The sequence below is a fragment of the Plecotus auritus genome (genome assembly GCF_963455305.1).
Source record: "Plecotus auritus genome assembly, chromosome: 2".
NCBI lineage: Eukaryota > Metazoa > Chordata > Mammalia > Chiroptera > Vespertilionidae > Plecotus > Plecotus auritus.
Window position 1 is genome coordinate 47,419,537 of NC_137771.1, and position 544,167 is coordinate 47,963,703.

The window sequence follows — 544,167 nt, forward strand, 5'->3', positions numbered from 1 at the left end:
CATCATTGATGTTTCTATCTCTCCCTCTCCCTTCTTCCCTTAAATCAATAAAAATATTTTTTAAAGAAAAAGAAAAGAGCTGCCAGACTGTTTTCTAGAGTGGCTGCACCATTTTGCATTTTCACCAACAACGTACAAAAGTTCCAATTTCTCTACTTCATTGCCAACACTTACTTTCCTTTAAAAAAAATAGTATAGTCATCCTAATGGGTGTAGATTATATCTGACAGAGCAATGTTTTTTAAAATGTAAAATTACTTTACCATCCTACATAATAAAAGGCTAATATGCAAATCAACCGAATGGTGGAACGACTGGTCACTATGACAAGCACTGACCACCAGGGGGCAGATGCTCAATGCAGGAGCTGCCCCCTGTGATCACTGCGTTCCCACAGCGGGAGCGCCACTCAGCCGGTTCATGGCTGGCGAGTGCAGTGATCCCCTGGGGGATAGGGCCTAAGCCAGCAGGTGGACATCCCCCAAGGAGTCCCGGACTGCGAGAGGGCACAGGCCAGGCTGAGGGGGACCCCACCCCCAATGCACGAATGTCATGCACTGGGCCTCTAGTGCTTAAATATTTTGCCATTGCCCTCACCCTCACTTTGCCCTTAGGATTAAGTCAACCTAACCCCATTTTACCCTCAGTCTCTCTCTTCTTTTAAAATATATTTTTAGTGATTTCAGAGAGGAAGGGGACGAGAAAGCAAGAGATAGAATCATCAATGATAAGAGAAAATCACTGCTGATCAGCTGCCTCCTGCACGCCCCATACTGGGGATCGAGCCCACAACCCAGGCATGTGCCCTGACTGGGAATTGAACCTGTGACCTCTTGGTTCATAGGTTGATTCTCAACCACTGAGCCATGCCAGCTGGGCTACCCTCAGTCTCGTCATTCCTGCTGTCTTCTCTTAATTTCTTGAATAAGCCTTGTTCTGGTCTACTTCAGGGCCTTTGCATGTGCTGCTCACTCTGCCTGGAATACTCCCTCTTTAAGCCCACCCCTCCCAGCCCAGCCCTCACATGGTCCTCCTTAGATCTCGGCTTCAATGCCACTTCCTCAGTGACTACCCACATGGTGTTAGCTACATCCCTCTGTTAGGGTAAAAAGTTATTTAAACCCAAAACTGACTATGGCTGCTGCTGCCTGCTAACAGAGTGGGTAGCATATCCCTTAGTGGGAAACTTCATCTTACACTTACAGAGGGAAGACAAAGGCGGAAACTCTGAGTCCTCCGCCGGTTTTTCTGTGCTGAGAACAGATGAGACTAGTCTATGAAACTGATCTGCATGATAAACAGGGGTAAACGGAGCTTCCAAAAGGACCAGGAAAGCAAGATACCTGGGGAGTCTGGAGGCAGAAAGAAGACACCAAAGGTAAGGGCTCTGGTCCCCACAGAGAAAGGTGACCAGTGAAAGTCCTACAAGGCACCAGCTGGCGAGGAGGCGAGCGGGTGTCGGGTTTCAGTCTGTCTGGCTATTGCACTTACACCCCTTTCCCCACAGCTTCGTGGGAGTTTCATAGACGTACGCATCAGTGAGTGGCTTCAGGGGAAATGGAGGAGAATGAACCAAGTTAGGACAGGACGGGACAGGAGAGCAGGGAGCAGTTGCAGAGGTGAGAGGCAAATGAAACAGTGGAGTGAAGCAAACACTCAGAGGCACAGGTCACAAGAGCCCCGAGGGATTCCCAGCAATCTTGGGAAGGACATTGCGTTTCCCACAGGACATGGGACAGAAGCTCCAAGCAGATTTTATCGACATCTCCAAGACAGCTTGACCCCCGCTGACAGTGCAGCACCCTATAGGGATACCGCCTCTCTCGCTGTCGTCACATCTCAGTTCTTGTTGTATGTCTGCCTTCCAGGCCAGACTAAGCTCGCAGTCGGCCTCTGTTTTACCTCACACAGCGGCCTGGTGCCTCCCACAAGCAGGCACTTACAGATACTTGCTGAGTGAATAGACTTTTTTCTGACCAGAACTTAAGGTGGATTAAAAAAGGAATAAAAGATACTAAGATAACTTCATATTTTTTACTTAGCACCCTGCCCCCTAAATGGAAATAGTTGAAAATTCAAGATGCCTAAAGTGATAAGAATAAGTTTACTTGTTAAAAGATAGGAGGAGGTTGGGATTTCCTTATCAGAATGTCCCATGAGCACATCAAAATCAGCCCATTGACTATAAAAATACCAGAAGGAAATAAATCCCTCTGCTTATGACCTTGAAGGAAGGAAGATTTTCTTCAATCCAAGGAAGCAAAAGTTAAAACTTAAATCTCTGTACTACAAAAATAACCAACAAAAATTTAATTGCAAAAATAGAACAAAGGCTTGGCACTGCCAATAAGAATACATAGTAAAACTAAGCTATTAATAATAATAACCTAATAAAACTATCACATAAAAGAAGAATTACCCAATAAAAAAATCAGGCCAGAAGCTCTTAAGTGAAAAGAAAGCAAAAAAAAAACAGACAATAAGTATATGAAAAAAATGTTCACCCTTTCTAGAATTAATGAAGCACAAATAAAAATGGATAAGATTTCCCCCCCATAGTTTTATAACACTCTAAGCAATAGTGGGGGCATGTAAATTAATATTAGTACTTTGGCAAATCTACGGAAACTTAAATGCCCAACACGCTGACTCAGAAGTTCACTTCTGCACATGTACCCTACAGAAATGCCTGTGTGCGCAAGGCAGCATGACAAATATGGTTACTGCAGCAGTTGTTGAAATGGGAGGTTTGGATACCATCTCAGTAATGACTAACTAAAGTGTGGAATATCCATGTGATGAAACATGCAGCGGCTCTAAAAAGAAGGTGGATCTCTGTGCACAAACACAGTCGTATCTGCTAAGACATACTGTTGAGTTTAAAAAGCCAGTTGCAGCCAGTTACAGCTGGTATGGCACAATGGTAGAGCATCGACCTATGATCCTGGAGTTCACAGTTCGATTCCTGGTCAGGGCACATGCCGGGTTGCAGGCTCAATCCCCAGTGGGGGGCATGCAGAAGGCAGCCAATCAATGATTCTCTCTCATCATTGATGTTTCTATCTCTCCCTCTCCCTGAAGTCAATTAAAAAATAAATAAACCAGTTGCAGACAGATACGGAGAATGGCATACCTGCCATATGTGGGTACGTGAGAGCGTAGGAAGGGGAGAAAAAGACTCAAAGGACCTGCACCTACAGATCCCAGTAATTATCTCCAGGAGGTGAGAATAAAGGGCAGAGTGGCCCAAGGATAGTAGACTTCTGATGGATGATGTTTAAAAGTTTTGCAAGGCAAAATGTAATCCTATACTCTTTGTATCATTAAAATAATTTAAAATTAGATGCACCACAGTAAGACTCTACACAGCGATACAAAGAAATGAACTACTGATGCACAAAACTTCCTGGATGAATCTCACAGACAATGGGCTAAGCAAAGAAGCCAGACATGAGACTGCATTCTGAGTAAGTCCATGGAGATCAAGTTCTAGAACAGGCAAAGCTAATCGCATCCAAAAAAATCAAAGCTGTGGTTTCTTCTGAGGGTGGGAAGACTGACCGGTGAGGGGCACTAGAGTGATCGAAAGGTGGTCATGTGGGCAAATCCACTTGTTAAAATGGCAGTTGTGGTATGTCCATTTCAATGTATGTAAAGTTGACCTCAAAAATTGAAAAAAATAAGCATCTAGTTTACTGTCATGGTACAATATTTACATTTTCATTTTGCCCCAAATTAACCAGCCCTTCCTCAAACATGCTCAGCCTCTAGTTCCCTTCTCTGCCATCCTCTCGTTGATTATGTCACCTGAGCTCACCTCAGACCCCACAGGAGGATGACCAGGCAACTCTGGCCACATGCAGGAGCATGGTGTACGGAGGAGAGGAAGGTGTTACACGTGTTAACTGCGGGTGGGTGGCAGGTGTTTTTATCTGCATAGAATGTGTGTTGTGAGTGTTGCATGGCCAGTCCCATGACAGGGACCAAGGAGAGGAATTGTGAGTCATTTACTGGGCTAACTGACCAGCCTGTGTTTCGTGCTCAGGAATCAGTTTACAGAGACGGGAAGCAGCATCGATGAATAGGAAAAGGACACCGGCTCAGCCTTTTAATTATGGAAAAGTTGGAAAGGGCAAAGAAACAGAGCAAATGGGCGGCAAGCCTGGAGGGAAAGAGGCAGCCGTAGAGCTCTTTGCTGGCCTCCAAAGGGCCGTGGCCTTTCAGATTAAGCCCTTTCTTCACATTTTATAGGAACTGGGATGCTAAGGTGCCATTTCGGCAAAGGTGGGACCTATGCTGGGAGGGTGGGGAGAGGATCGGGGTGGATACTCTCCTCAAAGGCTGATGACTGGGATTCCTAACTATGGATACCAACTGTCAACCAAATGAATGACAAGATTTAAAATGTAAAATAATTGGGAGTTGGCATGAGGATTAAATAAATCATTGCATTAGAAAAAACTCCTGGCATTAAATAGCAGTCATAAATGTTATCTAGCTGTAGCCGCCGCAGCCAGAGCAGTAATACTATGAAGCAAACGAAAACTCCAACTAGGTTGGCTTTTTCTGCAGACATGTCTTAGTTCACTGTAGGTTGCAGGTTATAACCCAGCCTTTCTCGGCTGGAAGAAAAGCAAAGAGGAAGTAGAACAATTTTACAATGTAGTCCAGATTGGTAGGGGAGACGGTAGTTTCCTCCGCTGGGTTGGAGAGGGAGGGTGTAGACAGCCTGGAGGCCCCACCAGTCCCTGTGGGAAGCAGACAGTGAAGTAGCATCCAGCCAAGAAAGCCGAGGGCAGCGGGAGGCCAGAGCGCCTTTGCACAGAGCCGGCCAAGTTTTAGGCCTAACTGCGCTATGGATTCTCGCCCCTCCCCACTGTCTTCTAAATTTCATCCATTAAGGAACCAACTGGCTGGTCCTCGGTGTTGGAGGACTGGGCCCAAATCTATGTGGATACTTTTCTTTTTTTAATAAAAATAATTTGTATTATGATAAAATAACATAAAATTTGCCATCTTAACCACTTGTAAGTGTACAATTCGGTGTCATTAAGGACAGCAGCAATGTTGTGCAACCATCACCGCTGTTTCCAAAACTTGTCATCACCTCAAATATGTTGGTGATTTTTGCCTCCCCTGACTCCCTGAATGATAATTCCATAATTTAATAGGACAGCTAGAGGGACCTTGGAGATTACCTCCCATCACCTCATCTGTACAGAAAAGGAAACTGATCCTCATACAAGTTTTATTCCATGCCACAGGGCTAGGTGAGGGTGGAGCTGGGGCGCAAACCCACACTTCTTGATGTCTAATCATGAGCTCAGTCGCCCAGGAATTGTGTCCATCATAAACTCTGTTATGTTTCAGCTCTTTCTAGCTACCTAGATCAATTAGTCTGTTGCAGAGGTCATAATGTCAAAGGCCTACAGGCACAAGACAGACACTGATGAGGTGTTCTTTGGATATGTGAATTAAAAAATCCCCCCAGCAACACAAGGGCAGCCAACTTTAACATTATTGCCATACAGCTGGCCAATTTTTAAAAGAAAAGCCAAAAATTTAGATTTTTATGTGAGATGTTTTACTATTAAACACTAGAGGCCCAGTGCACAAAATTCATGCCCTCGAGGGGGGGCTGTCCCTCAGCCTGGCCTATACCCTCTTGCTGTCCGGGAGCCCTCAGGGGATGTCCGACTGACGGCTTAGGTCCACTCCCCTTCAGACATCCTCAGCGCTGCTGCGGAGGCAGGAGAAGCTCCTGCCACTGCTTCTGCACTCGCCAGCCATGAGCCCAGCTCAGGGCTTCTGGCTAAGTGGCACTCCCCCTGGGGGAGCGCACTGACCACCAGGGGGCAGCTCCTGCATTGAGCGTCTGCCCCCTGGTGGTCAGTGTGCATCATAGTGACCAGTTGTTCCACTGTTCAGTCGATTTGCATATTAGCCTTTTATTATATAGGATTATATGGGAGAAATAAAAACATGTTTGGAGGTCATAGGCATTATTCAGAGCTCCGTGCCTGCAGAAAGCAAGGTGTGTTGTGTACAAGTCATGAAAGAAATAAGAGTCCGGATAGCATGTAATAGACACAGGGTTGATGTTTATTGGATAAGTGAATAAATGCCCCATGCATCCACTCCATCACATTTTCCCCATAGGCTAGAACACTGGAGGGATTCAAGAAAAGCCTATAAAGAAGATCCTTGTGTTTGCTGGGAAGTTAGGAAATTATTTTCTTATTCACTCGTTGCTTTATTGATTCACAAATTCCTTGATCATATACTGTGTACCAGGCTTTGTGCTAGATATTGGATATACAAAGGACAGAAATGCACAGCCCTTGCCCTCCAGGAACTCACCAGCTCATGTGAACAACTATAACATAAGTCATAACCGTTGTCAGAGGAGAATGCCCAGTGCATATGTAATGCACGTGCACAGGTAGGAGGGCTGGAGAAATTGCTTACCAGTGACCGGCTTCAAAGGGAGGTTGAAAAAAAGGAGGTGATTGGATAGATGGTGATTAATTCTCTACAATGCTACACTCCTCGTGTCTATATTAGGAATGCTGCTAATGAATGGTGGTAAGCCTATTGGTTCAATTGACTTTTTAGTTTTTAGTGTACTTCCCTAAGACTACAGTTCTCCTTAAATCCTTATGTTCTTGTCCCCTTCTTAATGACTAAAGGTAATAGCTATAGAAGTATATGAAGATTTGTTTACAAGGATATTTATTATATTATTTTAATAGTAAAAAATCAGAAATGAGAAACCAGAGAATTGATTAAAAATTATGCAATACAATACCTTACAGTCATTCATAATTGTGTTTAAAGAATATATGATTACATGGGAAAATGTACAAAATGTAATGTTAAGTTTTGAAAAGAATACAAAATTGTATGTTTATATATACATAAAATATAGAGAGAAAGAGATTAATTTGCATAGATAAATATACTAAAATGTTTACTGTGGCTTTTAGGGTCATAATTATAAATATTTACATTTTTTCTTTACTTTCCAAACTTTCACAATGACTATTACTTTTTTTAAAATTAATTTACAATGTTATTTTGGACACATAAGTTATTTGCCTAGCTGGACAACTTGTCTTGTGTTCCCAAACTCCCACTCTAAATCTAAAAGGTCATGGACCCACATGTACAAAATGATGCCGTCCCCTCACCTACAGCCAGTGGGTCCATAAGTGGGCATCTGATGCAAGCGAGATTAATCAGATTACATTTCCTGAAAATTTAGAGAGTAAAAGGATTCTCAAGTCAAGTGTCTTTTCTAATGGAAGATATACAAACTTCAATGCTTGAGGGTGATCATTTTTCAGCTTTATGGACCAAGGAGGAGAGAAAAGCAGGCTAATGTGCAGAGAATGGGGAACAGATAACAACCAAGTGTTGCCAAACTCCCATGACATAGGTGACCCCACTCCCCATCCTTCCTGAGGTCCTTGGAGCTACCCTGAAATTCCATAAGGTAACCATGCACCTTATAAGAAATTTCCCTTTTATGTTTAATCTGAGTCGACTTACCTCCTGTTGCTTGAAACCCAAAGGTGTCTCTAATACAAATATCTTTGGTAGCATAAGGAGTGAAACCAAGCTTATTAACAGCTTCAAGATGATACCACTCTGTAAGGACAAGGACTACATTTCTCAACTCAGGTTTCCATCATGTAGCCCAGTGTCGGGCATGTGGTTGGTGCTTGACACATGCTTACTGTCTGACAGCCTGAGAGAATCTATATATATAAAAGGCTAATATGCAAAGTGTCCCCTCGGGAGTTCGACTGGGAGAATGGGAGTTCGATCTCTCGCTATGATGTGCGCTGACCACCAGGGGGCGGCACAGACATGGTGGGCAACCAGCGGCGGCAGGGCACTGAGGGAAGGAGGAGGCAAGGAAGTGGGAGGCGGGGAACCTGATGGGCCCTGATTGCCGGCCAGGCCTAGGGACCCTACCCGTGCATGAGTTTTATGCACTGGGCCTAGAGGGAATGATGTATTGCTATGCTTTTACTTTACTTGCTCTACATCCTCATTTAATTATTGTATGAGGGGTCATGAAAAGGACATTTCTGAGCCTCTCTCCTTCCACTGGAAAATACTCAATATACGTGGCCTGGGAAATGTCATCTTCTGTTAAATTTTACTTATTTGGCTCTCAAATTTCATTTGTATCAAAGGTTGGGCATAGCTGAAAACCTCTCCTTGACTGCTTTGGGCAAAGAGCTTCATTTGGAAAATACAGCAAGTTTCTCATCAAAGGAAAAAAAAATGCAAAGTAATGTACAAGTCAAATGGCACTTTCTGCAACTTATTATTCCTTTGTCAGACAGTCAAGAGCAGCCACAGTGTGCCACTTGCTGCCTGCCCATTCTCTGTTTTAAACACCATGGTGAGTAACAGGGAGAAAGTGCAGAATCACTTGAATTGGGTCTTTTCTCTCAAGGCAACAGGACAAAATGTGTATGATACATAAGTAGGGTAACATAAAAACCTGGGGTTTTTTGAAATGATAAAACTAGGTCAACTTTCTAAAGTTTCCAACAACTCCAAAATCTTACTTTGAAAATAGAAGCATATGTTTCAAAGTTGAGAAACCACTTGCATTAACAACAGCATTAGTGAATGTTGTTAACAGTGTGAAGTCCTTAAGAAGTTAACTGACCTACTAAATTTTAATAGGAGGTTTTCAGGCTCTGAAAATTGTGTGATGTGCTACCTTGGAATCACAATGTCAGGCTGTAAATTGATGAAGTCAACTGCTAATTTAAAACTTTCCTAACACACCAATGGCTTATACAATTATATAAACCTGAAGGGAGAAATTGGCAGGGCCAATAGCAAGAAAAAGAAAACTCTGATTCACAGCCATGCCAATATTTTAAACGCATTAGCTTTAACTCTGGGAAATAGACGTGTCATTTTCACTCAAACAGAGCCTGATAATTTGAGAGATAATACTTTAAGTTTCTAGAATCATGAAGATATCCACCGAGCCTTCACCACACACCAGGCACTGTGCTTTGCACTGCGACGTGGTGATGAATGAAAAGGACAAGTTCTCCTCTTGTGTGTTCATCCTGATAAATGACCTTCAGGTTAGGATCTGAAAGATGAGCAATAGTCATGTGAACAGGGAAAGGGGAGGTGTTCTCTGGTTCCAGGGTGCGTCACCCAAGAACTGCCGCTGCCAAGTCACCACAGCTTGACAGCTCCTGCAAGGAGTGTCTGCCCCCTGGTGGTCAGTGCACATCATACCTACTGGCTGGTTGGACAGTCAGACGGTTGCTTAGCCTTTTATATATATACTAGAGGCCCGGTGCATGAAATTCATGCACAGGGGGGTGTCCCCTCAGCTCAGCCTGCACCTGCTCTAATCTGGGACCCCTTGGAGGATGTCCAATTGCCAGTTTAGGCCTGATCCCAGGGACAGTTGGACATCCCTCTCACAATCTGGGACTGCTGGCTCCTAACTGCTCACCTGCCTGCCTGCCTGATCGGCCCTAACCGCCCCCATGCCAACTTGATCACCCCTAACTGCCTCTGCCTGCTGGCCTGGTTGTCCCCAACTGCCCGCCCCCCCACTGGCCTGGTTGCCCCTAACTGCCCCCCCACCAGCCTGGTCACCCCTTACTGCTCCCCCTGCTGGCCTGGTCACCCCCAACAGCCCCCCTCTGCCAGCCTGGTTGACCCTAACTGCCCCCCCACCAGCCTGGTCACCCCTAACTGCCCCCCGCCAGCCTGGTTGCCCCCAACTGCCCCTCCCCCCCACCAGTCTGGTCACCCCACACAGCCTGCTGTTCAGTCATTTGGTCGTCCCTCACTAGCCCCCCCTGCCGGCCTGGTGGCCCCACGCAGCCTGCTGTTCAGTTATCTGTCTGGTCATTTAGGTCATGATGGCCCCTGGCTTTTTATATATTAGGATAGATTTTTCATCTGCCCCTATCAGAAAGTAAGCCCCACAAGGGTAGAACTTTTTATTTTTGTTCACTGATATATTCTGGGTGCCCACAACAGTGTCAGCTTATAGTATTTATTATTGAATTACTCCATTATTATAGGGTGCATTTTATCCAGGTCCCATACCAGCTCATCAGTTACATGCTGACCCCTGTTCTTCTGGTGCACTAGAAAGGAGATAATAACCCTCAGATAAGTTAGGATAGAAATAACAGCTAAGGTTTATTGGGTGCTCACTCTGGGCTAGACACTGTTCTGAGGGCATCACGTGCAGTAGATCATTTAATGCTCACAACAACCCCATGGGTGGGTGCTATCATTGTCTTCATTATAAAGGAGGAAGCTGAGGCACAGAAGGTTAAGGATGATGACCAGTGTCACACAGCCTCTGAGAGGCAGAGTCAGCATTGGAACCCAGACAATCTATTGTCTTCATGACTACTCTCCACACCTCTCAGAAGCACATGCTTTCTGGGTGCAAAGCCCCTACAGGCTGTAGATCAGTGGTTCTCAACCTCTTTAATGTCATGACCCTTTAATACAGTTCCTCATGTTGTGGTGACCCCCAAACATAGAATTATTTTCGTTGTTCCGATGGTCTTAGGTGACCCTGCTAGTGGTTCTCAACCTGTGGGTCGTGACCCACAGGTTGATAACTGCTGCTGTAGAGCCGAAGACTATTGGAAAACAGAGATATTTACATTATGATTCATTAACAGTAGCAAAATTACAGTTATGAAGTAGCAACGAAAATAATTTTATGTTTGGGGTCACCACAACATAAGGAACTGTATTAAAGGGTCACGGCATTAAAAAGGTTGAGAACCACTGCTGTAGACAGTAGATGTAGCAGGACCAATATTTGCTGAAGGTGGACATGGCCTCCTCTTGGCACTACCATCAATATATTAAAAATTGATTAGAAACTAGAGGCCCGATGCATGAAATTCATGCAAGGGGCTCAGCCCTCGCGGCCCTGGCTGCTTCAGCCCTCGTAGCCCCGCTCCCCCGCAACCCCACCCACTGATCATTCCAGAAGGTCATTCCGGAAGGTCGTTCTGGAAGGTCGTTCCACTGTCCAGTCTAATTAGCATATTAGCTCTTTATTATATAGGATTTTTTTCGTTTGTGGAATTTTAAAATATCAAATCAGTAAAGATTTGTTTCACTACATTTACATTTCCTTGTCTTATTGGTGGGGGGGAAATACCCTATTTTTCCCAGCTTTTATCTATCATTTATGTATTTCCCTCAATGACTGACTTTCCCAAATCAAATTCTTGCTTTATTTTAATCATTTTTGAATTAATTGAAGAATGGTTTTTAGGAGAAAACTAATATTCTTGTTAATAATAAACCAAATTGAATACATAACCATAATACCAAATTGAATATATACTCCTTACAAGTAGTTTCTGACTGAGAAAAAAGTGGTGCAATGTACCCAGCAAAACTTATTTCTACAAAATGGAAATTGGTTAAATTGGTCTTTGCAGTACTATTTATATATTTTTATTGCTACACTAGTGGGAGAATTTATATAGCTCTTTCCTTCTGTGTTCATCTTCCACGATGATTAAAAATTTAAATAAGCTTGCCAGTAGGCCTGTCTGGCAGCTGTTGTGCCCATTAAGTAGAGTGCATCTTTAGAGCATTCCATTCACTGCTAAGTGGAAAGAATTTTAAAGGAAACCAATCTAAGTGCCTGGGGAATGAAGAGGTTACACATAATTCAAGCGAAAGTAATAGCCATTGGATTCGTTGTGAATAGATAATATTGTCATAGGCAAGAACTTCAAGTCTAATTATAACTTTGTGATTCAAATGTCTTTGTGAAGAATCCAACTATGATAGCAGTTGACGTACCCGTCTTTCTGTCTCTCCAAATTCAGAATTCACAGCGGGCTAGTTTAAAGTGGAAAACGCCATTGCCTCAGTGCTTGGTCCATGTGAAATATCTTGATGGCATAGAGCGAGACTATTGCTTGATGCTGTTGGTGGCATGTGAATAAGACTATCTGACCTCCTTGTAATCTTATTTTCGTATTTATCAGAGGAAAAGAAATGCTGTTCCTTCTTCAGATGGGCATTGTAAATACATTAAAAATTGTCAAGGAGTGCTCCTAAATTTAGCTCCTCAGATATATAAGTAGTATTCAATTACTACTAAGAAAAATTATAATATATTTTGTCATATATAGCTAGCATTTTAAAAATATATTTTTATTGCTTTCAGAGGAAGGTAGAGGGAAAGAAAAGGAGAAACATCAATGATGAGAGAGAATCATTGATCAGCTGCTTCCTGCACGCTCCCACTGGGGATCCAGCCCACAACCTGGGCATGTGCCCTGACTTGGAATCAAACTGTGACCTGGTGGTTCATAGGTCGATGCTCAACCACTGAGCCACCCCGGCTGGGCTATAGCTAGCATTTTTTTTATCACTAATATTTAAGGTACTATACAAGGCAACTGTTTATTCTTAAAATGAGGCTAGATAAGAATCACCTGGAGCTTTTTGAAAATGCAGAGTCTAGAATCAAACATTCTGATCCCATAGGCTAGGGTGGGGCCTGGGAATCCTAATTTCTAAAAGTGTGCCCACCTGATTCTGGTGTATAACCATCATAAGTGCCAGTGTACAGGGACATCCACAGAGTCCTATTATAGACTTCTAGTCCCTAACCACTGCTAAGGTTGTAAGAACTTTACAAGAAGGATTATCGTCCCGATCATTATATCCCCTTCAGTGCCCAGCACATAAAAGATTTGCTGACTTTATTTGAGTTGAGTTGCTTTGGCATGGGAGTAATGCCTAGGCGTGAACACACAAACACTGGAGAGCTTTATCCCCTCAGCAAATCAACTGGCCTTGGGCACAAAGTGTTCTGTTAGGTCGGTGAGTCAGATATTCCCCAGCCTTATCACCCCTTTGGGAGAGAGCCTGTGTTTGAGAGTCAGACAGACTGGGTATGAGTATTGATTCTGCCCTTGATCACATGGACACCACATACTTAACCTCGATCACCCCGTGTCCTCGCCTGTTAAATGGGTATGACACTAAAAATATAGGATAGTTGTCAGGATTAAGTAAGAAAAAGGATGTTGGGTGCTTGCCATGGAAGGTGCAACATACATGTAAATTGCTTGTACTGTATCTCCATTTCCTTCTGTGTGGAGCTGAAAATCATGGTTCCATGATAAGAAGAGTGAGAGGCCAGATTCTCTACCGCAGATACGCTACCAAAGTGAAAGCCACCCTGGCTCTGGAATACTCTAGATATCATCATTAAAATGAATTACTGCCATTATTATTATAGCTATGCTCTCATAGCCCTCAAGGCCAATAATAGCTACAAGCAAAATTTAACGCACAGTACTAGTTTCCTGAGTCTGCTGTAACATAATATCACAAACGACAGAAAGGTACTCTCTCACAGTTCGGAGGCCAGAAGTCTGAACTAAAGGTGTCGGAAGGGCCACCCATCCGCTGAGAGTGGGGGAGTGGGGGATGAGGTGGGGAGGATATTTTCTGGACTCTTCCAGCTTCTGGTGACTTCTGGTGTTCCTTGGCGTGTGGCAGCCTAACTCCAATCTCTGCTTCTGTCTTCACTCGGCTTTCTTCTCTGTGCCCCTGTGTCCTCTCGTCTTCTAATAAGGACACCAGTCAGTGCATTTAGGACCCATCCTACGTTCAGGATAATTCCACCCTGAGGTCCTTAGCTAGTTACACTGCAAAGGCTGTATTTCCAAATAAGGTCACATTCTGAGGTTCAGAAGGAATGGTGGACACACACAAAAAGAATGAATGGGGGACATAAATTTTGGAGGGACACTAACCACCTGTGATATAGATATCCCCCAAATTGTTCTTTCTTCCTTTGCATAATAAACCTCTATTTTTCATTAGCCACAGGGCCATTCAGGATTTTTTTTTAAAAAAAAGCTTCCTTTCCTAGTCCTGTAGCTGGAAGTATGATCCTGGGACTAAGTTCTGGTTAGTCAGAAGTGTGAAGTGAATCCTTAAAGGGAAGGCACATGCTCTTCTTTCCTCTTCCTTCCTCCTTGGTTCCTGAATGCAGATGAGGTGCCTTGACTTGAGCAGCCATTCGGACTAGAACACAGAAGACACATGTTAGAGCCTGGGTCCCTGACAACTTCATGAAACTGCTCTACCCTGGACTGTTTCCTACTGAGCTTCTGAGTAACAGAGAAAGAAATTTCTGTCTTGCACAAGTCAATGCTGTTTGGGATTACTTTGCCACAGGGAGATGGACCTAATCCTAGCAACTACACCATCTGCCCTCTCTCATGTGATGGATTTGAGGTTCAAGCCAGAACTGTATTGAGCATTTTAATAAAAAGTTTGGTAGTTCCAGATCACTCATTCTCCCTTTCAGGGAGTTAGTGTCATGATAACTATATTAATCTAGTTAATAATTTAGTGAAACATTATGTTATGGTTATCGGTTTTGTTTACTCCCTAACTTCCTTCTAATGAGTTCAAGCAAATGAGCTGATTTCCTGCTGTGCCTGCAGCACGCTGCCCGGCTGGGCCTTGGCTTTGCCTGGATGGAGAATCATCCACAGTATAGTCTCCTCAGGGCACCACTTCACTGTGAACAGTGCCCCCCGGGGGTGTGCAGAATGGTTGGCCTGCTGCTGGGTGCCAGGTGTAGGGGGGGAATGAGAGAAGTAGAAGACGGCTCCCCTCATTTGAGGAGTAATAATGATCTCATAAGCTTAGTAGTGTTAAGTCCCAGAGGTCCTCAAACTACGGCCCACGGGCCACATGCGGCCCGCCGAGGACATTTATCCGGCCCGCCGGGTGCCGCTGCCTGTCCTGCTTAGCAGCCGACTCGTCCCGGGCCCGCAGTGCGCATAGGAATTTGTTCATAGGTTTTTTTTAAACTATAGTCCGGCCCTCCAACGGTCTGAGGGACAGTGAACTGGGCCCCTGTTTAAAAAGTTTGAGGACCCCTGCGAAAACTGTAAGTCAGTGTTGTGTTCCTGAAAGTGAGTGCTCAGGGCTCAATCAACGATGACAGAATTCATTCAAGATCGTTTAAGAAGAAAGGATTGACTCACTGGGTCAACAGGATGGTCTGGTTTGTGCTGAGTAACCCACGGCCCCCAAATCTCAATGTTAGGGAAAAACACTTAAAAACATTTTAATAATGTACTAATGTCTTTAACCTGAAGTCAAAACTTCTGGGTAAGGGTAATGCCTTACGCAGTGGTCGGCAAACTCATTAGTCAACAGAGCGGCAAATCGCGGCTTGCGAGCCACAGTTTGCCGACCACTGTTATAAACCAACAAAGGTAGAGGGGAAATGGCGGCGGAACAGGCAGCCCTGTGGTGCACCTCCTCCCAGGGCCAGACTGGAAATACAACTAAATTGGAGAACATTCCCCTGGGAATTACCAACTGAGGTCCAGCTGAGGAGGAGATGCAGAAAGGAAGAACAGAAAACACCTGGAGACAGGAAGGAAGGTGAGGTGGAGAGGAGCTGACCCAGCTCCCGGGTGTGGCAGGCCTGCAGGCCCCGAGTGAGGAGGGAGTCTGGGCTACCGGAGGGGCTGTTCCCTCAGAAGACAGAGGCCGGGAACCTAGGCTGGGCCCCACAGCCCAAGGACCAGAACTGAGACCTGCAGCCCACGTAGCACCCAGCCGTGAAGGATCGCAGGGCTGCTGGCCACGGCAGAGTCTGGAGCCCATAGACCACAGCTGGTCGAAGAGAAAGCTGCAGTTTTGTTTTGTTTCTCTAAACCCAGAGCACAGGAGTTTTCATCTGCAGCTACTCATCCAGGGCTTTGGTGCAGGGAGAGAGATGTGGACTTGGGGTGCCTGAGGAGAGGCTGGGTGGGAAGCAGTGTGGGGAGGCGTGGAAGAGCAGCAGCCAGGAATCGTGCATTTGGTTGTTCATAGGCACCCAAACCAAAACACCCATTTTCCCTGAGAGGAGCTAGTGGCTCCCAGTAGACAAAGGGCAGGTAAAGAAAAAACCCTGCCCTACCCTCAGGAGCCCTGCCCGACACACCCTGCATTTTGACTTTTTCAAAGGAAACTAAAGCAGACAGCAAACTTACGGGTTTGGGCAGTCTCTCAGTCTCCGGGAACTTCAGTGACCAGATTGGGGGAGGGATCTTCGGCCCTCTCACTATCCCTGGGAGCCAGACTGGTATCTTCCCCTTATGGGAGAGCTGATAGAAACTCCAGGTTTCCCGCCATCTCACTGGATTGCATACAAGGATCTCTGTCCAGCCAAGGGCAGAGTGATATTTTGGGCCAATTGCAGAGGGGTTAATTTCTAACATATATAGGGAGCTCATACAACTTAACAGAAGGAAGACAAATAATCCAATTGAAAAATGGGCAAATTGATACTTCTCCAAAGCGAACATACAGAAGGTCGAGAGACATATGAAAAAAATGCTCAAAGTCACTAATCATCTGAGAGATGCAAATTAAAATGACAACCAGGTATCACCTCACACCTGTCAGAATGGTGATCATCAACAAATCAACAAATGACAAGTGCTGGAGAGGATGTGGAGAAAAGGGAACCCTACTACACCATGGGTAGGAATGCAGACTGGTGCAGCCACTGTGGAAAACAGTATGGAGTTTCCTCAAAAAATTAAAAACGCAAGTCCCATTTGACCCTGTAATCCCACTTCTAAAAATATATCCTAAGAAACCTTAAACACCAATCAGAAAAAAATATATGCACCCCTATGTTCATAGCAGCACAATCTACAGTAGCTAAGATTTGAAAACATCCCAAGTGCCCATCAGTAGATGAGTGGATAAAAAAGCTGTGGTACATCACCCTAGCCTGTTTGGCTCAGTGGATAGAGCATTGGTCTATGAACTGAAGGATCCCGGGTTGGATTACAGATAAAGGCATGTACCTCAGTTGCAGGCTCCTGGCCCTGCATACTGTCTCTAAATATCAGCGGAAAAGAATATCCTCAGGTGAGTATTAAAAACCATTTGCAACAGCATGGATGGACCTGGAGTATTATGCTAAGCAAAATAAGCCAGTCAGAGAAAGGTAAGTATCACATGATCTCACTTATATGTAGAATCTAATGAACAAAATAAACTGATGAACAAAATAGACCCAGAGACATAGAACCATGGAACAGACTGATGAATTTCAGAGGGAAGATGGGGAGGAGGGGGTTGGAGGGCAGAGATTAACCTGGACTTTATATGCATACTAGAGGCCCGGTGCACGAAATTTGTGCACGGGTAGGGTCCCTAGGCACCATCAGGGCTGATCAGGGCCTTCTGGCTGCCAGCTGCAGCCTTCCTTCATTCCGCACCGCCCCCTGGTGGTCAGCACACGTCAAAGCGAGCAGTTGAACTCCCAGTAGGTCAAATTCCCGTGGAGGGGACAATTTGCATAGCCTATGGATACAGATAATAGTGTGGTGAAGGCTTAGGAGGGGCGGGTGCAGAGAAGAGGGGGTCAATGGGAAAAAAATAAAAAAACAAAGGGGACATCAGTCATACTTTCAACAATACAGATAAAAAAGAAAAGAAAACCACAAAGGTTTACTTCTCACTCGTGGTTCATGAACATCCTGGGTTGATTGGGGATTTTATTTTGTGTCATCATCATCCCGAGCTAATGGAGAGACCGCTTTCCAGAACATTGCTGTTAGCCATGGTAGAAAGAGAGAGACGATGTTTGCTCTCACTTCATTGGCTCAAGCAAGTTTCATAGCTGAACCCAATTGCAAGGGGGTAGGTTAGAGCAGTCCTACCCTAGGACCAGAAAGCAGCACTAATTGCCTACCCGACCATGGAAGGACTGGAGGAAGGAGATCTAGGTTGATCTTCCACAAATGACTCTGAGCTGACCAATCAGGGGTGCTGCTGACTCTGATGTGATTGTGATTCTAGGACCACACTGCCTCAGCCACACAGCCTTTTTGTTGTGTTTTTAAAGAATAGTTTATTGATTTTGAGAGAGAGGGGAAAAGAGAGGGAAAGAGAGAGAGAGAAACATTGATGTGAGAGTGTAACAATGTTTGGTTGCCTCCTGCAACTCCCCACCCCCCACCAGGGATCAAGCCCACAACCTGAGAATGTGCCCTGACCTGGAATCGATCTGGCAATCAAGTGGGCAACCTTTCAGTGCATGGGGCGATGCTCAACCAACTGAGCCACACTGGCCAGGGCTCAGCAACACTGTTTTTGAGATACTCTTTCTTAGGCTTTCAAGGAACATTATCAATTTCCAAATAGCCTTGGCGTTAAGGACTAGATACCAGAACCTCAGCTACCACTGCTGTAGAGAGATCAGAAGCCTCCAGAGGGAACTGGCCACGCATGCCTCTCATCTCACAGCGGTCACTTCTCTCTGATGACTCTACTTAGATGCCCCTGCTTGGTGGGAGTGAGGCTGTGTGAGGAGAATGACGTAAGGAAGTCTGAAACACATAGCTTTGAGCTGTCCAGGCTTGGCTGCTCAGCAAAGCACGTTACAAGGGGATAGGAATGGAGTTGAGTGAGACTTTCTGTATTATCTGCTGCACGTACACTACTCATTTATTCGTCCATACAGTTCCCCATTCATCTTTTCATCTGACCCTGATTAAACTCCTACTATTTCTAGGCACAGGATTAGATGGTTGTCGTGGAGGGACGTTGGAGGGCATGGCAGGGGCTGAAATGAAAATACTAACCTGGTTTTTTATGATGATCTATGACTATTTCAAGAGCCAAGTGAGCAACCCACATAACTCAGTTTGAAATGGAGCTGTGGAAACACCTCTCCTTTACACATAGCACAGGTTTTTTTTTAAAGTCATCCCAAATGAAATAATTTTAAAATGTGCAAAAAGTTCCCACCTCCAGAAGGGAGAGATGAAATGGTTGTTGCTGCAACAAAGTCCTGGGGTGGGAGTTGGAAAACAAACGCTCTTAGCAGATCAGCTCCTCACCAATGCTAACTGGTGCCTAGAGGGGTTTTCCTATGATAAGCCATAACATAAAATAAATCAAAATTTACTTTCATGAGCTGGGTAAACAGCACCAGGGGAACAAGTTAGGACTCTTATTTACCACTGGGAAAATAAAAGTATGCACCTGAGGATTCAAAGAGGTTTATGCGTTTTTAGAGCTCGGTGAACATACCTATTCTGTTGAGTGAAAACCGCAGCTGTCCAAGCATCATTGCTATTCATCCAGAGACAGTATTCCAGCTCTTCTTCCCCTCCCCCACTCGCCCACCAATACAGCGAGCAGCACCCCACTCCTTCAGCATCTCTGCGGAGAATGCATTCCTTGGAGGTGAAAAGTTACTAACTGAAAACCATTTCATCATCCATTTAATCTCTCATTCTCAACTAGCTCCTTTTTTATTAGCACTTACACATGATCAAATCCCTCATTTAAAAAAAAAAAAACGTTCCTCTTATCCCCAGGTCTTTCCCAAGCACCACCTGAGCCCTCTTCCCTTCACAGCCGCATTCTTGCTGTGTGCTTTCTGGGATGGGTATCCCCACCTCCTCACCTCCCTCTCCCTCCTCAGCCCCTGTTACGAGGCTCCTTCCCCACCCTTAGTGAGGTCATCACATTTCCTTCCGAATCCAATGGACACTTTTATGTCCTTATTTTTCTTGGTCTCTCAAGGGGTTAAAGACTGTCGAACACTTCGTCCTTTGGAAACACTCTTTGACTCCAAGGCCATACGTGCTCCTGGTTTTCTTTCTACTTCCTTGGTAGCTTGTCCCTGGCCCACTTAACAGATGGAGTAAAATGCCAAATGGGCCTCTGCCTGACGTCTCCAGTTTCAGCTGTAACCCAAAACGGAAAACAAATGGCGTGCACCCCGGTGTTCAAAAGATTGTTTTATAAGTTGCAAAGAGTGGACAGATCTTGTCCTGTGCCCCTTGACTCCTCTAGAGTCTGGAGGATTTCTTAGAAGGGAGGGGCTGACCAAGTTGAGAGTGCTAAGGCATTTTCTCTCCTCCCACAGAGAAGATGCGGGCACGCTATCTCACCTCCAGCCAAGTAAGGGAGGCAGTTAGTGAACACTCGGGGAAATTTAGGGTGAGTGCTTTCCAGAAATGAACGCTGGCTTCTCACTCGCAGCTGGATGCTCACTGACATGCAAAAACTCCTTGTTCCACTTCCAGCCGGTCCCAGAGCCAAGCACGGCTTTTTGAGAGGCTGACTCGGACTTCAAAGAGTTCAATGGTCTATGTGATAGAGACAGAAGCTGGCTGGAAAGGCCCTGTCGGTGAAGGATTGGGGAGGATGGGGAGAGACGGGGGAGCAGCCTTACTACCAAGGTTTGGAATGGTTCCTGCAGGCCAACTGGACTGTTGCTTAAAAATATCCCAGTTCTCTTTATCTGAGCACGAGACTGTACTTCCTCACCCTCCCTCAAGTTAGAGTTGGGAATGTCCCCTGCTTCGGCCCAGAAATGTGGGCAGAAGAGAGGTGTCTCGTGTCACTTCTGAGTAGGAGCTTTAAGAGCCAGCACAGAATTCACCGTGTCTTTTGTCTTTTGTTGTTTTCCACCTGCCATGGTGAGCACAGAAACATGGGTCAAGGGGAGTATCTCTCAGACGGGGTTCCTGAAAGTAAGCAGAGTCCCCTGCTAACCTGCAATGGATGCAGAGCCCGAGTCCATTTAGGAGCTGTTCTAGCATAACTGAGGCTTCCTTGATTAACACAGGTAGTCAGCACCATCTTGCAAGGAAGGGTCCAACTCAAGAAGTGGGCTGTGTAGGAGTGGTTACTTCAACAGAAAACAACAACAAAAAGATGGGCTGGGTAGCTCAGTTGGTTAGAATGCCATCACAATACACCAAGATTACAGGTTCATTCCCAGTCAGGGCACATACAAAAATCAACTAATGAATGCATAAATAAGTGAAACAACAAATCTCTCTCACTCCCCCCCCCCTTCTTCTCTCTCTCATTCTACCTAATAAAGAGGGAATATGCCAATTGACCATCACACCATCACAAAGATGTCGGCACCCACAGCGGAGGTGGGGTTTCCATAACACAAGATGGCTGCACCCATAGCGGAGGCTGAGTTCCCATAATGAGCCTTAAGGAGCAATCAGCAGGAAAGGCTGAGGCTGCGTGGCGCTGGGCTGGGGCAGGGGACCTGAGCCTGCGCCCCCCGCCTGGTGAGGCTTGACAGGGGGTCTCAGGACGCACTCCCTACCCCCGGCGCCAGGCTGGGGGACCTCAGGCCATGCCCCCCGCCTGGCACCGAGCCGGGGGACCTCAGGACGCGCCCTCTGCCCCAGTGTTGGGCTGGGCTTGACAGGGGTGGGGCCAGCCGGGTCTGGATCTCACCCAGTGGGGGTTGGTCTGGCTGGGTCTGGGTCTCGCGTGATTTTGAGGCACTGGGGGTGAGTGGGGACTTGACTATGGGTCCCGCAGCGCACCCCAAACTCTGACAGGAGGAAGATTTTCATATACATTTTACTAATTTTCTTTCATCTCTGACACTTCTATTATAGAGAAAGGACAAATAGCAATATTAAAATAGTTCCTCTAATTAATCCCCTTTTAATGTGCATGAATTTTGTGCACCGGGCCACTACGGTAGTAAATACAAAAATGCATAAATACATAAATAAATAAGACGGAGGTTGAGGGAAATAGTGAGAGGTCAGTTGGGTACTGGATTTTCTGAGTCAAGGAAGAGTATACTGTGGAAGTCCCCGGATGTTTAGGGGAGGATGAGGGATAAGTAGGTGCCCTTAGAGAGCTCAAAAGCCCCCACAGAAGAGCATTAACATCTGTCACGGAAAAGGGATTTGACAGCCAACCGACCTTTTGTCACTTTTCTTTTATCCCACCTTCTTATATTAGCCTGGAAGAAACCAAGAACCAGAGGAGGAATGGGGTAAATAAGGCACAAATAGAGTGAAAAAACAGACTGAACCCTTCCTCCACTCTGGGACTGGGACCCGCGTGGGGCTGGAGCTGGAGGAGGGAAGGGAGCGTAAACTGGTGGAGGCTCTTAGATGGAAGTTTCATTTAGACTGGTGGGAACATTTTAGTGTATAAAAATAGACAACTTGAATATTGAGAAGTTAACAAAAATGAACAGAACATGCTCATAATATCATCCAGGGTGGATGGTTTGAAGGCAGTGAAGGGAGAGAAATGAAGCCATTTTCTGTGCACCGTGCAAAGTTCCAACCAATTCAATAAACAAGCTCTGATTCCTCAAAAAAGAAAATCTTAAATGTGGGTGATCCTCAGGGTTTTACTCTAAGTCCTCCTCTCACATGCTTTCATGTTTACTGGCTGAGCATTCCTATGGCTATGCTTTCCCCCAAACCTGTTTTTCAAGCACAGGCCACTCTTCTGAGTTACAGAATTGGATCTACGCAATTGCTTACTGGGCCTTAGTACTTGGATAGCTCCTGGGAGTCCACACCAACTAGACTCGTTATCATTCACCTGGGTGCCTGCCTAACCCACTCCTCTCAGGGTTCCCCTTCTCATCCTATTGCCCAAGGTGAAAATCTTGATTTTGGCTCCTGCACAGCTCCTTAAACCCAATCAATCACCAAATCCTTTCTACTTTGCCTTCTAAAGTTGTCTCAGATCTGTTCATTTCTCTCCATCCCCCCTGTGATCAGACTGGTCTGATCATCCTCATCTCTCATGTGAAGAACTGCGGTGGTCTCCACCTGGAGTCTCTGCTTCCAGTCTCACCGAACTCTGATCTGTTCTCTTCATTGCAGCTACGAGTAATTCACTCTACAAATAGGTATTGCATGCCCACCGTATGCCCCGACCTGTGCTAAGCTCTGGGGATAGGAGGAGCACACAAAACCGTCCTCGCCCTCACGGAGTTTACATTTTAATGGGAAGAAGGTACATGTTATTTATTTTTAAAATATATTTTTATTGATTTCAGAGAGGAAGGGAGAGGGAGAGAGAGATAGAAACATCAATGATGAGAGTAAGTCATTGATGGCTGCCTCCTGCACACCCCACACTGGGAATAGAGCCCGCCCACAACCGGACATATAGCCTGACCTGGAATCGATCCCAGACCTTCTAGTTCATAGGTCAACGCTCAACCACGGAGCCACGGCAGCTGGGCTGTCAAAAGGATTTTAAGAGCTGTAATTAAGCAGGTAAGTATACTTGGAACTTTCCTGTGTATTATGTGTTATGTTGTGAGAAAGTGATGTATTAACTTCATGGGTTTAGGAGAATTCATTTAGTGGGTTTGGGCTGATAAAGAAAAACACAGACAGCACTAAAATAGACTGTAAATTGTTTGCATTTTTACAGCCACACCACTGAGATAAACCAAGAGTGGGAATTTGACAGCGCAGATCAGGAGGTCCTGCTAAGGCTCTACCACTTGGTTTGACAGCTAGAGGATGCAGCAGTCCTTTCCTCACCCACACTTGCCATTTCCCAGGTGAGATGTTGCTGTGATGTGCTTCCATCGTCCCTTTATGTCCTCGTTCATATCAACTTGCATACATTATTTTACTTCTTGGTTAATTGTTGTCTTGCCTCATTAGATGCCCACCCACCCCCACCCCCACTCCACCCCTTGCCTAAAACACACTGGCTAACTCCTACTTACCCTATAGGTCTCAACAAACTACTCTAATAGTCATGGGGGGAAATATGTGAACCCCTGGTACTCATAGGTTTCCTCCTTACAAAATTCTTTGGTAAAGGCACTAGGGCTCCTTGGAAGGTATACGGTACCAGAACTTAGGGGAAGAGAGAGCAAGAGGAGCCAAATACACCTTGTTGTTGTCGAAAACAAAAGGTGTTTTCCTAAGTGTCTGAGATGTTAGAGACAGTGCGGACAGGAAAGATTAGTCACTGAGCAAAAAGTGACATTTGAAGGGATCACAGTAATTGGAAAATACTGAGTCTGTCAAGTGGCCAGGAGCACGTGGTGCTTTTCAGAAGGTAGAAGCGGCTTTTAAAATTGCTGAGAGGCTTTGAGAGTAATAAATAGAAAAGGTTTGAGTTTAACAAACATTTATTTGTTTAATGAAGGACTAAGTCGTATTTTGATTCAAAGAGAAATATGGTCATTTACATGAAAATGTCTACTCTGGGAAGTATAAACAGTTGCAACTTGGGGACTATGCTCGCTCATTGTGTTCAAGAAACAATACGAATTTCCGAACCTCTGTATCAGACTTACAATAAAAAAAAAAATGGATTTGAGCTCTAACCGAGGGACTTCTATACTCAAAGGAGAAATTCCTCTCTGCGCTCTCTGTTAAACGTTAGAGTGAGGTTACGGACTCTTCCCTGAGAAGCTTTTCCTGCTGTCTGGGTTGAATTATGAACAATTCTGCCCGGAGGCCGGAGAAGACGGCAGAGCTGGTTTCCTAAGCCTCCTTCGGGCATGTGGCTCTCTAAGGTGGTCATTATGAGGCTGTGCTAGACATGCGCGTACTGTGTTAGACTCAATTCAATGAAAACTCAGGTGAACTTTGTGAGTGGACGTTCTGAAAGTGAAATATTTATAGTTGCACTACATGTGCATTCGCATCAAAGATATAGGAGCCTATAGTGATGGACACCGGAGAAACTTCAGCAGGACACGCATATTGCATTAGTGCTAACCTACTTACTTTACTCAGGTTTTCTTTGCCGTGATCCGTCTGGAATCTTTTTTTCTGTTAGAAATAAGTGCACCAGCTGAAAAGTATATTAGGAAAAAGACCTGTGCTCATGTGAAAACTATTCCAGAATGGTACAACTTCAAAGGTTTGGTTTCTCTTACTGGATGAATAAAAGCAAAATGCTGCCGGTAAACGGACGACTAAATGCAAAAGCAGAAGGGGTAATGGAATGTTACAACCCAAAATAAGAAATGGAAGAGCTGGCAAGAGACCTGGAATACAGCAAAACGGAGGGATATAAAATTAGCTGAAAACAGGCAGTTGTAGGAACACTCCTTTTGAGTGGGCAGCCTGAATGCTAATGATTCTATATAAGAAATTCAGGCTTAAACTAGAGAATCCTAAGAATTTAGATCCAGCAATATGTTTGGGAAGGTATGGGGAGAATTAACTAGAAAACCCCCATCTCAGCTGGCTTAGAAAGGAGGTGGAAATGTTGAATCTGTGAAGTTTAATGCTGTTTGTTTTTTTTTAACTTTCTGCTAAATTAGACAAGATAATTTATGCGAAGCACCTGTTAGTTGGCTTCAAAAGCAATAATTGTCCAAGGACTATAATCCATTACTAATCAATGATAAGACTGTTGTCAAGACTGAGCTAGTTAGATATGGTCCTAAAAGGGTGCTTGAAATGCCAGATTCCAGTATAGATTGACAGACACAGCATGGAAATGTGCCAGAGGCTGAAGACTAAAGGGACAAAACTGAGGTGGATTATATAAGATGGCAGAGGGATAAGACGGAAAGATAAACATTTATCAAATTTTGTAAGGTGTCCTAAATATCAAACTTGAAAAAACAATTTGTCCCAGTTCAGGCCCTCCAAGAAGCAAAACATCAACACGGAATGATTTGGGCAGGAAATTTACTGACAGAAATGCCTTTGAAGGGTAAAGAGGGTGGGAGCAGGAGTAGGTGGTGGGGGCGGCGGTGGGGTGGCTCTCAGATCACAGTAGAAGTCTGACCCCTGTGAAAGGAGAGAGGAAAGAAAGGAGGGTCTTGTAGAAAGAGCCACTGACTACAGTGCAGTAAGGTCAATGGCACAGGGCCCTACCAAGATTGCTGGAGCTGTCATGCATTAGGGAGAAATGGCCCAGCTCTAGCAGCCCCATCGTGTTTAGTGATCAGCTAGGAGTAGGGAGGCGGGGGGACTGGCCTCAGCATGAATGCTATGCCAGGTAACAAAATGCAGCAGCTGAAGATGGTCGGCCAACTACAGTCCAGGGGTGGGTAAACTTTTTGACTCGAGGGCCACAATGGGTTCTTAAACTGGACCAGAGGGCCAGAACAAAAGCATGGATGGAGTGTTTGTGTGAACTAATATAAATTCAAAGTAAAGGAGCGGAGGGGAGAGCAAGAGAACCCTCCGCTCTTTCGGCTCCGCGGGCCGGATAGAACAGCCGAACGGGCTGGATCCGGCCCGCAGGCCATAGTTTGCCCACGGCTGAACTACACCCTTCACAGCAATTTCTTTGGAAGGCAGATCCGAGTGGCACACCTGTGTGGCTGCTCTGGTCCACCGCTTTGTGCCTCTCCGACACACACAGACACATATGTTTGGGGAACAGCTCTCCCATGGTTCCTGTGAGCCTCTCCTCCTGCGAGGAAACTTCGAAGAGAGAGGTTAGTGGGAGAAGCTATACACCTAGGTGCAGCAGCTGGTCTCAGAACTGGAACTGGTTGGTATTCATTGTCTCGCTCCTCCACTGTCCTTTCTAAATCCCTCTCCCCTTCAGCTCTCACCTCTGTCATCCCAGTGTTGTGACTCAGACCTTCATTCCTGAGGAACCTTCTTCCTTGGCAAGCAATACCTTCCCAGGCCAGCATTGCTGCAGGAGTCCATTCTTTGGATGCCTGCCAAGGAACACGTGTGTCATAAACTCGGGCATGTGCAAATTTTACCTTATTTACCTGTGTTTGGGTTCGATGGGCTGGTTTAATGTTACAACAGGCATGAATGAGTCTGTGTGAATACATGGGCTGCCATGAGATATGAGTATTGACAAGAAAGGAGACTAAAATATCTATAAAAAGCAGACGGCATAGATATGAAGCCATTTAATGTAGGAGGAAGGCATTCTCTAATCCTCAATATACCCAATATTATTGCACTCATCACTAAAATATAGTTCAGGTTGAGTATCATCTGTTTTATGAAGTAAATATGTACTTTAAAAACATTTTCAACAAAATGATTTTTAAATGCCATTTGCTTAAATGTAAGTCCCTCCATTCCACATAAAAACTATAATTTAAAAATATTTACTTCCCTGCTCTATAGCTGGGTTATACTTTATTATCTTTCCAATATTCACGCTGCCTGCTCCATGGCTTTTTCTATAATTTAATAGCTACCACTTTTAAAAATTACATTTTTGATAGAAAGTCTACTACTTTCTTAGACTTCTGTAATTCAGGAAGCAGGACTAATCTAACAAGTAAAACTCTTTTTATATTATGCAATCCAAGGTTCAAGGGAAATGTTTATAGTTTACATATTTACAACTTTCAAAATATCTTTCACAGCTTTAGAAATAAAAATACATCTGAATTATTCAGAGCTTATAAATATTTTAAAGATATGTTTAGAATACAACAAAGGAAAGTCTATAAATGATGCTTTGCAGCTAAATGGAAACTAAGAAAAGTCATATGTATTAAGTAACATCATTTAGTTGTAGGTGCTCATGGGCACTGCATAAAGTTAGAGATGAGGCTATTCTTGCAGTTAAATTTTAAGCAGCAGAAGCATTCATCCCTTTGTTATAATCTGATTCATTTTATTCATCGTATTACCACTCTGATATACTTATATTAAATAATAATATTTGTAATACTACCTCTGTTATTGCTACATCAATACTTCACATTCGGTGGCTGCTCTAAATCTGAATGCAAGAGAGAGAGAGAGAGAGAGAGAGAGAGAGAAAGAGAATGAGAATTAGGGGACAGACCTGGGTTTGAGTTCTAAACTTGCTTCATGCTAGCTGTGTGACTTCATTCTGTCAATTGTCTAATGTATAACCCGGGGATAATAATACCCTTCCCAGATGGTGGTTGTGAGAATTATATATATATATGAATTACCTATGTGGACTACAAATTTTAATTTCCTGTTAAAATCTACCAGAGGATGATCTTTCTGCTTCACAGAGAACACGGGAGGGCATAAAGTTTATCTCATCAATTCATTTTAAAAAACTCTCTGTCCCTACCACTTCCTTTAAGTTGCTCTCATTCAAAGCCTTGGGAGCTTCCTCGCTGCCAAATCCAAGCCCTCCTTTCCGCCCTCATTCTGTTTATTCTTCCTTTTTATCGTTGTTGTTTATATTATTTAATTTTAAGCCCTATAATCAACCTGTGATGTAACTAGTTACAAACAGGTAAGTACTAGTTGACCATTGATTATTCTCCTTCTTGAAACATTTTCCTTCCTTGGCATCTCGGAAGCCACTCTTTCCAGTTCATTTCCAATCTTATTTTTTTCTTTCTGATTTCAGTTTCTTTTATAGCAGTGTGTCATGGAATGCAAGGTCAGTAGCAGGAAGCCATGAGTGGTGAGTCGGTTCCAAAAAGGAAGTAAAAAAACAACCAAAGTCAATACCGTGAAGATACCAAAACCAAGAAGCGGACGTGCCAGAACTGATAGCAGAGCGGGAACCAAGGCCTCGGAGCTGGAGCCGCCACTAAGGTCATGGAAGATAAGAATATAGGGAACAATGCCTGATAGAATCCAACAACGTCTGCCAGACACCCTTTTCATTTGGACCTGGCTCTCTTTCTACGGGCTGGGCACATAAGTAGTAGAAGCAGAGTCTTAACAGGACTGCCAAGGACTGTACCTTCCACTTTTTTCCTTGTTGGCCTTTAAATATTCTTACAGTCCTATTTCTTGGACTTCTCGTTCAGTCTACACACTCAGTCCGAATGATCTCATCCAGTCTCATTTGTTAACTACCTGGTTCTCTAAAAAGTTTTAGACTGTCTACTGAGTGTTTTTGTCTAGATGTCCCACTTTGAAGCTCAGCTGCTGACATTGTTCCCTATTTAAGCTGCTGTGTTACCTCCCATCTCTCATCTTAGAAACCATGATACCATTCTTCTCTTCTTTCTCTGTGTTGCCAGCCACTAAGTCACCAAGACTTTGAAAAATAATTAATACATGTTTATCATTATTACTATTTGTATTATTATGACGGCCTTTTTATCCAGCCCTTGAGCTAAGCACTCTACAAAAGCCCTTTATACACATTACCTCATCTAATCCTCATAAGAGCCATTAATGACAGCCTATGGGTGCTGTTATTATCTCTGTTTTAGGGATGAAGCGTCTGAGGCTCAGCGTATTTGAATAATTCTCTCACTGGCTTTACCTAGCTTGCTTCAGTTACACAGAATTGAATCGAGGTATTTAAACTCCCGATCCTGCTCTCTCCATCGCTGTGTTCTGCTTCCACTTTGCTCTACTGTTTTCTCTCAGAAAAATCTCACAACGCCAGCCCCTCCTCCAGCTGCAGTTACACAAGTTCACATTCCTGGGCTCCCAAATCAGATGGATTTACTCTGGAATCCAGAGGCCCCTGCCTGCTATGTGGCTGGACAAGTTACCCTCTCTGCCTTGATTCCTCATTGGTAAACAGGTAAGTACTAGTTACATCACAGGTTGATTATAGGGCTTAAAATTAAATAATATAAACAACAGCAACAAAAAGGAAGAATAAAAGCTTAGATAACCTATGTAAAGCCCTGTACACTTAATACAATAGGGTGCTTAGGTAACCTGTGTAAAGCTTGATGCACTTCTTATTATTCTACTGCAGTAAAAGCCCTCAAATGTTTTTACTTTGTTTAAAAAAAAATGCCCAATTAAACTCCCTGACATCGGACCTGCTAAATTCATTTTCTCCCTTATTGTTAGAATTATTTTTTAAAATCTAAATTTGATTATGTCATTTCCCTGCCTAAGAGCCACTAATATTTCTTTTCTCAATGGAATTGCCTTTTATGCCACACTAACATATTGACTTAAAATAGAATCAACTTCTTACACAGAGTAACATCTGCTACCTTTCTCGTTTATTTCCTGCTACGCTCCTCAAAGTAGCACAGCTTTAATTAATACCATACTTATTATTTCTTGGGCCAGCCTCTTTGATGAGGCCTTCGGGTCTACCTGTTCCCTGTTTAAGTACATGCTCCTTATCATCTAGAAAACTCCTTGTCCTTCAAGACCAACCTCCTCATGATACCTTCCCAAAATCAAAATCAAATACCCCTCTGTGCTATTAAGAAAACTTTATTCATAGTATCTATCATGTCAAATTTGAAATTACTGAGTTGCAATTACTCTCTCCAGGGAAAGGATCATTTCTGAATAGAAATCAATAAAATTTGGTGTGTTATCCAGTACCTGGTACATTGTAGGTACTCAATACATATCATTGAATGAATAAATGATAACTAAAAGTATCCTTCTTACAATTTACAAGGTCTTTTCACATATTTAACTTATTTTCTTTTTCTTTTTTTTAAATATATTTTATTGATATTTTACAGAGAGGAAGGGAGAGGGATAGAGTTAGAAACATCGATGAGAGAGAAACATCGATCAGCTGCCTCCTGCACACCTCCTACTGGGGATGTGCCCGCAACCAAGGTACATGCCCTTGACCGGAATCGAACCTGGGACCCTTCAGTCCGCAGGCCGAGGCTCTATCCACTGAGCCAAACCGGTTTCGGCTTAACTTATTTTCATAATATGTAAGCTTAGGATTGGATACAAGAGGCTGTATAATTATTATTACTAGTGGCCCAGTGCATGAAATTCGTGCACATTAAAAGAGGATTAATTAGAGGAAATAATTTAATATTGCTATTTGCCCTTTCTCTATAATAGAAATGTCAGAGATAAAAGAAAATTAGTAAAATGTATGTGAAAACCTTCCTCATGTCAGAGTCAGGGGCTCACCACGGGACCCAGAGTCAAGTCCCTGCCCACCCAAATGTGCCTCAAAATCGCGTGAGACCCAGACCTGGCCGCCCCCCCCCCCACCACCACCACATTGGGCTAGATCCAGACCTGGCCAGTCCCACCCTTGTCAAGCCCCACCAGGCAGGGCGCGTAGCCTCAGGTCCCCTGGCCTGGCGCCAGGATGGGGGGCATGGCCTGAGGTCCCCTGGCCCAGACCAGGGTGGGGGGTGTGCCTTGAGGTCCCCCGTCAAGCCCTGCTGGGTGGGGGACATGGCCTGACATCCCCCATCAAGCCCTGCCAGGTGGCGGTGGGGAGGGGCGCAGCCTCAGGTCACCCGTCAAGCCCCGCTGGGCAGGGGACACAGCCTGAATTCCCCCAACCCAGCACTGGGGGTGCACCTTGAGGTCCCCTGTCAAGCCCTGCTGGGTGGGAGCACGGCCTGAGGTCCCTTGTCAAGCCCAGCCAGGCAGGGGGGTGCAGCCTCAGGTCCCCTGGCCTAGTGCTGGGGCAGGGGGCACAGCCTGAGGTCCCCTGTCAAGCCCCGCTGGGAGGGGGGTGCAGTCTGAGGTCCCCTGGCCTGGTGCCTGGGTGGGGGGCGTGGCCTGAGGTCTCCTGTCAAGCCCCACCTGGTGGGGGATGTGGCCTGAGGCCCCCTGGCCTGGCACTGGGGCAGGGGGAGCTGCCTGAGGTCCCCTAGCCCAGCACCAGGATGGGAAGCACACCTTGAGGTCCCCTGCCAAGCCCCATGGGGGCGGGGAAGGGCATGGCCTCAGGTCCCTGCTGATTGCTCGTTAAGGCTCTTTATGGGAACTTGGCCTCAGCTGTGGGTGCAGCCATCTTTGTGATGGAGTGATGGTCAATTAGCATATTCCCTCTTTATTTGATAGGATTACTATTATAAACTAAAACTTATTAAATTCTCCAACATTTTACCCACTTGCAGAGCTTTAAAATACACAAAATAACCATCAATATTTTAAAAAATAAAGGCAAGAGTGAGCACATGGCTCATGTTTTAAGAACAAGGTAATTATACAGATCATGATAATTACCAGTGGTTATCGGTAAATACATTGCAGCTTGATAATTGTATGCTAGGTTCAGATTAGAATACTTCTTTAATTTGCCACACAAGCTGCTATTTAGAGAGTCAGGCTAAAACCTGGAATCAAAGGATCTCTTAGGAATTATGGTAGTGTTTCCAAGTCCATTTTCCATCCATTTCTTTCATGTGGCAATAATAATCAATTCAGTTAAATAATTTAAAATCAATAGGTTCTGTTATCTTCCTGAACTCCTTGAAAACAGTTGAGCCAAAGTAATAAGGAAAGATAGTTGATTTGGAACCTAGAGCAGTGTTTATCAAAACATAATGACTTATGAGTGGCACATGAAATCAATTTAGTGTCACTCCAGCAATTAAAAAAAAAGGAATAGAATAGAATTAAAGACTACTAGAGTGTCCTGTATCAGGTAAGAGTATGTTGTTTTGTGAAATCTTTTGTTTCAACTTATGTGTGTGTGTGTGTTTACCGGGTTGTGATGTAAAATCTATTTCCCACTGTGGTGTATATTTCCCACTGGATTGGGTCAAAAGTTGGAAAGCTACCACCCTACAGGACACAGAGCAAGTGGGATCAAGTGTAAGGAGCCACTTAATAAAAATTGATTTAATAACTTGATAACATTGTAATCATGTCCTACTTGGAGCCCCAAACCCCAATTACATAATCATAATCCCCAAAGCATAATAAACACCTGATTCATTCACTAGACTTGGCTTTAAATAACATTTAATTATTTCCAAAAGTCAAACCTGTCTCTAAGAGATGAACATTCACTACCACAGAAACTTTGCAGAAGAATTGGCCGTAGTCTGAAGTCAATAACAAAAAAGTAGTTTGAAAATTATTCTTTGCAAAAGCAATCACACTATTTTCCAGGGATGCTCCTGGCATTTCTGTTCACATACTTATCACATTGGCTTATAATTATTATATAACTTTGTCTCAGTGAAACTGAGCCCCTATCACACTGAAACCTTATTTTATTATTTCTGTGTAATTGGTGCCTTTGCATATATTGTCTAGCACATAAGAGACATTTAATAAATGTTTGTCAAGAAGACAGTACTCATTTGGATAAATACATGTTCTGAAACTTAATGAGTGACTCCAGGTCAGAGCATATGCTAAGGCCATTCATGTTTCCTGTCCACTTTAAAGAACATACTTCTCAAAGTCTCTCAGCCTACAAAACAGAATTTTATTGAAATTTAAAATTCATAACTTTTTAAATCAAAGCATTGCAATTTAAAACAAAATGAGGTGTTATTTTGACACTAAATTATCGTGGATGCAAGCAGGAAAATGAACACTGTCAAACAATGTTTGTGATTGGGAAAACCGAAGAAGATAGTTTGGAAATACATATCAAAAATCTTTAAATATACTTATTCTTTTATGAAGAAATTTTGCTTCTAGTTCCTTATTCTATGGAAAAATTAAGACTGCAAAAATTGGACACAAGGATATTAATCTCAGTGCTGTTTACAATAGATAAAAATGTATAATACTGGAAGATTAATGATGGAAATTATGGTAATTCTAGCAATAGAAAGTACGCAGCCATGAAAAATAACAATGTTCAATTATATTGGCATAGAAAAGGGCTTAAAAATATACTTCAAAAAGCAGGTAATGATGCTGTAAACTGCAGAATACAATATACATTTTTTTGTGAGGTGAAATTCACATAACATAACCATTAAAGTGAGCAGTTCGGTGCCTATTTAGTACATTATTGGTCACCTTATTGGCCAACTGCCCCCTCTGCTAGTTCCTAAACATTTCATTAGGCAAAAGGACACCCGCTGTAAACGTTAAAGCAGCTGTTCCCCATCCCCTCCTTTCCCATCTGTGTTCTGTCTCTATGATTTACTTACTCAGGGTATTTTATATAAATGGAATTATACAGTGTGTGACCTTTTGTGTCTGGCTTCTTTCACTTTGCATAATGCTTCGAAGGTTCATCTGCCCAGTAGCAGTACTTTATTTTTTATGGCTGAATAGTATTCCATTGTATGTATATGCAACAGTTTATCTGTTCATTGGTCAATGGACATTTGGGTTGTTTCCACTCTTTGGCTATTGGGAATGGTATTGCTGTGTCCATAGGTGTACTACAGAATCATTTTGATAATACAAGTATCTACTGGCAGAGAATAAATTCAGTGATACCAGCAGTCATTTTTGGGGAGGCTACAGACAAGTCTTATTATATTATTAAGATATTTGGGCTTTAGAAGTAAACAGACCATACTCAATTTCTTCACATGTAAAATGAAAAAAAAAAAATAGAATCCTATCTAATAAAGAGGGAATATGCTAATTGACCATCACTCCATCACAAAGATGGCTGCACCCACAGCTGAGGCCAAGTTCCCATAAGAAGCCTTAATGAGCAATCAGCAGGGACCTGAGGCTACGTCCTCCCCTGCCCCCGTGGGGCTTGACGGGGGACCTCAGGCCCCATCCCCCACCCAGCAGGGCTTGACAGGGGACCTCAAGGTGTGCTTCCCATCCTGGTGCTGGGCTAGGGGACCTCAGGCTGCTCCCCCCACCCCAGCACCAGGCTGGGGGACCTCAGGCAACCAGGTGGGGCTTGACGGGGGACCTCAGGCCATGCCCCCCACCCATCGGGGCTTGACAGGGATCTCAGGCTGTGTCCCCCACCTGGCAGGGCTTTATGGAGGACCTCAAGGCATGCCCCCCATCTTGGCACCGGGCCAGGGGACCTGAGGTTACGCCCCCTGCCCAGCAAGGCTTGACAAGGGTGGGACTGTCCGGGTCTGGATCTAGCCCAATTGGCGGGGGGGGGGGGGGGGGGTGGGGGGGTGGGGGGTGGGGGGGGGCGGGGGTGCTGGCAGGGTCTGGGTCTCACAAGATTTTGAGGTGCATGTGGGTGGGCGGGTATTTGACTCTGGGTCCTGTGGTGAGCCCCTGACTCTTACAAGAGGAAGGTTTTCATATACATTTTACTAATTTTCTTTTATCTCTGACACTTCTATTATAGAAAAAGGGCAAATAGTAATATTCAAGTATTTCCTCTAATTAATCCCCTTTTAATGTGCACAAATTTCGTGCACCGGGTCACTAGTGTTAAATAAAACTGGATTATTATGAAGAGTAAATGTAATATATCTAAAGTACTTAGAAATATGTGGGGGCACAGTGTGAGTACTGAATATATAGTATTTTTCAAATACTTTATTTTTGCTACATTTATTTAAAAGTTTTCCTAACAGAATAATAAAGGTTTGTTAAGCGTGTTTTTTTTGCACATGTATTTGCATGCTACACACTTGAGGTGCATGTTCTTCTTTGCTGGTAGTCAGTTGGCCTGGTGCCAGTCGAAGGCTGTCCCAGTGTTTGACCTGATAACACCACTTTGACTAAGTATATAGCTCTACAATGCAACTCTCCCTCCAAGTTTCAATTAAAATGATACTCCACTCGCATATTCCCCAGCTCTCTGGCAAAGCTCTTTTGTCTTTGTTTCAGTCTTTGTTTTAGTCTTTGTTTCAGCATTGCTTCGTATGTTGCATATGCCACCATCCAGGTTGTACATCTCAGGAACTGTACAACAGGGCGGGGGGATGGGTGCCGGGCACTGGCTTTCTCGTACACAGCTAGGAAAATTCTTTGCGATGAGGTGTTTCCACAATATAAAACTTCCTCCGGAATCTCTCCTTGTGCTCCCTAGGAAATCTCAAATTTTATTTTTCAATGTGAACTAAACGAAGACTTTTTCTCCAACTCTGCAAAGCAGAAGGGTTACGGTCCGGAGGCCGCAGGGCGCCTCCCCGGGTTTGGGGGAAAATTCGCTCTGCAGCCCCGGGGCAGCCCCGGCGCGGGAGCTCCGAGGGGAGCCCGGGGCCAGCGCGGTCCCGTGGGGAGGCCGCGCGGGGGCCAGCGCCTGGAATCCCAGTTCCCCCGGGAGCTGCCGGCGCGGGGGCGCAGCCCCGGAGTCCCAACCTGGCAGTTCACGGAGGCCCTTCAGGGAAGGGGGGCTCGCAGCCCGCCTGAGCCCGCACAGGTGTCCCAGTGGCGGCGCCCGGGTCCGTGGGTGGGCGGGCGAGAGGGGCGGGCGCACCCGTGCGCGGGGCCCGGGCCCGAGGGGGAGGTTCCGCGAGGTGGTTCTCGGCTCCTCCTCGGCGCTCAGGTTTCCCTCCCCGCCCGCCGGCTGCTGGCCGCGGCTCCGCCTCCCCGCCCCCTCCCCGCCGGGGCCCACTCTGCGGCCTCTGCCCGCCTCGCCCCCGCGCGGGCCTCCTCCCGCTTTCTCTGTCCGCTTCGCCTCCAGCCTCCCGAGGAGCCCGCTGCCGCGGGGCGCCGGGAAGATGGCGACGGCGGGAGGCGGCGCTGGCGAGGGGGGCGCGGGCCTGGGTGGCGCGGCTGAGTCGGGGCCGTGCGGGCCGGGTCGCTCCGCCGAGACGTGCGAGGACGCCCGCGGCCCCGCGCCCCCCGCGCTGCACCCGGAGGAGGTCGCCGCGCGGCTGCAGCGGATGCGCCGGGAGCTGAGTAACCGCAGGAAAATCCTGGTTAAAAACCTGCCCCAGGACAGCAACTGCCAGGTACGGGGATGGGACAGGGAGGCTACGCGTCCCGGGGGGCCGCGGGAGAGGGCTCCAGAGAGAAGCTGCCCTCCCCCCCTCCCCCCGGGGGGTCCAGGTTGGTGCCTGGCGCCTTGGAGAGGTCAGGGGAGGAGGGGGTCGGTGTAGAGTTATGAGAACGGTCCGTCGAGTTTGCACCCCACCCCCGGGTTTCTGAGCCTGAGGCCACCCTGCGAGGGTGGCAGATTTGGAAACTGAGGCTCCGAGAGGCGATGCGGCTTTTCCAAGGTCACGGGAATCGGGGGCATCTGCCTGCAAGTCAGGTTGGCTTTCTCCTTCCCCTTTGGCCCCTTGGGTGTGTCTGGGGGGAAGGGAGAGGGGAACTAGTAGTTGAAGGAGAGTGGAGGTAAGCTATGGAGCTCAGTTTGGGGGTGCCAAGTCTTGGGGAGCACCTTGAGAGGGGCGGAGATCCCGCCTGGGGTCCTTGGAACTTGGGTGTGCCATGGGGGGAGGGCGCGTGAGAGAGCTGGGAGTGAGCTTTCTTGTTGCAGAAGCACTTGACCAAGTTTGTATTAGACCAACTCTGTCCCTTCAGTTGAAGGCCAAGGAATGGAGAGGGATATCATCATATTGGGGAGCCTTGCGAATCCGTCTTCTGCATGCCAAGTACTGGAGGATTTTTCTCTCCGGGACTCGGAGGAAGCTTAAAGATAGGCTACTTTCTGTCTTTGATCCAGATTAACTGTTGCTTTAAGATTTGAAGCTCTGCGTTTATTTAACTACCCCCATTCTTGTTTGCCAAGATTATACTCATTGTAGGAAAGCAAGAAAATACAGGGAAGCAAAAAGTGGGGAAGTTGAAACCACTCATATTTCTGACATTTACAGATAGCCGCTGTTAGCTCTCTTTTCCTGTGCTTAAGTATTCCTATGTATTTTGTTTTACCAGAGAGGGAGAGAGAGATCATATCTTTGATTCTTTAGGGTTTCTTAGTTGTCTATTTCACATATAACTTGAATTTATATATTTTGTGTGGGTGGGGAGGGTGGGCTGTCCTGGTAGTTGCAGATTTTGTGTAGTTCCACCTGTACCTGGACGCATGGAATTGCAAATGGGCTGGCTGTTGATAATTGCAGGGCAGTTCTTCCACGATCCATGAAATAATAAGATTAGTGCCTCATCACTATGTGATTAGACCTTACATAGCCACTCACAATAAATGTGAGCATATAACCTTGTAACCCACATGCATGAAGGGTCATTTTGTTTCAAAAAGCAAGGTAAAAAAAAAAAGTTTGTCAGCCTTGTCTCTCATCCCTTCAAATATTCTGTCATTGTCCACTTCCTATTAGACAGGTAATGTTTTGTGATGCGACCTTTAAGGACACCTGTAATGGACTGACTTCATAGAGGCAACTTTCCCCTCCCCATGCAAATAGAGGAGAGAGTTCAGAAAGAGGGAGGCATGGAAGAGGCAGATGGCATTTTTAAAAAAGCAAATCGAAGAAATAGCAGCTGTGTGTGTAGATAAACTAGGAGAAGAGAGATGGAGAAGTATCTTGATTTCCTTTGTAGAATGTCATGTCTTTTTATCACACGTCCTTGCATTCTGAAAATATTTAGACCCCAAATTTTAGACAGTTCTATCTAATCTTGCTTTGTTGTTGGTATCTTTTTCATTTCTCTTCGAAAGAGACATGAAAAAATAGATCAAAGGGTCTAATAAAAGGAACAATTTTAATTACCTGGTGTCTGTGATGGAGAGATGTTTTATAAGAATTACACTGATTAGTATTTTTGAGATATCCCTTCTCTATTATGAATGTATGTTTAGCCTAACTCTTAGGATTTTCTCTAAGGTAGCAAGCATAAACTATGGAATGAAATTGGTATAAGATCTGTATATCTAGAATTCATCTAGACTCGATGAATCTTTCACTGCCAACTAAAGTATCTTAAATTTTTTTAATATATATTTTTTATTGATTCCAGAGAGAGGAAGGGAGAAGGAAAGAGAAACAGAAGCATCAGTGATGAGAGAGAATAATTGATTGGCTGCCTCCTGCACACCTCACACTGGGGATGGAGCCCGCAAACGGGGATGGAGCCCGCAAACCGGCATGTGCCCTTAACCAGAATCAAACCCGGGACCTTTCAGTCCGCAGGCTGATGTTCTATCCACTGAGTCAAACCAGCTATGGCAGTATCTTAAATTTTTACGTTAAGTTAAATTCTTATGCCATGTTTTTGTTGTTGTTTTTGTTTTTTTGGGCTGTTTTATTTTTTTTGAAAGCTGAAGTTTCATCTAAAAGCAAAAAAAATAAAAATAAAAATGTTAAGACTTAGAGGCTTGTCTGGACTTGTCCTAGCATTTTTTTTTCTGTAATTATTTTAATATTTCTGATATGTAGTTTTAAAAGCTAAACAGAGCAATGTTTGATTACAAACAGTATTTTTGAGAAATGTTTATTTTTTCATCATCTTTTGTACTTGTACCTTTCCAATTTTTCTGATCAAAATCATATATTACAGCTGTCAGTGATCTGTATTAAATAAGTAGATAGACCAAAATATTCTAGTTTCTAAAAGGAATGAAAATAGTCTTTTCTTTAGATTCTTTAGATTGAGAATTGCTATTTTTTTGTTGGACCAATAAAATTAATATTTATTTCATCTTTTTCTGAATATATTCTGCAAGAATTTTGGTATTTTATCTTTTACCTTAATTCTAATGTCTCTTTTTTTTTAGTGGCTGCATTTTACTGTCAATTTACTAATGAAAATTTAAGTATAATTTTATTTGGTGCCTTTTAGCCAGTATCACCTGGATAAACTATATATTTACTTCTTATGAACTAATAATGTTTTTTTAAAAAGCTATTACTTAAAAAACACACACACATATTTTATTGATTTTTTCACAGAGAGGAAGGGAGAGGGATAGAGAGTTAGAAACATCGATCAGCTGCCTCCTGCATACTTCCCACTGGGGATGTGCCTGCAACCAAGGTACATGCCCATGCCCTTGACCAGAATCGAACCTGGGACCCTTCAGTCTGCAGGCCGACGCTCTATCCACTGAGCCAAACCAGTTAGGGCAAGCTATTACTTTTTGTTTAGTTATTAAGTAATCAAATATTTTAAATAATCAATTTCATGTTCTTCTCTAGAAGAATCTATGTTTATTCACTCATTTATTCTAGAATATCACAAAGGATCAAAGCCATTTCTAGTTCTCTTACTGTGTAGTAAAGCTGCAGAAAAGCTACAGTGGTAACTGATTAGTATAGGATAATTTAACTTTTTTAAAATATGGGTATTGCCTTTATTAAATGTAGTTTTTATAAACCTTACTCAAATTTTGTTTAATTTTTGGTATGACAGATTTACAGTAGCATCTCACAACTTTACACTTCCTGTGATTAAAAGGCACACTGAAAGTAGTATTTTTAAGTGGGAGCCTTTAAAGATACATATATCAGAAACTTACAGAAATACTAGCTCTAAAAAAAGAAAATGAACACCTTTATCTAGTAAGTTCTTAAAAGCTGTCTCATTGATTAGGGGCAGTCAGTTAGGAATCTGGTCAGCTTCCTCTGCTTGAATCCTCCTAGCCCTCTGTGTTCTTAACTTTGGTTCATGTCCTTTTCATCTCTTAAACAGACTGTTACAGATGTTCTGTTTGTCAGCTACCCTCATTAATGGTCTGTCTCTTTGGTTTTAGCCCATCCTGCTTACAGCTGCCAGAGAGCTTCTCCAAGCACACATCTGATGTCACACTCCTGCTTTAAAACACAAACAAAAAATCCTTTGACTTCACATTCTTGGCACCGCTTCTCAAACTTCTTCTCAAATTGTTCCATCAATTTGTCTCTTTTGCTTAAGTTGTAAGGAATAGTGAATCTGGATCTTAAAGCTTTCTGCAAGAATGAAATTGCTTTAAGATTCATATTTTGTCTGAAAAAACAACACATAATTTTATGCTCTAGTACAGTGGTCGGCAAACTGCGGCTCGCGAGCCACATGCTGCTCTTTGGCCCCTTGAGTGTGACTCTTCCACAAAATACCACGTGTGGGCGCGCACGTACAGTGGGATTGAAACTTCGTGGCCCATGCGCAGAAGTCGGTTTTCGGCTCTCAAAAGAAATTTCAGTCGTTGTACTGTTGATATTTGGCTCTGTTGACTAATGAGTTTGCCGACCACTGCTCTAGTAAAATGGGACTTAATATAAAAACAGTGACTTAAACTTGTTTAACTCCCCTCCAATTTTTTTCCCCCCATAAACTTGAGACTTATGGAAGATGCACCATATTTATCCTATGGTTGTTTATATCCCTGTATTACCATGAAGTACTCAGGACTCAGTTTGAAAGGCATGACATGATAGGATAGAAATCTAAGATTGTAGGCATTTTGTGATTTGGCTCTTGCCCATATTATAGTCTCGTTTCTTATTAGTCATGCATTGGATTCTACTGTAGTTTTATCAAGATGCCTAGACCCCCAAGTCCTTCATACCACTGTGATTTGGATATTGTTGGTATTGTCTTTGAATGCTAGTGTTTTGGAGTGTAATTATAGTGATTAGTTTATTGTGAATAATGTTTATCATTATTCTAATGATAATGAATAACAATGTTGTGATTACTGATTCTTACTCAGAACAGCCATTGTGTACGTGCGTGAGTCGTCTTTTGCAACTCTGAATTTAGAATTTGGGTTACCTTAATATGTGGGTTTTATTGCATTTCTCTAAATTGTTTATTTTTTATGGTTAGCCTTCAAAAATAGCATTGTTACTGGGGTTTCAAAATGGAGAAAACAGTGGTATTATGTCCTGTATCACTTGAGTTCACTCACTTTTCTTACATGCTGCGTGTGTGTACATGTGTTTTGCTTTTATTGTGTTTATTTTAAAATCTAAAAGGGATTTTATTGTGCAATTAGAAAAAAATGTGAAGTGCTTAGGGCTAACAGCCAAGATCAGTAATAGAAGCAGCATTCTGTTGTCTCACTGTGTGTATTATTAACTTTCATTTCAAAGCACTCTATTATGGTAATTAATTGAGAAGCTTGATGATCAGTTTCAACACAATTTGAAAGCGTAGTCTTTATCAACCAAGCACCTTTTAGAAAAACAAACCACCAAATGTAGGAAACTGGTTGATTGTCTTTTTAAAAGCTGCTTATTCCCATTTTTCTTTTCTATGGGTAAAAAAAAAACACAATAGAATTTTCTCACATGCTTTATGTTCTTTAAGGGGCGGGGGGAGGATGGGGAAGGGATTTAAAAATATGCCTTGCCCAGCCAGTGTTGCTCAGTGGTTGAGCGTCAACCCATGAACCAAGAGGCCCCTGGTTCGATCCCCAGTCAGAGCACATGCCCGAGTTGCAGGCCAGTCAATGTCTCTCTCATTAATGTTTCTATCTTTCTCTCCCTCTCCCTTCCTCTCACTCTCTAAAGTCAATTAAAATTTTTTTAAAAAAATATATACTTGTTTTGTCTAACATTGTGTTCAGTAATTATTGCCTCTCTTTAAAGGAGGGTTATTACTCACCACTTCTGACAATACTTGGATGTTTTCACACTTTGAAATTATTCTCTCATTGAGAATGCTATTTTGCTTACTTCCAAAAGTTACTTTTCTTAGTGTAGTTTATACTACTGAAAAGTTATGTATTATATTTTCTTTTCGAATGTAGTTAATCAGAGTTGAATATGGGCTCTACTTCTTTTCTGTGTATTTTGTGATCCTCTTTCCGATGTGACAGGGACACTGAAAGCTGCTAGCAGACTGTACTTGTAGCTTTCTGGGACACGGCGGGCTCTGTAAGCTTTCAGTCTTGGCAGAAATGCCTCAGGGTTCAGCCCGGCTTGTTCTGGGCTCTGAAGACATTCCAGAAGAGGAGCACTTTGAGGTTAGCATCTCCACGCTAGGTGTTAACGAGCGGTCCGAAGAAGTCTCAGGTGATTTATAGACCATTTCCTAATGCTTCCTAATTGTTTTTAGACTTGCTACACGTTTTCCCATATAAAGAACAGGTAGGTGGCGTTTAGTTTTGCCTGCTAGCATTTTAACATCTACTTAAGTTATGATGCTTCTGAAGTGTAAGATTACTCTACATAGTGCAGTGACATCTAATCGGCTTTACACCCGAGTGGAGACTCGCCCAGCTTCAAATCACTGATGGGCGCACCTGCGTCTTATGTCAGAGGCTCAAGAAGGAGCTGTATTTAAGGGAATTGCTTTTTTTAATAAGCAAGATTCAGAAGATCAGGAGAGCATTCAGTGAGATCAACTTGGATGGAAGGCTGCTCTGCAAAAGGGGTCCCTCTCACTAACCCCCTGCGTCTTGTCTCTCCATTCTGATCTTGCTCACCTTGTAGCTGGTGGCCCTTGTGGGCTTCCAGGCTTATTTCTTTTCTGTGGGCAAAAGCTTTCTTGCTTAGCAGTACTTAGCCCAGCTGAAGCAGGCAAATGAAGAAATGTAAATAAAGAAAACAGAAGTATCTAAGTTTAAGGATTGTAAAATTGCTTACCAGGGACCCTGGCTCTGTTTGTATTTCAATTGCCTTAAAGAGGCAGTTGCCTTACTCTGAGGGGCCTGGGTCCCTGAGAAAGGTACTAAATGAGAAGTGGGAAGATGAGACCATCTTGAACACTTGTCTGGACTATATATTTTGCCTCATGATTATCTGAAGTGAATCCTCCTTGGTTACTGTGCTGAATGTCTTCCATTTGTTCCTCCAGATCTGTCTTTACCCTTCTCACCTCTTCTGTGTCCTGGGAGGCTAACTTGTACTGGGGATTGCACTAAAAAGGCTTTTCTCATCCTGTGGTTTCTGGTTTGCATTTGGCCAGAGCCCCTGGTGGGAGATGGGAGGGCGGAGGAGAGAGAGAGGAGAGTATTTATTCACCCAGCTCTCTCCCCGCAGGTGACTGTGACTTGGCTGTTTCTACTTTCAGAGGGCACTCATGGTTTCTTTCCAGTGGTGCTTTCTGTGCAGCCAAGCCCCCTGGCTTGTTGTAATCATTCCCCTTGCCTCCTTAGGCCTAGGGCTTTGTAGGGGACTGTTGCTAGTAATAGGATTTCTTTAAGCCTTTGTAAATAGTCTCTTTAAAAAATTCTCTTCAATTAGTTTTTGAGTGTGCCATCTGTATCTTGCTGAGACTGATAACTGTTGCCTATCCGATCTCCATTCTTCTCTTGTTTTTCTTAACAGCACCCAGATTTTCCTTTGAGGACACACCCCTCTGTCCTTAGCAACTAAATGATTTGTGTGGGTTTGATTTCTCTCCCCATCTGTAGGGGTTGACTTAAAGGAACAAACAAGATTTTTTTCCTTCTGCCATTGGAACTGGTAAAAAGACGGGCAATAGCTGAGAACTGAGTCAGTGAATACATGGTAGTCCTTTGGCCATACTGATTGTTTCAGCCTGGTATCACAGAGAAGCCAGCACTTCGGTTTGGCTGTTAGGGGAAGTGATTCTCTTTCTTCCCACTGGAAATTAGTGCAGACAAGTAATGCCCTGGTTGCAGCTGACAGTCTGAGGACAGAGTAGACCTCCAACGGAGGACTGACCTGGGGGTTGGGGGAGGAAAAGTAGGGAAGCGGAGGTGGAGCCTTGATCAAACTATATCTGAAGGTTGCCCTACCTCCAGATTTCTTAATTAGGCAAGCCACTAAATTCCCTTTATTGGTTCGTTTATTTCAAGTTGGGTCTTGTTTCTACCAACCAATAGTATCCCAAATAATATATAATTTTAATTTAAAAATAAATACCAGTGTTGGAAGTGATTAGAAGACATTTCATCTAATCCTTTTGCTTAATATATGAATCCAATTTACAGAGTCCTTAACACGTGAATTCTAGCACATGTGAATTTTTAACGCCTTTAGTTTCAAATCAATTTGTTTTGTAAGGTATCCTACTCCATCTTCAGACAGCTATCTTTTTTTTTTTTTTTAAATATATTTTATTGATATTTTACAGAGAGAAAGGGAGAGGGATAGAGAGCTAGAAACATCGATGAGAGAGAAACATCGATCAGCTGCCTCCTGCACACCTCCCACTGGAGATGTGCCCGCAACCAAGGTACATGCCCTTGACCGGAATCGAACCCGGGACCCTTCAGTCCGCAGGCCGACGCTCTTTCCACTGAGCCAAACCGGTTTCGGCTTCAGACAGCTATCTTATAAATTTCTTATTTATATTGAATATGTAAAACTTATTTCCCTGAAATTTTGATTTCTTGATTCAATTTCTCCCCTCCAGTAATATAGAGGGTGTATGGTAGTTTCTTTTTTTTACTTATAACTTCAGTTCCTTCAAACCAATCGTTTTTAGGACTTGAGTCTAAGTTTCTCACCAACCTGTTAACTGGGGTGGGCAAAAGTAGGTTTATAGTTGTGAGTACATGAAATGCAGAGTTCGTTTTTTTTTGTTTTTTTTTTTAAATATTTTATTGATTTTTTACAGAGAGGAAGGAAGAGTGATAGATAGTCAGAAACATCGATGAGAGAGAAACATCGATCAGCTGCCTCTTGCACACCTCCTACTGGGGATGTGCCCGCAACCAAGTTACATGCCCTTGACCGGAATCGAACCTGGGACCTTTCAGTCCGCAGGCTGACGCTCTTCCACTGAGCCAAACCGGTTTTGGCCAGAGTTCGTTTTTTATTAATTACTATATTTTTTTCCATACGAACAGCTGTAAATCTACTTTTTCCCCACCCTGAATTTTTCTCTGAACACACATCACAATCACTTTGTTAGTGTATCCCTTAAAATGTGGCACCCAAATTGATCACGGTTGTCTAGTTGAGATCTCCCAGTAACCCCTCAGTGGAACAAATTTCTTTTCCTCTGGCTAGCTACAATAAAAATAACAACCTTTGTTTACTGGGTGCCTACTGGTGCCAGGCACTGTATGTTGTATTTTGTTTATATTACATTTAATCTTCATTTCAAGGCTGTCTTATTGATAGAGACACAGAAATGCAAAATTAATGTCAGGCTATTTGTCCAAGGTCATTTAGCTGATTAGTGGTAGAGCAGAGAAGAAATAATGTCTGTTTGATTTCAGAGCTCATATACTCACCCTACAATGCCATTCCCCTCCGCACACACTGTAATACCACTCGTATGAAACCTGGAACCTGACACATTGTTCCAAGGGAAACTTAAAACCGAAGAAGATGCTCACCTTTTTGTTCTGAAATGCTGTACTTCCGTTAATCTTGTCTGACACATGGCAAGCTCTCAGGATTGGTTGGTAAAATGAACAAATTTTGCATTGGAAGACTGTTCTTTTTTGGCAGTGAGTTACTCCATTCACTTACAATTATTCAGTCAAATGTTTATGGCTTGTAAATTGAAAGCTATAAACCCTCTCTCCAAAAAAAAAAAAAAATGCTAATGTTCATAGGCATACAACATTTCCCATGTCATTCCGAGGGATTATGGGCCTCTTATAACTCCCCCCGGGTCTCACTGGGATTGTAGATCAGGTGGGGAAGTGCATTCCCGGCCACTGTGGGCTTTGTCCCTGTGTACTGACCACGTGAGCAGATGCAGAGCTGCTGCTTGGGAGGAAAACTGCTGTGGGCAGTTTTAGGCATCGGTGGGCTGATCCTCCACCTAGGTGAGAACATAAATCAGGCTCCTTAATTTTCTTTCTTAAAAGGTCACCTTCGACGTAAAAGTTCTTTGTTCTCTGGTCACCAGTACACGCAGCTGACATTAGGTACTGTGCCTGGAACAAGACAGATGCCCGAGAAAGTTTTTCGGAAGAGCTTTACAAGGAACCATGTTTACTATTTCCTCCTTAACATTTGTTAGAAGTCAAAGATTGATACAAAGAATGTTTCTTGTTACAACATGTCAAGACTATTATTCATTGTGTTGCTCAGCGTTCTTCACAATAAGTACCTGTTGCTAAGAAAAAAGAGTTTCTCTCTCTTGCTAGATTTGTGAGTCCCTAACTCATTGAGTCCCTTAACTTGTTTTCTAGGCATTTGGTGCTTAATTTTGTGCTTATTTACTATCATTATCTTTAGATTTGTGAATTTATTTCCCCCTTCCCTGTGCTTGGACATTTTCTTTGTGTTTGAAGCTTTCTGTTAAATGTTTGTTACCACCTGAATGCCAAAATAGCATTTAGAATTCATTGAATTTGTTTAAACCTGTATTTGCCAGCATAGTTGTTGGCTCTCTTCCTGACACCCCCTCCCACCCAGCTCCACTCCACCTGGCCCCAGCTACTCAGTTTTTCTATCTGTCCTCACCCACTGCCGTGATTATCTGCTCTTAGTTCCCAGCTTGCCTTTACTTCCTGGACTTTGGATCTTTCATCACCTGCAAATTTCACTGTTTCTGATTCCACATTAGCCTCCAATTCTCTAACTCTGTCCCTTGTGAGTATTTTGCCAACTGATCTAGAGTTGAAGTAATGGCAGTAAACAAGAAGAACATGTGAATCTGGGAAGTTTTACATTTTGAAATAATCTAATAAGCTTACAGAAAAGTTCTTAAGTACAGCCATGCACCACTTAACGATGAGGATCCATTCTGAGAAATGGGTCATTAGGCGATTTGGTCATTGTGGAACATCGTGGAATGCACTTTCACAAACCTAGATGGTATGCCCAGTGGTCGGCAAACTGTGGCTCACGAGCCACATGCGGCTCGCGAGCCGTGGTTTGCTGCTCTGTTGACTAATGAGTTTGCTGACCACTGGTATAGCCAACTACACATGTAGACTAGATGGTATATCCTACTACTCCGAGGCTACAAACCTGTATAGTGTGTTCCTGTACAAAACAACACAAGATTACATTAAGCACAATAGAAATGATGCAATCAAGAGCATGATAAACAAGGTGTATGAGGCTCCTGCAGGTGTAACATGGCATACGCTTTTACCGAAAACTTTTCTATAGGTAGAAAGAGTAGTCTCTAAAATAATGACAAAAAGCATAGTGTGCAATCTATATCTATATATATAAAAGCCTAAGCGACCATTACAACCAAACAACTGGAATGACCGCTCCACCCGTTGCTATGGTGTGCACTGACCACCAGAGGGCAGACGCTCAATGCTGGAGCTGCCCCCTGATGGTCATTGCACTCCCACAGCCAACCTTTCACTGCCCCTCCCCCTGGCCGGCCCCTACCCCCAATCAGCCCCAATTGTGGGGGTGGCAGTTGCCAATGTCCCACAGCCCCCCCCCCCCCCCGGCAGGCCTACCTCCTGCGACCCCTCCCCCTGATGGCCCCGATGGGGGGGGGGGGGCAGCCAGCCAACCTCCTGCAGCTCCTCCGCCCTGCCAGGCAGCCCCTTTTCCCCCCCCAATAGGCCCCGATCACCGGCCAGGCTGAGGGACCCACCTGTGCACGAATTCGTGCACTGGGCCTCTAGTAAATACATAAACCAGTAACAGTCATTTATTATCACCAAGTACTACGTACTGTACACAGTTATATGTGCAGTACTTTTACATGACTGGTGTTGCAGTGCGTTTCTTTGCACCAGCATCACCACCAACACAGGAGTAATGAATAGCACTGTGATGTTAGGATAGGTACAGCATCATTAGGTGATAGGAATGTTTTAGCTCTATTATAATCTTACTAGAGGCCTGGTGCACAAAATTCATGCACGGATAGGGTCCCTAGGCCTGGCCGGCAATCGGGGCCAATAGGGGCCTTCCGGCCACCGGCTGGGGCCTTCCTTTGTTCCATGCTGCCCCCTGGTGGTCAGCGCATGTCATAGCTAGCAATAGAACTCCTGGTCGAACTCCTGTGGGGACACTGCATATTAGCCTTTTATATATATATATACTAGAGGCCCGGTGCATGAAAATTCATGCACTGGAAGCAGGGGGTCCCTCAGCCCGGCCTCTCACAGTCCGGGAGCTCTCAGGGGTGGGAGGCGACCCAGTGATCAGGGGAAGGTGATGCCCCCATCACACCTCTGCTGCTGCCACTGCTGGCAGCTCAAGTCTCGGTTGGCCCTGGTTACCTGAGCCTTGGGCTTGCCTGCACCTTGGGTGTCAGCTGGGCAGCTACCATCCGAGGCTTGCCTGCGCCTCGGGCTGGCCCTGGGCAGCTGGGGGCTGAGGGGAATGGGGGACTCTGGAGGCAGGCTCGCAGAGTGGCCAGGCCTGCCTGCCACCCTGGCGGGGCTGAGGGAACTGGGTGCCGCCATCTTGTGGTTGTGGGTGCCGCCATCTTTGAGGGCATGGCAGTCAATTAGCATATTCCCTCCTTATTGGCTGTGAGTGCTCCCATCTTTGTGAGGGTGTGATGGTCAGTTAGCATATTCCCTCCTTATTATATAGGCCTAGAGGCCTGGTGCATGAAATTCGTGCATGGGAGGTGGGGTCCCTCAGCCCGGCCTGCACCCTTTCCAATCCAGGACCACTCTGGGGATGTCCGACTGCCGGTTTAGGCCTGATCCCGCCACTGCTCTCTCCTGTTGGCCTGATTGCCCTAACTGCTCTCTCCTGTCGGCCTTATTGTCCTAACTGCTCTCCCCTGCCAGCCTGATCACCCCTGACCGCCTCTGCCTCAGCCCCACCACTGTCTGGACGTCTGGAGGGTTGTTCGGAAGAAGTCTGGTCTAATTAGCATATTACCCTTTTATTAGTATAGATAGATGGGACCGCCATTGCGTATGCAGTCCATCATTGACTGAAATGTCATTATGTGGTGCAGAACTGTACAGTACCAAGACATTTTTTTCTGGACTGTTTGAGAGTGGGCACCCACTTCATGGTCAACCACCCTAAGTATTTATTGTATATTTCCTGCAAATTTGGACATTCTCCAATATAACCTACATTACTACCATCAAAGTCAAAATACTTCAGTCAAATCCTCAGATTGGCCCTAGCTGGCTTGGCTCAGTGGATAGAGCGTCAGACTGAAGGGTCCTAGGTTCGATTCCGGCCAAGGGCACGTGCCTGGGTTGTGGGCTCGATCCCCGGTGGGGGGTGTGCAGGAGGCAGCTGATCGATGATTCTCTGTCATCATTGATGTTTCTATCTCTCTCTCCTCCCTTCCTCTCTAAAATCAATAAAGCAATATATATATATATATATATATATATATATATATATATATATATATATTTTTTTTTTTTTTTTAAAAAAACCTCAGATTGTGTTTAAGTTTTGCCAGTTGTCACGTTAATATCTTTCATAGTGAACGTTCCAGAACCAGTTCAGAATCATGTATTGCACTTTGTTGTCATCTTCAGTGTGGAATAACTCCTTAGTCTTTCCTTGACTTTTATGACCTTGACCCTTTTGAAGATTACAGGCAACTTACTTCGTAGAATGTCCTTTAGTTTGGGTTTGTCTGATGTTTCTTCATGATTAGATTTGAGGTAGGTTCTTGTCTGGATTATCACAGGGATGCATGATTTAGATTTGTCTCATTGTTGATAAAGTTAACTTTGATAATTTTGATGGACTTTTATTAAAGTAGTTCCTGCCAGGCAATGTAAATATCTTTTTTTAAAATTTTTTTTATTTTTTATTATTTTTTTATTTTATTATTTTTATACAGATGTGTCCTTCTTCCCCCATTACCCCCCACCCCCCACTCATGCCGCACCCACCTATTGTCTGTGTCCATTGATTAGGCTCATATGAATGCACACAAGTCCCTTGGTTGATCTCCCCCCCTTACTCCCACCAACCCCCTCCTTCCCTGAGGTTTGAGGTTCTGATCAACGTTTCTCAGTCTCTGGTTCTATTCTTGTTCATCAATCTATGCCGTTCATTATATTGCACAAATGAGTGAGATCATGTGATATTTATCTTTCTCTGCCTGGCTTATTTCACTTAACATAATACTCTCCATCTCCATGTAAATATCTTATTCCCTTTCAAGTGTTCAATGTATTCACTTACTAATTTATATCAAAACAAGGCTCATGGTTTCCCATGTTGTTCTATGGATTATACTCCATTACTATTGTGCCGCGCCAGCACAGCCAAGGGTTCGGCGAGCCTGGGGGAGGGCCAGCGAAGGATGAAGAAAAGACAGACAAAGAGAATAAGCTGGGTCTAGGTGGATCTGTGCGTGACTGAGACCACAGAACAGATCCAGACTGCAAGCTGATGCTTTATTTTATAGTCAGAGGTAAACAAGGTAATTTACAATGTTCTTGTAAGTTTCACTTGTTGTGGCAGCACTTGCTGCACCTCCCACAGCCCATTAGCTACCCAGGAAAGATCTAGGGAGCAGTCACAAGATCAAGCTTAACTATGCTAGGAGGGCTGTGCCCTCTAAGCTGGGACTTGTTTGCGGCTTTGCCATCAGGTCAGTCCGAGGCTTAACCCTATAACCGCTCCCTACAACTAAGTACTTTGATGCCTGAATTGCTTTCCGTTTGGTCAGTGGGAGCTTCTTCAGGGCTCCTGGATCCTCTGCTTAGACTTGTTTTTGACACAAGATGTAGCTCAGCTCTGGCCAGTGTGCTCGTTGGATGTCATCCTGTGCACTGACAGGTTGCTGGTTCAGTTCCTGGTCAGGGCACATCCCCGGGAGGGGCGTGCAGGCGGCAACCGATCTATGTTTCACTCTCACATGGATGCTTCTCTCTTTCTCTCCCCTCTGCCTTTCCCTCTCCCTCCTTCTCTCTCTAAAAAAAACTTTTTTAAACCTTAAAAATAAAAGTCACTTATTTGGTACTTCATGCTTCAGCCTTGGAATCAGCCATTTCATGAAGGGTCCTGTTATGAACTAAATGTTTGTGTTTCCCCAAATTCATAGTTAAAGCCCTAACCCCCCAGTGTGGCTATATTTGGAGATGGGGACTCTATGCAAGTAATTAAACGAGGTTATAAGAGTGGAGCCCTGACCAGATAGAATTAGTCTCCTCCCGAGAAAAGACACCAGAGAACTCGCTCTCTGCCGTGTGCCTTATCTCCCGCCTACTTCCACGTGCAAAAGCACTGAGCACAGGCAGAGTCGGAAGGTGGCTGTCTACAAGCCAGGAAGGGAGAGCTCACCAGAAACCAAATCAACTAGAACTGTGATCTTGGAATTCTAGCTTACAGAACTGTGAGAAAATAAGTTTGTTATTTACGCCACCCAATCCATGGTATTTTGTTATGGCTGCTTGAGCTGACTAATATAGTGCCTACTTTCTTTCAGAGGAAAACACTATTAAGAAGCCAGAATCTACATACTTGTTGCCATTGAGATGTCACTGCTTTTAGGTCCTCTTAGTAGACAGTACTAGAAAATACATAAATATATATACACATCTATCTATCTATCTATCTATCTATCTATCTATCTATCATCTATCTGTCATCTATCTATCTAAATAACGAGTTCACATTGATACAGCAAGTTGCAATCTAACACTATAGAGTGCATTCTAGTTTTCTCCCATTCCGTATTTGTTACTCCTTTTTCTGACAGAGAATGACCTGGTATTTGTTATCCTTAGTATATCTACTTATTTGAAAATCCCTCTTTATGTAAGAAATCTCCCATCACCACTGCAGATGGCTGCTCCCTCCCTCCCCCATGTACATGCCCACCTCATGCAACAGAGGCTTCATCCTCCTGAACTGAGCTGCTCCCCTGGCCAGAAGGCCCTCACATCGCCTGTGCTCTGACACTCTGTGCTGGGTTTGTCTCCTGTGTGGGTGTCCTTTCACTTTGCTTGAGTTCTGAAAGCTGACATATTAAATAAGTTATTTCGTGTAAAGTGTGTGTAAGTGTGCAGTAAATTATATCTATTAGTGATAATTGTGGTATGCAGAATTTTAAAAATGACCTCACGATTTCTAATCCATGGGATTGTGAGTGTGACAGGGTCTCATGTATGTAATTGTTATGTTACCTGGTAAAAAGGTTTTTTTGCAGATATAATTAAGGGTACTAATCAGTTGACTTACAAAAGCTAGATTCTCTGGGTGGGCCCATTCTAATCTTACTAGCCATTTAAAAGCAGCGAGTTTTCTCAGGCTAACAGTAAAAGGAGAAATCAAATGGTTTGAATCGCAAGAAGGCTTTGATGCACTGTTACTGGGTTTGAAGATAAAGTGGGCTACATACAGAGACTTTAGGGCAGTCTCTATGAGCTAAGAGAGTGGTCCCCAGCTGACAGGCAGCAAGAAAACAGGAACTTCAGTCCCACAACCACAAGGAATTTTGCATAATACCTTAATGAGAGGAAATGTAGTTTTCCTTCAAGCCTCTAGAAAAAGGGTGCAGCCTGCCTACCACCTTGATTTCGGCTTTGAGAGACCCTAAGAAGAGGACCCATGTGAGCCTGCCTGGACTTTTGACCTTCAGAGCTGAGTGATAATAAATAGGTGTTGTTTTAAGCACCCATTTAAGTTTAATTTGTGGTAATTTGTTGCACAGGAATAGAAAACTAATAACATAGTACAGCCAGATGATATTTGAAGGGAAAAACAAAACATTTTGTGCATCGGAGAAGATGAGATTGTGATTTACATATGGTTATTCTTTGGGAGGCACGATTATCTAAATGTATCTCCTGGAGATTAAAGTGCTCTTCCTTGGGACATCTGCAAACAAAAGGTGCTCAAGGAGAGCCTCTTGTTGCTAGGTTTATAATATTAATTAATTTAAAAATATTTTCTTTTTAAAAAATGAGCTATGTATTAGGTCAGGTTAAAGAAGTATATTTTCAGCACTTTAAACAAGAATCTCAGAAGAAATAACACTGCGTTGGAGTTGAAAAAGGCAATCTGTGGAAACAAACATTCATGCATTTAACAAATATCGAAGGTCTGCTTTTCACTAGTAATTGTGCTAGATATGGGAGACTTGTTTATGAACAAAGCACGCGTGTGCTATTTGCTGTTGCTAAGCCTACAATCTAATGGAAATAGCAAATACGTAAGCAGTTAAAATATGGTTCATAGGTGCTATAAATATTGTGAGGGGGAGAGGAAAAAATGCTGTTGAAGCACAAAGGAAACATATCTAATCCATATCTGAGAGATTCAGAAAGACTCCTTAGAGAAACTCACATAAGCTGAGTCCCAGGGAGAGAAGGGAGCTGGCGGAAGGAGGGAAAGAGAGAAGTATGGACTATTTGTGGCAGTAGTAACAAGACAGACTGGATCCTAAAGTCGGAAGAAAGCATGGCCCCACTCATTCATTGTGGCTGTGGCATAGAGTCTGAGACATAATGATTTGATACAAGGCTGGCACAGGAGGCTGGACTAAATGATTGTAAGTTTATAAACCATATTAGGCATTTTGGATTTCATTTTAGGGGAAACGAGGGTTCACTGAAATAAATAAGGGAATGATGCAATCAGATTTCTAGTTGTCAAAAATGATGATATGTTGCTTTTGTTTTTATCTCCCAAAATGTTTTTTTTTTTTCTCTGATCCCCATTCTAAGGTTAGGAAGTCAGTGATGCAGTGAGTTTTAGGAATGTGATGGACATGAAATGTTTCATAGATTTTGTTTTTGTTGCGGTGACGCTTCCTTGTGTTTGCTCTAGAGTCTGTTGATTGGCCTTTGAATCCCAGAGCCATCACACACTGTGCAAGTCACATAACTTTTCTAGACCTCAACGTCCTCAACTTTAAAATCTGGATATTCAAGTTTTGCTTTAAAATTCAGCTCCTCAGGCTGTTAGGATTAAATGGGGTAATGTATATAAAGTGCCTGGGATAAAGTAAGCACTCAGTAAATTATTATTATTATACTGCTAGCTAATAAAAGAGCTGAAAGTTTATTAATTTTTTTCGTCCAAGAATGTTCCCCTGCCAAAAAGTTGGTATTCAAATGAACTTTCCAGCAAAACAGCTGTACCAAAAGCTGTTAAAATTTAGCCAAGTTAAATCTGACACTACATTTACTCAGCTAACATCATGAAAAGTATTTTATGCTAGGCCCTTTGTGGGATCCCCCAAAAGTATTATCTGGTGTTGGAATTTCCAGATGCAGTTCCAAGCAAGCAATAGCACGTACAGGTTTGGAGCCTCAGAGAGAAGTTGGAGGTGGAAATAAGAATATGGAGATCACTGGAATGAAGGTGGGCCTGAAGTCATCTCCATAGATGCAGAAAAAGTGTTTGATAAATTTAACCCCTATTCATAATAAAAACGTACAGCACACAGGAATAGAACTTCCTCAAACTTAGCGTATCTAGAAAAACCAAAAGCGGACATATTGTGGGGGCTAAAAATATTAATACTTTTTCTCCCACCTTCTAAGTTATTCTAGCTGGGCTAATAATCAAATTAACAGACAGATTAACAGGAGAAAATAAAATTAATATACACTGAGTGGCCAGATTATTATGATCTCTAAACGCATAATGATCTGGCCACTCAGTGTATATTAGAGGCCCAGTGCATGAATTCATGCATGGGTGGGGTCCAGCCAGCCTGGGTCCCCCAGGGGGAGGGGACATGGGTGGTTGGCCAGCCTGCCTGCTGGTCGAACTCCTGGTCGAGGGGACAATTTGCATATTAGCCTTTTATTATATAGGACTAGAGGCCCAGTACACGAAATTCGTGCATGGGGGGTGTGTGTGTCCCTCAGCCCAGCATGCACCCTCTCCAATCTGGGACCCCTCGAGGGATGTCCGACTGCCCGTTTAGGCCCGATCCCACTGGGCCTCACAATCCAGGACTGCTGGCTCCCAACTGCTCGCCTGCATACTTTCCTGATTGCTCCTAACCGCTTCTGCCTGCCAGCCTGATCACCCCCTAACCACTCCCCTGCTAGCCTGATTGATGCCTAACTGCTCCCCTGCCAGCCTGGTCACCCCTAACTGCCCTCCCCTGCAGGCCTGGGTCCCTCCTAACTGCTTTTCCCTGCAGGCCTGGTTCCTCCCAACTGCCCTTCCTTGCTGGCCATCTTATGGAGGCCATCTTGTGTCCACATGGGGGCAGGATCTTTGACCACATGGGGGCAGCCATCTTGTGTGTTGGAGTGATGGTCAATCTGCATATTACTCTTTTATTAGCTAGGATAGAGGCCTGGTGCATGGGTGGGGGCCAGCTGGTTTGCCCTGAAGGGTGTCCCGGATCAGGGTGGGGGTTCCCTTGGGGCGTGGGGCGGCCTGGTCGAGGGGCCTGTGGTGGTTTGCAGGCCGGCCACGCCCCCCTGACCACCCAAGCGGAGGCCCTGGTATCTGAGGTTTATTTATCTTCTACAATTGAAACTTTGTAGCCTGAAACAGAGCCAAGCCTTCCGCTTGCTCCGTGGTGGCAGCCTTTTTTGGGGGGATTTATGTATCTTCTATAATTGAAACTTTGTAGCCTTAAGCGGAGGCCTGGGCGGGCCAGGGTGTGTGGAAAGCTTGGCTTCCTCCATCGCCGCGGGCAACCCTAGCCTCCTGCTCTTTCCAGCTCCGTGGCTGCCGCCATTTCTGTTTTGTTTTATGTATCTTCTATCATTGAAACTTTGTAGCCTTGAGTGGAGGCCTAGGCCGGCAAGGGCAGGGGGAAAGCTTGGCTTCCTCCATTGCCAGGGAAACCCAAGCCTCCCTCCTGCTCTCTGTGGCCTAGCCATCTTGGTTGTGTTTTATTTGCATATTTGCTCTGATTGGCTGGTGGGCATGGCTGGTGGGTGTGGCTGGTGGGTGTAGCGGAGTGAGGGTTAATTTGCATATTACTCTTTTATTAGATAGGATATACACTGAGTGGCCAGATTATTATGTGTTCAGAGATCATAATAATCTGGCCACTCAGTGTATGTGCATGGGGAATTCACATAGGCATGAAAATCCCAAGGACAGCGAGGCAACATTGTGCATCTAAGACAATTTTGGACAAAAGGAGGAAGGGAGTGGGTATGGAGTCTTAGGTTTCAGAAGTGAGAGTGGGTGACTTCAGGTAGTTGAGGAAGAGAAGAACATGCTTGGCAGGAAAATCCTTGCTAGAAGGCTCAGAAATAACAGGACACAGGGTATCTAGCTAACAGGCCCGTTCCTGAAGCCCTCCTATTTGCCATACTTAATTCAAATTAGGCTAAGACAACATCCTAAATTCTCCTTCCTGAAGCAGGTTTCTCCATCTGAATCTCTTAGGCATAAAAGGGGGAGAGGGAGCCCTAACCGGTTTGGCTCAGTGGATAGAGCATCAGCCTGCGGACTGAAGGGTCCTGGGTTCGATTCCGGTCAAGGGCATGTACCTTGGTTGCGGGCATATCCCCAGTAGGGGGCATGCAGGAGGCAGCTGATCGAGGTTTCTCTCTCATCGATGTTTATAACTATCCCTTTCCCTTCCTCTCTGTAAAAAATCAATAAAATATATATTTTTAAAAAAGGGGGGGCAAGAGGGAAATAAATAAATGGTAACTTAGCATAGAAAGATGGCTGCATCAGAGTTCTTCAGAGAAACAGCTTATCTATAATATTTATATGCATTTGTATTACACACACAGATATTGATTAATTGATTGACTGACTGACTGACTGTGAAGGCTTGCAAGTCCAAAATCTCTTACGGCAAACCAGGAGGCTAGAAACTCGGGCAGGTCTTGAGACAGGATTTCTTCTTTCCCAGGAAACCTCAGTTTTTGCTGTTAAGCAAATTAGATGAGTGCCACCCACATCATCTAAGGTCTTTACTTAGAATAAACTGATTATATATATGAACTTTATCTACAAATGCCTTCACAGCAGTACTTAGATTATCATTTAATTAAATAACTGGACATCATAGACATTCCTTATCATGCCCTTCCTTATTAATCAAGGAAATGCAAAAATTTTATATCCATGAAATTGACAAAATTGAAGTATCTGATAGCATCAAGCATGGTGGGGATTGGATTAGTGGGACTCTCATGTACTGTTGATAGGAATGTAAACAGGTACAGCCATTTTAGCAACAAGTTGGCACTTTCATATAAAGATGAAAATTTGCATGTACAGCCCAGAAATTTCATTCCTTCAGAAATTCTGAAATACGTATATAAAATTTATAAGAATGTGACAGCAGTTTTTAAAAAATATGTGAGTAGCCAAACAACAATAATAACCTAGAAACAAATCAAATATTCTTTGATAGAAAAATGGATACATAAATCATACTATAGTTACAAAATGGAATAGTAAGCAGTAATGAATAAATGAACTGTCATGTGTAACATGAGTGAATTTTCAAAACATAATCTATATATATAAAAGCTTAAGTGATCATCGCAACCAAACGGACGACCGAACAGGCTGTGTGGGGCAACTAGGCCGGCAGGGGGATTAGTGAGGGGTGACCAAACGACCGAGCAGCAGGATGCGTGGGGTGACCAGGTCGGCAGGGGGGTTAGTGAGGGGCAACCAAATGACCGAACAGCAGGCTGTGTGGGGCGACCAGGCCCGCAGGGGGGGTAGTTGGGGATGACCAGGCCGGCGGGGGGGCGGCAGTGAGGGGTGACCAGGCCGGCAGAGGGGGGCAGTGAGGGGTGACCAGGCCAGTGGGGGGGCAGTTGGAGGTGACCAGGCCAGCAGGGGCGGCAGTTAGGGGCGATCAGGCAGGCAGGCAGGTGAACAGTTAGGAGCCAGTGGTCCTGGATTGTGAGAGGGATGTCCGACTGCTGGTTTAAGCCCAATCCCCAGGATCGGGCCTAAACCAGCAGTCCGACATCCCCCAAGAGGTCCCAGATTGGAGAGGGTGCAGGCTGGACTGAGGGGACCCCCTTCTCTCCTCCCCACCCCCCGTGCATGAATTTCATGCACTGGGCCTCTAGTATTGAGTATAAAAAGCAAGGCACAAAAGATTAATACTAGCATAATACCATTTTTATAAAGCTGAGAAATAAGTAAAACCAACAACATACTGTTTGGGGATACATAGCTACAGGAGGGACCCCATCCCGACCTGGGTGAAAGTGGCAGAATGGACTAGCAAAACAATGTAGAAGTCGACGGAACCGTGTTGCTAATGTTCTAATCGTTAAGTTCGGTGGTGAGTTCCGGGGTGTTTATTTCATTATTATGCCTTATAACTTAATATCTGTAACAGATCATCTTTTCATATTATGAAATCCCACAAAACTTAAAGAAAACCAACAAAGATTCTTTTTCTTTTTTTTTTTAATTCCATAAAAGTGGAATTTAAGAGTAAAGTGTTTTAATCTATGAAACCCTTTCTTACAAAGAAAAATAATGCTTTCATGAAAGTAGTTTTGTGAAAGGCTTAGAAGACAATGTGATTCAGGTTTAAAACTATGGCTGGATTTCATTCAGGAAGAAGTCCAGACCAACTGGAACATTAGTTGTTTAACTTTTGGGAGTCATTGACTAACTGCTTTGAAAAATATTGGTCCTCTGCCCAGGAGACTTTTCATATGTGCAAAATTTCACATTTAATTCCAGGAGTGATAGTGAATCTGGTCTGGAAATAGGTTACTAAAGCTATCTGATACTTTCAATTTTGGTGAATTCATCTAACTGTAAGATATTTGTAAGTGATATTGCCAATCAGAGGGCAAAGCATTTTCATTAAAGGTGCTACTTTGTTCCTTAAAATTTGCTTGTAAGTTAATAGAAATGTCATAAAGCTGCATTAGTAGAGGGAGATAATAATTTTAGTCCTTTTGGTTTTGTGTTGTGGAGCATGGTAGAATTTTGGCAAATGGTTGTTAGGACTCTCTTTCAGGTTTTAAGTTTTTCTTTTGGCCACCTTTCCAGGGATCAAATTGAGGTGTGACCTACTTTTGCCTGGGTCAAAATAATCAGGGCATAGAGAAAAATAATCGTTTTAATTTCTTTGCAGGAAGCTTTGTCAGGTTTCCAAGTTGGCAAAATCAACATCCCACATCTGAGTCATAGAAAAGCCATGAATTGAAATATAGGTATTTTAAAAATAAAATTTCTAAGTTGTGAAATGCATCTTTGAATACTTGAGATCTCAGGTAAATCTGTCAGCTGAATTAGGAACACAGCATGTCATTTGTTTACGGGTACTTGATGATGTGAAGAGCCTATCATGTTTTCTTTATCTGGCATTTGACAGCTGTTAACTAGTGAAATGAGAGATTAGAGTCTGTGCAACTGAAAGCATACATTGGATCCCTTCAAACAAAACCATGTCACTGTCTCCATAAAGTATTGAATTAGCTGATTGGCAAGATGTATATGTTGTGCTATTGAGTTATCTTTTCTTAATGAAGAATATGTTATTTTTAAATTACAGTTTCTATTCACTACTAGAGGCCCAGTGCATGAAAATTCGTGCACTGGAGGGGGGGTCCCTCAGCCCAGCCTGCCCCCTCTCACAGTCTGGGAGGCCTCAGGGACGGGAGGCGACCTGGCGATCAGGGGAAGGCGACGCCCCATCACACCTCTGCTGCTGCCACTGCTGGCAGCTCAAGCCTGGGCTGGCCCTGGTTACCTGTGCCTCGGGCGGCCCTGGGGGGCTGGGCAGCTTCCATCTGAGGCTTGCCTGTGCCTCGGGACAGCCCTGGGCAGCTGGGGGGCTGCCATCTGAGGCTTGTTTGTGCCTCGGGCGTCAGCTGGGCAGCCATCATCTGAGGCTTGCCTGCCCCTTAGGCTGGCCCTGGGCGGCTGGGGGGCTGAAGGGACTGGGGGACTCCAGAGGCAGGCATGTGGAGTGGCCTTGCCACATGCTTGCCGCCCCGGCGGGGCTGAGGGGACTGGGTGCCACCATGTTGTGGCTGTGGGCACTGCCATCTTTGAGGGTGTGGCAGTCAATTAGCATATTCCCTCCCTATTGTCTGTGGGCACTGCCATCTTTGAGGGCAGGGCAGTCAATTAGCATATTCCCTCCTTATTGGCTGTGGGCGCCGCCATATTTGAGGGTGGGGCAGTCAGCATATTCCCTCCTTATTGGCTATGGGCGCTGCCATCTTTGCGACGGCGTGAGGGTCAATTAGCATATTCCCTCTTTATTAGATAGTATTGTTCTGTGTCAGTTTCAGATGTACAGCATAGTGGTAGACAATCATGTACTTTACAGAGTGGTCCCCTGATATTTCAAGAACCCATCTGGCCCCATACATACTTATTACGATATTAGAGGCCCTATGCATGAAATTCATGCAAGAGTAGGCCTTCCTTCCCCCAGTTGCTGGCACCGGCTTCCCTCTGGAACCCGGGACCCAGGCTTCCTCTGGCTGCCGGCAAATATGCTGCAATGAATATCCTGAGGCTATTTGGGGTCTTTTGTGGTTCCATATAAATTTTTAGATTATTTGTTCTAGTTCTGTGAAATAATGCCATTGATATTTTGCTAGGAATTGCATTGAATGTAAAGAATTAGAAAGTATGGATATTTTAACCATGTTAATTCTTCCTGTATGTGAACATGGTATATGGTTTCATTTATTTGTACCTCTTTCAGTTTCCTTCTTCAGTATTTTATAGTTTTCCGAGTACACATTTTTTATCTCCTTGTTTAAATATATTCCTGGGTATTTTATTTTATTTTTAATTTAATAAATCTTTATTGTTCAGATTATTACAATTGTTCCTCTTTTTTCCCCCATAGCTCCCCTCCACCCGGTTCCCACCCCACCCTCTGCCCTTACCTCCCCCCACTGTCCTCATCCATAGGTGTACGATTTTTGTCCAGTCTCTTCCCGCACCCCCCACACCCCTTTCCCCCCGAGAATTGTCAGTCCACTCCCTTTCTATGCCCCTGATTCTATTATATTCACTAGTTTATTCTGTTCATCAGATTTTTTTATTCACTTGATTTTTAGATTCACTTGTTGATAGATATGTATTTGTTGTTCATAATTTTTATCTTTACCTTTTTCTTCTTCTTCCTCTTCTTAAAGAATACCTTTCAGCATCCTAATATATAAAAACCCTGGGTCGTAATGACCAGTAACAACCAGAGGCTGACGAACTGGAAGTCAGTGCTGGCCCCACCCCCAAGCAAGCGTAAGGGGCAATCAGGCAGGCAGGCAGAGGGTTTAGGGGTGATCAGGTAGGCCAGGGGTGGGCAAACTTTTTGACTCGAGGCCACAATGGGTTCTTAAACTGGACCGGAGGGCCGGAACAAAAGCATGGATGGAATGTTTGTGTGAACTAATATAAATTCAAAGTAAAGGAGCGGAGGGGAGAGCAAGAGAACCCTCCGCTCTTTCGGCTCCGCGGGCCGGATAGAACAGCCGAACAGGCCGGATCCGGCCCGCGGGCCGTAGTTTGCCCACGGCTGAGGTAGGCAGACCAGTGGTTAGGGGTGATCAGGTAAGCAGGCCAGTGGTTAGAGGAGATCAGATAGGCAGACAGTCCCTCACTGGGCTGGCCCCATCCCCAAGCAAGTGGTTAGGGGCAATCAGGCAGGCAGGCAGAGTGGTTGGGGTGATCAGGTAGGCAGACCAGCAGTTAGGGATGATCAGGTAGGCAGACCAGTGGTTAGGGGTGATCAGGTAGGCAGACCAGCCATTAGGGGTGATCAGGTAGGTAGGCGAGCAGTTAGGGGTGATCAGGTAGGCAGACGGCCCCTTTCAGGGCTGGCCCCGCCTCCCAGCAAAGAAAGAGGGAGGTGCAGGCCAGCCAAGCCATCACACCCCAGCCTGTCGCCTGCAGAGGGAGGCCACCATTGGCAGGGGAGGGGGGGGCAGCGCTGCACAGATGGCAAGCAGTGGCAGCAACGGGGGTGGGGCCAGCTGCCTGTAGCCAGGGGAAGGAAAGGCCCTGATCTCAGGCCAGGCCTAGGGACCCTACCCAAGGGGTCCCAGATTGTGAGAGGGTGCAGGCCGGGATGAGGGACCGCCCCCCCCCCACCCGAGTGCACGCATTTTCGTGCACCGGGCCTCTAGTTTCATATAATACTGGTTTGGTGGTGATGAACTCCTTTAGCTTTTTCTTATCTGTGAAGCTCTTTATCTGCCCTTCAGTTCTGAATGATAGCTTTGCTGGGTAGAGTAATCTTGGTTGTAGGTTCTTGCTATTCATCACTTTGAATATTTCTTGCCACTCCCTTCTGGCCTGCATAGTTTCTGTTGAGAAATCAGCTGACAGTCCTATGAGTACTCCCTTGTAGGTAACTAACTGTTTTTCTCTTGCTGCTTTTAATATTCTCTCTTTGTCTTTTGCTCTTGGCATTTTAATTATGATGTGTCTTGGTGTGGTCCTCTTTGGATTTCTTTTGTTTGGGGTTCTGTATGCTTCCTGGACTTGTAAGTCTATTTCTTTGACCAGGTGGGGGAAGTTTTCGGTCATTATTTCTTCAAATAGGTTTTCAGCATCTTGCTCTCTCTCTTCTTCTGGCACCTCCATAATTTGGATGTTGGTACACTTGAGGTTGTCCCAGAGGCTCCTTACACTATCTTCATATTTTTGGATTCTTTTTTCTTTTTGCTTTTCCGGTTGGGTGTTTTTTGCTTCTTTGTATTTCAAATCTTTGACTTGACTCTTGCAATCCTCTAGTCTGCTGTTAGATCTCTGTATATTATTTTTTATTTCAGTCAGTATATGCTTAATTTCTAGTTGGTCCTTTTTCATATCCTCGAGGGTCTCGCTAAATTTATCGGCCTTTTCTAGGAAATTCTTGAAAAACCTTATAACCGTGGTTTTGAACTCTATATCCAGTCATTTGCTTTCCTCCATTTCTTTCGTTTGTGATCTGTTTCTTTGTTTCCGCATTTTAGCTGCTTCCCTGAGTTGATAGAGTGGCTTTGTGTGCTAGGTGTTCTATAGGGCCCAGTGGCTCAGCCTCCCCAGTTACCTGAGGTGGACACTCTTGGTGCACCCCTTTGTGGGCTGAGTGCATAGTCTTGTTGTAGTTAAGCCTTGATTGTTGTTGGTATCACTGGGAGGAATTGACCTCCAGGCCAATTGGCTGTGAGGATCAGCTGTGTCTACACTGGGAGAACTCCTGTGCTGGAGACACCCTTATGGGAGAAGACTTTCAAAAGTCTCTGTGCTCAGCTTGGATGGGGCGGAGTCTCAGGGCAGAGCAGACAGCATTGGTTTCCCATCAGCCCTGCACTAATAGGCCCCTGTGTCTCAGTGTCCTGTGGTAATCGCTGCAAGCACCTCTGAGAGAAAGCCACCCTTGAGTTCTACCCGCTGCCAGACAGTCCAGTTTCTCCCCGAATGAGTCTCGCCCGGAACTGGAGTTCAGCGCAGTCAGGAGCTTTTGTCTCCCTCCCGCTTGAGAAAGCCAGCCGCGCACTCAGTTGCCAGTCCTCTCAGCATGCGTGTCTCAGTACCTCTGCCTCCTGCAGCTCCTCTGAGTCTCAGTGTGCTTTTCTCTTTCCTTCTAGTTGTAGAATTTCCACTCAGCCAGCTTTCCTGTGGTTCTGGATGATGTCCATTTTGTCTTTTAGTTGTAGTTTTGAAATTGTTGTGGGAGGCAGCAGTTTAGGTGTTTACCTATGCCGCCATCTTGGTTTCTCCTATTTTATTTTATTTTAATGCAATTGTAATTGAGATAGTTTTTTTTAGTTTTCTTTTTGGATAGTTCATTCTTAGGGTATAGAAATACAACTGCTTTCTGAATATTGATTTTGTGCCCTGCTAATTTACTGAATTCATTTATCAGATCCAGTAGTTTTTTGCTGGAATCTTTAGGGTTCTCTATATACAGCATTAAGCCATGCAAATATTGACAGTTTTACTTTTTTTTTTTTTTTTGGTTTGGATCCCTCCTACTCTACTTCTTGTCTGATTGCTGTAGCTAGGATTTCCAGTACTATGTTGAATAAGAGTGGTAAAAGTGGATATCCCTGTCTTGTTCCTGATCTTCAGGGAAATACTTTTATTTTCTGCCCATTCATTGATCTATGATGTTGGTTGTGGGTTTGAAATATATGGCCTTTATTATGTTAAGGTATGTTCCTTTTAGTCCCACTTTGCTGAGAGTTTTTATCATAAAAGGGTGCTGGATTTTGCCAAATGCTTTTTCTGCATCTGTTGATATGATCATATTATTTTTATCTTTCATTTTGTTAATGTGGTATGTAATGTTAATTGATTTGCGGGTATTGTACCAACCTTGCATCCCAGGAATAGATCCCACTTGATTATGGTGTATGAACTTTTTAATGTATTGTTGGACTCTGTTCACTCATGTTTTGTTGAGGATTTTTGCACCTATGGTCATCAGGGATACTGGGCTATACATTTCTTTCTTTACCTGGTTTTATAATCAGGAAAATACTGGCCCATAAAATGAGTTTAGAAGTCTTCCATCCTCCTATTATTTAGAATAGTTGTAGAAGAATAGGTGTTAATTCTTCTTTGAATGTTTGGTACAATTCACCTGTGAAACCATTCAGTTCAGGACTTAGGTTTGCTGGGAGGTTTTTTTAAATTTTATTTCATTACTGCTTCAATTTCATTAGTTGTAATCAGTCTGTTCAGATTTTCTGTTTCTTCTTGATTAGTTTTGGCAGACGTATGTTTCTGTGAATTTATCCATTTCTTCCAGATTGTCCAATTTTTTGGCATGTCGTTGTTTGTAATATGTTCATATAATCCTTTATATTTCTTTGGTGTCAGTTGTTACTTCTCCTCTTTCATTTCTGATTTTATTATTTGGGTCCTCTGTTTTTCTTGATGGGTCTGGTTAAAGGTTTGTCAGTCTTTTTTTATCTTTTCAAAGAACCAGCTCTTGGTTCCATTGATCTTTTGTATTTTTTTTAAGATTTTATTTTGTTTATTTCTGCTCTGATCATTATTATTTCCTTCCTTCCTTCCTTCTCACTTTGTACTTTGCTTGTTGTTCTTTTTAAAGTTCCTTTAAGTGTAAAGTTAGGTTGTGTACTTGACATTTTTCTTGTTTCTTGAATTAGGCCTATAATGCTATGAATTTCCCTCTTTGTTTTCATACCCAGGGATCTGTAAGTTAGGTTTTCAGTCTACATTTATTTATTCTCCATGCGGGGATTACAAGTATCTACAGGTTTATTACTTGTTAAAAATTAAGCATGTCATATAGAAATAGAAATATTTAATATTTTTTCTATAAGAGAGGCATAAATAAAGTATGACCATTGTTAGTTTAGATGTGGGAGAGGTCATGTCCTGTGGAAAAGAATTGGGGAAAGATTCTTGGAAGAACATTTGAGATGGGATTTCAGAGGATACATGTGATTTCAGGTAAAGGTTGGGAGCTTTAGTGCGATGTTTGCCCCATGCTCGGTCAAGGTATCAGAATAAACAGACATTCAGAGTAAGGACTGTGCATGGTATCCTCATGAGGCAGTAAACAGTCCTTTGAGCAGGAATATGGGAGTGTGTGGAGGTGTATTGGGGTGTATTTGGAGAGGAAGATTGATGGTAAAGGCTGTGTCTGATGAGCCTTTAATTTAAATAAGTAGTAGAGATTCATGGAAGATGTTTTACATGGGAGAGAGTAGTGGTAATGGTGGTAGGCTAATACAGTTGGATTATCTACTAACTGCATTTGTGTATTAATTGAATTCATGTTTTGTCACTTTTAGGAAGTTCACGATTTATTACAAGACTATGAGTTAAAGTATTGTTATGTGGACAGAAATAAGCGAACAGGTAAGATTTCAATTCTAAGCATCTAATTTCGTTTTGATCATACATATAGTCCTTATAAAATAAAAATGTGTAATTTTTTTATTTTTAAGTTAATCACTGAAATTCTTAATCATTAAGTCATGTAAATGTTACAATTAAAATTTATTTTCTGAAGATAATGTTAGTATCCTAAATTTTAATCACGTAAATTAATATGGAGTTACTAGAGCCTTATAACTTTTTATGATGATTGTTCTAATAGGTTTTTTTGTTTGTTTGTTTGTTTTAATATATTTTTATTGATTTCAGAGAGGAAGGTAGAGGGAGAGAGATAGAAACATCAATGATGAGTGAGAATCAGCTGTCTCCTGCATGCCCCTACTGGGGATCGAGCCTGCAATCCAGGCATGTGCCCTTGACTGGACTCGAACCTGGGACCCTAAAGTCTGCAGGCTGATGCTCTATCCATTGAGCCAAACCAGCTGGGGCTAATGTTATAGGTTTTAATGTTATAATGAATATTCCTTATAGGCTTTGTATTCTTCAGTTTTAATAATTTATTAAACTGGACTTGTTGAATAAACTGTATGATTTGACCTTAGCTGGGCAAATTGGGAAATTTGCTTAACTTTTCTGGGTATTAGTTGTATATCTGTAATATTAAAAGACTATACTAGCCGAAACCGGTTTGGCTCAGAGGATAGAGCGTCGGCCTGCGGACTGAAGGGTCCTGGGTTCGATTCCGGTCAAGGGCATGTACCTTGGTTGCGGGCACATCCCCAGTGGGGAGTGTGCAGGAGGCAGCTGATCGATGTTTCTCTCCCATCGATGTTTCTAGCTCTCTATCCCTCTCCCTTCCTCTCTGTGAAATATCAATAAAGTATATTTAAAAAAAAAAGACTATACTAGATTAGTCACATTATATGATATGTAAATGTCTAAAACATCTCTTTTTAGTTGATGAACAGTAAGGGAAATTATGGAGGATGATATAACCACTGTGTACACATCCATTCCCAAATTAGCAAATGTTTATAAAAAAATTTTTTAATGTTAAAAATATTTTGTCATATATATATACTATATATACTATATACAATATAGTATATATATACAATATATATTATATTGGAGCCCTAATGTAGATCTATTGAATAAAAATATCTGGTAGTAGGGTCAGAATTCTGCTTTTTTTTTTTGACTTTGGATTTCATTTTTATCTATAATGTTCCTATTTTCAAATTTTTAGTGTCTACTTGTCTCTGATTCCATTTCTTCCCTCCCTTCTTCCTTGGGGGAGAAGCATTTATGAATTTGGTACATACTTTCTACACCTGGCTGTTATATTGTGGTAGTTATGAGAGCTGTTCACAGATCCTTATCTCTTTTTATTCTGGGCATGAGGTGAGATAGTTCTCTGTCTCAAGTGGACATGTGATTTGCTCTTTGGTGAATGAGTGCGAATGGAAATGACCGTATCCCTCCTGGGTGGAAGGTGTTAGAGCCAGCCTGTGCTTCACTGCTCACCCGCTCCCTGTAAGAGATTGAGGAAGATTGCAGTACTTCTTCCAGCTTAGCTCCCAGAGTGACTGTGAGGAGCAAACCCTCCTTCCTTCCTTCCAGTGTGGGATATGCAGCATCAACAACAACAAAACCCCTTTTATTTTGTTAAGCCATTGAGATTGTGGAGCTATTTGTTACCACAGTACCGTGACTAATACCTGTAATTTTATTATATGTATAATTAATAGTGTTGTTCTCCGTGTTTTTAAAAACTTTACATAAATTGTATTATATATGTTTCGTTTAGTTACTTGATTTTTTTCTTTTAAACTCAACCTTGGTTTCAGATCTTTCCATGTTGATACATATAGCTCTAGTTCATTCATTTAAACTACTATATATTATTCTATCTTGTGAATTATCACCATTGATAAATCTATTTATTACTGGTAGGCATTTAGAAGCTTTAACTTTCCAGTATTTCAAATATGTTGCAATGAATATCCTTATTTTTGTTTTCCAATATACATTGCAACTATTACTCCACAAGTAAATTACTGGGTCATATGTTATGTACAATTTCATTGTTACTAAATATTGACAAAGGGATTAGTGGTAACAGTCTTCACAGCTCACACAGGGCCGGGAATAGTGCTGTTCCCATCCTCATAATTCATGGTGCATCAGGAGGAGTATTCAGAAGGGTCTTGTCTCAAGAGTCAAGAAAATCAACTCTAGTCATAACCTAACAAAATTTAAAAGTGAGACCAAAAAGGATCAAACTGTTTCCTAGTAACTCAACCACACCCTAGAACAAAACTTAAGAATATTTATAGAAAGACAAAAACATCCAGCACCCAACTAGGTAATATTTATAGTGTCTGGCATGAAATAAAAAGTTACCAAAGATAGCAAAGGAGCAGGAAAATACAACCCATAATAAGGAGAAAAATCAATCAAAATGACTTAGAGTTTAAACAAAAGAATTAATGAAAACGGAAAACAGTTTTTATAACAATGTTCCATCTGTACAAGAAATTATAGTAAAGGTTGAATATGTTAGTGGAGATATGGAAGATGTTGAAAAATACCAAGTCAGATTCCTAGAGATGAAAACTACAATGTTGGAGATTTTTAAAAAGTACAGTAGATGGGATTAACAGCAGAATAGATGTTGCAGAAGAAAAGATCACTGAATTTGAATGCATGGAGATAAGAACTCTCTAAAATGAAAAGAGTGCGAGAAGAAGGCTATAAAACATGAACCAAGTACCAGCGGGCTCTTGGACAACTTCAAAAGTACTTAGTAGTGGAGTAATTGAAGTCTCTGAAAGAGGATTGGGGCGGGAGGGTGCATCATATTTTTAACTTGAATTACTGGTCATGATATTAGTTTAGTGGGGGGGGGGGTGTCAGCATTAAAGAATACAATGAAATAGAAAATATTTGAGTGCTTTGCATATGGTAATAGTATTACTTCCTGATACTTTGTTTCAGAAATATATATGTATGTGTGTACTGAGTCACAGACATAAAATGTATTTCTTACTGTTAGTCATAGTCACAAAAGTTTGAAAACACCGGCTTAGAAAACTCATTTATCTTCCAGCATTTGTTACCTTATTGAATGGGGAACAAGCCCAGAATGCAATTCAGATGTTTCATCAATATTCTTTTCGAGGAAAAGACTTAATAGTCCAGCTCCAGCCAACAGACGCTTTGCTGTGTATCACCAACTTGCCCACTTCTTTTACATTAGAAGAGTTTGAAGAACTTGTTCGTGCGTATGGAAACATTGAGAGATGTTTTCTGGTCTACAGTGAAGTCACTGGCCATTCCAAAGGCTATGGATTTGTGGAATACATGAAAAAGGACTTTGCTGCAAAGGCTAGATTGGAGCTATTGGGCAAACAGTTGGGGGCATCAGCTCTCTTTGCACAATGGATGGATGTTAATCTATTGGCCGCAGAGCTCATTCATTCTAAGTGCCTTTGTATAGATAAACTCCCCACTGACTACAGAGATTCAGAGGAGCTGTTGCAGTTTTTTTCCAGTACCCATAAACCTGTGTTTTGCCAGGTATGTATTCTTAAGATATCATTAGAAATATTTTTAAATATCTGTTTTGTATCTATTCTGCATGCACTCACATATTTATTACACCTATGTGGATATCACAGTGGTAAATCTAATTCTACTTTAGTCTATAATGAAGATTTTAATGTCATGGTAAATTTTAAATCAATTCCTTTTGTTGATGGGCAAACTATACTGTTATATAGTCAAGTATGTATTAGCAAATCCATCACTTATTCACCTCATGTCATCCATTCATTACACCATTCATCCATTGATCCATTCCTCCATCCAAATGTTATTTATCACCTTCTCTATGCCAAACACAATATTGCTAAATGTCAGAAATATAGATAATAGAAAGATACTCTCTCAATATCTCACAATTTTGTAGAAGAGACTGACAACTAATCTAATCATTGTAAATCCTGTATGAAAAGTGATATAATGGAAGATAGAAAAGTATAATGAGGTTTAAAGAGAACATATAATTTTGTCTTAATGGGGTCATGGTAAGTGAGCCATTTAGAAAAGATCCTGAAAACTGACAACTACTGGTAAAATTTTCAAGCTCTTTATCATAATAAAATTAAATATGTTAGACTAACTAGACAAAAATGCGTGCTATATATAACTTCTTTCCTTACACATGTAAGATAGCAGCTGAAGAACTTTTCCCTTCTTTTCTTATCCCCCCTTTTTCTTTAATCATATGTTTGTTGAGCCTCTACAGTTGCAGTAGGAAGTTTAGAGTCTGTTATTATATAATCATATATATGCATAAATATATATATACATAATGCATATGTATATATACATGTATGATTAATGCTACCATCTTACTTAAATTTCTATCCCCCAATCCCAATATAATAAACAGCAAAGAAAGCACCCCAAGAGCTTTATAAAATTTTGTGACAAATTTTTAATTAAATCTCTGACCAGTTATGAAAAGTTGTCTTATTGATTTGCTAATCTTGATACAAAAAAATTATATAGTAATATCCTGTGGCCATACATAATTCTTTGTAGCTTAAGTTGAGGCCTTTGATACAAATGAGAGGGGGAAAGCCATTTATCACAAAATGCATTTAAGTTATGAATCCCAGAGTCAAAGGGACCTGAGAGGTTATCTAGTCTAGCTTACCATCTTGTAGAAGAACATTTGTTATAATATTTGTGCATGACCACTTAGCTTCTGTTAAAATATTTCAAGATAATGGAAAATTAACTAGATCACAAGTCAGACCATTTGTATATTTGAGTGGCTCTCATATTGAACTGAAATACTCTCCTCTAAAACTACCTATGCTGTGGACTTGGGTGATTTTTGTCTTTGGAAAGATTTAAAATGGTATAATTTATGTAGGCATTACGGTTATCATAATAAACCAGGAATAGCCGAAACCGGTTTGGCTCAGTGGATGGAGCATCGGCCTGCGGACTGAAGGGTCCTGGGTTCGATTCCGGTCAGGGGCATGTACCTTGATTGCGGGCACATCCCCAGTGGGAGGTGTGCAGGAGGCAGCTGATCGATGTTTCTCTCTCATCGATGTTTCTGGCTCTCTATCCCTCTCCCTTCCTCTCTGTAGAATATCAATAAAATATATTTTTAAAAAATAATAATAAAAAATAAACCAGGAATAGTCCAAAATGTTTTTAAAGTTTTCAAGAGATTAATAAAAACAACTTTACGATGCTTTTATCAGTGGATCTGTTCAATTCAAGCTCTTTTGCGTGGTAGGTTGACACGGACTATATTGAAGACACAGTCTCTTACCTTTTAATCAAAAGAGACCAGAGACTAATGGCTTTTACAGATGTGATTTTGAGATCTGGTTTGGATTGTAAGAGGAATGGGGTGCTTTCTTTGCTGTAGGATAAATGTTTGGAAGAGGTAGACCTTTTCCCTTTCTCCCATGTGACTAGGAAACATTTTTACAGAGAAGAAAACATAAGCGGACAATTTTAAAAGGAAGGAAGAGCCCTGGCCAGTATTGCTTGCTCAGTTGTTAGTGTTGGCCCGAGCACCGATGGGTTGTGGGTTTGATTTCCAGTCAAGGGCACATACCTGGGTTGTAGCAATGATCCTGGCCCTGGTCTCGGTATGTTCAGGAGACAACCAATCACTGTATCTCTCACACATTGTTGGTTCTCTCTCTGTCTCCTCTCTCTCTCTCTCTCTCTCTCTCTCTCTCTCTCTCTCTCTCTCCTGCCCTTCTGCCCCACGTCCCTTCTACTCTTTCTAAAAATCAATGGGAAAAAATTAAAAAGGAAGGGAGAATATGAAGGAAAAATAAAAATTTTGTATACTATGCAAGAAAGTAGAAGTTAAGCTTCAAAAATAAGAGAAAAGAAACTAGAAATCATTTAATTGCAATATTAACTTATGAGGTGCCAAATCCACATAGAAGTGTGTTCATGTGTCTTCTCAAAGACACACCCAGCCGAATTTTATCTCTTTGATTACTTTCTCGTGTGAATGTGTTGAAGATAATTCAGAAAAGTTAAAACTTAGAAACTTTTTAGTGTCGTATTTTGCTCTTATTTTTGCTCTTTGTACCAGTCTTTACAGATCCAGGACTTTAGTATCTTCCTTTACACTCTTACAGGTGGGTGACTGGAAACAAATTAAGTTCTGCATTTTAGGAGACTTATTTAGGGCCCATTCAGAAATAAAGATTATATGTTGCATATGTTATTTTTAATAAATCTGGGGCATAGTTTTTGCAAATAAGGTTTGCTTTGGTATACTTGACCAAATTTCTGGCATTTGCCTAAAATATTGATATAAAAGTCGAATGTGGTTCCTCCTACTTTTCTTCTCTTGGTGGTACAAACTTTATTTTACATAGATATGTAGTTCAGTAATTGTTTTAGTATGTTTCATTATTTATGTATCTGGTGAATTTATTTAAAGAAGGTTTATATTATTGTGTCCTCATATTTTCTTATAAATTGTCAGTTGTATACATTTCTTTATATATGGAGAATATTATCATTTGGACTTTGCCTTGTAAAATAAATTAGAAAAATCAAAGAACTCAAAAGAAAAGACAGAATCTTGTTTATTGTCCTGTCTTCCAGAAGTACTGCATCTAATCAACTAGTAATTTTTTTGCAAGAACACACTTTCTCACCAGTATCATGCTCTGATACATTTGTTCTTGAATTTGAGGAAAATTATACACTGTAAAGAACGATTTCTCACTAAATGATAGAATTCCCATTTAATAAAACGTGTTACATCAGCTTGCACAGGATGAAGGTAGTTACGTTGGTGGCTTTGCAGTGGTGGAGTATAACACTGCAGAGCATGCTGAGGAGGTTCGGCAAGCCGCTGACGGCATGACCATCAAGGGGAGCAAAGTGCAAGTTTCCTTCTGCGCCCCAGGAGCCCCAGGGCGAAGTACGTTAGCCGCGTTGATAGCAGCTCAACGTGTGGTGAGTTTGTTATTCTTTATTAACGTATTAAAAATTCTAACATTTTAAAAATCTATCCAAACTACCACTGATTGGACCTTTATTATCTTTCTGCTATATAAAGATATTCCTTTTAAAAAAATTGGTGAATGGAATCTGTGTAATAAAGCCAAGAGTCATTACAAAAGAACAAATTGTTTTATCAAGTGTATTCATCTTAGGACATTTTTTTAAGGCATATAATTCATTCAGCAAATATTTGAGTTCCTGTTCTGCTCTAAAATTTTAGTATAATGTGCCTCTTTTTTTTCAAAGTGTTCGTAAGTATCCAGAGTACAAATAGTAGAAGATGTGTGCTTCCTGTTTGCTCACACAGCACATTGTAGCTACCTCTATTGTAACTGTCTCCTTATTCTCCCTCTGCTTCTGCAGTTGAAGTTCCATGCAGATAGACTTCCTTCTTCACAGTTTTTTAAAAATATATTTTTATTGATTTCAGAGAGGAAGGGAGGGACGGGGGAGAGAGAGAGAAACATCAGTGATGAGAGAATCATCGATCAGCTGCCTCCTGCATGCCCCCTACTGGGGATCGAGCCCGCAACCCGGGCATGTGCTCTGACCAGGAATCTAACCGTGACCTGGTGCATAGGTCGACGCTCAACCACCGAGCCACACTGGCTGGGCCACAGTTTTTTGTGTTTTTTTAAAATATATTTTTATTGATTTCAGAGAGGAAGGGAGAGAGAGAAACATCAATGATGAGAGAGAATCATTGATTGGCTGCCTCCCGGACACCCCCCACTGGGGATTGGGAATCGAACTGTGACCTTCTGGTTCATAGGTCTGATGTTCAACCACTGAGCTACACCAGCTGGGCCTTCACAGTTTTTACTCCTAGCATTTAGCATAGTAAATGTTTGTTGACTGAATGAAGGAATACACTTTCTAGGTGAAGGGATCCGGGAAAATGTCATGACAAAGGTAGTATTTGAGTGTGACATTAAAGTATGTGTTTGAAATGTGTTGATGGGGGTGGAAGGTAGGATTGCCAGTAAATACAGCTTTTGTGTGAGATATTAAAAATTTATTCATTGTTTATCTGAAACCCAAATTTAACTGGGCATCCAATATTTTTACTTGCTAAATCTGGCAGCTCTAAGGAGGGAGAGTGTGTGGTCAAATTCTAGGTGAAACAAACCTTTCAAGCAGTAGTATGAATTGAATTTGCCTGCTTGAAGGGTGGTAAGTGGTCTAGTGGACTGAGTGAATAAAGGGATGTGTGGTGAAATGGTTGGTTGATGTCAAATCAGGCAGCACTATTGAGCACTCAAAGTATTTAGATTGCATTTGATGAGCAGTGGGGAATTTACAAAGTATATACATAAGGTAGTGACAGGAGAAGAGTTAAGCCATCGACAGATGACTCTGAAAATGGTTTGTAGATGAACTGGAGAGAGGATGTTAGGGGAGAGAGGAACAGATAGGAGATTGTTGTTAGTCTCACATCTCTTTCCCTCATCTTCTTACTCTTGACCTCACCTCTGGTCCCAGGCCCCTTCTCCCCTTTTTCTTAGTTTGTGCTTCCTCTTTTAGGTTCTTCTGTCATGTTCATATTCTTCTCTGCATAATTCATCACTCCAGCCATCCTTTCACTATCAGTTTCATTGCCTTTGGTTAAATTGTCTGTTAAACCTAAGAGATACCTACTTCTGTGCTGTGTCTTCTTGGAGAAAAACGAGATGTCTTGATGCCACTACAAATGTATGACATTTACTAGTATAGCTGGTCCCACCGCAAAACTTCAGCTCATCTCTCGTCAGCGGCGCCTTTCCATTTTCCACAGCAGCTGCCTCAGACCTGCTTTCTATCAGGTCATCATGGCCTTTATTTTAGAAGTATCAGGGTCATGTGTTGGACTCGTTCTTTCAACTTTTCTCATACTCCCCCTGCAAATGTGCCCCACTTTTTCCCCACTTCTTTTTCTCTTCAGTAACATTCATTCCACAGTTGCTTGATGGGCACTTACTACATTCTAGGCTAGGCACTATGCGATGTGTTTAGTGAGCAGAGCAGACAATCCCTGCTGTCCTGCAGGAGGGGCTGTGCTTCCTCCTGCCACAGCAGGGGCTCAGGCCATGTCCCCCGCCCTCAAGGGTCTTGATCCTCATCATTCTACTTATTTTCACTTGTGGCTCCACTCGCTCCATCCCATCTGCTCACATCTTTTCCTTTAACATTTTTTATCCAGATACTGGCCTTCATCTCATTTTCCTTCCCAATCGGAGCTTCTGGAGCAGGTAGCCCCCTCACTGTCACCGTTTCTTCATTTCCCATTTCCCTCTCAGCCCAGTGCAGTGCAGTTTCACCTCCACTATTCAAGTGAATCTGTTCTCAGGGAGATTGACAGGGGTTTCTTAATATTCAGGCCGCATAGGTACTTTTTAGTCATCATTGCTTGGTCTCTTTGCAATACTTACAACCTTCTGCGACCTTGAATTCTGCTACACCAGTGTTTTTCTAACTGCTCCTCCCCTTGCTCTGACTTTTTCTCTCAGGGCCACTGTCAGTAGACATCTGTATTTGACCTTCTCACGGTTTTCCCTTTTAAGTACTCCAATGGCTTTAGTTATTGCCAGGCAATTATTACTTTTAAGCATATATGTTTTGGACCAAATTACTCTTAGAACTAAATCTATATTTTCAGATGATTATTAGACAGCCCACTTTTATGTTACATAAATACTTCAGTTTCAACATTTCTCTTCCCAAACACCTGATTTTCTGTGCTTTGTAATATCTACATATGGCATTAGTTTGTCCAAACTAAAACTATCTGAACCAAAAGTTTAGTTAATCATGATTGGTCTCCCCAAATAAAAATGTTAAAAATATTAACAAATTCTTTCAATTGTACTTCCTGATATCTCTTAATCCTTGAGACTTGTTAGTGTCTTTGTTACTTTACTCAGGATCTCATCTTTTCTCACCTTGATGATTAGAATAACCCCTGCATGAGCACCATGTAATTCGTCTGTCCGTTTGATCCTTCTACAGTGCCACAAGAGTGGTCTTTCTCACCCTCAAGTCGGATTGTGTCCTTCTCTTGCTTAATATTCTTTAATGATGCATAAGTTCAAATTCCTGAGCCCTGGCTGGGTACTCAGTTGGTTAGAGCGTTGTCCCAATACACGAATGTGGCAGATTCCATCCCTCGTCAGGGCGCATACAAGAATCAACCAATTAATGCATAAAGAAGTGGAACAACAAATCGATATTTCTCTCTTCCACTTTCTCACCCCCTCCCTCCCTCCCTCCCTCTCTCTCACTCAAAATCAATCAATAAAAAATTTAAATAAAATTTTAAAACAAATTATATCAGTGATAGTGAGAAATCTTAACTTTTTCTCTCAAAAGTAATGTATCACATTGATATTTCCTATAGCTTCTTTATACATATCCTTTAACAAGTTTTCTGAGATTTAAAAAATATCATGAATAGGTACTGAATTTTATCAGAGTAGTTCCACAACTATTGAGATAACATGTGATTTCTCCCTAAATTTATTAATTTCTCCCTATAATTTATTAAATCACATTGATAGATTTTCTAATGTTAAACCATCCTTGTGCTATAAATCTTAGTTGATTATTTTTTTCCAATGCATTGATTAGATAATATTTAATTTGGTATATATGCAAATGTGCTCATAAGTGAAATGCTTAAAATTTTTTGTATCATCCTTACTTAATTTTGGAATCAATAGATCACTGATCTCATTTACTAATGTAAATATTTTTTTCTCTTCCCTGTTTCTATTTATGGATAAACTTGTATAAAATATGGTTATCTATTTGAAAGTTTAAGAAGTCTAATCTATGAGAATATGTAGACCTAGTCTTGGAGCCTCTTCTAGAGGGCAATTATTGATTACCACTTAAGTTACTTCTATGAATATTTAGATATTTTATTATTTCCTTTCTTTGCCATATTTGGCATTTGATTCCATTCTGCAAACTTATCCATTTTGTCTAAGTTTTCAAATTTATTGCAACAGTTTTTTCTAGTAATTTATTATTTTTAAAATTTGTCGTGTCTCTTTGTTTTCGTTGTGCATTTTATTTACTTGCATTTTCTTTTTTACTCGTGATAAGTCTTGTAAGAGATTTCTCTGTTTCATCTCTTCAAAGAAACAGCTCTTGTTTTGTTCATTATTTCTGTCTTTTGAATATTTCTGCCCTTATCTTTATAATGTTTTTGTTTCTTTTTTGGGTTGACTCTTTCCCCTCCATTTTTATTGATATCAATGCGTAGTGCCTTTGTTTTCAATCTAGATGTTTTCTGATGAATGAATTTAAAGCAAGTTTCCTTTTAAATAACTGTGCATCATAAATTTTAGATTATTAATGTCTCAAATTTTTATGAGTTCCTTTTAAACTAAAATCTTAATTAGTTTTTTTTTTTTTTTTTTCAGTTTATAGCCACTTAGGAATTTTTAAAAGCTATTCTTCTGATATAAACTTCTAATTTTGTTGCATTGTGGTCAGAGAATGTAGTCTCTAATATTGATTTGAGGGAAAGGGATATCGTGGTTTCTTTTGTGGCTTGGTGCATTGATTGATTTTTGTGACTGTGCCATGTATACCCCAAAACAATGTGTCCTTTATGTTTGTAGGTTATAAAGTTATATTTACACACATGTGTGCTTGTAAGTATTAGTTTGAGCTTATTGTTACTCAGATCTTCCATATCTTTAATTATTTTTTTGTCTGTTTGTCAGTGTATGAGAGGAATATATTAGAAGTTATGAGATACGAGAGGCCCAGTGCATGAAATTCATGCATGGGTAGGGTCTGAGTGCACAGTCTTGTTGTAGTTAAGCCTTGATTGTTGTTGGTATCACTGGGAGGAATTGACCTCCAGGCCAATTGGCTGTGAGAATCAGCTGTGTCTACGATGGGAGAACTTCTGTGCTGGAGACACCCTTATGGGGCAAGACTTGCTTCAGTGGGACTTTGGTGCTCACTGAGTCTGCCCCCTGAGTGTGTCCCTTATGGATCTGAGGAGTTGTAATCTGGATGGTCCTACTCTGACCCCTGGGTACACTGGCTCTTGGATCTCCAAGGAGGTGCTAATTTAGCCTCTGCCTGAGGCCACCCAGCCGGAGCTATGGAGAGATCCGCAGATTCCTCTTCTTTGTTTGGGGTTTGGAGGTGCCCAGATGAAGCCCAGCTGTGAAACAATGCAAGCTGCTGTGGGGCCTTGGCCCTTCTTTTGGATGTTCTGGGTCTCTCTGACTCAACTGCAGTTTGTAAGGTTAAGTTTAGATTTCAAAGGACCAGGCCATTCATATGCAAAAGCTTGGATGGGGTGGAGTCTCAGGGTGGAGCAAACAGCAGTGGCTTCCTGTCAACCCTACCCTAAGTGGCCCCGGGATCTCAGTGTCCATCGGTAATTGCTACAAGCACCTCTGAGAGAAAGCTGCTCTCGAGTTCCGCCTGCTGCCTGACAGTCCAGTTTCCCCCGTATGAGTCTGAGTCCCCAGAGTCTCGCCCAGAACTGGAGTTCAGAGCAGTTGGGAGCTTTTGTCTCTCTCCCGCTTGAAAAATACAGCCGCGTACTCAATTGCCAGCCCTCTCCGCGCACGCCTCTGTACCTCTGCACTTTACTTCCATAGCTCCTCTGAGTTTCAGTGTGCTTTTCTCTTCCCTTCTAGTTTTAGAATTTCCACTCAGCCAGCCTTCCTGTGGTTCTGGATGATGTCCATTTTGTCTTTTAGTTATAGTTTTGAAGTTGTTGTGCTAGGCAGCAAGTTCAGATGTTTACCTATGCCGCCATCTTGGTTTCTCCTGGTCCTGGCTTTTGTATGCAAGATTGAAATTAACACGTTAAATGCCAAGCCTGTTTTGTCTTCCTTTCCATTTCAGTCACTGGTGACGTTTAATGTGTTAATGATGATATTGCATACCTTAATTTCCATCCATTATGCAATATCGCCTTGTGTTTATTGCTTCTCGGTTTTCATTTTCAGAGAATAAAACTTTTGAAAATTTGTATGGCTGTGCATATTCTTATTTTTTCACATATTTAAGAAATAACTCGGCTGGATATAAAAATAAGATTTAAATTTCTTTTCCTGAAGCACTTTGAAAATATTAATTTGTTGCCTTCTTGAATCCAGGGCTATTGCTTTGAGAGAGAAGATATTAATCTACTTCTTGTTTCTTGGAAATACGTTCTTTCTTACAGAAAGCTTTTAGCATATTTATTTTGACTTTAATGTTTTTAAGTTTCACATAAAAAAATGTGACTAGATGTGTTTTCTTCTTATATATCATACTAGAGGTCCAGTGCACAAAATTCGTGCCCTGGTAGGGTCCCTATTGGCTGCCAGCTGCCGGCTGGGGCCTCTCTCCCTTACCCTGGCTGGCCCTGCCCCCTGGCTGAACTCCTGGCCGAACTCCTCGTCGAGGGGACAATTTGCATGCTGCACTTTTATTATATAGGATTTGGAACACTATGCACCCCTTTCATCTGTGATCTTTAATTTTTTTTAATAATGGGAAATTTTCAGCCATTATATCTTCAGAGATTTCCTTCTTTGTTTTCTCCTTCAGGGATTTCTGTTTCATGTAGGTGGGCACTTCCAGCCTCTTCATTGCCTGTGTTTTGCTTTTGCTTTGTTTCCATTTTCCATTCCCATGGTTTGTCTTACTTGTTTGCATTTCACTCTTTTTTACCCTTTGCTGATGTGTTTGAAAACATTCTTTGAACTGATCTTTCAGGTCACTATTTTGTTTTTCAGTCACATGTATTCTGTTTAACCTGTTTACCTATCTGTTACAGCACAGGACAGAGGTTAAGGATAATGCTTTACGAGTTTCTTTTTATCCTCATCTATATAATAGGGTTTGTAATACCAACCCTGTAGAATTGTTTTTGCAGGATTTGATGATATAATCCATGTAAAATACTTAGAATAATGACAAGTATATAGTAAGCAAGGGCTGCTTTTTTTTTTTACAGTCATGTTTTTCATACCCAGTATTTCTTATTGGTTATTCTTTGTAACTACTTGTCCTCGCTTCATGTTACCAATTAAAATCTGTTATGCTTTTAAGTGTTTGAAGAGGGATTCCAGCTGTGTCAGTTCTCCATTTTCTGATGGTTAACAGTTTTCCTTTTGTAACAAAATACCAATATCCTTATCTATCAGGCTGGCTTTTAAAACCAAGAACAATTTCATGTTATTAGGAATATGTAAGGCCAGTCCATCTTTTTTTCTCTTATTAGAGGATTAAGTAAGGAAATCAAGACCTTTATTATAAGAAAATGTTGTTATGTAAAGCAACCCACATTATTACACTTTTGATCAACATTATAGTGAAGCTCTTCTGTGGTATCAAAACATTCATATTTTGTCAACAAGTTGTCTTCCTGTTATAAATTCAGATCTCCTTGGCATTTTTCTACTTGTAAAGAGATTTATCTTACTAAATTGTTAGTCTTCTTAAAGCTAATTTGTATTTAATTGAGACATTCTGTGAGGATTTTAGTATGAGCTGTGTAGTAGAGTGTAACATAATTATGAACTGTGGTTGAATGTATACAACAAATGTATAATACAAAGCAATTTGTGTTTATCACAAAATATTATCAGATGAATGAGAATTTCTGGAAGAAGGCCTTTAAAATGTCATCTTTTATACTTATCCTTGTTCTAATGTTTCCTATTTCTGTATTCATTGAAGATGCACAGTAATCAGAAGGGCTTACTTCCAGAGCCAAATCCTGTACAAATTATGAAGAGTTTAAACAATCCTGCCATGTTACAGGTTCTTCTACAACCCCAACTCTGCGGGCGAGCTGTTAAACCAGGTAAGCACTGTGTGCTGATTAAATTTAGAATGATGGCATGAAGTTAATTGTGCTGTTTTACATGAAAAAACACATTTAAATTAGTCCAGAAATAATGTAATTTTCTAGGACTTTTCAATGAATTTTAATTAATGATCTGAGGTGATAATATGTTTTGGCTCTTTTTGGTGGATACAGTCTGCTTATGTGTTCCTAATTTTTTTAACCATTAACAAATGTTAAAGATTAAATCTTCAGTTTAGCTCCCAGTTGACATGAATTTATAGACCAGATATTAATATACTACATTGTTATCAACTACGTCAATAAAGGATATGATATTCTTCTTTGTAATATTTTTAGCAGAATTACTTTATTGAGAAGTATTAAAGGTCTGTTTCCTCTTTGCGCTTTATTTTTGTGAAATTGTTTCATTTTGTAGAAAATGACAAAAATTATTTTCTAAGCAATATGGAAATCTTAAATTATTATCATATACATGAAATATCTACTAGTACTTATTTAGTATTCTTTCTCTGATAAGAGCTTGCTTACCTTCTGAAATGAACAACTACATACACAAATGTGTATTTGAGCAGTTTGAGGGAGTGAATTCCTATATTCAACACTAATTTTTAGAGTAAAATATTTAGAGTAAATATGTTTATTCAGTTTTAACCCTTCACTGGCCTTACACCAACTAGAGGACTGCAGTTCATTTCTAGCACTGACTACCCAGAGTTCACCAAAACCCTGTAAGTTAAGGCCTTAATCCCCAACACATCTGCCCCAAACTTCACATTACAGCCACAAATTCAGAGGGTCCCCAGGCCCTGCACTTCTGACCAAGTGACTGCAAATTTGGGTGTTCCTATGACCCCTCAGGTTTGATAAATTGCTAGAACAACTCAGAACTTATGATTACAGTTTTGTTATCAAGGATACAACTCAGGAACAGCCAAATGAAGAGACGCCTAGGGATAGGTCTGGGAAGGTCTTGAATACAGCTTTCATAGAATCAGGGCACATTACTCTCCCAGCACTTCAGTCTATTCATCAACCAGGGATCTCTACTGAACTAAATACGATGTCCAGGGTTTTTATTGGGGTTTCATTTGTAGGTATGATATTTGGCCATCTTATTGAACTCAATCCTCTCTGGAGGTCAGGAGGTCTGGCTGATATCACATGGTTAAAGACCCAGACCTCTCATCACTGGTTGGTCTTTTTGGTATGACCAGCCCCTATTCTGAAACTATTTAAAGGCCCACCTAGAGTCACCTCATTAGCATAACACAGATACTCTTGTCATTGGGAACATTCCAAAGATTGAATTTTTCTCTCAAGAACCAGGCATGAGGACCAGTTAATTCTTCATTATACAAAAACTAGTGGTCCCTCAGCCCGGCCTGCACCCTCTCCAATCTGGGACCCCTTGGAGGATTCCCCTCTGTGGGATCAAGCCTAAACAGACAGACATGCTTTCGCAATCTGGGACCGTTGGCTTCTAACTGCTCACCTGCCTGCCTGCCTGATCGCCCCTAACCACTCTGCCTGTCAGCCTGATAGCCCCCAACTGCACCCCTATCAGTGAAATAAATTTTGAACAGAGCCCCAATATATACAGTATATATATATCACATACATGTCAAATATAGAAATGTACTCTTGTCAACCCATATAGAAAGACATCTTACACTTAATAATTTAATTTTTAAGAAGAAAGTAAATATAAGTAACAGTTCTAGTATTTTCTTTTTACACCTCTTATACCTCTTTGGAGACTACAATTCTATATTTGACTTTCCACAACATGTCAGGGTATGCTCTCTAGATGCCCTCCGCAAGTAGGTAAAGCCCCGAGTTTCTGGATTGTCCTGAAATGTGTACACAGACATGGACATGTCCTATAGATGAGATCTGATCAGCACAAAGGGCAGTGATCACTGAATTTCTATTACTGCATTCTGAGACTATATTAGTGCTCAAGGAAGTATGTCACCCTCTTGGGTGTTTTAGAAAGTATTGTTCACACCTTTGGACTCTGGGCTATTTTTAGTAACTCCTCTCCAACATTATTTTGTTTTTAATCTAAGAATATATATTCTCTACTCTCCTTTCTTCTCACATGGATATATGGGCATATGAGATTATGCTTCTTTATTTTAGCTGTACTTTCACAGTTTTAACTAAGATATTTTAACATTACACTGATAGAGAAATTATTTCACCAAGCATGGTGAAATAATTCTTTGTGCAGAGTGGCAAGGGAAGAGGATTAAATCTACCTCACTTAAAAACATTGCCAGACTAATGGAGAATGTATGAAAAGCTTCTTGGTATTCAGGAAAGACAAAGCATCATGTGTCAGTGTATTATATTGTTCTTCTACAGTTGGTACTTCTTGTGTCATTTTTAACAAATCTGCCAAATTCAAGGTCCGTGTTTTCTTCAAGAAGTTCTATAATTTTACCTCTTACCTTTAGATCTATTATCCATTTTGAGTTAATTTTTGCTATGGTGTGAGGTAAAAGTCCAGATTAATTTTCTTTACAGTTGTTCCAACATAATTTGTTTAAAAAGGTTATCCTTTTCCACTGAATTTTTTTATACCTTTTTCAAAAACCGATTGACTCTGTATCTGTCTGTGTCTCTACCTCTGGACTCTGTATTCTATTGCATTGATCTAAATGTCTTCTTTATACCAATAGTACTTTGTCTTGATAAATGTAGCTTTATAATAAGCCCCAAAATCAGTTAAAGTAAGTCCTCCAACTTTATTCTTCTTTTTCCATTTCTTTTGTCTATTTGAGATTCTTTGCCTTTACATATAAATTTTAGAACCAGCCTGTCAATTTCTAAGAAAAATTATCTGCTGGAATTTGATTGATGGTGAATTGAGTGGGCAGAATTGACAAATTTGAACCCAAGTCATAAATATGGTATATATCTCTGAATTTATTTAGCTCTTCTTTCATTTATCTCAGAAATATTTTGCTTTCAGGGTACAAATCTCACACATATTTTGTCAGATTTTTCCATAGGATTTTATATTTTTTCTATTTTAAACTAGAGGCCCGGTGCACGAAATTCGTGCGCAGGGGTGTGTGTCCCTCAGCCCAGCCTGCACACTCTCCAATCTGTGACCCCTCGAGGGATGTCTGACTACCCGATCCTACCGAGATCGGGCCTAAATGGGGCAGTCGGACATCCCTCTCACAATCCAGGACTGCTGGCTCCCAACTGCTCGCCTGCCTACCTTCCTGATTGCCCCTAACTGCTTCTGCCTGCCAGCCTGATCACCCCCTAACCACTCCCCTGCCAGCCTGATTGATGCCTAACTGCTCCCCTGCCAGCCTGTTTGCCCCCAACTGCCCTCCCTTGCAGGCCTGGTCCCTCGCAACAGCCATCCCCTGCAGGCCTGGTCCCTCCCAACTGCCCTCCCCTGCTGGCCATCTTGTGGTGGCCATCTTGTGTCCATAAGGGGGCAGGATCTTTGACCACATGGGGGCAGCCATCCTGTGAGTTGGAGTGATGGTCAATCTGCATATTACTCTTTTATTAGATAGGATAGAGGTCCAGTGCACAGGTGGGGGCCAGCTGGTTTGCCCTGAAGGGTGTCCTGGATCAGGGTGGGGATTCCCATGGGGCATGGGGCAGCCTGGGCGAGGGGCCTGTGGTGGTTTGCAGGCTGGCCACGCGCCCCCCCCCCCGGCGACCCAAGCAAGGCCCTGGTATCTAGGATTTATTTATCTTCTACAATTGAAACTTTGTAGCCTGGAGCGGAGCCAAGCCTTCTGCTCGCTCTGTGGCAGCAGCCATTTCTGTTGGGATTTATGTATTTCTATAATTGAAACTTTGTAGCCTTAAGCGGAGGCTAAAGCAGGCCAGGGCTGCAGAAGCTTGGCTTCCTCCATCACCGGGGGCAACCCTAGCCTCCTGCTCTCTCCAGTTCCGTGGCTGCTGCCATTTCTGTTTGGATTTATTTATCTTCTATCATTGAAACTTTGTAGCCTGGAGTGGAGGCCTAGTCCGGCAAGGGCAGGCAGAAAGCTTGGCTTCCTTCATTGCCGGGGAAACCCAAGCCTCCCTCCTGCTCTCTGTGGCCGTAGCCATCTTGGTTGGGTTTATTTGCATATTTGCTCTGATTGGCTGGTGGGCGTGGCTGGTGGGCATGGCTTGTGGGTGTCGCGGAGGTATGGTCAATTTGCATATTATTCGTTTATTAGATAGGCTAAGATTGCTTTTTTTTAAAAAAAAATGAATCTTTATTGTTCAGATTATTACAGTTGTTCCTCTTTTTTCACCCTTTAGCTCCCCTCCACGGGGTTCCCACCTCACCCTCTGCCCTTACCCTCCCCCCACTATCCTCATCCATAGGTGTACAATTTTTGTCCAGTCTCTTCCCACACCCCCCATACCACTTTCCCCCCGAGAATTGTCAGTCCACTCCCTTTCTATGCCCCTGATTCTATTATATTCACCAGTTTATTCTGTTCATCAGATTTTTTATTCACTTGGTTTTTAGATTCACTTGTTGATAGATATGTATTTGTTGTTCATAATTTTTATCTTTACCTTTTTCTTCTTCTTCCTCTTCTTAAAGAATACCTTTCAGCATTTCATATAATACTGGTTTGGTGGTGATGAACTCCTTTAGCTTTTTCTTATCTGTGAAGCTCTTTATCTGCCCTTCAATTCTGAATGATAGCTTTGCTGGGTAGAGTAATCTTGGTTGTAGGTTCTTGCTATTCATCACTTTGAAAATTTCTTGCCACTCCCGTCTGGCCTGCATAGTTTCTGTTGAGAAATCAGCTGACAATCGTATGGGTGCTCCCTTGTAGGTAACTAACTGTTTTTCTCGTGCTGCTTTTAATATTCTCTCTTTGTTTTTTGCTCTTGGCATTTTAATTATGATGTGTCTTGGTGTGGTCCTCTTTGGATTCCTTTTGTTTGGGGTTCTGTGCGCTTCCTGGACTTGTAAGTCTATTTCTTTCACCCAGTGGGGGAAGTTTACAGTCACTATTTCTTCAAATAGGTTTTCAGTATCTTGCTCTCTCTCTTCTTCTGGCACCCCCATAATACTGATGTTGGTATGCTTGAAGTTGTCCCAGAGGCTCCTTACACTATCTTCATATTTTTGGATTCTTTTTTCTTTTTGCTTTTCTGGTTGAGTGTTTTTTGCTTCTTTGTATTTCTAATCTTTGACTTGATTCTTGCGATCCTCTAGTCTGCTTTTAGGTCTCTGTATAATATTTTTTATTTCAGTCAGTGTATGCTTAATTTCTAGTTTATCCTTTTTCATATCCTCGAGGTTCTCGCTAAATTTATCGGCCTTTTCTAGAAAATTCTTGAAAAACCTTATAACCGTGGTTTTGAACTCTATATCCAGTCATTTGCTTTCCTCCATTTGTTTCATTTGTGACCTGCCTCTTTGTCTCCGCATTTTAGCCACTTCCCTGAGTTGATAGAGTGGCTTTGTGTGCGAGGTGTCCTGTAGGACCCAGTGGCTCAGCCTCCCCAGTTACCAGAGGTGGACACTCTTGGTGCACCCCTTTGTGGGCTGTGTGCACAGTCTTGTTGTAGTTAAGCCTTGATTGTTGTTGGTACACTAGGAGGAATTGACCTCCAGGCCAATTGGCTGTGAGGATCAGCTGTGTCTAGGCTGGGAGAGCTTCTGTGCTCAGCTTGGATGGGGCGGAGTCTCAGGGCAGAGCAGACAGCCTTGGTTTCCCATCAGCCCCGCCCTAAGAGGCCCCTGGGTCTCAGTGTCCCATGGCAAAGGCTGCACACACCTCTGAGAGAAAGCTGCCCTCGAGTTTTGCCCGCTGCCAGACAGTCCAGTTTCTCCCCGAATGAGTCTGGGTACCCAAAGTCTCACCCAGAACTGGAGTACAGTGCATTCGGGAGGTTTTGTTTCCCTCCCGAATGAGAAATCCAGCCACGCGCTCAGCTGCCCGCCCTCTCCACGCGCGCCCACGCATTTTCGTTTCTCCGCACCTCTGCCCTCCGCAGCTCCTCTGAGTCTTTGTGTCCTTTTCTCTTTCCTTCTAGTTGTAGAATTTCCACTCAGCCAGCTTTCCAGTGGTTCTGGATGATGTCTGTTTTGTCTTTTAGTTGTGCTTTTGAATTTATTGTGCAAGGCAGCAGTATAGGTGTTTATCTATGCCGCCATCTTGTTTTTTTTCATAATTGATCATAAGATTGCTTTTTAAACTTCAATTTCCTATTGCTTGTTGCTAGCATATGCAAATTCAGTTGATTTTGTATATTTATCTTGTATCTTGCAACCTTATTATTTTTAGTATGTTTTTTCCTAAGGATTTTCTATATAGACAATCATGTCTTCTACAGATTAACATAGTTTTACTTCTTCCTTTCTAATATCTGTACATTTTATTATTTGTCCTTGTTTTAATGGAATAGGTAGGAATTTCAGCATAATTTGTGCATTCATCTGGTGAGAGTGGACATTTTTGTCTTGTTCCTCATCTTACAAAGAAAGCATTCTTGTTTTATTATTAGGTATTATGTAAGCTATTGTGTGTGTTTTTCCCCACAGGTTTTGTTTTCCAAGCTGAAAACTCCCTTTTATTCCTCTATTGCTGAGAAATTATATCATGATAATTGCTGGAATTCACCCATTTCTTTTTTCTGCTAATTGAAATGATGTCTGGGGTTGAGTTTTGTTGTTGTTGTTGTTGTTGTTGTCTATTGACATGATGAATTACATTGACTGATTTTTTAAATATTAAACCAACCTTTCATTCCTAGGGTAAACCTCACTTGGTTATGTTGTATTATAATCCTTTGTGCATATTGTTGGTGGGAGGGTGGGCTGCTCTCTACATTGGGGATGGGAGGGTTGTTAAGCTATATCTTCCTGGTGAAGCAAACAGGCTCACTGTCTCAGCCCATTAGGTTTAGCAATGTCCAATTCCTCTTGCTTTATTCTTGTTAATATTTAGCTAACTATGGTAACAATAGTGCTGCTCAGATCTCTTATATCTTTACTAATTTTCTGTTAACTTATTCTATTAGTTATGTGAGGGAAGGATGGAGCATAGTGGGAGACCTAGCCAATAGCTTAGGGTAAAAGCAATTAGATGTGAGATTGTGGACATTTTCGGTGTTTTGATTCTAGTTCTTGTTTTAAACTGAGAAATACTGTTTTTACTAAAAACTGTGAAATATATTTTACTGTCTTATAACAAAATACAGTGACTCTCTGAAAAAAAGGAAGTAGTTTTTAATTTCTAACTATAATTGTGGTATTGTCTACTTTTCCTGTTCTAGAATTTTTTGCTTTATATATTTTGAACCTTTGTTATTTGGTGTAGAGACATTTAAGCTTGTTTCATCCTCTTAATGAACTGACCTCTTTATCACTATGAAATGACCATTTTTTATCCATCTTTCCTAATAAACAGTGTCTTTCTTTAAGCAACTCATCCTAATGATCTAACCTTCCCACCACCTATATTGAAACTAGCTCATTTTAAAGAAAGCATTTTCTAATGGTCAGTTTTTCAAAAATATAATGGGCTGCCTCAGCAAGTAATGAAATTTTGAAACAGTTTTTAAAGCAAGGGATGAATTTGTAGGGATGTTATATATGTAAGTTCCAAATGTTTTTTATCATTGGATTATATGCTTTTTGAAGTGCTTTTTACATTTGACCTCCACTGGTTCTAATTGTTGTATTGCTAGAGAAATGTGTATATTATGACCATTTACAGTTACTTTATAATAATAATATGAAATTGTTTCATTTATGTTCATTGTGAAAAACATCTCCTGATATATACTCCGGCATTTGTGCTTTAGACAAATTTGATAAAGAGTATGGTTACCATTTATTCCTTTTATCAACTGTGCACAGTACTGTTGTTTCTTTTGACTTTATTATGTAAATTCTTTTTCTGTATATATATTTTCTTCACAATTGTACTGTATAGTTTTTAAAGACAGGGTTGTATTAAGTCCTTGCCTCCCACTCCTTGCCAAAATACCCCCATACCTAACAAAAACACTGAGCAAATAACATGGATTCAACTAGTAGTATACTTGTTAAAAGATGGAATTGTTTTTGTTGCACTAAAGCACTAGAGAAGAGAAAGGGTAGGTTTAGTGTTTTACATTATGACAGAAGGTGTGGGGATTCTAAATATCACATGGAAAGAATCCTGTCCTTTTGTGCAATGACAAGGTCAGTATATAAATGAACTTCCAATTAATTTGTTAAAAGTTTAAAGAAATATTCATTTATCCTTTTTGAAGTTTTATTTATTTTTAAATTCCATGTATATCATAAAGTTAAATTTTTACTTTTATTTTCTTAAAGCAGTTCTTGGAACACCTCACAACTTGCCACATCTGATGAATCCATCCATCTCCCCTGCATTTTTACATTTGAATAAAGCACATCAGGTATATAAACGGCATTGAATATTGAAACATCAAAAATTTGTAGTGAATATTTTGTTTGTTCTTAACAAGTAAAGTTCTCAAGTTAAATGAGTATTTAAAAAAATACTTATTCATAAGTATAGGTATGTAAAAACATAATTTAGCCATGGCCGGTGTTGGTCAGTGGTTAAAATGTTGGCCCATGTACTGAAGGGTTGAGGGTTCGAATCCTGGTCAAGGGTACATACCTGGGTTGTGGGTTCGCTCCCTGCCCCCCAGTCAAGCAACCAAGTGATGTGTCTTTCTCCCTCCCTCTCTTCCCTCTTTCCATCCCTTCTTTCCACTGTCTCTGAAAAACAATGGAAAAAAATATCCTCAGGTGAGGATTAAAAACAATAAATACAAAAACATAATGAGACCATTAGATCAAATTAAGCTAATCGAAGCAGCATAGTTATATATTTATTGATTCCTATTTATAAGGCATTAAGAAAGGAAGGGTATATTTTGTGTGGTACATTTTCTGTAACTAAATCGGTACAGTCATTCATTGATTAACAATAGGGATATGTTCCAAGAAATGCATAGTTAGGCGATTTCATCATGTATGAACTCACCTGTGTTGTTACACCTGTATTGGGCACTGGCAGGAATGGAAATTGCTCAGGTGAATCAGTGAGTGAGTGGTGAAGGCCGAGGACATTACTGTACACTAGCATAGTCTTTACAAACACTGTACAGTCAGGCTACATTCAATTTATAAAAATTATTTTTGTTCAATAATAAGTAAATTTTTTTTGCTTTCATGTTAACATAAGCTACATGTTAACATAAAAGTTTAATATTTTAATTTGTTAGAGAATAAGTAAATCTTAACTTACTTTAACTTTTTTACTTTATAAGCTTAAATTTTTTTAACTTTTCAACTCTTGTAAAAACATTTAGCTTAAAACACACATTATACATTTATACAAAAATACTTCATCTCTTTATATCGTTATTCTCTAAGCTATTTTTTATTTTAAAAAGTTATTATTTTTACTTTTAAAATTTTTATGTTAAAAACTAAGACACGAACACACATTCGCTCAGGATCACCCATATCACTGCCTTTCACCTCCACATCTTTCCCCACTGGAAGGTCTTAGGGCGTGGAGCTATGGTTCCCTACCACTGGCATATGTTTGGTCCATCATTGACCCGCATGTTATGTGGTGCATGACTGTAGCTCAAAACAAGTCCTCTTATGTGGTCTGAACTCGAAAGAGTATTTACAGAAAGAGAAACAATAAATGAATAGACAATAACTCTTATTCTTAAATTTTAATTGATATTATAAAAATAACTCATATATTGGAGTAAAAACTAGTTTTACCTTTTTCAGATAAGTATTTTAAAGTGTGTTTGTATATATAACTGTAATACTGGAGATGAACATTAATTTCTGGTAGCGTTAAGGCTGCATCTATATAAGAGCCCAGTTATAAATCAAACCTAATACGTAACAGGTGATTGTAGATTGGGTGAATGAATGTCCGGTCCTACACCTGGCTTTTTAAGGGAAAGGCCTATCTTTTATTTATTTTTCATTCTTAGAATCTAACCTAGGACCTTGTACATTATAGGGTCTTTGTTCATTAATTTACTCAACATGTTTTAATGAGAATCTCACATGTACTAGATACTCTGCTGATCATTGAGGCTACAGTATTGAACACACGTTCATCGCCCCTGTTCTTACAAAATTTCAACAAATAGAGAAAACAAACAAATAATTTATTACAATAAGGTGTGAAGAGTGATACAAGAAGGGTATTCAGAGAATAGACAATATTCTCTTTATTTTAGAATAAAAATCAAAATGCTTGATTTTGCCTTTAAGGCCTGTCCAAGCTGGGCTCACCTGCCTGCCATGCTCAGGGCATCGCTGTCCCAGCTACAGTGGCCTGCTTTGGCCCTCACAGGGCCGTGTTCCCTTCTCCGTAGGTCTTCGCTCCTGCTGTTCCTTTGGCTTGGCATGCTCTCCACTGCAGCATCACACCCAGATTCCGCCTAGTTATTCTCTGCGGCCTTCCAGTCTCTGAGCAATAGTTAGTTCCTCAGGAAAACCTTTGAATTTAACAATCTCACTCAATTCCCTCACTGTCTGTTCTCACAGCTCCTTGTATTTTCCCTTCATGTGCTCATTACCATTTGTATTTATGTTTTTATAATTAGTTAATGCCTTATTTCTTCAGGGAACAATAAGATCCATGAGGGCAGATCATAGTGTTGTATTTCTCACTATGTAGCACAGTGACTGACACATAGAAAGTGCTCAGTAAGCCTTTGTTGAATGATTAAATTAATAAATAAATGATTGAATGATGCTGACATTAAAGTCACATCTTGTATATCATTATATGAATTAATTGCTGTCGCCTGCAGTTAAAATGTGAGATACAAAGAAGCTGTTGCTTTTGCTCAGATCAGCTAGAGAATTGAACCATATGAATTAGGTTATACACACGCAGCTTTTAAAAATTAAACTAACTTAATGTTTTACATTTTTCACAGAACTCAATTATGGGTAATACTTCTAATTTATTCCTTCAGAATCTCTCCCATGTATCACTGGCACAGCAACAATTAATGAAGTTTGAGAATATTCATACTAATAATGTAAGTATGGAATTATTTTTTCTTTGGAATGAGTTCATTTTTTTTTTCTATAATCAGGCTATTGGTCAGATTAAATTTTCACTTGTGTAGCCTCTTAATTCAGTTATATCCTGCTGCCACCAGCTAAGGTCTTACTTTCTTTTCTTCTTTTGCAGAAACCGGGCTTACTTGGAGATCCCCCAGTGATGGTACTTCAGGCTGCAGTAGGAATAGGGTCAGCACTTCCCTTGAAAACAGAGTTGGGTCATCATGGAGAAGCACATAAAAGTAAATGATGTGTATTTACTGAAAAGTCAGTAAACAGTCAGATTTGAGGTTTAAAGATAATTTATCTATATCCTACTTTTTACAGGAAGGTCAAATTTGAGTTTTTAGTCATTTAAAATTGCCAGGGCCCTTTTGGCTTTTCTGTTTTTAATATTAGAAAATTATTGATGTTACTGATGGACTTGCTTCCATGCCAAGATAAGACTTTCCCTGTGGGATAAGCTTTAACGTTTGGTAAAGGTTAGCAGCAGCGTGAGGCAAAGACATAGGTCCATTTGAGAGTGATGTGCTGCCCACTGGGCTGACAACACATTACGCAGGCATTCATTGAACTTCTGCCTGGATAAGAAAACATCTGGATAAAGAAACTAGAGGCCCGGTGCACGAAATTCATGCACTCGGGGTAGTGGGGGGTCCCCTCAGCCTGGCCTGTGCCACCGCTGCTGCGCTCACCAGCTGTGAACCCGGCTTCTGGCTGAGCGGCGCTACCCTTGTGGGAGTGCACTGACCACCAGGGGGCAGCTCCTGCATTTAGCGCCTGCCCCCTGGTGGTCAGTGCATGTCATAGCGACCAGTTGTTTTGCCATTTGGTCGATTTGCATATTAGCCTTTTATATATAGGATAGCTGGTGTTTGTTAATTTAAAGTTTGTTTATTTACTTACTAGAGGCCCAGTGCACCAATTCGTGCACCAGTGGGGTCCCTCTGCCTGGCCTGCAGAATCGGGCTGAAACTGGCTCTCTGATATCCCCCGAGGGGTCCCGGATTGCGAGAGGGCTCAGTCCAGGCCAAGGGACCCCACTGGTACACGATCAGGGCCGGGGAGGGATGCAGGAGGTTGGCCAGCTAGGGAGGGAATATGGGAGGGCTCCAGGGCATGTCCGGCCCATCTCGCTCAGTCTCAATCGGCTGGACCCCAGCAGCAAGCTAACCTACCCATCAGAGTGTCTCCTGGTGGTCAGTGCACATCATAGCGACTGGTTGACCAGTTGACTGTCTGCCCCCTGGTGGTCAGTGCAAGTGGTTGAACGGCCTTAGCATATCATTAGCATATTACCCTTTGATTGGTTGAACGGATGACCTACTTAGCGTACAGTAGGTCCTCGGGTTACGTCAGAGATCTGTTCCTACGGTGCAACGTAACGCGATTTTTGCCATAAGTCAAAACCCACCTACATAAGCACCTACGTCACTCACATGGAGCACATACACAGCAGTAATGAGGTGAAACAGTAAAAAAAATTTAAAAGAAAGATAACAATTCCTTACCTTTACTTGTGGTAAATAAATAATAAAAAACATAAAACATACATGTACATATGTCGAAATGACGGAACTTATTTTTAAAATAAATAAATGGGAGATGACGATGTAACCACGAAATGACATACATTGAGTCCGACATAACCCAAGGACTGCCTGTATTAGGCTTTTATTATGTAGGATATCATTTTTAAAAATATCTCCATATTAGTATTAGAAGAAAAATAATGTGTACAGTTCTTATTAAAAGAAAAACAGGAGCATGGTGGTGAATATGATTTCTTACTTGAATATGATTTTGAAAGACACTGGGGGGAAAAGGGCCACCATTAATAAAATAAAAAAATATATGGGTAACATATATATCTTGTACATTAAACCAGCAAGTCAAATGATCAGATAACTCAATCAGTTCTGTTAGTATTGACTAGGCAAAAGGTAAACCATTACATAGGTAAACCATTACATTTATTGTATGATGGAATCTGTCCTAAAAAATAAATTCTATATGCCTAAAAGCTTATGCAAATGTTTATTAGTTGTGTTGGATTAAATAATAAGCTATTTTCTTTTGCATGTGCTGTATTAAGAACACTGAAAATTCAGTGTTGAAATAAATATATCGCTAAGAGATAAAACCATCTCTTAAGTACATAATACTGAAAATAATTTAAGAAATTTGTTTAGTGAGTTTGTAAATTATAAATTTGACTTAAAGTAGTTATCAAAATTAGCTCTTTTCATTTAATTTTGATCTATAGATTTTTTTTTTTAAGTGGAATGGTTCAGAATTTGCCTATTAAAACTTCCATTTTTTTCTCCCAGAATTTCTTGTTATGCCCTATAAATAAAAATGTAACACTTTCATGTTAAATTTGGTGATCTATTCACAAATATAGATGTGTTTTAAATAGTGGTGTGCTGATGTTTAAAAACCAGTTCTCTAGGGTAAAAACATCTTGGTTTGTAGGCTTTGTGACTCCTGTGTGTAAACACTCCAACCATGGTCGATTCAGGTTGCCAGTGTGAAGACATTGAACTGGAGAGCAGGGGAGAGATGAGCTGGTGCAATAAAGCTGACCAAATTTATTGTTGGAGTTAATCTAATTTTACTAATGTTTAAGAGTCAGAGAACTTTTCAAACCGAAGACTAATTATTCCTTCAGATATGCAAGCAGGCAAATTACAATGATTGGCATTTTTTTAAAAAAGGCACTGATGCCACTCAAATGCCAAAAAGTGCATACATGTTGCACTCAGCTTTTAAAATACAGTTAAAACTTAGACTTAAAAAAAATGTAATATTCTTGAGACTATACTGGAAGTTGTTTAAGATAGGCATGATTCCTATTACAGGTTTTTGTTTTCCTAGGAACCTGCTAATTTACAACTTCTAACCTCTCCTTTTGAATTTAACTGTTCTCTAATAGGTTAAACAGTGTTTGTTTGCATTTTGCCTATAATTTAACAAAATCAAAAGGACTATTATGAATAAGGCTTGTCTAACCAAAAGTTTTTGGCATTTGTGGTTCCCTACAGCATCTAATCTGATTCCAACTCAAACAACTCTAACAGCTGGAATGGGCTTATTACCGTTCTTTGCAAATCAGCACATTGCTGGACAAGCTGGGCCAGGGCATGGGAATACTCAGGAGAAACAGCCAGCCTCCGTGGGAATAGCAGAAGGAAATTTCTCAGGGTCACAGGCTTATCTTCAGAGCTTTCCGAACCTTACTGCTGGAGGTTTGCTGGCAGGACACCATAAGCAACAACAGAGTCAGCCAAAAAGCACAGAGATGAGTTCAGGGGTAAGAAAACTCTGTGTGTGTGCATACGCATACACACACATACACAAACAATGCAGGTGTATGTTACAAGTACATATGCATTATATAAATTATATATGTATATAGATGTTCTTTTTAATTTTATCTTAAATGAAATTATTCTAATCCAGAATATTTTAATGTTTGCTTATTTTACAGGTGATATAATTTATGAAATATCAAAGCAATCTTAACTATTTTTTTATTTCAAAGGAAGTTAATATAAAGTATGAAATATCGATTACAAACTAGATCATTGCTATTATATATCAAAGACATGATGGCTTTTTTATAGTGTACACTTCTCAAAATAGAAGAAATATTGGACTCTTAAAGAAACTTACTATAAACAAACAAAAATCCATCTTTTTATAAGTTATATCAACTGATGTTTGGGACTATGCTTAATTACTTGCCAGTTTGTTAGTAAATATAATTATTTTAATTTGTGTAAAATGAGGTTTGTAAGTGTGTTACTGTAAAATAATTTATATATAAATTTTGTACTATAAATTTTTGCCTTTAGAAAGTTTGAGATATGCATGGTTTACACAAATATTTGATATTAAAAAACAAAACATAAATAAATTTAAGTTCAAAATTTTGTAGTTTTGAAAAACTTATGATCTCATTAATATTTATTAATTATATAGTGATGTTTATAAGACTTTGTAAGTAAATAATAGAGCTGTTCTTTGAGATATACTCATTTTTTCTATTTTAAATGTATTTTGTAGTTAGTTCAGGTATTATTTTAATATTTAGAGGGAGAATCAGTTTTATTTTATTAAAGATGTCCAAGTCAGTTATTACACTCTGGTTTGTCTGAAAGAATCTAAACTCTGTTTTAATTCTGGAAGTTTTACCCAGTCAATTTTGTTGTTGTTGTTGTTGTTGTTAATCTTCACCTAAGGATATTTTTTCATTGATTTTTAGGGAGAGTGGAAGAGAGAGGGAAAGACAGAGAGAAACATCAATGTGAGCAAAATAAATCAATTGGTTGCCTCCTGCACGAGTTCCCCCCCCACCCCACCCCCACCAGGGCCCAGGAGGAGCCTGCAACCCAGGTACCTACCCTTGATCGGAATAGAACCAGGGATCCTTTGGTCGCAGGTCAACACTGTATCCACTAAGCCAAACCGGTTAGGGCCCCAGTCATTTTAATGGTTATAAACCACTGGCATTTATAAATGTTATGATTGGTGGGTAGAATATAATATATTTAATTTTTACTTTATTTGTACTCTAAAATTCCTTTTGGTTTGCAAGTGGTGTAAAACTCAGGCTATAAGGAGAATATGAGAAAAAAAATTACCTAGTTGGCTATATTCAAATCTATATATATAAAAGCCCAGCGATCAGAACAACCAGAATGACTGGTGGCTATGACACACACTGTGGCAGCCAACCAGCCTGATCCAGGCCCTGATTGTCCCTTACCCCTGGCCAGCCTGGACCCCGATTGCCCCCAACACCCCATTGGGAGTGGGGCCAGCCAGCCAACCGCCCTCGGCCCCTGCCCCCCACCAGCCCCGCTTGATGGGCCCCCATTGGGGTGGGCGGGCCAGACCCCACCCATGCACGAATTCGTGCACTGGGCCTCTAGTGTCAAAATAATACTGAATTTGTAAGAGGTTGGGTACTTAGTCCAAGCAGGATGTATGGATAGAATGTCCTACAATTAAAACATAAAACTAGGGCAGTACTTCATAGAATGAATTTTTTAAAAAAATAACTGCAGTATTAATTGCTTGGGTTATTGAGAGAAATTAAACAAATAGAATTTATATATGCATTACTTAATCTTTTTGCATAGGATCTTTAATTCATAGTAAATGAAAGCACCATGGTCTCTAGAAAAACTGGATATGAGGCGATACACAAATGAGAATCTATTCACAAGATGACAGCCAAAGTCAGGCAGACTGTCCTTTTCCCACTGTGTATTCTTGGCACTCTTGTGAAACATAGTTGACCACAAATGTGTGGGTTTACTTCTGGGCTATTCTGTCAATATCTCGGCAAAGTTTTATGCCAGTATCATATTGTTTTGATTACTATGGTTTTGTCGTATAGTTTGAAACCAGGAAGTGGAATGCCTCCAGATGTGTTCTTTCTCAAGATCTCCCTGGCCACTTGGGGGTCTTTGGGTTCCATACAAATTACAGGATTACTTTTCTATTACTGTAAAAAGTGCCATTGAAATTTTGACTGGAATTTATTAAATTTGTAGGTTGCTTTGGGTAGTATGGACATTTTTTTCCCCTAAAATATGCTTTTATTGATTTCTTTAGAGAGGAAGGGAGAGGGATAGAGAGATAGAAACATCCATGAGAGAGAAACTTCATCGATTGGCTGCCTTCTGCGCAGCCTCCAAAGGGGATCGAGCCTGCAACCCAGGCATGTGCCCTGACCAGGAATCTAACCAATAGCCTTTTGTTTCCTGGGTCAGTGCTCAAACATTGAGCTACACTGGCCGGGCGGTAGTATGGACATTTTAAAAATACTATTTCTTCCATGATATTATTCTGTTAACAAGGCTATCTTTCCAGTTGTATTTTTTTTATTTCTTTTATCAATGTCTTAAGCTTTTCAGTGTACAGATCTTTCACCTTCTTAATTAAATTTATTCCTAAATATTTTATTCTTCTTGATGATATTGTAAATGAGATTTTTCTTAATTAAAAATAATTTATTGATAGTATATTGTTAGTATATAGAAATCCCACTGATGCAGAGATTATTTAACTTCTTCCTTTCTGATTTGAATGCCTTTTTATCTTTTTCTTGCCTGATTGCTCTCTGGCTAGGACTGCCAGTATCTGTTGAATAAGACATGGGCATCCATGTCTTGTTCCTGATCTCAAAGGAAAAACATTCAGCTTTCACCATTGAATATGATGTTCTCTGTGGGGATGTCTTTTATGTATGGCTTTTATTATCTTGAGGTCTATCTGTAGCTTTTATTATAAAAAGATGTTCAATTTTCACTAACGTGTTTTCTGTATCTATCGAAATCATTATATGTTTCTTTTCCTTTATTCTGTTTAATGTGGTGTATCACATTTATTGATTTGTATATGTTGAACCATTCTTACATCCCAAGGGTAAATTGTAGTGGATTGTGGTGCATAATTCTTTTAATGGGTTGTTGAATTCAGGTTGCTTATATTTTGTTTAGGGTTGCTAATATTTTGATGAGGATTTTTGCACCTATGTTCATCAGGGATATTAGCCTAAATTTTTTTCTTGTAGTGTCCTTGTCTAGCTTTAGTATGAGGGCAGTGCTGGCCTTGTAAAATAAATTAGGAAGTGTTTATGGAAGAGTTTCTGAAGCACTGGCATTAATTCTTCTTTAAATGTTTGGTAGAATTCACCAATTTAAGCCATTTGGTCCTGAGCTTTTCATTGTTGGGAATTTATTTTTTAATTAATTTAGTTATTTTTATTGTTTAAAGTATTACATGTCTTCTTTTTCCCCCAAGTGACTCTCCAGGCCACTCCCACCCCCGAGGGCAAGCCCTCACCACTCCAGTGTCTGTGTCCATTGGTTATGCTAATATGCATGCATACATGTCCTTTCGTTGATCTCTAACCACCCCCCCCCCCCGCTTTCTCTCTGAGGTTGGACGGTTTGTTCAGTGCTACCTTGTCTCAGGATCTATTTTTGTTCATCAGTTTATGTTGTTCATTATATCCCACAAATGAGTGAGATCATGTGATATTTATCATTCTCCGAATGGCTTATTTTGCTTAGCATAATGCTCTCCAGTTCCATCCATGCTGTTGCAAATGGTAAAAGTTCCTTCTTTTTTACAGCAGCATAGTATTCCATTGTGTAGATGTACCACAGTTTTTTAATCCACTCATCTGCTGATGGGCATTTAGGCTGCTTCCAAATCTTAGCTATTGTAAATTGTGCTGCTATGAACATAGGGGTGCATATATCCTTTCTGATGGGTGTCTCTGGTTTCTTGGGATATATGCCTAGAAGTGGGATCACTGGGTCAAATGGCAGTTCAATTTTTAGTTTTTTGAGGAAACGCCATACTGTTCTCCACAGTGGCTGCATCAGTCTTCATTCTCACCAGCAGTGCACGAGGGTTCCTTTTTCTCCGCATCCTCACCAGCGCTTGTCGTTTGTTGATGATAGCCATTCTGACAGGTGTGAGATGGTATCTCATTGTTGTTTTGATTTGCATCTCTCGAATGATTAGTGACTTTGAGCATGTTTTCATATGTCTCTCTACCTTCTGTATTTCCTCTTTCGAAAAGTGTCTACTTAGGTCCTTTGCCCATTTTTTGATTGGATCGTTTATCTTCCTTTTGTTAAGCTGTATGAGTTCTCTGTAAATTTTGGAGATTAAACCCTTATCTGAAATAGTATTGGCAAATATGTTCTCCCATGCGGTGAGCTTTCTTGTTGTTTTGTTGATGGTTTCTTTTGCTGTGCAGAAGCTTTTTATTTGATACAGTCCCATTTGTTTATTTTTTCCTTAGTTTCCATTGCCCTAGGAGCTGTATCAGTAAAGATACTGCTATGACATATGTCTGATATTTTGCTGCCTATGGAGTCTTCCAAGATTTTTATGGTTTTCCGTCTTACATTTAAGTCCTTTAACGATTTTGAGTTTGTTTTTGTATATGGTGTAAGTTGGTGGTCTAGTTTCATTTTTTTGCATGTATCTGACCGAATTTCCCAGCACCATTTATTGAAGAGACTATCTTGACTCCATTTTATGCTCTTGCCTCCTTTGCCAAATATTAATCGAACATAATGACTTGGGTCGATTTCTGGGTTCTCTTTTCTGTTCCATTGGTCTATATGTCTGTTCTTGTGCCAGTACCAGGCAGTTTTGAGAATCGTGGCTTTGTAATACAGCTTGAAATCTGGTATTGAGATCCCACCTACTTTGTTCTTCTTTCTCAGGATTGCTGTGGCTATTCGGGGTCTTTTTTTTTTAATCCCAGGTGAATTTTTAGAGAGTTTGTTCTAGGTTCGTGAAATATGCCATTGGTATTTTAATGGGGAGTGCATTGAAGCTATAAATTGCTTTGGGTAATATGGACATTTTAATGATGTTGATTCTACTAATCCATGAACACGGTATGTTCTTCCATTTGTTTATGTCTTCCTCTATCTCTTTTTTCAATGTCCTTGTAGTTTTCCAAGTACAGGACTTTTAAGTCCTTAGTTAAGTTTATTCCTAGGTATCTTAATTCTTTGGTGTAATGGTAAATGGGATTGGTGGTGTGTTTTTTTTTCATTTCTCTTTATGAATCGTAATGTAAATATCTGTGTTTTCCGATGGTCTTAGGCGACCCTGCTAGCAGTTCTCAACCTGTGGGTCGTGACCCACAGGTTGAGAACCGCTGCTGTAGAGCCTAAGACCACTGGAAAACACAGATATTTACATTATGATTTATTAACAGTAGCAAAATTACAGTTATGAAGTAGCAACGAAAATAATTTTATGCTTGGGGGTCACCACAACATGAGGAACTGTATTAAAGGGTTGCGGCATTAAAAAGGTTGAGAACCGGAGGATCCAAGATGGCGGCATAGGTAAGCACCTAAACTGCTGCCTCGCACAACAATTTCAAAACTACAACTAAAAGACAAAACGTCTATCACCCAGAACCACTGGAAAGCTGGCTGAGTGGAAGTTCTACAACTAGAAGGAAAGAGAAAAGAGCACTGAGACGTGCACAAGTGCTGAAAAGCTGAGGTATGGAGGCGCGCGCATTGGGCTGGCGGCGGGCGACTGGGAGTGCTGCTTTTTTCAACCCGAAGGGAGACAAGCTCCTGATTACTCCAAACTCTAGTTTCTGGGGAGACGCGGAGGACCCAAACTCCTATGGGGAGAAGCTGGCCATTGGGTCGGAAAGTGAGGGTGGCTTGCTTGCAGGGCTGCGCGCTGGAATAATTGTTTACTGTGCTGGGGCGCAGGACACGGAGACACGGTCAGAAACGCAGAGCCAGCTTACTGGCAGCCATTGCTGTTTGCCACGCTCTAGCCTAGTGACGCCCTGAGACCCCACCCTGCACAACCTACAAACCCACCCAAGCTCCAAGCAGCGGCTTTAGCATATGAATGGCCTGCCATATCGCAGCTTAACCTAACAAACTTGCAGCCCGGATCAGACAGCTCCAAAACCTCTAAACCCCAAGCAAAGAGGAGAAAAACTGTAGTTCTCACTGTAGTGCCTGCTGGGTGGCCTCAGACAGTAGCTGACCTGCACCCCATTGGAGATCCAGAAGCCAGTGTACCTAGTGGTCAGTGTGAGACACCTGATTTCAACTCCTCACATCCATAAGTGACACATTCAAGAGGCAGACTCAGTGAGCACCAAAGCCCCACTGAAGTCCTGCACCATAAGCGTGTCTCCAGCGCAGCAGTTCTTCCATTATAGACACAGCGGGTCCTCACAGCCAATTGGCCTGGAGGTCAATTCCTCCCAGGGTACCAACAGCAATCAAGGCTTAACTACACCAAGACTTTGCACTCAGCCCACAAAGGGGTGTACCAAGAGCGTCCACCTCGGGTGATTGGGGAGGCTGAGCTACTGGCCCCTATAGGTCACCTACCACACAAAGCCACTCCATCAACACAGGGAAGCAGCAAAATGCAGAGACAGAGAAACATGTCACGAATGAAAGAAATTGAGGAAAGCAAACTACTGGACGACATAGAGTTCAGAACCACATTTATAAGGTTACTCAAGAATCTTCTAAAAACCGCCGAGAAACTTGATGAGACCTCCGAAGAGCTTAGTGAGACCTTCAAAGAGCTTAATGAGAATGCCAAAAAAATGGAAAAGGACCAGTCAGAAATTAAGCATACACTGTCTGAAATAAAGAATATACAGAAATTCAACTGTAGATCAAAGAACCCCAAGAATCAAACCAAAGATCTGAAATATGAGGAAACAAAAAACACCCAACCAGAAAAACAAAAAGAAAAAAAGAATTCAAAAATATGAAGATAGTGTAAGGAGCCTCTGGGACAACTTTAAGCTTACCAACATCCGAATTTTGGGGGTGCCAGAAGAAGAGAGAGAGCAAAATATTGAAAACCTATTAGAAGAAATAATGACCGAAAACTTTCCCTACCTGGTGAAAGAAATAGACTTACAAGTCCAGGAAGCGCACAGAACCCCATACAAGAGGAATCCAAAGAGGACCACACCAAGACACATCATAATTAAAATGCCAAGAGCAAAAGACAAAGAGAGAATTTTGAAAGCAGCAAGAGAAAAACGGTTAGTTACCTACAAGGGAGTATCCATATGACTGTCAGCTGATTTCTCAACAGAAACTATGCAGGCCAGAAGGGAGTGGCAAGAAATATTCAAAGTGATGAACAGCAAGAACCTACAACCAAGATTACTCTACCCAGCAAAGCTATCATTCAGAGTTGAAGGTCAGATAAAGAGCTTCACAGACAAGAAAAAGCTAAAGGAGTTCATCACCACCAAACCAGGATTACATGAAATGCTGAAGGGTATTCTTTAAGAAGAGGAAGAAGAAGAAAAAGGTAAAGATAAAAATTATGAACAACAAAATGACATCAAATACATACCTACCAACAAGTGAATCTAAAAATCAAGTGAATAAAAAATCTGAAGAATAGAATGCACTGGTGAATACAATAGAATCAGGGACAATTCTCAGGGGGAAGGGGGTGTGAGGGGTGCGGGAAGAGATTGGACAAAAATCTTACACCTATGGATGAAGACAGTGGCGGGGGGTAAGGGCATGGAGTGGGGTGGGGAATCAGGTGGAGGGGAGCTATGGGGGGAAAAAAAGAAGAACACCTGTAATAATCTGAACAATAAAGATTTATTTTTTTTAAAAAAAAGGTTGAGAACCACTGATGCACAGTATCATGTCATCTGCAAATAATGACAGTTTTACTTCTTCTTTTCCAATTTGTTTTTTATTTTATTTTACTATTTTTTAAATTTCTTTATTGATTAAGGTATCACATATTTGTCCTCATCCCCCCATTACCATCCCAAGCCCCTCCCCACGCATGCCCCCACCCCCCAGTTGTCCGTGACCACTGGTTATGCTTATATGCATGCATACAAGTCCTTTGGTTGATCTCTTCCCCTTACCCCCACCCTCCCCTACCTTCCCTCTGAGGTTTGACAGTCTGATCGATGCTTCCCTGTCTCCGGGTCTGTTTTTGTTCTTCAGTTTATGTTGTTCGTTATTTCCCCTAGATGAGTGAGATCATGTGATACTAGAAATACACGTATAAGAACTGAAAATGAGATAAACAGTAATGGTTATGCTGAGAGGCAAATGAATCAGTCTGTAGTGAGTTTCTTTCTGGGCCAACAGTTCTTTTGAGTGCCAATTTCAATGTCAAACAGTTCCTTATGTGTACATGTCAGCAATGATATTTCAGTTCTGGATGGTGGACAAATGGTAATGCAGATCCGACCTTCTCTGGTTTGGTCCTGGGCAACCTGCAGCAATGCACAGCTGCTGACTGCTAGTATGGCAAGGCGTCATCAGCGTCTTCCATCTCTAGACTGTTTCTCTTCTGTCTTCATGGCTGGAGCAGTCCTGTCAATTCCTCTCTGTTGCAGGAATCCACATGGTCTTAGAGGTGTTTTCTGAAAATATACAAACATATTCTCAACCAAAAGTTAATAAAGGAATCCTTTCTATAAATTTGACTTGGGATCCTTTTTCATTTTTTGCCCAAATGATTTTCCTTTGGCTTGTTTTGACACCATGTGTGTTTTTCATGGATGTCTTGCTGTTAGCATTTCAAATGAAAGTTAATTTTCTAAAGTAAAAATTTTCTAGATGTAATTTACTTACAGGATATTTTTCCTTACATGATATTCTTCTACTATCCCCCCTTTTTTTATTTAAATATTAGGAGGCTTTTGGAAATTTTATAATGTAGTCTTGATAGCTTTTAAATTTTAATTTTTTGCACTAAAATATGACTGCTTTAGGTTCATTACATGTTACGCAATTTTACCATGGGATGAACTACCAATAAAAATTTTAGTTAACGCTTTAGGAACAGCTTTTTGTCCAGTACCATTAATTTTTCTAGAATATTTGCTTATTTCAATTAGCCAATTTAAATTAGTCTGAGAACTTAACTACCATTTTACTGTCAAATTTAATACTCTAACAACAATCTTATTTTACCCTGTAAATATTAGTGGAAAGGATTATTTGCCTTCTTGAGTAGGCCCTGAGCATTCCTGGTGCTAGGCTGGATTTAGATATCGAAAACCCACTTCCCCACACCATGAGTACAAGACAACTCAAACAAGTCTTGTTGCAGTGAGAGGGCAGTTGCTGTCGGCCAAGTCTCTGTTGCCTGGGTCCCGATTTGAGCTGGGCATGGGAAGCGAAGCAGCCATGGGGGCAGGAGACCTCCCTGAGAAGGGGTGAGGGTTCAGGCCCCTGCAAAGTTGGGGGGGTGAGGGTCTGTGCCCCACCTCTGTTGACCCCCTAGTTCTCTCCTGATGGCCCCTCTGCGACTGTGCCTGTCTTAGGTTGTTCCTTCCCTGAGGAATCTTACCCGTCTCTGGCTAACCAGCCATCCTCCGGGGCCAAGCAGGGTGATGTGAGGTTCAGTTCTGTCTCTTTGGTAGCCTATGCCCCCGTGGCCTTCACGCCCAGCACCTGCCTTGGGATCCCCTCGCCTGCTGGTGGGGCCTCGGCACTGATCACCTATCTTGGGGAACCCAGATTTCTTCTCCAGGGAGGGCCCAGCTCACCCCATTGGGCGAGAGACAGATCCATGGTACCAGCCACCAAGAGGTTTCAACCTCGGCATCAACAGAAAGCTCAGGCAACAGCTATGGGCAATTGGATTGTGAGAAGAGGGTCCCTCTTGGCCAAAAGGGCAAGAGGGGCCAATATAGAATGTTCGGGTGCCTTCCCAGGGGGCCCTCTACACAGTGGAAGGGATTAAATCCTTTCATGTCCTTTTTAAATTGCTGCCAGACATTCAAAGAATTAGTTTGTAAGTTTGTTTGGGATAATTGTACATTATGCTGTTGTAATTCTAAAATATCAAGAGATGTGTTACCTTTGTCTCCAACACCATAAAGATGATTTTTTATTGATTCCCAAAGGTGCCAGGTACTATTATAGGTAATGGGGGTCCAAATCTGGGAAAAATTATAATGACATTGTAGAATAATATCATGTAAGGATATTCTTTGCTCTAGGCCATGGCAATTCCATTTCAAACTGGTTGTCAATTTCTTTTTGTATAGACAAGGTCTTAGTTACATTTTCTGCACCTCTCCCAGGAGCAAGTAGTGATAGTCCCTTCCTTTGGCGTCCGCGCAAGCCAGAAACCTCTCTTTAATTTTACACACAAAGGAGCAGTGGTTTGATTTTGTGTCATACAAAAGGGAAGCTGGGTGGTGACCCCTGTGTAATTATACTTCCTTGCCCCACCCATGGTCCTCCTGGATGACCAAGGTGTTTGGTATTATTGGTGACTACATTAGGCGGGGGATCAGACCACGTAAGGGCTATTACGCATGAAGGGTCAGGAACATAAGTCCAAAATACTTACCCATTTGCCCCAGGTAATATTACAGTACAGCTGATGACTGCTAGCAAGGCAAGAAAGACGTTCTCAGGCGTTCTTGGGGTTCTGGTTACCTCACAATTTCTTTTTTATTTTTTTTTTATTTTTACTATTTTTCTTCATATGTGTCCTTATTCCCCCATTACCCCCCACCCCCCACCCATGCCCCACCCCCCTGTTGTCTGTGTCCATTGATTAGGCTCATATGCATGCACACAAGTCCCTTGGTTGATCTCTCCCCCTTACTCCCACCGACCCCCTCCTTCCCTGAAGTTTGAGGTTCTGATCGACGTTTCTCAGTCTCTGGATCTGTTCTTGTTCATCAGTCTATGCAGTTCATTATATTCCACAAATGAGTGAGATCATGTGATATTTATCTTTCTCTGCCTGGCTTATTTCACTTAGCATAATGCTCTCCATCTCCATCCATGTTGTTGCAAATGGTAGGAACTCCTTTTTTACCGCAGCATAGTATTCCATTGTGTACCACTGTTTTTTAATCCACTCATCTGCTGATGGACACTTATGCTGTTTCCAAATCTTAGCTATGATGAATTGTGCTGCTATGAACATAGGGGTGCATATATCCTTTCTGATTGGTGTTTCTAGTTTCTTGGGATATATTCCTAGAAATGGGATCACTGGGTCAATGGGAGTTCCATTTTTAGTTTTTTGAGGAAACTCCATACTATTCTCCACAGTGGCTGCACCAGTCTGCATTCCCACCAGCAGTGCAAAAGAGTTCCTTTTTCTCCGCATCCTCGCCAACACTTGTCGTTTGTTGATTTGTTGATGATAGCCATTCTGACAGGTGTAAGATGGTACCGCATTGTTGTTTTGATTTGCATCTCTCTGATGATTAGTGACTTTGAGCAGGTTTTCATATGTCTCTTGGCCTTCCTTCTGTCTTCTTTCAAAAAGTGTCTATTTAGATCAGTTGCCCATTTTTTGATTGGGTTGTTTATCTTCTTTTTGTTAAGTTGTATGAGTTCTCTTGTAAATGTTGGAGTTTAAACCCTTATCGTTGATATCATTGGAAATATGTTCTCCCATGCAGTGGGCTTTCTTGTTGTTTTATTGATGGTTTCCTTTGCTGTGCAAAAGATTTTTATTTTGATGTAGTCCCATTTGTTTATTTTCTCTTTAGTTTCCATTGCCCTAGGAGCACTATCAGTGAAGAAGTTCCTTTGGCATATGTCTGAGATTTTGCTGCCTGCGGGTTCCTCTAGTATTTTTATGGTTTCCCATCTTATGTTTAAGTTCTTTATCCATTTTGAGTTATTTTTGTTTATGGTGAAAGTTGGTGATCTAGTTTCATTTTTTTGCATGTATCTGTCCAATTTTCCCAACACCATTTGTTGAAGAGACTGTCTTGACTCCATTGTATGTTCATGCCTCCTTTGTCAAATATTAGTTGAGCATAGTGATTTGGGTCAATTTCTGGGTTCTCTATTCTATTCCATTGATCTGTATGTCTGTTCTTGTGCCAGTACCAGGCAGTTTTGAGAACAGTGGCTTTGTAATACATCTTGATATCTGGTATAGAGATCCCCCCTACTTTGTTCTTCTTTCTCAGGATTGCTGTGGCTATTCGGGGTCTTTTTTTATTCCAGATGAATTTTTTGAAGGTTCGTTCTAGGTCTGTGAAATATGCCGTTGGTATTTTAATGGGAAGTGCATTGAATTTATAGATTGCTTTGGGTAGTATGGACATTTTGATGATGTTGATTCTACCAATCCATGAACATGGTATGTTCTTCCATCTGTTTATGTCTTCCTCTATCTCTTTTTTCAGTGTTGTGTAGTTTTCCACGTATAGGTCTTTTACCTCTTTAGTTAATTTTATTCCTAGGTATCTTAATTTTTTTGGTGCGATGGTAAATGGGATTGCTTTTTTAGTCTCTCTTTCTGTAAGTTCACTATTGGTGTATAGAAATGCCATAGATTTCTTGGCATTAATTTTGTATCCTGCTACAATGCCAGATTCATTTATTAAGTCTAATAATCTTTTGATGGAGTCTTTAGGGTTTTCTATGTACAGTATTATGTCATCTGCAAATAAGGACAGTTTTACTTCTTCTTTTCCAATTTGTATGCCTTTTATTTCTTTTCCTTGTCTGATCGCAATGGCTAGTACTTCCAGCACTATATTGAACAGGAGTGGTGAGAGTGGGCATCCCTGTCTTGTTCCTGTTCTTAGGGGAAATGGTTTTAGGTTTTGCCCATTGAGTATGATGTTGGCTGTATGTTTGTCATATATGGCTTTTATTATGTTGAGGTATGATCCTTCTATTCCCACCTTGCTGAGAGTTTTTATCAAGAAAGGGTGTTGGATTTTGTCAAATGCTTTTTCTGCATCAATTGATATGATTGTGTGATTTTTATCTCTCAATTTGTTTATGTGATTTATCACGTTTATTGATTTGCGAGTATTGTACTATCCTTGCATCCCCGGGATAAATCCTACTTGGTCATCTTTCTGATGTAGTGCTGGATTCGATTTGCTAGAATTTTCTTGAGGATTTTGGCATCTGTGTTCATGAGGGATATTGGCCTGTAATTCTCTTTCATTGTGTTATCTTTATCTGGTTTTGGTATTAGGGTGATGCTGGCTTCATAGAAGGAGCTTGGAAGTGTTCCTTCCTCTTGAATTTTCTGGAATAGTCTGAGGAGGATAGGTTTTAGTTCTTCCTTGAATGTTTGGTAAAACTCCCCTATGAAGCCCGGGCTTTTGTTTGCTGGAAGCTTTTAGGTGACTGCTTCAATTTCTTCCATAGTTATCAGCCTATTGAGATTTTTAGAATCTTCCTGAGTGAGTTTTGCAAGGTTGTATTTTTCTAGGAATGTGTCCATTTCCTCCAGGTTGTCTAGTTTGTTAGAATAGAGTTGTTCATAGTATTTTTTTAACAATCCTTTGTGTTTCGGTGGGGTCTGTTGTTATTTCCCCTCTTTCATTTCTGATTTTGTTTATTTGGGTCCTCTCTCTTTGCTTCTTGGTGAGCCTGGCTAGAGGTTCATCAATCTTGTTTATCCTTTCGAAGAACTAGCTCTTGGTTTTGTTGATCTTTTGTATTTTTTTTTGGTCTCATTGTCGTTTATCTCCACTCTGATCTTTATTATTTCCTTCCTTCTTCTTACACTGGGCTTTTCTTGTTGCTCTCTTTCTAACTCTTTGAGTTGTAGGGTTAGGTAATTTATTACCATTTTTTCTTGTTTTTTGAGGTAGGCCTGTAGAGCTATAAACTACCCTCTCAGGACTGCTTTCATTGTGTCCCATAGGATTTGCAGTGTTGTGTTTTTATTGTCATTAGTCTCCAGGATGTTTTTAATTTCTTCTTTGATCTCATTGATAACCCAATCATTGTTTAGTAGCATGCTACTCAGCTTCCAAGTGTTTGAATTTTTTGGAATGTTTTTATTGTAGTTTATTTCTAATATTATGCCATTGTGGTCTGAGAAAATGCTTGGTATGATTTCAATTTTTTTGAATTTGGGGAGACTTTGCTTGTGACCCAATATGTGGTCTATTTTTGAAAATGTCCCATGTGCACTTTAGAAGAACGTATATTCCATGGCTTTGGGGTGAAATGCTCTGAAGATGTCAGTTAGGTCCATCTGATCTAGTGTGTCATTTAGAATTACTGTTTCTTTGCTGATTTTTTGTCTAGAGGATTTATCCATTGATGTCAGTGGTGTGTTAAAGTCCCCTACTATGATCATATTGTTGTCGATCTCTCCCTTAATATCTTCCAGGAGATTTTTAATGTATTTGGGTGCTCCTGCTTTGGGTGCATATATGTTTACCAGAGGTATATCTTCTTGTTGAATTGCTCCCTTTAGTATTATGTAGTGGCCTTCCTTATCTGTTATTATGGCCTTTACTTTGAGGTCTATTTTATCAGATATAAGTATCACAACCCCAGCCTTTTTCTCATTTCCATTTTCCTGAAAAATGTTTTTCCATCCCTTCACTCTCAGTCTGTGTGAATCCTTTGCTCTGAGGTGGGTCTCTTGTAGACAGCAAATGTATGGGTCATGTTTTCTTACCCTGTGTCTTTTGATTGGTGCATTTAATCCATTTACGTTTAATGTTATTATTGACAAGTACATGTTTGTTGTCATATTTTTCCTTAGTGTTTGTGTTTCTTCTTGCCTTTCTCTTTCTTCTTTTTACAGCAGCCCCTTTAGCCTTGCTGGGTATAGTATTCTTGGATGCACACCCTTGCTTTGCATCACTTTCTATATTTCATTACATTCCCTTCTGGCCTGGTGTATTTCTGTTGAGAAATCAGTTGATATTCTAATAGGAGAGCCCTTGTAGGTAACTTTCTGTCTCTCTCTGGCAGCCTTTAAGATTCTTACTTTGTCGTTAGTGTTCGCCAATTTAATTATGATGTGTCTTGGTGTCGGTCTTTTGGGGTTCAACTTGTTTGGGACTCTGTGTACTTCTTGGACTTGCATAGTTTTTTTGTTTTGTTTTGTTTTTTTTGTTTGTTTTTTTTTGCCAATATCAGGGAAGTTTTCTGTCATTATTTCTTCAAACAGGTTTTCTATTCCTTGCTTCTCTTCCTCTCCTTCTGGTATCCCTATTAAGCGAATGTTGTTTCATTTTGTGTTGTCCCAAAGCTCCCTTAGGCTCTCCTCTTGCTTTTTAAGTCTTCTTTCCAGTTGCTGCCATGTTTGTGTGTTTTTTTCCTACCTTGTCTTCTAATTCGCTGATGTGGTCCTCAGCCTCTTCTAGTCTACTGTTTAGGCCTTTCATTGTGTTCTTTATTGCAGCTATGTCGTTCTTCATCTCCTCTTGGTTTCTTTGCATGTTGGTGACATTCTCATTCAGCTCCTTATAGTTCTCATTGAGTTGTGTGTATTTGTCATTGAGGAGTGTGTATTTGTCACCCATCAGTTTAAACATCCTTATAACCATTATTCTGAATTCTATCTCTGATAAGCTGCTAGCCTCGAGTTCATTTAACTCCCTTTCTGGTGGTTCCTCTTTTTCTTTCCTTTGGGGATTGCTTTCTTGTCTTCCCATGTTTTCCTGTAATGTTTTAATTGTAGATCCCATTGCTTTGCTACCCAGGTTCTTTTGGGGATGGTGCTACTGGCGTAATCTCTCAGTTCTCCTGGGCTTGTTAATCTAGTGTAGCTCCCTACTTGAGCTATTTGGGTTCTCTTGATGTAGGCCTGCGAGCTTGAGAGGCACAACTGCGGTGTCTAGAAGTCATCCGTGTGGAGGGGAGTGTCCCAATTTTTGCTATCTTGCACCCTTAATTGAAATCATGCGTGCCCAGCAGGGACTCACAATGGCACCCAGGAACCGTGTGTTGGGGTGATGGGGTTCAGGGGGCCTGCTCTCTGGAAAGGTGTGACTGTGGTGCCCAGAGTTCTGCAGTATTGGGGTGGACAGTCCCAGCTTTTGCTGTTGCACCTGTGGTGGATAGGCGCTTACTCCCAGTGGCAGCTCACAGGAGCACCCGTGGTACATTTGCCAGCAAGGCACACTGAAGGACTCTGAAGGGCCCTGGCAGTGTAGCCGCGCAATTGAGGTGCCTGTGGGCTGGTATCCAGGATGAGTGAATTCAAAACTTCTACTGCTGGGGGGAAGTGCGCCCCTGCTTGTTCAAGATCACACCCAGGGAGAGCTCACAGTGGCTCCCACTAGCGCCCTGTGGGTAGATGGGCTCAGGGTGCCTGCCTGTTGGAACTTCGCCTCTGTGGAGGTGTGCTTGCTGGGCGCAGAGTTCTGATGCACTCTGAGGAGTCCTGGCACCATGGTTGAGTCGCTGGGGTGAATGTGGGTAGTTATCCAGGAAGAGGGAATTCAGAATTTCTGCTGCGGGAGCTGTGTGCCCTTGTCTGTGCAGCATCACACCCTCGGGGGCTCTCAGCGGCTCCCAATTACTGCCTAAGGAGTGGAGTGCCCTGGCTGCCTGAGGGTCTGGAAACACATGAATCTGGAGTGGAGCGTCCTGGCTGCCTGCAGGGCTGGATACGCGTGAATCTGGAGTTCTGCCACTGGGGAGGGGGAGGTTGCACTTACTGCTGCTGAGCGGTGTACCTTTGGAGGTGGAGGTCCCAGGGTCCGCGGGTCTGCAGCTGGGGTAGCAGGATTTTGGCTGGAGTGCCTGCTGGGTCGCAGGGCAGTTCCAAGGCCTGTCTGGTTGGTGGTGTTGATGAGTTCCTAAAAAAGGCCATTCTCCCCTTCCTAAAAAAGGCCGTTCTCCCCTGGGCTCTGTGCTGGTGTCCCGCCATCCAGGGAGTACCCGCAGCGGTGATAGTCTCTCCTTGTCAAGGAGAGCCTGTCTGCCAGCCCCTGCTGCTCCTGCGAGATTTAACTTTCCCTCACTCACTCACACACACACCATGCACATCCACACCCTCTCCTTTCATACCCTCACTCACTCACTTCCTCTCCCTCACCTCCGTCCTGCCAGCCGCCATCTTTTCTGTGTCCTTCTTTTCCACTTTGGATGCCTTTTATTTCTTCTTCTTGTCTGATTGCTATGGCTAGCACTTTCAGTGCTATATCAAACAGGAGTGGTGAAAGTGGGCATCCCTGTCTTGTTCTTGTTCTTAGGGGAAATGAATTTAGTTTTTGTCCATTGGGTATGATGTTGGCTGTAGGTTTGTCATATATGGCTTTTATTATGTTGAGGTATGATCCATCTATTCTCACTTTGCTGAGAGTTTTTATCAAGAAAGGGTGTTGGATTTTGTCAAATGCTTTTTCTGCATCAATTGATATGATTGTGTGATTTTTGTCTCTCAGTTTCTTTATGTGATGTATAACGTTTATTGATTTGCGAATATTGTACCATCCTTGCATCCCCGGGATAAATCCCACTTGGTCATGGTGTATGATCTTTCTAATGTAATGCTGGATCCTATTTGTTAGAATTTTATTGAGGATTTTAGCATCTATGTTCATCATGAATATTGGCCTGTAATTCTCTTTCTTTGTGGTATCTTTATCTGGTTTTGGAATTAGGGTAATGCTGACTTCATAGAAAGAGCTGGGAAGTGTGCCTTCCTCTTGAATTTTTTGGAATAGTGTGAGGAGGATGGGTTTTAGTTCTTCTTTGAATGCTTGGCTGAACTCCCCTGTAAAGCCGTCAGAACCAGAGCTTTTGTTTTCCAGAAGATTTTTGATTACTGCTTCAGTTTCTTTGATAGTTATCGGCCTATTCAGGTTTTTTTTTTATTATTATTCCTGATTGAGTTTTGGAAGCTTGTATTTTTCTAAGAATATGTCCATTTCGTCTAGGTTGTCCAATAGAGTTGTTCATAGTATTTTTTACATAATCCTTTGTATTTCTGTGGTGTCAGTTGTTACTTCACCTCTTTCATTTCTGATTTTATTTGGGTCCTCTATCTTTGCTTCTTGGTTGTTGGGAATTTTTTGATTAATCCTTACTCATTATTGGTCTGTTCAAATTTCTCTGATTCAATCTTTGTAGAATGTTTCCAAAAATTTATCCATTTCTTGTAGTTTATCCAATTTGTTGGCATATGTTTCTTGATAATAGTCTATTAAGATTATTTGTATTTCTGTGGTCTCCTCTTTCATTTATAATTTTGAGTCCTTTCTCTTTTGCTCTTGGTTAGTCTAGCTAAACGTTAGTCTATTTAGTTTACCTTTTCAAAACATTAATACTTCACTCTATTGATCTTCCTTTCTCTTGTCTTTTTTATTTATTTCAACTCTAGTAAATAATATTTCCTTACTTTGGTTAATTTTGTGCTTTTTCTAATCCATTGAGGTATAAAGTTAGGTTGTTTACTTTTTTCTTCATATAGGCATTTACCACAATACAGTTTCATCTTAGAACTGCTTTTGCTGCATCCCATAACTTTTGAGTATGTTGTTTTCCATTTTCATTTGTCTCAAGAGATTTTTTAAAATTTCCCTTTCATTTCTTCTTTAACCCATTAGGAGTGTGTTGTTTAATTTCTACATATCTGTGAATTTTCTACTTTTTTTCCTGTTACTGATATCTAGCTTCATACCCCTGTGGTCAGAACAATACCTGATATTGCTTCAGTGTTCTTAAATTTGTTAAGGCTTGTTTTGTCACTCAAAAAAAAATTTTTTTTTTTGCTTCTACTTTTGGTGTCATATCCAATAAATCATTGCCAAATTTAATATCATGAAGCTTTCCATCTAAGCTTTTCCTTAGAGACTTATAGTTTTAGCTCATACATTTAGGTCTTTGATCCATTTTGAGTTATTTTTTGCATAGGTGTTAGATAAGGATCTACTTCATTATTTTACATGTGGATATCCAAATTTCTCAGTTCAACAATTTTTGTTGAAAAGACTATCCTTTCCCCATTGAATAATCTTGACACTTGTTAAAAATCATTTAACCGTGTGCATGTGTGGGGTTTTGTTTCTGGGATCTCTATTCTATTCCATTCACCTGTGTGTCTGTGTTTATGCCAGTACCACACTGTTAAGATTACTGTAGCTTTGTAGTAAGTTTTGAAATCATAAATTGGGGGCCCTCTATTCTTGTTTCTTTTTCACCTTCCAGCAACTTTTGGGGGGTCCCTTAATATTCCATATTAATCTTAGGGTTTTTCATTTTCTGCAAAAAAGTTGGAATATTAATTGGGATTATTGAATCTGTAGATTATTTGGGGTAGTATTGACACTTTAACAGTATTGTTTCCAATTCTTGAACATGGGATGTATTTTCATTTATTTGTCGTCTTTAATTTTTTTCAACAGTGTTTTGTAGTTTTTCAGTGTACAAGTACTTATCCTTGGTTCAGTTAATTCCTAAGTATTTTATTCTACTGGAATTGTTTTCTTTTTGTATTGTCCTTTGTTAGTATATACAAACACAACTGTTATTTGCATGTTGGTTTTTGTATCCTGAAATTCATTTATTAATTCTAACAATGTTTGTGTAATCTTTTTTATGTCATCTGCAAATAGAGATAATTTTACTTTTTTGTTTCTAATTTGGATGCCTTTTATATCTTTTTCCTGCTTAATTGCTCTGGCTAGAACTTCCAGTACTGTGTTGAACAGAAGTGGTGAAGGCATCTTCGTCTTATTCTTGATCTTCAGTCTTTTACCATTGAGTATAATATTGGCTTTTTTATACATGACTTTTGTTATGGTAGTTTCCTTCTATTTCTAATTTGCTGAGGGTATTGAATTTTGTCAAATGCTTTTTCTTCATCAATTAAGATGATTATGTGTTTGTTTCATTTCTCTTTAAATGGTTGGTAGAATTCTCCAGTGAAGCCATTTGGTCCATTAGCATTATTCTGGCTAATGTAATATAGCTGTTAAGAAAGAAAGGGTTTCAGGCCTGGCTCCAACACATACTAAATGTACTTTTTAAAAATAATGTTTATAACTTTGTTTCTGGAAGTAAGTTATGAAATTTGTTTTTTCTTGTGAAGATTAATTCTCTCCTGGTTCAAATGAGAAGGTTATACAAGATGGCCTTTAATTCTCTTTCAGTTCTAAAGTTAATGGTTCCAGAATACTTTTTTAAAAACTTACTGAAAAAATAATAGCAGGTGAAATGTGATAATTTTAATCAATATCCAGAAATATTTCATAACTTTATATCTTCATAGGTAGAAGCATTAGTTTCTACAAGTTTTTACCACACTAGATTTATTGAAGAGTAAGTATTTCTTCATTACTTCTTCTTTTTATTTTCTTGTACCTTTTATTAAGTTCCTATTCTTTTGTTTTTGATAAATAGGCTGCCTCTAAGAATCAGACTTCACTCTTGGGAGAACCACCAAAAGAAATTCGGCTTAGTAAAAACCCATACTTAAACTTGGCAAGTGTGTTGCCCAGTGTGTGCTTACCATGTAAGTGAGAACTCAGTATTAATATTTTTGAGTTTTATTGAATACTTTCCATAATGAGTTTTACTTCAGTTTTTAATTTGATAGAAACAAGTCATGCCTATTGACCAATTAAAGCCTAAATTATGACCCTGGTCTTAATTAACCCTTAAAATGCATTTTACAACTAAAATTAACCCTTAAAATGCATTTTACTTTAAGGAAGACATCTTTTATAATTTATTAAGAATATAATTAACTTATTGAATCATTAAAAATAATTGGGCAGAAGAATTATTTGGCACAATAATTCTTTAAAGATAGAATCATATTTCTAAAATAGAGGTTTAAACTTCTAAGTAATTTAATATATCTGGAGTATTAGCCAAATACACCAAAAACCTATGAGCTACTCATTGGCAGAAGTGGAATTCTCATGTACTTTTTTGGAGGATCTCCTCAGGCTTTCAGTTAGTGTAAATTAACAGTTTTAAGAGAAAATCACAACTGTGGCTTACGCTGTACATATACTAGGATATTCACTAGAACATTGGTTGTAAACAGTAAAAACTGGAAAGTGCCTTAAGGTCCATTAACAGGAATGAATAGTTTGTCTTAAAATGGAATACTACGCAACTTTTCTTTTATAACCATGTAGTAATGTAAAATGATCTCTAAGACAAATTAAGTGGGAAAAGCAAATGTATGTATAAAGTGATTCCATTTGTTTATTTAAAGCTATATATTCTTACATGTACATATTTGAATGTGTAAATGGATAAAGTAAATTTGGGAAAATAAATTCTAAACTGTCACCCCTGGGTAAAAGAATAGGGTTGGTTGAGAAGAGATGAAAGATGAATTTCGTTTTTAATGTGCATTATCTTTATTTTATGGAGTATCCTCTTGAATCTAAACATTAATTTCTAATTTTTTAAAAGCCAGAAAAAAATTTAATATGCTTTTAGTATATCTACTATATTTTTAACTGGTCTAAAATATGATAGTTACAACTGTTACATTAACAAGAAAGGTTAATTTACATTTTGTATGCCTTGTTTTGGAGATTATACATATATATGTATTTTTAAAAATACGTTTTTATTGATTTCAGAGAGGGGGAGAGAGAGAGAAACATCAATGATGAGAAAGAATCATTGATTGGCTGCCTCCTGCAGGCTCCCTATTGGGGATCGAGCCTGCAACCCGGGCATGTGCCCTTGACTAGAATCAAACCTGGGACCCTTTAGTCCGTAGGCCAATGGCTCTATTTACTGAGCCAAACTAGCCAGGGCTAGACATATATGTTTCCACCAAAATTATTTACCATAGGGCAAACTTTCATTTTCAGTTCTTTTAAATGAATAAGACAACATCATATACTATATATTTTTTTTCTCCTGGGGATAATGTAGAAATATATTCTGGCAAGCTAAAATTGGTGTTCTATTTGAAAATATGCTGAATTAATGAGTCTGTACTCTGTTTATAATTAACAATAAAGCAACCTAACTAAAATATATGTATTGATTTTGCCTTTAGCCCCTGCAAGTAAAACCACTCTACAGAAGACTGGAATTGCGAGCAACATTCTGGAGGCAGTCTCTCAGGAAAATGAATCACAACACACCTTGGAAAAGTGCATTGCTTATTCTCAGCCTTTTGGTGATTATGCACAGGTAAATGAGTCTCAGATTTTGATGATATGTAGAAAAATTGGTTCAACTACATATTGAGTTCACTGAATATGAAATTGTGATTCCTACCTATACTATTATAGGAAATTAAAATTGCACTGATCTACACAATATTTTTTTGCTCACCATTTGGAATTTTAGGACATATTCAAGAAATTGCTAAGTATCATTTTGCACTATTTACCTGTCATTGTTTACAGTATTGGTTGGCAAACTACAGAACAACTCTAGCCCACCATTTGTTTGGTAAATAAAATTTTATTGGAATACGGCCGGGTTCATTCATTTAAACCTTGTCTAAGTGCTATTGTGCCACAACGGAGAGTTGAGTAGTTCCAATAGAGACTTTATGGCTGCAGGGTTAAATATTTACAATGTAGCTCTTTACAGAAAAACTCTGCTGACCTCTAATTAACCCCAGTATAGACCTGGCTAAGAACCCCAAGGAAATGCCTCTGTTGTTCACCTTTGCTCATTTATGTAGAAACATGATAATTACAGGCACTATTCTTCTTACTTTTAAACCAAACAGTCAATAACATGGAAAGTATTATATTCATTAGATGTACCATACCATTACCTACTTATGTCAGTTTTGCTTTGCTTTTTTTCCCTTCAGTTTATTCTTTTTTTAAAAAATATATTTTTATTGATTTCAGAGAGGAAGGGAGAGGGATAGAGAGATAGAAACATCAATGATGAGAGAGAATCATTGATTGGCTGCCTCCTGCACACCCCCTACTGGGGATCGAGCCCACAACCCAGGCATGTGCCCTTGACCAGAATCGAACCCGGGACCCTTCAGTCCGCAGGCCGACGCTCTATCCATTGAGCCAAACCAGCTAGGGCTTCAGTTTATTCTTAGTGGCTTAAACTGAGAATGTATGTCATGTTAGCAGTATATGATATGTGATCATGAGGGTCTTACAATGAACAATTCTGATTCCTTCTCATTTCCCAGAGTAGTCAGCTTCTTCCTGCCTCTATCCTCTCTGTGGGAGCAGCGCTTCCACTTGGGTTCCTGGGAGCAACTCTGTGTTTGTCTCCCCAATGGGAAGACAAAAACTTAGAAAAGGAAACCAATGGGAACTCATTTAGAACAATTGTTGCGTAAATATGCTTTTAGATAGGGTACTAGAAACACAGGTCAAATAGGCTGTAAAAATGGTGCAGCTGGATATTAGCAAAATGTATAATAAGGATCTCTTGTATACCCGTGGAAAAGAGGGAGAAATCTAGGTTGGAAGATGATGTAATTAGGTGGCAGCATACTTATATTTAAGGGACAACAGTCATGAATGGACACAACCTGGAAGGCATTCTCTTATCCTATCTAATAAAAGAGTAATATGCAAATTGACTGTACCTCCGCTACACCCACAATCCACACCCACCAGCCAATCAGCAGCAAGTATGCAAAAGAACCCAACCAAGATGGCTGCGGCCACGGAGAGAGCAGGAGGCTTGGGTTTCTCCGGCAATGGAGGAAGCCAAGCTTTCCGCCTGCCTTGGCCTCCGCTTAAGGCTACAAAATTTCAATTATAGAAGATAAATAAATCCCAACAAAAATGCTGGCAGCCACAGAGCTGGAGAGAGCAGGAGGCTTGAGTTGCCCCTGGCGATGGAGGAAGCCAAGTTTCCGCAGCCCTGGTCTGCCTTGGCCTCCACTTAACGCTACAAAGTTTCAATTATAGAAGATAAGTAAATCCCAACAAAAATGGCTGCGGCCACGGAGCAAGCAGGAGGCTTGGCTCCGCTCAAGGCTACAAAGTTTCAGTTATAGAAGATAAATAAATCCCAGATACCAGGGTCTTCGCTTGGTCACTGGGGGGCGTGGCCCGCCTGAAAACGACCACAGGCCCCTCGCCCAGGCCGCCCCACACCCCAAGGGAACCCCCACCCTGATCCGGGACACCCTTTAGGGCAAACCAGCTGGCCCCCACCTGTGCACCAGGCCTCTATCCTATCTAATCCTATCTAATAAAAGAATAATATGCAAATTGACTGTCACTCCAACACACAAGATGGCTGCCCCATGTGGTCAAAGATGACTCCCCCCATGTGGACACAAGATGGCTGCCACAAGATGGCCAGCAGGGTAGGGCAGATGGGAGGGACCAGGTCTGCAAGGGAGGGCAGTTGGGGGCAATCTAGCCTGCAGGGGAGGGCAGTTAGGTGTCACCAGGCCAGCAGAAGGGGGAAGTTGGGGGCAACCGGGCCTGCAGGGAAGGGCAGTTGGGGGGGACCCAGGCCTGCAGGGGAGAGCAGTTGGGGGGGACCAGGCCTACAGGGGAGAGCAGTTAGGGGTGACCAGGCCTACAGGGGAGGATAGTTAGGGGCAAACAGGCTGGCAGGGGAGCAGTTAGGCATCAATCAGGCTGGCAGGGGAGTGGTTAGGGGGTGATCAGGCTGGCAGGCAGAAGCAGTTAGGGGCAATCATGAAGGCAGGCAGGCGAGCAGTTGGGAGCCAGCAGTCCTGGATTGTGAGAGGGATGTCCGACTGCCCGTTTAGGCCCGACCCTCGAGGGGTCCCAGATTGGAGAGGGTGCAGGCTGGGCTGAGGGACACACACACACACACACACACACACACACACACACCATGAGTGAATTTCATGCACCGGGCCTCTAGTATGTTTCATAAAACTTCACCTTTGTTGCCTTATTAGTTAACATTTTAAATAATGACATAGGTAAGGACCTTGGGTATATGCTGGTTATATTTCTAGGTGACAGAAGCCAAGGAAATAATCAGGGATGTATAAAATCTTTTATGAATAGTTTACCAGTTAATAATGGCGGATTTTGTAATCAAAGAAAACACAATAATTTCAAGAGAAACATCAAAAGTGCTTTATTCAAAGTAATGTCCGCAGCTAGCTACACATTTCCCCATCTTTCAGGTAATTTGTGGATACCATCCCAATAGAACTTTTCTTGTTTTGAGGCAAACGATTCAGAGACCCAACTTTCCACTTCTTCGTATATTTTGAAGTGCTGCTCAGAAAGTGTGTGTGCCATCAATCGGAACAAGTGGTAATCTGAAGGAGCAAGGTCTGGTGAATACAGTGGGTGGGTTAATACTTCCCAGGCAAGATCTTTTAACGTGTCTTTAACTGTGGTTTTGAAGTGTGTGATGGTGCGTCATCATGAAGCAAAATTACTTTGCCGTGTCTTCTGGCCCATTTTTGTTGTTTCACAATCAAAGCGTGGTTCAAATTGATTATTTGTTGTCGGTCATTATTAACAGTTTCACCTGGTTTTAGAAGCGATCATTATTAACAGTTTCACCTGGTTTTAGAAGCTCATAATACACCACACCTTCCTGATTCCACCAAATGCAGAGCATTGTCTTCTTTCCGAAGTGATTTGGATTTGCAGTTGATGTTGATGGTTGACCTGGATCAACCCATGATTTTGTGCATTTGGGATTCTCAAAATAAATCCACTTTTCATCGCCAGTCACAATTCGATGCAAAAAAGACTTTCTTTCATGCCCTTGAAGCAACATTTTACTGATGACTTTTCGGTTTTCCATTTGTCTTTTGTTCAGTTGATGTGGCACCCATTTTCCTTCCTTTAAAATCTTTCCCATTGCCTGTAAAAGATCAGAAATTGTTTGCTGAAAAACGTTTAATCTTTCTGCAAGTTGTTTTTGAGTTTGACACGCATCTTCATCCAATAATGCTTGTAATTGTTGGTCTTCAAACTTTTTTGGTTGCCCTGAATGTTCTTTGTCTTTTACATCGAAATCATCACTTTTAAAGCGTTTAAACCAGCATTTACAAGTATCTTGAAATGGAGCATGTTCACCATAAGCTTCCCGAAGTATATGATAACTTTTTCTTCAAAATAAAGTAATGAATTAAAACTTCCTGCAAATGCTCTTTATTTTTTTTGGCATGAAATTCGACATTTTTAAGGGTAAAAATACCTATGATGTTAACACCTTCAGCAAATTTGACATATGAAGTTTTGAAGCTTGTCAATACAACAAAATAGCATACATATAAAATCACATATATATCAAAATATGTGTAATTCCATCTATTGAAAAAAATCCATATTATTAATCGGTACACCTAGTATAGCTGTGAAAATGAGAAACAACCTAAATTTCCAATAATTTATAGGACTAAGAATACAAATTATGTCATTTATACCAGGAAATACAATGCAAATATTAAAAATTATATAAAGCAATATGTAAACACATTATAAAACATTTTATAATCAATTGTTAATTTTAAAAATTTATAAAATATAGTCCCTGTGCAATTTTTTTGTTTGCTTCTTTATAAGGAACAAAATTTATTTTTATAAACAGGAAGAAGCACAATAATTATTTTAAGATATAGTTAAATGTATGATTTAAGTTTTAAAAGTTATTTTTTCTATTTACCTTTCTTTTATTTCACTTTTGAAATTGGTCTTGCTTTTCTCATTAGTAGTTTTATTAGATTACTGTGGTTTGTGAATACTTATATCCACAGAAAGCCACTTGGCCATTTACACGTGGAGACATTCTATGATAAAGATGCCTCTTGCATTGCCAGCCCTCTTCCTGCCTCTCCCTTGCTTACCCAGAGATCCTGTGAGGGTGGGTCCTCCCTGGATTCCGTGTTCCCTGGAGCAGTCCCTGCTGTTTCCTCAGGCTTATTCATAAAGTGAGATTTGTTCTTTCTCTCTCATGTTCTTTTTTTTTTTTTTTTAATATATTTTATTGATTTTTTACAGAGAGGAAGGGAGAGGGATAGAGAGTTAGAAACATCGATGAGAGAGAAACATCGATCAGCTGCATCCTACACACTCCCCACTGGGGATGTGCCTGCAACCAAGGTACATGCCCTTGACCAGAATCGAACCTGGGACCCTTGAGTCCGCAGGCCGACGCTCTATCCACTGAGCCAAACTGGTTAGGGCACTCTCATGTTCTTTTGTACTCATAAAGTAAACTTAACTAAATGTTACTAATGGAATAAAGTAACTAGTAAAAGGTGGTCATGTTTTAGGAATTCCTCTATTTCCAGTGCTGAAATGGATGACGAGGTCTAAGGGAAGGAAACCAACATTTTTGCTTTGTTTTGAACACTTGCTACATGCTCTGCAATAAAAGCATTAAGTATTTCTAACCATCTTGTGCGATTTAAATGACTGCCTGCATAATACAAGTGGAAAGCATAAAGGGATAAATATTCTTTCCAAGTTCATGCAGTTAGGAAGTGACCTCTCTGATTCCAAAGCCCACACTATGTCCATTGTACCAGGGAGAAGTTTCTGCAGGCATGGGGGTGTTGTTTCATAGAGACGGTTGGTTGGTTGGTTGGTTGGTTGGTTGGTTGGTTGGTGTGCACTGGCCGCTGTGTGTAAGGATTAGGAGAAAAGGCTATGTCAAGATATAGATGGATATAATAATGCCTCTTTCCAATAAAACTATCACACTTAAAAGTCCTAGTTGGCATCCCAGTATTGGTGAAGTTGTTTGTGTCCTATTATTTCTCCTGCAGATAATTGTTACTAAATTGTATTCAATATGAAAGAAAAACAACTCCTGGTAGGCTCTGGAGAGTGACCAACAGCAGGCAAGAAATGGAAGGGGAGTCCGTCCTTGAAAGAGGGAACCTGCACTGATGAGACGTGTGTTTCTGTGGCTCTTTGACCTCCCCCTCCCCCCCCCCCCCCCCCAGTTTATGCAGAAAGGTGCAGTCTTGCCACCTGAAGGCTGAGAAGGGAGTAATTTCGGGAAAAGGGGTTTCATAAGAAGGAGCCTCAAAATCTCTGTGTGAACTCAGCCCAAGTGCACTTGACTGACTTGAACTATGTTTGTGTGAGGGAGACTCCAGGGGACCTGGTGGAAAGCACAGATGGGAAGGAAGACCTGTGAAGAGATACAACTCCTCCCCAGCACAGTGGGGACAATTTGGTGTTTGAGTTCAGAAAAGTTAACTCCTTACAGCAAAAACCAACAGTCTTCAGAGGAAGATCACACAGTCCACAGTCTCTATGATATGTCATCTACAGTGCCCAGTAAACAAAAATTACTAGATAACTGAAAAAACAGAATGTGACCTGCCATTAAGAAGAAATGACTCCAAGGAGACCCAGATGTTGGTCTTAGTAGACAGTCTTATCTAAAACAGCTACTATAAATATGTTCAAGAACTTTAAAAGAATAAGGCCAAATGAACAGATAGGGAATTTCAGGAAAAACATATATTCTGAAAAAGAAGTATAGAATCTCTAGAATTGAAACATGGTATCTGAAAAAGAAATACACTGGTTGGTCTCAGAGGAAGATTAGAGAAAGGAGGGGAAAATGTTCTGTTAACATAGACAAATCAAAAGAAATAATTTGGTATGAAGAACAGAGAGAAAGAGGTTAAAAAAAAAAACTGTGGTACATCTGCACAATGGAATACTATTCGGTAAAAAAGAAGGAATTCTTACCATTTGCAACAGCATGGATGGAACTGGAGAGCATTATGCTAAGTGAAATAAGCCAGTCAGAGAAAGATAAATATCACATGATCTCACTCATTTATGGAATATAATGAACAACATAAACTGATGAACAAAAACAGACCCAGAGACAGAGAAGCATCTCTCAGACTGTCAAATCTCAGAGGGAAAGTAGGGGAGGGTGTGGGTAAGGGGGAGAGACCAACCAAAGGACTTGTATGCATGCATATAAGCCTAACCAGTGGACACAGACAACAGGGGGGTGAGGGCATGATTGGGGGGGGGTGTTGGGAGGGAAGGGGGGGATGAGGACACATATGTAATACCTTAATCAATAAAGAAGTTTTTTTAAAAAAGAAAACCAATGAACAGACCCTCAGGGATCAGAGGGACAATATCAAGCAGTCTAACATAAGTATAATCGGAATCTCAGGAGGAGAGGAGAAAGATAAATGGGGCATAAAATATTTGAAGAAATAATGGTAAAAAAAAAAAAAATTCCCAAATTTGGTTTTAAAAAGACAGATCTGAGAAATTCAGAGACCTCCTCTGCAAAACGTGATAAAGAAAAGCAGCATTTTTTTTAATTTAGGCACGTTAGTTAATATGCTGAAAACCAAAGTTATAATGCTGTTACCATGAAAGCAACTACAGAATAGTAACACATTTTCTTGAGATAGAGTTTCTCAACCTTGGCACTGTTGACATTCTGGGCTGGGTGCTTCTGTTGTGCAGGGCTGTCTTGTACATTGTTGGATGTTTAGCAGCATTCTTGTCTTCTACCCATTAGATCCCGCCTCCCCCAACTGAGAACCACTTGTTAAAACAACAGATTAATGTGGGTAAATAAAAAATACATTTTCTCTTTTAAAATTTATTTAAAAGCAACATTATGAAAAATATTGTGGGGTTTGTAATGTTTGTAGGTTTAATGTATTTGACAATAGTACAAAGGAAAAAATGGGGTGAATAAAATTATGTTTGTGGGGTTATTACATTAGAACAATATTAATCTAAGTAGGCTGTGATCAGTTATGGAATACATACTGTAATCCAGAAAGCAGTCATTAAAAATTACAAAGAAGTATAGCTAAAATGTCAATAATTTTATCATCATGGAATTTTAAGAACATTTTATTAAGTCAAAAATATCAGGAAAGGAGAAAAAAATAAGATGAATAGAAAACAACTAAGTGGTAAACTTCAATTAAATGATGATAGTAGATAAATGAAAATGGACTTTATGTCCAATTAAAACAAAGAGGTTGTCAGGACAAGGCAAAATTGTACATTTTTACCACTTCTATTCAACCTTTTACCTAAGGTTTTAGTGCAAAAAGGTTTTTAAAAGTATAAAATAGGAAAGTAAAAGTGAAAATTTCTCTTTGCATATGACATGATTCTTTACATTAAAAAAATTTTAAGAATCTGAAAAACAATCAGACTAATAAGTAAACTTCACAAAGTCACAAGATAGAATGGCAATATGGAAAAAATGAACTGTATTCCTCTGGGACTCTTACAAAGCTATGTACATGTGTAGGATTGCACATGCTTGGGAAAGACCCTAAAATGAAGACAAAATTGTCAGCTGTCTGGCTGGGTTGAAGGCATGACTCAACACACACATACAGCCCCTCCACAAAGAGTCTGGGAGCCTTATTGGCTCCAGGTGTTAAAGGGAATCTCTCTCCAGTCATTATCTGGCCACTAAGCTAACAGTACAGTCTTAAGTGACCACACACAATGAAGAAAACAGACTTTATATAATTAGTTTAGAAAAGTCATTAAAACAACAAAGAACAATAACAAATTTTAAAGGGGGAGTGCTATCTGATTTCCTGAGTTGCCACATTATATTATTTTAAGTGGCCAGTTTCAACAAGAAAACATGAGACATGCAAACAAGTGAAAATGTATGGCTCATACATGGGAAAAAGCAATTGAGAGAAACTCTTCCTAAGGAAACCCAAACATAGTACTTCCTAGACAAAGACTTAAATCACCTATTTTAAGTATATTCAAAGAATGAAAGGAAACCATATCTAAGGAACTAAATGAAAGTATGACAATAATGTCTCACAAAATAGAAAATTTCAATGAGACAAATTATTTAAAAAGGATCAAATAAAAATTTTGGATTTGAAATGTACGATAGCTGAAATGAAAAAGTTTTCTAGGGCACAGCAGCAGATTTGAACAGGCAAAAGAAGGAATTAACATGTTTGGAAGAAAGGTCAATTGAAATTATCCAGTCTGAAGAATAGATAAAGACAAGAAAAATGAACAATAACAAGTGTTGGTGAGGATGTGGAGAAATTTTTACCCTCATACGTTGCTGGGGGAAATGTAAAATGCGGTGCTGCTTTGGAGAACAGTTTAGCAATTACTGAAAATGTTAAATGCAGCATTACCATATTAGCTAGGTATATTCCCAAGAGAACGGAAATATATGTCCACGCACCAAATTGTACATGAATTTTCATAGCAGCATTATTCATAATAGCCAAAAGGGAAACAACTCAAGTGTGCATCAATTGATGAATAAATAAATGTGGTATATCCATAAATGGAATATTATCCAGCCATAAAAGGAATTGGAGTTCAGATCCTTGTCACAACATGGTTGAGCCTTGAAAACATGATGCTAAGTGAAGTAAGCCAGATTATGAAAGTTCACATATTCTGTGATTCCATGTATATGAAATATCTGGAATAGACAAATCTATAGAGAAAGGAAACAGATGGTGGTGACTAGGGGTCAGAGGAATGGGGAGTTGAGTGACTACCAATAGGTATAGGATGTCTCTTTGGAGTGATGACAGATTAGATATTAGAGTTAGGTGTTTAAAAATACCTGGAATTAGGTTGTGGTGATGGTTGGACAACTTTGTCAATATTAACAAATATAGGACTCTAATTTTAAAAAAACAAGAGATCCTGAAGGTATTGATAAGCAAACAAGTGAAATCATTTGTTCCAGATCTAGTTATCATTAGAAACTAAAATGGCTACCCCTCCCATTTCTCTAGTTGATTAGAATTAGTGACTAGTGGCCCAGTAAACGAAATTCGTGCATAGGGGGCGGGGTGTCCCTCAGCCCAGCCTGCACCCTCTCCAATCTGGGACCCCTCAGGTGATGTCCAGCCCTAAACTGGCAGTCGGACATATCTCTCGCAACCCAGGACCACTGGCTCCTAACTGCTCACCTGCCTGCCTGCCTGCCTGATTACCCCTAACCACTTTGCCTGCTGGCCTGATCAACCCCAACTGCCCCCCATCCTGGCCTAATCACCCCTATCTGCCCGCCCCTGCTGGACTGATTGCCCCCAACTGCCCCCCACAGCCCGTCTGCTTCCCCCCAATTGCCCCCCTCCCGCCGACCTGCTTGCTCCCAATTGCCCCCCCCCCCACGCTGGCCTGCTACCCCCAACTGCCCCATCCTGCTGGCCTGCTCGCCCCCAACTGCCCCCCCGCCAGCCTGCTCTCCCCCAACTGCCCCCCCCCCCGCTGACATGCTCACCCCCAACTTCCCCCCCTGCTGGCCTGCTCACCCCCAACTGCTCCCCTGCCAGCCTGTTTGCCCCCCTTACCCCCTGTGCCAGCCTACTCACCCCCAACTGCCCCCCCCGCCAGCCTGCTCTCCCCCAACTGCCCCCCCCCTCGCTGACATGCTCACCCCCAACTTCCCCCCCCTGCTGGCCTGCTCACCCCCAACTGCTCCCCTGCCAGCCTGTTTGCCCCCCTTACCCCCTGTGCCAGCCTACTCACCCCCAACTGCCCCCCCACCAGCCTGCTCTCCCCCAACTGCCCCCCCCCCCGCTGACATGCTAACCCCCAACTGCCATCCCCCGCCAACCTGTTCTCCCCCAACTGCCCACCCCCGCCAGCCTGCTCACCCCCAACTGCCCCCGCCACTGGCCTGCTTGCCCCCAAGTGCCCCCCCTGCCAGCCTGCTTGCCCCCAACTGCCATCCCCCACCAGCCAGCTTACCCCCCAACTGCCCCCCTGCTGGCCTGCTTGCCCCCAACTGCCCTCCCCTGCTGGCCTAATCGCCCCTAACCACCTCTGCCTCAGCCCCACCACCATGGCTTTGTCCGGAAGGATTTCTGGAAGGTCTCCCGGTCTAATTAGCATATTACCCTTTTATTAGTATAGATAATTGCCATTGAGCTTTAGTTATTTTCTCAAAAATGGCATTTCTTAAATATTTGAACTGTTACTGAAAAAAAACAGAAATAGATTAAAAAAAAGTTTAAAATTTGTCGTACTTGCTCTAGCAGTGATAATAGCATTATAGCCACCTATATAGTCCTGTTAGTTTGAATGTGCAAGTGGAGTTTGACATGTCAGGTTTTGAGATAGCGGTAAATAGGTACATCTACGTCAGATGGTTGGAAGAAGCTCACCTGCAGGGAGCAAATTTATTGAATATTTTTAAACACCTAAATCTAATATCTAATTATAATGTCACAAATATTCCCCCCTTCTTTTAGTAAATAGGTAAAATAAGTCAAAATTTCTTTTAATCAACTTTTCATTTTGACCTGGTCATTAGTTTCAATAATGTAAGCAGTGATTTTCAACCTTTTTCATGTCATGGCACACATAAACTAAATACTAAAATTCTGTGGCACACCAAAAAAATTGTATATTTTGTCCCTCTTTCCACCCCCCCCCCAAGAAAAACATAGGTTAATTTTGATTCATTTACACCCTGTGGCTATTGTTGTGTTGGCTGTTGTCATTTTTTTAAATTTCAATTTAAGGGGAAATAGGTCAATACCCTGACCACATAGTCAGGTATTGCATGTTTTTAAAATTCTTGTAGCACACTGTTTGAAAATTGCTGATGTAAAGAATAACATAAGAATTATCTCAGCTGTTTCATATGACTGCTTACACTGTGGGCTTTTTTGTTTTGTTTTGTTCGTTAATCCTCACTGGAGGATATTTTTCCATTTATTTATTTATTTTTTTTAGAGAGAGTGGAAGAGAGAGGGAAAGACAGAGAGAAACATCGATGTGAGAAAAACATCCATTGGTTGCCTCCTGTACGTGCCCCAACTGCAACCGCTGTACGTGCCCTTGACTGGAATCAAACCTTTGGTCCACGGGCTGACACTCTATCCGCTGTCCAAACCAGTTAGGGCAGTTTGTTATTTCGTTGTTTTTCATTAAACACTGGTCATGCTGGGTTGCTCTTTGCTATGCTGTACATTAGGAGAATACTACTTACCTGGGAGTTGTAATCTTTTGTTACTCTTAGTCAACAAGGCATCTTTCCTGCCAGGAAGCTGGCTGCCTTTTCTAGTGAATCAACCACAGAATGTGTGAAAAGGTGGTGTGATGAGGGAAGAGGAAACAGAAAAGGAAAGGCGTGTATGATGCTTAGTCCCGTCATTTATTGCCTAATGCTGCCATCTAGTGGGAAAATAATGCAGTGAGCCTTGCCAAAAAGATTTTTGTGCGGACTGTGATAGATCTCAACCTTGTGACAAACACTAACTATATAAAGTTATTTTTAAAAACCTAAACCCACTTTAAACAATAATTGTGAAACCACAGATTATTTTTATATTAATCCTAGGTAAGAACTTGGAAAGCACTTTTAAAAAATGATTTTTGCTAAAAATTGTAACTAAGAAAAGCAAACTTTTGAAATTTATTTTAACTTAACCTTATTACTTTTTTTATTTATAGAACAATATTGTGTTCACCACCAAGTTTATTTATTTTTCTTTATCCTCGGGTGAGGATATTTTCCTTTTTTTTTTTTTTTTTTTTATAGAGAGAGAGAGAGGGGGAAGAGACAGGGAAACATCTATGTGATAAAGACACATCAATTGGTTGCCTCCCGCACCCGGCCAGGACTGGGGATGGAGCCTGCAACTGAGGTATGTGTCCTTGACCCAGAATCAAATCCAGGACCCTTTAGTCTGTGGGCTGACACTCTGTCCACTGAGCCAAACCGGCTAGGGCCTAAGTTTATTTTTTAATTAAATTTATTGGGGTGAAATTGTTTAATAGGATCATATAGGTTTCAAGTGCACATTTCTATGAGACATGATCTTTAGCCCCATTTTACCTTTTCTAAGTTTTGTCTCTTTAGCGGAGTCAGATCTGATGGAGAACCTAAAAAGAACTCCACCAGTTTTTCTAGAATCTCAATCGAACCCTTAATATCCCTTTCTTATAGCTCTAAGTTCAGCTTTTGTCGTTTCTGCATTATTAGGCACAGTTCATTTCTAAAATTTTATTTAAATGTAATTTTCTCAATGTTAAAATGTTTTTAAACCAACATGCTTCATTTTGTGATATTAATAACAAAAAATTTCTTTTACGTATATGTATACACACAGATAGGTGTTTTCAATTCTCATTATGCTCGAGTATTTAAACCATTTTGAGTTGATGTATGATGTCAGGTGAGGGTCAGTTTCATTCTTTTGCATGTGGCTGTTCAGTTTTCCCAGCATCATTTATAGAAGAGACTGTCCTTCCCCATTGTACATTCTTTGCTCCTTTATCATAAATTAACCATTTATGTGTGGATTTATTTCTGGCCATTTTATTCTGTTCCATGTGTCTGTATTTTTTATGCCATACTGTTTTGATTACTGTCAGACAGTTTGAAATCAGGATGCGGGATGCCTCCAAATTCGTTGTTTCTCAAGATTGCTTTGGCTACAGAGTGTTCTGTAGTTCCACACAAATTTTAGGATTATTTGTTCTAGTGCTTTGAAAAATGCCTTTAGAATTTTGATAGGGATTGAATTGAATCTGCAGAATACTTTGGATAACATGGACATTTTAATATTAATTTTTCCAATCCATGAGGACAGACAATCTTTTAATTTATTTGTGTCTTCTTCAGTTTATTTCATCAATGTCTTACACTTTTCAGTGTACAGATCTTTCACCTCCTTAGTTAAATTTATACTTATTTTTTATTCTTGATGGTACAAATGGAATTTTCTTAGTTTCTCTTTCTGATAGTCATTATTAGTGTATAGAAAAGCAACTGATTTTCATATACTCATTTAGTATCTTGTATCTTTACTGAAATCATTTATTCTAACAGGTTTTTGGTGGAGTCTTTAGGGTTTTCTTTGTATAATACCATGTTACCTACAAATAGTGACAGTTTTACCTCTTTCTCTCCAATTTGGGTACATTTATTTATTTATTTATTTTATTTATTTGCTTAAATGCTCTAGCTAGGGCTTCCAAACCTATGTTGAATGAAAGTGTCAAAAGTGTGCATCCTTGACTTGTTCCTACTCTTGGAAGAAAAGCTTTCAACTTTTCACTATTGAGTCAGATATTATTTGTGGGCTGGCCACATATGGCCTGTATCGTGTTGAAGTACATTACCTTTATACCCACTTTGTTGAGGGCTTTTAATCATGAAAGGATGGTAAACTTTTTCAAATGCTTTTTCTGCACCTATTGAGATAATCATGGTTTTGTTAATGGGGTGTATCACATTGATTGATTTGTGAATGTTGAACCATTCTTGTACTAATCCCTGGAATAAAGCCTACGTGATCATGGTGTATGATCCTTTCAATGTATTGTTGAATTCAGTTTCCTAATTATTTTGTTGAGGATTTTGCGTCTGTGTTCATCAAGGATATTTGCCTGTAACTTTCTTTTCTTGTAATGTCTTTGTTTGGTTTTGCTGGCCTTATAAAATGAGATTTGAGGTATTGCCTCCTTGTTTATTTTTGGAAGACTTTTAGAAGGCTTGGTATCAATTCTTCTCTAAATATTTGGTAGCATTTACCAGTGAAGTCATCTGGTCCTGGACTTTTGTTTGTTGGGAGTTTTTTATTTAATCTCTTTCTGTTCATATTTTCTATCTCTTCATGATTCAGTCTAGGAATTTATCCATTTCTTCTAGGTTGTACATTTTGTTGGCCTATGAGTGTTCATAGTAGTCTGTTATGATCCTTTATATTTCTTTTGTATCACTTGTAACATCTGTTTTAGTTCTGAGTCCTCTTTTTTCTTAATCAGTCTAGCTAAAAGTTTGTCTATTTTATTTTTTCAAAAAACAAGCTTAGTTTCATTAATCTTTTCTGTTACCTTTTTAGTCTCTATTTATGCTCTGGTCTTTATTTTTTTCCTTCTACTTTGGACTTTGTTTGTTCTTTTGCTTTATTCCCTGAAGTGTAAAGTTAGAGAGTTTATGTAAAATATTTCTTTTTTCTTAATTTAAACACTTATTACTGTGAACTTTTAAATCCTCACCCAAAGATATGTTTTTTTATTGATTTTAGAGAGGAAAGGAGAGAAAAAGAGGGGAGAGAGAAACATCCATGTGAGATAGAAACATTGATCGGTTGCCTCCCATATGCACCCTGACTAGAGACCGAACCCACAACCTAGGTACATGCCCTTGACTGGAAATCAAACCCACAACCTTTTGGTGTATGGGATGATGCTCCCTTACATCAGCTGAGCCACCCAGCTGGGGCTGGACTTACCTGTGAGAATTGCTCTTGTGTCTCATAAGTTTTGGTAGATTGCATTTCCATTTTCATTTGTCACAAGGTATTTTTTAAGTATTCCTTTAATTTTTTGACTCATTGGATGTTCAGGAGCATGTTGTTTCTTTTCACATATTTTTAAATTTTCAGTTTTCTTTTTGTAATTGTTTCTAATTTCCTACCATTGAGGTCAGAAAATATGCTTGATATGATTTCAGTCATCCTAAATGTATTGAGACTTGTTTTGTGGGCCTAACATATCATCTGTCCTGGGGAATGTTCTGTGTGCACTTGAGAAGAACATGTATTAGGTTGCTTTGGGGTGGAACGTTCTGTATATGTCTGTCAGGATCATCCGTTTTAATGGGCAGTTTAAGGCCAATTTCCTTTTTTATTTTCCTTTTGGATGATCTATTCAGAAATGAAATATGGGTGTTAAAAGTTTCCTGCTATTATTGTTTACTATTTCCCCATGTTTCTGCTGAAAATCTGTTGACAGTCTAATAGGGGTTGCCTTGTACTTAGTAAGTTGTTTTTCTCTTGGTGCTTTTAAGAAGCTCTCCTTGTCTTTAACTTTCACACTTGAATTATAATATCTTGGTGTGGGTCTCTGTGTTTATCTTGTTTTGAAATCTCTGTGATTCCTAGATCTGGATATCTGTTTTCTTCCCCAGGTTAGAAATGTTTTCAACCAGTTTTTCTTCACATTAAGTTTTTTTCCTCTTTCCCCTTTCTTCTCCTTCTGGAGCCCTTATAATGCAAATGTTGATCTACTTGATGTTGTTCCAAAACCCACTTAAGCTTTCTTCACTTTTTTTCATTTTGCTACTCTGATCGGATGAGTTCCACTGTCCTTTTCAGGTTCATTGTTCCTTTCTTCTGCTTCCTGTGGTCTGTGTTGAACCCTGCTATTGAATTTTTCAGTTCACATACTGTATTCTTCAGCTCTGTGATTTCTGTTCAGTACTTTCTTATATTTTCTCTTTGAAATTCTAACATGGTTCATCTATTTTTCTTTTGAGTTTGGTGAACATCTTTATGACTGTTATTTTGAACCCTTTTCAGGTAATTCACTTATCTCTATTTTATTAAGGTATTTTTTATATTGTCTTTCATTGGAATTGATTCCTCTCTTTATTTTCCTTGATTCTCTGTGTTGGTTTCTATGCATTACATAAAACAGTCACCTCTCCCAATCTTGAAGGAGTGGCCTTGTGTCGGAAATGAACCTTATCATTCAACCCTGCCCTAGCTCTTTCTTGTCTTCAAAACTTTGTGATTATCCAAGTAGCCTACTTTATTCTTCATGGCTCCCAGTAGTTGAAGTTGTGCCAAGACCTGTCAGTTTCCCAAAGGGGAAAGTGTCATTCAGCACCTATATTCAGACACTCAAGCAGTAACTTTTAGAGTATTAGAACATACCTATTTCAGGGGAAGACTGGGAGATGGGCATGTCTGTCTGGCCCCTCTGCACTGAGCCCTGAGGTGATGGCCAGTTAAGAACTGTTTATTTGCTACCATCCTGTTGAACCCATGAACACAAGCTCTGCTAGCCACCAGAGCCAGGTGACCAAGAGGTATTCTTTGGGTGGCAGCTGCCAAACCCAGACATGTACACAAGCTCCTTTCCCAGAGATATCGACAACCTGCAGGGATGCAGATGGAGAGCATGAAGATGTGCTTGCCACCTCCATCTTCGGAGGTCATTTCAGTAGTTTTGTAGATGTATGTTAAAGCACATGCCTAGCCCCCAGGCTTTCCTGTGGATGCATGCCCCATGACTTTCCAAGCTTCTCTCTCAGGTGCAGATGTGGTGTTCAAACCCTTTGCTCCTCAGGGAGAAGCTCAGGGTTGTGAGTTCCCTCCTAGTTATGGGTTGTCACACTGAAGGTGGGGTTTATGGTGAGATTGTGTCTCAGTCTCTCTACACATCCTGATGTGTTTTTCTCATTTGCCTAATGTGTAGGACTGTCTTATCTAGTTCTTGGGTTTCTTTCAGAGGCAATGCCTCCATCTGTAGCTGTAGGCTTGTTTTGTCCATGGCTGGAAGTGAGTTCAAGATCTTCCTACATCACCATCTTGGACTAGAACCACAAGGAGTCTCTTGCACCCATCAACTCAGTTTCAACAGTTACCACCTCCTGGCCAGGATCCTTTCCTCTATACTCCCACCTGCTCCTTTCCTCATTATTTCAGAGCAAACCTCAGATATATTTACACACTTTATTCCCAGGAAAAGAACTGAGACAGAAATCAAAGCCAAATTCTTTGTTAATCTGGGTTTCCTTTTGTGAGACATTCCTACAAACCTTTATGGGAAGAAGGATTTTATTCAACTGTCACAACAGTAGACTATACCAAAATAGATTTCTTACTTTCAGTCATCTGTCATCCCTCGTTTTTAAAAAAGTTTTTACTGTTTTCTCAGCTTTATTGAGGTATATTTGACAAAATTGTAAGATACTGAAAGTGTGCAACATAATGATTTGAGATATGTATACCTTATGAAAGAAGTCTCCTTATCACCTTCTATACTTTTTTTGGGCGGGGTGGACTCAGCAAGTTTTAATTATACAATACAGTGTTACCATCAGTGGTCACCAGGTTAGACACTGGATCCTCAGAGCTTATTCATCCTATAGCTGAAAGTATATACCCTTTTACCAACCTCTCCCTATTTCCCTTACCCCCAGCCTTTGGCAATCACTTTTCTACTCTGTTCCTATGAAGTCAACTTTTTCTTTTTATTCTACATGTAAGTGATACTGTGTGCTGTCTTTTCTCTGTGTGGCTTAACTGAATTCCCTCAAATTTCATCTATGTTGTCTCAAGTGCAAAATTTCCTTCTTTTTGAAGATTAAACAATATTCCTGTATGTTTGTATGTATATAATATTTTCTTTATCCATTTATGTGACAATGGGCACTTAGGTTGTTTCCATACCTTGGCTACTGTAAATAATACTGATATGAATGTTGGGGTACAGATATCTCTTCAAGATAATGATTTTGTTTTCAAAGGAAAACAGTATACTCCGTTTGGGATTGTTGGGTCATGTAGTAGTTTCATTTTTAATTTCCTGAGGAATCTCCATAGTGTTGTCCACAGTGGTTGTACAAGTTTACATTCTAATCAACAGTGTACAAGGGTTCTTTTTCACCCTGTACTCACCATTTATCTCTTGTCTTTTTTATAATAGACTTCCTAACAGGTGTGAGGTGATTTTGATTTGCATTTCCCTGATGATTAGTGACACTGAGTCTTTTTCATGTACTTAGTCCTGTTGGCCATTTGTATGTCATCTTTGAAAAAAATGTATATTTAGGACCTTTCCCCTTTTTAAAATCAGGTTAATTTGTGTGTGTTTTTTTCTATTGAGTTGTGTGAGTTTTTTATGTCCCCTGTATTTTCTGGATATTATCCCCATATGTGGTTTGCAGATATTTTATATTTTCTCCCAGCCTTTAAGTGGAATTTTCATTTTGTTGATGGGCTCCCTTTGCTGTGCAGAAGCTATTTGATTTTATGTAATCTCACCTGTATTTTTGCTTCTGTTGCCTATGCTTTTGGTGTCAAATCCAAAAAAATCATTGCCAAGACCAAGCTTTGGTTTAGTAGTTGTATGGTTTTCTTCTAGTAATTTTATGGTTTAAGATCTTACATTTAGGTCTTTAATTAATTGAGTTAATTTTTGTGTATGTTGTAAGATAGTGATCCAATTTTATTCTTTTGCATGTGGTTATCCAGTTTTTCCACCATTTATTGAAGAAACTGTCCTTTTCTTATTGTATATTCTTGGCTCCTGTTATAAATTGAGTATAGATGCAATGGTTATTTCTGGTTTCTCTATTCTGTTCCATTGGTTTTTGTGTGTTTTTATGCAAATACCATACTGTTTTGATTACTATTGCTTTGTAATAGTCTGAAATCAGAAAGAGTGATGTCTCCAGCTATGGGTTCTGGATTTTGTTCAAGATTGGAGTCTTTTGGGGTTCCATATTTTACGACTGTTTATTCCACTGTTGTAAAAAAATGCCATTTGAAATTTCATAGGGGTTGCTATGGGTGGTTTGGACATGTTAATATTAATTCCTCCAATTAATAAACACTGAATATTTTTAAATTGATTTTAGAGAGAGGAAGGGAGAAAAAGAGGGAAACATCAATCAGTTGCCTCCTACACACGCTTGACCAGGAATTGAACCCACAACTTGGGTATGTGCCCTCACTGGGAATCAAACCTGCCACCTTATGGGACAATGCTCCAACCGAGCCACACCAGCCAGGGCTGAACACGGAATAGTTTGCCATTTATTGTGTCCTCTTTAATTTCCTTCATCAATGTTACTGTTTCAGTGTATAGATTTCTCACCTCTGAGGTATTGTATTGGTTTTGATGCTAATATATATATATATGTGTGTGTGTGTGTGTGTATATATATATATATATATATATATATATATATATATATATAATTGTTTAAATTTTCTTTTTTAAAGTTCATTGTTTATAGTAACGCACCTGATTTTTGTATCTTGTAACTTTACTGAAATTGTTTATTAGAGCCAACAGTCTTTTCATGGAGTTTTTAAGGCATCAATATATAATACCATGTCATATGAAAATAGACACTGTTACTTCCTTTATGATTTGGATACCTTATGTTACCTGTGGGCTTGTCATATAGGACCTTTCTCTATACCCAGTTTGTTGAGAGTTTCTATCATGAAAGGACTCTGAATTTTGTCAGATGATTTGAGATGATCATGATTTTTATCCTTTATTAACGGGGTATATCACATTGATTTGTAGCTGCTGAACCGTTCGTGTACCCCTGGAATAAATCCCATGTGATCATGGTGTATGGTCCTTTTAATGTAGTGTTGAATTTAGTTTGGTAATACTTTGTTAAGGACTTTTGCATCTGTGATTATTAAGGATATTTGTCTGTAATTGTCTTTTCTTATAATGCTCCTGTCTGGTTTTGGTACCAGAGTAATGCTAGCCTTTAAAATGAGTTTTGAAGTGTTGCCTCCTTGTCTATATTTTAGAAAAAAATGAGGATTGATATTAATTCTTCTTTAAATGTTTTGTAGAATTTACCAGTGAAGCCATCTGGTCCTGGAATTTTGTTTCTTAAGAGGTTTTTGATTACTGGTTCAATCTTCTTACTACTAATCAGTCTGTTCAATTTCCTGTATCTTCATAATTGAGTCATATTAAGTTGTGTAGTTTCTATGAATTTACCCATTTCTTCTAAATTATTCAATTTGTTTGCCTATAATTATTCTTAGTGATCTCTCGGATTGATTTCTGTGATATAAATTGTAACGACTCTGCTTTCATTCACAACTTGAAGTCCTCCTTTTCTTGGTGAGGCTAACTAAAGTTTTGTCCATTTCATTTTATCTTTTCAGAGAACCAGCTCTTAGTTTCATTTACCTTTTTGTATTGTCTTTTTAATTTCTATTTTATTTATTTCTGTTTGATCTTTGTTATTTCCTCCTTTCTACCCACTTTGGGCTTAGTATGTTTCTAGTTCCTTGAGGTGTTGAGATCATTCTTTTTCTTCATGTAAGCATTTATCACTATAAACTTCCCTTAACTGCTTTTACTGTATTCCACAAGTTTTGATAAATTGTTTTTCCCTTTTCTCAAGATTACTTTTTTTTAAATTTCTCCTTGGATTCATTGTTCAGAAATATGTTGTTTAATCTACCTTATTTGTGAATTTTCCAGTGTTCTTCTTGTAGCTGTTTTCTAGCCTCATAACATTGTGGTCTGAAAAGAGGCTTGATTGGATTTTGATCTTCTTAAATTTATTGAGACTTGTTTTGTGGCTTAATATACAATCTATCTTGGAGAATGTTCCATGTGTTGAGGATGTGTATTTGGTAGCTTTGGGATGGAACATTCTGTATATGTCTGTAAGGTCCATCCGGTTTAATGTGTAATTTAAGGTCAATGTCTCCTTAATGATTTTCTTCCTGTATAAAGTGGAGTATGCACTTCCCTGCTCTTACAATGTTGCTGCAGATTTCTCACATTAGAATGATATTTTTATTATATATTAGGTGCACCTATTTTGGGTTCATAAATACTTGTAATTGTTACATCCTCATGATTGGTCTCAAATTACCTTTCTCTTATTACATTCTTTGGTTTAAAGTTTATTTTGTCTTGAGATAAGAGTACAGTTACCTTTGCTTTCCTTTGATGTCTCTTTGTATGGAATACTGTACTCAGCAAAGGTGTCCTTCAGAATTGAAGGAGAGAGAGAGTTATCCAGACTAAAAACAGCTGAAGGAATTTGTACACCTGTTAATTGCTTGTTTGCCATATTCTTATGGCTCTCATGGACACCTGCTGGTTTTCAGAGCTGGATGTTTTGGAAGCTCATCACTCCAATGGAAGCCTTAAAAGTTGAGGCACTAGATGTGAAATCCAAACCCTTCACTCCTCAGAACTAGAAGTTGGGGTTCCCTCCCAATTGTATGGTGCTATGCTGGGGTTTATGGCAAGTGTCTCTCAGCCTTTCCTCCCCATTTCTATGTGGGCATTTTCTCTTTGTGCAATGTGTACTAGTTCAACTAGTTTCTGGGTCTCTTTCAGAGGGAATTACCAATGTGTAGCTGTACATTTGGTGAGGCCATGAAAGGAGGGCACTCAGTAGCCTCCTGTGTCATCTTTGTGTTCGTCAACTCTTCTGTATCCTCTCCTTCACATGAATGAGAGCTCTTTTCTACAAGGAGTTGTGACAGACTCATCATCTGTCCCCTGTGAAGTTAACCCTCATTTTGAAAATTGTGACCATTGTAATTTTAATGTGAGAAGGCTCTCCTGCATTGCTGGAAGTTTTCCTTGAGTCACATCTACATGATTTTCACATGTAGTAAAGAAAAATTAGGAGCTCACAGGGTTGTGTTGCACAGTCTGATTTCTTGTATTGTTTATTTGTGAAGAACATTTTGCCCTTATCATAAACACTTCTACATCAGAATCTCTGTGATGCAGCCTGGAAATCTACATTTTAACAATTTCTAAAGTTTCAATTCACATTGCTTTTTAGAATTATTTTCACTGACGTCTTCTGCCAGTTTTTACATCTGCTAGGTTATTCTCTTGCTATACAAACGTAACCTCTAATTTGATATGCAGCTCAATTTCTTAGCCACTCTCCTTCCTCAGAGGAATACTGATATCAGGTGTTGATATTCTGATTCAGAGCGGCGGACATAGGTAATCAGCAGAAACAACTGCAATGTCTTTATTTCTTTCCCCAAAATGTGGGGGTTGGGGAAGAAAGGGCATTCAGAGACTGGGTTGTATTTTGCACAAGTGATTTTGATTGTTATTTATCCTGCTGTTCTGTTTTTACACCAAATCAGAAGTAGAATGGCTTTCCTTATATACATCTTTAACAAACTAATTGTAATTTAGATTTTAGCATTAGCTATGATTTCTTTTTCTCATAGGTGTCATCTTTAAGAAATGAAAAGCGAGGCTCATCTTATCTCATCTCTGCCCCAGAAGGTGGTTCAGTGGAATTTGTTGACCAGCATTCTCAGGGCACAGGAGCATATTACATGGAGACCTACTTAAAAAAGAAGCGTGTGTACTGAGCTAAGTTCTCTCCTTATATAACTTCCTATGGTTCTTTGAGTATCTCTGCTGTTCATCGCTGCCTTAACTATATTCATACTAGCCATATCCTTTAAATACGGGTTTATAATTTCCCAGAAGGAATTGTGTTGTGCAGCAGGCAGAATTGCCAAATAAAAAGTAAGTAGCAATAAGAAGGGACATTTTCCAATAGAAGTAGATGCATCTTAATCAAAACTTACAGTCCAGTGCAGAAATTAACAATACTCCTTGTTTTAGGACTGGGAATAATTTTGACACCATACATAAATATTTGAAGCAATAAATGGGAAACAGTCTTGTTTCCTGGGCCTTAGAAGAATGCATTTCTTACACGCCAATGTGCATTTCTACTTATCTTCCCTAGAAGTAATCTTATTTATAGATTTTTAGAATTACAAGAGTACAAGTACAAAATGCAATATTGAAAAAAAGATGCTATACATGCAAACTAAATTATTAGCCACACACACCAGCCATGTAATATAAAACCCCCACATAGAGTGATGTCCAGGTATACACTCCCACAGATTCCTTACTTCTAATATGTTATTAACCATGTATGCCTTTTGTGAAAAAATAAGGTATTTTAAGAAAAGTAGCTTTGATGATCTTACTTAAGGGGGTGGCAAACCATACCCTGGGATTAATTTTAGTCCTCCACCTGTTTTTGTACAGACTACAAGCTAAGAATGATGTTTACATTTTTAAATGGAGGAAAATGAAAATTTTATGAAATTGTGTCCATACATAAAATTTTATTGGAACACAACCATGCTTACTCACACCCTGTCTAAGGTTACTTTTGTGCTACAATGGCAGAGCCGAGTAGCTGGACAGAGACCTGCAAAGTCTCAAATATTTCCCATCTGGTCCTTCATCAAGAAAGTTTGCTGACCCCTAATCTAGCAGTATTAATTCCCTAATCCTTTTACTTCACCTGAAGAAAGACCTTTAACTTCTGCAGCTGACTTTTAAGTGGCAAGGAACTTAGGTTTCTGTCTCATTCCATGACATATCAACTAGTAATTAGATCATTACTAGAACAGGACATATTTGGATCATTAAATGCGTTATTTCACAGTATGACAGTAAAGCAGTCAATGCTGACCTTTCTGAAGGAGTCTTATGGAGTGACAGTATTTACCACAATTTTGAACTAATAAGCTTTACTTCACTTTGTCTCTTATTCTGTTGTAGTATGTTAGGCTAAAAACAAAACTATTTTATTGCATATAACTTTTGACATTGGTATTAAACGCATGAAAAACCCTTTGCCATCTGGAAATATCAAAGTTTGTTCCTTGTTATGAGACTGTAATTGATAAGGAACGATCCTAGTATTTTTGAATTCAGATCGTTAAATATCTTGTAATTTGGGGGACTTACTATTTTTGACCATGATGAGGTATCTATCCTGTCTTAATTATGAAGTTAAAAAAATTGGTGCATATATTAACTTCTTTTGGAAAATGACAGCTAGAAAGCTAAACCAAGATAATTTCTAAGAAGGATACAAGGATACTACCTATGAATAACGATCAGGATAGGCATGACTCAGCAGATGAATAATGGGTTCTCCATGCTCTGCACTTCTTCTGCCTGTTTTCCTGTTGCATTAAGCTTCAATGCTTAGTCACACCTCTGTGATAGTACAAACAGAAGATGGTGAATTTTAAATCAGAGCTGCGAAATGAAAATTCATGTACAACACATGTGGATCTGCCCTCTGTCCTGGCTTATGCACCACTAACATTAGACATATGTAATATATTTTTCTAAGGAAACAAACCATTTGAAATGCTTTGAAAATGGAGTCTTAATATTAAAAGGCATATGCATGTGAAGTCTCGTATTATTTATTTGTATAAAGAGTAAACAAAGTGCATATAGAGTGGCCACAGGTTTGATACAGACAGACATCTTGGTGATGGAGGGTCACTGAACAAATTTAAATGGATCGATCCAGAACTCTCTCTTTCCAGGCTCAAAAGGTAAAAAAAAAAAAAAAAAAAAAAAAAAATTGTCAAACTCTTGGTCATAAAGATCTTATGGTTCACATTGAATCAGAGATTAGACATTTTGATTACCCAGCTACCTCAAAACTGTCTAGTGGATCCTGAACTCCATAGTGCTTCTAGCGGATTCTTTTCTTTCAAGTCTTATGCCAGTGGGCAGCGATATTCAACCAGTGTGCCACGAGAATTGTTAAAACGTGCATTACCTGACTATTCAGGGGCACACTCTTTTCCCTTATGTTGTAAAAAAAAAAAAAAAAAAATTACAGCTAACACAATAATAGCCACCTGGTGTGAATGAATCAAAATTAGATCTTTTTTTTTTTTTTTGGTGTGCCGCAGAATTTTAGTTTACGTGTGCCATGAGATGAAAAAGGTTGAAAATTGCTGCCATAGGGCAATGGTCAAAATAGTGATCGACTGTTATAGATGGAGGGTAAGTACTGAAACACTCTAAGAACAGTGCAATGTAGTATATATTCTGACTGGTTACATCCAAAACCAATGCTGGAATAGCTTGCCCCAAAGTGGTCAAGTTATAAAAGAATATACATTGACATTTCTTAAAAGCGTGTATAATAACATCCAGGTTCTTGGAATCAAATCTGTTTAAAAGTATATTGTTTGGGAAAGCACTGGCACAGGCTTAGTTCTCAGGAATTAACACCATGCAGCAAAGGATCTATTCCATAGCAGTCCCCCTGAGTACAACCAGTTTTCTAAAAAAAAAAAAGGGGTACCGCTGGTTACCCAAGGGGACAGGAGCTAAGCTACTGGAAAAACAAAACAACTCAAAATTTAAGTACTATTGATGACAGGAATACACACATCTCTGTATAGAAATGACAGTATACTAACTGGTATCTAATATTTCAAGAATGCTTGCTCTATCACTATATAGATGATGACATTTTTACGGCATGTTAAAGTATTGACTAAGTCCATTTACCTTTTATCTTTTGATTTATGCACCAGAAAAACATTTAAATCAACTGGCAGCTGAGAGAAAGCAATCATCTTGAGATTTTGTTTTGAAAAAAATCCTATTCTGGTACGCAACTGTGATGGTACACTAGCCAGATGAAATGGTGGTATATCGTTCCAAAAGGAGGAGTGCTTACTAATATTTTGGTTGTCATTAAATTTGGCACCAATAACAGTGACAAAGAGGAAGTACTTACACATATTAAGCACCACAGCGTGCCTTATACATGAATTATGTACCCAAGTATCTTTTTAGACAGAATACAAAGTTTTTCCATTAAAATTTTTTTAAATGGCTTGGGTATTTGTTGGGGAAGAGGACCTGATACAACAGTGAGATTTAAATGTTATTCATGCTTCTTAAAAGTGCCTCAAATCCTTCAATAAGGTTCTGAAAGGTTGTCCGATTATTTGGTTGGAATTCCCAGCATTTTCTCATAAGTTGATAAACCTGTAAAAAGAAAAAAGAGTAACAGTAAAAAAAGTATAGAAATGTAAATGACTTTCCTTAATAAGACTAGGTAACAAGAGTATTTGAATGTTTAATATAGAAAATGTCACAACTACATTTCATAAACAATATTTTAACATTTGAGAAGCTCATGGGTTAAATGACCTTAAAAAAAAAAAATCCAGGTCATTATGGTAAACCAATTTAAGGGTGAAGTTTTATCTCAGTTTAGACTCTGGGTACCTTACTCTGTGACTAAGATGTACTGAATAGTATGAATTAGTCTTAAAGACTCAATTCACTTTAGAATACAGAAAACTGAACATCATAAATGCTATTAGTAAGTAGGACAAACTTCTACGCAAAATGTAATTACATGTATTTTTCATAATAAGGCTATACCAAAATATGCTCCTATGGTACTTTCTGAGGTGAGCCCACTTTTGGAGGGAATCCTTGCTTTGAACATAATTTGTGCTGTCATCTGGCCCAAAGATGATTTCTCAAATATCTGAAATTCAGCTTCAGAAAACAATTTTAAAGGACTGTCTACTCCTTCCTGCTCTCCCCACACCATCCCTTGCTGGATAAATTCAAGCTGTGAAAACATAATAAGGTTTGAGTGGTGTAACTGTAAAGTGCCCGACCCGTAAATACCTCATCTGGACAGTTAGGAGGACAAGGCAAACGTTTTCCTTCTTTCAATGTGTTCACAAGTCTCGTTACTGTCATCTGGCCGTGAGTGGGGCCTATCATTTTCAGGAACAACTATGTAAAATAAAACCAGACAAAATGTTTTAGTTTGCACATATTTATATAAACAAAATTAAAGTGGAATTTCTATAATTAACTGGAAATTAAAATAATAATAAAAAGGCTTTTATCCTTAGTAACTCTAAATGCAAGTCCAAAATCCTTACTAGCTCTCAATGATCAGACTCAACCCACCACAGGGAACCTTTCCAGTGAGAATGACCTCATTTAGGAATGCGTGAGGCTCAGACAAAGCTCCTACCCAGTGCTCCTTCACACAGATGAGACCCTGGAAAGTCAGGGTTGTCTGGGAGAACTATGGGCTCCTTGGGAAAGCAGGATGTGGCAGAGTCACACATAAGTGTCAAGGAACAAACCAAGTTCGATGGAAAGCAACACTTTCCATTATAATACACGAACTGGATTCCACTTAAGAACAAAACTTACAAAGCAGAAGGATGGACACATTTTTTGTTGTTGTTAATCCTCATCTGAGAATATTTTTTCATTGCTTTTCCGAGTGGGGGGAGGGGGTGCTTCCCTCATGCGCCCTGAAAGCATGTGCAGGCCAGGGCGGGACACATTTTAATTGGGTGCTAGGCTCACATGAACAGACGAGTACAACTTACGGCCATGGGACTGGAATCAGAATCACAGTAAGTAAGCAGCTCATGCAGAGTCACTCCGAAGGACCAGACGTCAGAGGCGATATAAAATTTACACTGAATTAGACATTCCGGGGCGTACCTAAAAGAAAGGAAAATGTGAAACTTCACTTCCTGCGAAGGCCATGCCAACAAATAAATACCTCACAGAGTAAGAAAAATCACCTCTTTGGTTTTTCTTAGAATTTAATATTCTAAGACATGAAAGTATGTATTAATCTCAGTACCTATTTCCTCCGAAAGAATAGCAAGGCAAGTTTGTGCTCTTTGCTGCAGAGCCTGTGCTCTCCACGTGGAGGCAGGTATATAAGGACAGGCCCCAGATCTGATTTGCCTACAAGTTCAGAATGAATCAGCAATGACCTCCCTGCCCAGTCCTCTTCCAGTGTGTTTTGATGAATGATACCCAATTGCCTAAGCCAGAAATTGAGGCATCCATATCTGATTTCCTAAATACTTCTCATACCTACTCACCTCTCCTAAACCCCACTGTCACTGTCCTAGTTCACACCATCACTGGCTCTTGCTGAATCAGACTCTCTGGCTCCCCTCCATTCCACAGTGACCTTTTAAAAACAGAAGTCCCCACCCAACAGTATCCCAAAGCTCTTGGGACCCCCCCCCAGCCCCCCCAGGCAGACCTCCTACTTCATGACCAGCCACACCGAGCTGATGTCAGTTCCTGGGATACCACTGCTCTTGCCTTGTTCTTGTGAGTCACACATGCCTTCTTCTAACCATCTTTACAAACCCCCAGGAATCTTCTAAGGTTTCTTAGGACTTACAGAAAATCAAGCCTGAACCCCCCTATATTTACGGTACCATGAAATTGGTTGCCTCACCTATTAAACTCTAAACTTGGTCTGCTTGTGTCTTGACACGTTTGATTAATGAACAAAGGAAGGTTTAGTCTCCAGGGATGCGAGAGATCTCTGTGTCTGTGTAGGATGTACCTCCCAGGTGCTCATTAGTTTAATGGGGGTGGGTAGGGTGTGGAGTGGACACTTAACAACTTCTCTCCTGGACAGTGTTCTGGGCTGACAGGTGGAAATCAGGGAAGTGTGGAGATTCATGAGAATATGCCCACGTTTCCCATGGATTTTGCTCTGCTCTGTCCAGGGTCTCCTTGAATCTGTTCCATGTCCACTTTGTCACCTCATTCCTGCCCCCTTCTCCTACCTGCCCTCCAGGCTGCCTTGACACGGATGTGCCTACTCTAACTGCTAATAGTTTTAAGAACCATATTAGATGAATGCCCTCTTGCTTGGCCGGTATGGCTCAGTGGTTGAGCACCGACCTATGAACCAGGAGGTCATGGTTTGATTCCTAGTCAGGGCACATGCCTGGGTTGTGGGCTCGATCCCCAGTAGGGGGCTTGCAGGAGGCAGCTGATCAGTGATTCTCATCATTGATGTTTATATCTCTCCCCCTCTCCCCTCCTCTCTGACACCAATAAAAACATACTTAAAAAAAATAAGTGCCCTCTTCTGGGAAACTGGAGATGTGGAGGTGATGGTTAGATTTCTCTATTCTTTGGAAGATGGTGCCATACAAAGCTCAGACATTTTTCTGAGTTGCTTTCAGTGGAAGAGCCTAAAGCTGTTTTCTGAGGGCAAAGATCAAACAATTCCAAATGTTCTAAGGCAGTGGTCGGCAAACTGCGGCTCGCGAGCCACATGTGGCTCTTTGGCCCCTTGAGTGTGGCTCACAAAATACCACGGCCTGGGCAAGTCTATTTTGAAGAAGTGGCGTTAGAAGAAGTTTAAAAAATTTGGCTCTCAAAAGAAATTTCAATTGTTGTACTGTTGATATTTGGCTCTGTTGACTAATGGGTTTGCCGACCACTGTTCTAAGGCCTTTCTAACACCGACTCAGGTAAGAGGAATGGGAGACATTCACAGAGCTAGAAAGGGCCTATCAAAACAGCAGAAACCCTATGAAATACTAACGAAACCAAAGTCTGTTTTGATTTAGTTACCAGAACACAGGGCTGTCCCGGTCATCCTTCACTGTGTAGTACTCCTTATCGGTTTCAATTGCTTTAGTTAAACCGAAGTCTCCAATTTTCACTTGGTGCTCACTTTCAACAAGGACATTCCTTGCTGCTAAGTCCCGGTGAACGTACTGTCGTGACCCCAAATAGTCCATTCCCTGGGGAGAGAAGTAAAGGCAGAGAGCATTGCTGAAGGTCAGTTCACGCTGTATTTCCTATCATTTCATAGCAAAAAATAATGCAATGTCATTTCATTCACATATCACTGTTTGGGTTTTTACTTTATGCAAAAATAGCAAGACAAACCTGATTCAAAGAAACACACAGTAAATCAGCTATACTTAACCATCAGTTCAGTTTCTCAGTAGAAGCTAATTGTTCATCCAAGTCACGGAGAGCAAAATATACTCAGTGCAATTACCGGAAAGTCTAATTACAAACCAATCACCCAGGATGAGTGCCCCTTTCTGTAATCTTTAACATGCTTCTTCTTTACCTTACAAATCTGAACGGCATATTTTAACTGCTGTTTGAGGTTAATTTTGTTCTTATTCTTTGGAAGATATTCCTTAAGGCTTCCAGAAGGCAGAAATTCCATGATGAGCTTAATACCATTTCCTCCTGTATTAAAAACAAAACATCAGTATGAAGTTACCAAAGAAAGGAACTGAGGGAGAGTAACGGGCACAGGATCTGGAGACACGTCAGCATCACCTCTGAACCACAGGCAAGTCCCCCAACCTCGGAAGCCCCACAGTCTCTGGCCCCTCAGCAGTGACAAGGATAGTAACATTCGTGTACCCACCCCAGAGCCATCAGCATTCACTGAGATAATAGAGTGCGCTACAAACCACCAGGCAAATAATAACGAAAAAAAAAAAAAAATGAACCACATCATTTCACTGCCGATTTTAAAGTACTGGCTTGCAAACAGATACACTTCTTAGTAAACACCATTTGCCACCTTGCCTTAGACAACTAGAAAACCAATATCCTGGGTAGTGTTGGATCAGAAGACTAGGAGAAGCGAGGGGCGGGTGCCAGTTTCATACTGCTGTGAGCCTTAAGTGCCAGTATCTGGACGGGTGAAGGTCAGTCCCCAGTGTGGGTGTGTGAACAGTCTGGAAAGGTGATGCCGGAGTCATCCCCTGGCTGGCAGGGAGGCTGCGGGGCTTCCCTGGAGCTATGCAGCTGCTGAGGGATGTCAGGGCCTACAACTTCGAAGCCCTACAGCTCATGGGGGCCACCAGCTAGCGCACATACAACCGCGGGCACTGCTGCCTCAGCACTGGCCCTTGTGACCCCAGATAGTCGCTTAGTCTTTAAAAACCAACCCTACTTTGCCCAACATACCATCTTCTGTGCAGATGCCTTTGTACTTGACAATGTTCTCGTGATAGAGGTTCCTTAAGATTTCAATTTCCTTTTTCAGATCAGCTATGTGGTTCCCTCCACTCTCAGGCTTCAGGGATTTAACAGCCACCTGCTCCCCTGTATTGTCCCCTTCAGGGTCATACCTGCAGAGCTCAACCTTCCCAAAGTGGCCCTGGAGGAAAGATGCATGTGCTGGATTAGTCTGGGCTGGCAGGAACATGCTCAGAAGTTGAGGCAAGATGCACTCAAGAACTCCCAATGGGGAAAGGCTATCTCTTCAACAAATGGTGCCGGGAAAACTGGAGAAACACATGTAGAACAATAAAATTGGAACCCTACTTCACACCACTCACAAAAATTAACTCAAAATGGATCAAAGACTTAAACATAAGACCTGAAACCATAAAACTCCCAGAAGAAAACATAGGGAAGAAGCTCATTGGAATATTGGTATTGGAAATGATTTTTTTGTACATGACGCCAAAAGCCCAAAAGAAAAAAAAATGAACATATGGGACTATATCAAACTCAAAAGCTTCTGCAGAGCACAAGAAACAAATTAACAAAATGAAAAGACAGCCTACAGAATGGGAGAAACATTTTGCAGCCATTTATTGGATAAGGGTTTAATATCCAAAAAACATATAGAACATAAGTTAATAAAAATAAACCTGAACAACTTAATAAAAAATGGGCAGAAGAATTATAGACATTTTCCAAAAAAGGACACACAACAAGATGTTTAACTTCACAGGGAGATGCAAATAAAACCCACAAAGAGCTATCACTTCACATCAGAATGGCTATCATCAAGAAAATAAAACGACAGGTGCTGGTGAGGATGTGAAAGGGAACCCTTACTATTGGTGGGAATGTTTATTTGTCCAACTACTACAGAAAACAATATGAAGGTTCCTCAAAAAATTAAAAATAGATCTATATGATCCAGCAATTGCACTTCTTGGAGAATACCCAAAGGAAATGAAAAGAGTTCAATGACATATTTGCACTCTGTTTATCACAGCACTATTCACAATAGGCAAGATATAGAAAAATACAAATGCCCATGATGAATGGGTAAAAAAAAGAAGTAATGCATATATACAATGGAATAGTATTCAGTCATGAGCAAGGGTGATATCCTGCCACTTGCAATAACAAACAAACCTTGAACACAATATGCTAAGCGAGATAAGTCAGAGTAAAGAAAGACAAAAACAAACAAAAAATCTAAAAAAAACCCCCACAAAACCTCTTTAAAAAACACAAACCATAGTTATACAGTAGTTACCAGGGATTTAGGACAGATGGTGTTTAAGGGTATGGACTTGTAACAGGTACTAAAATAGCCAAAAAGATTTAATGTACAGTACACTGAACACAGATAATACTGCATTATAAGTATGTAATGTGATAAACATCACTACATAGGCAGCTATATTACAACATATAAGTATATCAATGTAGCACACACTACATACCTTTAATTTATACAATGTTACATGTCAAATTTTTTCAAGTAAAAAAAAAAAGATGAGTCTTGCTCCCCATGCTGTTCCCCTGAAGGCCAGGGGTGCATAGCACAGCCTGACCTTGCAGTAGCTGGATCCTTCTGGCTTCTACCATCACTGCAGCCGCTTCCTCACATGCCATCCCCCCATTACTGAGCTAAGACAAGGCAAGCATCAGGTGACTAGTGAACCAACACATCAATCCAGTTTCCATGGAAATGTAACCCAAAGGAAATGGAGGTTATTTTTGGCCAAGTAGGACCACAGTGGCATTCTTGGACAGCCCAGGACCCACCCTACAAGAGAGGCACCATGGAGTCAATTCAAAGTGCCTTGCATGGGAGTCTTTAGAAGATGGGGGATTAGATCCCAGCTTAGCCACTTGATAATGATGTTGGCCCAGTCACCAAATCTTTGAGCTGGTCCAGAGGTGCTCAATGTATACAGCAGTAATAACCCCTCAGGGATACTGTGAAGAACTAGGGACTCTGTGCTTGTAAAATACCCAGCATGCCTGGCACACCACAGAGATTCAAGGCAGGACACAGTCTTGTTTACTTAACTGAACTACAGAAAAATCTGTATAAAGATGCAAGTCCCAGTATCTTCTCTATCAGTTAGGAAACTGATTTGAGGTCCAAAGCAAAGCTGCTATGGCATTCTGTGTAGTAAATCCACCCATTTACTAGTAAGCAGCCTCAGATACCCAGAGATTTTTCTATTTCCACCATATCTGTACCTACTCCCCCATATTGCTCCCTTTGCATGCTCTTCTGCCCCTGCGAGAACATGCCCTATGTGCATATACAGTCACGTGCGCATGCTGTCACTATGTGAGCGATATAACCCCTGTGATACAAGTGGCCCAAAGAAAGTGCAATAAGATACTTTCTCTTATGAACCTTGACCAGAAATGGGAAATAATGGAGCGCAGCTTTAAATGCAGATGGAGGTGATGTGGTCAGGGAGTACTAGGATGGAACTTACCTCTCCCAAGTCACGGATTCTCTTTAAGAACCGCTTTTCAAAATGGGTGGGATCCACTTCGGTTGCTGGCTTTTTTTCTGAAACAATGTCTGGATCTAACGCAAGAAAAACGAAAACATGTCATTAAAAAGACATGACTGCCACTCACAGGCTCCCAGTTATCAGTTACCCCTGCCCCCCAGCCAGCTCTCCAGGGCATGGGCTGATCTTGGTTAAACAGGGTCAGGGCAGCGTCTTACTCTGTTCTTCCAGCTTATTGATGTCTCTCATGATGGCTCGGAAAAAGGGTCTCTGGTTGGGGTCATAGTTCATGCAGCGAGTCATAAGGTCAGCCAGCTCCTTACAAGACGGTGTCACTGGTCTGCACCGGCTTTCGTAGAATCTCTCTTTCTGTACAGAAGAAGACAACATGGAAGAAACCAAAAGAACCACCCACAAACCTTTTAGCCCCAGGTCAGGAGTAGTAATCAATCCCAATTTAATTTCCAACAGCTCTGCTTCCAGGTAGACTTCATAGACGTGCGTGGGGAAATCTCTGATACTAAAATAACCTGAACCCCAAGAAGCCACATTCCAGTCAAGTTACGCAACCTTTCTGGAATACAATTTGGCAACATGTATAAAATCTCCAGGTCCTTGGAACCCTTTGACTCATTCATTCTAATTATTTTATGACAGAAATAAATCAGATATAAACAAAGATTTATATGTCAAGGTATTCCCTGCAGATTTAGATAGAACATTACAAGTTTGAAAATAGCCCAAATGCCAGATATAAAATTAGTTAAGTAAATTAGAGTTTAACAGAGCAATCAACTTTTACATTGAATTTGTAAAATTGTAAAGCTTAGACAAGCACTCAGTATTAATGAAAAGATATAGCATGTATAACTCTATCTAGCATGGTCTCAATTTTGTTTTAACAAGAGATATGAACAGAATGGAAGACAGTCTGCCAAAGTAAAATAGTGTCAGGAGTGACAGAAATATGGTGATTGCTATTTTCTTCAACTGTTTATTACTTTAAAATTCAGAAATAATTGATGCCACTTAAAAAAGAACTAAGTGAAATTACTACACTCCAGTTTCTGTCTGTAGCTGAATCCCGAGTACTAGTTCTTCTTGTTCCCCTGAGGGTGAGGAGGTGAGAGTTAGGGTCCCAGGGGAGGGGGAGAGATTAGGATTAAGGAGCTGAGACTGCTCACCTCTGAGGGTCACTCACCCTTCCCTGTCCCAGGGCTGTCCAACCCAACCAAGGCTACCTGGGAGGAGACTGGCAGACTTCTTTTATCAAAGGCACACACCCTTCCTCACACCATCCCTGTTTCCTGCTCAGCCCTGGATACACAGCAGGTACTCAATAAATACTGACAGACAACCAAGGGTATGCTGTTTTATTTCCAAGGAAGTTCGAAATAAAATGATCTTCCCAAAAGCCTAGGCTGAAAATTCCAAACATATTTATAGATCTGATGGTTTCCCTATTGGCTTTGCCCCGACACCCTTTTCCCAAGTCCTGCACCATCTTTACTTGGCAAAACATTAACTGGTTAAAGGTTCTCCTCTTCAATGACCTCCTACGCACACACCCTCCACTCTGGGTCCCACTGCCATTCCTGTTCCAGCCTCGGAGCTCCTCAGCCTGTCCATCCCAACCACGTGTGCAGATGAATTGTGTAGACAGCGCCTGGGAAGGCACATGGGCATTTCTTTAAATTATTGTCAGCTAAGTCCGAGGCGACAGGATACACATTCACCAAAAGGCGGATGTGTTATCAGTACTGACTCTTAAATCCAGTCAAGCACCAGGAATGCTTGGGCCTACTCAAGAATGCAAATAATCTCCTTTGTCTTGACTTTTGGTGAAACTTCCTGGTATTTGGGGGTATAAAATAAACATGCTATATTGGCTCTGGGTCCCTGTCCCTCCATCAGAGAGGATGGCAGTCCCACCTGGTCCCAGCTTTTTTTTTTCCTTCTATGTGTCTTGTTTCTTTCTTTTATTTCTCAATCTCCAGCCGCCTCCACTCAGAACCGGTTCATCTCTCTTTCCATGCTGGACGCGGAAAAGGGAGATCCCCGCCATATCTGGCCCCCCGCCACAGAACTGTCCCCAAGCCGACTTCTGACCCTCTCTCTCCTCAACGAAACTTCAATGTCCCATCCGACACTCCCAAGTAAAATTCATGCAATTGGGGCTTTTTACAATCTGACCACAGACACCTCTCCAACCTTATCACCCATCATTCCTCACCATACTCTAGGCCAGTGGTCGGCAAACTGCGGCTCACGAGCCGCGATTTGCCGCTCTGTTGACTAATGAGTTTGCCGACTACTGCTTTAGGCCAACGAAACCGCTCATTGCTTCCCAGACAACTCAAGTGCCACCTTCGCCCTGGACTTCGAGCAGCTCCTCCCAGCTACAAGTTATGTCTGCACCTCTGAACACACAGGCATGTTCCAATCACCAAATCACTGGGTCAGGGTCAGTGGCCCTTTACTGTTATTTTTACTACTTTATCCCTTTGGAGTTAAGAGTCTCCACTCTTTCCACAAGTGAACAGGAGAGGAGGAAGCCTCACCTGTTTCACAATCTAGCTGGGGAACCCAGGTGAGTGTCTTAAGCTCCTGCGCCTCAGTTACCTGACCTGTAACGTGTACAGTGAGGGTAATGGCACTCCCACCTAACTGCAGGGCTCTTGCACCAACAGTATGAGGTATTTTTTTATGGAATCCTTATTTTGTTATTTTAGCCCAACTCTCCAACCACATCCTCAAGGGAAGGCAAGGCCTGTCTGTTTTCTTGTGAGCCCCCAACTTTTACCTAGACAATGCCTGATATACAGAAAGAACTCAACAAATATCTGTATTAATTGTACTAACAAGCACTTGAAATCTCAGATAAATAATACTATAGTGATCTACTGACATGTATTGTGTGCCTGGACTATATGTGCATTATGTAGTTAGTCTTCACAGAAATCCTACAAAGTGGGTCTCATGTATCCCCATTGCACAGATGCTGAAACTGAGGCCCAGGTTAAGTTACAGCTGCAAGGTCATCAGAGATGGGCCCATCTCTTCCCACAATATGAGGCTTCCTGTTAACTCCTGAGACGGCCATGAGCATCCAAGGAGCCCTCAGCTCGCACCCTGGAAAGCAAAAGCTCACCTCAATCAGTGTCTTATCTTTCAGGGGGATCTCGCCATTATAGCAGATTTCCCAGAGTGTGGTTCCAAAGCTCCATTTGTCAGCAGCCACGCTCAGGTTCTTGGAATCTTCTACACACTCGGGAGCAATCCATGGGATTCGTTCTATGCATTCTGCAGAAAGACAACAGACATTCACAGATCAGTCTCTGCAAATCACCTGGGGAGCAAATCACTATCGTTGCAGCAAGCACTGTGAGCTCACAAAGAAACTATTTCAAGTAGGGTTTCCAAATGAATCCAGGCCCCTCCTCCTTGACACTGTGGATGCATCAGTCTGAGTCAGGGCCAGCAGACGTGTCTGTTTATCAGACTCACCAGGAGAGTGGTGAGCAGCCCCGTCTTCTGAAGCTCTGGCCTCAGAAACAGCACAGCACCCAGGGTGGAGGCCAACACCCTGAGGAGGTAGAACGGGGGGGTGGGGGGGGTGGACAGAGGCTCCAGAAAAGAGAGGACAGGGAGAAGAGAAGAGGCCAACTTACACAGAGCAGGCACGGGCTAATCTCAACTACTCTGCACCATCACCCAGCAATGTTTTATTTGTTTTTTATGGGTTTTTTTTGTTTGGAAAACAAGGGAAGGGAAGACGGAGGTAAAGAAGTCACCCTTGTCTTACATCGGAGACCCCTCAGCCCCTGTTCTGGCTTCTAAGGCCAGTGATCTGAGCAGAACCTCTGCCATGTCCCTGGACATGCCCCTCAACCAGCACAGTGGTCTCAGGGCACAGCCTCTGGCTCCTGAGGCAGGAGGGCGGTTCCTGAGCTGGGTGTTCACCGTTAGGCCCACTCACCCTTCCTTCTCCGCCTTCTCGTGTCCTCCTGACACAGGCCCGTGTGGCGGTGCTCTGGGATCACACATCTGCCATCACCTTGCTGCAGGCCCGCCTCACTGACCCGTCATCCCCCTCCCTCCCCGCATCACCCCGTACACCTCAGAACACTCACAGCATTTAACTGGCCTCTCTCGTGGGCTCTCTCGGCTCCTCGACTTGTTCTAGACTCATCTGTGACCGGGACTCAAACCCTTGCTCAGGACAGGCCCCCTGCACGAACCGCAGGGTGCCTCCCCTTCCCCTTCGATGGAGCAAAACTCTAAATGCCAGGCACTGTGCTCAGTGCTGGAGACCACTGGCCACCATGAGCCAGCGGCACGCGCCGGGGCACGGGTCTCCCACACTGGCTTCAACGTCTCAGCTCCCAGGTCTCTTTCCTTTGGGGCCCACACTCAGGATAACCTCATTCAAAGAGAAAATGCAATCGCTAGGTGCCTCCCCAACTGCTAATTACTATAGTGGATTTCAAAAGAAACGAGGGAGGACCCAGGAGGCCCAGCTCCTAACACCTCTCTGACCACTTCCAGACCAGTGGCCTCCCCTTGTGCTAACCTGACAGCGTGAACACAGCTCCTAACCGCAAGGACCAGGAGTATCTCGGATGAGTTGTCTGTATCTCCTACTACAGTCAGCTCCTTAAAGGAGTCCGGGACCAACCCTGCTTACACTCTGTATCTTCCCCCAACCCTCAGGGCAGAGTAGGAACACCAGACACCCACTTGCTGAAGTGTACTTTCTAAAAGGAGACAGAACCCCAACCCCAGCCCGCCTCTGCCTTGGGGTAGGTGTGAGAGAAGGGAAGGGCGAGGCATAGGGAGGAGGAGACACACCTTGCCTGGACAGCACGGTGATGGGGATGCCAGGGTCACTGAGCTTGATGAATGGGCCACACTCGCTGTCGATGCCTTCACGGGCCAGGAGGAGGTTTTTAGTGCACACGTTTCCGTGGACCAGGTCTTTATCCTCCTGCAGAGTAGAAAGGGTGAGCTCAACAAGGCTGCCCCTGGCTGCCTGTCTTCCCACGCTCCCTCCATTTCCAACCCTGGCCCCTTGGGTCAATCCCTCCACAGTCCCCAGCTACAGCCAGACCGAGACAGCCTAGGTGTCCCATCCAACGTGTGACCCGAGCACATTACAGAATGGGCCTCATCAGTGAATCTGGGTAACAGTAGAACGTGCCTCATAGGGCTTTTGTGGGAATTAAATGAATTAGAACCTATAAAACATGTGAACAGCTGAACCATGGTAAGCACTCAATAAATGTGAGCTACTACTGATGCTGGTAGTTTCACTCATTCATCAGGTATTGCACTATTTCTCCTCCTACCGTATACTGCAATGCAGCAGCCAGTTCTCTGACATGACAGACGTTCCCTCTAATCAAGATTTATACGTTTGGAGCACACTGAGTGACCCAATATGACCATGTTCATGAAGCAGCAGGCATGCCTGTGTTTAACCGCAGAGTCTGGGCACCCCAGCCTGCTTGGCTCTCCCTGGCTAGCACCTTCTTCCTACTAGGGCATTCTGGTTCCTGGTGGACCTCCACCAACATCAGATCAGAACATACTTACCAAGTAACTCAGGGCACTGGCCAGCTGTTTAGCAACTTTGAATTTCCATGGTGTGGTGAGGACGTCGCTTTTCCGGTGCATGAAGAGATCCAAAGGCCCACCCTCCACAAACTCTTCCACCATGATATCTACAAGTACAAAACGAGCCCCATCTGGAACCTTCTGTCTGCCTGGGACAGTACTTTCCCTCATTCCCCTGCGAGAGCTCACTTTAGTGGCTGGTGCTCGGCCTGGGAGGATGCCAACATCCTCGGGCGGGGCAAACAGCAGAGCGATTCAGAGCCGGTTCAATCCCTGGGTTTAAGCCTGGCCCAGAGCTCCTTATGCATCGACTCACAGGGGAACAACTCCACTTATCCACCCCAACCTCCCAGGGCCCAGAGTTGGCAAGAAGTGAACATTCGCCGAAACCGGTTTGGCTCAGTGGATAGAGCGTCAGCCTGCGGACTGAAAGGTCCCAGGTTCGATTCGGTCAAGGGCATGTACCTTGGTTGCGGGCACGTCCCCAGTAGGGAGTGTGCAGGAGGCAGCTGATCGATGTTTCTCTCTCATCGATGTTTCTAACTCTCTATCCCTCTCCCTTCCTCTCTGTAAAAAATCAATAAAATATATTTAAAAAAAAAAAAAAAAGAAGTGAACATTCAAGAAATTAGTGAAAAACAAGTGGGATTTAGTTTCATGGTCACTATTAACCCAAATACGTGACCTGCTCGATACCTCAAATCCCTCGATTGCAAAACAAAAGGCGAGAAGCCAGGACAAGAAGAAGATGGTATCAGCTCCCCGACCCCCGGGTGTCTTCACAGCACCCACGTCCCTCCAGCCAGGGCCATCTGCCTCTCCCAAAGAGAATTCACTTACTCTCCACGTCTCGGACACAGACACCGTAGAGGTACACGATGTGTTTGTGGGAGACCTGTCTCATCATGCTGGCTGCCTCGAAGAAGGCCTGTGGGAGAAGGAAGGTTAAGAGTAAGCCACCCCTGGTCTGACCCCAAAGAGGCTCTGCTGAGACAAAAAGTCGGTAGATCCCAGAAAGCTCAGGACTCATCCCCCAGGTCCTGAGGACGGCTCCGGCCTCGACTTCCCAGGGGCAGTGCCAGGCCTTCCCCTTGACCTCAGTCTGGCTGGGGGGTGGTCTTTATTTAGAAAAACCTAACAGAATATGGAGCGAGGCTGGTGAGATAGGCTAGCTAACAATTTCCCCATTGCATACTCATGCCTACCACTTTCGCTCCCTTTAAACACTGGGAAATAACGATGTGCAGCACTGTGTTAGAAAAAAGGGACACCACGGTGCGAACTGGCTCCATCTCTCGTACAGCCTGTGGAACCCGGGGTACGTTTCCACTCCCCTGGGCTTTGATTTTCCACACTGTGGAGTGACAGCCTGGCTACATGAGGGACTCGGAGACCATTCGGCTGGAGTCCTGGGGCCACAAGAACCTCCAGGTAGGAAATGGGAGGAGAGGAGAGGGGTAGGCCGGCGGGAAGAGCTGCTCAATCTACTTCATCTCCAATCCTCCCTCACTTACCTAAGATTACCTGTGAAAAAAGGGATTACATAAAAGACATGTTTGAAAACCATAAATAAGGCCAAAATAAGGGCAAAGGTTTTTCCCAGCTGACTGTGCTCCACGGGTTCCAGAAACGGGAGGGTGGGTTAGCAGGAGGACACTTGCCAGAGAAATGTCCCTGTGGCTGGGGTCCAAGACTTTGAGGATCACTTTTATTTTCTTCTCTTCAGAAGTTCCTTCGTCATCCTTGTAATCCACCAGGGTCCCAGAGTAGATGTGTGTCCGCGTGCCTCTCCCAAGGTGCTCGCCCTGGAGGAGGAAGCAGGAGGTTGGGTGACTGCTAGAGTCTGGGACCGAGGCCTTAATGGGAACACACAATACCAGAAGGGGGTGGGGCACAGCCCCAATGGCTCACAGCCTCTCCAGTACCTTGTCCTGGTCAGGCCTCCAGAAGAAACAAAAAGCTACTTGCCAAACAGTTGTGGCACTTCCTGGGCCCCAGGAGACAGCCCTCCTATTCCCAAACAGTCCCTTCCTTTCTTCTACTTCTAGGAACAGCCTGTGGCCAAAACATAACCCTGACTACCACAAAACTTCCAACAGTGATGCAATAGCCCGGGACATCAGCCCCGCCCTTGGCCTTGGCCTCCAGAGCAGACGGAGAGAGGACCCCCTTGGGGACTCTGCTCACAGGCTGGGGCACACACACAGGGACTTCTTAGTCCTGGCTCTACTGCTTGCTGGCCATTTAACTTAGGGACGTTCCCTTACCATGCACAATGTCTGCCCCCTTTCTGTAACCAGGGATAATAAAGGCACCTGCCTCAGAGTCAGATGAGCAAATAGGTACAAAGGCTCCTGGTACAGATGCTGACACAGGATGGGTACAAGCCAACCTATTGGGCTGGTGTGTTTTGTTTGACTGCCCCAACCAGGCACTCAATGTTTCTCACATACGAACTGTTCATTCTCTAACCCTATGTCCAGTGCACGTGTGCAGGCTTTAGAATTAGTGATGCAATTCACACACGCATTTGCCCTAGCAATCCCAAAGGGAAGGTGATGTGTACAGAGGCATAGACTGGTGGGCAGGCCCTCAGTTTCCTCACAGGTGAGAATGGATGGTCCCACCCAAGGAATGGCCTGAGGACAAGGACTGAAGGAGACCATCTGCACAAAGTCCTTAGCACACAATTATCTGTGTCTAAGGACCCTCCCAGTTTAAGCTTGAATAATCCTGATCTAAACATTCTTAATATCTGGAATCAGCACATGACTCATAAATCGTAGGCATGGTTGAGTCATTGATATTAACCCCACAAAACCTGTAAACTGAAGTTCTATTGTTCTGGGACCCTCTATAAATGCAGAAATGGATGGTAGCTGCCTTGTGGGCTGATTCCCGTCCCCCACAGGAATGTACACCATCGTTAATCAGGTATATTAATTTGCACAAACACCACCATTTGTCATCTGTCACTGCAGATGGTGATACATCTGCCCCGTCTCCTGGATCCTGGCAAGGGCCTGCGAGTACTCATTAGAGCTGCACCTGTCATGAAGCGATTCATCAAGGTTATGGGAAGTGTGTTCCCAGAACATCCCGGAAAAGCCATATGCTTTCAGAATAATTGCTCTTCCCCAGAAGGGTTACTGATTCCAGTGGCCAAGTCACGGCACCATGCTGTCAGGATCCACAGCAGCCCTCAGAGGCCCTGCACGTCCATATCAGCCTCTTCCATGCTACTCCTTCTGCTTCTACTGGTGCTCGCTCTTCACCCTCTGGGGCTCTGCTCTGATGCCACGTCCCCGGGAAGCTATCTTTGTCCTCCCCAGGTTAGGTGGGATGACGGTCTCTGAGAGCCCCACATCCTGCTGTCCATTCTGCTATACTTAGGATTTGTTTATTGATAACATAAATATCTACTTAAGGTCGACAAGATCTGCCTCCTCCCCCAACTGTGAGCCTGCCAAGGGTGGCGACTGCACCTGGCACACGGCAGTGCTCCATGCCTGCTGGCTGGCTGAATGCTCGAGGCCTGAGGATGGAGGTTATCCAGAAGCTCCCCAGGAAGGAAAGAAGGCAGGCCCTGAGTACACATCACGTTCTAGACAGAAAGGAGGCTGGGGCACCACTGCCCTGGTGATTTGAACCTCTAGACCAGTGGTCGGCAAACTGCGGCTCGCGAGCCACATGCAGCTCGCGAGCCGTGGTTTGCCGCTCTGTTGACTAATGAGTTTGCTGACCACTGAGACAGGGGCTTAATCACAAGGAACAACAACAGCCTGTAATTATTGGAATCAAGAGTCTAGGTCAGTGGTCGGCAAACTCATTAGTCAACAGAGCCGCAGTTTGCCGACCACTGCTCTAGACACAGCTCCGACACCACCAGAGGTTCAGAGAACAATAAGGACCGGCCTTCAGAAAATAACTTAACAGTAATGGAGGCAGCTGTGTCTGTAGGCTTCCACTCCCTCAAAGCCCTATCCATCAATTTCAGGAATTGACTTAGCAAACCAACCCCATGCCCGCCACCTCCACCACCTCCTTAAAGGCAGTGAGCCCATCATGCGCTCTCCAACTCCTCCAAAGTGTCACAGCCTCTCCCAGGTGACAAATGGACCTTTGCAGATTCCTTCTCTGCAAGGCTGCTGGGTGCTGTCTCCTTAGCCTCCCCTGCTGTATGGCTCTGTGTAAGAGGGGTGCAGAACAGAAAGTGGGATGACCCTTGGGCCTCACACCCCTAGCCAAGGCTGCAGGGCAGCTATGAGGGAAACAGCCGGCCTAAGGCTACAGACTGGGCTAATGGCCTGCCAAGACTGGGACACTGATCTGGGACCTGTTTCTCCAGACAGTTCTTCTCCTTCAGGCCTCAATTTTGCATCTCCTATTGCCTCACTGTGTCTGTGTTCCCTCAGCTTTGCTCCTTCTGGAAGCATCATCAGAAAAGTCCACACTAAATCTCAGAATTTCTGAGCCATATAGCATGTCCTGGGGCATAAGGTCCCTGGGCCCTAGACAACCCCACAGCCCCACTGATCCCCTTCCTTCTCGAAGAACGCGCCTATGGGGAGCATCAGCAAGGCTGGCAGGATGGCAGGGAGGGTGCTGGTTAAACTGCTTTAACTCGGAAAGTCTCCTTGTTCCTCTTCCTCTAGGATGTGCCCTAACCCCAACTCCCCGAGTTCCCACCCCCCCCAAATCCCCTGGCTGCTCTGCTGGAGGGAGGTGGGACCAAGGCGGGACCCAAGAGCAGCAGCAGTGACTCACTTGCATGATGTCTTTCTTGAGGATTCGATCGAAACTCAGCTGACTCATGGGGTAGACGGGCTGCCATTCCTGGGCTTTCTTCGTAGCCACCAGCAGATTGGAGATTTCTGTGGAAGAGAGAGAAGTCTGAGCTGAGTAACAAAGGCCCGAGATTCCCATCAGCCAGTGTCTGCCGAGCAAGGGGGTTTGCTGAACACATACTTATGCATTTGTTGGTTCAGTCATGCAACAAATATTTATTTAGTACTTCATTCCTGCCCTCCAGGAGCTCACAGGCTAATCACAGAGCCAAACCCAATCAAATACTTAACTAATCAAAAGGAAGCTACAACTTGTGCAACTGCTCGGAGGACAGGCCAGAGTGCTGTGGGCTGACACAGCAGGATCTGTTCCAGGAGGTCAGGAAGGTTCCCCCAGCATCTCCTGCTCTACCTCCACAGTCTGGCACTCAGTAAGTATTTGTTAAAGGTGTGAATGAATAATCAGGTGTGAGCTTAAGGATGTGAGCTGAGGAAGGAGCAGCAGCAGTATGCTGGGCCTAAGGAGGGAGGGGGAAGGCAGGAAGGTGAAAACGGGTTTCGTGCAGAACAGGACAGGTCACCCAGGCAGAGGGTTGTGCCTGGACTCCTCCGGACTCCCACACTACCTGACACCAAGTGGCACTTACTAAGTACCTGCTGACTGTGCAGATTATGAACAGACCATCGCCCAAATCCTATGGATTCAAACAGCAAACCGAACACATTATCAAATCGGCCAGCCAGGGTGAGCACAGGTGACTGACTAGGAATGTATGATTCGCAGAAGTCACCTTCCCACCACAGAGCCATGGGAAGCTACAGGTGGGGGAAGAGACCTCCTTCCCCTCAGACTCGCATGAGAGTGCTCTGGGAACCTCTCAAGATTTTCACCCACTGGCTGCTGAGTAACAAGCCAAGTGACACTATCTGCTTTCTCTGTATCAGCCACAGTCCTAAGAGCTTTACCATTATTAACTCATTGGTCCCCATCACAATCCTATGAGGTATATAATATCTTTACCCACCACTTTCATAGGTCAGAAAAAAAAGATTCTAAACAATTAAACCATTTGCCCAACGTCAAGGGCCAGTAAGCCCTAGACCTGGGATTCACCCTGAAGTTGTGAATGGCTCCAGTGGGGTGTACAAATCCGCGTGCCAGAAACTGGGTTCAGATACAGGTCCCTTGTTATCATTCTGAGTCTACTCTCCTCCATTCTATTATTTTGTTCCACCCTGGTACCTGGGTAAACTCTGATTCAAAGAGGCAACGCAGGCCGCCATGACGGACTAGACATCCGGGAAGGGCCACCTGAATGGTATCCCAGGGAAGGGCGGCGGCAGCGCTGCCAGGGAATTAGAGGAGGATGGGAATGGGCCATTTGGGGGCTGATGACTTGTGCAGCTGCTTCCGGGAACATGGCACTAGGGCCAGCGTGTGAGCAGGAGAAGCCATTTAACCTCCATGAAGCTCTGTTCTCATTAGAAAACAGAACGTTGTGCCCCCTGCTGAGAGGAGTGAGACACTGCACATGCAGGGCTTACCTCAGTGCCTGACAAGGAGGGAATGCTCATCACTGGTAGCCAACGTGACTGTGAACAGTTTTACATGTTAGCCACATCGTCCTGGTGGCACCAGGGGTTCATCGAGCCCTGGCAACAGGAGTCCTCAGTGTCAGAGCTGAAGGGTGCAGAAATCAGCACCACGCTGGACTCCACAGATGAGGGCGAGGATCAGTGGTGACGGGGCCACTGAGCCCTGCGGGCTCCTATCTCCTCCTAACAAGGTCACCCTCAGACGTGGAGAGGGGCAGTGGGGTTGGACAACACACAGGCCACTCTGAATGGCTGCCTGCTTTTAATTTATTCCACGGGGAGTTTCTCCAATGTGTTTTCAAGTGAGAAACCCAAATGGGGGTCTGGCCATCAGAGCCTTGTGGTTAGAAGGGCAGAGACACTGAGGAACTCAAAATGACATTCTCTTTAATGTCCATGATTTCTAATTTGTAGGGGGCAGAGGAAGACAGAGGGCTCTGAGGGCCTGCATGAGGAAGCCTCACACAGGGCTTACTCTTACTCCTCCCCAACTCTAATCCCTCCCTCCCCGCCCCAGCAATCTCCTCCCCTCTACCCCGAGTCAGAGAATTGTCCCTTGCCCCAGAGTCTTGGGCTAATGGCTGCACCTCCACTTTTGCAAAGATAGTGCAACAGGGGAAAGATCACTGAAGTTGACCCCCACTCTTCCTCTAACTACCTAAGTGATCTTGGACAAATATAATCAGGATAACAACATATTCTGAGTTGTTCTGAAAATTAAATGACTTAAAACATGAAAGACCCTCAAACTCTGCCTGGCAAACTGCAAGCATTGCTCACATGATGGTAGCTATAACCAACATCACTGCTACTATTGTTGTAAGTATTACTGGTACTACTAGCTGTGTGGCCTTCAGCAAGTCACTGAACATCTCTGAGCCTCAATTTCCTCGTCTTTATAAAATCTACAAAGAACTATGATGTAGATGGAAGAAATGCAAATATGCATTTATACTGCTTGGGACTAGTAAGTACCCACCAATATGGTAGCTACTGCTGTAATTATCACTTTTTTAAAAAATATGTTTTTATTTACTTTAGAGAGAGGGGAAGGGTGGGGGGGGATAGAAACATCGATCAATCTATCGATCAGCTGCCTCCTGCATGCCCCCGGACCGGGAATGGAACCGGCGACCTCTTGGTGCATGGTCAATGCTCGATCACTGAGCCACACCGGCTGGGCTATAATGATCACTTGACAGGCGTTAGTGAATGACGATCCTATGCTGGGTGCTGAGCTTCCCAGGAGTCAGAGTGGTGAGTGAGACCCGGATCCTGGTTTATGAGTTCTCACCAAGTGGGAGAGACACAGACACTAAACATATTCAACGCAGTGTTCCTGGAGCCTCAACAAAAAGCCAGGACAGACGGGTTCCGTTCCCTTCCTGTGCTTCTCCCTCCACAGCTGCTGCTCCCATGTCTGGGCTAGTAGGGGTGGCGCCTACAGCAGAAACTTCCCCAGCTGGTGCCTGCAAAGAGCCATGTCCCAGTCTCCCCTCTGCCACCACCTGTCTCTTCCTGGGGCTGCTCTTCTCCATGTCCTCAACCTCACCCAGAGACCACTAACTCCTGGGAAGTAAAAACCGCTTCTAGTATCTGGAAGGACAGATTATGTGAGTAAAGAGGGTGGTTGGGCTTTAAGGGTTTTAACTCCCTCTGAGGTCTCACGGCCAAGTGACAGGTGAGTTTTTACCTTTGCTTTGAGCACACAAAAAAAGGCTCCGTTATTCCGTGAGGCCAGCAGGAAACCCTACCTGATCAATCAGAACACAAGTCCTTCCTCTCTCACCAAATTCAGTGACAGTCCCTTGCTGGGAGACCAAGAAGTGATCCACAACAAGAACCCAGGCCCTCCGTCAGGTGCTGCTTCGCTGCCCTTCCTTACCAGACCAGGGGATGTTTCAGGCAGACACCTCAGAGCACCTCCATCATTCTTCCTGTGGCCTCAGAAACAACTGCGCTCCCCTTTCTTTGAGGTATGACCCCTATGAAGGGAAAGCTCTGACACATGGTGGGGATCAAAAAAAACAAATAGTCAAGGGATCTGGCATCCAGGTGGACCTGCCATTCAAACCCCTCCTTGACCTTGACTTTCAACACTTCTCCAAGTCTGTTTTCTCATACATACAATGGGGCACTAGACATGGGACCCCTAAGTGTCCGTCCAGTTCTCACATTAGAAAAGGTGATGAATCCACCTGCAGTGTATCGTGACAGGTTCCCAGAGCCTATAAAAGAGCAGCCAAGCCCTGACCGGTTTGGCTCAGTGGATAGAGCGTCGGCCTGCGGACTCAAGGGTCCCAGGTTCGATTCCGTCAAGGGCATGTACCTTGGTTGCGGGCACATCCCCAGTAGGGGCGTGCAGGAGGCAGCTGATTGATGTTTCTCTCTCATCAATGTTTCTAACTCTCTATCCCTCTCCCTTCCTCTCTGTAAAAAGTCACAATAAAATATATTAAAAAAAAAAAAAAAAAAAAAAAAGAGCAGCCAAGTTCCTCATCTCTCCTGTCCATCTTACTCCTTGATCTTCCCATGGTTCCCACTTCCTGTGGGATAAAGCCCCAGCTCCTTGTGTGGCATTTGAGGCCATCCACAATCCTAAGTGTCTCCCTCCCGTCTCCCCTCCCTTCTAACTCCACCAAGCGCATTGGCCTCCAGCTCCCCTCCGCAGCCCCGGCTTTGCCTGTTGCTCTGCCCTGCACATGCTCTGCTGGAAAAGCCCTTCCCCAACTCGCAAGCTCCCACTCGTCGGCCAACACTCGGTTCAAGTGTGTTGCACTTGCAGCCTCCCACTTCCTGTAACTCAAGGACTTTGACCATCGCTTCTTTGCAAGCCCAGGGACTGATACATATGTGTATTAATTAAAGCACACGCTTTATCCTGCAGGAGCCTCGTTTCCCTGCAACAATTTCTATATTAGACAGGAAACCCTTGGAGAGGAGGGACCGGGTGTGAGGCATTTCTGAGTCTTTGCATCTAACAATTCTTGGCCCACAGAAGATGTGTCGAGGTCATTTCTAAGATAAATCACTGACAAGGGCATCTCAAGACATTTTATCTTAATGAAGAAAGAAGTTTCTGCTTATGAATCCTAAGAGGCCTCTTTCTGCAGCTTAGGGATGTGGAGAAAAAGTGTGTTTTTTCTATAGAAAATGCTCCACTTGAGGAATGGGATTTGAGTTGGGGACCGACATGTAAGAAAATGCAAAGGAAAACACTTAGAAACTGTGGGGAGGGCCCTCTTCCAAGAGCAGCCTTTTGGTGGGTCTGGGTCTGGGAGCGTCAGTGAAGGGCAGGGCAGCACTGGGGGCACGGGGACCGGGCGTGGGGACCGACCTCGGGGCTTGGGCTGGCAGCAGCGCTTCAACACAAAGCTGATGTTGTCCGTGCGCAGGATCTGCTTCTTGAGGTGGCTCATGAGCTCCCCCAGGCTGGGGAAGCTGCGGTCCGAGCCGTGCAGACTGTAGCGACCCTTCTGCACCTCGATCTGAAAGTTCTTGAACTGTTTCTGGCCACCCGGCACCTGCCATTCAGGAAAATGAGCAGAAACAATGTTTTAAAAGAGTTGGGCATATTTACCATGGGGAAGGAAAGAGGAAGCTAGTGAAGGGTATACAGAAGCTCAGTGTTATGTCTGTCACACTTCTGTATCTCGAATTACTTAAAATTAAAGTTTATTATAACCAAGGAAGCAAAACAATACATGTGTAAGTGATAAAAGGGGATCGCGGAAAAGGCACTGATAGGGGAGCTGACACTCGGGAGGCAGCGTAACAGCAGCAATCCTGAGACAGCGGCCTGGCCCTTCTTCCGCACCTGCAGGATGACATGCACGGGAATGCCAACCTCTTAGAGCTTTCAGAACAGCTGCTATGATTATATGACGTGGCACATATAGAAAACTTAGTAAGCACTTCATGAAGGTTAACCAATGTTACTATGCATGAGATAATAACTGCTATATCAAATTTATCCAGGAACTCCCTCAAATGAGGCCTCCCAGGCTACATGTCTATCTGAGGAGAACCACCCTGGGAGAGGCAGTCAGCTGTCTGGTCCAGTTTCAGGGTTCCACGTGTCACAGAGAGGAAGTAGAAGCACAAGTCTTCCTTCATGGGCACTTTTGGTTCAAAGGAAACTATTTTAGTGGTTAAGAATGAAAGACAGGAAGTTCTACTTATGCTGTGAATTAGGACAAAGTATTTAAAATCTCGATGCCTCAGCCTCTACGATGGGATTAATACCACCCACCTCACAGGGCTAGGTGAGGCTTACATGAGAATGCCTGGGTGAAGTGCTTAGCACAGTGTCCAGTGAGCTAAAACAAACAGTACTCGTATCTGTGACCCTGTTTCCCCCAGGTAAGGTGGCATGACGTGTGCCATGTCACTGAATCACTGACATTCTTGGTACAGGTTGATGCTACTTTAGAAGGAGGTTGAGCTGTCTCATGCACCCATCCAGGTTAAAATATTGAACTTCCTCCAAAGACTAATGACTACAGAAGACAGGCCTCCTGCCAAGACAACAAGCCTGACAAGTTCTCAGCCACTGCGCCTGACTCAGCGTGAGGCCTCGCTGTGCAGAAACTCCCCGGCAGGCAGTGGCCCCTAGAGACAAGGCCAGGACACCGGGCAGCACTGGGTACCTGCTGCCAGTTCCTCCTCCCATGCCCGAGTCCAGTCCCCAGGGTCCTCAGTACTTTTCCTCTCTGTGTCTGAGGTCTTCAATATGCTGACGTGCTGCCTTCCATCTCACAGGCCCCACCCCACCTGTTCTCCTAGTTCAGTGGTTGGCAAACTCATTAGTCAACAGAGCGGCAAACGACGGCTCGCGAGCCGCATGTGGCTCGCGAGCTGCCGTTTGTCGACCACTGTCCTAGTTCATATTAAACCCAATCAACACTTGCATATTTACTTGGACTAATTCTGTAAAATGCATTGTCTTTTAAAACAATTACATGAATAACAAAGACATTTGTGGTCTAGTGAGATCAAGTCAACAATTCTGCGTTTTCAAGTCAACAAATCTCCACTTGTCAAAACATGGGCTAGGAGCCTGTCTGTTCAAATATCTGCAGCTACCATCTGCAGGAACGGTGTCAGGCCAAGTGCCCAGGTGCCCTTCTTGGCACTGACTGAACCAGTGAATGCCACAAACGCACACAGCTCTGGGCCTGCGCAGACCTGGGCACTGAGTATAAAATAAACCACTCCAAGTAATTACACTAAACGTGGAGAGTGTTGGTGTGAACTGGTTTTCTGGTCAGGTTCCTTTCCAGAGCCACAGTGGACCTTGCCGGGGGTCCTTTGAAGGAAGAGAGAAGAGGAAAGGTCATGGGGTCTGGCTGCTGGGGAGCAGCCTCCTTTTGGAGAACTGCCAGGGATTTTCTTGGAGACCCAGACTTTCCTACCCACCCCCACCCCCACCCCCAAGAGCAGTCCTCTCCACAGCAGCTCCTGGACCAAGTTGTGTCCCCTGTGGCCCTATGGCTTGACCCAAGCCAGTGTCTCAACTGACCTCAGGCTTTTCAAAGCAGGTGACGGTCATGAGGATGTTGTCAAAGTCCGTGCAGCTCCATCGCAGCACATACATGCCCTCCTCGCTTCCTTCTTGCCGCAGTTTACTGATGGCATACTCTGTGCTGGGGGCGGGGGAGACAAAGGGAGAAAGAGCTCACCAAACAGGAGCACTCTGAACCCTATGGGACAACCACTTCCCTGCGCTGCCTCAAGTCTTACAGCTTCATCACGTTACCTGTCCTCAAGTCCACTCAGGTATGACATGTGAGGCAAGCAGAGAGGCTGAGGAGCCCTGAAACAGATCATCTGAGCTCCAAGGTCCAGAAGAGGACTCGGCATGCTGCCCAAGGCCCTGAGCATGTTCTTCCCATTGCCCCATACATGCTGTCTCCAGCACTAGCCTGAAGAACGCCCCCAAGCTGGTGATGGGAGCTGCCCCTGATGCAGTGGTGGGGGGTCCCTTCCCACCGTCCCTAGGTGGCACACTAGAATAGGAGCCTCAGGAAGGCGCAATTTCAGGGTTATTCTGTTCATCGCTGTACCCCCAATGACTAGAGCGCCCCTGGGCTCATAGTAGTTGCTCAATAAATGAGTGAATAATTGAATAAAGAAATCAGTGAAGATTAGAAAAATTTTAGGGGGAACATGCCTGTCTTGAACTCCTTTGTATTCCCAGGACTGATCAGCCCGGCACACAGAGGGCAGTGAATAATTGCTAAATAAATACACATATGAGGTTATTATACCTAGTGCATGGTACTTGCTAAGTACTGATTAAAGAGGCTGATATGGTCAGCCTGTGTGAGAAAGGCAGAGACCAACTGCTCCCTGGTCTGTGACACCTCCACACCTTGATCCCTCACATGAGAGGCCCTTTCTCCTCTTTAAGACCTGGCAAACCATTGTTAATTCTTCAGGTTTTAATCCAATTGGAATGCTGCCTACTCTGAGAAGGCCTTTTAGGCAATGAGTTTCAGGTCCCCTGCCCCCCCGAACATCGAACATTCATTCAGTCAATGAACACTTAGTAAATGCCTACGATGTGCCAGACGCTGCTATGGGGACTGAGGAAAAGCAGTGAGCAAAGTAGACAGGGCCCTGTCTTTGTGGAGCTCATATTCTGGATGGTGAAAGTGGGCGACAGAAAACGAATGGACACAGAAATAAACATGGTATGTCAAGAGGCAATGCCTCTGAAGAAAAATAAAGCAGAGTGAAGGAACCAGGAAGTGTGGGGTGTGGAGGGGGAAGAGGGGTTCTTATATCATAGAAGGTGATCAAGGAAGACTCCACCGATAAGCTGGTATTGCAGGAACACCTGAAGGAAGTGGTGCTATGTAGATTCTGGAGGAAGGGCATTCCAGGCCAAGGGAAAAGCAAGTGCCAGGGCCCTGAAGTCTAACTAGTTGGGATATTTGAAGGACGTGCTTCACTGTAATGCTCAGCCCCTTGCAATCCATTGTGTGTCTATTTCCCTGTGAGCCTCTCTAGGCCAGGGTTCACCCCCTAACAAACTACCTGTCCACAGGTAACTAGGATAGGGAAGAAGGTGGGAACCATGTCATACGGAAGGCAGCTAAAGAGACGCTTTCCCAGATACATTTCTGTCTGGAAAGAGAGACTGAGAAGAAACATAGCAGCTGATTTCCTCTGCCTGAAGGGCAGTCATGTGTGAGAGGAAGTAAACTGAATGAATCCCTAGCCAATGAGCAGGCAGAAGTTAGTGACAGAGGCAAATTCAATTCCAGACCAGAAAGGTATGCATGTCTGTATTTGTTAGAGCTGGAATCTACTGATTGCTCGTGTAGTACTAAGTGCCTTATCACCACAGCTATCTGGACACAGGCTACTAGTTCTGAGATGCAGGAGGAACGAGAGGCCAGCAAGGCCCCTCCCAGCTCTAAGGCGTGGTCGCCCCGACTATCATTTATCGGACACTTTACAACAAACTGACTCGGGATTCCATTACTTACTACTCTTCTGATGTTGAGACCTGTTCCTACTTTCTTAAATCATCTGCACCGTTTGGCACTGCAAGGGATTAGGAAGTGTAGACTTCTTGGTCAGCTGGGAAGAAGTGAGGGGTTAAACTATGAGGAGACCCCAGTAAGGGATAGAGCTAAGGACTTGCTGCAAGGACCAAGATGAGAGAGGACAGGAAAGCCTGACCAACGGACGACAGAGATGGACAAGGAGCACTAGGTCAGCACTAAACAATATGTTCAACTGGCTCCAACCTAAGCAGCCGATGACACCTGTGTCTGAGGAGGCCACACTCCCCATCACTAAAATGTGGGTTCTTTTCACACCAGAGGAAACTGTAAAGGTGAGAGAACCAACCAGATTGGGCCATGACAGCCATTCTGTATGTTGTGGACAATCAATGGAGGAGCCACATCAGTGCAGAGGTAATGATGGGCGTCTGCTGTGAGCCGAAAGTAGCCATCTACCAGGGACACAAAGGACAAGGCCTCCTCGTGGGAAGAGAGCTTCAGTTCCTGTAGAGAGAGAGAAGAAATGCCCATGTTATATCATCTGCCTACCATCTAAAGCAGCTAACTCTATCGGGAGGTACACAGGGAGAAGATATTTAAAACACAATGGAGAATACATGACCCCAAAGGGAAACTCCTTTTGTTGATAACTTACATTTATATAGGATTTTGACCATTTGCCACTTTCTCAGCTATTATCTAAAAACTATCAGATGAGGTACGGTGTTGTGTGTGTGTGTGAGGGAGGGAGGAGAGGGGGGAAGCTGTGGAAGCTGTGGAAGGCAGACCTATGAAGAAGCTGCCACCTGGGTGCAGATGGAAAGCAAGCCAGAATCAAGGTGGCAGAGGCATGAGAATAGAGACGGGAGAGCACAGTGCATGTAATGGTAGCCTGGTCTTGGCACTAAGCAATGACTGCCTCGGCAGGCATTACACCTGTTTTACAGAAAAGGAAGCAGAGCATAGACCAGGGGTGGGCAAACTTTTTGACTCGAGGGCCACAATGGGTTCTTAAACTGGACCGGAGGGCCGGAACAAAAACATGGATGGAGTGTTTGTGTGAACTAATATAAATTCAAAGTAAAGGAGCGGAGGGGAGAGCAAGAGAACCGGATAGAACAAGCTGATCTGGCCCACGGGCCGTAGTTTGCCCACGGCTGGCATAGACGGTTGATCTCATGCACAGATCACTTTCCACAGAACTGAAAAAAGGAGAGGCTGGTGACAGAGAAAAACAGACCAGTGAAGGGGAAGGTGATGGATAAAAGCAACAAAACAGGATGGAGGGAAGGGCCTAGTCATAGTGAGCTGTAATGCCAGGGAGGAGTGCTCTGGGTTGTGAGCCAGGGAGGCCAAGAGAATGCAGGGCCACCATAGGGATGGCAATTCAGGAAGGAGACTGTGCTAAATGTGCTTCCTCTTAGGTATAATCTGGCATCCACCTGCAGATCCAAGAAGCAAATTCAAGATGGTCTGGTTTGGGTAACCTTTCATCCAGTCATATGAGAGACACCACAGAAGCACTTACATTCCCTAAGAGGGGAAGTCTGAATGTAAATGGGAGACGTTGAGGAGATGCAGAGAGAAGAGACGAATCAATATATAATTTTATAACATGCTAGCATCATGCTTTCCTGAAAGAACAGCTTAAAAACCCCTTGGCTGTGAAGGGATGGAGGAGTGAAATAAGAAAGCACTGCACAGTGTTCCCCGCAGGTTTTGGAGCAAGTTCATCTGGATTCAAATCACATTCAAATCCACTTGCTATTATGTCTAAGCACGTGCAATCATCACTTTTATAGGTCAAAGACTGTCAAATATTGGCAATTTCAAATGGTTTAGTCTAGTAGCTGTGTGACCATGGTAAGCTACTTAACCTTTTTGTGCCTGTTTTCTCCTCTGTAAAACAGGGATAATAATATACCCACCCTATAGGGTCAATTTGAAAATTGAAAGAGTTGACATTTGTAAAGTGTTTAGAATAGGAGGTATCTGGCATGCAGTAAGCGCCAGTGTTTGTACAAGAAAATAAAGTAACGGGAAGATCAAGTATTTATTTCCTCCTCACTTCCTCCTGCTCCCTACACAGCACTAGCATGGCACAGTCTCCGGCCCATGTGGTCAGAGCGAGCTCTAACTTAAATGACAGGTGTACCACTGGGTGCCGGGCTTGACTGTCAGCCAGGACAGGACAGGGCAGGCTCACAAAAACCGTAGCAGCTGGCTGCTGCTCCTCTGCCATGCTTCGGCAGGGTCTGGCCGCGCTGAAGAGCCAGACCACCGACGTGCCAACCTCCCCCTCACAGTAGTCTCTGGGCAATAGAACGCCTTGGAAACCAAGCAGCCCAGGCGGAGCTGCCACTCTCTCACCCTGTGCCCTGCACATGTTTCCACACCTCTCCACAAGTCTCAGACTCCCGCTGGAGATGGAGCCAAAATTCCTGCATCTAAGGTTCTTGTGAGGACTACACAAGGCAATGGAGACACAGCATACAACACAGACTAATAGCTATAAGGTGCTGAATAAATAACACTTATTTTTATTTTCTCCTTACCTTTTCCCTCTTCCCACTAACATCTATCTGGACACTTCTACTGCACTTCGTTTTTTACCAAGGCTTCCTGATAAAATTAATGTATACTGTTTTAAAAAGGGTGGGAATAAGAAAATTAAAATCACTCAGAATCCCACTATAAATAACAACTGTTAATATCTGATAATTTTTCTAAGATCACGTATAGGTATATACATACCTTTTCAACATTTTTTGAATAAAACTGGTACCATTCTATTGATTGTTTTATATTCTGCTCTTTTCCATTTAGAAAGTTATTTTTCCAAAGTATTAAAAAACTCAGCAATTTATATAATACTAGAAGCCCAATGCACAAAGATTTGTGCAAGAATGGGCCTTCCTTCCCCTGGCTGCCGGCAGCGCCTTCGCTATGGCCAGAGCCACCTTTCTGCCTTCCCATGTTGCCCAGAGGCCCAGAGCAGCAGCTGCTCGACGCCTGTGTATGCAAATTAACCCGGCATCTTTGTTGGATTAATTTGTATACTCACTCCTGATTGGCTGGTGGGTGTCGCAAAGGTACGGTCAATTAGCATGTTACTCTTTTATTAGGTAGATCCCACTACTTAGGTAAATTATGATTTATTTTCTCATTCTTTTATGATGATATATTTAGATTATTTTCAGTATTTTAATACTGTAAATGCTCTTGGGATAAACATTCTCACTCACAGATCAATCCCTGCATTTTACTGTTTCTGCAGACAGATCCCTAGGCACCTGAATGGAGGGACATATGTTCTTTTTTTGGTTAATCCTCCCCTGTGGATCTTTTTTCCACTGATTTTTAGAATGGGTGGAAGAGAGGGAGGATGGGGGGAAAGAGAGTGAGAAGGAGGGGGAGGGAAGGGGAAAGGTGATGGGGGGAGGGGGGAAAAGAGAGAGAGAGATATCCATGTGAGAGACACAATGATTGGCTGCCTCCCGCACACACAATGACGAGAACCCAGGATCAAACCTGCCATCCAGATACGTGCCCTTGGTCAGGAATCAAACCCATGTCCCTTCAGTGTGTGGGCTGAAGTTCTAACCACTGAGAAACACCAGCCAGGGCATCAATATTTTCAAGAGTTTCAATACATGTAGCCAACTGCTTTCCAAAAGGTATATAAAAAAGACAAGCTATGTCCCTGGCTGGGTGGCTCAGTCAGTTGGAAAGTCATCCCATACACCAAAATGTTTTGGGTTAGGTTCCTGGTCAAGGTATATACCTAGGTTGAGGGTTCTATCCCTGGTTGTGGATCATATGGGAGGAAACTGATTGATGTTTTTCTCTCTCATCGATGTTTCTCTTTCTCTCAAAAAAAAAAAAAAAATCAATAAAAATATATCCTCAGGTGATGATTTAAATAAATAAAAATAAAGTTGCTCTATATGTAAAAGCGTGACCATCTGTCCTAAACTACATCACCAGATTCTTTCCCAGCACTGAGTATTGGCTAAATTTTAGGCAAAACATGGTATTTCCCCGGTGTTGACTACCTTCATTTGTGAGCGCACCCTGTCTCACCAGCGCGTTCTCTCCACATGTTGTCAGTGGTGACTTCCCTGACACAAACATGTGTATTTTGGTAGGGTTCCCACTTCCCCTGCCAAACTGGCCTGCCTGTCTAGAGCATGTCCTCAAGTAATACCAGAAGAGAGGAAGTGAGACTGAGCACCGCTTCCTCTGTCCGACAGTCACTTGGGTGTGCCTGCCACTATGATAAGAACAGCCATGGAGACCACAGCCACTAGCCCGACATCTGCTAAAGTGCAAAGTGGGGCTTCCCACCAGCCCTCTAACTCTGCAGAGGCCGAGCAGGAGCCCTGGGGTAGGGGTGGGGAAGCCCTGACTTTCACTCATCTTTCTCTTCTAATCCACCCATTTTGTGAAATAAACACTGCTGCTGAAGTATCTTTGGGAGGGCAGTGAATGCTGAAACAGATACGCATTTACAAGACCAAACAAAGGCACTGGAATGTACAGGTGTAACAACAACTGACATTATAATATCAGTGTCAGCATTAGGGACTTTTTGGATTAAATAAGACAGTCATCAGGTTTTCTCTTTGGGACAAGAACTCTGAAAAGCATGTACTGCATCACTGTCCTCAACAAAGACACCCTCTCGCCACCAGACCCAGACTGAATAGCTTCGGTGCAAACTTACCATCTTTTTGTTGTCCTGCTTATTAATGCTGACCACAGACTCCTTTATTACAATGTGAGTGATTTCAGGGAAGTACGAAAAATTGTTCCACTCTTCTCGGATTTTGTTTTTCTCCTCGTCCTTCTTGTGTTTATTTTCCAACTTTTTCCGTTTCAATTTATTTTTTTCTTTTTCAACAGGAACAACCTGACAGTGTGCATAAAAGTGACAGAGTTGACTGGGATTTCTCATTTTCTATTGGAAGAAGGTCACTGCTTCTGGGAAACCAGTGCAGAGCCTACATCCAGGGAGAAGAAGCCAGCATGCCTGGATTTCAGAGGAATTGGGAGAGGGCACCGTGGGCTTAGGATGGCAGTTTTGGGTCCTATCAGGGAATATTGGACTTTTACATCTAGAGGAGACCTTAATGAGCACAATGACTTAATCCTTACATAATCTATGATGTACAAGTAAATGCAGAAAGGCAAATAACTGCACACTAGACACACATCTACAATCAGGTCCCCTCAGTCCTGCAATCATATGTTCAACAAAGGCAGAGAACATGCTCTTTCCAACTATGACTGGACAGAACATGCGTGTTCTCGCTCTCAAATCTATCACTGATTGTCTCAGCTTTACAATATTCAAGTGAAAATTTTCAAAAGAAGGTATAAATGTCTGAATAACCTGGGGGGGGGGGTAAATACATTTCTGCACAAGTTTAAATATTTTGTGCAGCATGAGTCTTGAAGGCTAGAGATCTGGGTTAAGATCCTGCCTTTGCTGGCTACTTCACTAGTTAGTTCATCTCTTTGTGCCTCCATTTCCCAAGCCATAAAGCAGAGATCTTACATCTTCACAAGGTTCTTTGAGAATTAGGTAAGTTCCTGTTAACACAGTACCTACTACACAGAAAGCACTCAGTAAGTGTTAGGATTGTTAATTAAGCAAGACAATAAAACTAGAGAAAATAAATCTCACCTTTAATTTATTTACAATAATGATGATAGCAACTATAATAATTAACTGAACAGTTATTATATGTCAGGCTCTGTGCTAAGTGACATTTAGTTCTCGCAACAACCCTATCAGGTACATACATTTTAATGGTAAGCATGTAGCTGATATAGGTGAAGTAACCCTCGGCCATGTAACTACAAACAGTGAAGCTAGGATTTGAACCAGGTCCATTTAAGGGTTAAAACCCATGCTTTGAAACCCCTCTGCTCTATTGCCTCATTTAACAAATAATACATAAAGAAGCTTCAAATTTAAAAATCAGTTATCCTATTTCATCGAATCAGAGGCCCAAGTTCAATTTTCGGCATAATCACTTATTAGTTATGACCTTGGACAAGTTTCCTAACTTCTCTGTGTCTCTGTATGTTCATCTATAAAATAGAGATAATGGCAGTATTCCCTTCAAAGGTTTTTGTTTTTTAAGGAATAAATGAGTTAATACATGTAAAATGCTTTGAAAAGTACTCTTGGTACATGGTAAACACAGGAAATATCTGCTGTTATTATAATACTACATATTATATATGTTAATGTATTTCTCTACTTCCCTATAATAGTCAATAAATGTTTATTTAGACCTACTGCTACATGGACACAATAAAAGATGAATGATAGCCCTGGCCGGTGTGACTCAGTTGGTTGGGCATCTACACTTAAGAGGTCGCCAGTTCGTTTCTTGGTCAGATCACAGGCCGGGGTTGTGGCCTCCATACCCGGTAAGGGCCGTGCAGAAGGCAAACAATCGATTTATCACTCTCACATCAATGTTTCTCATTCTCTCCCCCGCTTCCTCTCTCTTTAAAAATCAATTAAAAATTCTTAAAAAGAAAAAAAAAAAAAAAGATGAATGACATGGGTCTCCTGCCTAAACAAACTCAGTTGACAGGATGATGGGCATGCAAACAGATAACTCTGCGTCTGGATGTTCTGTTTTGGTCAGCTACCTATCACCACTTACATTTGGTTTCTGCCTCCATTGGATTCCAAGATTTCCAGTCACCATCACTTCATAGTAGAGAACATTTCCACTGTCATTCGGATTAAACCAATTCATCTCATTTTCTGATGAAATCAATAACACGGAAGTCTCAAATATTTCAGCACCATAATGTTTTGTCAAAGTTTCCAAAGTCGCCAGGTATTTCACCTTCAGGTCATGCGTGGACACGCTGCTGTCACAAATGGTCTTGTTGTTAAATTCCTTTAGGAAATCCTTGAAGACATTATTTATCCGCATCCTGGTAAGAAGGTTCCTCTGTCTGATGGACTTATTCAATGTTTCTGGAATATATCGCTTGTAGCTAAAAGAAAGTAGAAAAATGCATCTTTTTTTCACAAAGAGGTTAGCAGAGAATAGTTTAGAAACAAACCTAAGTCTATAAATCTCCCTTCCATTTGTTGTCAGATGAGAAAGAAGGACCTACTCCCAGATCATTAGATGGAGTGAGCACCAAAGAGGATAGTCATTAGGAGGTAGACAGGTCAATAGGACTGAAAGAGAATAGAAAAGTACATATTCCACAGACCTTACTGAGATGGGAATTCCTGTGAGTACCATCAAATTGACTTAGCTATGCTCTTGCTTGCTAGTGCCATTGTCCTGTGCATACTGGTACTCACATAAACAGACTACGATACAGCATTGGTTTGAAAGTGGTCTGAAAGGTGTCAAGAGTGATTATTGGTGCTTTCTATGTTTTACTTGCATGCCTGTTTTATAATTTTCCTATGAAGACCACATATTGTTTTTTATTAGAAATGAAAATATATATATATACACTAGCGTCCCAGTGCACGGATTCATGCACATTGAAAGGCAATTAATTAGAAGAAATATTTTAACATTGCTATTTGCATCTCGCTAATGAAAAGAAAATAGGATTCTGCCGAGTCTCCTATCTACCTACTCCAGGACCTCTGTGAGGATCAAATGAGATGAGGCATGGGAAAACGCTGCACAAACATTTGGTTAAACTGTAAAATGTTTGCACCTGGTTATAAAGCAAGTCAGGTCCCTGGGCTAAAGAAACTCCAAGGAGGCTAGTCGCTAAGGAGAAGAAGCCTGGCGATGCTATGTGACATCATTACCCGGCACCCACAGCCACCATTTCTGTGCTGGGCTGAGCTGAGCTATGGGTCGCATTTTGCATTATGGGGTCTTGGCAGTGTTGGCTGTGATTAGGTGGGGTGTCGCTCCAGGGTGGTGGCGGGGCCTGGTCCCACTTGGGGGAAGCCGAGTGTTGGTTTGTCGGTGCCAGGTCCACAGTGCCGTTTATTTTTAAACGGCCAGTGCATGTCATAGCAGCTCCTGCATTGAGCATCTGCCCCTGGTGGTCAGTGTGCGTCATAGCTACCGGTCGGACAGACGGATACTTAGCCTTTTATATATACAGAGAAGCTAATTAAATACCAAAGTATTTGCCATGTGAAAATGTCCCCAAAAGTAAGCCGAAAGATTATCATCCAGCAGGGGGTTAAGGGGAAAGTAGCTATGACTAACAGAATCTCAAACTGCTAGACCAGGAGCCAGTTTTAAAGAGAGTAAGAATACCCATGAAAGAAAGAACAAGTCCACTGGGGGCCAAGCAGGTGGGAAGACTGGTGTGCCTGTCACTCTGGGCCGGAGGCAGTACCTGGCACAGGGTAACCCCTGCTGTGTGAATGGCTTCGAAATAGTGGAAATTGTGCAGCTGGGAGTTTATCCCCAACGAATACCATAACTTTTTAAGGGTAATGTAATGGAGGGGAAGACTAGAAGAGAGTTGCCAGCCTCTTGAAAAAATAAAGAGGAGGTGCCCAGAGCAAAAGCCACAGAAAAAAAAGGTAGGAACAGAGCATGTATCTAATCAGTGTCTGTATTACTGAGGAGAAGTCGTAATCTGCTCCAGACTCCAGTCAAGGACAGAGGAGATACAGAGATGCAAGAAGTAACCTTTTGAGAAAATGCATGCCACCTATCACAAATAGTACAGCTACATATCATTTTCTCTTCATAATGAGACTGTATTCACTTATGACATCACAATAGCTCACTGGAAAAAATTTTATACTTCGCCAAAACCGGTTTGGCTCAGTGGATAGAGCGTTGGCCTGTGGACTGAGGGGTCCCGGGTTCGATTCCGGTCAAGGGCATGTGCCTTGGTTGCGGGCATGTCCCCAGTGGGGGGTGTGCAGGAGGCAGCTGATCGATGTCTCTCTCTCATCGATGTTTCTGGCTCTCTATCCCTCTCCCTTCCTCTCTGTGAAATATCAATAAAATATATTTAAAAAAAAATTTTTTATACTTCGTAGATGTGTGGAAATTAAAATTACACAGACTGAATATTACTTCACAAAGACTTGATCGCAACTGACATACAATTTCCTTAAAATACAGTGACCATCCTTCACATCAGAATTAACAGCTCTCTAGTGAACTCTAGTTCAGGTTAGGGATGGTAGTGGCTACCTGTAGACCTATATCGAGAAGGATTTTAAGATGGGTCCAGCACAAAAAGAGAACGTGCAATAATAGATGGCAATGCCCACCATAGGCAGAGAGGAAGGGGAGGGTATGTGGGCCACTAATTTGATTGGCATCCCTGGCCCAGAACATTCACCCTCGTACACATTTCTGAGGTCATCAGCCAACATTTAAAATCAGGACACAATCATAATTGTGCTACCTTTTATAGATAATCTAAAAACATTTGTACTCTACGGAGAGGTCAGCCAGAAGTTGGCAGAGGTTAAAGTGAGATGCTCAAGAACATATAAAAATAACACCATCCCCACAATCTATTCTTTGCCAGGAGAAAGGTTACCTGATGTCCTTGGGGAGTTCTGGCAACTGCATCTTCTTAATCATGGCGTAGTGTGAGATGGCCAGCACGGCCATGCCCAGGCACTCGTTCTCGATGTCATGCCCATCCTGCTCAGTCTTGGGGTCTCGGATGGGAGCCAGGCATTTGACCAAATCATACTGTCCCTTTGGAGCAGAGGTGAGAAGAAATGAACCACACTTAAGTTTCAAGCATAAATCCATGTTTCTGATCTTGAGAGGAAGGTTCTCCACAGCGGGAGATGCTACCCAAAGAAGCAGCACAGCAACAAAACTAACAAGTCTGATAGTTTGCAACACACAACAAGTACTGGCGAGGACGTGGAGAAAAGGGAACCCTCGTGCACTGCTGGTGGGAATGCAGACAGATGCAACCACTGTGGAAAACAACATGGCGTTTCCTCAAAAAATTAAAAATAGAACTGCTGTTTGACCCAGCGATCCCACTTTTGGTAATATATCCTACGAATCCTGAAACACCAATCAGAAAGAATATATGCAACCCTATGTTCACTGAAGCATTGTTTACAATAGCCAAGATTGGAAACAGCCCAACTGCCAGTAGATAAAAACATTGATGAGCCGAAACCGGTTTGGCTCAGTGGATGGAGCGTCGGCCTGCGGACTGGAGGGTCCCGGGTTCGGTTCCGGTCAAGGGCATGTACGTTGGTTGCGGGCACATCCCCGGTGGGAGGTGTGCAGGAGGCAGCTGATCGATGTTTCTCTCTCATCGATGTTTCTAACTCTCTATCCCTCTCCCTTCCTCTCTGTAAAAAAATCAATAAAATGTTTAAAAAAACAAAAACAAAAAACATTGATGAGTGGATAAAAACACTGATGAGTTGTGATACATTCACATAATGGAATCCTATGTGGCTGTTAAAAAGAAGGAACTCTGACCCCTTTGCAACAACATGGATGGACCTGGAGATTATAATGCTAAGGGAAAAATAGCCAGTCAGAGAAAGACAAATATCACATAATCTCACTAATATGTGGAATCTAATGAACAAAATAAACTGATGATCAAAATGGAACCAGAAGCATGGATATATGAAGAGACTGGCGGTTGCCAGAGACGAGGGGAGGAGGGGTGACTGGATAAAGAAGATGAAGGGGTTAGGTAAAAAAACATACATGCATACCCCACGGACACAGACAATAGTGTGGTAAAAGCCAAGGGAGTGGGTGGAGGGCAAAGGGTGAGAGGGTTGGTGGTGGCGACACCTGCAATGTCAACATTAAAATTTTTTAATTAAAAAAACAAAACACTGATAGTTTGTCTGACATCAAAGCCCTTTCTCAACAGCTGAAAGGGGCTCAGGAGATGTTCTCCCCAGGATAATTCATTCATTTATCAAATACTTATTGAGCATATACTAGGTCCTGGTGAAGAGCACAAATATTTATAGGGCTTCCCCTATAAATGGTGAACAGCAGCGTCGTACTAGGTTTGGATTGCACCAGGGCAAGGAAAGGTGACAGCTGGCTGGGGTTTGATCACACTAATTCCACAAGCTGGCTGGGGTTTTCCTTGTCTCGGCACTGGGTGTATGACTGACAGAGCACCACGCCCCATTCTGATGCAGACTTAGAGGAAGGGGAAGAAGTGCACATTCTACAATGCCCCATTACCTCATGTAAGTTTTTTCAACATCTGCTGCTCAAGTTTCCAGCAGTGAAATGTGTAACTAAAATACTGATGGGAGGTGCACAGCATTCCAAGAGCCAATGAGGGCTAAATACATAAATAAAACCAAAAAGCTTTACCCACCACCTGCCTTGTACAGACTCATGAAGATGATGTCAATGCTAGCTCCTCTCTATTAAACCCTAACCTCAGTGCTAGACACTGTACTGTTTCTTTTATCTTCCCAACTGCCCTATGAGGTAGATGTTAACATCATCACTACCTAACAAATGAGGAATCTAAGGCGCCAAAGGTTAAATGACTTCATTCATTCATTTGATGACTATGAATTACTAAGAACCAATTAGAGGCCAGATGTTATTCTAGGTGCTAGGGATATAGCAAACCAAACTACATCCCTGATCTCATGGAGATTCAATTCTAAGAACAGACCAATAGAAATATTAATTATCAGGTAGTTATAAAAATCAAAGTCAAGTAGAAAGATAACATGGCACAAAGGCCAGGGACCTAGGGAGTGGTGGGGTAGAGCGTCTAACTTAGATGTGACTCCAGGGCTGTGGTTGTTCAACTCTGCACTACAGCCGCACTCAATCCTTGTAACTTAAAACATACAGTACTCTGAGGACTGGGAGCCTTTCGCCTTTTTCTAGCTGTGAACAGAGGTAGACACAATGTCCGGAGGTGGTGTTCCCACATAAGTAAGCCACTCACTTTCCCTGAAGGGACTTTAGTGGTTGTGGATGGAGGATTCTCACCAAGGCAGTTCTCCTTCTAAGATAGGACTTCTCTTTCTCCCAGGTAAGAACAGGACACTGAATACTTCCACATGCCACTGAGCACTGACAACAATCACCTCGGCCAGCAATGTTGTGAAGACAGAACAAACGCCAAGACTACTCTGTTCTGTAAACATCATTACAAACCTCACGTAGCTCATTCCTGAAGCTCCAAAAGGTCAGATTCTAATGCTATACTGAACTCCTAATGAATGGCACCCTCTTCCTTTACACTTCCTATCCTCAAAAGGAAAAAGAACTGGGAGGCTGAATTCAAAAAGACCAATCTGAAAATGGCCAGTTCATTTTTTCAGCACTTGCCCATGGCTGTGCATTTCTCTGTGTATGTGGGATGGGGATGGAGTGTAATCAGGCACTGAAGCTGAAATACATGGAATATAACTGTGACAAAATCACGTGTATGGAAGTATATCCTAAGGAATCAATAAAACACTATGCATAAACATGTATGTATGAGGCTGCTCACACAGCCTATAACAGTGACAGGCAGCATAACAGGGAAAACCTGAGAAAAATAAAACATGTCCAGAAACAAGAGACTAGTTAAATAAATGATGGCTTTCTTCTGAATTCCTCCTCATACTCAACTTCCTACCTGAAATCTCCACTTGGGTGCCTCACAGGCATCTCCATAAGAAGACATACAATTCCCACCCCTTCTCCAACCTGTTCCTCTTAAGTCTTCCCATTATCTATCAAGCATTGCCCAAACAGAAATCTCAAATCATCTCTGATTCTTCAAATTCCTTCAGCTTCCACATCCCACCCATTAGCAAAACATATTAATTCTATCTCTGAAAGTAATCACAGATCCATCCACTTTTCTCCAACTCCACTGCCACCACTCTAAGCTAAACGAGCATTCTCTCCCCTGAGACCAATCACAGCACCTTCTCAGCTGAAGTGTGCTCTCGGCTGCAGCACAATCCACTTTCCCTGTAGCAAGAAAAATCATCATCGACTTCAAACGTCAATAAAATCAAGCCCTCCAAATAGCTCTTCATCGCACTTGGAGTGGTGGAAAGATAACCCCTCGCCAGTGCATACAAGGTTCTGTGTGGTCTGCCCAGCCTCCCTCACCAGTCTCATTCCTATCATCCTCCAGTCCTTCTCCAGCCACACTGATTCTCCTCTCAGGGCTCACCCACCTCAGGGCTTCCCACATTCTCTGTATCAAATGTTTTCAACAGGAGAGATTTTGCCCCTGCGGGGATATTTGGCAATGTCTGCAGACAGTTTGGATTGTCACAACTGGGAGGATGGTGCTCCTGGTATCTCATGAGTGGAGGCCAGGAGTGTGGGTAAATGTCTGGAGGTGGTGCAGTCCCTCACAATGAAAAATTATCCAGCCCAGAATGTCAGCAGTGCTGCTGCTGAAAAGCTTGCTCTGCATGGAAGAGATACTTTCCCTACTCCTCTCTTAGACACGCAGACTCTGCTTATTCTTCAAAATTCAGTTTAAATGTCACCTCCTTAGGGAGGCCTTTTCTGATCACACTATTGTAAGTTAGGTCTCCCCAGAGCTCACCCCTCCCCATATTCTTTTTTTCCTTCATTGCACTGCTCACAATTCCTTATGTGTTACCTATGTATCATTTTAATTACTTGTTTGTTTTTTGTTTGCCCAACTTGATGGTATGTCTGATGCTTGCAGAGACCACCTCTGTCTTGTTCACAGTATCTGCAGTGCCTCAGCAAAGAGTACACAGACACTGGGTACATGTGTGCTGAATAAGCTGGTTACTATGAAGTCACTGAAATAACAAAAATCTGTATTTTAAATTGACAGTTGAAGGACCATAAATAAGATGAATAAAAAATCAATTTATAAAATCATATGAACAGCAAAATGTTTTCAAAAACTACATAGTGTATAATGCATATCTGCTTGGTACAACCAGAAAGCATATAAACAAAAATGTTATATACATATATGCTTCATAGAGATGCTATCTCAGGGTCATGTAATTTAGATGATCCTAACTTCTCTCCTGGCTTTTTTCTAGTGTCTCATCTTTCTATCGCCACTGTGACACGGAGTGGTCATGCTCTTCCTTCCAAACGTTCCTGTGACTGCTGAGAAGTGTCCTCATCAGCCCCATTGCACTACACCGTCCCTTGCCTACAGGTTCCCTCTGCTCTCTCCACGGAAGGCTGCAGATGAGAAGTAAAAGGGTAGGAGGCGAAGGGGAAAGGAGAGGAATGGGGAACAGGTGAGTGGGGAAAACCCACAGGGGGATAAACAGCCCCTGGAACACTGAATTGCTGCCTTTCCCTCCGCACTTGGGGAAAGTCGAGGGGTGGCAAGAACTGTCCATGAGAGAGGCTATAACGTGTCCTAGCTATGAAACAAACAAAAAAGAGAAGTATCCTAGCCCCCACCAAGTTCAGCTGCATCAGGGAATCTAAACCCCACAACACCTCACCCATCCCATGAACCCAGGTTCTCCTGGCCCCAAACTTCTTACCTGGGCAAACAGATATTCCAGAGAGCTGGCGTCAAGGAGAGGGGTTGCATCTGGAACTTTTTTTTTCTCGTAGCCATTTTTCTGCTTCTTTGGAGAATGTCGCCATACCGACTGCTCATTATCATTGGTCCCGTGCCAGTTGGTAAAATAGAACCTGGAACGCAGTAAGATTGTGTCAGTTTTGGGAACGAGGGCCTTGAAATGTATGGGAGTCGTGTCCTGGTTCCACCTAGACTTATCAGCGCTAGAGGCTAACCCTCCAGAGAAGCAAGCAGACAGACAGACCTTCCATCTATAGCACTTGGTTGCTTATGAGGTCCTTCTCTTTTCATTCTTACAACACTCCCTGAACAGTGTCCTGCCAGAGCCTCGTCTATGACTCAGAGATAAAGTGACTTCCTTACGATCACACAGATAGCGCCTGCAACTTTCATGATATCTTCCTAAACAGGAAAACATGCTGGCTGACGTAGAAGCTAGCCCAGTGCCTCCCTTTACCTTTAATAATACCATCCTGCCTTGAATCCAAGACATTTCACTCACATTTTTACATTTCTGAAATCTAATGTCATCACATAGCCAAGATGTACAGTTAATATGACAGTGTTTCCTATTTCTCAGATTGCTGTTATTAAATTGATTATTTATCCTATCTAATAAAAGAGTAATATGCAAATTAACCATCACTCTGCTACACCCACCAGCCATGCCCACCAGCCCATCACGAGTGAATATGCAAATAAACCCAACCAAGATGGCTACGGCCACAGAGAGCAGGAGGGAGGCTTGGGTTTCCCTGGCAATGGAGGAAGCCAAGCTTTCCGCCTGCCCTTGCCGGCCTAGGCCTCCACTCAAGGCTACAAAGTTTCAATGATAGAAGATACGTAAATCCAAACAGAAATGGCGGCAGCCACGGAGCTGGAAAGAGCAGGAGGCTAGGGTTGCCCGCGGTGATGGAGGAAGCCAAGCTTCTGCAGCCCTGGCAGCCCCGGCCTCCGCCCCGGCCTCTGCTTAAGGCTACAAAGTTTCAATTATAGAAGATACATAAATCCAACAGAAATGGCTGCCGCCACAGAGCAAGCAGAAGGCTTGGCTCCGCTCCAGGCTACAAAGTTTCAATTGTAGAAGATAAATAAACCCCAGATACCAGGGCCTCCACTTGGGTCGCCAGGGGGCGTGGCTGGCCTGCAAACCACCACAGGCCCCTCGCCCAGGCTGCCCCTCACCCCAAGGGAACTCCCACCCTGATCCAGGACACCCTTCAGGGCAAACCAGCTGGCCTCCACCCGTGCACCAGGCCTCTATCCTATCTAATAAAAGAGTAATATGCAGATTGACCATCACTCCAACACACAAGATGGCTGCCCCCATGTGGTCAAAGATCCTGCCCACATGTGGACACAAGATGGCCACCACAAGATGGCCAGCAAGGAGGGCAGTTGGGAGGGACCAGGCCTGCAAAGGGAGGGCAGTTGGGGGCTATCAAGCCTGCAGGGGAGGGCAGTTAGGGGTGACCAAGCCAGCAGAGGAGGGAAGTTGGGGGCAACCAGGCCTGCAGGGAAAGGCAGTTGGGAGGGACCCAGGCCTGCAGGGGAGAGCAATTGGAGGGGACCAGGCCTGCAGGGGAGGGCAGTTAGGGGTGACCAGGCCTGCATGGGAGGGCAGTTAGGGGCAAACAGGCTGGCAGGGGAGCAGTTAGGCATCAATCAGGCTGGCAGGGGAGTGGTTAGGGGGTTATCTGGCTGGCAGGAAGAAGCGGTTAGGGGCAATCAGGAAGGCAGGCAGGCGAGCAGTTGGGAGCCAGCAGTCCTGGATTGTGAGAGGGATGTCCGACTGCCCGTTTAAACAGGCAGTCAGACATCCCTCGAGGGGTCCCAGATTGGAGAGGGTGCAGGCTGGGCTGAGGGACAACCCCCGCCCCCATGCACGAATTTCGTGCACCGGGCCTCTAGTCTTACAATAAACAAAGTTTTAAAATAGGAGAAATAAATGAAGATTAACTACTACAAGCACCAGCTTGTAGTGTTGTGAATTAAATTAATAAGGACTTTAGAGACAGTATGCTATTTAATCCCTACAGCAACTATACCAAGCAGATTTCATTGTTTCTATGTTCAGAGGAGGAAACTGAAGTTTCTAAAGGCTAGGTGACCTAAGAAGAGAAACAACAAATAAAATTGCCTCCCCAAAGCCACCATTAAAGGAGCCGCCATTAAACTCAGACACCTGTCACTGCTGTAGCTGCACAGCCCAGCATGTGCCAGGCCCTGTGAGGCAAAGGGTTCTCAGGAGAAGCGCAGCCCCGCCATCAGTGAAGTTCCCTGTCTCCATGCTCATATGGCAATCAGTCAATCCAACAATGACAATAAAGTAACATACAAGGGGGCACATCTCATAAACAGGACTACACTATGACTTTCATGGACCCCCTGCATACAGTTTTCCTTTCCTCTACATAAAAATATTAAAGTTTCATTTTTATTTATTTTAATCCTCACCCGAGGACATGCTTTTATTTATTTTAGAGAGAGAAACATTGAGTTAAAGTGAAACATTAATCAGTTGCTTCCCACACACACCAACCAGGGATCGAACCTGCAACCTGGGTGGTCATTCAGACAATAACTAGAGATCTACTGGAAGTTCTGGGTGTCTGCCCAGAAAGCGATCGGTAAAAGGGTCTAAACAGGACAAGTGAAGATAGTGGCTAAGAGCTTGTGCATGCTCACCATGTGCCCGGCACTCTATTATACAAAGGTTCAAAGCAGAGCTGACAGAGGAGCAGGAAGGACAGGTAAATTCTGTTTGACAGTGCAGGAGGATGGTGTTGAGAGAACGAGAATTGTGGACAATGTGGAAGGTTACCTAGGACAAGAGGAAAAAGGTTCTCAAGGATAGAGGAAATTGTTTGAAAGAGAAGCACTGAAGACAGGTTTTCCCTGAACCAGTACAAGCCATGGTCTTCTTCTTCTACATCCCACTGAGTGTCTCTGAGACTGAGTCCTTGAACCTGGTAGTGCCAAGGGCCCAACAAACTCCCTCTGGGCAGACTGTCTGAACAAGGACATTCTTCAAGACTGTTATGTGATCCTCATAGACTAGCTTTGGCTTGGGAGCCTTTCGGCAAGATGTTCAGACAGTACAGGACAAGGAGATCAAAGATAATGTGCAGCTTCTCCACTTCACTGAAGGCTGAAGGGAGCCTAAAGCAAGGCTCAATCTCTAGAAATTGCCTCCAGTCAAAGGCTGTCAGCTTTCTATCTAATAAGGTGACAAAACGAAAAATACAAAACAAAACCAAAGTTAAAGCAGTAATGCCAAAATCAACATCTTCCCAATTTTGTTCTAATAAGACAAAACTAGAATTACACTGAGGGCAGAAATTCTACATCCCTTTTAAAATTAATTATGAAAATGTTCATCAAACTTGGGCCGAACACTAATTCCTAATATTATAACATGCTAATGGGAAAAAACAAAGAACAACATAAATAAATGTAGTATGACAGCTACCCAGATTCCTTTTCAGAATGATGTGGAGGAAAAATGGAGGAAGGAAGAAAGGAAGGAAGGAAGGGAGGGAGGGAGGAAGGGAGGGAGGGAGGGAGGGAGGGAGGAGAGAGAGATGGACAGGTAGACCTATTAAACAGAGATATGCCTTCCTTGCAAGTTGTTGAGAAAATTGTATTACAGATGACTGCATATTCTAAGCTTATGCACAGATGTTTTATACAACAAATTCTCTCTAGGTTTCTATAGAAGTTTACTAATGGATACTAAAATTCACTTAGATGGGAAAAGGAAACATTTTTTTTCCTTAAAAAGAAATAAAGAATATGCTTGCCTTATATGAAGATATATTACTGTATAAAACAATAACTATCAAAATCATTATCTAAAAACAGAAAACTATAATTGAAGATTATTTCCCAAAATAGAGCTGAGATTCCACTGAAATAGTTGCTAACATTTATTTTCATATTACACCTTCTTTAGTGGTGAGATTATAAGTTTTCAAAATGTTTGTAGTTTGTTATAATGCAAGTGTTTTAGCTTAGGGTGGGATCATTTTTCCCCCAAGTTCAAAGAGCTGTGGTAACAAAGCAATATCCTGTTGAAGTGCAGTGTCAGGTACAAAGTCAAGGTGCCAAAAATGAAGTGGCCATGCACTTCCTGGCAGCCAAGAGACTGGGAGCAGGCAAAGGCAGCTTCTATAGGGAGGCACTCACACAACCGACAAAAATGAGTGCCTCCAAGAGGCCTCTGTGCCAACAAGGTGATTCACTCCTTGTGTGACTTTGGGAAACTCACTTCTCTCTTCTGGATACCAGTTTCCCCCTAAAAAGCCGGAAGAGTTGAATTAGTAAACTCAGGTCTCTTCCAAGTTCCAATTTTACCATTCTAGATTTCAAACCAAGGAGAGAAAGAAACCTAGAGGGAAAGAACTGGAACTGTGACATGCCCCCTTCCTAGACTGGGAGCTGCAAGCACCATGTTTAAATGCTGGGTCACACAGCAAGCCCCCAGGCCACAGAAAGCAAGATTACACTTTGAAAAACAAATCCAAATATAGTCTGAAGGCTCAGCTGGGTGGGGTGAATGTTTCCCTAAATCTGGGGCGTGAAATCGCGCATACATATATCTCTCTCCTCATAAGGTGAAACCTTGGGTGAATACAGAAAGAAGAGAAAAAGTCAGCCCTAGTTTGATTATAAAAGAAAGTAAATCTGGTTCAGCTTCGCTGAGAAAAACATCCAGGCCATTCTGGAATGGAAACAACTCTACTGACTTCCCTAAGGAAATAGTAGCTAAGATACTGTGGAGAACATCTGAGATCCCAAGGGCCTTTCCAGCATGCGCCTGCATCCCATCAGCACCTGAGCTAACCTTAATCACATCTATGTTAGTTAAGATCCTTTTCAAAAAGTAGCCACTCTCTTTATAAGATCCTTTGCTAAATACACATGTTCACTTGTGCTTAACTACAACCTAACCACCATACTCCCAATTCGAGGTACAGAACAAATATGCTTATAAACTCAAGAGTCTACAGCAATGAAGCACTGACTATATATGATACTTGGGAGGCTATGTGACATTTGACAAGGTCTATGATACAGGAGAAAAGGCAAATACCCATATGAAGAAGAATTACAGCCCACTACACAAAGCCCCAGAGGGGTGGATCCGAACATCCACCCCGGGAGCAAGGCCCACCTAGCATTTGCAGGATCCCACTGCAGGCAGTGCTTCTCAACCTCCTTAGCTGCAACTTTTAGTAAGAAATATGTTTTATCAGATGATCACCTAGTACACACATTATGTACTATATATCTCAAACAAACGCTTTCAAAAACAGTATTCTTAGGATATGTATACACTGAGTGGCCAGATTATTATGATCTCTGAACGCATAATAATCTGGCCACTCTGTGTGTGTGTGTGTGTGTGTGTAATATATATATATTTATATTTATATATATATACATATGTGTATATATATATATGTGTGTGTGTGTGTGTGTGTGTGTGTGTGTGTATATATATATATATATATATATATATATATAAATGGCCCGGTGCATGAATTCATGCATGGGTGGGGTCCGGCCAGCCTGGCCAGGGGCGGTTGGCCAGCCTGCCTGCTGGTCGAACTCCTGGTTGAGGGGATAATTTGCATACTAGCCTTTTACTATATAGTATATACACTGAGTGGCCAAATTATTATGCACTAGAGATCATAATAATTTGGCCACTCAGTGTATATGCTGATATTATCTATTCTTGCCTGCTTCTTTTTTAAAACAAATTCTGGTCACAACTTACTAAATTAAATTCATAACCATGACTCACCATTTGAAAAACTCTGCTACAGGACACTAATTTTATTCAAAATACCCTCTGCATCATAATGATTTCTTTTCTAGAATGTGGCAGAGGAAGGTGGTCAAATTCATCTTGAATTGTATTCCAAATACTGAAGAAGTCCTTTCTCATACCAAGCAAACATACAGCTTACAAATTACAAAAATGACTACAGTATTTCTTGGTAAGTGACTCAGGGCTCCAGGCTAACTGCCATCCCTTCCCACACGGGGAAGCCAGGCAGGCACCCATACCTCATCCGGTAGTGGAGCCGGAGCGATGTCTTGTCGTCAACAGTAATGCTGCGATTTGGAGCATACCAGAGCTTGGTGCTCTCATCATACAGGGCAAAGAGGTTGTGGCACAGGGGAGAGATACCTGGGGAAAAGTAAAGAACATATCAAAATATCAAAAATAGATATATTTGGCTATCTGTTTCTAATGCATGACATATGCAACATAGGAAATTCTCTCATCCAGAAAGAATCTAGGTCACATTTGTATTCTCTTAGGGCAAATAAGACTTCCAAGCATGTTCAATCAAGCAGTTTTAATAACAATAATTAATAACTATGGCTCCCAACAATATGTACTTTATCTCCTGGCAAACCAGATCTAAACCCTTTAAAATGGATGTCTCATGATATTTCTCAGTGTCTACAACACAGTCTTACCAAATCCTGCTTTTAAAAAAGGCTATCTGAGAGGTTTCCAGACCCCCGCCTGACTTCACCTTGCTAATCAGTCGGAAACATTCTTGGAGTTTGAGAGGTCCCCAATCTGTCTCCTACAGAAAACATTTAAACAATTCTAATATATATATATTAAACATTCAAAGAAGTTTCTGGCAGTAGCAGATAAAATTATGTGTTAGAATAAATAACCACAGTGATTTTTGTCAGTGATTAAAATCTATTATCATTAATAATAAATATATGTAAGCACTTTGAAGCATTATCATAAATATTTTTAGTAGCCAACTAAGAAGCATGCTTAACAAAGGTGGTTCAATAAGCTCCCTTGCCTCCCCACCCCACCAACTGCTTCTTTCAATACAAGAAAGAGCGAAAAGATAAAGGAGATATGAAGCCAGGAAAGCACCTTTTCACTCACTTCTGAGTCCAAGATTAACATCACACACACCTGTAATCTAAAAGCAAGTGGGCAAGGGAGGAAAATGATTGCAAATACTCATATTTCATATGCAGTCAGGCCTCAAACTAAGACACACTGAATTAAACCAAAAATAATGTGAGAATATGAGGTTAACTGGTCCTTGTTTCCCAAATTAGACATCTGGAGTGAGACAGACAGCAATGGGGACTCTCGCCAGCCTGGCCTGCCTAGGCAGGGACTCTCCAATGAATAGGCTGAGTTAAGAAGCTGCAACCTCTTGACATCTCAATGCCTCTACTGAACCCCTCATCTCAATTCCTGCTTCTCAAGTTATTTGGGAGCTACCCCTTCAGAAGTTATACTCCTCCTCATAACAGAGAGGATGGAGCTAAGCTGCAAACAGCATTCTCTTCGGGAACAAGGGCAAATGACTTTTGGATCCAGTATTAAGAGGACTGTGTTTCAGGTATACCATTTTTTTATTCACAAAATGACTTTTGTGGACTGGCCTAGAAACCAAGCCTTTCTTCATACATTTGAATGTGCAATGACATACATATTTAAGCATAATTCATTCATAATCATGGATCTGTCTGTAATTCTCTCACAGGTCTGATTCTAATAATATTAGTATTCATAAATAGGAAAATCAAAGATATATTTTTATGTAAAAGTATGGAATAATAGCAATACTAACATTGCTGAGGGTCAAGTGTCAGGCATCAGGCTAACACACTCTACATTTATTATCCTTAAATTCTCCTAACGATATATTATTTATGCCATTTTACAAATAAAGAAACTGTGACCTCCTGAGATTTAGTCTGATTCAAAGTTACTCAGTTAGTAAAATGCAAAGTTGGGATTCAAATCAAGCTAGAACTACTGAATAGGTGAAATAAGGAGAACTAAAATTATAAAAATTGGCCAAATGATAATGAAAAACATTGAAGAAATCAATACTGCCCCCGAACACCACTTACTATAATAATAATAAGAGCTACAAGAATGTGGCATCCTGTGTACATGCATTTTCAAAATCAATAAATTTCTGTAACATTCTCCTGAGTCAGAATAGAGACCGCTAATTCTCCACAGAGTGGGCTTAAATCTCTACGTTTCTATGACATGACTTTGTCATTTAAAAGCAGGTCGCAAACACGGCCAATGACTCCAAATTTAAAAGATAATGAAAAAGGCTTTATTTTGTTACTCAGTTTGGCTTTCACCTTCTGAAGGCAATAGGCTAAGTTTAGTAAGATAAGCCTCACTTTTAAAAAAATGGATTGTGTTGTTCACAGCCTCACTGTCCTTTTCACAACTTGGCAATCTGACCAAGCCACAAAGTGACACTATATTTCTCACTTCACCTCAGCATCACATTGGAGGTGGGGGTGGGGGCGGAGGCAGGCCACAGCCGCAGGATGAATCACACTTGTCAGAAATTTTGAACAATTATGATATTAAGAGGTGCTACTTATTGAGCCTATAAAGTTTGTGCTTTGCTCATTTAGTGCTGATATTATTCAATTTCACAGATGTAGGGGAAATAAAAACTAAGTCTCCACAGAGGGCAAGCTGTATCCCACAGCTCATTCGTGACAGCAGGAATAAACCACTTTGCAATGAAGAAAGCAAAACTCTCAGAATTCAAGTCACTGGCCTAAGGTCAAGGGTAAGTAAGTGGCAGAGGCAGGGCCGAACCCCTGAGTCCCAGAGTCCACACCTCTCCCCACTCAATGAAGCCATCAGGGCAGAGACACCTGGATCGGCTTCTGGGATGGTGCACCACCGAAACCCACCCTGGGCCCGGGCAGCAGCCAGTACTCACAGCACTCCTGCGCCGCCCTGATGCACAGCTCCTCCGCAGTGTACTCTCCGCTGCCCAGCTGGAGGGGCTCCCTGTCTGGCAGATAGAAGAGCACTTCCACCCCTGGCTCAGGGGCCTCCAGGTTCACCTCGGTCTTCTTGGAGCTCCGCATTTTAGCACAGAAAGCCATGGCATTGCAGTCCTCTTTTATATTTAGATACTGTAAGGAAAATAAGACTATGGTCATTCCATGTGCTGAGAGTTCCAGCATAAAGGAAAGTGTTATGAAGGTGAGCAAGCAGAAATTTGTGGTACTAGGTAAGTACTTCTCTCTGCCCCTTCCCTCCCTGAAAATCAAATGCATCAGGGCTTATGACATGTGAAACTATGGAAAATAATCTATTACACATTCTAATTAATTATTTATTGTCAGACCATATTCTCAAAAATCAGAATAATTTTAGACAGGTTTAAATTTATTTTCTCTATTTGCACACAAGCAATCGTTGGAAAATGTGGCTCATTCTGGAACCACTAATGCTAATGATACTAGCATTGCTGCTAACTCGACTGGGATAATTTTACCTTTGAATAGAGCTATGGCATGAATCACACTGTCTTTTAATTTTATATCTATCTCCCACTAAACTGCAAGCTCAGTAAGGGCAGAAATCATGTTTATCTATCTCCAAGCCCCCAGAACCCAGCCCAGGGCTGGCTCTTACATAGTACACACAAAATGACAAGTAATTCATGTTCATAAACCACATGGAAGGGTCATGAAAATTAATCAAAGGAGCCAGGTCCCTAGCACCCCATGGGCAGGCAGGAGGATGGGCAGCATGCTGTGGCAGCAGAATGAGGGTGGGCAGCCTTGCTTTGAAAGGGTCAGAACTCTCTAGTGAGAAGCTTGCAAAAAATCACTGATGTGAGTCTCCTAAAAAGGGAGAGCAACTAGTGTCAAAGAGCCAGCCTCAGCAACCTAGTCTTAGGCAAGGCCAGAAAGGAGAGGAAACCCCTGCACATTCTTTCTTCCCCTCACCACAACACCAATGGCCTACAACTTAATTTCCCTGACCTGAGGCCACAACTTTTCTCCTGCCTGCCAAGTCAGCCTTCACTTAGCCCCCAAAGTAATGTCTCTGAAACACAAATCAGGTCCTCCAAAGGCCCCCACTATCTACAGACCAATCTCAACTCCAAACAGAGCCCTCTGTCACCTGCCAGCTAGCCTCACTAGTCTCATCTTTTATCACTCCCAGCCTCTTACTTCATGCCTCACACCCACAAAGCTGTCATCTTCGTGCTAACTACCTCCACCCCCATCTGTCCCCCCAATGCTGTTTTTCTCACCTTCCTGACTTTGCTCATGCTGATCCCTCTACCAAAAACACCTTTCCACCTCATCCCTTTCCTGGCAAACTCCAATTTTCTTTAGAATTCAGCTCAGATGTTCACTCCTCCAAGAAGCCACCTCTGAATGTCCACCCTGTTCCCTAAGTTAGATGCTCTCTCCCACACTCACCTACCTCCCTGCCCTAACGACACCTTATTCATGCGTCTGTCTCTCTCTTACTCGCTTGCTTGTGCTGGGAGTTCCCTTAGGACAAGGACTATGTTATTCATCTTTGTTTCCCAAGTACCTAACACAGAGGCTTGCATGCTTGCAGAATAACCCAAGGAGGCTCCTCAAAACAAGACAAGTCACGTGGGAAGGACAGCAGTCATAGTTATCTTCACCAAATTCATGTGTTTGGTCTACTAGCTGCCTCGGTGAACTAAGACAGTTACAGGAGGGGCGTAAGCTAGGTATGCCTCAATGCTACAAACTGAGAGCCATTCAGTTTTACTTGTTTAATCTCTAAAATGAACCTGAAAACCAGAATCTCCCAGAAACCAGGCTGAAAGACTAAGCTCATAACTTACTTTGAGGTTCAAATCAACTGTTAAGCAAGAAAGTTCTAAAACTCAACCCTGATTACCCAAATTCACCCCACAATGAAAAAGAGAGATGGAGAATAGAGTAGCTAAAGTCTGCTTCATAGCGTGAGATAAACCTTTGTCCTGGAGATTCTATACAGACATGGCAGGGGAAGAAGTCAAAGACTGTGTTACCCTTTCACCCTGAGGAGATAGTCAGGCAAGCATACATAATTACATATATACAAGATGTGGCACCGTTTGAAATGGGAGGAAAAATACAACCGACAATGTCCAACAGGAGAGAACTCCTAAACAAAATAATAGCAACAGAGACACCATGCAGCTGTTAGAAAAGTTGGCATAAAGCTCTATGAACCAACAATGAAAGGTGTCTATGACATACTACAAAATGAAAAAAAAAGCACAATATGTATATGTGGTTATACATATCTACAATCTGGAAAAACATACAATTAACAGTAGTGAATGTCAAGGAGGGTTCACAAAAGAACTTTAACTTGTACTTTTTACTCCCTAAAAGTTTTTTTAAGGCAGAACATTCAACATTTGAAATGAACAAAAATTAAAATACCGATATTCAGGAACTAAAGGATTTCAAGATCAGTTTCATTATTCTTTTTAAAAGCTATTTCCCTTTTTGTCTTTAACATGTAAATGTACATACCTGCATTTATTCGGCTGTCCACTGTCCCCCAAAAGCAGACTGGATTTTCTTCTCTACTTTCCAAAGCCCGTTCAGAGCTGAGCTACACAAGGACAAATAAACAAATCAGCTGAGAGGTAATTGCATCAGGAAAGAAGAGGACACTTTCATTAAGGAAGCAGCCCAAACCATAAGCAGGCAGGAAAAAGCATTTGGGAGGAAGAAGGAAAACAACAAAAAGCAATGATGAGGACACTGAGCGGACAGAGAGGCAGCTTGGGGGGTAAACATCAGAGAAGATGTTATTCTGGATGCTTCAGAAAGGAAGCCAGGGACTTTTGCTTCCTGGCGCAGAGTGCCCTGTCCAGTGCAAGAGAAGACTGTGCACCTTCCGTCAACAACCTCTCTCCCGAGGCCATGAACAATAGTTTGGGACGCCCAAAGATGTGCGCGCTTATTTCCTATTTCCATTTCCTTTAGAATTACCCTCCTCCCAAAGTGGTCTACCCTTGGCCTCATTTTAATGGTGAGCCAACATATGGTATGCTGATGGGGGAAGGCCTAGGAATAAATCTGACAATGCTTTCAGTTCCCCAAGTGGTTTTTGAGCCATTCTTATTTGAAAACTTAGGTAGCACATAAAGCTCCCATGCTACTCCCCAACCTTACCTCAAAGCCTAAGAAACAGAACACCAGCTTGGTTCTGTAGAATTAAAGTGCCTGGTCCCATCCTCACAACCACACACACACACACACACACACACACACACACACACACACACACACACAACTCTGTATTGTTTTAACAACTTTCCTTGCTGTTTCTCACAAACTCTTTTACCGGTAGAATCAAGCTACTGTTGCAAATAAGGAGCAACCACCCTTAGTGATTTGAAAGTGGTTTCCAAGTTAATACAGGTTATTGTCTCAGTTTCCTGTCTATCATCCAACACATGTTATCAGCATGCATCTTTAGGAAGAGCACAGTCCCAGGTGTGAGGTGGCAGGGTGGCGGGGCGCTGGAGAGAATGACGTGAGGCTGCAAGGCCACCACTCCCACAGAACCTGACAATCCAAGTGGGAGATGGCACAACGGAAAACATAAAAGCAATCTAAAATCAATAGTGTGTGTTACGATGGCATCTTCTGTACCTCTAGCTAACTCTGGGGACTAACACTGGTGAAGGCTTATTTGGGAAGGCTTTCTGCAATGGATGAGACTTAAGCAAAAGTAACAATAGGAGGCCAAGCAGGGAATACAAGTATGAATTTTGATGTGACAACTTTGACTTGGCTATTTTAACATGGACAATTTTAACACAGTTCAAAGAAAGATCACTAGACTTTTAGCTTTTAAAATGTAATATAATCAATTATTTTAATTAAGTGAAAAGATACCCTGCCCTGCATCAAAACAGCAACCTGAAATTAGCTACATGCTAATGCCTTGCTTCTGCTCAAAAGCAGGGTTTCAAATGTCACGTTTAGGATACTCACTCAACAAGTATGTTTGAACAATTCTAAGTGGGAACACCTGAGCTATATCAAGAGGCCACAATGAAGAACAAGAGTGATATGATCCCTGATTACATGGAGCTTATGGTCTACAGGACCAATGGAATCAAACAAAAAAGCACAGAAACGGGTAATTATAAAGAGCTTAAAATGCCTTGAAGGAAAAAGAGAGTTCATGTAAGAGCAATATGATATAGCATTGAGTTCAAGAGGGAAGTAATATTGACCTAAATTGTAGTGGGTATCTAGGGAGGAGGGGAGAAAGTAGTCTGGGTGAAGGATTAGCATGTCAAAGGCCCTGTAAGAAATGAGGAACTAGTCTGGTCTCTCCAGCTGCACAAATAGGAAAATCCCTCCAATACTCCTTTTTACATCTGGACAAAGACCAGCACTAGCCAATTTACAGGCTTGCTAACAGCATGTCTGGGACCTTTCTTCCCCAGATTTCTTGCAGCATGCCACTATAATCTGTTGCTGAGGATGAATAAAAATTAACCAGATGAGCTCCAAGCTTTAAAGCATTAAGAAGCCCATCTCAAACCAGGAAAGGGACACACAATCGGAGCCTTTCAGAGCAGGAAGAGACCTCTAAGTTCCACCAGGTGCAGGCTCTTTAAGAAGAGATACAGCATAAAATTTTAGAACTCACAAAGCATTTTAATATGCACCATTAGATCGTACACACGTTACTTGAATTTAGGAGCTGCGGGGTTGCTCTGGGACCCATGTACGATTCGAGAATCAGACTAAAATCACTAAAATGCTTCTAGAATTAGGATTCTATGAAAACCTGTAATCAAGCAGAGTTTGGTGTTTCCATTATTCTTTTTCCACAGCAAGCAACATTATATTGAAATCACATTGTACCTAATTTCCAAACTGATCTCCAGTATTACTGGACAGGATAAAACAGTATCAATTTGTGATACTTAGCTTAGAGATTAAACTCTGGGAAAACAAGATCAGCAACAGAATTTCTAGACAATATGCATTACTATGATGTTTTATATGCTGGTTCAATAACAACAAAATCCCTACTCTTAGGAAACTGACATTCTAATGATAAAAATGTTAAAAGCACTTAACAGAGATGCTGCGCATCATCCTAAGCGCTTAAAACTCGGTCTGCTGATCCAGTTCATATGTAACGACAACTGTCCTCACTCAGGATAACAAGTGGTTTTTGGTGCTACAGCATTTGTGTAATGGCTTCATTCAAATAAACATTTCTTTCAAAAAAAAAACACAACACAATATGATCTAGTAGCTACTTATTTTTACAACAGGTAGGAAAAGAGCAAGATCCGTTTATAAATACTTTGGATAATTCCAAGAAATCAATTCAAGCTTCTTGCTACAGGATACAAAAAGAAAATCTTTAATGTTAGAAAAACTGACCAGATGGAATTACACAATGCCCTTTAAAAATAACATGATTCACTGGGTTCCATTCTCAACACAGATGAAAACAATGAGGCTCAGAAAACTGGATGGATAAAAGTGAGTAATCAAAAGGTTTTGATGACAGCAATGAATTCATCCACCCTAATCCTACATAATAAAAGGCTAATACGCAAATTGTCCCCTTGACCAGGAGTTTGACAAGGGGGGGGGCGGCCCACCAACTGCCCACGGCCCCTCCCCCTGGCCTGACCCCACTCATGCACAAATTCGTGCACGGGGCCTCTAGTTTACTTATAAATTTTCAAGGATTTGAAAGAAAATGTCTTTTCTTTCCATGAGAGAGGACTAATTTTGTGGCTCAATCTTGTAGATGCCTCTTAACATGGGGGGCGGGGGGAAAATTTTGTAGATTCTCAGGGTGTTGTTTTTTTTTAATTTATGAAAGTCTTATGTGAGAGACAAGTACATCTGAGTGAGGGAAAGTAACAGAAACAAAACATAGTCCGGTGAGCCTGAACAAGGACTAAACTGCAATAGCTGGGATATCACTATTTTCCAAAATGCACAATTCCAAAATATCTACTTCTGAAAATACTGAGGCCCTCTTATTTTTTCAAGGACATATTTTGAAATACAGGTATCTGTATAAGGAAGAATATACAATTAAATTTGGAATAGTGGAGAAAAGAGACATAAAAACAGACCATATTAACTCACAAATATGACCAAAGGCCACTGCCAGATTTATATGATGAAAATAGACTGGATGACAGTTAAAATCAATGACAATCAAAATATAATACTTAGGGTACCTGATTGTTTTTACTAAAACAGTTATACTTCCAGTGAATTACTTTATGTATGCATTAAAAAAATTAAAGCCTTTAATCTCTTAAGTAGAAAATACAAATAAAATGTTAATGAATTAAGGTATGAACTTGGGAAAAATTTTAAGAAATGTTATTAGAAAATGTCTTGAATAGAACTAGAGTCATAGAAGCATCAAACAGTCAGTCTAATCTATGAGGGAAGGTGGGGGGGGGGGCAGGGGTTAGGGGTAAGAGATCAACCAAAGGACTTGTATGCATGCATGTGAGCATAACCAATGGACACAGACAGTAGAGGGGTAGGGGTGTAAGGGCATGTGCTGGGGAGTGGGGGCGGCCGGGGAGAGGTCAATGGGGGAAAAAGGAGATTTATGTAATACATTAAACAATAAAGAATTTAAAAAGAAAAAAAATGTTCTGAAATCAGCTGCTTAATTTATACCTTAAGAAATTGTAAGATTAAAGATATAAAGCCTTGTCCTAACCGGTCTGGCTCAGTGGATAGAGCGTCGGCCCACAGACTGAAGGGTCCCGGGTTCGATGCCAGTCAAGGGCATGTACCTTGGTTGCAGGCTCAATCCCCAATAGGGGGCATGCAGGAGGCAGCTAATCAATGTTTCTCTCTCACTGGTGTTTCTAACTCTCTATCCCTCTCCCTTCCTCTCAGTAAAAATCAATAAAATGTATTTTTTTTAAAAAGATAAAGATGTTAAGCCTTAAAAATCTATTTCAGCAGGCACCAGTCTTACCATTGGTGAGGAACATAATACAAAAATACAAGCTCCTAAAAAAAAATAATAAAATAAAATACAAGTTCCTAGAGGGCAGGGATTTTTGTTTGTTTAGCGCTTTACATATTAAGTGATCAATAAGAGTTAAAACAGTTGTTCAATGAAAGATTAAGGTGACAAACGAAGCAACCTATGCAATGGAAACTTCACCCTAATCCAGGGTGCGTGAGTTCTTAAGGACTTGGTACACAAGGCAGGAGATGTGAAAGTGTTCAGAAACGTGTTTAAGTGCTAAAGCAATATAACATAGGCTTTATGGCAGAAGATGAAGGTGGGCTGTGCACTTGCTCAGGAAAAATGAATAAATAGGAATTCTGAACAAAAGCCTGGTCACAAATCAAAGTCTTGTTCACAAATCTCAGATGACACAGAACAGCAGCTAAAAGCATGAGCTGGCGTCATCCAGACCTGAGTTTGGATCCCACCCTCCCCACTTACTAGCTATTGTAATCTTAGGCAAGTTACTTAACATCCCTAAACCACAATGTTCTCAGCTTTAAGTGGAGGGATAAAATAGTGTATATCTCACAGAGCTGTTAAGAGATGCATTAATGCACATAAAGTGCCTAACAGATTTAGCAGGCAATAAGCATTCAGATTTTGAGCATAATTTCTGTTAAACTGATTATAGCTTGATGGGATATAGTTCCAGCCAAGGAGAGCGAACATCTTATGCATGGAGCCAAGCACCTGTACTTAATTCCCATAAAAACCAGGAGAGGTTTTGGGCCAATCAGTGGGAATGCCAGGAGTCAAACATGTGACTTCCGGTTTCAAGGATCTTGCTCTTCCCATAGGAGGAAAAACAACTGCTTTAAAATGCCGCCATCACCAACACCATTGTCTTCTCTGCCCGTTTTTTGTACTTTTGATAGTCTCCCATCCACCTAGGACAGTGGTCGGCAAACCACGGCTCGCGAGCCACATGCAGCTCTTTGGCCCCTTGTGTGTGGCTCTTCCACAAAATACCAAGTGGCCAGTGAGTGGCGAGATCAGGCTCAAACACACTTCTCAACCTCCACCTCACTGCCTTTTAGTTTGCACACTTCCTTAGGCCTGGGCGAGTCTATTTTGAAGAAGTGGTGTTAGAAGTTTAAAAAATTTGGCTCTCAAAAGAAATTTCAATCGTTGTACTGTTGATATCTGGCTCTGTTGACTAATGAGTTTGCCAACCACTGACCTAGGAGACTAGTCCCATTCCAAGGCCCTTCCCTCCAGAGACTGTCATTAAAAAAGCCATTAAAATGCCTCAGCCTTGCCTGTGCTCCAGCACATAAACCAAGGTGCTGCTCTGGCACCAAGACTGCAAGTGTGGGAAGAAGTCCTGGTGGCCCTGGCACAGGCCAACCCCACGGGGGCACAGAACCTCCTAACACACACACACACACCCACCCCCCAAGACCCGGCAAGCGACTTTGCTTCCCTTTCAGCCTCATCACCAGGGCTTCACGCCCACGGCAGCTTTGAACGTGACTTGTGTCTGTTGCTCCCAATGTTTTGCCAAGACCCAGAATAACTGTTCTGATGAAAGTATCACAAGATACTCTGCAAAGCTGATGGATTCCAGCAGAGGACTAGATAATGTAAATATAAAATCTGCTGCTTTTTACCGTAAGCAAGTCGCAATTACGGCTTTTCTATATGCCACTCCTGCCACACAGAATAACTCACTTATGACTATAGCAGCAATTCCAGGAATACCCCAGAACCGTAAGTGCTGCTGCATTTACAATAAACTTCTAGAGATGCTCAAACAATCAATGACAACTCGATGGGCCAGGGCTCTCTGTGAGCCCAATGAGCCTGCTCTCCCTGAGAGGGTTTCTGATCAAAGTAAATATAGTACTTTGCTTTAAAAAAGTCAATAAGTGTCCTTCCTAAGAACTGCATTGTATCAAGAAGCTTTGCTACTTTTTCTTTTTCTTCTTTTACCACTGATACAACTATAAGGTTGTTGAAGGGCACAGTATAATGGTAGCAGAAGTGAACACACCAAACATGGAGGGTGGGGAATAGTTTGTCATCTTATGTGCTTTTAATCATTCTTGCACCATCACAATAAAACCTTGCACTTTACTAGTAGAGCTTGAAAAGGTTTTCACATCTATAACCACATTTGAGTCTTACAGCCTCTTTCACAGATGAGAAGATTCAGCTTCAGACTTTCCCACGGTCAAGTGGCCAGTGAGTGGCGAGATCAGGCTCAAACACACTTCTCAACCTCCACCTCACTGCCCTTTTAGTTTGGCACACTTCCTTAGGCAAGGCATGGGAGTTTGGGGGGACCTAAAGAAGTGCCCCAATTAAATCTAAGCTCACCAAACCCTTACAGTATACTAATAGCTGGCAAGATAAACATATACAGGGGAACCTCAATAAAGCAGATGTGGAAGAGATGCCAAGAGACAGGCAGTAAGAACTACAAGAGTCAAGTGACCAGGGAGAGTAGAATCTGTTTCCAGCTTTGAGGATTAGAGAAGATTTTAAAACACAGAAAGAAAAGGTGCAAGGGTTCTAGAAAAGGGCCAGGAGGAAGGAAAACAATGAGGATGGATGTGCAGGATGGCATATGCAGACCAGCAGGGATCCTGCAGGAAAGAGGGCAATGGTGGAAAGGTGAGGGACAGTGGATGGAGGGCAGTGTCGGTAAGCCAGCTCCCTCCTGTAGGGAACAAGAGAAACTACACATCAGAAAGTGGCCCAGTTCTAGCCCAGTTCTGCCAGGACCTGCCTGGTCTAGAGCAAGCCTCTGAAGCAGCAGTCGCCAACCGGTGGTCCGTGAAGTCTGAAAGATTGGCGACAGCTGCTCTAAAGCTCTCTGAGCTCAAATCCTGTGCAAAAAAGTACTTATCTATATATAAAAGCCTAAGTGACTGGCTGACCAGCCAACCGGCTGACTGGCCAGTAGCTATGATGCATACTGACCACCAGGAGGCAGACGCTCAGTGCAGGAGCGGAAACCACAGGCATGGAAACATGGAACAGACTGATGAATCTCAGAGGGAAAAGGGGAAAGGGGAAGAGATTAACCAAAGATCTTATATGCATACTAGAGGCCCGGTGCATGGATTTGTGCATCGGTGGGGTCCCTTGGCCTGGCCTGCGGGGATTGGGCTGAAACCAGCTCTCTGACATCCCCCAAGGGATTCCAGATTGCGAGAGGGCACAGGCCAGGCTTCAATGTCTGTGTGACATTAGGCAAATCTTTCAACCTGTTTGAGTTTTCTGTTTCCACTGTAAAACTGAGTTAATAAAAGTATCTGCTTTATAGGGTTGTTGTAAAGACTCAAAATTTCTCTAAATCTATTTTTCTAAAGTAAGTCTTTGACTGGTGCACACTCAAAAGCTCACAGCTCATTAAGAAAACAGTGTTCTGTGAGTATATGCAAGCCTTTAAAAAACTTTTAGATTAAAAAAAAAAAACAACAACAGAAAATCCCTATATATTACAAATGTTTGAAACTATATTATGCTGCACCCTGACATTAATTTTTCATTAATTTGTATTTTCAAAATGTCATGGTGCAAAGACATCAAACCTCTTGCTGATGAGCCATATGACAAAGCCTGAAGGTGCCTCACTAAGTAAAATAAACAAACAGAACTCATCACAAAAAGCCCGTGAAGCACAGCTTGCTGGGAAGAAAAGAACACAAGATGTATCAGCAAAGAAGAGTTTGATTGCCTGCCAAACACAAGACACACCCAACCAAAGCAAAAAAGCACTTGTTCAGAGGAAGTGTGAGGTTGGGGCTGGCTAGACCAATCCAGAAGACTTGGGGGAAAACCACTGTGGTAGAGTTCAACCTTCTGACCTGAGCCAGGATACTGGCCCTGCCACTTAGTAGCTGGATGCCACTTAGTAGCTGGCTGTTGTCTCAGTTGCAAAAAAAGAGTAACAGTAATTCTTTTACAGGACTGTTTTAAACTCTGGGAGAAAAAAATACATATAAGCCTATGCCACAGCAGGCATATATAATAGCATGACCATTATGCAGGAGGTGAGATTTGAACTGGACCTTTAGGAGATGGTGAAGATACAAACAGGATGAGAATAGCAACAGACTACGGGAAACCCTCCAAATCATGGAAACGTGAAAAAAACAGCAATAGAAGAAGGGGAGGGAGTGTAAAACCCTTTGGAGACTGAACAGAAGGTTTGTGTGGAACTGAAAGAAAGGAGGAAAGGGAGAAAGTTAAGGCCAACTCACAGTGGACCACAAATGCCCACACCTGAGTCTGGACTTTCCTCTGAAGAGACAACCCTCAAGGAGAACTTAAATCCCCAGACTCAAATGAATTCTTCAGAAACAAGAAAGTTCCCCTTGGACGGGAGTGTGTGCTGTATGGGGGTAGGGGCTCTCAGACACAAGGAGATGATGGGGGAGGGAGAGGAGGCTTAGGGACACTTGAAATTCAAAGGTAGAAAAATAATATCCTTCAAGTATTTTAAATGAATCAAATAGTTCTTGATGGACATGTAGGCATGGTACACTGCACTCCCCACTCCTTGCCTCCCTTGAAGTGTGAATAACCCAGGACAATAGAAGTTAACTGAGCAAATAGTCCCTTTGCTACCAGTAAGAGCTAATTTGAATATTCATTTGGGGACGCCATACCTAGGCACACCTTACTACACACACACACTCTCACACAAAGAAGAAACATGTTTCTTAAATAAAAGAAAAATGAGAAGCTATTTTTTTTCTACGAATTACACTGTGAATGAGTCAGAGAAAACTTTCCCGAAGCTTTTTCCCTCAAGACTGAGCACAGGAAGGGGGCGGGGGACCCACATTCTGCTGATGATTCATCCTCCTCTACCATGCAGTCTGAGGGAGGACTGCAGTCTGAGGACTACCCTTGGGAGTCCCTCTCAATTATTTTTGTGACATCTTGTCCTTGGATAAAAGGGAACAAGAGCCAGAAATAGGAGGCCAGGAGGTCATGTATTACTCAGTGGAGTTGTTTACCCCACGCTGTTTCCCTATTATCCAGAATTCAGGGCTCTGAATAATTAATAGACATAAGGCACTAACCATGTTTCCAGGGATTTAAATATGGCAGAATTTCCAAAAATCATATTGAATGGAAATTTATCTGCCTTTGATGATTCCGAAGACTGTATCAGACCTTCTTTCTCAGGCCTTCGAATCATACTTTTGACCATTTTTCATTTCACAAAACTGTGAGGGGTGAAAAGGGGGTGGGAGAATCCAGTTAGTAGAATTTGCATAAATAAGTTCCCCTGTATATCATCCATTTAAACAGATAGTCTCCATGAACTTGCATAAATGTTTTATCAGTTCACAGAGCTTTCTGATGTGTGTCCAGCCAGGTGGTCCCTGAGCATTTCTGGTCTTAGTCAAAAGAACTGTGTGCTTGTACCATGTACTACACCTGTATACATGGCTAATAAATAGTAGAAATGCAGGTCTTCTGATGCCAAGTCTCACAGATCCCAAACTGCACAAAAATAAATATAAATGAAGGAACCTCTGCCTTTTTAGCCTTTCTCCAAATTAATGCAAATGAGGCAAAGTTGGCTCAACCATGAATAAGGATTAACTAATCAAAGTCAATAAAAAATTAATACAATTACATACTTTTTACAGCTTACAACAAAGCACTATTAATCCTCAATAATTTTAAGTAAAATTTCTCTTATTTTACTCATAAGCAAACTAAGACCTAGAGATACCCAGTGACTAGTGGAAGGTCACATGTATTTATTAACTGGGACTCAAATCCAAGTCATCAGGAAGCAAAGAATATGGAAACAACTAAAGAAAAAAACATGACAAATGATCATGGTGAAAAGATCAAATTTCACTAACCAATTAAAATAAAAGAATGCCATTTTTATATATCTAATCAGTAAAGGTGGTAGATATAAGACTGGATTAGGTAGAGTATAAATTACCATCATCTTCAAACTATAAAAGTTATTTAGACTCATGTTAATAACAATATGCATTCAAGAATACAGAAAAGTATCACTGAACATAAAAAGTTCCTCCCCCTACTCCCCAGAGGTAGTCACTATTCAATTTTTTGGAGCAACCTTCCTTGAGGACAATTTGGCTCCACATATCAATTTGGACTTAAAAATCCTTGTTTTGTTTCAGCAACTGCAAACTATATTAATGAAAAAAAGCAGGTTACAAAATAGCACATAGAGGATTATCTTAATCATGCAAATAATCCTAGAGAGAGAAAAATGATGGAGGATGGGGAATACCATAAGAAAAATTACCTATGTTAACAGTGATTATCTCAGGTGCTTGTGGGATTAGTGATTACGAATTTTGCATACTTTTTAAGATTTTCCAAGTGTACTACAACAACTGTGTGATACTACTCTAATCAAGGGGGGGAAGTAATTCCCCCAGGGATTCAGAAAAGCCAATTCCTAGTCCACTATATAAGCCATCATATCAATAACTCACTCTGCCTGCTGTAATTTTAATTACTAATGACCTGAAACAATTAAGAAATGTGACAAAGCAAAAAGTAACTATTTGCTAATGAGATATTAAGTGCTCTGACTTCAGAGGAGAGAGATCATCAGACAGGTAAGAGCAGAGGTGAGACCCATTCCAGGTGAAGACAAAGATGTGATCAAAGGCATCAGGCAGAAGATTAGTAAGCCTGTTTTGGGGATAGTAAGCAGAAGACAAGAATATTCATCAAGAGTAGCAGGAGACAAGATTGAGGAGGTAGGCTGGGGTCAGACTGAGCAGAAGAGATGTTGGTGCAGTGGAAAGGGGGCCTGGGAGTCACAGACCGCTCACACATCCAACTGGTGAGTAAGCCACAATCTTCTAACTCATTTGTCTCCGTCCACCTCTCTCCATCACCCATGGTTTCTCTCTCAAATTAGGGCAACAGTCTCCTGAAAAGTTCCTGCCTTCTTTGTCATCTGCCTGTACTGGAGCCTCCACAATGCAGCCAGTCATATTTCTAAACTGCACATCTGAAATCTTACCTTTCATCTTAAACTCCTTTATTTCCTACTCTCTTTGGAAAGATGGCCTTCAGGGATACCTCCTATGGCTTATCACTGCTTGTATCCTGAAATCCAAATGTACTGAGTTATTTGCAGTTCCTGTCATCTAGCACATACTTTGTCCTCCAAACCTTTGCCATCCCCACGCATTCTTCAATTCACAGCTCATGAATCATGTGCTCATCCAGGCTTAGGTAGCACTTATAATCCTGCTCAGTAACTGCCTGTAGTACTGTCTCTTCTCCACCATCTTTGTGCCCCACCACCTCACCCTTTGAGCCCCCCCTCCCCTATGAGGAGAAAGGATGATCTACTAACCAGGGACTGTAGCTGATTCCTGGCTGGTATGCAGCACCGAAGAACAGTGCACAGAGGACAGCGGATATTCAATAAATGCTTGTGGAAGAGAGAAAGGCTTAAGTGAAACATTTCCTTTTCCAGGATGCCTTCCCTGACCATCCTCACTTCCCTCCAAAAGTACTTACCTAATCCATGTGAACACTATATAGCTGCGTGTATTTCAGAAACCGTTTCATATATAAAATGTGTAGTTACATGCCTAAATTGTGAAAAACTACTTAAATTCGTATTTTTATATCTCCTCCCACCCTTGTACCCATGAAGGAGTCCACACCCTATTCTTTTTTCTAATAAGGAATAACATACCTTAACACAAGCATGTCAAACTCAAAGGCTAACACGGGCCAAATAAACAAGGTTTAAGTTTATGTGGGCCGCAAAAAAAAACAAAAGCTTCAATTTTCATAGGAATGAAGGTTTATTTCGATAGAAACATGCTGAATACAAAGGGCTGAAGTAAATGAGTAATCGTTAACATAAAATAATAGAACATCTTAATAAAAATTAATATTTTTTTCTTCAATATTAACTTATCAGACTCTGAATAACTGTACAAATTAATAAGTATAACACAAATAAACCTATTTTTCTTGTTCTCCGAAAGTGAAATATTTCCTGTTGCACACAACAAACCAGTCAGTCCAAGACTAATAAATAACGTGGCAATCGGCTGCTAAAATATTCGCTGCTGGTATTAGTGGAGAGAAATGGTGTGCCTGCGTATAAGGCGCATAAGGGAAATGAATGCAACACTATTATAGTAATCAGTCATTAGTGAACACTGTAGTTCGTTATTAATAATTATTATGTATAACAGGATATTGTAAAAATCAAGTTACGAAATTTTTATTAAAACGTTTATTACATACCGTTATATTGGCTGGGCTGCAAAAATATTCATTGTGGGTCCCATGTGGCCCATGGCCCGTGAGTTTGACATGCTTGCCCTAACATTTCTCAGTGTGTTGGGAGTCATCCTATCTAATAAAGAGGGAATATGCTAATTGACCATCGCACCCTCACAAAGATGGTGGCGCCCACAGCCAATAAGAAGGGAATGTGCTAATTGATGGCCATGCCCTCCAAGATGGCAGCGCCCACAGCCACAAGATGGTGGCGCCCAGTCCCCTCAGCCCCGCCTGGGCCGCAGGCATGCGACATGGCCGGGTCCACCACCAGGCAGGTCCGGCCGCTCTGCGTGCCTGCCTCCGGAGTCCCCCAGTCCCCTCAGCCCCCCAGCCACCCAGGGCCGGCCTGAGGCGCAGGCAAGCCTCAGATGGTGGCTGCCCAACCACCCCAGGCCGCCCAAGGCTCATGTAACCAGGGCCTACTGAGGCTTTGCACTGCCAGCAGTGGCAGCAGCAGAGGTGTGATGGGGGCGTCACCTTCCCCTGATCGCCAGGTCACCTCACACCCCTGAGGGCTCCCGGACTGTGAGAGGGGGCAGGCCGGGCTGAGGGAACCCCCTCCAGTGCATGAGTTTTCATGTACTGGGCCTCTAGTCTAAAATAATAAAGTCTAATATAGTATGTCAAATCAATATAATTGGGCTATCTAGTAAAAGAAACTCAAGTTCATACAGATATTAAGCAAATGTTGATTTCTCTTACAGAATAATCAATGATAAGTTGTGAGCCCAAATTATAGCTTTAAAATGTTTTCTTATTTATAATTATACTAGAGGCCCAGTGCACAAATTCGTGCATGAGTGGGGTACCTAGGCCTGGCCGGCAATCGGGCCAATCAGGGTCAGGCCAATCAGGGCCTGCCGGCTGGGGGCAGGGACAGAGCACGGGAGGTTGGCCGCCAGCCCTAAGGAGGGAGCCAGCCTTCGGCCCCCCTAGAAAAGGGGCTGCATCCGCCGCCACCCACCCCAGTTCCCTGTCCCAGCCTAGGGCCCGAATGCCCCAGTGGGGTCGGGAGAGGAGGCGACGGTCGCCAGGCCGGGCACAGAAGGAATGGATGCTGGATGCCGCCGCGGGAGGTTGGCTGTGGGAGTGCACTCACCACCAGGGGGAAGCTCCTGCATTAAGCGTCTGCCCCCTGGTGGTCAGTGCACGTCATAGCAACTGGTTGACCAGTTATTCCGGTCATCCGGTCCTAACAGTCACTTGGGCTTTTATATATATAGATTTCTCTATGAAGTATTTAAATTTATTTGTTAAGAATACAATTCAGTGGCTTTTCATTTATTCATAAAATTGTACAACTTATACCACTATCTAATTCTGGAACATTTTTATCACCCCCAAAGAAAACCCATGCCCATTAGTAGTCATTCTCCATTCTCCTCTACCACAACCCCTGGAAATCATTAATCTTTTTGCATATTCTGGACATTTCATATAAAAGAAATCATATAAGATATGGCCTCATGTCTGGCTTATTTCACCTAATAATGTTTTCAAGATTCATCCATGTTTATAGCATCCACTAGTATTTTATAGCTACACTGCATTCCATTATATGAAGGCATTTAAATTTTAGAGAAATAAAATAGTAGAGGTAAAGAAACTCCTTGATTTTAAAAATCACCACAGAAAGCAGAAAACAGTATTATCAGGGGTGTATTCTTTACCACAGTTTTCTCATTTAATCATGATAACAACAACCTTGTAAGGTCATTTCCTCAGATGATAAAACTGGGGCTCATAGAGATTACACTGCCAAATGCCACTGCCAAGTGTAGCTAGTAAGTGGTAAAACCACAATAGCCAATATATTCTCCTCTCAGCAGTAAAATCAGTCCTACTATTTGTGCCACCCATAAAACTAAGCAGCATCTCCCTGTTAAGAAGCTGATAAAAGCTAAAGGACAATGTTCCAACCCCTCATTCATTTGCTCATAGGAGTGTTAAACTCCTTTGTCCAAGCCCCACATACGGTCTAGGGATATAACATGAACACTGAGGATACACAGTGCCTTTATTTACAGAGTTTCTTTCTTTTGGTGCATTGTATTATAGCATGTTAAAATGAGATACTTGAGAACATTTAAAAGAAAAGAATTAAAAGGATGAAGGTGAAACTATGAGAAGGAGAAAGGATGATCTACTAACCAGAAGAAGATGGGGATGGATGGGCAATAGAACCCCTCAGTTAAGAGGGGGTGCTAGTTGTATGCCATTATCCTTTCTCCCCCTCTTCAATAATTTTTAGCTGTGCACATGGATGCTCACAATAAAGACTACAAATGCCAGCAAGATAAAATCATGTGAGTAAATTCTGGTGAATGGGATTCAAGCAAAGTGTTGTTATGGCAGCTTCTTTCCAAGAGGCTAGCATAGATCTTTGCCCCTTTTTCTTAATCTCTTCTAGAAATGTATACAGCCTCTAACTTTTTAAAGGTGAGATTCCAGTATGAATAGGATCATGAAAGATAGGAGGATTAAGTGGCAGGGCAGGAAGCCTAGTGGTTAAGTACACAAAGTTTAAAATCATACACCTGGGTCCTAAATCTGACTTTTCACTCAGGAGGTTATGTCAACTTAGACATGTTCCTAAATCTCCGAGCCTCAATTCCTTTATTTATAAAATGGCTTTAATAAATTGTGTTGGGAAAACTGGACAGGCACAAAAGAATGAAACAGAACCACTATCATACCATACACAAAAATCAACTCAAAATAAAGAGTTAAAAATAAAACTTGAAACCATAAAAATCTAAAAAAAAAAAAAAATAGATGCAGACTGAGAAGAAGATACCATATATATGCCATATTTCACTTATATGTGGAATCTGAAAAACAAAATAGAAATGGACTCATAGATAGAGAGAACAGACTGATAGATGCCAAAGGAAAGGAAGGATGGAGGGTTGAGTAAAAAAGGTGAGGGGATTAAGTACATATTGGTAGTTACAAAATAGTCACAAGGATGTACAGTAAAGCACAAGGAATATAATCAACAATATTGCAATAACTATGCATGGTGCCAGATGGGTACCTGAAATCAAGGGGAGTACTTTGTAAAGCATATGATTGTCTAACTGCTATGCTGTACACCTGAAACTAATACCAAATAATGTTGAATGCAAACTGTAATTGAAAACTAAAATAAAAAAATAGGTGGTAGGCTCCTTGACATCAGTCTTGGAAATGACTTACTGGATTTTACACCAAAAGCAAAAACAAACAAGTAGGATTACATCAAACTAAAAGGTTTCTGCACAGCAATTCTACTTCTGGGTATTAATCTGAAGTAAATGAAAACACTAATTCCAAAAGATATCTGCACCCTCATGATCATAGTAGCATTATTTACAAAAGCCAAGTCATGGAATACAACCTATATGTCTATGACGAATGAATAAAGAAAATGCGACACACACACACATATGCACATACACACGGAATATTATTCAGCCACAAAAGGGAAGAAATTCTGCCAATTGCAACAACATGGATGGACCTACAAGGCATGTGCTAAGTGAAATAAGTCAGACAAAGACAAATACTGCATGATCTTACTTACATGTAGAATTTAAAAGCAAAACAAAAAATGGAATTCATAGATACAGAGACTGGTGGTTGCCAGAGGCAGGGAGAGAGGGGATTGGGAGGTGAGTGAAATGGGTGAGGGTGGTAAAAAGATACAAACTTCCAGTTATAAGTAAGTCCCACAGATATAAGGTATAGATGGTGACTATTGTTAACAATACTGTATTGTATATTTGAAAGTTGCAAAGAGAATAAATCTTAAAAGGTCTCATTATAAGAAAAAGAAACTTTATGTGTGGTGATGGATGTTAACTATATTTACTGTGCTAATCATTTCACAATATACACATATACTAAATCATTATGTTGTACACCTAAAACTAATACAATGTTATATGTCAATTATAAATGAAGGAATGAAGGAATGATCTCTGTTGACCTGACTGAGACAGGAGGTCTAATAAGCAACATGCTAGAAATGTATTAAAAGGGAAAAAATGTGAAAAATATCTCAAGAATTCAAAAATAAAAAGGAATAATACTAGCTCATCTCCTAGTGCTGGTAGTAAAGTCCATGACTGGAATAAAAGGACTACAGGATTGCTTCTGTGACAATAACTCTAAATGAAACCTTTGTCATGAAAGTTATGCTAACACCACCCACTTACACTCTAATCAACACATATGACTCAAGAGTCAGAAATCATGTCCAATGTAACTCCATCCTACAGATTACTGCAATCTAAAGCTAACTTGGGTTCTCTCCCTGGCACATCCCACACTCTTGGGAAAGTCACCAACTTGACTACTAGTTCCTGGAGGGCAAGAACAAGATCTTCTCTTCTCTATGGCCTCAAGGAATAGCTGGCACAGTGCTCTGAAAACTAATAGGTATGCATTTGTTTAATAACACTTAACTGAAATGTTACTATGTGCCAAGCACTGTACTAAGTGCTATAGTGAGGAAAGAGAAAGACAAGATTCTTTAATAAAGAATCACACATAACTTTTTAAATGTTGATTTAGTCAATGAATCTAAACCAGAAAATGTCATAGCCAGGAGTGATATTAATGATTAATTCATTCAACCTATTCATATTATAAATGTGGACAAAGACCAAGAGAAGTTCAGTGGCAAGCTCAAAATAAATGTAAGGATTAGTTTAAATTAGCATTCCCAACTATCTTCTAGAACAGCGGTCACCAACCGGTGGCCATGGACCACTGGTGGTCCGTGAGGTCCGAAAGGTTGGAGACCACTGTTCTAGAACAATGATAACTGTTCTATACACATATTGCTCAGAAAATGGGGGAAAGAAAAATGGTATTTTTAACAAGAACTCTCAACCTTTAATATGTTAATAAATGTAGTGAGTCTCTAACTTTTGAAAATTATTTGACCTAGGAACTTCTTTTTTAATGGAATATATATTTGGAAAAGTCTGAATCAGATGAACTTCATGCTCTCTTTCACCTTTTAAATCTCTATATATAAAAGGCTAAGTGACCGTCCGACCGGTAGCTATGACGCACAATGACCACCAGGGGGCAGAAGCTCTGACCAGTAGCTATGACTCACACTGACCACCAGGAGGCAGATGCTCAATGCAGGAGCTGCCGAGCTGCGGTGACTTGGCAGCAGCAGTTCTCAGGTGACGCACCCCAGAACCAGAAAGGAGGGAGCCTGATTCTGGGGTGTGTCACCCGAAAACCACCTTCTCTCAATCCGGGACCCCTCAGGGGATGTTGGACTGCCAGTTTCCGCCCAATCCCTGCAGGCCAGGCTGAGGGACCCTACCTGCCAGAGGGACCCTGCTCACTCCATAGATGCCCTTCGAGCCACAGCACCGCCCCAGGTGTGGCCGACTAGGGAGGGACCACGGGAGGTTGGCTCCAGGGCATGTCCGGCCCATCTTGCCCACTCCCGCCCCACTGGCCACCTTCTAATTAATTTCCTTTCAATGTGCATGAATCCATGCACCAGGGCTCTAGTTTTATATAAATTTACCTACGAGTATCAATCTCAGAAAGCTCCCTTTCCTGGGAAAATAATTTAATATACCAGATTCTTTACAAAAAGCATTCATTCACCCATCTATTCATTCAATTACATTCATATTTTCTTTCTCCCTATTCCTCTTCTCCCAACCCCCTTTCTCTCACATGTCCTAAAATTGAATAAACACAAGCATAAGAATAAAATCTAAAATTCAAGTATAATCAGATCAGACTAAAAAGGTACTCATAAAAGTGGGGGAGCCCTAGCCGGTATGGCTCAGCTGGTTGGAGCGTCATCCCATGCAGGAGAAGGCCGAGTGTTCAGTTCCCAGTCAGGGTATATACCTAGGTTGCAGTCCGATCCCCAGTCAGGACATGTGCAATAGGCAACCAAGCCCTGAATCTCTCTCACATCGTTCTCGTTCTAGTTCTCTTTCCCTCCTTCCCTCCCTCCCTCCCTTCCTAAAAAAAATCAATTAAAAGAAGTGAGGGAGAACAGGGCATTTTTGCAATGTCACCTCAAGCAGGTGTTCTGGAAGGTAATACCAGGGCAAAGTTACATTTCCCTATTTCTCAATAAGCCAAACACCTGGAGAAAGTCCTTGCGATTCTGAAAATAGCAAGTGGGCACAAAGAAAATAACCCAAGGGGGGGTGGGGAGACAGAGAGAGGAGCACACTTAGGAAACAGTGGAGGTACCTTTCCCCAACTCTGTCCCAAATGATACTCTGCCTTTATTTGCTTGGCTGTTTTGCCTTTTTCCCCTTCAACCCACTTGATTTTCCTGTTTTCAACCCAATCTTTTTGCAAGTCTCATCTTTTCACCATATGATTGGATGAGTTATTTGACACACTGGCAGCTGGCCACCGAGTCTTCCCAGAAGAGAGCCCACTTTTCCGGAAACCCTGCCTCGTTCCCAGTAAAGGGAAGATGACAGAAGGGAGGTGGCAAAGAGTGAGATGATGGCAGGTTCAAACAGCTTACTAAGATTTGGGAACTCAGATATCTGTTCACAAAAGCAGACATCAAAGTGTATCCAAGTCATACTAAATACACATAAACGTTTCCATGCATGTATCAAATATTAGAGTCAATTTTTTTGAGAATGAGAAGCCTGTTAACAGTAATAGCTCATGAGCCCTCTGCTGTATATTTTCTTGGACCAATAAAAGCATAGGATTAAAGCATATGTTGTGTGGTAGGCCTGTTGTCAATTTTCCCAAACAGCCTCCCCACCCCAGTTACAAAACCTACACATTGGGAACCTCTGCTATATGCCAAATTCACACACACATACTTCACCAATCGCAAGCAAATAGATTTTCAGAAGAAAAATTAAGTAGAAAAATGAATTCCTTACCCATCTTCCCCTACTCCCATATTTATTTATTCAAGTAAGCAATAAAAAAATTCCCATTTCTATTCATGTATAATATCTTATATGATCCCTATAACAATTTTGAGAGAGAAGTCAAGTTCTAGCATCCTCAGTTTCAGAGGGTGGAGCAACAGCACACACCACTTTTCCCTTCCCCAGTGTTCAACCACTATTCACCACCACTTGCCATCAGTAAATGCCACCACTATTCACCACCACTTGCCATCAGTAAATGCCACCACTATTCACCACCACTTGCCATCAGTAAATGCCACCACTATTCACCACCACTTGCCATCAGTAAATGCCACCACTATTCACCACCACTTGCCATCAGTAAATGCCACCACTATTCACCACCACTTGCCATCATCTCATTCCCTGCTACCTCCCTTCTCTGTCATCTTCCCTTTTCTGGGAAAGAGGCAGGGTTTACTGAAAGCTGGGTTCTCTTCTGTTTCAGAAAAAAAAAAAAAAAAAAAAACAGAGGTCAGCCTTGACATATTTTTTTCTGTCACACCCCACATCCACACCATTACCAATTCTATCAGCTTGAGCTTCAAAACGTGTCACACATCCAAAAATTTCTCACCACCTCCACTGCTGCTACTCCTTCCCCATCACTATCTTCATAACACAAGCAACCAAGAGGCAGGAGTTGTGCAGTTTTATTCTCTATTATATCTGCAATGTCTGACACAATAAATGCTCAATCAATAGTGAATGAATACATGCAGGAATAATGGCTCAGAGAGGTGATCTGACTCACAGAGTAAGTTAATGACAACAGCTAGGTCTTGAACCCAGATCTCCACATATGAAGGGAAGATCATTCCCACTAATCCACACTTTCTGAAACTTTAAAGGAAAGGAGGAGGAGTAAATACTACTACCTTTCATCTTTGTGCTTGTTTTTCTTTAACCTTTTTACCCTTCTCTCTCAAGCACACACACTCAAAACTTCCCAAAAAATTCTACTCTAGGCACTAAGGGAATGCACAGAAAGAAGGAGAATAGTAGTGGATCCAAAGTACAGTAAACTTTTCAATAATACCTTTAAAACTGAGTTGGTTTGGTAATAGTGTAAAACGTTTTAAAGATTAATAAAGATGACGGGGAAAAGGGTCGGAACAGATGCTTCCATAACCTTACCCCAATTATGAACTGGAAATATCAGGACACAGGGTTGTGCATGGGTGTTTCTATGAAGTAAAGAGATACAGGCACACATTTTATCTAAATGCACTTATACACTGAGTGGCCAGATTATTATGATCTCTGAACGCATAATAATCTGGCCACTCAGTGTATATCCTATATAATAAAAGGCTAATATGCAAATTGTCCCCTCGACCAGGAGTTCGATCAGCAGGCAGGCCAACCGCCCATGTCCCCTCCCCCTGGCCAGGCTGGCCGGACCCCACCCATGCATGAATTCATGCGCCGGGCCTCTAATTAATACACACACACACACACAGGGTGGCCAGATTATTATGTGTTCAGAGATCATAATAATCTGGCCACTCAGTGTATATTCCTATCAGTGTTCTTAAATAGCTACTAGAAAATAAAAAGGCTGGGTTCTGAAGGAGAAATAACAGTTTTCTATGCACAAAAAACCTCTCTGGGCCTTTCTTAGAAGGGCAGCAAAGTGAAATTTATTAAGAGTGCCAGACCCATTACAGGCTCTGCCATAATAAATCTCTACTGCTCTGAGTCTCAGGTTCCTCAAATACAAGAGCATAGAAATAAGATGTGTTAGCAGTGTACTCTCAGTCCTGACATGCCAAGACTCCCAAATTTTACAGAACTGGGTCTTGAGAAGACACAGGAGCTACCTCCACCTCTGAGTACAATAAAACATACTAGCGAAATGCACATGTGTTTCTTTACTATCAGATAGTTCTTGAGAACTACAAAAAAGCTAGGAAGATTCAGCTCCCACCAAAATTGTACCCATTGATCTATATATATAAAACCCTAATATGCAAATAGACCAAACAACGGGAACAACTGAACAACCAAACAACTGGTCGCCATGATGTGCACTGACCACCAGGGGGCGCGCGCGGAACATGGCGGGCAGCAGGTGGAAGAGCGCAGAACATGGTGAGCATTGGTTGTGGCAGGATGGTGGAGCAGGCGAGCGGGGCTGCCAGACCAAGGCGGGGCACCAGTCGCTGTCATCAGGGTGAGCCTCTGTGGTTACTGAAAATTCTTTGCTTCCACACACCACAGTCCTGCCCACCACTCACATCCGCTGCCAGCGCCAGAGCCACCGCTCGCACCCGCTGCCGGTGACAGCCCCACTTGTACCCGCTGCTGGCACAGCCCCAATCACTCCATGCCGTCAGGAGGTGCGAATGGGGCCAGCACCGTCAGCGTGTGGGAGCGGGGCAACCGGCAGACGGGGGGGGGGGGGGGGGGAGCGGCGAGAGTCCTGGGTGGAGGATGGGCCAAGACCCGCCCCTGTGCCCACCACAGCCTTGTGGCCCACAGATCCTTTCAAGGTGCACGAATTTGTGCACTGGGCTACTAGTTAAAATATAATTATGACCCTTACTCTGCTAGTCCCACTAGCATAAATCCTCCTAAATCAGATTTTCCCAGTTTGGAACTTGAGACAGGTTCAAAAGTGTTTAGCATGGCACCATCTGTCTAAACGAAACTAGAAAGAAAATAAATAACAACCAAGTAAAGGAGACTACTGACCTCCTTGACAGAGGAACATTTCAGACAATTTACAAATGTCTATTTATCTCTAAACAGTATTGGTAACATAAAGTTAAGTCAAGTCAGTGCTGCTCAAATAAAAACATATGCACTGTGCTCCAGCCGATTTGGCTGAGTGGATAGAGCATCAGCTTGAAGACTGAAGTGTCCCAGGTTCAATTCTGGTCAAGGACACATGCCCAGGTTGCGGGCTCGATCCCCAGTAGGGGACATGCAGGAGGCAGCCAATCAATGATTCTCTCTCATCATTGATGTTTCTCTCTCCCTCTCTCTCTTCCTTCCTGAAATCAATAAAAATGTTTTTAAAAAAACCAAACATATGCACTGTAATCACAATGAATTTGTATGAAATCCTTAAAAATAAAACCTCTATTAAGCCATATATAAGATTAGTTTTTGGGGGATTCCTTTTTCTCATGGTGGTGATCTTCTCAAAATGATAAGCATATTGGGCTGTATCCTTATTAATTTTAACATGGTAGAGGTCTTTCTACTGAGCTACATTTTCAGGTACTCTTTATTCTTCTTTATGTATTCCACGATTCAAGCTTTCAACACATTCAGGCAAGTCTTCTTTCTCATCTGTTCCTATGAGTAAAAGTTTTACTGTGCAGATTGAAAAAGGAACACATTATGTTTTCTTATATTAGTGCTTTTGGGAGACGGCCCCAAAGGCCCCTGTGCAGAAGCAGGTAGTTAAGGCCCATCCCTTTCTGAGTTTTCACGGTTTTACTCCTTTAAGCAGCAAAACGCCATTTGAATAATCTTAACCAGACATTCCAATTGCTGCATTTCATTCCAAACTTGCTAAAATGTTCATGGCATATATACACACCCACACTTTGTTTAAATAAAGTAAATATTCAGTGTACACTGTATTTGTAAATATAATCTTGTGAGGTCTGAATGTTTGCGTATCCCACACCCCCCAAAAAAATTCACAAGTTGGAAACCCAACACCCCATGTGATGGTGACAGGAGGCAGGACCTTTGGGAGGTGATGACCACATGAGGGTAGAGAGAGCTTATAAAAGAGTTCCCCAGAGCTCTCTTGCCCCTTCTGCAGAGTCAAGACACAAAGGAAGTCTGGACCTGGAAGAGAGTCCTTACCCGACCATTCTGGCACTATGACCTTGCGCTTCCAGCTTCCAGAACTGTGAGAAATAAATGTCTGTTGTTTATAAGGTTCCCAGTCTCTGGTATTTCATTATAGCAGCCCAAACAAACTAAGACAAAACTCTATGCATACGAGTAGCTGTGTAATTAGAGGTGGCTTTTCTCCAGCTCAAAAATCAAGCAAGTATTAAATTCCCAGACGAGGTCACAGGCTTCACCAAACTCGATTCATCACAAGCCCAGACCACTGAAACATTACTGGCAACATAACAGATACAGAATAAGTGGTTGCTGGGTCAATCAAGAAAGGAATGAACAGACAGAGGACACAAGAACTGAGCTTCTACAGTTACTGCTGTTCAGCATTATGCTAGCAACTGTCATGTTTTTAGTTCTCCTTCCTACAACGAAATTATTGGAATGCAATAGAAGACATTCCAATTAAATTGTATGTCTTACTTTGTTTTTCTCCAAATTGGAGCTTGGTATTTAATGGTGTGTTTCTTTTCCTGGTGTGAAGGCAGCTGGTTTGGCCAACAGTGGCTTCACACAGGAGCTGTTGGCAAGTAAGGGGGCACATGCATACCACTTGGTCTGAAGTGATTAGGAAAAGAAGGTCTCAGGGGCAGAAGTACTTGAAAGCCCGTAAGGGTGGAGAGGTGTTTAATAGAGGGGAGAAGATGATGTTAAAGGGAAATTGGCGGGTGATTGAATACAAAGGTTTTAGGATGGAAAGAAAGGGGAGAAGAAGACAAGGAAGAAAGGGTAAGTTGAAGACTGAAGTTGAGAAAACTGAAAGAGAAATGAAAATGGGTATTTTCAGGGTGAGGAGAGATAAGGAGAGATAGTATCATGAGAAGCCTTTAGTTTAGAGAAAAGAAGATGGATATTCTAATCCAGGTCAAATGTTGAAGTTTCAGTCCTCATCCTCACGTTAATGCTTCAATACACTAGTATTATTGATTTTTTATCTAAGAGCTTTAATAGGTAACATATGGAGCTATTCTGTTTTATTTAGCCCTTATTCTGTGGGGAGGTGACTCTTCAGTGGGATGGTACAGTAATGTATACTCATTATGACTCCAAGGCATTACAGGTCTCTTGGTCACAAAAGTTCCTGCTCTCTCAACTCCAAACAGTTCCATGAAAATAATGTTGAGGCTATAATGCTATCTTCATATTGGTTACTTATTTAACCTCGCACTTAACCCACAAGATTCTAAGGCAGTTTATATTTAATAAAAAAAACATATTTTAAAATATGTTTTAAAATAATAAAACTTCAGGAACAAGAAAATTGTAACATAGAACAGAAACCCAAGATGGGAAACATTAATTGTAAGCTACAGCTTTCCAAACAGATGAGCCGCCAATTTGTCTCTGAGTTTCCTAGGGGTCAAAAGGAAAAGAAAACCTTGACCAAAAACATTATTTTCACTGTCAAAGCAGGGGCGGGGAGGAGGGGGAAGCACCAGTTCTTTGAAGAAAGGAAATATTTTTCTGGCCTAGTTCTAAAACAAATTTCTTCTGAGGAGGGAAGGGGGCATTTGAAATGTGATTTCTGTAAGCTTGTGTTGTTTTCCTAATTACTCAGAAATTTGTGCTATACTTGGGAATATCAACATAGGGCATATATATTTTTTTTTTAAATCAAGCAGGACACCAGCCTAAAAACTATATTTCTCTCTTTATTTTTTTGTCACTTCCCCCTCTGTGCTTCCTCCATCTTCTCCTTGCTCTTAGCATTTAATGCCTTAGGACACATCAGTCAAAATGGGCAATTCAAGTGTCTAAAATGCTAAAACCATGACAAATCTAGAAAATTATTCAGGAGTGGAGAAACAAAGAAACCATTCTTATCCAGTGATCAATCTAGTTAGAGAGATGAGACTGTCATAAAATTGAAGAAAAGAAGAAAATGTCTAATAAATATAAGATTATTTGATGAGGGAATTGGGGCTACAGAAATAAAGCCTGAAACCTTCCCACTGTAACAGATTAAGAGTAAACAATGGACGGGTGACCAAGTAATTTATCATCAAAACTGGGACACCTGCCCTGGTGGTTTGGGTTAGTGGTTAGTGTCGGCCCCTGGACTGCACATTAGGTTCGAGTCCCGGCTCCAATCTGGGTGCCAGCAAGAGGCAGCCGATGTATCTCTTTCACACTGAAGTTTCTCTCTCCCTCCCCCATCCTCTCTCTCTTCCACTCTCTCTAAAAAAATCAATAGAAAAAATATCCTCGGGTAAAGATGAGAGAAAAAAAAAAAATTGGGTCACCTGAGAGTTCAAGAGAGTGCTATTAACAATTACACCCTGCCTTAACATGTTTGGCTCAGTGGATAGAGTGTCGGCCTGTGGACTGAAGGGTCCCAGGTTCGTTTCTGGTCAAGGGCATATACCTTAGTTGCAGGCACATCCCCAGTAGGGAGTGTGCAGGAGGCAGCAGATTGATGTTTCAAACTCTCTATCCCTCTTCCTCTCCCTTTCTCTCTGTAAAAAAATCAATAAAATATATTTTTTAAAAAACCAAAAACCAATTACACTCAACAACAGGCATAAACCAGGGCCATCCTGTGAGCTCAACATGGTTTTGCATTCCCACCAACTATACTGTATTTCTTCATTAAACCGCCAACAACAACATCATGTAGGATGGAGAAGGCCAATATACTTCCAGTTTACAGATCAAGAAAGCACGTGCCAAAGAGACTAAATAACCAACTCCAGTTTGCAAAAGTCTGCAGACTCCACTTGCCCAATACCTTCCACTAAATAATCTAATGACCCGGATCAGGCAAATATCAATGATATGAACCTATCTAAGCTCTTTCTCTCTTTCAGTAATAGTGCTAAAAGTTGAAGGCATTTTCAAATTTAATGAGACAATATCTTCCTTTATGCTTTAAATGCAAACATACCTGGATTTATGTTTTGAGAATATTACATTTCTAACCAGATTTTTTTATTGTTCATGATTTCACAATATTCTTTGTTACTTCATTTCAAATAACCTAAATATAAACCAGGCTCCTAGATAAGAATAATATAGAGGCATGATGAACTTAAATTCAAAAATCTCCTAATATTGAATTCAACTTAACTCAGTTAATTCAGGCTCTCCATTTATTTTATTTTTTTTGGAAGTGCTTGTTTCATTTTTTATTCATTCTTTTTTCTTTTCCTTTTTTTTTTAATTCTTTATTGTTTAAAGTATTACATGAGTCTCCTTTTCCCCCCATTGACCCTCTGGCTGGCCACTCCCACCCCCCAGCACATGCCCTTACCCCTCTGTCTGTGTCCATTGGTTATGCTCATATGCATGCATACAAATCCTTTGGTTGATCTCTTACCCCTTCCCCCACTGCCTTCCCTCTGAGGTTGGACAGTCTGTTCGATGCTTCTATGTATCTGGTTCTATTTTTGTTCATCAGTTTATGTTGTTCATTATATTCCACAAATGAGTGAGATCAAGTGATATTTATCTTTCTCTGACTGGCTGATTTCACTTAGCATAATGCTCTCCAATTCCATCCATGCTGTTGCAAATGGTAAGAACTCCTTCTTTTTTACAGCAGCGTAGTATTCCATTGTGTAGATGTATCCCAGTTTTTTAATCCACTCATCTGCTGATGGGCACTTAGGCTGTTTCCAAAACTTAGCTATGGTAAATCGTGCTATGAACATAGGAGTGCATATATCCTCTCTGATGGGTGTTTGTTTTCTTGGGATATGTTCCTAGAAGTGGGATTATTGGGTCAAATGGAAGTTCCATTTTTAATTTTTTGAGGAAACTCCATCCTGTTTTCCATAATGGCTACACCAGTCTGCATTCCCACCAGCGGTGCAAGAGGGTTCCTTTTTCTCCACATCCTCGCCAGCACTTGTCATTTGTTGATTTGTTGATGATAGTCAAGCTCTCCATTTTAATACATTAACAATAATCTGTTTCTATTTTCTGATCCTAAAATGAGTATACTGTGCCATCACCTATCCTAGATTAAGTAACAAATGATTTGAAAATCTTTTAGAATTACTGAATTATAGAATTATTGGGTAATAAATAGTCACCTAATGTAGTAATTCTCAACATAGATGTACATCAGAATCACCAGGGAGCTTTTAAAATACTACACTATATATCTTAACAGATGGAGACAATGGATTTCATAATATTCACCATCTGTTTATTATTTGTTAAAAGCTCTGCGTAAACTAAAACTAAATGGACCTTGGTAAAGGCTAAGGACCAGATGCCCAGATCAAATGCTATACTTATGAAGAAAACTTGAACACATTTCTATGACTAAAAGTACATTTCATAAGCGCTACCAATAAATTCTGATTATTAGTTAAAAACAAAATATAGATCAATACTATACTATTCCATACTGAACCCTGTACCTACTGAATCAGAAACCTAGAAGAGAATATTGTTTAAACTTTTCAGGTGATTCTCAAGCCCAGCCATTCTAATCCCAATCCAAATCTGGCCAACCTAAGATTTCCAAGGTAGATGAAGGCATTACAGAACCACTAGCAACCACACAGTTATGTCATTCTACTCTCTCCTCAGCAACCCACACAATTGCTTTCTATTGATTGTCCTTTCCACTCTGCAATGCAGCAAGATGGGCAGCTGAGGACCTGTACACTGCAATCAGAAAGCTGTGAGGCAGATCCTATTTGCTCTTTCCCCAGCGCCCTCACAGACATCTTGAGTTAGCTCATGTCAAAAGATAATAACTGTCATGATCATAATAACAACAATAAAAGCTGACATTTGCTAAACACTTATTTTGCCACTAGCTGTGCTAATCGCTCTGCATGCTTGAGCTCAATCTCCACATTAACCCACATTAAAGTGGGACTATTCTCATCTCCATTTCACATTATGGGAGAGGTGAAAATAGCTTTGCCAAGGTCATACCACCAGAACCTAAGTCTGATGCTCTTCTCAATACACCTACCAAGTAACCTAAAGCTATTCTGAGTCCCCTTCACATTCAGGCTGCACACCACAGCCCAGAACTCCACTATGGTCTCAACGGAAGGAGAGTCCAGGAAGCTCTTGGATTTCTATTAGCCTGAAACAGAAATCTAAACATTAGCAACAGGAAAGAAAAGGAAAGATCCATTCCTGAAATATAAACTGTTCCTTACAAAAGTGCTTCTGTAAGGAATCAGCAGTCCTTCTGGAAAATGAAACATTTAGACTTTGAAGGTGCATCAAAGGTGACTCTTCCAATGTGTAATTGGGGTTTTCCTCTCTGCCTGGTTGGAGAGAAATGGGACTTAATATTCCAAATGAAATCTCACACTTCAAGTATTTCTTCCTCCTTAGTTGCTCCACTGGATAAAGAAGAATGATCCTCTACATGCATGTGTTTGATTATGCTGGGGAAAGAGACATACCTGGAATTTATGGTCACACTATTGATGGCAGAATTCAAAGACAACAAAGGACAAATCAATAGCTACAGATTCACTGAACACAAGGGCTCAGTCTGGTTCAAAAAACAATTTCTGTGTGCCTAGTATATGCCAATCTTTATGCTAGGAACTGGTTATATGAAAATAAAATTCCTCCCAATCAGAAGCTAATTGGAAGAACTGACTAGTCATTCAATAGTCACAACATAAATCCAATTACAAAATAATATGTATGGCAGGATCCTATCTGGATGGATGGATGGACGGACGGATGGATGAAGTATACTGAAGTGTGGTGGTGTGGGAGCAGAAAGCATAATTCTCAAGATCTACCTAAGGGTGGATCAGGCAAGGTTTCATAGGGGAGATTTGCAGAAAAATAGTAGGTATTAAACAGGAGAAACAGGTGGGGATGGAGCCAGCACATTTCACATAGAAATAAAAGCACTTGTAGAGGGCACAGATTCAAAAGAACACAATAGGGACTCTTCCATGAAATGCAAGATGGTGCAGTGCATGAGGCAGTGGGTGGCCAGAAATGGGGCTAAAATGGTGGGGAAAGGCAGACCATGGTCAACCCTCTATGCCATTCTGAGTAGCCAGGAGTTTATAGCGAAGGCCAGAGGAAGCCAATAAATGTTACATTGAGAAGGACTAATATAGGTCATCTCAGGCAAGCAGGAGCTAGAAGGTAGAGAGACTGGCAGTTAGGAATCAAGGAATGCAATACAATGGTCCAAATAAGAAATGATGTCAAACTGAAGAGTGACAAATATTTATGCATCCCCCACCTCAGATAAGGGCTGGGCACTAGGGATTCAAAGATAAATAGGATTACTTGCTGCTTTATGGAAAGTGGGGCCCAACTGAAGGGAAAATTTAATATGAGAGAATGATCATAAATAGTTTGATAAAAGACTTAAATTAAACAACAGAATGTTTTCAGCTCTAAACACTTCAAGAACTGCTCAAGAGAATGCTACCACAAAGTTTACAAGTCATGAATAAGGAGAAATGAACAGCTGGGGAGAAAAAAACCTGAGACAGAATTATTCAAGGTTGACCTCTTAAATGTGTTTAAGGATAACTGGGAATATTTGGACTAATATATTTAAAACACAACTATAATTAAAGTAGTACAACTTAGGGCAAATGTGATGGGAGAGTTTTTTCCTGAGTACACGATGAAGCACAATACCAGTCAATGAAAAAGATACCAGATTTTAAACTCTGAGTTCAAATCCCATTTATTGGCTATGTGACCTTGAGACAATTATCTTACTTGCCTCTTCAATGTAAAATGAGAACAACCACACCTACAGTATTATGAAGAGTTAATGAAGGATTCCTGGTTAAAACGTCAGGCTGAACACAAGTATCCAATTTCATTCATTCCCTTGAAACCGCACTAAACTATGTGTGTGTATAATAGTAAATATATTAAAGCTATTTGTTTTAAGACCAAAATCACAACTATAGATGGGAATGGGAGAGGGGAAAACTGCAACTAACTTTTGGAAGCTGGCAATTAGATGAATATGTAGAAAAATGACTTAGGTAACCAATGAAAACCGAATCCCAAGCTGACAATGACAAAAGCTGAAACCACAAACATCACAGAAATCGGAAGGAAGTACCAGCATCTGGGGTAAAAGAAGAGGACTGGGAGAGGTGTCTGACAAACAGAATTCCCCTGCCAACTCCTCCATCCCAGCAAAAGTCTAGAATAGCACTATCTAATAAAATTTTCTGCAAAAATGGAAATATTCCCTATCTGCTAAGCCAAGTATGGTAGCCAATAGTAACATGTAGTTTCAAGAGCTTAAAAATGTGGCTAGCCCAAAAGAGGAACTGACTTCTTAATTTTAATGTTTAATAATTTAAATATAAATGGCTATTTGCTAAGGCAGGACAGGTAGAGAGTTTTTTTGTTTTTTTTCTGGAGAGGATAAGACAGAGGATCCTGGGACTAGAGATGCCAGGCAAAGCATAGGCACTGTGTGTCTTTTATAGACACACAGGCGGACTGTGTCTATACACACAACGAAAGCTGAGGGCTTGGATGCTGCAACCTCCACCCTCTTTCCCACATGGCTCTAGAAACTCTGGCAGCCCGTCCTTGATCCTCCAGGCAAGAGATTGAAACTCTTTTCTGAAGAATGTTACCATCTCACGGGAACAAACCTAAAGATACTGACATTGGGGTCCCCCAATTAAATGGCCCATTCAAGTCACTCTTCTGCCCTGAGTTCCTGTTCAAAGTTCACAAGCCCCACGCACACGCTCAGCTTTCCCCTCATGTTTAGCCATGAACAGATAGCCAAGATCAACAAATGATTGAGGAAAGCCTCCAACGCAGACAGAGAGACAGAAAAAAAAGCAACTCAGAATAAACAAAGATTATTTACACAGAGAAAAAGAACTTCAGGTCTTCGGAGAGATAAAAGAATGTATTTTATTTATGAAGCAAGACTACATTTTATTCTTTCAAAATAAAATTTCAGAGAAAAAGCAACTATTAAATATTAAAATGTAAAGTAGGACTGGAAAAAAGCCCTACGGAACACTCTAGGTAGATGGAAATGTACTGTATTTTGTTGTCGGTGGTGGTTGCATGAGTGTATACAATTATCAAAACTACATGAAATAAACACTTGGGCTTGGTGTACTTTATGTAAATTATATCTTTATTTTTAAAATGTCAATAGAAGGATTTGAGTATAAAGTTTCAAAAATTGCTTTGCAAAGAACAGCTTGAAAATGAGAGAAAACACAAGAAAATTAAGAGGCCTGATCAAGAAAGTTGAACATCTGGGTAAAAGGAGTTCCTAAAGACAGAGAAAATGGAGGAAAGAAAATCATCAGCAAAATAATTTAAGAAAGATTTTCCAGAACTGAAGGCCACCAGTTGCCGAATGGAAAAGGCCTAACAATACAATGGGGGGAAAGACCTGCTCTGGGTATTACTGAGAACATTGGAAACAAGAGTCTATAAGCTTCCAAAAGAGAATAAAACAAGTCATATTCAAAAGATCAAGAACTGAGAATGCTTCTGGTTTTCGTTTTAAGTAACTGGGAGGCTTTTTAACAGCTGCATAAAGCAAGGAGAAAACCAACCAATGCCTTCAAAATTCTGAAGGGAATACTTTTCAAGAGACAGTTATGTTTAGGGCTGTCATCTGCAAGATTCCCCACAGACTAAATAAAAGGACAGAATGCCAGATTCCTAACCGGATCTCACTTTTCTTTATCGTGTACTGATAAAGTTCCTGTTCTTACCTCTGGATCCTGATGCCTGATTCAGTAGAATACCATCTCACCCAACAGAAGTATTCTGCTTTGGCCCATACCTGAGAGCTAGACATAAGCCAGGGTGAGCTTAGAAGCAAAAAATATTTAAAAGTAGCCCACTCCCCTTGACTACATTACTTGCAAGCTCCCAACAGCTGGACCCCTTACAGTCCTCTAAACCAGTGGTCGCCAACCTTTCGGGCCTTACGGACCACCAGCTGGTGACCACTGCTCTAAACACCCCAACTGTGAAAAATCCCATCTCCCATAACTTTCTGACAACCTTTTCCACTGACCTCTCCAAAAGTGTCTATGTAACCTCTCAACTCCAAATCCAGACTGGACCCAGACCTTCTATTCTGGACCAGGAGTAATGAATTCAAACTATCACCATGAAGCTCCTCTCCTGAGAAGAATGATGGAAACACTGCCCTTTCCTTATATACTTACGTTTGTGCTTACTTTTAGGGACATCTACACTAGAAAGGGAATATATATATATATATATATATATATATATATAGAGAGAGAGAGAGAGAGAGAGAGAGAGAGAGAGAGAGAGAGAGAGAGAGAGAGATAATATGCACATTAGCCCAGGTTGCCGTAACGGGTCATGACTGGACAGGAGGAGGAAGTGAGGCCCGGAATGGAGACAGAGACAGGGGGGCCTGCCTGAGTCAGTGCGGAGGCTCAGGCGGCCCTGGAGCGGACACAGGCAGGGGGGCCGGGGGACGCTGCAAGTCAGGCGTAGGTCCTGGCCCCCCGCGGCGCCGGTCCGGCCTGACTCCCGTGGCGGCTGGCACTGCACAAGTCAGGTGCGGGTCCTGGCCCCACGCGGGTGCCTCCTCGCTTGGCAGGAGGCGGGGCGCCTCCTCGCACGATTTCAATCGTGCACTGGGCCTCTAGTGATTAATATAAAAGTCTGGACAGTTGATACCTCTGAGGGAAGTGCAATGGGGCAGGATACCTGGCAACTTTTAAAATACTGGTAATGTTCTATTTCCTAACCTGAAGAATACATGGGTATTTTTCTCCAACTACACACCTATGTTTTATATACTTTTCTATGTGTTTGATATATATGTGTGTGGGTGTGTGTGGGTGTGTGTGTGTGTATATATATATATATATATATGTATATATATATATATATATATATTTGTTTGTTTTATTGATTTCAGAGAGGAAGGGAGAGGAAGAGATAGAAACATCAATGATGGTAGAGATTCACTGATTGGCTGCCTCCTGCATGTCCCCCACTGGGGATCAAGCCTGCAACTGAGGCATGTGCCCTTACCAGATTCAAACCCGGGACCCTTCAGTCCACAGGTCGACGCTCTATTCACTGAGCAAAACCAGTTAGGGCTTCTTCTTCTTCTTCTTCTTTTTTTTTTTTTAATTTAAAAAGTTGCCTCCCCAAAAGACTAAATGAACTAAAGTAATCAAAGTCCCTAATAAATGAAAGATCTTTATTAGATGCTTATTAATTATCAATCACCTTACCCTCTCTAGTTATCCAAATCCTATGCTTTTTTAAAGATCATCTTGAATGGCAGCAACCTCTGAAACCTTAACTATACAATAATCTCCTTGACTTTTATTTCCAGTTTGTGTCATTATTTACTCATAATGTATGTCTCCTTAGCTAGGTTGAAAACAATTTTTAGAAAAATAATCTCTACTTTTCCTAATGAGTATTTCCTCTTTCAGCCTTCCATTATCTATACCAGTGGTCGGCAAACTCATTAGTCAACAGAGCCAAATATCGACAGTACAACGACTGAAATTTCTTTTGAGAGCCAAATTTTTTAAACTTAAACTTCTTCTAACGCCACTTCTTCAAAATAGACTCGCCTAGGCTGTGGTATTTTGTGGAAGAGCCACACTCAAGGGACCAAAGAGCTGCATGTGGCTCGCGAGCCGCAGTTTGCTGACCAGTGATCTATACTAATAATAGAGAAATGCAAATTGTCTGGGATGCCGTCACAGTAACAGTAATGACCAAACAGCAGGCTGCGTGGGACGACCAGGCCGGCAGGAGGGTTAGTGAGGGACGACTGAATGAACAGCAGGCTGCGTGGGGCAACCAGGCCAGCGGCGGGGGGGCGGGGGGGGCAGTTGGGGGTGACCAGGCCGGCAAGGGCGGGGGGCAGTTAGGGGCGATCAGGCAGGCAGGCATAAGCAGTTAGAAGCCAGTGGTCCTGGATTATGAGAGGGATGTCCGACTGCCGGTTTAGGCCCAATCCCTGGGATCGGGCCTAAACCGGCAGTTGGATATCCCCTGAGGGGGGATTGGAGAGGGTGCAGGCTGGGCTGAGGGGACCCCTCCCCTGTGCATGAATTTCGTGCACTGGGCCTCTAGTCTACTATAAAACACAATGATGGCCCTAAGTCAAATGGGGAGGGGGGCTTATTGGCACACCAGTTTCTCTCAGGAGAAAGTCAAGTTATTAGATGAGGTCCTTCTATCACTTAATGCCTTCCACTCCCAGTACCTACCTAGCACCGAGCCTGGCACAGAGTCAGAACTCAAATGTCTGTTGATAAATAATTAATGAAATCATAAGAAAAAGGATTACTAAATATGAATAAACTAATAAATGAAAAAGTAGCCCCATATGGAAAGGTAAAAAGTCACTGTGATCATAACTGATTAAATGAATCAAGAAAAATTTTAAGTATAAAGAGGTGGTATGGTATTAAGGATAATCCTTGGGGTGGTGGGGCAGGAACAGAGAAAAGTGCCTTAAACTAAGTGAACCATGATTTTAAATGGAATAAATCGGTAGTTGTGGAGGTGGCCTTCTTGCCCAACAAGGTGACTCAATCTTGGTGGAGTCTATCTGTTGGCAGCTTGATGTGGACTGAGTGAGTTCTAAACCTGCCTCTGCCATAATCTAGCTCTAGGCCTTAGATAAGTCATGGAACACCCCTCTGGGCCTCAGTTTTCCCCACTGTAAGATAAGTGGGCAGAATAAATGACCTTGAAGATCCCTGAAGGCCAATAGGATTGTAGGAGTTATATGTTCCTTTCTGATTGACTGAGGAAGAGTCAGAGCAGTCCAGGAGTATGCATCTAATCAAAACTGTCTCTAATATCCTACTGGTAGGGAAATTAAAAGACAGAGTTTCAAATGCAGGTGCTTTTACATAGAGTCAAATTTTAAAAGCTTTTCATAAATGTTATGCTTTAAGACAGTTAAATGCAGTGACTTTTAACCTGAAAACCTCTAAAGCTAAGGAAAATAATATAACTTGAACACATGCCCATTTCTAATACGATTCCATTTTTTAAAGTAACTCATAAATGTGCATGACTCATATATCTGAATATTATGATACGTTCCTTTATCATTTCATCTTCTGGTGCCAGTAATCCCACATTACAGAGTGACAAAGCCCTTTAGTAAGTGCAGTGTGTGCTTCTGGCCATACTCCAAACACCAGCACAGGACTGCTGCATTAGGAAAAAACCCAAGTGAGGTTTTCTGGGCTTTGGAATACAGGACCTCTAGTCAGTTGCCCAAAATATGACTCTCCTCACCTCTCCATGCACAGCCACCTAGACTTCTGATACCTGAAACCCTAACAACAATTCTCCTTCAGGCTTATATAACCGTTTGAAGTTTACAAAGCACTTTCACTTAGCTGATTCCCAATGCTTTCCAATGACCCACTAGAGTGCTTAGGGCAGATGTTACTGTACCCAATTTACAGGTGAAGAAACAAGGGTTCAGAGAGTTTAAGTGACTTGCCCAAAGGTATTCAGCTAGCAAGTGGTGAAACTGAGACTTGCACACAGGTCATCCCAAACCAAAACCTGGGCTCTTCTCACCAACTGCTGTGTGATGTGGCATAAGAAAATAAGTGGTCAAAATAAAATCAGTTAAAAACCCTTGTGATTTTACTTACGGGAGTAGTAAACTTATGGGAGTAGTTCAATCTTTTGTGGACACAGTAGACCATAAAAATGATTCTTAAAACTTCATTCTCCCTTTCCTATTTATCCCCTATACCTCGGGTTGCTGGAGTTATCACCTCTAAGAAAGTGTCAGCTAAAGAAAGCCAGTATTAAAACAGCTACAATCCCTCACTTGTCCCTATCTCTAAAATCACTAGTGAGTGAACCTTATTTCCAAAAAAGAACAAAGAAGTGACAAAGCTAAAATTAGAACCAGGCCCAGTGACGGTTCTATGGCTAAATTCAAGTTTGTTCCCATCATCTTTCTTTCTTGTTCCTCACAAAGTGGATCTGGAGAACCTCAGAAGCCTAGAAAGGGGACCAGGATAGAAATTCCAGAGGTGGGAGAGAGGCCAGCTAGGATAGGAACTGAGACAGCCTACCCACTTCGGCTTGACTCCAGATGTGCCCCCTCTTCCGTACCTAACTACCGAGAAAATTTTTGAAATCTGCCCTCAGACCAGAAATGGCTAGCTGCAGCATGCAATGGAGGCAAGAGATTAAGTGACTGGCCTCCGATCACAATGTTGGCAGGCAATGTGGACATTTGGCAATCCTTCCTGAGAAATAAGAGCTTTCAGTCATCCTTTCAGTGATCAAAATTCCCTAGGCAGCCAAAGGTGTTGTTAGGTCCCTTTTTTGATTGTTTTTTATGAAGGGGAAAAAATACTATTAAATGTCCTCCCTAGTTAGTCATTTGAGAATAGCTAGCCAGATCGTCCCTGTTTAAAAACAAGATTTTTTCATTAACCTGACAGTTTAATCGGCAGCTACAACTAACTTCATTTTAGTTGGGGGACATGGAAATTCACTCTGTATCCTTATTATACAGAGTTAATTAATTATACAAGAAGGGTTGGAATCCCATCAGTTTATTAAGCCAATTTTACAGGAAGACACAATGGGGGGATTCCAAAGCCAGTCTAACATCAGCAGTATAAACACCACTCAGGCTTCTCAGTTTACAAACATTTTTTTAAAGCAGACTAGTAACTATATGAAAATATCCCCTACCCTTCACCACTTCAAACATTTAGTATGATTTAGGTTTTTTGTTAACCATGCTTGTCAAATGCTTTAAGTTGCTAAATTACTACCTGGGATGGAACTTGTAATATAGTCACGAATTACATGCTAAAAACTTTTTTAAAACACTCCATGTGTTGGGCCAAATGAGATCTGTCTTATTGGCTGGGTGAGTAATCAAACTAATCATGACACCACTCCAGAATGACAATATGACACAGACCTTACGGAGTGGTTTGGACATCACTCAAACCTGGGTTTAAGTCATGGCCCTGCCACTCATGAGCTATGTTGCCCTGGGCACCTGAGTCTCTGAGATCAAGTTTCTGCATCTGTAATACCAATTCCCTCTCATCTAACTGATGCCTAGGACCAAGCACAGAAGAAACCATACATTAGGTACTAAATAAAAGATACCTATTAACCACTGTGAATGTAAATTCAGAATACAGGCCAATGTGACCACTTGGTTAGTAATGGCATGGAAATTCAGGATAGGAAACAATTAGAGCTTTTTTTATATTCTACTCTCCTCTCTTCAAGGTCCACTCCTCTATTATCTATCTTTATCAACTCCAGCCTACAATGACCAACACAACACAATTAGCACTTTATGAAATAGTTTATGTTTCCAGAATCACTACTTGGCTGGTCATAACACCTACCCATTTAAGACCTTCAGGGGAAGAGTCCTCTGTTTCTCTAACTTCCAGTCTCATCACCCATTCATTATTTTCACTGATTTCAAACTACACTGAGACCACAAGCAATTACACAATACCATTTCATTAGAATTGCGGAAGCTTTAAAGAACAAAAATCACTCTGCAACACTGTCAGACAGCTTAAACATTTTAAACATCTAACACTGTCTAAAACTGCTACGGTTCAGATCGCATGGGGACACACCCATTGGTTGGCTGTGGTGACTGACACGAATTAGAGTCCCTCAGGCTAAGATTCTCAGGCACAGGGTACTGTGGACTAAACCACGGTAACCACTGCACATCCATTCAGATACACCCATTTTCTAGAACTTCAAAACCACCAGTTATAAACAACTCTTTCTTCAAATGAGTTTAGAACTGAAGCTACATATATCATGACTTAAAACAAAACCAAGTTTTAACTCTCCCTATAGACTTGTCTGCACTTGCCAGGTCTAAAGATATGAAACCAATGCCCAGTGGTCGGCAAACTCATTAGTCAACAGAGCCAAATATCAACAGTACAACGATTGAAATTTCTTTTGAGAGCCAAATTTTTTAAACTTAAACTTCTTCTAACGCCACTTCTTCAAAATACACTCGCCCAGGCAGTGGTATTTTGTGGAAGAACCACATTCAAGGGGCCAAAGAGCCGCATGTGGTTCGCGAGCTGCAGTTTGCCGACCACTGCAGACCAATGATTCTAAACAGTCTACTCCCCCTTTTTTTTTTTTTTAATTGATTTCAGAGAGGAAGGAAGAGGGAGAGGGAGAGAGAGATAGAAACATCAATGATGAGAAAGAATCACTGATTGTCTGCCTTCCGGATGCTCCCTACTGGGGATCGAGCCCGCAACCTGGGCATGTGCCCTTGACTGGAACCAAACCCGGAACCCTTCAGTCCGCAAGCAGAAACTCTATCCACTGAGCCAAACCAGCTAAGGCTCTTCTCTCTTTTTTTTTTTTAAGGTATGTTTTGTAATGCTTCCTTTACTACCCTGAAATGAAAATCCAAGATAATATAAACTATTTACATGCAAAATTCCAAAATAATCAATATAATATCCAAACTATAAATAAAAACAAGGAAATTTATAAGAATCTGTATTTCAACATGTAACTGCTCTGTCACGAGTACACTAGAAGACATAATCAAGTAGTCTAACAAAATGGAATACACATGAATATAATAACTATAAATGCAGAGATTCTGATGTGTTCTTACTGACAACACAAAAACAAGCTTATCAACACTGATAGCATGATTTATAAAAATGGTGAACAGCTTTTGGTAAAGTTGCAACAAAATAAAGTAAATAGTATACTATTTATATAGTATAGTATATATACATTATATAGTTCATTCCTAAAAAATTCAGGGTATAGCAAAATGATGCAAAAAGTACTTTATGTAAAATGGAATTAGGTTCTAGGCTCATAAAATTAAAAACAGGCTTTCCCCCTACAAGAATATCTGGAGACACATTTGAAAGTCACGTAGGCTATTACAAAATGCTTTGCACAGGACTATCCCTGTGTACATTAAAGGAAATTAGTATTCCTGGCCATGCCCCCTAAGTGCCACAGGTACCCACCCCACCATCAACCAACAAAGCTCCACAGAAAATTACTGAGCCAGCTGCTAGGATAGGTGCTGCTTTGAGATCAAGGGGAGTCTTATTGTCTTTCTGTTTCATGTATTGACCTTAGAACTATGCTTGACTCCTACGTAGGTGCTCAATAAGTCTGAGAATTGGGTGGTACTTCTGAAACTCCTCCATTTATTCTTAGGTAGCAGAAAAACAGAATCAATCTTTTCAGTCAATAGGAAAATGGCATCTAGTGGACTGGAATGTAAAACTGCTGACATTTCACTCACAATCAGAAACACTTTAAAACAGTGGTCACCAACCTTTCGGATGTCTCGGACCACCAGTTGGCGACCACTACTTTAAAGAATGCTATTGTTCCTGCCCCCATAATGACAGCCTAAGACTAGGACAGCAAATTCACATCATGGCATGATGGCCCACTGAGCCTGGGAATGGCTTTAAAATCCATCTCAACATGATTCTAATAGTTTTGCCAACTATTTTGGCTTCCCAGCCTCAGAAATAAGGGAATAAGAAATCAGTAGGCTCAAATAGACTTCCTGTGGGTACTTAGAACCTTCCACACTATGCAATCTAGTATTTTCCACTACTATCATCTGAGCACTTACTATGTGCTTCAGGCACGCAGTACTAAATGCTTTTTTGACCCTTGTACAATAACACAAGGCCTAAGGTCAAAAGCTGGTATCAGAGCCCTAATTCCTGCCCAGATCTATCTAGCTCCAAAGCCTGTGCTAGTCTGCCAACACCTGCAAAACGACCTGACTGAAGGAGTGGGGTAAAGAAGCTTTCTACTGGAGTGGCACTTCTCTGCATGGATCCAGGAGTTGGGCAGGCACTGCTAGGTGGACAGCCAGACAGCATGTCAAATACAAGCCAAAACAAAAAATTCCTCTCTCTCACTGACTCAGCCAGAGGCCAATGTGAGGCTTGGAAGGAGTCCCAATTTAGATCTTAAAACCAAACTTTGGACACCAGGATACCACATTTTTCCTGATGCATAATAACTCAACGTTTCAGGATGGCATCAAACCCTGCTGAATGCTGGCTCCAACCTATCATCACTCTGCCTATACCTGGTTCCTGCTTCTCTCTTAGGAATCCCCAGTGCTATTGCCCCCAATCCCTACTTTCCGTCCTCCGGGCAAATACTATATCTTTGCTCATCTGATGGCTTGGAGGAAATGCCCCTCCTATCTGCTCTGTATATGTGAATCCTACTCACAATTCAAGTTCTACAATAAAGTTCCCTTCCCCTGCCCCCCCTCTTATTCTCAAGCTGAAAGGGACTGACTCCATTTCAGAGCCTTCAAAGAACTTTTCTCAGGGCTCTTACCCCACTCCTCCTTACATCTCAGTAATGAGGACACATGACCCTTCCCTAGAGCTTTAGTTCCTTACTAGAGGCCTGGTGCATGGATTCATGCACACTGAAAGGAAATGAATTAGAAGGTGGCCGGCAGGACAAGACTGGGCAAGAAGGGCTGGACACGCCCTGGAGCCAACCTCCCGCGGTCCCTCCCTAGCTGGCCACACCTGGGGCAGCACCGGGGCTTGAAGGGCATTTGTAGAGTGAGCGGGGTCCCTCCAGCAGGTGGGGTCCCTCGGCCTGGCCTGTGGGGATCAGGCGGAAACCAGCAGTCCAACATCCCCCAAGGCCGAGGGGTCCCGGAGTGGGAGAAAGCACTCTGCAAAGTTGCTGTTGCTCGTTAGCTCCTGCATTGAGCATCTGCCCCTCCGTGGTCAGTGTACATCATAGCTACTGGTCGGAGTGTCTGCCCCCTGGTGGTCATTGTGCGTCACAGCTACTGGTCAGATGTTTGAATGGTGGGACCATCGCTTAGGCATATATATATATATATATATATATATATATATATATATAGATAGATAGATAGATTTGCTCCTCTATCCTCCCACAATACTAACTACCAATACCACCATCACCACTAAATGTAAGGTCCACTTAAGGAATGGCGTGATCCAGCCTCCACTGAGGCCTGGCATGATCCAGCCTCAACTGGCAATATAGCATAATAGATACAAGCACAGTCTGAAATCAGACTGCCTTTGTTTGAATCCCTGCTCTACCATATACCAGCTGTGAAATCTTGTTTAAGTTACTCAGCCCTCTGTGCCTCAGTTTCCTCATCTGTAAAACAAGGATAATAATGGAAATTCACAGGATTATTATCAGCATTAAAACAGTTAATATATGGGAAGGCACTCAGCACAGTGCCTGGCATAGACTAAATAAGTGTTTGCTATTGTTATTGTCAGTGCTGCCTCAAGCCCTGATTCACATTATGCTCCAAGTCCATACTCTGAGGTCCTTAAATATACCAAACTATTTCTCATATTTGTTCAAACTGCCTTGACTGCTCTTCACACACCAGCTCCTTACCCTTCTCATCAGTATATCTCCTTCAGTCTAGCCAGGAGCCTGGCATATCGTCAACACTAAATAAGTATTTGCTGGTACCTGCCACCTTCTACACAATAAGTGCTCAAGAAGCATCTATTGAATTAATAAATGGGATCCTTAAGTTAATGCATGGATGGTCACTGCTGCTATGAAAACAGGTGTCAACCTGAAAAATGCTGTTTTCCATATTTGGTCAACTCTGAATTATCAATCAACCAAAACATCTGTTAAGCACCCACAGTGAGCAAATCTGCATGTTCTCTGTATACTGCAAAACAATAAAGTCATTGTAATTGACGAAGATATAATAGGCAGGATCAAGACTACAGTGTATGCCTGGGCATGGTGCCAAGAGGGCCCAACTGAAGTGAGGGAGTGACGGCTGAAATCCTGCCTGCCTTCTGCTAGCCTGGCCATGCTCCCTGGTGCAGGGCTGCCCCACCCAGACAAGGCACTGTTTTCTAATTTTCAAAAAGGTAACATACAGGTCAGTAGCAGCCCTGAGAAAAATCAGTCTTATTTCTTAAGGCTGAGCCTCTATATACCACAGGATTTTAATGGCATAAAAGGCACTGACTATTAAGAACACCCTCCCAATCTCTAGGTGCCCTTGAAACAGCCACTAGGGGTGAAAGAATTCTATTCCCTGCGAAGCTTTTGATAATAACAAGAGCAGGGAAGGGTAGCCAGTCAGTTCACTACCACTTTTTAACTCAGACTAGTTTATCAGATGAGCTACTATTTCTTGTCAGAGCAGAGAAGCCTGAAAGTGGAAGCCTGAGAAGACTGTTTTCATGCAGCAAAGGGTGGTGAGAAAGATTCAGAACAAGGAATACTGCCAGGAAGGGCAGGCTCAGTCTGGGGACCCCAAACTTCACCCTCTTACCTGAGACTAGCTCTCACAGCGTTCCATGTGAGTGGGTACACAGGAGTGCATTCATATATCTATACACTTGCACACACACAGAGAGAGAAGGCTGCTTCAGTTTCCCAGCTTCCTGACCCCTGAGTAAATCCTAACTGTTCAGCAGAGAAAAACAGCATAGAGAAGTATAAAGAGACCCAAGTATTCCTCTTAGCTTTCTAATAACTGGCAGTGACTTTTGGAAAGTCGCTTTTCCTCTCTAGGCCTCAATTTCATTCTTTATAAAATGAATGAGGCTGTAATATGTAACACATTAAATAAACTGTCATTTTCAAGCAATGTTCTAAGTAACTAAAAGGTTCTGAATACTATAAAATTCTGGGGGAAAAATTTATTGAAATTCCCCTTTTAAGCTATATTTTAACAATCTCTGAAATTTTAATAAATCCCACAAATTCAATTTTATAGCAAATTTTAACCCACTGAAGATCATCAATGTGTTCGTATTTTCTTTCTACAGACCTTGGAATAAACCTTCTCACATCAATTGAGCTTATAATTAAACTTCTTGTAAATACGTCACTGATTCTGAAGGAAGCTAGAATTCTATTTTTATTTTTTTTTAATTCAGGCCTATCTATACTTGTCTGCTCCCTTAAAATTGCTCAAGTAAGTCTACAACTACACACATGTTCGATTAAATGTCAGGCAAATCTCAGGGATAGCTGTTGGGCTCCTATTCTTATTACAGAGGAATAGTCAGTTATGCAATAACAAATTCATAACAGTTTGCAATGGAATATAAAGGGTGAATACACGTTATCATCTCCCTTGCACTTATTATGCTACATTTTGGAACACTTACTATATACTGGATACTCTGGTATGGTTTTTTTTATTAACTTATTGGTGTGACATTGGTTAATAACATTATATGAATTTTAAGTGTAAATTCTTTAATATATCATCTGTATATTGCACTGTGTGCTCACCCACTGGTAAATTCTTTAAAAAAACTATTGATTTGAAAGAGAGAGAAGCTCTGACTTGTTCCACTTATTCATGCATTCATTGGTTGATTCTTATGTGCCCTGACTGGGGATTGAACATGCAACCTTAGTATATCGAAACAACACTCTAACCAACTGAGCTACCTGGCCAGAGCTAGGGAGGTTCTTTAATCTCAATGCTCACACTATAAGGTACATTTTATTGCACTTTAGAAATAGCAAAGCAGATCATAAAATAAATAATTTAGCCAAAGGTCACTTACCTAGGAAGTGTCAGGGTCAGGTTCAAACCTAACTCACTCACTCCTTTTTATATCCAACAAGCATTTACTAAGCATCTACTATGTGCCAGGCATGGTGCTACATCCCAGCTTTGTTGCTAGGGCTTTCTTTCAACTTTTTGTTGCCTTTTCCCCCCTTTTTCTTTATTATGGTAAAAACACTTAACATAAATTTACCCTCTTAACAATTTTAAGTGTAATTTACAGTATTGTTAACTATATAAATCTTGTTTTCATCCTGAAACTGTATAACACATTGAACTACTGTCAATTTCCTCAAATCTTAAAAACTTTTTATTTTGAATGAATATACAAAGAGTTCTCATACACCTATGTCCAGCTTCTCCTAATAGTAATGCAGTGGCATTTTTCTAATTGGTAAAATGGGATAATCGAGTCCATCATCAAATAATCCTGAGGGCCCAACTCTGTGCCAGGCAGTAAGTAGCTCGGGCTAATGCCCCCGCCTTTGACTAGACATCTCTGTCCTCCACTGACTTTTGACTCTGACTGCCCTCTCCCCTGCCCCGCCCTGCCCCAAGGGTGGGAAATGAAGCAAGGGAAGGGAATTAAAAAAACAACCACAATTAGAAGATTCTTCCTTCCAGTAAGAATTCTTAAACCACTGCGGATGGAGCCTAAAGCCATAGAAAGATTTATGTATTTAAAATAAATACAGCAACTCAGGGAAATCTCAAATAAATAACAAGGAAAATAAATAAATGTAAGTAAACAGTACATCAGTGTTAGCTAGATGAAATCGGGCATCATGCTAAAACTTATATTAACTCATTTAATTCTGAACCAGCGCACAAAGGGGCTTAACCACCATTATCCCCATTTTATTAAAGAGTAAACCTGGGTGCAAAGAAGTTCAGTTTTACTGTAAGTTCTGGAGCTAATGAAACACTTCCTTTGTCTGGTAAGAGGGAGAACATAGGGCTCCCACCCCTCTACTTTGAACTTCTAAATTCCTAGATCCCGGTCTCAGGAAGTTACTTTTAATAACAATGGCCACTATCCAGACCTGGGATCTGACCAATCTCCAGCTCAGCAAAACCACTGGCAAGTGCAGCTCTTTTCAGCCCTGAGTAATCTTTGCGTAAGAGTGAGTATCCATCTCTATACTTACTGCCAGGGGAAGTGAAGAAACTTCTGAGGGACTTGCACAACACTACTTTAAAGGCAGGATCCCAAAAGGCCTTCCACAAATGTTATGCCAAAGGACATTACCCACCTCCCACCTGCGTCCTCCCCTCATCATCCGTGCAGGCAACATGCTGACTGACGCTCACTCTTCAACAGAAAGTCAAAGGACACACTGGACGCCCTTCCTTCTCATGCTGCTTTATCACACTTTCTCCACGTAGCTGTGGGGCCAGAATTCACTTCTAAGGATCCTTGTGTCTCTGAGACCACAAAGGCAATCTATTTGCTTCATCAAACACGCTAGTCTAAAGAAAGTTTCTGCTTTCAAAGAATCCTTGGTTTACCCTTAGGCTCACTTGGTTTCACACTGAAGTGACTAGCTTTGAATCATTCCAACTGGCCTTGGTCTGTAGAATTTTTAGGCACTTCAGAGTGTACAATTACTCTGTAAGTATGGATACTCTCAGTTAACACAAACACATTAACAAAGCACAGAGGCAAGGGCCTAACTCACAGGTCCAACTCTAGAATTGGGGAACTGGCAGAAAGTGACCCAGGCACTATTAGCAATCCTAAACAGGAGAAAAGACAAATGCTGACCAAACCCCAGGAAGGACAGAGGTATCTGAGGAGGCCAGAGAACACATGGAGAAATGGGAAAGGGCCAAAAGCAGCCTCTGTTCCTGGTCACTGGTTGAGATCAGCAAGGAAGGCTTTCAGTGGGATCCCAAAAGGCAGCACTCCAAAGTCGAATTTGGTCCTAAGAAACTTGCTCAATAAATGACACAAAGGCACAACATATGAGGCTGTTTTTGAGAAAAGGAAAGCAAAGGGCTGGCTGGGGGCAGCCATACCCAGGGGAACCAGGCAGTAAAGAGCTAAGTTGTTTTCTCACCAGCAGTACCTGGCATCAATGTAAACAAAGTTGCAGTGACTCATCATGATAAATTCATGTAACAATAAGTTAAAAAACAGAATATGAAGGGCTTGGTATTCCAGTTACAAACGAGATGTGTAGGGACTACATGAGTGCCCTCTCAACCCTGACTGTTCCCAAGGCTTTGTCCTCCTGAGACTTTCCTGAAAGCTTTCCCATCTATCGGACCTGGAGAATTGTTTCATTCTCTAGAAGTTCAGCTGAAACGCCTCACCTTTCCTGTGGAATCTTCCTGACTTCCTCAAACAAATGTAGTCACTCTCTTCTCTGTACCTCCACAGTACTTTGTTAAACACATCATTACAACCTTAGCGTTCTTTGCATTGTAAATATCATCTACCAGATTATACTAGGGGCTAATGCTGGTTTTATTCATTCTTTTTTCTCATAATCAGTGCTTAGAACATAGTGGGTACTCAGTGGATGAATGACTGTCCCCCAGCAGGACCATCCAGAGTTCCCAAGGCCATAGCAGTCTGTAGAAATATTTATGATCAACTTATGAAATCAACTTACTTGAAGACCAATACAATCCCAGCCATGGGGGTGCGCATCAATCCCCTCCTTGATCCCTCTAAAACAGAAATGAGGGAGCTTCTCCCTGACTGGCCTCTAGAAAGAGGAATGGAAATGCAGATGCGGGCTGGCATCTTTGGGGGTGACACCACCAAACAAATTAAGCTGGTTTTCAATCCACCATGATCAAACTAAAGCACCAGATTGTAGGATGTTGAAAATATTTACTGTAGGGGGCGGCTATAGGGTCAAGCCTGAGACTGACCTGTGGCAGAGCCACATATAAGTCCCAGCTTGGAGGGCAGAGCCCTCCTAGCACAATTAAGCTTGACCTTATAGTCCTCCCTTTTTCCTAGGTAGCTAATGGGTTGTGGGAGGTGCAGCAAGTGCTGCCATAACAATAACAAGGCTTGCAGGCTGTGTCACTGTTTCCTCATCCAGGCAGTGATCCACCTGGTCCCAACTGTATTCTCTAGACTGTTTTCTTTAATCCTTCACCGCCCCTCCTCAGGTTCACCCCTGGCAAGTGCTGGACCTGGTTCAATTTACAAAGTTGATTTATGACTTTTTCCTCCCTCTGCCCATCAGAGAATGAAACCAGGAAGACTGATAATTCTTTTTAAACCAGGTCTCCAACAACCTGTCCTTTCCTCCTACTCAGTCTGGACAGTCATCTAGGTCTCTGGCAGTCACTTGCTGTTTGTCCAGCCCTTCCTGCTGTGACAAAATACCTGAGATGCTGATGACAGAATTAACCTGCAACCACAATGGCTCATTTCTGATGGTAAGGGAGAAGACTAGCAAAAGTCCCTGTGTGAGCCTTTACAATTTTGTTCAATGGATATCAGAGCAATAACCAATGTACAAATAAATCAGGAAAGGCTGGAATGTGGCTTGAAAGGATCCAGTAGGGCCATCCTACAACAGACCTGTAAGTGTCTCAATACCCAGGATAACTGGCCCAAAGACAGATGCCGCCAAGACTCTCCCCACTTCACTTCCCATGGGATCCAGTCTCCTAGCCCCCAGCCTACGACACCAATACCAATACAGGGCTCAGCAAGTAAGAGGCCAATGAGCAATTTCTAAATAAAACTCACTCATGGGCTGAGTCACTTCCTTTCTGTCCATGTTCAAGATCCACGAGGTTAAACAACACAGAGGAGAGGCAGTGAGTTATTAGATAACCACAGGATTTCAAGGTTACAATGGACTCTACCAAACAAACATTCACCCTCCTCTTCCAAGGTGATAATCACCTCCACTTTCATTATCAGAGCCAACAAGTCCCTACCCTCCCCCTCAACTCCAGAGGCCTAAAAACTGCAAGAGTATCCTTAAGTCCAACAAACTCTGTATTGTGGAAAAATTCATTCATTTTTAGGGGAAAATTAAGTTCTTTTTCCCACGAAATCAAAGAGACACACCTAAATCACTTGTCCATCAGCTGCCCAGACACCCAGGACTTTCACAGGTATGACTGGACAGGTGGAGCCAAATAAAAGTGCTGAGAAGCAACACAACTTCATGATAGACTGCCGGGGTGTGAGCCCAGCACAACCACTCACTAGCTGTGATCTTAAAATGAGAGTAAATATTAGGACCTACCCCGGATTGTTCAGAGGATTAGGTTAATCCCTCAACTTAATAAATGCTATATTTCCTCCATAAATGAAGTGGTAGAGCTGTTTCCTTGAAAACATGCTATTCCACATTCATAAGAACTTTCAGTGTGACAGCATAAAACATTAGGTTGAACCATATGAAACTTCCAACCTTTGATCATTTTTTTAACCTACAAAAATGGCAATTTCAAATAGGTATGAATAAGAACACAAAGCAGTGCATTTTAATTCATCCTAAGTTCCTAAGACCATTTATAGAAAATCCTTTAAATGACTTCCTTTAAAAAAAAAAAAAAAATCAAATATCTGTGTGAGGCTGATCCTCCTACCCGCGCCCCTTCCCCCCTTCCCCCCTTCCCCTGTTTGGTCCGTAGGACCTTGTCAAGGTTGAGCAACTTTGGCTATTTGGGGAACTGACTGGCTGCCAAGCTGGCTTCCAGCCGCCACCACCTGTTACTTTAACAACTGTAGCTTCAGGGCTACTAGGACCATTTGCAAAACCTCAAGGACCTACAGAAAGCTCAAAAGCGCAAGAGGTCCAAGATGTAGGATCTAGAGAACCCCACAGCACTCATCTCCTAATGGTGCTTTTGGCTTCAAAGGAAACCATTTTTATGACACAGTCACAGCCTTTGTCCTGACTAGCACCATCTGGATTTCAGCCATTATTCCAGTTGTAACCGTAGTCACTCAGAAAACTAGTTCAAAATAGGTTTCAGTGACCCAACACTGAGCATCATTTTCTTGGAAAGTTTTTCCATAAATCTGAAACCTTTTAAATTAGAGAGTGAAGCACTTTACACTTATAGTAAAGTCCAATTAACACAGACCCTCTCTGTACTATCTTTGCAACATCCTGTCAATCTAGTATTATTTTTTTTTAATTTTTAGGTTCAATTATATACAAAGGCACAAGAAATGGCCCTTTATAAAGAACAACTTTAATCAAAATTTTTAGATGCATTGTGTGATTTTATGTCTTCCCTTTCCATCAGTAACATAAAGGTTCTTTTTAACTATTGGCTAGTAATAATGGTATAGCAGCAGAATCTTTCCCTGGCCTATAAACTAAACCTAGTTAGGAAAAAAAAAAAAATCCAGAAGCACTTGTACTTATATGAACCCTTCTAAATAAAGACCAGCATGCAAATACACACTTAGGAGTATTTTGTTTTGTTTCTTTAATCTTTTTATAAAAATATATTTTATTGATTTCAGAGAGGAAAGGAGAGGGGAAGAGAGAAACATTAATGATGAAAGAGAATCACTGATCAGCTGTCTCCTGAACGCCTCCTACTGAGGATCAAGCCTACAACCCAGGCATGTACCTTGACCGGTTATCAAACCACTAGAGATCCGGTGCACGAAATTCGTGCACGGGGGGGGGGGGGGGGGTTGTCCCTCAGCCCAGCCTGCACCCTCTCCAATCTGGGATCCCTCTCACAATCCAGGACTGCTGGCTCCCAATTGCTCGCCTGCCTGCCTTCCTGATTGCCCCTAACCGCTTCTGCCTGCCAGCCTGATCACCCCCTAACAACTTCCCTGCCAGCCTGATTGATGCCTAACTGCACCCCTGCCAGCCTGTTTGCCCCTAACTGTCCTCCCCTGCAGGCCTGGTCACCCCTAACTGCCCTCCCCTGCAGGCCTGGGTCCCCCTCAACTTCCCTCCTCTGCTGGCCTGGTCACCCCTAACTGCCCTCCCCTGCAGGCTTGATCGCCCCCAACTGCCCTCCCTTGCAGGCCTAGTCCCTCCCAACTGCCCTCCCCTGTTGGCCATCTTGTGGTGGCCATCTTGTGTCCACATGGGGGCAGTCATCTTTGACCACATGGGGGCAGCCATCTTGTGTGTTGGAGTGAGGGTCAATTTGCATATTATTCTTTTATTAGATAAGATTATATTATATTAGATAGGATAGAGGCCTGGTGCACGGGTGGGGGCCAGCTGGTTTGCCCTGAAGGGTGTCCCGGATCAGGGTGGAGGTTCCCTTGGGGCGTGGGGCGGCCTGGGCGAGGGGCCTGTGGTGGTTTGCAGGCTGGCCACGCCCCCAAGAGACCCAAGCAGAGGCCCTGGGATCTGGGATTTATTTATCTTCTGTAATTGAAACTTTGTAGCCTTAAGCGGAGGCCAAAGCAGGCCAGGGCTACGGAAACTTGGCTTCCTCCATCACCGGGGGCAATTCAAGCCTCCTGCTCTCTCCAGCTCCGTGGCTGCCGCCATTTTTGTTGGGATTTATTTATCTTCTATAATTGAAACTTTGTAGCCTTGAGTGGAGGCCTAGGCCGGCCAGGGTGTGCAGAAAGCTTGGCTTCCTCCATTGCCAGGGAAACCCAAGCCTCCTGCTCTCTCCGTGGACACAGCCATCTTGGTTGGGTTAATTTGCATACTTGCTCCTGATTGGCTGGTGGGCGTGGCTTGTGGGTGTAGCAGAGGTGTGGTCAATTTGCATATTAATCTTTTATTAGATAGGATGACCTGGTTCATAGGTTGATGCTAACCCACTGAGCCACACCAGTCAGGCATACTTAGGTTTTAATGGTGCTAGGTTTCATGGTTTTGGAACACATAAAATATGATCCCATGTTATTACATGAACTAAGTGAAGGCCTGCACCAAGATCATCAATAAGCCTTTTATGAAGGCACACAGATGATCTGATTAGTTTGGGCTTAATGGACATATTTCAACTGGAATTACTGTTCTACTTCCCTCATCATCAGAACTATTTATCTTCTCTTAATTCCCTCAACATCAGGACCATTTATATGAAGTCCAAAACTACACTGGCTCTGAATGGAAGTAGCAAGTAAACTCTTTCTCAACATCAGACCATATACTTTCATGTTTCTCAGCTAAAATTAAGAGTTCGTTGCCAAAGACTGAAAAACAAATGCTTCCTCATGAAGTCCCTCTTCTTAATATTTTATGTCTACACAAGAATGTGATGGGAGCAGAGGTAGATGGCAATACCATACTATCTCAGGACATGCTTCCTAGTGCCCAGAACAGAATCCTGGGCATTTACCCTACCCTGGCATTCCTACTTAATGCTATAACTGACTACTTAATAATTAAAGAAATTAATTTAACTAAACTGAAGGTTCATCTAGCATTCTTTTTTTTTTTTTAATATATTTTTTATTGATTTTTTACAGAGAGGAAGGGAGAGGGATAGAGAGTTAGAAACATAGATGAGAGAGAAACATCGATCAGCTGCCTCCTGCACACTCCCTACTGGGGACGTGCCCGCAACCAAGGTACATGCCCTTGACTGGAATTGAACCCGGGACCCTTCAGTCCGCAGGCCGACGCTCTATCCACTGAGCCAAACCGGTTTCGGCTCATCTAGCATTCTTTTCGTAGGTACTTTGTTGGCTCATATGTGTTTACAGCACTACTAGTACTATTAGAAAAATTGAGAACATATTTTGCTCTAAGATAACCTTGCCCCCTAGCTCATTGTTCTGGCTGCTACCAACCCTCTTTTCTAGAGGTAGGGGGATGCCAGATGATTTGTGAGCAGCAGATCTTTGCATGACTGTATACCTATGAGCACACCTCTAACAGTGGCTATGCAGTTGGGAATAGTAGATGGCAGCTTATGGCTCATTACATAGGACAAGGGAAGAAGTATAAAAATCTACCCAACCCCAACTCCAACACATCCACCCAGGATCACAAAAGCTTCACAGTTTGCAAAAGTTAGGAGTCACTAGTTTGAAAGTAACATATAGTATGGTTTAGTGGTAAAAAGCATGAGCTTTTAAGTCAGACAAGAGTTACTCATTTATAAAATGAATAGGATGTGTCATTTCTCAAAATCTTGGTTTCCTCATCTTTCAATAGAGATATTACCAAACAAAGCACAAGGATTAGGCACACAGCGGATGCGTAATTTATAAGGTCAAGGTCATGGATATAATCCCACTCAAGGCTTAAAAAAAAAAAAAAAAAAAAAAACTCAGAAAACCACATGGTTTCAATCTTCACTCTGAAACTCAGATGTGCCACAACAAGTCAATAAAAGAGGAAGAGGAAATAAGAGAAAAACAACTTGGACTATGTGTCTCCCTACTGGGTTGCTCAATGCTATTCCTTTCTAAATAAAGATCAGTATGCAAATGCACACTTAAATTTTAATGGTGCTGAGCTTTACTATTTTGGAACACACATAAAGTATGAGTTCACCAAAGGAAATGCTGCAGAAATTTCACAAAGATACTTATGAACATTACACGTTAGCACGCCTTTTCAACTGTGTATAAAATAAAAGTGACCAGATGCCAACAAGCCTGTAGATCCTATGGGAAGTGGCCCTACTGCACACAGGCATACTGGTTGCTTCAAGAAGTGAAAACAGGGAACTTGATAGAAAAACTATAGAAAGCACAAGCATTCTAGTTGAAAGGTAGCTAATATGAAAATACACTGTGTATACACACCTCACTAGATCCTGGGGGGCTTCCCTATCATAATAATCGTAAGAGCTATCATTTATGGAAGCTCTATTTTATGCCAAGTTTCTCACTCCCAATTTCTTTAAAAAATGAGGAAAGTGAGGTTAAGAGGGGTTTGGTATTCCAACACAACAGAGTTATTAATAAGCAGCAAAACTAAAATTTAAAGTTTGGACTTTCTACTCCAAACCTTGCTATGACCCTATAAGCACAGGGCTCAGCATAACTATTGATGTTCATAAATGAACCTGATCAATAAATAAAAATATATCGTACTCACGGCTAAGGCATAGCAAATATATTTTTGAACTTTATCATCAAAGTAAAAGTTTTTTTAAATATACTAATTATAAAAATAACCTCCCACTGACCTAGAAAAGTTGGTTCTCCCAAAATGATTCATCCCTATGAGATTAAAAGAGTCAATAATATACTGTAATTATATCCACATCTGAAATAAATTCATTCCTTAACTCTGGAAACATTTTAAAATAAAAAATGCAACATTACTGAACATTCTTCCATTTGGGGCTTTCATTGAGGCTTAAATGCTTATCACTCTGATAATGTCAGAAATGAAAGGTAAAATGAAGATTATATGTCTTGTATTTTAGGGGCCAAAAAAAAAATAAGTAAAGTCAGTCAACTATTATTTCAAATTTCCCTTTGTTAGAATGCAAAAAAACAACAACACAAAACAAACAAACAAAAAAACTCGCCTCCTTTCAGAGTCCTCTGCTACTCCCAGAGAAACTAGGACTGGAAAGGGGACCTCAAATGTAAGACATTACATTCAAACTCCTACAAAGGACCTTCATTTTATGGATGAATAAAACAAAGCACAGAGGCATGAAATGACTTAATCATGGTCTCAGGGTTACTACCAGATCTCCAACGTGAAGGTGCCTGACTCTATAAGTTTTACTGACAATATCTGAGTCTAAAGACCAAATCAAGAGTCTGAGGTCAACCATATCCCATCAGTGCTCTCTGGGATCTGCAGGCAATTTTCCAGGCAAGGCACAGAAAATGATGGAGGAGTGGTATATAGACCAAAGGAAGTGGTACCAAATGAATTCCACTCAGCCTGGAGCAATAGTGCCAGCTTGGTGTCAGTTACTGGAAACAGGTTGCTGACAAATGTGAGAATGACCCAGAATTAGGCAAAATCCAAAAAGAGAGAAACTACGCCTGGATGAACATAATAGCTATATGCAAAAATGAACTACCAGCCCTGTCAATATGGCTTAGAAGTTGAGCATCGACCTATGAACCAGAAGGTCATGGTTTGATTCCCAGTGGGGGCACATGCCCAAGTTGCGGGTTCCATCCTCAAAGGCTATAGGGCGTTGCAGGAGGCAGCCAATCAATGATTCTCTCTCATCATTGATCTCTCTCTCTCTCTCTCCCTCTTCCTTCCTCTCTGAAATCAATAAAAATATATTTTTTAAAATGAACTACCAAGTTAGAAGAAAACTGAAGATGTCTTATGAGGAACATTTGAATAATGAAATTTGATATATCATAGATGGAAGTGGATATTTTGATATGAGATGAAGAGGACAAGTGGATCCAGATTTTCATGGAGAAATTTCTCACCACTTTCCCGTAAATAAAAAGAACCATATTCTTTTCTTGCAGCTGTTTACAAGAGAACCAGTATGAACCATTAGAGCTCAGAAGAGCACATGAAATTTCTGATACAGGCAGCATGGTGATGCCCTCTAGAGACAAATACACTACTTATAAAGGTCCCAAACATAACTGAGCAAAAATTAATTTTTACTGTTTTTTATTGTAAACTCACAGCTAGGTTAGCTTTCCTTTGCAAAACTATTTTATCATAATAATTTATACATGGAAGGAACTGTGAAAATGTGGACAAATCACATTCATTTTCTTCAATTAAATCAAGAATAGTGGTTCGGTAGCTGTGCTTTAATCTCCAATTTAATACTAACGTAACTGTTTAGCATGCTTTACCTACACATGACTCATAGACTTTAAGCCAGATATCAGTCAAGGCCATCCCTGCCTTAGAATAAGGAGTAATAGTAGATAACATAATTAACCAAATATAAGACATTTTTTATCTCAAAATTATATCTTAGGGTGTGAAGTAAAATGGAGAAAGAACCTCTCACATTATGTGGGACACTTTCAGTTGCATATACCACTTTCTTGTTCAAAATAAAGTGTCTCAATTTTAAAATAAAAGAAAGGGACCAAATGAAGACTATCATCATGTGAAAAGGTAGGTGCAGCATTACATTTGCTTTTCTATTTTTAAAAATTAAGGCATTAAATTCTGTATTTAATCCCTGTCAATGTTTTTTAAAAAATATAACACACCTATTTTTATTTCAGCAATTGGGTTATATTTGACTAATAAATTACTCAAAAGCCAGAAAAACTATGGAGAGGAGGATATACTGTAAAATAATGAAAGCGAAGTACAGAATAATATACAGAGTATGGTACCTTTTGTACAAAAACAGAAAAAGAATATATACTGCCCTAGCCCATGTCAGGGAAAATACCTAGGGTTGTGGGTTTGATTCCCACTCTGGGCATGTGTTGGGGGCAACCAATCAATGTTTCATTCTCAGATCAATGTTTCTCTCTCTCTCTCTTCCATCCTCTCTCTCAAAAAAAAAAATCAATAAAAACATATCCTTGAAACACACAGGAATTGTATCTGGACACAATTAATAAAAGAGGATACTCAGGGGTCAGGGAAGGAAGTTGACAAGGATGGAAGCAAGCCTTCTCAATTTGTACCTTGTTCTGCTTTCTGAACAAATTTAATATAGTACCCATGTCAAACAAAATGTCAACAGCAATATAATAATAATCATAATGAAAAGTTAAAATTGCTTGCCAAGAACACCTTGGTAAAAGGGAAATTTGCCACCTACAAAGTGAGAGCATTAGAGCTAAGTAATAGATTACACATGGATCCTCTTCTACTTCCATGGAAGGAGAGAGGAGAAAGAAAAGCATTTACTGATCACCAATAACAGGCTATGTTTTCTGCATATGTTATCTCATTCAATATTCAAATTAAGCCTAGTAGGTCTAAATAGCCCCATTTCTGTAAATAAGTAAACGGCAAAGTTTTTGTTAACTTGCCCCAAGTCACAGGACTGTGACTGGAACTCATGATCTTATCTGCTAAAACTCTCAAAAGGAACTATTTAAGTCACAGTAAAAATAAAAATCCTGTAAGTCAGCCATTCACCCATAACCACACTTCTTCCACAGCGTTTCCTCTAATATTCTGTTTTCTAGGTTTTGAGAATAAGTGCTTACTAAATAAAGCAAACATTCTACATCTACACTAACAAAGGATGCTCTACATTCGGCACTTACTATGCACCAAAAAAGTTAATTATGGGTAATGTCATCAGATGATTTTTTTTCCTTCATTGAAGATTAATTATAGAAATGCATGCAAAATCTCTGAATAATGAACTTCACAGAAATTGTAAATCATCTTTAGCAATAAGATGATACAAATGATGCTACCAGGGAAGCAGGGAGGAAAGAAATAACATTTTATTGGTCACTTATATACACCAGTCACTGTTCTAAGTGCTTTAAATATAAAGACTCAATTCTCTTAATAGCCTAATAAGGTAGGTACTATTATTATCTTCATTTTACAGATGAGTAAACTGAGACAGAGAAATTAAGTAACTTGCCCACAGAAACTGTCCTAACTCCACTGCCCACACTATTCCCCACCATACAATACTCCCCACAGAGCATTCCCAGTCTGCAGCAACTAAAGATGAACCAGAGAACAGCTCATCTCTAGCAAATCAGTGAATGATTTATAATCTTATTCATTTTATTATATATCCTCTTATTCCAAGAGAAAGAGGCTTCAGCTGACTGCCAAATGGATTGATGAGACCAAAAAGATGTAATACACCTCTCCCAAGAAGATATATAAGCAGCTAATAGACATATGAAAAGATGTCCAGCCCGACTGGCATGTCTCAGTGGTTGAGCGTTGACCTATGAACCAGGCTGTCATGGTTCAATTCCCATACAGGGTACATGCCTGGTTGTGGGCTTGATCCCCAATAGGGGGCTGCGAGCACGAGGCAGCCGATCAATGATTCTCTCATTGTTGATATTTCTATCTCTCTCCCTTCCTCTCTGAAATCAATAAAAATAAATAATAAAAAAGATGTTCTATCTCACTGGCAATTAGGAAAATGCAAATCAAAACTACAATGAGACACCACCTTACACCTGTTAGAGTGGCCATTATCAACAAGACAAGCAATAACAAGTGTCGGAAATGTTGTAGAAAACGGGAAACCCTCATTCACTGCCAGTGGGAATGTAGACTGTTACAACCACTATGTAAAACAGTCTGGCGATTCCTCAAAAAATTAAGAATAGAGCTACGATACAACCCAGCAATCCCTCTCCTAGATATATACCAAAAAAAACTCTCAATCATGTATTCAAAAAGATACATGCACCCCTATGTTCACTGCAGCATTATTCACAGCGGCAAAGACATGGAAACAACCAAAGTGTCCCATGATAAAGGACTGGATAAAGAAGATGTGGTACATAAACAGAATGGAATACCACTCAGCCATAAGAAAGGATGAAATAGCTCCATTTGCAACAACATGGATGGACCTTGAGAACATTATGCTAAATGAAATAAGTCAGTCAGAAAAAGCTAAGAACTATATTCATATGTGGAATATAAAATTGAAATTCCTGAACACAAACAGCAGGGTGGAGATTGCCGGAGGGAAAGGAGTGGAGGGAGAAAGCGGTCCTAATACGAGACAGGAGATTTGACTTTGGGTGGTAGGCACACAGTGCAATATACAGATCTTGTAACATAGAAACCTATACCTGAAACCTATATGCTCATGTTGACCAATGTCACCCCAATCAACTTAATAAATATTTAAAAACATAAAATAAAACACCTGACTTCAGAGGTCTGAGCAACTGTCCAAGCAAGAGATGAAACCTAGAAAAGGAGTGGAGATGAGAGGCAAGGAGACATAAAAGCTGTGTTTCTTACACCATTTCATATTAGTAAATGTTACATGAAAATGTGATCAAATATATTTGGAAAATGATTGAGTCAATCAATATTCAAAAGGACATTCAATAGTTTCTTTGCTGTAAGACTTTATGTTAATACTAGAGGCCTGATGCATGAATTCGTGCACAGGTGGGGTTCCTCGGCCTGGCCGGCAATCAGGGCCATCCCTGGGGCCGGGTAGAGGGACCTCCAGAGGTTGGCCAGCCAAGGGAGGTTGGCTGTGGGAGCGCACTGACCACCAGGAGGCAGTTCCTGCATTGAGCATCTGCCCCCTGGTGGTCAGTGTGTGTCATAGAGACCGGTTGACCAATCGTTCGGTCGTTTGGTTGTTCAGTCACTTAGGCTTTTATATATAGAGATAGATACATTTTACATCTGCCAAGAAAAGGATAAACTAAGCAGTATTACACACTTCCCAAACTTATCTGATCATGAAACTCTTTATTTGCAGAAATCCTAGAACAAACATACTCGGGTAGCATTAGATTAAAAGGAAGTTTAGGAGATATGTATCAACTGAACTTGGTGACTAACAGCCCATGTGAGATGAGTCAAAATAAGCCACAGGTCTGGCTCAGGGAACCAGTGAAGGTGATATGAGAGAGAGGTTACAATAAGAGGCAGTTTTTAAAGGAAAACACAAACTTAGTTTTGGCCCTGTTTGAGTTAGAGTTATCTAAAAACTGCTAGCTCACAAAATAATTGAAATCAGAGTCTTAAGGAAATATTTGTACATTCATGTCCATAGCAGCAATAACAACAATAGCCAAAAGGTAAAGGTGTGTCCATTGACAGATGAATGGATAAACAAAATGTGATATATACATTCAATAAACAAAATGTGATATATACATGGAAGATTATTCAGTTTTTAAAAATAAAAAAAAATATGCCCTGGATGGTGTAGCTGAGTTGGATGAGCATCATCCCATGCACTAGAAGGTTGCTGGTTTGATTCCCCATCAGGGCACATACCCAGTTTATGGGTTCAATCCTCGATCAGGGTGCATTCAGGAGGCAACCAATCAATGTTTCTCTCCCACATGGATGTTTCTTTCTCTTCCTCTCACTCCTCCTCTCTCTCTAAAATCAATAAAAATATATTTTTTTTAAATAAGGAAATTCTGACACATGCTACAACATGGAGGAACCTTGAAGACATTGTGCTAAGTAAAATAAGTCAGACATAAAAGGATAAACACTGTATATGATCCTACTATATTAGATACCTAAAATAGTCAAATTTATAGACAGAAAATGGAATGTGAGGAACAAGAGAAAACAGTTACCTACAAGGGAGTTCCCAAGGGAGAAAACAGTTAACTACAAGGGAGTAAAACTATTAGTTGAATTCTCAACAGAAACGTTTCAGGCTAGAAGGAATTGGCATTAAATATCCGTGATAAAAAGTAAGGACCTACAACCAAGATTACTCTACCCAGCAAAGCTATCATTTAGAACTGAAGAACAGATAAAGAGATTCTCATACAAGAGAAAGCTAAAAGAGTTCATCACCATCAAGCTAGTATTGCAAGAAATGTCAACTGGTCTCTTATGAAGAATAAAAAATATGAATAATAAAATGGCAATAAATACATATCTATTAACAATGACTTTAAATGCAAATAGATTAAATGTTCCAATCAGAAGACATACAGTGGCTGAATAAATAACAAAACAAGACCTTTACATATGCTAAACAAGATCCATACATATACTATCTACAAGAGACACACTTCAGATTGAAAGACACACAGAGACTGAAAGTAAAAGGATGGAAAAGGTATTTTATGAAATTGGAAATGAAAATAAAGCAAAAAGCTGGAGTAGCAATACTTATACCAGACAAAACAGACTTTATAACAAAGGCTATGGACATCAGAAGAATGGCATAAGGGCGCATTTTTTCTCTCCCCCTGACATTTCAACAAGTTAACCGTCTATAATTCAACAAAGAAGTCCCTACTCTACACAGATACATGCCTGAGAGACCCACACACTGAAACACCTAAAGATGGGCTTCCTGGAATAAGCAGGGAGATGAGAGGGGAGGGAAGCGCAGATGGCCCGGCACAAGCAACCCTGTAGCTCAGCTGGGAGCTCGCTGCCCCACCCGGAGAGGGGAGAAAGCCAGCAGCAGCAGACATTCCTTTGGCCAAGAGGAACAGTGAACTGTTGGGGGCAGTCCAGCAGAGCAAGCTGCTAGTGGCAAGCGTGAAAAGCATCGAGAGAGAGAACAGCGACTGAAGTCAGCAGATGCCTGATAGAGCACAGGGTTCTGCCCTGTGGTTCCCCATTGCTGGGCCTGGCAGTGTTGTTTCCGACAAAGGAAACTGGCAGCTGCTTAAGACTCCCAAAACTCGCCTCCCATTTCCCTTGGAGTTGGCTCCAGGAGCCTATTATCTGTAAACCAAGAGAGGTTGCAGTAGAATCACTGTTGCTCTCTGTGACTGAACCCCAGGAGGGGTGTTTGGGCCCAACTGGGGAAGTAAGGGCCTGCCATTAAGGTGAGGGCAAAATAAACCCCACCCCCAAGCAGCGTTGCATACTGTCCTACAGAAGCCACAGAGGCTCAAATCTGGGAAAGCACAGAGCTAAAAATTGCCAATTCAGCACCATCTACTGGAACATAGTAGAGAGACCTCTTCAGAGATAAATGCAAAAAAAAAAAGGAGGGCAGCAAATACCATGAAGAACCACAGTAATGAGGATGACCAGAAAGAAAATGAAAAATCCCCAGAAAGCAGACTGGAACACATGGAATTATGTGATATAAATGACAGAAATTTTAAGACTGCAGTTCTGAAAATACTCAACAAGATGTGAGAAAATACTGACAGGCAATTCAGTGCACTCAGAAACCAAATCAATGAATAAAATGAGTATTTCTCAAAAAAAATTGAGACTTTATAAAAGAATATATCAGAAATCCTAGAAATGAAGCAGGCAATTAAGGAGATTATGAGTGAACTGTTGAGCACAAAAAACAGAACCAACCAGTTAGAGGAAAGAACCAGTGATATTGAAGATGGTAATCAAGAAATGATGCAGAGGGAAGAAGAGAGAGACCTGAGAATAAAGAAAAATAAAAGAGCTCTACGAGACCTCTTTGACTCCATCAGAAAAAGTATATCAGAATCATAGGCATAGTGGAGGAGAAAGAGGGGAAGCATGGAATGGAGAGTCTACTCAAACAAATAGTGGATGAGAACTTCCCAAATCTATGAAAAGAACTAGATCCTCAAATCCAAGAAGCAAACAAAACACCTAGTTACCTCAATCCAAAGAGGCCCTCTCCAAGGCACTTGGTAATGAAGCTGTCAGAAATTAGTGACAAAGAGAAAATTCTCAAAGCAGCCAGGAAAAAGAAGGAAGTGACCTACAAAGTAAAACGCATCAGAATCTCATCTGACATCTCAGCAGAGACTCTACATGCCAGAAGAGAATGGAATCAAATATTCAAATGTCTGAAAGACAGAAATTACCAGCCACAAATAATATATCCAGAAAAATTATCCTTTAAATATGAAGGAGAAATAAAGACATTCCCAGACATACAGAAGCCGAGGGATTTTATCATCAGAAAACTTCCTTTGCAGTAAATACTCAAGGGAGTCATTCTACCTGAAACAAAGATAAACAGGGATAATTTGTGACAACAAAAAATATACAAGGGGAAGGGGGGAAAGGTCTAATCTGGCAAAGGAAGATGAAGATCAGCCTCATTCAAAAGGGAAAAATCTACAGTATATATGCACCTTCATTTTTTATAAACCTAATGTCAACCACACACAAACCAAAACAGGACATATAGCTTAAAAAAAGAGGAAACAGAGGAAAGACGTACAGAATACCACCAAACAAAAACAACAGACAGAAACATAAAGGAAAATAACCAATGGAGGCACAGAGCTACAAGAAAACAAAAGATAAAATGGCTATAGGAAATCCTCACATATCAATAATTGCCTTAAATGTAAGTGGACTGAATTCACCAGTAAAGAGGCCAAAGTGGCAGAGTGAATCAAAAACCAAAACCCAACCATATGCTGCCTACTAGAGACACATCTAAGCAGCAAAGATAAAGGTAGCTTCAAAGAATGGAAAATTATTTTCCAAGCAAATGACATCCACAAAAGAGCAGGTTTAGCCATATATATATCCGATAAGATAGATTTCAAGATAACAAAATGAACACTTTATAATGATAAAGGGAACACTACATCAAGAAAACATAACACTTCTTGATATACATGCACCCAACCAGAGAACACCGAAATATATAAAACAACTACTCACAGAACTAAAGGGAGAAACAGATCAAAACAAAATCATAGTTGGATACCTAATACTCTATTGACAGCTCTAGACAGATCAACCAAACAGAAAATCAATAAAGAAATATCGGCTTTAAATGAAACACTAGACCAAATGGATATAATTGACATTTACAGAACCTTTCATCCCAGAACATCAGAAGGATTGTGCTGAATGAAATAAATCAAACAGAGGAAGACAAATGCCATATAATTTCCCTTATATGTGGAATCTAAAAAACAAAACAAACAAACAGAAAAGAAACAGAATCAGATACAGAGAGTATTCTGACAGTTGCCAGATGAGAGGAGTTTGGGTGGATGGGTGAAAAAGGTGAAAGAATTAAGTCAAATTGGTAGTTACAGAATAGTCATGGGATGTAAAGTACAGCGTAGGGAATAGTCAGTATTCTATATATACAAAGAGGTAATATGCAAATTGTCCAGGACGCCACAATGTCATGACTGCTCAGGAGGAGGCTGCATGCGCACACGGGTGGGAGGGGACTGCGTGCGTGGTGGTGAGGCAAGCCACGGATGGCGCAGGCCCGCAGAGAACAGGGCCTGCCAGCCACCACAGGCCCACAGAGAACAGGGCCTGCCAGCTGCAGTGTGCTGGCAGTCCCGCCTCTGCGCATGAGCTGCAGAGGAAGCACCTTTTCTGACCGCTCATTGGCTAAGCTCCTGCCTGTACACCACTTGCAGTGTTCTTGGTAACTTGGGTAATAAGAATCCAAGAAGGTGATCTAGGGTTTTTCCACCTCATTCCAGGAGGAAAAAAACAAAAGTCCACAGCTGGAGGGGCTAAGAAATGTCATATCCTGCCCTAGCCGGTTTGGCTCAGTGGATAGAGCCTCGGCCTGCCGACCGCAGGGTCTGGGTTCAATTCTGCTCAAGGATATGTACCTAGGTTGCAGGCTCCTCCCTGGCCGGGGCCCAGGTCAGGGCTCATGCAGGAGGCAACCAATCGAAGTGTCCCTCTCACACTGATGTTCCTCTGTCTTTCCCTGTTTCTTCTACACCAGTGGTCGCCAAACTCATTAGTCAACAGAGCCAAATATCAACAGTACAACGATTGAAATTTCTTTTGAGAGCCAAATTTTTTAAACTTAAACTTCTTCTAACGCCACTTCTTCAAAATAGACTCGCCCAGGCCGTGGTATTTTGTGGAAGAGCCACACTCAAGGGGCCACAGAGCCGCATGTGGCTCATGAGCCGCAGTTTGCCAACCACTGTTTTATGCTCTCTAAAAAAAAAAAATCAATGGAAAAATATCCTCAGGTGAGGATAAAAAAGAAAGGTCATATCCTATGAAAGAGACATCTTGAAAATGCCTAAAGAAAGTTGTCATTTTTTTTTGTGGTGAAGCGACTGAAGTCCATGTTGATGAAAACACCTTGGCGGCTGCAGTGGCCGGCAGCGGAGCGGGCCTAAGCCATCAGTAGGACATCCCCTGAGGCCTCCCGGATTGGAGAGAGTACAGGTCAGGCTGAGGGACCACCAGCCCCCCCCGCCCCCCGTGCACGAATTTCATGCACCGGGCCTCTAGTATGCTAATAATTATGTATGGCGTCAGATGGGTACTAGTATTATTGGGGTGATTACTTCACCCATTACACAAATGTCTAATCACTGAGTTGTACACCTGAAACTAACATAATATTGTATGACAACTATAATTGAAAAATAAAAAAAAAAACTATTTAAGAAAAAGGTAAGGAGGGAGGGAGGGGAAGAGAAGAGTCCTGGCCAGCTTGGCTCAGTGGTTGGAGCCTCGGCCCTGGCACCTGAGTCTCGGGTTTGATTCCCGGTCAAGAGCATGTATCTGGGTTGCAGGTTCGATCCCTGGCCCCCTTGCAGGAGGCAACCAATTGTGTCTCTCTCACACTGATGTTTCTCTCTTCCCCTCTCCCCACTCCCTTCCACTCCCTATAAAAATCAATGGATAAAATATCCTTGGGTGAGGATTAACACAAATTATGTGTGTGTATGTGTGTATGTATATATATGTATATATATGTATATATATGAAAAAAGGAATGGGAAAGAGAAACTTAAACTAATACTTGAACCTCTGCCCTGAGGATGATGGCTTCTGAGGACATAAACTACAAAGTCCACTGCTTCACCCTCAAAAAAACCTTTGCCATAAGCTCATCAGATACAACCTCCTCTAGTATTCTTCTTTTTGAGTCAAAGATATTTTAAAATTCATAAGTGGTGGTATAATTGCATAGGCTAATAACCTGTATTCTCTAGTATGATATTTAAATTTTAATATAAATTATTAACTATATTGAGAAAAAGTAGAATGTGGTTGACAGGGGCTGGAAGAAGGGGAGAATAGGAGGTGGGAGGGGATTGTTTAATGGGTATAGTTTCTTTTTTGCAACATGAAAGGTTTTTGGAGATAGGCTGTGCAATGTACGAATGTACTTATTTAACACTATTGAACTGTATCTTTAAAATGGTAAAGATGGTAAATTCATGTTGTGTATTTTACCACAATTAAAAAAAATTTTAACTGCCAGTTCAAGGTGCTATGGTAGATATCTGTTGTCTTTGGAAACCTCGTATTCCATGTGGTTCTGTTAGGAGTACAGATCACAGTGTTCTGCCTGACCCCTATTCATGAATGACCAAGGGGTGACCCAAGCAAGAATCCTTCAGGGAGATTTGATAAACAGAAGCTAGAAGAGCATCATCTTGGGGCAGCCAGTTGGTCTCCTTCAAGCCATTTGGAGAAAACCTCACTGTGGCAAGAAATGAGACCAATGAGAGAGCAGCAAAAACAAGTAGGACTCCTAATGAAGGCACCATGTTTGACATCACTGAAGCACATGGAGTCTTCCCCACTCCCCTTAAGAGGCTCTAGTTACATTGGCCAATAAATCCCAACACCCTTTTTCTTTTCCTTTTTTCTCTACTTTAATTTTTTGCTTAAATCACCAAAAGAGAGCTAATATAGACATGCAATAAAAAAGCAATTTCATTGACCAAAAGGTTCCTGAACAAGAATTTTTTCTCTATAGCTCCTCCTGGAATCTTAGCTACAGTATCATATACCTTTACTAGAACAGTAGTACACAATTCCTTAATTTAGTGAATACAATTTAAAATTAACATAATCTTTCTGGTTGGTAAATATATCATTATATTAGGCCAGAAATACTATTACATTTCTTAAGAAAAAATAAAAATGTTAAAGAGTCATTATCAATCTAAATCTACACTAGATTAAATATAGGAGAGATATACAATGCATAAAAGGCTTATATAGAAACAGATTTATAAATAAAAATGTGTCTAAATTACCTGAAATAAATGCTAACAGAAGAGAGTGCTATATTAGCCTGAAACTGAGGCTTTGGATGGAAAATTCTAATACTGAAGTCAAAGAACATGAGAATAATACACAGATAAGATCTTTTACCTGTGACTTATTTGAAGAACTTTACTCCTTCTTAGTTCTGCTCAGTGGTCCATTAACTCTAGGTTCCTTTGGTCTGGTTTCCACTAATTATTGACAAGGCTTAATTTTATTAATATCAATATAATCAATAAATGTTTATGACTGCCTAAGTATAAGGAGTCTTGCATGAAGCAGGAGACAGAGAAAGGAGCAAATAAAGGGCGAAATAACCATGATGCTAACTCTGCAGACTTTGTCATGCTTAAAATTAACGTCAAACCAGTTTCATATCTGGAAATCTGGAACACTGAGACCATACAGCTGCACAAAGAGGTCTGAAGCAAAATCTTAAATGTGAACTGCACTCCCCAGGGAGGGAAGATACCAGCTTGTTGTCACAAGTCTTTGCAAAGATAAACTAGCCTCGTTGATTTCACTGAAGCCAAGCTGACCAATAAAATTACTTCAGGACACTGGGAATACTATCGTGTGAAATCTTTATAACCACTATCAGAAAAAGATCATCTTCTGAAATTGCTTTTAGGCTTCTTATTTATTACGAAAGATTAGCAACCTGTATTTTAATCACAAGTGGGGGGGAGGAGAAGACCCTATTTTACTTGGAAGGGCTTTCAAGATTCACCGCAACACACGTGGTAAACACAAAGTGATAAAGCTTGTCTCTTCCATCTCGCACCTCCAGAGCAAATCTTGGAATTGGACAGCCCAGAATGTTTATGGTGCGCTAGGAAAAATCTAACTGTTAGAAACACTGCTCAGACACCCTGCAGTTCCCAGGAACCTACAGAACTTACAGTTCTAAAAAACCAACTGGGCAAATTTATCATGTTTCCATTAGAGTATGTGCTTTTAAAATCATTACATAGATAAATATCAAAGCTCTCAGACAATATCGTTTTGTCTCCTAAGGAGAAAAAAATCAGAACAGTCTGCAAAAATGGAGGCACAAAGATGTTTATAACAGGATTTTTTATAGTAGGTAAAACAAGCAATATATATGTTCCACATTAGAGTATTAGGCTAATAAACTTTCATTCATCCATACTATGGAAAACTATGTACCATAAAAAGTTATGTTACCCTAACCAAAAGTTATTACTTTATGGGGGTAAAACTGTGAGAAGTCAGTCACTTGGTGAAAAAGGCAGATTACAACATAGCATTATGTTCTATGATCTTGAATTTTTTTTAATTTATAGGTCTATCCTAACTAATAAAAGAGTAATATGCAAATTAACCATACCTCTGCTACACCCACAAGCCACACCCACAAGCCAATCAGGAGCGAGTATGCAAATTAACCCAACCAAGATGGCTGCAGCCACAGGGAGAGCAGGAAGCTTGGATTTCCCTGGCAATAGAGGAAGCCAAGCTTCCCACACACCCTGGCCGGCCCTGTACTCCAATCAAGGCTACAAAGTTTCAATCATAGAAGATAAATAAATCCCAACAAAAATGGCAGCAGCCACGGAGCTGGAGAGAGCAGGAGGCTTGAGTTGCCCTGGGCGATGGAGAAAGCCAAGCTTCCGCAGCCCTGGCCTGCCTTGGCCTCCGCTCAAGGCTACAAAGTTTCAATTACAGAAGATAAATCCCAGATACCAGGGCCTCTGCTTGGGTCGCTGGGGGCGTGGCCGGCCTGCAAACCACCACAGGCCCCTCGCCCAGGCCGCCCCACGCCCCAAGGGAACCCCCACCCTGATCCGGGACACCCTTCAGGGCAAACCAGCTGGCCCCCACCCGTGCACCAGGCCTCTATCCTATCTAATAAAAGAGTAATATGCAAATTGACCATCACTCCAAAACACAAGATGGCTGCCCACATGTGGACACAAGATGGCCATCACAAGATGGCCAGCAGGGGAGGGCATTTGGGAGGGACCAGGCCTGCAAGGGAGGGCAGTTGGGGGCAATCAAGCTTGCAGGGGAGGGCAGTTAGGGGTGACCAGGCCAGCAGAGGATGGAAGTTGGGGGCAACCGGGCCTGCAGGGAAGGACAGTTGGGGGGACCCAGGCCTGCAGGGGAGAATAGTTGGGGGACCAGGCCTGCAGGGGAGGGCAGTTAGGGGTAATCAGGCTGACAGGGGAGCAGTTAGGCATCAATCAGGCTGGCAGGGGAGTTGTTAGGGGGTGATCAGGCTGGCAGGCAGAAGCGGTTAGGGGCAATCATGAAGGCAGGCAGGCGAGTGGTTGGGAGCCAGCAGTCCTGGATTGTGAGAGTGATGTCTGACTGCCCATTTAGGCCCGATCAGACCTAAACAGGATCGGGCCTAAACGGGCAGTCGGACATCCCTCGAGGAGTCCCAGATTGGAGAGGGTGCAGGCTGGGCTGAGGGGCATCGCTCGAGGAGTCCCAGATTGGAGAGGGTGCAGGCTGGGCTAAGTTTAAAAAATTTGGCTCTCAAAAGAAATTTCAATCGTTGTGCTGTTGATATTTGGCTCTATTGACTAATGAGTTTGCCGACCACTGGCCTAGGAAATTTCTTTTGAGAGCCAAATTTTTTAAACTTAAACTTCATCTAACGCCACTTCTTCAAAATAGACTCACCTAGGCCGTGGTATTTTGTGGAAGAGCCACACTCAAGGGGCCAAAGAGCCGCTTGTGGCTCGCGAGCTGCCATTTGCCGACCACTGGCCTAGGAAGAGCCTATATTAGCCTTACATCTGACTTCTCTGAAAGTAAATGCAAGAATGATTAACAGTATCCCATATGAAACTGTAACTACTTGCTGAACACAGATGGGATAAGCAAACTATATAAACTTAACTCTTTAGAGAAATAAATAAAATAAAAATGCAAGTGCCTAATATCTATAGAAACTAAACATAATACAGATCTGTGGAGATCCCATAAAGTATGTATCTTTCTTATATAAAATTGAAAGGTTACAATCATTTTGATTTTGCAGCCTGTGGCTTTTTAATTACATAAGAAAAAGGTCAAAAGAAAAAAGGGAATAAAAACTTTTCTCTCCTCAGAGGCCCAAGTCAGGGTTAGCTGACTGTCTGCTTTGTGGCACCCTGTTTCAGCCATAAACACTTTGACCAAATTGTTTCCTCAGGCTTGGTTCACAAGGTGAGAATGCGCTGAAAGTAGGCTCGGCTGCAAGAACAAGGAAACACAGGTAATTCTGACCCAGGTATGTGATCAGGACCTTAACCTTGACCAGACCTGAAGACTAAGCTTTTGGCAGGCTCTGTGGAACCAGGTGGCAGCAGAGGAGCCAGTGAGCAGCCGAGTGCAATAGGGGAAGGCATTTCATACAGTTAGGAGCAGTGCAGCCACAGGCACCGTGGGAAGAGTACAGGGTTTGGGGCTAGCTCAAAATCGCTTCACCTCTGAATCTCAGTTGCCTTAGGTCTCAAATGTAAGTTATACAAGAGAGCACCTTTTCATCTGTAATGAGCTCTCAAAACTTTGTTTTTGCTGTTCTTAATATAACTGTGACCTCTATTAAGGTCCGCTTAAGCTAAGGGTGCTTTGTAAAGTGGCTTTTCTCCTGGTAAAGAAACAACATAAAAAAAGCAATGCCAGTCAAACAAATAGGCTTCCACAGGACAAAGCCATAGTTGGCGTCTTATACTTGGCATTCATGTGTTCAATAATATTTTACTGACCATCTGCTCGATAGCAGGCCTGGGGGCTGCACTAGAACTAAAAGGATAAGCAAGAGGGACTTGGTCCCTAAACTCTGGAACCTCCAGGTGGCAAGGACCAGTGAGAACAGCTCCATCTCTCTCCTCCCAGGGGACAGTGCCTTTCGTAATGTCCAAGGTAATGACTGAAACCTGCATAATCTAATTTCTCTTATATAATCTCTAACATCTCCTACCCACAAATACATCTTACACTTCTCAGAACCATTTGAGCAGGTGGGTGTTTAGTTTACTAAATTCTACATGCGACTACCTTCTGCATCATTTGTTTACTAAATCACAAATCCAGCATGTTACTGTATTAATATCTCTCTCTCTCTCTCTCCCTCTCTCTCTCTCTCTCTCTCTCTCTCTCTCTCTCTCTCTCTACATGGTGGCCCAGAGAGGTCTTGGGCAAGTCACATAATTGCTCTGATTCTTAGTTTTCTCTGTTACAAAACTGGGAAAGGAAGTGTACCCGGGCAACTTCGATTTCTTCCAACTCTCAAAATTATTGTAAGGTTTTATGATCACTGTGTGCTACAAATCCTTAAACAGCACTAACTAGAAAATGTCTACAAACTTGGAACCAAATATGCTGAGGTTCATGGCAAACCTGTCTCCATGATCTCTTGAAACCAATAGAACTATCCGTTCTAACCTGAGAAAAGTAAACAAGACTCACGCCAAGAAGGAACTCGTTTGACTGCTTTCCTTGCCTTCCAATAATCAAAGCAATATTCTCATTAAGTGCCCGCCTCCCAAATACCTTTAAATGTTTCAATTCGGCCTAGAGTGTAAGCAGTATTTTCATCTGGTCGGTAAATGCCTGGCAACATTCCTCTTTCGATGTTGCCTGACCCTTACTCCATTGATTTTTTTTTTTTTTATTGAAACATATCAGGCATACAGAAAAATATAAAGAACCAGTGATTTTTAAAGAATACTAAATCCATTTCTTCATAGGGTTCCTACCTACTATGTGCCAAGCACAATGGTAGTGACTGGAGATACAAAGGTCAGCCACAGATGAAGACAGACAGCTAAGCAAATAAGTGTAATAATGTTTATACATTCCAGAATGTGCCTGATTCAGATATGACACATAAGCCCTTAAAGTATATCAGTACAGGTAACACACTAAAACAAATACACAATACACTGGTAGTCTGGTTTTTAAATAGTTTTGCCTTTTTAAAACTTCATTCCCAATTGGTTGTTGAGATCTGGAACACATTTTCCTCCACCAACACATACTGCTATAAATTTGGTTATGTTTCCAAACCAACACACAAAAGACCAATTTTACACATACAGTACCTGAAACACTATATGTGTCCTGCCAAGAGAAAAAGCATTCTGTAGACAAAGAGAGGCGCGAGAGATCTTGACATCTCGAAAGCTGGAGCTTGAGGGAGAGCAGAGTGTAGGTTATGAAGGGGTGCAGATGGAGTGGTGAGGGGGTGCCTGAAGGCTTTTAGGCAACTAATCTCAGGGATTTTGAGATGGTAGGCCTGGTTTCCATCAAATCCAGGTTCCCCTGCTTACAAGCTGGATGCCTTTAAACATGTTAACCATTCTTAGTCTCATTTTACTGATGTGAATGTCTGGCACAGAGCTAGTATTCAATAAGCAATGAAGTATTTTATTTTCTTCACTGCTTGAGACAATATGGATTCATTTTCCTTGGTATAAAAGTTTCCTTAACACATAGCTAGATTTATCGGTCACAATTAGAAAATGTTCAGTTTCCACATTTTAAAAAAAACAACACAGATTTTTTTAAGTGGCTAGGCAAAAATGTACAAGGAAGGTAACTGATGAGACTATATTAGACATGAGAAAAAGATAAACTGGATGAAAATGAAGTGACTAGGAAGGGACTGAAGAGAGAGGACAAGACAGGTATATGAGGTACACAGGATTCTCCTGATGAGAGAAGATATGAGGGGGAATTCCAGGGAATTTCCAGACAGCTTAAGGGCTGCCTACACAAGGAGGGGAATGAAGACAGGAGGGATAACAGTAAGACTGGCAAACCCTTATAGGATGTTGGTACAAACACACAAGCACTCATTTAATCCTTACAACCCTATAAGGCAGGTACTACTATTATCCTCATTTTACAAATGAGGAAACCAAGGCACAAAGAGTTTGAATAACTTGCCCAGGATAATTCAGCTAGTAAACTAAAGCAGAATAAACCACAGACTTTGGTTCCAGATTCGGGAGTCTGAACCACTATTTGATGCTTTTGTAGTAGTAGGAACCCAGCCATTTGTACAAAGGTGTTTCCTGCATCAGAAGTTCATACCTTGAGTAATATCTATCTGTAAAGTTCCCACTTATAAACATGTAAACATTACATAATTATTTACAGGATCTCTGGCATTAGTTAGTATTTAAGGGTGGGAGTGGGGAACCAACATTTATTAAATGCTGCTGAGTTCCAGGCGCTGTCTGAAGCTATTCCCTATGTTCTACCTCAATAAACCTTCACAAACCACCTTTGTGATAGGTACTAAAAATCCATTTTATAGTTGAAAAAAATTGAGGATCAATTATGAGCCCAAAGTCACAGAGCTAGTAAGTGGCAAGGAACAGCCTCAGACCCAGCTCTTCCTGGTTCCAAGTCCAGCTTGCCTTTTGTAACACATCTGGTATACTCATACCCAAACAGATAAATATGGGACATGTTATATAGTAACCGTGTAATATAAAGTAATAGTAAATCAAGTTTGATTTGGAATGTTGAACATATTTCACAAGAAAATATGCTAAATGAACCCAACTGCCTGTTTCACCACCCACCCCCTCACAACTGCCCCTCATCCCCGACAAATGCTTTCAGATCCTGTCTTAGCAAGCATCTAATAATACCAAATGGTATACAGGTGCACAGAGGCAACTCTCCAAGAGCCTAAAACTGCTTCAGAAGCATTAGGCTGAAAAACAAGATAGAAATTCCATGGGTTCTCATTTTAAATCCCAATGTCACCAAAAAAAAAAAAAAAGACAAGTGACAAGACAGTAGAAAGAAGATTTTTTAAAAGTAGAAGCGTTTTCCAATTACATCCCAGTAAAGCTAGAAGGAATAAACTAGTGAAAAGGGTTTTTGTTTTGATGTCAGAGAGCTTCAAATTTGAATTCCAGCTCTGCCATTTATTAGCTTTGTCTGCTCATCTAGAAAATGATGCAATTAAGATGCAAATCTCTGGCTATTAAAAAATTAAATTAAGTATCAAATGCAAAGCACCTGCATCAACTGCCACGGGAAGCTTACTAACCTTGAGTCTCATCCCGTTTCTCCCTGTCCTTTCCATTTGGGAAGGTGTGCTACACACCCCAAGCACAAGACTGCAAGACACTTACAAAACACTTTTCTCACTTCCCACCAGACCCACATCATGATTCTAATACCGCCCCCAAGCCTTTTTCCTGTTTCTTCCAAGATATTTACCTTTTACCATCTTGTTACCTTAAGTTGAATAAATCAAGGAACTAGTATTTATTCATATTTCTGTCACCCCAAAAAAGTTGAAGCTATCTATATAAATACAAAGACATATACAACCGAACAACTCATTAAAAGGAGAACTTAATACATGTGACAAGTGATCTGGTAGGAGACTAAGGCAGGGAGATTATTGTAAGAAAAAGATAGCAACCTAAAACAAGTGCACTCTTTTTTTTATAAAAGGAAACAAATTCCTAAAGGAAAACATTAATAATTTGCCTGAACTTATTTACCTGAGCCATTGATAGGACCAAGAATACCACCAAAGTCTTCCAAAAATACTTGGTGATCTTTCACAAAATTATACTACTTTATATAAGAATCAAGGATTTAATATCACCAAACTCCCTTCAGTAAAATGTTCCCACTTTGAACCTCTACAAACTGTACATATCCACAGAGGACTTAGCATTTATTCAATAAACACTCATGAGCCTACTATGAAAGGGGACATAATAAATGAGACAAAGTCCTGACCACAAGGACCTTGGGATTGCAAAGTGGAGGTAAGTCTACAAAAGAATTGAAGTACAGGCAGAACATGATGCCCCAGGTAGAGGATCCCACACCACCCAAGTACTATGTGTATGCAGACCTCCCTTTGGGGGTAGGAGGGAGGAGTCAGGGACATTTGAAGGGGCCTTGAAAGTTAAAGAATTTTCACAGATTGAGAGCATGAGGCATAAGTAAAGTACATTTTTAAAAAAGAAGAAAGTAGAAAAATATGAGAAATGTTTGTGGGTCAAATGCAAAACAGTAAATAAAATATTTTGGCAGTGTAGAAGGAGAGAAATAGGAAAATAAGCTGAAAAGTGGAAGTCTTAGCACATGGAGCTTTTAATACCACATTAAGATAGAGTTTGGACTGTTTTCTGTAGGCAATAGGGGCTTCCAAAGGCTGGCCGTCAGGAAATTCTATGTCAATGTCTGTGTGGAGGAGACTGAAAATGCTGGAGCAGGGAGACTAAATTACTGCAATCACCCAAGTAAAAGAAAGCTGATCAGTGGCAGGGAATGGTGAGAAGGCAAAGCTGCAATATGCTGGGAGGGAGAACTGAGGGCATGGCCAGCTGCTGAATGTGGGGTGGGGGGCAAGGAAAGGGAGATCAAGGCGCTTCTAAGGCACCAGTCAGCAAACTCTGGCCACCAAATGAGCCTGCCACCAAGAAGCTCTACAAATTTTTACCTTTTTAAATAGTTGGGAAAAAATATTTTGTGACAACGGGAAATTCAAACTTCAGTGTCCATGCCTAAAGTTTTATTGGAACACAGCCACACTCGTTGGTTTACATGTTGTCTATGTTTGCTTTCGTTCCACAACAGGAGAATTGCATAAAGGTAGCAGAGAAGGCATGACCTTCAAAGCTGAAAATATTTACTGTTTTTCCCTGTACAGAGAAACTTTTCTGACCACTGATCTAAGGCTTTGAGGGTGGTGGTCAGAGATGTTAAGAGGAACAAAGAAATCCCCCTTTGGTATGGCTGGGTGAGAAAGATATAAATTTTGAAGTAGTTAAATGGGCAGTGTCCAAAGGTATCCAGGTGAGGCAGTCCAGCATGACACTGAAAGCTCACCCCCACTCCAAATGGGGCCGAGGCCCCTGCTGTTTCCTCTGCCTGGACCCTTCCTCCAGATCAGTGGTGGGCAAACTCATTAGTCAACAGAGCGGAGCTGCATGTGGCTCTCGAGATGCAGTTTGCCAACCACTGCTCAGATCATGACATGATCTGGCTCCTAATCATCCCTCAGATCTGAGCTCAGATGTCACTTCCTCAGAGTGAGCATTCTCCCACCCACCGAATTATTCTCTACCCATTACCTTACTATTTTCTTTATTGCACTTATAACCACCTGAAATTACCCCATTTATCAACATGTTTAATATCTTAGAATGGTGGCTCCTTAAGGACAGAGGCCTTGCCTCTTATTCCCCACAGAGTCCCCACTGCCTTGAATAGTGCCTGATGCTCCTCAACCAGTATTTGCGGAGGTAGGGAGTGAAGAAGGAATGTGAATAAAAGGAACAACTGGAGCTCAAGTGAAAGCAGGTCATAACCTGCACAGTTTAGGAACAAATGAGATCTACCACACACAGAACCTTTAGGAAAGTCTTCACTGGGGGAAGGAGAGAGATGAAAGGAAGAGAAGACACACCAAAGAGAACAGCAAAGACACAGAGAGGAAGGAGAGAAGTATTGTGTCTCTGAAAGCAGACAGCAGTAGGGTTGCAGGACATCTTCCAGGAAGGAGGTGTTTAGCAGTATCAAATATTTTGGATAAGTGCAAAAAAAGGTGTCAAAATGTGACAGCAAGAAGTTCTCTTGAAGCAATCTCAAAAGTGTGGAGGTGGCTGTCAGGTTTAAAAGGTTAAAAAATGGGTTAAGTGGAAGGCAGTGAAGGCTTTCAAGGCATTAGGCAGGAGAGTGGGGGGGGGGGCGGGGAGAGGGAGGGAGGGAAGGAGGGAGGGAGGGAGGGAGAGAGGGAGAGAGGGAGAGAGGGAGAGAGGGAGAGGGGGAGAGGGGGAGAGGGGGGGGAGAGAGGGAGGGAGGGAGAGGGAGAGAGAGAGAGAGAGAGAGAGAGAGAGAGAGAAGGGGGGAAGGTGCTCCCAGGGGGGTAGTGATGGGAGTGGGATCCCTTTTTTTCTTTCATACAATGACTCAAGTTCCATCATGTCATGCCTTGTTTTAAAGCCTCAATTTCCCCTGCTATCTATAATAAAAGGGTAATATGCTAATTAGACCAGACTTCTTCAGTCGTCATTACAGATGTCCTTCCTGATGAAGCTGGGGCCAAAGGGAAGCCAGCCCGGGCCCTGGGTGCCTGCAGCTGGCCAGAGGAGGGAAGCAGCCTGGGTCCGGGGTACTGGAGGGAAGCCGGTGCCAGCAGCCAGGGGAAGGAAGGCCAACTCTTGCATGAATTTTCGGGCATCGGGCCTCTAGTATTATGATAAAGCCCAAAGTAATATGGTCCATAGGACTCTGCTTGATCAAGTTCCTCCCTACCTCAGCAGCCTGCATCTTTGTCCTCTCTGCTCCAGTGGCAGCATGTTGTTATCCACCTTAGGTCCTTTGCACATGCTGTTTCCTCTGGCTGGAAAACTTCCTCACCCTCTTGGTCTGGCCAACTCTCACCCTTAAGATTTCTGCCTCAGGTCCTTTGCATATGCTGTTTCTTCTGGCTGGAAAATTTCCTCATTCTTATCCTAACTCTTTCACTTTTCAAATTTCAATGTAAAAAATGTACTACAAAGACCCCCTCTTTTTACTGCCCCCCCCACCTCTGCTTTATAGAAAACTAAAACATCTCTCCTGGTACTTAGTATAATTGCAATAGGTGTATAATTGTTGAATTACTGTGTTTTCCATTAGCAAAGAAGCTTCCTGAGGGCAGGAAGCAGGCCTCTCTTGTGCTCACATAATAGTGGTCTGTAGATAACTGTTAAACAAAAAACCTGAGAGCATTTTTATCTCCACCAATTTGTGCATCACAAGTGGCCTACTTTCTAAATCTATATCAAGTGAGCATACAATTTATATTCAGGCGAGTCCATTTTCCTCTGACCTCCCCCTCCTACTTCTAACCCATCTTCATGAATGGTCATTCTAAAAGACTAAAAAGATGGTTTTCTTTGGAGACACCACCATTATGTATGTCAAATGATTTTCCCAATTAGATAGCTGATATACAGTGATTAACCCTCAAGTTACAAAATGGTTTTAACTAAACAAAATTAGTCAGATTTTAAATTTAGGCATTATGCACACCCTACTTTTTTAAGTCAGTTTTGTAAATTAGCCCTAAAATACTAGGTTTGCAGGTGTACTTGGGAAAAAAAAAAAAAAGTGTGCCTCTTTAGGATATGAATCAGCTGTCTGCCCTCTCTGTGTTTAATAACAAGACTTTTCAGTGGGAAAATATACACTTGGCAGACTTTCTCCTGAGATTTCCTTTTCTTTTGTCTTTTCTCTTATTACCATAACATAAAAGATTATTTTAAGTTCTACTAATTGAAAAATTTGCTGTAAATTACAGTCTTGTTACAGTCTGGGCAAATTAACTGTGCAAATAAGCCTGCAGATATAATTATGCTTAACTGAATAAACTGTTGTCAGTTCTAATGCCCTTTAAGACCTTTAAACCACCATTAAAAACCAGAGCGGCAATAATTACAAATTGTTCTTATCTATTTCTACTTCATACTTCCAAACTTGTCTGATTTACCCAATGCACCTGAAAATCCAGTAAAACTTTGATGAAATGGACTAATTCAATCAAGGGGGGGTCCGTTAAAAGCTGAAAGTCTGTTATACAACAAAGTAGGTTTTCCGGATGCATATGTTAAAAATTTGACAAATTAGTTCACCAGTTTTTACTTATGTAGATACATTTGTGTGAAAGGTTTAATTTCACAGAAAAGTTTTCCGTATGTGTTCCTGTAATTTTAAATTTATTCTGAGTAAGCCTAGTAAATACGTTCACTCACCAGTCACCCCAAGGAAACAAATACTGGCTGGGGCATACAGGGAACATCAGCTGGCACCATTCAAACTGCTGCAGAAAGTTACACCAGGAAACAACAGAACCAATTACCACTGGAGATGCAATGTGATCAGGTGCTAATCATTCGCTGAACATTGTGTAGGAGTGGTGACTCTTGGATTTAAATACATAGCCTATAGTTGTACATATGTAATATTTATTAGTATATTTTCCAACATATGATCTATGTGTCCAAAATAATAGTGAAATAATAACAAAAAAATAACCTGTTAATTTAATTATAAACAAATCTTGGTTAAAAGCATTTTAAAATTAAAAGGGTGTTAATTTTCACATATGACATATGGACCAGAAATTTTGTCAATTAAATTTGAAGTTCATTAAATCGAGGTCCACAAAACTGAGGGTTTATTATAGGGTTTTAAAAAAATAAAAAATACCTAAAGGTCAACCTGTTCACCGTTTGAACTGAACTCCCCCACCTACTGCTCCCCCCAAATACAAATTAGGGAGTTTTACTGTGTTTTTCCTTCTCAAATGGGAAGACAAGGAAAAGACAGTTAACTCCTTTGCTATCAAAGCAGAGGAAATAGAATATCGAGAGCTCTTTTTCAATCAGGTGGCAACTACTGTTCTTGAGAAAATATGAATAAGTGCAACATAAACATCAGAGAAATAACTAAAGACATATTTAAAATATGATTAGTAGGAAAAGGCAATTTTTGTACAATTTTATATTTTGGGTAAACCATGCTTTAGGAAAGCACAATACATACATAGAAATAGAAACTGATAAAACAGCATTCAGGGGAGACTGAATATATACTTATGTGTCCCTGGCACATTATCTGATTTTTAAGATTTTTTTTTTATTTCCACAAGAATCTGAAGACACCATTTTACAAACAGGTATGCATGTACTCCTCTGCCAACAGTCCAACCTTGCTAAGAATCAGTGACAGCAACACAGTATCTTTCTATTAACTTTCCAAGAAACTCTAGTACATTCCTACCAAATTATATACTTTGGATGGCATTTAAAGTTGAATTAAAGGCACCTTTGTTTCTCATATTTCCTTAAAAACAGAGTAAAATCTAATTTATCACTTTAGGTGCTGTCTATATAATATACTCTTCTAGACTTGAGAAACTGCCTTCTTTAAGTGCCTAAACTTTTGTGATTTATCCATTTCTAATTGAAGCCTACCTAATAGAGAATTTGTCAATCACTCTGTTTGCATTTACGGGTTGCACTTACCTACAATCTTAAAAAGCATTCTTAATATAATTTGAGCTCTTTATTTTTCTAACACACAGCGTATTCATCAATACAAAAAAAAACAAACACAAACAAACAACAAAAAAACCAACAAAGTTAGCTTTATGCCTAACACTATTCCAAAATCTCTAGGTGTAGTCATTCAATCCTCAATCTCAGAGGTGGGTACCATCTTCATCTTCAGTTGATGAGTAAGGAAATAAGTTATTTGCCCACATTCTCACAGCTGGGATCAAACCAAGCAGTTTGGCTCCAGAGCCTCCAAAAACACAGATTATGAAAAATAAGGATAAATACAATGAATCAATCTCTGATCTCTCTACAGGTATAGTAAGTTGACCTGATTTAGTCTCCCCCAGCTGGCCTCAAGTTATAACTGCCTTCTTTGCAAGCCACAGCTCGTTTTTCTCAGAGTCAGCCTCCTCTCACAGATCACTCTTAAATAACTTTCCCTGAGGGTTAAAAAACGTTGCCTTTTGGCTAAGATCAAGTGTAAAATAACTTTGTGGACCAGATTCCTCACTGATTTTCATTCTAAAGAAAACCTATTCTTTGAGCTTTTCCTATTGCAATCCTGACAGCAGCTTCTTACTCCACCCACCCACCACTTGCTCGAAGCCGAGTTAACTCTCTTCAGTGCCAGGAACTTAGTAGGTACCCAAGGGATGTTTGTATATACAAAGAATGAGTTAATTTGTCTGTAAAGAAAAAAAAAAGGGGGGGGGGGGAGGACTACTTCTTAGTCCTCAGACTTAAGGAATGCCATGAAGGTTTCTAAAAAACATTCTACAACCACTAAGTATGATTTTCTTAGTTGAATGTGTAAAATCTGCCACTGAGAAACACTGAATGAACAGGCCCAAGGGTCTTCCACTAGAACTCTGTAAGGGCAAGGATTTTTGCCTTTGTTCTTTTGAGACTCACAGCAGGAGCTCAATACATATTTACTGAATGAATATATGAACCAAGTGCTGTGTGAATATTATGTTAAGTAAATTCAGTTACTAACGATAAACATATTCCAACAGAGACCAGCTCTGTCTTCTGGCCAGAGTAGACTTAAAGAAATTTTCATTTTGTGCCCTGGCTGGGCGGCTCAGTTGGTTAAAGCATCATCTGAATACGGCAATGTTGTGGGGTCAGTCCCTGGTCAGGGCGCATACAAGAATCAACCAATGAATGTATAAATAAGTAGAACAAATAAGATGTTTCTCTCTCGCTTCCTCCCTCTCTCTCTCTCTCTCTCACATCCATCAATAGAAATTTTCATTTTGCTTCTAAACCAGATCTTGCCTCTAGACTGAGCAATTTATTCACAGAGCACCAGGGAAAATATATGTGGCCACTGCCAGTTGTTAAGAATCACAGATCATAAAACCTTAGAAGTAAATATATCACAGAAATGAACTTAATGTTGTATGCTCTCTTGTTGCTTAAAAAAGTTAGTGCACTTCAGAAGGAAGAATACTCATAGGAAAGTAGCTTCCTGCCCCTGAAACACCATTATTTCAACATGGCAGCTATTTAAAACCCCACGTTACCATAGGGTTTTCAAGACAGGAAGCAATAGTGGCACACCTAGCCCAGGGCAGGGGAGAACAAGCAGCAGAGAGGAAACAACATGCCTAATGAGAACAGGGCTTGGAGGGTAGCCTGCAAAGTATAAAAGCAATGAGCCAATTTCTCTGTCTCTCTTAACTGAATTTACTTGTACATGGTAATCATTAAGAAGGATAAAATGAAGAACATAGAAACAAATAGCACCTTCCCTGGTCACCAAGTGCTCCCCCTTTTCCCATCATCAACTTTCTTTCAAATTTTAATGACTCTTAAAAGAAATTGGTAAGAGCTTGATTGTGCTTAATGGGAAAGAGAGTTGACCACAATGACTTTTCTCCTCTAACTTACCTAAATTTTCTAATTTTTCTACAGTGAGTTTTCCTTCTTGTTATGAGAAAAATCATCTTTATGTTTAAAGAAATTATAGAGCTAAAAAGTGTATGTTCTAGTAAGAAAACTACATTTAAAAATCCTTTATCCAAAAAAAAAGAACAGCAAAAAAAACTCAATACCAAACCATCCATTCTTCTCAACATATTGCCTTACCCCTTTCCTCTTCAACCACCAGTACATGTAACAACTCATTTATTTTAAAATATGTCTTCATAATAGTTACAATTTGTGTTTGCACTCACAGTTTCCATGCATTATATATCTGATTTTTGCCAACACATTCGTGAGATGGCCACGGTGAAGATTTTTAATTCCATTTTACAGGAGTCTGAAGTGAAACAATTTCCCATGACAGAAGCCTGGATCTTCTCGTTTCCTACCTGGCATTCCAAAACAGGATTTCCCAAGCCCAGCACTACGGACATGTTGTCGGGGCGGCCCCATTCATGTTTAGCAGCAGCATCCTCTCTGCTACCCACTGTGTAGAAGTAATACTGCCTTCCCCTCTCCCTACCGCCACCAAGTTAAAACAAACAAAAAAATGTCTCCAGAAACTACAAATATCCCATTGGACCCAAAATCATACCCAGTTGAGAAACACTGGTCTAAAAGAATCTGTGATGCTCCTTCTGGCATCTCTATGAGAAGGCCCCGTATACCACTGAGCCACAATAAACCACAGTGCATCAGATGCTGCTTGCTCAGCAAGATTCAGTTAATTAACCAATTCCCCATCCACTTAAAACCATTTTTTAAAATGTGAAAATGAGTAAGAAAATCTCCTTGTACAAATATTCACATCTTATAGGATGAATCTAAAAGCATATCATCTCATTATAACATAATAAGGATATACAATAATAAAGATATATAAAATGAATGTATGTGTTTAGAGGAAAAAATCCTTACCAGAGGAGTTAGAAAACAGATCTTGTTCTTTGCTAATAAGCCTTATTAATGCAATTATACCTACTGTTCCCTGTATAAAACTGAGTACATATAAACCTACATATATTCTCAATACTTGCTTCAGCTGGGTTTCTATCCAAATATGTGTTACTTAAAGCGATTCAGAAGAAATCAAATAACTTTAGAATATTACTAGAATTTATTGTCTGGCCCTAATGTTTGTGAACCCAGAATCTAAACTGGCCAACCTCACAATCCTATTATAGACACGCAGTTTAAGTTTCTTCATGCTATTTAATCTGAGACTCTATTCCTGCAAAAGCAACTCCACCCTCAAAATTCATTATTTTCACCAGCTTTTTAGCAGATGCCTGAATTGAAAAGATTTTGCAATCTAATTCCCCCTAATAACTTAAATCTGTAAAGGGTAGATGCCAAATGATCAGAAATAATTACAAGTACCTGTATAGCATTGGCCAAAATGATATTAAGAATACCCAAATTACAACTGTAAAATGAAATGTAGTTATATTTTAGGAAATGTTTCAATTATTTTATCTATATATGTATAATGTAGTCACCCTCTATCATCATTTCACAATAGTAATATTTAGTATATTGTGGACTGGGGAAACTATTTAAACTGACTTTTATTTAACACTGAGTGTCACACTATAGTATTAAAAAATACAATTTGCAGCTATTTATTGAAACTAAGATACAGTGAAATTGCTTAGTTAATATAACATATAGAATTAAGAGGAGGTTGTATCATATTCATAATGCCCACAAATACTCAAGTATGATGTACTTACATCTTTAAATGTGATCTGGGATCTATATATAGGAGACATTTTCTCCATATTACAAAGCTTATTATACCCAAAGTGTCTGGTCTCCATTAACCTTCACCACAAAGTACAAAAGAACACATTGATCCTTCAGTGAAAACAACTCTCAGGTCTTGGAAAACATCAGTCACCAAAAGCAAAAGCAAGAAACAACTCAAAATGGGGTTTTGAAAACAAAGAACAAAGGTTTAATCAATATAAAATGCTCGCTTTAAAAAAAAAATTCCCCCCACTGTGCATATGGCCATACTCGAATCCTTTTCTTAAAAAATAACCAACAATCATACTCCACGATCACATCTAATTGTTTCTGCATTATACTCAGTATGCTTAACTCTGCAAGGGTGTTAAATGCTTTCCTCAGTCAAAAGAAGTAATGACAATTTTATACAGCTGTTAAAAACGCCTGCAACTAAGAGAAAAACTGATTCTAAACAGAAAAGGAGAATCTTAATAACATATATCCAACCAGGGGCGGATGGCAGCTCACAGACACGTATTAAAAGGAGCGGCAAGAAGGACAAGGTCCTCTTCCCCAGAGGCACATAGGAATTCACAGAGAATATACATCCAATTTTTTTTAAAGGTGCACAAACACCTGGCGATTATCAGACCTTTTATCTAGTCCTCGCCCCTTCCCCTCCCGATCCTCGGTAAACACACACGCAAGGAGCCCACATCCCTGGAACCTTGAAGAGTGACTTGTGAGGGGAGCTTACTATTCATGCGACGTCTCTCTCATTCTTGACCAGCACGCGGATGGGGTCTGAGTGAGCCCCAGTTTCAGTTAGTAAGTCCTTTTACAGTAGGATGTGCAACTCCGTAGGTCTCTCTCTCTCTCTGTGCCTGTCTCCCTGTCTCTCTCTGTCCCTCTTTCCTGGCCCTCTACCTCCGGGTGCGTCTTTCGCCCTTCTCGGGGCTGCCTAGGGCCTGGTTCCCAATAGAACCTAAAAGAGGAGGGGGCGTTTTCGGCGTCCACAGACACCCACCAGCCGCCGCGAATATGGCCCCAAATCCCAGAAACTTTCCCTCGCTGACACGGCAAAGGAGGAAAACCGCTACGACCCTCAGCCTCCATCCTGAGGCCAGAAATAAACCTCCTCTCGCCCCCCGGCAATTCTACCAGAGAGCTGGCGGTCACATTCTCCGGGCGACGAGGGACGTCAGACCTCCTGCCCGCGCCGGCAGCGCCGGTGGTATAAACAGGATGTCAGCGCGCCCCGGGCGAGTGGATGAAAACTTGGTGTGCACTCCAGGGGAGGGGGCGGTCAGCCTTCACCTTTCCCCTCCCAGCCTCGGGCCCCTGCCCCGCGCCCTCCCCGCCGCCAGCACGCTCCGCTCGCCTGGAAATCCCCCGCCCGCACACCTCCGCCAGCCCGGGCCCTCGGTCCAGCGCCGCGCTCGCGGGCGGCACGGGGGACTCGGCGCGCACGGACCGACAGCCGCGGCCGCGCCTCCCGCCAGCGCCAGGTCCCGCGCCTCTCGCTCCGTCGGCGGCGGCCGCAGGCTTCCCCACCTCCCCTCGGCGACACTCACCACTTCCGTGTGCGCCCGGGCCGGGGGGCTCCGGGTCGCCGCGCGGGTCCGATCGGCGGCCTGCTTGCTCAGCGGCCAGCCCCGCGGGGCCCCGGCGTGCGCGCGCCCGGGGCGGACGAAGGGGCGCCGAGGGGGCGATCGGGGTTGGGGCGCAGGCCCCGCGCTCTCTGCGGCTGCTGGGTACTCGGCAGCCGCCGCGGCCTGCGCTCGGCGACGCGACCGCCTCCCACCCCTCCCCGCGGCTGCCTCGCCTCCCTCCCCGCGGCCGGCTCCGCCCCCTCGTGACGTCCTGAGTGGCAGCCCCGGAAAGGGGGGCGGGGACCGCGGAGGCAGCGGTACACCCGACGCGCCCGACTCAGCGCTCCAGCCTCCCTGCCACGCCCGCATCCGGCTTCGCTCACGCCCCCGCCTCTAACTCGGCGGGTTTTACAGCGTCTTTTAGAAACACCAATCTAGGGGATGAGAGATCAGCAGGCGCAGAAAGAAAAATGGTCAGGATTCAGCCTTAGGTTGACCCCGGCCAAGTGTGGAGTGCCCTCCGCATCTTTGTGCGCTGTGGTGCATTTATCAGAGCCTCTGCCCCTGTCCCGACCCAGTAAGAGGTGAGAGTGTGTAGCACTTGACTAACGGGAATTTAAGAAATAAATCTTCCAACGTTGATAGGTTACTTCAGAACCAACCTATTCCGTATTTAAAGAGCTCTTTTAAATTTAAGAAAAACCTATTTGTAATAGTAGTAAGAACTTACGTTTGTTGATATTTAATTTGTCCAGCACTTTTCATTTTTTTACTAAGAATTCCTTAAAGTAGGGATTATCCTCATTTTATTCATGAAGAAACAAATTAAGGCTTAAGTGCCTTAAGGTCACACCATGGCTTAGATGCATTCTCCATAGGCTGTGTCCAGCCAAATCCTGACAATTTTACTGCCTAAATATCACTCCAGTCCATTCGTTTCTCCAAGTATTTCAGCAACATGGTAGGAGTTGCCACGATCTCTCACCTGAAGAACCGCAAACCTCTTAAATTGTCACTCTGCAGTCACCTCAATCTCTAATTAATTCTCCACAGTGAGCTTTTAAAAATTCAAATCTCGCCTTGGCCAGTAGCTCAGTTGGTTGGAGCATTGTCCAGATAGGCCAAAGTTCCGGGTTCCATCTCCAGTCAAAAGTCAAACAACGAATGCATCAATAAGTGAAACAACAAGTCTCTCTCTCTCTCTCTCAAATCAATAAAAATGTAAAAAACTAAAAAAAAGTTCAGGCCCTAGCCAGTTTGGCTCAGTATATAGAGTGTTGGCCTGTGGACTCAAGGGTTCCGGGTTCGATTCCGGTCAAGGGCACATGCCTGGGTTGTGGGCTCGGTCCCCAGTGGGGGGCATGCGGGAGGCAGCGGATCAATGATTCCCTCTCATCATTGATATTTTTCTCTCTCTTCCTCTCCCTTCCCCTCTGAAATCAATAAAAATATATTTTTAAAAAAATCAAATCTATTCCTCACTCCCAAGCTTAAAACAGTCCAATCCTTTCCCCTTGCAAATCCTTGGATAAAAATCCTCCTCAGCCATGCACGGTCAGACTTCTGCAGCTCAGGTCACTGTGGTCTGAGACTGCTCCACCTGCCCTGACTCCACTAACCCTGGACTTGGGGGATTACAGCAACTTATCTCACACTGAGCAAGAAGTGCTGGGTGTGATAATGGTGAATACAAAGAGCATTCAAATCTAGAGTCCTGGATTTTAGGTATGGCTCCCACCATTAATCAACTGTGTTACCCTAAACCAGTGGTCAGCAAACTGTGGCTCATGAGCCACATGCGGCTCTTTGGTCCCTTGAGTGTGGCTCTTCCACAAAATACCACGGCCTGGGCGAGTCTATTTTGAAGAAGTGGCGTTAGAAGAAGTTTAAGTTTAAAAAATTTGGCTCTCAAAAGAAATTTCAATCGTTGCACTGTTGATATTTGGCTCTGTTGACTAATGAGTTTGCCGACCACTGCCCTAAATAATTTGCAGTTTACAACATAAAAGTTGTGGGGCAGACTAAAGGATCTCCAACTGCCTTCCGGAAGAAGATAGAAATGCTAACAAAGACGACAGGAAAATCAAGCATGGAGGGTCATGGCCCAGCTGCCTACAAATATGTGTTTAGTGTGCATGTCTTGCCTCACCTGCCACTCAGGGCTGTTTGCATCATTTTCTCCACCTGTTAAATTGGAGCAATACCTTCCTTATAGGGATAATGCTAAAGATGAACTAAGATAATGCAGGCCTGGCACGTGTGGTAAGTTTGGTAAATCATTGTGATTTTTTTTTTTTAATTGAACTGGGCTTTAAACAGGTCAGAGTGATATGAATGGAGAAAAAAATATGAATCACATTTCAGGTAAGGTAAAGGGTTAAAAAATGCAAAGTCAGAAGGCAGCAATAACCCCACTGTGCTCAAGAAGGAATCTGACTGCCCTGGCTGGTTTGGCTCAGTGGACAGAGCGTTGGCTTGCGGACTGAGGGGTCCCAGGTTCGATTCTGGTCAAGGGCACATGCCTGGGTTTCGAGCTTGATCCCCCGTAGGGGGCGTGTAGGAGGCAGCCGATCAATGATTCTCATCATTAATGTTTCTCTCTCCCTCTCTTCCTTCCTTTCTGAAATCAATAAAAATATATTTAAAAATAATGAATCTGACTGCGCTGCAGGGCTCATGAAAGGGAATAAAGAGAGAGGGGCCATGGTTGAGTTTATCCATTACCCTGTACCAGGCATTGCACTATGTGCTGAGGATTCTGAGAAAAAAAGACTCAGTTCCTGATCTCAATGCTCACCGTAGAGTGGGAGAGACAGATAAGCAACAATTCTATGTGATTCATGCTCTTCTAAAAGTGACCACACAGGAGAATCACCCAACCCAGCCTGAGGAAATCAAGAAGAAAAGAAGAAGCTACAAGCATCAGACAAGTCACAGGAACCAGGGAGTATGTGTCATATTCAGACAATAAGTGTATATGCTATGTGGCTGGGAAGTAAGAAAAGATGAGCCTTATACAAAAACATTTGCCTAAAAGAAATAGTGTGTTTTTGAGGTATTTAAGCAGGTTTTTATTTTAGAAGAATCAATCTAGGGCAAGGTTTCTCAACCTCAGCACATTGACATTTGGGGCTGGAAAATTCTTTATTATGGAAGGCTGTCCTGTGCATTGTAAGATGTTTAGCAGCATAGCATTTCTGTCCTCTAATAGATGCCAGTAGCAATCCCCTCATTCCTCCTTCACCCACCCTCCAAACCCCACCCCCACTCCTGGACCAGTTACAATAACCAAAAATGTCTTCAGACATTGCCAAATGTCTCCTGGGGAACAAAATTCACTAATCTAGGGATAATGTGGAAAATGGATTGGGGGATAAGGAGATTAATAGCATAGAATTATAGAGCTATAGATTGTAAGTGAATATATCTAAGGTAGTGGAGTAGGGAGGGATACCAGGAAGATGGCCAAAAGCCTCAGGAGACAAAACAGTGTGATGACTGTGGCACAGGAAGGAATTTTATGTGACTCCCAAATTGTGTGAATTAGCTGACAAGTTGACCGAGGTCACCACCAATTAAATTAGATGAATTCAATTTTATATTTAAGAACGGAAAAAAAAAATTTTAAGTCACTATATGGGGAACATACAGGAAAGAGAGAGAGAGAGAGAACAGTGTAAAAAGAGAAATATTTCCTTCTAACATGGAATATGTGACATGAAACCTGCAAACCTGCTACAAATATTCATCTGAATTGAAGTAAACCAAATGTAATGAAGTAGAAGCTTCTTATTAGGAACTTCTCTTTTAGAAAATCCCATCCAACCAACAATCATACACACATAAGTTTCACCATCAGTCTTCATCAAAAGAGCCTAGATCAGCCGTAACCGGTGTGGCTCAGTGGCTAGAGCGTCGTCCTGCGGACTGAAGAGTCCCAAGTTCGATTCCGGTCAAGGGCATGTATCTTGGTTGCGGGCACATCCCCAGTGGGGAGTGTGCAGGAGGCAGCTGATTGATGTTTCTCTCTCATCGATGTTTCTAACTCTCTATCCCTCTCCCTTCCTCTCTGTAAAAAATTAATAAAATATATTTTTTTAAAAAAAGAGCCTAGATCACAGTAGGAAAATAGATTCAAACAATGAGATTTACCTTTAAAAGGTTCTACTGAACAAAACTGAATTGAAATACCATTGTACAAATCATGAAATTCAGTTAAGAACTGGAAACTAGAAAGATAAAGTCACCTGTAATCTTACAACCCTGATATAAACTTCTTACTGTATTATATATTTTCTTCTAGTTATTTTTTCACTAGGCATATTTTTTAAATATATTTTATTAATATTTTACAGAGAGGAAGGGAGAGGGATAGAAAGCTAGAAACATCGATGAGAGAGAAACATCGATCAGCTGCCTCCTGCACACCCCCCACTGGGGATGTGCCCGCAACCACAGTACATGCCCTTGACCGGAATCGAACCTGGGACCCTTGAGTCCGCAGGCCGACGCTCTATCCACTGAGCCAAACCGGTTTCGGCACTAGGCATATTTTAATATAAGTATTATCATGGTATATATATAATTTTATAAATTGTTTCTTTTAGTTATTTTAATTTATAAGCATTTTCCCATGTTACTACAGAAGTCTTCATACCTAATGAATTCTTCATGCAAATAACACTAATTAAATATGTAATCCTATCTAATAAAAGAGTAATATGCAAATTACACACAAGATGGCCACCCCCAAGTGGTCAAAGATGGCTGCCCCCATGTGGACACAAGATGGCCACCACAAGATGGTTGACAGAGGAGGGTAGTTGTGGGAAATCAGGCCAGCAGGGGAGGGCAGTTGGGGGGGACCAGGCCTGCAGGGGAGGGAAGTTAGGGGTGACCAGGCCTGCAGGGGAGGGCAGTTAGGGGTGACCAGGCTGGCAGGGGAGGGCAGTTAGGGGCAATCGGGCCAGCAGGGGAGCAGTTAGGCATTGATCAGGCTGGCAGGGGAGTGGTTAGGGGGTGATCAGGCTGGCAGGCAGAAGTGGTTAGGAGCAATCAGGCAGGCAGGCACGCGAGCAGTTGGGAGCCAGCAGTCCTGGATTGTGAGAAGGATGTCCAACTGCCTGTTTAGGCCGGATCCCACCAGGATCCGGCCTAAACAGGCAGTCAGACATTCCTCGAGGGGTCCCAGATTGGAGAGGGTGCAGGCTGGGCTGAGGGACACCCCCCCTCCCCGTGCACAAATTTTGTGCACCAGGCCTCTAGTATTTAGATAATTAGCTTAGGAGAAGTTCACAGAAATGGAATTATTTCGTCAAATGGCCTATATATTGTTAGATTCTTGATTCACAGATTCATATTGGTAGGTCACCAGAGGACCTCAGAAAAAGTGATGGACCACTTTTCTAGATTTTATGTACCTTCGTTGGCTACAAATTTACCTCTTGGGATACCGTGGACTATTAACCCTTTCCACAATTCTTGCAGACCAAGCCCCCTTGGCTGCACCTCTGACCCTACAGGTTATTATGGTAATGGTGGCCTCTTGGCTGCTGGTAGCTAATTGGTCTCTTACTTGAGAGGAGCCCCATCATGCCCATGACCACCAAGGAGCCCAGCTGGAGACCACACTCCTACTTTGAGCCCAACCTTCAGAGGTGGTCTGCACTTCTTGGTGATGCTGGTACGCCTCTCTGCAGTGCATTCTTAATGGTCTTGTTGAGTGGCTTGTCCTTTGGACCTCCCAGGGGATATAATCCTCTGGTAGGTCTTCTGGCCTTAGATAATATTTCCATTCTAGCATACCCTTTCCTCAACTTCATAATCCTTCCTCTGCTTCTGCCAGGGCAACTCAGGCTTCTCCACCTCACTCAGGTTTGGCCATCATTTTTTCCGGGCTTCTAACAGCCATCCCACAGTGAATTTGCCTCATCCTCTAAGGTCCTTGCTAGGGTGTTAAATTCTGTATCTTAAAAAAGGACCTTCAGCCATGGCCAGTGTGGCTCAGTTGGTTGGAGTGTTGTTCCATATACCGAAGAGTCACAGGTTCGATTCCCAGTCAGGGCACATACCCAGATTGCTGGTTCAATCCCAGTCCAGAGGCATACGGAAGGCAACCAATCAATATATCTCTCTCTCTCTCTCTCTCTCCCCCTTCCTCTCACTCTAAAATCAATAATAATAATGATTTTTTTAAAATACCCTTACATTTGAACTTCAGAAATAGTTACACTTCTCTTGGGCAAAGTTACTTATTGCTTATGTAACTGATTGTATTTTCCCTTTGACTGTTAGGAAGCACAATCAAATTTTAGTCATACATGTATTACATATAGGAACTTATAACATATGCTTTATGTACTATCCTCACAACAACTTTATCTTTTGTTACACTTATTTTCACTTCATATTGACCCTTTCAGTTGCATTTATTCAAAATACTAGCTGCCCAGGACTGCTCTAAGTACATATGTATTATCTCATTTAATATTGGTTCCCCTATAATGGGATCTTGGCAAGATACCAAATTTCTATAAGCTTTGATTTCTTCATCTGTGAGACTACTAATAATGTCTACTTCAAAGGGCCATCTCGAGAATTAATAATGATAGTTAATATCATTAGTTATTTGAAGACACTCAAATGTTTTTGCCAAAACACATCAAAATATCTGATTAATTATGTTATAATATGTCAATGTAGTAATTTCTAAAAAGATAAAGATTAGTTTATTATAAAAAAAACACAATATACAGAGCAGAATAAGTGTCACTAATCTTATCAATTATGGCTTTAATCTAATTGAAGGTTTTTGTGGTTCCTGGAATTAACAGCTCTGTAACAGAATCAATAAAGCTAAGTTACAATGAATTTCCCTACAGAAAGACTCCTTTATGGGGATATATATATAAAACAAATGAGATGCTGGCCCCCCTCAGAAGGCAGTGAGCCCAAGGATGCTTTATTTCAAGATCTGCTCAGTTTTATAGGAATATCAGACTGTTTAGGACTGACTCACTAGAAATAATAACTTATTCTACCCCAGAGACTTATACTGCATTAATAATGAAAACACTTTATGAAAAAAATGTATTCTGACAAACAAGCTTAGTGCCCTGGAGAGACCACTGGACCAGAAAGCAGGAGACCTGAATGCCAGGTGAGTTCTGCAACAGACTGAAGAAACATAAGGCAGTCTGTTTAATCTCTCTGAGCTCATTCTTCTCCTGGGTTAGATCACATAATTTTATGATATCTATCAGCATCAAAATTCTGTGCATCTTTATTTAAACTCATATAAAAGTGATTAGCCAAGAAATCATATTTGCTTTTGAAGTGGAAATTGTAAATTACCTTCCCAAAAGCATCAGGAAAATAAATTATACCTTAACATGAGTAAGATTTGATTTCGTCCCAAGTTCTCATTTTCTGTTACTCTGGTATGAGAGTAATATGTAGGACTCATATATCCTCAGGGTCAATGGCACCCAACAATTCAACTCAATTCAACAAATATTTATTTAGTATTCAAGTTCTCAAATTCTGAGTATATGGCGCAGTACACAAATGATCAATGACAATCAAATGAACCGCTGTGTGTACAGGGTACTATATTAGGCCCTTAGCAGGAGTGGCCACTCAGGGATGGTAATATATAGTGGAAAAGGCAAGGCATCCATCTGAAAAATAAATGACCATTAAATGGCTGATACAGGCAGGAAATTTTTTTAAAAATATATTTTCATTGATTTCAGAGAGGAAGGAAGAGGGAGAGAGAGATAGAAACATCCATGATGAGAGAGAATCATGGTGGATAAGCTGCCTCCTTGTAAGTCCCTCACTGGGGATCGAGCCCACAACCCGGGCATGTGCCCCTGACCGGAATCAAACCTGGGACCCTTCAGCTTGCAGGCCAACGGTCTATCCACTGAGCCAAACCGGCCAGGGCCACAGGCAGGAAATTTGATAAGATTTCGGAGAAAGGAAACATCACTGAAAATCCAGGTAGATTCTTGGAGGATGAGATGTGAGCTGACCCTTGAAGGATACTGAAAAACAAAGTGTTAAGCCTATATTTAGTTGGTGTTTATATCCTTTCTAGAATTGTTAAAATTAGTTTTGTTTTTATGAATGAAATACATTTGTGTTGTGTTCATTCAATGACAGCAGAAACCATGCATAATATTTATATTTGATTCAGCATGACTGATATTTACAAAGTGCCTAGTGTACATCAGGCACTATACTGGGTAAGTTGTGGAGTAATGGAGGAAAGAGAAAGGAACTGGAGATAACTCAGAAGTCAGCTGAGACCCCTTTGCCTCGCAGAGTTGCCTTGAACTCCCAACCCTTTACCTGTCTTCTGGAAGTATACAGTTCTTTCAAGAGCTAGGTCACTTCTAGAGAGACACTTCCACCTCCTCATGTGTAATCTGTTCTGCATGGTTGTTGAAATGAAGCTCTGCCCCTTCCTTGTGTTCCCATCAAAGGCACTCACAAAGCTGCCTGGGTTTGGTAGCAATCACTGGAGATATAGGTAATTGTAGGGAGGCATCACAGCTCTGTTTCGTTGCTAGCTGCTCTCTCCCTTTTCCCTCTGCCCTCTCTCGTTTCTTCCTCACACTTTTCACCCAAAATTACCCCCCAAGAATGCCAAATTCTCCCTTTCGTAGGTATAGCAAGTTGCCCCTCCTCTAACATCCAAGTCTTTGAGTCTCAACTTTCCCTCAAGCGTCTACGCTTCTATCCCCAAGAGGAATTGTAGCACCAGCTGCTATTAAGAGATAGTGATATTTTATCCACTTTGTTACAAAGAGATAAGTGCACTGGTGACTAAGAGAAACTCAAAGTGCTAGGGGGATACTGAAGAAAGAAAGAGAGCGGGAAATGGGTCATAAGTGGTCTCTCTCTGTCTTCCAGATTCACACGACATTTATTGCCTAATCACTACTTGGAAACTTGTCGTCTACTGCCTTCTATGGCTATTTCTCTTTCCATCTGTCTGTATGTTTTGTCTCCCTGACCAGATTTTGCACAGCTCCAACATAGCAGCTTTTCTCATTCCTCCCAGAACGCTCATGGCCAATAGGCCTTACTGACTAGTCTATTGAGTCCTAACATAACAGGAGCTATATCACTTGCCCAGCTTCACAATTTCCCCCCAAAATGCCACATGGCAGGAGTTTGTTTTAATTAAAATGAATCCAAATATCTCTAAGCACGTATTGAGTATTTATTTAACTAACCAACTGCTTGAGGTGACTGGAGGTGCCCACTCATGGAGCACCAAGGAGAAGCTGGAAAGGACTAACACATACTGAAGTTCCCCTGGGGACCAGCCATCTGCTTCAATTCTCACAATCATCTTTGGAGGTGAGATTAGATGATTTGCCAAAGGGCACACCACCACAGAGCAGGAACTAGAATTTTAACCCAGGAACACCTGTCTTCAAAGATCTGATTCTTTTCACTACACCGCTTCTCTAAAATAACAACGCTTCCATGGAGACATTTACATTCTCATTATTAAAAAGAAGGGCAGTTATTCACTAGGATACAGATTAAGCAAGAGGACCCCAAACGTTAGAGTCCTGGAGTAGTAGAAAGAAAATTGACTCCCCACTTGAACATGTGGTTGCACCTTCCTGAGCTTCAGGCTACTTATTTGTACACACACAACTTTACAGAGTTGATGTCAACACTAAGTTAAATATATATGCCTGACAAGCAGTGTCAAGAGTGTACTTTCTGCTCCCTTTTATTTATTTATTTTTTTCTGCTCCCTTTTAGAGTGCACAATGGGAGTTGACACTTAGGTCTGACATTCAGCTTAGCTGGGCAGGTGTTTTTACATTGGGTTTAACACATTACATTACTTGGGAGGGGCATTAGTGGACTCACACAAGAGCAGTTTAATCATTAACTCGCCATCAGCAGTAACCACAGTCCTTGGAGGTAAATTGACACCACAGTCCACATCCTTTGAAGCCCTTCTCTATAGTAACTGCCACAGGCTCCTAAATAAGGTGCCTTCAGTGTTGCTCTCAGCCCAGGGAGGAGGTATGAACACTATAAAATGTGGAGAAGTTTGGGGACTTGTTTGGGGAGATGGAACCATTCTTCCCAGTTCCTCAACTACACTAAGTCCCACTGACTTGTGTTTCTAAGAGCACAGGTTTGGCAGGGAATCAGAGCTGCATATTTTAGCAGCTCTGCATATTCCTACTTGTGTGACTTTGAGTTTTAAATCTCCGTTTTTTTTTATCTGTAAAATGGGGATGATAATATTTTGTCTTCTAAGATTGTTGTGAAGATTAAGTTAAATAATGAGGAAAAAATTAATGAATTCAAAGCACTTAGTACAGTACCTGGCACATTGTTAGCCCTAAAACAGTTGGTTATTATGTTATGATTAGAAGGGTCTAGGGCAGTGGTCAGCAAACTCATTAGTCAACAGAGCCAAATATCAACAGTACAACGATTGAAATTTCTTTTGAGAGCCAAATTTTTAAACTTAAACTTCTTCTAACGCCACTTCTTCAAAATAGACTTGCCCAGGCCATGGTATTTTGTGGAAGAGCCACACTTAAGGGGCCAAGGAGCCGCATGTGGCTCGCGAGACGCAGTTTGCCGACCACTGGTCTAGGGCCTTAAAGTTCTAAGATGCAGAACAATAAAAGAGGAAAGGAAAGAACAGCTCCTTTGTTGCCGGGGAATCAAGTCCAATGCCACAGTCAGGCATGCAGGGTCTAACATACTTTGGCCCAAGCCTCTGCTTTCCCTGTGGTTACCTGCACACACTCTGAAAAAAAACCTCCTTAACTCGCCCAAGCAAATAGAATTCCTCCTTTAGTTTCCCAGAGTACTTTTCATGTACTTTTGTACTCTCTCTTATCACACGCTATTTTCATTATTTGTTTGCATAGCTAATCTACCTCCTCTCTACACCAGCCCAGGCTGTAAGTTTATGGACAGAAGGGACCATGTAGCATCTTTGTATTTGCAGTCACAGACACTCTGTAAGTCTTGGATGGATGAATAAGGAACATGGGGAAACATAGTGACTTGGTAATGGGATTAGAATTGGGTACCCAGGGAACAGGGTAAGACCATCTTTGTTTGCTTCATAAATTTTCCTAAGCCTGGGTCTGAGCAGAAGTGTAGAGGACATGATATTTGAAGAATTATTGCCTGATGAGGGTAATTGGGCAATTTATGTATGCCTTCCAGCTACATGACTGGTAACTGCTGGCAGGGCCAATGTTAGGCAGAACACATTAGCAACCAGGGAGCCAAGGCAGAGTGATATCTCTCGGTTTTCCAGCAGCCTTCAAGGTTAACACATTAAGCAATTAGGAACAACAAGTCCTCCCAGGTGTGGTCATTTGTCAGCAGGGCAGATAGACTTGTGGGTAAGGACCATTCTCCCTGTGATTATGTTCACTGTAAACAATGATGCAAATTCTAGAGATAAAAATGGGATATAAAATATGATTCCTGCAGAGCATAGAACATTTAAGGATAATATTTCAAAGAACCTAGATTATGAAGTAGTATAGACCATAAAGGAGAACTATATATCTTGACTTTTCAGGAATCATCCTATTTTCATTTTATTTTATTCTTTTTGTTAAAGGCAACTGAAAATGATAATATTTATTCATTGATTATATATTATTTACTTCATACATTTTCTAAAAAAGTGATGTGCTGGAGTTAGCTCCCACTGGCTCATGAAAGCAGATTATGATTATTAATCAATTCCATGTTAGATGACTTCACATTAGCATCTTAAAATCAGCCATAGCAGGAGTATTTACACCATGGAAATTGGCAAACCGTGCAAATCAGGATTTTCCACCCTCACATCTCCTGAGAGCTTATTGTGAAATATTTACCAGCACACCATTGGCTTTACAATGAATGATTTCAGTTAATCCTTCCAAATCTTCTATTTTACAGATGGGAAAATGAAGTTTAGAGAGGTTAATAATGAAGTAACTTATTACAAACTTTTTGGTGGCCAAGGCACAATTAAAATTCATATCATCTGTCTCCAAAGTTGATGCACTGAATCATGATGGAGGGAACACTTTCTAACTCATTCTATAAGGCCAGCATTACACTGATACCAACGGCAGATAAAGATACTAAAGAAAAGAAAATTATAGCCAATATTCCTTAGATGCAAAAAGCCTCAACAAAATACTAGCAAATCAAATCTAACAGCATATTAAAAGAATTACACACCATGATCAGATGGGACTTATCTCAAGAATTCAAGAGTGGTTCAACGTAAGGAAATCAATGTAATAAACCTCAGTAATAGAACAAAGGTTTAAAAAAAATGATCTCAGTGGTCACAGAAAAGGCATTTGACAGCATCCAACACCCTTTCATGATAAAAACACTCAGAAAACTAGGAATAAAAGGGAACTTTTCCAACATGATAAAGGGCATTTATGAAAAACCACAACTAACATCATATTCAGTAGTAAAAGACTGAAAGCTTGCCCCCTAAGAGCAAGAACAAGACAAGAATGCCTCTTTCTGCTTTCACCACTGCTTTTCAGCACCATACTAGAATGGCTAGCTAGAGCAAATAGACAAGAAAAATAAAGGGCAAACAGATTGGAAAGGAAGAAGTAAAAACTATCTCTATTTGCAAATGTCATGATCCTATATAGAGCAATTGCCAAGGAATCCACAAGAAAGCTACTAGAGCTAATAAGCAAATTCAGCCAATTTACAGGTGGAAATTAACAAGATTAACACACAAATATCAGTTGTGTTTCTATACACCAGCAATGAATAATTCAAAAGGAAATAAAGAAAGCAATTCCACTAACATAATAATATGCCCCCCCAATAAAATAGCTACAAATAAATTTAACTAAGGGGGTGAAACCTCTAGAACATTGTTGAGAGAAATTAAGGAAGACTTACATAAATGGAAAGACATCCATGTTCATGGATTGAAAACCTTAATTTGTTAAGATGGCAAAGTGATTTACAGACTTAACATACTCAGTCAAAATTCCAACAGCATTTTTTTCACAAATGAAAAAAAATCTACCCTCAAATTCATATGAGATCGCAAGGGGCTCAGAATAGCCAAAACAATGTTTAAAAAGAAGAGCAAAGTGGAGGCCCCATATCTCCTGATTTCAAAACTTAATACAAAGCAACAGTAACCCTAGCTGGTTTGGCTCAGTGGATAGAGCGTCGGCCTGAGGACTAAAGGCTCCTGGGTTCGATTCCAGTCGAGGGCACATGCCCAGGTTGTGGGCCTGATCCCCAGTAGGGGGCATGCAGAAGGCAGCCAATCGATGATTCTCTCTCATCACTGATGTTTCTCTCTCTCTCCCCCTCTCTCTTCCTCTCTGAAATCAATAAAAATATATTTTTTAAAAAGCAACAGTAATCAAAATAGTGTGATACCAGCATAAGGACAAACATACGCACCATAAAATGACTTGACAGTCCAGAAATAAACCCATACATCTATGGTGAACCGATTTTCCACAAGGTTGCCAAGCTCATTCAATGGTTAAGATTAGTCTCATCAACAGGTGGTGTTAGCACAACTGGATTTCCACATGCAAAAGAATGAAGTTGGACCCCTACCCGACATTCTCTACAAAAATTAACTCAAAATTCATTCATAAAACTCTTGGAAAATATAGGGGTAAATCTTGGTGACCTTGAATTTGTCAATGGAGTCTTAGATATGACACCAAAAGCATGAGCAACAAAAGAAAAAAATAGATACGTGGGACTTTATCAAAATAAAGTATTTGTGCATCGAAGGACATCATTAAGAAAGTGCAAAGCGGTGGCCCACCTGTCTTGGACATCACCACAGGGTCCCCCAGCTCAGCATTCTGGGCTACATGGGGATCTCCCCAGTCTGGCTTCTTTATAGCTTGCCCAGCTATCCAACACTGGACTTCAGTCTTCACCTTTGAAAGTCCAGACATCAAGAACCCACTATGGCTCATCAACAAGGAGATCATTAGCCATAACACCCAGTGGTTTTACTTAACCCTGCTACGGCCTCATCACATTCTGGGTCTCCCTGAGGGTTAACATATCTACCTTTCAGCTCAAATCCACCAGTCCAGTCTCCAGCCATGACAACAAGGGCTCAGTAGACCTAGTCATCAACGTTTACTTCAAAGACACCCATCCCAAGTTTTGCACTGGAAGAAAAAAAAGAGTACCAGTATCTAGAAAACACAAACGAGGAGACGTCATTGAATTCCAAAGCCCAAATGGGCTGCTAGTCTATGAAAGTAAAGGAAACTTTATCATCTGTCCAGACAAGAAATCCAACCTCAACATCAAGACAGGGAAGTCTGTCGGCACAATTGCAGGAGAACAGGCATCACTCAGATGCTGCAGTTAATTTGGGCCATCATGTAAGGACCTGAACGGCCACACTGTGTGCCAAATGCTCTTTGCCAATCAGATTGGGAATGGCATCCTGCTGCCGCCAGAGCTGGCAGAACTGAGGAACAAACATTCTGCTTGCTTCAGGCCCTGGTACATGGTGGAAAGAGCTACTGAAGCTCAGGACTACAACCAGGGCTTTGTGAACAAGCTCATGATCCAGGAACACCTTCCACCCGCTGGTGCTCCTACCCATGAGCCAGGATGCCTGTCTGCCCAACCTGGACCTCATGGGCCACTCCAAGGAGGGCTACTTTGCCTCCTGATGCCTGGGCACTGGCAAGCAGGCACACCCCAAATACTCATCATGCCCTTTCCCCACCCAGTCCTCCCTTGCCACCATTCTTCAATGCTCTAGGTTCAGCCTGGCCTGCCTATGCTCTGGGTGGTCACCCAGCTGGTCTGACCTGAGGGGTCCCCTTGGGAACAGTTTTGTTTCTGGCAGGCCACCTTCAAGGTAAGTCCCTGTCCTCATGACTGTCCCTGTCCTCATGACTCTTCATCCCTCCCGCTGCCCCTGTCCCCCACAACACACAAATACAAAAGGGCTGGGGCTGCCAGCACCCTGCTCCATTCACCATTTGCTGCAATAAAGCACAGTCTAGAAACAAACATAAATGTGCAGGCAGGCCAGAGCCGGAGGGTCCTGGAGCCTCTTCAGCCACAGTCCTGGGACCTTTGCCTGCCTCCCCTCACTATCTGCCTCAGAGCCAGGCTAGGCCTCAGCAGCACCTGACACTACATGAGACCATTAACACTAAAAGTCCTGGGGGTTGTGGGGGAGGGCTGCTGGAGGTGAGAGGCTGCCTCCGATGCCAGGCCCCAGCAGGCCCAAGCCAGCCTAGAGCTTGGTTCTAACTGTGGCTGAAACAGGAAGAGGGTGCTGGCCCAGGGCCTCCTGAGATGGCACATGGGCTGGCAGCTGGGCCACCATAAAACCCTGGCATTTTCCTCTAACACACCCAAGCATTCAGGCAGCCTTGGGAGTTTTGAGCTGCCAGCTTTGCTGAGTCTGATCTACTACAGGGCTGGGGGGTGAGGGGGACGGGGGAGGGGACCCTGGGCTTGCAGTGGGGACCATGCATCCTGCCGGCAGAGTTTTACATCCTCTTCCTGCCTTGGATCCCAGTGTGGAGGAAATTTTGAGCAGTTCCTCTTGTATGAGAGACATTCTCATTGGCCTCCACAGCTGTGATAGCCTCTTGCATATGGGCTTTGTCAGAGTTATTTATAAGCAGACAAAATTGAAGTAAAACTTTGCTAATATTACAATAAAGTAAAAGACAACCCACAGAATGAGAGATAATATTTGCTAATCGTATATCTGATAAAGGTTTAATATCCAAAATATATAAGAACTCCTACAACTCAACAAAAGACACACAACCCAATTAAAAAATGAGCAAATAATTTGAATATCCAAAGAAGATATACAAATGGCCAATAAATGCATTAAAAGTGTTCAATATATTTAGTCATTAGGAAATGCAACTCATAACCACAATGACATACTACTTCACACCTACAAGAATGGCTACTTACAAAATGCAAATAAGTGTTGGCAAGGATGTGGAGAAATTGGAACCCTCACACATGGAGGGATGTAAAATGGTACAGTTCCTGTGGTAAAATAACTTGGCAGTTCCTCTAAAAGTTAAACTTAGCCGTGGCCAGCTTGGCTCAGTGGATAGAGCGTCAGCCTGCAGACTGAGGGGTCCCGGATTCCATTCCGGCCAAGGGCACATGCCTGGGTTGTGGGCTTGATCCCCAGTGCGGGGTGTGCAGGAGGCAGCCAGTCAATGGTTCTCTCTCATCATTGATGTTTCTCTCTCTCTCTCCTTCTCCCTTCCTCTCTGAAACCAATAAAGAAATATATTTTAAAAGTTAAACTTAGCCCTAGCCGGTTTCTCAGTGGTTAGAATGTCAGCCCATGGACTAAAGGGTCCTGGTTTTGATTCCGGTCAAGAGCACGTACCTGGGTTACAGGCTCAATCCTGGCGCCCAGCATTGGGGAGGCAACCAATCAATGTGTCTCTCTCACATGGCTGTTTCTCTCCTCTGTCTCTCCCCCTCCCTTCCACTCTCTCTAAAAAAACTCAATGGGAAAAAAAATCTTCGGGTGAGGATTAACAACAACAAAGTTAAACCTAGAATTACCATGTGACCCAGCAATTCCCCTCCTACTATAGACACAAAATAATTGAAAAAAGGGACTCAGACATGTTTATTGCAGCATTTTTCACAATAGTCAAAAATGAAAACAATCCAAGTGTTCATCAACAGGTGAATGAGTAAACAAATGCTGAATAGACATATCTGTACTAATAAAAGGGTAATATGCTAATTAGACTGGATAGACCGGAAGTCTTCCGGACTTCCTTCCGGACAAAGCTGAGGGCTGAGGGCCAGTGGCACAGGAGAGGCAGCGACAGCAGCGGGAGAGGTGGCAGCGTGGGAGAGGCAGTGGCACGGGCTGGTCCAGCGCCGAGGCCCCTTCCACAGAGGCGGCTGAAGAAGGGGACTGTGCCGTCCTGGTCTCAGTGCTGCCCCTTCCACAGAGGCAGCCACAGAGGCAGCCACAGAGGCAGCCACAGAGGCAGCGGGGTGGGTCTGGTCCCGGTGCCACACCTCCACCGAGGCTGAACCAGGTGCGACCTGCTGTAACTCAACCTCCCACAGCCCCTCCCCGAGCCAACCTGGCCCCAGATCACCCCCCACCTACTAAGAAGCAAGGGCCAAGGCCAGCAGCCACTTGGAGAGTATGACACCTCTAACACACCCAAGCAGCAGGGTGATGGGAGCAGTGCCTTTTCCTGATTGGCCAAGTCGCCTCCCGCAGAGGGAGACCAGACTGTGACTTAGCGGGCCTAAGCTGTCAGTAGGACATCCCCTGCGGGCTCCCAGACTGTGAGAGGGGGCAGGCTAGACTGAGGGACTCCCCCCACCCCAGTGCATGAATTTTTGTGCAACAGGCCTCTAGTAATAGAATTATACTGTATTTGACCATAAAAACGAATGATGTTCTGATACATGTTATAACATGGGTGAACCTTGAAATAAGCCAGACACAAAAAGACAAATATTGTATGAAATATATGCATATATGAAATATATAGAATAGGCAAATTCATAAAGACAGAAAGTAGATTAGAGTTTATCAGGGACTGGAGGGAAGAGTAATGGGGAGGTATTGCTTGATGGGTACAGAATTTCTATTTAAAGCAATGAAAAGGTTTTGGAAGTAGTGGCAGGGATTGCACAAATTGGGAATAATTAATGCCACTAAATTGTATGCTATGGTTAAAATGGCACATTTTGTGTTCCATATATTTTACCACCACCACTACACATACACACACCAAAAAACCCTAATTAAATTCTTGTTGTGTGTCAACCCTTGTTGCATCTCCTTATCTTCCTCCTTTGAGCCCAGAAACCCAATGTTGCCCACTGCCCTCCCAATTGCTTGAAGCCTTTCTCCTCCCTGTTGTACACTTGGCAACAATTTGTTGCTCACTTGGCAACGCCTGTGGAGAAGGGTGCATCAGCCAGCGCCATATGATGGCCGACTGACACGATGTTGACAAAAACTGTTGGCATAGAAAATAGAGTATTGGGAGGTGGGGGGAGAAACTCTAAAATAATTAGAGTATAAAAATATGCATATATTGTAAATATGTGTACAAAGAGTAGTTTGAATAGTAGTTTCTAGGTTTTAGAAAACACAGAAAAACCATATTTGATAGCTTTAGAAACTTGTCCTGGGAGATGAGCTTTCTCCTGGATCATCTATCGCAGTGGTTCGGGGAACAAAGCTGTGGCAACTCAGCCTCCTAACACAGATTGTCCCCAAGTATTAGGCCACAAAGACAGGGTTTCTTCACTTATATTCTCTGTTGTTTTGTTATCCTAAATTTGGCAAAAAGTTTGGTTGACTACTTGGACTCTTCACAATTATCTTGAAACTTAAGGGTATTTTTTTGTGGACCATCCCTTTTTTCATTTTTCTTTTTCTTTTTTTTTTTTCTTTTTGTGTGTGTGTGTGTGTGTGTGTGTGTGTGTTAATCCTCACCCGAGGATATTTTTCCATTGATTTTTAGAGAGTGTGGAAAGGAGGGGGAAAGACAGAGAGAAATATCGATGTAGAGAGACACATCAATTGGTTGCCTCTCGCATGTGCCCTGATCAGGGTTGGGGAATCAAGCTGCAACTGGTATGTGCCCTTGACTGGAATCGAACCCGGGATCCTTCAGTCCGCAGGCTGATGCTCTATTCACTGAGCTAAACTGGCTAGGGTGCCATGACTTTCTTTTATAAGTCAGAGTATGGAACATAACAGATTCCCTCTCTCTGTTCCACAGGTCTGCCATATGTCAAGCAACAGGAAAACTGTACACAATTTTGCATGCATTCTAAAGTCATATTATAAAGTATACTTAATATAAAATTATGTAGAGTAGTGGTTAAGAGTTGAGACACTGTTGTTCCCATATGTTCATCATTAGTTCTGCTTGGACAGGTGTGCCTTCCACCTCTCTGAGCACTGTTTTTCTCATCTGTAAAGTGGAGAGTATGACACCTACCCCCAGAGGATTATGGGGAAGTTTAAAGAGGAGAAGGTATGAGAGGTACCTAGCACAGCACCTGACACAGAGTGGGTGCTCAAGAGGGTTAGGTCCTTAGTTACCCTTTTTTGTTGGAGCGCATCCATGAATACCCAGGCTTTCTCCATGAAATTTCCCCCAATGAACAGCCCATGATGATTTCCCCTTTTTCTGCATTCCTAAAATAGTTTATGAAAATACAATTCATGCTGTAGCCATTTTATATGTACGCAAACTTGGATCAAATCAGCTCTAAGTCCTTTGAGACCAGTGGCAATGGTGTGCACTTTGCCACCCTCAGAGCCTGATAAATTTACACATATAATGGGCCCTGGAGGAACACATTAGGTTGAATGACTGAGAAGCAATTTGGGGCCCTGGAAATAAACACCGAACTTGTTGCCATATGACTTAGGTTCTAGTCCTGGTTTGCACATGTGTGAGCTTCGTGACCGGAACAAGAAACTTCAAGGCAGTTCTGACAGTCCGTCTCTGCACTGATCTAACAGGTACGTCCAGCTGCAGTGGACTGCCTCTTTGTGTCCCTCCCCAAAATCATATGTTGAAATCCTACTTCCAATGTGATGGTACTAGGAGGTGGAGCCTATGGCTGGTAATTAGGTCAGAAGGGTGGAGCCCTCAAGAATGGGATTAGTGCCCTTATAAAAGGGACTGCAGAAAGCGCTCTCATCCTCTTCCAGCCATGTGAAGATAGAACAAAAAGGTACTCTGCAACCCAGAAGAGGGTTATTACTAGAACCCAAATCATGCTGGCATCTGGATCTCAGACTTTCAGCCTCCAGAACTGTGAGAAATAAATTTCTTTGTCTGTAAGCCATCCAGTCTATGGTATTCGTTATAGGTGCCTGAACTAAGGCACTAACCAACTATCAGGACAGAATCGCAGCAATGAAATTCAAATGTGACACCACATGTGTGAATGTGCTTGGTAATTCCTAAAGTATTGCAAACATAACCCTATCTGGATTCCTGCACTGTGTCTTAAATCTACATAAGCAGCCCAATTTTCCTAGAGTTGTCTTTATTCTAGGCTGTTGATAAATGCCCATTTGTTCTGGAACTAAAAAGAGACAGAAGGGGTGGCGGGAACCTGTTGGGTTTTAATCACTTATAATCAGGTTATTGTCCCATCCAAAGGACTAATTACACCTAAAGTCAAAGCCCAATTGTAATTTATTGTGAGAATTAGGAGCTAGATTTTTTTTCTCTTTTTTTGGGGGGTGGGGGGGTGGGGGGGTGGGGTGGGTAGATAGATTTTTAAAAATTCCTTACCTGAGGCATTTATTTTTAAAATTTTTTTAAATTGCTTTTAGGGAGGATGGGGGGGGGGAGAGAGAGAAAGAGAGAGAGAGAGAGAGAGAGAGGCAGAGAGAAAGGGGGAGGTGAGAGAGAAACATTAATCAGTTGTCTCTGAAAATGTCCTGACCAGGGATTAAACCCACAACCTAGGTAATGTGGCCTGACTGCCACCTTTTGGTGCATGGGACAACCCTCCAACCAACTGAGCCACCTGGTGAGGGCAAGATTGATAGATTTTTTTTTTTAATGGTAACTCTTAAGTGCACAAAGGCTTATGCTCAAAACTCCCATTAGCAATAAGGAGAGTTATGCCTGCTGGGCCCAAAGAGAGATGAGTGTTGAATTGATCCATAATCTATCTTACTTAATGTCATCAGTTTCCCTATAGCCCCTTAAAACAATCAACACCAGTGAAATGCCATAATGAACTAATAGCATTGATTTAAAAGCATATTGATGGGCTATTTTAATGGAGCTTTCCAACATGAGCAGTCTACAGAGATTTTAAAATCTTAATGTACCTGTGCACATTTTTATTTATTAAAGAAGAAAGGCAATCGTTAATGATGAGAAGGTAGTAGGAAAGGATAATACATGAGCCAAAATATTTCCCCTAATTCCGTACTTGGATATTTTTCCCTTCTCCTTATTATATAAACACTAGAGGCCTGATGCACAAAATGTGTGCAAAGGGTTCAGCCCTCACAGCCACAGCAGCTTGCCTCGGTTCTTACAGCACCGGCTTTGTTCGGGAGGTTGTCCAGAAGGACATCCGGAAGGTTATTCGGCTATCCAGTCTAATTAGCATATTATGCTTTTATTACTATAGATGTATTATATTTTGCCCAGCCGGTGTGGTTCAGTGGTTGAGCGTTGACCTGTGAACCAGGACGTCATGGTTGATTGGTTACCTCCTGCACACTCCCTGACTGGGGAAGGTGGGGAAGGGGAGATAGGGGATATAATCTGCAACCCACGTACATGCCCTTGATCGGGAATTGAACCCGTGACCCTTCTGTGAGTGGGATGAAGCTCTAGCCACTGAACAATACTGGCCAAGTAGAGAAAAAAATTTTTCTAGATGACCAAACTTACTAATGATAAGTACATCACATTCTAAAATGTGATGGACATGTTAGTTACTACCACTGAATTTGGTAGATTCTCTGCAATTTTCATTTCACCATTTTTTGGAGATGTTTCCTTTGTAAAGTTTTCTATCTTTTGTTTTCTCTCCACATCAAAGATTTTGGGAATCCACTGAAGACAGTGCTCTTCAGTGAGTTAAGTGGTGGGATCCATTTCATCATGACCTTGGAGGTTCCTTCAGTCATTGTCTCTATTTACTATGTGAATAAGGTCCAAATTTCGTTAGCATGGCATAATAGGCTACTTCTGCCTTCTGTCATTGTCCTCTTTCCCAGCTCTACTCTCAGTACAAGCTCAACAGACAACTCACCATTTTCCCAAATATATGATCACATAACAGCCTTGTAGGCCACCTGTTTCTGCACAGAAAATTCCACTTAATCCTCTGTTTGCCCCTCCAACCCCTTTTCAATGCTTCCCACTCATCTCCTCTCACCTAAAATCTCAAGAAAGTCTGCTGGTCCTTCACAGCCCTCCTCAAACTGGGCATCTGGCTACCCAAAGCTTTCTCTGACAAAAATCTATGGCACTTTGTGCTACAAAGTATTCAACTCTGTATCCAGGCATGTCTAGCATGTGATGGTTGCTCAAATTCTTGGTGAATAAGTGATATAGAAAATCTGGGAAAACACTGGATGAGGCAGGGATCAAGCTTAAAAGGGCAATATTACCCTTGAACCTAAAAATACCACTTGTAGGAAATTTAACTATGTAAATAATTGACGCCAGGCTGGGACAGTTCAGAGGTTGAGTGTCACGCTATGAACCAGGAGGTCACGGTTTGATCCAGGTCAGGGCACATGCCTGGGTTGCAGGCTCGGTTCCCAGTGTGGGGCATGCAGGAGGCGGCAAATCAATGATTCTCTCTCATCATTAATGTTTCTATCTCTCTCTCCCTCTCCTTTGCTCTCTGCAATCAATAAAAATATATTTAAAAAAATAACTGACAATGTGCTCAAAGATTTAGCTGAAAGGCTCATTCTTCATTGCTGTTTCAATAGCAAAATCCGGACACAATTTTAAGTCCTTCAATTGGGCTTTGGCTAAATAAATGCACAGCAGAATACTAAATAGCTATTTAAAAACATGGATGGAAAATATGTAGCGGCATATCATAATATAATTCAAGGAAAACAGCAGTGTGTCCACTCTGATTACAAATAATGCTATATATCCTACTATCAACAATGGTTTTCTGGATATAAGATTTCTTTTTCTTTTTTTCTGATTCTGAAAAAAATCTAACTTTTCTACAATGAGTAGTTATTATTTTTGTGATAAAAAAAATGAGGTTTTTGTTTTTAAAAGAAAGCATCTTGTCCCTTCATGGTCCTACTTCTCTTTGGAGCCCCTACTCAAAGGCCATCCATATTCCCCACATTCCATTCCAGAGGCTGTCCACATAGATAGTTTTAGCCTCATTTCACAAAATGCAGCCTTGGAAGGGAAAAACAGCTGCTTGCGTGAGCAGTGATTTTAAAACCCAAACAATTCTCAAAATAAATAAAGGAAACAGAGAGTGATAAATACATAATAAATCATTTTTTTAAACAAATTCTCAAGATTTCATGATGTTGGAGAACTTCCATTGGCCTGCTTCACTTTTCAAGATCAAGTCCCCTCAAAATTCTGTGCTGACCCTGAAATCATTTGCCTTGAGAGGACTCGGTCCTGTCCAAGAGAGAAACCTAAAGTCAGCATATTCCCACTTTTTCCATTTACTTGGACATTCCACAGCTGGAAACACACACACACACAGCTGCAGCTATTCCCCAAGTCACCAAAAAGGACCCAGCGCCTGCCAGCAAAGAGGCCAGGCCTGCAGGGCTGGCTTCAGGCCTGAGATGCTGGGTTCCCCTCTCCAGGGGGCAGGCAGGCTTCAAGTCCCGTGACTCCACTTCCTCCTCTCTCTTTCCTGGAGGTCCCCGCCCACATCACCGCCATCAGGTCCCTGAGAAAGTCACGTTCCAGTCTCAGCTGTTCTGAAGCTTCTGGGAGGAAAATGGAGATGAGGTGGCAGGAGCCCTCGTCCAGGACCAAGAGACAGGGTCCCAAGCTTGGTGTCAGTCACTAATTAGGTGGCTGGGGTGGGGGTGGGGGCGCGGGGTGATTTTCCTGCTGAGTAGATTAGCTCTCATCTGTCAGAGAGGGTGTTGACCTAGAATGACTGGTTCCCCTCTCCAGTGTTGAGGAGGATGAGTGCCCCGATGTCCCTGGGAGTGCTGCAAAAATAAGAAAGAATTAACATGTATGGAGGGCACCCTAGGTGCTAGCACCCATATGAAATACTGTGTTATTTAACTCTCCAGCAATCCCTTCTGATAAGTGTCCTGGATCCCAATCTACAGTTTGAAAATAGAGGCACATGGTCTGCGAAATGCTTTCCAACATTTTCTATTCGAGATACCCTTGGGCAAATGAGTGAGCACCAACCAGAAGCGAATTGCACACTGCCCCGGGAAGAGGAGCTCCAGCTCCCACCTGTTCCCTGTTCGCTGCCCCCTGGAATGAAAGCCGGGACGTTGCTCTTGGTTACAGCAGATGCCCTGAATTTCATTTGCAGCTCTGCCTTCTATTGATTTCAAGCTAGTAAGTTTTTTTTGAGCCTGTTTCCTCACCTCTTAAGTGAAGCTAATAATAGTCTGCAATCCCTAGGATAGTGACATGAGTAATGAATAGGACCCAGCGTTCATCCCCTCGCCTGCACCAGGGACCGTTCACTACGTTCAACTCGTGCAGCGCGTCTTAAATCCCCAGTCGCGGGTTCCGGCCCCGGGCCTGCGCTGGGTCCGGAAGGCGGCGCGGGAGGCCAAGAGGGGAAGGGGGGCGGGGGGTTCCGGGTTTTGCGCGGATTTCTGAGTACCCGGCCAACTGCGTCACCATCCGAAAGTGCAAGCCGGGGGCGGGGGCGCGGCGGGCTGGAAGCCCCCGCCTTCTTACCGAAAGTGCGAGCTTGGAGTTCCCAGCCGCGATCCGCGGGCGAGTCTGTCCCCGGCCGTCGCCTTGGCCGCCGCTCTCGCTCGCCCGCCCGCCGGCCCCTCTCGGCCCCTCGCACAGCCGGGAAAGCGCGCGGGGGCTGTGACTGGCCAAAGAAGGGACGGCACCCACGCGCTTCTCCACCCCGGGACCCTGCAGCGAAGCGAGACTTTCTTGGCCCGGGTTTGGGGCTATCCAGAACCCCGCGGTGCTGGCGGCGCCCTCGAACCTCACAGATCCTTGGGCCAAAGTGGGGGAGCGGGGTGAAAAAACTAGTTGGCGCAGTGCTAGCTTCTCCCACTTCTTTCCACCCCCGGTCGCCCGCCCGACGCTGCCCATTGCACAATTCCTGCCGTGGAATTGCCGCGTGACTGTGACCGAGCCCAGAAATGTCCCCCAGGTTTCTCTAGCCGAGGAAGAAGCGGTTGGGTGGGACGTCCCGCCTTGACCCCAGGCGCCCTTTAAATCGTATTTCTTTGGGTGACCTTTAAATTAGAGAGGTTGACCTTTATAAAGAAAGAAAAGCTTAGTAGATCGCTGGCACACCGGCCCTAGGTTAGCGCTCCTGAATGCAACTGGCCATAGTATTTTCAGACAGAAAAAGTGTTTCAATCTTTTTGGAGGGAATTCAGGAGCTGGTTTAATGGAGGTTGGGAGTGATGCTTAAAGGTGTTGGAGACACAATCTTTTATTTTTTTTCCCCAGTACAGAAAAGAACTGTGTTTTTTTTCCAATTGTAAAGTGATCTCCCGCACCCCCCATAAGTCTCATTAGTACTCTCCTGGCACCATATGCAGTTATTACAGTACTAGTGGCTCGGTGCATGAAATTCGTGCATTGGGGGAGGGGGGTTATCCCTCAGCCAGCCTGCACCCTCTCTAATCTGGGACCCCTTGGGGAATGTCTGACTGCTGGCTCCTAACCACTCACCTGCTTGCCTGCCTGATCACCCCCAACTGCCCCCCCCACCCTCTGCTGGCCAGATTGCCCCTAACTGCCCCCTCTGCTGGCCTGCTCACCCCCAACTGTCCCCCCTGCTGGCCTGCTCACCCCCAACTGCCCCCCCACCCACTGGCCTGATCACCCCCAATTGCCCTCCCCTCCTGGCCTGATTGCCTCTAACCGCCTCTGCCTTGGCCCCGCCATCATGGCTTTGTCTGAAAGACGCCCAGAAGGCCCCCCCCCCCCGTCTAATTAGCATATTACACTTTTATTAGTATAGATTGTTGACTATATGTCCTATGCTGTCCTTTACATCCTCCTATTTTGTAACCTCCAATTTATACTTCTTACTCCCTTTACTTTTTTCACCCTGTCCCCCCACCTTCTTCCCTCTGGCAACCATCAGTTTGTTCTCTGTATCTATAAGTTTGTTTCTGTTTTTGTTTCTTCTTTTATGTTGTTATTTAGGTTTTGCATATACATGAAGTCATACGGTATTTGTCTTTGACATTTCATTTAGCATTATACTCTGTAGGTTCACCTATGTTCTTATTACTGGTAAGATTTTACGTTTTTTTTTCTTTTTGTTAATCCTCAACTGAGGATATTTGTTTCCATTGCTTTTCACAAAGAATGGGGGAGGGAGAGGAGAGCGCTCCAGCCAGAGCGAGTCATGAACTAGTTGACTCCCTCCTGGATGCGCCCTAAAGGACCTGGGGGCGTAGAGGGAACCTGCAACTGAGGTATGTATGTGCCCTTGACCAGGAATCTGAACTTAAGTGGTTAAGCTCTAACCACTTAGCAACACCAGCCAGGGCAAGATTTCATTCCTTTTTATGACTGAGTAATATGCCATCGTGAGCTTTCCAAGAATCACAATGTTATTAGCACTGATGGGGCACAGTAGGTACTGAATTAATAGGGGATGAATGATGATTTGGAGGAGATATTCAATGGCTGTGTGTAGACCAATGCATTAATTTTGTAGATAATGAATTTAGAAGCTAAGTGACTTGCCCAAACTCACCTTAGAAGGCAGGAATAGAATCGGTCTCAAATTTTATCTCTAAATACTTGTTATTATGAGTGGGTGAATTTTCCCTCTTTATGAAAATCAAATGCCTTCCACAATAATCTCTGCAAATCCTTACGCCACACCCTCTCCCTACCCGTGTAAAACAAAACAACAATAACCCCAAGCCTATTACATGCATGTAATAGCCTAATTGGGCAATGCCAAAGCAAGATATTTGCAAGGCATTTTTGCCCCATTCCCATAAGTTAATGGCACTCTTTAATTACACAAACTATGCCCCTAAAAAGAAGAAAGAAAAACAAACAAATAAAAAAAGCGCTTCTCTAAAATGAGGTGGAAGATACCAGGTTCCCATTAATTTCGCTGTAGTAAGTACTGTGTGTGGTGTTTTGCATGGAAACTGCTGGCCTCATATGTGACTGCAGGGGTGCGCTGAGACTGGTCAGTTATTTTACTCAGGTTTGGAGTAGATTTGTTGCTCATCTTTCAGAATATACCAACTGCAACCTGTGAGAACACAAAGGACTTCGATGACAATCTTGCAGGTGGCTGGACAGCTTGTTGTCTTTGAAGTTTCAAGGCTGACCAAGTATGTCAAAATGTCTAATTTAGGAACCAGTCACCAAACAAGTAAATGTGAAAAATCAGAGGAATCAAAACCTTATAGCAATCATGAGTAAAACTTCATTCTTTTAGTGTTCTCTATGTACAGTAGTATCATGTCAGCTGCAAATATTGACAGTTTTACTTCTTCCTTTCCAATTTGGATGCCTTTTATTTCTTCAACCCCCCTTCCCCTCCCCACTCACCACAGCTGTGAGCCTGCTCTGTATTTATGAATCTGTCACTATTTTCCACAATGATGATTATGATACAGTTGTGATCATACAATGTGAGTACAAACTTCTAATGCAAGAAGATTTGGAGGGGGGAGTCTAGTGATGGACAGAACATCAGATCAAATTATGAAATGTCTCATTTTTTAGGTCAGCCAGATACACTCTGAAATGAGGCAATCCTCTTTAACTCTGCTGTCTTCTCTACCCTTCTCTACCTCTGCTATCTTGAAGGTGGGAAGGAATATGAATCGCTTAACCTTATGAGTAGAAAGGGAAATTCAAAGTAAAAACCACATTGAAAGGTTTTCCCATACCAGCCAGACTGATAAAAATGAATCTGACCATTCCAAATGTAGAAAATGCTGTGCAGCCGAAACCGGTTTGGCTCAGTGGATAGAGCATCGGCCTGCGGACTGAAGGGTCCCGGGTTCGATTCCGGTCAAGGGCATGTACCTTGGTTGCGGGCACATCCCCAGTGGGGGGTGTGCAGGAGGCAGCTGATCGATGTTTCTCTCTCATCGATGTTTCTAGCTCTCTATCCCTCTCCCTTCCTCTCTGTAAAATATCAATAAAATACATTTAAAAAAAAGAAAAAGAAAAAGAAAATGCTGTGCAACAGTGGAAACCCTTATACACTGTGAATACGAGCATAAACACTTTGGAAAACAGTTTGGCATTACCTACGAAGACTGTTTGATTCTTCTCCCAATTATTTACCCTAGACTAGAAGCATTGTTAATCATTTGGAAAAAAATGAAAGTAATTCAAATGTCTACTAAGGGCAGAATATATAACTAATTACTGTATACTTGTAAAAGGGACCACTATACAGCAGTGAAAGTAAAGAACTAATAGCTACAAACATCAACATAGATAACACAAACACAATATTGTTTTGTCCTCTTTATTGAATGTATCGGGGTGACACTGGTTAACAAAATCATACAGGTTTCAGTTGTACAATTCTACAGCACATTATCTGTACACTGCATTATGTGTTCACCACCTCAAGTCAATTATCTGTTCATCACCATTTATCTCCCCTTTAACCTCCTCTCTTCCCTTCACCCCCACCTTACCCCAGCAATCACCACACTGTGGTATGTGTCCCTGAGTTATTTCTCTTTTTATTTTGTTTTGCTCAATCAAACCTCTGACCAAGTCCCTCCCCCCATCCCCCAGCTGTCAGGCTGCTCTATATTTATGAGCATGTCACTATTTTGCTTATTAGTACATTTTGCTCATTAGATTCCACATATGAGTGCAATCATATGGTATTGTCTTTCTTTGACTGGCTTATTTCATTTAGCGGGATACACTGCAGGTCCATCCATGCTGTCACAAAGGGTAATATTTCCTTCTTTGTACAGCCAAGTAGTATTCCATTGTGTAAATGTACTACTGCTTTTTTACCCACTCATCTACTGATGAACACTTGGGCTGCTTCTAGATGTTGGCTATTGTAAACAATGCTACAATGAACATAGGGGTGCATATATTCTTTCAAATAAGTGTTTTGGGTTTCTTCAGATAAATTCCCATAAGTGGAATCTCTGGGTCATAAGGCAATCAATTTATAATTTTTGAGGTAACTCCATACTGCTTTCCACAGTGGCTGCACCAATCTGCAGTCCCACCAACAGTGCACAACATTTCCCCTTTCTCCACATCCTCACTAATACTTGTTGTTAGTTGATTATTTATGATAGCCATTCTGACAGGTGTGCATTTCTCTGATGATTAGTGGTCTTGAGCATCTTTTCATATGTCTATTGGCCATCTGTATGTCCTCTTTGGGGAAGTGGCTATTTAGGTCCTTTGCCCATTTTCTTTAAATTGGATTGTTGTTTGTTTTTTTGTGTGTTGGATTTTGTAAGTTCTTTATAAATTTTGGATGCCACAGGGATTCAACAGTAGAGTAGAGGATTCTGATAAACAAATCAACAATTTGGAATATGAGGAAGCAAAAAACACCCAACCAGAAGAGCCAAAAAAAAAAAAAAGGAATCCCAAAATATGAAGATAATGTAAGGAGCCTCAGGGACAACTTCAAGCATACCAACATTCACATTATGGGAGTACCAGAAGGAGAAAAGAGAGAGCAAGATATTGAAAACCTATTTGAAGAAATGACAGAAAACTTCCCCTATCTGGTGAAAGAAATAGACTTACAAGTTCAGGAAGTGTAGAGAGTCCCAAACAAGAGGAACCCAAAAAGGCCCACACCAAGACACATTATAATTAAAATGCCAAAGGTTAAAGACAAAGAGAGAATCTTAAAAGCAGCAAGAGCAAAGCAGTTAGTTACCTACAAGGGAGCACCCATACGACTGTCAGCTGATTTCTCAACAAAAACTTTGCAGGCCAGAAGGGAATGGCAAGAAATATTCAAAGTGATGAATAGCAAGAACCTACAACCAAGATTACTCTTCCCAGCAAAGCTATTGTTTAGAATTGAAGGTCAGATAAAGAGCTTCACAGACAAGAAAAAGCTAAAGGAATTCATCACCACCAAACCAATGTTGAAGGTATTTTTTTAAAATATATTTTTATTGATTTTAGAGAGGAAGGAGGGAGAGAGAGATAGAAACATCAATGATGAGAGAGAATCAATGATCAACTGCCTCCTGTACACCCCCTACTGGGGAACAAGCCTGCAACCCGGGCATGTGCCCTTAATTGGACTCAAACCTGGAACCCTTCAGTCCGAAGGTTGACACTCTATCTACTGAGCCAAACCAGCTAAGGCTGAAGGGAATTATTTAAGAAGTAGAAAAAAGGTCAAAAATGTGAATAATAAAATGGCAATAAATGCAAATCTATCAACAATTGAATCTAAAAATAAAAAATAAAAACAAGGAATCTAATGAACAAAAGAAACTGATGAATAAAATAGAACCAGAGGCATGGAAACATGGAACAGACTGACAAATCTCAGAGGGAAGCAGGGTGGGAGTGGGAAGAGATTAACCAAAGAACTTATATGCATATATGCATTACCTATGGACACAAACAATACGGTAGCGAAGGCCTGGGGTGGAGCGGAAACTGATTGGAGAGGGGCGATGGGGTGAAAAAAGGGGAAATCTGTAATACATTCAACAATAAAGATTTTTTAAAAGAAGTTTCAAAAAGAAAAATATTGGTTTTTATCTTTCTTATCTAGAATTTCTTTGTACAGTATTTGTCAGGTAATCATGATTTTGAAACAAAGTGGTCAAAATGAGTGTTGTAAATTACAAGTGAGTAGACCCAAGGGCCAATGCATGCAGGTTCAGGCCAGGGGCTGCTGTGGTTACACCTCACAGATCAGAGTAACTGGGGATCAACCTTGAAGGAACATACAATGGGACCCACTTTTATAAATGTAAATATGAAAAACCAGTTTTAGCAAGCCCAGGATCTGACAGAATCCAAGACAGGGTGTAATTGGGCCCTGGGATGGAAGAAGATCCAGGTACCATCTTGGGAAAACACCCAGGCCCTATCCGTCAACGCATCTCTGTAGATCTCTCTCATTTTTCTGTCTCTGCCAGCCAGCTTTGGCTACATTTCCAGCCTCTATAGATCATACCTTAGCTCCCAAAGGTGACCCAAAATCTGGCTGCCTACAGAGAGACTAACCCTTACTTTTGGTCTCAATTCCAAGTTCCCGTGCAAGAGACTGTAATGGGCATAACTTGGTCTGGTGTCAACTCCTGGTCAAAACAATGGTAATCAAGGTAGAAAACCAGGATGCCACCCCATGAAATGGACAAACCACCAAAGGTAGGAGAGAAAAGTCAAAGAAAGCAGGAAAGCCTTTCTTAAAGAACTGAAGGCAGAAATGTGCATGGTTGTGTAACATTGAGTAGGACAGTTTGTCTAGGTATGAAGTTTGTACAAAAGCACTAAGAGTTAAAATTGGAGAAATAGCTTAAGGTCACATTGGAGAAATTCCTGCCTGTCCAGCTAAAAGGTTTAAATATTCTGTAGACAGAGACACTGTGGATACACACATGGAAGAAGATCCTGTGATCACACAGGCAGAGATTGGAGTGATGCTACAAGCCAAGGAATGCCAAGGATGAGCAGTGACCACCAAAAGGAGAAAGGCCTGGAACAGATTCTAGATCAGTGGTTCCCACATGCCCTGCAGGGGGACAATTTGATTTTTAAGGGGGGCAATTCGAGAATGAGTTATTAACAGTGAATTTTTTGCATTTCTTATGGTTCTAGGGGCCTCATATACAGTATATAAATATATATTGTGACATATTTATGCATTTCAGTTCTCTATTATATGTTTTGAATCTTTATTTGCTATTTTTTCATATCACTTCATATTATTATTATTATTATTATTTAACAGTTTCTTATTGCTTTCTTCCTCAGTACTTCAACTGTCCTTTCATTCTTTTATTTTTCTCTTTCATGGATGCCATGTTCTTTGGAAGCTTTTTTAGACCAAGTTAATGGCCTTTGAGGCTTCCTCCACATGAATAGGAGTTCACTTTTTGAATAATAAGAATTATATGTCATCAGGATTTTAGAGATGCTTAGGTGGGGCATGGCCCCAAAAAAGTTGGGGACCACTGCTCTAGAGCCTTCAGGAGGAACCAACCCTGCTGACATCTTGATTTGGACTTATGGCTTCCTGCAAGCTATATAGGTTCAATGAGTATAACAGTTTTTTTTTAATGTTTTTATTTTATTTTATTTTATTTTTATTTTTTTTATTGATTTCAGAGAGAGAGAAAGGGAGAAGGAGAGAGAGAGATAGAAACATCAAGGATGGGAGAGAATCATTGATTGGCTGCTTCCCGCACACCCCCTACTGGGGATCAAGCCTGAAACCCTGGCATGTGCCCTGACTGGGAATCAAACCAGTGACCTCTTGGTTCATGGGTTGGCACTCAAGCACTGAGTCACACTGGTTGGGCAATATAAATGTTTTTTTATTAAAACCTGTTAACACTCATTGTCCAGCTGGTGTGGCTCAGAGGTTGAGCATCTCTCTCATCACTGATGTTTCTATCTATCCATCTCCCTTTCTCTCTCTGAAAATCAATTAAAAATATATTAAAAAACACATTTATATTCATGAAGTCTCTGAAGGTCAGAAAGTCTATTTAAATGCTTATATTTACTATACAATAGTTTATAGTAATGAAAAGTTGAAAACAACCTGGATACCCATCAATAGAATGATGGTATATCTAGCCTACAAAATTTAATATCATATTAAAAGGAATTATGTAAAGTGATAGTCACTAACATGAAAATATTGGTTAAATTATTAACAGAAAAAAAGACAAGTAAAGTAGCAGAATATGTATCATATAACTCCATTTATATTATTTTAAAATACATAGCTTTTTTTAGGTAGAAAAATTTCTGTAAGAACATTCATGAAACTGTTAAAGTGGTTTCCTCTGGGGAAGGAAGTGGGATTGATGAGTGGGCAGAGTGGAGGTGAAAAGCAACATTCACATTTTACTAGCGATGCCTTATATTTAAAAAGAAAAATGTACAAATATATTAATAAAAAGTTAAATTTATAAGAAATTAATTTCATATTCAGTAAGACATGCATAAGAATATGTACCTTGCCTCAGCAATTACAGTAGTACTTTTCATTTCTGTAGCAGCTTGCAGTTTACAGCTGATATAATTAACCCTTGCTATGCTCCAGGTACCTTTTAAGACTTTCCACATGCAAACTCATCTAATACTCACCAGGACCCTGTGAGTTGGGTACTGTTATTCTTTCATCTTACTGGTGAGGTCATGAGGAAACTGAGGCATGGAGAAGATGAATTACTGGCCCATGATCACAAAAACAGTAAGTGGCAGAGTTGGGATTTGAATGCAGACATTCTGCCTCTTGACTACACATGTACAGAAGCATTTTCACATATACTGTCTTGTGTGCCCTCAAACACCTATTGCCCCCCATGTCACACGGAAGAAAACCAGGACCTATATATCTCAGTGTACTGTCACCGCCCATTTCATGCTTATACACTCACTAGACTTTGTGAGCTCCATTATGCAAACAATTGTTTTGTTGTTGATTTTTGCACACTGGAGCAAAAAGTTATTTTGAATGCTCTAGTGATATAAAATATCCACTAATTATTTGACATTAAGAAGTGCAGCCTAAATCCCCTCCCTTGGGTATGGACTGGACTTAGAAGCCCACCTCTAACCGAGAGAATAAAGCAAAAGTGGCACTGTGACTCAGAGACCAGGACATAATAAGCCTGGTGGTCTCTCTTTCTCTCTCTCCCCCAGATTACTTGCTCTGAGGGAAGCCAGTTGCTATGTCTTGAAGCGTGGTCCATGTGGTGAGAAAATGAGGCCTCCCAGCCCCAATAGCCAGCAAGGAACTGAGGCATCCTGCTTATAGTCATGTCAGTGCACTTGGAAGTTGATCCTCCACCCTTAGTCGAGCCTTCAGATGACTGTAGCCCCTTTTCATCTGGTCTATATCCTCCTGAGAGACCCTGAGCCAGAATCACCAAGCTTAGCCAATTCCAAAATTCATGACCTATAGAAACTGTAAAATAATGAATGTTCATTGTTTCAAGCCACTAAATGTTAGTGTAACTTATTACATAGCAATAGATAATTAATACAAGTGCTTTTTATTTTAAAATATACATGTTTATATATCTGTAACTTGGATATTTATGAAACATATGGATATGCATATTTCTTTTTCTTTTTCACACATATGATCTTTTTCTTAATTGGCCTGAAGCATCCATTTACCTATAGAGGTTGGGATTAGGACTATTAAAGAAAGAATTAATAAGGAAAGGGTTAAAAATAAGCTTCTGACATTCAAAATAGGATTTTTTAAAATTTATTTATTGTCTAAAGTTTTACATATGTCTCTTTTTTCCCCAATTGATCCCTCCATCCCCCGCCAAGTCATTCCCAGCCCGGGCAAGCCCCCACTGCCCCAGTGTCTGTGTCCACTGGTTATGCTAATATGCATGCATACAAGTCCTTTGGTTGCTCTCTAATCTTCCCCCCCCCCACCATTTGTCTCTGGATCTATTCTTGTTCAGCAAATTATGTTGATCATTATATCCCACATATGAGTGAGATCATGTGATATTTATCTTTCTCCGAATGGCTTATTTTGCTTAGCATAATGCTCTCCAGTTCCATCCATGCTGTTGCAAATGGTAAAAATTCCTTCCTTTTTATAGCAGCATAGTATTCCATTGTGTAGATGTACCACAGTTTTTTAATCCACTCATCTGCTGATGGGCATTTGTGCTGTTTCCAAATCTTAGCTATTGTAAATTGTGCTGCTATGAACATAGGGGTGGCTATATCCTTTCTGATTGGTGTTTCTGGTTTCTTGGGATATAGTCCTAGAAGTGGGTGGGATCACTGGGTCAAATGGCAGTTCCATTTTTAGTTTTTTGAGGAAACTCCATATTGTTCTCCACAGTGGCTGCACCAGTCTGCATTCCCACCAGCAGTGCAGGAGGGTTCCCTTTTCTCCACATCCTTGCCAGCACTTGTCGTTTGATTTGTTGATGATAGCCATTCTGACAGGTGTGAGATGGTACCGCATTGTTGTTTTGATTTGCATCTCTCAGATGATTAGTGACTTTGAGCATGTTTTCATATGTCTCTGGGCCTTCTGTAAGTCCTCTTTTGAAAAGTGTCTATTTAGATCCTTTGTCCATTTTTTGATTGGATCATTTATCTTCCTTTTGTTAAGTTGTATGAGTTCCCTGTAAATTTTGGAGATTAAACCTTTATTGAAAATATCATTGGCAAATATGTTCTCCCGTGCAGTGGGCTTTCTTGTTGTTTTGTTGATGGTTTCTTTTGCTGTGCAGAAGCTTTTTATTTTGATGTAGTCCCATTTATTTTCTCCTTAGTTTCCCTTGCCCTAGAAGCTCTGTTTGTAGAGATATTGCTACAACGTATGTCTGCTATTTTGCTGCCTACGGAGTCTTTTAGTATTTTTATGGTTTTCTGTCTTAAGTTCAAGTCCTTTAGCCATTTTGAGTTTGTTTTTGTGTATGGTGTAGGTTGGTGATCTAGTTTCATTTTTTTGCATGTATCTGACCAAATTTCCCAGCACCATTTATTAAAGAGGCTGTTTTGACTCCATTGTATCAAAATAGAATTTTTTTAAATCAAATTAGTTATTTAGGAAGCCAGTGGGAAAATAGGTGAGAAAGAAGAGATTTTCCACATTCCTTTTACTACCATTGACATATCAAGGGTTAAACCTGGTAGACTATATCACGGAGTTTCCTTTTTAGTGTTATAGTGAGACAACTTGTCTACCTAAGATGACTACACCACTGAGCTTGCTATCCCATGACAGAACAAGGATATGATGTTGAAGAAGTTGGATGTTTAAGCCTTCTTCCTATTCCAATGGAGTTAGGAAATCCAGTCAATGAGAATTTTCTTAGTAACACTGTTCTGAATAGTCTGAAACTGAAAACAATTCATTTTTTCATAAACAGTAAAATAGATAAATAAAGGATTGAGTATTAGAATCCTAGCCACAGTGATCAGACAAGGAAAAGAAATAAAACACATCCAAATTGGAAAGGAAGAAGTAAAACTGTCACTATTTGCAAATGACATGATACTATATATGGAGAACCCTAAAGAGTCTACCAAATTTCTAGAACTGACAAATGAATTCAATAAAGTAACACGATACAAAATAAATATCAAAAAATAAGTTGCAGCCTAGCCAGTTTGGCAAAGTGGATAGAGCGTTGGCCTGAGGACTGAAGGGTCCTGGGTTTGATTGTGGCCAAGGGCACATACCTTGGTTGCAGGCTTCTTCCTAGCCCAGGCCCTGGTGAGGGCTCCTGCGGGAGGCAACCAATGTGTTTCACATTGATATTTCTCTCTGTCTTTCCCTCTCTCTTCCACTCTTCCTAAAAATCAATGGAAAAATATCCTAGGGTGAGGATTAACAAAAACAAACAAACAAACAAACAAACAAAAATATATATATATAAAAAATAAAAAATAATGGAAAATTTAAAAAATCAGTTGCATTTTTATACACCACAAGTGAACTGTCAGAAAGGGAAACTAAGAAAACAATTCCAATCACAATTGCTTCAAAAAGAACAAAATACCTAGGAATACATTTTAACCAAGGATGTCAAAGACCTGTACTCGGAAAATTATAACACACTGAAGAAAGAAATTGAAGAAGATACAAATAAGTGGGACCATATACAGTGTTCATGGATAGGAAGAATTAACATCATTAATGTGTCCATATTACCCAGAGCAATCTATAGATTCAATGCAATTCCTATCAAGATACCAATGGCATATTTCACAAAACTGGACCAAATATTCCAAAAATTTTTTGGAATCACAAAAGTCCCCAAATAGCAACAGCAATATTGAGAAAGAAGAACAAAGTTGGAGGAATCATGCTACCTGATATCAAATTATACTACAAAGCCATAGTAATAAAAAAAAATCAAGGTACTGGCATAAAAACAGACATATAGATCAATGGAACAGAACTGAGAGCCCAGAAATAAACCTACACCTTTATGGTCAATGAATATTTGATAAAGGAGGCAAGAACATACAATGGTGTAAAGGTAGTCTATTTAATAAAAGGTGTTGGGAATATTGTACAGATACCTGAAAAATAATGAAACTAGACACCTTCTTACACTATACACAAGAATAAATTAAAACTGGATTAAAGACTTAAATGTTAGACTCGAAACCATGAAAATCCTAGAAGTAAACCTAGGCAGTAAAATCTTGGACATTTCTTGGGCAAGAAAAACAAAAGAAAAAATAAACAAATGGGACTACATCAAACTAAGAAGTTTTTGCATAGCAAAGGAAACCATCAACAAAATGAAAAGAAAACCCACTGAATTAGAGAACATATTTGCAAATGATACATCTAATAAGGGATTAATATCCACAATTTATAAAGAATTTATAAAGCTCAACACCAAAACAAAAACAAACAAACAAACAAACAAACAAAACACACACACAAGCAATCAAATTAAAAAATGGGCAAAAAACAAGAACAAAAAAGGCAAAGGACCTGACTAGACAATTCTCCAAAGAAGATAAGAGGACATACAGATGACCAATAGACATATGAAAAGGTGCTCAAGTAATCATCAGAGGAATGCAAATTGAAACCACAATGAATCAACAAACAACAAGTATTGGTGAGGGTGTGGGAATGCAGATTGGTGCAGTCACTGTGGAAAGAAGTATGGAGTTACCTCAAACATTAAAAATGGAAATGGCTTATGACCCAGCAATTCTGCTTTGGGGAATTTATCTGAAGAAACTCAAAACACTAATTTGAAAGAATATTTGCACCGCTATGTTCATTGCAGTATTATTTACAATAGCCAAGATCTGGAAGCAGTCCAAGTGTCCATTAGTAGATGAGTGGACAACAAAGTTGTGCTACATTTACACAAAGGAATACTACAGGCCATAAAAAAGAAGAAAATCCTACCCTTTGCGACCAAATGAATGGACCTGGAGAGTATTATGCTAAATGAAATAAGCCAGTCAGAGAAAGACAAGTACCACGTGACTTCACTCATATATGGAATCTAATGAACAAAATAAACTAGTAAACAAAGTAGAAACAGATTTATGGATTCAGAGAACAAACTGACAGCTGTCACAGGGAGGGGAGTTGCAGGGCTGGGTGAAAAGGTGAAAGGATTAAGAAAAAACAAACAAAACAAAAAAAAACAACTCATAGACACAGACAACAGCATGGTGATTACCAGAGGAGTGGGAGTGGGAGTAGGGGAAGATAGAAGAGGATAAAGGGTGGGTAAATTTGTTGGAGGGATACTTGAGTTGGGGTGGTGAACATACAATACAATATATAGATGATGTTTTATAGAATTGTGCACCTGAAACTTATATAACTTTATTAACCAATGTCACCCCAATAAATTCAGTAAAAAAATAAAACAAGAATTATTTAGACTTAGTATCTAACTATTCTATATCCTGAGTTTTAATTTAACTGTGCAATAATAATGAGTATAGTTAACCAGTTAACTGCCATGCGTCCAAAACGGAAACCATCCCCACACGCCACGATATTTTGAATTTAATTTAAAAAATCAATTTGCAATGAATTTTATAAAAATAAACATATTACTCACAATTCGGGTGTTCTTGAATATTTTCAGTTGAAATTTTCACGAAAAAAATGATTTTAAAGCATCTATAGATGCTTATGGTGTACAAAGGATTAATAAGCAAAAAAAATGCATGTAAAGTCTAGATAATGCCAATTCATTTTTTTTGTGTGTGACAGAAAACAGTGGCTGACTGGATATTGGGGAGTAGAGATGAAGGATTATCAAGAGGTAAGAGGAAATTTTTGTGGAGGTAGGGTAATGGGTATGTTCACTATTTTGATTGTGCTGATGATTTTGACATGTATTTATGTGTTTAAAATTATCAAGTTGACCTGGCCAATGTGGCTCAGTGGTTGAGTGTCAAGGTCTCTGTTTGATTCCCGGTGAGGACATGTAGGGGGCATCCAGCAAGCAGCCAATCAATGACTCTCATCATTGATGTTTTTCTCTCTCTCTTCCTCTCCCTTCCTCTCTGAAAGCAGTAGAAATATTTTTTAAAAATATTTGTCAAATTGTACACTTTAAGTATGTAGACTTTGTTTTCAATTATACTTCAATAAAGCTGTTTTTAAATATCTTGCGGGGAGGGGGATACACTTCTGCCTGCTTTTCTAAAACAGGTTGGGAGAAACCTGAGCTTCATGCATGTGGGACATGAGGCATTGATACTCTTGTCTTTCGTTAGGTGAACGGACTTTTCCAGTGACCAGACCTGGCTACTGGGCCAAGGAGTGGGAAGAGGTTGTCTACTGAATCCCTGAATTCTAAACATAGCCCTGCCTACACCGTCCCTGCTGTGTAGCAGCAAGGCAATTGCTGCTAATCATGATATATCACCCCTTCTCTGCATATTGGTTCTATGGCCTGAGGAACCCCTAACGACCAGGCGGAAGTCAGCTTCCATTTCATTGGAACCATGTCTATTATACTTCTTCTTTTTCATAGGAAGACACTGAAGCCAAGAGAATTTGAGATATTTTGCCTAAGACTGCAAAGTTAGTACAGGAGCTGAGACTAAAAGGTCAGCCTCCTGACTTTAAGACCAATCTGTTTCCCCACACGGGAGGAGTACATCTGTGTCTTATCACTGTAACAGGTGGGGAAGGGAAACAGCAGTAACATAAATGTTAGATTGTGATCAAGGTCCCTCAGGAGGGCTTAGGAACATAGTAACAGCTGTCCTGTAAACATTAAGGCACCATAGGGAATAAGAAGGGAATTTGTCATCCTGCTGTCTCATCGAGTCAAGCTACCGGATTGAAGATGTTTTTGCTCTGTTTTTTCCAAAGCAGGGCCTTTTCCAAAACAATTCAGTGTGATGACTACTCAAGTGCATTTTAATGTGTTTGCTAATGAATTTCCTCGGTATTGGAAAATAATGCCATTTTTCTTTTGTAATGTCCATTCCCCCAAAGGAGCTCACATTGCTGTCTCATTTTTTTTAAGTCACAGAGAAGTCCATACTAGGGATGCAATCGGGCTTTCTGTAATCCATAAAATGCCATCAAAATGGATATTCTGGTATACCCACAGGGTTTCCAGGAACCATACTGGAAAAAGTTTGTAAGTGATTCTGCATTTTAGGATTTCCATAGCTTTTCTGGAGCTCATTAAACTGGTAAGCGGTAAGTGACAAGGCTGGGGGATGGGGGTTGAGGTAAAAAAAGAATTGAATAAATGAGAATGAGTTACCCAAAGCAGAAATTTAGTTTGTAAGGGTGGGTGGCTCTTCAACTTTGTAAGGAAGAAGTGGAGTTGGAAATGAATGGTTTATAAATTGATGACAGGGCCTCCACAATTTGGTCACTTTAGTCTATCGAGGGTTGAGATGCCCTGCTAAGAAGGAGAAGGGGAAGCAGGCTCTTAAATTAGTCCTGTGCTAAAATAGTCTTCGAGAAAAATTTAATATAGCATTTTATTAGGGATTTTAATACTTTATATCAAAGGAGAAATTAAATTGGGGGGTTGGGAATTCAGTCCATTCTTAAGTTGGTGAGGAAAAATATTGGGTAGGAGAGCTCTTAATGTGTTTTTCCTCATCAGAAGTGAAAAAAGACAGTTAACATTTAAAAAATAGCATTAATTATTTTTTAAATGAAGTGCACCGATCTTAATTTTCAGTTCACTAAGTTTCGACAATTGCCCACACCCATATAACTACCACCTAAAGTCCCAGAAAGCCCTCCCACCCTTTTGAGCTAGAGAACTCTCTGGGGTGTTTTTTTAGAAGAGCACTAATCCCATGCATTAGGGCTCTGCTCTCAGAGGGGGCCTAATCACCTTACAAGGCCCCCACCTCCTAATACCATCACATTGGGGAAATAGGTTCTAACATTTGAATTTTAGGAAGACACTGGGATTATGGTTGAGTCCTAATTGATTTTTAACACTAGTTGAATTGAATTAAGGAAGTCCATTGAATCAGGTAAACCTCTTTCAGTTGAAAGTAACAGAAAATACAACCTTACGTACAAACGGAATTATCAGAGAACTAAAAGTTCTTGGGAGCAGTTTTGGCTTTAAGAACGACCTTATCTAATGAAAAAAAGAGAGAGAGAGACAACAGGATCCAATTTCTACCTAGTCATCTCCTTGGCTCTGCTTTTTCCTGTGTAAGCATCATTCTTGGACAGTCTCTCCAATCAATCATAGCAGCAATACAGCGACAGCAGCTCCCATCTGCATTCTCCCAGGTTTGGGCGAACTGGGAAAGAGCACTTGCTTTTCTCCTAGCAACTGCCAAAGATGAACTGGTTCTGACTAATTCCATACCAATCCTCACTGCAGTGGCTGGGCAAATGGGTTCACTGATTGATTTAGTAGGAGGAGTCATAGGTCCCATTCCTGAAGCCAGAGTTAGAGCCCACCCAAAACTCAGGGACTGCAAGTAGGGGTGGGAGGCTTCTCCAGAGGCTTCTCTTAGAATGTGTTTACCAAAAGAAGAGGAAAATAGATGTTGAGATGTCAAAACCTAGCAAATGTCCACTGCAGTGCTTCCCAACCATAATCTAAAAGTTGACATGATTTTGTTTAAGCAACTAAGCCAGGAGATAGGCCACAGGGTAAAATATTGTTACTGATACAGGCATACTGATAAATTCAACAGACAGTTAGCCAGCAGTAAAATTATAAAATATCATTAACTTTAGAGTCAGAAGACCTGGTTTGAATCTTAGGTCTATTTGCTAGCATTATGACTTTGGATAAATCATTTCACCTTCCAAACCACATTTTTCTAAGCCATAAAAATGGGATTACCTTAAGGTATAATTCGGGCACCATAGGGTGGCTCTAGAAATATAAACACATGGAAGTGTCAGGGTATTTACTCTGAAATCCTGGGTCATAACCTTTTCTGCCTTCCCTCCAAGTGACCCCACCCCAGACTTACTTTCTTTCCAGCCAGTGTTTGCTTTTCTGACTCAGGAAATCTTTGGATCATTGCGTTATTGAGCCTCCAAACTGTGTAACCTCAGCTATGTGATTAGAGCATGGTTCTCTCAACTCCGAGAATGGTTTCAGGTTGGACTGTCATTGGAGCATGGTGAGCCTGACACAGGCAGTGGCCTGGGAATACAGCCCAGGGTAGAAGACATAGACGAACCTTTCAGTCAGAGGCCTAGAAATTGTCACTGATTCCCATGGCTCGACTTGCAGGAGTGAAAGTGAGTGCCATCTGCCACCCCACCTCAGTGCACGCTGTCCCGTCAGATTCTAGTTTGTAACTAAGCTGTGAGTCCCTTACTTCTCAAAACTTGGTTAAGGGTTTGGAACTGCTCCCTTGGAAGCTCCAGAATTTCTAAAGAAATGCTCAGGGGCAGCAGTCTGGCGGAAATGAAAAGCTACAGGAACTGTTTTTGGAAACTGCATTTTTAATAATTAGGTTTCAGCCTGGCTGGTGTGACTCAGTGGTTGAGTGTCCACCCATTAACCAGGAGGGCACTGTTTGATTCCCAGTCGGGGCACATGCCAGGTTTTGGGCTCCATTTTTAGTAGGAGCATGCAGGAGGCAGCCAATAGATGATTCTCTCTTATCATTGATGTTTCTCTTTCCCTCTTCCTCTCTCTGAAAAAAACAGTTAGGCTTCACTTAGATGGTATACTACAAGCATGTCAAACTCAAAGGCCAACACGGGCCAAATAACAAGGTTTAAGTTTTTGTGGGCTGCAAAAAACCAAAAGCTTCAATTTTCATAGAAATGTAGGTTTATTTTGATAGAGACATGCTGAATACAAAGGGCTGAAATAAATGAGTAATCGTTAACATAAAACAATAGAACATTTTAATAAAAACTAATATTTTTTCTTGAACATTAACTTACCAGACACAGAATAACTGCACAAATTAATAAGTGTAACACAAATAAACTTATTTTTCTTGTTCTCCGAAAGCAAAATATTTCCTGTTGCGCACACCGAACAAGTCAGTACAAGACTAATGGCATGGCAATCAGCTGCTAAAATATTCGCTGCTAGTATTAGTGGAGAGAAATGGTGCACCTGTGCATAAGGCACATAAGGGAAATGAATGCAACACGATTATAGTAACCAGTCATTAGTGAACATTATAGTTCATTATTAATAATTATGTATAACAGGATATTGTAAAAATTAAGTTACAAAATTTTTATTAAAACGTGTTTTACATACCGTTACTAGTATACTGGCTGGGCTACAAAAATATTCATTGTGGGCCACATGTGGCCCATGGCCGCGAGTTTGACATGCTTGGTATACTATTTGAGATGGCTTGAGGTAGGCTGATGGTGATTATCTAGAAACTTTGATCAACCTTTGACTCCACTGTGGACTGCCCTCTGTCCATTTCTATGACTTTGTACCTGACTTATGTAGGTAGTAGAGGCAGAGCAGAACTTCCTCATGGGCATTTTTGCTCTGGCCCCTGTCAGTTTGGGTTCTTTAGGAAGCACTAGGACACTAGGATGGAGTTAGAAGTGCAAGCAACTTATTGGGCACTAATATCGGTGGGAGATAAAAGGAAGAGGGTGTAGGAGTGAGCAGGGAAATCCTTTAACCAATGATGCAGGTCTGATACTTGCAAAAGGAAAAGGGAAAGGAAGGATGATTCAGTAAGTAGAGCCTCAGACTGTGATGTAGCTCTGGAAATGTCACAGAAATGCTCCTTAAAGGAGTCCCACTTGCATAACAGTGGTCATGTCCTAGTATCTCTACCATGGTCAGTCATTGGCTGAGGACTGTCTTGGGAAATGCTGCACCTTAGATGCTGGGGTGGATCCAGAAGGTGCTGCAGCTGGAGGCTGTCATCTCTCTGCATTCCTTGAAGCAGGTCCTTTCTTGAAGAGAGGTCTGAGTGGCAGCCCCTACCGCTGCCACAACTCCCAGCACCCATCTGACCATTCTGCCCTTGACTATAATTATACTCACAGAGGGAGGAAGAATGTTGCTGTGCTTCACACAACTGCCTCGGGTGAATGCTCAGTAAGTCACTCTATACCTTGGGTTTCTTCACATTGAACTATTTCCTCTGCCTAGAATGCTTTTCCCTCAGACACTCTAATGACTAGCTCCCTCATCTCCTTTGGGTCTCTGATCACAAGTCACCTTATCAGTGAATTCTTCTCTGACTATCTAATTCAGGGGTGGGGAACCTTTTTTCTGCCAAGGGCCATTTAGATATTTATAACATCATTCACAGACCATACAAAATTATAAACTAAAAATTAGCCTGCGCCCAGCAGGCATGGCTCAGTGGTTGAGCGTTGACCTATGAACCAAGAGATCACAGTTCAGTTCCTGGTCAGGGCACATGCCCGGGTTGCGGGCTCGATCCTCAGTGGCAGTGATGATTCCTTCTCATCATTGGTGTTCCTATCTCTCTCTCCCTTCCTCTCTGAAATCAATAAAAATATTTTTTAAAATTAGCCTGCTATATTTGGTCAAACATTTAATTAACTCACCCCTAATGGCTTGGCAGGGCCAGACCAAATGATTTCTCGGGTCTTATATGACCAATGGGCTAGACATTCCCTAGCCCTGAATAGCAACTGCCTCACAATCCTTATTCCCCTTTCTGACTTTATTTTTTTCCATAGTTCATATTTTGTGTGATTTTTAAATGTTTGCTTCTATATTTATCAGCTGTCAATTATATTACAACTAGAGGCCCGGTACACAAAATTTGTGCACTGGGGGGGCCCCTTAGCCCAGCCTGCCCCCTCTCACAGTCTGGGAGCCCTCAGGGGATGTCCTACTGATGGCCTAAGCCGCAGTCTGGCCTCCCTCTGCAGGAGGCAACCGGGCTGATCAGGGGAAGGCGCCACCCCCATCACCCCACTGCTGCTGCCATTGCTGGCCGCTGTAGCCACCACAGACTCCAGTCCCTTCACCATGAAAAAATGACAACTTTCTTTAGGCATTTTCAAGATGTCTCTTTCATAGGATATGACATTTCTTTCTTTCTTTTTTTTTTTTTTATCCTCACATGAGGATATTTTCCCATTGATTTTTAGATAGCGTGGAAGAGAGAGGGAAAGACAGAGAGAAACATCAATGTGAGAGGCACACTTCAATTGGTTGCCTCCTGACTGAGTTCTAACCTGGGTCCTGGCCAGGGAGGAGCCTGTAACCTAGGTACATGCCCTTGATCAGAATCGAACCTGGCCCCCCTGTGGGTTTGTGTCTCTGCTCCGGCCTCCAGCCCCAGCCCTGCACTGTGGGTTTGTGCCTCTGTTCTGGCCCCAGCAGTCCAGTGCCATGGCCATGGGGCTGGGACTGGGGGCCAGCCCCCTGCATGTTGTTCTCTCCGACTCCAGGGCTGCCCTGGCTGTTGTTCTCTCAGGCTCTGGGCCCACGCCAGGCCCCTCCTCCTGAGCTTGTTGTGACCGTTATGGCATCCCAGCCTAATTTGCATATTACCTCTCTCTCTCTCTCTCTCTCTCTCTCTCTCTCTATATATATATATATATATATATATATATATATATATATATTTGATGTCAGGTCAGGAAATTTTGTCTGATGCTCTATCCCTAGTGCATTCCTAAAATAGTGACTGGCATATAGCAAATGCCATTATATATGTATCAAATTAAAGGAAAGAAGTAAATGAAAAAAGGAATAAAACAGATACAACCACAGAAATCATCTAAGAGTGGGTAGATACCACTAAACCTTTTTTTTTCTCATGCAAACTTCATATCTAAGATGATCATCTAACCTCTTGATAAAGGTCAAGCATCTAACCTTGTACAAGACAAAAAACTTACAAAACTGTATCACTAAAAAGTGCAATTTCATGTTAAAGACAGAAAAAATATTTGTTAACTGATTTTTTTGTATCAGTCATCATTTTACATGCTGTCACATACATTATTGCATTTACTCCTCCCAGCAACACTTTTGAATGAGCAAAGAAACTGAATTTTAAAGAAGATACCCAACATCACATACACTACTAAAAGTGTGGAAATTTAAATCCAGATTTGTTTGACAACAACAGACATTAATGCTAAATAAGGGGAGAGTGGCCAAATTCCCTCACCATTTGATAGTAAAAATAGGAGTAAAATTAAAGAGTCATATTATTGAGGACAGAGTAAGAAATTACTTTTCCTATGCATGGCCTTTAATGCTTACTATCATAGTTACCCAGTCCAAGGGGAATATCATCTTCTTAAATTGGGAGGAGAGAATTGGGGGGGGGGGTTTCCTTTATAAAGTCTGATATGGACTGAGTGTTTGTGTCCCCCCCAAATTCACATGTTGAAGCCTAACCCCCAATGTGATGGTATTAGAAGGTAGGGCCTTTGGAAGGTAATTAGGTTTAGATGAGCTAATGAGGGTGGAACACCCATAATGGGACTAGTGCCCTTCTTAAATGAAAAAGAGACATCAGTGTCCTCTCTCTGCCATATGCAGACACAATGATAAGGTGGCCATCTGTAAGCCAGGTAAAGAGGTCTCCTAGGAACTGAATTAGCTCATACTTTGATCTTGGACTTCCCAGACTCCAGAACTGTGAAAAATAAATGTCTGTTGTTTAGCCACCCAATCTGTGATATCTTGTTATAGCAGCCCTAGAAAACTAAGAGAGAGTCTCATAAGCATGTAGCCACACTGCGTCAGAAGAGTATCTCTTATAAGAGAAATCTATTCTTATAATAGAACTAGAGGCCCGGTGCATGAAATTCATGCACGGGGGTGGGGGGTGTCCCTCAGCCAAGCCTGCACCCTCTCCAATCTGGGACTCCTCAAGGGATCCCAGTAGGATCGGGCCTAAACGGGCAGTTGAACATCCCTCTCACAATCCAGGACTGCTGGCTCCCAACTGCTCATCTGCCTGCCTTCCTGATTGGCCCTAACCGCTTCTGCCTGCCAGCCTGATTGATGCCTAACTGCTCCCCTGCCAGCCTGTTTGTCCCTAACTGTCCTCCCCTGCAGGCCTGGTCACCCCTAACTGCCTTCCTCTGCAGGCCTGGGTCCCCCCCAACTGCCCTTCCCTGCAGGCCTGGTCACCCCTAACTGCCCTCCCCTGCAGGCTTGATCGCTCCTAACTGCCCTCCCTTGCAGGCCTGGTCCCTCCCAACTGCCCTCCCTTGCAGGCCTTGCCCCTCCCAACTGCCGTCCCCTGCTGGCCATCTTGTGGCGGCCATCTTGTGTCCACATGGGGGTGGGATCTTTGACCACATGGGGGCAGCCATCTTGTGTGTTGGAGTGACAGTCAATTTGCATATTACTGTTTTATTAGATAGGATGGCAGTAATAAAAACAGAAGAAATGATGGAATTTGAAAATCATCAGTGGATGTTAAAACTATTAGTTGAGTATTAGATGAAAAGAGAATATTTACATAGTTCCCAAAAAACTCTCCTACAGATTATTTACTAATGATAAAAGAAAAATATATTTATAGCACAGAAATCTGGCCGATACCATGTTCAAGTCAACATCTCCAGTATTAAGACAAAACGGTATCATGAGCTTCCTCACATGATGCACCAAGAAGGACACAATACCACTTCTGTGGAATTCCTGCCCAAAATGTATAACCTGAATGGAATCATCAGGCAAGTCAGTCAAACCCAAGTTGAAGGGCTTTCTACCAAATAACTGCTCTGTACTCTTAAAAAATGTCACATTAAAGAAAGCCAAAGGAAGGCTGAGAAACTGTTCCAGATGAAAGAAGATTAAAACGACATGAAATCCAAATGTAATGCATGATCTGAGACTGGATTCTTGCCCAGAAAAATAAAACCAATATAAGGATATTACTGGGGCAATTGCATATGAACCATGCGTTAGATCAGGGGTGGGCAAACTTTTTGACTCGCGGGCCACCATGGGTTCTTAAACTGCACCGGAGGGCCGGAACAAAAGCATGGATGGAGTGTTTGTGTGAACTAATATAAATTCAAAGTAAACATCATTACATAAAAGGGTACGGTCTTTTTTTTTTTTATCTCAATAGTTTTATTCATTTCAAACATTTTAACAAGAAGAATGTAAACACTAATTATTATAATTTGAAACTTCAAAAAATGGAGGAATCATAGCACAATAACATACCTTATATTGAAGATGGCAAAGGCAAAATAAAATTGCCTAACAAAGGAAAGGTACAAAAGCCTTTCAAATTAAACTTAAATATAATAAAATAATTTAAAACTAAAACAAATAGAAAAAAACAAAATGTGTAAACAGTAAATTAAACATTTTCTTTAGTGCAACTTCCAAATTATGCCCGGGACGTAGATGTAGATGGCAATGTAGACTGGGTTGAAAGGTTTTTGGTCTTTAAAACATCAACTTCAGTGGGAACAGTATTGTTGGTCTCCTTTTTAGCTAATGCTCTGATACTGTGCTCTCCAGAGGCGTGTCTCCCTACATCACCACGATAACGTGTCTACGCATTCCCAGGGTGATGTCGGGGGATGTGTCCGCGGGCATTACAAGGAGCTTCTGGAAGATTGAGAGGTTGTTCCTTCTACTGAATGGGCGGATATAAATCCGCCCACTCAGAAGAAGGAGCTGCTGCCGTGTTTCCTGTTGCCATGTTAACACTGCTGCTGGTGAAGGAGCGGAGTGGAGAGCAAGAGAACCCTCCGCTCTTTCGGCTCCGCGGGCCGGATAGAACAGCCGAATGGGCCGGATCCGGCCCGCGGGCCGTAGTTTGCCCACCACTGCGTTAGATAGTAGTATTGTATCAGTGTTAAATTTCTTGCTTTGATCATTTTGCTGTGCTTATTTAAGCAAACAATCTGAAGTATTTAGGGGTCTCCTAACATAAGATGTCTTGAATTCACTCAGAAATTTCAGAAAAAAATAATCATATATGCATAACAAAGAGAGAGAGAGAATGATAAAGCAAATGGGCTAAATTCTAAATAGTTGATGGTGCTGGGTAAAGGGGATACAGGAGATCTTGTATTATTTTTATAAATTTCTTCTAAATTTTAAATTGTATCAAAATTAAAAATAACAAAAAAATGCTTTTAATCACAATCAAAGACCTTCTCTCCATGATGTTAATCTGGGGGTTGGGGAAACACTTAAGGTAATTACCATATGTCTTTGTTTCAGGCATTTAAATTATTTTGCAAATCAGAAGGACAAACTCCAGAGAGTTCCAGAAATGCACAGCACTAATTTCTATTGGAAATGTAATTTACTTTTTTTTCTCTAAGTGCTCCTCAGATATTACCTGAATACTGGCCATTTTATCAGAAGTGGTTGCTTGCAATGAGTCCTTTTGCAAAACAGAAGATTTTATTATTCCAATTTCATAAATGGGAATAAAATGTATGCAAAGAATAAATGATGAAAGAAACAAAAGGAATCTACTAAAAATAATTTCAAGTGACTTGGCCTCATTTTCTTTATCTTTATGTTAGTTTTATAAGCATTCCACACTGGCTGTCTAAGTGACAGTAGTTGTGTTTAGGGAGAAAAAAATAGTTATTTATTTTCTTATAGAGTATTTATAAATTGGAAATCACATGTGGCTACCATCTCTTCAGTTTATTCATTTACCAGTTTTCTAAATTACTTTTTTTCTTTTCCATTTCTCTACATTAGACTGTCTACCATTGTTTACTGAGAACCTTCTAGGTGCCATGAAAATATAAGAGAAGACTGGGACGTGGGTCTCTGTGGCAGAGACAATTCATTGTCTTTTCAACATCCATTTCTTTCTTTTTTTAAATGTCTTAAGTAGCATTTATTTATTTAGGTGCAAAAGTGAGTATTTATTTAGAATGATAAAAGAAATCACCAGTCACACATTTTTTAAACAGTGATTAAATGTCACAAAATTAAGAAAAGCATTACTGTTATCGACCATCTGATTTTTTGAACCTGTAATCATTTCTTCAGATGATCAACATCCATTTCTTTCTCGGAAACAGAATACCTTTCTTGCTGAATCAGTTTACTCCACTATAAAATATTTCCCAGCCTTCCTTGCAGATATGGTAGTCAATGAGATATAAACAGAGGCTGTAAGATGAACTTCTGGCAAAGGACTTTAACATTCTACTGAGAGGCCTACTCTTTCCCATTCATCCTTTCCTTCTCCTTGCCTGGGACACAAAAATGATGGCTTTCAGAAGCCATCTCGTGAACGTAAGGATAAGGCCCACACCCTGGGGATGGCTAAAGGAGGGAAGAGCTAAAAGAGGCTATGCCTACGATGCTAGGGCCCAAATGATCAGTCCTGGCCTGCCTTTCTCTGGGCCCATTTCCATGGAGAGAGAATTCAACTTCTATCTTACTGAATCCATTAACACTCCAGATCTTTGTAACTAGCATCTGAAAGCAATTCTTGAATTATACAGTCCCTGACTTTAAGAATTGAGGAGAGAAGACAAGTGCACAAAAACACACTTAGAGAACTCTTCTAGGTAGTAAATAGTTAAGAGACAGTCCACACAAGCAATGGAGTTCAGTCATCACTGCAGTTAAATCCTCTGTTTAGCAACTTAGCATACGTGGCCTTGGGCAAATTATCTAAACTTTCTGAACTTAAATTTCCCCCTTTTATAAAATTAGGATGATAATAATTACCTTGTGTGGCCATAATGGGGAGTAGAGATAATAGGCCTGGCACTTAATAAGTGCTCAATAAATGATAGTAGTGGTTATAAGCTATAAAAACTCACCAAAGGCCCAGCCAGTGTGGCTCAGTGGTTGAGCGTCAATCTATGAACCAGGAGGTCACAGTTTGATTCCCTGTCAGGTCACATGCCCAGGTTGCAGTTTCAATCCCCAGTAGGGGGCATGCAGGAGGCAGCTATCAATTCTCATCATTGATATTTCTCTCTCTCTCTTTCTCTCCTCTACTCTCTGAAATCAATTAAAAAACACACACATACCAAAGGATGAAATCTATATATAGAGTTTAAGTTGTCAGGAAAACCTTAGAGCCAGTAAGTTGGATATTGTTGGCAGTGAAGGATGAAAATATTCAGAGTGGATAAAGGGGAAAGATATTCCACATGGATAAAGGGAAAGGCAAGTATAGCATGGGTAAAGACATGGGGATTGGCTGGATATGACCTAGTTGAGAGTTACAAGGAACTCAACATAATGAACATTGAAGAGTGGACAATAGAGTGGCATAGATAGTGTGAGATCAGGGTGGCATAGATGACATGGGATAAGGTTGAAAGTCAAAGAGAAGAGCTGTGACTTGATAGGAAAGGGAGAATCCATAAATTTTATACAAATGAATGATCAGAATAGACATAATAAAAACTCATTACATTAAAGTGTTCAGCTCTCCTGAATTATTTTCTTTTAGAACAAGTGACAAGGAAATGAGTTGGAGTGCCAAATGGAAGGTGAGTGTCTAATCCAAAAAGTTGCCATTAATTTAATGGAAAATTTGTCTAATAGTAACATTAATCTAATTATTAGAAAGGTGCTGTGGGGTAGCTTGAGTCCACACAAGCTTTCATCCTGTGTGTGTGTGTTTTTTAAAATAAAACTTAGGCATTTAGCAGAGGTGTTTTTCACTAAAAAAATTTTAATTAAGCCAATCAGACAAAATATGTTTCTCTGTACAAACCATAAAACACCAGCAGAAACTCACCCATTTTGATTCTAATGGTATCTTTTTCTCTATCTTATTTTAAAAATCCACTTAGTAATGCCATTTGCTTCTGGCAAATATTTCAGAACTTTTCAAAGTAAAGGTTGAGGCCCATTAACCAAGCCCACCACTCCTTGATTTTCACAGAATCACCGCATTGTATAATAAAGTTAAGTTATTATTGCTTTTCCTATATGTTAGGATGGAAACTGGTAAACTAACCTAGCTGTCAGAGTTCTTGTAGAGCTATATTTCCTAGATACAGCCCATCCACAAGTTCTTTTCCATCTCATACTCTGAAATAGAGTATGTAATAGGAAATAGAAACAAATGGGTATAAAGCTTGGCTGAGTAATCACATCTCTGAGATGTCATGGAAAAGGCACAGAGATGGAGTGAGAAGACTTGACCTTGAGTCCTGACTCTCCAAATAAGATGAGCAATGCTGGGGAAGACAGATGTCCTGAACCTCAGTTTCTTTTCCTGTAAAATAAAGACTATAACACCTTTCTATTCCAAGAAGTCCTTCCTTGGAAGGACTGCATAATGTGCGAAAGTGCTCTGTAAGACTTAGAGTTATAAAAGTGTGATGTTTGTAGTAGCTCTTGGAATGCCTACCCACTATGTTCCTTTCTTTGGGAAGAGTCCCCATCGCACTCTTCCGGACGGTGGGCCCACGCAGCCGGATTTGAAATAATCATAATGATGATAATTTAAAAATAAGAGCAAAGGTTGGGATGATGGAAAAGTTCTAGGGATGGACAGTGGTGAAGGCTGCACAACAATGTGAATGGACTTAATGCTAATGAATTGTACACTTAAAAACAGACAAAGTGGTAAATTTTGTTATGTGTATTTTCCATAAAACATTTTTTAAAACTAAGAGATAACACATATGAGCTATACAGAGTCTTATGTGCTCTTCTTATATTCCTTGGCAAGGATTATTTTATTTCATCTTCCCAATAACCTCATGCAATAGGTGCCAGTGTTATCCTCATTTTACAGATTAGTTAGTAGAGACACAGAGAAGCTGGATTTGAATCTAGGCAGACTCCAGAGTCCTGGCCCCACTGCCAATCTCCTACCCCCTCCAACTGGAGAACATAGGTCACAAAGTCAGGGGAGCCTGGCTAATCAGACTCTTGCTCAGGAATCTGATCTAAGAGATACAGAAATTCTAATCAGCTAGTGGTTGGCTCTGGAATCTTAATACAGAGCCTTGATCTCTGGTTCCAAGACAAGTCAAAACTCCATGTGAACCAAAGTTCAAGGAACCAAAAATAGGCAGAGAAAGACTTGACCTTCTAAAGAAAACAAGAGACAAGAGAGGGGGAGGGGGTATGTTGGGCAACTTTCCAATTCCTATGTGTGTCTGCACTTTGAATTTTTAGTTTGTTTGTTTTTAAATATATTTTTATTGATTTCAGAGAGGCAGGGAGAGGGAAAGAGAGATAGAAACTTCAATGATGAGAGAAAATCATTGATTGGCTGCCTCCTACAGGCCCCACACTGGGGATTGAGCCACAACCTGGGTAGATGCCCCAACCAGGAATCCAGCCATCATCTTCTGGTTCATAGGTCTACGCTCAACCACTGAGCCACGCTGATGAGGCTGCACTTTGTATTTTTGAATTTTACTTGAATTCGTTATCAACAGAACCTGTTTTATTTAGACTGCTTCAATAACCTTTGTAATTTGCAACCAAATAAACTATTCTTTTAATAAAGTATTTCAAGAGCAAAGAGAACCTTTATGTTAAAAAATACCTAGAGCATTGCTCTTTATAATAATTAAACATTGTAAAGAACTAAGCAACCCAATAACTAGGGGATAACAAATTATACTATAGCCTTTTAATGGATATAGTATGCACTAATGAAACTGCATAAACAGAAAAGCTGTATACTAGTATAAGTGGAATAATTGCAATAGGAAAAGTATATCAAAAGCTGTGATGGCGGAAAAGAGGAGTGTGTATGTGTGTGTGTGTGTGTGTGTGTGTGTATTTCATATTGTTCAAAAATTGCATTATATTTTTGAGAAAAGTTTAAGGGCTCTTAAGATCCCCCTATAAAAAATGTTTGATAGAATTACCAACTCTCAGAACTGGAAAAAAATTTGGAAATAATTTAATTAAATGTCTATTTCTTCAGATTCTAAACACTTTTAGTGACGAGGCGCTCTCTGACCTGCAGCATAAAGTAACTGCAAAGTGGCTGCCTACCCTCCGCTCAAATACCTCTGGGAACAGAAGTGCCAACGGCTGTCCTATCTTTACTTATCCAATTACAAAGTTTTCCCGTATGTTATGCTGTAGTTTCTTCCCCCTAGTTCTAGTTCTCTCTGTTGGGGTCAAGTCTATCCCTTTTCTCCCCCCCGATATTTCTTTTTATCACAACAGTAGACAATTGCTCCACCAGTGCAATCACTCTCATCACAGTCTCTGTTCCTTCTCCATTGGCAAAGGCTGGGAAACTCATTCTTGGGGCACCAGTAGATCTTCTTACCAGATCTACCTTTACCTGTAATGAAAGCACTTCTTTTTGGCCCCTACATTTCTCTATTATTTTAGAAAAAAAATCCCCAAACAGTGGTAAATTAGAGGGTATTCAGAAGTTAAAAAGTAGAAAGAGAGTAATACAAACAAAATAAAAAAATGCCTGTTACTCTCATATGATTTCTCTGAAGCCAGGTGACTAAGGATCCTCTTAATCTTCAAGGACATGTTTTAAAGAAAAGCCTAATTTAAGATACTTCAGTCTTTGCTCACACAAGTCAAATAAGGCAGTGAGTGCTACTTGGAGGCTGCTGTCGGACCCTTCGTCATTACTTACTTGAATCTTAGGTGCTCTGATGACTGACTGGTCATTTTTTTTTAACATATTTTATTGATTTTTTACAGAGAGGAAGGGAGAGGGATAGAGAGTTAGAAACATCGATGAGAGAGAAACATCGATCAGCTGCCTCCTGCACATACTGGGGATGTGCTTGCAACCAAGGTACATGCCCTTGACCGGAATTGAACCTGGGACCTTCTATCCACTGAGCCAAACCGGTTAGGGCTGACTGGTCATTTTTAAAGTATGACTGCATCAGCCTTCAAGAAGTTACTGTATGGGTATCTGGGATCAGAACACATTTGCTAACATGTGTGTCAGGTGATGAGGACTGAAAGTATGTTTTTCCAACCACTGCTAACAGGCATATCCATGCAAATGAAGTCATCCACCAAGGTCACCTTGTCTTCAGCTGTCCTAGTTTCAGGATTTTACCATATTAAAGGTTCATGTCTGGCAGCAACCAGCTTTCCACTTCTCTTCCTAGTGAAGTGCACATAAGAACCCACAGAAACAGGCCTGACACGCAGGCTCTGCTCATCTGGGAAAATGATTTCCATCATTGCCTTCAGCTCCAAACCCTGCACATGGAACATATTTTATAATCTAGCTCCTGATCAAACTGGGTTCTGCTCCAGTTTAATTGACCAAGGCTGCCTTTCGAAGCAGCCTCGGTGGAACCAGTGTGGTCCACAGGATGGAATCCTAAGTGCAGCAGGGCCTAGGAAGGAAAGAGAGTGCCGCAGGAGGGAAGACGAGAGGATAAGCAGGAGACGACACAAAATCTGTAAAGCATTTTCAAAAGTGATGGGCTTAGGGGAAGAGAGGAGAGAAATAAACAAAATGTCCCAATAATTGAATGGCAGAGCTAGAGGAACGCATTTACAGCCAAAAATGCTCCTACAAAAAGCTCTTCCTGGGAGCACAGACCTGCATGGTAATGGTAACTCTCAGGCAATAGCGCTGGCTTGCGCACATGGTCCTGGTGCCTTTTGCACAGCGTGAAAGAGCACGACGGAATACTCAGGAGGCATCTGGACAGCTAATAACAAACAAAAGTCTGAACGGTCCTTCACAGAACCCCACTAAAACAGAGTTTATCTATTACAAAGTCACATTTCCCATTTGTCTGCTTTATGAAGTCAGCAACCCTGGAGGGTGTCTAGCAGAATCCCTTCTCTAGGATGAAGACAAAAGGGAGCATGCAGCTCAGGGATGCCCCTTCAGGGAGCAGAGGGAAGGACTGGCTGGAGCCCTCCCACCCATTTGGACACCACACACACACACACACACACACACACACACACACACACACACACGGCCAGCTTTGGATCTTAGTTGCTAGGTTGCTGCCAATCTTACTCCATCTTGAAATAATGTCCTCCTGAAACCTTCTGAAATCTCCTGAAATACAGGCTCACAGATCTTCCTAACCATGAACTGTTCCCCCAACATGACCAGGATGACATCCTCCCAGCAACAGGATGCCAATCCCTCACGCAACCAAACAATCCACTTGCCACCGTTTTTATTTGCTAACTAGAGGCCCAGTGCACGAAATTCATGCACTCAGAGGGGTGTCTCTCAGCCAGGCCGAGGGACCCCACTGGTGCACAATCAGGGCCAGGGAGGGACGCAGGAAGTTGGCCAGCCGGGGAGGGAGCGCGGGAGGGCTCCAGGGCATGTCCGGCCTGTCTTGCTCAGTCCTGGTCAGCTGGACCCCAGCAGCAAGCCAACCTACCAGTCAGAGCATCTGCCCCTGGTGGTCAGTGCATGTCATAGCAACTGGTTGACTGGTTGACTATCTGCCCCCTGGTGGTCAGTGCACATCATAGTGAGCAGTTGAGTGGCCTTAGCATATCATTAGCATATTATGCTTTGATTGGTTGAATGGCCAACCAGACAACTGGACACTTAGCATATTAGGCTTTTATTATATAGGATTCCCTCCCACATGGGTTTAATTCTCTTTTTGAAGAGATAGAAGTCACTGTTGCCTGTCAGATTCTAGGAAGGTACTATGTGGCTGTAAAACCTCCAGAAATGCTCCAGAGAGGCCAAGGTACCAATCTGTGTGACATTCTGTTCACAGCTCTGTGAGCTGGTGGGACAACCAGGGTTTTCCCTGGAGTACCAACATGAGTGGTTGCACTGCAGGGGATATTTTGCTGTTCCTGGGAAATAGTCTTCCTCTTGTTGGTGCTCTGATGCGTCTCCTTCCATTTTTTCCTTCTCACCATCTTTTTATATGTTGTTTTCTTCATTCTGATCATGGTCCCCACTGTCATCGTATTTCAAGGACTTGAACTTGTTCATCTTCTTGCTGCTGCTGTCATCATTGCCTCATGGAGTGAATCTATCATTTCTTTTTTTTTTTTTTCATTTAAATTTGTTATTGTTGAAATTATGTCTCCCTTTTCCCCTCATTGACCTCTCCCCAGCTGCTCCCACCCCCAATCTATCATTTCATACATGATAATATCCAGGGCCGGCTTCATGGGTGTGTGAACTGGATACAGGGTCCTGGGCTTAGAAGGACCCCTGTTGTCACCTTGAAAGTCTTAATAATTTTTTGAATGAGAGAACTCACTCTGTCATTTTTTCATTGGCCCCACATATTATGTAGCCAACAACTGAAAATATTTCAAATAGCTTTATGTCAAGCCTCCCCAATCCTTTAGACATCCTTTTTATCTGACCTGGTTTGGGGTCTTTATTGATTTCAGAGAAGAAGGGAGAGGAAAAGATAGAAACATCAATGATAAGAAAGCACCATTGATCAGCTGCCTCCTGCATGCCCTCTTCTGAGGACCAAGCTTGCAAACCCGGGCAAGTGCCCTGACGGGGAATTGAACCATGACTTCCTGGTTCATAGATCAATGCTCAACCACTGAGCCACACCGGCTGGGCTGATTTGGGGTCTTTCAACCATCCTAGTTGTTCCTTGACTTTTGTTCTCAGAACTCACCACAGACCCTACATATGGTCTACTCTCAATTCCAATAATTACAGGCTGTTGTTGTTCCTAGTGATTAAGCCCCTAGTCGGTGTGAACTATATATGGATGCCTCAAACACTGTTCTTATAAAGGTTCCTAAGACTGTATGAATATTTTTAATAATAGAAACCAATTATTGTTTATTATGTGACAGGCATTATGTTAAGCATGTTACATGTATTATTTAATCCTCACAACAACCCTCCTAGTTGAGAAACACATTGATCCCAGTTTGCAGATAAGAAAACTGTGGCTTGGAGAGGTTACATAACTTGTTTACGATCGCAGTTATAGATGGCAGAGAATTCAAACCCAGGTCTGACTGATTCATCTACACCATGTTCTACTGCGGTTTCTCCCAAGTTATTAGAAGCACTCACTGTTTGGGAGGCTAGAAGAAGCCTCCCAAATATTGAGCTATTAACCACTTCTGATCTTATTATCAATTAATTTTGATAGACGGGGATTCAGCATCTTTGGATGCTGACTGAGCGACTGCCACGTGGCCACTTCTTTTTCCAGGTCCATGTTCTCTGCTAGGTTCTTTCCTGAGGTTTCGTCACCCCTCCCCCGCTGACCTTACCCTCTATATTAGGTTCCAATTGCTGTTGTAACAAATGACCACAAAGGTAGGGTTTAAAAAATTTAAAATGGTGACGGAAGGAGAATTGACTTTGGGTGATGAATACAATACAACATACAGATGATATATTATAGAATTGCACACCTGAAACCTATATAATTTTATTAACCAATGTCACCCCAATAAATTCAATAACACTTTAAAATATATTTTTATTGATTTCAGAGAGGGAGATGGAGAGAGATAGAAACATCAATGATGACAGAGAATCATTTATCAGCTGCCTCCTGCCTGCGCCTCGCTGGAGATAGAGCCTGCTACCTGGGCATGAGCCCTGATAGGGAATCGAACTGTGACCTCCTGTTTCATGGGCTGACGCTCAACCACTGAGCCATGCTGGCTGGGCAAATTTTTTTTAAATTACAAATTTATTACCTTACATTCTGGAAGTCAGGAGTCTGAAATGGTCCTCACAGGGCTAAAATGAAGGTGTCGGCAGAGATGCGTTCCTTCTGGAGCTCTGGGAAGAATCCACTCCTTGCCTTTTCCTTTTCCTAGAAGCTGCCTGCATTCCTTGACTTGTGACCATGTCACTCTGACCACCATGTCTGTCATCATGTCCCCCTGCCTCCCTCTTATAATAACCCCATGCTCGCATTGACCACCTGGATAATCCACAATAATTTTCCCATTTCATCCCATCTGCAGCTCTAATATGTAACATAACATATTCACAGGTCCCAGAGATTAAGACCTGGATATATTTGTGGGCCATATGATTCTGCCCACCATAGCCTCCCTCCCCACCCCGCTTTCTCACGCAGACACACAATTCTAAACGTGACCTCGATTCCAGGGCTTTCTCTCTCCTGCTTACCTTCCTATGGATGCATTTTGGTTCTTCTGTGTTCAGTTGATAAACATTTATAAAGCACCTATTATGTGCTAGGCATTTTGCTAGGGGCAGGGGATACCAAGAAAACAGGCAGACCCTGCACTGAAGGAGCTCACATTTTGGTTGAGCTGACAGGAAAATCATGATAGACAAGAAAATATGGCAACTACTGGGATAAAAGGGAGCACAGTAGGTGAAGAGGCACCTGGGGCTTGGGTTTGGGGTGGAGAGGGATATGCACAGATATATCTTACTGCTCCTATTCCTGTCACAGATCCACAAAATTGGGACAGTAGGAATCATGATGGAAAATGAGGGTGTGTGATCTGGTCTCCAGAGTTCCTGTCCATGCTGGGCTGGCTCTCAGAGACTGGGAAGCATGGGAGCACACAGACCTCCCTCTGTGCTGCTGAAGGTCTCGCTTCAGTGTGGGGTCAGAGGCAGCCAGCAGGTCCTCATTACCAAGGTGAGGAGGACCCCCACCAAATGGAACAAGCTATTTACAGTGTTCAAGGGGGATGGGCCCATCCCAGGCCGTTTGATCTTCTCATTTCCGCAGGCTGAGTTTGACCGAATAGAAGATCTTATTTTGCAAGTTGAAAGGAGAAAAGAACTGTGAGATTAAATACACAAAGATGTAGTTTAGCTCCTTTCTGCATCTCAAATGTGGAGTCTGAGGGAGGAGCCAGAACTTCTAAGCTTTTGATGACTTACGTTTGTTTTAGATGCTATATCACAGCCCAGGAGCCTGGATGTGCCTGGTGACTGACCTTTGTTCCTACCTGCTGGCCATTTTGTAACTCTTATCACAAGAAAACCAGCAGCTATCATCTGGGTCTGTATGTTCTGCCCACAGACATCTCACAGGAACCACGGGCCTTGCTTCCAGCTCTCACAGGGCCTTGCTTCCAGCTCTGTACTGAACTCTACTGTCTCCTTTCAGAAACACAAGCAAATATATGTGTGTGTGTATAAACACATTTACATTTAATATTCTCCTGTTTAAACCTCTTAATTATGACAAACCAGGCTCTTTTATTTCACACACACACACACACACACACACACACACACACACACACACACACTCTCACAAATTTCCTTTCCAATGGCACATAACCAAAAAGCAACTTAGCTAAGACTGAATTCATATTAAACCAGGTGACTTTGTGAAATCACCAGTGCATGTACAGGGCTTTATGGTTGGCTAAAGGTGTTCTTGGCCATTGAATTTTGCTCCTCATAACAACCCTGTGAAATAGCTATCCTCCACAGGGGGTCCATTAAGCCCTAAAGACCTTTCAAATCCAAAGTCCCCTCTGAGAATGTTGACTGAGCCCTAACCGGTTTGGCTCAATGGATAGAGCCTCGGCCTGAGGACTGAAGGGTCCCAGGTTCGATTCCAGTCGAGGGCATGTACCTTGATTGCAGGCACATCCCCAGTAGGAGGTGTGCAAGAGGCAGCTGATCGATGTTTCTTTCTCATCGATGTTTCTAACTCTCTATCCCTCTCCCTTCCTCTCTGTAAAAAATCAATAAAATATATTTAAAAAAAAAAGAAAAAAAAGAACGTTGACTAAATGGAGACTTTCACTTTTTACTGTGTACAGTTAGATAAATCCTGCCCTTCAGCTACAAAAGACTGAACCAGGGATCAGTTGTACTCTCTGCTTTTAATTCCATATCTGCTTTGGAGTCCTCATCCCGATACCTCCAGCAACATGGATATCACCTCCCAAGGCACCCTCCGCCTTTGGTTGGTTCTGATGGCCAGACAGAGAGGTTTATAGATTCCTCTAGTGAGTCTACAAGAGGGCCATGAGAGAAGACAACATCTTTAAGGGGTTTGGTGTGGGCCCATAAGAGGGTCTCTATATTGGAAATAGCCAGATCCTTTCTCCTAAACAATATGAATGACAGAGGGTCACAGAAAAAGTGTATCACTGAATCTAATGTCGTTCCCCCAAAATAATGCACATGGCCTGCTCTTTATGCCAATCCTTGAAGTACTGGAATTTGAAGTTACTCTATGGCTAAAGGAGACACTGTCTTGCATCATTACAATGAGCCTCCATTAATGAAAACGGATGCTTTTCCTCCTTGAAACTTTAAGAAGTCAAACTAATATAAAGGTCTAATTATTATGCTCATTCTGAAGATGAAGGCATGGAGTCTCAGAAAGATTAAGCAATCCACAAGTTCTCCTGGCTAGGAAGTGACCCTGGCTATGGATTTTGGTTCATTAAGAACAAAACAAAACAAAAACCTAAGTGAAATTTTAAAAAAATAATTAAAACTAAATAATAAATTTAAAAGTGTTTAATGTATGGACTTTAGATAATAAATAAAAATGAAACCCTATAGGAAGACTTGGATGAATCTCCAGGGAATTTACACTGAGCAGAAAAAAAAAAAAAAGAGTTCCAAAAGGTTACAGGCTGTATGTTTCATTCATATAACATTTTTGAAACAACATTTTAGAAAGGGAGGCTAGATTAGTGGTTGTCAGGGGTTAAGGAAAGGGTCAGGATTGGAGGGGGTGGGAGGGTCAGCAGGCTGGGTGGCCTAGGCAGAGCAAGCTTTAGATCAGATGTTCTTTGAGCCAACCCACAAGAAAGCCTTGGCTTCCAGGACACTTTCTCAGCTATTTCCCACCTTAGAGTAATTAGTGAAGTTGGAAGTTTTTCAAATGGTTTAGCATGACCTTAGAATTAATATACACAGGTGCTTGCCTGCGTAAAGCAGCTTGTTTCTGTAGAAAGTAACTATACTCTCAAGTGATGGAGAAGATTGACAACAACCTGCAAACCATCGCATGTGTTTTGTGGAAAGTCATATCGACCAGCACCAGCTGGTTGACTCAGTGGATAGAACATCAGACTGCAGACCTAAGGGTCCTGGGTTCAATTCCGGTCAAGGGCACGTACATTGGTCGCAGGCTCCTCCCCAGCCCGGGGTCCCGCAGTCAGGGTTCATGCAGCAGGCAACCAATTGATGTGTTTCTCTCACATTGATGTTTCTCTCTGTCTTTCCCTCTCTCTCCCACTCTCCCTAAAAATCAATGGAAAAATATCATCGGGTGAGGATTAACAGAAAAAAAGAAACAAAAAAGAAAAAAGAAAGTCAGATTGACCAGATGGCTTGGGAAGTGGAGCCTGAAAAAAAAAGAGCAGGTTCAGCCTGGTCTAGCTCAGTTCCTTCTGAGCTGGTGATGGTGTATAGCCAACAGGCCAATGGCAAGGGCAGGGAGGTACGAGAAGTGTGGTGGACAGTGCAAGGGAGGAGTGAAAAGGGACAAGGCGATACAAGCGCAGGAATCACAGCCTGAACGGGCTGTGTCGGATTCTGCCCTTAGAGACAGCGAGGCTCTGAGCAAGTCTCTTAGTCTCTCTGTTTCTGATTCCCTGTTTGTAAAATAGGGTGATGAGCCCCCGTCCATCCTACATTACCACGTTATTGGGAGGAACAAGTGGAATAATGTAAGTAAAAAGTGTTCTGCAAACACCTGTGTTCTATGCAAATGCAATGATTTGCAATGTGATTTGGCAAGATTCCTACTAGTGGTCCCTAAATAAATAATTTCTGTCGCTATGTTTTGGCAAGTTATTTAATTCAGTCTGAAGGCTGCCAGGTCACGACCTTCAAGTACGGCAATGCTAAGTGATCAGGTGCTGCACCCACCATGAATTCATGGATGGGGTCAAACAACTGAAGAGGAAGCGGGGGGGGGGGGGGGGGCGGCCGGCGGGGGGGGAGAGACAATGGGCCACATCTGAGCTGAACTCTAACTTCTACCACCGTCTCACTTTGCTTCCATGGCTGATCTTTGGCCCAAAGCTATAGGAAACTTTTAATAATGAATGAATGATCATCTAACTTGCTAAGGGGTTTTTTCCTCCTTTTCCACTTAGGTAATTTGGTAAGTAACTAAGTTTGGACATGCTGAACAGGAGAGGAGAGGAAAGACATCGTGATGGGTGACAGCCAGACACTCTCTGGGAGGGAGGCAGTGAGAGTTGAGTTAAAACCCTCCTGTGAGAAAAGTGGCCTTGTGTGGCAGGAAGCATGTTGCCTCTGGACTCAGCTGGCTGTGTGAGTAAACTAGCTTTATATTCTCTGAGCCACGGTTTCCTCACCTGTAAAATGGTAAGAACAACGGTGCTCTCCTCATAGAATTGTCCTGAGGACCAAATGAGACAAACAGATATGAAACAGATGGCACCAAGTAGGAACACAATAATTGGAATCCTCTTCTTTCTTCAAAGGATAGGAAGAAGATACCATAACTCCTTTAAAATATCTTCCTTTATTTTTCAAAGTGAATGAAAATAGGAGCCTTGGGCCCAGCCTATGGGGCTCAATGGTTGAGTGTCAATCTATGAACCAGAAGGTCATGGTATGTGATTCCTGATCAGGGCACATGCCCGGGTTGCAGGCTTGATCCCCAATGTGGGGTGTTCAGGAGGCAGCCAATCAATGATTCTCTCTCATCATTGATGTTTTTCACTCTCCCTCTCCCTTCCTCTCTGAAATCAATAAAAATATATTTTAAAATAAGAAAATAGGAGCCTCTTTGTAACTCCTAGAAATGCATCTTATCAAGCTTGGCATTGGAGTCAAACACAGATTCATACTCACGCTCCACCTATTACAAACTCCGTAATCTTAAACACATTAATCTCTCCTAATCTCAGTCCCGAGTGTAAAACAGAGTTTAGTAATATCTGCAAATACGGTTGTTTAGAAAGTTAAATAGGTAGTGTATGTAAAGTGCCCAGGACAGTGTCCTAAGTGCAGTCTGAATGCAGGAAATGGTTGTTCTCATTGTCACTGTCTTGGTGTGGCAGGAGTGTACAAAGAAACGGAGGACAATGTCCAAAGACATGACTATTATTTTTCATAATCAGTAATCTGTGGTTCCATCTGTACAGTACTTTTTTCCTACTAGAGTTAGAAGGTAGTTCACACTAAAGGTTATAGGCATGTGGATGAACCGACAGGGTGGTGTGATTGCCAAAAAACAATGGCTGTAATTCCAATACGACACCTGGAGGACTGGATGACACATTTAAATTGGACATGAACAAGTTGGACTTTATGCCAAAGGGAGCAAGCAGGATGGGAAAACAGCTGGAAAGATGCCACACGAGGAATATTTGAAGGACTAGGACAAGAGAAACTGAAGAATAAGTACAAATAAACCAATATTTGAAGGGCTGATGTGTGAAAGAATGATTTCATTTATTCTATCATTTCCTGGAGGGCAAACCCCAGACCAATGGGTAGAAGTTACTTGGGGATAAATTTTAGCTCAATACAAAGAATGTTCTGACAATGCAGCTGTCCGTCAGAGGAGCAGGCTGTCCAGTGAAGGAGAACCTGAGTCCCAAAATGTGGCTCTGGGGGTGCCTGAGCGAGGAGAGGCTGGGCCAGACATCTCCCATGTTCTTCACGACTCTGAAATTCTGTCATGAGAGGCCCACGACTGCTCCAACAGTAGCAGCCTAGTGTTAGCGCGTCATTTACACTGAGTGGCCAGATTATTATGATCTCTGAACCCATAATTAGAGGCCCGGTGCATGAATTCGTGCATGGGTGGGGTCTGGCCAGCCTGGCCAGGGGGAGGGGACATGGGTGGTTGGCCGGCCTGCCTGCTGGTCGAACTCGTGGTCGAGGGGACAATTTGCATATTAGCCTTTTATTATATAGGATATACACTGAGTGGCCAGATTATTGTGTGTTCAGAAATCATAATAATCTGGCCACTTAGCGTATGTGAACCTTTTCCTTCACTGTGTTATCTTGGGAGCACCACAATAGGAGAGAAGAGAAAGATATCCTTTTTAAGTGAATATTAGCTACAGTTACTACTGTAGATAACTGATACAAAATATGTACTCAACAATTACGTACTGCTTATCCACTCTAAGGAGGGTACCTGAAGCGCCAAACCAATCTCTTTTTGTGTTAAAATTTTCATTCCAAGAATACAGTGAAGAAAAGAAGCTATTATTACCACTAACGTTTAAAAACTAATTTTGAGCCCAGTTGGTGTGACTCAGCGGTTGAGCATTGACCCGAACCAGGAGTTCATAGTTGGATTCCCAATCAGGTCACATACCCAGGTAGGGGGCCTGCAGGAGGCAGCGGATCAATGATTCTCTCTCATCATTGATTTTTTTGTCTCTCTCCCCATCTCCTTTCCTCTCTGAAATCAATAAAAACATATTTTAAAAAAAACTAATTTTGAAGTAAAAAATCCTGCTTCTATTTCAAGCACATTACTAGTAATACCACAAACCTCAGTTTCCTTATCTGTAAAATGGTGATGATAGTAATATTTACCTATAACAGTGGTCAGCAAACTGTGGCTCGCGAGCCACATGCGGCTCTTTGGCCCCTTGAATGTGGCTCTTCCACAAAATACCACAGCCTGGGCGAGTCTATTTTGAAGAAGTGGTGTTAGGAGAAGTTTAAGTTTAAAAAATTTGGCTCTCAAAAGAAATTTCAATCGTTGTACTGTTGATATTTGGCTCTGTTGACTAATGAGTTTGCCGACCACTGACCTATAAGAACTGCTCATTCATTTATTCAACAAGTATTTGAGCACTGTTATGGACCAGGCCTGGCTCTGTTTGCTGGGAGCTTATATCATTGAGCTAAAAAAAGAGACATAGTCCTCATGGAGCTTACATTCCAGTGGGGAGGAGGTAGCAAGAAACACAGTAGGACAAGTGAAGTGTTAGTTTGAACATACTAGATAAAATTACTCTAAGCAATAAAGCAGGAAAAGGGATGGAGTGGGGAGGTGGTTTCTGTGAAAGGATTAAGTATGACAATGCAGGTAAAAGTTACTGCATAGGCAGGTTCAGTCGGAAGTTGTCAGTGTTAGCTATTATTACCATGAGGACTTCTACTTGCAGGAGCTCCAGTTAAATGCATCATCCCGCTCCTAAATTACTCTATAGGTATGTGTACCCAAAGTCAAAAACAAAAGGAAGTGGATCCTGCCACTATCTTCGGATGGGAGGAGTGAAAATGTCATGACCTTGGGGTTCTGGCAAGACTCCTTTGCGCAAGGATGCTGACAAAAACCTGAAGGAAGTTTAGAAACACAGACACTGGGGCTTGAACTGCACTGCATCAGGTAAGTGACCTCACTTTTCTAAGCCTTTGTTTTTTGTTCCATTGGACCAGGGCGATTTCGACACTTCGTAATAACATATATAAAATACTGGGCACATGGCAGGTACAGTTAGCTTACATTATTACTATCTAAACAAACTCATCTGCCTGTTCAGCGATTTTCAGTGTGTTCAGAATGAAAAAACAAGGCAGTATTCCTCAGGAGGGAGCATTCCACAATCATGTGTTGCTAGGAGTTGGACTAAGGTCACTTGTTATGAGAACAAACCAGGAAAACATCAGCAAGTGTTCAGCTGATTCAATGCTCAGTCCAGTGCTCAGCCTTGCTAGCTCCTTGGCTGCGGTCTTCGGAATTCCAGAAGATGCAAACAAAGACACACTGACTCACTCACAACAGTTCTTCGTACAAATCCGAGGATGCAGCCAACAAGCAGTCCGAAAGGATTTATTAAGTGTGTTCTCTCCACAGAGTTGGCGAGTCAAGGAGATACACAGGCTCCTAGTTTTCCCAGAGGCCTCTGTAGCAGGCAAGGTCCCTCTGCTTCTTACCACTCTGACTGAGAGTCTTGGGGAACGAGAATTTAGTTTGTTCTCTGCTGCACTTTTTTCTTGTGGGGACAACTTTAATATATATATATAATATATAAATTTCAGAGAGGAAGAGAAGGGAGAGAATCATCAATGGTGAGAGAGAATCATTGATCGGCTGCCTCCCGCATGCCCCCACTGGGTTGAGCCCGCAACCGGGCATGTGCCCTGACCCGGAATCGAGCCATGACTTCCTGGTTCATAGGTCGATGCTCAACCATTGAGCCATGCTGGCCACACTGGCCGGCCTCATGGGGACAGCTTTGCAAGGAAGGAGCTCTTTCTGCTTTCCCAGATGGAGGAAGTACTAGTAAACTCACATCCCTATCAGTCTCTCTCTGGAAATTCTGAAGTAAATGAAAGCTTTTGGGGTGTTTAATTGGTATTCGTGCAGTTTCCACTAGTCCTCCCAATACAAGGGAAAGAGGCATCAAATGACAAGGAGGTCGACTTTGCTGAGTCTAAGCCAGTGCTTTGCAAACTATCCACAGTGAAGGACCAGTTTGTTCTTATTGCCACTCCATCATAGACTAATAGTTTTATATAACATAATAAAAATGAACGGCTAGAAAAAAAATTGAAGACAAAATGCAGGCCAATGTTTTTATTACTAGATTTGACAGACCTAAAATTATTCTGACAAATGGCTATAAAAACTTCAAATGTTTACTCACAACTTCTGTATTTAATCTCGCCTTGGACTGCAGCACTGATCGAAGTCTTTGTTTAGCCACAAACATTTACCTGAAACAAAACCCAAAGCCGGCTTACCCTTCTCTATGAAATACGTTGATATATTTAGTGCAGTGTCTGACACAACGTAATTACTCACTAAGTATTAGCTATTACTATTGCTGTTGTCTCTGGGCTGGTGAGAAGAGGGATAAACATTAGCCGGGAGGCTGAGATGTAGGTCTGAGTTCTCCTCTGTCCCTGCTGGACTTGGACAAGTGTCTTTACCATTCTGGGCTTCAGTTCCCAAATTTATAATACATAATGAAATGACCTGGAATCTAGACTCTGACATCTAAACCAGTGACTTATGAGCTTAGCTGAAACCAGAGTGAAAAATACATTTGTGTCCCAGTATACAAACACACAAACATCAAGCAAGCACCTGCAAAGTTCATTACATAGTAGTATCCTTATTACATGCCAGGCACTCTATTGTCTTTTTTTAAAAATTAAATCTTTAAATCTTTATTGCTGAAAGTACTACATAATGTCCCTTTTCCTCACCCCTTTGACCTCTTCTGGCCCACCCTCATCCCTCACCCCAGGCCTTCACCACCCTATTGTCTGTGTCCATGGGTTATGCATATATGCATTCAAGATCTCTTCCCACCCACCCACCCACCCTCCCCCAACTTCCTCCTAAGATGCTGTCTGTTCTATGCTTCTATATCCCTGGTTCTATTTTGTTCAACAGTTTATTTTGTTCATTAGATCCCACATATGTGCACTCTTGTTTTATTTTTTTAAATGCTGGCCAAGACACATTTAAATCAGTTTTCAGTTTGAAAAATGCTGGAGCAAATGATATCTAGGATTCTCATCCTTGCTGGCATACTGATGGGACTAACAACTAGTATGCAGGTTTCTGTCGGTCATTTACAACTTGACTTCTAGATAGGATTGACATTATTAAAGGCAGGTGCATCTAAAGGTTTTTATTTTTGTTATATCTTAGTGAATCTATTGGTCACAAAGAAGAAAGGTCAAAGATGTGGTGTCTTGGCCTCACACCAGTGGATAACCTAGGTATCACCGGAGAAATCTCTACCTACCCTCATGCAAGTTTCCTTCAGCCACATTTGCTGGGAGAAAATCTCCTTACTGGATTCTGCTGTCTCGCTCAATTGCCTTCTACTTTCTGGAGAAGGGTGAGGGGATAGTAGTGGGTGTCATAAGGCCACTGGAAGTGTTAGGACTGAGTTGGTATTTCCATTCCTTCACACATTATAAGTAGTGGGAAGTAAAATACTGACATGCAACTTCCTTTCTTGAAGGGATATCTTATAGTCCGTTTCCTTTTTTTTTAAATCCTCACCCGAGGATATTTTTCCATTGATTTTCAGAGAGAGTGGAAGAGGCAAAAACAGAGAAATATAGATGTGAGAGCAACATATCGATTGGTTGCCTCCTGCACATACCCCAACCAGGACCTGGGCAGGGGAGGAGCTTGCAACCAAGGTATGTGACCTTGACCGGCATCGAACCTAGGACCTTCAGTCCACAGGCTGATGCTCTGTCCACTGAGCAAACCGGCTAGGGCTCCTTTTCCCTTTTAATGAATAATTTTAACTCTTTTGAATTTCAACTTAGTGAGGAATCAAACATGAAATTATCTTATATCCACAAACTTCTACTTGTAGTCGAGCTTCCCCTTTCCTTTTGAGAAGAACATCTCAAACACCCTATTACCAGCTAAATGTTTCATTTCAATGAATACTTTAATCTCATGTTCAACACAAAGCTCTGTGTCTCTCTCCAGCTGAAGTGAGGCTTGGGGTGGAGGTGAGGTGACCTCTTTCCCCCACCCCTCCCGTGAGGTTATTCTCTAGTCGTTTCCTTTCATTACCATCACAGTGAATTTGAGAGCTGGTTTTGCTGAAATAAACTCTCTCAAAAATGCTCTTCAAGAAATGTCGGGCCCTGACCGGTTTGGCTCAGTGGATAGAGCGTCGGCCTGCGGACTCAAGGGTCCCAGGTTCGATTCCGGTCAAGGGCATGTACCTTGGTTGAGGGCACATCCCTGGTGGCGGGTGTGCAGGAGGCAGCTGATCGATGTTTCTCTCTCATCGATGTTTCTAACTCTCTATCCCTCTCCCTTCCTCTCTGTAAAAAATCAATAAAATATATTTAAAAAAAAAAAAAAAAGGCCAAAGCCGGTTTGGCTCAGTGGATAGAGCGTCAGCCTGCGGACTCAAGGGTCCCGGGTTCGATTCCGGTCAAGGGCATGTACCTTGGTTGCGGGCACATCCCCAGTAGGGGGCGTGCAGGAGGCAGCTGATTGATGTCTCTCTCTCATCAATGTTTCTAACTCTCTATCCCTCTTCCTTCCTCTCTGTAAAAAAATCAATAAAATATATTAAAAAAAAAAAAATGTCGGCTCTCCTTTTCATGAAGTTCAAAAGAGTCCCTCCCTGTGTGAATTACCCCACCTTGGCGGGGGAGTTTTATGACTGGCCAAAGGCCTGTACTTTGAGATACCATCTATATCCTGGCTCACTCCTGGGGAACATCTGTTACCTCTGTTGGGAGGCACTGATGGGTCCACTCATGTGTTGTGGGGGAAGGGGTGCTCTTCTGTGGGACACTAACCAGAAAGCTTAAGTCCCAAGACACTTCTAGGAATTCACTTGAGACCATTGTGTCCAAGACACCTATCATCCTTGTCCCATCAAATGTGGCATCTCTCTTTCCTCCTACTCCTTTTCATAGCTTCACAGGGCCTGGGCCTGGGGAACTCTTTCTGGGACAGTGGCTTTCTAACTGTCAGACAGAAGGTGACATCTTTGCCCCCTCCAGCCCTCTTACATGGGTGTGAGGGATAAGGGCAATTCAAAAGCTGGCTCTGCTGAAAAGACCTTTTAGAAAAAGCTCTGCAGGAAGTGATGGCCACAGAGCTGCAGATCTCTGGCCATAGAAAAATGGGTTTTTAGCTCTGGGCTCTTCCCACTCATTCTTAGAAAACAGGAAATATTCCATTCAGTATCTCACACCACGTTAGATTTCTGCTGCAAGCTACGTGCCAGGTTCTGTGCCCAGCACTGTGAATGTAGCAATGGATAGAAACATGGTCCCTGCCCTCCTGGAACTCACAGTCCAAGGAGACAGTAAGCACACATCCCAGTCTATGTAATTCAATTGTGACAAGTGCTCTGAAGGAAAAGCATGGAGTGTCAGGAGGATGGACATAGTTAAGACTCGTAGGGGTCCTCAAACTTTTTAAACAGGGGGCCAGTTCACTGTTCCTCAGACCGTTGGAGGGCCGGACTATAGTTTAAAAAAAAAACTATGACCAAATTCCTATGTGCACTGCGGGCCCGGGACGAGTCGGCTGCTAAGCAGGACAGGCAGCGGCACCTGGCGGGCTGGATAAATGTCCTCGGGCAGGCCGCATGTGGCCCGCGGGCCGTAGTTTGAGGACCCCTGGTTAAGAGTGTCAGGGAAGGGGGTCTGATAAATTAATACTTAACCAGAGATGGAAGGAAAAGAGATAACAGGTGAAATGAATGGTACCGGTATGCTAGGTAGAAGGAAATGCACCTGAGGTGGGAAGTGGCTTGGTTTCCTGAATAAAGGTCAGCTGGGTGCAGGAGATGGGACTTGGGAGGGAGGGAGGAACAAGATTGCCTGGGACTTCATGGGGTGTGTTAAGGGCAGTAGTCTTCATCCCAAGAATAAAGGAGGCCATCAGAGGGTTTTAAAACAAAGTGGCATCATGATCAAATTTTCATTTTAAAAGGTAATTCTAGCTGCACAGCTGAGAAGGCATCGGAAGCTAGAGTGGGAAGGTAGTACAGATAGATGGTGGTGTATAAGTTTTGAAGCGCTTTTGGGTCTAGTTCCTTCTCAAAGCCTCACCAGCTAACCAACATTCCGGAACAAAGTTGAACTAACTCTACCTTACTTTAATTTCTTATACCTTTTCCTGTTCTGGACTCATACCCTTCCTCTCCCACTTACTAGCTGTGTGGCTTGGGGACCCTCTGTGAGCCTGGTAGGCAGGTTCTTCAGCTGTGAAATGTAGAGAACTCTTCTAATCTTTGAAGATTTGAATTAGAATGAAATGAGTGCTTTGGTACAAAGGCACTCAACAAATATTGGCTTGTCTCAAGCAAATAATCCTGTCAATTAGAAAAACAATAAAAAGAAAATGCCTCTTGTAGCTATCTGATACTATTACTTATACAAGATGCTACGCATGTAAATTATACAAAGGATTGCACAAAATGCACTTACTACAGAATAGCAAATTATCGTACTAGAATAATTTGAGACCTGATGGGTGAGTCAGGATTTTTCAAAATAGAAATCAATGAGTGATAATAAATGGGAAGGATTCATGTCTAGACATAACACTATACATTACACTGGTAGACTTTTTATTTAAAAGTTTATAATGCTGTTTCCATAAAGGGTGTCTATATCCCTAATGACATAGCTTACCAGAAATCTAGTCTTTATCAATATAACTTTGAGAATTTCTGCGTTGCTAGAGGATTTACACCTGTGTACTAAAAATACTATATTCTAGAAGAGGATTAGATAATGTACCACTACTTCTCAATCTGATGCCTACAACAGACACCGATAATTGGTAACAGGTAGACATGGACAGATGGCCACAGCATTCCTTTCGGTGGCGCCCAGGTGTGGCCTCAGAGTCTTCTCAGCCAAGTGCTCTATGCACTACCCCAACTGACCCTAAGACATTCCTCGTCCAAAGATATTCATTTTCAAAATGGAAGAAGAAAACAACCAAAAACAAGCAATGAGAATCTAAACAATGTGTCTGGAATTTAATTTACAAAGATAGTAGTACAAAGTGAAAACGAATTTCCCACTGACTAATTTGGAACCGTCTTCTATGTCTTCCTACTTTTTAACTTTACTACCCATCTCTTCACAATTGCATGGAAAATAAAAGGAGAGTAATAGTCCAAATGCATAAAGCAAGATGTAATCATCTTACTTTACTCCATTTTCAATTATGTGAATTGTTTTAACATGTATTACCCTGGAGCAGTGGTCGGCAAACCGCGGCTCGCAAGCCACATGCAGCTCTTTGGCCCCTTGAGTGTTCTAACGCCACTTCTTCAAAATATACTCGCCTGGGCCGAAAACCGACTTCTGCGCATGGGCCGTGAAGTTTCAATTGCACTGTATGTGCGCGCACGCACGTGGTATTTTGTGGAAGAGCCACACTCAAGGGGCCAAAGGGCTGTATGTGGCTCGCGAGCTGCGGTTTGCCGACCACTGCACTAGAGGAAAGTATAACAACCCAAAACCCTTTCAAACAATTTACATATAAAGTACCCCAGTTGAGCCCTGCCGGCATGACTCCGTGGTTGAGTGTAGACCTATGAACAAAGAGGTTACAGTCTGATTCCTGGTCAGGGCATGAGCCCAGGTTACATGCTCAGTCCTGTGTGGGGGCGTGCAGGAGGCAGCGGATCAATGATTCTCTCTCATCATTGATGTTTCTCTCTCCCTCTCTGAAATCAATGAAAAAATATATTTTAAATAAAAATAAAGTACCCCAGCTGAGAATGTTCCACACATGCTCCTGTACTTGGCCTTCTCTTCCATTGGGAATCTTCACAATCATCATGTGGATATGAAAGAAAAATACAAAGTGGCTTTTTGGTGCCTTCCTTACTCTTGCTCATATTTAATGAAGAATTCATGTGGTGCCTGGCCGCGTGGCTCAGTGGTTGAGCGTCAACCTGTGAACCAGGAGGTCACGTTTCAATTTCTGGTCAGGACACATGCCAAGTTGTGGTCTTGATCCCCAGTGTGTAGGAGGCCACTGATCAATGACTCTCTCTCACCACTGATGCCTCTCTCTCCCCCTTCCTCTCTGAAATCAATAAAAATATACACATATTTTAAAAAGAATGCATGTGGTGAAACATTAACTGGTAATGGTGAGAATGAACTATGTTAGATGAGGATATATAATGTAAATATGAATGCAGAGTTTTAAGAAAGCAATTTTTAAGGGGAAAAAGTCCCCCGTGTAAAGCACAGGAACAATCGATTTCAAGAAATAAATACCAGTTTAAGAAGGGTATAGGTAAATAATTGCACATTTATAATTGGCTGATTTTTCAGGGAAGCTAAAAATGTACTAAGCATAGGAAAATACTTGAAATTGGTGTGGCATGGATAAAGCTCAGTCTCAGCTCCAATTGTGTGGTATGATCAAGGTAGAATACGCATGAAATCTGGTAGGGGTAGTTCCTACAACTAAATCTGATTTCTAAAGCATGGCCCCAAATAAGAGCTTTGTGAAGTAGAAGACAGGGCCACCAATGAATACTTTTACCCATGGCTAATAAAGCATGTGAGCACTTAGGGGTTATTGCTGTCCAGTTCTCATCCATATGCATTTGTGGTTTTTTTTAAATTGATCTCAAAGAGGGTGGGAGAGAGATAGAAACATCAATGATGAGAGGGAATCATTGATCGGCTGCCTCCTGCATGCCCCCACTGGGGATCGAGCCCGCAACCCAGGCATGTTCCCTTGACAGGAATCGAACCCAGGACCCTTCAGTCCACAGGCGGACACTCTATCCACTGAGACAAACCAGCTGGGGCTAATCCATATGCTTTTAATGTCTTTTATTTTCAATTTAAACATACAACAACTAATAGAAAAATCTTTCGTGATCCAGAGCAAGCTCTTTTTAATGAGGCTGATAACACTTGAGTTGCTAGTTTTATTAGAATGTTTTCTTAAAACTTCAATTTAAAAATACTGCTATTCTTGTTTCAGTGTATTTCTACATTCTGAGGATAAATATGCCACATTCGAATGCTGCTTTAGTGATCAAAATAGTCATGTATATACATATATGTGTGTATATATTTATCTATTTATCTTCACCACAACTCCAAGGGGGGTGCCCAACTTCACAAGAAAAGGCATAAAACCATCAAGGGATGCTCCATCATTTGACTTCCAGTTGAGGCCTTTTTCTAATTCAATACTTTAACTGTTACACTTAGTTTTCTTTGTATTTAACAAAACTTTAAAGCTCTGCTACGTCAGAAACTCTGGGAATACCTCTAAAAGTCCAGAAATTAAGACAACGTTAAATGTTAAGGACTTGGAAGTTACATTTTAATTGCTTACATGAAATAGCAATTAATCTTCACCATGAAGACTAAGAGAGCAATCAATTCAATCCTGTTGTTGGCTGTAACAGTGCTATGACCCTTGAAATGCCTTTTTTTGGTGGTAAAATACGCATACAATTTACTATTTTAGCCATTTTAAAGTGCACAATTCTGTGCCATTAAGTACATTCACACTGCTGAGAATCCATTACCACTTATCTCCAGAATTTTTTCCTCTTTCCCAATAATTGTACCTATTAAACATGAACTTCCCAACCCCCTCCCCCACTCCCTCCCCCCCCCCCCCTGCCCCCTTCCTCCAGCCCTGAGCAACTACCATTCCATTTTCTGGATCTATGAATGTATGACATCCATGTTGCAGCATCGGATTTTCTTCCTTCTTTTGAATATTCTGTTGTATGCAATTGCATTTTGTTTACCCATTCATCCATCAGTGGGCATTTGGATAGCTTCTATTTTTTGACTTGTGAATGCTACTGTGAACACTGGTGTATAATTACGTTTGAGATCCTTCCTTTGGGTATATAACCAGAGTGGAGTTGCTGGATCATATGGTAATTCTTGTTTATTCCATTCTTCCCATTCTCACATACCTAAACCAAACATGATGACTATAACCACCAAAGCACTGCGTGTATCAATCAAAGCAGTGGAAAACCCCCATCAGGTTTCTCTTGTCACTTAACCTGTTAGAACACCTTACATCTATGAACTGCGTTGAAGAGGCCAAGGACCTCCAGGCCCAGGCAAGCGTCCTGGAGCTCCTGCAGCAGATGGAGCCTCGGGCTTCTGTAGACAGGAAACGGGACCCAGTATGGTTCCGTCTGTAGAAATACAGAGGTGATTCCAAACTACACCCAAAACTCACCTCTGCAACATCCCAGAGACTCAGGTGTGGATCCTGGGATCAAGGTCAGGTAAATATGAAACCTGAATTTTTATGGAACTAGTAATGGGAAAACAGGAAGATTGGGGAAGGTGGTGAAATCCTCACCAAGGCCAATGATTGCACAACGCCTCACTCCCTGAAGCACTTTTTCCACCTGCTATACTACTGCAAGTTAAAAGTGTTTCCCATTACTTGAGAATTCACCAATCCAGAATTTTCCTTTCTTAGAAGTTCTTCCAGGGTTTCTGTCAGAAATTCCTGTTCTGTTTAAGGGAGCAGGGCTGGTGGTTTAATACACAAATGGGCAGAGCCATCATTCCCTACAATTAATCAAAAACATAGTCTGGCCTGCAGTTTAGAGAAATTCTAAATATATGAAGATACGTGAAGGTACTGTCCATAATGTGGTCAATGGCATGAGAAAAATAACAATTCAGGGCCAAGAAGGTATGGTTCAAGGGGTTACTTCTTTGGGTGGAGAAGGGGAAAGAGATTGAAGAGAATTGTGTGAACCAGCAACGACCAGGAATGTCTGAGGACTGGATGGTGAGACAGAGCCTCTCTGGACAGGGAGGCATGGCTTTATCTTGCCACTTGCTTCCCATTCCCTTTTCCTGTACTCTGTTCCAGTGAAGGGCTTTATAATACAAATGGCCCAAGTCTAAGACAATGACTGGGCTGTGCTGATTAGTGGGTACCAGGACTCTTGTATGTTAAAACATCACACATACTGTTTCCCTTCACCCTGGCTGCTCACCCTACGGTAGCAGGGCCAAGTAGGGCCTGCCCTTATTCTCTCTTTGCCCAAGCATAACGTCACTGCTTTAGGTTGCTCACCAGTCAGCCGTCCAGTGGTAAGGTTCTCAGATACAGACTTGTACCTGGGAAAAGGTAAGAGGTCCTGTTTAGGCAATGAGCCTAAACTACCTGAAATTATCTGAATCTCGCAGCCAACTGTGATCTAACATATGATGAAGTTGCGCACTTTTATTCTCATCTGCTGCTATTCCATGGGTACAGCTTCCTAAGGAGTCTTGAGGGAGGAGGGATGCGGGAAACCCTGGCTTCTTTAATAACCCCACCCCAACAATACTCTCTCAAGTAGGAAGCAAGTTGAAAATGTGTGCTCTGTAAAATTTCCTAGTCTTTTACGTAAATCTTCCATTGGTTTGGTATTTATAGCTTCATATCTGTCAAACTGACTTGTTCTAGATGACACTGCAAGGTGGTCCTTAACTAGTTGATAAAAATAATTTCCATTTTATTTTCATGTAAAGGTGATGCCATCAGCAATAACATGGGCATTCAACAAACATTTTAAAAATTACATTCCATTTTAAATATTCATGTTCTCGAAAAACAAAATGCTATGCCCCTATCCATTCCTTAAATAAAAGATGTAATTTTATTCATGCAATTATATCAGTAATTTTCAACCGGTGTGTCACAAGAATTTTTAAACCATGCAATACCTGACTAGTCAGGGGCACTGACCTCTTTTCCCATAGGTTGTCAAATATAAAATGACAACAGCCAACACAATAGCCATCTGATGTGAATGAATCAAAATTATACCAATTTTTTTTGTCAGATCGGCAAAAAATAAAACATTTTTTAGTGTGCCGCAGAATTTTAGTAATTGGTTTATGTGCCATGAGATGGAAAGGGTTGAAAACCTCTGAATTATAACAATGCTGTTCAACATGTAGGGCTTTCTCTCTCTCCATTTCAGTTGATTTTCACTCTGAACATCTAATATTGACAAGTGCCAAGCTACTCTGGTTAGATCACCATTTACATTTCTAAAACCGGCACAATCACTTCAAAAACACTAATTCACACTCAGTACTTATCTAATACCAGTCTCCTACAAGTTTCAAAGATCCTAATAAATGTCCAAAATACCAGTCTCTTAAAAATGTCAAAGATCTTACTCCATGTCCATTCGGTACAAGTCTTCATGCTGCTGTGCAAACAGCCACCCAACTCCCTTTATCCCTATGCAAAGACAGATAGAACAATATTCTCTACCTGCAAGAGAAGGTGCAATGGAGGAACAGTGTAGGAGGGTTCTGGGGTTCCCGCACCTATTTCACATGCCTTTTTCAACTATCTTCCTTCTGGCACGCTGGGACTCGATCCTCCGATGGAAGGCAAGTTGGCTGCCATCCTTCAGTTATCACAGTACTGTACCTTTAGAATGGACAGCATCAGCACTGTGATAACTGAGCCAGGGCAGCCTGTCAGTCTCTGTGCGGGCTGGTGGCGTCCTTTCTGGTTGACCGCACGACTCCCTCAGAAGGCTCCCCATGAAGTGAAAGACTGAAAGATCCCCTTCTGGTTCGATATGTGGAGAAGCAGAAGGAAAAGTGGGGTCATAGCCCAGAGCATGGTGATGCTGAAATAGTAAGAGGCCCAGCTGAATTACAATAGAATGAAAGACAAACACATGACTTAATACATATTAATGAGGATGAGCAAACATGTTAGGCAGTAAGCTTTCCATCTATGTTTCACAGTGTATTTCTTCCATGCATCGATTCACTGACACTATCCTTTTGATTCAATCACTGGTGAAATAGATATTTATTTTTATTTACTTATTTTAAATATATTTTTATTGATTTCAGAAAGGAAGGGAGAAAGAGAATCATTGATCTACTGCCTTCTGCATGCTCCACACTGGGGATCAAGCCCACAAACCAGGCATGTGCCCTAACCTGGAATTGAAATGTGATCTCCTGGTTCATAGGTCAACACTCAACCACTGAGCCATGCAGATTGGGCTACTGAGGAACTACAATGTTGTAAGACCTCTTCTAGATGCTCAAGAAACTAAGATATGTAAAACATGGTCCCTGTTCTCCCAGTGTTCCCTATCAAACAGCAATAATACTTCACTTCTGCCTGACATTCAACAATTTTCTATGCACTCTCTCATTTGGTTTTCCACAAGAACCGTACAGGATTGTCAATGAATTATTCATTCATTCATCAAGAAAGGATTCTGGAGCCCATTTTACATATAGAAAATAAAAACCTAAGAGAGGTTAGGTGATTTACTTGAGATTATGGTGAACCCGGGCTCAAATCCATGTCTGATGACTGAGCCCAGTGGTTTTTTTTGGTCTACCTCAATCTGGCCATCCAACTCCATCAAGTAGATATTCAGATTACACAACTTTACACAAACAAAAGGATTTTTGAAAACATATACTTTTTGCTTAAGATTCTTACTTTTCTCAGTATCTCAGATCATAAAGCAGAAACTAGTGGGAGCTTTATTTTTAAGAAGAAATGTACATTAGTTAAAAAAAAAAAAAAGACATGCCGAAACCGGTTTGGCTCAGTAGATAGCGCGTTGGCCTGCGGACTGAAGGGTCCCAGGTTCGATTCCGGTCAAGGGCATGTACCTTGGTTGCGGGCACATCCCCAGTGGGAGGTGTGCAGGAGGCAGCTGATCGATGTTTCTAGCTCTCTATCCCTCTCCCTTCCTCTCTGTAAAATATCAATAAAATATATTAAAAAAAAAAAAAGACATTGTTCTTGTTCTGAGTGCTAAGAATGTACTCAAATTGATGACACTGGTGATTATGTATTTAGCACACCTGTGGGCTGGTTTTCACACTAGTTAATGTCAATCCTATGGTTACGGTGGTGCAAGAATCATTAACAAACTTTAGAATGCCTTTTAAAAAAATCAACATATGCTTTTAAATTATCTGTACCTTTGAGATGTACACCCTGAAGTCATTTCAGAGATGTACTTTTTAAATAAAAAAGTACAAAAAAAATCTGAAATTGGAATTCAGGCTTTAGAAAACCAACTTATGAAAACCATGATTCACTTGGCTTTTTTCCATGTTGGTCGTAAGTTCTCAAGTTACTTCAATATGGGTGAAACTTGATAGGTATTTGAAAAATAATTGTTTTCAATTAGGCATTTGCTCAGTTTCAAAGACTCATTATATGCAAATTAGATCTTAGCACTGTACTTCATATAAGTCAGAAGAATAAATTCTTTTGATCAGCAGGAGTCAAAAAAATAAAGTACAACGATTTTTAGCTCAATTATTAACTTTATGTACTATGAAACTGACCTTATCTTCAGAAAGTCATATCCAATGAAATAATCCACCTACACACAAATTAAAACAACATTCTATAAAGTGCAAAAATATCTAAAAGTTGAAGAGGTCATTGCCTAGGTCTTAGCCAACTGATGTAATACAAAGTTGAAACACGAGAGGGCAATGAAGATTTTTTTAAAAGAAAAAGTTGGATCCCATAACCTAAGATTCCTGGAAATAGCTGCACATTTTCACCCAAATTATAAACATCTGTTAAATGAACAAAGATATTGTGATTATTTGAGAATATAATGTAAGATAGCTAATCCATCAAAAAGGATAAAAAAATTACTACCTAAACACCTCTGGCCACAAGTTCTGATTTGGAAAAGATGAATACTCACTCTGAGGTACTCCAGGGAGGGTAAGTATGGGAACAAATAAATAAAATTGATGCACTTATTAGTTATTAGACTGTCCTTCACTATGATTGAATACTAGTGCAACTGAGTGTCTAAATATGAACTATACTGCTCGGCTGTGGTGGCTCAGTGAATTGAGCACCATTCCATGGACTAAGAGGTCCTGGGTTCGATTCCCAGTCAGGGCATATGCCCGTATTTTGGGCTAAATCCCCAGTAGTGGGTGTGCAAAAGGCAGCCAATCAATGAGTCTTTCTCATCACTGATGTTTCTATCTCTCTCTCCCTCTCCCTTCCTCTCTGGAATCAATAAAAATATATTTTAAAAAATAAGTATGAAGTATACAAAGATGAACTTAATGTTTGTAATGCACTACAAAGCTGAAATTCACTCTATTAGCCAAGACCAAAACCCAGACAACTAAACATTTTGGTACAGTAAGTAAAGGGTATTTCCTTATTTTTCTCTCATTTCCATTTTTTTCTATCTAAATTGGGGGTTAAAAAACAAGAGACCCAAGTAATAAAAAGCAAATTGTTATTCTGTGAATAGTTACTGAAATTAATATTCTCTCAGAAAAACTCTAAAGCAGTTTCAAGAAAAACATGGGCTTTCAGAATTATATTTTATAAATAGTAATAAATGCTTCACAAATGTAAGTGTTGTTTCTTCTTGGAAATTATTCCTTATAAATGTGTATTTTAAAAACAACCAAATCCATCAGAAACATTTCTTTTTCCATAAAATTTTCTTACAAATATAAAATTGTTCTGATTTTAAAACAAGTGAATCCAGGTGCTCATGCCACAGCATGAAAAGCGTACTGCAAGTAAGAGAGGGAAAAGGAGATAGTGATGTAAAAGGTTTTCCTCCAGAGAGTAAATTGTTTTTAAATTAAGTTCTATGATACAACTGAGAATAATTTCTTCATGATGCATGCACCAAATATTATTATCTAGATTCTAGAAAACTGAGTACTTCTGACTAATATACTAAAGAACTTGCTTTTAAATCTTGTGTAGTACAAAGGCACACACAAAAACCATGTCATGTCCCTCTTATCTATGAATAGAAAATGAAAATACAATTATTTTGAACCTTTAAGCATCTGATCATATATTAAATAACTAAAGGTAATAATAAGCTGCTGGCAATACAAAATATTTGAAAATACTTTTAAACAAAAAATAGTTTAAAAAGGTTAGTCTTTTACTGAGGTGTGATTTTTTTCCTCCCAATGTGAAAACCATAATCCAACTCAGTGACATTATAATATATGCAAATTTGATCAAACTGTGATATTATAAGAATGTACTGTCAACAAAAAATGCTCAAATTTCAACTACTGCTTTGTCAGAGGCACAAAGAATGTATATTAGCATTTTATTGCAAAGCTTTGCTATAATAAGAGTGTTTAAAAAACTTGTGCTAAAGTTTGGTAGGAAACTTTTTAAAGGAGAAAGAAATTGGCTGAAAAGGCAAGAAAAAGCTAAGGGCCACTGCCTGTGCAGTCTGCCCTGATTCTCGCAGAGAAGCATTAACTGGGGGTGTCACTGTTACCTACTTAGAGCACTGACTTCTAAATGGTCTCCTTAGCATGCTGGCCCATCTAGAGGAAAAAATCTATGATAGAAAAGTATGCATACAATAATGCAGAGACAGAAAGAAGAATGTGCCTCCTTGCTTATGCTGACCGGGGTTTTAGTCCAAAAAGGTTCCAGGAGACTAAAATTTACACGTAAGTGGACCGGCCCATAAATTCTGTTACATAGGCCTTTACCCCTTACACGTTCACTCAGCATACATACTTTTACTCTGTCTACTCCACAATTATTTTACTTTCTGCTTTTGCTCTAAATTCCATTTATTCCCCCCAGAGGTTGGATTTTATAGTCTGCTCACAAGTCAGTTTTCCTCTAATTTCACCTCAGCATTCTACCCTTGTAGAATAACTAGTCAAAATGATACACCCCTAGTTAACCATCTCTAAAAACCCCGACGGTCTCCAATTAATCCATGATCTCCTCATTACTGCAGCTGTGCCATTTAAAAATGCTGGGTCTGAAATTCTCAAATTCCCTTAATAGACAGCTAACGGGGAATACCAAAGCCTTGCGCTGACCTCCAATTCTAGAGCTGTGGCCTATTCCAGAAACAAAATCATACTCCTCTTTTCTGCGGAGTCTACCGTTCTCAGAGCTTCTATTCCTAAATCTGTGAAATGAACACATTTCTACTTGTAACATATGCCACAGTGGGGTTGCACTCATTGTTAAGTGTTATATCGTATCCTGCTGCTGAATTTGGCACTGTTTACTTCTTACTCAAATCAACAGGACTGTTCCTAAAGTCAGGGACTGTTTTCATGTCCCTCACAACACTAGTAACAGTCCTTTCCACAAAGTGCAAGCTCAACAAACATGTGATTAATTGATGAACCTCTTTATTTCCCAGGGATTCTCTAAGTAGGTTATCAACAAAAGTGTGTATTTAATTCCAGCCTCTGTAGGTATGGTCTTAGACAAGTACTTGACAGTTTGTCAACGATAAAATAAAGGGATAGTACTTAATGTCCTGCAAGTCCCTCCCAGTACCAATACTAATTTCATGAGACAAAACCAAACCCCGGGCACAATTACCACCAATGGAGGGCTGATGGTGGCTGGGGATAGAAAGTAAATGAAGGAGGAAGAGAAAATAAAGAAAGGTGAGTGAGTGGCAAGTGGAATCACTAAGATGCCACCAGCTGTCAAAATTGTTTCTGTGCTTCACACTGTTCTTGGATATATTCTGGCATCCTTATGAGTCTTTCATAAAAGCAGCTATAGCCAGATGTGTGGGAGCCTAAATTTTCCCATGTTGCCTCCACTAACCCTTCTCGTACCCTGCACATTTTACTGACCTTCTTGATTAGAGTACACATCCTGAATAGCAATCTGCAAAGCAGTCACTATGAGGTCTCATGTACTATAATAACAATTCTTGGGGGTCCCCAAATCTCCAGAAGGAAAAAGACAGGGAAAAGTAGATGACTGATAAACATGCAGTAACTGTCATGCATTCACTTCTTCTGTAGTCAATCCATGGACCAAAAGGAGTGATGTTATAGCCCACACCATCCAACAGAAGAAAATGTAATTGCTACTAGTATATTTAATTTAAAATATTCTAATAGCAACATTAAAGAAATAAACAGATGAAATTAACTTTAATATTTAAACTCAGTATATCCAAAATATTATCATTTGAACATGTAAACAATTTATTCATGAGATATTTCACTTTCTTTTTTTTGTACTACATCTTTGAAATATGGAGCATATTTTATGCTTATAATGCATCTCAATTTGAACACTAAGTTTCATCAGAAATACTTATTTGGATTGTATAAAATTTAGTTTAAAAAGTACATGCATGTGCCCAAATTGTTTCCAAATGTATTTAAATTTTCCAATACCTGAATCAAATATCTATTTTAAGAATGGTGTATTGGCCATATTTCAGATGCTTGACAGCCACCTGAGTGATTACTGTATTAATGTAGGTATAGACAACCCTGTTACCTGGCTTCTTTTAAACCTGAACCAGATTAAAAGAAGTTACCCCATTCAACAGCAACTCCTTCTACATCACTCACCAGGTGCTCAAATTATGCTACCTATTTTCTGCCCCACTACTAATCCTTACTTACATTGTCAATATTTCAGTGATGGTCATTCATTAAGCAGCTCTTTCCAAGACTGAACAACTCTTTTAGCTCAGAGAGAAAGGCACATCTCAATTCAGAGAAAGAATGGAGACACTGAGATTCAAAGATATTCAAAGGAGTTCGTTTTGGAGGTAAATGTGGAAAATCCTGACTGACATTGTTACTTCTCTGTCCAGGAGGTTAAGTCACCCTTCAAAGTTATGGCCATTGTTTACATTGAGCTTCTCCACTTCCGTACTACAGTAGCTGTCACTGCACCCATGGGTTCTTCACCTTCCTCAAGTGCTCCTTCCTAGTCTACCCCTGCTTTATCTCTAGCAACCTCTCTAGCCCACATTCCAGGAGCCCCTCTTTACTTCATTCTGAACAATGCTTGTTGTTGACATAATGCAACATGCATAATTCAATAAATGAATCTCGAACCATCCTATTAATCATTCATTGGTCTAGGTACCTAAGTTGCCTTGAGAAAAGCTTTTCTGAATATATATGCCCCCACCCTTACCCAAAGGAACCAATTACAAACACTACAGCTTCCTCTCCCCATGTCAAAGTTGTGTTCCCCTGCAGCTGATTTAAAAGTTGATTTTCTAAAGGAGCTGGATTCCTAAGGTAGTTCTATTTTGAGCCTTCTTCCTGTTCTGAAGCTAAAGTTGGAAGGGCTTAGGTGTGATGTCACCGAAGGGAGACCGCTGGCTTTTACAGAAGGGTCCTCTCCGGCAACTCCAGGGATGCTCTGATGGTGGAAACTAGGGGGAACATTCACTCCTCATCTCTTTCCCCTCCCTCCCTTTTGAGTCCCAGCTATTCCTTAGCCAGCAACAAAACAAGTTCAATTAGGCACGAAAACATATTTACATATTACACTCTTTAAGGATCTCAGAAATGAAAAGACTGGGAGAAGGAAACTGTCTCAAACTAGGGAACAAGGGTGACAACCTCTTTCTCCACCCACCATCCCCACCTCCCCAAATATCTATCACAGGGCTAGGAGCAAAGAGGGTGGGAGGCACCTCGGAGAATAAAGGGGTGATAAATCTCAGAAACTTGAAGAGGGAAACACTGGGGGATATTCAGGACAGAAAGGATACCTTTGGGTCTCTTCCCTTCCACTGTTTTCTCCTCCCTTTTGTATGGTTAGAATTGGGGCTGGGTGTGCCTTCTGCTTTGGGAGGCCTGTTTGGCTCTGGAAAAGGAAGAGGGGCCAGGGTGGGGCCCAGGGAAAGAGAGCCAGAGACTGCTCAGGCCTGATTCTGGGTTATGCTCTTAGGGGAAGCATGAAGGGGACTGGAAGGGGACAGCTGAGGATTCCATTACAAGACCCAGTTGGGAAAAAATAATAGCACTGGGCCAAGAGGGGTGGGTAGAGGGGGGAGACCTCTGTCTCTCAATCTAAACGCAGTAGTTAGTTGCTCCTTGGTAGGGGTGCAGGTCCAGAGGAAAAAGAAAATCCTAACACATCTGTAAACCACTACTAGCCAGGCAGGGATGGATGTGTCCAGGGCAACCGGCAGGTGAAAGCAGCACTTTCTGGCCAGTTCCGGGATGCGGGGTTGGCTAACAGCTCTGAGGGAACACAGGATTCCTTGGTTTCTTGGCTCACCTCTCCTCCAAAGCGGGAATAAGCACAGGTGTGGTTCTTCTCCAAGAAGGTGGCTTCTGGCGAGCAGGCAGCTGAGTGAAGGAAAGGATTCTTTGGCCCGGGAAGGCAGGGAGAAGCCTGGGGTCAGCTAAGGCCAGGAGCAGGCGGTGTCCGCCAAGTCCCCTCCCCCTTCTTGAAAACCGACCTGGACCGGCATAAATTACAGCAATACACCCCCATCCCCAATGTTTCTAATAAAAGAAACGGCCTCTCAAGACTACGTAAAAAAAACTGCAAGCTCTGGCTGATGAAAATAAACAGGTGAACCTGAAGAAAGCGGGAAAAGACCAGAGATGGGAGAATGAACGCGCAGAGAAATTGAGGCTTCCCCGCCCTCCCTACACACCCTCTTCCCTCCAAGCCCGGAGAATCTGCGTGGCAGGTTGCAAGCTACAAATGCCATGATGACAGACCCCATCTCTCCGCTCCGCGCCCATTCTCTCTCCTACCCCAGGGTCCAGCGTCTCGTCTCAGCCTCGTGGTAGCGCCCGTCCCCGGACCCCGCGCGCGGGCTCACCCTCACCCTGGCCCGCCGCCGCGGCGGGGACTCCGGTCTTCCTCTCTGCTCCCTCCTCCTCCTCCTCCTCCTTCTCCTCCTCCTCCTCCTCCTCCGCCTCCTCCTCGCAGACTCCTCCCGCCGGATCCTTCATGTAAACAACATCCAGGCTCTATTTACAGTCGCCGCCGGACCGCAAGGGACCCACGCCAGCACCCTGGAAGGAGGCGGGGGCAGAGGAAAAGCGAGTGCGCAACATTTACACACACACCCGCCCCGCCCCTCCGCGCCGCTCCCCTCCAGGGGCCGAAGCCGGGCGCCAGGGGGCCGTCGGCACCCTCGTCCACTCCACTCCGCGATTGTCTGACGTCCCATCAAGGGCCAAGGGAAACCGCGGAAATGCCCGTGGGCGAGGTCACCCCCCTCCCCCCCAACCCGCAGGAAGAAAAACATACCCCAACAACAACAAACCCAGCCCAGCAACACGCTCCAAGTCCGCGCCGGAGTGCGGAGCCCCAGGCCCGCCCCGCGCCCCCGCCCCGCTGCCTACCCAGAGGTGACGAGATGCGTGCGGTCCCCCAGGTGGCTGAAGGCTAGCGGGCACCGGGCAGTGGCTAACCCGCGGCCCTCGCCACCGCCGGGCCCGCCCTCGGCCCGCCCCCCGCGCGGGCGCCGAGCCGCCGAGCCCCGCGGTGTGTGTGCGTGTGCAAGCGCCGCGCCAGCCTCGCCAATGCCTCTTCTCCCCCACCGCTCACTGCGCCCCCGGCCGGGCTCCGGCGCCCACAGCCTACGCTCCACGGCGGCGCAGGCCGCGCACACGGACGTAGGCACTCGGCGGCACGGAGCCCGGCAGCCACACTCCTCCCGCAGGCGCCCGGACCCCGCCGGCACCGTCGCCCCCGCGCCGGGCCCGCCGCCCCCGCCCCCACCCCCACCCCCACCTGCGCCCCCGGGGTCCCGGGCCCCCCTTCCTTTGTTCTTCCCGCTATTTGCATGAGGATTATCTAATGACGCAGTAAGGCTCGCCACAACGTGACCGTCGCCATTTTTCTGTTTTTATTCTATCTCTGGCATGTGATAGATTCGGGGGGAGGGGGGGAGGGGGGGAGGGAGGGAGGGTGGAAAAGGGAGAGAGACGGGATTCAAAAACACACAAACTTCCGGGTCTCATGACCGAGAAGGGAGAAAAACAAAAGGGAGACAAGACACAACTCCCGGGGAAGGGGGGTGGGGTGTGTGTGTGTGTGTGTGTGTGTGTACGTGCACGTGCGCGCGCGTGTGCACCCTTCCCTCCTCTGCTCGGCGAAAGGAGGCTCCGCCGTAGCGGACAGGGAGCATTCTCCAACCTAGTGAGCCCAGTGACCCTAGATCGCACCCTCTAGCCTTGGCAGTCGCCCGCCCTGGTCTCACACGCGCCACAGGCTCGGCGAAGCTGTCAGCTCGATCCCTTCTGGCGGCCTCCGCTTGCCGGTCCACCCCAGAGCTCGCGCTGTTGCTCCCGAGCGAGGGTACCGCTTTGGGTTACATTCCGAGAAGTCTCGCTATTACCTAAGGAAAGAAAGGATACGTATTTCCCAAGTTTTAAAATAGTTTGCTTCGATGCTGTTGTTTCTGACAACCGCGTGGCAATGCCAGGCAGCATCTAATCCCTCCCTCTTTCTTTACCCCTCTTTCTCTTCCCAAACTGGGACACACCCTTGTGTGGCGTTCCACGGGGGCGGGGGTGTTATGTGGGAACGGACCATACATACATCAAGGACTGGTTTACGTGGAAGAAATTTCTAATAAACGGTCGGGAGCATTGTGTAAGGCAGTTGCATGAAGCAAGGTGGATTCGTGTTACACTGATCTTATTCACATTCAGCGGGCGTGATAGACATTTCATTCTTTCCCAAGTCTCGTGTCCAGGGTTGCTGGGGGTAAAAGTGGGAACTCTGCCACGTTTTTCAGTGAGCTATAAAATTTTGTGCATTTGTATTTCCTTTGGGCAGTTTCACTTTTGTTTCTCTTGAGTTTCTGGTTTCTTGTCTTGATTTCATAATTCGGAGCAGAAATGGACTTGAGAGTTGACCAGGGATCCTCATTTTACCGGGGAGGAAACCAAGGCCCTGAGTAGTGATGGGAGTTGCTCAAGGTCACATTTGATTAGAGTGGAGTTCAGATGGGGCCCCACTCACCTGGTATCTCTGTTAGAGGGGTGGAGATGGAGGGTGGGGGTGGCATAGGGGGTGGGGAATGGGTATGGAAGGGCAGAAATTGTATGGTAGCAATTCTGCTTTGTAAAATTAATTTCCTAGAAATTAAAGATGGGGAACACTTCTGAAATAATCCCCTTCTTAGGATCAATATGAATTGACTGCTTCTTCAAGACCCCCTTTCTTAAGATTTGACGCAAATAGATCTCTTAATTCAGATTCCACTTCACCTTTCCTGGGAAAGTTTGTCATCTCATTGAACAGCCCTACATGATTGCCATGAATTGTTTTATTTTGTTATTGTTGTTAAGAAATATATTTTTATTTATTTCAAAGAGGAATAAAGAGATAGAAACATCAATGATGAGAGAGAAGCATTGATCAGCTGCCTCCTGCACCATTGGGGATTGAGCCTGCAACCCAGACATATGCCCTTACTGGGAATCGAACCATGACCTCTTGGTTCATAGGTCAGTGCTCAACCACTGAGCCACTGCAGCCCAGCTGATTTTTTTTTTTAAGAATCACAATGGACCTCTCCCCGTTTGTGCATCCACCATGTCCTTTGAATATTATTTCCTGGTGACTTTAATACTTCAGTGTGCAGAATAGTTGCTGTATCTCTCTGGACTAGAGGGTAAGCTTTGAGGGCCAGGGCCATGCCATGTTCATTTTATATCTCCCATGTCTAGCACCCTGCCTGGCAATGAATGAGCAATCAAAGGCCTGATGAGGTTTTTTTCCCCATAATTCCATCCTGACCATCTGTAGGAAATTCCTTCCATGTTTCTGGTGAAGGCAAAACACTCGAGATGCTTTCTGGTTCTTGTACCTTTGCAGACCACTTTTGGCAGGCTTCTAATTAACAGGGCCAAGCAAAACATAATTTGCTTTCTTAATTTTTTTAAACTAAGTGCTTTCTCTCCTCCCTTTTTATTTATTTTATTTTTTTTACCATGTTTGGTTCCTCTTCTTCAAATTCCTTTCAATTCATATAATTAGTTATGCCAACCTTTGCCCTTTGATTTTTGCTTTCTTAGACTCCAAAAGATTGGTGAAGTTTAGCTGTGATTTAACCCTGCTCATCCTGGAATCAAATGATTCAGAGGCAGCATTCTTTCTTTTAAAAAAAAAATGTTGATTTATTTTAGAAAGAGGAAGGGGAGAAAAAGGAGAGAGAGAGAGAGAGAGAGAGAGAGAGAGAGAGAGAGAGAGAGAGAGAGAAACATAGATTGATTTGTTCTTCCACTTTTTTATGCATTCATTGGTTGATTTTTATATGTGCCTTGACCGGGGATCAAACTGAAACCTTGGCATATCAGGACGATGCTCTAAACCGCTGATCTATCCAGCCAGGGCAAGAGGCAGCATTCTTTTTTTTTTTTTTTTTAATTCTCACTTGAGGATTTTTCCATTTATTTTTAGAGAGAGTGGAAGGAAGGAAGGAAGGAAAGAAGGAAGGAGGGGGGCAGAGAGAGAGGGGGAGAGAAACATTGATATGAGAGAGACACATCCATTGGTTGTCTCCTGCATGTGCCCTGACCTGGGAATGGATCCTGTTACCCTTCTGTCCAAGTGCTGATGCTCTAACCACTGAGAAAAACCGGCTAGGGCGAGGCAGCATTTTATTGATTCCTTCTGAAACCCAGTGAACTAAGTGAGGAGGCTGGCAGTTAGTTGACAGGCAAGCTGAAGAGGGCTGCTGAAAAGATGTCAACATCTGGACCAAAACTGCTCATTTGCAACTTTAAAGGACTGGAGAATAACCGATGTTTGCAGTTGTATCAGCTCGGTGAAGGGTCTGGATTGTCACACATTAGTTCATACACATCCAGACCAATGAGATTCATTGCATATCTGAACACAAACTGCATGTATTCCTTTGGGTAGGGCAGATGAAGTTGGTATCACTGATCATAACATCATTACTGATCCTGTATTCATCCCAAGTAATAACAATCTGATAATAATTTTAAGTGTAACAATATCTCCTTCCAGCAAGGTGGAGATGAAACCTAATTATATGTAAAGTCCTGTGCTCCCTTAAATACAACGCTGAACAAAGATTAAAAAAAAAAAACATTGCTAAAAAATATAGGAAATACCTCCAGAGCTCTTGTCTTCCATATATATGCACATTCACACATTACAAAAAAAGATCAAACTTTGGTTCTTTCGGGCAGTAGTTGCCAAGGTGGTCTGCGGACTACTGGTGGTCCGTGAGGTCCAAAAGGTTGGGGACCACTGCTCTGGGGGTGGGTATCAACTAGCTGCTGATGAAAGAGAGCTGTTAAGGGCACTCCAACAATCTTCTAGCTCTCCAATACACACTTGAAAAATGACAATTCCTGGTTTATAACAGCATGGACTTTGGAATCAGGTGCTAATGTTAGCTGTGCCAATCCATTAGCTGTGTCATGCCGGGCAAACTATTCATCAGTTTTGATTCTCAGTTTCTTTACTCAAAAAGTGAGCATAACACCTCGCTCAAAGGGGAGTTCTTAGGATTGAATTTAATAAAATATTTATAAAGACCTAGCATGATATTTACGGCATAACCTTTAATGAATAGCTGTAATAATTTTTTTTTAAATATATTTTATTGATTTTTTACAGAGAAGAAGGGAGAGGGAGAGAGAGTTAGAAACATCGATGGGAGAGAAACATCGATCAGCCGCCTCCTGCACACCTCCTACTGGGGATGTGCCCGCAACCAAGGTACATGCCCTGGACTGGAATCGAACCTGGGACCTTTCAGTCCGCAGGCCGACGCTCTATCCACTGAGCCAAACCGGTTAGGGCTGTAATAATTTTTTAATTGTGCTTTTATTTGCCCCATGCACTTCCTATAATTAGTCTATCTCTTTTGGCTTTCTGCTCTTGAACAACAAACATACTATTTTTTTTAATTTAATAAATCTTTATTGTTCAGATTATTACAATTGTTTCTCCTTTTTCCCCCCATTGCTCCCCTCCACCCGGTTCCCACCACACCCTTTGCCCTTACCTCCCCCCACACTGTCCTCATCCATAGGTGTACGATTTTTGTCCATTCTCTTCCTGCACCCCCTATACCCCTTTCCCCCTGAGAATTATCAGTCCACTCCCTTTCTATGCTCCTGATTCTATTCACCAGTTTATTCTGTTCCTCAGATTTTTAATTCACTTGATTTTGAGGTTTACTTGTTGATAGATATGTATTTGTTGTTCATAATTTTTCTCTTTACTTTTTTCTTCTTCCTCTTCTTAAAGAATACCTTTCAGCATTTCATATAATACTGGTTTGGTGGTGATGAACTCCTTTAGCTTTTTCTTATCTGTGAAGCTCTTTATCTGACCTTCCATTCTGAATAATAGCTTTGCTGGGTAGAGTAGTCTTGGTTGTAGGTTCTTGCTATTCATCACTTTGAATATTTCTTGCCACTCCCTTCTGGCCTGCATAGTTTCTGTTGAGAAATCAGCTGACAATCGTATGGGTGCTCCCTTGTAGGTAATTAACTGTTTTTCTCTTGCTGCTTTTAATATTCTCTCTTTGTCTTTTGCTCTTGGCATTTTAATGATGATGTGTCTTGGTGTGGTCCTCTTTGGATTCCTTTTGTTTGGGGTTCTGTGCGCTTCCTGGACTTGTAAGTCTATTTCTTTCACCAGGTGGGGGAAGTTTTCTGTCATTATTTCTTCCAGTAGGTTTTCAGTATCTTGCTCTCTCTCTTCTTCTGGCACCCCCATAATTCTGATGTTGGTACACTTGAAGTTGTCCAAGAGGCTTCTTACACTATCTTCAACTTTTTGGATTCTTTTTTCTTTTTTTTGCTTTTTCGGTTGAGTGTTTTTTGCTTCTTTGTATTTCAAATTTTTGACTTGATTCTTGCATTCCTCTAGTCTGCTGTTGGGTCTCTGTATAATATTTTTTATTTCAGTCAGTGTATGTTTAATTTCTAGTTGGTCCTTTTTCATATCTTCGAGGGTCTCGTTATATTTATTGGCCTTTTCTAGGATATTCTTAAAAAGCCTTATAACCGTGGTTTTGAATTCTATATCCAGTCATTTGTTTCCCTCCATTTCTTTCGTTTGTGATCTGTTTCTTCGTCTCCCCATTTTTCATTGCTTCCCTGAGTTGGTAGAGTAGCTTTGTGTGCTAGGTTTCCTATGTGGCCCAGTGGGTTGGCCTCCCCAGTTAACCTGAGGTGGACACTCTTGGTGCACCCCTTTGTGAACTGTGTGTACAGCCTTGTTGTAGTTAAGTCTTGATTGTTGTTGGTATCACTGGGAGGAATTGACCTGCAGGCCAGTTGGCTGTGAGGATCAGCTGTGTCTACACTGGGAGATTTTCGGTGCTGGAGACAGCCTTATAGGATTAGCCTTGCCAGATTGCAAAAGCCTCTGTGCTCAGCTTGGAAGGGGTGGAGTCTCAGGGCGGAGCAGACAGTCTTGGCTTCCCGTTAGCCTTGCCCTTGCGTGAGTCTCCAGACCTCTGCCTTCTGCGGTTCCCGAGTTTCCTCCTTACAGTACAGATTTCCCCCGTAAGAGCGTGGGTCCCCAGGGGCTCGCCCAGAACTGCGGTTCAGTGCAGTCTGAAATGGGGTTCAGTGCAGTCAGGAGCTTCTGACTCCCTTCCGCTAGGGATAGCCTGTGGTAACCTCCTCAGTCAGTCTTTGTGCACACTTGCGCCTCCAGACCCCTGCCTGCCGGGGCTCCCCTGAGTCTCCGAGTCTCAAGTGCCTTTCTCTCTACCTGACAGTCCAAACTCCCCCTGTATGAGCCTGGGTCCACAGGGTTTCGCCCGGAACTGAGGTTCAGTGCAGTTGGAACTGGGGTTCAGTGCAGTCGGGGGCTTCTTTCCCTCTTCCGCCAGAGAAAGCCAGCCAAGCACTCCGCCGCCCTTCCTCTCTGCGCGCGTGTGTCTCCGTACCTCAGCTCTTTGCCATTCCTTCTCCGTGAGCTTTCCTCTTTCCTTTTAGTTGTAGAATTTCCACTCAGCCAGCTTTCCTGTGGTTCTGGATGGTGTCCGTTCTATCTTTTAGTTGTAGTTTTGAAATTGTTGTGCAGGGCAGCAGTTTAGGTGCTTACCTATGCCGCCATCTTGGTTTCTCCAAGAAACATATATTAATGAAAGTTCTGTGCCTATGAAAATAAATAAGAATAGGTTCTGCCCTAACTAGTTTGGCTCAGTGGATAGAGCATCAGCCTGTGGACTAAAGGGTCCCAAGTTCAATTCTGGTCAGGGACACATGGTTGGGTTGTGGGCTGATTGATCCCCAGTATGGGGTGTGCAGGAGGCAGCTGTGGATGATTCTCTCTCGTCATTGATGTTTCTATTTCTCTCTCCCTTCCTCTCTGAAAACAATTCTATCTAATAAAAGAGTAATATGCAAATTGACTATCACTCCAACACACAAGATGGATGCTCCCATGTGGACACAAGATGGCCACCACAAGATGGCCAGCAGAGGAGGGAAGTTGGGAGGGACCAGGCCTGCAAGGGAGGGCAGTTGGGGGCAATCAAGCCTGCAGCGGAGGGCAGTTAGGGGTGACCAGACCTGCAGGGGAAAGCAGTTGCGGGGGGACCAGGCCTGCAGGGGAAAGCAGTTGGGAGGTTCCAGGCCTGCAGGGGAGGGTAGTTAGGGGTGACCAGGCCTGCAGGGGAGGGCAGTTGGGTGGGGGGGACCAGACCAGCAGGGGAGAGCAGTTAGGGGTGATGAGGCTGGCAGGGGAGGCCAGTTAGGGGTGACAGGGTCAGCAGGGGAGGGCAGTTGGGTACCAGGCCTGCAGGGGAGGGAAGTTCGGGGGGACCAGGCCGGCAGGAGAGGGCAGTTAGGGGTGATCATGCCAGCAGGGGAGGGCAGTTAGGGGCAATCAAGCTGGCAGGGGAGCAGTTAGGCATCAATCAGGCTGGCAGGGGAGTGGTTAGGGGGTGATCAGGCTGGCAGGCAGAAACAGGGGCAATCAGGAAGGCAGGCAGGCGAGCAGTTGGGAGCCAGCAGTCTTGGATTGTGAGAGGGCTGTCCGACTGCCCGTTTAGGCCCGATCCTACCAGGATCAAGCCTAAACGGGCAGTTGGACATCCCTTGAGGGGTCCCAGATTTTAGAGGGTGCAGGCTGGGCTGAGGGACACACCGCCCGTGCACGAATTTCGTGCACCAGGCCTCTAGTCCTATATGATAAAAGGGTAATATGCAAATAGACCAAATGGCAGAACAACCGAACAACCAATCAAAGCGTAATATGCTAATGATATGCTAAGGCTGCTCAACCACTTGCTATGATGTGCACTGACCACCAGGGGTCAGCCAGTCAACTGGTCGACCAGTTGCTATTATGTGCGGTGACCACCAGGGGGCAGATGCTCTGACCTGTAGGTTAGCTTGCTGCTGGGGTCCGGCCTATCAGGACTGAGTGAGATGGGCCGGACACGCCCTGGAGCCCTCCTGAGGTCCCTCCCCAGCCTGATTATGCACCAGTGGGATCCCTCAGCCTGGCCTGTGCCCTCTTGCAATCTGGGACCCCTCAGGGGATGTCGGAGAGCCAGTTTCAGCCTGATCCTGCAGGCCACTCCCCTTGGGAGGGTGCCAGATGCAGGGCTCATCACTGGTGAGCACTGCTGGAGCAGTAGCGCAAGCCTCTCCCTATCAGGACTGATTGGGCACGGCCTGCGGCAGGCACAGTGGGGCCGGGATGAGCAGGAGCAGCAGGTAGGAGCTGCAGGCGGCATTGGACTGCAGATTTTGGCCTGAGCCCTGCAGGCCACCCAGAAGGACCCTGCCTATGCACGAATTCGTGCACCGGGCCTCTAGTAAAAATATATTTAAAAAAAAGAACAGGTTCTGCTCTCAATAAGTTCACACTTCAGCCTCAGAAAAAACATATATATAAGTTACTGATGCTAGTGGACTAAAGACAAAACACTTGGTTTGTACCACTTTATGATGACCTACCTGAGAAATATTTAATTAAGATCAGATTTATTAATACCCAAGCAGTGACAAAGCTTATGGAAGTAGTTAGGAAAATGCCCCAAACAAATAAAAAATGCTCACATTTTCACATACATGAGATTACTTTTAAAACTCCATCTAATCAGTGTAGTTCTGCAGTTTTACAAACAGTTTTCTGGTTCAGTATAAAAGTCAGGCTTCTTCTGCAGGTGTGTGAAAAATATGCAGGTTGTACTTTGAGATAATGTTGGAAGGTGTAGTTAATAGGAAGCACTTCTAGTTGTTAATTAATTAGACCACTTTAATCAAGAACCATTTTCTGAGAAATTTATTCCCAGGCCTGGGTCAGGTGCTAAAGAAACAAAGATAATGAAGACATAGACTTTGCCCGTAAGGAACTCATTCAACAAGTGTTTATTGATTACCTACTAGGGGAGGCAGTGGTGAACAAGACATTCAGCTTATTTGCAGGAGACTGATATATACATACATGTTTCCAGCTGCCTCAAAAAGTGTGCAAGTGACACAGGGTTTGGGCAAGACAAAATATCTACTTCCCCCTCCCGTCAAAACAGAGAGCAGTTCTTGAAAGAATAGTTTGGTTTCTACAGCCCAAGTGAACTAGGGATTCTCTAGCATTAGGTGAAATTGTGAAGTGAGCAGCTATATTCAATTCTCCTTGGGTCTGGGCTATTTAGATAGTTTTCTGGTTTCTCAGTCCTGTCTTTTTTAACTGCTTTGTCCTCCCAAGGACTACTGCAATGATGATTCAAAAATGCAAACCCGATTATCTTATTCCCTCGCTTAAAAACTAGCATGGCACACAAGACTATTTGTGATCTTGCTCTGCCAAACTTTCCAGCCTCATCCTCCATCACTCACATGTAGGGTTTGCCAGATTAGTAAATAAAAATACAAGATGCCCAGTTAAATTTAAATTTCAGGTAAACAACACTTTTTGGGGTCTAAATGTGTCTCAAAAGTTGCATGTGACATACTCAGACTAAAATGTATTCATTATTTATCTGATGCCCAAATGTAAGTAAACATCCTGTATTTTATCTAGCAAGCCTACTTATGCCATTTCTCACTAGTCTCTTCATGCCGCCGGTAAGTGCTTGATAACTTCTCCACCCCACTCCTTATCCACATGATACTCTTCTGCTGCTCTTCAAAAGCCTGTCATGGGATTCTGGAACAGTGCAGATGGGAGTTTGGAATCCATGTGCTGGGGATGGGCCTGGCCACCTGTGTGCCTTGTTTAATAACTGGGCTTTCTCCCCAGTTCCTGTTCATCCTTTCCATTCTCCCTCCTGGAACTGGAGTTCTGCCCTGAACTCCAGTTTACTTGGCTGGAACCCCACATGATTTTTCACCCATGTGAACTCTCTCCCTGAGGCTATGGGGCTAGATTCTTCCTCCCAGCTGGGAGCTGGGCTCCAGACTTAAACCGGATGGATCATCGAAGCCTGCCTCCTTCCTGTCTTGTCTACTACAAAGGATGGAGAAAAGACACAAATGAGATCAGGTTAATAAAAATGTAAAGTGTAAAGCCTTTCTGATGGTAATTTAGTTCAGAGACTAAATTTTAAGCTCTTCGCTCTATCTTGTACATGGAAGCTCCTCTCCAAAGTGCTCTGGGTTTCCCTTGCTTCTGCTCATGCCTAGTGACATGATGTGGAAAATTTCCACATGTCCGCTACATAATTTTTATTAGTGCATTTAGTCACACTGGCTGTTGCTTTAATATTGAAATTTTAATTGTATGGTCCAGGACACACCTCTTCGTAATTAAAACTAAAGTCTCACCAACTTGCAACACAAAAAAGAAATCTGGGAATAAACTTAACCAAGGAGCTAAAAGACCTGTAGGAACACTATAGGACATTGAAAAAGGAAAGAGCCCTAGCCAGTTTGGCTCAGTGAAGAGACCCAAGTTCAATTCTGGTCAAGGGCATGTATCTCAGTTGCAGGCTCCATCCCTGGCCCTGGGTGGGGCCCTTGTGGAAGGCAACCAATCAATTAATGTGTCTCTCACATCTATGTTTCTTTCTATCCGTCTCTCCCTTCCCTTTAACTCTCTCTAAAAATCAATGGAAAAGTATCTTTGGGTGAGGATTAATCAAAGAAAAAGAAATAGAGGAACAAACAAGTGTAAGCATATACCATGTTCATGGATTGGAAGAATTAACATTATTAAAATGTCCATACTACCCAAAGCAATCTACAGATTCATGCTATCCTATTAAAATACCAACAGCATATTTCACAAAATTCCAAAAATATATATGGAACTAAAAAGACCCCAAATAGCCCTGCCTGGTTTGGCTCAGTGGATAGAGCGTCGGCCTGCGGACTGAAGGGTCCCAGGTTCGATTCCGGTCAAGGGCATGTACCTTGGTTGCGGGTACATCCCCAGTAGGGGGTGTGCAGGAGGCAGCTGATAGATGTTTCTCTCATTGATGTTTCTAACTATCTCTCTCCCTTCCTCTCTGTAAAAAATCAATAAAATATATTAAAAAAAATAAAAAAGACCCCAAATAGCATCAGCAATCTTGAGAAAGAAGAACAAAGTTGGAGGGCTCACAATACTGGGTATCAAATTACACTACCAAGCCATTGTAATCAAAACAGCCTGGTACTGGCACAAGATCAAACAAACAGACTAATGGAACACAACAGATATCCTAGAAATTGACCCATGCCAATATGGTCAGTTAATATTTGATAAAGGAGGCAAGAGCATACAATGGAGTAAAGATAGTCTCTTCAATAAATGGTGTTGGGAAAATTGGACAGGTACATGCAAAAAAATGAAACTAGATCACCAAGTTACACCACACACAGAATAAACTCAAAATGGATAAAAGACTTAACTATAAAAGTCCTAGAAGAAAACATAGGAAGCAAACTCTCAGACATCTCATGTAGCAGTATTTTCACCAATACATCTCCTAGGGCCGTGGTTGGCAAACTGGGGCTCGCGAGCCACATGCGGCTCTTTGGCCCCTTGAGTGTGGCACTTCCACAAAATACCGCGGCCTGGGTGAGTCTATTTTGAAGAAGTGGCGTTAGAAGAAGTTTAAGTTTAAAACTTTGGCTCTCAAAAAAAATTTCAATCGTTGTACTGTTGATATTTGGCTCTGTTGACTAATGAGTTTGCCGACCACTGTCTAGGGCAAGAGAAACAAAGGAAAAAATAAATAAATGGGACTACATCAAACTAAAAAGCTTCTTCACAGCAAAATAAAAAGGGAATCCACTGTATGGGAGAACATATTTGCCAATGATACATCTGATAAGGGGTTAATTTCCAAAATATTCAAAGAACTCATACAACTGAACATCAGGAAGACAATCCAATTAAAATATGGGCAAAGGACCTGAATAGAAAATTCTCTAAAGAGGACATACAGATGGCCAATGGACATATGAAATAAATGCTCAAAGTCACTAATCATCAGAGAGATGCAAATTAAAACAATGAGGTATCATCTCACACCTGCCAGAATGGCTACCATCAATAAATCAATAAACAACAAGTGCTGGTGATGATGAGGAGAAAAGGGAACCCTCATACACTGCTGGTGAGAATGCAGACTTGTGCAGCCACTGTGGAAAACATTATGGAGTTTCCTCAAAAAATTAAAAATGGAACTGCCATTTGACCCAGTGATCCCACTTCCAAAAATATATCTTAAGAAGACAGAAACACCAATCAGAAAGAATATATTCACCCCTATGTTCATAGCAGCATTATTTACAATAACTAAGATCTGGAAACATCCCAAGTGCCCATAAGTAGATGAATGGATAAAAAAAAAAATCTGTAGTACTTTTACACAATGGAATACCACGTGGCTATTAAAAGGAAGTTCTTACTCTTTGTGACAGCATGGATGGGCCTGGATATTATTATGCTAAATGAAATAAATCAGTTAGAGAAAGACAAATATCACATGATCTCACTTATCTGTAAATCTAATGAACAAAATAAACTGAGGAACGAACTAAGTCCTAAGGCATGGATGCATGGAACAGAACGACAGATCTCAGAGAGGAGGGCAATGGAGAAGATGGGAAGAGATTAACCAAAGAACATATATGCTTAACCCATGGATACAGACAATGGTGTAGGGAAGGCCTGGGGTAGGATGGGGACTGGGTAGGGGAGAGCAAAGGAAAGGAAAATAGGGAACACCTGTAATATAGTCAACAATAAATAAAATTTTAAAAAAATGTAAAGTCTCACGAACTATGTCAACCCTGAGTATGTGTATGAACTTTGATAGTTTCTGTCATATTCATCTTTTAAAAATTGGTCAACCCACCAAATTAATTTATCACCCGCAGATGGGTTGTGACTTGCATTTTGCTAAGTACTGATTTGCATTATTTTCACTGAGATTTCCTATATTAACCAGCTGACCAGGACAATTGTCAAATGTCACCTCATTTGGTCTCCAGTAGAACCCACCTTGCTCAAAAAAGGAGTTGTTCCTGCTGATAAGATCAGCAAGCAGCCTACCTCAGTCAGACTTTCCAAGCTGCCTGAGGTTAATATGTAAAATTCCTGGCAAGGCCGCTTATAAAAAAGGATAGCTGCAGAATTATCACAAATGACAACTACATTCATCACAGAATAGGGATAGTTTGGGGGCAATTCTTTAATTATTCCTGGTTGAGTTAAAGAGACTTTTAGATTTCTGAGGTTTCACATTGATTTTAGAGATAAAACATAGATGAAAGCTTTCTCATTCACTGCTATGATTTCGTTTTACTTTCTTTTCACCTACATGATCAACAGTTAATCTGACATTCAAACTGCTTCAAAAAACTGGGCAATAGTAGATTCCAGAGAAAATAAGGAAAATGTATGGAAAGGATGTATGGTCCAAATGGAGGAAAAGAACACAAATTATTGAATGAATTCTATGGTACAGGTAGTCAAGCCAGCTGCTAGAATTCAAGGTTCCCCGATACTGCCCTTTTCTTTTACTCACAGCTGCCTCATTCATTTTCCTTTTTAAAAAATGTATGTTTATTGATTTCAGAGAGGAAGGGAGAGGGAAAGAGAGATAGAAACATCAATGATGAGAGAGAATCATTGATTGGCTGCCTCCTGCACACCCTCCACTGGGGATTGAACCCCGCAACCCAGGCATATGCCCCTGACCGCAATCGAACCCACGACCCTTCAGTCCCCAGGCCAACGCTCTATCCACTGAGCCAAGCTGGCCAGGGGTCATTTTCCTTTCTGGTAGGGTTCTACTTTGGTTTGGTTTGTTGGCCTTGAAAAGACCAGTTTCAGATCAATGGTGGTACAAAAGCTAGATTGGAGGGAATTTGAGAGAGAACAGGAGAAAAGGAATTAAAAACAGATAGTATGACCAGTGGTCGGCAAACTCATTAATCAACAGAGTCAAATATCAACAGTACGATTGAAATTTCTTTTGAGAGCCAAATTTTTTGAACTTAAACTTCTTCTAACGCCATTTCTTCAAAATAGACTCGCCCAGGCCGTGGTATTTTGTGGAAGAGCCAAAGAGGGGCCAAAGAGGCGCATGTGGCTCGCGAGCCACAGTTTGCCAACCACTGGTCTAGACAACTTTTTGGTTACAAAGGGTTAGAGAAATAAAATGGTAACCAAATGAGCAAAATAGAGTCAAGGGGAGAGTTTTACTTGTCTTTAAAGTGCTTGAAATGGCCCTCGCTGGTTTGGCTCAGTGGATAGAGCGTCAGCCTGTGGACTGATGGGTTCCGTGTTTGATTATGGTCAAGGGCATGTCCCCCGGTTACAGTCTCCTCCCCCGCCTAGGCCCTGGTCAGGGTTCGTGCAGGAGGCAACCAATCAATGTGTCTCTGTCACATCAATGTTTCTCTCTGTCTTTCCCTCACACTTCCACTCTCACTAAAAATCAATGGAGAAATATCCTCAGGTGAGGATTAACAACAACAATAAAGTGTTTGGAGTGATTTATTTGCATACTAATGAGAAAGGTCCAGTAGAAGAGAAATTCAGGATGTAGGACAGAGAGGGAGAAGTGACTGGTCTTATGCTCTTGAGTCTGCAAGAGGGTGGGATCCAATTTGCAAGTAAAAACTTTTACATAGGAGCACTGAGAGTGCCGCCTGACAGACAGGAGGTAAGGCAGGGTCGGGTACACCAGTACGGACACGTGGATGTGGTAAGAGTGACTTGAAGTTCTCTTCTGGTTCTTTAGTTTTCTCAGTGAGGAAAGAGGAGCCATCACCAGTGGAAAGTGAGGATGAGGGAAAAGAGAGGACCAGGTGTCAAACAGTCCTTTAACAGAAAGTGAATATAGGAATGTAGAATGTAGGCAAGAGAGTGGGCCAGGGAGATGTAGGATGTTAGCTGGGAGATAGTAAGGGTCTCATTAGGTTCCTGGTGACAGGTTTAAAATCAGACCAATGTAGATGAAAAGTTGGATTTAACTGGGGTTGTGATTTTGCCAGCAGTATGGTGACAGAACTAAAGTAATCCAGGGAGTTTACTAGGAGTGATTACATTTATTGACCCTGAATTTTAAGCTAAGAGGGAATAGAAGGACTCCAGGGGCGAGAGACAGTAAAGGAAAGAAGAAAAGGTGTGTATGTAGGATGCTCCTCCCCCTAGAGTTGGGTTCAGTCATTCCCTGATATTGCCCTTTTAACTTTCTTCAGAGTAATTAAGGTGTTTCCTTATTACTTAAAAAAAATAAAAAAAAATCTATTGCCCTGGCTGGTGCGCTCAGTGGTTAGAGTGTTAGCCTGCACATCAAAGGGTTTCAGGTTTGATTCCCTGTCAAGGACACATACCTAGGTTGTAGGTTTTATCCCCACTGGGGTCAGGGTGCATGCAGGAGGCAACCAATTGATCAGTCTCTCTCACATCGATCCTCCTTTCTCTCTGTTTCCCTCCCTCCCTCCCTCCTTTCCCACTCTCTCTAAAAATCAATGGAAAAAATATCCTCAGATCAGGATGAACAAAAATAAATAGCCCTAGCCAGTTTGGCTCAGTGGATAGAGCATCGGCCTACAGACTGAAGGGTCTGCACATGTCCAGGTTGCGGGCTCAATCCTCAGTAGGGGGTGTGCAGGAGGCGGCTGATCAATGATTCTCTCTCATTGATGTTTTTATTTCTCTCTCCCTTCCTCTCTGAAATCAATAAAAATATAGTTTAAAGTCAATCAATCTATCAATCAAAACAATTAAAAATCCATCCATCCACCCATCCATGCATCCATCCGTGCATCCATCCCTCCATCCATTTCACATCACTAGAACATTAGCTCCATGACAGCAAGGACCTTGCAGTAATACTCATTATTTTATAGCCACAGTAATAATTTTGCACAGGAAAGACTACAAAGTATTAGATAGAAGAATGATGAAAGGTTAAGATATGCTTTTAAGGTCTTCACCAGCCTGATCCTGCTCTTCTATCCGTCCTCCTGTTTGTTAGTTTTCTCCTGCTGCCTCTGCCAGCAGAAAGAAGATCGTGCCCCAAAGTTAGAATTGCTTGCTAAAATGTCTACCTTGGGTCTCCTACAAGGCCTCCGGAGGGTGTAGAGAGGAGAGAGCTCAAGGAGAATTTACCACAGAGTTGTGCAGGCACCAGATATTTCAAAGATGAGCCAAAAAGGATGCCAGGAGGATGCCAATAGGTTTCTGTTATGGTTTGTTTAAAACATCTTTATTGAGGTTTAATTTAGACACCATAAAATTCATGAACTTTAAGTGTAAACTTTGTTGAAATTTACAACCATCACCACAATTCAGTTTTAGAACACTTTCATCACCACAAAATGTTCCCTTATGCCCGATTGCAATCATCTCTTTTCCCACCACCAGCCTTAGGCAACCCCTGATTTTTCTGTCTCTACTCTTTTGTCTTTATCAAAATTTCATATAAATGGAATCATAGGATATGTAGTTTTTTGTGTCAGCCTCCTTCCATTTAGTATAATGCTTTTATTGTGAGTAATACTCCAGTCTACAGATACACAACATTTTGTGTATTGATTCAGCACTTGATAGACCTTGTTTCCAGTTTGGGGGCTATTCTGAATAGTACTGCTATGAATGTTTGTGTACAAGTCTTTGGGTGGACATAGGTTTTCATTTCTCCTGGGTAGGTACCTAGGAGGTTAATTGCTAAGTCAAATAGTAAGTGTATATTTAACTTTTTACAAAGTGCCTGTTTTCCGAAATGGCTGTTCCATTTTACATTTCACTAGCAATGTGTGTGCTTCTCCATGTCCTCACCAACACTACCTTTTTTGGTTAGCCAGTCTAGTCGGTGTGTAATGGCATCTCATTTTGGTTTAGTTAGCATTCCTCTTATGACTAATGATATTAAACATCTTTTTGTGTACTTATTTGCCATTTATTTATCTTTGGTGAGGTAATTATTCAAGTATTTTACTCCTTTTTTTATAGAGTTGTTTGTTCTCTGATTGTTGAATTATAAAAGTTCTTTATATATTCTGGATTCAAGTCCTTTATCAGATATATATTTTGCAAGTATTTTCATTTCTTAATTGTGTCTTTTGAAGAGCAAAAGTTTTATTTTTGATAAAATTCTATTTGTTGATTTTTGCCTTTGATTGTTCATACCTATTGAGTCATACATAAGAATTCTTTGACTAGTCCAAGGCTGCAAAGATTTCATCCTATGTTTTCTTTAAGTTGTTATGTCTTGTGTAAGGTAAGAGTTGAGTGTCATCTTTTTCTTGGTGTTTATCCAATTGTCTGAGCATCTATTGTTGAAAGGACTGTTCTTTCCCCATTGAATTACTTGGCATCTTTCTTGAAAATTAATTGACCAGCTCTTTTACTGGACTTCCTGTTCTCTTCTATCCATCTAAATATCTATTCTTTCTTGATAATTCTAGCTTTGTACTAAGTTTTAAAATAAAATAAAGCCCTCCAACAGTTTCTTTTTCAAAATTGTTTTGCTATTCTAAGTTCTTTGTACTTCCATATAAATTTTAGAAATAGGTTGCTAATTTCCACACAAACAGCCCATGAAATTTTGATAGGTATTACATTAAATCTTATACATCAATTTAAGGAAATTGCCATTTTAACAATATTGAATCAGCCAACCTATGGACATTGTATATCTCCCCAATTTTTCTTTTCTTTTTTTAAATTTCCTTATTGATTAAGGTATTACATATGTGTCCTTATTCCCCCATTACCCCCCACCTCCCATTCATGACCCCACCCCCCTGTTGTCTGTGTCCATTGATTAGGCTTACATGCATGCATATAAATCCTTTGGTTGATCTCTCCCCCTTACCCTCACCCTCCCCTACCTTGCCTGAGGTTTGACATTCTGATTGATGTTTCTCTGTCTCTGGATCTATTTTTGTTCATCAGTTTATGTTGTTCATTATATTCCACAAATGAGTGAGATCATGTAATATTTATCTTTTTCTGCCTGGCTTATTTCACTTAGCATAATGCTCTCCATCTCCATCCATGTTGTTGCAAATGGTAAGAACTCCTTTTTTACCGCAGCATAGTATACCATTGTGTAGAGGTACCAGAGTTTTTTAATCCACTCATCTGCTGATGGCCACTTAGGCTGTTTCCAAATCTTAGCTATGGTGAATTGTGCTGCTATGAACATAGGGGTGGATATATCCTTTCTGATTCGTGTTTCTAGTTTCTTGGGATATATTCCTAGAAGTGGGATCACTGGGTCAAATGGGAGTTCCATTTTTAGTTTTTTGAGGAAACTCCATACTGTTCTCCACAGTGGCTGCACCAATCTGCATTCCCACCAGCAGTGCATGAGGGTTCCTTTTTCTCCGCATACTCGCCAGCACTTGTCATTTGTTGATTTGTTGATAATAGCCATTCTGACAGGTGTGAGATGGTACCGCATTGTTGTTTTGATTTGCATCTCTCTGATGATTAGTGACTTTGAGCAGGTTTTCATATGTCTCTTGGCCTTCCTTCCGTCTTCTTTCAAAAGGTGTCTATTTAGATCAGTTGCCCATTTTTCGATTGGGTTGTTTATCTTCTTTTTGTTAAGCTGCATGAGTTCCCTGTAAATGTTGGAGATTAAACCCTTATCGTTGATATCATTGGCAAATATGTTCTCCCATGCAGTGGGCTTTCTTGTTGTTTTATTGATGGTCTCCTTTGCTGTGCAAAAGCTTTTTATTTTGATGTAGTCCCATTTGTTTATTTTCTCTTTAGTTTCCATTGCCCTAGGAGCAGTATCAGTGAAGAAATTGCTTTGGCATATGTCAGAGATTTGTCTGCCTGTGGATTCCTCTAGTATTTTTATGGTTTCTCGTCGTATGTTTAAGTCCTTGATCCATTTTGAGTTTACTTTTGTGTATGGTGTAAGTTGGTGGTCTAGTTTCATTTTTTTTTTTTTTTTGCTTGTATCTGTCCAATTTTCCCAACACCATTTATTGGAGAGACTGACTTGACTCCATTGTATGTTCATGCCTCCTTTGTCAAATATTAATTGAGTGTAGTGATTTGGGTCGATTTCTGGGTTCTCTATTCTATTCCATTGATCTATATGTCTCTTCTTGTGCCAGTACCAGGCAGTTTTGAGAACAGTGGCTTTGTAATACAGCTTGAAATCTGGTATTGAGATCCCGCCTAATTTGTTCTTCTTTCTCAGGATTGCTGTGGCTATTCGGGGTCTTTTTTTATTCCAGATGAATTTTTGGAGAGTTCTTTCTAGGTCTATGAAATATGCTGTTGGTATTTTAATGGGGAGTGCATTGAATCTATAGATTGCTTTGGGTAATATGGACATTTTAATGATGTTGATTCTCCCAATCCATGAACATGGTATGTTCTTCCATCTGTTTACGTCTTCCTCTATCTCTTTTTTCAGTGTTCTGTAGTTTTCCGCATATAGGTCTTTTACCTCCTTAGTTAAGTTTATTCCTAGGTATCTTAATTTTTTTTGTGCGATGGTAAATGGGATTGCTTTTTTAGTCTCTCTTTCTGTAAGTTCACTATTGGTGTATAGAAATGCCATAGATTTCTTGGCGTTAATTTTGTATCCTGCTACATTGCCAAATTCATTTATTAAGTCTGTTAGTTTTTTGATGGAGTCTTTCGGGTTTTTTATGTACAATATCATGTCATCTGCAAATAAGGACAGCTTTACTTCTTCTTTTCCAATTTAGATGCCTTTTATTTCTTCTTCTTGTCTAATTGCAATGGCTAATACTTTCAGTACTATGTCAAACAGGAGTGGTGAGAATGGGCATCCCTGTCTTGTTCCTGTTCTTAGGGGAAATGGTTTTAGTTTTTGCCCATTGAGTATGATGTTGGCTGTGGGTTTATCATATATGGCTTTTATGATGTTGAGGTATGATCCTTCTATTCCCACCTTGTTGAGAGTTTTTATCAAGAAAGGGTGTTGGATTTTGTCAAACACTTTTTCTGCATCAATTGATATGACTATGTGATTTTTATCTCTCAATTTGTTTATGTGATGTATCACATTTATTGATTTGCGAATATTGTACCATCTTTGCATTCCTGGGATAAATCCTACTTGGTCATGGTGTATGATCTTTCTGATGTAGTGCTGGATCTGATTTGCTAGAATTTTGTTGAGGATTTTGGCATCTATGTTCATGAGGGATATTGGCCTGTAATTCTCTTTCATTGTGTTTCTTTATCTGGTTTTGGTATTAGGGTGATGCTGGATTCACAGAAGAGCTTGGAAGTATTCCTTCCTCTTGAATTTTTTGGAATAGTCTGAGGAGGATAGTTCTTCCTTGAATGCTTGGTAAAAGTCCCCTGTGAAGCCGTCTGGCTGCGGGCTTTTGTTTGTTGGAAGCTTTTTGATGATTGCTTCAATTTCTTCCATAGTTATTGGCCTATTGAGATGTTTAGATTCTTCCTGATTGAGTTTTGGAAGATTATATTTTTCTAGGAATATGTCCATTTCCTCCAGGTTGTCCAGTTTGTTGGAATAGAGTTGTTCATAGTATTTTTTAACAATCCTTTGTATTTCAGTGGGGTCTGTTATTATTTCACCTCTTTCATTTCTGATTTTGTTTATTTGGGTCCTCTTTCTTTGCTTCTTGGTGAGCCTGGCTAGAGGTTCATCAATCTTGTTTATCCTTTCAAAGAACCAGCTCTTGGTTTTGTTGATCTTTTGTATTGTTTTTTGGTCTCAATGTCGTTTATCTCCACTCTGATCTTTATTATTTCCTTCCTTCTGCTTACACTGGGCTTTTCTTGTTGCTCTCTTTCTAACTCTTCGAGTTGTAGAGTTAGGTAATTTATTACCATTGTTTCTTGTTTTTTTTGCAGTAGACTTGTAGAGCTATGAACTTCCCTCTCTGGACTGCTTCCGCTGTGTCCCATAGATTTTGGACTGTTGTGTTTTCATTGTCATTTGTTGCCATGATGTTTTGTATTTCTTCCTTGATCTCTCTGGTAACCCAGTCATTGTTTAATAGCATGCTGTTTAGTCTCCATATGTTTGATTTTTTTTGGATTGCTTTTATTGTAGTTCATTTCCAGTTTTATGCCACTGTGATCTGAGAAGATGCTTGATATGATTTCTATCTTCTTGAATTTGAAGAGACTTTGCCTATGACCCAACATATGGTCTATCTTTGAAAATGACCCATGTGCACTTGAGAAGAATGTATATTCTGTGGCTTTGGGGTGAAAGGTTCTGAAGATGTCAATTAATTCCATCTGGTCTAGTGAGTCATTTAGGATTGATGTTTCTTTGCTGATTTTTTGTTTAGAGGATTTGTCCAATGGTGATAGTGGGGTATTAAAGTCTCCTACTATGATTGTATTGCTGTCAATCTCTTCCTTGATATCCTCCAGGAGTTTTTTTATTTATTTGGGTGCTCCTGTATTGGGTGCGTATATGTTTACCGGAGTTATTTCTTCTTGTTGGATTGCTCCCTTTAGTATTATGAAGTGGCCTGCCTTATCTCTTGTTATGTCCTTCACTTTTAGATCTAATTTGTCAGATATAAGTATTGCTACCCCAGATTTTTTTTCATTTCCATTTGCCTGGAAAACCTTTTTCCATCCCTTCACCCTCAGTCTGTGTGCGTCTTTTTTTCTGAGGTGGGTTTCTTGTAGACAGCAGATATATGGGTCGTGTTTTCTTATCCAATCTGTTACCCTTTGTCTTTTGATTGGGGAATTTTATCCATTTACATTTAAAATTATTATTGAAAGGTACTTATTTGTCACCATTTTTATTCTTTACCCCTGTGTTCCTTCTTCGCTTCCTATTTCTTTCTTTCTTTCTTTTTTTTTTTTTACAGCAGACACTTTAGCATTTCCTGCATTGCTGGTTTGGTGGTAATAAATTCCCTTAGTCCTTTTTTGTCTGTGAAGCTCCTGATTTAACCTTCAATTTTGATTGATAGCCTTGCTGTGTACAGTATTCTTGGATTCAGACCCTTCCTTTGCATGACTTTGTATATTTCATTCCATTCCCTTCTGGCCTGATGAGTTTCTGTTGAGAAGTCAGTTGCTAGTCTGATGGGGTTTCCTTTTTAGGTAACTTTCTGTCTCTCTCTGGCCACTGTTAAGATTCTTATGTTGTCATTGGTGTTTGCCAATTTAATTATAATGTGTCTTGGCATCGGTCTTTTGGGGTTCATTTTGCTTGGGACTCTGTGAGCTTCTTGGATTTGTGTGGGTTTTTTCTTCCCTATATCAGGGAAGTTTTCTGTCATTATTTCTTCAAACAGGTTTTCTATTCTTTGCTCAGTTTCCTCTCCTTCTGGAACCCCTATTATGCGGATGTTGTTTTGTTTCATGTTGTCCCAAAGTTCCCTTAGGCTCTCCTCCTGCTTTTTAATTTTTATTTCTAGAAGCTGCTCTACTTGGGTATTTTTTCCTACCTTGTCTTCTAGCTCACTGATGCGGTCCTTTGCTTCTCCTAGTCTACTCTTGATGCTTTCTATTGAGTTCTTTACAGCAGCGATGTCATTTTTCATTTCTTCTTGGTTCCTCTTCATTTCCTCTTGGTTCTTACTCATATTGTCGAATTTGTCTTCCATTCTTTTCAGCCACCTTATGGCCATTTCTCTGAATACTTTCTCTGGCAGGTTGCTTGCCTCCATTTCGTTTACTTCCTTTTCTGGTGATGCCTGCTTTTCTTTCATATGCGGGCTGTTTCTTTGTCTCCCCATGGTCTCTCTTCTCCGGGTGTCTGGTTATGTAGTTCTCTCTCTCCTGTGTTGATTTAAAGGCACAAAATACAACACAACCAGGTACAACACACAAGGCACTGAACAGAAATGTATTCACGATATTAATAACCCCAAATAAAGGTGACCACCAGAGAAAGGCAAATTAGGGGATAGGAGAGAAAGAAGAAGAGAAAAAAGAAAAAAAAAAGGGGGTGCCAAAATGAAATTGGGAAAAGAAAAAAAAAGTAAGAGAGAAAAGAAAGAGACTAAGAAATAAAAGGGGAACAAACTATATATATGGGGAGAAAACTCCAATAGAACAGCCACTAATCCCAGCAAATGCCAGCAACAGTACCTGGAGATGAATACAAACTACAAACAACAGTTAATATCAAGTGAGGCGAGGAAAAACAGATGTGAAAAAGAAACAAAAATGAAGCAAACAAAAACAAAACAAAACAAAAAAAAGAATAAGCAAAACAATCTCACAAACAAGCATAAAAAATCGATATAATCAACATTCAAGCAAACAACAACAAAAGGCCAGAGAGAAAAACAATTTTTTGGATAGTGAATACAGAGAAGAGAGAGGTGTGTATGAACTCGGAGCAGGGGATTGGAAATTAGATATAAGTAGGGTGAAATTTTAACAGGGGATAAAAAGAAAGAATAGGGAAAATCTAAAGCAGGAAAAGGGTAAGGAAAACAGGAGAACAAAAGGAGAAAAGTTAGGAAGAGAGTGATGGCATAAAGGTAGAGTTGAGATAGAGTAGAATGATGCTAAAGGAAAGATGAAAATAGAATGTAGAACACTAATCTCAAAGTCAAATAAAGAGAAAATAAAATGACACTTTTTTTAAAAAAAAGGTAAAATAGTAGCAGTAATAATACTGATTGAAAATAAAAATGTAATAATTAAAAAGGTAAAATCAAGTGAGGAAAAAAGAAAAAAATTAGTTTTTTAAGTAAAAGATGAAAAATAAAAAAATAAAAAATAAATAAATAAATAAAATGTGCAGTAGTGAAGGTCATTCACTTCCTCTATTGTTCTGTTTGGCACACCTGTTTCCCAATCAGGACAGTATTGCAGTTCCCTGCGTTCCACTGCTCCTCAGTGTTGTAAGCCAGTCCTGATTTTTAAGCAGGCGGTGTGTCTTACTTTCTTGTATTCCTTTATTTGTGATTACACAAGAGTCAATTTGTGATTCAGCCCATGGGTGGCAGTGTTTCTGGGTTGACCTCCGGGTCTATAGGTCCTCTCTAGCCTGTGCTTCGATCCTGCTTTCCCTGTGGCACTCAATACTGGTTTGTGGGAGTGGGCTGCCCCAGAGTTGGTTCTCTGATGGTTATTCCCTGCTCTGATCCCCAGGTTCCAGAAAAACAACTTTCCCCTGCAGTCTCCTAGGGTGTCCCCAACTGGGCGATCCTACGTATTGGGCTCAGTAATCAGAAGCAAGGATTCAAAGAGGAGAAAGCGCAAGTGTGCGAACTCCGGGTCTGCACACAAGCCTGCGCAATCCCCTTTTCTCCCTTGTGTCCAAGCAGCCGGCACACTCCCAAATTTTTTAGGCTGTCCTCTGTGTCAGATCAAAATGGGTTGCTTTTTAGAGATTCCCTCTGTTAGCAGCTCTGAGGACCCCCTTCCACATTCACGGATCACGCCAGCCCCAACAGCCATGGATTTTTATAGGTGCAGACTTCCCCCGGTCCTCCAGCTCCCGCAGTGTGCACGTTTTTCTGTCCTGCCGGGACCAGAGATCAGAGACCAGAGACCTCACCTTATCCCAGGTGAAATCTGACCTTTCCATGGTGGAGTGTAGAGCTCCTCTGAATCCGCGTGTTTGCGCCAATTGGGGACTGGTGCTCTGGGGTTCTCAGCTGTTCGGTGGGTGCCGCATTTGTAGATTTTCAGGCTTCAGATAACATCCACTTTCTCCTTCAAGATGGCGCGGTCTCCGCGTCCAAGCCGGATGCTCCAGGAGGGAACCCAGCATCAGTGAGGGCTGCTCGGTCAGAGGACCCCCGTCCAGCAGTCCCCCACCTTCTCCTGGAGTATAGCTGTCCCTTAACTCTCCAACAAACACTCCCCGGGAGACCCTCAGCTGTTCTATCTACTCCGGGACAAGGCTCGGGACATGTCTATTTATCCCGCCACCATTTTTCCACTGCTATCTCCCCAATTTTTAAATAAACCCTCTTTAATTTCATTCAGCAATGTTGTTTACTTGATTGTTTTTTTGCACTTGTTAAATTTATTCCTAAGTATTCTATTCTTGTGATGCTATTGTAATTGAATTAATTTAATTCATTTTAAAATTGTTTATTGATAGTTTATGAAAACAAAATTATTTTTTTTCTCTCATTTAAAGTTTGTTTTAAAATGGGTCTCAAAATTCTGTGACAGATTTTTGGTCAAGTTCTTTACATTGAAAAGTACTGATTTTAAAAACGAGTAACTTAAAAACTATCCCTCACCTCCACCCCACCCCACCACCCCCACCCCAATGGCCCACAAAACATTCTCCTTTCCTTCTGAAGGCTTTTAAAATTTTATTTATTTATTACTGATTTTAGAGAGGTGGCGGGGAGGGGGGGGGGCGGGGGGAGAAACACCCATCCTGTGCTCCACCTTTTTACACATTCATTGGTTAAGTCTTGCATATGCCCTGACCTGGGATCAGAGCCACAACCTTGGCATATTGAGACAATGCACTAACTGAGCTATCCAGCCACGGCTCCTTCTGAAGGTTCTATAATGCATTGTAATCATTAACCAATCTTTACTATTAAACTTAAATGACTGCCATGGCTGGTTTGGCTCAGTGGATAGAGCGTTGGCCTGTGGACTGAAAGGTCCCAGGTTCAATTCTGGTCAAGGGCACATGCCCGGGTTGTGGGCTCAATCCCTGGTGGGGGGCATGCAGGAGGTGGCTGATCGATAATTCTCTCTCATCATGACTGATCGGCAGAGGGCGCGTGCCAGTGGCAGAGGGAGGGGACAGCGATTGGGGGGCAGCAACCGGTGGCAATCGGGTGATGGGGGGTGCGTATGGCCACTTGCCAGCCAGTGCATCCCTGGTTGCCTCCCATAGAGGGAGGCCCTGGGTGGTGGGACAGCAATGGGGGGCAATGGGGAATGGGGCTGGCTGCTCGAGGGCCGGCACCATCCCCGATCGACTCACCGGTCACCTCCCACAGAGGGAGGCCAGACTGCGGTGTAGTGGGGAGCGAGCCTAAGCCATCAGTTGGACATTTCCTAAGGGCTCCTAGACTGGGAGAGGGTGCAGGCTGGGCTGAGGGACGCCCCCTAGTGTACAAATTTTCTTGCACCCAGCCTCTAGTATTAAAAAAAAACACACACACTTAAATGACCAATTGAGACAAACAGTTCTGAGAACGTTCTTCCACCAATGATTATGACTGGGGTGGCAGGTATTGGGGATAATTTTCATTTAGCCTTCTGAGTTTTCTGGGCAAACTTGGTGACTTTGCAAGTTCCAGGGGCTCTCTTGTCCAGTGCTTTGATGACACCCACAGCAACTGTCTCAAGTCACAAACAGCAAAACGGCCCAGAGGAGGATAGAGAAGCTCTCGATACACTTGGGTTTATTTGGAATGATGTTGACAATGACAGCATCACCAGATTTCAAAAACTTTAGGCCATCTTCCAGCTTTTTCCCAGAATGATGATCAATCTTGTCCTTCAGCTCAGCAAATTTGCAAGCAATGTGAGCTGTGTGACAACCCAGCACAGGTGCACAGCCAGCACTGATTTGGCCTGATGGTTCAGGATAATCACCTGAGCTGTGAAGCCAGCTGCTTCCATTGGTGGGTCATTTTTGCTGTCACCAGCCACACTGCCATGACAAACTTCTTTGACAGACACCTTCTTGACGTTGAAGTCCACATTGTCCCCTGGAAGAGCTTCACTCAAAGCTTCATGGTGCGTTTCAACAGATTTTACTTCAGTTTTAACATTGACTGGAGCAAAGGTGACCTGCCGGGTTTGAGAATACCAGTCTCCACTCAATCCACAGGGACAGTACCAATACCACTAGTTTTGTACACATCCTGGAGGGGTAGATGTAGGGGCTTGTCATGTGGATGAGTTGGTGGCAGGATGCCATCCAGAGCTTCCAGCAGCTGGTTCCACTGGTATTGCCATCCTTACAGGTGACTTTCCATCCCTTGAACCAAGACATGTTAGCACTTGACTCCAATGTGTTGTTGCCCTTCCAACCAGAAAATGGCACATATGCTACTGTGTCAGGGGTTGTAGCCAATTTTCTTGATGTAGGTGCTGACTTCTTTAACAATGTCTTCGTACTTCTGGCTGTAGAGTGGCTCAGTGGAACCCATTTTGTTAACACCAACAGTCAGTTGTTTCACACCCAGTGTGTAAGTCAGGAGGGCATGCTCTTAGGTCTGCCCATTCTTGGAGATGCCTGCTTCAAATTCACCAACACCAGCAGCAACAATCAGGACTGCATAGTCAGCCTGAAGTGTGCCTGTAATCATGTTGTTGTTTTTTAAATTTATCTTTATTATTGAAAGTATTATAGATGTTCCTCCCCTCAGTTAACCTCCTCTACCCTGCACTCACCCCGCTCCTCAGGCCTTCACCACACTACTATCTGTGTCCATGGGTTATGCATATATGCATATAAATTTTTTGGTTAATCTCTCCCCCATCCCACCCACCTTCCCTCTGAGATTCATCAGTCTGTTCCATTTTTTATGAAGTCTCTGTCCTGGGACATAAATGATGATCACATAATATTTGCTGGTCTCAAATTTCCACAGGGAGATATCAATGGGGATCCCATGCTTACATTCAGCTTTCAGTTTATCTAAGACCCAAGCATACTTGAAGGAGCCCTTCCCCACCTCAGCAGCCTCCTTCTCAAGTTTTCCAACGGTTCTTTTGTCGATTCCATCACATTTGTGGGTCAGATGGCCAGTAGTGGCAGACTTGCCAGAATCTATGGGTTCGTGCCCAATAACAATAGTGCTAACATAAGTCTTTTCCCTTCCCATTTTGGCTTTGATTTAGTGGTGGTTTTCACAACACTTGTGTTCTTATGCAATCGTGTTGTGAAAAAACAAAATACAATTGGTTTATGTATATTCATCTTGTATCCTACAACCTTGTTAAACACACTTATTAGTTCTAGTAGCTTTTTTGTAGACTCTTTGCAACTAAAATCATTTTCAGCCATATTGAGCTATAATAGACAAATATAATTGTAATATATTTTATTATTTAACATTAATTAAATAACATTTAATTAATAAATTAATAAATGCTAATTTATTTGAGCATTAAAAGATCACAGTTTGATTCCTGGTTGGGGCACATACCCAGGTTGCGGGTTCTGTCCCCGATCTGGGTGCATGCAGGAGGCAACTGACCAATGTTTCTCTCTCTCTCTCCCTCCCCCTCCTCTCTATCTAAAAAAAAAAAAATCAACAAAGACATATTTTTAAAAAAATACTTAGGTTCTATTGTTTTAGCAAGTTTCAGTTTTATAATACAGTATTTTCAACTATAGTCACCATGTTAAAATTAAATCCTCAGATCTTATTCATCTTATAACTGAAACTTTGTACCCTTTTATCAGCCTCTCCCTATTCCCCTCATCCCCTAGCCCCTGGCAACCACCTTTATACTATCTGTGTATACCTTTTTAAAAATTCTACTTATAAGTGATACCATGCAATATTGTCTTTGTCTGTCTTATTTTATTTAGCACAATGCCCTCCAGGTTCATCTCTGCTATCACAAATGGCAGGATTTCCTTCTTTTTAAAGCCTAAATAATATTTCATTAAATATCTACATATATACATATATACATATATATACTCATATAGACAAACACACACACACACACACACACACACACACACACACTAGAGTCCTGGTGCATGAAAATTCATGCACTTGGGAGGGGGTCCCTCAGCCTGGCCTGCACCCTCTCGCAGTCTGGGACCCCTCGGGGGATATCCACCTGCCAGCTTAAGCCCTCTCCCTGGGGGGATCAGGCCTAAGCTGGCAGTCAGACATCCCTCTGGCAGCCTGGGATCCCTCGGGGGATGTCCAACTGACAGCTGCAGTCGGACATCCTTAGTGCTGCCGAGGAGGCAGGAGAGGCTCCCGCCACCGTCGCTGCACTTGCAGCTATCAGCCCAGCTTGTGGTTGAGCGGAGCTCCCCCTCTGGGAGGGCACTGACTGGTTAATGATTACAATGTATTATAGAACCTGCATTGAGCGTCTGCCCCCTGGTGGTCAGTGTGCATCATAGCAACCAGTCGTTTCCAGTCATTCCACCGTTAGGGTCAATTTGCGTATTAACCTATTATTATAATAATTACCCTATTATTATGTATATGTGTGTGTGTGTATATATATATATCTATCTCAACACTAATAAAAGAGAAACATGCAAATTAACCATCACTCTGCTACAGCCAATCAGGAGCGAGTATGCAAATTAACCCGACAAAGATGGCGGCAGCCACGGAGCTGAAGCGAGCAGGAGGCTTGGGTTTCCCCGGCAATGGAGGAAGCCAAGCTTCCCGCACACCCTGGCCGGCCGTGGACTCCACTCAAGGCTACAAAGTTGCAATTATAGAAGATAAATAAATCCCAACAAAAATGGCTGTGGCCACAGAGTGAGCAGGAGGAGGCGTGGGTTTCCCCGGCGATGGAGGAAGTTTCAATTATAGAAGATAAATAAATCCCAGATACCAGGGCCTCTGCTTGGGTCACCGGGGGCGTGGCCAGCGTGCAAACCACCACAGGCCCCTCTCCCAGGCTGCCCCACGCCCCAAGAGAACCCCCACCCTGATCTGGGACACCCTTCAGGGCAAATCAGCCGGCACCCACCCGTGCACCAGGCCTCTATCCTATCTAATACTCTAATAAGAGAGTAATATGCAAATTGACCATCACTCCAACACACAAGATGGCTGCCCCCCAGGTGGACACAAGATGGCCTCCACAAGATGGCCAACAGGGGGGGGACCAGGTTTGCAAGGGAGGGCATTTGTGGGAGATCAGGCCAGCAGGGGAGGGCAGTTGGGAGGAACCAGGCCTACAAGGGAGGGCAGTTGGGGGTGATCAAGCCTGCAGGTGAGGGCAGTTAGGGGTGATCAGGCTGGCAGAGGAGGGAAGTTGGGGGCAACTGGGCCTGCAGGGAAGGGCATTTTGGGGGGACCCAGGCCTGCAGGGGAGGGCAGTTAGGGGTGACCAGGCCTGCAGGGGAGGGAAGTTAGGGGCAAACAGGCTGACAGGGTAGTGGTTAGGGGGTGATCAGGCTGGCAGGCAGAAGTGGTTAGGGGCAATCAGGAACGCAGGCAGGTGAGCAGTTGCGAGCCAGCAGTCCTGGATTGTGAGAGGGCTGTCCGACTGCCCGTTTAGGCCCTATCCTACCAGGGTCGGGCCTAAATGGGCAGTTGGACATCCCTCGAGGGGTCCCAGATTGGAGAGGGTGCAGGCTGGGCTGAGGGACACCCCCACCCCCCATGCACAAATTTCGTGCACTGGGCCTCCAGTCTATACTAATAAAAGGGTAATATAATAATTAGACTGGGAGACCTTCCAGGAGACATTCCCGACGTTCTTCTGGACAAAGCCATGGTGGCAGGGCCAAGGTAGAGGCAGTTAGAGGCCAAGAGGGGAGGGCAGTTGTGGGTGATCAGACCAGGATGGGATGGCAGTTGTGGGTGATCAGGCCGGTTGGGGAGGGGGCGTTGTGGGTGATCAGGCCGGTTGAGGGGCAGTTGGGGGTGAGCAGACCAGCAGGGGTGCCAGTTGGGGGTGATCAGGACAGCGGGAGGAGGGGCAGTTTGGAGTGAGCAGGCCAGCAGGGGGGCAGTTAGGGGCGAGCAGGCCGGTAAGTGAGACAGTTGGGGGCAAGCACACTGGCACGGGGGGGAAGTTGGGGGTGATCAGGTTGGTGGGGGGGCATTTGGGGGTGAGCAGGCTGGCAGCAGGGGGCAATTGGGGGCGAGCAGGCCAGCAGGCAGAGTGGTTAGGGGCAATCAGGCAGGCAGGCAGGCAGATGAGTGGTTAGGAGCCAGCAGTCCCAGATTGTGAGAAGGATGTCCGACTGCCGGTTTAGGCCCGATCCCTGTAAACCAGCAGTAGGACATCCTTTGAGGGGTCCCAGATTGGAGAGGGTGCAGGCCAGGCTGCGGGACACCTCTCCCCACCCCATGCATGAATTTTGTGCCCCAGGCCTCTAACATATATATGTATAGCATTTTTTATCCATTCATCTCTGATGGACACTTAGGTTGTTCTCAGGTTCTCACGTCTTGGCTGTTGTGAATAATGTTGCAATGAACATGAGAATACAGATATCTCTTCGAGATAATGATTTTGTTTCCTTTGGATATATACCCAGAAGTAGGATTGCTGGATCATATGATTGGTCTGGTTTTAATCTTTGGAGGTTCCTCCATACTGTTTTCCATAGTGGCAATACCAGTTTGCTTTCCCACCAACAGTGTACAAGGGTTCCCTTTGAAATTAATTGCATACAAGATCATGTTGCCTAAGAATCACAATAACTTTTTAATTCTTTGTTTACTGCATTTCAATTAACCCTCTCAGTTCCTCTAGTACTCAACACCATAGCCCCCAAATATCCCTTACTCTTGGTAATGTCAAACACTCCTTCTCTGGGGATAGAGTAGCATGTCCTTAAATTCCTCCTAAAGACTGGAATGTCTTGCTAACAGTAGTGTTGACCTCCAGCCAGGCTAATTTTCCACATTCATCTCCCATACAAAGATACACATATCACAAGAGCCAAGTGCTTGTGTTCATGCATCTAGGATCCTTTGCCCCTTTACTCTGTGACTTGCCTTATATCTTTGCTTCAGTTGTTGAGCAGTCATCCTATGATGGCCATACTCTTCTAATTATTTATTTATTTAATATATTTTTATTGATGTCAGAGAGGAAGGGAGAGGGGAGAGAGAGATAGAAACATCAATGATGAGTGAGAATCATTGATTGGCTGTCTCCTATCTGCCCCCTGCTGGAGATCGAGCCCACAATCCAGGCATATGCCCTTGACCAGAATCAAACTCAGGACCCTTCAGTTCGCAGGCCGATGCTCTATTTACTGAGCTAAACCAGTGAGGGCCATACTCTTCTTTTTAGATATGATACCGGTAATACATTTTAAAGCAAAACCTTTGCCAGGAAGTTTTCTGTCTCTAGTTATGCTGTCTTTGTCTGCTCTGATCCATTACTTATTTTATAGTTTTACTCTGAAAAGGCATTCTTATTTTTAATTTCCAAATGCAGCGTGTGTGTGTGTGTGTGTGTGTGTGTGTGTGCATGCACATGTGACTGCACATGCAGGGGTTGGGTGAATATCTAGGGATAGCACTCAATTATCATCCATTACTCAAGTCATACTTTTTGTCATTTAAACTCTATATAACTCTTTTACACATATCACTGGTAATTTCTTTAACCTCCAATTGATCTATTTTATGAACTTGCTTAGGACTTTATGGTTAGTTCTCTTACAGTTACATCTTGTTAGATTCAGCTCATTACTTCAGACTACTGAGACCTTTCTTACATACTGATTTTTTGCCATTCAGTGTAATTTATCCTACCATATTTATGCTTTCCCATATTTGGGCTGTAGATCACAATCTATACCCAAGTAAAGTCTGAACTAAAAGCTCAGGGCAGAGACAGATCACTGTGGCATGCTATTGGAGACCTTCCCTTTGGTTGCCTGTGATCAGCAATTAACATTCTTTAGAAATGGTTGCTCAGCTAGGTACACATGGACTTATCTGTGCTTCCTTTCCCTCTGCGTAAAATTAGGGTGATGTAGTACCCAACTCATCGGACTGTTGTTGGTTTTTTTTAATATATTTTTATTGATTTTTAGAGAGAGAGGAAGGGGAAGGGAGAAGGGAGAGAGAGATAAGAAACATCTCGACTACCTCCTACACAGCCCCTACTGGAGATGGAGCCCATGACCCAGGCATGTGCCCTGACAGGGAATTGAACCGGTGACCTCTTGGTGCATAGGTAGATACTCAAACACTGAGCCACACTGGGTGGGCTTATAAGACTGTTGAAAGGATTAAATGGTTAAACAATGTGCTTAGAACAGAGTATGTGCTCCAGAAGGTGAGTCATCATTATTTGGGAAAGCAAGGGCTTTAGCCAGTGGCTTGGCCTTTATCTTCGTCTTGTCATTTCCTAACTCTGCATCCTTAGACAAGTTATATAATTTCTCTGAACCTTAATTTCTTCATCTTAAAATAATCATAAGAATAGTGCCTTCTTTATAAAGTTGTGAGGATTAAATAAAATAACACATGTAGAATGTGTAATGCAGTGCATGACTCAATAAGTATTTGTTGCAATGTTTCTTATTGACATTCATCTTGTACACATGTTTTCATCTCCTCCCTCCATCCCTCTATCAAGATATGTCCAAAAGCTTATAGATATAGCATTCCCCTGGTCAGCCTGTTTGGTAACTGAAAATTTGCAGAGGTATGGTTCATTTAAATCATATTTTAAAACACTTCTAAAATTCTAAAAATGTCAGCAAAATAATTATTTAAGTGTGTAATTAATATATGTTATGGCTAGGTTATTAATTTTGGATTTATCTTATAACCTAGATTTGTGTGTTATATATATTGTGCGTACAGTTTATAAGAACATCATGGGGACCTTTGGAAAGATTGTGATCATTTTATATCCTGGGAAGCACAGTATGATTGTTCAAAATGATTATGAAGGTATATGTTTGTTTTTATCACTGCTTGTCCCTTTTATTTATTTGGTGCTGAGAACATAGCTCAAGAATGCAACCAATGATGATCTGTTTCTATGAGAAAATAGTCTGCCTCACAATGATCAGCTGAGATACGAAATCTCGGACTCACTGTGGTGAAAGCCACGTACTGCTTGCCAAATCACAACGCTCCTTATGTGTGGTAGGACAAGAAATCCCAGATCTTAACTGTATGATCTTCACAGAACAAACAATGCAAAAGCTGATGCCTTAGAGCAGCTAAGAATCAAGGCTTGATTTTTTTCAAATTCTTATGTGTCAGATATTCTAAAAAGTGTCTGTGTGAGCATAATGTAAAACCTTACAAGACAAAAAACTTGAATTTTATTCTCTGCCATCCACTAATAAAAAATTTTTGGTGCCTTTCTGCCATATGAGGACACAGCTGAAAGAGAACAATCTAAGAGCTAAGAAGCAGACCTTCACAGACACTGAATCTGCCAGCACCTTAATCTTGGACTTCCCAGCCTCCAGAATTCAGGATCGAGAGTGTCAGGCAAGCCCATCGGTGTGGCTCAGTGGTTGAGTGTTGCCCTGTGAACCAGGAGGTCACTATTCAATCCTGGTCAGGGCACATGCCCGGGTTGTGGGCTCAATCCACAGTGAGGGGTGTGTAGGAGGCAGCCCATCAATGATTCTCTTTCTTCATTGATGTTTCTCTCTCTCTCTCTCTCTCTCTCTCTCTCTCTCTCTCTCTCTCTCCCCCCCCCCCTTCATCTCTGAAATAAATAAAAATATATTTAACACACAAAAAAGTGTCAGGCACAACCCTGGCCACTGTGGCTTAATTGGTTGAGCGTCGTCCCATGCACCAAAGGATTGCTGGTTGAATGCAGGAGGCAGCCAATCAATGTTTTGCTCTCATATCAATGTTTCTCTCTTCCTCTTCTTTCCTCTCTAAAATTAATTTTAAAATATTTTTTAAAAATTGAGAGAACAAAAACATTTTAAAAAGAAAAAAACAGGGAACATAAAAGCACTCCTTAAATTTTTTTTTTTCTTCTTAAGAAAAAGGATTATGCTCGGCTGGCACGGCTCAGTGATTGAGCGTCAACCTATGAACCAGGAAGTCAAGGTTCAATTCCCGGTCAGGGCACATGCCCATATTGTGGGCTTAATCCCCAGTATGGGGCATGCAGGAGGCAACCGATAAATGATTCTCTCATTATTGATGTTTCTATCTCTCTCCCCTTCTCCCTTCCTCTCTGAAATCAATAAAAACATATTTAAAAAGAAAAAAATGAAGAAAGAAAAGGACCTTAACAACATAGTAAATGGATTGGGATATAACATTGAGGAAATCTCTCAGAAAACAGAAGAAAGATGGCCAATAGAAAAATAATAAAAGAATTAGAGGATCAAACCAATAAGTCCAGTATTCCAAATAATAGGAGTAGCAGAAATTTTAAAGAAATAACTTAAAAATTCCCAGAACTAAAGGGAAAAAAATTTTTTTTGCACATTACCTACCTTTTTGGACTCGATTTCTTTTCCAGAATGGAGATAATAATTACCAAAGAGATTGTTCCAAAGATTAGATTATTAGTATAGAGTGTATAGTGCCTGGCACATGGTGAGTGCTCAATAAGTGTTAGTTCTCTTATTTCCTTTTTTTATTGTCAATGATCCATTAAAAAATGTGGCCCCACCAGTGTGGCCCAGTGGTGAGCATCTACCTATGAACCAAGAGGTCATGGTTCGATTCCTGGTCAGGGCACATGCCCAGATTGCAGGCTCGATCCCCAGTGTGGGGTGTTCAGGAGGCAGCTGGTTGATGATTCTCTCTCATCACTGATGTTTCTATCTCTCTCTCCCTCTCCCTTCCTCTCTAAAATCAACAAAAATATATTTTAAAAAAATATGAATGGAGTGGGAGAAATAGTAATTATTATTTTTTAACTTGGCTCTGGTTTGAGTTAGCTCCTTTAAAAGATACAAAAATAAAGTTTTTGTTTTGTTTTTTTCTTTTTTAAATGGAAATACCATGGTGGAGTTTTTAGCTGTGGAAGATGAGGCCCCTGTTGGGGAGCTTTAAAAAAATACTTGTGCCTAGAGTCTACCCACAGAGACTGACTTAATTGGACTACAGTGTGGTGTAGGCATTAGGATTTTTCTAAAAGTACAATTTATATAAAATAAATTGCACATATCTTAGGTGTATAGTTCAATGAGTTCTGACAATTGTTTATCTCCTTGTTACCACCATACTAATTAAGATAGAGAACAGGCCCAGCTGGCATGGCTCAGAGGTTGAGCATTGACCTATGAACCTGGAGGTCATGGTTCAATTCCCAGTCAGGGCACATGTCTGGGTTGTGGGCTTGATCCCCAGTAGGGGGCCTGCAGGAGGCAGCTGATCAATGATTCTCTCATCATTTATATTTCTATCTGCCTCTTCCTCTCCCTTCCTCTCTGAAATCAATAAAAATATATTTAAATAATAAAATAAAATAAAATGTATTCAATTTAGTCAATGAAATTTTTTTTACATATTTTTTATTAAAGTATTATATGTGTACATATCTTACCATTGCCCCCCCCCCCACCCCACTCCCATACATGCCCTGACCCCCCAATGTTTTGCATCCGTTGGTTATTCTTATATGCATGCATACAAGTCCTTCGGTTGATCTCTTATTTCCCCCACCTCTCCCTAACCTTCCCACTGTAATTTGACAGTCTGTTTGATGCTTTACTGCCTCTGTATCTATCTTTTTGTTCATCAGTTTATAATGTTTTTTATTATCCACAAATGAGTGAGATCATGTGGTATTTTTCTTTCATTGACTGGCTTATTTCACTTAGTATAATGTTCTCTAATTCCATCCAGGTTCCTACAAATGGTAATAATTCCTTCTTTTTTATGGCAGCATAGTATTCCATTGTGTAGATGTACCATAGTTTTCTGATCCAGTCATCTGCTGACAGGCACCTAGACTGTTTCCAAATCTTAGCTATTATAAATTGTGCTGCTATGAACATAGGGGTGCATATATCCTTTCTGATCGGTGTTTCTAGTTTCTTAGGATATATTCCCAGGAGTGGGATTACTGGGTCAAATGGGAGTTCCATTTTCAGTTTTTTGAGGAAACTCCATACTGTTCTCCACAGTGGCTGCACCAGTCTGCATTCCCACTAGCAGTGCACGAGGGTTCCTTTTTCTCCACATCCTCGCCAACACTTGTCGTTTGTTGATTTGTTGATGATAGCCATTCTGACAGGTGTGATTTGGTATCACATTGTCGTTTTGATTTGCATCTCTCGGATAATTAGTGACTTTGAGCATGTTTTCATGTATCTCTTGGCCTTCCTTCTGTCTTCTTTCGAAAAGATTCTATTTAGGTCTGTTGCCCATTTTTTTATTGGATCATTTATCTTCCTTTTATTAAGTTGTATAAGCTGCCTCTAGATGTTGGAGATTAAACCTTTATCAGTGATCACATTTGCAAATATGTTCTCCCATACAGTGAGGTTTCTTGTTGTTTTGTTGATGGTTTCTTTTGCTGTGCAAAAGCTTTTTATTTCCATGTAGTCTCATTTGTTTATTTTCTCTTTGGCTTCCATTGCCCTAGGGGCAGTATCAGTGAAGAAGTTCTTTCAGCATACGTCTGAGATTTTGCTGCCTGTGGATTCCTCTAGTATTTTTATGGTTTCCCGTCTTATGTTTAAGTCCTGTATCCATTTTGAGTTTATTTTTGTGTATGGTGTAAGTTGGTGGTCTAGTTTCATTTTTTTGCATGTATCTGTCCAATTTTCCCAACACCATTTATTGAAGAGACTGTCTTGACTCCATTGTATGTTCATGCCTCCTTTGTCAAATATTAATTGCACATAGTGGTTTGGGTCGATATCTGGATTCTCTATTCTATTCCATTGGTCTATATGTCTGTTCTTGTGCCAGTACCAGGCTGTTTTGAGAACAGTGGCTTTGTAATACAGCTTGAAATCTGGTATTGAGATCCCTCCTACTGTATTCTTCTTTCTCAGGATTGCTGTGGCTATTCGGGGTCTTTTTTTATTCCAGGTGAATTTTTGGAGAGTTCGTTCTAGACCTGTGAAATATGCTGTTGGTATTTTAATGGGGAGTGCATTGAATCTATAGATTGCTTTGGGTAGTATGGACATTTTAATGATGTTGATTCTCCCAATCCATGAACATGGTATGTTCTTCCATCTGTTTACGTCTTCCTCTATCTCTGTTTTCAGTGTCCTGTAGTTTTCCGCGTATAGGTCTTTTACCTCCTTGGTTAAGTTTATTCCTATGTATCTTAATTTTTTTGGTGCGATGGTAAATGGGATTGCTCTTTTAGTCTCTCTTTCTGTAAGTTCACTATTGGTGTAGAGAAATGCCATAGATTTCTTGGCGTTAATTTTGTATCCTGCTACATAGTCAATGAAAAATTGTAATACAAATTGACATGGTATTTATGTGAACACCAATGAATACTGTTTTATGTACTTGCTAGTGATTAATAATCTTCCTTTTTGAAATGTCTCTTTTAAAATCAAGGCTTTTCCCCATTTTTATCTTTTTTTTTAAAAATAAATCTTTATTCAGATTATTACAATTATTTCTCCTTTTTTCCCCCATAGCTCCCCTCCACCCATTTCCCACCCCACCTTCTGCCCTTACCTCCCCCCCACTGTCCTCATCCATAGGTGTATGATTTTTGTCCAGTCTCTTCATGAACCCCCCATACCCCTTTCCCACTGAGAATTATCAGTCCACTCCCTTTCTATGCCCCTGATTCTATTATATTCACCAGATTATTCTGTTCCTCAGGTTTTTAATTCACTTGATTTTTAGGTTCGCTTGTTGATAGATATGTATTTGTTGTTCATAATTTTTCTCTTTACTTTTTTCTTCTTCCTCTTCTTTAAGAATACCTTTCAGCATTTCATATAATACTGGTTTGGTGGCGATGAACTCCTTCAGCTTTTTCTTATCTGTGAAGCTCTTTATCTGCCCTTCAATTCTGAATGATAGCTTTGCTGGGTAGAGTAATCTTGGTTGTAGGTTCTTGCTATTCATCACATTGAAAATTTCTTGCCACTCCCGTCTGGCCTGCATAGTTTCTGTTGAGAAGTCAGCTGACAGTCGTATGGGTGCTCCCTTGTAGGTAATTAACTGTTTTACTCTTGCTGCTTTTAATATTCTCTCTTTGTCTTTTGCTCTTGGCATTTTAATTATGATGTGTCTTGGTGTGGTCCTCTTTGGATTTCTTTTGTTTGGGGTTCTGTGGGCTTCCTGGACTTGTAAGTCTATTTCTTTCACCAGGTGGGGGAAGTTTTCGGTGATTATTTCTTCAAATAGGTTTTCAGTATCTTGCTCTCTCTCTTCTTCTGGCACCCCCATAATTCTGATGTTGGTACGCTTGAAGTTGTCCCAGAGTCTTCTTACATTATCTTCAACTTTTTGGATTTTTTTTTTTTTGCTTTTTGCTTTTTCGGTTGAGTGTTTTTTGCTTCTTTGTATTTCAATTCTTTGACTTGATTCTTGTGTTTCTCTATTCTGTTGTTGGGTCTCTGTATAATATTTTTTATTTCAGTCAGTGTATGTTTAATTTCTAGTTGGTCCTTTTTCATATCTTCGAGGGTCTCGTTATATTTATCGGCCTTTTCTAGGATATTCTTAAAAAGTCTTATAACCGTGGTTTTGAATTCTATATCCAGTCGTTTGTTTTCCTCCATTTCTTTTGTTTGTGATCTGATTCTTTGACCCCGCATTTTCACTAATTCCCTGAGTTGGTAAGGTAGATATTTGTGCTAGGTTTCCAATATGGCCCAGTGGGTCTGCTTCCCCAGTTAACCTGAGGTGGACACTCTTGGTGCACCCCTTTGTGGACTGTGTGTACAGCCTTGTTGTAATTAAGTCTTTATTGTTGTTGGTATCACTGGGAAGAATTGACCTCCGGGCCAGTTGGCTGTAAGGATCAGCTGTGTCTATGCTGGGAGAAGTTCGGTGCTGGAGACAGCCTTATAGGATTAGACTTGCCAAATTGCAATAGCCTCTGTGCTAAGCTTGGATAGGGTGGAGTCTCAGTCTTGGCTTCCTGTCAGCGCATGTGCGCTTTCAGTCCTCCGCCTTCCCCAGCTCGAGTCTCCTCCTGAGAGTCCAGACTCCCCCCACAAGAGCGTGGGTCCCCAGGGGCTCACCTGGAACTGGGGTTCACTGCAGTCAGAACTGGGGCTCAGTGCAGTCAGAATCCTCTGACTCCCTTCCACTAGGGAAAGCCTGTGGCAACCTCCGCAGCCTTTGTGCGCACTGGCCCGCGTGCGCCTTCAGACTTCTGCCTTTCCCAGCTCGAGTCTCTGCCTGAGAGTCCAGACTCCCCCTGTAAGAGCGTGGGTCCCCAGGGTTTCGCCCGGAACTGGGGTTCAGCGCAGTCAGAACTGGGGTTCAGTGCGATCGGAGGCTTCCTTCCCCCTTCCGCCAGAGAAAGTCAGCCAGGCTCTCAGCCGCCCTTCCTCTCTGCGCGCACAAAGACCCTTTGCCGTACCTCCAATTCTCTGTGAGCCTTTCTCTTTCCTTCTAGTTGTAGAATTTTCACTCAGCCAGCTTTCCTGTGGTTCTGGATGGTGTCCGTTCTGTCTTTTAGTTGTAGTTTTGAAATTGTTGTGCGAGGCAGCAGTTTAGGTGTTTACCTATGCCGCCATCTTGGTTTCTCCTTCCCCATTTTTAAAAAACCGGGTTGTATTTTTATTATTACTAGAGGTCTGGCCAGCCGATTGGGGTGGGAGGGGCTGATTGGGGGTGGGGCTGGCCTGGGGGGAGGGGCCAAGGGCTGTTGGCTGGCTGGCCCCACCCCCTGGTCAAACTCCCAGTTGAACTCCTGGTTGAGGGGACAATTTGCATATTAGCCTTTTATTATATAGGATTTGGAGGAATTCTTTAACTGACTCTTCTTTGTGCTGTTTTGTACCTGCTTTTGTTACTTTTACACAGTCAGTAGGTGTCTGTAACTTACAATAGCCTAGTGTTGGTACCACTGTGGAGATGAATGGAGGAGAATGCGGCATGTAGGGGTGCAGAGGGGCAGAAAGAGCAGTCTCAGGAGGCTGGGTGGTGTATGGGGGGGTCAAGAGGGATCAAGCTGGTGGCAGAGAGGCTGAATAAACCATGGAAGGAAGACTTATAGCCACCCTCTTAGGAGTAGCCCCAATAAATATTGGGGTACTGGATTTTCACACAGGCCAGAGAACAGGGATATATATATATATATATATATATATATATATATATATATATACACACACACACACACACACACACACACACACACATACACACACACATACACACATACTAGCAGCCCGGTGCACGACATTTGTGCATGGGGGGTGTCCTTAGCCCAGTCTGCACCCTCTCCAATCTGGTACCCCTCGAGGGATGTCCAACTGCTGGTTTAGGCCCGATTCTGGTAGGATCGGGCCTAAACCGGCAGGCAGACATCCCTCTCGCAATCCAAGACCGCTGGCTCCTAACTTCTCACCTGCCTGCCTGCCTGATCGCCCCTAACCACTCTGCCTGCCAGCCTGCTCGCCCCTAACTTCCCCCCTTGCCAGCCTGATCACCTCCAACTGCTCCCCCCCGCCAGTCTGCTTGCCCCCAACTGCCTCCTGCCCCGCTGGCCTGCTTGCCCCAACTGACCCCCTGTCAGCCTGATCGCCCCAACTGCCCCCCCCCCCCCGCCACCGCAGGCCTGATTGCTCCCAATTGCCCTCCACTGCTGGCCTGCTCGCCCCTAATTCCCCCCCCCCCACTGCCAGCCTGCTCCCCCCAACTGCCCCCCCTGCCAGCCTGCTCACCGCCAACTGCCCTCTCCTCCTGGCCTGATGGCCCCTAACCACCTCTGCCTCGGCCCTACCACCATGGCTTTGTCCAGAAGGTCTCCCAGAAGGTCTCCTGGTCTAATTAGCATATTACCTTTTTGTTAGTATATATATACTAGTTAGTATATATATATCTGCCAGAGGGCTGGAATGCTTGGATACTTCTGTGTCAAAGATACAAAGATACAATTCTGGCCCTTTTATAAGTGATTTAGAAAACTAATATCAGACCCAACATCTACCTTGCTGTGAACTCCCCCAGGGTGGCAACCAATTCTTTTAGAATTTCTTAGAACAGAGAAAATCCCACTGTGATGCTAGAAAATACTGGCTCCTCTGTTGTGTTCCTGGTTCTCCTCTCAGAAGTTGCTGGCTACAATGAGTGAGCCAAGGCTTTATGTATGGGTAGAAGCGTATTGTTACACTTGGCTTGAGTGTGACAATGGCTTAAGTTTTATCATTTCTGGACTAGAGGCCTTGGCCCCCACCACCTCCGCAGCTGCCTCTGCCTTGGCCTCGGCCCCCGCCCTGTGTGGCTTTGTCCGGAAGAAAGGACGTCTGGTCTAATTAGCCTTTTACGCTTTTATTATTATAGATGTTGGTTATTACTGTCATTATTAGGTCTGCTGATCATCCGTCATTTCAAGGCCAAAATCCAACAACTGGAATGCTAAGGATAATATAATAATCAACTCTGTTATTCAGGAATTCACGATTTCAAATCCCCAATTTAGAATTTATTAAAATTTATCAATTGGATGTATATTCCAGTTTAACTTTGTTGTGTCTGCAGAAAAAGTTTCTGCAAAGCAAAATAATAAACAAGATTGTAAGAGCAACCTTTACTCAACTAAAGAAAACAGTAGGAGAGGACATTGGGAACTCATTAGAAGTTTTCATTTACTTAAACAGTTAGAAACTGGGAGAGTGGAGTAGTCAACTTCCAAAGCTGTTTGTATACACAAAGCTATCACAATGTATTTTGCTGATCTACTTTCCTCTATCTCCCCCATTAGAGAGGGCTTTATTAAGTGTGAGATCAATGTTCCTGCACAGAGTAGGTACTTAACATATGTTGTAACTATTTTCTCTCTTTTCCACATCCAGCGCTGCTAGAGAGCGGGTCCAATTCCTGAGTAGAGGCGGCTGGGGATTGAGAAATAAAAGAAAGAGACAAGACACAGAGATAGAAAGAAAAGCTGGGGCCAGGTGGACCACTGCCCTCTTCTGATGAAGAGACAGTGACCCAGAGATGATGCAGCGTGTTTATTTTATACCCCCAAATACCAAGAAGTTTCACCAAAAGGTCAAGACAAAGGAGATTATTTGCATTCTTGAGTAGGCCCTGAGCATTCCTGGTGCTAGGCTGGATTTAGATATCAAAACCCACTTCCCCACACCATGGGCCGAAATGAAGGTCAAGCTGACAACACCCTTGCCCTTTAGGCAAGGTGTGTTCCCAGGGTGTGGCTATGCCGATGCCACTGGGTTCAGCTGACAATAATTAAAGAATGCCCATGTGCCTTCCCAGGGGGCCCTTTACAATATGTTAGCCATATGAGTAGGGTCTTCCATGCTGCATAGATGGCTTAAGTATTAGCCATACTCATGGGTCTTATATCTGTGAGTGTTGTCTGTGTAAAACTCTGCCAGGCCCTAGCCTGTCTGGCTCAGTGGATAGAGTGTTGGCTTGCAGATTGAAGGGTCCCAGGTTCAATTCCGGTCAAGGGCATGCATATGCCCAGGTTGCGGGCTTGATCCCCAGTAGGAGGGCATGCAGGAGACAGCCTATTAATGCTCCCTCTTCCTCTCCTTTCCTCTCTGAAATCAATAAAAATATACACTGAGTGGCCAGATTATTATGATCTCTGAATGCATAATAATCTGGCCAGTCAGTGTGTGTGTGTGTGTGTGTGTGTGTGTGTGTGTGTGTGTGTGTGTGTTTGTATTTAGAGGCCTGGTGCATGAATTCGTGCATGGGTGGGGTCCAGCCAGCCTGGCCAGGGGGAGGGGACATGGGCGGTTGGCCGGCCTGCCTCCTGGTCGAACTCCTGGTCAGGGGACAATTTGCATATTAGCCTTTCATTATATAGGACATACACTGAGTGGCCAGATTATTATGCGTTCAGAGATCATAATAATCTGGCCACTCAGTATATATAAAAAAACAGTAGGGTCCTCTGAGCCAGAGTTATGATGCTAGAGGTTTGTGGCAGATAATACCTATAAAATATAAAAAGGGGAAGAAGCAGGATTGTGCAGGAAGTGCCTCAGACTATGATGTAGATCTGAAAAGTCTTGGATGTCCCACTGGGAAGCTCTGGAACAAGATCACCCATTAGAAGAGTCCCACACTGAGCAAAAGCAGCCAGGCCCTAGTAGTCCTACCATGCTTAGTTGTTGGCTGGAAGCTCAAAAGCTATCAGCTAACTGCAAGCTCTCAGCTAACTGCACTCCCTGAAGCGGAGCAGCAACTTCTTCCTTGAAGGGAGATCTGAATGATGCCCCTTTGTGGTAGCCACAACTCCCACTACACAAATTCAGAGATGAGGCAACTGACCCTGCCTGCCACTTCCCAAGACATCTCCCCACCTTTCCTCTGAGGAGGTGTATAGGAAGACAGATAGATCCGTTTTACAAAGGGTGCCTAGTGTTGACAACATGAGGGTCAGCTAATTAGAATTGTCTGCAAATTGCTGCTGTTGTCCACCCCCAGTAGGAAGTGCCAAACCACAGCCAGGCAGGGACAGATGTGGATGGCAATCAACAACCCCCAAATTCCCCCTGGCTGGCTGCTCTGGCTTGCCTTAGTCATTTCAGTAATCTCACAATACCAAGACTCCACATGTTTATGCAATTGAATTTTATGGTCCCTAGAGTGCTATAATGGGGCTTCATTTTCTTCATAACGTGTGTCTTTATTTTCAATTATACAAGTCAAACATGCTCTTTGTAGGGAATTTAGACAATGCAACCTATTCTACAGAATAAATAAAAATCATCCATAGTGTTGCCTCCCAGAGATAATTATTAGCACTTTCGTGTTTTCTCTCCCCGTCAAGTACATAATGAAATATCTGCCTTCCTCCCCCCCATTTATCAAGTGTCACATACATTTGCCAAAGACAGATCATTCTTGTTTATTCTCTACTAGAGGCCCGGTGCACGAAATTCGTGCACGGGGGTGTGTGTCCCTCAGCCCAGCCTGCACCCTCTCCAATCTGGGACCCCTCGAGGGATGTTTGACTTCCCGTTTAAGCTTGATCATGGTGGGATCGGGCCTAAAGGGGCAGTCGGACATCCCTCTCACAATCCAGGACTGCTGGCTCCCAACTGCTCGCCTGCCTGCCTTCCTGATTGCCCTTAACCGCTTTTGCCTGCCAGCCTGATCACCCCCTAACCACTCCCCTGCCAGCCTGTTTCCCCCTAACTGCCCTCCCCTTCAGGCCTGGTCCCTCCCAACTGCCCTCCCCTGCTGGCCATCTTGTGGTGGCCATCTTGTGTCCACATGGGGGCAGGATCTTTGACCACATAGGGGCAGCCATCTTGTGTGTTGGAGTGATGGTCAATCTGCATATTACTCTTTTATTAGATAGGATAGAGGCCTGGTGCATGGGTGGGGGCCAGCTGGTTTGCCCTGCAGGGTGTCCTGGATCAGGGTGGGGGTCCCCTTGGGGTGTGGGGCAGCCTGGGCAAGGGGCCTGTGGTGGTTTGCAGGCCGGCCAGGCCCCCTGGCGACCCAAGTGGAGGCCCTGGTATCTGGGGCTTATTTATCTTCTACAATTGAAACTTTGTAGCCTGGAGCGGAGCCAAGCCTTCTGCTTGCTCCATGGCGGCAGCCATTTCTGTTGGGGTTTATGTATCTTCTATAATTGAAACTTTGTAGCCTTAAGCAGAGGCCTGGGCCGGCCAGGGTGTGCAGAAAGCTTGGCTTCCTCCATCGCCGGGGAAACCCAAGCCTCCTTCCTGCTCTCTGTGGCTGTAGCCATCTTGGTTGGGTTTATTTGCATATTTGCTCCTGATTGGCTGGTGGGCGTGGCTTGTGGGTGTAGCAGAGTGATGGTTAATTTGCATATTACTCTTTTATTAGATAGGATTGCAACCTGAGACCTGGGTTGACAGGTTCCTAGTGCTAGGGTCAGATGGCAGAGTGACTTGGAGAGAGGAGAGTGGGCTGGGGGAGTAGAGTAGTCAAGTTCCAAAGCTGTATTGGATTTGGGCACTCTCTGAGGGTAGATCTGAGGATCCTGGGGCCTCATGATAAAAGAACTTCTTTCCTCTATTTGGCTTGAAGTCAGGCTGAGCTTGTAGATATTGAGTCTGGGAAAACCACAAGGTGAAGGCAAACTCACTCCTTGGGTCCATACATGTGTAAGACTGCCACCCTTACAACCATATAGAATTGCAGCCTGACTCATCCAGCTAAGTACCTACTAGGTATGGAACATTTTTCTTGACCTCAGGAATATAAAGTCTAATGAGGGAGAGAGGGAAACTGACCATTAAAATACATTCTGATAGACGAAACCGGTTTGGCTCAGTGGATAGAGCGTCGGCCTGCGGACTGAAGGGTCCCGGGTTCGATTCCGGTCAAGGGCATGTACCTTGGTTGCGGGCACATCCCCAGTGGGAGGTGTGCAGGAGGCAGCTGATCGATGTTTCTCTCTCATCGATGTTTCTAACTCTCTATCCCTCTCCCTTCCTCTCTGTGGAATATCAATAAAATATATTTTAAAAAAAATACATTCTGATAGCCTGGCTGGTGTGGCTCTGTGGTTGAGCATTGAGCTATGAACCACAAGGTCACGGTTGGATTCTCAGTCAGGGCACATGCCCAGGTTTCGGGCTCGATCCCCATAGTGGTTGTGCAGGAGACAGCTAATCAGTGATTCTCTCCTTCCTTCCTTCCTTCCTTCCTTCCTTCCTTCCTTCCTTCCTTCCTTCCTTCCTTCCTTCCTCCCTCCCTCCCTCCCTCCCTCCCTCCCTCCCTTCCTTCCTTTCTATTGATTTCAGAGAGAAAGGGAGAGGGAGAGAGAGACAGAAACATCAATGATGAGAGAGAATCATTGATCGGCTGCCTACTGGGGATCAAACCCGCAAACTAGGCAAGTGCCCTGACCAGGAATTGAACCTCCTCGTTCATAGGTTGATGCTCAACCACTTGGCCATGCCAGCTGGGCTCATCATTGATGTTTCTCTCTCTTTCTCTTCCTCTCCCTTCCTCTCTGAAATCAATAAAAAATATATTTAAAAAATAAAATAAAATACATTCTGTTATTCACTAAGTAGTAAGGCATACATGGTGAATTGAGAGAAAAAAGGAGGGAGTGTTTATCTGTGATATACATCAGGTTTTAATGACTTTTGGGGGAAGGGACAGTAAAGGATGAGACAACACAAATGTGTAAAGACACACAAAAAAGTGAGAGATATGCTTGGGGAAGAGAATGGTTTTCAGGGAGACTGAAAACAGGGTATGGAAGGGGCAGGGCTTTGGGGTGGTTGATTTCATTGCATTAAATAAAAGCAACAATTGAATGCTTGCTAGATGTTGGGCTGGGGATACAAAGTTAAGTAAGATGGAATTTTAGGTCATAATCTTGTTAAGAATGAACCTAAAAACGTTGATTGAGACCTAATAGCAGCCATAAGTCTGGGAGTTCCACCATGGCAGTTGTTAATGTCCATCTCAAGCCCTTGACACTTTTAGTAATATCAAATTCTTAGTCTTCCAATCAAAGAGAATTTACATCTGAAATATAGGAATTAACCAAATAATTTAATTTATATTAAAATACCTCTTTAATAAACTCTTTCCAGAATGTATAGTTTTAAAACATATCTAATGCACACATATTATAATGGATGGAATTGTGTCCCCTCCCAAAATTTATGTATTAAAACCTTAACCCCCAGCACCTCAGATTGTGACTGTATTTGGAGATAAGGCCTTTAACAATGTGATTAAACTAAAATAGGCCATTAGAGTGGGCCCTATTCCAATCTGACTGGTGTCCTTATAAGAAGAGGAAATTGGATACACAACGGGACACCAAGGACATGCGTGCACAAAGGAAGAAGCACGTCAGGACACAGTGAGAAGGCAGCCATCTGCAAGCCAGGGAGAGAAGCCTCCGGAGAAACCAACCCTGCCAACACCTTGGACTTCCAGCTCCAGACCTACGAGCAAGTAAATTTTTGTTTTTGAAGGCACCCAGTCTGTGACTTCTTTGTTATGGCAGCTCTTGTAAACTCACACACATCCGATCTGGCCAGATGCATATAGTCATTTAAAAATATACACTGTTTTCCCCGTAGTAAGAAGTCTGTACTTGATCCTGTAGAAACTAGCAACCATGTAGAATTTTTGAGCAGAGCAGTGACAAGATCAGATCTGTGTCCTAGAAAGAGAATTCTGATGTCAACAGGAAGGTGAATTGAAAAGAGGCTGGAAATCCAATGAGGAGGCTGCTATCCTCAAGCGGAGGCACCAATCCTCTGCCTAAAGTTCCAGAAACATCTGGAGAATAATGCCGAGGGCAAGAGTGCATAAGTGAGTTTACTATGGGGAAACACACTTTTGCCTGATTTCACCCTTAGGCCTGAATTTTAAACTTCCATCACCGGCTAGACTAGCCTGGGTGGCAAAGCATTCCAGGGGAAGCTGTCTTCACTTGCCCACCAGGTCCCTGAGTGTTGGATGCCAGTCTCTGACAGAAAGCCTGGGTATTTCTTTTTTCAAATGTTCACTGCTCTTTACTTCGTGAATTGCCAACTGAGCTATCTGCTTATTGTTTAAAAATAAACAAGTGTGGCTCAGTGGTTGAGTGTCTGCCCATGAACAAGGAGGTTGTGGTTCAATTCTTGGTCAGGGCACACGCCCAGGTTTTGGGCTCGATCCCCAGTAAGGGGCATGCAGGAGGCAGCAGATCAATGATTTCTCTCATCATTGATGTTTTTTTCTCTCTCTCCCTCTCCCTTCCTCTCTCTGAAATCAATAAAAATACATTTTTAAAAAATAATTACTTCCTTATTGGGTAGTTAAGAGATTTTATAAATCTAGCATGGGGGAAAAATAAATAGTTTTGGACTTGAAATCAAGACATCAGGGGTAATACATACAATGAAATACTATTCAGCCTTGCCCTAGTTGGTTTGGCTCAGTGGATAGAGTGTCGGCCTGCAGAGTGAAGGGTCCCGTGTTTGATTCTGGTCAAAGGTGCATGCCTGGGTTGTGGGCTTGATCCCCAGTAGGGGGCATGCAGGAGGCAGCCCATCAATGATTCTCTCTCATCATTGATGTTTCTATCTCTCCCTCCAACTCCCTCTCTGAAATCAATAAAAATATATTTAAAAAAGGAGAAGAAATACTATTCAGCCTTAAAAAAGAAGGAAATCCTGCAACATGTGGCAACATGGATGAACCATGAAGATATTCTATTAAGTGAAAAAAGTCCATGAGAGAAAGACAAATAAATACTGCATGCTTCCACTTATATGGGATATCTAAAATAGTCAAATTCATAGAATCAAAGGGTGGAGTAGTGGTTGCGAGGGGCTAGGGTTGGGGGTGGGCATGGGGAACTGCTAATCAGTGGGCATAAAGTTTCAGTTGTGCAAGATGAATGAGTTCTAGAGATCTGTTGTACAACACTGCCTAGAGTCAATAATAATATAGTGTACATTTAGATATCTTGTTAAGTGTTGTTATTACAATAAAATAAAAAAATAGTTTTTAAAGACATCAGGGTTCAAACCTGTTTTAAAGACTGGTTATTTGATATTGCTTAGAGCTTTCAGAAAGCTGGTGTATTTCTTTTTCAAATGTTCGCTCATCTGGGACTTGATTTGCTCACCTGTGACATGAAAACTAATAGTATTTCAGTCCTCTTATGTCCAAGGCCCTTGCTATCCTATTTAATACTTAGAATATGTCTGTGAACTAATACTCTCCTCATTTGACAGACAGGAAACCTCAGTTTGTCCAAGGAGGTGGGATTCAACCTTAGGTCTAAAGCTCCAAATTCCAGGATTTCAAAGGCTCCTTCCAATTCCAAAATGCTGTCTGGCTGAATAACACTAAGGACTAATCAAGCTACAGTAGTAAAGACAATAGGTTCTCTAGTGATTAGTAAGAGGCTACGAAGAACCACTTACCCTGCAGGGAAACATGGTTTTTCACTGGAAGAATTACTCCTTGTATTACACCAGGCACTGTATTACTCCTGATGTCTTGATTTCAAGCCCAAATGTAGCAGACAAAGGGAGGCCAACAATAAATTTTTGAGCAGCAAATAAATGGCATTTTCTTAAGTTGAAATTGTGGGAGCTTGGAATCTGGCAAGTGCTCTGGGCACTGTGAAAAATAAATGCTTGGAATCGAATGCCTTTAGGAGAGAACCAGGCATGTCAGACCCAGGTTACAGGGCATCTTTTGGTGCTGTTGCTAAAAGGACCTCCTCTTCTACTAACATGAAGCAAAGAATAAGCCAGGTCCCCCAATTCCAAATCTAGTGTGCTTTCGTTATCTTCAAGTAGCTTATGCTCTGGTTGAGAAAATATGCATAATTCATACTTGTCCATTTCTTCATTACATTGAATCAACTATACGTATTGCACATTTTCTGTGTTAGCACAAAGTTGTAGGGACATAAACGCAAAGTCCCTGCTATGGGTTGGATTGTTTCTCCCCAAAGATCATATGATGCCCTAGCTGGTTTGGCTTGGTGGTTAGAGCATCAGCCTGCAGACCGAAGGGTCCAGGTTCAATTCCCGGCCAAGGGCATGTACCTGGGTTGCAGGCCTGATCCTGACCTGGGTCGGGGTGCGTGCAGGAGGCAACCAATCGATGTGTCTCTCTCACATCGATGTTCCCCTCCCTTTCCCCTCCCTCCATTCCACTCTATCTAAAAATCAATGGAAAAAATATCCTTGGGTGAGGATTATATATATTTTTTAAAAATCATATGTTGAAGCCCTAATCCCTAGTATCTCAGAACGTAGCTGTACTTGGAGATAGAGTCTTTAAAGAGGTAAGTACTTTAAAATGGAGTCCTTATAATATGCCCTAATCCAATATGACTAGTGTCATTTTATGAAGAAGAAATTAGGACACAGACAAAATAAACAGAGGGACGACCATGTGGAGACACAAGAAGGTGGCCATCTGCAAGCCAAGAGAGGGGCCTCAGAAGAAACCAGCTCAAGACACCTTGATCTTCATCTCAAAATTCCAGCCTCCTGAATTTTGAAAAAATAAATGTCTGTAATTTAACCCACCCAGTATTTTGTGATGGCAGCCCTAACAGAATAACGCAGTCCCCCGGCGCTGCTAGAGTTTCCCTTTTGGTGGGTGAGACAAAGAAGGCAGCAAGCAACAGAGGGGAGCTCCGGGAACCATGGGCTTCCAGAGGTGGACACCTGTGCAGACTGCAGAGGGTGGTGGTCAGGAAAGAATGCCTGGAAGAAGTGTCCCTGGAGGGGAGTCCTGAAGGAGTGGTAGAAGGTTAGCCAACAGGAGCAGAGGCAGAGGGACATAAGCATGGAGACAAGAAAGAACGCAGCACCTGCAGGGACCGGCCAGTCATTTGAAATTCAAGGGTGATTGAAAATGGAAGTGCTATTGTGTAGCTCTGTCACAAGCACATTAGTTCTAAGGAGACACGATGAACAACAACAATGATAATATCTTATTATTATAGAACTTTCCAGTCTGACAAAACACTGTCTCCCAGCTTATCTCTCAATGTCCACAGGAGAGTCGAACTATTTTACACACAAGGCAAATGAGGGTCAAGAGGCTAAATGGCTTGGCCAGGTCCCTAAAGGAAGTCAGTGGCAGACTAGTCTAAAGCTCGGGGCCTTTCCTTCCCCATTGTGAGTGGGGACGAGTGTCAGAGGGCCCTGTGCCAAGCACAGCTGTTTCCTTGCCTCTGACTTTGCTCCTGAAGCTGCATGAGGGGCAGCCCAGGGGACAGAGTGGTTCAGGTATGGTAGGTCCTAACAGACAGGAAGGAGCCAGAGGGTAGAGAGCAGAGGGATAACCAGACCACAACAGGCTAAACACACCTCCGAGAGGGGGAAAGAGCTCTGGCTTCTGCTTATCTTCTCATTCAGTTCTGTCCCTGATTAAAGGGGGTTTAAGGTCTCTTCATCTGTCAAGTGGAGTCATAACACCTTTCAGGCAGGACATTCTATAACTCAGAAACCCCCTCCGGGGATGGACGCTGGCCCATCAGGGAGATGAGCAGCTTGCAGGGATATCCCCTCAGGGTTGATGTGACAGAAAAGTGAAAGAAGCCCAGCTGGCATGGCTCAGTGGTTGAGCATCAACCTATGAACCAGAATTCAATTCCAGGTCAGGGCACATGCTGGTGTTGCAGGCTCCATCCCTGGTAGGGGGCGTGCAGGAGGCAGCTGATCAATGATTCTCATCATTGATGTTTCTATCTCTCTGAAATCAATAAAAATATTAAAAAAAAAAGAAAAGTGAAAAGAATTAAAAAATGCAAGGTGTTTTACAAATGCAGGATAGTCCTTTTATCTGCTTGAGATGGGTTGCATTTAGGACCTTGGGGACGGGGAGAAAGGAAAGGTCCCCAGCAGCCCTCTCTCCCTCACTCCTCTCCTGTGTCCCTGCAGCAGATGCTGTAGCTGCCCTGCCATGTTCCTTGACCTTAACCGCATTCCTGTTTCTGACGTGAATATCAACTGCCAGGGCCCAGGCCTCTTTGCCAGAGGGCATTCCCTAGATGTCAGTGACCGCTATGCCCTCACTAGCTGACGGCTGGAACTCTCAGCCATAGGCTAATAGGATTTGGTGGATGAGTACCCCAGCTCCTCCCTCTCTTGTGGGGTAACTACATTGGCTCCTAAGAGTTCTCCAGTTGAATTAAGCAAGACAAACGCTATGGTTGTCCATCGTGGTGACTTGCTTAATAGCACAACTTTTATTGGTATCTGTAACTTTCTTAACTCACTTCTCCACTCCTAAATGTTTCCTGGGGTCAGCTCCCAAAGAGACAAATTGCACTCCAATCCTTGACCCACACTTTGCTTTTGGGGAATCCCAAATTAGGACAACCCTCCCTGTCCAAAGAGTTATTTGCTGCTTTGGACATTGTGAAAGGGCACAGAGAGGAGGAAGGAGAGAGATACAGAGATATAATTCATTCACTCCGCAAATGCTTATTGTCTCTGCCCAGAACCATGCTGGGGACCAGCTAGAAATCTCAAGTCCTAGGCTCTGAGGAACCATTCATCACTTCAATCACAGCTCACACACGGTAGCCAGGACAACCTGGACTGGAGGTGGGAGGGAGATAGTGTTATGAAAGAACGCTTAATGTGAAGGAAGGGGGTCTCTAAAAGGGAAGGAGACACCTGGCCAGTCAGGCGTGGCTCTGTGATTGGGTGTCAGCCTATGAACATGGTTTGATTCTGGGTCAGGGCACATACCCGGGTTGTGGGCTTGATCCCCAGTGTGGGGCATGCAGATAGCTAATCAATGATCCTCTTTCATCATTGATATTTCTATCTCTCTCTCGCTCTCCCTTCCTTTCTGAAATCAATAAAAATATAAAAATAAAATAAAAAGGGAGGAGAAGACAGAAGTTCTGGAAGTGTAGGGGAGGTGAATGGCAAGAGTCAATTAAGGCCAGTGGGTGGGAAGGAAATTCACATATGAAAAGAGCAAAGGCTCTGGGTGAGTACCTATGTGTCATCCTGGTAAGCACTCAATTATTGGGGGCATCAACTGTCAGAGCTGAAAAGGGCCTCAGAGGCGATGAGCATCTCCTTCATTTTACTCTTGTGGAGACTGACGACCAAAGGAAAAAACAACATGATTTCCATGGCCCTTTATGCTGAGAGTGCTCTTTCTTTTGAGGGAAATAAGGCTCGATCATTATTTCTTAAACTCTTTCATTATTTCCCAGGAATTTTTTTAGACATTTTTTCCAATTAACCACTCCAATGGAATCTTAATATCACAGACATATTGTATGTCTGTTATATACTATAGATCTGTTTATGTGCTATAGCCATGAAGAGTAATATTTTTTTCCAATCCCAAGAACCAATGTTTGCCTCCTTGAGGGCAATATTGCCCTTATTGAGAATGCATGGAACAGAGGGACCAAAAGTTGCCAGGTTACTGAGGTCTTGAAATTCAGGCACAAAAACTGAATTTGGTACAGTAAGCAAAAGGAAGCCATAGTAGGTCCTTGAGCAGGGGATACATTGAGGAAAGAAATGAAGAGCCTATGCCATTAAACACCATGTGCCAGGTACGCGGGCCGGGCTAGAAGATTTTTTAACTGTCTGTTTGACTGTAAAGTTCATGAGTCCAGCCCTGGCCAGTTTGGCTCGATGGCTAGAGCGTTGGACTGTGGACTGAAGGGTCCCTGAAGGGTCCCAGTTTTGATTCTGGTCAAAGGCACATGCCCGGATTGTGGGCTCGATCCCCAGTGTGGGACATGTAGGAGGCAGCCGATCAGTGATTCTCTCTCATCATTGATGTTTCTATCTCTCTCTCTCCCTCTCCCTTTCTCTCTGAAATCAATTAAAAAAAAACATTTAAAAATAATAAAATAAAATTCATGATTCCAATCAAATTTTTTTTTTTAATCCTCACCTGAGAATATTTTTCCATTGATTTTTAGAGAGGATGGAAGAGAGAGGAAAAGACAGAAATATCAATGGGAGAGAAACATCAATTGGTTGCCTCCTGCACGCACCCAGACCAGGGTCCGGTTGGGAGGAGCCTTGCAACCAAGGTACATGCCCTAGACTGGAATCAAACCTGGGACCCTTCCTTCCACAGGCCGAGGCTCTATCCACTGAGCCAAACCGTCTAGGGCCCAATAGAATTGTTTAAAGGGTATGGGAGTTAAGGCTCTCATAACTTCAGCTCATGTAAGCAGAACAAGCCAGCTGACCGCAGGCTCCCTTCTCAGCAGTGAGCAGAAGAGGGCGGCCTGCACCTTGGTGCTATATGCAGATGAAATGTAACACAGGGGCTGTAACTAACTCGCATATAAGAGTCTCTAGAGAGCCCTAGCCGGTTTGGCTCAGTGGATAGAGTGTCTGCCTGTGGATTGAAGGGTCCTGGGTTTGATTCCGGTCAAGGGCGCATGCCCAAGTTGTGGGGGTCCATCCCCAGTGGGGGGCCTACAGGAGGCAGCCCATCATTGATTCTCTCTCATCATTGATATTTCTATCTCTCTGCCTTCCTCTCTGAAATAAATAAAAGTATATTTTTAAAAAGTCTCTAGTGAAGGACATATATGCCCCTGGACTTGAAAGTGGAGAGGCAGTGAAACCAAAAACATATGCTCATGCTTTACTATTTGGCCCCTCTGAACCTTTTCCTCCTCACTCTTTTGATTGTTACCAATGAATGAGATAGATTTTTTAAAAAATTTATTTTATTGATTTTTTTACAGAGAGAAAGGGAGAAGGAATGAGGGATAGAGAGTTAGAAACATCAATGAGAGAGAAACATTGATTAGCTGCCACCTGCACACCCCCCATTGGGGATGTGCCCGCAACCAAGTACATGCCCTTGACCGGTATCAAACCTGGGACCCTTCAGTCCGCAGGCCGACGCTCTATCCACTGAGCCAAGCCAGTTAGGGCAAAATAGATTTTTTTTAAAATGATAATTTTGCTCATACAGCATTCATATACTTGTCATTATCTGTAATTTTTTCCTTTAATTAAAAAACAAAACAAAACTCCTTTACCCTTAGAGGTCTTACCCTACTGCGCTAGAAGGAGTCAAGATACCAGTTGGAAGGACAATGAACTAAACTCAGAAGAAATCTCTCTCCAAACCTATGTTCTTATTGCTGTCTCATTATTCAGCTCCTCCTACATGCCGGGCACTGTGCTGGGTGCTAGAAATGCAGAGATCAGTAAGTCATAGCTCCTGCCCTTTAGGAACTCACAGATGAGTAGAGGAGACTGATATGTACAGAAATCATTGCAGTGCAGGGGATATCTATAATAATAAAAGTGTAATATGCTAATTAGACTGGATGTCCTTCCGGACGACCTTCCTGATGAAGCCGGGGCTGTGAGGGAAGCCCAGGTCCTGGGTGCCAAAGGGAAGCCGGTGCCGGCAGCTGGGGGAAGGAAGGCCTACTCTTGCACGAATTTCATGCATCGGGCCTCTAGTATTAATATATAACACCACATGTTCCATGATATTTTAACCTGTAGGCTTCTGCACATGCTGTTCCCAATGCCAGGAATGTGCTTTCTTGGCATTTTGGCAGGTTGATTCCTGTGGGATAGCGCATAGAGCAGGAGTCCCTAACCTAGCAGAGATACATACATATGAGAAGGCTCCCAGGAGAAGGAAGCTATAACTGAGACTTAAGAAGAGATTAGCATTCAGCTTGCATGTCAATGTCTCTGGTTAGTCTTGTCTTCCTGACCCCATTGGCTGAGTGGTATGTGCCTCCTTTGTGCTCCCTAGCCTCCTAGAGAAAAGTAAATATGTGAGACTGCTGAGTAGGTAGCACCCATTAGAATCTTGCAAATGTCTCTAAACTAGTGACCTTCTCCACAAGTCTGTGAGCTCTCTGAGGGAAAGGAGTGTTTAGGGTGTTTCTTTTTTTATCCACATCAATAAGGGACGTGTCTTGCCAAGATAAGCCCTCACTGAGTGCTTGCAGATTCAAGGATGGATGGAGCATGGATAGATGAAGGCATGGATGGATGAATGGGTTAGTGTTTGGATATCTGGGAGCACAGAGAAGAAAGTAAGTAATGGTGTCCAAATGAAGGTAAGTGGACAAGTTGGATAGGAGGATCGGTGACACCTTCATGAGGTGGTGACTTTGAGTTGAGCCCTAATGAATAATGTAGTGCTGTGCTTTTCAAATTGTAGGGCACTTAGGAATCACCTGGGGATCTTGTTAAAATGCAGTGACTTATTCAGTAGGTCTGGAGTGGAGCAGCACATCCTGCATCTCTAACAAGCTCCAGGGGACACTGCTGCTGCTGGCCCTGAGACTGAACTTTTGAGTACCAATGATGTTTGGAGAGTAGGGGTTTGGGGATGAGGAAGAAGAGATGATCTAAACAGATGGAACTGTTGGGAGATGTGCTGGCTCAGCCATGGTGCAAGCAGGGGCCTCAGTGTCCTTGTTGGTTTCCAGCAAGGGCTAAGTTGGTATAAGAGCCCAAATAAGGAGATGGAGGGTCAGACGAGGGGAGAAGGGATGGCACAGGCTCTTAGACACACAGGACTGCCTTTGAGGGTAGAGAGTGAAGGAGGCCCGAGGCAACGGACATGGCACTTGAAGCTGAGATATGTGAAAGGCAGGCAGGGAAGACAACTAATGTTTCTTGAATATCTATGTACTGGTATCTCTATTGATACCCTAATCCAGTGGTCGGCAAACTGCGGCTCGCGAGCCACGGTTTGCCGCTCTGTTGACTGATGAGTTTGCCGCTCTGTTGACTGATGAGTTTGCCGACCACTGACCTAGACTCTCGATTCCAATAATTACAGGCTGTTGTTGTTCCTTGTGATTAAGCCCCTAGTGGTCGGCAAACTCATTAGTCAACTGAGCGGCAAACTGCGGCTCGTGAGCCGCATGTGGCTCGCGAGCCGCAGTTTGCGGACCATTGCCCTAATCTATCCTTATAACTGTATCTATCTATTACATATCTATCATTTTGTCCTCATAACAGCCCTGAGGAGATGCAGAAAGTGGAGATTCTCTCTCTCTCTCTTTTTATTGTACTTTGTTTTTAAGTTGGTTTAGTTCACTAGGCATCACTCTCTCTCTCTTTTTTTTAAATATATTTTATTGATTTTTTACAGAGAGGAAGGGAGAGGGATAGAGAGCTAGAAACATCAATGGGAGAGAAACATCAATCAGCTGCCTCTTGCACACCTCCTACTGAGGATGTGCCTGCAACCAAGGTACATGCCCCTGACCGGAATCGAACCCGGGACCCTTCAGTTCGCAGGCCGACGCTCTATCCACTGAGCCAAACCGGTCAGGGCAGGCATCACTCTCTTAATGTGCTATGGGTTTCATATTCAATTCCTACTGAAAGTTATATAGAAAAGTTTTCTTTTGTTGTCTTCATGTATGCCATTGAACACAGAGGAAGTGAAGCATAAATCTTTAGTACTGTAATTGGAAATAAGTAAAATATTTTGATATAAAAAAAGAAGAGAAACAAAAATAGAGATTCGGAAAGTTTAGGTTACTTGTCCCAGGTCTCACAACTGGTGACAAGTTGGTTTCCAGCAAGGGCTAAGTTGATATAAGAGCCCAAATAAGGAGACGGAGGGTCCGAGAAGAGCTCTCAGCACAGTGTGGGATTCAAGTATAAATGAGACATTTGGAGGCTCCTGTAGTTGCACAGGTGGGGCCAGTAGATCAGGATTGGGGAAGGCTGGAAGCTAAATGTGGGCTAGAGCAGGGGCCCAGGGCTCCTAGCAGATTCCAATTCCACATTCCGAGACTCAGCAAAGCAAGGGCTGAAGTTAGAGGAGCCACTTCTGTCCAGAGGGCTAAATGACAAAACCCACAGGAGAAGCAGCCCATGATGGTGGGTGAAGAGTCCTGGTGAAGACGAGGAAGAGGGAGTGGAGGGATATTTTATTAGCGTGGCAAACACAAGGATGAGAGAATCTAGAAGTGAAGAAAGAGCCTTACTTAAATTTAACAGATTTTCTGTCTTTTGCCATAATAAAATTACAACCTTCTTCAGGCAAACATAGATTCTTTTTGAGCTACTCAATACAGAGGCTCTTCCTACCCCCTCACCCATTCATTTATTTTATTTATTTTTTAAAATATATACTTTAATGATTTCAGAGAGGAAGGGAGAAGGAGAGAGAGATAGAAACATCAATGACGAGAGAGAATCATTGATTGGCTGCCTCCTGGGGATAGAGCCTGCAACCCAGGCATGTGCCCTGACCAGGAATCGAACCATGACCTCTTGGTTCATAGGTTGATGCTCAACGACTGAGCCATACTGGCAGGGCACCCACTCGTTCATTTAATGTTAAATAGAGACTGCCGTCTAGCTGGTGTGGCTTAGTGGTTGCGCATTTACCTAGGAACCAAGCAGTTGCTGGTTCATGCCCAGGTTGTAGGTTCGATCCACAGTAGGGGGTGTGCAGGAAGCAGCTGATCCACAATGTTTCTCTCTCACAGTGATGTTTCTATCTCTCTATCCCTCTCCCTTCCTCTCTCTCTCTAAAAAAAAAATCATCAATAAAAACATCTTTTTTTAAAAAAAGAGAGACTACCTATGTAATCTTCAAAGACTGCAAAACCTAAAATAAAATGTTTGTTTTAGGAATGGAGTTGATTCACTTAATTTGTAAGTAGTTCTGTTATTCCAACTCACCATTTAGTCAAAGGAAAAACTGAAGACATATTAAAAATTTGTATTTTATGCATAGCTCTGTACACACTAGGATAAATGGGAACTCCTCAAAGAAACATCAAAAACAAAACAAAACTGAATTCTGTCAAAAATCAAAACGACAGAGAGAAACCAAGATGGCGGCATAGGTAAACACCTAAACTGCTGCCTCGCACAACAATTTCAAAACTACAACTAAAAGACAGAACGGACACCATCCAGAACCACAGGAAAGCAGGCTGAGTGAAAATTCTACAACTAGAAGGAAGGAGAAAAGCTCACAGAGAATTGGAGGTACGGCAAAGGGTCTTTGTGCGCGCAGAGAGGAAGGGCGGCTGAGAGCCTGGCTGACTTCCTCTGGCGGAAGGGGGAAGGAAGCCTCCGACCGCACTGAACCCCAGTTCTGACTGCACTGAACCCCAGTTCCGGGCAAACCCCTGGGGACCCACGCTCTTACGGGGGGAGTCTGGACTCTCGGGCGGAGACTCGAGCTGGGAAAGGCAAAAGTCTGAAGGCGCACACGGGCCAGTGCGCACAAAGGCTGCGGGGGTTGCCACAGGCTTTCCCTAGTGGAGGGGAGTCAGAGGATTCTGACTGCACTGAGCCCCAGTTCTGATTGCAGTGAACCCCAGTTCCAGGCGAGCCCCTGGGGACCCACGCTCTTGTGGGGGGAGTCTGGACTCTCAGGCGGAGACTCGAGCTGGGGAAGGCGGAGGACTGAAAGCCCACGTGCGCGCAGGGGCGGGGCTGACAGGAAGCCAAGACTGAGGCTCCACCCCATCCAAGCTGAGCACAGAGGCTATTGCAATTTGGCAAGTCTAATCCTATAGGGCTGTCTCCAGCACCGAACTTCTCCCAGCATAGACACAGCTGATCCTTACAGCCAACTGACCCGGAGATCAATTCTTCCCAGTGATACCAACAACAATAAAGACTTAATTACAACAAGACTGTACACACAGTCCACAAAGGGGTGCACCAAGAGTGTCCACCTCAGGTTAACTGGGGAAGCAGACCCACTGGGCCATATTGGAAACCTAGCACAAATATCTACCTTACCAACTCAGGGAATCAGTGAAAATGCGGGGTCAAAGAATCAGATCACAAACGAAAGAAATGGAGGAAAACAAACGACTGGATATAGAATTCAAAACCACGGTGATAAGACTTTTTAAGAATATCCTAGAAAAGGCCGATAAATATAACGAGACCCTCGAAGATATGAAAAAGGACCAACTAGAAATTAAACATACACTGACTGAAATAAAAAATATTATACAGAGACCCAGAAACAGAATAGAGGAACACAAGAATCAAGTCAAAGAATTGAAATACAAAGAAGCAAAAAACACTCAACCGAAAAAGCAAAAATCAAAAAGAAAAATCCAAAAAGTTGAAGATAATGTAAGAAGACTCTGGGACAACTTCAAGCGTACCAACATCAGAATTATGGGGGTGCCAGAAGAAGAGAGAGAGCAAGATACTGAAAACCTATTTGAAGAAATAATGACTGAAAACTTCCCCCACCTGGTGAAAGAAATAGACTTACAAGTCCAGGAAGCCCACAGAACCCCAAACAAAAGGAATCCAAAGAGGACCACACCAAGACACATCATAATTAAAATGCCAAGAGCAAAAGACAAAGAGAGAATATTAAAAGCAGCAAGAGAAAAACAGTTAATTACCTACAAGGGAGCACCCATACGACTGTCAGCTGACTTCTCAACAGAAACTATGCAGGCCAGACGGGAGTGGCAAGAAATTTTCAATGTGATGAATAGCAAGAACCTACAACCAAGATTACTCTACCCAGCAAAGCTATCATTCAGAATTGAAGGGCAGATAAAGAGCTTCACAGATAAGAAAAAGCTGAAGGAGTTCATCACCACCAAACCAGTATTATATGAAATGCTGAAAGGTATTCTTAAAGAAGAGGAAGAAGAAAAAAGTAAAGAGAAAAATTATGAACAACAAATACATATCTATCAACAAGCGAACCTAAAAATCAAGTGAATTAAAAACCTGACGAGCAGAATAATCTGGTGAATATAATAGAATCAGGGGCATAGAAAGGGAGTGGACTGATAATTCTCAGGGGGAAAGGGGTATGGGGGGTTCATGAAGAGACTGGACAAAAATCATATACCTATGGATGAGGACAGTGGGGGGGAGGTAAGGGCAGAAGGTGGGGTGGGAAAGGGGTGGAGGGGAGCTATGGGGGGAAAAAGGAGAAATAATTGTAATAATCTGAATAAAGATTTATTTAAAAAAAAAATCAAAACGACAGCGTTTAGAGTGTGGCCCATGCACATGGCAGGCCAGGAGGGCCCAGCACCTCGTGCTGAGATGTCACCTGGTAGGCTCTGAATCACTGAGCATTTCCAACAAGACAAGTGACTGAGCAGACCTGTCTTCAGAAGGGCACCTCACCTGCACCTGCAAGAACAGTACGTGTTTCCCTTTCCACCATCTGACAACAGTGTGAGGCAAACCCTGCCAAAGAGCCTGGGACTAACAGGGTGACCCAGAGCAGGACAGTGGACATGGCAAGGGGGTACTTGCTGGTCAGCAGGACAGCCTGGAAGCTGACTGGGTGCAGAATGGGGAGGAAGAGGCCATGGCATGGAAAGAATTCACAGAATTATAAGGCAAATAGTGTTGGGAGTCACAGAGAACGAGGAGCTAAATCAGCCACCAGAGTTTTGGTAGATGACTGTATTAAGGAGAGTGGTGGGCAGCATGGTCTGATGATATGAGAGTTACTGCTGGGGTTTGCAGGGTCCTTCCTTAAAAAGTCCTTTAGCCCTGGCTGGTTTGGCTCAGTGGATAAAGCGTTGGCCTGCGGACTGGAGGGTCCCGGGTTCATTTCTGATCAAGGGCACATGCCCAGGTTGCAGGCTCGATCCCCAGTAGGGGACATGCAGGACACAGCCAATCAATGATTCTCTCTCATCATTGATGTTTCTCTCTCTCTCTCCCTCTCCCTTCCTCTCTGAAATCAATAAAAAATATTTTTAAAAAAGTCATTTAATGCCTTTCACTCAAATTTTGAAACAGAGACCTGGAATATTAAGCCATTGAATCCTATGAGGTAGATATTATTGCTGTCCCCACTTTCCAGCAAGGAAACTTAGCCATGAAGATGTGGTAGGCAGTTAGAAAGATATGAGCAGAGCTAGGACGATGGGCCGGGTACTGAAGGTCATCAGGGTGGAAAGCCCCAGGTGCCTAGCAACGGACAATCAATTGTAGGGTGGCACCTCACCCCAGGGTGACTTTTCCTCCCCTAGCATAACCCTGGTCATGCAGTTTGGACCCCCTGACCTTTCCTCCCTAGAGATACCATCTAGGCCTCTGTTGTATTTCAGCTCCAGGCTCAGATAAGCAACAAAACCAGCCTCAGGACCAGCTGCATTGAGTAATGATGCCCTGCCTTTCCCTTTCCTATTTTTCCCCCTCCTTCTCCTCTTCTGGGGCCCTGGGCACCTTACCATTAGCTCCCTCACTGCCAAGCTCCAAAGGCCCGATTCTTCTAGAATTACTCCTTCTACCTCTGTGATTTACCCAATAAATGTCCTCTTACAGTTGGGTCTTGTCTCTGAATTCTTTCCTACCCAGACCCAAGTTGCTGAACCCAGGTTTGGTCCGGCTTCACGACACCTACCACACAGAGAGCTAAGGTCAAACCTTAAGAAACATGTAGTTCAATTGGGAAACTAAGTCCCATAGAGGTGAAAATATTTGTGCAGAGTCCAAGAGAAGCAGGAAGAGATTAGAGTTCCCGTCTCCTGAGCCTCAGCTCACTACATTTTTTTCCCCCTTGAGAATATTTATGTTCCCATCTTCCAGACTAGACTTCAGGCTGCTGGGAGGCAGCAGCTGCGTCTTTCGCCTTCCTGCATGGGCAGCAGCTGAGCACAGCACCTGGCTTATACAGGCCATTCTGTAATGTTTATTGAATAAGTACATGGATTAACCCTCCACCTGCCCGCCCCCCCCCCCCCCAAACCCACCTTGATTCTTTCCTGTCTACAGGTGCTTTGTTGTCTTGGATTTACCTTTCTGACACCATGGAAGCCTGGGTCAGAGGCATTGCAATGTCACCTGTCCTACCTGATGGCTCTCTGTGCCCCCAACATTTCATAACGGCAGGCTGCATGTCGTTTGTTCTGGGCCTGGCACTATGCCAGGGAGACATTTGAGTGGTTTTTTGCAGAACAGCCTTAATTTGTTTTTCTAGTTGTTTTAGTTCCTAGATTTTGTTTTCTTCACATAAACACCAGGAGTTTCCTATGTTCTTCTTTCTCTCTGCTTTTTCAGATTAAATGCAGTGTCCTTGAGTGATTAAGCAGCACATACAGGGTGAGGCAAAAGGAGGTCCACAGTTGTTTCTATGGAAAATAATGCAAGAATGAATAAAGAAATAATAACAAGAATAAACTGTCTCATGTCCTCACAACTGTAGGCCTACTTTTGTCCCACCCTGTGTAGTATAAGAACTTAAGATAGAAACTTATTTTGAGTAAATTAACAATTTGTGAAGTATTTTTTTTTTATGGTAGGTACCTTGAATCCATTATCTCACTTAATCCTCAAGAAATTTCTGTGAAAGAGGCATTATTATCTCCATTTTACAGATGCTGAAAATGGAGGCTCAGAGGGACTAAGTGATTGACTGAAGGTTATGCAGCCAGTAAACAGTAAAGCCCGGATATGCGTATACGTGGCCAAAGATTATGCTCTTTCCCCTACAGCACACTGTCTCTAGGGGCAACGTATTAAAACAAGCCTATTTTACAAAAACAGTTTGGGGAGGATCTGCCTGGCTCTGGGTCCATATTTTAGAGAGATCCTTAGTGATTTGAGTGACAGCGAACTCTGGGTATGTTGTCAGGGTCGAGGTGAAGGAACTGCCAGTGAAGGTGGCAGAGAGCTAGACTGCATTAGCTAACTTCGCAAGCATCCAGAATGAGACAAGAGTCTGGCTCTATTTGGGGAACAAGACAGATACATTCCCTTCCATCATGGAGCTTACAATTGGGTATTGTTTGCAGTTTTGGCCATGTAGTTAAGTCGAAAAGCTGACAAACAGGAGAGTGTACAGAGAAGTAGGCCCAGAAATGGCGAGATACAAAAAGAAACAGTTAAAAGAATTAAGGACAGATCACAGAGATCTAGAGATTAGATATATTCTGTGTGGCATTCCAAGGTATAAAGCTGGCTGAACTGAAGACAGCCAGCATTAAAAAAAGAAAAATTTTCTCATAATTAGCAATGAATTTCCTCTAAACATAGTGAGCCTCCCATTACTGGTCCAAGCAGAGATTGTGATCACTTTTCAGTGACATAATGCGCGGCAGTGTACCTGGGCAAAGAGGGTGGAATTGGTTTACTGCCTGTGTGATGTGGGAAAGTTACTTAGCCTGTTTCTTCATCTAAGCTAAGAAAATGAAGCCCCTGCATCTGAGGGATACTGTGGGGATCATATGAAGTGTCAGGGCACCTGGCTGATAGTAAGCCTTCAGGAAATGGTGTCAAGTATTATTAGTATACTAGAGGCCCAGTGCACGAAATTCGTGCACGTGGGGGGGGGGTGTCCCTCAGCCCAGCCTGCACCCTCTCCAATCTGGGACATCCCTCTCACAATCCAGGACTGCTGGGTCCCAACTGCTCGCCTGTTTGCCTTCCTGATTGCCCCTAACCGCTTCTGCCTACCAGTCTGATCACCCCCTAACCACTCCCCTGCCAGCCTGATTGATGCCTAACTGCTCCCCTGCCAGCCTGTTTGCCCCTAACTGTCTTTCCCTGCAGGCCTGGTCACCCCTAATTGCCCTCCCCTGCAGGTCTGGTCACCCCTAACTGCCCTCCCCTTCAGGCCTGGTCCCCGCCAACTGCTTTCCCCTGCAGGCCTGGGTCCCCCCCCAACTGCCCTTCCCTGCAGACCCAGTCACCCCCAACTTCCCTCCTCTGCCCACTGGGTCACCCCTAACTGCCCTCCCAAGTAGGCTTGATCACCCCCAACTGCCCTCCCTTGCAGGCCTGATCTCCCACAACTTCCCTCCCTTGCAGGCCTGGTCCCTCCCAACTGCTCTCCCCTGCTGGCCATCTTGTGGTGGCCATCTTGTGTCCACATGTGGGCAGGATCTTTGACCACATGGGGGCAGCCATCTTGTGTGTTGGAGTGATGGTCAATCTGCATATTACCGTTTTATTAGATAGGATAGAGGCCTGGTGCATGGGTGGGGGCCAGCTGGTTTGCCCTGAAGGGTGTCCCAGATCAGGATAGGGGTTCCCTTGGGGTGTGGGGCGGCCTGGGCGAGGGGCCTGTGGTGGTTTGCAGGCTGGCCATGCCCCCCGGTGACCCAAGCAGAGGCCCTGGGATCTGGGATTTATTTATCTTCTACAATTGAAACTTTGTAGCCTGGAGTGGAGCCAAGCCTTCTGTTCACTCCATGGCAGCAGCCATTTCTGTTGGGATTTATGTATCTTCTATAATTGAAACTTTGTAGCCTTAATGGGAGGCCTGCGCCGGCCAGGGCTGCAGAAGCTTGGCTTCCTCCATCACCGCGGGCAACCCTCGCCTCCTGCTCTCTCCAGCTCCATGGCTGCCGCCATTTTTGTTGGGCTTTATTTATCTTCTATAATTGAAACTTTGTAGCATTGAGTGGAGACCTGGGCTGGCAAGGGCAGGTGGAAAGCTTGGCTTCCTCCATTGCCAGGGAAACCCAAGCCTTCCTCCTGCTCTCTGTGGCTGCAGCCATCTTGGTTGGGTTTATTTGCATATTCCCTCCTGATTGGCTGGTGGGCATGGCTTGTGGGTGTAGCAGAGGTACAGTCAATTTGCATATTACTCTTTTATTAGATAGGATCAGTAGAGGTGGGAGTAGACGATTCCCTTCCAAGTACATGATTCTATGGCTCCACACTTACCACTGAATTTGCTTGCAAGTGAAATTTTACAAAACTGGCTTCTGAATGTCCATAACTCCTGTTCCAGTGCCCTGGTTGGGAGAGAGAGGGAGAGGAGGTCGAGAGGAGCCCCCTCTTGTGGGTCCTCAAGTCCCCCAAAACTGGTGATGCAGTTTGTTTTATGAAGTAAAAGAGAGAAAAGTGTGATTCTTTTGGAGGATGTACTATCCTTGTTGAACCAACAGTTCTTCACATTTGTTTGCCCTGACTTCCTTGTGTACTTAGTCTAATAATGGTCATACAGGGCTCTTCTCTGGGGCACTTCTCTAGTTTTGTTTTGGGAAGAAACACCTTCAAACTTGAAGGCAGAAAGAAAAAATGAAAGAAAGAAGGAGAGAGAGAGAGAGAGAGAGAGAGAGAGAGAGAGAGAGAGAGAGAGAGAGAGAGAAAGAGAAAGAGAGAAAGAAAGAAAGAAAGAAAAGGGAGAGAAAGAAAGGATTTATAATAGTGAAAATCAAGGATGACCCAATGAACATGCTCCTGTTATGAACAGCAAGGGCCCCCAAGATCTTCCTGAATAAACAGGGCTCTGCCTGTAGGAAATGTGACCTGATTTTTCCTCTTCCTTTGCCATGGAAAATTCCATTCCCACCACTAGCAACTCCTTTGGCTCAGAGCCAAGAGGCAATCAAAGTGTCTTTTCCTACTTTTCTCCTTCCCTAGAACACAGAGTTCGGGTGGGCTATTCCAGAGCTTGGGCTTCTACACCTTTCAGTGCTTTCACTCAGCAGGCTCATCAATTTAAGAAAAGATTTATGGAGCCCAGCCACAGGGTTTTAGCCTCAGTTTCCCCCTTTTTCTCCAGATGTGTGTGTGTGTGTGTGTGTGTGTGTGCTTTTAAAATTTGGATTCTCATTTTGAAATACAAAACTAATGCCATCTTGAGGCAAAAAAATAATACCATTGTGCCAGTCAGTCAACAATATCCCCCCTTTCTGCTTAATCCGCCCCCCCTTACAAATGTAAATATTTTGGGCTGTATCTCTCCACACCCTTATCTATGTGTATGCGTGTGTCTATATATACATATTATATACGTAGTATATGCATACCTCTATATACATATACCATATACTTGTGTGTAATATATTCACATATTTAAAGATTTTTGTCATACTCTTGTTAAATGGGACTTATAAACTCATTTAAAAAACTTGCTTTTTTTCAATAGTTCATTCAAACCCCTCCAGGTAAATATATATAAATGTAACTTATCTTATGCATAATATCCATAGTTTATACATGCCATTATTTATGTATCCCCCTATAATACATATCCAAGTAGTTTCTAGTGTTTTTGTCTTTTGCCACTTCAAATCATATTGCATAAAAGAGTTATGCATCTATGTTCTTATTTATTCATAATTTTAGTTTAGTGAAGAGATTTCCCAAAGTCTAATTTCTGGGTTCACCAGAGGATTTTAGATATTACCAGAGAGAAAGATTCAGTGCCTAGCATAACACATAGCCCTTTGCCAATAGCTTTTTCCTCTTTGTTGGGAAGAAGGCCTGGAAAAATACTGTCCCGTTCTCTTCCTTCCCTACACCATTATTCTCCTGCAGTAGAATGGGCAAGGATAGTATATCCTGTGTAATTCAGCAAGGACTAAGAATCCCCAGTTTGCTGGGTCATTAGAGGATACAAGAGAGACCCAAATTAAACAACTACATATTCCTTCAGTAAGTCTTTTGTTCCTTTTTTTTTTTTTCATGAAAATGCAGATAATAAAGAAGTCAAATAAAGAGAGATTGTGCATTGCTGGGCTTTAATAGGTAGTTAAATAATGGCACCTGTAAAATCATTGGCTTATTCTTTGTTCAGGATCTGAATATAGTTTTCTTTCTGCAGACCAGAAGAAAAAGGGAGTGAGATGAATGAGATGAATCACACCAAATGACCTCTCTCATTATGATTTTTGAGTTTTCTCATCCCAGAGACTCATAGCTCAAGGTTGGAAGCAGTCTTAAGACATCTGGTCTATTCGCTGTGTCTGGCCTCTTGTTCCTGCTTTCTGTATTCCTCCTTAACACAGTGTGTTTGGTTATTTCTTTCTTCCCTCCATGCCTTCCAAAGAACATTTATTGAAAAGCTTTCTGTGTGTTAGACCCCAAGCTAAACTCTGGGAGGAAAGACACAGGCCTGGGCCTAAAAGAGCTTACAAATAAGGGGGAGAAAAATCAGTAGACTTAAAATTAGAAGAGGACAGAAATGTGAGTATTCAGGAAACAGAACACAGAGGAGAAGCACCTATCATAGCTACACCTGGGAGTGTGAGAAGAGGTGAGATTAGGCTGTGACTTTAAGATTGCATAGAATTTTGCCAGTACTGACTGTGCAGAAGGTATAGTCAGTACTGGCAAAGTACTGACTATACAAAGGCCTGGAGCATATACAAAGGCCTGGAGATCAATGAGAACACCATATATTAAAGTTATGGTTGTAATTAAATTAGAGAGGAGTGAAGGAATATGAGCTTGGAGAGGTAGGTAGGAGCCAGATCTTCAAAAACCATATGTTCCTCGATAAGGAGTTTGTGTTTTATCCTAATGCAAATGGGGAAAATTTTAAGTGTTGAGTAACAAGATTAGTTACACATTTCATAAAGATCTTTTGAGAGTCACTGCAGGAAATAAGGTCAGGTAACATGAAAGAAGAGTTTGCTAGTTTAAGGGAAGTTGGGTAAGAGAGGAATGAGCATATCTGGAGGCAAGTTGGATGTATGGTTGATTGTGTGCAGGCTTTAATAAAGAATTAAAGAATTAAAGACCCAGAATGAGCCTTCTAGTTCTGGTTCATACAGTTACACTGAATTTCAGTTGTGGATATACATTGAACATATAAACCTGATGTTCATAGAAAGGATTCCATGAGGAATTTGGGGATTTTTAGCATAGGAATTAATACCTTAGGAATTAATACAATGAAACAAAAACCCAAACAGACAGGACAGGGAGACCAGCGGGGAAGCCGGCAAGTCAGTAAGAAATGGTGGGGAAGGATCTGCCTTAGGCAGTGGCATTGGGCATGGAAAACTAGATAACAGATAGTATAGACTGGCCCTGTGACTCTTGAGACATGGAGGGAAAGAGAGTGGGAGTGAAACCAGATAACCAATGGGTCCGGGCTGCTTGTCACTACTTGAGCCAATTAAGCAGAGACATGGTTGAATCAACTATCAGTGTTTATTCCAATAATGCTGGCAGTATGGGAGAGCAGCAGGTCATGCATGGAAATCTGCTCTGTACTCCCTACCCCCATAAGCTAGCTGCTTGTTTTGGGTAGGACAAAGATTATATGGGGAAGTAGGCAAAAAGGAATAAACATGAGTATGCAAAATGGGTACAGGCTTGGGGAAGTAGGCAATGCAGGCGGGGTTGGGACTCCATTTTTTGGACAACAAGGTGTTAAGCTTTCCAGGATAACAGACAATTCTTGAATGAGAATGGACCACATTCCAAGGCTGATCCCCAGGTCTAAGGTTGACTCCCAGGTCCCAGGGGTGTACAACTCCCAGCCAGGTTAGAATGTGCTTCCTTTAATAAGAACAAAACAAGGTTAATAGCATGATTAATACTTCTTATTAGAGGCCTGGTGCACAAGATTCATGCACTCAGGGGGCAAGGGGTCCCTCAGCCCGGCCTGTGCCCTCTCACAGTCCAGGAGCCCTCGGGGGATGTCCGACTGCTGGCTTAGGACATCCTTAGCACTGCCTAAGCCGGCAGTCGGACATCCCTAAGTCGGACATCCTTAGCACTGTTGTCGAGGCAGTAGAGGCTCCCGCCACCACCGCTGTGCTCACCAGCTGTGAGCCCAGATTCTGGCTGAGCGGTGCTCCCCCTGTGGAAGCACACTGACCACCAGGGAGGCGGCTCCTGCTTTGAGCGTCTGCCCCCTGGTGGTCAGTGCGTGTCACTTGCATATTACCCTTTTATTATATAGGATAGCTATAGCTAGTCCCCAATATTTTATTTCTGCCCCTAATAGGAGGAATCCCAGAGCCCTTTAGGTTTCTGGTTTAGGCAACTAGGGTAGATGGTGCTTTGCATTCAACAAGAAGTTGCTCTAAGAAAGATGATGAGCTCATCTTTAGACAGAATGAGTTTGATGTTCCTGGGCTATATCCAAGTAGAGGTAGGCATAACGATTAGCTATATGAGTCTGGAGTTCAGAAAAAAAGTATGGGTTAGAAATATAAACCTTGGTTTCAACATGTCATTGGTAGTTGAAGCCAAAACTGTGGCTGAGATCACTCAGAGAGTCTACAGAGTGATAGAAAGGCAGGTCAGAGACAAAGCCATAGGAAAATACTTCTCATATATAAGAATTAGGTGCCATTTTGACCACATGGATGAATCTGGAGGGCATTACACTAAGTGAAATAAGCCAGACAGAGACAGACAAAAAATGTATGGTATCACTTATATGTGAAATCTTTTTTTTTTTTTTTAAAGCCAATTTCATAGAAACAAATAATAGAATGGTGGTTGCTTGAGGCTGTGGGGAGGGGAAAGTGGGATGATGCAGATCAAAGTGTTAGGGGCAAAAATAGAATATTGGGGACTAGCTATGGTTATAGGAAATATAAACCATGCTCTATTAACCATGATTACTGTGTGCTGGTGAAGGAAAGGACATTCTAAGGTGGCTGGAGTTGCATGCCCTGGTACCTGGGAGTCAATCTTGGACTTGGGAGTCAACTTTGGACCTGGGAGTCAACCTTGGAATGCGGTCCATTCTCATTCAAGAACTTCCTATTATCATAGAAAGATTAACAAACCTGCTGCCCAAACAATGGAGTCACACCCCAGGCAGCATTGCCTACTTCCCCATGCCTGTAATCCCTACTTCCCCATATAATCTTTGTGCTACCCTATATAAACTGGCTTACGGGGGGGGGGGGGGGGGGGGGGGGGGGGGGGGGGGGGGGGCTGCAGAGCAGATTTTGAGGATGACCTGCTGCTCTCACATACTGCTGGCAGAATTGGAATTAACGCTCATATATGATTCGACCCTGTCTCTGCTTAATTGGCAGCGTGGACCCATTGATTGCCTGGTTACAAAAGGATATACATTTTCAGATATAAAAATAAGTTCTGAGGGTCTGATATGCAGTGTGGTGGCTACAGTTAATAATATGGTATAGTGTACTTGAAAGTTGCTGAGAGTAGTTCTTAAGCATTCTTACCACACACAAAGGAAAGGTTAACTATGTGAGGTGTTGGATGTGTTAATAGTCTTGATTTTGGTAATTACTCCACAACATATATCAAATCATCACATTGTACATTTTAAATATATGCAATCATATTTGTCAATTATTTCTCAATAAAGTTAAAAAATTAGGTAGAAGATGAGGTGCTCAAGAACAAAAGTGAAGTGGGATGAACAGATAAAAGGCAGGAAAACTAGAGGAAAATGACATGGTAGATGCCAACAGAAAAAAAATTTTCAAGATGGAGGGAAAAGTCAATAGTTGGTGCATGTTGCAGCAAGTCAAGTAAGGTTAATATTGAGAAATGTTATTTGATTGTATTTAAGGAGTAGGAGTCCCTCTTCCTTTCTCATTTGTCTCTGCCTCAGGATCTTTGCACTTGCCATTCTCCTTTCTTAAACTCCTTTTATCCCCCAGATATTTGCATGTCCTACATCCTCATTTTGGTCAGATCTCTGCCTCATGCGTTACCTTTTCAAAGAGGTTTACTCTGACCACTTTATATAATCTAGCATCCCTGTCTCACTCTACCCCCTTATCCAGATGAGTTTCTCAAGTATAGCACTTAGCTCTATTTGACATTAGAATATTTATTAGTTAATTGTTTGTTATCCCTACTAGAATGGGAAATATGTAAGTACAGGGAGTTTGTTTTGTTTTGTTTGTGGCTGTATTCCCAATGCCTGGCCTAGAGTAGGCCTTCAGTATATAATGGTTGAGAGAGAAGTGACTGACGGGTCATCTTGATAAGAGGAATTTCAGTAAGATGTTGAGACAGAAGTCAGACTGACATAGGCTAAGGCATAAATGGAAGGTAAGGAAGAGGATCTATAGAGTGAAAACTTCTTTCTGAAAGGGAAAGAGAAACAGCTAGGGAAGAAGAGAAGGCTCAAGATATGAGCGGCTTGAGGAAAGAGTGCAGCTTTGGAGTAAAGAGGCTTAGAGGCTGTTTGTCAGTTGTGTGTCTTTGAGCAAGTCACTTGACCTCTCTCAGTTAGGTTTCCTCCTCTGTGTATGCCATCATTAAGATGGATATAATAATAGCACACACTTCATGGGGAGGATTAAGCAAGATAAGACACATAAAAGAGCCTGAAATATGGTAAATGCTAAATAGTACTTCCTTTCTCCTTACAACAACGCTGCAAGAAGGTATTGATTGATTCATTCAACAGCAATTTTTAGCATCCAGTTCCTATTCCAGCACCTGGAAATACAGGCTGAATAAAGCAAACAAGGACACTAGGACACGGAGAAGAGTAAGCTCTTGGAGCCAGATCGTCTAGATTTGAATCCGCTCTTCACTAGCTGTATGATCATTGACAACTCACTTACTGTGCCTCGGTTTCAATCCCAGTAAAACAGGGATGATAATAGCACCTTAAAGGGTCCGGGTGTTAAATTGTAAAGGAGTTAGGAATGTGCCTGGCACGTGGTAAGCACTCAGTAAATGTTAGCTAATGAAGTGTTTCTTCCTGAAGCTTGCAGTCTAATGTGGGGAGAAGAGGGCAAGAATATTTGTCTGATTTTATAGGTAAAAAACCCTGAGGTTCAGAGAGGTTATAAGTAAACTGCCTAAGTCAAATAGATAGTAGGGGTGGAGGTGAGACTTCAAAGCCTACACTATGTCTGTCAAGTCCTGCGGACTCTTTCATGGGGGTCTTCTCTAGGGCATTCCCTACTATGAATTCTATGGGTTTTGTTTTCAATGAAGAGTGTGCAGTGGAGGACTTAGAAAAATCCAAGAAAATAATTTGTAAGCCTCCAGAGCCCTTCATACCTTGGGTCTGTCCACTGCAAAGTCTAGCCTCTGTCCCTTTGGGTAAGATAGTGCATCCCTCAAACCATCAAACAAGTGATCTGGAAGGAACTCAGAATGAGTCTCAGGAAACATGCCATGCTCTCGGTGGTGATTGCCATTGATTCACTATAATATCAACTGGCCTTTTGTTTGTTTGAAATTTTGAAACTGTGCCATGATCTAGGCACTTTCGTGCGCAATGAGGTTATCAGCTCAAACACAACAGTCCCTGACTCCTCACAGTGAGTGGAGTCCCGCCCATGAAATCAGAAACCCGAGCACAATGTGTTATATCCTATGATAAGTCTGATATGAAAAACCAGCACTAGGACTTCTGAGGAGGACGTACTTAACGGAGCTATAGGGGTGAGACTCCAGAGGAGAAGATGTGTAAACTGACTTTGAGGCATGAGTAGGCACGCTCTCGTTGGAGAAAGGGAAGAATATTCTGGTCCTGAACAAAAATCCTGAAGTCTGGGAGGGAAGGAGAGTTAGATGGAAGGGGCTGGAACACATCATTTAGGAAAAAAATTCTGTGGCCAGGCAAGAGGGTGGTGCTCCATGAGAGAAGGGACTTCCCTTACTTGTCCCGATGTCTAAAATGGTGCCTGACACAGTTGGTCTCATTCATTACTTGTTGGTGAATGGAAAGCTAAAATACTGTATCTACTCCCAGAGATTCAGACTCAGTTGATCTGGGGTAGGGCCAGGGTGCTGGTGTGGTTTAAAAAACTCCCAGATGATTCTCATGTACTTCCAGGCTTGGTACCATTAGACTATCAGGGGTCCTCAAACTTTTTAAATGGGGGGCCAGTTCACTGTCCCTCAGACCGTTGGAGGGCCGGACTATAGTTTAAAAAAAAAAAACTATGAACAAATTCCTATGCGCACTGCGGGCCCGGGACGAGTTGGCTGCTAAGCAGGACAGGCAGCGGCACCCGGCGGGCCGGATAAATGTCCTCGGTGGGCCGCATGTGGCCCGCGGGCCGTAGTTTGAGGACGCCTGGCACTAAATGAATGGGCTCACCCAGTGGAGATGAGAAAAATGTGTATTCATAGTTTTCTGTGGGTCAGAAAGCTAAATCTTTGGAAATACCTCAGATGAAAGTACAGTGGGATTTTAAATAAGCCTGGCAGGTATGGTGAAATATTAATGGTAGCATCTAGGTGATGGGTATACAGGTGGGTAAATAACTTTAAAAATTTTAGATGTATTTTTAAATATGTTTTTCTTAAAATGTTGGAGAAAGAAATAGCTTGAGCCAGAGATAAAACCCGAATTGAGTCTCACAGAGAAATGGAGAGACACCATTTTAGTTCAGCCTTCTTTGAAGAGGCAGAGCGGAGCAGCAGAAGCCTTCCAGCGGAGAGGCAAATAGTGCTGGGCTGTGTGTCATTCTGCTTGGCTGCCCCAGAAGCAGGCTGCTCTGCTGCAAGAACCCAGGATGTCGATTCAACTGGGGTCAACTGCCTGTTATTAATTGGGTAATGCCTGTGCACCTTGGTTTCCTAACCTGTTAAATGAGAGTCATGTTAATAGCCGTTTTACACACAGAACTCACAGAGCAGTTGTGAAGATCAAATGGTGCAAATAGCATGGATCAAATGGTTTTCAAAGACAGACACAAAGAGAGCATTTTAGAGGAATCAGTTCCTGGATCTTGTTTTCCAAACGTAATTTTGCTAGAAAGGATTTCTCCGAGAAGACGCTGTGTGTTGAGGTGTCATGCCAGTTTTCTTTCTCAGTTCCACTTTCATATCTGGTTAATCAGCCATATCCCACTTGATAAAATAAAAAGGTTTACTTGTCCCCATCTTATTATGTACCTCGCACAGAGCCCCAGAGTGACCCAAAGAGACCTTTCAAAACCCTGGGCGAGGCTAACCCTTTTCTGGTGCAGGCAGCATGCACCCAAAGCAGAGCTTGTGTTTTTTCCCTGGCTTATCCACATGCTGTGAAGAAGGAAAGGCAGCATCTGGAATGGACTATTTTTTTTGCCCCTGTTGGGATGTTTTGAATCACACAATTTTTATTTAACTACCTCAGCCTTTCCACCCCTGACTGTTGTCAAAGAATCTATCACTTCTGACATAGAGTCTTGTGACAGCAGAAACACACACACAAACAAAACCCCCCTAAACAAAAGGGGGATATTGATTAAAAAAATATTAAATAGAATTACATTTTATATATTCCATTTCATTCAGGAACAAATTCTCTGCAGGGTTCTCCTCACTCTCTTTCTCTCTCTCTCTTTGAATTCAGAAGTGAGATGGTTGTCATGGGGATGTGTCTTAACATGTTTATTTGAATAGAAAAATGTAGTCAGATCTTTTCTGACACAGAAAAATATCTGATTTGGCCGGCTGGTTTGACAGTGAGGGCTGACTTTGGCAGTTAGGTGGTAGGTGAATATTTTCCATAAATCAAATGAGCTGAAAATACAGCACCAAGATTTTTGAATAAATTATATTTAAATCACACGATTTAAGTGAGAAAAATTCCTTGCCAAAATTTTTATTAACTAAGGTATTTTGCAAATAATAATGTTTTTCATTTGCTAATCCTTTCTGAACATATCTGGTTAATCAAAATGACTGTATGTGGAAAAGTAACAAGTATGATTTAATAATCATTTGAAAATTCTTGAGAAAGTCTTTTTGATGAACTTCCCAGAAATCCAAAAAGGTGAATGACTGGATCACAAACCCTTTTTCATGACTGGGTAACAAACCCTTTTGCAAGTCAAGTGCTTGTAATTTTTTGCAACAGAATTAAAGGAAGAATCAAGTTTTAGCTAGTAGTTGACTAAAAAATGCACATTAATGATAGATCACTCCATGATTTTTGGAATATAACTTGGAAGGTGTTCAAAGAATTGAATGATATTGCTGTGACAAAACTCCTATTCCCAACCTCTAATTTATGTGAACAAATTTTCTCAACATATATTTATAGAAATGAAAAACAGGGTGGAATAAATGTTGAACACTATCTCAGTATAGCAATAACATTCACATGAGCCAATTTTTAGAATTATAATTATAATGATAATTCAATACCTAGAATTGAGTTCTTTTTGAATTACATTAACAGGTGTGAGGTGATATATCTCATTGTGGTTTTGATTTGTATTTCCACGATGATTAGTGATGTTGAGCTCCTTTTTTTTTTAATTTAAATTTTTTATTGTTGAAAGTATTACCTATCTCTCCTTTTCCCCTCATTGACCTCTCCCTTGAGCTTCTTTTTATGTACCTGTTGGCCATCATCTGCCAATTTTTAATGATTTTTTTGTTGCTATTGCAGAATTGACTTATTAAAAGAGAAGAGCTTAAGGTAACAGGAAATGATCAAAATTGATATATGTATATGTGGCCAACTATATTAGGGTAATGAAGAAAAGACTTTCAAGAATAAAAATATATTACATCACAATAAAAGGAAAAGTGGGATGGAGATGTTGGTTCAAGGTTCAAAAGGATTGATGTAAACATTTGACTGTCCTAGAAGAACTTGTTCATGTACTTTTCAAGAGGATAATGGTGGTTATCAATTGGCTATGGCAGTGGTCGGCAAACCGCGGCTCGCGAGCCACATGCGGCTCGTGAGCCACGGTTTGCCGCTCTGTTAACTAATGAGTTTACCGACCACTGGGCTATGGTATTCATCCAAAATCTATTCTCAGGAATTATGAATCTCTCTAGAAATGCTCCAATACATTTAGAAGAATAATATAAGTTTTATATTAAAAGGTCAGTATTACCCTGGCTGCTTTGCTCAATGGTTAGAGCATTGGTCTGCAGACCGAAGGGTGGTGGGTTCGATTCCAGGTCAAGGGCATGTAGCTAAGGCAATGGGTATAAAATTACTTACCGGTAGCTATTACAAAAAGAGGGAGAAAGAACACAGATTGAAATATGGAAAAATATTATCCTGCTATAGACTAAATATAGTCAAGAGACTGCTTATCAGACTACATATACACTGAGTAGCCAGATTATTATGTGTTCAGAAATCATAATAATCTGGCCACTCAGTGTATATCCTATATAATAAAAGGCTAATATGCAAATTGTCCCCTCGACCAGGAGTTCGACCAGCAGGCAGGCTGGTCAACTGCCCATGTCCCCTCCCCCTGGCCAGGCTGGCCGGACCCCACCCATGCATGAATTCATGCACCGGGCCTCTAATACACACACACACACACACACACACACACACACACACACATACACACACACACACACACTGAGTGGCCAGATTATTATGCGTTCAGAGATCAAAATAATCTGGCCACTCAGTGTAGAATGTCTTATATGTTGCTGTGTATCTCACCTTAGATGGAACATATTCATCCAAAGGAAACCCAGAGGGTTAAGGGATTCTGCATCATATTATATGGGTATAAGTAGATTCTGTACAACATTCAGCGTCAGAGACTGAGGATGTAATAGTGAAGACAGGCTAACTTGGCCCTAGCTGGTTTTGCTCAATGTATAGAGCGTTGGCCTGCGGACTGAAAGGTCCTGGGTTTGATTCCGGTCAAGGGCACATGCCTGGGTTTTGGGCTTGATCCCCAGTGGGAAGCATGCAGGAGGCAGTCAATCAATGATTTTCTCTCATCATTGATGTTTCTATCTCTCTGTCCCTCTCTCTTCCTCTCTGAAATTAATAAAAATAACAAAACAAAACAAAACCAAAAACCAAAATAATAATAATAATAAAAAACAGGCTAGCTTGTTCTGTGATAACAAATGACCTCAATCTTGGTGGCTTGAAACAATAAAAATATATATCTTGCTCATGTTACATGTCCATCATGGTTCAGTTTTTTCTATGTAGGTGGAGTCACCTTTCTTTGGGACTCAAGTCATTTGCTGACCATGGTGGCAAAGAGGAGAGGGACATGGGGAACTCAGGCTCTTAAAGCTTCTACTTTCATTTGCTAAAGCAAGTCACATGGCTATTCCTAAGATAACAGAATTGCAAGGGCTATTTCATGAGGGAAATCAGAATATTTCATGGACAGACGTAGAATCTACTATGTAGAAAGTTCTGCATCATCCTCTTTGGGGATCCTTGATGGATCCTCTAAGAACTCCTAGGGATTTGTGTAGTTCAAAATGAAGTCTAGTATATAACATAATAATATTTAATACATATTAGCTTTTATCCTATACTAGAGGCCCGGTGCACGAAATACATGCACGCGGGGGGGCGGGGGGGGGGAGGGTGTCCCTCAGCCCAGCCTGCACCCTCTCAAATCTGGGACATCCCTCTAACAATCCAGGACTTCTGGGTCCCAACCGCTCGCTTGCCTGCCTGCCTGATTGACCCTAACTGCTTCTGCCTGCCAGCCTGATCAACCCCTAACCACTCCCCTGCCAGTCTGATCTATGCCTAACTGCTCCCCTGCCTGCCCAATTGCCCCTAACTGCCCTCCCCTGATGGCCTGGTCGCCCCTAACTGCCCTCCCCTGACAGCCCGGTCACCCCTAACTATCTTCCCCTGCAGGCCTGGTCGCCCCCAACTACCCTCCCTTGCTGGCCCGGTCAACCCTAACTGCCCTCCCTTGCAGGCCTGGTCCCCCCCAACTGCCCTCCCCTCCAGGCCTGGTCCCCCCCAACTGCCCTCCTCTCCAGGCCTGGTCACCCCTAACTGCCCTCCCCTGCTGGCCTGGTTGCCCCCAACTGCCCTCCCCTACTGGCCCGGTCGCCCCTAACTGTCCTCCCCTGTAGGCCTGGTCCCCCCTCAACTGCCCTCCCCTGCAGACCTGGTACCCCCCAACTGTCTTCCCCTGCAGGCCTGGTCGCCCCCAACTACCCTTCCTTGCTGGCCCGGTCAACCCTAACTGCCCTCCCTTGCAGGCCTGGTCCCCCCCAACTGCCCTCCACTCCAGGCCTGGTCCCCCCCAACTGCCCTCCTCTCCAGGCCTGGTCACCCCTAACTGCCCTCCCCTGCTGGCCTGGTTGCCCCCAACTGCCCTCCCCTACTGGCCCGGTTGCCCCTAACTGTCCTCCCCTGTAGGCCTGGTCCCCCCTCAACTGCCCTCCCCTGCAGACCTGGTACCCCCCAACTGCCTTCCCCTGCAGGCCTGGTCCCCCCCAACTGCCCTCCCCTCCAGGCCTTGTCACCCCTAACTGCCCTCCCCTGCTGGCCTGGTCGCCGCCAACTGCCCTCCCCTGCTGGCCTGGTCCCCCCCAACTTCCCTCCCATGCTGGCCCAGTCGCCCCTAACTGCCCTCCCCTGCTGGCCTGGTCCCCCCCAACAGCCCTCCCCTGCAGGCCTGGTCCCCCCCAACTTCCCTCCTCTACTGGCCCGGTCGCCCCTAACTGCCCTTCCCTGCTGATGTGGTCCCCCCAACTGCCCTCCCCTGCAGGCCTGGTCCCCCCCAACTTCCCTCCTCTGCTGGCCCGGTTGCCCCAAACTGCCCTCCCCTGCTGATGTGGTCCCCCCAACTGCCCTCCCCTGCAGGCCTGGTCCCCCCCAACTTCCCTCCTCTGCTGGCCTGCATCCCCCCCAACTGCCCTTCCCTCCAGGCCTGGGTCCCCCCCAACTGCCCTCCCCTGCAGGCCTGGTCCCCCCCAACTTCCCTCCTCTGCTGGCCCGGTCGCCCCTAACTGCCCTCCCCTGCTGATGTGGTCCCCCCAACTGCCCTCCCCTGCAGGCCTGGTCCCCTGCAACTGCCCTCCACTGCAGGCCTGCATCCCCTCCAACTGCCCTCCCCTCCAGGCCTGGGTCCCCCCCAACTGCCCTCCCCTGCAGGCCTGGGCCCCCCCAACTGCCCTCCCTTGTAGGCCTGGTCCCTCCCAACTGCCCTCCCCTGCTGGCCTGATCACCGAGAACTGCCATCCATCTGTGGCAGCCATCTTTTGTCCACATGGGGGTGGCCATCTTTGACCACATTTGGACGGCCATCTTGTGTGTTGGAGTGACAGTCAATTTGCATATTACTCTTTTATTAGATAGGACTAGTGGCCTGGTGCACGAAATTCATGCACATTAAAAGGGGATTAATTAGAGGAAATAATTTAATATTGCTATTTGCCCTTTCTCTATAATAGAAGTGTCAGAGATGAAAGAAAATTAGTAAAATGTATATGAAAACCTTCCCCCTGTTAGAGTCTGGGGTGCACCACGGGACCCAGAGTCAAGTCCCCACCCACCCACATGCACCTCAAAATTGCATGAGACCCAGATCCGGCTGGCCCCCGCCCCCATTGGGCTAGATCCAGATCTGGCCAGTCCCACCCTTGTCAAGCCCCGCTGGGCAGGGGAAGTAGCCTCAGGTCCCCTGGCTCAGCGCCAGGATGGGGGGCATGGCCTGAGGTCCCCCAGCCCAAACCAAGGCGGGGGACGTGCCTTGAGGTCCCCCGTCAAGCCCCGCCAGGTGGGGGACATGGCCTGAGATCCCCTGTCAAGCCCTGCTGGGAGAAGGGCACAGCCTCAGGTGCCCTGTCAAGCCCCACTGGCAGGGGGGTGCAGCCTCAGGTCCCCCATCAAGCCCCGCTGGGTGGGGGGTGCAGCCTGAGTTCCCCCAACCCAGCACTGGGGGTGCACCTTGAGGTCCCCTGTCAAGCCCCATTGGGTGGGGAGTACGGCCTGAGGTCCCCTGTCAAGCCCGCCAGGCAGGGGGGCGTAGCCTCAGGTCCCTGGCCCAGTGCTGGGACGGGGATGCAGCGTGAGGTCCCCCGGCCTGGTTCTGGGGTGAGGGGCGTGGCCTGAAGTCCCCTGTCAAGCCCCACCTGGTGGGGGGAGTGGCCTGAGGTCCCCTGGCCTGGTTCCGGGGTCGGGGAGCAGCCTGAGGTCCCCTAGCTCAGCACCAGGATGGGAAGCGCACCTTGAGGTCCCCCATCAAGCCCCGCTGGGTGGGTGGTGTGGTCTGAGGTCCCCTGGCCTGGTGCCAAGGCAGGAGGCGTGGCCTGAGGTCCCCTGTCAAGCCCCGCCAGGTGGGGGTGCAGTCTGAGGTCCCCTGTCAAGCCCAGCCAGGCAGGGGGGTTCAGCCTCAGGTCCCCTGGCCCAGTGCTGGGGCGGGGGGCATGGCCTGAGGTTCCCCATCAAGCCCTGCTGGGTGGGGGGTGCGGTCTGAGGTTCCCTGGCCTTGTGCTGGGGTGGGGGGCACGGCCTGAGTTCCCCCAAGCCATCACTGGGGGTGCACCTTGAGGTCCTCTGTCAAGCCTCACTGGGTGGGGGTCATGGCCTGAGGACCCCTGTCAAGCCCAGCCAGGCAGGGGGCTGGAGCCTCAGGTCCCCTGGCCTGATGCTGGGGTGGGGGCGTGGCCTGAGGTCCTCTGTCAAGACTCACTGAGCAGGGGGTGCGGTCTGAGGTTCCCCGGCCTGGTGCCAGGGTGCGGGGCGTGGCCTGAAGTCCCCTGTCAAGCCCCACCTGGTGGGGGGAGCAGCCTGAGGTCCCCTAGCCCAGCACCAGGACGGGAAGCACACCTTGAGGTCCCCTGTCAAGTCCCGCCAGGCAGGGAGCATGGCCTCAGGTCCCCTGGCCTGGCGCCAGGGTGGGGGGTGTGGCCTGAGGTCCCCCAGCCTGACACCAGGGCAGGGGGCGAGGCCTGAGGTCCCCTGTCAAGACCTACGGGGGCAGGGGAGGGCATAGCCTCAGGTTCCTGCTGATTGCTCATTAAGGCTCCTTATGGGAACTTGGCTTCAGCTGTGGGTGCAGCCATCTTTGTGACAGAGTGATGGTCAATTAGCATATTCCCTCTTTATTAGATAGGATAATAAAAGGCTAATATGCAAATTGTCCTCTTGACTGGGAGTTCGACCAGGGGGCATGGCAGGCCAGCCAACAGCCCTCGACCTCTCCCCCTGGCTGGCTCCACCCCCGATTGCCCGATCAGGGCTGGCAAGCCGGATCCCACCTGTGCACGAATTTGGCCTCTAGTTATTATTATATCTCATTAAGAAGAAAAATATCTTTCTATATGTTACCTACTTATAAATCTTTTGAGGATGAACAGGAGAACTTTATGGTCTTTCTTACTTATGCAGCAAAATACACACGATTGTGCTAGTCTCCAATAGAATACCATATTACTTAAGGAATGGCTGAGTAATTCAGAATATTTAGCACAAAGAAGAGAAGTTCTACGTGGGACAAGATGTGTTTTCAAACATATGAAAGTATGTGAAAGACAAATTGTGCAAACAAATAACATGAGCACCCCCAGAAGACAGTCTTGGTACTGGACTCTCCAACAAGATACACCTTTTAAATTATACTCCCTGCCTAGCTAGTGTGGCTCAGCTGGTTGAGCATTGTCCCATGCACTGAAAGGTCACAGGTTCGGTTCCTAGTCTGGGCACATGCCTGGGGGGATGTGCAGGAGGCAGCTGATCAATGATTCTCTCTTATCATTGACTAGAGGCGCGGTGCATGGAATTCGTGCACTCAGAGGGGTCCCACAGCCTGGCCTGCGCCCTCCAGCAGTCCGGGACCCTTTGCTCCTTACTGCCCGCCTGCTCGCTGCTCCTTACCGCTCAGCTTGCTGCTCCTTAGTGCTTCCACGGAGGCAGGAGAGGCTCCCGCCACCGCCACTGTGCTCGCCAGCCATGAGCCCAGCTTCTGGATGAGCAGCGCTCCCACTGTGGGAGTGCACTGACCACCAGGGGGGAGTTCCTGCATTGAGCATCTGCCCCCTGGTGGTCAGTGCATGTCATAGTGACTGGTTGTTCCGCCATTCGGTCAATTTGCATATTAGCCTTTTATTATATAGGATGTTTCTATGTCTCTCTCCCTCTCACTTCCTCTCTGAAATCAATAAAAATATATTTGTAAAAATAATAAATAAATAAAAACTCAGGGCAGAGACAGATCACTGTGGCATGCCACTGGAGACCTTCCCTTTGGTTCCTTGTGGTCAGCAATTTAGCAAGGTACAGGTAGGTACACATTGACTAATCTGTGTTTCCTTTCCCTCTGCTATAAAATGTTTCTATTTCATCAATGTTTCTATTTCTCTCTCCCTCTCCCTTCCTTTCTCTCTAAAAAAATCAATTAAAAATAATTATATATTCCCTTTCTACCCTTTAAAAAATGTTTTTATTTTAGAGAGAGAGAAAGGGAGAGAGAGACAGAAACATCCATGAGAGAGAAACATCGATTGGCTGCCTCCTGCACGCCCCCCCCCCCCCCCCCGCCACTGCCGACTGGGGATCAAGCCTGCAACCTGGGCATGTGCCTGATCGGGAATAGAAGTGGTGACCTTTTAGTTCATAGGTCAATGATCAAGCATTGAGCCACACCAGCCGGGCCCTTTCTACCCTTTTGATTTGTCTATCAGAATGACTTGCCCATAATAAGCCCTCATGTAAGTGGAGTCTATAACCTGGGCTGGGAATCTGGAGCCAAGTTTGGGACTGGTGTGGTAGACAGGTGGTAATGGCAGTGGAGGAAGACAGCTGGAACCTGACCCTGGCGTTAGTAGGTTGGCCTGTAGTCATGGGGTAAAAGACAAAGTGGGAATGCCAGTTGACAGCCAGATCAACAGCGAGCCAAGCATCATGTCAAAGGGGTCTGGCAGCAAGACCAAAACCTGGGACACAGCAATAATTTGGCAGAAGAAGGCTGTCAGATGAACTGGCAAGTTCAGGAGGAAAGATGTAAGTTAAAACCTGTGGAGATTCCTGAAAGAGGGACTAGTGGGAAGAACTAGCTGTTGACATGAGTGGCTTTCTCCTTCCTGTTAGCATTTCTCTATATAATCTGGTGTAGAAATCTCCTGACAGTTTTAGAACCCTCTTTACTCAAGTACTAAGGAGACTGGGAAGGGTGGAGTGGTTATGTGCCTTGACCCTGATGCCTGGGATCAAATCCCAGCTCTGCTACTAATTGGCTCAATGACACTGGTGGATAAATTACCTAACCTCTTAGTGGTTTAGTTTCTTTATCAATGAAATACAGAAATAACAGTGTTACTCCAGAGGTTTCTGAATCAACATAGCACAGTGATTAAAGAGCATGGGCTCTGGAGTCAGGATGCTTGATTTATATCCTTAATCTTCCACTTATGTCTGTGGGGTTCAGGCAAGTTACCAGATGTCTTGCTTCAGTTTAAGATCTATAAAGTGATCACACAATTATAGGCTACCTATGGTATAGTAATATATAATAACATGTTTTCACACAATTATAGGCTACCTATGGCATAATACTATATAATAACATATGTATATGTGTGTGTGTGTGTGTGTGTGTATATATATATATATATATATATATATATATATATATATATATATATTAGAGGCCTGGTGCACGAAATTCATGCACGGGCGGGGGAGGGGTCCCTCAGCCTGGCTTGCACCCTCTCGAATCCAGGACTGCTGGCTCCTAACTGCTCACCTGCCTGACTGCCTGATCACCCCTAACCACCTCTGCCTTCCTTATCGCCCCTAACTGCTCTCCTGTTGGCCTGATCGCCTCTAACTGCCTCTGCCTCGCCCTGCACCCGGGACCTGGGTTTCCCTCCCTCTGGCCGGCCCCAGGCACCCAGGATCAGGGCCAGCTTCTCCTGGGCCAGCCACAGCCACAGGGGACTGTGGGCGGGTGGCTTGTCCCTCTCCTGGGCCACAGGTGCAGCTGTTGGCACCTGGGACCATGGGGCGGGTGGCTTGTCCCTCTCCTGGGTTGGGCCACAGGCGCAGGCACAGCTGCTAGCACCCGGGACCGTGGGGCGGGTGGCTTGTCCCTCTCCCGGGCCACAGCCTGGCTGGTCTCCATACCTCTCTCCCCAGTGTTGAGTGTCTGAGCCATTAGGGCGTGACGGCGTGAGGGCGTGCTGACCATTTGCATGTTAGCTCTTTACTAGAGGCCCAATGCACGATATTTGTGCATGGGTAGGGTCCCTAGGCCTGGCTGGCGATCAGGGCCGGTCTGTGGGGCGACCCGCTGGCACCCGCCTTGGCTGCCTGCTTGCTGGCCCTGCCCCCTGCTGCCACTGCAGCCGCCAGGCATTGCCTCCCTCTGTGAGGTGACTGGCAGGATGATGGCGGGGGGTTGGGGGCCAGCTGGCACCCGCCTTGGCTGGCCTGGGGCCTGAGGGCTGGGGCTGCTCCTGCGTTAAGCATGTACCCCCTGGTGGTCAGTGTGTGTCACAGCGACCTGTCGTTCTGCCATTCCGTCAATTTGCATATTAGCCTTTTATTATATAGGATTATACAGTAGGTCCTCAGGTTATGTCGGAGATCCATTTCTACGGCGTGATACAAGGTGATTTTCGCCATAAGTCGGAACCCACCTACATAAGCACCTATGTTACTCACATGGAGCACATACACAGCAGTAATGAAGTGAAACAGTAAAAAAAATTAAAAGAAAGATAACAATTCCTGACCTTTACTTGTGGTAAATAAATAATAAAAAACATAAAGCACATATGCACACACGTCGAAATGACGGAACTTTTTTTTTTATAAATAAATGGGACATGGCGACGTACGTTGAGTCCAACGTAACCTGAGGACTGTCGTACGTTGAGTCCATGAAACGACGTACGTTGAGTCCAACGTAACCTGAGGACTGTCTGTATAGGATTTGGGGAGAGAGAGAGAGAGAGAGAGAGAGAGAGAGAGAGAGAGAGAGAACTGGCTGGCCTGGCACATAGCAAACACTCAATAAATGTTAATTATAAACTTTACTGCCCTTATTAGAAGACCAAACTTAGAAGACTTCCCCAAGTGGGATCCTCTTTACCCACCTAGCCTTGATGAGCTAGACTTGAGCAGGATAAACTCAGTATTCGGTTCCGGTCCCTTTATTCAATTGGAGCAGAAAGAAAGTGGCACTTTTCCTGGCAATTAACTTTGCGCAGAGGAAAGACACACCCAAAGGCATCTGATCTCCAGACATGCCTACTAACCCCAAGGCAAGGTCTAGAAGGAATTCTGCTAATGGTTGTGGTTAGAAAGGTGAGATGAAGGGAGGGAATGACACAGCCCTATTCATCCCTCTACGTGATGTACAAATCAGAGCAAAGTTCTGAGCAAGATACCATCATTCTATCATTATATTTGGAAGGTAGAACATAATTACTTAGAGAGCACCTCCATCATAAACTCTTATGCAGGAGCGATTTGTAAATAGTCTGTTGCTCATGAAGCGTAAGGAGGCATGGCAGGTAAACACAGAGAATGTTGATTTCTTTCCTCCAGTTCTTTTTGTAACTCCTCGGGAACTTGTTTGTTTGTTTGAGAGAGCAGGCTTGTAAAATAAATGCTGCTGCCTCTTTTCAATAACGGTTAAGAATTTATAGGTTAATAACCATGTGGGCTAGTAAAATTTAGAGATAAAATGATTCTTTCACTTGTAAGAACACACTATGATGACAAATAATGCCATGTTAGTCCTTTATCCACCATTTATTCTCTCAACCATTTGGCTTCTTGAGTATTTAATGATTGCCTACAGGCAGAAAGGAGCTAGGTACACTCAGGACTGAAGTCTTGTTTCTTTTCCTATTATTTTCAGCTTTCTTTTTGAATCTTGGCAGATCCAAGTCACTAGCCTTTCTTTTGTATATCCAGAGAAGCTTCACAGAGACAAAGAGAGAAATAACTATCCACTCATTCGTTCAGCAGTGAGTCATTCATTCAATAATATTTGATCTCCATGTCTGGACTCCATACCTAGCTGTGTAGAGGCCATGATGAAAAGATGAAGCCACTATATTCAAACATTCTATTGTTCCTGCCAAATACAACAGAAATATGCCTAAAATTATTATGGAAAGTGACCAAGAGGTGATAGCTAGAAGAATTGGGTTTAACTTTTGAAGTGGGATCAGTGTCATATCTGAACTGTGGTTGGGGTGATCGCATAACTTAAAAAATGCTGGTGAGTTATATTAAACTACATTTCAAAGGTACACTTTGAGGTACAGTAGAGTATGTGACGTACATCCCTGGTGATGTAAGAGATAATTTGATATAGTGTTAGAGATGGTTCTAGGAGGTACATGTGTGGTAGGTAGTTAGACGGACATGAGCAGAGCAAGGACGATGGGCCAGGTACAGAAGGTCACCAGGGTGGAAAGCCCCAGGTGCCTAGCAATGGACAATCAATCACAGGGTGACTTTCCCTACCCTAGCATATCGCTGGTGTTGCCTTTTGGACCCCTGACCTTTCCTCCCTAGAGATAACATCTATGCCTCAGATGTATTTCAGCTCGAGGCCCAGATAAGCAATAAAATCAGCAATGGCTGACATCAGGATCAGCTGCATTGAATAATGACCCCTGCCCTGGCGCTGGCCAATCAATCAGTGGAGACCACAACCCTGAAAGGACACACCTGGAAAACTGCTGAATATTTTATGAAGACCTTCTCCTGGGACCTCCCCTAAAATCTCTACCCTTAAAACCCTGAGGCTGGAGGACCCAGTGTGCTCTCCTTCCTAGGAGTATGTCCCTGCCTTCCCTTTCCTACTCTTCCCACCTCCCACTCCTCCTCTGTGGCCCCAGGCATCTTACCATTGCCTTCCTCACTCCCAAGCTCCAAAGGCCCATTTCTTCTACCTCTGTGATTTACCAAATAAATGTTCTGATACAGTTTGGGTCTTGGCTCTGAATTCTTTCCTAGCCAGAACCCAAGTACCAACTTGGCTGAACCCAGGTATTTTCTGACCCGACTGGTCAGACACCTGGTGCTGTTCCCACTGCCTACAACACTTGAATCTGGCTTTGGATAATATTAAACTGAATATTTAAAAGGTATTCCATTTCTAATTTCATTTTGAGCTATACAATTACAGATAAACACAGTCTCATTTAGATGCTATATGTCTTAAACACCTCTCTAACCCTTGTTAAACAACCCCCTTACTTTATGTTTTAAATAAATTTTAAACTCAAACTCAGTGGGTAGTCAGTCAATAGAGTCCAGTTGGAATATGGTCCCCTATTTTATTTTTCTTGTATCCATTTTAGTTTATCCTTTTATTTATGGTTTGTGAGTTATATATAGTTTCTTTTTCAAATAAATTATTTAAACAAATTGAGTCGATATAAAGAAACAGGATAAGCAGATAAGAGCCAAGGTGAGGCAAGGTTATGGCAAGATTATGAAAGTAGTATTGAAATGACTGAAGTTTAACAAACAAGAGTGCTATGCTTGAAATGAGAAAATCTGGGATTGAGTCCCTGCTCCACCACCTGCTGTGACCTGGGGCAGTTCACCTAACCTCTTAGAACCTTAGTTTTCTCATCTGTAAAATAGGAGCAAGAACATTACCTTCTTTGCAAGCTTATGAGAACTGATGGAGGAACGTGTAAATGTAGTGATGTTGCAGAGAGGCTATACCACTTAATGTCAAGTGTGTTGGGAGGAGGAGGGAGACTTGCCAACATTAGCAGAATACTTATTACAGGAAAAGTGCAGGAGAGAATAATGAATAAAACTTGGCCGCCACCCTTAGAGTTTAGTTTTTCTACAGCGAAGACAAACACATAGATGTACATTATTTTGCAAACTATGATAAATTATAAATGGGAATAAAACTATAGGCAAAGGAAATAGGGAGAAGTTGATTACATGAGTATATGTGATAAGAATAGCTGCCATTTCCTAAGGCCAGGGAGCCTGCTAGGTTCTTTGTCACATTAGCTCATTTATTCCTAACAATTTGGGAACTGGGATTGGAGAGGCTAAATAATTGTCCCATCCTATATAATAAAGAGGTAATATGCAAATTGACTATCACACCCTCACAAATATGGCTGCCTATGACCAGGCTGGCAGGGGGGTTAGTGAGGGACGACCAAACGACTGAACAAGCAGGCTGTGTGGGGCAACCAGGCCGGCAGGGGGGTTAGTCAGGGATGACCAAATGACTGAACAGCAGGCTGCATGGGGCAACCAGGCTGGCGGGGGGAGGGGCCATGAGGGGTGACCAGGCTGGCAGGGGGGGCAGTTGGGGGCGACTCGGCCAGCAGGGGGGCAGTTGGGGGCGACTCGGCCAGCAGGGGGGCAGGTGGAGGCAACCAGGCTGGCGGGGGGGGGGGCAGTAGGAGGCGACCAGGCTGGCGGGGGGGCAGTTAGGGGTGACCAGGCTCGCAGGAGGGTGTAGTTGGGGGCAACCAGGCCAGCAGGGGGGGGAGAGGGGGGCGATTAGGCTGGTGGGGGGAGTCAGTGAGGGGCAACTAGGATGGCAGGGGGCAGTTGGGGGCGACCTGGCCAGCAGGGGGGCAGGCAGGTGAGTGATTAGGAGCCAGCGGTTCAGGATTGTGAGAGCGAAGTCCGACTGCCAGTTTAGGCCTGCTAAACCTGCAGTCAGACATCCCCCGAGGGGTCCTGGATTGGAGAGGGTGCAGGTTGGGCTGAGGGGACCCCCCCCCCCCCCGCCCCGTGCATGAATTTCGTGCACCAGACCTCTAGTTTTTAATAATGGTGATAATATTTATGATGAAATACTTATCATATACCCAGCATATGATAAATCCTTTATGTGCATTATCTCATTTCAGCCTCACCCCCAGTCTATGGGATAAGTCTGTCTCCCTTTTACAGATAAACAAACTAAGGATCACAGAGCTCAAGAGGCTTGCAGATTGAGTAAATGGTGCTGTTGCAGTCTAATCCCAGGGGTGTTTCACTCCAAAACCCATTTCGTCTGATTCTACTGCTTCCAATCAGCAGCTGAGCTTTGGGGCCCTGATGTGACTATGCACAGGGAAGGTCCTTTGAGTGCTCTGTTGTTAAATGCTAGGTTCCATTCCAGGCTGAGTTTCTCTACTGAGTTTACCTATGTCACAACTCCTCTTTCTGTTTCACAATATAAGCTCCTAAAGCACAAAGTCCTAGGACCATATGAGTGGCCAACACTGCTCCACTATAAGGTGATGTTGGTAAGACTTTTCAAAAGTAGTCAAAAGAACTGGGTGATGATAGGACAAGGTTTTTGTGGAGGCTAGAAGCTGTATTTTCTGTAGGAACTTACAGAATTAATTTTTGATAGATACAAAGGGCCTAACATCCCACAGCAGGCAGAGGAATCAAGAGACCACACGTCTCCCATGTCTCTCAAAGCTGATTTCACTAGAGCAGTGGTTTTTAAAGTGTGGTCTCCAGATCACCAGCTGCAGCATTACCTGGGAACTTATTAGAAATGTTCACCTTAGACCCACAGAATCAGAAACTGGGATGGCACTCAACAATCTGTTTTAATAAGCCCACGGAGTGATTGAGACAGGCTCAGGTTTGCAAACCAGCACATAGTATCTACTATAGATTATAAGGCATGTGGCAGGAAGAAGAGGGGAGATGTAACCCATCCTACTCCCCGCCTCAGCTCTTCTTTGTTCCAGGTGAAGGGCTGAAGGGGCTCAGCTGAGGTCTACAGCAGCTCCGATACATTAGAGAGAATTAATGCTGTCCTGGATTGGTGGTTGTGTGCTCCCAGGTAGCCAGACACGAGGTGCTGCCTGGCTGTAGGTGTGTGTGGAGAACAAGGGCTGCCAGGGGAAAAGGATAGGTGCTAGGCTCTTCCCCCACCCCAGCCTCCCAACAGCCAGCCCTCCAGGAACCTAGAGGAGGCTCCTCTCCACACTGTCCCTCCCCATCTGTGCGCCATGGTTAATGGCTCAGAACCTTGCAATGGATTCTCCAAGGCAGGACGCCTGTGGAAGGAGGGTAGAGAAGGGGAGTTGGTGGAATGCAAATGTATATGGAAGGCACCTGTTTTTCTCTGCTGGCTATTTTTACTTTATCCTGAAGGGACCATAATATCAGAGGTGGGGAAATAATAGAAATTCATTTGCACTTTAGCAATGTCTCTGGCAGCTGTGAGGATGGATTGACAGAAGCCAGAGCCGTATGGGCAGGCAGTTAGCACACTAGTCCAAGGGGGAAATGAAGGCTGTGTGGGGTGGGAGCTGATTTTAGATGCTATGAATTTGGATATGCATGGGGAGGGGAGGAGAGGGAGAAGATAGCACCCATTTGGACTTGATTAGTTGTAAGTACAGTGTCAACAGCTGGGCCCTGAAGTCCTGGAATCAGTTGGCAATAGGATCCTGATCGCAGGTGAGTGATGACCCCACCTCCTTCCTTCTGCCCCAAAGCCTAGGTTTTGGAATCAGGCAGATGAGGGTTCAAAACACCCGCTGGAATGTGGCTTCCACAAGAGCAAAATTCCGTCTCTGGTTTTCAGCTGTATGCTGAGCGCCTGTGTCTGGCACACAGTAGGCACTCGATAAACGTTTGTTGAATGAATCAACGAATGAAATGAATGGCCACACGCCAGAGCTCCTTTCCTCACCTGTGCATACGCGACCAGGAATGGTCCTTGCCTAAGGAAATCACCTGGCCCCCAACTTGACGCACAGTCGGCGCTCAACAAGTTGTGTTATTTCCCCTGAACAGTAGGTCGCGCGCCTAGGCGACCACAAGAAAGCGCTTTCTGTCTCTTGTGTCTTCCCACCTCCCTTCGCCCCTACAGCCCCTACTGGGTCTTGGGGAGCACGTGGGCCGGGAAGGCGGGGTGGCAGCGCGGTGGGCAGGGGAGCGGACGCGGGCCGGCGTCTCGCGCGGAGCCGGGCTCCTCGGCTTACGTAAGGCGCGAGCCCCGCGCGGACGCCCAGGACCGGAGTGGGGGCGGGCAGAGGCGGCACCGCCCAGCGGGATCTGGGCTGCAAGCTGTGGGAGCGCCGCGTCCCGGCCGAGGTGTGTGTTTATGTGGCTGCTTTGGGTGGAGAGGTGCCGGACTCCGGCTCCTCGCGGCGGGGAGCGCATCCGTCTACCCGCGGCGGAGGTGGGCGCTGCGCTGTCAGTGCGGGCAGCGGGCGCAGCAGCCACTGCGACTCCCGGGGATGTGACAGCCGCAGGGAAGGGCCGAGGCGCGGATTAAACGCCGCCCACGTGCGAGGACCCCTGCAGGGGCTCAGCGCCCAGGCCGCCCGGTGCGAGGGGCGACGGGGGAGGGGTGCGCCTGGAGTCACCGGTGTGCGGCTGGAGGATGCCGGGCTGCCCGGCCCCTAACTCGGATGCGGTGTGGGGAGCGAGATGGAGGGATCGAGGTGGGACTGCTCCGGCCCACCTCTGAGCCCCAAGGCTGATGGTGCCTGGGGCGGGGACAGGGGACTTCTCCCAGCTCCCGGCTTGGGGCGCGGAGGGCGGGGAGGTGCAGCGTGGCGCCTCACTCCGCCTTCCAGCCGCCCCGCCGCGGGCTGAAGGGAGGGGCTGTCTTATAACTCTCTCCTTCTCTGCAGGGCGGCCGCCAAGTCCCCGCGCGAGCGGAGAGTGTCAGGAGCCGGCGCAGGAGAACCAAAGTTCCCGGTGCGTCTCCGAGGCCGCGGTCCGGCTAGCGCGCGTGGCTGCCCCACTCCACGCGAAGGCGATGGCTTCCAAACTCCTGCGCGCGGTCATCCTCGGGCCGCCCGGCTCCGGCAAGGGCACCGTGTGCCAGAGGATCGCCCAGAACTTCGGCCTCCAGCATCTCTCCAGCGGCCACTTCTTGCGTGAGAACATCAAAGCCAACACCGGTGAGGGAGGTTCGGGGGCGAGGGGCGGGAGTGAGCCGAAGTGGGTTAGGCTTAGGCCGGGGAGGCTAACGGCCGGAGAGGGGCCGGGTCTCCTCGGGCCCCCGGCGCCCATCCCCCGCCCGCGTGTGGTCGTGCAGCCTCCTACGTGCCGGGCCGCATGCAGCCGGTGGCCCGCGGCCGTGCGCCGGAGAGAAGGCCGACGCCCGCGGGGAGGAGGGTGGGCGGTGCGCGCCGCTCCTCTCCGCTCCGGCTCCTCCTGCCTTGGGGAAAAGCCGGTAACCACCGAGCTGTGGAGCTGACTACGCCAAGCTCCTCTCTGGCCCTGTTTCCTTAAGGTAAAGCCTCGTGTCAATCCGGGAGCCCACTCCTCTGGCCCTGCCCCCCCCCACCCCCCCCGCCGAGCGCCGCCCACCTGTGGGAGTCCGCTGGTGCGCGCTTGGGGAACCTGTGGCGCCGCGGTGCTCGGAGCCTCGCGCTGTTCCAGCCCCTCAGTGTCGCCTCAGGTCTCCCGGCAGAGCCCTGGGTGGCTCTGAAAGGCCTGTCTGTTCCATGGCCATTTGCTAAGGTAAATTCTCACCACGAACTCCCCCTTCTCCAAGCCTGGGCCTGGCGGCGAGGAGACTAGTAGGAGACTAGATCTGATAAATTACATATTGAATCCAGATTGCATAGAGCTGGCTTTTTGAGAATGCCTCCCTTGGCTTGCGTGATGATTTTGGAGATAAATATCGCCGGATCTCCCAGGCTTTCAGGACAGCCCTCTTCCCTCTCCTTTCACCCCACCTTCACAGGAGTTAATTAACTGGCATTAAAAGGCGAGAGGTAGCTGTTGTGCTGCGAGCGAGGTACGTAACCCTCCTGGGATGCAGATGCTTATAATTAGCAACTTCTTTATGAAAAGTTATTGCAAAAGGGGTACTTGACTATCGCTTCTCTTCCCAGTGTCCAAGGTGGTTATTATCCAGGGATCTTTTTTATTTTATTTTATTTTGTTGATTTCAGAGAGGAAGGGAGAGGGGGATAGAAACATCAGTGATGAGAGAGAATCATTGATCGGCTGTCTCCTGCACGCCCCCTACTGGGGATCGAGCCCGAAACCTGGGCTTGTGCCTTTGACCAGAATTGAAACCGGGACCCTTCAGTCCGCAGGCGGGTGCTCTATCCACTGAGCAAACGGGCCAGGGCATTATCCAGGGATCTTGACTACAGAAGCATATATTAGTTTGAAAAGGTAGGAATTACCTATCTCAAAGACAGAGTTTATTATGTCAAGCTGGTAGTAAAAGCAAGTTTTTACTTTGATTTTCAAGAATACTCCCGTCCTCCCTCTCCCCCCCTCACATCCATCTCTTGAAAGGAAGAGCCTTGGTTACACCTGCAATTTTCTCTGGGAGGTATAGTTACTTAAATTAGGTCTATTTTAATTTTAATACCACATTCAAATGCATTTTATTTCAGAGTTTGGGATGGTTCTTTCTGTTTTGGGGGAGAGCAGTGTAAGAGGGAAGGCTGGCTCTCAAGGGTTTTGTGATGAGGTCCCTTGTCCATGGTAGGTAGATGGAGGCATAGTGAGGGGAGGAAATGCTAGAGTGGGATTGAGCCCATTTCTTAGCATTCTCTATACCTGACTTTGTGACTTGTTTCCTTCTGGCATGAAGGGCTTCACACCTTTCCTCCTTGGGGCTGGCTTATCGGCCCTTTCCTTATTTATTTATTTATTTATTTATTTATTTATTTATTTATAAAATGTTTTCACTGATTTTTAGAGAGGAAGGGTGAGAGACATCAGTTGGCTGCCTCCCCCTTCCCCCACACGAAGAATCAAACCGGTGACCAGTTGGTGCACGGGATAGTGCTCAACCAACTGAGACACACCACCCAGGGCTCTTTCATTTTTTAAAAAGAATGTGACGGGAAGGGGCGTATTTCTGCTCTTTCTTAGAGGTTTTGAAAAATTTCCATTTGCTCTTTTCCCTTATTCTCATTTGCTTTTTCATTTAACTTGCCTTTGTTCTGAATTTTGAATTTCAGTTTTATTCTCTTTCAAATACTTCTATCTCCTCTTCCTCCCTCCCTCCCCTTTTTCTCCTTGGAATAAGAAAAAGTGACTATGAAATGTTTAGATTACCTTTCGTTTTTTCTTTCGGGAATCAAGAAGTTTTTGCATGAACCCGTTTAGAGAAGAAAAATAAAGGATAGCAATTTGTTTGTAAAGTGGCTTATTTCTAGTGGACTTGGACACTGTTTTTGGATTATATTTCTCAGAAGGTCTAAGAGTCTTACTGACTAGTAAATAAAACATTCCACAGTATTTATTTTTTGTTACCTGCTGTTTTCTTTTAGCTCATTTCCTGGTAGAGAAGCACAACAACCCCTGAATATGTATCCCCTTTATAGATGAATGTTTGAAGGAGGTGATGAAACAACAAAACCCCAGGAAATAAAACCTTGGGAGGAATTTGAATTGGAAAGTAGCTGGGCCATCTGCTCCAGCTTCCATTAGGGCATACCCCTGTCCACATGGCTTTCTGGCAGCCTCTGCCTGGTGAAAAGCTGCTCCTTCTGGGAAGAGCTGCTCTTTGCTTCTGGGAAATCTTCCTTCCTCCACCTACCCTGGCAGAATTGGTCTCTTTTCTGCACATGCCTTGGTTCGGTTTCTCAGGTCACATACAGTTATAGCAAAGTGCAACCTGTGCCAGTGATTCATCCTATAGATACTTACTGAGTACCTGCTGTGTGTCAAACAGTGTTCTAGTGTTACCGGGGAGAAGAGGAGATAAGGATGAAATGGGACAACCAATGGGTCTGGGCTGCCTGTTACTACTTGAGCCAATTAAGCAGAGACAGAGTTGAATCATAAATGGCATTTATTTCAATAATGCTGGCAGTATGGGAGAGCAGCAGGTCATCCCCAAAAATCTATTCTGCACCCCTCCATGGTGAAGTAGACAAAAGAAATAAGAATGGTTATGCAAAATGAGTATTACTGGCAATGTGGGCTGGGGCGGGACTTGATTGGGCTACAAGGTTGTTAATCCATGATAATAGGAGAATGGATTTCATCCCAAGGTTGACTCCCAGGTCCCAGGGGCATACAACCCCAGGTTAGAATGTACTTTCTTTAATCAGAACAATCAAGGTTAACAGCAAGATGTCTTATGTCTGTAGCTAGTCCCCAATATTCTATTTCTGCCCCTAACAAGGAGACCTCGGTTCTTGTCTTCTTGAAGGAGATTTCAATCAAGAGACAAAGTGCAGAAAAGTAAGCAAGAGTTTATTGACCACAGCAAAAACATGCTTAGGAGCATGAAACAAGGAAGAGCATAGGAGAAGCAACAGGAGAGCCTAGGCTGGGCTGCCTTAGCTCACCGGGAAGTCAGAGAATAGGGGGCCTTGGAGACAAGGTTCAGGGGGTTAGTTTGGGATGAGTTGCCACTCCCCATTGCTCCCCTAGTTGCAAGCCTCATGGGGTCCCTTAGAAATTAGGAGATATGTTTTTATTTCCAGGAGTTTTAAAGACCAGGGATTTAGGGGAAGTCTTAGGGCAAGTTAATAGAATATTCATTTGCTGATGTGCCAAAATGAAAGTGAGATTGTCTTTTTAAAATAAATATATTATTGATTTCAGAGAGGGAGAGGGAGAGAGATAGAAACATCAGTGATGAGAGAGAATCACTGATTAGCTGCCTCCTGCACTCCCCGCACTGGGGATCGAGCCCGCAGCCCTCAGCACATGCCCTGACCAGGAATTGAACCCGTGACCTCTTGGTTCATGGGTAGATGTTCAACCACTAAGCCACACTGGCTGAGCTAGTGTCTTAATTTGTCTGTCCTTAGGTGTGGTTGGCAAATAGCACTTAATTGGATTTCTGTTGTCTCTATGAGTAGGGTGATTTAAGCTATTTACCCTCTGGTTGGGGAAAAGTGCAAACCATTTACTCTTTTTCTTAAAAAAATATTTTTATTGATTTCAGAGAGGAAGGGAGAGGGAGAGATAGAAACATCAATGATGAGAGAGAATCTGATCAGCTGCCTCCTGCACGTCCCCTCTTGGGGATCGAGCCGGCCATCTGGGCATGTGCCCCTGACCAGAATCAAACATAGGACCTTTCAGTCCGCAGGCTGAAGCTCTACCCATTGAGCCAAACAACTAGGGCCCATTTACTCTTAAGTGTCCTTGGTTTAGGGAAGATAGAAATTAATAGGTGGCTGCAAACTGCTCTTGAACTATCTTTCTTAGTTTTCCTATTCCACTTGTCCTGGAATTTTACTAGCTTCTTACTATTCTGTAGCACCGGGTGCTGGGGGCAATATTGAGATGATCTTATGCCCCTTGTCCCTTCTACTTTCACCATGTTTCATTTCCCACTGGTAGAGGGATTTGCAAACAAACAAACAAACATAAAAGGAGTTCAACAATGGGTCAGGAATTCTATGGACACCTTCCCCAGAAGGAGTCAAACAGCCTCCAGCTAGCAAATCCATTTTGCTTAATTAGCTCCGATTTTTGGTAAAAGTTTGTACTTAACTGTTTTGAGGGAGGAAAATTTTTCTTCTACCCTTTGTCAGAACATGGAATTGGCTTTATTAAGTACTAGAGGCCTGGCGCATGAATTCATGTATGAGTGGGGTCTGGCAGCCTGCCCTGATGGGGCTGATCAGGCCAGGCTAGCTTGGGGGAGGCGCTGAGGGCAGTTGGCCGGCCCTGCCCCCTGGCTGAACTCCCTGTCGAACTCCCTGTGGAGGGGGCAATTTGCATATTAGCTTTAATATTATTATATAGGATTCATGAAGGGGCAACATCCCATCTAGCAACCAGAAGGGCATTCAGAAGGATTGGCTAAGGGAGCCATTAGCAAAAGAAAACAGATTTTATCTTTTCTTTGGAAGGGGTTGGGGGTGGGGATCATGGAAAGGGTTTTTATCATGCACATTTCTTTTTATTCCTATACTAGAGGCCCAGTGCATGGAATTTGTGCATGGGTAGGGTCCCTAGTGGCTGCCAGCTGCTGGCTGGGGCCTTCATTCCGCGCCGCCCCCTGGTGGTCAGCACACATCATAGCAAGTGATCGAACACCAGAGGGGACACTTTGCATATTAGGCTTTTATATATATAGATTGGCCTTTATTTAAATGAAAAATTAATTTATCTTTTAATTACAGTTGACATGCAATATTCTATTAGTTTTAGGTGTACAACATAGTGATTAGACATTCATATACCCTATGAACTGATCACCCCATAAGTCTAGTACCCATCTAACACCATAACAGTTATTACAATGTTATTGACTGTATTGCCTATGCTGTATTTTACATCTGCATGACTTTTTATAACTGAGATGCTTCTTTCTCTGGGGGATATAGAGGGCCTAAGTAACAGATTACCTCATTGGTATTGACCAGAAAAGTCTAGATTGGTTGATTAAGATTTTTTCCAGTGAGGGTAAAAATGTAATTGGACCCGATATTAAATCTAGGTTTGGTATCATGGGTTTTTAGCACCAGTGAGGCCAATTTGGGGGCTTGTGGTTTTTCTCTTTAACACCTTCCTGGTTCTTCTGGCTGGTCTAATAAATTGACATGAGGCAGATTAGCAGGAGAGAAACAAAATTTTAATAACATGTATCATTTCATCTGTATGTATAGGGAAGACCCAGGAAAACAATAACTTGCCAAAATGGCAGAAGCTATAACCTTAAATACCATCTTCAACTAAGGACAAAGGATGTTGGAGGTGGAGAATTAGTTATGGGAGGTCACCAGGAAAAGCACAATAAACAAGTGTAATATTATTATGCCTTGACAGTTAAGGCAGGCCTGGTAAAGTGAGGGAAATACCCTCACAAATGGAGATTTCCTTTACAAATGTAAGTATTCTTTACAAAGGGTAACTTCTACTTCGTTTTCAGAGCTTCTCCCCTGTCTGCAGCTGTCTCTTAAAATTAACCCGTCTAAATAATCACTATCCCAAAGAGGCAGATTTTGGGAGCGGCAAGCGCTGTTCCCCTTCAGTCCCATCTTTTTTTTTTTTTTTTTTTTTTTTTTTTTTTATATTTTATTGATTTTTTACAGAGAGGAAGAGAGAGGGATAGAAAGTTAGAAACATCGATGAGAGAGAGACATCGATCAGCTGCCTCCTGCACGACCCCTACTGGGGATGTGCCCGCAACCCAGGTACATGCCCTTGACCGGAATCGAACCTGGGACCCTGCAGTCCGCAGGCCGACGCTCTATCCACTGAGCCAAACCGGTTTTGGCCAGTCCCATCTTTGAAACTTCAAATAAGAAGTTTCACATGCCAGGAGCAACGCTGGTAGATTGTTCCATATCTTATTAAAGGTGCCTTAATCTTGAGACTAGGTCAGGTCAGTTAAGCAGTTGTCTCTCATTTCAGGATGTGGTCTGGCAGGTGAGCTCCTGACATTAGGTCTATATTGAGCAGGCAATCAGGTAATTAATAAGAGGCATCTCTATAAAAGAAGAGAAAAACAACGGTTAATGATTGGAGCAAATTGTAAATCAGTTTCTGAGCCAAGGGGACAGCCATCGAAGATTTCAAGATGTCAGGCTTCTGTTGCAGGTTGAAATGTCTCTGATGACATCATGTGTTCTGGAAAACTTTAAAAAAATATATTTTTATTGATTTCAGAGAGGAAGGGAGAGGGAGAGATAGAAACATCAATGATGAGAGAGAATCATTTATTAGCTGCATCCTGTACTCCCCTTCCTGGGGATTGAGCCTGAAATGGAATTGTGACCTCCTGGTTCATAGGTCGTTGCTCAACCACTGAGCCATACCGGCTGGGCTGGAAACTATTAGTGGCTTATATCAGGCCTGGAGATTGTCTAAACATCAGCTATTGAAGCAATTTTGGTGGTTTCTCTTACGTGTATATCAAGTCATCTTGTGTAGGAGGCGGGAACAGCACCATTGGTCAGACCAAACCTGGGTTCAGTAACCTTGGTATAACCCTTAAAAATGTAAATCTACTTTACAAAGGCTAACTTCTATTTATTTTTCAGAGCTTCTCACATGTCTGCTGTTCGTTTTAAAATATATTTTTATTGATTTCAGAGAGGGAAGGGAGAGGGAGAGAGAGATAGAAACATCAATGATGAGAGAGAATCATTGATCAGCTGCCTCCTGTACGCCCCAGACTGGGGATTGAACCCGAAACCTGGGCATGTGCCCTGACTGGTAACAGAACTGTGACCTCCTGGTTCATAGGTCGACACTCAACCCACTGAGCACACATGCTGGCCGGGCTTATGTCTGCTGTTCTTAAAATTAACCAGCCTAAAATAATATCCCAAAGAGGCATATTTTGGTGTGACAGACTCTGCTTCCCTTCACTGTAGATTTGAGATTAGCCTTGTTAGCTGTCATACATTAGCTTTGCCTCATCTGCCTGGAGCCGTGCAGGCTGAGACTTATCAAATACCTTACTTGAAGACTCACCCCAAATTTTTGGCTCACTGCATAAGTAAATAGAAGAGAGAGTTCTCTTAGATTGACAGGAGCTGGGCCCTCAGTCGTAAGGAATATTAACGTGTGTGTGTGTGTGTGTGTGTTGTATGAGTGCACGTGCACATGTGGACTCAGTCCCATTTACACTTTTTTAAAAAAATATATATTTCTTTATTGATTTCAGAGAGGAAGAGAGGAGAGAGAGATAGAAACATCAATGATGAGAGAGAATCATTGATTAGTTGCCTCCTGCACGTCCCCTACTGGGGATGGAGCCGGCAACCCAGGCATGTGCCCTTGGCCGGAATCGAACCCGGGACCCTTCAGTCCGCAGGCCAATGCTTTATCCACTGAGCCAAGCCGGCTAGGGCCCATTAACACTTTTTATGTGTAGTGAGAGCTTCCTTTGTTCAGTGATGGGTGACTGGAACCTTCCTCTGAAGGATGTGAGAATCCTGTGCTAAGGTTTGGACAAATAGTAGTGTTTTGAAAATCACATTATTCTGGACTGGATCTATCTTAAGTGCACGGAAGTTAGCCAATTTTTATTTGAAAGCATTGTGGACTTGACTGAGAGAAAAGATGCTTAAGAACAAGCCTGTTTCTGCTCTTACTTATTAACTGCAGCTTTTGCTGGGGTTTGCAGATGGGACTAGCATTTTAAATTAGACTATGGTCTGAGTCTCTCTTCTCTGAAAAGATGACCTAATTCAGAGGGTTTAGGGTTTGGGGATATTTTTAAGGGGTACTCATTAAATATAAGTGTATCTTTCTGTGTAAGTGAAAACTTACATTAAAAAGATATATTGGAGGATAGAGAAGCTGTGTTAGAGAGACTTGAGAGACAGATTTTAACAATATACCTAAAACATATAGTTAGCCTTTGTGTAGATCCTACAGGGTTCTTGGCTTATTATAGGACTTATAGAATAGACTATATTCTATTTTTTCTCTAGCTTGGTGAGAACAGGGATGTAACCCAGGCCAAGGAGTCTGACTGATTTTGAAGCATCTCTTCAGTCTGCAGGTCCGCTCCATACCCCCTTGCCTTTTTGGTTCCTTTGAGGGCTTTCATATATTGTAGAGAACTATTTGTGACTTGAACCAAGGGTTTCCATGACAGTAGGTCTCAGCCACAGGAGCTGCTGAATCTGAGTATTCTTTCAGTGCTGTCATTTTTTTAAAGTAGCTTTTTCTGATCAAAGCCATGCCTTTTAGAAGAATTAGTAAATGTGAAAATGGAAATAATTGAAGAGGCAATAAAAATTACCCATAATACTACCCTGACACCTGAAAATTGTTTTTATTTTTTTCTTTCCTGTGTCTTTGTCCCACTACCGCCAACAAACTAACTTGGGGTTATATTAGTTGATAACTTTTGCCTTCTCACTTAGATAGATGTAATTTTTTTTTTTTGCTTTTTAAAAAATTTTTTTTAAGAGGAAGGGAAAGGGAGAGAGGAACATCAATGAGAGAGAAACATTGGTTGATTGCTTTCTGCACAACCTCCCTCTCCCCCTGCTGGGGATTGAGCCTGCAACCCAGGCATGTGCCCTGACTGGGAATCGATCTGGTGACCTTTTGATGCATGGAACGATGCTCAACCAACTGAGCCACACTAGCCAGGGCTTTTCTGTGTTTTTAAACCTTCTTAAAGCATTAAAAAAAAATCCTCACCCGAGGATATGTTTTTAACTGACTTTAGAGGGAGAGAGGAAGGGAGGGAGGCAGGGAGAGAGAGAGAGAGATATGTGAGAAACATTGATCATTTGTTGCTTCCCATACACATTCTGACTGAGGATCGCACCTGCAACTGGGTATGTGCCTTGACGAGGAATCAACCTACAACCTTTTGGTGTACAGCAGTGGTCGGCAAACTGCGGCTCTGTTGACTAATGAGTTTGCCGACCACTGACCTAGACTCTCGATTCCAATAATTACAGGCTGTTGTTCCTTGTGATTAAGCCCCTATCCCAGTGGTCGGCAAACTCATTAGTCAACAGAACGACAAACTGCAGCTCGCAAGCCGCAGTTTGCTGACCACTGGTGTACAGGATGATAATCCAACCAATTGAGCCATCTGGCCAGGGCTCTTCAAAAGCATTTTTAATTTCTGTTATTCCATTTATTCAGCAAATATTTTTTGACTACGTGCGCCTATCTATTTGTTTTTAGAAATGTGAGTGCCCAGAGAGGTGAGAGGATGAGGAGGCTGAGAGGACAGATGAGTCCATATGGAGAAAACGGGATAGTATTTGATAGAAGAACATGTTATGAAGGAAATGAAATGGTGATGAGTTAGTAATGAGGGTTCTAAGGTGGCTATATCCTAGGTCAGTGGTCGGCAAACTGCGGCTCGCGAGCCGCGGTTTGCCGCTCTGTTGGCTAATGAGTTTGCCGACCACTGGGATAGGGGCTCTATTGGAATCGAGAGTCTAGGTCAGTGGTCGGCAAACTCATTAGTCAACAGAGCGGCAAACCACGGCTCGCGAGTCGCATGTGGCTAGCGAGCTGCCGTTTGCCCACCACTGTCCTCGGTGGTGTGATTAGGAGAGTTCTCTGAGAGATGAATAACCATAGGGATGAACATGCAATAGGATCACAAGCGTTTGAGGGAGAAGCAAGTGCCAAGGCCCTGAGGTGAAAACAAGCACAGCTTGTTTGAGGAACAGAAAGAAGGCAGTATTTTTGGATCCTAATGAGCAGCAGGAATGTGGAAAGAGGTCAGGTGAGGGCGATGAATAAATATGAGCCGCAAGGGTCCTGGAAAGGATTGGATTTTATTTCATGGCTCTGGAAAGCTGTTGAAGGGGTTTGAAATAGGACAGTGACTTTTGGCTTGACCTTCTAAAATTTGACCTTTGGGATGCTGTGTGAAGTGACTGCAGGTGAGGTAGAGTGGTGTCAAAGGAAAGGGTTATAATATCTGCTCCATATCACCTTTTCGAGCTTCCATTGCTTGTGCTTATCTTTAAGGTACACACAAACACTGTGCCACCGTAGTTTATGAAACTTTCAAACTTCCTGGAACTCAAGTGATGGCAGTTGATCATGAAACTGGTAAATCGAGTACTAGGCTATTAGCTATAAATCCACCCATTATACAGGACATATTGAATTGCCTGTTTCCTTTAGAAATCTACCAAGTATATTGTTAAAGGGCATTATATTATACTGTCTGCTCTTCAGTACTCCGTGCGGTCCATGTGGTGAGATTTAAGGACTTGGAAATTATGTTTGTCTTGTACAGTTTTAGACAGTATGCTTTCACAATGTGTCAGAAATGACAACCATGTATTGTCTTTCAGCAGACTAGATTGGTTTTTTCAGCGCATGAGGAGGTAGTAGAGGCTTTGGAATACTCTGTGCCTGTCCCCTCCAACACTTGCAGTTTGGTTCACAGCTTGGCCTTTATGGCACAGAAGGTCTCATTTTTATAGCTTCATGAAGTCCAAGTAGATGGCTGATGTTATATTTTAACAGCCTCACTTCTAAATTTCAAGAATTCTTATACTAGTTACATGACAGATCAAGCATCCTTTACTTAGCCAGTGAGAATGACAGTATTGAAATAATGCAGAGTTACTCCTGCTCATCAAATTGCCAAGAATCTAGAAATCAACTGTTTTTCTGTTCTTCAGCACTTTCTTCTTGACCAGCAACCTGTGATGCTGGCACTTTTTGTAATTCTTGTGACTTGGTCATTATAACTAACATTTGCAGTGAGTCAAGCATGTGCTAGGCCCAGTACTGGCTATTGTGTGCATATTATCTTTTAGTCCACACACAAATCTGCAGAGCTGTTGTTACTATGTCACTTATAATATGGTATTCATTATCAGCTCCCTGTAAGATGATCTGTTTCATAACTTTATTTTTTTATTTTTTTAAAAATATATTTTATTGATATTTCACAGAGAGGAAGGGAGAGGGATAGAGAGCTAGAAACATCGATGAGAGAGAAACATCGATCAGCTGCCTCCTGCACACTTCCCACTGAGGATGTGCCCGCAACCAAGGTACATGCCCTTGACCGGAATCGAACCTGGGACCCTTCAGTCCGCAGGCCGACGCTCTATCCACTGAGCCAAACCGGTTTCGGCTTGTTTCATAACTTTAGTTATAGTCTGTTGCCATCTGAATAGTAAATCCATTAGTGCCAGTTCAGTTCAACAAATGTTTTTAGCAGGAGGGAAGATGTGCTATATTACAAGGGAAAGTAATCAAGATAACCTTGTATTCCTTATGTCTTATACCTTATATCTTGTGTAAATACTACAAAGAAAACATAACAGTGCAATGCCACATAGTGACCGGGGAAGACTGCTTTAGATTGTGGAGCTGAAGAAGGTCTCCCCGAGGGGATGTTGAAGCTGAGCACTGAATGAGGGCAGGAGCCAGATGTGTGAAGATTTGGGGACAGAGGGAACAGCATGTGGAAAGAGCCTGATGTAGGAGTGAGCTTTCCATCGGTGGAGAGAAGAGGAAGCAGGTGTCTGGAGCACTGAGGGAGGAGATGGTAGAAGATTTTTAATTCTCATTACTACAGCGGCTTAGTAATTTAAAAAAAAATCAAGAATCTCAGCTTGGAATAAAATAAAAGCGTAAGACCTTTCCAGTAAGCTCATGGCTTTGTTTCAGTTTTCTAGGGTTTTTAGGAACTAAACACTATGCATAGCAATGAATGTGTTAAGTTTAATTATTTGTTCCATTGCTTAATGTCTTAGAGTTGGAAAGGATTTTAAGTCCTTCTGTCCAAGTGGCCATTCTGTGCTGGATCCTTTGGATCCTTTCTATAGCAGCTGACAGCCAACTTGCCTCCTCTGGATCAGGCTCTTTCATTGCTGGACAGGTCTAATTGTTGGGAGATTTTCGCCCTGTACTGAGATGAAAGCCAACTTCTTGAAACTGCTACCCATAAACTGTCATCTACTTGTCCAGCATCTTTTTCTCTTGGAGCCACATAAATTAAATCCATTAGTTCTTTAGATAATTGAAAATAGTTGCTAGGCACTACCTCCCTGACTTTTAGGTTGTTTCCACCCCATCCTCCCTCCCACAAGAAAAGAAGTCCTAGTTCCCTCAACCATTCTTCCCATGATATCATTTCCAGATTCTTTTTTCAGCCTGTTTCACTGACCCTTTTTGATGGCAATGTCCATCACCACTGACATCTGCCTAAATGTGGTGAGACCATTGTAGCTGAAGTGGATTTATTTCTAAATTCTACCCTCTTTGTAAATGAACACATTATTTGGGAGTATTTGTGAACATTGCCCTGCAATGCACACTGTAGCTCAATTAGCCTTCTAACACTGACAGTATTTGAGGATATGTACCAGGATCATCTCGGACTTAATTACTGGCACCAGCTACTTCAGGCCACTCAAATCTGTAGTCCTGTCCTTTCTCTTTTTTTACACTATCACTTTATTTTTAAAAAATATTTTTATTGATTTCAGAGAAGAAGGGAGAGGGAATGAGAGAGAGGGAAACACCAATGATGAGAGAGAATCATTGATCGGCTGTTTCCTGCATGCCCCCTACTGGAGATCGAGCCCACAACGCCAGCATGTGCCCTGACCAGGAATCAAATCTATGAACCTCCTTGTTCATAGGTTGATGCTCAACCACTGAGCCACACCAGCTGGGCTGTATAACCTTGGCCTTTTAAGTGAGGATCCAGACATACCCTCTCTCCTTGGCTCATTCCAAGAGTTAGGATGGCTAAAGATTTAAGGATTAAATTAGAAAAATTCCAGGAGTTTGGTGAAATTAACTCAGTGTAAACATTGCAGGACATTGATTAGAGATGAATAAGTCAAGACTAAATTTGCCCAAATTGTCATTAATTATGGTTTATTTGGATTGTTTTCCACATATTTCTTAAAATTAAGGCCTGTATAGATTTATGCTGAATGCCTTAGTGATGCAAAGCTCTGAAAGGTGGTATGGTGTCTTTAGAGCATGGGCTCTGAGCCACATAGCTGAGTTTGGAATCTGACTTGGCTACCCTAACTCTGTGGTCTTAGGCAAAGTAGCTGTTTTTGTTTACTCACTTACAAATGAGAGTAACTGTAGAGCTACTTCATAGGGTTTCTTGTGAGTATTAAGTTAATACGTGGTGGCAGGGCTGAGGCAGGGTATGGGCAGTCTTCTTGAGTGAAAAATTTAAGGGGGCACCAAAAAAAATCCAAAATTCAATAAGTAATAGTTTGAAGCAATAAAATGAAAAAATACCAATATTTTACTTTTTACTTATTGTTTTTTAATTTTAATTTAATTTTTATTGAATTTATTTGGGAGACATCCTATCTAATAAAAGAGTAATATGCAAATTGACCATCACTCCAACACAAGATGGCTGCCCCCATGTGGTCAAAGATGACTGCCCCCATGTGGACACAAGATGGCCAGCAGGGGAGGGCAGTTGGGAGGAACCAGGTCTGCAAGGGAGGGCAGTTGGGGGTGATCAGGCCAGCAGGGGAGGGCAGATGGGAGGGACCAGGCCTGCAAGGGAGGGCAGTTGGGGGCAATAAAGCCTGCAGGGAAGGGCAGTTGGGGGAGACCCAGGCCTGCAGGGGAGAGCAGTTGGGGGGGACCAGGCCTGCAGGGGAGAGCAGTTGGGGGGGACCAGGCCTGCAGGGAAGGGCAGTTAGGGATGACCAGGCCTGCAGGGGAGGGCAGTTAGGGGCAAACAGGCTGGCAGGGGAGCAGTTAGGCATCAATCAGGCTGGCAGGAGAGTGGGTTAGGGGGTGATCAGGCTGGCAGGCAGAAGCGGTTAGGGGCAATCAGGAAGGCAGGCAGGCAAGCAGTTGGGAGCCAGCAGTCCTGGATTGTGAGAGGGATGTCCGACTGCCCGTTTAGGCCCGATCCTATCTGGATTGGGCCTAAACGGGCAGTTGGACATCCCTTGAGGGGTCCCAGATTGTAGAGGGTGCAGGCTGGGCTGAGGGACACCCCCTCCCCCCCGTGCATGAATTTCGTGCACCGGGCCTCTAGTTGGTTAATAAAATTACATAGGTTTCAGATGTACAGTTCTATAATACATGATCTGTATATTGTATTGTGTGTTCCCTACCCCAAGTCAAGTCTCCTTCCATAACCATTTATTCCCCCCTTACCCTCTTCTATCTCCAACAACCCCTTTTGTTTTGTTCTTGCTAAATCCCTTAATCTTTTTCATCCATCCCCCCATTCCCCTCCCCTCTGACAGCTTTCAGTCTATTCTCTGTATTAGAATCTGTTTCTGTTTTATTTTGAGTATTAGATTCCACATATGAGTGAAATCATTTGGTACTTATCTTCCTCTGACTGGCTTATTTCACTTAGTATAATATTATCCAGGTCCATTCGTGGTGTCACAGAGGGTGAGATTTCCTTCCTTTTTTATGGCCAAGTAGTATTCTATTATGTAAATGTACCACAGTTCTTAATATCAATATTTTAAATAAATACTAGATTCAGTAGGACTGAGATTAGGGTATAGTCAGTGAGTTGTACAAGTGCAGGGTTGGATCCTGTCTTTATTTAAAATTTTTCATAGCCTTTCATCATGGTTATTTTGTATTAATTTTGATGATGTTTTAAAATATTGCAACAAAATGTTATTTGTCTTGATTACTGGATGTGTCATCCCCGCCACTCCCCCCCCCCCCCGCTTCAATTTTTCCCCCCAAGGTGAGTGCCTCACTCATCTCACCCAACTAGCAGGCCAGTGTGTTGGTGTTTGTTGTTGGTAGTGGGTTTCCAGCTGCCCTTCTATGTTCTTCTGGCTGGACTAAATCAGACTAACATGAGACAGATTAATAAGAAAAGGAACCAGATTTATTGCATATGTACATATGGGGGGGGGGGTGTTCCCTAAGAATATGGGACCCAAGAACAGATGGGGAAGTTAAAAGCTTATAGGCCATCGCAACCTAAGGAGAGGGGGAGGAGTTGTGATTTGGGACTTCAAAGGGCCGGAAGGCAATTCACATGGAGACTGAAAAGCAAATATTTGATAAATAAGTGTTTGCTGGGTCATCTTGACCATGGGAATTGGGAGGACTTGTTAGGTCCCTCCCTATCACACTTCATTTGTATGAAACTATAGTTAGCTCTGATAATAGTGTTCCTTCTTGGAGCAGGTCCTCTGTCTAAATTCCTTTTAGACAGAGGGAAGGTCAATGGTTTTTCTCGAGTTTGTTTCTTGAAAATAACCAGCTTAAAACGACCAATATCTCAAAAGGCATATTTTGGGGTGGCAGATTTTGTTTTACGTTAATTGCAATGATATTTTGTAGAGGAAATGAATTATAAGAGCCTAGTGGAAGGATTAATTTTCTCCCAACATGATATTTCTATTCTCTCAGTGCCAGTCTAAATCTTATAATCAAGGTCACTTTTAGGTTCTGAATGTCATGTTTCAAACTCTGCTGGAGCTCAAACCCCAGAGAATAAAAAATGGGAACACTTAGCTTATGTCTGGAGGAACCTAGCCAAGCCAAACAGCACTGAAATATTGCTTGTCCTTGATGGCCAGGGTTGTGAAAGACAGCCACAGATGGTGGCTGAGCCATAGCTGGAACTACTGTTAGTCTGTTCGAGATGCTCTAAGTGATAGGAGCCAGGAATCCACCCACTAGGGCTGGGGGAGGTGGGTGGGAAGTGGTGTTTCTAGAAGTTAAATTATGATGATAGAATCTTTCTGTAAATCTGGATCTATTTCAATTTGCTTTCAGTTATATAGACCTGATTATAAACATGTCTTAGAAATCTGTTTAATAATTAGTGGCCCTTGAAAGGCAAAAAAAAAAAAGAAAAAAGAAAATAGGAAAAGTTGCACAAACAATTTTTTAAAGCTTTATTCTTGGCAGTCCAAGTGTTACACAAGGCAAGGCAGCTGTTATCTGTTGGGGCATCATCCCTATTGCCGTGGTCTCTCTTCCTCCCTCCGTTCTTCCCTCCTTCCCTACAATTCTCTCTTTGATCTTTTTTTTTCTTTTTGACAAATTTATTCAATGATACTTTTCTGCACAAAGTAGTAGAAATAGTTGCTCTTAAATGAACTAGATATTGTTGATGCTTTGTATAAAGTAGGTAGAGGTGAATAAACTAATAATCATTATAGCTGCTATCATTGGCTTTGATTTAAATTTATCTGAATTTTCTCCTTTATTTTTTGTTTAATTTTTTAAAAATATTTTTTATTAATTTCAGAGAGGAAGGAAGATGGAGGAGAGATAGAAACATCAATGATAAGAGAGAATCATTGATCGGCTGCCTCCTTCACACCCCCTACTAGGGACTGAGTCCGCAACCCGGGCATGTGCCCTTGACCAGAATCAAACCCGGGACCCTTCAGTCCATAGGCTGATGCTCTAGCCACTGAGCCAAACCAGCTAGGGCTATCCTTTTGTTTTTAGATTGCAAAGAATGTACTTGAGAACTGGAATGAGTTTAAAACACAACTTTATTTTGTTGGCTACTGCCAGACATTACTGCCTTGCTGTGGTGAGCTGACTCAACTGCATAAGTTTGATTATTTTTCCCCCAAAATCTTTTTATTGATTTTTAGAGAGAGGGGCAGGGAGAGAGGCAGAGAGAGAGAGAGAGAGAGGGAGAAACATTGATGTGAGAGCAGAACATCCATCTGCTGCCTCCTGTACGCCCCCTACCCGGGATCGAACTCGAAATCTTGGCATAGCCACACCGGTCAGAGTAAGTTTGATTATTTTTAGAGACTCCAGGTATCTTCTGGCTTAGCATTAAAAACAACAACAACAGGGATGGGAAATTCTTGTCTCAAGAAGAATGTATGTCACCTTCTTTGTACCAATTTTTAGAGCACAGCTGTGGCAGCTGAGCTACTTATGCCTGCTTTGTTTTCCTCCTGTCATTTGGCAGGTGGAGAAAGAGTGAAAGTTTTAAAGTGAGTCTAAAATTAGTATATCTGGTGCAGCATTCAGTTTCCCATATATGCTATTTGGAATAGCAATATGTAGCAGAAGAAGATACAGAGATTTGAGTACAGAAGAAACTTAGAGGTTGAAATCCAGGGGCCAGTGCAGTTTGGTTCATGAAGGAAATATTCTCAGATATCTAGGAACTCATGGACTAGAAGCCACTGTGCAAATAGATTGTCTTACCCTGAAAGTGATCCTTGGTTTAATGGGCAGGGTTTAATATTTCCTATTGGGTAATGTAGCAGCTCATCTTTAGATTAGTTAGTGAAGTAGGACTTCCTGAGTTGCAAAATGAAATCCAATGCTTTCTCTTCCTTCTCACTACTTCTGCTCTGGGGCCAGCTTGGACTGAGTTAGAGATTTGCAAACCAAAATCTTGGTTGTTAGTTTTGCGTCATTATGAGGTGTAGCAAGGGATTGATTGCACGGGGTGGGAGCAGATGTGCTCTTACAGTGGGAGTGACTGGTGACACTGGCTAACATAACAGTCGGTGCCACGTGGCTGGTCCTCCAGCATTATCTATTGCGTTAGAAAGATTTGGGTCCCCATCACCTGCTTGGAAGGCACATAGTATTCTACTCCACTCCACTGTCTATGCGCCTCTCCCTAATCACCTCTTTCTCAGATTTCATGCTTCTGGAATTCTTCACTTCTGCTTGCAAGTCTTTTCTTGTAAGGGCTGCCTTTTTCTGCACTCCTTCACCTGTGTTGGATAGTACTTTTATTTTCCTCTCCTAAAGGACCTCCAATATAAAGTGCTTGTATGGAGGGTTTGTGGGTGATAGGGATGAGAGTCTGGCATATGTGAATGTCCCACGTCCCACGTGGTTCAGGGTTTGGGCTCTGGAAGAGGGGCTGCATGCAAATGAAAGAGACAAGACAAGAAATAATTTGGAAATATGGGGGGCCAGGCCGGAGTCCAGCTCAAGAGGAAGGACTCTGCTAGGGCACTGGCCTAGGCATCCTTTTATTCAATTTGGGATCCACCTAAAGCCCTTAGGCAGGCAATTTCCAGTAACAGGCAGACTATCTTATCAGTAAGGATTTATATGACTATCTGGTAGGGAAGTTGCTTCAGCTACCATCGTCTGGACTAAACAGTGGGTGTACGGCCCTGACCTTTGTCGGAGCTCAAAGGACACCAGCTTTCCGGGTTCCTTGTCCACACCTCTCTGCTAGTGAAGACAATGGGCGGCTTCCCGCAGGCATAGGCAACATCTTGACCTGTCATATTAAACACCTCTGCCCTATGACCTGTCAGTCATTCCCTATTCATTCCTCTAGCTCTGCCCCTCCCTCCCCTAACTTAAGAGTTCATTTTGTTACCTTCTTGCTCTTTTCCTTTCTGGAGAATTTGTTTACCTCTTCACTACTAACTCCTCAGTTGCAGGCTCCATTCCCAGCCCTGGTTTGCGGGAGCGGGCGGGGTAGAGGTAATGGGAGGCAACCAATTGATGTGTCTCTCATATCGATACTACTCTCTCTCTCTCTCTCTCTGTCTCTCCCTCTCCTGTCCACTTTCTAAAATTCAATGGAAAAATAACCTTGGATGAGGATTAACAACAAAAAAAGACTGTTTCCCTTTGTCTAGGATAGACCCTCACGTTCAATGTTTATTACTTTTTTCTTGCAACATTTTATTTTGCTTTTCTTTTAAAGAAACAAAAAGAGCAACCCATCTTTATTCACTTATTCAACTTAAAAAACGATTGAAGGTATCCTTAGCTCCCTGAGGCTTAGTTTAAGTCAACTCAGGTGAACAAGACATACTGTAAGGTATTCAGAAGGGGAGAAGGTGGTTGGTTGAACAGAGGATTCCAGTGTGAGAGTAATTGGGAGGAAGAAACTAATTAATTCCTTGAGGAAATGGAGGAATGCTTTGGAGGCTGGGCCTGGGAAGACACCCCACTGCAGGGCATGTGTAAGAGTGTAGCCTCTGGGATCGCACTGGCTGGGCAGCCGGCCAGCAAGTTGCTCAAGCACTACATATCTCCATTTCTCCCACTACAACCAGGAATAACAATGGCACTGCCCTCGCAGTGTTGTTCTAAGAATTAAATGAGGTAATGCATACAAGGGATTAGAGTAAGGCTTGGCCCAGTGTTTCTGTTTGTTTTGTTTTGTTTTGTTTTTGGTGTGTTTGTTTTAACTTTTTAAAATGTGACCAATAATAATGTTGAAATAAATTTTTCTCTCGGCCCAAGATGGAACCATATCACCACACTGAGACTTAGATAACTTTCATGTCCTGTAAATACTCTGCTTGATACCTTGGCTATTGTCAATATCTTGGCTGCAAGGAACATGGGGGTGCATATATCTTTTTGACTTAATGTTTTCATTTTCTTTGGATAAATACCCAGAAGTACTTCTATTTTTTAATTTTTGGGGGAACCTCCATATTGATTTTCATAGTGGCTGCCCTTTGACATTATTATTCTTTCTGGGTGTTAAAGGATGATTACATGTCACCCTACCCAGTGGACCTTATGCCCCCACTGGGAGCCCTGTTAGAAAAGAATGTTAGCATCAGCTTTATGTCTCCTTCTCTTTCCCTTTGTTTGCAGAAAGGTCTGCTGCCAGCTCTGGGAGGCTGGTGAGCATGGCACATCTTTGGCGTCCTTGTAGTTCTCCACCAGAGCACTGCCAGAGAGCTATGACTGAGGAAGGGAGAGTGGGAGGGAGGGAGAGAGATGGAGGCCAGTCCCTCATGGCAGCAGTAGCAGCCCATCATCTGAGCAGATGGCAATGGAGGAAACAGCAGCTTCCCTGGAGCTGATCTGCAGCCAAGAACCTGCATGGAGAGGCAGCTGAAAAGGTGTCTGGCACAGCCAGACCCACACCCCAGGCCTTCTGCAATGGGAAGGAATTTCTTTTTATGTTGCTTTAAAAGTGAAATTCCTCCCTGCCCTCTGAATGGGACTGGTAATGGGTTTGTGATAAGGGTATAGGGGAGGCAGAGAAAATCTAGAGAGCTCAAGAGATTTGAAGTGTGGCCCTGCTCTTCAGGACTGAAAGTGCCTGGTGGACATCAAAGCAGACTTGCAGAATGTGGGCTTGAGGAGATGCTTAAGCATTTTGGGTCTAAAACTCATCTATAATTTTGGCAGACCTTTCAGATGACTTGCCTTTTCCCATTTGTTCCCTTGCCCAGCGTCTGTTGCCTCCATCCCAATCTGCTTTTTCTCCTTTGCTGCTTATATAAGGCGGCACATGGTCCTACACCAGATGTTCATGGTGTACTTATGAGTGCATGTGTTCCTATTCTGGGCCAAGAAAATACTCCTGATGTAGGACATCCAATATTTTTTAGCTTATGTAACCCCAACTCTTTCATGATTTATTTAACATCTTAAAATGGGATTACTGCACTGTTTTATTCTCTGAATCAGTGTGGAGGGTCAAATAGTAATGGACCTGCTGGTGGAATGAGAAAGCTTATGGAAGAAGAATCTGCTGGATATCCTTTGTGCTTCGATATTGTGTCACTGTCGTTCTCAGTAATGCTAGCCGCTCCCTTACCCAAAGTCGTTGTGGCTTTTGTCCATGCATATTTTTATCTTGGCTATTATAGAAACACACCCACAGCCAACACGTTTCTGGACCTAAAGTTACAAAATTAGACGGAGTGTAAATATCCAGTCTGGCTAGAGAGAAAAGAGCAAAGAGGCGTCACAAAGCATTGGCCCTTATTCCAGAAAGTCTTCCAGGCAAGGAATGATAGAACGCTGACAGATGATTCAGGTTGGAGTTCTGGTCCGGACTCCACTCCTCACATCTAGAATGGGTTTAATGATCCATGCCTTGACTGCCCTTGAAAGCAAGGAGACTTTTCTTAACCTCTGAGGTCCCTTACATCACTGCAAAGGTGAATCTCATGATTAAGAGGACACGAGTGTGTACCCTGGCTGGTGTGCTCAGCGGTTAGAGTGTCAGCCCATTGATCCCAGGTCAAGGGCATGTACCTGGGTTGCAGGTTCGATCACTGGTCCTGCTCAGGGCACATTGGGGAGGCAACCAATTGATGTGTCTCTCTCACATTGATATCTCTCTCTCTCCCTCCTTCCCCCCACCTTCTACTCTCTCTAAAAATCAATGGAGAAGATATCCTCGGGTGAGGGATTAGCAACAAAAATAAATAAAAGGACACTGGTGTAGTCTGAGGCATACTGGGAAAGCTAGCCCACTCACCTTCCCACCTGCCCACAAAGCCAGGTACAGGAACTTGGAATTCACCTCTGAGATGATAGAGGTAGAGGGGTCCAGCTCTGTCGTGCAGAGGAGGAAGCTTGAGGGCACGATAAGTGAAGCACATTGATGTGCGCAGTCATGCGGAAGCAAAACCGAGAGCCAAGATTCTCGATGCCCAGTCTGATGGTAACTCCTTGTATCATGCTGACTCTTTGCCTCATGATGAAGCCATTTCAGTGTTTTTAAAAGAGTATTTTCCCATGATCAAAAGGCAGATAACAAGAATAAATCAAGTGGAATGGACTCTTACATGTGGAATTTAAAAAACAAAACAAAAGCCTTAGCTAGTTTGCTCAGTGGATAGAGCATCGGCCTGCGGACTGAAGGGTCCTGAGTTCCGGTCAAGGGCACATGCCCGAATTGAGGACTCGATCCCCAGTAGGAGGCATGCAGGAGGCAGCCGATCAACGGTTCTCTCTCATCATTGGTGTTTCTATCTCTCTCTCCCTCTCCCTTCCTCTCTGAAATCAATAAAAATATATGTTAAAAACAAAACAAAAAAACCAAGCTCATAAATACAGAGAACAGATTGATGATTGCTAGAGGTGCGGAATGATGACGGTGGGCAAAATGAGTGAAGGGGGTTAAAAGGTACCAACTTCCAGTTATAAAGTAAATAAATCATGGAGTGTGATATACAGCATGGTGACTATAGTTAATAATACTGTATTGCTCATTTGAAAGTTGCTAAGTGTAGATCTTAAGAGTTCTCATCACAAAAAAAATAATTTAACTGTATGATGACAGATGTTAACTATACCTATTGTGTTGATTATTCTGCATTTAATATATAAATATCAAATCATTATGTTGTATTCCTGAAACTAATGTAATATTTTGTCAATTGTACCTTTATAAAAAAATCATATCATAATTTTGTTTTTAATTTCACAATTAGTGGAAAAGAGATACACATTTGTACGTTACATAAATTTGGGTTCAAATCTAGGTTAAAATTTTTTCCTATTAACCTTCTTTTGACTTAGGAAATGATTAATTATATAGGTCATAGATTCAAATAACTTTAGCTACAATTTTCTTTGGTTTATACACCTTATGATGAGCTAAATATTGTTCCCTAAGATTAATAGCAACAGAAAGGTGTTGAAGACAGGTGTACTCTGTGTGCAGTCACTGTTCCTCAGGAGAGACATATGATCACTGACGTGGGGATCTTAGTCTGATGTGCAAAGGAATAAAGAATGAATAGGATTAAAGTCTTGCTTTATAGTTTATAGTATTATTTTGTATTAAATAAATTATAAACCTATCCTTCTTACCTTCTTTAGAAATAGTTTACAATCCCTAATGTCTTGTGATTTATCAGAAAACCTTTAGGGTAAAGATTGTATCACCCAGATACCCAGAAGGAGAGACGGCTCAAGGACAGGCAGCAATGTGTTTTTGGGTGGTCTAGTCTAGTATCAACCCTCACTTGGGGTGATAAACTTTCCGTTTCTTCTGTTAGAGAATATTTTGGAGTCGTAAGCTCAGACATCTTTAAAAGTTGACTCATACACATTTTGTGGGCGTTTAAAAATGTCAGATAGCTTCAGGGGGAGCAAGCATCTCTTGTAGGAACAGATCTTTCTTGTTAGGAGGTCAGGCTTGGGATCCAAATGCAACCTGTGGTAATGATCTTTCTGCACCAGCTTGAATAGGCTGAAGCAATAGTTGTGAGAACTAAATGTTCATGTATGTAGACTGATCAGATAACAGAGTGTTGCTTAATTCAATGAATTTATTTTACTCCGTTGTTTAAGGCCCGCCTGGCAAAAATTAAGACCATAAGATAACATTTAAAGGAAACATTGCTGCTCATGATCCTCATTGTCTGGTTGAGATGGTTTTTCTGAGTTTTTAATTGCCTTAAAAGTCACAACTATAATTATAATGACTGTTGAACAATACAGTAGATACAAGATACGACAGGGGATGTAGTGAAAAGAGTTTCATCTAATAATTTGTAGGATTTGGATACAGGAAAACAGAGCCCGAAGATATGATAGTATTTTCAAATAGTATCTCAAGTAGAATGGCCCTTATTGATCCTTTAAAATAGTCTCTGCCCTCAAGGGAATTATGATATGGTATGGAGGATATGTAAACAATCTCCACGTAACAAGAAGAATAAGATGTAGGTACAGGTACAACCACATATGGTTGTACAGGGATGGGGCAGGGCACCTGGCTAAAGGGTGTATATGGGGCCTGCAGTCCAGCTTGGTTCTGTCCACCAAGCTGTTTCCTGGCACACAGCTGAGTCAGCCTGGGGGAGTGGGTATCTTCCCAAGGGGGCATCTTTTTTTCTAATCTGTACAGAATCATTTATAGACTAGCTTCAGCCCAGGTTCTGGTGGACTGAAGAAGAGGGGATTACTACTCTGAAGGAAGTAGAAAATATATGGCTCTGAGGTGATTGGCACATGTAGTACTTGAAGGGTGCCTCTTTCAGCCAACTTTTGGTAGCCCTTCAAATTCCAGCTCTAGGGTAGGAAGCTTTCCTTGTGTCTGAGCGTGGATCGAGGTGTCCACCTCTGTATCCCTGTCCTGGGCACATCACATCAGAGCACTGCCTCCCTCCTGACCTGCCTTTCCTCCATGAGACTGTCCACTGCCTGAGGGAAGGGAGCACAGTCTTTCTCAGCGTGTGCCTGGCACAGCGAGAAAGAGTCAGGGATAAAGGAACTCTGTGGTGGGAGGTGAAGTTTGAGGAGTAGTGCTTCCAGGCCAGATCGGAGTGATTCTGAATGCTAGCCTAAGGAGTTTCCATGCCATCCTGTAGGCCAGGGAATGCATTGTTGGTGTTGGAGGAGGAAGTGACCTGTGCTGACTTGTGGTTTGGGAAAGTGCCTCTGGAAGTTGTGTGGAGGATGGGTTAGATGAGGGAGAGGGCCCTGGGGAGAGGTTGACTAATTAGTAGGTACAGGATTACAGGGTACTTAGAGTTTCGTAGGAAGTAGCTGTGAAGAAATACATGCTGTAAATTTATTTATTTATTTAGTTGAAGCTATAGTGCCTACTGAGAGCAAAGTGGTTGCACAGAGCAGGACCAGGTATTTCCCCACAGGGCATACTATCACCAAGTAGGTAAGTTTTGCCAGAGTTCACAAAGAAACTCACTTCTCACTATGCTCTTGTCCCTTTAGACAGGGGCTTCACTATTCCAGAAGGTTAAAAGGTTCTGCACCCAACCTCTAACATTGGTGTGTGTGTGTGTGTGTGTGTGTGTGTGTGTGTGTGTAGGGGGAGAGGGAGTTGGCACATCACCAAGTAATTCTCCAGTACCAGCCGGGTGTCTTACATTTCTTTTTTTTTTTTTTTTTTTTTTTAAATAAATCTTTATTCAGATTATTACAATTATTTCTCCTTTTTTCCCCCATAGTTCCCCTCCAGCCATTTCCCACCCCACCTTCTGCCCTTACCTACCCCCCACTGTCCTCATCCATAGGTGTATGATTTCTGTCCAGTCTCTTCATGAACCCCCCATACCCCTTTCCCCCTGAGAATTATCAGTCCACTCCCTTTCTATGCCCCTGATTCTATTGTATTCACCAGATTATTCTGTTCCTCAGGTTTTTAATTCACTTGATTTTTAGGTTCACTTGTTGATAGATATGTATTTGTTGTTCATAATTTTTATCTTTCCTTTTTTCTTCTTCCTCTTCTTTAAGAATACCTTTCAGCATTTCATATAATACTGGTTTGGTGGTGATGAACTCCTTTAGCTTTTTCTTGTCTGTGAAACTCTTTATCTGCCCTTCAATTCTGAATGATAGCTTTGCTGGGTAGAGTAATCTTGGTTGTAGGTTCTTGCTATTCATCACATTGAAAATTTCTTGCCACTCCCGTCTGGCCTGCATAGTTTCCGTTGAAAAGTCAGCTGACAGTCGTATGGGTGCTCCCCTGTAGGTAACTAACTGTTTTTCTCTTGCTGCTTTTAATATTCTCTCTTTGTCTTTTGCTCTTGGCATTTTAATTATGATGTGTCTTGGTGTAGTCCTCTTTGGATTCCTTTTGTTTGGGGTTCTGTGGGCTTCCTGGACTTGTAAGTCTATTTCTTTCACCAGGTGGGGGAAGTTTTCGGTCATTATTTCTTCAAATAGGTTTTCAGTATCTTGCTCTCTCTCTTCTTCTGGCACCCCCATAATTCTGATGTTGGTATGCTTGAAGTTGTCCCAGAGTCTTCTTACATTATCTTCAACTTTTTGGATTTTTTTTTTTGCTTTTTGCTTTTTCGGTTGAGTGTTTTTTGCTTCTTTGTATTTCAATTCTTTGACTTGATTCTTGTGTTCCTCTATTCTGTTTCTGGGTCTCTGTATAATATTTTTTATTTCAGTCAGTGTATGTTTAATTTCTAGTTGGTCCTTTTTCATATCTTCGAGGGTCTCGTTATATTTATCGGCCTTTTCTAGGATATTCTTAAAAAGCCTTATAACCGTGGTTTTGAATTCTATATCCAGTCGTTTGTTTTCCTCCATTTCTTTCGTTTGTGATCTGATTCTTAGACGCCGCATTTTCACTGCTTCCCTGAGTTGGTAGATTTGTGTGCTAGGTTTCGAATTTGGCCCAGTGGGTCTGCCTCCCCAGTTAACCTGAGGTGGACACTCTTGGTGCACCCCTTTGTGGACTGTGTGTACAGCCTTGTTGTAATTAAGTCTTTATTGTTGTTGGTATCACTGGGAAGAATTGACCTCCAGGCCAGTTGGCTGTAAGGATCAGCTGTGTCTATGCTGGGAGAAGTCCGGTGCTGGAGACAGCCTTATAGGATTAGACTTGCCAAATTGCAATAGCCTCTGTGCTCAGCTTGGATGGGGTGGAGTCTCAGTCTTGGCTTCCCATCAGCCTTGCCCTTGCTAGCACGTGTGTGCCTTCAGTCCTCTGCCTTCCCGGCTCCCGATTCTCCGCCCGAGAGTCCAGACTCCCCCCACAAGAGCGTGGGTCTCCGGGGGCTCGCCTGGAACTGGGGTTCACTGCAGTCAGAACTGGGGCTCACTTCAGTCAGAACCGGTGTTCAGTGCCGTCAGGAGCCTCTGACTCCCTTCTGCTAGGGAAAGCCTGTGGCAGCCTCCGCAGCCTTTGTGCACACTGGCGCGAGCAGACTTTCAGTCTTCCGCCTTCCCCGGCTCCCGAGTCTCCGCCCGAGAGTCCAGACTCCCCCCACAAGAGCGTGGGTCCCCGGGGGCTCGCCTGGAACTGGGGTTCACTGCAGTCAGAACTGGGGCTCACTTCAGTCAGAACTGGGGTTTTGTGCCGTCAGGAGCCTCTCACTCCCTTCCGCTAGGGAAAGCCTGTGGCAGCCTCCCGCAGCCTTTGTGTGCACTGGCGCGAGCGGACTTTCAGTCTTCCGCCTTCCCCGGCTCCCGAGTCTCCGCCCGAGAGTCCAGACTCCCCCCACAAGAGCGTGGGTCCCCAGGGGCTCGCCCGGAATAGGTGTTCAGTGCAGTCAGAACTGGGGTTCAATGCGGTCGGGGGCTCCCTTCCCCCTTCCGCCAGAGAAAGCCAGCCAGGCACTCCGCCGCCCTTCCTCTCTGCGCGCACAAAGACCCTTTGCCGTACCTCCAATTCTCTGTGAGCTTTTCTCCTTCCTTCTAGTTGTAGAATTTTCACTCAGTCAGCTTTCCTGCGGTTCTGGATGGTGTCCGTTCTGTCTTTTAGTTGTAGTTTTGAAATTGTTGTGCGAGGCAGCAGTTTAGGTGTTTACCTATGCCGCCATCTTGGTTTCTCCGGTGTCTTACATTTCAACTCAATTCTGACATTGTCTGTCTGGAGCCAGGGTCAGATCCCATAGGTCAGTGGTTGGCAAACTCATTAGTCAACAGAGCCAAATATCAACAGTACAACGATTGAAATTTCTTTTGAGAGCCAAATTTTTTAAACTTAAACTTCTTCTAACGCCACTTCTTCAAAATAGACTCGCCCAGACCATGGTATTTTGTGGAAGAGTCACACTCAAGGGGCCAAAGAGCCACATGTGGCTCGCGAGCCACGGTTTGCCGACCACGGCCATAGGTTAAAGGGTTCAGTCCTGTAAGTTCACCCTCTCGTTCAGATTGTCAGGCCAGTTGGTCACCTGTGCTTCTGACCTGAGTATAAATCAGAGATTCCCACGACTTCTGCCTTGGGTTTTGCTGCGAGACCAGCTCACAGAATTAAGGAAACCCATTTACCTACTAGATTATCAGTTTATTACAGAATATATTAAAGGATACAAATCAGCAGTGAGATGAAGAGATACAGAGAGTAAGGTGCTGAACAAAGGAGCTTTTGTCCTCATGGAGTTTGGGGTTTGGCATGTTGAAGTGTTGTGGTTCCCTAGCCTGGAAGCTCTCTGAACCCCCTCTTTTTTTTCTTTCTTTTTTTTTTATGAAGGCATATTGCATAGGCATTACTCATTGACTCATTGGCCTCTCCCCTTCCAGGAGGTCAGGGGGTGGGAGTGAAAGTATACCCCTCTATTCATGGTTGCTCCTCTGGCAACCAGTGCCCACCCTTAGGTGCTTTCCAACAGTCACCCCATTATTATAAACCCAATTGTGGGAATGGGGCTTATTATGAATAACAAGACATCATTTCACTTTTAGGGCTCTGGCACATTTTCAGGAACTAAGGACAAGAAACCAAATATTAATGAAAGATGCTCCCATTGCTCTTATCACTCGGGAAATTCCAAGGCGTTGGGGAGCTCTGAGCCTTACTTTGAACCATATATATTTCTTATAAATCACAAATGTACTCTTAACATTCAAAGTGCTTGTGTTCAAGGATATGCTCACAAACATTCAGAGATAATGTAGTGTGACTAGTGGTAAAGGAAAGGAACTCTGGGACTAGTCTGCTTGAGTTTGAGTTCTGTTTCCACCATTTATTAGCTGAATTACTTTGGGCAAGTTACTTGACCTCTGTGCTTCAGTTGATGTATGAAATGGGAAAAATAATAACATCGACTTCCTAGATCTTAGGATTAAATGAGTTCATATATATAAACTACTGAGAATAACACCTGCCATATACGAGCAAATTACGATCTCCATATCCTTGAATGAAATTTGCAAAGGGGCATTATTCCAAATCCTTTACCACATATTAACCACATACAACTTTTAAAACAATCGTAGGTGGTGGTATTTCCTATTATAGATGAAGAAACTGATTTATAGATGAAGGCAAAAACACACAATGTGATCAAAGTCTTAAAAGCCTTTACATGGCAGTGTCAGAATTTGAACCCAGGAAGTATGACTCAGAATGTTCTTCATACCTACCAATAGCAAGTGTCACGGAATGATTTAAGACCATGTCTTTTTGTCATGAAGGAAAAGAAAGCCTGCTTTTAAGCAAGGCCAACTGAAGGGTGGATACTGGACATCCGAAATGAGTCATTGAGTTAAGTGCCAAAACCCCCCACCCCCTAAAATTAGGAGTTTCTTCCATAACTCTCACCTCTAAAGGCCCTTGGTATCAATCTCTTAACCAAGATTTTTTTGAAGCTTATTTATTTATTTATTTTTTTAAAATATATTTTATTGATTTTTTTACAGAGAGGAAGGGAGAGGGATAGAGAGTTAGAAACATCGATGAGAGAGAAACATCGATCAGCTGCCTCCTGCACACCCCCCACTGGGGATGTGCCCGCAACCAAGGTACATGCCCTTGACCGGAATCGAACCCGGGACCCCTCAGTCCGCAGGCCGACGCTCTATCCACTGAGCCAAACCGGTTTCGGCAGCTTATTTTTTTTTTAACCCAAAGAGATTCATCAAAGTGATATCAAGGATAAATAATTTATAGAATGTTTTTCTTTGTTTTATTAATCTTTTTCAAGTAACTACTTCAGTGTCAAAATATTCTTAAGAGTGGGGGGATAAAGAACTTGTAGCTGGCAGAATCACAAAGCCATAGTTCATTTTGACCACTCCTCAGATGGTGCGTGTGTGTGCTTTGGCATTTTCAATGACCTTTTGAAGAAGGGCTGATACTGGGAGTGGCAATGGTTTCTCCTGGTTTTAGGCAGCCTTATGAAGGAATCAAGCTGTTTTTACAGGGTTCTTTTATTCTCAGTGTTTTCTGGCATGAACAATTAAAAGGTCATTGAGCCCAGCCAGCATGGCTCAGTGGTTGAGCGTCGACAGGGCGCCTGCCCGAGTTGTGGGTTTGATCCCCGGTGTGGGAGTTATAGGAGGAGCCGATCAATGATTCAGTGATTCTCTTTCATCATTGATGTTTCTGTCTCTCTCTCCCTTCCTCTAAAATCAATAAAAATACTTAAAAAGAAAATAAAAGGACATTGAGTTGTTATCTGTTTCTGATGATTTGGCTAGTCATCTTGGGGAATTTGCTGCTTTGTGAACACTTCTCCAGCTCTGTCCAGGTTGCCCTTAATTTATAGGCGATCAGAACAAAAAGACAATGTGTGCTTGTCCGCAGCCTTTCTTTGGAATTCTACCTGAAAAATTGGAGCAGCCATGTGTTGTATCCAAACGTGCTAGCATTAGCACTTAATATTGCTTTTCTTCCCAGCAAACTGACCTGGGCAGGTGAAAGTCATGTTTTCCAGAATGGGCCTCTGTCTTCTGACCCACGTTGTATTTCTGTTTGCTGTTGAGCAAGGTCTTCATTCAGATGTAGATATATTATTAAATCCATTTTGCTCTGGCTGTTGACCTTTGCAGGTTTTCATGGTGGGGATTGAGAAATGTGGTGGAAGGTTGATTTTGGAATCAGATTGAGGACATACCTATCCTGCCTGAGAAGAGCCAAGGCTGCCCAAAATAGTTGAAAAACCATGTCGTCCAATCCCGAGTCCAGTTGTCAGAACCCCTCTACAGTATCCCTTCCCAGGCGGTGTTTGAGTGTCTGAATGGAGACTTAGGCAATTTTTTTGAATCACTTGAAATTCCCACTACTAGTCCTAATTCTAAATCCTAGGCTTTAAATAAAATAATGCCTTTCTCATGTATCAAGTATTAGCTCATGGGTAAAATGTTATCATCTCCTTCTCTGGGTCTTCTCTTTTCCAAAGAAGCTGCTACCTACTCTTTCCTCATGGGATGTCTGGAGCCATTTCACATCTTGGTCTCTCACCTTGGAAGATGTGTACTTGTTTATATCTACCTTAAGGTTTGTTGGATGGGACTAAGAATAGGGCTCTGGGGCTGGTTGGCCTGACCATTGCAGAGTAGGACAGCACCAAACTTGTCAGTTATTCCAAGCCTACTATGTAAGTGATTTTTTTCAGATACAGAACATACATACCCTACAGGTATTACTCAAGAGAACTGAAAGCACTGTTCAGACCAAGACTTGTGCACGAATGTTCATTGCCGCATTATTCACCATAGCCCTGAAGTGGAAACAAACAACCCAAATGTTCCTCAGTGAACAAATAGCTAAACAAAGTATGTTCTATCAGTACAATGGAATAATAGTATTTGGCCATAAAGATGAATAAAGTACTGATACATGCTACACCATGAGTGAACCTTGAAATCATTTGCTAAGTGAAAGAAACCAGACACAACGTACCACATGTTGTGTGATTCTGTTTATATGAGATGTGCAGGATAGGCCAATCTTTAAAGACAGAATGCAGGTTAGTAGTTGCCACATGCTATCAGGAGGAGGAGATGGGGAGTGACTGCTAATGGGTTGATAAAAATGTTCTGGAATTAGGTAGTGGTGATGATTGCACAACACTGAGAATGTATTAAAAACCACTGAGGCCCTGACCGGTTTGGCTCAGTGGATAGAGCGTCGGCCTGCGGACTGAGGGGTCCCAGGTTCGATTCCAGTCAAGGGCATGTACCTTGGTTGCGGGCACATCCCCAGTAGGAGGTGTGCAGGAGGCAGCTGATCGATGTTTCTCTCCCATCAATGTTTCTAACTCTCTATCCCTCTCCCTTCCTCTCTGCAAAAAATCAATAAAATATATTAAAAAAAAAAACCCACTGAGCTATACATTATAAAATGGTGAATGTTGTGGTGTGTGTTATGTCTCAAAAAGCTGTCATAAAAAATGGCTGTTACCTCCCAGGTGAAGGTGAGGATATATGAGGATGAAATGAAATGACACATACAATACTTAAAGGAACATAGTATGTATTAAGTTAATGATCACTAGTGTTGCTCTTAAGGAAATTAATACTGCTTAAATATCAGTACTTTTCTTTACTGCCACCTCTCTAGAATATTACCTGTTACGTAGTATGTAATCAATCAATATTTTCCCATTCATGTTCAGCCACATTCAGGAATGTGCTTGTGTTCTGCTTCTTCAGGGAGTTATTGAATACGCATCTCCTGGGGCCTAACTGGGCTACTTTGGTCCAGTAGGAGTGATATGGAGCTCTTCACAGCTCATGTTTTAGTGTGGAAGTTGGAGTTAGGAGTAGACTCAGCCTTGAGAAGGAAAGGCTCTACCTTAAATTCAAGGTGAAGGTGGGGGAAAATGATTCTTGAGCTCTCTCCCCACACCCTCAGTAATATAATGCTGCTTTATGTTTCTATAAACTTCATTGGCTTGCCAAAACCGGTTTGGCTCAGTGGATAGAGCGTCAGCCTGCGGACTGAAAGGTCCCAGGTTCGATTCCGGTCAAGGGCATGTAACTTGGTTGCGGGCACATCCCCAGTGGGAGGTGTGCAAGAGGCAACTGATCGATGTTTCTCTCTCATCGATGTTTCTGACTATCTATCCCTCTTCCTTCCTCTCTGTAAAAAATCAATAAAAATATATTTAAAAAAAAACAAAAAACAACAACAACAACAACAAAAAAACTTCATTGGCTTGTGGAGAATGTGACTCCTCATGGTTCACCAACAGTTCCCTGGAGAGCAGATGACTTCATCTTGGTTAAATAAAAACTCAGTGCCTAGAAATTTAACCAATTTAAACTGATCATTTATTCTGCTGAATCTAACTCACAACTTCTACAACTAAGGCATTGTTATTTTAAATTAAGATAGAAGCATTTTTTCCTGAAAATAATTAAAAATTTTTCATTCTTTTATGAACTCGGCATTCCACTGATAACACTGAGTTAATTTCTTTTACAATTACGTCAGCAAGGCGCTATTTGCTTATTCTGAGTCTCTGGAAAAGATAGAGACCTGTTGTGTATACTATCCAGCATTCTTTCTAGAAGAACAGTGGAAATGTTTTTCCTTTGGTCTCTAAGGAATGGTTGTGCTTCACAGCTTCCTTCAGTCTTCTATATACTATGTCGTGTGGTTGATCACTTTTCCTTGTTACCATAACTTGTTGGGAGGCTCAGTATCCAGTTTCTGGCTCACCTTCAGGGAGTCGCCAGGACTCCTTCCTGGCCTTTTGTGTACCACCCTCTTTCCAGACTCCAATTTTGTTTCCTACTCTTATTTTCATGTTATGTCTAATTTATGTTCTTTTATGTTTATTTCTTCAAGAGCTGCTTTTATAATTCTTTGGGAGGCAAGAGGGAGGAGATGGTACCACCATTACTGAAGCAATATTTAAAACTTTACTCCAAAACCTCCCCCCTGCCCCCAAATGAACCAGGAGGAATGGGAGAGAAGGCAAAATTGTCCAAAAAGAATTTGTAAGATTTTTATTTTTATTTTTGAAGCTTTTTCTGAGAATCTCTTTTCCCGGCCTTTTTAACAGAAGTTGGTGATGTGGCAAAGCAGTACATAGAGAAAGGCCGCTTGGTTCCAGACCACGTGATCACACGCATGATGCTGTCAGAGCTGGAGAACCGACAGGATCAGCACTGGCTGCTAGATGGTGAGTGGGACCCGTGGGTAAGATGGATTTCTGGGAATAGCTTGTTCCTAATAGAATTCCGTTATTGTTCCAGTTTGATGATGCCTTTTCTTTCCATGATGAAGTTGTTATAAGTATATCTGAAACCAGAGGTTCTTTCATTCATAATAGGCCACAAAAATTTAAGCCAGGAGTTACCATTTTTCACCTGTCAGATTAACAAAGATAGAAAATTTGAAAATCTTGTATTGAGTATATGGGAAATAAGTATTGAGTATACAATGCACAACCTTTGGAAGATAGTTTAACAGACTTTATACTTTTTGTTTCAGCAGTTCTTTGCTAGATTTCTTGCCTAAAGATACAGCTTTAAGGATGTTTATTTTCAGTATCTATACTAATAAAAGGGTAGTATGCAAATTGGTCATGATGCCCTTACAGTAACAACCGAACAGCAGGCTGCGTGGGGCGACAAGGCTGACGGGGGTTAGCAAGGGATGACCAAGCGACTGACCAGCAGGCTGCATGGGGCGACCAGGCCGGCAGGGGGGCAGTTGGGGGCAACCAGGCAGGTGAGGGGGGGGCAGTGAGGGGTGACCCAGCCAGCAGAGGGGGACAGTGAGGGGCAACCAGGCTGGCAGTTGGGGGTGACCAGGTCGGCGGGGGGGGGGGGGGGAGTGAGGGGTGACCAGGCCGTCCGGGGGGACAGTGAGTAGCAACCATGTCAGCAGGGGGGCAGTGAGGGGCAACCATGCCAGCAGGGCAGCAGTGAGGGGCAACCAGGCCAGTGGGGGGGCGGCAGTTAGGGGTGACCAAGCCAGCAGATGGGAGCAGTGAGGGGCAACCAGTCTAGCAGGGGGGCAATTGGGGGTGACCAGGCCGGCGGGGGGGACAGTTGGGAGCGACCAGGCTGGCGGGGGGGGGGGGCAGTTGGGAGTGACGCGGTCAGTGGGGGGGTGCAGTTGGTGGTGACCAGGCCAGTAGGGGTGCAGTTGGGGGCAACCAGGCCTGCAGGTGGGGCATTAAGAGGCAACCGGGCCGGTGGAGGGGCAGTTAGGGGTGACCAGGCTGGCAGAGGGGGACAGTTGGGGGTGACCAGGCCAGCAGGGGGGGCAGGCAGAGGCAGTTAGGGGTGATCAGGCTGGCAGGGAGGGGGAATTAGGGGCAATCAGGCAGGCAGGCAGGTGAGCAGTTAGGAACCAGCGGTCCTGGATTGTGAGAGGGATATCAGACTGCCAGTTTCGGCCCGATTTAGTCAGACATCCCCAGAGGGGTCCGGATTGGAGAGGGTCCAGGCTGGGCTGAGAGGACCCCTCCCCCCCTCCCCGTGCACAAATTTCATGCACCAGGCCTCTAGTTATTTATAAAGAGCAAGACATTGGTAACTAAATATCATAGGAATGTCTCATATTTGGTACGTACCTATGTTATAATATGAATAGATCTCAACGTAAATTGCCAAGTGAACAAAGCTAGTTATAGTATAGCATACATTGAGTATTATTTATGCAAAAATAAAGGGATGGCATAATATTACTGTATATACTTAGAAACACATGCATAAACTATCTTTGGGATATAAAAAGCTGGTAACCGTGGTTGACTCTGGGTAAGTATTAGGATTGGGAGACTGACTTTTCACCATGTATACATACGCCCTGGTACTGTTTGATTTTTAATATGTATTTAAACAATACATGGACCTATCTGAAAACTGAGTGGTTCCTGACCTTTTTAGGCATTATGGATCCCTTGATGACAACTATGATATTTCACCTAAGAAAATACATACAGATGCTCACACACACAAAATACTGCACAATTTTGTACTTTAACAAGCTGGAATTCAGAATCTTCTACTTTAAGTTTGCTGATGAACATACTGCTTTCTATGAACAAAATATGGATTGTGAAATTTAGCTCTAACAAACTTCTTTCCACTGCAGGGCTGTTTTTGTCTAGTTCACACAGTGCACACATTTCTGTCTTAATTTGGTGAAACTGAAACCTCGGGAAGCTGACAGTTGAAACCTTGTTTGCCAGCTACAGAGAAACCAGAGGAATTGTCCCACATTCAAACTATTAGGTTGCCTGTATTTCAGTTAAAGTCTAGAGCCACAAACCTCTAAAATGACTGATATGGTGGAATATTTATTCTATGACATTGTTTCTCAAAGTATATAGCATGCAGTGCTTTTAATGGCTAGACCAGAAAACAGACTTTGTGTTCAAATATATTTAGAAAATGTCAGTTTAAATATTAATTGCTAACACTGTGTGTCAAGAATTATTCTGAACACTTACAGGGTTTCATTACCTGTCCAGAATTTCTAGTAGTGTCAAAGTTAACCAGTTTCCTTTACTTCAGGATTTTGCCAAACTTATTTTCTTTTTTATTCCTCACTGGAGGATATTTTTCCATTGATTTTTAGAGAGAGTGGAAGAAAGGGAAAGACAGAGAGAAATATTGATGTGAGAGAAACACATTGATGGGTTGCCTCCTGCACATGCCACGATCAGGGCCTGGGTGGGGGAGGAGCCTGCCCTTGACTGGAATCTAACCTGGGGCCCTTCAGTCCACAGGCCAACCTTCTGTCCACTGAGCCAAACTGGCTAGGGCTTGCCAAACTTTCAATATAATCATGTAATTTAATGCTTCATAGAAGGAGACATCATAAGGTATTTTTTAATTTTATTTGACCCTAGAATCTCCTGCCTCATTCCCAACACCCATAGGATTTGTTCACACACACACATATATATATACACACACATACACACATACTAGAGGCCTGGTGCACGAAATTCGTGCATGGGGGGGTGTCCCTCAGCCCAGCTTGCACCCTCTCCAATCTGAGACCCCTCGAGGGATGTCCCACTGCCCGTTTAGGCCTGATCCCGGTAGGATCGAGCCTAAACGGGCAGTTGGAAATCCCTCTCACAATCCAGGACTGCTTGCCTGCCTGCCTTCCTGATTGCCCCTAACTGCTTCTGCCTGCCAGCCTGATCACCCCCTAACCACTCCCTGCCAGCCTGATTGATGCCTAACTGCTCCCCTGCCAGCCTGATTGCCCCTAACTGCCCTCCCCTGCAGGCCTGGTTACCCTTAACTGCCCTCCCCTGCAGGCATGGGTCCCCCCCAACTGCCCTTCCCTGCAGGCCTGGTCACCTGCCCTCACCTGCAGGCTTGATTGCCCCCAACTGCCCTCCCTTGCAGACCTGGTCCCTCCCATCTGCACTCCCCTGCTGGCCTGGTTCCTCCCAACTGCCCTCCCCTGCTGGCCATCTTGTGGTGGCCATCTTATGTCCACATGGGGGCAGCCATCTTGTGTGTTGGAGTGATGGTCAATTTGCATATTACTCTTTTATTAGAAAAGATAGAGGCCTGGTGCATGGGTGGGGGCCGGCTGGTTTGCCCTGAAGGGTGTCCCAGATCAGGGATGGGGTCCCCTTGGGGCATGGGGCGGCCTGGGTGAGGGGCCTGTGGTGGTTTGCAGGCTGGCCACGCCCCCCCGGCGACCCAAGCAGAGGCCCTGGTATCTGGGATTTGTTTATCTTCTATAATTAAAACTTTGTAGCCTTGAGCAGAGGCCAGGGCTGCAGGAAGCTTGGCTTCCTCCATCGCTGGGGGCAACTCAAGCCTCCTGCTCTATCCAGTTCTGTGGCTGCCGCCATTTTTGTTGGGGTTTATTTATCTTCTATAATTGAAACTTTGTAGCCTTGAGCGGAGGACAGGGCTGGCCAGGATGGGAAGCTTGGCTTCCTTCATCGCCCGTGAAACCCAAGCCTCCTGCTCACTCTGTGGATGCAGCCATTTTTGTTGGGATTTATTTATCTTCTATAATTGAAACTTTGTAACCTTGAGTGGAGGACAGGGCTGGCCAGAGCAGGCGGGAAGCTTGGCCTCCTCCATTGCTGGGGAAACCCAAGCCTCCTGCTCACTCCATGGCCGTAGCCATCTTGGTTGGGTTAATTTGCATACTCACTCCTGATTGGCTGGTGGGCATGGCTTGTGGGCATAGTGGAGGTACAGTCAATTTGCATGTTTCTCTTTTATTAGTATAGATACTAGAGGCCCGGTGCATGAAATTCGTCCACGGGGTGTGGGTGTGTCCCTCAGCCCAGCCTGCACCCTCTCCAATCTGGGAAATCCCTCTCACAATCCAGGACTTCTTGCTCCCAACCGCTCGCCTGACTGCCGGCCCTATTGCCCCCAACTGTCCTCCCCTGCAGGCCTGGTCCCTCCCAACTGCCCTCCCCTGCAGGCCTGGTCCCCCCCCCAACTGCCCTCCCCTGCAGGCCTGGTCCCCTCAACTGTCCTCCCCTGAGGCCTAGTTGCCCCCAACTGCCCTCCCCTGCTGGCTCAGTCACCCCTAACTTCCCTCCCTTGCCAGCCTGGTCACACCCTAACTGCCCTCCCCTGCAGGCCTGGTTGCCCCCAACTTCCCTCCCCTGCAGGCCTGGTCCCTCCCAATTGCCCTCCCCTACAGGTCTGGTCCCCCCCAACTGCCCTCCCCTGCAGGCCTGGTCACCCCCACTGCCCTCCACTGCTAGCCCGGTCACCCCTAACTGCCCCCACCTGCCCTCCCCTGCAGTCCTGGGTCCCCCCAACTGTACTCCCCTGCAGGCCTGATTACCCACAACTGCCCTCCCCTGCCAGCCATCTTGTGGTGGCCATCTTGTGTCCTCATGGGGACAGCCATCTTTGACCACATGGGGGTGGCCATCTTGTGTGTTGGAGTGATGGTCAATTTGCATATTACTTCTTTATTATATAGGATATTTATTGATTTCAGAAAGGAAGGGAGAGATAAAAACATCAATGATGAGAGGGAATCACTGATCAGCTGCCCCCCTTGCACATATGACATTAGATTTGTGTCTCAGAAAGACTGTTTGCTTAGCAGCAGAGGAGGGATTAGGTGCTTGGGCAGGGAGGTGGTGGTGACTAGAAGCCAAGTAAGAGATTGGTAGAATAGTTAAACCAAGGGATGTTGAAGGTCTGAATTTAAGCAATAGCAATGTGATGGAAAGGAGATGTTATTTGGGGGAAGAGATTGAACAGGAAGAATTGATAGCATTGTGACTGGTGTTAGGTACCACAACCCTGGGTTTTCTTTTATTGTCTTCCAAGCCTTCTGAGTTTCTTGGCTATCATCACTTCTTCAGCCAGGTTAATTTCTCCAGACGCTATACATTTAACTCACAAGAGTTAGCCCTCCAATACTTCTTGGGTAGGTATTTGCCATGACTGATAAACTTAGCTTCACCACCACCTAACAGTAATTTCCTGAGTTTAAATTCTTTAATGTAAGGCTTCTCAACGTATAAAGCGAACTTTTTTAGTAAACTTAAAAAAATCTGTTTTAAAAGGGTATCATCTGTAGTACAGGTTTTTTGGGAAGGTGGTCAGTGTAATAATTAACCCCAGGTTATACCAGACTGCTCATTTCAAATCTCAGCTCTTTCACTTACTGGTGGTGTGTGTGACCTTGGGCAAGATACCTGGCCTCCGCATCCTATTCTGCATGGAAAACAGATTAGCAAAGGGTTTGGAAGGATCAAGTGAGTGAATATATGCCAAGTACTTAGAAGAATGTTTGCATATAATAAGTGCTATATAAGTATGAGATTCTGCTGTTATTATTTATTCCTGATATTTCGTGGTGACTTCCTGAAGTATTAAGTTCGAATGTAGATTTAAAAACATTTAGCTATGTGAAGTCAAAAAGTCAGTTCAGCTATGGAGTGTTTTATGTGTCTTCTCAATGCTTTGCTTTTGCCATAACTTCCTCTCAGGGTAAAAAAACTGAAGTTCTTTTACATCCTAGGTCTGTTTTTAATCAAGTATGTCAGTCTCCTAACTGAATTCGTTTGTATGTTTCTCCTTGAACACCCCATCTGGTCACTTTTTCAGTTGTGATTTTTCTGTAAAGCTCTGGAATAAATCCATTTGGCAAAGTGAGGAGTGTCAGGAATGCCGAGTTCTTGTGTTCAGCCTTAAACTCCGGGGTGCAGGGCACGTTCTCTGCCGAGATGTGCCTGTCGAGTGCGCGGAAGGTGATTGGGTGTGGAAAGGTCAAGCGAAAAATTCTGGATGATAGATGACTCATCATCTTGGTCCATATGGCTGAAGAGAGGCATCCTGCAAATGGTGGGTGGAAATGAGTCCAGTGGCTGCAAGCCAGGGGAACAGCGAGGGTGTTGGTTGGATGATGGGGGTGGTGAATGCTCCGTGGTTTGGTCAGCTGTGTCCTTACTAAAAAAAGTTCAGCACCACCTCACCTTCACAGTGTACTTCCCACTTGGGTAAGAAACATTCTTTTATGCATTAATATGTGTATATATGTGTGGGTTTTCCCCCTCCTTTTTCCCTATAATTTCCCTGGAAGTTAAAAGTGTGAGAGCAGTATTTAAAAAATAGTTTAATTTTTAAGAAAAATATTCTACCAGAGGAATGTAATGCACAAGATTTCTAAATTTGTTATAAAACCAAGTGTTTTTTAGTTTCATAGAAAAGGTATTTCCTGCTTACTAGGTGATCTTAAGGTGAAATAGAAACTAGGGAATAATAACCAGCTCTTTAAAACAAATACAAATTCTTTACTTTTTAAAAGAGGGCTGGCAATAAGGTGGGCTGGTAGGGAGGTTTGTTGGTATTAGGCACGTTTCATTTCTAAACTTGAATGCCATCCTGTGCATTTAAACAGTAGTCCTAATTGATCTCCAGGTAGCAAGATATACCAGAATTGTCTGCCAGATGATTTTAGGTGTAGTGACCAAATATTTTAAATTTGTTGTCAAAGTTTGGTGTCACAGAAAGCAGACTTAAAGTTAGGAATTATAAGTGGAATATAACTTAAAGCCTTTTCAGTGGAGAAGAAGATAGCTTTAGAATGAGAGTCCTCATTCGGTCCATGGTTGCCTGCTCCATATGTTTTTTGTGCTGAGCAGTGTTGCTTTCTGGTGCTTTCCGTAGGAATTCTGGAATTTTTTTTTTTTTTTTCCCTAAAGCAGACGTCTGAGCTGCTTGAATGTGTGCAGTGTTTTGTGTGTATTTGTTTTCCCTGAGGTTAGGTGACCTCAGACCTGAACTATTCCAGGGTACATACTCACTCTGAGTCCTGGGTATCTAAATAAAGGCCAGCACTGGTGCTGGACCTGGAGTATTTTGTTCTGGCTTTGCAAATGTGTTTTACTATGCTTTACATAACTGCTCTGACTTTATCCCCTCCATATTTTTCTTTCTGAATCAGATACTCTGAAGAGTGTCAGATCCCACTGGGCAACATATGCCTACAGAAAAAAAGCCGATAATCACATAACTCCTGAATCATATCTTTGAAGAAATGCCAAGGGCAATTGTTTTTCTGTTGCCTTTGTGAATGTAGGGTCTCTTTCAAGAAGAAACTATGATAGGTTTATTTGGAAGGTCATTGAACAACAACAACAACAGAAAGCATCAGGCTTTCTCTTTGTCACTCTCACTCTGTGTGTGTTTGTGTGCGTGCACGCATGTGTATGAGGGCAATACATTATGTTACTCATTTTCTTTCAAATGTGTAGTCCTGAAAAATAATATTATCAGATAACCTTTGTATCTTTTTTCCCCATCACCATTTATCCTCCCTATACCCACTTCTACTTCCACCTCCCCCCCCCCCAACCTTTGTATCCAAGGTCATTGTTAAGGCAATGATGTATACTCTGATACTCTGAATGCTGAATGGAAGATTGGAAGAAATTGGAATGGTTCCTGGAGAATAGAGAGTAGTCATAGAATTGATGGGACTCTGCTAGGGTACTGTGGCAGTTATGGCTCTGCCAAGCAGAGATTGAACAATCAAAATCGTTGGTCGCTCACCAGGCTTGTCCTTCTGACACACTCATGACTCGCCCCGCACTGTAGTTCTGTTCGTTCCTCAAACATTTTTTATACACACCTAAAGAGATAAATACCTGTTACATCCTGGGTATTGCTAAAGTGAATCGAATATAGCCACGTCTGACTTTGCAGTGGGATGGTGTCAGTGAAGAAAAAAAGAGGGAAAATTATTGGAGAGACACTAGAGGTAGAGTAGGCTCATCAGGAGCTCCTGATGATGTATGCAGCCAATCATGCCACAGATGGCATCTGTTCTGAGAGATTAGTGGAAATATTTTTTCAAGAAAGACATAGTATTCTTGGTGAAAATGACAAAGTGGATGTGTGTATAATTAGTCTAAGTGCCCAGACATCACAGTACAGCAAAAGGATGGGCAGGACCTGGCCCTCTTGGAATTAGAATCTAGTAGTGATTCAACCTTTGAGCTACCCTAGGCAGTGAGGGTCATCTTTTATTTCTTTGATTTAAATCCAAACTATATGAACTTGGATTTTACCAATTTTGTCAATATGAGATCAAGAGTATCTAATTGAAAAGCAAGGTCTTTTCTTCATTTGGTTGGATTCCCTTCTGAGACCCTAATCCCATGTCCATTACCGATATAATTCTTTTGATTGATCTGATTTCTGCCTTGGGATGAGGAACAATCTTAATATAGTAGACAATCCTGACTTGGTTTATTTGGTCTGTTTTTTCAGAGAGAATGACTATCTAAGCATTAAGGGACATATGGAAAACATGTGTGTCCAGATATTTGAGCATACTCTAGAAAAACTTGGTTCTGAGATCAAAAGTGAATTGAGTGCACATTTTGTGTGTCCTGATATGCTTGGCACTGGTCCATCTGAGGAGAGAAAAGCACTTGTCCTGACCTCATAGTCCAGGAGGAGCAAATGCTGCATAAACAGCTGCAAGTCTGGAATGTAGTAGGTGGTCAAATGGTAGATATGAGTATGTGTATAATTATTATCAATGTTAGGAGATAGACATATATTTTTAATTTTTACAATTCAAATTTAGACAGGAGATATTGTCTCTTTACAGTGAACAGTAACCTCATGTACCTAATATACTTTCTTCTACCTTCTCCTCTCCCAACTTTTGTTGGCTTTGTTGTTAATATTTATTCTTCTGTATTTTTAATTTTCCATTATTTAGTCTTACATTTAAAGAATTTAAATGAATTTTCTGTCATGTTCTCCACCCCCCTCAGACCATCCCCCTGCCCCCATCATTTCTCTGTTCATTTTGTTTTGATTAATTTCTTGGTGATATACCTGTGACTACTAGAAATCATTGCATTGTGCACTTTAAATGAATGAATTGTGTGGAATTCTATGTGAATGAAACTGCACTTCTTTTTGACAAAACTTTTCATCACTTAATTGACAGGATTTTTAAAGATAGTTTTTCCTTCCTTTTCTCTTTCCTTCCCTCCTTGCTTATGAGGGGTTATGGTCATGAGTTTGTATGTTTGAAAATGTCTTTTTGTTGTTCAGCAGTCCTTGTGTCCTTCAGAACTTTGTCGCCATTGTTTCATCTGCTCCTGGCCTGAATTATTGCTCTGTAGAAGCCTTGGGCCAGTCTAACCCTCGCCTCCCCCCATTTTGAATAGCATATTTTTTCTATACAGACTTCCTGAAGAATTGTTTCTTCTTACAGAATGCCCCAGTGTTCCCCTCTTCCTTTACACAGTGTGTCCTTTTGATCTGCAATTCAGCTTGTTCCCTTTAGGGAAGTTCTCCTGTATTATATCTTTTTAAAAAAATCCATATTGGATATCTTGGAATATTCTTTGTTTTTATTATATTTTGTTTAAATTTTTGTTCTGTGTTTCCTTCTGCCTTCAACCATGTTCAGATCTTTTATGTGAGGCCAGGGTTGAGCAAAGCTTTGTTCATATTTTATGGCTACTTCGTAATTTTTCTACCTGTCTGTGCCGTGCATGCGCAAGCTTCAGAGCCTTTGCAGGTCCTCTGCCCTCTACCTGCAGTGCTCTGCGTGCAGATATCCACGTGGATTGCTGTGTTCAGATCTCTACTCACATATGGCCATCTCAGAGAGCCCTTCCTGTACCATCCTATCTACCCATGCTGCCTCTATTCTTAGCTTACAATCACATGACATTTCACATTTATATGTATATTTGGTGTTGGCCACCTTCCTTATACCCTCACTCCCAATGTAGGCCTCAGAAAGCAGATTATGTCTGTTTTGGCATGGCCATATTGCCAGTACCTACAACAGTGTTTGCTTTTTTTTTTTTTTTTATAAATACTTTTTTTTTTATTGATTTCAGAGAGGGAGAGAGAGATAGACACATCAATGATGAGAGAGAATCATTGATCAGCTGCCTCCTGCATGCCCCTTACTGGGATTGAGCCCACAACCCTGCATGTGCCCTTGACTGGAATCAAACCCTGGACTCTTCAGTCTGCAGGCTGATGCTCTATCCACTGAGCCAAACTGGCTAAGGCTACAACTGTGTTTGATACATAGAAAGGCTGATAAATATGTGTCCGATGATAGAGAGGTCGCACCTGTAGCCTGTCACTGAACCTGTGTAGTGTGTACTCAGCTTCTGTGTTTTCCTTGGAGCAAAAATATGGGCCTATGGTGAAATTATTTAAAATTCCTATTATGTTAACTTAGATACAATGGGACCAGTCTTTCCCTCATTTGTTTACAGAGACTTTATGTTTGAAGAACAAGCAAGCAGAATTCTTCAACAGAAGAGCCTTTAAAGAAGGAATTTGCCGACAACAGATCCTTTCTTAATGCAGTGCGCCTCTCCCTTACTGGGAAAAGGGTTAGATGATTTTAGTATACTGCCTTTAAAAGCAAAGGTTATAAGCTAGTATTCACCTACGTCCTTAAACAGGAAAAACCATGCTGATGTCAGAGGATCTCAGTGCCATTTAGAAATTTCCCCGGAATGCCTAACTCATAGGAATTCATTATTTATTTTACTAAGCCACTTTGAAGAGGCAGACATTTGGTTTAAAAACAAATTTTCTGGAATATCTATCTTCTCTTTATCAGTGGATCAGTAATAGTGATTATAGCATATCTAGGTTTTAAAATTATTTGCCATAACCTACAAGCTCCTTTGGAGCAGGACCCATTTATTACAGATCCCCTAAACTCTAGAGTCTAGTAGAGAGGAATGCCAGGTGTCTCAGGGAGGTTTCAGTGGGCCGGAAGTGGGTCCCAGGGCTCTCTGTGCAATGGAAATGTGGAACTCACAAAGTGATATGGTATAGCCTGAACTCTGTTTGCTAACATATGGAGCACAGCTGCTTCTTATTTTTTTCCCTCCATCTGTCAATAAAAACTGGATGAAGTGGAATATGGAGGTCTTAGATATTCTGTAAACAGATGAAGTAATTATAAAATGAGAGACAAGGCCTTCATAACACAGGTTTTGATGGTGATTACTTTTAAGAAATATGTATGTTTTTATTGAGTTTAGACAGAGAGGAAGGGAGAAGGAGAGTGAGAAACATCAGTGAGAGAAAAACATCAACATCCATTGGCTGCCCACTGCATGACCCAGGCACAGGCCCTGGTCAGGAATTGGCCACAGTGGTCTGGCCAATGGTGGATTTACTTATAACTTGCTATTGAGGCTTCTGGTTGAAAGCAGCCTTCCCTAACCCAGCAGAATACTGTGGAAGAATAACTGAACTGCCTGCTTTCAACTTCAGCTAATCACTCGGTTATTAATTGGGATGAACCATGGCTTGCCTTTGCAATTTGGTTCTTGCTTTCCCAACAAACTGGGAAGAGATAGATGGTCTCCTCCTTGTTGGCCCCAGATCTTTATTTTTTCAATTACAGTTTACAATTAGTATTATTTTTTAATAGTTTAAGGTGTGTAGCTGTTCTTTACATCCCCATGACTATCTTGTAACTACCAATCTGTACTTCTCAATCCCTTCACCCTTTTCACCATGTTCCCCAAACCTCCTCTCCTCTAGCAACCATCAGTCTATTCTGTGTATCTATGAATCTGTTTCTGTTTTATTTGTTCATTTCTTTTGTTCTTTAGATTCCTCATCTCTGTGAAATCATAATGGTATTTGCCTTTCTCCGGCTAACTTATTTCACATAGCACCATGGTAAGATTTCGTTCTTAATGAAGGTAGGAAGGGGGCCTGATGTTGTGTGGCCTTTCCACAAGCTGCCAGTCATAGGCGGACGTTGCCCTTCAGAATTGCCGTTTTGTTTTCATCAAGTGGAGGGAATGTGGCAGTGGACTCTGGCTCGGCACCCTTCCTCTGGAGTGAATGCACTCCAAATTAGAAAAACAGAAGCCTCCTAGTTCTCTGTTCCCGTCCATCGCTACAGCTTGTTGCTGTGGCACCAGCTGCCCTCCTCGGGCGCTTGGTATGGCTGAGAGGAGCAGGTGCCAAGGCCCAGTGGCCCGCACTTCTGGGAACGCAACGCCAGTCAGGAACTTAGTGACATCTCCCTGCACTTAGTGAATCTTTTTTTGGGTGATGGTGATGGTGGTGGTATCTAAAAATGCAACCTGTAGGAACCATAATTCCTGATAGAGCATGCTAAATTTGGGGAGAAATTTAACCGCCTAAAATTTTAGCTTTCAATGCGGATTGGCTGTTTGATTAATCAGGACAGAGCAGCTTTTCTCGTCTGGGTTGTGAGATGGGGGATTGCCTAGACTGGTACAGAACCATGAGGTCAGTTTTTCATACTCCTGGTGAGAAATCAAGCGATGGAACAGTGTCATGTGTAGTTAACGGGAAGGAAAACAAGCTTTCTGTGTTTAAAATGTGATCTCTATTTTACGGTGCCTATTGGGTTTTCTGGCTTCCTCAACAATTAATAGACTATATGCACTTAGAATAGGTTATCTAAGGAAGCTGGAATATGCTAGCCATTTAGAAAGCATGTCTTTTGAGGATTACTTTTAGTAAAAATAAAACCATACCAGACTTGGTTGCAATTCTTTCTAAAAGGAAACATTATTAATGCTGCCACCTGTTGACAGAATTTGAGTGTGCATCTAGTCCACTGGGTCCGTAATCCTGCCCACCAGGAATACAATTTCAGGAGTAAACACAGCCCCAGACCTCAAGGAGCTTCTATTTTTTAATAGAGGCTACAGCAAGCACATTTAAAGAAGAATACACACCCTCAGCTAGAGCGGAAAACTCTCCTTGGGCTTACCAATGTAATCAAAGCCTGCCTAGTCTAAATCACTTGAAAGATAATCTCTTAAATACTTTTACACATGCATTGAAATACTTTCATGTTCAGAATGGCAATTCTGTTAAAAGATTTCCACAGATCATGCTTTATTCTAACACTAGTGACCTGGTGCATGATTTGTGCACGTTGAAAGGAAATTAATTAGAAGGTGCCCGGCATGGCGGGACTGGGCAAGAAGGCTGGACATGCCCTGGAGCCAACCTTCCGTGGTCCCTCTCCAACATCTGTGGAGTGGGTGAGGTCTCTCCAACAGGTGGGGTCCCTCAGCTTGGTCTTGGGGGATCAGACCAAAACTGGCTCTCCAACATCTCCTGAGGGGTCCCAGAGTGTGAGAGGGTACTCTGCAAAGTTTCTGTCATACCAGGTGTGCAGTAAACCAGATTTGGGGCCGACAGTGCACCAGCAACAACATAACCCACAGCCGAAGGTTTAATCACATGGCCCTGCAAGGAATTGGGTTCCCTCCTCTCTGGTTTCGGGGTGCATCACCTGAGAACCTCCGCTGCCAAGTCACTGCAGCTTGGCAGCTCCTGTGTTGAGCATCTCACCCCTGGTGGTCAGTGTGTGTCATAGCGACTGGTTGGACAGTTGGACACTTAGCATATTGGCCTTTTATATATATATACTGGAGGCCCGGTGCACGAAATTTGTGCACGGGAAGGGAGTCCCCTCAGCTCGGCCTGCACTCTCTCCAATCTGGGACCCCTCAGGACCTCTGGCTCCTAACCGCTCACCTGCCTGATAGCCTCTTTGCCCTAAGTGCTCTCCCCTGTTGGCTTGGTCCCCCTAACTGCACTCCCCTGCCTGCCTGATTGCCTCTAACCTCCTCTGCCTTGGCCCCGCCAACATGGCTTTGTCAGGAAGGATGTCCAGAAGGACATCCGGAAGGTCGTCCGGAAGATGTTCACTCTAATTAGCATATTACCTTTTTATTAGTATAGATGCCACCTTGTCCTAAAAATGCAGGTTGTTCCCAGGTTTTCCTATCGTGGAAGGGGAGCCCGCAGTAGCATCCTGGGTTCTGACCAGGGCTTATGCGCTTGTGCTTTATCTCAGCAGATGCGATTCCTAGAAGAAGACTTTTGGATGTACCTTGAACATTTCTATCAAATTTGCCAAATCATTCTCCAAAAATCTTGAACCACTTCAAACTCCCACCAGCAACCATGCGTGTGCCCTCTGTCCCACTTTGATGCCAATATCATTGATTTCTCCCTAGAAGCTTCCTTCCCGTCAGCCAAGACTGCTTGGTACTTGAGCCAACCTCATTGTTCAGCTGGGGACTTGATTTCCCGAGATAGAATTATGGAGGAGGAAAAATAGTTTTCCTCTACTTTTCTGAGTTCTTAGTGGAGGCCCTTGTAATGAAAGACAGATCACCAAGAGAAAAACAAAAGTTCATTAACATGTGTACCTCGTGTATATGTGGGAGATCCCAGGGAAAAATGAGTAGCTCCCCAAGGTGGCTTAGAATGCAGATTTAAATACCTTCTTCCTAGGGAAAGGGGATGGGAGATGTAGGCCTCTTAGAGGAGAGTAAATGATTTTTAGGAAAGATGAATGGGGGCGGGGGGAAATAGTTTGTAACAAAGTTTGGGTGTTATGTCAACTTCTACTCTCCTGTCCTGTGACAGGAGTCAGCCTTCTCTGCCTGATGACACTTCTCCCATCAAGGGGACCTATGACATTTAAGCTCCTTTAGGGGGATCTGATTTTAGGCAGATCAGGAGACTTCAGTGAAATCCTCTGCATGCCTTTGCTGTTTTTCAAGCATCTGCAGCTCAAGATCATCAATATAACAACACAGCATATGTTGGGGTGGCATGTTCTCTGACCTTCAGAATAAACCCAACAAAAGCTTGTTTCCTCTCTTAGATGATTTGCCACAGGAGCATTATTCCCTGGAGACGGTATTCTGACCAGACCTTCCTGGGAGTGGTCATAACATACCCTGTGCTTGTAGAAAGGTGTGGGCCACATCACTAAATAAACCAGGGTCAGTTTTCTCACTTGTGGAAAGGGAGATAAAGTTATGATAGTTTATCTCCCTTTCCACAGGTTTCTTGCGGGTTTTTGTCTCTGCTGCCCTCCCCCACCCCCCCCCCCCCCAGCAGCCCCAGTGCCTCCGCCTTGGGCCTTGGGGCTGCTGGGTGCCAGGCCTGCAGGTTTGTGTCTCCAATCCATCCCCCCACCCCCAGCCCCAGGTCTGCCATGCGGGGCTTGGGCTGCTGTGTGCTGGCCTCCCTGCAGGTTTGTGTCTCTGATCCAGCCCCCTGCAGACCCAGCACGGCCATGGCGGGGTTTGGGGCTGCTGGGTGCCAGCCTCCCTGCTGGTGTGTGTCTTCCATCCGGCCCCCCGCAGCCCCAGCGCGGCCATGGTGGGGTTTGTGTTTCCCATCTGCCCCGGCAGCCCCAGTGCCACCTGGCTGCTATGGGCCTTGCCATCTTGGTTGGGTTAATTTGCATACTCACTCCTATTGGCTGGTAGCGTAGCGGAGGTACGGTCAATTTGCATGTTTCTCTTTTATTAGATAGGACTAGAGGCTCAGTGCACGAAATTTGTGCACAGGGGTGTGTGTCCTTCAGCCCAGCCTGCACCTTCTCCAATCTGGGACCCCTCGAGGGGAGTTGGACATTCCTCTCACAATCCAGGACTCCTGGCTCCCAACTGCTTGCCTGCCTGCCTGCCTGATTGCCCCTAACCGCTTCTGCCTGCCAGCCTGATCACCCCCTAACCACTCCCCTGCCAGCCTGATCGACACCTAACTGCTCCCCTGCTGGCCCAAATGCCCCTAACTGCCCTCCCCTGCTGGCCTGGTCACCCCTAACTGCCCTCCCTTGCCAGCCTGGTCACCCCTAAATGCCTTCCCCTGCCTGCCTGGTCGCCCCCACCCGCCCTCCCCTGCAGGCCTGGTTGCTCCTAACTGTCCTACTCTGCAGGCCTGGTCACCCCCAACTGCCCTTCCCTGAAGGCCTGGTCGCCCCCCGCTGCCCTCCTTTGCAGGCCTGGTCTCCCCCAACTGCCCTCCCCTGCAGGCCTTGTTGCCCCAACTGCCCTCCCCTGTAGCCCTGGTCCTCCCCAACTGCCCTCCCCTGCAGGCCTGGTCCCCCCAACTGCCCTCCCCTGCAGGCCTGGTCACCCACAACTGCCCTCCCCTGCCAGCCATCTTGTGGGGGCCATCTTTGACCAGAGGGGGTCAGCCATCTTGTGTGTTGGAGTGATGGTCAATTTGCATATTACTCTTTTATTAGATAGGATAGATTTGATACATCTACTGTTTCCTTACAAATCCTAATATCCTAGCAATTCAAAGTACTAAGGAATTCCGTCTCATAGCTGGAGTAGTTGTCTAGAAGAGAACCTGGATCAGTGGATAGCAGTAGTTAACTAAATGTATTCAAGAGCAAAATAATCGTACCTCTTCCAAGTTAATATGACCATATCATGTCCTGATGCAGGGACATTCTTGCTCGACAGGTTCCCCCTAGTCTTGATACTGTGCTCCTCTGACATTTTCACTTTTCAAAATGTGGACAGATAATGATGGTTTAAAATGTGCTGGTCAGATTGCCCCTTATCTGACCTTCGTTCTTGGCAGCTGATCGATGTGAAAATTACACCTGTACTATCATAATTTGCTCAGCCCAATTTGAGACACTGGAGCTGCTGGTATGCTGGAGCTGCCACACCTGCAGTTTCATACGGGGTGCCCTGAAGCCTTTGAGTTAGGATCTATAGGCCTAAGAGTCTTGCAGACAAACACTGCTATTCACTGCATGGAGCCTTTGCTAAACCAAGTGACAGAAAGCCTGACCCTAGACTGGTGACACTTCACCCCAAACTTTAGTGGGAGCCCCATCCCATCCTCAGGGCCTTGGTGACAACTCCAGAGATTAAGACACTGCATCTGCCCTGAAAATTATGCTGTTTGAGGCTAGTCACTTTCAAATGTGCCTTTCATCCCTGTGATGCTTGTTTATTAATATAAGCCATCCCTCAATGTCTTTTTTGAATCCTCTTCCCATTACTGATTCTCCTTCTCCTCCTTCCTCCTGATTTTTGACTCTTTCACTGTCCCCTCTGGAATCCTCTTTCCTTATAGTTTTCTCCACATGCTCCTTAGTTGTTTGCAGAATGCTCTTTTTCTGCCTTAAGGGAAACGTGGTTTCCCCTTAGGATGCGACTTTCTGTCTCTTCTGTTAAGACTCCTTCTCCCACTGAAAGCATCATGTTGAGTGACGGGTGGCAGGGATATTCTGTCTCCGTACTGCCTCTTTGGTCTCTGGCCACACTTTCTTTAGAGGTTAAGACACTGAACAGGAATGGGATAAACAAGTGACTGGTATTACTGAATCTGGAAAAATTGGCCTCCAATTGGGACCTCCCTTCTTTGTTCTCCTCTCATGAAATGGTTTGTATCTGCTTAAAAGTGGTGTGAAACTTAACCCGCAAAATGGGCCGATAGAAGAACTTATCAATGCACTTCCACTATTCTCGTCACTGAGATGTTTGGTGGTTCTTTATCCATCAGGGGAAATATTAGCCTGACCTGGATACTTTTAAAATACCCAAGTCCTGATCCTGTGCCTAGATGCTTCATTCTAGGAAGCCTGGGATGGAATGTGGACACCCATAACTTTTATGTTCTCCTTTAAATCTTCCCTGACAATTTTGATGAGCTCCATCAGTTGGGGAACCCTTGAAGTTGTGGAATGATTGATTTCTGTTGTTGGTACTCTGTAACCAGTGATTTTTGACTCTTTTCATCTCATTGCACACATAAACTACTAAAATTCTGTGGCACACCAAAAATATATATTTTTGACAACCTGACAGGAAAAATTGGTGTAATTTTGACTCATTCACACTGGATGGCTATTGTCGTGTTGACCGTTGTTATATTTTTAGTTGACAAAGGGAAAAGAGGTCAGTGCCCCTGACTAAATGGTCAGGTATTGCATATGGTAAACAGTCTTGGTGGCACACTGGCTGAAAATTGCTATTCTAAACTATTGAAATGGTTGCATTCCAATAATAATTTTAACTTTCCTTAGATTTTTGTATTTTCCATGGTTCTTTTAACTTGAACCTATTTTGAGGTTGGAAGGACATAAAAGCCACTGCCCTATCAGAAGACCTTTAAGCCTCCAGAGTTAACTATTTTCTGCTGTCCTTAGCAGTTCTGAATGTGAGTGCCCAATAGGTAGGGATTACCCAAAATAATTTTGAAATCTGTTCATTCTGAGTTCAGTTTATTTTGTATGCATTCGCATTTTCCAACCATTCCTCCAGAGGGCCCCCAACTTCAGAAACAGCTGGGAAGCTGAGCAAATTGGCTTGCAACCTCATTAGACAAGAAGCATTAGCCAGTAATAAGATTTGAGCTTTCATTTATTGGAACAACTCCTATTCTTTCCTGCTCCTTTTTTCAGCTGTCAGCCTCTATCCGAAGGAGAGCAAACAATGTTTTCTTGTCAGGGTAGTGGCTTATGATGCTAGAACACAAGACTATTGCCTGTGGCTGAGAAATCAGGCCTGTGGTAGCACGATATTTAAAATTCTTTGCTCAGACTTATTAGTAAAAATGTTGAGTGTATACAACTTAAATATATAGAGATTTATGTATAAGTTATATGTTCATACAATTTGATTATATACCTTATAAAATGTGTCCTCCAAAATAGAAGCTTAAAAAGAACGAGGAAAAAAACACAATAGAAACTCTATTATCCTCCTCCTGTGCTCTAGTCAGGGCCACTGGAAGCTACCGCTTTACAAAATGGCCTTTTAAAAAAAGGATTTGAGGAAGGAACATAGATTGATTTTGGCTGCAGAAACATTTTAAAAAAATATATTTTTTATTGATTTCAGAGAGGAAGGGAGAAAGAGAGAGATAGAAATATCAATGATGAAAGAAAATCATTGATTGGCTGCCTCCTGCACAACCCCCACTGGGGATTGAGTCCGAAACTCGAGCAAGTGCCCTTGACTGGAATTGAACCTGGGACCCTTCAGTCTGCAGGTCAATGCTCTCTCTACTGAGCCAAACCAGCTAGGGCTGCAGAAACCTTTTAAATTCCAGCTGTCATCTTGAAGATTTAGTGAAGAGTGGGTGATACAGGGAAAGGCAGGGTCTGGCAATCAGTGAGAGAGTGCTTTCATGTGGAAGGCTCACTGCCTTCTCTTTGCTGCGGTTTCAGTGTAGAATGTACCAGGCCCAGTACCAGAAAGCTCATCTTCTAGGCCAGTGTAGGGTGCAGTATAGGGGGAGTGAGTCTACTAATAGACTAGACTAGACTAATAGACAGCATAATGCTCAGGCCTGCTCCCAATGTTCTCTCTCTGGCATCCCCAATCCCGGATCTATCGAGCTGTTGGGGGAAGGAGTAGTTAAAAGGATCTGGTTGAGGGTGTGTGTGTAGTGTTGTAAAGGTATTTTCTGGGAAAGATAAAAGAGGCATGGCTTTATCGGGACTCTTCTGAGACACTTTCCCCACCTTCCAGTCTATGTAGCCATAGATTGAATTGAGCCCTGAGGGCCCACGTGGATCCAAATCAGCTCCTTGATAACTCACATTGCTATCTTCCTGGTAGTTATATGTCTGGGGCTCAAGAACACACCCAGGTGCTATAAAGCCCCAATTATAAAATTCAGTTTGTTTTTAAACTTAATAATCAGAGAAGTTGTTTAATAAATTGACATTTAAATCAGTCAAACCATTTCATATTAGAAAGAATGTTATATATTGAGTTTATAGAGCTCAAAAGAGTCATATAATTTCATGGGATTAAATTAGGGTTTTAAAATGAGTTAGACTGGTCAAATAATATGGTCACTGAATGGAAAACTGGAAAAATGGAAAACTAGTGTTACATTCAAATGTTGGCCCACTGTGTGCCAGGCATTACTACCTAAGGCCAAGGTTTCCATGGTGTACTTGATTTGGGCAAATACGATTTGACCTTTCACTTCCCTCAATGCCTGCTAGTTATAACTGGATCTAATAGAAATTATGTTGAGATTTAAAAATATCTAAAAGTTAGCTATTCTTATTTTAAGAAAAAAATTTTTTTTAACATTTTCATTAATTTCAGAGAGGAAGGGAGAGATAGAAACATCAGTGATGAGAGAGAATCATTGATTGGCTGCCTCCTACACTCCCCACTTTAAAGAGCCCCACACTGGGGTCAAGCCTGCAACCCAGGCATGTGCCCTGACTGACTGGGAATCGAACCGTGACTTCCTGGTTCATAGGTCAACACTCAACCACTGAGCCATGCCAGCCAGGCATAGTCAACAATTCTTTATTTAAAGGCACCATTTTTTTTTCCCCATTCTGAAAACACTATGTTCACAATTAGAAAAAAAAAAAAAGTGTAGAAGAGTAGAAAGGAATCACCCGTCTTTTCATTGCAAAGGTAAGCCACCATGAACATACTTTCCAGCATAATTTCCCAATGTGTGGGTGCCTTCATATGAGGGGGTTGCTTAGCCAGAGGCAGTGTGACTGGGTGCTACAAGATCAGAAACACAAGGTCTCTGTTGAATTTCTGTGTTGAAACCAGCCTGAGTGCAAGCTGGGCCAGAAGAGGATAGCTGTGAGGACATGAAAGCAGTTTCTTCTGATGCTATCTGTAAAGCTGGAACAACCGTTTTGCGTAGTGGGAACACGTGTATACCTCGGGTCAGGCACATGAAAACCAGTGAACTGAGATGTTGCCTGCAAGATAAGCCTTTCCCCACTTCTGTGTGAACTTGTTCTATCTTTCCTTGTCATAAGAATAGTGTTGGAACATAGTGCACGTTTGGTTCTCTCTGTTGTTGTGTCTTTTTGGGGAAGAAGAGTTGCAACTTAATTTATATCCCTTCTGTAATACTAGTAAACACCATCAAAAGTTATATGCTAGTGCCATTGGATAGTTTCCCTCATTGGAGAAATTAGAAAGGAAGTCCCAAGGGAAATCTGGAACAAACTATCTGTAGTGAAAGTTCAGTTTTATTTTCCCCCAATAGATTGCAAAACAACCCTTTGGTCAAATATAATAAAAACAAATTGCTAGAAAAGAGTAGAAGAAGAAATTAAAGCCCTAATAACGTAAACTGACCCTAGAATTGCTATGAAATTCCTGACTGCTTTTTTCTTGTTTCTGTACTTATTGTGACCCAGACTTGCCAATATTTGAATGTAGCACTAGGGTAGTTGTCTTCCAATTTTCCATTCAGTGACCATACTTATTTAACCAGTCCAACTCATTTTAAAAGTCCTAATTTAATTCCATGAAATTATGTGACTCTCTTGAGCTCTGTAAACCCAATATGTAACTGCAACCTTATAATAAATATAAGCAAATTTAACAGGGCATAAACTTTGGAAATATGGCCCTATACTAATTTGCCCATCTGTGTTGATTATTTTAAGGAAGGCATAGCAATGATCAAAAGTCCCTTTTCTCAGGAAGTGATGTAGGGATAGAAAATAATACAAAAAAATTATTTATAGGAGAAACCAAGATGGCGGCATAGGTAAACACCTGAACTGCTGCCTCGCACAACAATTTCAAAACTACAACTAAAAGACAAAACGAACATCATCCAGAACCACAGGAAGGCTGGCTGAGTGGAAATTCTACAAATAGAAGGAAAGAGAAAAGCACACTGAAACTCACAGGAGCTGCGGAAGGCAGAGGTATGGAGGCACATGCGCGGAGAGGACTGGCAACTGAGTACGTGTCTGGCTTTCTCAATCGGGAGGGAGACAAAAGCTACCGACTGCTCTGAACTCCAGTTCTGGGCGAGACTCTGGGGACCCAGACTCATACAGGGAGAAACTGGACTGTCTGGCAGCAGGCGAAACTCAAGGGCGGCTTTCTCTTAGAGGTGCTTGCAGCGATTACGGCGGGACACTGAGACCCAGGGGCCTCTTAGGGCAGGGCTGATGGGAAGCCATTGCTGTTTGCTCCACCCTGAGATCCCGCCCCATGAAGCCATTGCTGTTTGCTCCGCCCTGAGACTCTGCCCCATCCAAGCTGAGCACAGAGGCTTTTGCATATGAATGGCCTGGTCTTTTGAATTCTAAACTTACCTAACAAACTGCAGCTGAGTCAGTGAGACCCAGAACATCCAAAACAAGGCCCAAGACCCTGCATTAGCTTGCATTGCTTCACAGCTGGGCTTCATCTGGGCACCTCCAAAACCCAAACAAAGAAGAGGATTCTGCAGATCTCTCCATAGCTCCTTCTGGGTGGCCTCAGGCAGAGGCTAAATTAGCACCTCCTTGGAGATCCAAGAGCCAGTGTACCCAGGGGTCAGAGTAGGACCATCCAGATTACAACTCCTCAGATGCATAAGGGACACACTCAGGGGGCAGACTTAGTGAGCACCAAAGCCCATTGAATCAAGTCTTGTCTCATAAGGGTGTCTCCAGCACAGAAGTTCTCCCATCATAGACACAGCTGATCCTCACAGCCAATTGGCCTGGAGGTCAATTCCTCCCAGTGATATCAACAACAATCAAGGCTTAACTACAACAAGACTGTGCACACAGCCCACAAAGGGGTGCACCAAGATTGTCCACCTCTGGTAACTGGGGAGGCTGAGCCACTGGGCCCTATAGGACACCTAACACACAAAGCCACTCTATCAACTCAGGGAAGCAGCCAAGATGCAGAGACAAAGAAACAGGTCACAAATGAAAGAAATGTAGGAAAGCAAATGACTGGATATAGAGTTCAAAACCACGGTTATAAGGTTTTTCAAGAATTTTCTAGAAAAGGCCGATAAATTTAATGAGACCCTCAAGGATATGAAAAAGGACCAACTAGAAATTAAGCAGACACTGACTGAAATAAAAAATAATATACAGAAATCCAACAGCAGATTAGAGGATCACAAGAATCAAGTCAAAGAGTTGAAATACAAAGAAGCAAAAAACACCCAACTGGAAAAGCAAAAAGAAAAAATAATCTAAAAATATGAAGATAGTGTAAGGAGCCTCTGGGATAACTTCAAGTGTACCAACATTCGAATTATGGGGGTGCCAGAAGAAGAGAGAGAGCAAGATACTGGAAACCTACTGGAAGAAATAATGACAGAAAACTTCCCCCACCTGGTGAAAGAAATAGACTTACAAGTCCAGGAAGCACAGAGAACCCCAAACAAAAGGAATCCAAAGAGGACCACACCAAGACACATCACAATTAAAATGCCAAGAGCAAAATACAAAGAGAGAATATTAAAAGCAGCAAGACAAAAACAGTTACTTACAAAGGAGCACCCGTACAATTGTCAGCTGATTTCTCAACAGAAACTATGCAGGCCAGACGGGAGTGGCAAGAAATATTCAAAGTGATTAATAGCAAGAACCTACAACCAACATTACTCTACCCAGCAAAGCTATCATTCAGAATGGAAGGTCAGATAAAGAGCTTCACAGATAAGAAAAAGCTAAAGGAGTTCATTACTGCCAAACCAGTATTATATGAAATGCTGAAAGGTATTTTTTTAAGAAGAGGAAGAAGAAGAAAAAGGTAAAGATAAAAATTGTGAACAACAAATACATATCTATCAACAAGTGAATCTAAAAATCAAGTGAATAAAAAATCTGATGAACAGAATAAACTGGTGAATATAATAGAATCGGGGACATAGAAAGGGAGTGGACTGACAATTCTCAGGGGGAAAGGGGTGTGCTTTGACCCTTCACTTCTTTAGCAGAAGAGGAAATGGGGGTGATGTAACTTGTCCAAGGTCACACAGGTAGTTAAGAGCAGAGCCGGGACTGGAGCTGGGACTTGTCTAGTGACTTTGAGTTTAGTGATCTTTCTACTTTTATCATGTGACTCCTTAGTCCTCGAGTACTCCAAAAGCTGAACCCACATTGGAAAGTAGCCCGTTTTCTTCTCATCAATTTTGGGGGTGGGTTATATTTCAGTGACTAATTGAAATTGAGAAATGTCTTGCATTTGTTGTGTTTTGTTTGGCATTTAGGTTTTCCCATGACATTAGTTCAGGCTGAAGCCCTAGACAGAATCTGTGACCTGGACCTTGTGATCACTTTGAACATTCCATTTGAAACACTCAGAGATCGTCTCAGCCGACGTTGGATTCACCCTCCTAGCGGGAGGGTGTATAACCTGGACTTCAATCCACCTCTTGTGCATGTAAGAATATACAAAGTGCGTTCACAAACTAACAAGAAAGAACCAAGACATTTTAGTTGAGAAGTGGGTAAAGGATAGGAAGGGACTATTGAAAAATGAGCAAATATATATAGCCAACCAATATTTAAGAGGCTTATTTACTAGTAGTTAAGGAATATAAATTAAAGTTTATAACATCAATTGCTGGATGGGATTTTGGAAAATTAGAACATTAAGGATGCCTTGCTAGCTAGAGGTTCAGTAAAGTTCCAATGAGTCTTGCTCATTTGGGCTGCACATTAGTCTCCATTTTTTTTAAACAATATTCTTTTTTTCTTTTAAATATATATATATTTTATTGATTTCAGAGAGGAAGGGAGAGAGCTAGAAATATCAATGATGAAAGAGAATCATTGATTGGCTGTCCCCTACACGTCCCCTACTGGGGGGGATTGATCCCGCAACCCGGGCATGTGCCCTTGGCCGGAATTGAACCTGGGACTCTAGTCTGCAGGCCAACGCTCTATCCACTGAGCCAAACTGACTAGGGCCTAGTCTCCTTTTTAAGTCTTCTTTTTAAATGTAAGTAGTTCTGGAATTTCTTTATTAGATTTCTTTCTCTTTTCCATCCCAAGAAGCTACCAGCAGGGGAAAACATTGAGTGGGGAAGAACTTTCTGAATATGCACTGAAGTCTAGCACAGATGCTTCGCATTTTGGCTCTGCCGAGACCTGCTTTTGCAAAGATTCTCATAAAATTTGAGATGATTTAACACTTTCCAAAGACTGGGTTTCCCAAAAAGAATACCTGCAGTTACAATGCCGCTTCCAAAGACAGCAGTAAAAGGGCTTGTCTGGGCCAACTCGACCAACCCCCCGGGGTCTGAGAGCTCCCCCAGAAGGACAGTGCTGTTGCCCTAGCATCCTCCTGCTCTTTCCAGAAGCAGCTGTATTTGCTGGTGCTCTGAAGTCCTGGAAATGACTTCTGAGCTTTGTAGCCAAACGTATGAAAAAGGAGAGGGGGATATAGGTGATGTATAGCCTCTCCCATCCCCATTGCTTGCTCCTATTGTGTCAGGGTAGCAGCAATGGAATACATATGTGGCTCACCAATAAGTCATCAGTATAAATTATGTACCCAAGACCCTGAGCTGTAATGCAATTGTAGTGAGTTTCAAATTTATAGCCAGTTTCTGATTATCCAGTTGAGTTGCCTGAGCACTTTGTTCTGCTCTAGCCTGCCTTTTGACAGATTTATTTCTTTTGACTATCTCTTCTGGTGCAGAATGGCCATGGACTTGGGAGGCAAAATTCTGATCTGTCCAATTTGCTATTTCTATGTAGGGTTCCTGAGGAGGTTAAAATATATTTTAAAAAATCAGGGTGTTTTGTTTTTTTTTAAATTGCCATTGTTCAGTTCTCAGAATGTTTGTTCCTGATTATCATGAGTGTATGATTCATGCCTATTTTAATTTACCTTTGTTAAGAAAATTCTTCTTTTTAATCCTCTCCCAAGGATATTTCCCCCATTGTTTTCTAGACAGAATGGAACGAAGGGAAGGGGAGAGAAACATCGACAATGAGAGAGGCACATTGATCTGCCATTCCCTGCATACACCCCAACCGGGGCTGGGATTGAACCTGCAACCTAGGCAGGTTCCCTTGACTGGGAATCCAACCCATGGCCCTCTGGTCCACGAGCCGATGGCTTAACCACTGAGCCAAATCGGCCAGGGCTAACTTACCTTTAGATAAATCATTATTTGATTTAGTAAAATAACCTGAGTAAGATTACTCTTAGAAAAGCTACATGATAGAATTTGAAAGTTAGCTGAGACAGGACTGAAATGATCTTCTCAGTTAGTGCTTTCCCTGAGTAAACCAGTTGTTTCCTTGAAACATTTCATTTTCTATATTAAGAACTCAGGCTTTAGCCCTAACCTGTTTGGCTCAGTGGATAGAGCATCAGCCTGTGGACTGAAGGGTCCCAGGTTCGATTCCGATCAAGGGCATGTACCTTGGTTGCGGGCACATCCCCTGTGGGGAGTGTGCAGGAGGCAGCTGATCGATGTTTCTCTCTCATTGATGTTTCTAACTCTCTATCCCTCTCCCTTCCTCTCTGTAAAAAAAATCATTAAAATATATTTAAAAAAAAAAAAAAGAACTTAGGCTTTAGAGAGTACCTCCATTTTGTTGAAAGGTTGCTTGTTGGCAGAGGGAGGCTGCATGGAAATTTAAACTGAATTGACGGTATCATTTATCAATAGCACAGGAACCTGTTTGGAAAGATCTGAGAAGTTAATAAAGATTTAATGTCAGCTCTCATGAAGTAGGTTTACATGCTGCTAAGAGTGCCATTTCTTTTCAAGTGCCTTCCCTGTTACCATTGGTGTCCAGGCCTAACCCATTATGTGGTGGGAATCAGAGGTGAAGACATGGTTTTCACAGGAAAGTGTTTTACTATGGAATGGCCTGACCAATGCCCATATTAACTGGTTTCTCTGGCATTTGTAGGGGATTGATGATGTCACCGGTGAACGGCTGGTCCAGCAGGAGGATGATAAGCCGGAAGCAGTCAACGTCAGGCTAAGACAGTACAAAGAGGTGGCCAAGCCGGTGGTTAAACTATACAAGTGAGTGCGCTTCAGTGTTTTTGTGGCAGTCGGCCAATTAGAGAGGTCTGGAGCCTCGTGGGAAGGGCGTTGGGTAGAGGTGGTGGTGGTGGTGGTGGGGTGTTTCTTTAGCTAAATAAGCCCTAAAAGCTTAGCACATTCCCAGGATGAAATACTGGAGTTGTTTGTGGGAGACAATGCCCAGTACAGGCTCTGACACCTGATCATCCCTGTCCAGTTGGAAATTGCATGTAGACTTAGTGTCAAAATGTAAAGCATTATTTCAGCCATTTAAAAAGAAAGATGAAAATGCCACACATAAATATCTTATTCGGATACAAGATTAGAAGGGACTTTTGGCCTAGATGTGTCTGGAAGGAGTTTTACGAAGAAAAGCTAAAACTGTAAGTTGTGGATTGCAAATTCAAATGGCTAAAGGGTCCAGGCAGGTCCTGGAAATGAATGTCAACAGAGGGGGTGGCGGGGGGTGGGGGAGGTGGGAGTGGGGGTGTGCAGGGGCAGTTGAGTGACAGTTGAACTGTATGGCTTCTATGCAGTTCCAGTCAGTTATCACCACAGGGGTCCCCCCAGGCTCCGTGTGACCAATGATTCCTGTTTTCCAAGAGAAGCAGACATCTGGCTCTTGGGTGGAAAACTTCTCGATTTTTATATTAGCAACAATGAAACCCGTCTGCGGACCTGCATTCTGGACAGCAGTGTGCTGTGATCTATTTCTGTAGCCTCCAAACAATTTAGTCAGCGGTTCCTGATCAGATTACTGTGACTCATTCCATATTTTACGATCATGGTCGTAATTTGGGTTTTAGAGTACCAAATTTTGTCAGTGGTTCTCTTTTGAGAAATGTGTTGTGAGGCAGACTTGGGATTGTCCCAAAAGAGTAATGCTCTTCGATATGTTTTAAAGGGGAGAAGAACAGGGGGCATTGTGGCAACCATGCCAGAATTGTGAAAGCTATGGCCTTAGTTAGACACCCACAGTGGGGAGTGCTGATAACACTGGAAGGGGCCGTTTGGACGCTTTGCAGTGTGTGATAGAGACTATGGGATTGTGCTGGCATTTTACCTACAATGCCTTTGTGTGCTGGGATTTGTTTTTCAGGTCCCGAGGAGTGCTCCACCAGTTTTCTGGAACGGACACTGACAAAATCTGGCCCTGTGTTTACACAGTTTTCTCGAACAAGATCACGCCTATTCAGTCCAGAGAAGCATGCTGAGCCCGGCCAGGGGAAGAACCCAGAAGATGTGTTTTCTCCCTACAGATGTTTCCGTTGTATGTGTAGTGTGGTCCCCAGTAGAAGCCAGCTGAGATAGCTTGCAGTATCTTTTCTAGTTTAAATGATGAACTGATATGAAAACTGATGAGTGAAAGGAGGCAATGAAGAGGCTGTTCTCTGCCCTTCGGGAGGAAAGGTCACCCGCACATGTTGAAGATGCCTCTGCACACGCCCGTCAAACCCTTCGCAAGAAAACGAGGACAGGCTGGGTTTCAAATGCTGTATAACCCAAGCTCTAGCTGATTTTTGACCTTCATGTTGCCATAGTGGCAGCCTTTTTACATGTGGTGGTGGTGGTCTCTTGGTTCTCCCCACCCCCTAATGGCTGTTGAACCATAGCACCAGTGGCCTGAGGATGCCCCGGGCTGTAGATCAGGCTTTGTCCACGTTCTCTGGTATATCCTCCCCTGGAGACAAGGAGGTTGAAGCCAGTTGCTTGCAGTGGTCGCTTCTCTGACTTTGAGTGACTGTACCCACAACTTTTATTTTTTTGTTAGGAGAGGCATCTCCCTTGCATCCATGCTCCATAGAAGCTCTGCTCTTCAGACATCCTGGAATGAAAGGATGTGGCTTCTGCTATTTTTATTAGATGGTGTTTTTGTTGTTGTTTAAACATCTGTTGCCTCCCCTCCCTTTCTCCCTACAGATACTGCTTTTAGACCGCTAAGATTCATTTGTAAGAGCGGAGAGCTAGGGGATGATGTCAGATCACTTGATGCACCAGAACTGAGCTCTTTCAGGGTCTACTTTACACTGCTGAGCTGACTCTCATGGGTGGGTACTGTTCCTTTTTTTGTGGGGAAAAAAATCGTCATTGTAAATCCTCAAAGTAAGAAATATTCACCTACATAAATGTTAAAAGATCATATCTTATGTACTAGATGTAATTAAGACCATAGGGAGTTACTGGACTAAAAGAATTGTTTACTTTTTATTCAAGATAAAAAAAAATGTATTTTGAAAATGCTGCTAAATGTTGATGCCGACAGTGTTTTTCTCCTGTGAGTGAAGTGTTGGCGAAGGGAATGGAGCCTGCGGGGTTGCGGAAACATGTTGCACTAGCTGTGTCTAGACTAAGGATGACAGCTTTACAATGACGAGAAAACAAAATCTTATTTTTTTTCTATTCCAAAGATTCTATAGGGTGGCCATAAAGTCTAAAAAGACAGATAACACTATTTTGTCATTCACTGTAATGTAATATCAATAAATCATTTAACGCTTTGCTTGGTTTTCAGACTTGGTGGCCACCTTGTATAATTCTTGCTCTCCTCTGGGAAGGATAATGAAGTTTATTCCTGTTGCCTTAAAAAATATATCCCTCTTCATGCATTGTGACTATCCCCAGCGAGGGTCCTTTACTATTCTTGGGAGGGCCGTCAGTGGACTTATTGCCTTTGGCCTCTTTGGGGAAGGGATAGGAAATGACCTGATCCCTGATTCCATATTCCTTCATCCTTCACTCCCATCTCCCTTCCAGCAAAATAACAACTACAGCCTGTGACACTGTGTCTCACGGTGTTTGCTGTTTCTGAGACTGCCCACCAACCGGGGTGGCCCTTTGCTAGGTGAGACCAAAAAAAGTCACGCACCTTTTCCATGGTCTTTGGAAGACGATGCTTGTTTCATGCTCAGTGGCCTAAAATATATATATATTTCTGGTTTTCTTCAACACACTCCTTCAATGATTTTGTAAAAAATTTTTGAAAATATTTTGTGAAAAGTAAAATCCAAGGGACAGCTTTTCTTGGTTTTCATTCTACTGCCACACACACAGCTCCTTCGCTGTTATGCAGAAATCGTTCGGATAGTCTGAGATTCCTTCCTGTCCTCACATGCCGTGGTTCTAACCAGCTCTCAATTCACTTTCTCTCCATTATCCTGACAGGCGTCCCACTTGTTTAGAACTTAAACGTTGCTGTGTTTAATACCCATTACCTTTAATGCAAGCATGAAATAGGTACCACTTATCAAAGGCCTACCGACTGACATGTGCAGTTCCAGGGCCTTTATAAATACGAGGTGGGACAAAAATAGGTTTACAGCTGTTCATGGAAAATAATACAATAATAAAAAAATACAGGATCAAACTTTCATGCCCTCACAACTGTGACCCACCCTGCATTTCATCTTTCAAGCATCCTGTGAGATAGGCATGATCCCACATTTATAGGAGAAGGCGAGGTCAGAGATGTGAAGTGTGTTGCCCAGGCCCCTGCTGCCAGTAAACTGTAGCCAGGACTCAACGCTCAGGTTTTCCTGACTCTGCAGCTGTTTTCTGAGTGAGCTTGCTTGTTTTTTCCTTGTATTTAAGAGTGGCCTCACATAAAAAATAGTTCCCTAGGTGACATTCCACTTTACATGGTACTGTTCTTAGTTTTCCCTTTGCTTACGCAAAGGAAGCTGCTAGAGGAAAGTCTGAGCCTTGATACTCCTCCGAAACGATTCATTTATGGACAAAATAAAAGGCTATTAATGTAAGCTGGCTTGAGTTCTGGCTAATCTATGGAGAAGGGAAGCTCATGTCTTTCACCAACTCTTTTGTGTCCATGGTTTTGTGCCCTTAAAGGGACCATTACCCTTTAGCTACCCTCAGCCTTGGTGCTCACAGGTAGGTCAGGGCTCTTGGGAGCCTCACTTCTTTCCTGAGATTAGAACAAAGCACTCGCTGTGACCCCAAACAAGGCCCTGATAAACTGGTCCTTCCTAAAGTGCTGGCAGGTGAACCAATGGTGAGTGTGCACCTAACACAGGGTAACCCTGACTTGACACCATCTCTCTATATTACATCACCAGGATTCTGAATGCCAAGTCCACACCTTCGCCTACCATCTGATGTGGTGGAGCTGCTTATTATACACACTTCTGGCCAACTCGGGAGACTGGCTTCCTGTCTTCCCCAGGTCATTCCCTGTCCCCTCCAGGAGCCATGCTCAGATGTGCCCCCCTCCTCCCTTCCCCTCCTGACCTCCTCACCCCCCCTCCAACCCCCATAGGGAAGGGAAAGGAAAGAAGAGCAATGGGCGAGAGAGGTGCTGCTGTGGCTTTTTCTGCCACTCAAAATGTTGAGACAATAATGTTAGAAAGATAGCTGTGCAAATCCGTACATAGGGCTTTTACAAAACTTAATTTCCTGGAACCTACGTTCAGTATTTGACTTTAGCAGTTTGTCTAAACAATTCACGGGCATGCTGGGGGTATTTGCTCAAATCATAAACATCACAAATTTCCAAGTGTTATGGTATAGGCATTCTTAGCAGTTGCTTGTCATTGCTATTTCATGCTAGGCGCATTACATGCATTGTCTAATTAAATCCTTAACAATTACCCTAAATGATAGATATTTCAATTACCTTGCCTCCTTGTATTTAAGAGCGGAAATAATCCTGTTTACGTGAACTCTTTTCATGGACCTATAGGGATTAACCAGGAAATGAAAAATGGCCTTTTTGTACCTTTCTTTAGTTTGGGCTCTCCATTCTCATCAGTAGGTAAAGCAACATTATTTGCTCCTGCCTGGCACCTTTGTTTTTGGCGCTCTGGTGCTGAGACAGGAAATGGGCCCTCACTGGGTCCCAGTGGTAGTTGCACACTGTATACACGGAGGGCACATGTCTCCTCTGTACTCTGCCTGCATTACAGGATCTTGGGAGGCATCCGTATCTACCTGATGAATTTCACTCATCACCTTTCTTTTAACAGATAGCAGTTACATTTTCTTGCTGCAGTTAATTTTGCCAGAGAGGCCATTCATAAGGCAGATGATGTTCACGATATGAATTACTTCTCTCTTCCCTCCATTTTTAGTAACTCCCTTGTGTCTGTTTGGTGTCTCAAAAGAAGAATGTGGTCTGGTCATAAGTTATCACCCCTTTCCGTATATAACGGGCCCAGTCTGGTTTCCAGGGGAGAAGTGTGCAAGACCCAGATGTCAGGGACCCATGAGGCCATATTTTAGCTGTGAAGAAATATCTGCTTCCTGCACCTGTTGAGATGTATTATAATTACAATTGTTTATAAGTGCCATATCTTATCTTTCTTTTAGCAAATTGCACAGTTCTTGCCAAAATAAATGCCATTATCTAAGTAGTGTGTGTGTGTGAGACAGAATGACAAAGAGATAGAGATGGTAAAACATTTCCAAAAAGGAGAAAGCTCTAGTATGGCATGGATTTTCCTTCCTTCCTTAGTGATAATTAGGCTATCCCAAGAAGTTCCGTACCTTTGAAATAAAAGATTTCCTGCTTAAAACTTTTTGAACAGCAGTGCCCCCAGACGATTCTCCCTGGGGTTGGTGTGTGCCTAACTCCATTCCATTAAAACTTTTTTCTTTATTTTGAAGCTTTGGCTATACAGTCAGAAATGTAGTCAATAAAAACAAACTGAATTATATTTCATTTATAGAAATGGGAAGAAAAACAAAAACTCAGTCTTTATGTCAGCGCCAAGGTGTCAGGGGTCAGAGGGCCTTTCTAGTTTTATGAGAATTTGTACTACTGATTTTTATATACTCTTGTTTTTGAGATGAACAGATCTCTGGGGGAAATTGAGTTCCAATGGCATTTCACTGTGATCCCTCTCAAGCTCAAATCGGTTCTCCAACCCAAGGACAACTTGTCTCTGGTTTACTGCCCTGTGAACCCTCAGCTCGCTTTCCCAGAAGTCACGTGTTTACGATGAGTCAGTGCTTTCCCTCAGGGAGAGCCCTCGGCCTTCTTGATTTGGGTGTATGTGCTTAATGCAGACTATAGAAACCTAATCTGTAAGTGTTCTAACTGTTCATTGTATTATTATTTTTACTTTCTTGCTTGAAGCTTATTCATACTTTTTGATTTGATAGAAATAAAGTTTTTTTCTGCTTATAACTAGTGAATTCATTTAACATTTGGATAGCTTTTTACACTTGACCATCTACATCTTCACAGATATTCTCATTCATGCCACTGCAAGCACTCTATTGTTCTCCAGCTTATAGACTGGGAAAACAGAGAACACGGTGTTGCCTGGATAAGTTGGTGGCAGGGCAAGATCCTGAACCTGAGAGTTAGGATCCCCAGTCTCATTTTCTTTCCTGCTGGGCCATGTTGCCTCATTTGGTATTCCCTCCAGTACCTTGTTTGTCCAGCACTTTATTTTTCACGTGTTCATGGACATGAGAATTTTATTTGTGAAACAACTGGATGATGTGAGCAGGTCACATCATCATCCTACACAGAGCCCATCCTATAGATTAGGAGACTGGATCAAAATATGTGACTCTCAGGTCATAGCATTTGGGGCTACCAACAGAAGAAACCTCAGCATGCCCATCTGGCGGGGTTGGCGCCAGGGAGGAAATATAGCCTCCACCAGAGGAGCCCCTTACAATAGGGAGACAGCAAAGGCTCTGGCTTCTCCCAACCTCACACTCCCTTTTCTCCCGTGGGTGCGGTGCGGGCTTCCCCTTAGCAGAAGCCAGATGACAGAAGCCTGAGAAACGTGTTCTACAGGTTTCCGAGCCCCTGGAAAGGTGAGCTGGATATGATGGCAACGTGGTGAATTGTATTAAAGTTCAAGCCATTCATCTTTTTGTTGTTGTTAATCCCCTCCCGAGGATACTTTTTCATTGATTTTTAGAGGGAGTGAAAGGGAGGGAGAGACCAAGAAACATCCATGTGAGAGAGACACATAGATTGGTTGCCTTTTCCATGCTTCCCAAATAGGGCTGGGGATTGAACCTGCAACCGAGGTACGTGTCCTTGATTGGAATCAAACCCAGGACCCTTCAGTCCGAGGGCTGATGCTCTATCCACTTAGCCAAACCCCATAGGGCAAGCCATTAGTATTTTAAGAGGATTTTGCATCTCTGCCCCATTGGCTTCTTGCTGGTGCATATGATTTGCTTTAGCCAATGGAATGTGAGAAGAAGTGAAGTGTGTCACTTTGAAGCAGAAGCCTGGAAGTTTTAGGAGCCAGAATGTGGGCGCCAATCTCATTCTGCAATGAGCCTGGCAGTCTCATGGGACTTTTCTTTCAACCTGGATCCTAAAGTGAAGACATGGAGTCTGGGATGCAGCCAATCCACAATGCAAAAATAAACCTTTGCTTTTATAAGCCACTGAGATTTGGTACCACAGCCTATTTTAGCCCAAGCTGACTGATCAAAATGAACCTAGTATAGGTCATCCAGTTATAACTTTGATTCTTTGTCAAGCACTATTAGGCTCTAGGGATGCAAAGATGAGTCAGACCCAGTTTTTACCCTTTACTTCCTCAGTCTCCTGGAGGGGATGGGTATATGATTACATAACTCTACACATAACCGTTGGAGTTATTCACTGAATTATACCTGAGAGGACACAGAGGGAGTCGCTTTTGGCTGACCAGGTAGAGACCAAGGAAGAGCTATTTGAACTTAGTGATGCAAGAGAGGGAACCCCAGAGGAGGGGAGCTATGTGTGCTGGGTGAGGCAGGCCTGGGAGTTGAAGAGAAGACGAGTTGTATTGGGAAGTTGTGTGGACCTGGTCTTAACTGCTCACAGTCCAGCCCAGTCTCTATGCCAGAAAGTGATTCACCAGGTTTGCACGATAACATTGTAATTGTACTAGAGGTCTGACTAGGATGTGGAAGTTCAACAAAAGGGAATGGTTGGAACAGATGTAAAAAAAAAAAAAAAAAAAAAAAAAAAAAGTCTCAAATGCCTCCAGGCAAGAAGTCAGGAAGCTAAATGACTGAAATGGGGGCAAGTGTGAAGCAGTAGGGAGGGGCAAGGGCTATGAGGAACTATTTCTAACTCAGGAGTCACTGCTCACCTCTGGACGATTGTTAGCACCTCAGGAATGCTGCCCAATCATTCAATTTGTGAACAGAAACCAGAAATGTTTTCGTGGTGAAATCTTATGTTTAAATGTTTGCAATTTAAGTTTCGATAAAACGGCACAGGCCAAACAACATATCCATTTTGGGGCTTCTGCGTTAGAGACATAGGAGGTAGGGATGAGAGTTTTTGTGGCTAGGTAGGTATCTATGAAGTAAGGAGGTAGGTGTTACAAGGGCAAAGAGTCTGAAGGGGAGGATTTTTTAGCTTTGACAACAACAGCAATGACAAAATTCATGGTTATATTCTCTGCTTTATCAGAGAATACCACCTATTCAAAGAAATCACCTGAGTTTTTTTACTCCAGAGTTCAATTGAGTGGGTTTTTCCCATATTCGTTTCAGCCAGTTAGTACATAAACATCTAATACTAAATAAAAACCATACCTGTACTTGGGAGAAACTTATGTAAACTATATGTGTATGTATGTGTGGGTGTTTTATATACATACTAGAGGCCCAGTGCATGAAATTTGTGCACTGGGGAGGGTGTCCCTCAGCCCAGCCTTCACCTTCTCCAATCTGGGACCCCTTGGGGAATGTCCAATCTGCAGTTGGACATCCCTCTCACAATCCGGGACCGCTGGCTCCTAACTGCTCGCCTGCCTGCCTGATTGCCCCCTAACTGCTCCTCTGCTGGCCTGATTGCCCCCAACTACCCTCCCTTGCTGGCCTGATCACCCCCAAGGCTTTTATTAGTATAGATATGACCCTTCACAGAAAATTTTACTAAGCCTGCTTTACAATAAGGGCTTGACGATTGAATCATTGAGACCAGACACCAAGATTTCCTTCCTTTGAATAGTGGAGGGAATAATTATCTTGTCTTTAAGTTGCCCTGAAATTAAAATGAGATAATGACTTAGAAAAGTATAAAAGCACCATATAAAGACAACTGTCTTTTTCATGTACTGAAAAGACAATAAAGTGGTAAAATGAAAAACACTATTTTTATTCTCCCACTTTCTTCCTTTACAGCCTTTATTTAAACTTTTGAAATTTATAAAAATTTCACTCCAGTTTTCATTCGATATTATTTTGTATTGGTTTCAGGTTTTATATTAGTTGCAGAATAGTGGTTAGACAATCATATACTTTGCAAAGTGTTCCCGATATTTCCAGTACCCACCTGACATCATACCGTCATTACAGCACTATTGACTATATTCCCTATTTAAGTGACAATGGGTTTACAGGTTCCTTCCAGTCTTTCTTTTGTGTTGTTTGCCTTTCCTTTCTTTCTCACTTCTTCCCTCATTTTCCTTATATAGTATCTCAATTGGGCCTCAAAGCTCAGTGAAGGCACTGGGACACGCTTAATCCATTTTACAGACCAGGAAACTGAGGCCAGTTCCAGTTGGTGGTGGAACTTGACTCAGCACACACGTAGCCCTCAGAGCCATGCTCTCTGCCCTTCCTAAGGGGCAGCCGCAGGGCAAACAGAACAAACCTTCCCGTCAGGCTTCCGAGCCTCTTTCTCAAGCACCTCTTCATTGCGGACGCTCACATTCTTTCCTCTCCCGGGTCCCCTGCTCCCATTCTTTACTGCCCCCCTTCTCCGGAGCAGGTGGAAGGCTTCGCACTCACTGCCAAGGCATGCTCTGCCGTGGGGCAGGGCGGCCTGGGCTTGCTTTTGGGTCAAGGCGGAGCAGGAGTCACCGCCTCTGAAGTGCGAAGGCCGCCTGGGCGAGGCCGGTTAGCATTGGGAGCTTCTCTGAATCACATCAGTCTGGTACCCTGCAGTGCGGCACCCCTCCACTGAGGTGGCGCCTCCCCTCAACCCCCGCTCAGGGCTGTGGGTCCTTGCCCCTCCCCCCGGACGTCTTTCCATGCCCCTTGATCCCTGGCCGGGCCCATCCGCATCTTGGGGCCACTGCAGAACCTCTCTCTCTGCAGGCGAGGTGCCGGTCTCCTGCCCCAGCCGGAGCCCCCTCTGGTGCACCCCGCCTCGCCAGGTTTTTGCCTTTGATCTATGGCATTGGTGACAGCACACTCCTAGCAAGCCTGGTACCCAGCGGGGCACAGGGTCAGTTATTTGCCCAGAATGTTAGATGTTGCAGTAGCATTTGCAGATGTCGCCCAGAGCCTGCTGGCGAAGGCAGCGCCTGTGTGGGGTGTCCTCATAGAGGAATGGTGAGGCGCTGTTTGGCGCCCCTTGGAACACCTGCCTCCTGGCCAGCCACTTTGCCAAAGCTGTGGCACTCGCCCTGGAGCCTCCCCTCAGGCAGCCCCACAGTCATGTTCACGGCCCCCCACGGGAGTGGCCTGGCTGCGCCTCCCTGGGGTGGTGATGTTTCCGGCCCGCATCTGTGGCTAGGTGGCCTACTGCCCCTCCTGGGGCCTGCAATGGACCTGACCCTGCAGATGGCGTCTGGTGCTGTCAACCCTGCCTCCCCAGCCGATAGACTGGTACCTTGTGGGTGGCTGGCGTCTGGTGCTGCCCTACCGGCCTCCCCGCCCCGATGGGTTAATTTGTATACTCGCTCCTGATTGGCTGGTGGGCGTGGCTTGTGGGCATAGTGGAGGTACAGTTAATTTGCATGTTTCTCTTTTATTAGTGTAGATGTTTGTATACAGGGATGGGCAAACATAGGTTTACAGTTATTTGTATAGACAGTGGTCGGCAAACTGCGACTCGCAAGCCACATGCGGCTCGCGAGCCGCAGTTTGCCCCTCTGTTGACTAATGAGTTTGCCGACCACTGCCTTAGGGAAAACACTTAAAAAACATTTTAATAATGTAGTAATGTCTTTAACCTGAAGTCAAAACTTCTGGGTAAGGGTAATGCCTTACGCAGTGGTCGGCAAACTCATTAGTCAACAGAGCGGCAAACCGTGGCTTGTGAGCTGCAGTTTGCCGACCACTGGTATAGAAAATACAATAACTAATAAATAATATAAGAATAAACTTTTGTGTACATAAAACTAAAAATCTACTTTTGCCACCCCCTGTATATATGTATATGAATGTGCAAATAGAATTATATTTGTGTATATATACACATGTGCATGTGTAATAGAAGATAACAGTTATAATTTATTGAGGGTTTACCCTAGTGCCAGGCAATAGGCCAGCATTGCAAAACACCTACAGATGATGAACCTCAGGCTCAGTGAAATTAAGTTATTAGTTTACCCAGTACGTGGTAGAATGAAGACTTCAACTCCAATACTTACTTATGATTAGTCAGCTGTTCTGCCTCATTCTGACTCTCGCTACCCAAAGACGTAGAGGGACCACAATTAAGGGCTCTGAAATCAAGGCACCTTTGACCTTGGGCGGAACTTACAGGAATGAGGGTGGAGAGTCCTGCTTCTTGCAGGTGATTAGAACATGAGCAGTACTGAGACTCTCCTGCGGCCAGCTTTCCTCCTAGCCAGGATCCTAGGTCAGTTTCTTTAACAAGCCTAGAAGGCCTTCATGAAAGACTAGATCTCATATTCAATCAGGAGTTGACAACTTGCACTTCCCCGGTCTAGGGCCATGCATCTGGGAAAAGGTAATATTTCCTGATAAGGAAGAATCGGGGAAAGAAAAATGAATGGCCCATATTCGGATCAGTCAGGGAGGAGACCAGCCACTCACTCTCCTCACAGTGATGGTCTTTCACATACAAGGGAACACTCTAGATCCACTCACAATGTCACATGCATCAATCATCCTGGGTGCACTGACCATCTCAGACTGCCCTGGACATATTGACCATCACGATATTCTACCCTGGACACATTGATCATAGGCACCTACCACAATGAGGAATTCTATTAGTGCAATAAGGTCAGGGAGAATGGGCTGCAGGCTAAAATTGCTTGGAGACCTGAATGAATCATCTTCTATATTTTTTCTGTATAAAAATCTTTGCTGTGTTTCTTTCATATGCAGCCAATAAAACAGCCCAATTATCTAGTGCTCATATGAGAATCTTATCTAACAATTTATGTATCAGCATTTATCAACTGAGGCTATAGAGTGAGGACACTTTGAAGATAATGACAGATACCTAAACTGAATTTTTCTACACATCTTCCAATAACCATATAGATCAAGGGCAACAAATAAAATCACAATGAATTCACCACACAACACAATTATATCTACCATATAAGAAAATAGAATACTGCAAACTCCCATTTCATTTGAGTGGGGTAGTAAACACCTGAAATCAGTAGCACCAGCTATTATACCCATGTGGAAGTGGAGAGTTAAGAAGGAACTTTTTGGCAAAAGCAAAGTGCAATGGTGTCCCAGAGAGTCCACACTAAATAGAGAAATACTGAGAACAGTCATACTGGATTAGAGCACTCGCTAATGGGGAATTGGAAAAAGGGGGCTTGAAAATACATGAGTTTAAATGTGTAAGTATTGAGAGCACTCAGCTTTTGTAAGTGAATGAGGGAACTTGGTAGGAGGGACATATTTTGGAGACTTGATGATGAAGAGGAAAAAATAAAGAAGTTGGTGGACATTAAGATTCCTGCAGGAATTACTTTCATGAAATCTAAGACATACTAAACTCTCCCTAGCCCTTATCACCCATTAAAGATGCTATTCATAAGAAAAAAATTGCATTTCACTGTACCAAATGAAGAGAGCAGTCTTGAACTAAGAAAATAGTAAGCCACCCAAATTCTTGAACCACATCTGTAGAAACACCTGGTCCAGGAAAATCCAAGTCTTGGAAATAAACAGAAAAAGTAAGTCAACATCCACACAAAGTTACTCTAAAAAGAAAATAAATTGAGAATCAAAATTCTTCAGCTGAAGAAAACAATCAAGACCCAATTTTAAAGCAGAAGATACTGTAGCATAACATTCCAGCATGAACAAATGTTGTTAGACAAGCAATAACAGATATGAAAAAGCATCACAAATCATAAATTCACAAATTCAGAAGAGAAGTGGGCACAAAACAAAAATACATAAAATAAGAATTGATTGACTACAGAAAAGAAAGTGAAGGAAAAGACAATGATCTCAAAATTAGGACTAAATTAAAAGATGCACAAAAAAGTAAAAGTTTTTAAAAATATACAAAATAAATATGGAAAAGTGAAATGAAAATTTCCAAGAGACTAAAACAAAATAGGAAAAAGCAAAAAGCTTAGAAAGAAAATATAGCTGTAGAAAACAAAGAAGATCTAACACACTTATAACTGAATTCTCTAAAGAAGAAAAACAAAACAATACATCAAAACCAAGATTAAAAGCTACAATCCAATAAAAATGTACAAAAACAAATAAATTCTGAATCTACATATTGAAAGAATACACAGTGGAATTATGAAATTGACTCAGTAAAGTCAATTTTAGGACATTCTACTATGTCCAAGAAAACTCCTCTAAACCTTCCGGCAAAAAGACCAAGCAATTCGATATATGAATAGAAACAACAAAGAAGCAACGTTTTCATCATGGAAGGAAATTCTGAATCAAGGATTTTATATCCAGCCAAGCTGACCTTAAATTATCAAACAAATGTGGCAAAAAAAAAAAAAAATGTTTATAGTTGCGACTCTGGGAGAAGGGCACCAGAGGCAGTATTCCTTTAGCTTTTCTGTAAATGGGAAAATTTGTAAATATTACATTGGGGAAATTTATAAAAAATTTAAACAAGTATTGACTATTTATAGATCTCTTATTTCCTTTTTCTCCCCAGCCCCTGACAACAACTAATTTACTTCCTGTCTATAGATTTGTCTATTCTAGATATTTTCAGTATAGAAATTTCTTTTATAAATCAAATCATACAAGTGGCTTTTTGTGACTGGCTTTTTCACTTAGCACAATATTTTTATTTTTTATTTTTTGAATCCATTAGTGCCATGTTTTTATTTTTATTTTTTTAATTTAATAAATCTTTATTGTTCAGATTATTACAATTGTTCCTCTTTTTCCCCCCCAAAGCTCCCCTCCACCCGGTTCCCACCCCACCCTCTGCCCTTACCTCCCCCCATAACCTTCCTCCCAGGCCTCCAGTGGCCCCAGAGCTCCACTGTCCTCATCCATAGGTGTACAGTCTCTTCTCGCACCTCCCACACCCCTTTCCCCCCCGAGAATTGTCAGTCCACTCCCTTTCTATGCCCCTGATTCTCTTATATTCACCAGTTTATTCTGTTCATCAGATTTTTAATTCACTTAATTTTTAGATTCACTTGTTGATAGACATGTATTAGTTCATACTTTTTATCTTTACCTTTTTCTTCTTCCTCTTCTTAAAGAATACCTTTCAGCATTTCATATAATACTGGTTTGGCAGTGATGAACTCCTTTAGCTTTTTCTTATCTGTGAAGCTCTTTATCAGACCTTCAATTCTGAATGATAGCTTTGCTGGGTAGAGTAATCTTGGTTGTAGGTTCTTACTATTCATCACTTTGAATATTTCTTGCCACTCCCATCTGGCCTGCATAGTTTCTGTTGAGAAATCAGCTGACAATCGTATGGGTGCTCCCTTGTAGGTAATTAACTGTTTTTCTCTTGCTGCTTTTAATATTCTCTCTTTGTCTTTTGCTCTTGGCATTTTAATTATGATGTGTCTTGGTGTGGTCCTCTTTGGATTCCTTTTGTTTGGGGTTCTGTGGGCTTCCTGGACTTGTAAGTCTATTTCTTTCACCAGGTGGGGGAAGTTTTCGGTCATTATTTCTTCAAATAGGTTTTCAGTATCTTGCTCTCTCTCTTCTTCTGGCACCCCCATAATTCGAATGTTGGTACACTTGAGGTTGTCCCAGATGCTCCTTACACTATCTTCCAATTTTTGGATTCTTTTTTCTTTTTTCTTTTCTGGTTGAGTGTTTTTTGCTTCTTTGTATTTCAACTCTTTGACTTGATTCTTGTGGTCCTCTAGTCTGCTGTTAGGTCTCTGTATAGTATTTTTTATTTCAGTCAGTGTATGTTTAATTTCTAGTTGGTCCTTTTTCATATCTTCGAGGGTCTCGTTAAATTTATCGGCCTTTTCTAGGAAATACTTGAAAAACTTTATAACCATGGTTTTGAACTCTATATCCGTCATTTGTTTTTCTCCATTTCTTTCATTTGTGATCTGTTTCTTTGTCTCCGCATTTTCACTGCTTCCCTGAGTTGGTAGAGTAGCTTTGTGTGGTAGGAGTCCTCTAGGGCACAGTGGCTCAGCCTCCCCAGTTACCTGAGGTGGACACTCTTGGTGCACCCCTTTGTGGGCTGTGTGCTCAGTCTTGTTGTAGTTAAGCCTTGATTGTTGTTGATATCACTGGGAGGAATTGACCTCCAGGCCAATTGGCTGTGAGGATCAGCTGTGTCTATGCTGGGAACACTTCTGTGCTGGAGACACTCCTATGAGACAAGACTTGCAAAATTGCAAAAACCTCTGTGCTCAGCTTGGATGGGGCAGTCCAGATTCCCCTCAAATGAGTCTGGTTTCCCAGCGTCTCGCCCAGGACTGGAGCTCAGTGCAGTTGGGAGTTTCTTTCTCCCTCTCGCTTTAGAAAGCCAGCCGTGCACTCAGCTGCCCATGCACACAGCCACCCTTCCTCTCAGCATGCAGGCCTCCGTACCTTAGCTTTTTGTAGCTCCTCTGAGTCTCAATGTGCTTTCCTATTTTCTTCTAGTTGTAGAATTTCCACTCAGCCAGCTTTCTTGTGGTTCTAGATGGTGTCCGTTTTGTCTTTTAGTTGTAGTTTTGATATTGTTGTGCGAGGCAGCAGTTTAGGTGTTTACCTATGCTGCCATCTTGGTTTCTCCAGCACAATATTTTTAGGTGTATCCATGTTTTAGCATGGATCAGTACTTTCTTCTTTTTATGGCCAAATAATATTCTGTTGTATGGATGTACCACATTTTGTCCATTCATTATTGAACATGGGTTATTTCCACTTTTTTGGCTATCATGAATAATGCTGCTATGAACATTTGTGTTCACACTTTTATGTGGACATATGTTTTTCATTCTTTATATAAAAGTCAAATGACTAGGTCATATGGCAGCTGTTTAACTTTTTTAGGAACATCCAAACTGTTTCCCAAAGTGACTGCACCATTTTCCATACCTACAAGCAATGAATGTGGGTTTCAATTTCTTTATATCCTTCACAATACTTGCTTTTGTGTCCTTTTGAGTCTAGCCATCTTTCTGTGTGTGAAGTGGCATCTCATTTTGATATACATTTCCCTAATGATATTGAACATATTTTTGTATTTCATTATTGGCCATTTGTATGTCTTCTTTGGAGAAATGCCTATTTAAATCCTTTACCTATTTTGTAACTGGGTTATTTGTTTTCAGCATTGACTTGTAATAATTCTTAATTTTTTTTTGAGATTTGCTGTTTGTTTTTTTTATTTGTTACTCTTAGAAAATCTCAGTTTTGACGGGACTCATACTTAGAGGTAGAAGCTCTCAGAGAGGGCAGCTTATGTCTCTTGGCAATTTGTTCCTGGCATTTTTCTTTGGCCTTATTCATTCTCTTAGCTAAAAGTTTAGCATATTTTGTGGCATTTTCCTTGTTTTTCTTAGTAGTTTCTTTCTTCAGCGTAATATGCTGGCATTTCGGTTGCACGACACATGGAGTAACAAGACGCTGAATCTTGTGTGCTTCCATCCTAGGTTTCTTACCTTCTTTGTTTAGGGGCTTTCTCAAAACATATTGGCAGACATCCTCTTCTTTAGAGAGACTGAAAAGTTTGCAAATTCTGCTAGCTCTTTGGGCCCAAGGCAAAAAGGCAAAAAGGCATAGTAGTATCAGTGAGACCAGGAATACCTCCCCCCACTTTTTTTTTTTTTTTTTTTTTTACTATGACCAAGGTGAGAACACTGAGATTGGCATCCACAATGCAAACCTCGAACAGATTTGTACTTTCTTTCTCCAGCCCTCCTTGGTCTATAATAGGATTGCCCCTTACTCAGTAGCAGATGGATATGGCCATGGGTCAAGACACCCTGCTTCATGAGGAAACCTCATTTGTCATTCCCACCACTAATTCGAACCACACATGCTTCCATTCTTCTCCCAGAGAGCATCAGCAGCAACTTTATGGCCCCACGCTTCTCATAAAAGGTACTAAGTTCGTATTCATTGACCACTTCAAAGAGTTTCTGGCAGCCAGTGGTTAGGAAAGAGATGTTCAGCTTCATCCTGAAGCAGCCAACTGCCTCTGAGGTGCCACAAAAAAAAGAGAAGAGTTCTTTATATATATTCTTATCAGATATAAGATTTTCAATATTTTCTCCCATTATGTGGGTTGTTTTTCACTTTTTTGATAGTGTTCTTGGAAGCACAAAAGTTTCAATTGTGATGAAGTCCAATTTACCTATTTTTTATTTATTGTTTGTGTTTTTGGTGTCATATCTAAGAAACAATTACCTAAGTCATGGTTGCACAGATTTGTCCCTATATTTTCTTCTAAGAATGTTATAGTTCTCACATTTAAGGCTTTGGTCTATTTTGAGTTAATTTTTATAAATGGTGTGAGATAGCTCGGGTGGGGGTCCAACAATTCTTTTGCATGTGGCAATGTAGTCTTCCCAGCACCATGTGTTGGAATTGTCTTGGTACCTTTGTTGAAAATCAACTAACCATAGATATATGGTTTTAAATCTATCTCATTGATCTATATGTCTAGTCTTATGCCAGTAGCTTTGCTATACATTTTGAAATAGAAAATGTGTATTCTTCAACCTTATTCTTCTCTTTCAATAATGTCTTGGCTTTCTCTGGCCTGTTGCTCAATGGACGGAAGGGTCAGGGTTTTGATTCCCGGTCAACGGCCTATACCTTGATTGCAGGCTTGATCCCTGGCCCATTGGGGCACGTGCAAACGGCAACCAATCGATGTGTCTCTCTCACATCAAAGTTTCTCTCTCTCCTCTCTTCTCCTTCTGTCTTCCCTCCACTCTTTCTAAAAACAAACAAACAAACAAATAAACAAAAACAGTGGAAAAAATATCCTTTTTGACGATGAAAAATAAGAATGTTTTGGCTCTTCTGGGTCCCTTGCATTCCTAGAATTTTAGAATCAGTGTCTCCTTGTCAATTTCTGCAAAAAAGACAGGTGGGATTTTGATAGGGATTGTGTTTAATCTGTGGATCCCTTTGTGAAGTATTGCTATTTTCATATGATCTTGTCTGATTCTGGGTCTTCCCTTCCTGTTAACCCAGAGGTTCTCCCTGCTTCTTCTTCAATCCCAGGATTCGTTTTGCTGGTCTTGTTTCCCACCAATGCACTGGAATGTCTGAGAGACTGTCTGTGGGCAACTTCCCAGGATGCTAGTTCAGAGACAGGCCTCCGAGCCCCTCACTCCAGGACCTTCTAAAATCTATATCCTCACCACTTTCTCTCAGTCTCTCTGCTCCCCACCTCCCATGGTAGTGTCCAAGGGTAGGGAAAATGAAAACTGGGCAATCCCTCTGTCCTCAAATCATCTACTTTTCGTATTTATTATGTTTCTTCAAAGGCTTTGTATATACCAGGATTCATTCTCATTCCAAAGGTTCTAGACTTGTGAAAACCAAAGCCAGGAGAAGACTCTCACAACCCTCTATATTTGTTTTTTCTCTTCCTTCTCTCACTGTGGCAATGAGCACAAAAGAGCCAAGCTGAATGAATCAGAGAATTGTAGCAAGGGAGGCATTTGCTTAATATTTCAAAATATTTTCTTGTGATATGTTTTACCCATATTTATATTGATGTAGAAGAAAGATCTGGAAAGGTATATATCAAACAGTTAACAGTGACTGCTTCTGGGGAAGGCCATGAAAAGTGGGGATGCTGCAACCTGCCATGTGCCTGGAGGGAGACAGAGCTTGACATCTGTGAACTCCATTGATGAATTCACATACTCCCAACTAGAGGCTCTGAAAAAGCGGCATGCACAAGAAGTATGCCTCTTTCCCACTGGGAATCGAGCCCACAACCTGGACAGGTGTCCTGACCGGGAATCAAAGTGTATCCTCCTGGTTCATAGGTTGATGCTCAACCACTGAGTCACACCGGCCAGACTGCTTGTTGATTATTTACAAGGAGAGTGGGTATCCCCTGTCTTTCACCTTCTCCTGACTGGGGATATGATTAATAAGTAATGAATTCATCAAATGAGTTTCTGATCTATATTTAATTTCTAATTGTAATCTTCAGTGCACATCCCCCCAACCACCCGCCCCCTCCCCCCCGTATTTTATATTCATTGTTTCAAACTCCTCCTATGTTGAATTTTGTTTTTGTCAGCAAACCTATGAGGAGTAGTAAAGTAAACTGGTATATTCTCTCCTTCACCATTCTTGACCGTCTCTTGATTTTGGTGTAAACAAGGAGATAAAGGAGGGGGGAAAGCAAAGGGTCAGGACCCAGTAGAACATGTAGTCCCAGAACAACGTTCCTGCCAAAGACAGTGCAAGGGAAGCAGATCTATGTATCTGGAGCAAGGTCACGTTTGTTTCATGATATACAGGCCTCTGTTCTTGGCCTTGGATGCTTCAGTGACATGGAAATAAAATCATAGTGACTATGTTCACAGCTGGGAGGGATCGCTGTCTTGATAAAAGACTGAAAATTTCAAAAGACCTTGAGTCTAAGTCAAAACAACAAAATGTAACTTCATGGAAATGAATGCCAAGTCTTACATTTAGGATTAAAAAATTCAGTTGCAGAAGTATAGAATAGGAGGAACATGGCTTATAACAAGTATTATGAAAAACACTCTGAGATTTTAGATGACACTATACTAGTTCAATCTAATGTTAAAAAATCCTCCATCACCCCCCCTCTGAAAAAAAACAGCAACTAATATAATCTTATCTCCTATAACAGAAATATAGAATTGTGTTCAGATTAATGGAGGCATCATATAATATCACTGTACTCAGCTTTGGAAATATTTCCAGATTTGTTGTTAATGAAAAATATGCACAATATGCAGCCTGTCATACCATTTATATAAAAAAAAAAGTGTGTGTGTGTAATTTTATAAATGTAATCTCACTTTTCATCTTTAAACTATCCCTCTGAGACAGATATTAATTTCCCAATTTTACAGGGGAGAAAACTAAGTCACACAGAGGCCAGTAACTTGCCCAGAAGTGATCAAGTCTGAGCCTTTAATCAGTCTTCTCCACTGCTCCTAAGCTCCAGATAGTATAAGACAGTCAGGGGAGGCAGATTCTGAGAAGGTTCCTTCGAGGGGGATGCCTGGGCCATGTTAGGCTGCACATTAAGTTCCAGGTCAGAAAACATTTTGGGGCAGAGACGTTTCTTCTCCTAGGTATCACCTTGATTCCAGCTTCTGTCTTGTGACCCCATCCCCTGGATTATTGTAACTCCTCCTTTTGCCCTTCTAGCCCAGAACATTAGTGACTGACTTTCTACTGTTGTCATGCTCAGACTAACTCATGATCACCGCTTCCCTGCAATAAAGTCTCTTTGTTCTGATTTAAATTGAAGACAGAGCACATATATATTTGTTGAGAACCTCCTTTTTGCCAAATCCACTGCTGACTGCAGGGAATCCTGTGATTTAAGCTGAGTGTCAGATGCAAGAATGGGGAGCCTTAGTCTGTGAAGGAAAGACAGATTTTTAAGCACATATTTTCAATACAATATGAAAAGAGCTATGACAGAGCTATGTGTAAGGTTTTGTGGGAGCACAAGGTCAAAGTCCATTGGCCAAGCAAGAGCAATGGCCGTCTCATATATCTTCCATCTGTCCTCTGGAGGCCAGTGAATGAGAAATCATCGTGTCTAGACCTTTGAGAGCATGGATTCAATGCCTTCATGTTACAAAGAAGGATCTGCAGGCCACATTTCCTCAAGGCTGACTTTCCCCGCCCTTGTTTGCATCATCCCTCTCTGCCCCATAAAAAGGATAAGAATCTGTAGGATAATAACCCTAATTGTTCATTTACTCTTTGTATAACTTTGTGTAGTTACTTAGCCTCTCTCAGCCCCAGTTTATCCATTAGTAAACGGATCAGTAATGGCTCCCATCATTTACCGTTGGCTCCCGTTTCACCCAGAGGGAAGTTACAGCCTAGCAGTAGCCTACCAAGCCCTCCTTAATCCCTCACCACGGCAACACCCAACCTCTTCTGCAGCAGACCTCCTCACCCCCTCTATCCCACCCACTCCTGTCCCCCTGCTGTTTTTAACCCTACCAGGCTCGCTCTCAAGCTCCCAAGGTGGGGCCTTTATATGCAAGGGGTCCTTCTGCCTGAAATGCTCTTCCCTGAAGAGCTGATTGCTGTTTTATTTCTCGTCCTTCAAGACTTTGCTCAAATTTTCCCTCTCAACCAGGTTGAACATGACCACCCTATTTAAAACTTCAACTGGCCTAGGTCCTGCCCACCAGCATTCCTAGTTCCCACACCCTGTTCTACTTTTCCTTTTATTCATAGCACTTATATCTTCTGCCAAACTTCACAGCCTGCTTACGTTACCTATTGTTCACTGTCTCCTCCGCCCCCGCCCCCTAGAGGAATGTGGGCTCCATAGAACAGGAGGAATCTGTATCTGATTCATTCCTCATGGACCCCAAGAGTCAATACCTGACACACAGTAGGTACTTAGTTGATGCTCATAGGTTGCTGTAAATAAATAAGTCATGTCTGAGCCCTGGCTGGGTATCTCAGTTGGTTAGAGTGTTGTCCCAATACACCAAGCTTTCAGGTTTGATCCTCAGGGCACATATGAGAATCAACCAATGACTGCGTAAGTGGAACAACAAATCCATCTCTCTCTCTCTCTCCTCCCTCCTTCCTTCCCTTCCTCCCTTTATCTTTCTCTCTAAAATCAAGAAATAATATTTAAAAATTAAACCATATCTGTAAAGTTCTTAACCCAGTACACAGCATCAGGTATTATAAAAAACCCTAGCTCACACTTATTCATGGCCAGGTGCTGTTCTGAGTGTTTACACACAACTCATTAAGTTTTCACAACAGTCTTTGGAAGTGGGCGCTTATTATTCCCATTTACAGATGAGAAATTCTGCACAGAGATGTTAATACAACTCTCTAATGACACCATGCCAGTAAACTTTAGTCAGGAACAGTGTGGCACCAGGGTTTGTGCTTTTAAAAGCTATGTCATACTGTCTCTCTCAATAATATTTTTTTATATTTTTAGGTCAATTTAAAAATGAATCAACATTTTTGAAGGCCTGAATTAGTACTATAATGAGGCACATTATAATAACATTATAATGCATGCAGTAGGCACACAAACGCCATACTGGACTTTCTACCTCTTCTTTTCATCTTCCCTTCACACTCCATCTTTGCACTTGCCACCTGCCCTGACAAATCTGCATTGCAGGAGAGGGATTCAACCCACCCCCATCGTCCCCACCAGCTGGCTTCAGGCACAGGTGTGGCAGAAAATGAGGTCCAGGGGTTTTGTTCCCTTTAAAGTTCTGAGGTTTTAAGAGTCAGTGCATCATTTATTAATAAAACATTTGCAAAGTAGAATATTGGATTGTCAACTGAGCACTTTCACACGTGCTTTCATTGGAATCTCCCTGCGCCTTCCAGGGTAAGAGGCAATGCCCTGTTGAGAACAAGAAGGCAAATATTATTATCCCCAAGTTACAGATGAGGAAAGTGAAGCTCAGCTAATTAAGTGACTTTGTGTGAGGACTTTAAAATGGCAAGGAAACTAGGCTCAATCCAGGATTTTGTTACCAAGCCTGGGATTCTTTTCGCTTCACTCAGTGAGAGAGAGGCACCGAGGTGTAGTTTCAGCACCGTAGGTGCTCAAAAAAGGTTTCTATGTTTTTAATTTGCAATACGATTTTTGCCTTTGAATGATTGTCCCTTTTTTATGCCTATCTTCCCATTTACTGGGCCTTTTGCAGAACCCCAGTTTCTGTGAGGAGTGTTCATTCAGCGCAATGCTTCTGCTCTCTATGAGACTCTGGGTCAAACCCCGCATATTGTTGGTTGGGGTTCTTCTTTGGCTGGTGGGGGCCTGTGCTAGCTAGTCCCTGAAGGTGATTTCAAATTATTCTGCCCTCCTTGTATGTATATGTCACTCACCCTTCCAAGAGGGGAAGCCTATGACTTCTCGCTTGAACAGCGGAGCCTGTGTCTGAGTTCATCAATAGAATGTGCAGGAAGTACTTCTGGGGACTTGAGCCAAGGCATCTGGGGACTTGAGCCAAGGCTTTAAGAAGTCTAGCAGTTTCACCTTTCGGGGAGTGACGACCTCCCTACAACAACATGCCTCTTACTAAGCTCTCCTTCATCCCCCTCCAGAGGAGGAGAAGAGGAAACACAAGAAGAAGCGCCTGGTTGCAGAGCCCCAATTCCTGCTTCGTGGATATGAAGCGCCCAGGATGCTATAAAATCACCGCCCTCCGTAGCCACGCACAAATGCTGGTTTTGTGTTGGCTGTTCCCCTGTGCTCTGGCAGCTGATAGGAGGACAAGCAAGGCTTACAGAAGGAGGCTCTTTCAGCAGCAGGAGATGAGTGGGGAACTGTCCCAAGAAACACATTTTGCAAAAACAATGAAAAAAGAAGCCTAGCAGTTTCAGCTTTTTTCCTTCTGGAACCCAGCCACCATGCTGTGAGGAAGTCCAAGCAACCATGTGGAGAAGAACCAAGGCTCTTGGCTGAGCTCCCAACGGATGCCGGCACTATCTTGTGAGCTCTGTAACAGAGCCATCTTAGAAGTGGATCTTCAAGCCCTGAGCAGCCCTGCTCACCTCCATCAGAGCAGAAACAGGCTGTCCCCTCTGAGTGCTGCCTAAACTGCAAAATCATTTGCCAATAAGTGATTGTTGTTTTAAGCCATTAAGTTTGGGGATGGTTTATTATGCAGTGATAGGTAATTGAAACAGATCTCTTAGAAGCCCTGAACACATTTTCCGTGAGCAGTTTCCCCTCCTCTCACACTAGACACAACTGCCGGAAATGTGGTTGGGAGGCTTTCTGTAGGTACTGCTCTTTATCTCGAGCACATCATAATCTTGTCAACTTGGAGAGCTTCAGATGGAAAAATAAGTGCTTCCCGCACTAACAACAGTCCTATTGGCATTGCCAACGGGGTCATGCAAAACACCGGAAGGTACTCAAGGTGACTTTAGGTGGTACAGCTTTGTTTATATTCTGGAACTCTCTGTAAGGGAGGGTAGGTAACAGGGGGAGGCATAATAAGAGACACAGGCATAATAGGAGACACAAGAAGTAATCATGAAGTTTAAAGGGTGTGACTTCCACCTAAAATCGAGATATTCCCATTTCTCTCTCTTTAGAAACACACACACACACACACACACACACACACACACAATTATTTGTTGCAAAAGAAGGTGCCATTTGTTTATCTGTCATTGTCTCAATAGATACAGTATTATAATAAGCTACCATTTATTGAATCTATTCAATGCTTTACACGTAATAGTTAAACTTAGCACAACCCTGTGAGGTAGGAACTATTTATTATCTCCATTTTGCAGATAGGGAAACTGAGACTTAGAGAAGTTAGGTAAGCTGGGTACGATCACACAGTAAGTGGCAGAGCCAGGATTCACTAAGCTTTGTAGCAGGAAAGTCTAGGTTTTTTTCTTTTAGCCCCCTCTCCTCTCTCTCTCTCACACACGCGCGCACACACACACAGAAGAATCTTGTATCTCATTGACTTTGAGGACTGTCAGTTTCATATTTCTGGACCTAGCTTCATAAGCACAATGAAGTGAATGAAATTCAAGGTTTTTGTTTTTTTTTTTTCCTTTTTGTTTCCCCCCTAACCCCAGTGAGCCAGATGTACAAATAAGTGGGCTTGTTTTGCATTTTTGACATTTGAAAAGAAATTCCATGTTGCTGGTCCTCATGAATGTGCCTCAGGGGCACTTGGGTGTTTCTGCTTGGGTGGAAGATCTCTCAGGCCACATTCTTTTCCCATGGACTCTGAAGACTGTGGAGACTCCCGGCTGGATCTGCCTGGAGCAAGCTGTGACTGTGGGAGTCAGAGGCTTCTGGCCTTGTTTAGCTACAGGCTGGACGAGTGCCACGAAATCACATGATGTTTGGATGGAAAGGGCAAACCAAAGAATGTTTCTTTCATCCTTCCCGGACCAGTGAAGTCTCAGCAGTGAGCGAGTGGGCCCATCCAGGGAGCTGTTCTGATGACTGGATGTACCAGGACAATGGAAAAAAAGATGGGTCTCTAAGCCAGGCCCACTGGGGATACTAACACTTAGCAGTATTCCAAAACCAGTTAGTGAGAGTCAGGGCATACAGGGAAGGATGGTGGGACCCTGGAAGGAAACGTCTGTGTCATCTGGTTAAACCCCCTCCATTAATGGGGCTGGAGGTGATGGTGGAGATTAAAATAGGAAGCCAGGAGGGGAAGGAACAGAACCAATATTTCCCAGATGGTTTGGGTAACCAGGACTAGGTTCTAGGTGCCCTAACCCCAGGGACAGGTAAGAAGTTTGAAAAGCAGAGCGAAACCCTTGTCTAGGATATTAGTTGGTGGTATGTAGCTGCTATTCCTGAGTAACTTTGTTATTTAGGTTATTTCTTCTAAGGCCCTATTTTTCAGACTTTAGTCTGGATG

The 544,167-nt window shown here is 42.7% G+C and overlaps 3 protein-coding genes and 1 pseudogene across 13 annotated transcripts; 2 read left to right on the forward strand and 2 right to left on the reverse strand.

The window, feature by feature from the left end:
• Positions 1 to 35,885: 35,885 nt before the first annotated feature.
• RAVER2 (ribonucleoprotein, PTB binding 2) lies at positions 35,886 to 141,499 on the forward strand. Of its 6 annotated transcripts, none has more exons than XM_080656384.1 (12): positions 35,886 to 36,256; positions 65,632 to 65,698; positions 68,790 to 69,259; positions 72,509 to 72,700; positions 80,429 to 80,555; positions 88,879 to 88,964; positions 91,500 to 91,604; positions 91,760 to 91,871; positions 94,674 to 94,942; positions 115,275 to 115,386; positions 116,905 to 117,041; positions 139,489 to 141,499. In XM_080656384.1, exons 1-12 carry the CDS (start codon positions 36,023 to 36,025, stop codon positions 139,633 to 139,635), a joined length of 2,058 nt encoding a protein of 685 aa, XP_080512510.1. In that variant the 5' UTR covers positions 35,886 to 36,022; the 3' UTR covers positions 139,636 to 141,499. The 6 variants fall into 6 exon arrangements, with proteins under 6 accessions (XP_080512510.1, XP_080512506.1, XP_080512505.1 ...); XM_080656380.1 differs by having other exon boundaries at positions 35,913 to 36,256; positions 91,539 to 91,604; XM_080656379.1 differs by having other exon boundaries at positions 35,913 to 36,256; positions 88,882 to 88,964.
• On the reverse strand, positions 141,498 to 366,029 carry JAK1 (Janus kinase 1). Of its 3 annotated transcripts, XM_080656377.1 has the most exons (27): positions 365,906 to 366,029; positions 365,377 to 365,572; positions 364,697 to 364,891; positions 195,794 to 195,875; positions 193,207 to 193,405; positions 190,514 to 190,637; positions 184,395 to 184,548; positions 179,459 to 179,622; positions 176,614 to 176,956; positions 174,654 to 174,839; positions 170,274 to 170,431; positions 167,932 to 168,055; positions 165,748 to 165,934; positions 160,795 to 160,901; positions 157,689 to 157,832; positions 156,868 to 156,955; positions 156,007 to 156,134; positions 155,263 to 155,398; positions 153,563 to 153,714; positions 150,630 to 150,780; positions 150,391 to 150,485; positions 147,872 to 148,064; positions 147,015 to 147,139; positions 146,504 to 146,676; positions 144,490 to 144,607; positions 143,765 to 143,875; positions 141,498 to 143,107 (listed from the first exon to the last, which is right to left on the reverse strand). In XM_080656377.1, exons 4-27 carry the CDS (start codon positions 195,797 to 195,799, stop codon positions 142,997 to 142,999), a joined length of 3,477 nt encoding a protein of 1,158 aa, XP_080512503.1. In that variant the 5' UTR covers positions 195,800 to 195,875; positions 364,697 to 364,891; positions 365,377 to 365,572; positions 365,906 to 366,029; the 3' UTR covers positions 141,498 to 142,996. The 3 variants fall into 3 exon arrangements, with proteins under 3 accessions (XP_080512503.1, XP_080512504.1, XP_080512502.1); XM_080656378.1 differs by lacking the exon at positions 365,377 to 365,572 and having other exon boundaries at positions 365,906 to 366,006; XM_080656376.1 differs by lacking the exons at positions 364,697 to 364,891; positions 365,377 to 365,572; positions 365,906 to 366,029 and adding an exon at positions 279,651 to 279,899.
• Positions 366,030 to 457,214: 91,185 nt separating this feature from the next.
• On the forward strand, positions 457,215 to 524,657 carry AK4 (adenylate kinase 4). 3 transcript variants are annotated; one of them, XM_080657422.1, is made up of 6 exons: positions 457,215 to 457,399; positions 457,945 to 458,217; positions 491,527 to 491,646; positions 515,735 to 515,907; positions 518,400 to 518,518; positions 519,618 to 524,657. In XM_080657422.1, exons 2-6 carry the CDS (start codon positions 458,073 to 458,075, stop codon positions 519,730 to 519,732), a joined length of 672 nt encoding a protein of 223 aa, XP_080513548.1. In that variant the 5' UTR covers positions 457,215 to 457,399; positions 457,945 to 458,072; the 3' UTR covers positions 519,733 to 524,657. The 3 variants fall into 3 exon arrangements, with proteins under 3 accessions (XP_080513548.1, XP_080513549.1, XP_080513550.1); XM_080657423.1 differs by having other exon boundaries at positions 457,393 to 457,635; XM_080657424.1 differs by lacking the exon at positions 457,215 to 457,399 and adding an exon at positions 457,403 to 457,487 and having other exon boundaries at positions 519,618 to 522,271.
• A 10,322-nt stretch (positions 524,658 to 534,979) lies between these two features.
• LOC308241059 (small ribosomal subunit protein eS6-like) lies at positions 534,980 to 535,752 on the reverse strand (annotated as a pseudogene). Its single transcript has one exon. The product of its transcript is annotated as a small ribosomal subunit protein eS6-like (transcript).
• Positions 535,753 to 544,167: the final 8,415 nt, after the last annotated feature.

Coding starts and splice junctions, on each gene's coding strand:
- RAVER2 (XM_080656384.1), top strand. CDS start 36,023: ATGGCGACGGCGGGAGGCGGCGCTGGCGAGGGGGGCGCGGGCCTGGGT. Junction 65,699..68,789: donor GGACAGAAATAAGCGAACAG/GTAAGATTTCAA, acceptor TTTATCTTCCAG/CATTTGTTACCTTATTGAAT. Junction 88,965..91,499: donor ATTTGAATAAAGCACATCAG/GTATATAAACGG, acceptor CATTTTTCACAG/AACTCAATTATGGGTAATAC.
- JAK1 (XM_080656377.1), bottom strand. Junction 190,638..193,206: donor CAGGGCGGCGCAGGAGTGCT/GTGAGTACTGGC, acceptor ACTTTTCCCCAG/GTATCTCTCCCCTGTGCCAC. Junction 150,781..153,562: donor AAGATAAGACACTGATTGAG/GTGAGCTTTTGC, acceptor TCTTCTGTACAG/AAAGAGAGATTCTACGAAAG.
- AK4 (XM_080657422.1), top strand. CDS start 458,073: ATGGCTTCCAAACTCCTGCGCGCGGTCATCCTCGGGCCGCCCGGCTCC. Junction 491,647..515,734: donor TCAGCACTGGCTGCTAGATG/GTGAGTGGGACC, acceptor TTTGGCATTTAG/GTTTTCCCATGACATTAGTT. Junction 515,908..518,399: donor TCAATCCACCTCTTGTGCAT/GTAAGAATATAC, acceptor TGGCATTTGTAG/GGGATTGATGATGTCACCGG.